At 43.2% G+C, this 576,716-nt stretch overlaps 3 protein-coding genes across 5 annotated transcripts; 2 read left to right on the top strand and 1 right to left on the bottom strand.

The window, feature by feature from the left end:
• Positions 1 to 36,124: 36,124 nt before the first annotated feature.
• Positions 36,125 to 286,488, bottom strand: sec24d (SEC24 homolog D, COPII coat complex component). The gene is made up of 23 exons (XM_041185982.1): positions 286,332 to 286,488; positions 262,056 to 262,247; positions 259,813 to 259,942; positions 259,169 to 259,317; positions 252,256 to 252,531; positions 246,214 to 246,347; positions 229,601 to 229,712; positions 226,392 to 226,519; positions 142,173 to 142,311; positions 132,404 to 132,519; positions 111,042 to 111,166; positions 106,408 to 106,599; positions 97,914 to 98,007; positions 92,464 to 92,580; positions 90,646 to 90,816; positions 89,065 to 89,161; positions 78,683 to 78,828; positions 75,983 to 76,121; positions 72,829 to 72,947; positions 53,300 to 53,479; positions 46,953 to 47,144; positions 44,370 to 44,459; positions 36,125 to 39,733 (listed from the first exon to the last, which is right to left on the bottom strand). Exons 2-23 carry the CDS (start codon positions 262,195 to 262,197, stop codon positions 39,593 to 39,595), a joined length of 3,129 nt encoding a protein of 1,042 aa, XP_041041916.1. The 5' UTR covers positions 262,198 to 262,247; positions 286,332 to 286,488; the 3' UTR covers positions 36,125 to 39,592.
• Positions 286,489 to 327,321: 40,833 nt separating this feature from the next.
• On the top strand, positions 327,322 to 482,719 carry LOC121277037 (synaptopodin-2-like). 3 transcript variants are annotated; one of them, XM_041185963.1, is made up of 6 exons: positions 327,322 to 327,635; positions 418,628 to 418,779; positions 435,429 to 436,246; positions 438,106 to 439,611; positions 440,092 to 440,273; positions 480,012 to 482,719. In XM_041185963.1, exons 1-6 carry the CDS (start codon positions 327,531 to 327,533, stop codon positions 480,597 to 480,599), a joined length of 3,351 nt encoding a protein of 1,116 aa, XP_041041897.1. In that variant the 5' UTR covers positions 327,322 to 327,530; the 3' UTR covers positions 480,600 to 482,719. The 3 variants fall into 3 exon arrangements, with proteins under 3 accessions (XP_041041897.1, XP_041041902.1, XP_041041889.1); XM_041185968.1 differs by having other exon boundaries at positions 438,106 to 439,137; XM_041185955.1 differs by having other exon boundaries at positions 438,106 to 440,273.
• A 23,243-nt stretch (positions 482,720 to 505,962) lies between these two features.
• Positions 505,963 to 547,772, top strand: myoz2b (myozenin 2b). Its single transcript, XM_041192865.1, has 6 exons — positions 505,963 to 506,137; positions 506,764 to 506,867; positions 523,285 to 523,451; positions 524,931 to 525,084; positions 527,739 to 527,922; positions 545,282 to 547,772. The coding sequence occupies exons 2-6, from the start codon at positions 506,792 to 506,794 to the stop codon at positions 545,514 to 545,516; spliced, it is 816 nt and encodes a 271-aa protein (XP_041048799.1). The 5' UTR covers positions 505,963 to 506,137; positions 506,764 to 506,791; the 3' UTR covers positions 545,517 to 547,772.
• Positions 547,773 to 576,716: the final 28,944 nt, after the last annotated feature.

Here is a 576,716-nt window from a genome sequence, read left to right on the forward strand (position 1 = left end):
ATAGAAAAAGTTGTTAATCTGCCGAATCCATAGAGAGTGCGGCCCTGGTGTTTCAAAGCATACACCATATCCATGGCAGTGATCGTCTTGCACTTGGTGTGTTCAGTGTAGGTGACCACATTCCTGATTACATTCTCCAGGAAAACCTTCAGCACCCCTCGAGTCTCCTCATAGATCAAACCCGAGATCCACATGACACCGCCACAGCAAGCCAGACAGCAGGCGGATGTCTGGTTTGGTGATGCCTCGGATATTATCACAAAGCATTTTATGGTGCCGCTTTGCTCTGCCTTTCCCCAGTCCTTTGCCTATTTCCCTCTGCCAGGCATGATGATTTTTTACCAGATGACTGCAGTATATAATTAATTCTGGAGGAATTTAACAGAAAGAACATTGAGCAGCGTAATCGGCAGGATCTGAACCTGCATGGGGAGACCCCAATGGCTTTCAAACACCCACAGTGCGTTAGGTGGTAGTGGTCATAGGTTTGGAAGGTGCTGTCTAAGGAGCCTTGGTGAATTCCTGCAGTGCATCTTGTAGATGGTACACACTGCTGCTATTGTGCATTGGTGGTGGAGGAAGTGAATGTTTGTGGATGTGGTGCCAATCAAGCTGACTGCTTTGTCCTGGATGGTGTCCAGCATCTTCAGTGTTGTGGGAGCTGCACTCATCCAGGCAAGTGGGGAGTATTCCATCACATTCCTGACTTGTGCCTTGTAGATGCTGGACAGGCTTTGGGGTGTCAGGAGGTGAGTTACTTGTCGCATGATACCTAGCCTCTGACCTGCTCTTGTAGCTACAGTTTTTATATGGCTAGTCCAGTTCAGTTTATGGGCAATGATGACCCTCAGGATGTTGATTGTGGGAGATTCAGTGATAGCAATGCCATTGAACATCAAGGGGCCATAAGACCAAAAGACCATAAGACTTGGGGCAGAAATTAGGCCATTTGGCCCATCAAGTCTCATCCGCCATTCAATCATGGCTGATAAGTTTCTCAACCCCATTCTCCCGCCTTCTTCCCCGTAACCTTTGATCTCCTTACCAATCAAGAACCTATCTATCTCGGTCTTAAGTACACTCAGTGACCTGGCCTCCACAGCCTTCTGTGGCAATGAATTCCATAGATTCACCACTCTCTGGCTAAAGAAGTTTCTCTTCATCTCTGTTCTAAAAGGTCTTCCCTTTACTCTGAGGTTGTGCCCTCGGGTCCTAGTCTCTCCTACAAATGGAAACATCTTCCCCACGTCCACTCTATCCAGGCCTTTCAGTATTCTGTATGTTTCAATCAGATCCCCCCTCATCCTTCTAAACTCCATCGAGTATAGACCCAGAGTCCTCAAATGTTCCTCATATGATAAGCCTTTCGTTCCTGGGATCATTCTTGTGAACCTTCTCTGGACCCTCTCCAGGGCCAGCACATCCTTCCTGAGATACGGGGTCCAAAATTGCTCACAATATTCTAAATGTGGTCTGACCAGAGCCTTATAAAGCCTCAGCAGCACATCCCAGCTTTTATATTCTAGTCCTCTTGAAATAAATGCCAACATTGCATTTGCCTTCCTAACTACTGACTCAACCTGCAAGTTAACCTTAAGAGAATCCTGGACTAGGACTCCCAAGTCCCTTTGCACACCAGACTTCTGAATTCTCTTCCCATTTAGAAAATAGTCTATGCCTCTATTCTTCCCACCAAAGTGCATGACCTCGCACTTCCCCACGTTGTATTCCATCTGCCACTTCTTTGCCCATTCTCCTAACCTGTCCAAATCCTTCTGCAGCCTCCCCACCTCCTCAATACTACCTGTCCTTCCACCTATCTTTGTATCATCTGCAAACTTAGCCAGGATGCCCTCAGTTCCTTCATCCAGATCATTAATGTATAAAGTGAAAAGTTGTGGTCCCAACACTGACCCTTGCGGAACTCCACTAGTCACCGGCTGCCATCCTGAGAAGGACCCCCTTATTCCCACTCTCTGCCTCCTGCCAGACAGCCAATCTTCTATCCATGCTAGTACCTTGCCTCTAACACCATGGGCTCTTATCTTACTGAGCAGCCTCCTGTGCGGCACCTTGTCTAAGGCCTTCTGGAAGTCCAAGTAGATAACATCCATTGGCGCTTTTTTGTCTAACCTGCTCGTTACCTCCTCAAAGAATTCTAACAGATTTGTCAGGCATTACCTCCCCTTGATGAAACCATGCTGACTTTGCTCGATTTTACCATGACCTTCCAAGTATTCTGAAATCTCATCCTTAATAATGGACTCTAAAATCTTACCAACGACCGAGGTAAAGCTAATCGGCCTGTAATTTCCCATCTTTTGCCTCACTCCCTTCTTAAACAGGGAGGTTACATTAGCGATTTTCCAGTCCTCTGGGACCCTCCCTGACTCCAGTGATTCCTGAAAGATCACCACTAATGCCTCCACTATCTCTTCAGCTATCTCCTTCAGAACTCTGGGGTGTAATCCATCTGGTCCAGGTGATTTATCCACCTTCAGACCTTTCAGTTTTCCTAGCACCTTCTCCTTGGTAATGGCCACCATACTCACCTCTGGCCCCCCAACTCTCTTGAACTTTGGGGATGTTACTCGTGTCTTCCACTGTGAAGACTGACGCAAAGTATCTATTCAGTTCCTCCGTTATTTCTTTGTTCCTCACTACTATTTCTCCAGCGTCATTTTCCAGCGGCCCAATGTCCACTTTTGCCTCTCTCTTACCCTTTATATATCTAAAAAAACTCTTGCAATTTTCTTTTATATTACTGGCTAGTTTACCCTGATATTTAATCTTCTCCCTCCTTATTTCTTTTTTACTTGTCCTCTGTTGGTTTTTGTAGGCTTCCCAATCCCCTGGTTTCCCACTGCTCTTCGCCACATTGTATGCTTTCTCTTTAACTTTTATGCTGTCCCTGACTTCCTTTGTCAGCCATGGTTGCCTCGTCCTCCCTTTAGTATGCTTCTTCTTCCTAGGGATGAATTTTTGCTGTGTTTCCCAAATTACTGCCAGAAACTCCTGCCATTGCTGTTCCACTGTCTTTCCTGCTAGGCTCATCTCCCAGTCAGTTCTGGCCAGCTCCTCCCTCATGCCTCTGTAGTTGCCTTTATTCAACTGTAATACCGTTACATCTGATTCCAGCTTTTCCTCTCAAACTGCAGGGTAAATTCTATCATATTATGGTCACTTCCTCCTAAGGGTTCCTTCACCTTAAGCTCCCTTATCAAATCTGCCTCATTACACATCACTAAATCTAGAATTGCCTGTTCCCTAGTGGGCTCCACCACAAGCTGCTCCAAAAAGCCATCTCGTAGACATTCCACAAATTCCTTTTCTTGGGATCCACTACCAACCTGATTTTCCCAGTCTACCTGCATATTGACATCCCCCATGATCACTGTAACCTTGCCTTTCTTACACACCTTTTCTATCTCCTGGTGTATCTTGTGCCCCACATCCTGACTACTGTTTGGAGGCCTGTACATAACTCCCATTATGGTTTTTTTTACCTTTGTGGTTCCTCAACTCTACCCACACAGATTCTATATCATCTGACCCTACATCATTTCTTGCTATCGATTTAATTTCATTTCTCACTAACAAAGCAACCCCACCCCCTCTGCCAACCTGCCTATCTATTCAATAGGATGTACATCCTTGGATATTTAGCTCCCAGTCCTGATCCCCTTGCAGCCATGTCTCCGTAATGCCTACCACATCATACCTCCCAATTTCAATCTGCGCCACAAGCTCATTTACCTTATTTCATATACTGCGTGCATTCAGATACAACACCTTCAGTCCTGTATTTCCCATCCTCTTTCTCATTGTTGTCCCTTTATCTGATGTGCTTGAAGTTAGATTCCTAGCCCTTTCCAAACACTCTGTCCTATTTTGTATTCTGGAGACTTTAATAGCCTCTCCTGGGCTCTCCTGGGCGATGGTTGGATTCTCTCTTGTCGGAGATGGTCATTGCCTGGCATTTGTGTGGCATGAATATTATTTGCCACTTGTCAGCCCAAGCCTGGATATTGTCCAGGTCTCGCTGCATTTGGACACGGACTGCTCCAGTATCTGGGGAGTTGCGAATGGTGCTGAGCATGGTGCAATCATCAGTGAACATCCCCACTTCTGACTTTATGATGGAAGGAAGGTCATTGATGAAGCAGCTGAAGATGGTTGAGCCTAGGCCCAGGCCTATGTGGGCCAAAGTTACCTGTGACTTTTCAGTCTTACACCTTTACTTGGTTAAAGGTAGGGGGAAAGATGCTAAACACTTGTAATGTTCTTTACATTATATCGCTGGGACATACTTCTGGTCAGTGAGGGAAAAACGCCAATAACTTGCAATGGCAGGCTAATGCTTTGGAGTTTTACACAGACATTTTCCCTGTATACAATGTGAAAAATCATTCCCGTAAGTGATCACTCACATCCAGTGAGTCTTCATACATCTAATATCTGGATAACTGTTGAATGTCCAATATTAGGAGAGAAGTACCATTATGATAGTAAACTTACTGGATATATTGGGCTGAATTTTCCAGCGGGCACAGGACCCCAAAGTCAGGACCATTTATGGGTCCAAATCCTGATGGTGCCTGAGTCCTGCCTGCCTGTGAGATTTTCCCAGAGGCGACAAATTAACAGGCTTCCTCCAGGAGCTCCATCTAATTAGGAACAGTCGGCGGACTGTGTAGGCAGGAAGGCCGATCAGAGTACCTGGGTTTGTGATCAGGCGGTAGCCAGGTCAGGAGATTGCATATTAGGGACCGCAAGGGTGTCTCAAAATGGGTAATAGTGATGGTTATTTTAAATGTCTTTCATTATTTTGGTGGGCATTTGAGTGGCTGGTATGGTTTTTAAAGGAATGCAAAAAACTAAAGGATCTGCACATCATCTCAAACTCCTGAGATCTTGAAACATGAATGCTGCAGAGAAATGGAAAAGACTTGCCCAAGCCTGGAAACACAACTCCTTTGTGCTGGAGCTTTACAGAATTTCGAACAAATGCAGGTAGTGCTACTCATAAAAATAATTGTGGAAGAATCATGTGAAATTATGTGTAATTTTGATCTTCATATTTAAAGAAGGGTATGCTTGAATTGGAGGTGGTATAGTGAGTGTTCAGTGGATTGATCTCTAGGATAAGGTAGTTATCCTCTGATGAGAGGTCAAATAAATTGGGCCTAGATTCTCTAGAGTTCAAAAGAATGAGAGATGATCTCATTGAAGCATACAAGATTCTGAAGGGGCTTGACAGGATATTGAATATAGAGGTACTGGAGAGGGTGCTGCGAAGATTTACACAGAAGATATCAGAAGTGCTGGATATGCATATCAGGAAAGGATTGTTAAGCTGGGTCACTATTCTCTGAAAAAAGAAGGCTATGGGTGACCTTACAAAGATCTTTAAAATCATGAAAGGATTTGATACAGTGGATACAGAGAGAATGCTTCTGCTTGTGGGGAACAGGATAACTTGAGGCCATCGATATAAGATAGTCACCAAGAAATTCAATAGGGAATTCAGGAGAAACTTCTTTACATAAAGAGTGGTGAGAATGTGGAACTCAGGGACACAGGGAACCACAGGGAGTGGTTGAAGCCAATAGTCTGGATACACTTAAGAGGAAGTCAGACATGCATTTGATAGAAGAAGAACTAGAGGGTTATGATGTGAGATTTAGATGAGGTAAAATGGGAAGAGGCTCAAGTAGAGCATGAATTCCAACATGAACTAGTTGGGCCAAATGACCAGTTTCTGTGCCAGGTATCCTATGTAATCCAATGTAACTAACAATAGCAGAGACCGGATATGCACAAGTTGAGAAAGGAGTTCTAGAGATCATGTTTACCTGTGATAAATTCTAAGCTTACATTTACAGTCAGAATGTGGTGAATATTGAATTGGACTATCATTATTTCTTATGCCACTAAGCAATGCACCTGAGAGATGTCAAAGAATGCTGTTAAGATTCCAAATGTTTTGTCTGAAAGTGATACATATAGACGGAAGAAAGAAGCTCCTAGCAGGTACACTGAGCAGAACATATTTGCCAGATGATAATGCTTGTAATTTTACATGTGAACTGGAAGACATTGATCATCATGAATCGCTTTCAGCTGGAGACTCACATTGGCTACAGCAGGTGATTTGCAGTGGATGGTTTAGTTCAAAAGAAACTGTGCATTATTATTTAGCAAGGTCAGTCTGGGGATCAAGTCAGAGGCACCTGAATGCCTCCACCCTTTGACTTTTGAGATGAATTAACTATCCAAAGGGATTTGGTATTCAAGGGACAGCAAGGTTCCAACAGCTTCATTGCATAATGGAGGTGATGTCAGTAGCTGATTCCACACATATTGGCAAAGAAGGTTGCATCTGTAGAACCCACAGCATCTTTTGCTGGCCCAGGATGGCCACAGAGCTTAAACAATACATTGCAAAGTGTAATATCTTTTTGGTTTGTAGGGGTGCTCCAAGCAAGGAATCATTACTTTAGTACAAGATGGCAGGTAGGCCTTGGTTGAAGGTTGTAAGTTACATGGCATTTGCCAGCTTGACTTTTGTGAGACTATTACAGTAACTATCAAAGTAGCCAGCTTCACCTCTGTTATTACATGCACTGTTCTGAGAGCACTCCAAGAGATATTCGGTAAGATTTGAGATACCTGACATCCCTAGCAATGGATAATGGTCCATAATTTGTATTAATGTAATTTACAGTGCTTGCCAAGACACGAGGAATAAAAGATATGATGTCACTGCCTCACTACCTGCAGTCCAATAGCAAAACTAAAAATGCTGTCAAGACCATCAAACAAAACACAAAGAGTCCGACAATTAGAGTTCCTAGCTCTGTTAGATTGGCGCAATACACCAAGTGAAAGGAGAGGGACAAGTCCTGCACAGGGAATTACAAATCATAGGTGCAAGACACAACTTCCTAAGGCAGGAACACTCCTCCAGCCTGGATATTCAACTGAGGAAGACAGCCATGCATTTGTAGACATGAAATCATTTCAACAGTATTCGTATAACAGGAGTGCTAAACCACTTCAAGAAATACACACTGGCAATACAATGCAGATGAAACTCCCTGGTCAGAGTACTTGGAGTGCTGGAATGTACATGTGTGGTGAGGCCTAGAAGTTCCAATGCACAATTCAGAGACTCATCACTCTGTAGGAATCCTTGTCAGTTGATTTTTGCTGATGAGCCATTTATAAGCAAAACTCCTGAGCTTCAGGTCTTTTCTGACCTGCAGCTCCCAAGTGGTCCTCTTAAGTGTCTACAGTCTCTGTAAGAAAAGCTGCAATAGCTGAAGTACCTGGTACTCAAATCCCAATCACCAAATGCAGATTAGTAAACAGCAGCATCCATCTCAACTGAAGGACTAGGGGCTGGATTTTACAGTTTTCAGCAGGGTGAAGGAAGCGAAATAGAAAATGAGTAGTTCGATCACTCCCACCCCCATCATCTCAGCTCAGTGAATCAAGTGTCGGATGCTCGGCAGGAAGATGGTCAATTAGTGGAGTAAAGGAGGGGCTCCACACTCAAGTGTGAGTCATCATATGGGAGAGGGGTTATGCTGTGAACAGGAAGTTGGTCATGACTACAAATTTGAAGGCCCCCCTGCACTCTCAATCTCTTTTCTTTACTTATTTCAGACTCAAATAAGTGATTCAGAGATTGCCATCTTCATGCTATATGTAACCATAGTCCAGGTAGCAGGCCTTTCAGCCTTGTGGTGCCTCGTCATACCTGCAGCAAAAAATTCCCAAACTTTTTCCTGTCTGACACCCTAAAATGCAGTGGGCAACTGAAATTTGCATACAAGTGGCTCTTTAACAAGCTCTATGGCTTGTTAATTGCCTATTTCAAAATGGTAGCGGGCTTCCAATTTCAGCGCTTGCTCGCCTTCTGTTATATCCAAGTCTGGCATGATTGTATTTCTGACCTAACGCCATCACTATATTTAATGTTCACACAAGGGGGCCCAAGTTGTGGCTGCAAAATCCAGTCCAAAGAGTACAAGCGTTTATTGTTGAATCTGGCAAGTACTCAGAATAAGATTGAGTTACAGACCTATATAGCAAGAAGTTATGTTTTGGGATCACAGAAGCATGGTTCACTCTAGAAAAATTCCAAATGCAATGGTGTAGGTGATGTGGAACAATAGAAAATGCAAGAGGAACTGTTATACATTCAAAAGATTTTGAAAATTAATAAACTGAACTGATATCCTATGGGATTACACAAAAGAAATATGTGGCTGGAGGTAACAAGCTGAAAAAGGGTGGAAATAGCAAAACAGTCCACTGAGCAGGATAGGGAGGGCAACATGTAAGAGGAGAGGAAAGTTAATGGGTAAGTCAAAAGTACAACACTGGTTGACTCCAAACTAACTGAAAGAGAACTGAGAACACTGTAACTGAAATTGTGCATAAGTGATACAAAACTGCATTTTGACCCAGTCATCTGGAACCTCTGCAGGAATCATTCCGATCTCCAATTGTAATTTCAATGTAAGATTGATGGCAGCTCTAGAGAAATGGCATAAATGACCACACCTGTTTCTCTGAAATTTTCCACCAATCTTCTATCAAAGTTAATGTAAGAGATCAATAAACGTCTATGGAAATTTGACCCCAATGTATCAAAGACCCTATGAAGGTAACTCCGATCAGGTCTGGTTGTTCCAAGTGATTAGGATAGAAGTAGCAGTGTATCAATAAGCTCTTGTGTGGCTGAATTGGTAGAACTCCTGCCTCTGCTGTGGATGGCTCTGGGTTTGAGTCCGACTCCAGGACTTGTTGGTTGTGGAAAAAGTGTTCATGTGGCTCAAAGCAGGTTGTTAATCAGCCTGCAAAATCCTTCCATCAGGCCTCACTACCCTGCAAGGGAAAAAAGAGGATATGCCAAACAAACAAGTAGAACATCTAGGGATTAGTTGTCAGAATATGATTACATTTAAGGTATTCTATAGTGCATAACAGTAAGGACCAGAATAAAGACATACAGTTTCAAAAATGTCCAAGAAACAGGGAAAGAACTGAAATAAATTAACTGAAGAATATTACTGAAAAATTGAACACTTAGAATAATAATTGTGGTTTGGAAGGTGAGTATGTACTGAAGAAAAATATACAAGTTAAGTAAGCATTTTCCAAAATGGATAACTAGGTCAATTAAAATGGAAATGAAAAATAATTAAAACTGAAGTAGGTTTACAGGGAAAAATGAAGTGAGAGCTGCAGGAATCGTACAGAACTTTATAAAAACAGATTAGAGATATTACAAAGATGAAGAACTTACATTTATATAGCACCTTTCACAATCTCAGGTCATCCCAAAATGCTTGTTAATTTTTAGATACTGGTTGACAGATAAATATTGGCATGGGCAGTGGGTGATCTCCAGGTACTCTAAAATAGTGCCATGGGATATTTTACATCCACCTGTAAAGGGCAGATTCTCAAGTTCAAGGTGAGGGGCAGTAGGTTTAGGGGGGATGTGAGGAAAAACTTTTTCACCCAGAGGGTAGTGACAGTCTTGAATGCGCTGCCTGGGAGGGTGGTGGAGGTGGGTTGTCTCACATCCTTTAATAAGTACCCGGATGAGCACTTGGCATGACATTCAAGGCTATGGGTTAAGTGCTGGTAAATGGGACTAGGTAGGTAGGTCAAGTGTTTCTCACGGGACGGTGCAGACTCGATGGGCCAAAGGACCTCTTTTGCACTGTGTGATTCTGTGATTCTGTGATTAATACCTTATCTCAAAGGTGGTTCTTCTAACAGTGCAGCTCTCCCTCATTTATGAGTTCAAGTCTCCGGGTTGGGGATTGAATCCACAACTTTCTACTCAGATGCAGAAGTGCTAAATTGTAACCATGATTAATACTTAAAGAGAAGCTTAGAGAAAATAACTAAAAATCCAAGCATCTACAGGTCCTTAAATCTGCCATTAATGACACATAAATTAAAGGAACCTGATCTGAAAGGTAAGCTGGAGGGGTAATTGTACAGTGATAAATTAATAAGAAACAGCCAGTACAAGTTATAAGAGGAAGACAAGCATGATGAGTCTTTGATTTGTGGATAATTAAGCTTTGGACAAGTTCTATGTAAAAGTCTTAATTAATTTTTTTAAAATCACAGGAATTCGAGTGGATCATAGAATTAAATAAGGAACTAGTTAACAAATAAAAAATGGGTCAGCTGACTGGAATTGTTTAGGAGCTGTTTGAAGCAAATGGATGGGATGTGGTGGACATTAGACCTGTCCGCTGCTGCCAGATAATTGCAGGAGGAACTACTTCAAGGTGAAAAGCATTTTCTAAAGAGTTGAAGTCAAAAGATTGAAGTCTATAATAAAAGGAAGAGAAAGACAACATCATGTGGGAGATATTAAGTAAGTGAAGACCATTGATGTAATTCAGGCCATGCACAGGATCCATGGAGAGAGCGCTGTTATATCTATAACAATATTAAATATTGGGATGAAATAACAATAGCTGTTGGAATAGATACAAAACAATGGCTCTTGGTGCCAGAAATTAATGGTAAGCATTCTGAAGTATCCCTACTATACTCAGATGTAGCTATAGCTTTTTTTGATCTACCTATTTATATTGAAGATGAGATTAATATCTAAATGTTGGAGTTGTGGATGTTTTTTAATTAGAGGAAAGTGCTATCTAAAATGAAAGTGACAGATAAACCTCAATTCATAAATGTTATATCTCCACATAGGTTCAAATCAATGGAAAATATTATAAATTTTCAAACAATGGGGAATATTCAATGCTCATGTATCTAATGATTGCCCTGAGTCATTTTCCTAACATTGTGAGGAATCCAACTATTTTACCCCTAATTGTAGAAATGCGACTATGATAGATGCAGAAAGGGCTCTGATCATTGTAGGTGCTTTTTGGAAGAATACCACATGGAGCAGGCATTACAAGTGTCGGGAGAAATATTACAAGGGCAAGAGAAAGCATCGCACCATTGGAGTTAGAATTGATGGTATCATGCAGTCATTTTAAATTTAAATTGAAGTGTCATTCTATGCATTTGCTTAATTTCCTGCTTCAGTACATTCACAGAATCACAAAATCACAGAACTGTTATGGTGTAGAAGGAGGCCATTTGGCCCATCATGTCTGTACCGGCATTCAGTGGACCCTTACCCACATTAGGATTTTAGTATTGATCAGACTGGTATACAGTGAAGGACAGTTTATTTTAATACGAGGAGATGAATTTATTGGTTATTTTGGGAGTTGATGTTAGGATTATTGTAATATCCTGGTGTTTGAATAAAAGCCTTCATTTAAAACAAAAGCAGTACTTGTAATGGGGAAAGAACCTGAAGAATCCCCAGAGATCCTGCTGATCCCTTAACCCTGGCAGGGACTCTGCCATTTTTATGAGTTTCCGACTTACCCTGTGAGGGGTGAAATATCTGCCTATTCCTAGCAAGTCAAAATTTGTCAGCGGGCTGAGCTAGATATAGGGACTATATGCTATGAATATAGCTATCTTTATATTCTGGTGATGTATATTAGAGCTGGTACAACACATCCCAATGGGTTTGCAGATGGTTTGTTAAGCTCTTCTGTCATGAAACTTGAAAATGTGTTTGGAAGGCCTCTGAGAAAAGCAAAAGACCACCTTAACAGCCAACAACCACCTCCAACATTTGACAATCTTCCTTAACAGGAGGTTTTTTTTTAGTGTATTGTTATGTATCCCCAGTCCACTGACATTTGGCTGAACCTCACTGAGGCAGCGTTTGGGCATTTGGAAGCAATTTGATCAGAGAAATGACGCATAGAAATGGGCTGATTTCAAATATTTCCCGCATTACAACCAATCTTTTACCGAGATGCAGACATTGGCTAAGTGCCATATTGTATGTAATGCAAAAATTGCAGAAGTAGCAAAAGTATGAGCTCCGTGCAATGTGGTAATTCAAAGAAAACTATGTTGAAAGTTCATCTGAAGTAGATTTCTGCCTTGGATGTCCATGAAAGATCCTTCAAATCATATTTTTCTTGCTTAAAAATTTCGTGGAGCATAACCTTTAGAAAGGGTCAGACCACAGTCTATGTGAGGTAATAGTACTCCACAGTTACTGGACTATGCTCAGGTTTGTGCCTCTAAGTGATGGTTTCAGGCAGGCGAAGGAGCAATCCTGCTGACTTTGTGCCTGAATATGAATTATCATTTATGATCTGTCTCTCTAGTGAAAGGAGCACTGCCAATGTTTGAAAACTAAAAGTAGCAAGAGATCATTTAAATACATAATTTATGGATATATTTCATATAAATACAACACACACAATTTTACAGCAAGTTAAATTACATGTCTAGCATTGAAGCCATTTGAGAGAGGGGAACATATCCTGAGGCAGCCTCTTCCCCTTCCCAGGGAGGGCAAAATGCAGTACATCCCCTGCCAACCCCTCCACCTCAGCCCAGCCTGCTTCAGCCAGTCTATCTGGAAACTTTGGTTGGCAGTCTCTGCAGGTGCTACCACCAGCAACCCGCTAATTATGGCCCTTCTCCCTGACCCTGTGAACACCAGCGAAGGCTGCAGGTAAACGCAAGGTGACACTTAACCAGGATGCATACATTCCTAACCACATCTGCCTACAGATTTTCTACGCCCATCACGTTTGACAGTTTGGAATGTTTCATGATTGTAGTCATTGATGGATAAATGCAGGTAAGTTAGAGGATGGGGAATTCTGTTGAGAGATCATTAGCAATGCACCAGTTACTTTGCTTTGAGCAGCAATTTACAGTGGTTTCATGTCATAGACATCACCCACTTGTTTGGTGAAAACATCAACTTCATCCATGCTTATTAGAACTCTGCTTACAATAGTTATCAAGATCACTACAGCATTTAGTAGCTATGTCAGGTCTTTGTTCAGTTACCATAAAAATGTTTCTATACTACTGAATGGATAATGATGTTGAACTGTAAGGAGTACTGATAGGCACATTCCTGCAGAGAGGACAAAGTTCGTTAGTTCTCCAAATTGTCCGAAGTGCAGGTCGCCAAGCAACAACATTTTGTATTGTGCTCCTTAACAGGTTAGGGGTGAGAGGCTGAATGTCCTTCAAAATTGAGGCTCCACATTGTAATTCAGTGATCTGGAGGATATGTTCCCCTCTCTCAAACAGCTTCAATGCCAGACATGTAATTCAACTTGCAGTAAAATTGTATGAGTTGTATTTATATGAAATATATCCATAAATTATCCATTTAAATGATCTCTTGGTACTTTTGGTTTTCAAACATTGGCAGTGCTCCTTTCATTAGAGAGACAGATCACAAATGGTAATTCATCTTCAGGCACAAAGTCAGCAGGATTGCTCCTTCGCCTGCCTGAAACCATCATTTAGAGGCACAAACCATTTTTGTGGGGAGCTACAGGTGCCATAAATAGGCATTAGACTTGCCAGTGGAGGGATGGTGGGAAATCACCTGGCTCGCCAGCTGAGCTGGTCAGCAAGTTGGACTTGCTGGGAGCAGAGCCGATTCCAGAGGGGTGTCAGCAGCGAGCCACAGTATGTTTGTGGAGCCAGAAGGAACAGTCTTCTTCTTCTGGCCTCACAAAAATTCTTCTATAAATATTTCTGGACTTTTGGTTTTGAGTGTGAGGCGTTTCTGCACCTGTCAACGTGACTCCAGGATGGTTTGTTGCCACCCTGGTGCTAGGGTCAAGGATGTCACAGAACAGCTACAGGACATTTTTGAGGGGGAGGGCGAACAGCTAGGGGGCGTGGTCCATGGTGGTACTAATGACATAGGTAGGAAAGGGGATGTGATTCTGCAATCGGAATTTAGGGAGCTAGGTAGAAAATAAGCAATCAGGACCTCTAAAGTAGTAATTTCTGAATTACTCCCAATGCCACGTGCAAGTGAGTACATAGAGAGGAAGATAAGACAGGTGAATGCATGGCTGATGGTACAGAAGGGAGGGCTTTAGATTCCTGGGACACTGGGACTGGTTCTGGGGGAGATGGCACCTGTATAAGCCAGATAGGTTGCATCTGAACAGAGCCGGGACTGAGTTCCTTGCGAATCGTTTTGCTAGTGCTGTTGGGGAAGGTTTAAACTAACTCAGCAGGGGAGTGGGAACCAGGAGAGAGTATTAGTAAGTAATACCAGGGTGCACGGAATGTTGGGAGAAGCAGGTAGCACTAAAATAGAGAATAGTCAGTTAATAGGTGGAGTCAGAGGAAGGGAACAAGTAATGAAGTCTAAATCAGTGTTACACTGCATGTATGTGATTAATAAAATTGGGGAGTTACGGGTGCAGGTTACCTTGTGAGATTATGACGTGGTAATAATGGAGACCTGGCTTAAGGAAGGGCAGATCTGGTTACAAGATGTTCAGAAAAGATAGGAAAGGGAAAAAAGGAGGAGAGGTGGTGATTTTGGTTAAGGGGAGTATTGCAGTTCTGGAGAAAGACGATTTGTCAGAGGATTCAAGGACAGAATTGATTTGACTAGAGCTAAGGAATAAGAAGGTTGCAATTACATTGCTCAGTGTAACATATAGACCACCAGCTAGTGGGAAGGATATAGAGGAACAAATCTGCAAGGAAATTAAAGAGAAATGTAAATCATAGAGTAGTCATAATGGGGGACTTTAATTACCTGTACATAGGCTGGGATGGTGGTAGTATAACAGTCAGTGAGGGACAAGCGTTCCTAGATTGTGTTCAGGAGAATTTCCTACAGCAGTATGTGTCCAGTCCAATAAGAAAAGAGGCACTGCTAGACCTGGCTCTTGGGAATGAGATGGGCCAGGTAGATCAAGTGACAGTGGGTGAATATTTAGGGGATAGTGATCATTGTATCATAAGGTTTAGGATGATGGTGGAAAATGACATTGGTCAATCCAGAATAAGAATAATCAACTGGCACAGACTGGACTTCAATGAGGCAAGAAAGGAGCTGGGCCAGATAGACTGGAACTGAAAGTTGATGGGAAAAACAGTAGCTGAACAATGGGCTACCCTCAAAGAGGAGATGGTTTGGGCACAGTCAAGGTATGTTCCTTCAAAAGAAAAGGGTAGGACAAACAAATCCAGAGCTCCTGGATGACAAAGGAGATAGAAATTAAGTTAAAAAGTGTGCTTACGACAGGTGTCAGGTAGCAAATACAAATGAGAACCAAGCTGAATACAGAAGGTTCAAAAGGGATGTGAAATAGCAAATACGAGAAGCAAAGAGGGATTATGAGAAAAGACTGGCAGCGAACATAAAAGGAAATCCCCAAGTATTCAATAAGCACATCAATAGTTAAAGGGTGGTAAAAGGAGAAGTAGGGCTGTTTAATGACCAAAAAAGGGAGTTACACATAGAGGCAAGAGGCATGGCTGAGGTGTTAAATGAATACTTTGCATCCATCTTTACCTATGAGGTAGATGCTGCCCAGGCCATGGTGACAGAGGAGGAAACAGTCACTAGAAGGGTTTAAAATTCATAAAGAGGAGATATTGGATAAGTTGTCGGTTCTTAAAATTGATAAGGCACCGGGACTGGATGAGATGCATCCAAGAGTATTGAAGGATGTGAGAATCTGACCCTTGCTTTTCCTGATTTATATAAATGATCTAGATCTTGGTGTGCAGGGGACAATTTCAAAGTTTGCAGGTGATGCAAAACTTGAGAGAATTGTAAACTGTGAGGAGGAGAGTGTAGAACTTCAGAAGGACTTTGACACATTGGTAGAGTGGGCAGGTAGGTGGCAGATGAGGTTCAGGTGATACACTTTGAACATGGATAGATAAAATATAAAATAAAGGAGACTATTCTATTCTGTATTCTATATTATATTCTTAAAGATGTGTGGGAGCAGAGAGGCCTGAGTTTATATGTAAATAAATCATTAAAGGTGACAGAACAGGTAGAGAGAGCTGTTTCTAAAGCATACAGTATTCTAGCCTTCATTAATAGGAGCATAGAGTACAAGAGCAGGAAGGCTTGATGAACTTATATAAGATACTGGTTAGACCTTGGCTGGAGTATTGTGTACAGTTCTGGGCACCACACTACAGGAAGGATGCGAACGCATTGGAGAGAGTGCAGAAGAGGTTTACGAAAATGGTTCCAGGATGAGCTATTTTAGTTATGAGTAAAGATCGGAGAAGTTGGGACTGTTTTCCTTAGAGAGGAGAAGGCTAAGAGGAGACTTGATAGGAGTTTTCAAAATCATGAGGGTTCTGGACAGAGTAGATAGGGAGAAACTGTTCCCACTTGTAAACAGATCGAGAACCAGAGGGCACAGTTTTAAAGTGTTTTGCAAAAGAAGCAAATGTGAGGTGAGAAAAAATGTTTTCACAGAGTGAGTAGCTAGGATTTGGAATGCGCTGCCTGGAATGTGGTGGAGGTAGGTTCAACTGAGGCATTCAAGAGGGCATTGGATGATTATTTAAATAGAAACAATGTGCAGGATTACAGGGAAAAAGCAGGAGATTGACACTGAGTTAAAATGCTCAAGAGAGCCAGTGCAGACACGAAGGGGTGAAAGGCCTCCTTCTACACCATAACAATTCTGTGATTCTGTGAATAGAAGAATGAGGTGAAAAATTCCTGGTTGAGATTGGCCCTGAATTTCCTTACTAGCATTGGGACATTTTGTTTGTGGTTGTTCAAGTTTAATTCCTCCCTTAAAAGCACTCTTTTCTTGCGGGAGTTTCATTTGTATGGTCCTCTGTAAGGTCAGGTTATGAAAAAGGAGCTAGCGGGAAATCCCTTTATTTGAGAAAGATGGTTACACTAGCTGAACCAAATTTGTTGAGGGTGAGTAAAATGAGTATTGGTACATAAGAGGGAAACAGAACAGTAGATTGTAGATAACATCAAAAACGATTTTTGATCTATCGAAGTTGCAGTGTGCTAAAGATGTAATAGGGGTTAGATTGAGCAAAGTGTTGAAGGATCAGACAATGTCAGGTGTGAAAAAGTAATTTAACATCAGTTTTCACAGATGAAAAACTGAACAAAAGCTGAAAGTAACAACGTTGTCTCCAGCATCTATAACAAGGGTCACAGGCACCAAATTTGGAATAGTACACACATTTTACAAAGTTGCCACACTCTTTCCCCTGGTGCATATATATCTTAGGGGGTCTAAGGGGCACGATCCCGAGAATTTCTTGATTCTTTATTTCCTGGTTAATTCAAAATTTATTTTTAATATTAAAAACCATGTTGGAAAAATAAGTGACATTTGTGTTTATCAACAGGCCATTTGACTCTGTTTCTCTCTTCACAGGTAGTGCAGATACCTGTTGATGGTTCACATTATTTTCTTTATTTCAATTGACCATTGTTTAACAGTCGCTCTCCTCTACACAGAGGCACTCTTTCCCCCTTATCCCACTGCAGTTCAAAAGTGTGCGCCTTATTCAGGGAGGTGGGCAGGAACAATTAGTAGCTGAGAACCTCAAAAAGACGGCGTTATAGTCCAGCCAATGGTAAATGCTGATTTGTTCAAATCTCAGAGGGAAACTTGAAACAACTGCCACAACTTGTTTCGCAATTTGTATAAATTTCGAGATGCGTGCCTTGAATTCAGTTTAAGGCTACCAAGTCTTAAAGGTTTTTACAAAACTAGATTAAACAGTTATGAATAAGAGGAATGATTTTAAGTACATGCATAAATCTTCAAATTACTATGATAACTTCTAAGTCCCCTAATCAATCTAACTCCCAGTCATACTTTCATTATTGCAACAGTATGACACATTAGGTAAAGTTTTTAGCCTGGCGGGCGGGCACGCGCCTGATCTGACCGAGCGTAAAATGATGCGTGATGACATTGGGCGAGCGCCCCGTTTGCACATGCACGTGGGTGGTCACACCAAAAGCTCCCTGGAGACACAGAGCTGCCTCAGGGAGCTGAGGATTATAACAGTAGAAATAAAGATTTAAAAAATAAGGTGAACATGTCCCCTCATGTGACTCTGTCACAAGAGCAGGGACATGTTATAAATGAGATTTAAACATTTCCATTTTATTTTAAATTCCTGTTGGAAACCTCATCCCGCCTGTGGATGAGGTTTCATAAAAAATCCAAAGGCCTCTTGGCCTTTTTGCCCATCCGCCAACCGAAAAGTCGGGCGGGCAGTGAAAAATCCAATTTAATTAATTGATTAAAGGCCTTAATAGGCCTTTTAATTGTAGTCAGGCACACTGCCACCTCTCGCTCATGCCTGCCGAGCAAAATATCGCAAAAGTGCTCAATGATGTTGGGACGCTTGCCCGACATCATCGCGTACTATTTCACTCCGTTCAGTTCGGGTCAGTGCCTGCCTGGGGATAGAAAAACTCTGCCCATAGTTACCCTGGGATACACTGCTCATTTACAACAAGAATATCCTTGTCACTGCAGGGAGTAGAAATTCCTTCGTGCAGGCAACTTATATTTAGGTGAAACAGTTTCAAGTGGTCAAAAATCCTCAGCATTACGTATAGTCTGCCAGTGGCTAAAGTTGACTGCTGGCCAAAGTCCAACAAGTTTCATCTTGAATTAACGGATACTCAGAGTTTACCCATAACTAACAGATCTGAAGTTTCTTGGTTTATCTTCCTCTTCCTTCTAAAACAAAAGTGTTGCATTAACAAACCTTCAGTTTCAAAACACAATTAGCATAAAAAGGGTTAAATAATTGTTGCCAGAGTTCCTGCTATCTCCTCTCTGCCTTCTTACAATAGCTGAGGCCCCAAGTTACCAGATATGAGAATCATGAATTAATTTGCTAATAATTGTTTTACCGATGTCATGACCATGGCTCATAGCCCCAAATTACTTACTGACATATTGAACTTTTAGGAAATACGTGTTTTTTTTAAAAAGGATGTACAATCAAAAGCTGGCTGAGACTGTGAAGTAATCACTTGCTGGAAAATTCCTATGTGGATTACACTTGATCAACTTTTCCAGAGCGAACGGAATGTCTCACCTAAAAGATGTCAAGGCCTACTTCAGACAGAGACACTTCAAAGAGATGTAATGCAAAAAACTGATCATCTTCTCACCAGAAACCATTTCCTATTGAGTTGCATCCCAGACTGTGGAAATGATCTGAGTTTAAAGAAAGCAGGTTCTGGGCGAAAGACATGTTTGTTTTTTCTTCCTTCCAGGAATACACAAGGACAGGGGTTAAAATACCAACTGCAACCTTGGTCTCTGTGTGCTAGTCTGGTGTTTTAGTTCTACTGAGTTAGTGTATGCTGTGAAGGTCTTAGCTGAAGAACATCAATTAAGCGTCCCTGCGCTTACAGGTAAAAAGTCTCTCTCCCCGATTGCTGGAAGCAAGTCACACATCAGCAAAGCCACGGTTGAAAAGGAAACAGGACAACTCCTTTCAGCTAACCTACAGAACCAAGAATCTCCAAAGCAACTGGTCAACTGACAAAGTCAGCTCTACCGGAATCATCCAACTTAATGGCCACAATGCTTCACCACCTGCTCTTCACAGACAAGCCAAAGGCTGATTTGTATATTTTTTTAACTTTTATTTTTGGACTCACTTCTCATTTCTATGTGTGTTGCGTTTTTATTATTTTTTTCTAATGTTTTAGTAACTAATAACCTCACTCTTTCTTTGACTCAAGAAAGCCTAGTTAAATTGCCTCCTTCTAAAACATAAATACATTTGGGCTAGGAAAAGGTATTCATGGGGGAAGGGATCCTTTCTAAATTAACCTTGTTGTGACCAACCAAAGGGTTGAATAAAGAAGGGGAGCCAGTTCATCTCCCCCTCGCCCAGTAGCAGAACAATTTGGGGTACCTCATCTGGGATCATAACGAACTGGGGGACCTTGCCTGGGGATTGATCGCAGCACTGATTCATTTGTTGATATAGTGTTGTGAGTCTTTGACAATGCTGTAATTTGAGTAATTCTAAAATGTAAGCTACATATTTGAAAAAGAGGAAAAGAAAGATTTGCATTTATATAGTGCTTTTCACTGCCACTGGACATCTCAAAGCGCTTTACAGCCAAAGGAGCACTGTTGAAATGTAGAAAACACAGCAGCCAGTAGGCTCACAGCAAGCTCCCACAATCAGCAATGTGATAATGGCCTGATAATCTGTTTTTTTATGGTGTTGATTGAGGGATAAATATTGGCCAGAATGTTGGGGATAACTCTACTGCTTTTCTTCCATTAGTGCCATGGGATCTTTTATGTCAACCCAAGCGGGCAGATGGAGATTCAGTTTGACATTTCATCCAAAACACACCACCTCCAACAGTGTAGCATTCCTTCAGTATAAACTGGAGCATCAGCTTAGATGTTTTGCACGCAAGCCCTGGAGTGAGATTTGAACTTAGAGCCATATAACTTACAAACAAAAGCATTACTAACTGAGCCACAGCTGACATCAACAGAGGTCACTTTCCAAACAGACTGGTGGTGTTGGGAAGTGCTTGTGATTAATGAGTAACTGAAACCTATGAGCTACATCAGCAATTATCATTACATACAACTAGATGAGTTAGGAACAGGAGTAGGCTATTTGGCCCCTCGAGCCTGCTCCGCCATTTTATAATCATGGCTGATGTGATTGTGGCCTCAACTCCACCTCCCTGACTGCCCGTATATGTTTTGATTCCCTTGTCAATCACTGAATTGGGGAGGTGGTGGCAGAGTGGTATTGTCACTAGGCTGGTAATCCAGGGACCCAGGCTAATGCCCTGGGGACCTGGATTCAAATCCCAGCACAGCAGATGGTGGAATTTGAATTCAGATGGTGGAATTTGAATTCAATAAATATGTGGAATTAAAAGGCTAATGTTGATTGTCATAAAAACCCATCTGGTTCACTAATTTGCTGCCCTTATCTAGTCTGGCCTACATGTGATTCCAGACCCACAGCAATGTGGTTGACTCTTAAAAATGCCCTCTGAACAAGGGCAAGCAGGGATGGGTGATAAATGCTGGTCTAGGCAGTGACACCCACATCCCATGGATAAATAAAATTGTTACAGTGCAGAAGGAGGTCATTTGGCTCTCTGAATGAGCATTATGACTCAGTGCCATTCTCCTGCCTTTTCCCTGTAACCCTGCACATTGTTTCTATTTAAGTAATCAATAAATAAATAATATTTACTTCACACTTATTGTGTGAAAAGTTTTTTCCCACATCACATTGGCTACCCTTGCAGATCACTTTAAAATTGTGTCCTCTCATTCTCGATCCTTTTATGAGCTTAAACAGTTTTTCCCTATCTACTTTATCCAGCCCCCTCATGATTTTGAACACCTCTTTCAAATCTCCTCTCAGCCTTCTTATCTCCAAGGAGAACAGTCCCAACTTCTCCAACCTATTTTCACAACTGAAGTTTCTCATCCCTGGAACCATTCTTGTAAACATCTTCTCCACTCCCTCCAATGCGTTCACATCCTTCCTAAAGTAGGTGCCTAGAACAGTACACAATACTTCAGCTGGGGTCTAACTAGTGTTCTGTAAAAGTTCAGCATAACCTCCTTGTTATGCCCCTATTTATAAAGCCTAGAATACTGTATGCTTTATTAACTGGTCACTTTACCTGTCCTACCATCTTTGATGACTTATGCACATATACACCCAGGTCCCTCTGCTCCTGTGAACCCTTCAGAGATGTGCCCCTTATTATATATTGTTTCTCCATGTTCTTCTACCAAAATGAATCACCTCACACTTCTCTGCATTGCTTCATCTGCCACCTATCTTCCCACGCCACCAACTTGTCTATGTCCTTTTGAAGTTCTACACTGACCTCCTCACAGCTTAAAATGCTTCCAAGTTTCGTATCATGCACAAACTTTGAAATTGTCCCCTGTGCACCAAGATCTAGATCATTAATATGTATCAGGAAAAGCAATGATCTCAATTCTGACCTCTGGGGAATTCCACAACAAAGCTTCCTCCTGCCCAAAAAATATATTTCCAAGTCAGGATGTGAGTGACTTGGAGGGGAACTTCCAGTTGGTGGTGTTCCCAACTAACTGCTACGCTTGGAAGGAGCTGTCTAAAGAGCCTTGATGAATTTCTGCAGTGCATCTTGTAGATGGTACACACTGCTGCTACTGTGTGTTGGGGTCGAAGGAGTGAATGTTTGTGGATGCGGTGCCAATCAAGTGGGCTGCTTTGTCCTGGATGGTGTCAAGCTTCTTGAGTGTTGTTGGAGCTGCACTCATCCAAGCAAGTGGGGAGTATTCCATCACATTCCTGACTTATGCCTTGTAGATGGTGGACAGGCTTTGGGAAGCCAGGAGGTGAGTTACTCGTCACAGGGTTCCTAGCCTCTGACCTGCTGTTATAGCCACAGTATTTATAGGGCTAGTCTAGTTCAGTTTCTGTTCAATGTTAACCCTCAGGATGTTGATGGTGGGGGAATTCAGTGATGGTAGTGCCATTGAATGTCAAGGGGTGATGGTTGGATTCTCTCTTGTTGGAGATGGTTATTGTCTGACACTCGTGTGGCGCGAATGTTACTTGCCACTTGTCAGCCCAAGCCTGGATATTGTCCAGGCTTCATTGTGCATGCCTTCTGGAAATCCATGTACACCACATCTACAGGCTCCCCTTTATCCATGTTGCTAGTTACTTCCTTAAAGAACTCTAATAAGTTAATCAAACATGATTTCCCTTCCTCAAAAGCATGTTGATTCTGTCAGATTTCATTGAGATTTTCTAAGTGCCTTGTCATAACCTTCTTAATAATAGATTCTAGCAATTTTCTTATGATATATGTTAGGCTAACTGGCTGTAGTTTCCTGCTTTCTGTGCCCCAGCTTTTTTAAATAGAGAAGTTACATTCCCTATTTCCCAATATGATGGAGCCTTTCCAGAATCTAGGGAATTCTGGAAAGTTACATCCAATGCACCTACTATCTCAGCAGCCACTTCTTTTAAGGCCCTCAGATGAAGTCCACCAGGTCCTGTAGACTTGTCAGTCTTTAATCATTTTCTCATTACCCTTTCCTTGATGATTGTAATTGTTTTAAAATCCTCTCTCCCATTCACCTCTTGATTTAAATGTATTTCTGGGATGTTATTTGCATCTTTTACAATGAAGACAGGAACAAAATACCTGTTTAACACTTTCACCTTTTCCTAATTTCCCATTGTTAATTCCCAAGACTCTCTAGCAGGTTAACGCTCACTTTAGTTACTCTTTTCCTTTAAATACTTGTAGAAACTTTTATTATCTGTTTTTATATTTCTAGCTAGTTTTCTCTTGTTTTCTAGTTCCTCCCTTTTTTCGGTCATTCTTTGCTGGTTTTTAAATTCTACCCAATCTTCTGACCTACTACTAATCTTCAAAAAGAATTGTACACTCATTCTTTCAATTTGATACTATCTTTAACTTCCTTAGTTAGCCACGGATGGTGCATCCTTCTCCTAGACTCTTTCTCACTGGAATTTATCCTTGCTGAGTGTTGTGAAATGTCTCCTTAAATGTCTGCCACTGCATCTCGACTGATGCCTCCCTAATACTGCAGCTGCAACACATCACCTGCCCAGCCATCTTTATCATATTTTAATTAACTAATGAATTAAATTTATTTGTTTAATTAAATTTTAATTAATGCCTCAAGTCTTGTTTATGTTTATATTCCTATTATTTCAATTAATGTTCTACTTACCCCAATTAAAATTCCCTAGCTTAGATAAGTAGGAGATACTCACCAGACAATCACTTACCTGCTTCCCTGTGACGTCACACCTCAATTTTTCTTTCCAAAAGTGGCCCAGACTGGCTATTGGCAGTGCTCTTATATACCCCACTCTGCTCTAGCTGGAACTCTCACACTCTTTGTGCTGTTTACACCCTGCTCTGTTCTCGCTGTTTTAGAAACATAAATGAACTATACTCATAAATGTAACAAAGGGCCACTATTGATCCAGATCAAGAGGATATCTCAGCAAGATGTTGGATAGGGGCAGAAGATGCCCATGAACTCAGGATGTGTAAACTTGCTGGGCAAGCAGGACTCGATGTACTGAGCCAAATGAATTGCATTTTGAGGCATAAAAGAAGAAGGATTGTGAAAAGTCAATTATACAGAAGCGGAGGATAAGACCTCTGGATTGGTGAGGTGGATATAAATGTTGGCTGAAAGAGCCACACACTTGCAAGTCAAGATGGTATCCAGCTTGCATGAGTGGCTGTGAATGTTAGCTGGGGAAGCCTAACACACATCTAGCTAAAGAACAAGACAGCAAGGTAACACGTGCTAGAATAAAAGCACTTTACAGCCTTCTGGCACGTTACAGTCTTCCGGGCTTAAAATTAAGTTCAACAACTTCAGGCTATGAACTCTCTCCTCCATCTTGACCCCTCCTTAATCCAATTTGTTTAAATTTATTTTTATTTGTTTACTTTTATTTATTTATTTATTTTTAAAATCGTTGTTTTATCCTTTTTCCCCAACCATCCCCCACCACCACCAACCCGTCCCCACCACCCACCTCCCCAAACAGGACCATATATCATTTTTAATGTGCTCTTTCACAGAGCACTGACCCTTGTTCTGTTATTGACACATTCTGCTATCTTACCTTAATGCCACTATCAGCACCTACTTTAGTCTGTAACACTACCATTAATACTTCCCTTGTCTTATTTCCACAACAGTTTTGTCAACCTCTCTTGAGCTGCCACCTATGCCTGACCTTCTATTTCGATCCACCTTCTCCACCCACTCTTAAAACAGTGTAAAATCAATCATGTTTCTACCTCTCTTTAGCTCTGAAGTAGCATCACATGGACTTGAAACGTTAACTGTGATTCTCTTTCCACAGGTGCTGCCAGACCTGCTGAGTTTTTCCAGCATTTTCTGTTTCTATTTAAGATTACACATGCTAGTCTGTCCGGTGTCAGAATGGGTACAACCATTCAGAACTGTAAACTCCTGCCATGATATACTACTTTTCAATGATCTCTCCTGTGTACACACCCCAGCTAGCAAGGATCTTCTGTTACCAAGTGGTATCAAGTCCGAATTCTTAAAAATCTTACACAAGACCTTGTGACCTATCCACCTTGAGGTCTGTAAATTGTCATTAAAACTAATTCCTTCCTATAGTTACCATTTTACGATTGTTTCAGATCCTTTTCCAGTGACTCCGTATTCTCACCTTGTGATATGTAAAGCCAGGTGGAAAATATTTAACACTTCCTCCATATTCTCATCTTTACAACTAAACCCCTCCATCTTTGAGTGGTCTTTCTCTCTATTTAATGGATATAATCTTTCCTCATATTCTCTTTTACTCCTTCTAATGTCCCTTTTCACTTCCCTACTAGATTTTCTATATTCCTCGTGATTTTCATTAATATAGTTAACACTAATTTTATTCTATCTCTCTCTTTAGTTTGTAATCTATTTATCTGTGGAACTCTGTTAACTCTCATAGGATTAGATTTATGTTCTGCTCTATCCAGCTCTTATTTGAAACTTTTTTATTCCTAATCTGTCAGTCCATTTGCTAATTTTTCGGCACAATCAATGTGGGGTAGATCCCTTCTTATCTCACTGAACTTTGCTTCTTTCTAATCTAGTACTCTTGATCCTTGATTCTACATAATCCTTTTCTACTATTATATTGAACCTAACTATAATGTCCTCCACTTCTCGATCATTCTTTCATCCTTTCATCAGTTATTACCCCCTCATTTTCCAGAGTTAAACCAAAGAGTGCTTCTTTTCTTGTAATAGAAATATATTGATTTAGGAAGCAATCTTTGATGTATTCTAACAAATGTTCCATGCTTTGATCATATGCATTACCTTTATTCAATTTTTTTAGGAATAATTGAAATCATTCAATATTATCACCTTGTTATATTTACACGTGTCTCTGAACTGTCTGCAGACTGCTAGTTCTCTCATCTTCAACTTCAATGCTCATTGAGAATTGTACAATTTTGGTTTCTATTTTTTAATTCAATCCATAAGGACTCTGTATAATGTCATTCCCAAGAATATCCATAAATTATAGTGTTGTCATAATTTCCATCATTGACATTGCAATTTACCCTCCTTTCCAGGAATATTAGGTTTCTAGCCTTGCCCAGCTTTTAGTTATATCTTCATTCTAGTGACTGCATGAAAACCCTCCAGAGTTATGAATGCTTCCCATGTAGTCATCTAGCCTTTACCTTATGCAGCAACAAATGGGTATGATGCAGGAGAGAGAAAGTAATCTTCAGTGCTCACTTGTATAGCCATGGCACCTGTAGGAATCCTTTTAGGATCCAATCGTAGTGATTGCAATTGAGAGTCAGCACGTGCTTTTCCTTTGGATATAGTGAATGCTTCAAAGGACTTTTCTGTTTTCTTTCGCTAAGTAAATAATAACTTAGCTTTCATTTGAAGTAACACTGTCCTTTTAACCTTGACTTTAGTGATATCATCAGCAACTGCTTTGTGATTTTTGGATAAAGTTCCTGTGATAAATCACTAATAAAGCCAATTTCCATTCAACTTGGGTCAAGGTGGCCTAAGCTGAATGAAGCCTCCACAGTTTACACTGAGGGGTGCCCTGAAAATGCTCATAGCAGATGAAACTAAATTATGCATAAGATGACTTTGGATTTACAGCTGAAAGTTTGCAGAAAAAAACAAAAGAGCTATTTGCACTGGCTTGATATCAATCTCCTGGCTCACAGTGGTGGGCTGCTATGAAGAGTTTTCACTCTTGAATCTAATCAAAGTAAGTCATTGTTCATCATTTATGTTTCTGAGCTTGCCGCAATAATGCAAATGGTACATTTTGTAACAATGAATGACTGGGCTTCTGAAAGTAATGTACACAAAAATTTATTAATAAATCAGTTTAAACAGTTTGTTTTATGTGAATTTAACAGATTTTGAAATAGTTCTCTGTGATTTTAATGATATACATTTATCTCTTTAAATGTTCCTGCTTTCTACTGCAAGATTTTTTTGAAAAAGAAAACTTTTACCCTAGTTCTATTTCTGGGTACTGACATTTAGCAGTCTTGTATATTGCAAGATCATGTGTCATTGCAGTTATTTCACTGCTGAGTGCGCTATTGTAGAAAAAGGCAAGAAACTGTGTTACAGCCACATGAAAAGAAGTAAAATTGATTCCCTTATCGTACCACCCCAAGTCTGACTGTAAAAGGTTTTGTTGAAGGATTTAGAATGATGAAGGAATTTTACTCAATGTCAGGGCTAAATGTTTAATCTAGTTTTCTAAAAACCTATAAGGCTCAGTGGTATTTACGTAGTAGTTGCAAATAAACGGGCCTGACAGGCTTTCTTGAGTTTTAAAACAAAAAGGGGTTTTTTTTTTATTGAGTTAAAAACCTACCCAGATAATGATAAAAAAATTTAAAAGGTAGACCCGCGCTTCTTGAACTTTCGCAACCCACATTCATGCACACAAGCATACAAAATTTACAAGTTATACTGCAGGTGGTTATTTTCTTACCCAAATTAAAGTTCAAGCTGAAAGGTAAAATAATTGAGAGTTCACCGTTTATGAGTCCTTGGCTGTGCCAGGAATTTTTCCACGTTCATCTTTAGATCCCAGGAATTGAGTTGCAGCCCATGTAAAACTGCATATGTTAGAGACAATTTCTTTTCCAAAAAGCCAATGATTTCTGCACCTGAGGTTCCTTCCAATGGAAATTCACTATCTCTGTGCTGGATTTTAAAACTAACTGAGGTAGGGCCTTGGGTTAAAGGGGAAGAGAAGGGGGCTATTTACTGTTCCATTGGAAGCTTTTCCAGTCTATTCTACTTCTTCTTAGCAGCATGTTTGCTGTGTTAAAGCAGTCTCAAAATGGTTACTTCAGTCACATGACCTTTCTCTCCCCATAATAATTTCAGAAGGTGTTTGTTTAATTTGATGTCAAAACCAATGGTTGCTCTTGTTCCGTGACCAGAGATGATTAGATTCTGTAAAGTCCTAGACATTAATCCCTGAATGAGTCATTATCCATCTTGATGAGATAGGAAGATATATTCCCATATAACTATTGTCCTTGTAGACTTGCTGTCTCTGCTAGAGAGGTGGCCTTATTAAAATGCAAATGTAGGTCCAGTACACCTTTCAATAAATCCTTTTGAAGTAGTTCTTGACATCCTCCAATGTGAGATACCAGAGAAGGACCCATTGTGGCATGTCTGAATTGCATCCCACATTGGAATCTTCCAGAAAAGTGGTCAACTGGAATACCATATATCAGGTGACCTGTGGCAGCCATCTTTAGTCAGTGCCTTTCATTGTTTCTAAAAAGTCCTTTTTAAGTAATTCAATATGTATTTGGTCAGCTGATGAAATTACAGATGGTTATCACTTATGCACTAGTCAAATCATTGTGACAACTGAATCAAATATTAAGAGTGTACCAATGACCGTTGAGAGATATTTGGTACCAAAATATTGGTTTACAGTTGGATACAAATTATTATTCATGATTTGTTCTTGGGACGTGGGCAAGGTCATGGGTGATAATGGGGCTTTCCTTGAATCTTTTGATGCATTTCTTAAATTAATGCATGGAAAATTGAGGGTAGCATATCCAAACATTCCACATACCACACCTAGTACTTCATGGATCCTGACTGGCTATGTAAACCAAAATGACAGGCAGTTGACTGCATGGTGCATCAAGGAGACCCCAAACTGGAGTCAACGGGAATCAGGGAGAAAGCTCTCCACTGGTTAAAGTCATACCTAACACAAAGGAAGATGGTTGTACTTGTTGGAGGTCAATAATCTCAGTCCCAGGACATCATTACAGGAGTTCCTCAGGGTAGTATCCTAGGCCCAACCAGCTTCAGCTGTTTCATCAATGATCTTCCTTCCATCATAAGGTCAGAACTGGGGATGTTCGCTAATGATTTCACAATGTTCAGCACCATTCATGGCACCTCAGATACTGAAGTAGTCTGTGTACATATGCAGCAAGACCTGGACAACATACAGGCTTGAGCTGAGAAGTGGCAAGTTACATTCAGGCCACTTACAAGTTACAAGTGCCAGGCAATGATCATCTCCAACAAAAGAGATTCCAACTCTCTCCTCTTGACATAATAGCATTACCATTGCTGAATCCCTCACTATCAACATCCTGGGGTTATCATTGACCACAAACTGAACTGGACCAGCCATATAAATACTGTGGCTACAACAGTAGATCAGAGGCTGGGAATTCAACACTGAGTAACTCACCTCCTGAGTTAAGTCAACTCAACTCTTTAACGCCTGTCCATCACCAACAAGGCACAATTCATGAGCGTTATGAAATGCTCTTTACTTGCCTGGATGAGTACAGCTCCAACAACACTCAAGAAGCTCGATACTACACAGCACAAAGCAGCCGCTTGATTAGCACCCCATCCACCACCTTCAACATTCACTCCCTCCACCACCAACACAGTGGCAGCAGTGTGCACCATCTACAAGATGCACAGCAGGAACTCACCAGGGCTCCTTCAACAAACCCGCAACTTTTACCACCAAGAAGGGCAAGGGCAGCAGATGCATGGGAACACCACCACCTGCAAGTTCCCCTCCAAACCACTCACCATTCTGATTTGGAACTATATTGCCGTCCCTTCACTGTCGCTGGATCTAAATCCAGGAATTCCCTCCCTAACGGCACTGTGGATGTTCTTACAACATATGGACTGCAGCAGTTCAAGAAGGTGGCTCACCTTCTCAAGGGCAGCTAGGGATGGGCAATAAATGCTGGCCTAGCATCCCATGAAAGAATAAAAAAAAGCTCACAAGATCATTGCTATAGTGACGTGTTAAGTAACAGTGTAAGGAGTTCAAGCAAAGTCATAGAAGTTCTGTGACTTCTTATGGTTTTCACAACATAAGAGGGAGGGATGCTGCAGTGAAAGTACAGCAGGCAGTTAAGTTTATCTTAAGCACTACAATAAAACAGAATGGAAAAGAAAATTGGCTGGAGTGTAAAACTGGTTGTCTATGGGCTACCACTCTAGAAGAGTTTCACCCCTGTTTAGTTTAAAACACAGAATTGAATGACCTTAAACCATATTACTCATATTACAATGATATTGGGTCATAACTTCCGACTATCGTTGGAAAGTGCTGGCCTGCAGGAATAAATAGAAATAAATACCTACTTACCTGGTCTTGAAAGTTACTTTGCTACTTCCATTGCTGGAGCTGCTTGAGGCCTGCACCCGAAGATTCCTCACAGGACTCAGAAAAGTCTAGCTCAAGCGGATTTAAGCAGGCGAAGCCCCCTTTGATAGGCACCTGCTACCGCAAAGCAGGTAAGTTTAAAGGGCCAGGGAGATTGACAAGCCAGGGGGAAGGTAAGTATCTAAGGTAAGTAGATAGGATTTGGGGGGTGGTGGTGTCCGGCGGTGGTCGGTGATTTGGGGGAAGTGCGGAGGGGGGTGTGGTCGAGGGGGGTCGGAAGTCCAGGAAGGTGGGGGGGCGGGGGCGGTCAGAGATCCGTGGGACTGAGGGTCGGAGGTCCAGTTGGGGAATTGGGAATCAAGGGTGGTGGGGGATGGTGGGGGGCTGTTGGGGATCGGACGGGGGGGGGTGGTGTCAGAGGTCGCTTGGGGTGCCGGGGGTGATGAAGATCAGGGGGATCGAGGGGGTTGGAGTGTTGGATGTCGTCGGGGGGTGTCGGAGATCGGGGGTAGGGAGTGTCGGAGGTCGGGGGTTGGAGGGATGTTGGAGTTCAGGAGGGTGGAGGTGTCGGAGGTCAGGATTTGGGGGAATCGTGGGTGTTGGAGTTCAGGAGGGTGGGGGTGTCTGAGGTCGGGAGGGGGGTTTTGGAGGTTGGGGGGGTGTGAAGTGTGTCGGAGATGTGGGAGGTGAGGGGTGTCAGAGGTCGGGGGTTCTGGGGGGTGGGTGAAGACCTGTGTGGGGGAGGAGGGGAGGGGTGTCGGGGTGTGGGGAAGTCCAGTGGGGCTGGACTGGGTCTTTACAATAGTTACTCATAAGTTAGAAGAGGTTTTAATTCTTCTAACTTTCTCTAAGTAACTATTGGTATAACCTCAGCCAAACCATCCTAAGTTTGCGATTTAAACCACATTTTTGAATGGTTTCCAGTGCAGTGCAATTGTCCAGAGGAAGTTAGTACTTCTGGGCAATTGCTGTGCATCCCTTACCCGGAAACTTCCCAGAGGGATTCCCCAGTGCACCTATGGGGTACCCCCTAAATCCAACGCTGGGGAGCTCAGAAGTTACAGGCCATTGAGTTTTATTTCACAAAATGCTACAGGGAAATTATAACACAGTGAAAGGTCTAGATGTTGTGATAAACAGAAAGAGTAAAGTTTATCCTGTCACTTAAACTATGGGAGTGCACTACAGCCTCAAGTGGACTCTAATAGTCCAGTTTAGTGTTGTTTCCCATTTCAAAGCCCTGTATTTTTCTCATTGGGAGTTGTAACTTTTAACTAGCATATTCTGGCCATTTTCAGTCATTTAAAGTAAGTGCATTAGGTCCTTTCAAGGCCATGAGTATTATTTTATTTTCCCGCTACCAGCTAACACTTAGGCTTTCATGGTGTTTCGTCCCCAGTGTTCTGAGTTCTCTGTATAGGTACCAGAACATTTGTCAGCAGGAATTTTTCAAGCTGTCATGCCCTAAGAAAGAGGGCACCACTAGAAGGATGTCAGGCAGGTTAGGCTGCCCAAGCAGTGTTCTATGCTTTCCAGAATGCACTCGAATGTTACATAGACAGAATGCGTCCATCACTTTGACACATGTTGGTGAAAATTCTTCTTTCCAACGATGAACCTAACTGAGGTTGCATCTGGAATTGTCAATAATGATGTAAATAATATTAGAGTGGATTTTTGGTGCTTGATAGCACTTGAGATTTTGGTGCATCATAACTCATTGCAAATGAAATCAGAAATCAGTTCTGAAGAGAGACCATTGACCTGAAATATTAATTCAGTTTCTCTCTTCACAGAAGTTGCTAGAATTGCTGAGTAATTCCAGCATTTTCTGTTTTTATATTAAATGAAATTGGAATTGATTCATAGCTGAAGAAAATAAAATGCTCCCTGTTTCAGAGACATATGCTAATAATTGTTACAACGGGTTCTCCAGATTGTCTGATGTTATTTTGGTGGCATGATGGCCCTGGAGAAATAGTATAAAGTGTCATCTGGAAACCCTGGGGAAATTTTACTCCATAAGACACTTAAGGGTAGAGGTAACCCACCTGCACACAGCACCCCCACCCTTGCCGACTCCATTGCAGGGGTGGGCAGTTTAAATCCTCCCTGTAATTTTTGTGGAGTCCGGCCCCTTCCTTAGGAATGGGCTGGACGTCTCAGAGGAGTCATGAACTACGGGGGAACTTCAGTTCCAAGTGGGGACCAAAAAAGTCACCTGCAACTGGAATTCTTTCATTCATAGACTTTGAAATCCCCCCAAAAAATCTGTTCTTTCAATTTCAATAGTTAGATGCTGTACCGTAAGTTAGATGTCTTTTTACTGCAGTGATTGAGTTTAGAGCTCTGTCCTGCAAAAGTAAATTGACCATTACATTGATCTTCATTGTATAAGTGTTGTGGTGCGTTAGAGTTCTTCTCCCATTGCGAAAATGCTGTTATGCATTCAAAAGTGGAAAAACCACTGCTTGGGGATTCTATTGTAATGAGCTCAAGTGATTTAAATGTCCACAGTGTTTTAAATTTGAAAAAATAAACTGGTCTACAGCTTTCACTTAGAAAAATAAAGTAGATGCATGCTCCTGGGCTGTATGGATTGACAGGCTATCTGGTGTAGCTTACAAAAATATAGCCATCTATTTTTGCAGTTTCAATAGACTTCATTGTTTCCATTTGTAATGGTTTGTTTTGGTAGCTGGGGGTCATAATAGATGCTTGGCTGTGTCTCAAAAGCCACAGAACCAGTTATCTCAGCAAGAGGCAATGTAGACAGTTTGATTGACAGTTTTAAGAGGTTAACAAAAGATATCTGTCTTTGATGTGGTTACTGAAAACGTGTTAGCTTTTACAACAGCTAGGCCACTTGAGGGCATTTAACCTTTTTGAATGGTTTCATTGAAAGAATGCTTTTTGACATGAAATGTGTTTCTGTGAGCTCTATGAGATTGTTAGAAGTTTTTTTTTAAGGTCCATTTCAAAGACATAGCTCCTGGGGTCTGCCCCTGGTGGTTACTGGGTGATTGACTATGAAGGATACATGGGAGGCATGGGGGGGGATAGGGGTGTGACCGAGCATGGGGGGTCATGTGTGAGGGGGCTGAGGGGGTAAGGATTTGAGGGCTTGATATTCTTCAATACAACTGGGCCAATGTCCCAGTAAATGGAAGTGGGCGTTCTCACCATCTGCCCGCATCCATTGTTGTCTCAGGCCTGCCTCAGGAGGCAGTCGACTTGCTTCCATCCTGCCTCCACCTATCCAGAATGAAAAAATGGTGAGAGGGGGCGCCTTTTAAAAGGAGATGGGTCTGCCAAGTCGGCAAGTTCCAGTCCAATGTTAGCCTTTGAGTAAGAAAGCTGTGTTCAAGTTCTAGTTTAGGATTTCAGCACAGAACCTGGGCTGATTATTCAGTTTAATATTGAAGGAGTGTTGCATTGTTGGAGATATTGTCCTTTGAATGGGGAGTTAAACTAGATGGTTGTTAAAATTCCCATGGCATTATTTGAAGAAGAATGGAGGATTCTCAGCATATTGGCCAACAATAGCCACAGTCACCAGCACAAGAAACAGATGAATGGTTGGTTTATTGGTTGGCTTTTTGCTAGTTCCTTGTTCCTGACTGGTATCTTGCTGTACCTGTCCACATTCAAACGAATCAACAAGGCAATCTAAATTATTTCAGTTGTTTGAGCCAATCAGTGGAAACTAACATGGCTGCTTCCTTGTACTGTGGACAGATTGCATTTAAAGTATAACATTCATGTCGAATATGTGTGGTATACTTTATTTATTTTTTATTATTACTCATTCTCAGGGTGTGAGCATCATTGGTAAGGCCAGAATTTATGTCCCATTCCTAGATACCACTGAGTGACTTGGTAGGCCACTTCAGAGGATAGTTGAGAGCAACCCACATTGACATAGGACTGAAGTCAAACATAGGTCTGATAGGATAAAGATGGCAGATTTCCTTCCCTAATGGACAAAGTTTATTAATTGAGCTTTGCATCAATTTGACAGGTTCATGGTTACTTTTACTGATGCCAGTCATTTATTTCCAGATTTTTTTTAAACTAAATTCAAATTCTCAAATTATATGTGGGATTTGAACTCATATCCTCTGGGATGTTAGTCCAAATCTCTGAATTACTAGTCCAGCAACATAACCAGTACAACTTCTATAACCTTGTCATTAATAACTTCAATTATAAAAGTTAGGAAATCTCCTGTGGCATTGCACATGGTGTCTCAAAGATACATTTTTCTATTACAATAGGAATGTTATTAGTAAAGTGTGACAAGGGAATTCGGACTAGGAAAATGTTTTAGAAAGTAAATGTGGCACTTACAGAAGAATTGTTCACTATATTTAAAACATGTAATATATTGTAAACTGATAATACAATGAATTAAGTACTTAAATATAAATACTTACAAAGGATAGTTTCCTTCTAACAATATTATATGGTGCTTACACAATGATTACAAGCCATGACGAACTTGTGGGTAGATATTGCCGTGTTTGGCTGTTTAGGTACGATCATGTCAAGTGTATTTTTTGCAACCAACTTGTAAGCAATACTACTTCTGGATTTGTCCCGGTAGTGAGAACATTGCACATAGAGTGGATGGAGCCAGCTTATGTTTGAGCCAGAAGATCATGAGTTCAAACCCTACTTGAGTATATAATCTAGGTTGACATTCCAATGCTAAACTGTTGCAGGTGCTCTTTCTTGGATGGGATGTTAAACTAAAGCACCCTCTTGGATGTATAGAAAAGATACCATCCACTAGTCAAGGAAGCAAGGGTGCTCTCCTGTTACTTTTGCTGGTATCCAACACTCACCTAACAGATTAACTAATTATTCATCTCATTGCTTGTGGGATCTTATGTGAAAATTGACTGCTATGATTGTCTATATTGCAACTATGATCATGCTCCCAAGGTTAATTCATTGTTTGTAATTTTAACAACATTCACTCCTTCCACCACTGATGCACAGTAGCAGCTGTGTGTACCATCTGCAAGATACACTGCAGGAATTCACCAAGGATCCTTAGACAGCACCTTCCAAATCCACGACCACTAATATCGAGAAGGAAAAAGCAGCAGACACATGGGAACACCAGCACCTTGAAGTTGCCCTCCAAGCTACTCACCTTCCTGACTTGGAAATATATCGCCGTTCCTTCATTGTTGTTGGGTCAAATCCTGAAACTGCGTCCCGAACAGCACAGTGGGTGTACCTACAACACATGGACGGCAGCAGTTTAAGGCAGCAACTCACCACCACCTTCTCAAGGGCGATTAGGGATGGGTAATAAATGCTGGCCTCGCCAGCAATGCCAACATCCTATGAATGAATTACAAAAAAGGATCCTTTGGGGAAGGGTTGGGAAGAGGAAGGTGTCATGGAGGGACACCTTAAGTCTTCTTACCACCAAGCCATTTTTCTAATGGCAGGTAAGTTGACAGATCTGCCACCGCCAGGAGCATGATTGAGCCGTTTATATGGCAACTTAGTGGACAGATGGTCACATCCCACCTTTATGGCTATTTTGTCCAAGTCAGGGTAGCCCACTGTAATGTAGGGAGACTACTCAGTGAAAACTAGTGGCCTTCCAAAAGGATCCTGAAGGGGGAGGGAACGGTGAGGGTGGTGGCCCTCCTATTAGGGTGCTCCATTGCACTACTCAGGCTGCTGCTGGCCCTCGCACTGGGCAGCATCTCTCAGGCCACTGCCAGTATGTGGTTCCCAAGGTCCCGCTGTCAGTTGAACTGGAGTTGCCTCCCACTTCTGGCCTAGCAGTGGGACTTCTGTCCCACTAAAATTCAATTCACCATCTATTAACTGCTTTGGGGCAAACTGAGGAAGACATTATATAATTACAAATTACTTCCTTATTTTCTTTTATGACAAAATCAGGTGAACACTGTTTTAGTACAAGGCACTCATTTTTATTTGCAATTTTCCTATTAACAATTAATAACAGGGTAAAAAAATTGCATAATAAAAAACATGACAGAAAAGTCATGTTATGGTCTGAATTACAAGCACTTTATTCTTTCACGCATACCTCATCTTACTCTTGGCTGCAAAAATACCGAAACTGCAAGGTTTCTTTAACGATTGACATTTGCAGCTAACTACATTGAAGAGCAACCACTACTTATTAAATAGATTTACAAAGCTAAAAATTGATTTTATTTTGAATGTATAATTTGCCTTATGCATGTAAATGGGAATGCAACCCTTATGATTCTAGATGACTGCAGCTACTTCAGCAAAAATAAAGCTGACATCTCAATATCACAGGATTTCATAACTGAGTGTTTATGCATATTATAATTCAAAATGACATAAGCTGAATATATTAAATGTATTAAAGACTTCCCCTGTCATTTTATATGACAATATTTTAAATCACTGGACGCTTTAATGGTGGTCATGAAATGAATGTCTGCTGGTCGCTAAGAATTATAAGCATGATACTTCATTTGAATGCCTAACCTTTTCACAAATTACATGAAAAATGACCAAGTGCCCACATCAATCAACATATATTCTGTGCTGTGCACCATCATAGGACAAATTGCCTTTAACAGCATAAACCTGATCGAAACAATGACTCAGGGATAAATAAAATCATCAGTCAATGGCTTTTATGAACCATTCGCCTTCCTCTCCCTCCTCGCTAACTACACACCACCAAAGATTGCTTACCCTAGTGACGGATTTTCAAAGTTGCAGGAATGGCAACCATTTTTATACTTGTTTACTCTCCTCCAATACTCCCCAAAATAAATTTCATTATTACATCCCGTTTTATGTACCAAATCTGAAAAATAAAGAGTTGCTTTAATTCAGTTATTAAACCTTTCATTGTAGTTTGTATTTGTTTACATATATTTAACTCGGTTAACATCTGCTGTGTATTTTGAAAAATGTATGGAATTAAGTGTATGAAATTTTAACAACAGAAATTAGAAGGCGCTCTCCTCATTAAAACCAAGCATGGGTGGGAGGTAGGGCAGCACACGAGTTTCAATTCTGCACTCACGAGCTTCCTATCTGCCCTACTTGTTCATACATAATATTTTTAATAATTTATTTAACTGTGTTATTACCTATTTTCATGTATCACAATAGTTAGGGATAAAATTCCTTGGGGATTCCACTGGCCTGCCATAACTCCAGTCAGAGAGTGGTGGAACTCCCAAGTAAATGGTGGAGACTGGTGGAGCCATTTCTCTGCCTATTCTGGTGGTTGGTTTCCTGTGTGCCCACATCCTCCTCATACAGAGCAAATTATAGAACAGGGGCTGAGACAAAGGCTTGGAAATTGGATCAAGCAGTACTGGTTTTGGGCAAGGGATGGGCGCTGAAGCATCCAATTGGCAGTGTGCCACTTGCTTTCATTTTACATCACTATGCACAGCACATCACATCATGCTTGTTAGGGTGTGCTGAAGTGATTCAGGGTGCCAGCTTGAAATGAGGGCTAAGTCTATTGCCTATACAAATCTGGGGCCTCATGCCTGTTTGAAGCACCATTCCAATATTGGATCATGACTGGTCACTGCATGCGCTCACGCCAGTATGATGTGCAGTCTGATTTCAAGTGCACAGCCTGGTAGTAGCCAGGGACTAGACTTCTTTTCTGCGCTGAGCTAGAGATGCACCTTTATTAGTAGAGGTACCTGCCAGTTCCAAGTAGATTAGGTCTCTTCCTGCTAACCCCACATACTCCACTCGGTCAGCACCAGTGAACACAAACCTAGCTTAAGTGCTTGGAACATGACCTGTGAATTATTTAGCCCCTTTCATCCTTTCTTTCAACTGTATTTTAATTTGGCCCTGGTGACACACTTCTTGTGAATGAGTAGTTCTAATTTGACTGCTTTTCACGACCAACTCCACCACCAACCCTGACCCCATCCTTCACTTTGATTATACTTTTGAAAGTTGCAGCAATTGCAGATTATGAAAGTCATCTGTGTTGTACTATCAGCCCTGCAAGATGATGATGTTGTCTGGCAATTGCTAATTTTATACTTTGATGAGAGGTTATTTATAATGTCATTCCTTATCACTTAATACTGTGCTTAGGAAAGGTCAAACACTGTGTGACTTGACAAATAATGTTGTCCCATAAAAGAAGCAGCAATGACAATCAGGAATGGAAACCCTATGTATAAAATTTAAGTCAATGTGAATGACAACAACATGCACTGCTCTGAAGTAAACTCAGCACACTGCCCATTACTGATGCTTAAGAAATGCAGCATTAGCACCATGTAAAGAGAAAAATGCACAAGAGGACAATCTAAGACAGTTGGCCCTTTGCACAAAAAATACAAGATTACTTTAGTTGATTTACCCAATATTATGAAAGAAAGAAATAGTTTATAGTTTTGTACATTGTTCTAACTCTACTTGGAAATAGGTATTATTAATAAAAATACAGAAAATAATTTTTGCGGATGATGCATAATAGAAAAAATGTGCGTACCCTGATATGACAAGGTTTTTCAGTACTCTATCTTATTATTGTTCAATTGCAGCAATAACCTCAGGGGGTTTGATGTTAGGGGTAAATGACTGGAAGAATACAATTTGATTATTTCTTAATCACGTGTAGGAATAGTTAGAGAGTTGATTAAAGAAATGGACTTGTCCAATTATTGTCAAAAATAACCAACTTGAAATTAAGACTTACTGCTAATGCTTAGTTCTTGGCTAGTTTCTTTTTGTTACTCTTTATCACCTTGCAATTACACTATCAGAAGTTTCATATATTGTAAAGAACATCTAGAACAACTGTTGGCCTAATCTCTGGCAACTGGCATCATATAAATACTTTGGATGACATTGTTCTACTTCATTGCAGTTTTGCTTTGGTGCAGGAATTACCAACTGCTCCTCTTTGTCTTCCCCACACATCCAGTTGATCAGAAACAAACACGCAGCTGCAGGGTAAATTGTTTAAAAATAAAAAAAAATTGACTGATTTATCACCATGTGGCAAACTTAGTGGTTTGTTACTGCCAATGTTCTGACATTGCAATGAAGGAGTCACAGTTTTAAATCAGCCTAGGCATAACCGCATACACGGATGAGAGTACTGATACTGTCAATTGTACACATATGCATATATATGTATTAATATCAACTACATTTTTATCAGTGGATTTTGATTCTAACAACGGACTTGTTATAAAATAGTAAATACTAGATTTCTAGTAACTTCAAAACAGGTTTTGTCTTAAGAAAACTCAAGGCCTGACAACAAAAGTTATGAAGAAAATACACTGATGCAAATTTTAAACGTATGTAGTTTACACGGTCCCTTTTTTCCTGTGAGGTTGAATAAAAAGTCATTCCTGGCTATGGGTTGAGGGCTTTAGGTGAGGAGTTGACGGATCTCTTTGTGTACATAGCAGAGGAAATCCACATAAGAAGCTCCTCCATGCAAGCCTTTATCTTCCACCAAGAATTGCCTGAAGATCCCCTCTGATTTATCTTTTTGCTTTAATATTATCAACTGCAGATAGAAAGAAAAGATAGTCAGAGTTAAACTTCAAGCTACACAATTTGTTGCAAACACTCCTTTAGTTTGATATAACTCCTTACGACCTCACTTGAATACTTCATTATAAAAGCATTATTAAACCTTGAATAAGCAGCACTTCTTTTTCCCTGATAATGAAGGATTCTGTGCTACTTTTGTTTACAAACTCGAAGTAATTTAATCTAAAAAATATAGCTCAGAACTGACAGAAACTGTAAAGAATTTTCAAAAGACGTCGTGGCCTGGGTTTTCATCCTCAAGGTGGGTAGCGGAAGTCAGGAAAATTCCTGGATCGCTCCGCCTGCCTCAGGAGAAATGCCTGCAAGGACAGGGTTTTTGTTGTGTGGGGGAGGGGTGGGGAGCAAGTCTGGGCTGTAGTTGGGCCAGCTGAGGTGCAGAGGCGAGCGGTTTAGATGGCCTGATTCAGTGCTGTGGAACTTGGCCCCACTTAAAATAATAAAAAAAGCCCTCCAGTCCTCACCCCACATGCCCCATTGATGCCACTCACCCCCTATGATCCCTCATTCCAAGCTATGTCCCCCAAACTACTGCTATGGCCCCTCTTGCCCCCCTATGCCAAGCTATGGTGCTCCCATTCTCATTCACATGCTATACACTGTATAGAAGCAATGAACACTACAGTGACATTAGGATGTATAAAAAAAACTTTTACTACAGGGCAATAAAAGTGTTAATCATTCAGATCCTTTAAACTTTCAATAGCACAAATTGCAAGCACTTGAAACCTCTTTATCTTCTGTAAATAAATATTGTGAAGAAAACATTGTGAAGCTGACAGAAAAGGTCAGAGAGAGCCAGAGCTGTCAATCATGCAATGTTTTCTCTGGGGCTCAGGTGTTTTAATGGATTTCTGTGCTCTCAATCAAGAATACATAATAAGGCTTGGCTGAGAGCCCATAAATTCATTGACCTATTTTATTGGGCTGTAGTAAAAGCTAATTTTATGAACGAAGGACTGTTTCTTTAAAGCTTTTCTTTTACACGTTCTACTGTCACTATAAGATTTATTGCTTCTATCCAGTGTATAGTGGGTGAATGGGCATGGCAGTGCCATAGCTTGGCACAGGGGGGCATGAAGGACAATAGGGGTTGCTTGCAGGGTGTGGGTCATATCTTTGTATCGGTGCATGAGGAGTCACAGGAACTATTTGGGAGGCATAGCTTGGCAAGAGGACATGAGGGGCCATAGGAGTTATTTGGGGGGTTTAGCTTGGCATGGGGACATGAAGAGCGATAGGGGTTGTTTGGGGGAGCATATCTTGGCATTGGGTGCATAATGATGACCTTACCTTACAAACTTACCTTTCAAAAAGGTCCCTCATGCAGACTTTGGTTCACAACACCTCTGAGGTGCTATGAACCATGACTCTTTGAAATGTTGGCCGGACTCCATGAAAATGGCGGGGGTATAGGACAGGAAATGGAACTGGTCAGGTAGAGAATGCAGGGTGGGGGCTTTTGACCCAAACCAGTCAGCACCCTTAAAAGGCATTCCTGAATATTAGAAACCTCAAGAATGGGGTCGGGAATCCTGAAATCAGGATCTGCCAATCATTTTTAAAGGGCTCTAGAGTCATCCTGACTCAGTAAAAATCCAGGTCAGAACTTCAACAAGGTTTTCAAATATACAACATTTGGGGCAAATATAGACAATATTATATGCTACGTATTTCCAATTCCAATTTAATGTAATTTTAAAATTCTTTCTTGGGATGTGGGCATTGCTGGCTAGGCCAGCATTTGTTGCTCATCCCTAATTGCCCTTGAGAAGGCGGTGGAAAGCTGCCTTTTTGAACCGATGCAGTCCATGTGGTGTAGGTGTGCCAACAGTGCTATTGGAAAAAAATCCGAAAAATAACGATTGTAAACATTAACTGAAGTTATTTTTACTCATATTTTTGCACGTGAATATCAAAGGATATATGAGTTTGCAAACTGCCACATTTTTAATTGAGGAAGGGATATAGCTCTATCTCACTCCCATTCTCCACAAATGTTATTTTATTGCCATATTTTCAAGTGTCCCCAGGATAGACAGTAACAGTAATGAAGAGGGCTGGTAGGCAGTGTGACCGCTGCTTCCATCAATGATGCTCAAGCAGATTGCTAAGAACTGTAGAAAAAGTCCATATGACACTCTTGCCAATTTTTCCTCCTCTGCTTTGGGAAAGTGCCAAGTGTTGTCTCAGCATCTCTCCAACAGCGTGCAGCTGAAATCAATAAATCAGCAATGGTGGGAGGATGGTCGGCAGGGCAGGGGGTGAGGTATGAGCCAGCGGGGTCGGGGTACGGTGCAGTGGGAAATCACAAGTGAAAAGAATGTCCATAACCAGGCAGCTGTAAATGTTCAATTACAACATTCATGTTTTATTTTGAGTAAGAAAATATCCTTCGCTTTATGGAACTCCTCTCTCATAACATTTCTCTTCTATTATCGTGCTTCAAATGATCCAGTGGAACATGCATTGTTCTCTGTTTATTAAATATACTATGATACCATCTTCCAGCCTCTGAAACTTGGGACATCGTTTTACATGGTAAAATGTGTTTATAAACAGAGTAAATGCAACTGGAGTTTTCTTTCAGCATTTCCATGATGTCCATTACTTACCAAGCTTAGCACAAATCAAGGCAAAGTGGTGGTAATCACAATTTAACACCTTTGTGGGTGGAAAATGCGCCTCTTGATCTATAGAAGCACATTTGTGCCAGTGGCTTTCATGTTTCGATGCACAGAGGGGGCTGACACTTGCTGAGATCCTTATATTTACATATTGCTTGTGCGCTCCCAATATGATTTATGATATCCATTAGTAACAGTTCTGTTGAAATTATCTCTCAAGTTCTACAGTTAGATAAGTCACTTTCTGCCAATACTCCAGAAAGCAAAAAAAGACCACAGAGTACCACCAAAGGCGTGTACTCACCATTAGAGAAGAAATATAAAGCTGAACAGGAGGGGCCAAGAAATACCTGGGCCCACATAATAATGGGGAACTGGGGGAGCATGGTAGTGCAGGCAAAACAAGTGAAGGTCGGGGAGATAGAGGAGGCATTAAATAACCTACTGCAGCTTTCACGCCAAACTGACTGCCTGGCTGGAGGGTGGGAATACTAACATGCAGCAGGGGACTGGTGGCAGTTAGTGAGGAGAAAGGCTCAAAGTCACAAATAGAAGGGGAGCAGGGGAACAGGTTGAAAGAGATAAGGGTTGTGATTGAGGTGCGGCGTCTGACCACAACTGAGGGTAGCCCATGTAAGGGAGACACAACTCTTCTTTGGAAGCTTTGGTGGAGCAGGAGTGCTCCTCCTGGCACACCACAAACCTGAAAAATTAATTTAACACTTCAGGCCCAGAAGGAAGAAACAGTTTGGACCAGTACACTTATTTCCCAATTTTCACTGCTGTTCCATTTTAAGGTATACAAGACCAGTTCGGGCCAGTATTATTCCCAGTTTTTACTGTTTTTTCCCTTCTGGGGAGCCTTTTTTGCCCCAGGATTCAGCCCCCTGCAAAGTTTACCTGACAGGGAAGCTGACACTGTGCCCTCTTAGGGCCTCAGGTCAACAGGGTCTGATATGCATATTTAAAACAGGATTTTGCCTTGCTGTGTCCTGCTTTCCTATTCAAAATAATGGGTTATCATGGGATAAAAACAGAAGATGCTGGAAAAGCTCAGCAGGTCTGGCAGCATCTGTGGAGAGAGAAATGGAGTTAACATTTTGAGTCTGTATGACCCTTCTTCTGAGCTAGCAGACTTTCTGAACATATTTCCTAACATACAACTCCTAACTATAGTTTGGGTTATTATAGGGACATGGCAGAAAGAGACTGGAATCAGTGGGGGTGAGTGGCTCCCCACATTTCTGCCTGTTCATATTTCATTCATGGAAAGCAGGCAGAAAATTTATCGATATTATCTTCGTGGGCCTAACTTTCAACTCTCAGCAGGTTTCTCGCAAGAAACCAAGGGAGACAGTTAATTTCCCACTCACTGCAGCAGAATAAGACCACAGGAATTTAACTGCCTCATTAACATGCCACTGGTTGAATTGGGGGGAGGGGGGAGTTGATGGCTTGTGGAAAATCAGGCAGCCCTTGGTCATCTACAGGCAGTTAGGTGGATTAGTGCAGAGGAGATCTGAACTATATTCTTGCTTCTCAAGGCCCCAAGAAAGAAAGCAAAGCACTTACTTTGAATAGCCTCTTCTGCTGCCAATCCTCTAATGACAGACCTAAACCAGGTGGGAAAGCCGCAGCACCTTCCCTGCTAGGGCATGATGTAAAATTTCAATCGGAGCCTAACTGGGATGCTGAGTTCTTTAGTTAAAGAAGGACCCCACTGGTCTTGCAGGGGAACTTTCACCGCCTAGTACTGGAGGCCATCATTGCAACCCTACATCTTACTATCTTATGCTTCGAGGACATACAGGTCATCAAATAGGATCTTGTTTAATATTACCAATTAAAAAATCTTAAATGACATCTATTGTTACTGCACCACAACTAAACCGGCAATTAAATAAAGAATGAACTATTAAAAGACCTCTCAAAAAGAACCTACTAATTATTAACACCTCTGCTTACCTTCATGGAATAAGGGTTCTGGTTTCTTATGTTGGCAATGATCGACCTAATTTTCCTTGAATACGGGTTGTCCAGTTCAGGTAATGATATCTGTAACAAAGTGAAAGTTAGGCTTTGTTCAAGTCAAAGTGCTGAGTAGTATTCTCAGGTGATTACCACCCATTTTCAGATGGTTACGTTAGGCCTAAGACCAGTATGTAATTTTATAATGTGCACCTGCCCCTTACAGAAGTGCTAAAGACATTGCTACTTTCATGTACATTTTACATAAATAATGGGAAGGCTGGCAATAATCATAATCTGATTCCAATTTTTCCAATTTGAAATGAAAAACTGTTAACTCTTAGCTTCCCCACACCCCCCTCCAGCATCTCAAATAGCTGGACTTCTGTTTTCAGACAATGGCAGTCCTTTGAATATTTCAATCGGAGCCCAATATTTGTACTTTCCAAAGAACTGCCCTTAAGCTTCAATACTAGGATGGGTTTCCCACTGTATCCCAGTGAGACAGAAAAGTTGAATAAATTTGCCACTTGTACAGCTTTCCTACCACACTAGCACTATACATTCTTGAAAGTGCTAAATATCTGAATACTGGGGCAGGCATTTTAGGCCCCAATGGAGCTGAGTGTGGAGGTGGGCTGGTGTGGAGTTTCACACTACTTGCTGGTGAGTCAGTTTGCTGGCACCATCCCGGCCTAGGCCATTTTTCCAGAGGCAGTAAAGTGGGGTGGCAGGGCTACCCTACGAATTAAGGGCAGTTACAGCCCCATTAAAGCCTATTGTCAGAAGCCAACTGAAATTTTCCAATCAGCCTCTGGGCCTTGTGGCACAGGGACTAGGCCACCCGCCTGGGGGCAGCTGCTTGGCTGCACAGAGGCTAGCGCTCCAGACAGGCTTTGAGGCTCACCCTGCCTCCATGGCTACAGCTGCAAGCTGCCCTATGGAAGAGTTTCCATTCCACAATGGTGGCCTGGCTGCTGAGTGTACTTTTTAATTTAAAACTTTAAGAAGTTGGAGAGAGGGCACTTCGAATTGGGGGCACTCTCTCTCTCTCTCACTTACCTGAACTGCAAGCTACTGCTTCTCAGTGCTAAAGGGTTTTCTATTGGCCCTTCAACTTAGAGAACTCTCCTGCTGAACCTAATTGATGGCAAACCTGCCCTCTGGCCACTAATTGATCAAAAATCACTGCCAGGTGACAGTTCCCCCACACAGTGCAGGGCTGTGACCTCAACTGAGCTGGATGTAGGGGTCCCAACTAACGGGCAAAATCCTGTCCCTGGAGTCAATAAAATAAATATTTAAGTGAAATATTTACAAGTGCTACCTGTGACGCAACAGTTTGTCTGAGTCAGAGGTTGGATTCAAGTCCCATTTCATTGACTTGAGGACAAAGTTCTAGGCTGATCAATGCCGTGTGGCAGTACTGTCAGAAGTGCATCTTAAGAATGAGAGGTTAAACCGTGGTCCTGTCTGCTTTCTCAGGTGAATGCAAAAGATCCCAAGGTGTTATTTCTAAGAAAAGCAGGGGAGTTCTCCCTAGTGTATTGGCCAATATTTATCCCTCAATCAACATCGCTGAAACCCAGATTATCTGGTCATTGTAACATTGCTGTTTGTGAGAGCTTGCTGTGCACAAACTGTCTGCCACATTTCTGACATTACAACTGTGACTACACTTTGTAAGTACTCAAGTGGTTGTAAAGTACTTTGGGATATAGTGAGGTTGATAAAGGCACTATATTGATGCAATTCTTTCTTTCTTCTTGATATCCAGCAGAGCCGCCTAGCCTGTTTCTTCAGGCACTAAAGCCTCTTTCCAGAATGCATTCATCTTTCAATGTTTTCGGAATAATCGCTCCAGTTCAGAAATGCAGGTGAAATATTGCCCTATGAAACCATGCCATCACTCCAACTCTCTCATTCCCCTCAAAAAAATTCTCAAAACTCAGCTTTCCTCACAAGCTTTCAATCACTTGCCCTAACTTCTCTTCCCTAGCTCAGGACATTCTGCATGTTAAAATCACTATAATCAAGGTATTGAATAATCACCATTGCTGCATTCCACTGCAGGAATAGTTGAGGGAAGAGGTTTCATACACTGAAATATGTCAATCAGCAGGAACTCTGCTTCAATAATGATCTCTGGAGATTCTCATACAATACCATAGTGAAGATCAGATGAGCAAGAAAACCAGCAAGGGAACTTGTTATTTAGCATCCATTTTTTCTCAGGGCTGCTCCATAAGGTCTCACCATAAGGTTACCGGAAGTGCATCAGGAAATCATGTTTACGTGAGTAAATGGAGTTTCTATACATTTTTAGTGAGGGTTTTGCAGTGAAGCAAGAGCAGCTCTGAGGAAATTCTGAGCTATCCTGTTCGATATGAATAAAATTACAAATTAGGTAGCAAATACAAACATTTTGGTCAATTGCTACAGATAATTTATTACACTTCTCATACCAATACACCTGTAGTCCTCTTTCTCCAAGAATATAATTTAGTTTAGTACATGGGGTAGGGGAGCAAGATTACTTATAGCAATTTAAAATTTGAATGTTAAGAACACATGACTTACCAGGTCTGTGTTGATATGTGCAAACGAGGGTACGTTAAAGATGCCTTGAATTAGCTCAGGTTGAGAATTCAATCCTAGCCACAGGAACATATTTATCCCATTCTCCAACAAAAATATTCCTCCATCAGCTAAACGTTCTTCTGAGCACCGGACAGCAGCAGGAAACTCCTCACTATTTACATCCATCTTGTGCTGTTATAAAACAGAGAAGTGTTCAGCTGTGTCAGTAGATGGAGGCTGTGCATTAATCTATGAAATGTGGGAACAGGAATAGGCCATTCAGCCTCTCTAGGCTTTTCAACCATTTATTTAGATTATTGCTGATCTGTACCTTAACTCCACTTTTATCCACCATACTTCCATCTTCCATAAAGCCTTTGTCTAATAAAAAATCTAAAAAACATCCGTGAAGTTTTCACTTGACCCAGTGCTTACAGCTTATTTGGGGAGAGTTCCAGATTTCCACTACCCTAAGTGCTTCCTGACATAACCACTGAACAGCCCAGCTTTAATTTTAAGGTTATGCCCCCTTGTTCTGGACTCTTCCCACCAGGGGAAGTAGTTCTTAGGATCATAGAGTAGTTACAGCACAGAAGGAGGCCATTCAGCCAATTGTGTGTGTGCCAGCTCTCTGCAAGAGCAATTTGCCTAGTGCCACTCTTTGGCCTTTTCCTTGTAGCCCTGCAAGTATTTCCTCTTCAGATAATAATCCACTTCTCTTTTGAAAGCCATAAATGAATCTGCCTCCAACATACTCTCGGGCAGTGGGGATGTGAGGCAGATTTTTTTCACCCAGAGGGTGGTGGGAATCTGGAACTCACTTCCGGAAAGGGTGATAGAGGCAGAAACCCTCATAACATTTAAGAAGTATTTGGATGTGCACTTGCGATGCCACAGCACATAAGGCTATGGGCCTAGTGCTGGAAAATGGAATTAAAATAGTTAGGTACTTGTTTGACCGGCACAGACGCAATAGGCCGAGGGGGCTTTTACTGTGATGTGGATCTCATTGACTCTATGACTCCATGCAGTGTATTCCAGATCCTAACCACTTGCTGCATGAATGAGTTTTTCCTCATGTTGTCATTGGTCAGAATTTTCCTGTTGGTGTGCGGGGGGTGGGCCGCACACCCGCGCATACAATGATGTGCGATGACGTCAGGTGAGCGTCCCAATGTCACTGCGCGCCATCGTGATATTTCGTTGGGTGTGTGCGTGTTGATCTCTGATGCGCGCCTGTCATTAATTAATGGGCCATTTAAGGCCCTTGAGGCACCAATCGACGGCAATTTTTCAGCACCCGTGTGATCTGTGGATCGGCGCACGGGCGTAACGGGCAGGACATATCCGTATAAGTCTCATCCATGGGCTGGATAAGAGGGCGCAGCGGGGTCCCGAGTGTGCTGTCAAATATTGTTTTTTCAAAGTTACTGATACTTGCCTGTGTGATCTGCACCAACTGCTTGGTCTGGACTCACAACCTTCGGTCAGCACTCTGCAATGAGGGATCTTTTTTGGGCCTGCAGGTTTCAGGAAGCCTTCTCTTAGCCTGGGAATGGGAGCTGAACTCTCCACTGGAGGCACTTCCTCTGAGGAAGGAAGGGCTAGAAGGGGGAGGAGGCACATTCAGTCTCCAGGGAAGCCATCTTTGGGAGGTCAGGCGCAGGCACAAGGGGTGCAGGGCCAAGAGGTAGTCTAAGGTGGAAGGGGCTGCAGAAGATGCCACTATCCTGCTGCCAGGGTATACAGGCGGCGAAACAGCTACCTCAATATGTCTGAGGTGCAGTGCCGAAGGAGGCTCCATCTCTCAAGGGTGACAGTCAACTGTGTCAGATGATTGGGCCTGAGATCTCCACGAACTGTATGGATGGAGACCCCATGCCAGTGGCTCTAAAGGTCACAGCTGCCCTCAATTTCTATATCTGTGGCTCCTTCCAGGGATTGGTGGGGCATATTTGCGGTGTCTCCCAATCAGCTGTTCAACCTTGTGTCAAGTAGGTCACATTGCTCTGTTCAGGCATGCACTGACCTTCATCCACTACTGCTGGGACCAGGCAAGCCAGGCACAGTGAGCCAGAGGCTTTGCAGCCATTGCTGGCTTCCCCTGCTTCCAAGGTGCTTTAGACTGTACACGTGTGGCCATCAAAGCGCCAGTAAGTGAGCCCGGTGCCTTTGTCAACAGGAAGGGCTTCAACTCCATGTACGTGCAGATAGTGTGTGATCACAAGATGCTGATTCTACAACGCTGTGCAAGGTACCCAGGCAGCTCCCACGAGGCCTACATCCTCGGACACTCCAAGGTGCCAGTACTCTTCAGTGCTCAGCCCGGCTGGATGGATGGCTGCTGGGTAACAAGGGCTATCCCCTCGGAAGGTGGCTCATGATGCCTCTCCGCCATCCAAGAACAGAAGCTGAGCAATGATACAATAGGAGCCACGCCTCCACAAGAGCTCTGGTGCAGAGAGTCATTGGTCTTCTTAAGATGCGTTTCTGATGCCTGGACCGCTCAGGGGGTGCACTTTAGCACCCCCCCAGATTGTATGTTGCTGATGGTGGTTGCATCCTGTGCTCTCCACAATCTTGTGCTGGAAAGTGGGGATGCTGTGGACGATGAAGACATAGACACAGTGGCTGCGGCTACCCATGATGAGTCCAGCAGTGAGTCTGAGGATGAGCATGCACAGGGAAATGCTGAGAGGGTAGACACTGACCCGGGCATACTCCAGGGAGGCAGGGACACCTGGGAGGCTTTAATCCAACAAACCTTTCAGCTAGCACATTACATATGGTCCACCAGAACAAGCCTGGGCTGTATGCTCTGTACAATACCTAAGTGCAAAATCTGCTTGGTTAGGAACATTAACTAAGGGCCTTGTTAATAAAACTGAATGTCCCACAAAACTCTCATAACATTTTTGGAAACCATCCACCTGCAGAAGAAAAGAGACACCCTCAGCCATGGTGACATCTGAATTTAATATTATAACAAAAGGAACTTAAGAAAACAAAATGACAAAGGTGTTAAAAATTACACCAATTCATAAAGACCTCATTGCGGGCCAACACAAAAGCACCAGTGATAAACCCGTGGTGTGCCTAAGGTGCCTTATGTTTATGCTTTCGGGTGATACGTCTTGGTGCTGAGCCCTTGCTGGGAGTGGCGTCTGAGCCAGCCTGCTCACTCTACTGTCCTGTTGGCCTCGATGACCTTGGCGGTCGTCCTCTGGCCCGTGGAGCCTGTGCTGGCCCCGCCTGGGAGGGAGCTGCCAGGTCCACAGCTGGCACCTCCCCAGTCATTGCAGCCTCACCGGATGCAACGGTGATTGGCCGAGGAGTGGAGGAGCTGCTGCCCTCATCCGGAGCGCCCTGAGAGGAGCCTACAGAGGTGACAGGCAGCTGCTGCGCCGATGTGAGGTCGCTTCGTACCTCCCTGCTCACCGTGGATGGATGGGCATCGAGCTGGGAAACTTGGTGCCCAGACCATGTCCCACATTGGCAATGACCAGCTGAGGTCAATGCCAATGGGCTTGCTGGTCCAAGCGCATCCCCAGGAAGCCCTGATTGATCTCCCGGGGGAGCCTCTCCACAAGAATCAGCACTCTCTCCATGTAGGACGCATAGCGCTCAGCCATAAGGCTCATTGCTTTGGCAATAGTCCGCATAGATTCCTCCAACATGAACACCAATTCAAGCATAGCCTCATGTATCTCCCCCAGATGCTCCCGCACATGCCATGGGCACTCTCTGTCTCCGCCAGCTCCTTTAGTGACTGTGAAGTGCCTTCACCACTCTGCCCCAGGACATTAACCGATGTTCTAATTCCCACCGAGGTGCTAGTATCTGCGCTGGTGCCTGCCTGGCAGAGATGGTGTGATGCTGGTGAGTCTGTGACTTCAGGGCCCTCAGGTGCTCCTCTTCCTGGCCCTGCTCCGCTGATGCTGAAAGGAAGAACAAGAACATTGGATCAGTTAACGTGGATACAATGTCAATGTGCATCCCTGTCCCCTGGATCATCCTTCCGTAAGCAATGGTCAAGCCATGTTGCAAACTTCAATCACTGAACAATCAGCACCGCCATGGTTGTTGGGAGAACTATAGTGACTTCACTGCTGGGTACACATGCCTGCCCATGGCACCCCAGCCTCACCAACACCAGTGGACCTGGGTGATGGTGCGTCTCCAAATCTAAGACCTCCTGCTCGAAGTGGCTGAGAATCGCCAACTGTGTCAGGCCACCACCAGTCCTTAACCGCTCGGCTGCGCTATGTGCATTCTTCTCCTGAAAAGGAGGAAAGAGCATTGACTAGTGCTTCTTGTACCTGGACTCTCTTCACAGACAGCCCACCCCAACCAGAGTGGGACATCGCAGGGCTCCAATGGCTCCTCACCCTGCTGCTGCCGAACACTCACATGAAGATGCCAGGCATGTTCTCTCACCTCCCACCCCCCGCCACCCCCTTGGCCAAATGCTGCCTACATCACATTAGGCATCACACGGTCTAACCTTCCATAACTAGGAAGTGCAAGCAAATGGAGCACAGAGGACAGCAGATCAATTGGTGCCACGCCACCTTGAAGCTCCCCTCCCAGCATGTCATCACCCTGACTTTGACATGCCTTGGAGTTCCAGCACTGCGCCCAGGTCCAGCTCCTCGAGGCTGCCCCCAAAACAGTGATGTGAGTCTCAGTGTACCACATGTTGCGGGGGCAGAACCTATCCCTTCACCACCCTCTCAGGATGACCTCGGCATGGGCAATATCTACTGGCTCACCCAGCAAAGGACACATGCCGTCAATGATTCAATGCAGTCACTACACTCATACTTGGGGAGGAGCGGGGACACCATGGGGGGAAAGCCTACCTGCTGGGTTAAGTGATCAGTGCCAACCTGGCACTCACTGTTCCTGAGCGCAACAGGTCATTGAAGTGTTTGTGACACTGGATCCAGGTGCGCCGCACCACGTCTTGGAAGCTCACCACCTCTGCCACCTCCTCCCAGGCACATTTGGTCATGTGGAGGGGGCCTCCTCCTCCCGTCCTGGGGTACGAGGACCTCCTGCCATGCTGCCACCTCCTTGATGAGGGCAGCAAGGCAATTGTCTGAAAAACGAGGGGCACAGTGCCCCCTGCCCTACCCTCCTGCCTGACCTGCTCACCAGCAACACTCTGGGGAGCCCCTCCACTGGCCATGAGTCTCAGCCTTTGAAAGGCTGCAGCAACTTTTTAAAACAGGCCCCCGGGTGGCCATTGGACCCGGCAGTTATTGCAGTCCCGCTGTTGCCCGCCCACTCCCACTGCCCTCGGGAGCCACGATTTGTGCTGGGTGGGCCTTAATTGGCCTGCCCATGTAAAATGGCAGCTGGACGGCGATCGGTCCACGTTCACCCATGCCCGCATGGCCTGCCCGACAGGCAGAAAATTCTGCTCATTGTTTCTTTTGCCAATCACCTTAAATTGTTATGCACTGGTTCGTGATCCTTCCACCTGTTTCTCTCTAACTCGTTAGATCACTCTTTAATCATCTAAACTCAAGGGAATATAAACCTAGTCTATGTAACCTGTCCTCATAATTTAAATCTTTTAGCCCAGGTATTTTTTTGATGAATCTTCAGTACACCCCCTCCAAGGCCAATATATTGGCCTAAGCTTTTCATTCCTTGTTGAACAACATGAGATAAAAAGTGACTTCAACACTGATGCAATTCATAAAATAAAATATTGACTGATGGTTAACAACATTTCCAACAGCATCTATGATTCCTCTACAAGTCGCACAGGTTTCTTCTTTTGAAGCATTAATATATTGACTATTATGCAAGGACTTGCGATGTGATAGAAATGAAACAGGAACAGTGTTATTTATTATTCTATGACATAATATGAAAAACTAGCGTATTTTGACAGGGCTTCTGGCTTACTTCAAATCCTCTTAGAATTAAAAATGACTATTGCAGTCTAACCTGTTTCTACCTTGTTATTTTTAGTCAGATAACAAAAGCTGAGGAAACTTAGGCATGATTTAATAAGATATAGGATTTCTTTAGCATCTGAAATCATTTGATATAATAAATAAATAGTCTTATTTTATCCCTGTCAATCTTATGGGAAGTTCCTTATATCACAAAAATGGTGTAAGATTTCCCTGGCCTCCATGTGCAGCAACATCATAATAGTTTTCTTGAAGCTCTCTTAGGGACAATTTTCCACAGGTGCACTCCTAGGGAACTCTCAATTCTCAACGGAAGGCAGGGAAAAAATGTTTAGAAATGTATTACAGCTGCTACATTGTTCAGAGGTTTTCTGGAGAACCCCTGATGGAGGACACAAAGGCATCTCTTTCACTTACGATGGGTAAAAGCCGTGGGTAGTAAAAGGACTGTGTGCCAACCACATCCATAGATGTGACAAGCAGCCTTTGGAAAGCTCTCTCATCTGTAGGAAGGTCAGGGCTCCCCAGTAAAACGTAACTCTTCAAGAGATTGTTCATGTAGACTGGCAGCAGCTTCATGGCCTCTGGAAGGATGAGCTGGTGGACAAAACAAAAACACACTTCACTAATAACAAGCATCCTTCACGCAATAGGATAGACTTTTATTTCTGTTTAATCAAGTGAAAATTTCTTCACCATGTGAGATCAATAGATCTGTACATTTTATATGAGAAATAACATGATTTCTGTTTGCAAATTATATTTTTAATGTTCTGCATTAGTAATAATCGTGTTTTGAAGTCTGTCCAACACAATCCAGTACATGATTTGAAAGCAGTCAGCTGACATACTGCAGATCAAGGGCAGGAAATTTGAAAAGCGCCTTCATGTCTGGTTATTCCTGTTTAAGTTTTCAATCTATCAGTCCATTAATAGAGAGGAAATAAATCTATAGTTTGGTGGCCTGAAATGAACATTGGTTTCTGTCCAATTTCAGGCCACCAAACTATAGATTTATTTCCTCAAACACTTAGGGTAGAATTCTCCCCCTGTTGGGGGGTTATGCAGAGGCAGGTGGGTGCGAACCTGATCGGCGCCCCCGATTGGCTGCGGCCGCCATTTTATATGGGCGGGCCAATTAAGTGACGCGCACTTGGAAGCGCTGTGAGCTCCCTGTGCGGGGGGGGGGGGTGGTCCCTGAGTTGGGAAGGCGCTCTTTCGCGCGCATGCAGAAATCTCCCTGAGGCACAAAGGTGCCTCTGGAAGATTAGTTTTAAGTTTTTAAAGGTTAATAAAGTGGAGAAATAGTTTTTGTTACGTGTCCCCTCATGTGAAACTGCCACATGAGCTGGGACATGTGTATTAATTTTAACAAAAATTTGTGTGAAAATTTAAAATCATTTATGAAACTTCATCCCGCTTGTGGATGAGGTTCCATGATAAATGAGAAGGCCGTCTGGGCTTTTCGCCTGCCTGCCAACCTTAAGGTTGGCTGGCCAGCTCAGGTAATTGCTTAATTGTTATTTTAAACAGCCTTAATAGGCCTTTGACAGTTCAGCGGGTACGCAGCCGAGTAGCTGCACGACCACCAAACTGAAAATCTAAATGGCACACGGTGACATCGGGACACACGCCCAACATCACCCCACATCATTTTACACCTCGGTGAAGCAGCCCTGCCCCGCTCGCCAAGCCAAAGATTCAGGCCTTAGGGTCAGCCAGAATGCAACATAAATGCTTAACTATACCATAGTGTTTAATTATGTCATTTTTCAATATATATTCCAAAATTCTGTTGTGCTGTATAGTTTAACAACAGTAAAATGCCCAAAGATTTTATCCCTGCATGTGCTACATCCAAAGAAACGTAGGCATAAACAATCCTATTATATTAGAGTAACATTGGACCTAAGGAAATCATGTACAGTAGCATAGTAGTTATGTGACTGGACTAGTAACCCAGAGGTCTGGACTAATTATCCAGAGATGTGGGCCTGATTTTAACTCTATGCAAGTGGGTGGGTTGTTAAAATTGTTAAAGTCTCACCATGGCAGATGGGCAATTTAAATTCAGTTAATTAAATAAACCGGGAATAAAAAGCTGGTATCAGTACTAGTGATCATAAAACTACTGGATTGTTGTAGAAACCCTTCAGGTTCACTAATGCCTCTTAAAAGGAAATTTGCTGTCCTTATCCTATATGTGACTCCAGATGAACAACAATATGGATGACTGTTAAATGCTCTATGAGATTGTCAATCAAGCCCCTAAGTTGTATCAACCCACTTTGAAAATCAACAAGAATAAAACCAGCGGACATGACATGACAATGAACATGACAAAGGCATACACAGTCCTCATTGAACCTGCAAAGCCCTACTCACTAACATGTGGAGATTTGTGACAAAATTGTGAGGGTTGCCCCTCAGGCAAATCAAGCAGCAGCCTGACTTAGTCACACTCACAGAAATACACATGACAGTGAATGTCCCAGACTCTTCCATCACCATCCCTGAGAATGTCCTGTTCTACCAGACAAGTAGAGGACAGAAACACCAGAGATGGCGGCACAGTGTTTATAAACAAAGGGAGTGGCCCAAGAATCCACAGCATTGACTTCAGACCCCATGAAGTCTCATGGTATCATGCCAAACATGGACAAAGAAACTTGCTAGGGCTTATCACCTATTGCCCTCCCTCAGCTGATGCATCAGTACACCTCCATATTGATTACTACTTGGAAGAAACACTGAAGGGAGTAAAGGCACAGAATGTACTTTGAGTGTCAATCATATGGAGCAGCACTACTACTGACTGGTCTGGTTGAATCCTGAAGGACATATCGGCCAACTGGGACAGGTGATGAGAGAACCAATAAGAAGGTAAAACCTACTTGACCTCATTTATTGCCCATTCCTAATTACCCTTGTTCAGATCACATTGCTGGAGTTATATACAAGACCAGATAAGGATAGTAGATTTCTTTTCCTAAAGGGCATTAGTGAACGAGATGGGTTTTAACAACAATGGTTTCATCAGACTTCTAATTCCAGATTTTTGTTGAATTCAAATTTCCCCATCTGCTGTGGTGGGATTTGAACTCGGGTCCCCAGAGCATAGTCCAGTGACAATACCACTATGCCAGGTTTCAATCTATCTGCCCATTATTGGAGATGATCAGTTATTTTAATGAAACTGGACAGAAACAGATGTTAGCTTCAGACTATCAAAGTATAGATTTATTTTCTCAAAAACCAAGGGTCAGTTAGAACAGCATGTAAACACTTAAATGGGATAAATTCAGAACAGATATAGCAGCTCAAAACTGGGCATTCATGAGGCACAGTAGGTCATTAGCAGCAGTAGAATTGCATTCCACCACAATATGTAATTTCATGACCTGGCACATCACTCACCCTACCAATACCATCAAGCCAGCAGACCACCCTGTCTCAATGGGGAGTTCATAAGAGCATAATAGTAGAAGTAGGAGTGTGAAACATACCTAAAAATGAGTTGCCAGGCTGGAGAAGCGAAAACATTGGACTACATGCATGTTGAACACCAGCAGCAGCATGCAGTTGACAGAGCTAAGCAATAAACATATCAAAACCAAGTGCTGCTGTTCCTCCACATCCAGTCCTGAATGGTAGTGGACAATTTAGTAACTTGTGGGATGATGAGGAAACTCCAGAAACATTCCCATCCTCAATGACGGCTGAGTGCAGCATGTGAATGCAAAATACAAGGCTGAAGGGTTTTCAACCATCTTCAACTAGATGTGCCATGAAGATGATTCATCTAAGCCTCCTTCTAAGGTCCTCATCATCACAGATGCCAGTCTTCAGCCAACTCGATTTACTCCACATCATATCAAGAAATGGCAGAGTGCACTAGATACAACAAAGACGCTGTCCTGACATCACGAATGTAGTACTGAAGACGTGTGCTCCAGAATTAGCTGTGACTCTGTCTAAGCTGTTCGAATACAGTGACAACACTAGCATGTACCCTGAAAATAGAAAATTACCCAGCCATGTCCTGCTCACAAACAACAGTGAATCCAATCTGGCCAACTGTTGACTTATCATACTCCCATCAGCAAACTGATGGAAGGGGGTCACAGGCAGTGTTATCAAACGGCACCTATCAATAATCTGCTTACTGATGTACAGTTTGGGTTCAGCTAGGACCATTCCTAGTAGCCTTACTTCAAACATAGGCATAGGAGCCGAATTCCAGAGGTGAGGTTGAGTGACTGTCCAAGGTAGGAACTGACTGAGTGTGACATCAAGCAGCCTCAGTAAAATTGAAGGCAGTGGTAATCAGGAGGAAAATTCTTCACTGGTTGGAGTCATGCCTAGCACAAAGGAAGATGGTTGTGGTTGTTGGAGGCCAATCACCTCAGCTCTAGGACATCACTGCAGGAATTCTTCAGGAGTGCCTTAGGCCCAACCATTTTCAGTTACTTCATTAGTGACTTTCCTTCCATCATAACGTCAGAAGTGGGGATGTTCACTGATAATTGCACGGTGTTCATTGCCACTTGCAACTCCTCAGACAATGAAGCAGTCTGTGCCCATGTGGAGCAAGACTTGGGACAACGAGGCTTGGCCTGATAAGTGGCAGGTAACATTAGTGCCACTGAAATACTAGGTAATTAGTATTTCCAACAAGAAAAAATCTGACCACTTAATATCGACATTCAACAGTATTACCATCACTAGATCCCATACCATCAACATCCTTGGGAGTTACCATTAACTAGAAGCTTAACTGGACCAATCATATAAATACTGTGGATACAACAGCAGGTCAGTGGCTAGGTATTCTCCAGTGAGTAACTCAACTCCTGCCTCTCTAAACTCTTTCCAACATTTATATGGCACAAGTCAGGAGTGCGGTGGAATCCTCTCCATTTGCCTGAATGACTGCAGCTCCAATAACATCCAAGAAACCAAAGATCAGGGCAAAGATGTCTGGTGATTGGCACTTCAGCCAGCACCTTAAACATTCACTCCTTCCACCACCAGGGTATTGTGGCAGCAGTATCTACCATATACAAGATGCATGCAGCAACTTGCCAAGCTTCTTTGATGGTACCTCACAAACGCACAAACTCTATTGTATAGAAAGACAAGGGCAGCAGGAGCTCGGAAACTGGCTTTTCTTTCATCATCATTGGGCCAGAATCCTGAGGCTCGCTAGCTAACAGTGCTGTGAAAGCACCTACAGCACACAGACTACAGCGATTCAAGAAGGCAGCTCACCACCACCTTCTCAAAGGCAGTCAGGAAAGGACAATAAGTGCTGACCCTGCCAACAAAACCATATTCTATGAAAGATTGAAATAACATTACGAAATAGATCAAATTATGAAATAGAGTCAATTGCAACACTAATGTTAAAAGAATAGTTATAAATGCACTTCTAATATGTATTGTGCTACAAAATGACTGGTGAAAAGTAACCTATAATATAATTCTGCCAGTCAAGCAGCAGCATAATCCTTCAGCACTTGTGAAGATTTTGACTTGTCATGTGATACTATGATGTATCAGTTTTGCTCAACTCAATGGAATGTAATTAACTGGCAGCAGTTCTGGTCCATTTGAAATGGTGCTCTTCAAATAGGCTCAGTGAACCATCATAAGCTGTGTATATTTTATTGCAAATAATAATACGTCAAAGGGAACTGAATCCGAACTGGGTGTTCCGAAAATATTTCCAAACTTTTTGTGCTTCTTGGCTGAGTTTGCAAAACTGGAATCCAAACTGGATGTTTGAAAAATGTTTCTAAACCACTTGAGCTTCTTTCATGATTTAGGGATCTAAATGAACCACTTGACTGGATTATAGTCTTACAGCTCTTAATGGTAGTTTAAAAAAATGCCACTAATTTAAGCAACTGATGATAATGTTATTAGTTCATTAAAAATCACACTCCAGTGACTCACATAGTATATAATAGGGCAGCATTACAACTTGCTCATAGGTTTTAGTTTCTTAGTTTAAGTGGTTTAGTGCTCAACTGCCCATACATAAATTATCCACAGTTATCTTTCACTCAATCTCACTCATCACAATTGAGACTTGGGTGAATTTTGACATTTTACAGCCATTTTAGTAGAGGGGAAAGTCACTCTTTCCGTGACATTTGATACTGTTCAATTTGACAATGTGACACACATCTTATTAATTAGTCAAAGTTGGCACTGGTGCTGGTAACAAAAATGTTGAGAGCCCATATTACCCCTCCTCTCAGCTGTAGAACACTGTGCTGCAAGATTCTTTCTCTCCGCTGGTCATCAATAATTCAGTTGGTGGAGTGAATTGTTGATAGAGCTAAGTTTTAGATTTAAGAGTGGTACGGGCTACACACTTGTTAGATACGCTATTTTGTTACTCATTTTCAGATACTTCAATGTTGGTCTGCTTTAACAATGGTTAAGTTACAGAACCACTTCTAATAGAATAAATAATCCTGTTCCCGTACTTTGGTTCTGACTGCATGTTTTACACTGCAGGGTAAAATAAAAATGCTCTGTCGGTCTTTATTTCATGAGGGTTGAAATACAAAGGGAATGTAGCTATACCTCATTTGCATGGAGCCTTGGTTGGACCCCATCTGGAATGCTGCATTCAGTCCTGAGCACTGTATCTCAGGAAAAATATATTAGCGTTTCAAGGGGTGCAGCACAGATTGATACCTGGGTTTAGAGGGTTAAGTTCTGAGGACAGGTTTCATAAACGTGGCTCGTATTGCCATCATAGAAATAGAGAATAATACAACAGAGACCACCTTTTAGCCCAACATCCCTGTGCCAGCTCTTTGGTTAGAAAGTATCAAATTAGTTCCACCATCCCTGCTCTTTACTGATCACCATGATTTTTTTTTCCCCTTTCAAGCTTTTTATCCAATTCCCTTTTGAAAGTTACTATCGAATGTGCTTCTAACGCCCTTTCAAGGCAGTGTTTTCCAGTTCCCAACAACTTAGAGCTGGATTTAATGGTTGCGTGGACCTGTCCACTGTCTAGAGAGCTGGTGAAAACACCACTGCAGCTATTCCTCAGTGCCCCGACATGATTAAATGTCAATCAAGCATCTAGCTGGTCAGCGTTGGGATTCCCAGGTGTTGCATGGCAGGTGTCCTGCCTCCAAGATATGCCAGCTCTTCAGTGTCAGCAGTGCCACCAAAAAAATACCATTTTAAAGCGAGTGCATGAACAGAGAGGTCTGGCAGTACATGTACACAAATCCTTGAAGGTGGTAGGGGAGGCTGTTAAAGGCCAAATGGAATCCTTGGTTTTACTAATAGAGGCATAAAGTGCATTAGCGAGGAAATCAGACTAAGCCTTTATAAAAACATTGTTTTGGGCTCAGCTGAATTATTGGTCTCAATTTTAGCTCCTAAAGAGGGTAGCGGGAGTTGGAAAATTACATGGCTCGTATACCCATCTCAGGAAAAAGTGCCCCGAATGGCAGGATCTTCATCCTGGGGGCAGGTGCGGGGTGGTGGAGCTGGATGAAGATTACAGGCAGCACCAAGGGCTCTCAAATGCTGAGGCAAATTTTGTAAAAGGCCATTTGGCTCAATTGTCTGGGACTTTGTGACAGTTGTTTGCTTAAACATTCGGCCCTCTGGCCCTCACCCATCACATCCCTCATTCCCCACACCTGCCTTGCCCATACATGCCAACCCATGTCCCCCACCCACTCCCAAAGGCCCCTCATACCCCACAGCTAACCCAAGTCCCCTGACCATTGTATCCTCATAACCTTCATGCCAACTCATGTCCACCACTCAGTCCATGGCCCTTATAACCTTATGCCAACTTAGTGCCAACTCATGACTTCCCCACACACCGCCCTTTGCCATTATAAACCTAACTGCCAACTCATATAAACATATGACTTAGGAGCAGGAGTAGGTCATTTTGCCCCTTGAGGCTGCTCCGCTGTTCAATAAGATCTTGGCTGATCTGATTGTGGCCTCATCTCCATTTTCCTTCCTACCCACTATGCGCTTTGACTCCCTTGTCAATCAAGAATCTATCTAACTTGGTCTTAAAAATATTCAATAACCCTGCCTCTACCATCCTCTGGGGAAGAGAATTCCACAGCCAAATGATCAGCCGAGAGAGAAAAAAATCTCCTCATCTTTGTCTTAAATGAGAAATCTTTTATTTTTAAACTAGTCATAGTCTGTCCCACAAGGGGAAACATCCTCTCAGCATTCACCCTGTCAACCCCCCTCAGGATCAAAGATGTTTCAATAAGATCACCTCTCATTCTTCTAAACTCCAATGGCTACAGGCCCAACCTGTTCAACCTTTTCTCACAGGGTGACCCCCTCATCTCAGGAATCAGTCAAGTGAACATCTCTGAACTGCTTCTAATGCAATTATGTTCTTTCTTAAATAAGGAGACCAAAACTGCACACAGTATTCTAGATGTGGTCCCACCAATACCCTATACAACTGCAGGAAAACACCCTGCTTTTATATTCCATTCTCTCTGCAATAAATGACAACATTCCATTTGCCTTCCTAATCAGTAGCTGTATCTGCATACTAACATTTTGGTGATTCATGTGGCAGGATATCCAGATCCCTCTAGAGTTCTATAATCTCTCCTCATTTAAATAATATACTGCTTTTTTATTCTTCCTGCCAAAGTGAACAAGTTCACCTTTTCTCACATTATACTCCATCTGCTAATTTTTTGCTCAATTAACCTATCTATATCCCTTTGCAGGCTCCTTATGTCCTCTTCACAACTTATTTTCCAACCCATCTTTGTGTCATCACCCAGTATCCAGGAACTATGCTGAGATGAAAAAAAAATGAACTTCTAAATATCAACTAAAGGCCACTATGTATATATTAAAAAAAATCCCATTAATGAAAGCCCAGTCAATATATTTGAAACTCCTCAAGTACTTAATCCCTTATCAAATCACACATTCACAACCCCACATCAAAGACAGCTAACCCTTTAATAATCACTCGGAGCTGTCAATCAAGCTGTGAACTTCCAGCCACCACACTGTGATAATGATAGTTGTGGAAAGCAGCCAAGCATTAATAGTTCTATAATGATAGCATTTAAGATTATATCAACAAACAGCTATTGAAACTGTTGGAACAGATATATTTTCCAACTCTCACAGACAAAAACAGGCAGTTTTTTTCAAGATTTTTTTAAACAGCTTGCCATTTAAATAACTTGACAGTTCTACAGACCTTATCTGCTTTTCAAGGGCATTTACAACTTCTCTAAAGATTCATAACTCCCAAATTGTGGGATAAGACCCTTGTTGCAGAAAAAAATGGGGTCTGTTTGAACTCGACATTGAGTTCAAACAACCCACCTGGGATCAGGATTCCCATGTGTGGAAGTCACATCTCATCCCATTGCCCCCCGCCCCGCCCCGCCAAAAATAAGATCTATGGGAAATAGATGGGATGCCCATTTCCAGCCTGCCATTTTGGATGGCCCTTGGAATCTCCACGATGCCGCGAAAATCCAAGCCATTGTGTTCAATTCTAGGCACCACACTTTAGAGATTCAATAGAATGGAACTATAATTGAAAGAGTTTGGTTATGTGGAGTGATTGGAGAAGCTGGGTTTCTTTTCCTTAGAGCAGAGAAGGTTAAGAGTAGATTTGATAGAGGTGTTCAAAATCACAAACAGTTTTGATAGAGTAAATGAGGAGAAACTGCTGCCAGTGGAAGAAAGCTTGTTAAGCATAGAACACAGATTTAAAGTGATTACCAAAATTACCAGAGGTGACATGAGGAAACCATCTTTAACATGCTAAGGGCGGAAATTAATGGCCCATCATATGAATGAGCTAGGAGATGGGTTTGGCTTTAAAATGGGGCAGGGAGCTGCAAGGTGCAGAGTCTATGGCATTCATGGCTCCTCCCAATTAAGCTGGGGTGGGAAGGGTCGAGGATAGCCTTTCACCTAGAGGTGAATTAAGACCCTTAAGTGGTTAGCTAAGCTATATTTTGGCAGGCCTGCAAGTGGAGCAAGGGTGGGGGGGTGGGGGGTGGGGTGGATGTCTTTTGCTTGGGCACCCTGTCCCATCGGCAGCAAGGGTCAGTCCCATTTGAAGACAACCATCCCTGCCCTTTAAACCAATTCCCCTACTCTCCCTCACCACGGCTGCCTGAGTAGTCCCAATGAGCCTGTGCCTCTTATCTGATTTCCAGGGCTCCAAGACTGTTCTTGGTGACTTGCTGCAGTGACAGCAATGGCCACTTTACTTTATGTTGCCTATCCTAATTTTTCCTACCAAAATGCATCATTTCATACTTCTTTGCACTAAATTCCATCTGCCAAGTGTCCGCCCATTTCATCAGTCCATATCCCCCTGACGACTGTTACTACCCTCCTCACTATTTGCTACATTTCAGAGTTTAAAACTTTGAAATTATGCCCTGTATACCCAGGTTCAGATCATTAGTATTTGTCAAAAAGAGCTGTGGTCATAATACCAACCCCTGAGGAACACCTCTGAAAACAAATAATTCACCATTACTCTCTGCTTTCTGTCCCTTTGCTAACATTTATTCGCCCATTTCCAAAGAATAAATAATCTTGTACCGGATAATTGTCTCTAAAAGCCTCCCAATGTTAATCTGACTGGCCTGTAGTTGACAGGTTTATATTTTTCCCTGTTTTTAATCCTAAGTGAAATTTTGCAATTTTTCAGTCTTTTGGCACTACCCGTGTATCAAAGGAGGACTGAAATATTGCAGCCATAGCCTCCACCCTTTCAATCCTTCCTATTTTTAGTAACCTTTTATTCTGAACTAGAGGGCAGAGAAGAAATTTACTGGAATAATACCAGGGATGAAAGACTTCTGTTATATAATGTGACTGGAGAAGCTAGTGTTGTTTTCCTTAGAACAGAGAAAGTTAAGAGGAGATTTGGTAGACTTGCCCAACACCATCCAGATTTGGGGACTATCAGTTTTATCCACTCCAATATCCCTATTATCTTCCCCTTCACTGCACTTGCAGCACCTCTGCCAGTGAAAACAAATGCAAAGTATTCATTTAGTACCTCAGACATGTCTTCTGCCTCTACAACAATATCTTCTTTACAGTCTTAAATCAGCTCCACCCTTCCTTTGACTACCTTTTTACTATTTGTATGTTTATAAGAAACATTTGTATTCTCTTTTATTTTGGCTGCTAATCTATTCTCATATTCCCTCTTTGTCCCTCCTATTCTATTTTTAGACCTGCTCTGTACTTTCTCTATTCAGTTTGGTTCTTTCTTCTCTTATGTACCTTATATTTGTCTTAAGCCTCCTTTTCCTGTCCCATTTTAATTTCTGTATCTTTTGACATTCAGGGAACTGTAGCTTCACATGTCCTTCCTTTCCCCCGGGCTGGGGAAACTAGTAGTCTACTCTGTAGCTGAACCATCTCTTCTTTAAAGGCCACCAATTTAATTTTTTGCCTACCAATTTTTGATTTCAATCCACCGGGGCCAGATCCCTTTTCACCATACTGAAGTCAGCTTTCCTCCATTTAGGTATTTTTATGTATGCCTGTTCCTTGTCCTTACTGTTCAAAACCCTATGGGGTAGATGGAGAAACTATTTCCTATGGAGGGATATCAAGAGCAAAAGAGCAATATCAGAACTAGTTCACAGAAGTGAACTCAGGAAACACTTCTGCACACAACAGGCAGTGGCCAGAATTTTCAGCTTGGCTAGTGGGGGCGGGGCCCGCTCGCTGAGGCGTAAAATGATGCGGGGTGGCGTCGGCCGTGCATCCCGACGTCACCGCGCATCATTTATATTTTCAGTTCAGAGGGCACGCGGCAAAGTCGGCTGCACGCCCGCTGAACTGTCAAAGGCCTGTTAAGACTATTTAAACATCAATTAAAGTAATAAACTGAGCTGCCCATCCAACCTTAAGGTTGGCGGGCAGGCGAAGAGCCCAGGTGCTCTTCGCCTTTTTCATGGAACCTCATCCACGGGCGGGATGAGGTTTCATGAAGGGTTTATAAATTAAATACATTTTTTCATTAATGTTCCTTGACATGTCAAAATTCTCCCCAAAGCTCTCTTCCCTCAAAAAGCTTTGGGACAACTGCAGTCATTAAGACTGTGAAAGATAGATTCTTTGTTAGATAAGAATATCAAAGGATATTGAGCAGATCAGCCATGATCTAGTGAATGATGCAGCTGGCTCGAATGCTAAATACCGTATTTCTTTTCCTAATATTCCTATGTTGATTTCAGTAACAATGGATAACTATGCATGTGAGATTGGTCAATGCAGTTAGTGTAAGGCTGCATTTACAACTTTGCTTATCTGGCTATGATCTTCTCTGATATCGGAGGAAGATTTCTGGAGCTCAACAATGCCAAAATCATCAGCAAAGTCAGCTGGTCAAAATCGGCAGTTATGACAATTGCCTCTGCTGCCCAAAGAGGAGCGCTGGTCTCATTTTTTAATTTACGAACTAAAGCTATTTCCAATGTTGTTCTGAGTTGCTGGAGACACTCTGCAAAGTAGATGGAGCGTGTTCACAATTGTTTCTGTTACTCTTTGAGGTGCATTAACATTTAAAAAAAAACATTTGTTAATCAGCCAATTGTTTAAGCTAACAAGCTTCCTATGGGTAGATGCTAATTACTAATTCATTATGTTCCACTTGAGCTACAAAAGAATTAGTAGGAACTGATTTTGAACTCGGGAAGAGCAGAATGGCTTCAATCATTATGAAGGTTCAGTTATACCCTGTTTCAAGTGAAAAATGAGCCTTGGATTTTGGCTGCTGGATTATTAAATTAGGCATCAGCTTGGAACATTCTGAACTCTCAATCACTTCCAGGACGTTTATCCAGTTCAAACCTAAGACTGCAGTTCAGATGAATTTAGATTCCTGGTGGTTACTTTTGTTTATGACTACAACTGTTACTCCTGCACACCTAAAAATATGGCTACTGTTTCCCTTATACACTGTTATAACAGTACATCTGTCAAAATCCTCAACACAGTCATTCTCTTCTTAAAAACAGTAAGCTAAGTAGAGAGGAAGAATTGGTTATTTAGCTCTCTTTACCGGCTAGCTTTGAAAAATCATCTCTAATATAGGTTGGGTAATTTTTAAAATTGACAGAAACAGATTCTGGAATACAGTATATGCGAATTCCTTTAAAGCTGATCTACAATAGTCATAATAAGTGATATGCGTCAACACACTTGCTGCATTTTTGAACTGCAGACTTAAGAACGTTGTTGTGACTCGCGTTGCAATGAGTCATCACTATCAATTATGAAATATACTTACCTATATAAAGCCACATTACAGAGTGGTACCAAGGAACATATTACATGGCTATGCTTAACTTTTTTTGGCAGCTCACAAGGTGGTTAACATGTCTCAGCTGTAAATTAGTTAACTGAAACCATTATAACTGTTATAACTTCTAAACAAATTGAATTCTCTAGAAAAAAACTGGGAAAGCGATTCAGCTCTATTATACTTGGAAGTTTACATATAATGCTAGTTGACAAAAATATTGGCAACGACCAATTAAATTCAATACGGTAACTAACTGTTAGTCGTGTTTTTGTGTTAAAACTCATCATCAAAAAGAGCTTTCAAGTAGAAAATTTCATTACTTGTCGCAAAATTTTAATTAGTACTTCGGTCTAATTGTGAATTATTGGCCAGGATTTTATGAGGCCTGCAAGAGTGGGATCAGTGTTGGTGGTGGGCGGGTGGGGGGGGGGGGGGGGGGGGGGGGGGGGGGGTGCGAAAAATAGGGAGGGAAGGCAGCGTTGGCCTTCCCACTGCCATGGCATTTAACAAGCGGGGGAAAGTGGCCATCGGACCTCCTTTCCAGAGGCCATATGAGCCACTTAAGTAGTTAATTAAGGGCCTCTTCCCACCGCTGCTGGTGAGCTTGCTGCAGGCTTGGGCTTGTGGAAGGGGGAGAGGGGGTGGGTGGTGGTGCCTAATTGGGCACTTTGTTGCCCACAGAGGGTCCCTCTGTGCAACAAATATCCCACCCTCACCAACCATCCCTTCTTCACTGGTACTGACTGACTGGCCCCAGGGGCACTGAACTTGCTACAAGAGCAGCATTCATGCAGCTTCTTTTGGCTGTGTGCAGTTCCAGCAGCGGCCACCACTCCCAGTGGTGCAGCTGGGACTGAAGAGCTGCCGGTCCTCCGATTGGCTGGCAGTTTTTGGAGGAGGGACCTTGTCACTTAATGGGATGGGGGCCCCAAAGGCAGCTCATTAGCTGCCTGATGGACATGGAATCTGGTCTTGGCTCCCCTAAATGGCTGAGATGGGATTGCCCCCCAAGTTTTCCAGCCAGTCAACAAGGTCACCGCTACCCTGACAAAATCCAGCCATTGCTTTTGATAGCCAAATGGAATCAGTTAACTTATTAAGAGTATACAAATACCCCACCTTCTGCTTCCTCCCTGGCCAATCAAGTCATTTGAATTTGAAGGCTCAGCTCAGGCACGGGGTCAAGATCTGGAATTCCTGACCCTACAATGAAAATATGGTCCAGGGTTTCTTTATAAGATTATCTTCTCTACTGATTAAAATCAGTTATGTTACACATTATTTTAGCAAGTAAATATGTTGAAAGCAAGCCAACACCCAAGATGACATTTATCCTGCCTTGTTCAACAGGATTTTAAAAAATTTTGTAAAGTTTTGTTCTTATAAACTCTTTAAGCAATTAGTAAAGATTAATCCAATGTATTATAACATTTCTAAGTGTTTCAATTTTAAACTCGCCAATAGTGGGATACTCAAGACCGTTCCTTTTGATTATTTCAGCATGTTAATTTTAAGATTATGTTTCTTTGATCCATATTCGTCTTCCTTCCAAGGTTAAACTGGTCATTCTGTATGTGGAATAGGACAACTCCAGTTCCAACGCTGCAGAAGTTACCAATTTGTGCCCTTATAAGGACAGAGCTTAGCAAGAGTTCACCTAAAATCAGAAGAGCATTTTTCCAAGGAGGCCGAGAAACAAGAATGTGACAAATGCAGTAAGTTTGCTTTGGTAGGCTCCGGGATTATTTTACAAACAAAATTAATCAAAGTCATTTGCTGCAGTTACAGTTTCTCAGCTGTTTCTCATCTCCACATTTGCCATTATTGCAGTTTAGCATGAACCACACTTGTTTGTAATTTAATGTAACAGGGTGAACGCAACCAAAGCAAACCTTATTCTAAGATCTAAGATAAAACATTTTGGTACATGGATTATTTATTAAAAATTTTGCAACTTCTGTCTGTTCAATTGCTTATATAACATAAACAGAAAGTGCTGTAAAAATTCAGCAGGTCTGGCAGCATCTGTGGAGAGAGAAACAGAGTTGACATCTTAAGTGCAATATGACTCTTCTTCAGAACTGAATTGAGTTGCATAAGCAAACACCTTCCTGTCAATGACAACTTTCTGCTTTATGTACTCTATCAAAATCCCAATGTCACGCCATGAGCAGTATGTGCATAAGGATGTCTGTTAACCAAAAGCAAAATATTGCAGATACTGAGAATCTGAAATAAAAGCAGAAAATACTAAGCAGGTCAGGCATTATCAGGGCAGAGAGAAATAGAGTTAACAGTCTGCATTTTACAAGGGGTGATGTGGGTAGCTCACCAACCCCACCCCCCTCCCCCAACCCCCACCTTGGAAGGAAGCTGTCTTGAAGCCGAGTTACTCTGTACAAAACAAAAACAGAATTACCTGGAAAAACTCAGCAGGTCTGGCAGCATCGGCGGAGAAGAAAAGAGTTGACGTTTCGAGTCCTCATGACCCTTCGACAGAACTTGAGTTCGAGTCCAGTCTTTCCTGGACTCGAACTCAAGTTCTGTCGAAGGGTCATGAGGACTCGAAACGTCAACTCTTTTCTTCTCCGCCGATGCTGCCAGACCTGCTGAGTTTTTCCAGGTAATTCTGTTTTTGTTTTGGATTTCCAGCATCCGCAGTTTTTTTGTTTTTACTCTGTACAAGCCTGCCTGCAGCTATAATGCACTGCAGGTTCGCTAAATTGGGTAACAGGGGGACTTCTGCTCCCCACTGGGGAGGAAGTCCTGCCCTTGGGAGCTGTCCGCCAATCAGATTGGCCAGCAGTGCCCAAGAGATCATTAGTGCATGCTGCCAGGACAGCGGCCAGTCCTGGGAAGAAGGCCCAATGATTTTCGGAGTGAGGCCAAGTCTGGGGTATTGGGTGGGGAGATCTCGGTTAACTTAGAAAGTCGGGGGGGGGGGGGGGTGCAGTGCAGGCAGGTAGGAAGGAAGGAGAGGGTACTACCTTTGGGGGTTGCCCCTGATGCGCAAAGGGCATCTCCTGAAGATAGTACCCACTTCATTTCCATCCTTTAAAAACTTCTTTAAAAAATGACCAGCCCACTCTCATCTGCCTGCCCATGCCAACTATACTATGGTGTGGGCAGCATATTATCGGGGTCAATTGGCTTGTTAGTAAGCTCAATTGACCCCTAATTATTTTTTTAAAAAACATGGCGGGCGGGCTGCCAATTTTGGTGCCCGCCCACCTACCGTGTTATGGGGTGAGCATGGGGGTGGGTGGGAACGGGTGGCTGGGCACCCACCCTATTGTAAATGCTCACACCCACCAAAAACATGCCCACCTCAACATTTCAGGTCTGCGATGTCTGCCAGACCTGCTGAATATTTACAGCATTTTCTGTTTTTATTCCCAATAACCGAGTCAATTCATAATGTTTCCCTTGTCAAATCAGGTGCATGAAAATCATTTTTACTTAGAACAGAAATTAAATCTTTTAAGCTGCTAGAGGAAGTTCCATTTACTATTACAATCAAGAGGTGAAAAACATACAGAGCCTGATATTACAAGGAGAAAAAGAGGCAGGGGAGCTCGATTCCTGAATTTCCACCCCCATTCCTGTCCTCTGCTATTTTCAACGGCACAGGATAAGGGTGCAGGTTGTGATCCTGCATTTAGCAATTCTGACCTTGGCAAATCCACTGCGGGGTTGATGATTTCAGAACCTCCGCAATTTTCAAGGATTCAGGGCAGCTTTGGAAGGTTTCAAAAACCATGGGGGAAGACTTTCCTGGGGCCAGCAGCCTTTTGACAGGTAAGTTTAAAAGTAGTTTACAACTTCTCATGTCATAATTAGATACTATGTGATAATTTCTGTTTTTATTTTAGACTTTCAGTATCTGCAGTATTTTGCTTTTGGTTACCAGGCATTCTTATGCACACACTGTTCATGGTGTAACATTGGCATTTTGATAGAGTACATGAAGGAAAAATTCAGTGATTGATGATAGGGTTTTGTTATTAAATGGTAAGTGATAATTAAATTGACCAGCATTGTGAAAGTGTTCAGGTGAATTTGAGTAATTTATCCGGTGGATAAAATGCTTTTCTGCATTGAATAGCATTGAGATTCTGATTTTATTGGGTCAATTGCCCTGTGCTTTGATCTTTTCTTTGATTGACAGGTCTGCCATCTGTTCAGCCTTAGAAGCAGTGGAACAGATGGCTTGAGTTATTTGGTTGATAGTTTAGCCATCTGTTCTGCCTTTGATGGCCATCTGTTCCAATCCTTCAATAGCTTAAATGCATTCAGCTCTGGAGGCTTTGTAGACACAGTTGTGCAATGGAATCTCATTATGAATGTCTGGTTGAACTCTAAACTCCACTAATGGACTGAGGTCAGCAGGGATTGTTGATACAACTGTCAAGGGGACTATGTGCTTTGTTTTGAAAGACAGTTTTATGAGCTCCGAAGAGGATTATGTTCTTTGAGGAGGTTTTTAAGGGGCTGTTTGTTTATTTTGACAGTTTCACGAGGATCTAAAAGACTTCCCATGACCTCATGAGTTCTGTACATGGTGGATACTGGGTGAGTGCACATGGGGGGGTTTGAGGGGCCATGGAAGGTATGGACAGAAGCAAGGGGAGATTTGAGGGAGCATGGGGGTGTGTGGGGTTGGGGGGGGGGCGGGGTGAGGGGTGACGGCTACGGTATCAGACATGTACGGAACTGGGCCATTGTTCGAGTAAATGGAGGTTGATCCTTTAACCTGTCTACCTTGGCATCTGCCTGCCTCCTACGCACCTTGGGCCTGTTTTGGGAGTTGGCAGGCCCAGCTCCATCCCGTCTCCAACACCCTGCTATGAAAATAGTGTGGGCGGGCACTATCGGGCAGGAGGTGTGATCACAACGTTGGGAAACCTCCCATTTGACGATTACCACATCAAAGGGGAAATCCAGCCCATGAAGTTACAGCAAAAATTAAATTTGGCATTCAAGGTCAGTTGGAAACCCATTGATCTACTCTCGTAGCTACGTGCCTGTGCAAGAATTTAATATTTTAGAATTCAGGTTAGATATAGATAAGCAATCTTCATTTTAATGGTAAAGTTTGTGCTCTCTCAAACTCAAAGAAATGTGCGGGTATTGATTTTAACCCAGCATGGGGAATTGAAAGTCACACTGCTGCTCCAGATTTCATGCCTGGTATATTTTAACTACCAGACCTAAGTTACAATTGACAAGCTAGCTTCCTCTCCCCTCCCTGATCATGTCAAGAAGAGGAAGCTCACCCACTTTTTGGGTATATTTCCGGCAGGCTTCCAGAGGCCTACTTAAAGGGAGGTTGCATTCACTTTGTTGGCATTATTGACTTTAACTGCTGTAAAATGTAAGGTTATCAAAAGCAAGGTCCCAGGCTCTCTATAACTTTCCCAGAAGAGATGAAGTTGAGTTAAATTATTGCAAGAGACTGGGAGGGCTCCCATGGACGTTCAGGTCCATAATATTTATGTTTTTCAGGTAATTAAACTTATTGAAACATGACTTGAATTTCTAGGATGCAACCAAAAAACTTCAGGCTTTAGAATAAGCTAATCTGATGACTATATCAGAGTGCAAAATTTATATCCACACTATTTCTAGTGAAGTCAGAGGTACTCTATGGCCAGGATTTTATGACCCTGCAGCGCAGTGTCTCCCCTCCCACCCTTGGTGGATGCGGCGAGCCACTTAAACCCCCATTCAGTTCTGCGGGATCGTAATATCCCGGTGGATAGCAGGGGCCACAAAATCCTGGCACATGTTTATGATTTTGCAACAAATTGCAATCAGAAGAAACCTTCCCTTTCATTGGATACTTATTGATCATGAGGGCACTACTGCTTCTGTAATTTTGATCTGCAATTGATCAGACCTACTCATTGTATAAATATTACAGTATGTGTCCTCTGTTTTATTATTCTGTTTATTAACAATGTACCAAATCCTGGAGATGTACACAACCGACTGCACCATTCAAACAAGTCAAACATGAACACAATGAATTGACATTTGCTCACCTCTATGGGTAGATTTAGAACCAAAAGCAAAAGGATGTGTAAGTCTCTAACATACATCTTTCTACATAATATACATTATGAGTTTATTTATGTTTAAATATGTTACAATTAAGTAAAGCCAGAATGCTTTAGCATTTATTAACTTGTGTAACTATGTGTATACTCGCTATACTAATGTTACTTATCTCCTTCATTTCTCCAATGGTGATTGAAATGGGGTATGATGTTTTAAGAGCTATTTTGTACAATTGAAATTCAAGTCATGCCATTAGAGTATGTGATTTTCCGGCTAATTGGATGTAGTAAATGTAAATACTGCTTTTGTGAGAGTTTAATTTAATGGCTTTGTGTAACAGAGGAAATGAATAGTCATTATTAATTATGTAGCAACTAAAATAAACCAGAGAAACGAATAATAATGACATTGTTTAATTTTAATTTAGGAAGGTGCAATAATAATTGGCAACAGTTAAAAACTCTATCCATCATTTCTTAGACAATAAATACATCTATTGTACTATACACTTCTTATTTAGTTTGAGACTAGTTAATGTACTCACCTGGCCAGCTGATGAGGGGCTAGCGCAATTCTTCCTGTAACAAGCCAATATGTGGGCAGTTTGGTTAACCAGTATCTCTCTGACAGTCTTCAGAGGTTGGTTTAGAATGGCTCTGTATGCTGGTTGAAATGATCGAAATAAAACATTTAAGACCTGCTCCCTATGCAAGGAAATCCTGGCTTCATGTGGCCAAGTAACATAAGCAGTATCATTACGGAAAACATTCATTATATTTTAAATACATTGAGAATAACTATTATGTAAATTTTAAATGATCACTGTCGGGAAGTTCAGAAAAAATGCAATTTTGAGTCTTCCCACAATATGCTGAAATGATTCAATTCATGGATCCTCCAATCAAAACTTGCTTAGAGACATGATGACAATCCTCCTGTGGGGAATGTACTTATTTTTGGAGGGTGAGGGTAATTGCAAATGAAGTGTGATGCTTTAGGAATACTTGATGCCAAGCACAGTACTCCTTCACTTTAACAGAGATGTTAACTCTTAAGTGTCAAAAGAATTTGGTACATGCTGCCCTTCCATTGAGGAGTATTTTAATATTTTTCATGAGTTGCAATATCAGAAGTGAAGAAATGTTTCTAGCCCCAGCACTCACTTCACCTTGATAAGTACAATTTTGACCCATGCATGAAAATGAAGGGGAAGGAGTTAGTTTCAAAGTAACTGTTTGGCAATTTTACATGTTTTATAAACAACGACAGAAATTGCCATCAAATTGATATAAACTATCACACTAGATGAATAACTTCAATTCATCACATTTTGTTGAAAGAGAAATGTTGGCCACGACAGTCAGAGAACTCCTTGACTTTCTACAAATAGTGGGATCTTTCATGTTTCCTTGAACAAGAATGTGGACTTTGGTTTAACATTTCATCCAAAAGATAGTGGAGTAAATTGTCATTGGTACCTTATGGGTGGCTAGCTGGTGTGGCAGTTTGCATAACTGTTATAGAACCTCCATGCTTTCTGTTCCATTGAAAATCAGCACTCGCCTGGTGCAGCACTGAAATGTCAGTCTAGTTATAGTTATATACTCAAGTCCAAAAATGGGGATTGAACCCATAAGCTTCTGACTCAGACAAAAGTGCTACCAGCTGAACCAAAAGGATACTGACCAATACACTGAATTTTGCCCAGTTTCAATTATCAATATTAAGAACGTGAAAAATAGTGGAAGGAAGTAGCCATGATGCCATCCATGATACCTGGATTGTTGGAAGATGTTCTTGGAAATGCAGCATCTGTAGCTGCTGCTCCCACTAAAAATCCCCCATCAGCATAGGAGATTTCATTTAGGATGGTACAGCTTGTTTTAATGTTCCTGACCTTCCAATTTCATGTTCAACTGTGCCATTTAAAGCTTAGGATGATGAAATAGTGTGTGCACAATACTTCAAATGGTAGCTTCTAGAGGCTCCCAACTTAGGTTTGTGCCATGCATTTATGGGTCTCATGGGAAATTGAAAAGGAAGGTATTTAGAACCGACCTTCATCTTTCTCTTGACACAAGCAAATCATCCTTCAATTGGATCCAGGTACAAGGAAATCTTCTGACTGCACTGACTTGGTTGGTGACTTCAACTTTTCCATTGTGCTTTCACTGGAGGATGGCCTTCAGCCCCAGTGATGACTATCCTACCTTGATGAGCAGGGTCTCCAAACCCTCTGAATCAATCTTAGCCAAAATACCCACATGTCTCTATAGGGTGGTCATTGCCGGAGGCCCCTAATACAAGACACTGCTGTGAAGTGCGGGGATGATGCCATCACGTATTGGGGTCTGTCAATACATACGGAGAAGCATTGCAGTTTGAGATGGAAAAGGTCCAATTGCAAGTAAGTGAGAGTGTACATGGGTTGGGGGCGGTGGGGTCCAAGTTAGCAGTAGAGCAAATTGGTTTCACCTTTATACTAATACTGAAATCATAGAATGTGAATCCACTATTGCTGACTTAATACAACCAAGTTATAAATACAATCTGAAATGAACAAATATAGTATTTACAAAATAACATGCTGATGTAATGTACTTATTGTGATCATGGTGATAATGGCATAATTACAGCTGTTTGCAAAGAAAACACTGCTTTGACTGCCCGATGACATATGATAGCAATTTGACTTGAATTCTATCTGGATTAATCATTGGGAAATGAGTCCTTTATTTATTAGACACAAGTTTTACACTGTGAACTAAAAAGGGTATTTTTTGCAGGTAGATAAAATCAGGCCAACTAATTTAAGACAAACTTAACGGAATTACAGTTCACTTGCAGTTCAAAGGCTTCTCTGTGTATTCATAAACACAAACATTAGAACTGTAACAATCCTTCATTATGTCAACTGTAGCATTTAAAAAGTGTACCCAAGCTGATAATGTACTTGATATATTTATAGCAGCAGAACAAAGCTCACTCAAGCAGGCACATTCCAGTGCTATTGAACTAGTGCAGATCCTGCTCCAAAGTCTGGGAGAGCTTTGATATACAGTATAAATTCATTCTATAAAGCAGTTTCAAGTTTGTTGATCTAACAAATCAAAACACTTTAAAATAAGAACTTTTAATTATTCAACATTAAAGTTCTACATTACTATACTGTCTTCATCAAATGAAGCATCCAGCTTTTTGTAATTAAGATTGTTGTTGATTTTTTTAAGTGAATTCTGAACTAAAATATTAATGATGATAGAAACTGGATATACAGTCAAAAGCAGTGTTAATACTTGTACACCCAAACGCTAACTCAATAGAGAGAGCATGTCATGTGCATCAGATGAATGGGATATACTGGACTAACAGAGGAATTATAAATGCTGCTGCAGGCACCATGGTACTGCATGCTGGAACTAGTTACCAAAACAGGCGGCAAGTCAGTAAGCATTTGCTATGCACACTAGTCCATGTCAAGTTGAAGCCAAAGTCAAATTCTCTTATTACAAACAGACCAATTATGTGGAAGGAGGGAAATTTGTCTAGACATTCCCTTCGAATATTCTTGCAATATACCCCTTGTTGGCCAACTGAGGCAAGATAGCATAAATGCGATGGACGGAGGGCAAAAATCAAGGGAAGAAAACTGAGAAAACCATTAAATGATAAATTACAGCAGCCACACAAAATTTTACCTGACTTGGCAAAGAAATTGATAAGTGCATCTGTCTCACAGCTCTTGTATAAATCAGCATGCTGGGAACTGCAGTTCAGAGTCAGGTTGTGGATGCGTAGACGTCTGTGACCAGCAACATTGGTATACAGCAAGGCACACTGGAAAAAGATAAAACAAACCACATGATATATATCCCTTGCATTTCTGGTTTATAAACCATAATCTTTAAACCATTAATAGCCTCTCAGCCGCTTAGCTATATATGAAAAGTATACTGTATTAATGCAAGAAATGTTTAACACTTAAAAAAGACAAACATTGATAATTAGAAAGTTTTGGCACAGTGATATTTGAAAAAGAAATGACCCGATGAACTCTTAAGGGTAAATATTATGAACTTGCATGCTTGACATGGAGTTTCACGGGCAGACCATGCAAGTTGAGAACTTAAAGAAGATCAGCATGCCCTGCAAAATTTTCACCTGTTATACATACCGTCAGAAATTCTTGCTTCCCTCTGCATCTTCAATTCCTGCCATGTGCAGCAATGTATTGGGAGTGCAAATTTGTACTGCCTAGAATTTAGTAGCTACATCTGCATCCTGAATTATCTTCTTTCCAATAAAGCTAAGATAAAGTTTTCCACTGCAACTATATGGAACTCACTCCCTATTAGCATTAAACAATTTACCTCAGCAATATGACAGTCCATATATAGTCACTTCGCTCCTGTAACTATAATGCAGTGTCATTCACTGTGATGTTCCTTTGACTCTGTTCCCTGTTGGTGTTAATTTATTGTAATTTGTTTTGTTTTATGAATTGTTGACATAATTATCAATCAGTTTCATCTTGAGCTGGTTGATAGATTGTTAGGTAAACTAGGAGGTTTTAGTTATGTTAATAAAGAAGTAACTATAAATCTGGAAGCAAAATGTAATACAAACATGCTCTAAATCTTGTTCTGCTTTTGTTTAATAAATGCTAACTTTAGCCCAAAACAAAATTTTACTTTCAATTTTCCATCTTACTGTTTGTCCTGAATTCTTCAAACCTTCTGCACTTCTACTGGTTAAGGGTTAAGGTAGAATATGAACATAATATTAACAAGATTGAAATGTTTCAACTTATACAGAAGTGTTGTGTTTAGTTTATATAAAAATTGCAGTGTCATTGGGTAGTTTGTTTACATACTTTTGGTACTGTGTAACACTATCTGTAATACTCGAGTGGAATTTAGTACTAGTACTTTACCTTAACATTTAAATAGTATCTATTATTAAGGTATCAGCCTTGCCTCAGTGTTAGCACTTTCACCTCTGAATCAGAAAATTGTGGGTTCAAATCCCACTCCAGAGATTCTGTACGTAATCTAGGCTGACACTTCAATGGTACTTAATTGGCTGTAAAGCATTTTATGATGTCCTGAAGTCATGAAAGGTGATATATAAATGCAAGTACTTTTTAAAAAACTTATTTTTCTTTCTCCTCCGGTCCTTTGGCTCCAAGCCAACCAAATAAGATTGTGAGAAATTCATTTGCTCCAAAGCTTCTACAATTAAAGTTTTTTTTTTAATATTTGTTCTTGGGACGTGAAGCATTACTTGCATGGTCAGTATTTATTGCCCATTCCTAATTATCATTGAGCATTGATTGTAAGTCACCTTCTTGAACAGCTGCAGTCCATCTGGTGTAGGTACACCCACAGTGCTGTTAGGGAGGGAGTTCCAGGATTTTGACCTAGTGACAGTGAAGGAACAATAATATCGTTCTAAGTCAGGATGGTGTGTGACTTTGAGGGAAACTTGCAGGTGGTCGTGTTCCCATGGGTCTGTTGCCCTTGTCCTCTAGCTGGTTGGGTTTGGGAAGTGCTGTTGAAGGAGCCTTGGCAAGGTATAGCAGTGCATCTTGTTGATAGTACATACCACTGCTGTTGTGTGCTGGTGCTGCAGGGAATCAATGTTTGAGGTGGTGGATGGGGTACCAAACAAGGATGCTGCTTTGTCATGGATGGTGTCAAGCTTCTTGAATGTTGTTGGAATTGCACACATCTAGGCAAATGGAGAGTATTCCATTACACTCCTGACTTGTGCCTTGTAGATAATGGACAGCTTTGGGCAGACAGGAAGTGAATTGAGATGTTAGAGTGTTAAAGGTGAAATTTTCTGCAATTTGTAGCGTTCTTCATTTGAGCAGCAGCATCTTGGCCACATTCACTGTTTGCCCATGACAGAATGGCCTACCATCCCGAATCAAGGGGAAGCAAGTCAGAAAGAAAGATAGACAAATAGACTGAAAGAAAAAGAGAAAGCACTTGCATTTTATGTCATGCCTCTTTTGATCTCAGGATGCCCCAAAGCCCAGTGCAGTCAAATAATTATTTTTGAAGTGTAGATAAATGTGGCAACCAATTTGTACAGTAAGGTGCTGCATATGACAGCAGGATAAACGACCAATTAAACTGTTTTTGGTGGAGTTGTTTGAAGGATAATGTTGGCCCGGGTTCTGGGAATATTCTTTTGCTCATCATGTCCTGCCATTCCATGTCACTGCCACTCTTTTACTATACTATTCCTGTCCGCTATCAACTTTTTAAACTAAATACAACTTGCCACGGTTGACTGCCATTTTGTAAAATAGTCCTACAGGTGTTAATCTCTGGAAACTCTTTGTATTTTGTGGTAAGTTCACGTAATGCAGTCATGTTGATGCACTATACCTGGATTAAGGCTCCATTCTCTTCGTTGAGTTTATCATCATGTTTGAATTCTACTGTGATTGCCTTGTCACAGTCAATGGCAGCCACTTCCACATCTGTTGTGTTGTTCATATACATGGAACCCAAGAAGTCAGTTGCTCTGAAGCCTTGATAAATAAAATGTTTCAAAGAATAATTACAGAATGTACAAAGAGCACAAAAAAAATGCTAAAAAAACAGATGCACATGTCACTGGTTTCCTCATCTGTAGATGGCAGCAGTTCAACACATTGTAAACATTGGGTATTTAATGTGAGACATTAGTCTGTTACCATTATAAAAAAGCTTTATAAAGATATATTTTTGCCATTTTTGTCTGGTATCAAGCTTTCATATCCCATTAAAACATTGGTCCAGATCTTGTGTGTGTGGGGGGGGTTGGTGGGGGGGCTCGAATCCCAGAAGTACCCTGGAAGATGTGCTGGGGGACTCCCCTGGAAGTCCCCACACAAGGACTCCACGGGAATTACCAGGGAAGTTTCAATTTGTGGTGGGCAATTACCCTGTGGCTGGAACCCTCCGAAACTTTGATTTAAATCAGAGACTTTGGCTGCTTCCAACTCTCTTGGCAGAATAATTACCCAGAAAAAGTTAGAAGGATTAAAACTACTCTAACTTTTGAGCAAATTTAACACTTACCTCACCCCACATCCGATGGGACCCCCGACTACCAACCCTCGCCCCCCGATCATCCGACTACCCCCGCTTCTCCCAGCCCGACTACCCACACCCACCCTGACCACCCAAAACCATCCCATCCTGACTACCTTCCCTACCCTACCACCCAATTACCCCCACCACCCGACCATCTGACCCACCTACCCCCATAACCTGACATCCCCCCTCACCAAACTCCCTGAATACCCTTTCAAGCAACCCTCATCCTCGACTACATCCCGACCCCCCCCACCACCCGACTACCTATCCGTGGACTCCCTTCCCTCTCTGCACTCCTTCCTCCCTCTCCAGACTCCTTCCCCTCCCCGCACTCTTTCCCCCCTCCGAACTCCTCTTACATCTTCCACCCCCCCCTTACAACTACCTCCCAATTGCAATCTTCTCCCACTGTAGTCCCTCCTTCCAAAAACCTCCCCCCCCCCCACCCCCCTCACCACCCCACCCCCGGCAGCTTCCTTCTCCCTCTCCCAACCTCACTCCCCCCAGCCACCTTCATTTCCTCTCCCAACCCCCCGTCCATCTTCCTCTCCCAAACACAGCAGGACCTTCCTCTCTACCCCCTTGGCCATTATCCGTTGTGAGCAGACCCTCAATGGTGACTTTCCACCTTCCGTGAGCTGCTTTGCGACGAAGCCATGTCAATGAGAATCCACCCAGCATGCCATGGACATTCCTCAAGGGTTCTGTTGCTGTCGGGCTCCAGCGTCTTCTGCTCGTCAGATGTTCACGATGTGAGCAAGGTCCTGGCGATAAGTCCTGACTTCCGCACCTCACACTCGTCAAGATGTTTTCTGAACTGGCACGTTTTGCGGCTGATGTGGGCAGACTATCCAGCGCAGGGGGGGGTGATTCTGGCAGGCTGGCCTTATAATGATATGCAGGTGTATTACAATGATGTCCCTAACGTCCAAAGGCGGGAAACGCGGCTTGCCCTGGATGGCCAGAGCGGACGATCGCAAACTGGCTTCACGAAGTTGTGAAACCAATTTTGGGGCTTCTTGTCATATTGTCCATTCACACCACCGAATACGCCTGACGGCAGCAAGCACAGAAAATTCCACCCTGTGTTAAAGTATTCGTGCTTGTAATCGCTATTGTGGAATAGTGAACTATTATTATTTAGATTAAGTGTAATCAACACAGGCAGTGCTCTCTCTGGTACAATAGAATCAAATCAGGCAATTACTACATAGCTAAGTCGTTTCTTTGCAACAAAAAGTCATTATGGTACATTTTTCAAATGTAATTTATGTTTTTTGGATTACACTGTTTTTAACTGGAAAGGTTTTACATGCAACATTATGTTAAATATTTAGGAAAATAGAAATTAAATTACAGAAAGTCAGGATTAGGCCCATTGCGCTCGAGTCTAGCTCTTCATCTGGAGCTATTTAATTTATAAATAAATTAATACATTTCTCTCACATTTCCTGTGTATTTTTATATTTTTCCTTCTCAAATAATTATATTTTTAATGTGCCTGTCACTGCCTAAACTTGTTTTCGACTTATTGACACCCTTTTAAAAATACTAAGCAGTGTAATTAAACCAATTTGTAAGCCATCCAAATGTAATCAGGCTGATGTGCTATGAGTGATGCAAGAATATGGAGTGCTTTGAAGGAAGGAATGTGGAGGAACTGAGGAACAAAGGGACATTTTCACAGATGATTATGGAACTACAGACTGGAAATTACTTTTGGCACACCATCTGGGGTTAATTGTGGATTATTAAACATTTTTGGGAAAATTCCTGCCTTCTCATTAATCTTTATAATTCCTAATTTCAGCAGCGAGTGGATGCTGTGTGATATTGCAGCCTGGCAAATGGAGCATTGGGGCCAATTAGATACTTGAGCAGCATTTAAATGGACTCAACTAAGAATGAAAAAAAAATTTATTTCTGTAGGAGACAGTGGGCCAAGGGATATTACTACTACATTCCTGTGAAATGGAGGCCAACCTGAGTGAAAACCCTCACCATTTGATGACCATGGACAGGAAGTGGTCATCCACAAAATGTGGGAAAGGAGGGATATTCTGTGCAGGATAATTCTGAACTGCCTCCTTTTCAATCCTCCTTATCACACTCCTAGTTTGGTATCATCTACAGACGTGACAGCTTTGTGCTTAGATTTTGAATCAAGGCAATTTATGTGAAGTAGAAACAGTTGTGGCCTCAACACCCAAGTCCTGCAACATCCCACTCTACCTCTTCCCACGCTGACATAATTCAACAACAAGTTGCATTTATAAAGCACTTTTAACGTAAAAGAAAAAAAACATCCTGTTACTGGATGCTAGTCAGACAAGCAGTCAGAAAATTTAGAGACAGTGGGGGAGTCAAGAAAGGTGGTGGTGAGGTCGACCTGGGTGTTTGTCAGCAAGTGTGGGAAAACTGTCAGTTTTTTGGATGATTTTGCCAAGAGGCAGCAAGTAGATGAGAAACAGAAGGGAGTCAAGGATAGATCCTAGGGGGGGATATTACACTTAGCTGTGTGGGAGTGGGAAGAGAAACCATTGTAGTTGATTCTCTGGCTAAGACTGGATAGATAAGAATGGAGCCAGGAGAGTGCAGCCCATCCAGCCAGACAACGGAGGAGGGATGCGTGGTCAACAAATTCAAAGAAAGATGAGCAGGGATAGTTCGCCGTAGTTATACTCACATGGGATGACATTTGTGAATTTAATAAGGGCTATTTCAGTATTGTGGGGCAGGGGCCTGATTGGAAGGATTCAAACATAGAATTCTGGGAAAGATTTTGAAAGCAACAGCACATAAAACAAGATTGACATTTATATAGTGCCTTTCACAACTACAGGAGTTCCCAAAGCCCTTTACAGCCAATGAAGTGTTATCACTGTTGTAATATAGGAAATGCAGCAGCCAATTTGCACACAGCAAGTGCCCACACACAGGAACATGTTAATGATCAGGTAATCTGTTTTTGTGATGTTGATTGAGGGATAAATATTAAGAAGGACAACTCCCCTGTTCTTCTTCAAAATATTGCCATAGGATCTTCTACGTCCACTTGAGAGGGTAGACAGGGCCTTCGATTAATGCCTCATTTGAAAGACGGGACCTTTGAAATGCAGTATTCCCTCAATACTGCATTGGAGTGAACTTCAGTGATTTTCGTCCTCAAGTCCAGTAGTAAGACTTGAACCAACAACTTTATGACTCAGAGGCAAGAATGCTATCAAATGAGCCTTTCAAGTACTTTGGAGAGAAGTGAGAAGTGGGGAGTGGGATGGTGGTTGTGGTCAGCGGTGGTTTTATGATGATGATTAATGGCTAGAGATTTGAAGGATAGTGAATAGTGCTGGAGGAAAGGGAATCATTAGTAATATCAACTAACGTGGAGGCCAGGAAAAGAAGTTGGACAGTTAGCAATTTGGTGGGAATAGGGTCTAGGGAGGTCTCATGAACAAGAGGTGGATCTCATTAACAAGGTGAGCTTGAAGGGCATGGCAGGAAATAGGAGAGAAACTAGAGAGCCATGTGAGTTCTGGGTAGGGAAAACCTTAGGGGAAATTTGGTCTGGTGAGCAGGGGGAAGAGAGGGCAGTGTCAGAGGGAGCTGAATGCCCGTTCCTGACTCTGTCCTCATCCTCCCGAACCACAACCCTCAGATACCTATGCTCTTTCAATTTTAGCCTCTTGAGCATCCCAGATTTTAATTGAAGCACCAGGTTTTTCAAAAAATGAGGTGTCAACCTGGTGAAGCCACATCACAGGGCTATTTGCATGGCAAACAGTGGAAGCAGCATGTGATAAAAATTAAAGCAAAATACTGTGGATGCTGGAAATCTGAAAACAGCAAATGCTGGTAAAACTCAGCAGTTCTGGCAGCAACTGTGGAGAGAGAAGCAAAGTTAACGTTTTCGTCCAATATGACTCTTGGAATGGGATAGACATAGCTGGATGATTCTGCAACCAAGTGCAGTCCTGCCACATCCAGTTGTGAATGGTGGTGGACAATTAAACAATGAATCGGAGGAGAAGGCTCCACAAATATCTCCATCCTCACTGATGGAAGAACCTAGCAGATAAGTTCAAAAGACAAGATTGAAGTATTTGCAACTTCAGCCGGAAGTACCGGACGGATGATCCATCCTGCCTCCTCTTGAGGTCCCCAGCATCACAGATGCCAGTCTTCAGCCGATTTGATTCACTCCATGTGACATCAAGAAATGGTTGAAGGCACTGGACACGGTGAAGGCTATGGGCCCTGACAACATCTGAGCAATAGTACTGAAGACTTGTGCTCCAGAACTAGCCGCGCCCCTAGCCAAGCTGTTCCAGTACAGCTACAACACTGGCATCTACATGGCAATGTGGGAAATTTGTCTCAATAGTTATGCATTCTTCTAACTCTCTTTTAACCACTTTGATGCCATTTTGATGAGTTTCTACTTGTATCTATATTTGTCCCAGTAAGCCCCTTCTGCTCTCAGTGCTGGGTTAGTACAGGCAATGTTTCTTTTTGTTTGTTAATTCTTTTAAGTTAATTCTTTCTTAGTCTGAGTTTAGTTATGAAAAGTTTCTATACATAGTATGTTTAACATTCTTAGTTTTTAACTCTTATTAGATGTTGTTTAACATTCTCCTTCAATCCATTTGCTTTAGATCCCTTAATTTAATGCTCCTGGACTTTGCTATATAAGAATCACAGATCATGCTAAACAATCATCCTGTGGCTGCTGATCTTCAGATACTATGATAAAAACAAAAAAACTGCGGATGCTGGAAATCCAAAACAAAAACAGAATTACCTGGAAAAACTCAGCAGGTCTGGCAGCATTGGCGGAGAAGAAAAGAGTTGACGTTTCGAGTCCTCATGACCCTTCGACAGAACTATGACTCAGATACTATGACTTCAACTTCCTGGACATTATCTGGGTCATTGACGAATACTAGGTGAGCATTGCCTCTCATAATTATCTTGATGCCCTTGGCTCATGAGGCCATCACATTATCAATTCTGACTTTAAAGTGCTTGCATTTTCCCAATTTATATTTCTTTGGTTGGGATCTACCATTCAAATTACTTTCCTTTGGTTACAAAATGCTCTTATTTTCTCCTAAGAGTCATCTGATCTTTTCCTATTGACCAGTTGGTCCTTAACGTTAGTTTGGATTTTTTTGAATCAGAGGTATTTAACTAAAGTAGTTTATTTTTCACTTTCTTTTCTGTCCATCCTGTTATTTATAAATGCTCTATACTCTTGAATGTTACATTCATTTCCATCTTATGAGGTTAACGATGGTTTTGATATTCCCACTATATCAACATTCCCCACTGCCACGACAACCTCCAGTACATCATTTCTGATATTTCCAATATTCATGAATGTAAACTTTATTGTGGACCTTCCTCATTTCATGTTTCCTTGGATCAGTGTAGGGTTAGTACAGGCAATGTTTCTATTTGTATGCTAATTCTTTTAAGTTAATTCTTTCTTAGTCTGAGTTTAGTTATGAAAAGTTTCTAAGCTCTTGTGTCTTCTGGGTGTCTGTATCAAAATTCACTTCTTGGCTACCTTATACCTAAAATCCATCTAATCTGGGATCCAGTTTACTCCTCAGTTCCCCCCATCTATATATTTTAAATGATTTTGATTGCTACTCGATATTCCATAGAAATGTAGAAGTTTGCAGGACAGAAGGACACTTGGCCCATTGTGTCTGTGCTGACTCTTTGCAATCCTAAATGAACCTCCGGCCTTACTCTCTTCCGAAAGCCTTGTATTTTCTTCTATTTACATACTATTCAATTTCCCCTTGCTATATTCAAAGTTTTCTGTTTCAGCCATGCCTTGTGGTGAAGAATACCATGCTTAAACAACCCTCCCTATGAAGAAATTTCACCTAAACATCTCTACAACTTTCTTATGTAATAATTTGATGGTTGCATTTGCTGCCACTGCCACAGGCAAGGGGCACACTTCCCAAGCAGATAGTTGCAGTGCCTGTTACATCATTGGCAGTGTTGCTGCAGGTAGCTGTCTGCATCAAAGAACGCTGTTTTGGATGCCTCCCAATCACTGCCTCACTCCCATACCCTCACTGCCTCACTCCCACTACCACCCCCCCACCCCCCACCCCGCTTGCTACTTTGCTTACTGCACACCCACCCCCTAGCAGCACCATTTGCCACTTCACTCGCCGCCCACCTACCACTTTGCTCACTGCCCCACTAGCCGTTTAGCTAGGAGAGTGGGCCAGCGAGTGAGGCAGTAAGGGCTCAAGGGTTGGGAGCAGAGTGGCGAGTGGAGTAGCAAGAGGATGGACAAGAGGTGGCAAGTAGCAGCAAGGGGGGCAGTGAGCAAGCAAGAGGCAGCAAGTGGGTGGTGGAATGTCAGCGACATTGACTTCCCATTCCAGTGTGGTGGCAGGAGATACAGTGTAATTTGACAATAATGATTCTTAGTCACTGACTCTCTGATAAAATTGTCTTTCTACGTTCATTCTAACAAAATTTTAAGAGCCTTTACTAAATCATAGTAGTGTTCTCAGCTCCAGTGGAAACTGTCCAGATAATGGATGTGATTCCACCATTTCCTGTTTTTATTTCTGATACTGCAATCAGAAATAAAAACAAAAAATACTTAAAGCTACTGAACACAAGGGCACGGATTTTGCCATAAAATCAGTGGTTAAAGAGTAAAGGGACGCCAACTTCTGATGACCGCACATAAACACAAAAATCAGGAGCTTTCTGTTCACGTTAACTGACGCCTCCAGAAACTTTGCTATACCGGAATCTCGCCCACTCTCAGCATTCAAATATATTAAGGATGTGAAGTTGTGGTAGACTCACCAGAAAATGATCAGGGTTTGTCCATTTTAAGTAAATTTTTAATGGTATAAGTCTTAATTGTTGTCAAAATGCCTTTCTAGAACTGAAACTTAACTTTTATAAATATGGACTCTCATTCCTTCAGAATTTAATTAGTGATGACTAATAAACAAAATGTTTTTAAAAAAACATTTTCTTTGTCTCCTTTATCTCTATCTCTCTCAACCTTATCTTTCTTTCCCTTGATATTTTGATTTTTTTTATTTGAGTCAACATTAAATTAAATATTTTAACTTAAACTTCCTGGTTCAGGCTCTGCATACTATCAAAAGGATTCTTTAATCTGTACAGTTGCTGGCCCTGTTTACACAGGTCCCAGATTCTCTGATGTGGGCACTGCACGGAAATGAATTTCCAATCATCGCAAGTTCCGGTGCAAGAGCCTGCGAAAGATTTGTGGGCAATTGTACATGTAACAAATGGTTGCCGCTTGTCTTTTGCTGTTGGCCATAAAATCCAGGCCAATCCCATTTCTGTTTGAATCACATAATGACCTGGAACTCGCTACCTAAGAGGTTGTTGGACGTGGAGATGATGAATGATTTCAAAAGAAATTGGTTTGGCACTTGACGGAAATAAACTGCCAGGGCTACTGAGATACAGCAAGGAAATTGGAGTGATTAGACTGCTCTACAGGGAGTCAGCAGAGACTCAGTGAAACAAATGGCCTCCTTCTGTGCCATAATGACTCTATGACTGACTCTCTAATATTGTTATAAAACTACTTCCATGCAATGGTGATTTCTGTTACTCTAATTTTGTGAGCAAATATAATATTAAAAAAAAACAAACAGGTGTTTGTTTATGCCTATTACAGTTTGAAGTTCAGATTGTGCTGACAAACCATAAACAAGAAGAAAAAGCTTGCATTTATTTAGTGCTTTTCATGATCATTGGATTTCTCAAAGTGCTTCCAGCCTATGAAGTATTTTGGGAGTGTAGCGACTGTTATAATATAGGAACTGAAGCAACCAATTTGCACACAGCAAACTTCCACTAACAGGCATGTGATAATGACCAGAAAATGTTGATTGGGCATTAAATATTGGCCAGGACACCGGAATAACTCCCCTGTTCTTAATCAAAATAATGCTCCGGGATCGGTTACATCCACTCCAGTGGGCAGATGGGGTCTTGGTCATCCAAATACAGTACATACAGCAGTGCAGCACTCCTTCAGGACTGCACTGGGGTGTCAGATTAGATATTTCTGCTCAAGCCCTGAAGTGGAACTTGAACAAGGAACCTTGTGACACAGAGGCAACAACTGCAACCAACTGAGCCACAGCTGACATCTTCACTTCACTCTCATAGACCCAAACCTTTGCACAGATGGTGAGGCTCCCCATCTTAACAAAAATGGTGGTGGAGGCCTGGATGCAAAGTCCTGCCCCCAAACCTAGCCTCCGCTATTTTCAAGGGGGGGTGGGGGAGAGATGGGGGCAGCTTCTAAGGTGCAAATCTGTGGTTCACGGAGGCAACTAGACATGTTAAACTGCAGCTGCCTCAGTCAGACTTGATTTTGGCAGCTGATATGTCTAAAGCACAATTGGTGGGATTTTACGGTCCCACTTGCCGTAGGACAGAAAATTTAGCAGACCAGCAAAACATTCACTAACGTCAAGTGGAAATTTCCCAAACCGTGCGCACTTCAGGCCAAGTAGGAGAAGTTCTAAAGCTGGAGTTCTTTGGAGGGGTAGGGTACCCTTTTGGGAATGGTCCTGAGACACCTTTGGGAGAGGTAAGGTGCCCTTTGGGATTGTTAAAAATAGACATGAATGTGCATAATAAGTGCATAAAGTCATTTGAACTGCCAAGAGAGCTGCCAAGACAGCTGTCAAGAAAACTGTAAAGATAGCAGATAACTGTCAAGCTGTCAAGAAATTTAAATCTCCTGTCCTTTAAATTTAAAGACAAACAGCTTACAGGTTAAAAAAAACTCAATGTTTGTTATTTCATTCTGTCTGTTGAAATAAGTCTGAGGGGTTATCATTACAGGATTTGTGTTGCATGGCAGATTTTACAACCTTTCATGATCACAATGGGGTACCTGTCAGTTCATAGTTTAATTGATAGCTCCAAGTGGTTATAAACTTTTTGAAGTGGGTCTATGAATACAGATGCTTGATTTCATAAGGGATTAAGGGAAGTTCAATGTACAGAATTTTTTTAAAATCAGTGAGAGTAAATTCAAATGGTGAATTCATCAATAGTCGCTTAAGAACTATATTTAATTTCAACATGGATCCTGAGGTCTGACCTTGGTGGATACTGGGTGAGTTGGCATGGTATATGTAAGGGCAAAAGGTGGCAGGCATGGATTGCCATGAATTGGCACAAAGTTGGCATAAGGTCTATAAAGGGCCACAGAGAGCAGAGGACACAGGTTGGCACGGAGAGTATGAGGGCCCACGGTTGGTGGGGGGCATGAGGTGGCATTTTGAGAGTTGGGGGGATGAGGGTACGTGATGGGTGACGACTATTTTTTGTTTAATTTGTTTTCATAATCTCTACAAAGTGCCAGTGCACCAAAACCGGCCTTTTGCTCACCTCCAAATCAGACAGTCTCTAACCTCTTTCCAGGGGTTGCCTCCATGACTCCCATTTTCACCCTCTTGGACCTAAAATCTGACTTTCAGGGGCACTTGTCCCCGGGTCGGGTTTGTGATGCCAGGAATTGTCCCAAATCTGCGCTCTCTCCAGTCCAGGGCTGAACATTCAGGCCATAGTGTCTAAAATTCCAGTCTTGTGACACCCTTTATTCTTACTTGAACGTATGTTGCCATGTAATGTAGCCTCACCTGTGTTTGTCCTGACCCTCATGATAGCATCAAATCCTATTGGTTTCTGTACATCCTTTCTTAGGTTATTCAAGAAATGTTCAGCATCAGTCTGTATCTGCGCAAAAAATAATGAGAAAAAGCGTTAGCTGTCCTATTACCACCAGTTAATGGCACTACAGTTACTAATGTCAGTGCTCCATGACTTATAGCAAAGAATATCAATATCAAAATATCAATGTTAATGCACCGATTTAAAACTATAATGAACTATTGTTACACTGGGATATCAATATAGTATCACCTTTAAATCAATAGTTTTGTATTATTATATCATGCCAATATATATTGGGAGAGCATTCTGATTAAATATTATGTTGATTGCCAGATTGCCAATGATTAATCCACCTCCATCAATACCCTGGAGGTCACCATTGACCAGAAGCTTAATTAGACCAAGTACATAAATACTGTGGGTACAATAGCAGGTCAGAAGCTGGGAATTCTGTGACAAGTAGTTGACTTCCTGACTCCACAAAGCCTTTTCACATCTAAAGACACATGTCAGGACTGCAGTAGGATATCTTCCACTTGCCTGGATGAATACAACTCTAATAACACACAGAGATCTTGACATTAACCAGGACAAAGCAGCCAATGTGGCACCTCATCCACCACCATCACACTATGGCTGCATTGTACAGAATTTACAAGATGTACTGCCAGGGTTTCTGCAATGGCACATTTCAAATCCCTACTTCTATTGCCTAGGACAAGAGCAGCAGGTGGATGGGAACACCAACACCTGCAAGTAAACCCTCTAAGCCACACACCATCTTAACTATGAACTATATTACCATTTATTATTGCTAAGGTCAAAATCCTGGAATTTCCTCCCTAACAATTCTGCGTACCTGCAGCGGTTCATGAAAGTTGCACATCGCTCAGTTAGGGATGGGCAATAAATGCAGGCCTTGCCAACAATGCCCATGCGCATGCACAAATGAAATCTATTAGAAAGAAATAAGCAGGTTTCTGTTTAACTCTAAAATCATAAGGCATATGGGTTTCTCTCTGAATAAGTCTACAGGCATTCATGTATTCAGATATAAAAACAAAAAAACTGCGGATGCTGGAAATCCAAAACAAAAACAGAATTACCTGGAAAAACTCAGCAGGTCTGGCAGCATCGGCGGAGAAGAAAAGAGTTGACGTTTCGAGTCCTCATGGGTCATGAGGACTCGAAACGTCAACTCTTTTCTTCTCCGCCGATGCTGCCAGACCTGCTGAGTTTTTCCAGGTAATTCTGTTTTTATTCATGTATTCAGGTTTATTTTACGGAAAGATTTGTACAAGTAAATTAGCTTAGAGAAATTCACCTGCAAAAACTGCAAAGCTATTATTAACAAACTTCAATATTGAGTATTGTTTAACATTGGTATCGTCCTGGATTCTACATCCATCAGCAATTTACAGTCTATCTCATTCACAATACATATGTTGCTGGACAAGAGGTGGAACAAGACTTGATGGATGAGGCGAATGGGAACTCAGGACAGCCAAGCATGTTAAAATGATCAAGAACACCAAGCAAAATTTTACCTGAAAATTATTATACTTGTACAAGCTGCCACCAGTAGACATTGGCACGATCCCCATGGTTGTGACATCCACATACTGGTTTGGAAACAGAAACACATCCACACAGCAGCTATTGGCCACACAGTCCTTTGCCAAGGTCTCATAAAAATGTGACTGTGGTTGAAAAAGTATCTGCAGGGAGTTAAAACAAATGATCGTTTAACGCGAGCAATGTTCTCTTTATTTTGAGGACATATCTTATGAGTGTCCATAAAATAAAGACTGCAGATAAATTGTTCTGCCAATTTAATGGATTACTAGGTAATAGAGAAGGAAAATTTCATATTCATGAATAAAGAGAAGTTTGTTAAAGTTTAAAGAATACTCCACGGACAGAACTTCACCCACGTCGGGCAGGCTCGGTGGGGGTGGGAGGGGGCGGTCGGGAAGCTGACCGCTGTCCGCGATCGGGGCCGGACTACGATTTCACACTAGCGGGCCAATTAAGGCCTGCCCAGTGTGAAATGCGAGCGGCAGCACTCAGTGCTGCATGTGCAGGCGGTGGGAGGAGGGTGAGCAGGACGAGCGCGACCTTTGCGCATACGCACAAGTGCGCACTTCGTAATATCCCTGAGGCACAGAGCTGCCTCAAGGAGATGAAGCATTGTATAAAAGAATAAATAAAAATGTCATGAATCATGTCCCCTCATGTGACTCTGTCACATGAGCATGGGCATGTTATTAATTAGGTTTTAAAATTCTTATTTCACTTTTATTTGCTTTAGGAAACCTCATCCTGCCCGTGGATGAGGTTTCCTAAAACGCGCAAAGGCCGTTTGGCATTTTTGCCTACCTGCCAACAGTAAGGTTGGACGGGCAGTGAAAAATTCCACTTAATTAATCATTTAATGACCTTAACAGGCCTTTTAACTGTTGGTGGGCGCGCCGCTGACTCAGGCAACGCACCCGCTGAACGAAATATCGCGCAACTGTGCGTTGAAGTTGGGACGCTCGCCCGATGTATCGCAGATCGTTTTATGCTCAAGCGGGTCCGGCACGCGCCCACCCACTGAGCTAAAAATTTTTCCCCGTGATAAGGTTGTCTTACAGTAGACATGTTCTTTATAAAATACAACCTTGTTTAAAAAGCTTGTTGTCTAAAAAAATGAATTTGCTACAATTGGATCAGCTGTAGATTCCTGTTCCATTTGAATGGTATCGCATGCTCCCTTAAACGGACTACTTTTATAGGTATTGACTCACACTGTCTTCAATCTGCATGATAGCAATACCCAAAGTTGTAACCTGTCCCGTGACCTGAAAAAGATCATTGTGTCAGCTGTACTGAGGGAATGCTGCACTGTCAGAGATGTCATTTTTCGAATGAGGTGCCAAACAAAAGCTCCATCTGTCCTCTCTGGTGAATATAAAAGATTCCAAGGTACTATTCTGAAAAAGTGTAAGAGAGTTCTCCTGGCATCCTGGCCAATCTTTAACACTCAACAGACATGCCTAAAACAGTTTAGCTGGTCATTATCACATTGCAGAATATGGGACATTGTTGTGCACGTTTCCTATATTCCAACTGTGACTACACTTCAAAATATACTTCATTGGCTGTAAAATGCTTTGGGATGTCCTGAGCTCATGAAAAGCAAATCTTTCTTTTTCTGCTACTTTCTTTCTTCTGTATGTTCCTGATAATATTGAGAGTGAGTAGCTAATAATACAGGTTGGCTGATGTTTACATCTCTGGTGCATAAGGAAACTTAAAATGTGAAACTAGGTCAGCAGGAACACAAGGTGTTCTATCAACACACACTTTTCCAGCTACTGTACCTTTTCTTTGTCCGTATTCACCAGCTTCTTGTCATCTCTATTTTTCAGTTTACCCGGTGCTTCAGCTGTCGGCAGGGATGAGTGGAATATAAACAACTTCCCAGAACATTCTGCAGCCTGTTGAAAATAAAAGTACTTAGTATACCTGACATTGACCTGTTCGTTGAAGTGTTTATTACAGAATTTTATTCACAATTTTCTTTGTTTTCCACAACTTTCGTTAGATATTCCGCAAGAAATAATCCTATTTATCCAATGGTCAGCTAGTTAAGACAATTAGCAGCTGAATCATACAGAAAAGAAACAGCCCATGTTAAATCCATACTATGCTGATTTCAGCTGGTAGAATTCAGGTAGGAATGTTATAATTGACCTCAGCGCTTCTTAAAGAGATGAGAAAAAAATTGGTCAGAGTTGTCACCTCTGTTATTCAAAGACAGAAAATGTCGTCAGCAGGTCAGGTGGCATTCTTGGACTGAGAAACAAAGTTAATGTTACAGGTCGATGACCTTCTGCCACAACTGCAAGTACAGAGGCAGGAGAATGGGGGAGTCTGGGGAAAGAACAAAATGGAAGGTCTGTAGCAGGGTGCAAGGAGGAAAGATTAAATTACAAAAGGGATGATAGTTAATCTCTCCTGCCCTCCACTCTTTCACAGATCTTCCCTTTTGCTGCTTCCTTCCTTTACTTGCTTAAAGTTTGTTACATTTCTAACTTTTTCCAGTTCTGTTGAACGATCATCAAAATAAAAAGTTAACTGTTTCTGCTGCAAATTAGGAACTTTATGCCATTGAGGCTCCTGAAGATCAGGGTCATGGGGGTGCCACCAGATTTCATAGTGGTGATGGGATCCACACTGCTCATATTGAATTCTGCCCAATGCCATTTGGAAAGGGGAGAAAATTGGCAGGAAAACATTTTTTTAATGAGAGATTCAAGTATATATTTATGGAATATTAGTTTTATCATCTTCTAGCAAGTTGCATCAAATGATCCATGCATGAGAAGATGATCAAGATTAACAGTATTTTAGATGTCCTAAAGTATTTCATTTTAAAGGGTTGACATCCTCTGGAATAAGTTCTTGGTAGATGTGCTTCTTTAAGAAGAATCTGCAAGCTGGGGAGGGCGGGGGCATTGTGGCACATTGGGATGTGGCATTCCATTGTCAATGAAACCTTGCAAGTATTTCCCAGAGTTTATCCTGAAATTTGCCATAGGATTTTTTTTCTGTGTCTACCCATTATAACTATCTATTTGAATTTGCTGCATTCAATACTTAAAAAATTTTAAAAACCATTATCATATCTCCTCTAAGACAACATTTCTACAAAATGAATAACCCAACTCTCTAAGCCTATCCTCATAACTATGAGATCTAAGTTTAGGCATAATCTTTGTTGCTTTTCTCTGTGCTCTCTCTAGGGCCTCAGGGCCAACACATAAAGGAATAAAATATACAGTGATCTTGAAAATAGTGAGATTGCATTCCACTTCTGGTGTGGAATCTCATTTTCTGAATATGTAAAATAGAGAACCAGGTACAGAGGTCAGTCAGCCATATAGTGGTTTTCTTACTTCCCATCCATTAAGGTCAATGGCCAGAAAATGAAAAGCAACACAAATCAGTTGTGCTGGACTCTGTGCCCAAATTACATTCCAACTAACTGGGATTCCACACTGGAAGCAGTTTCCTCATTTCAAGGCTTTTTTAAAAAACCTTGCTTAGGTAGGAATAGTTGAACTGTTCACATTTATTTCCTGTGCATATGCTGAAAGATGTAAATCCAGTTTAATATGTTTAAATTGTTCTTCTTATTTTCCCCACAGTTTACATCATAATACAGAGAATATACCACACAGAAAAAGATCATTTAGTCCAACAGGTCCCCATGGTGGTAATACTCCACACAAACTTCTTTCCTGAGTAGACAAAAACTTGGCAGATGGAATATAAGGTGGGAAAATGTGAGGTTTTGCATTTTGGCAGGAAGAGAGGAGTTGAATATTATTTAAATGGAGAAAGACTGCAGAAAGTTACAGCACAGAGGGATTTGGGAGTCCTCATGCATGAATCCCAAAAAGCTAACATACAAGTTCAGCAGGTAATAGGGAAGGCTAATGGAATGCTGGTCTTTATTTCAAAGGGAATGGAGTATAAAAATAGGGAAGTCTTGCTAAAACTATTCAAGGCACTAGTTACACCACACCAAGAATACTGTGAACAATTTTGGTCCCCTTATCTTAGCAAAGATCTACTGGCATTGCAGGCATTCCAGAGAAGATTCACTAGGTTGATCCTGGGTATGGAGGGATTTTCTTATGAGGAGAAATTGAGTAGGTTGGGCCTGTATTCATTGGAGTTTAGAAGAATGAAATGCAACCTTATTGAAACATATAAGACTCTTGGGGGGCTTGACTGGGTAGATGCTGAGAGGTTGTAACCACTTGTGGGAGAGTCTAGGACCTGAGGGCATAATCTCAGAGTAAGGGGTCACCCATTTAAGACAGAGGTGAGGAGGAATTTCTTCTCTTAGAGGGTAGTGAATCTGTGGAATTCATTACTGCAGAGGGCTGTAGAGGCTGAGTTATTAAGTATATTCAAGGCTCAGATAGACAGGTTTTTAATCTGTAAGGGGATCAAAGGTTATGGAGAAAAGGCAGGAAGGTGGAGTTGAAGATTATCAGATCAGCCATGATCTCATTGAATGGCAGAGCAGACTCAATGAGCTGAGTGGCCTACTTCTGCTCCTACGTCTTATGGTCATGTCTTATTCTCTCTTTTCTTTAGATTCCCTTAAATAATCTCCGAAATCTCATATCAGCTCCAAACTGTCTCATTGACGTGGTCTTGGTCAAATTAACAAACTAGCACCTGGCCTCCCTTTGACAATTCCTCTGATGTCATGGCAATGATTGATACCTGCATATGTTATGTGAGATGCCAGGTGTACATGTTGAACATGAGTGCAGATCCTACCAGTTTGTTGCACAGAGCATGGACATCAATGAGCCACACCAGTGTGTCAGTTGTCAACAATTGTCCAGATCAGGCAGACGGGAGGCTGAAGAATTGCACCACTTGCCTTGTACTAGTAGTGTGAGGCCTGGACCATTTTTGAATTCGGGCCTCAGTCACATAAAAATAGAGGAAAATTATTTAATGACTGTTATGCGCATGTCCTCCAGTGATCCCTTTAATAATCACTGGTCATGCTCTAAGACCTAATACCAATGGGCAAGCCCTGTTCTTTAGAATTAAAATTACAATAGAGTCCTACCACCAGTTTAGGACCAATTTGCATATTTAAGTCAGCACCTGCATATTTTCTGTGGGAATGCTGACTCATTTCCTGTTTGAAACCTTGGCTGAAAAAATGCATTGCGCAGCCAATTTTTTTTTTAAGAAGTCATCTGTCGACCATCGTCTTCTGCAGCATTAACTAGGCGGGTGGCAGTCGAAAAATTGTCCGCAATAACTTCTGCAAAATTCAGCAATTGATTATGTGCAGATCTACAAATTCCAAAAAAGGGTTAATTCTAATTTAGTAAGAAAGTGGCTGTGTTCCTTCATTTCAAATTCCAGCGGTGCATATCTGAATCCTCAGCCAAAACATGAAAAGATCTTGGCTGCTATCAATGAAAAAAATAACCTAGAATTAGTGACGAACAAGAAAGTCTGTCTTTTGGGAACAAGGAAAATAGCAATTAGATCTGTCCACTTACTTAAAAGGTTATGTGGTTTGAATTTGCCTTCAGAGAGTTAGTACTGTCTACATTAACAAGGCAGTTGTGAATAATTATTACAAGTTCTTGGTATTAGGGAGTACTGGCACAATATATTCCCTTTTAATTCCGACAACAGAGGCCTTGCTTTGAAGTTAAAGACAGAACCATAAAATGGGGCTGTTCAAGTCCAATAAACCCAGTGGGATAAACTAAAAATAAACATGCCCTTTGTTCATGTGATACTGCATTTTGAGATAAGCTGCATTCTTCGCATTTACAAAGCCGACAGAAAAAGAGTGAGGTAACTCAACATATTTGTAATTAGCAGTATTTTTTTTTGCTACCATAATCCTCTGATATTGAATGATTGAGAGTGCAGAAACCTACTGGATTCTGCAGTGATGAAATCCAGCATAAAACAAACCTGATAAAGTTCCCATCAAACTGAAATAGTTATAGAGACCATTATTATGGGATTCATAATTTGTGTGCTTTTACAACAGTGTTTCCTCCCCCAAAAAAACAGCTGTATAACAAGTGAATACTAGAGTAGAATGCTTCTACTTAGTAAGCAAAAATTAATTTGTACAGACTGATAAGGCTGCTGAAACAACGATTGTGCTTTGAATTGAGTAAAAGGTAGTAAAAAGTCATATTAAGGGAAGAATGGTCTCTTACCATTATAATTATATAAATTTGTAATTTGAATTTCATTCAATGTGCACATTCTATTTTTTCTCACAGATAATATATGCAACTGATGTAGCAGGGCCAGGAAATCAAAAGCATACAATGATTTTGATTTACAATTTACATTTCTAATAATCTGCCAGTTTAATTGGCATTGTCCCTCCCTGCACTGAGGATGTCGAAACTCATCGGCAGTGATTGGACTCAGGAAAGGCTGAACTCTGGGAGCCGACAACGCCATAACCTATTCTGTGCCAGGCATTCTAGGTGTGACTCATTTTTATATATCAATTGATCTAATTTAGTTAGTAATTTGGTACTACAATCTTCACATTCTGGATTTTTGGCCAAAATGTTTGGTGGTTTTCACCCACAATGTTAACTCCACCTACCTAGTGGAAACCAGGTGCTAGGTGGCTGGTGGTTTAGTTAAACTTGGCCAGGTGACTTACCTGCCCAGGACCCAGTCAATTTGATCTTCTCTTCTGAGCAGATGACTCAGTGCTTCCTCCCTACACTAAAACGATCCAGGATTGTTATTGTTGCCTCCTGGGTTTTACCACCATCTTCTCCATTGCAATCTTGGTAACTAGCATGGAGATGGAGACAATTCACCATTGGTCCTGGCTCCCATGCGCCAGCCAACTTGTCATTTGTATGTAGTACATTGGGAAGGTGTAACCAACAGTGTCCGAGTGGGGAGTGGATGGAGGTTAACTCTGGTCAGGGCAGCGAGGTTGGCAAATGGTGTGACTACTCACTACCTGCATTCTCCATCAAATCAAGGCAGGATCGAAGAGGATAATCTCACACTATAAATGGATTCTGAAGCAGCATGATCTAAGTTATGTTTAGATTAATTACTGATGTTAAACTATGACTTTGCTTTATGACTTTTCTCATTGAGAAGATCTTAAACAGCATCAAACAGAAGTAAAACTAAGGTAGATCTTTGAGTTTAGGGGTTTTTTTTGTACAAGATCAGCTATGCATATTAAATATTGCCAGAAGCACAAAGAAAAACATCAAACCTTCACAGCTTCTAGACCAGCTTGGATAACTGGGGCAAAGACAGTTTCACTCTCACTGGTGTCAGCAAACATTTCGGGAATCTGGTCCAATAGGCTTTAGAAATAAAACAAGATTAAAATTAATGCTTAGTGGTTGATTTACATTTGTCCCCACCCCACGCTTCCCCTGTTTTGTCTTGGGTTTGGGTCTTGGTTGGTGTTTCTTTAAGGTTTGCCTATTACCCTAAGAATGCTACCATAGGCTGTTATTCATAAAAACCATTCTTGTTATTTACAGATCCATATATCTCAGTACACTACATGAGATTGTACTTCTGCTGCCCACCAGGTTTCAGTTACTTAATCATATGGCATTGCATCACAGTTACATCAGTATCAGCTGCTCCTGATGTTAACCCTTTACTCTACAACCTCCACCCCACTTCAATTACATAGGTATGATCTCATCGGGCAACTTACAGTCAGTTTCAGTTAGAGGAAGAATTAGGTACACCTTGTTCTGGAAATTCAGTAGTCTTACCACCAGGCAGGGTTGCATAATATACCGATGTTATTCTGGCACAATTGTGCCATAACTTGTTTACCTGACCCAGTGGAGTCCATATTCACTTTTGTGCAGATCTGAATGTATCTCCTTACTCAATGTTCTGGCCTCCAGTAATATACCAGATCCCAAACAAAGGATTCCAAGTGTAGGGAAACCCTGCCACAGGTTTTGCATTTGTCCTGTCCCTTTTCAAAGCAATCAGGAAATATGCAAAAAATGGTGAAGAACTCAGAGGGGAATTTTACAGACTCCCCCCACCCGCCCCCCACTCCATCAGCTTATTTGAAGGTTGGGGGGGGGGAACATGTCAAATAAAATGGGGGGGCTAGCCCGCCCCCAAGCTGTCCCCCATGTTATGGTGGGCAGGTAAGGTGTCAGCTAGCCCGCCCACCCTGAGGCCTGCTGAAGCCCTTGTTGCCTATTAAAGGTAACTTTGGGTCTGTTTCCATCTCCATCACCATAATACAGTTGGCAGGGGAAGGTGGAAGGAAAGTGGCCTGCCTGCTATTTTCCCAACTCGGGATAAAAGGCGGGAAGGAAGGGTGGGGGACAGGGGGAGGTCCCCTGTGCCCTTTGGGGGCAACCCCCTCAAGATGGTATCCCTTCTTTGTGCTTCCCCCACCCTCTCAAACCAGTCCTCCCATGCCACTCCACCCCTCACTGGGGTCCTGATCCCTCCCTAACCAAAGACCCTGGACTTTAAGTCTGGCACCCGTGGGTGGAATTTTCCCCTCCTGCCTTTGGTGGATTTTGTGGCAGGCAGCAGCAGAAAATGCGGAGCAAGGTCAAAAATTGGATTCCCGCTGATGGGAAATCAGTTTGGAATTTTCCCTCATCACTTTCATGGCGGATTGATGGCGGGTTGGGTTTCCTGCTGATCCATGTCAGGAACACCATTTGTATGAAATCACGAGCCCCATTCCAATCTTTCATCAAGTCAGCAGGAAATTAGACCGGTCCAAATCATGTTCAGAAATAAGTGGCGAGCAGCTGTCCGCCCTCACTTCACTTGTGACTTTGAGGTGCGGGCAACATTCAAAGTTACCTGCAGCAGCGCAGTCTGGTTTCTCAGCGATGGCGGTGTAACGCCACACTAGTGGGGATGTAGGATTGGTCTGCTCATGCTGGGTGTCTCCATATCCCAGGAGGACACCACTGTGCAGTGGCTCTCAGGCAGGGCTGCACCCTGAAACAGAGACCAGTGTTGCGAACCTTAGGATGGGGGAGGATCATGAAGGCATGGAGTGGGGGGGGGTGCATGGGCTATGTGGGGTTGGAAGGTGGGGGGGCAATGATGGCAGGAGAGGGGTGACCAAGGGTGGGGAAGCTGGAGCCCGACATGCAAGATTAGAATGCAGACACATAAGGGGGTGAATGAGAATTGAACTGCATGAATGGGAGGGGATGTATGCAGACTCTGGAATAGGAAGCTTGCGGGGGGGGGGGGCGCAGTTTGTTAGTGTTGCACAAGAGGGATGGGTTTCACAGAGACTCAGTGAGCGGGTGGGGGTGTGGGGGAAGGGAGACTGTGTTGTGATCGGTCACAAGGCAATGACAGAGCTCAGTGAAAGGCAGTCATAGTCTCTGGTCTGGTGCCAACAAGTCGGAGTGAGAGATTAAAGGCAGTCCTGGATTTTTGTGCACCTCATAGTCAGGGAGAAAAAATTAAAGGCAGTCCTGGGGCTTTGTGAGCCATGCTACAAGACTACAGCACGTCGTACTCCCACTCCAAGGAGGGGCAAGGGCTGTGTGTTCAATTAGGATAAGGCAAAGTTTAGTATGCAGGGCGTGTTCATAGTCAGTGGCAGTGAGCTTGTCTGGCTCGCTACTGGGCTGCAAATGGGGTGGTCATGGGTAGAGGAGGCATGTGCAACCTGTAAATGGGGAAAAAGTAATGAAGGAAGGATACTCAACGCTCTCCTGGGAGGCTCTCCTCTGGACATGACCAAGCACACAGCCTCCATAGGAGAGGGGTGAGGTCCACATGGGACACGGGTCATCAAAAGTGATGGGTTCAGAAGAGGGCTGGAATTTCCACCACAATAACAATGGGATCCAGCATTACTGATGGACACTGGAGAATAAGCCGAGGTAGGTCTACCTGCACATGGTGAGGCTCCAGGAAAATTGGAGGGACCTGAACACTGACAGGGGGATGGTCGAGGCTGGTCTCAAAATAAAAATGAAGCACCAGCATCGTGAAAGCATGAAGTAATGGTGCAGTTTGAAATTGAAACTGGAAAAGAATGTGCACGGGAGGGGTCTGGGGCAGTGTGGTAGGAGCCCACGGCTGGACTAAGGGATCCTTTCAGGGGTCACCTTCAAACTGCTTAGGGACACAACATTTAAATAGAGGCAGAGCTGAGAGAAAAGAGGAAGACTTCCTTGAGAAGGTCGCATTGGAGCCAGTGCCTTTTGGTGCACTTTAGCAAGACACTGCAGGAGTCATTGGCTCCCCAATATAGTGGCTTCATTTAAACATTAACAAAGAGGAATGTGAGAATGGAAAATGCAGGTTAAGGGCGCACAGCTGCTGCATGTCTTCCAGATCATCAAGGAAAGCCTCTGATGCGCTTTCTCAAATTGACATGGATTATGGGCCAAAGGGCATCCAGTCATTGCTCATGTGCAAGTTAACCTTCATCAATATGCCAGATCAGAGATTGCGGGAGTGCCTTTCGGAAGGTGGCACATTTCATGAATGCATTCAAACCTCTTCCAACTTCTATCAAATTGAGATGTCAAGTATCAAGGTTGGCATCTTGGTCACCATGCTCTGAGAGTTTGTATCAGCAAAAAGCTAGTTGTGCAGACGAAACTCTAGGGCTTGAAAGTGGCTGTGAGTGGGAGCTTTACTATATTTGTCCGGTATTCATTAACCTGTTGCATCTATCAGTCCACAGGGAGAAGGAGGATTGAATAATAGAGCCTAGGCTCAATGCTGCCTTCTTGATGGCAGTGATCTGATTCAGGAGGAGGAGAAGGGCACAGCGCCTCCTAGCTCAGCCTCGAGAGGAGGCCCTGCCTGGGGCTCATGGTCCAGGGGAGCCCAACAAGAACCAGAGGATGAGGAGGTTAGACCCCCATGGAGGTGACTCGCACGAACAAGGGTTTACCAAAGACGTCGTTCCTATCTGGAGATGAGCGAGAAACAATGCCGCGCATATCTGCGCTTGTCAAGAGATGCGGTGGATCATATCTGGCACATTCTGTGGGAAAATCTAACACGCCATGGACTGAGAGAATATCCCCTGCCAGTGCCCCTGAAGGTCATCGCGACCCTCAATTTTTTTGCCTGCGGATTGTTCCAGGGATCCACAGGGGATCAATGCGGCATCTCAGTCCGCAACACATAAATGTATCAAGGAGGTGACAGATGCCCTCTACAGTAAGGTTTGTCATTGTGCAAAGTTCACACACCATGAAGCTAGCCATCCTACTAAATTTCAGCGATTTGCAGCTATTTCAGGGTTTCCTAGCATATAGGGTACAATCGTTTGCACACATGTGGCATTGAGAGCTCCATGGAGGCAGCCTCTGATGCTCATTAACAGGAATGGGTTCCACTCCCTGAATGTTCAAGTGGTGTGCGATCGTCAGAAGCAGATCATGCAGATTTGTGCCAGGTACCCTGGGAATTCCCATGACTCATACATCCTGAGTCACTCCCAGGTACCTCACATTTTCAAAGGGCCTCAGTGATTACAGGACTGGCTGCTTGGGAATAATGGGAACCCGCTCAAACGATGGCTCACGACACATGTGCGTTGTCCTCAGAGCGCCTTGGAGGAGAGATACAACACGACACATAGCTCCACATGATCCATCATCAAGCAGATCACTGGCATCTTTATGATGTGCTTTGGATGTTTGGACCACTCAGGTGGGGCTCTGCAGAGGGTGTCCCACATCATCATTGTCTGTTGTGCCCTTCACAACCTGGCGCTTCAAAGGAGGGATCCCTTGCCAGAGGGCGACATCAAGGAGGCTAAGAGCTCCTCAGACAATGAAGAGCAGGAAGGGCGAAAAACTGAAGAGGGAAATGAGTGTCGGTTTCCACGTGAGGATGTTATCGAAGAAGCACAACATGGAAGATGTGCCCATGCCAAGCTGATAGCCACAATATTTCAGGGGGAATAAGGTGCAGGTAATGGGACATGGCCACATTCCTCCTGTCCCTTAGTGCCATGCCAGTGCACTGACAGGCTTTTACAACCAGTAACATTGAGAGCAAATTCAGCATTCGGACTTGCACATTCAACCCTCACGATTCACCAGGCCCTAATCTTTGGAAAAATCAGCGGTGAACCCTGTATTTGTGCACTCTGGGAAGTGAAAGTCAGCACAACAGCTCAAATGCTGCATCAAAGGACTTCATGCAGTCATCACCACCTTCATGAGAAATTTTTAGCAGACACTGAGATGCGCCCATGGTAGGAGAGAACATCATGGCTGCAGCTCTTGTGCTTTGGCACTAACAATGAAGACAGTCTTCTCAGTTTGAAAGGCAACTACAGCTAACCTTCATATTTAGCCTGCCTAACTCCATGATGTATTGTAAGGAGTTGAGGTTATGAACGCTTTTTGCAAACACTTCCAATGAGGAGTTTGTCACATCTCCCCAACATAACACAAGGGTAGAGAAACTATCATGAGTCAGCTAGACATCACATGAATGTGATGCTCACTAAGGGAGGCGATCGCTAAGCGGGAACATGGCTCTACACTGCAATAAGAGGGCGAATAGATGTACGTGCACAATGACGCTTTTAAATGACGAGACCATTGTCATGGATAGCAAATGTATTTACAAAGGTGTATGACAAATACAGTGATTGAACACCTGAGACCCAGAAGTGATATCAACATTCCTTAATTTTTCTAACTGTACCGCTATGCCTGGGTGCAGACTCGACATCTGCAGCAGAGGTGGAGGCAGCCTCCTGACTGCTACGCCCTGCTACCTGAGATGGCCTTGGTGGATGTCCTCTGGAGATCCGAGGCCTGATCAGGGTCTCCTGCTCAGGGGCAGATACACCTTCCTCGGCCTGACTAGCATGAGCTGATGGGTTCACAGGCAGAAGGGATTTGGAGCGGCTAGACACTCTTGGAACGTCCCGTGTGGAGGACCCTGGGGTGTCTAGCTGACGCTTATCCTACCTCTGGGTGCCTGAGAACTTCTCCCTGACTCCTTGAGGAGAATGGACACCTGAAAGGGGGATCAAGGTGTCCAGCACCCCTCTCTCCTAGCCATTGATGAATCCCACTAATGCCTATAGCAATGGAGTGCAGATCCAAGTGCAAATCTGGCAGAATCTGCTGGACCAAGTTCTCTATGGCGGCTGCCACCCTTCCCATGGTGACCTTGAGGAACTTGCATGTCAGAGCCACATCAGACAGAATGCGGATGGATTCCCCATCCTTTGCTCTAGTCTGTTGACTGCCTCTCACAATTCTACCTGCTTTTTCACCGCTTGTCTTTGCAGCTCCGGCATGTTTGTGAAGGCCGCTTCCAAAGACTCATCATCTGACTTGGACTCAGTGGGCGGCTGTTCTCCAGCAGTCCTCCAAGTACCAGAGACTGGGCTGTCACTGCTTCTAACTGCTGCATGGATGTCTCAGTGAAATGTTTCCCAGAATGTGACGCTGAGCTGGGGGAAAGAGTAGTATGCTCCCTTCCCCCACCAACCCCTGTAAAATTCACCCCTTCTATGACAGCCAAAGTTACAGTGGAAGATCGGCTGAGCTACAAAGAAATTCTGAAACCTACATGTTCAAGTCCTGGTGTCAGGTTTGAACCCATAATGTTCTGAATTAGAAGTAAGATTTGCACCAACTGACTTAGGCTGGCATTCAGAGTGATAGATGCCTCTTCAAGAGGTGTGTGGTCATGCAAATAATCACAGTTGCTTTGTGTAGTAACTGGGAAGCAGTTTGCATGGGACTAAACTACAATAACTGGAACAAAAAGGGCCAATTTTGTGCAAACAGGGGGTGCATTGCAGGAAGTTGCAGGTGCTAAACCAATGATTTTCTGTCTTTTTTCAGTGGTGATAAGTCACAGGCTGTTTATCTGCAATTTTTAAAAATTCATTCATTCATTCATGGAACCGCCCTTCAGAACTGTATACAGAGGGCATTGCAGTGGATCTGGAGCCAAATGTAGGCCTGAGGTAAGGACGGCAGATTTTCTTCCCTAAAGGACATGTGTTTTTATTACAATCATTAGACCAGTTGGTTATCTTTAATTCCAGGCATTTCATTGAATTCAAATTTCACCACCTACAGCGGTGGGATTCGAACCCAGGTCCCCAGAGCATTACTCTGGGTGTCTGGAATAATCGTCCAGTGAAAATATTTTGCAACAGAAAGAAATGGAGATTAGCTAATCTCTTTAATTGATCAAATGATTTCAATTTTCCCATAGAACCAAATAACCATGTGCTCATATTTATTTTAATGTATGATTAGATAACTCCAATGTTTTTGTATGCTTTTGAACTTGTTAACTTTTTTTCAAAAAGTTGATGGTTGTTTTACCTGCCTCCCTGCTCTCCCTGTGAGTCAATCACATTCCCTCCGAATCCATTGGATCAGCAGCCTTATAATATCATTAGGGGCAAAGGTATTTTGTTGCTTTGGGAATGGTCAACAATTGGCAAAAGTGAAGAAAAGGTTTACAATTTAAATCCTCTGGACTACCTACTAGACTTTTACAAAGGCCCTCCTCTCACAATCATACATTTTAGCACTGCTGGAAATTATGAGGTTGACAGTTCCACTCTGTAACTCTGGCAGGAACCCAACAGAACCACTCATAGCAAGGTGGGACCAGATTGTTATCTTTCTCATGCCAGTGATTTGAGAATATGGGTGAAAGAGGAAAAAATGTGTGAAGCAGCCAATAAATATAGAAAAATAACCTGCACATTGTATGCATTTTTAATCTCTTAATTTTGTGATGTAGATGATAAGAGGCCCTGATTAAAAAAAAATACACGCAGATGTTAGACTTCACATTTTAGTTAATGTATTTGCCAATTTGTCTATTTGTTTGGAATGTTAAAGGGCTCAAGTTGTGTCATTTCAAAGGATTTATAGACATGACTGATAAAACCGTAATTACAGACTTTATTAGCCATTAAACGTAGCAGAATTAGAAAAAAAAATCGATGATCATCAAACAGTCTTTAATTCTTGATTTTGGCTATATGACTTGGCCCGATTTCAGGTAAAACAACCATCAACTTTTTGAAAAAAAATTAACAAGTTCTAAAGCACACAAAAACATTGGATTTATCCAATCATATATTAAAATAAATATGAGCACATAGTTATTTGGTCCTACAGGAAAATGGAAATCATTTGACCTATTAATGAGATTAGCTAATCTCCATTTTTTTCTGTTGCAAAATATTTACGTAATAGACCTAAAATGCTATAGCGGTTCTCCCCATCTCCTGTTGGTAACTTTTTCGGAAAATTAGCAGAACCCCTGAAGGAACAACATAATGGCTTAGAATGGTGATTTATGTGGTTTTCCTGCAGAGTTCTGCCATTCTCCAAAGTAACTACAGCAAACCCTGCTTGCTTATAATTCCAGAAACAAAATACTTTTAGAAAATGAATCACAACAAGCACTCATCTTGGTATTTGTTTTCCCTACAAGGAACAAATGCAGAGCCATTTCTACAAGTCAAAATACAAATTTCTAACAGAACTAAGTGACAATTATTATTCATTTACTATTATGCTCTTGGAATAACATGATTCGTTTGTAAGTTGGAGAGCTACAGCAAAGTGTTTAACACATCCATTTTATGGCATTTTCTATTAACATTCATTTTCAACAAAAAATAACACACCATGACACACAGGTAAATAAACAAAACATTGAAATAATGACAAATTCAACAAGTACAAATGATTATTACAGTTTTTTCTTACTTGTTAATAACAGGTCGAGATTCGTGGACATTGACAAGGAAGCCATCCAGAAGAGGAACAAACATCTCTCCAACATCTGACACCACCATCATCTGTGGCTGCGCAAGGCTGCTCTTCAGATTGTAGAAATGGAGAACCTTATTGTAAGTGACAAAACCAACTCTAATGGCAGAAGTCTCTGCTTGATCTTCCCTGTAAAATAATTTTGAAGTGAAAGGGAAGATTGGTAATAGTTATTAAATAAAAAAAGTCAGCTAACAACAGGATGAATTCTAGGTAGGATTATATAAGCTTTGCACTGCCATACTATGAAGCAAATTGCAGATTAAAATTACATTGGTGCTGCCATATAGCTGGCAGACTAGAATATAAGCTAAAGAGAGAAGCTGGAAGGGCAATGCCTGCAACAACTTGAAATTATATAATGGCTTTATTGCAGTCAAATATCCCAAGGCACTTAGCTGCCGATAGTGGAACAGGGAATAGTCCTGACAGATTTCTGAGCTTCTATTGAGAAATAGGATAAATAGCAATTTGGCCTGAAATATATATTCAAGTATAAAAGAGAATAATTGCAGAGTCTGTTGAGGTTTGAAAGTTTATCAATTCTCCAAATAGTCAGAGATAATAGCAGCAGCAACAACATTAGCTTGCAATTATGTATTGTCTTCAACAAATTAAAATGTCCTAATATGCTTCACAAAATTGTAGCAAAAGAAATGGACGACAAACCAGAGAAGGAGATATTATGAAGGGTAACAGATAGCCAGGTCACAGAAACCAGGGGCCTGGATTTTTGTTAAGGAAGTGGGTAACAGGAATTGCAAAGTTCCCAACTTTGCAAACTTGCCTCTGTTAAAGAGGCCCACATTGGGATGGAGTCAGGCCTGCTGCCTCCAGAGGCAGACGTGAGATGGCAGAAGAGGCAGGTGGATGTTGAGGCTGGCAGACTCGAAGGCATTTACTGGGATATTGGCCTATTTGTAATCATGAATGCCAGGCCCTCAAGCCCTAACCCCACCGCCCTATCATCAACCTACCCTCCCACCATAAACACCTCTACGCACCCTCGTATCTCCCATGCCCTTTCATGTCCCCTCAGCCAACCATTCATTATGAGGCCATCTTGAAAAACAGGTGATGGTCAACTATTCTTACTGCTTCTGTGGATACAGTTGCGAGATTGCCTCATTTTGAATGCTTGGCTGAGTTCCAAGAATGGATAATGCACTTTGCTCAGCAGACAATGTTAATACAGCTTGCAGGGGAATGATAGTTTTGTGTTATTGACTTCTTTAATACCTGATCTTTCTTTGAAGAGTTTTTCAATGCCTGTGTGTTTATCTACACAAGATTAAGAGGCGTGATATGGAGGAAAGCTTTTTATCACTGATATTATGAATAGCTGAGATTCATTGATAGCTTTATGAGAAGGTAAGAGGTGCAATGTATTTAAAGGGAATGTTGAATGACTGTTGTTTGGTTCCCGATTTGGGACTAGGGCTCCCCTGTGGTCCATGATTCCTCTGTGGTAACATGAATCACCTGTACAAACAAAACAGGCCCAGTTCCATCAAAATTGTGGGGGAGGAGCATTGAAATGTCCACCCCTGCAATGGGGCTGGCAAGTGCAGGAGTGCCGTGTGCAGGCTAGCTATTTGCACCCTTATCCTGAGCCGGTAACAACTGCTGGAAATGGGAATGGGGTGCAAATCTTAGAATCAAGTCCCGCCTGCCATTTGGTAGGGCTCCTGACTCAGCCTGATTCCATAAAAATTTGGGTCCAGTTTTAAGCAGGATCCTAAGAAAGTTGGAAGATGAAGAGATGGCGAGGTTAAAGAAGGGTGTTCCAGATTTTGGGGCCTAACTAACTGAAGTCACCACTTATGGGATGAAGAGAAAGAGTTTGTTATGAGAAAACAGTTGGTAAAGCTGAGTTATTTAAAAATCCCAGAGGGAAACATTAAGCAACTGTCATAACCTATATTTTATGTGGTATGTTTGAGATGCAACTCTAAATTCAGGAAGCAGACCACCAGTTCTCGAGAGGTTTTTATATCAAATTACATGAGACATTTATTAATTTGCACAAGTTAACTATATACACATGGCTACAAATTGCTACTATCATAACTTTTAACAAATTCCCAGACTTATCTCCACTAAGACAACAGCAACCCATAGATTTTAAGCAGATACCAGGCAAAGCGTTTTCATCTTACAAATTCAAAATGAGGTTCCTTTCGCTTTGATTTCTTTGCAGACACAGTGGTAGATTTACAGGCTTTGATCTTACATTGCCTCTGCCCTGCACACACGAAACTGCTGTTGGTTATACCTAGCACATCTCACTGAATGTAAATTCTCATTGTATCACCAACCCCTTTGAACACCACCTCTTCTAACAATAAGACCCCTTAAATAGTGCCAATTTTATTAGCAATATAAACATGGCTTTGTCTCCACTAGCTAGGTGCCAGACTTCATTCCCCTTCTTGAATGCTCTATTCAACAAAATGCAAATGCACTCTACCTCTCTTAAATCTCAAAACTAGTATACATCATTTCACCCAGACTAGATGCCTTTAATCCAATTAAGACACACCCACACTAAACCTCTATTTTAAAAGAAAAATAATTTCCAATAATATGCATTAATAACTTCATAACAGAGATATAAACAATATGATAAACTCAGAGTGATGAAGTATTTGGGGGAGAATTGTGAAGCCAGGTAAAACCTGGCTGGGGAATGAGGGATGTGCCTCCTCTTCACTAAACTGCACATTTGACTGTTTGTGATGCTTTACTTAATGTGGGGCAAATAAATTTCCTGGTCCTTATGCAGTTTTCTGCATTAATGTTTTCATATTCATTTTTATGATGCCAGCTTAAATGTGAATTCTGTTGTGTTCAAATATTCAGTCACAACACTAAAGCAAATCACAAAGAATATTGAAATTGCAGTGAAACTGAAGATTGAAAAGGTTCAAGGAAATACAAAAGAGACTATCAGATAATGGAAAAATAAATATTAATACCTCTTATGAGCATAAAAAATTATTTTAAACATTTGAAAGAGGGTAGGACTGTTCAGAGATGTCAGAGCAAGCCTAACTGTGGTGATAAAGGTGTGCAGATATATTAAGCACATATTTTACATTGATTGTTGGTAAAAGTGAGAATCCAGGCATACTAGAGGAGGATATAGTATAACTGTTACAGTTCACTGTAGAAGAGGAATTGATTCTAAAAATAGCCACGCTCAAGGTAGATAAGTACTTGGGACCTGCTGCTGGCATGCACACTGTGGTTATTGAAGGAAGTCAAGTGACAAGAGGCTCCACCTATAATTTTTAATCCTGAAAAACACACATTGGACAATGGGAATGGAAGTAGACGATGTATCACCTTTATTCAAGAAGGAAGAGGTGGACAATCTTGCCAACTACGCCAGCTATTCTAATGTCAGTTGTAAGCAAACTCTTAACGTGTTCATAATTCAAGGTAAAATTAGTTAGCATTTAGAAAGGCATGGGTTAATGGAGGACAGCTAATAAGGATTTATTAAAAGCAAGCTGTAATAAGAGTATTGGCACCATAATAAATACAACATCACAGGCAAACAAATGTTCAATTGATGATTTCTCAGAAGGCTTTTAATAAGGAGTCTTGCAAGAGGCTTGTTAGAAAATATTGAGTTATATAGTGTAAGAGGAAAGTAGCAGTATGGTAGCAAGTTGCTTGACATAGCATAGGAAAGAGTTAGGATAAATGGGTCTTGATCAGATTGGAGAAACATTGGAAGAGATAAAAGACAGAGGTCCAGTTTAATTTTTGATACCTATAGATGATTTAGGTATAGGGATTACAATGTTTCTGACAACACAAAAGTGGGAGGTTTTGAGGTCTTTAAAAAAAGCACTGGAGAAGTTGCAAAAAAGAATTACATGGGTGACAGCAAAACTGAGAGGTTCTAACCATCAGGAAAGAGTGAACAGCCTGGGCTTCTCTATAAGAGAGAAGGTTGAGGGGCCGTGCTCTAAATTATGAAGGGATTTAATTAGATAAACAGATGTTTCTGCTTGTGGGGGAGTTCAAAACTAAAGGTCATGAATGCAAGCCAGTAAATAAGCAATTCAGGAGAAACTTTTTTAGTTAGAGATTAGAGAGAATGTGGAACTTGCCTTAATACAAAGTAGTTGAAACAAATAGCAGTTATGAATTTAAGGGGAAGCTAAGTGAGGGAGAATGCAACAGAAGATTATGCTGACAGGGTTAGATGGAGTAAGTGGAGGCTCATGTGAGCATAAACACCAACAGAAACAAATTGGGTGGAACAGTCTGTGTCTGTACTGTAATTACTTTGTATTTCTATGTAATAAGAATGCATAGCTAATTGGATGTATCACAATAACAAATATCATCTGAGCAATGCTGAATTTCTGTAATAAGCTTTTTCCTAATATGAGCTGAGAAGCTTTCATTGAAACCAAATCATAAAATGCCACTGAAAGTGCTAGTTAACACATACATATACATAGTTGGCGGGCATAGTTAAATACAATAATTGATAAACATATGTTGTCTTTTTTGAGTGTATCATGATTTTCAAATATGTTTTGCATTCTTACCTTGGTAATTTATCCAGCAGGGTCTTAAGCTCCTCACATATTAGTTTGACACATCCAATTTTGATATTGTAATATGACACATCAATCATGAAGATGAAAGCTGGTGGATTAGGAGGCTTGCTATTCTGTAAATGAATATAAATTTGTGAACAAGGAGAAAAAAAATCAATTTTTTTATAATGAGCTGATCCCTGCACAGTTGTGTGCAGGTTGCCCTTACATATATCGACCTTAAAATTGCAGAGGGCTCTCCAGATCTCTGCTGAAGTCAATGGAAGAGGGATGTAGAATGGGTCCTACCATCAATGTTAATTAAGGAACACTGCTTCTCTTGCATCAAACACTAAGAAAACAGTTTAACTGGTCATTTGTCTCACTTGGCTTTTTCATGCAGCCCTGGCTAGGTGTAAATTGGCTTTCATGCACGTCTACATAACAACAGTGATGTAACTTCAAGTTTCTACTGAAACAGTTTGGGGCATCCTGAGTATGTGATAAACCACTTGATTTTGCAAGAGTTCCTTTTTTTAAGGTCTGGTGTTAGTTACCAGCTTATGCCCTATAGATGAAAACCTGTTCAACAATAAATCTCATGTTGCAGTCTATTATTTGCATGTCTGGCTCCTTAATACCAGTTCCACCTGAATTGAATCTTTCAATAGGTCTGCCTTTAATTGCTGTAAATAAGTGGCATTTTAGTCATACGTTTTCATTTACTTAGGATCTGATTTTGAAAATAGTTTACAACTTCACTTATATTTTTTCTTCAATAAATGATGCACCCCAAAACAAAAAGATGGGGAGAGTTTCTCCGTCGGTCGGGCTGGGTAGGAGCGGGTGAGCATGCAATCGATCATCGCCCATGATCGGCTGCGTGCTGCCATTTTACATTGACGGGCCAATTAAGGCCCGCCCAGCATGACGTGCATCCAGAAGCGCTCAGTGCTACCTGTGTAGGTGGGGGGAGGATAGGGAGCTGGGGCCTGCATTCTTTCGCGCATGCGGGCGAAAGAGCACAGTAATCTCCCGGAGGCACAGAGCTACCTCAGGGAGATTAATTTGATTATGAAAACTTGAAAAAAAACGTTATTTTAATTATTCAGACATGTCCCCTCATGTGACAGCATCACATGAGCTGGGGCATGTCAACGAATTTTAATAAAAATTTTTACTAAAGGTATAAACCCTTCATGAAACCTCATCCCGCCCGTGGATGAGGTTCCATGAAAAATGCGAAGGCCGCCTGGGTTCTGTGCCTGCCCACCAACCTTAAGGTGGATGCGCAGCCCTGATAGCTGCTTCAGTTAGGTGATTACTGGCCTTAATAGGTCTTTGACAGCTCGGAGGGCGTGCTGCCAACTCCGGGGCCACCCGCCGAACTGAGGATCAGGATGACACACAGTGACATCAGGACGCATGCCCGACATCACCGCATGTCACTTTATGCGTCAGCGTGCGGGGCCCACACCCATATGCTGACCAGAAGATTCTGCCCATAAAGAAATAACCAAATATCCAGACAACAATCCATTTATAAAACTCCACTTAAGACTTCAGTTAATCTCTGAGATACCTTTATGTTGGATGTCTGGTAAAACTGGCATAAAACAAAACATACTTCACTGTATCAGATACAGGATGTATAGAGTGGCAAAATAATTGGGCGGAATTTTCTGAGCCCGCTAGCGGTGGGTGTGATAAGTAGCATGCACGGAAAATATGGCAGGATCCACTTCACGACGGTGTGAAGGCAGGTAGTGATCTCCCGCTCAGCCCGCTGATGGCAGGCCACGTTTCCCGCCATTGGTCGGTGGGGAGCTAATTTTAATACAATAACATATAATTAAAAGGCCATCCGCCAGGGTCTTGGAACCTCACCGTATCGTCCGTCCACGTTGGCGGGAAAGCACGCCTAAGTGTTTCACAACAGCACGCAGGCGATGTGCACTTGGCGGCCTTTACTTTGGGGGAACTGAGGTGAGTGAGCAGCAGCGTTCTCCACAGTTCGCCTGTTGTTTACAGGCCTCAGGGGCGCCGGAGGTGGGGGGAGGAACTGATGCCTGGCCCCGCAGGTGGGAGTGTCTGGAGATAAGTGCTGGCCAGCCTCGGAGGCGACTGCTGAGGGGTGGGGGGGTCTATTCAGTTAAAATACTCGTAAATTATTTTCAAATGTATTAATGTGTGCAAATCATTTTAGAAGATTATAATTTTATTTTGAACGTTGTCATAGTTTATCCTCTTGAATAAATATTGACTTCGTTTAGGCAACACAATAGTGTGTTTGAATTTTAGTGTGTCTCATTGAGGATATTTATTATAAAACTAAGACTTTACTAATTTGTTTATTATAGTAAGGCAATCAGGTCAGAATTCTTTACTGCTAACATAACTAATTTTGGAAATGAATTGACATAACATCTGAAAAATATCAAATTTTCTAATTAATAAATGATATATATATTTAAGCATTTATTTGGCAGACAGAATTGGAAACATTTTTATCCTGATGGTCAAAGGGTAAAAATTAACCCTACACTTACATTTTGTTCCTTAACATTTTCTTACATGAACAAGAAAAATAATGCATTCCAGCTGACTACTCTATGAAAATTGGTTTTGCATTGAGTTTTTGTTATCGAAAGCTGCAATTCTATTTGCATTTTCCAAGTGGCTCCACTTCTCTTTTCAGATACAAAATCATTAACTAGTGGGCCAACCTTCCCTTTAAGTTACATAAGGCAACACAAACAGCATGAAGTTGAATCATCCTTCTAATGGCAGAACACAGTAGAGCCATGTGAAATGTTGGCAACATGAAAGAAAATCCGCTCTGGTGACTATATGGACATTCCGTAATTCCTGGCAGACCACAAAATAAAACACCCTGACTTTGGTGATTCATTGAATAAATTCATAGAATAGTACGGCACAGAAAGTGGCCATCAGACCATATGAGCTGGCTCTTTCAAGAAGCAAGCCGTTTAGTTCCATTCCCTTGTTTTTTCTCCATATCCCTGCAATTTTTATCTACTTCAAATATTTATCCAATTCCCTTTTGACAGCTATTATAAAATCTGTCTTCACCACCATATCAGGCAGTGCATTTCAAATCCTAACCATTTGTTGCATAAAAAGTATCTTCCTTCACGTTGCTTCTGGTGCATTTGATAATCATCTTAAATTGGTGCACTTTCTTTATTGGCAACATTGGAAACAGTTTCTCTTTATTCACTCTATCCAACCCTTCATGATTTTGAACTGCTCTAGAGCATCTTCCTTTAGCCTTCTCTGCTCGAGGGGGAACAACTACAGTGTCTCCTGTCAACCCATGCCTCTAGAATTCTTGATCCACGTAACTGTCCTAGTAAATCTCACTTATGCTCTCTCCAAAGCTTTCAAGCCCTTCCTAAAGTGTGATGCCCAGAATTCAACACAATACACCATGGGGGTCTGAACTGCTGATTTTTTAAATATATATATATATATATATATAGGATTAGCATCCGAGGATGCTCTGGAAAGTTAAGAGCGTAAATTGTAAAGGTACTAGTTATAACTTTCTAATCCATCTTAAATACAGGAGTTGTGCCAAAGGGCTGGAGAATTGTAAATGTTGTGCCCTTGTTCAAAAAAGAGTGTAAGGATAACCTCAGCAACTACAGGCCAGTCAGTTTAACCTTGATGGCAGGCAAAGTTTTTAGAAACAATAATCTAAGGCAAAATTAACAGTCACTAAGACAAGGGTGGATTAATTATGGAAAACCAGTTTGGATATGTTAAAGGCTGATCATGTTTAACTAACTTGATTGAGTTTTTTGATGCAGGCAATGCATTTGATGTGGTGTATTGGACTTCCAAAATACATTTGATAACGTGCTACATGATAGCTTGTCAGCAACGTTGACTCATAGGATAAATATGATAGTGGCAATATAGATACAACACTGGCTGAGTGACAGGAAACAAAGGGCAAGATTTTCCAGCCCTGCCCGCTGCTTGGATTGTCCAGTACCGCCTAAAATCAATGGACTTTTGGCTGGGCCGCCGAATCTCCCACCGTGCATCCCGCCATGACGGGGCCGGAAAGTCCCAGCCAAAGAGAAGTGGTAAGCAGTTGTTTTTTCAACTAGAGGAAGGTATTCAATAGTGTTCCCCAGGTGCTGGTATTAGGACTGTTTTTCTTGATCTATTTTATTGACTTAGATTTGGGTGTACAGGGCACAATTTAAACATTTGAAGATGACTTCAAAACCTGAAAGTATTGTGAACTGTAATTGTGAACTGTGAGGAGGATAGTACTAGGCTTCAAGAGGACATTAGCTGGTGGAATGGGCAGACAGGTGGCAGAAGAAATTTAATGCAGAGAAATGCTAGTGATATATTTTTGTAGGAAGAACAAGGAGAGGTAATAGAAACTAAAGGGTAAAATTCTAAAGGGGATGTAAGAAGAGAAATGACAGGGGTATATGTGAACAAATCATTGAAGGTGGAGGGGCAGGTTGAGAAAATGGTTAAAAAGGCATACGGGATCCTGGACTTTATAAACTGAGGCATAGAGTTCAAAAGTAAAGGAGTAATGCTGAACCTGTATAAAACACTGCCTCAACCGGAGTATTGTGTCCAATTCTGAAAAGCATAACATAGGAAGGATGTGAAGGCTTTAGAGGAGGCTCAGAAAGCTTTTACAAGAATGGTTCCAGGGTTGAGGGACTTTAGTTATGGCAATAGATTGGAGAAGCTGGGATTGTTTTCCTCAGAGGAGATTTGATAGAAGCATTTAAAATATGAGGGGGTCTGGACAAAGTAGATAGAGAAAAACTGTTCTCTTTGGAGCAGCATGTTGTGGGGGGTGCTAGTCAAGAACCATGGGACACAGATTTAAGGTGACTGGCAAAGGAACCAAAGACAATATGAAAAAAACATTTTTTTATGCAACAAGTGGCTCCAATCTGCAATGCACTGACTGAGAGGGCGGTGGAGGGAGATTCAACTATGACTTTCAAAAGAGATAAGCACCTGAAGATAAAAATAAAATGCAGCATTGCAGATAAAGGGCAGAGGAGCCTAGCTAAACTGCTCTTGCAGAGTCGGCACTGACGCCATGGGGAGAATGGTTTGCTTCTGTGTTCAAACCATTCTTTGATTCTAGCTGCTGCTTGATATTTTTCTGGTCGTTGCAACAATTCTACCTGGTTTCGGTGCTTTCTATAGTTGTTTCAAGTTGCAAAGGTTTGCTGGCAAGAACGTGGCAGGCGCTGAAGGATTTTTTGCTGACTTCAAAGCTTCAACACAAACCAGTTGCTTTTGGACATGAGTGCACTAGTAGCTTTCTTCCTGGGATTGAGCAAGACTGGGAGGATGAGCGCAGTCAGACAGAGCAGGACAAGATCTAGAAGTGGGAGAAGGAGGAAGGGGGAGAAGGGCATTCAGCAGAAGAAATCCTCTTCTCTGTAACTCAGTGATGATTAATGTTCCAGGCATCTGTGCTTCACTAAGGAAGTCCACACTGTCAACTGCTGCAACTGCAACACCGGTATTAGAGCAGGGGAAGGACTACATTACTGTGAATGTGACTGTGGCAATGAACTCTTATACATCTGGCTCCTTCCAGGCTAGAGCTGGAGATATTTAGAACTTCACACTTTGCTGGCTATTGTTACATAAGGGAGGCCATTAAGGCTCTCTAATCAAAGAAAGATAACGTCAACTGTGATTCAGTTGGTAGCACTTCCACCTCTGAGCCACAAATTTCTGGTTCAAGTCCCACTCCATGGCTTGAGCACAAAAATCAAGTGCAATGCTGAGGCAGTGCTGCACTGTTAGAGAAGCCAATTTTCGCATGCAATGTTAAACCCAGGCTCCATCTGCCTGCTCAGGTGGATGTAAAAGATCCCATGGCATTATTTCAAAGAAGAGCAGGGGAGTTATCCTTGCCAAGGTTTATCCCTGAATTGACTCCACAAAAAACAGATAATCTGGTCATTATCACATTGCTGTTTCTGGGAGCTTGCTGTGTGCAAATTGGTTGCCATGTTTCCTACATTACAACACTAACTACACTTGAAGGCCCAGCTTTAGACTGCTGTTGGCTGTGCTATCTCATCATGGGCATTAGCAGTCTGGGCTGACTGGCTGACAGGCAATAGTAAGGGAATGGGTGGAATGGCAGAGCTGGGAAGAAAAACATTTTCATCATTAAGAGCCATAGCAGGCTAATGCTCCATGGAGCCATTGCCACTCTCCCATGGGTAATGCCTCAGCAATCCTAATGATCTGTTGGAGGAGAGACTGCTGCACTGCATGACATCCAGTATGTCCCTTTGAGCATTAGAATCTGCAGCCATGATGCAACTGTCTGAAATTGCACGAAAGCAGTCTGAGTTTGCATAGCAGCTATTTGACTATGCACCACTTCAGTATGAAGCCCGCTGACACGCTCAAACCTTTGGTAGAAACTGCTTATGCTGTAATGAAAGCTGAGACACCGGCCATCATTCCGCATCATTGTGGGCCCACAAGTGTGTTGATTGAGTTGGCCACCAGTTCCATGCTGGCAAGGATGGGTTCCAAGCTCTGCGCAAATCCCTGTGCCACGTTGATGCCAGAATACTCCATGCTCCTTGATATTGACTGCAGACTTTCTGGCAGGCTTATGTGCAACCTCATCCTTCAATGAGCTGGCACATGCGTTAAACTGCCTTGACGGTAGCACACTGGTGTCCGGAGTCTCAACACATGCTGATCTGACCTCTATGCTATCTTTAAGTTAGGGGTTCTCAATCACTGCTTCATGGCCCTCCCACAGTTCAGAAGATGGTCTTTAGGGGCCTGTTAAAAGCAACTAGAAAATGTGTAGAAAAAATACAACTTTTACTAATTAACTGCTAACTACCCAGAAGAAGCATTTACATTTGTCTGAGTGAATTTTCCTACTCATGGTCACTGCATTCTGAAGGTAATTCACTCTGTGAAGTGTTTCAAAACATCTATACAACGTGAAAAGACATTTAATAACGTTAAAGATGTTTGCGTCACAACACGAGTTCAATAAGGTGGAAAATGTCATGGTGACGAATCAGCACTGACAGAGGGATCTGAAGGTATTAGCAATGAGGGTGTCAATCATCTCACAATTTCCTGGAGCTGGCTCTGCCTCATGGTGCAGTCTAGTGTGAGGGGGAGCTCAGTTAAGCCTAAATGAGTTCAACTCCAACAGTACACAAGAGTCCCAACACCATCCAGGACAAAGCAGCCTGCTTGATTGGCCACCTTAAATATTCACTCTCTCCACTATCGATGCACTGTGGCAGCAGTGCATCCCATATGCAAGATACACTGCAGAAACCCGCTTAGGCTCTATCAGCACATTCCAAAACCGCAAACTCAACCACCTCGAAGGGCAATGGCAGCAGGTGCATGGGAACATCACCACTTGCAAGTTCCCCTCCAAGCCACACACCATCCTGACTTGGAAATATATCGCCATTCCTTCACTGTTGCTGGGTCAAAATCCTGGAACTTCCTCCCTAGCAGCACTGTGGTGTACCTACACTAAATGGATTTCAGCGATTCAAGAAGACAGGTCACCATCACCCTCTCAAGGGCAAATAGGAATGAGCAACAAATGCTGGCCTAGCCAATGATGCTCACGTCCCTTGATGGAAAAAAAAGTGTGGGGTGAGGGGCAAAGTTCAAACATTCTGGTCAATAAAAGTTATAGCCATATTATGAAACATTGCTTTATTGTTAGTATTGTGTCATTGAAGGCATTTTTAAAAATGCACTTTATTTTGGGAGGAAAGCCAGGTAATGTTAGCTCGTCATTTGAGAATTGTTGTCTAGCAGCAGAAGCAAGTTTCACGTTAGGAAAGTAAAACAAAAATAATACATATATGTGTTTCATTGCAAAACTAATTTCTATACAGGAAAAATAGGCAAGGTACCAGGTGGTCCATGGATTTTTTGTAACATGAGGGGGTCTCGAAAGCAGTAAGATTGAGAACCATTGCTCTGAGATATCCCGCAGTGTCAGGATCAGAGCTGGTGGCTGAGATTGTGAAATAAAGTGATGGTATGTATATATATGAACACTCTCTCCTTGATCTTCCTCTGCTGCTTGGCCACTTTTTGGCTACTTAAAGGAACAGGCAAAAGGATAAGATTGTGATGACGGGAGGCGGGGTGGGGGGAGGGAATGGGGATGGAAGGAAGAGTTGCATGTTTATGCCATTTGCACCTTGCAAATCTTGAATGTCAGAAGGGATTGTGGGATGAGGGGGAAGTGGGATGTGAGAAGGAAGATGAGGAATGAGGACATTGTTATCTTCAATGAATTCAGCCCCACTGTTGGTCACAATCTCAGCAGTGACCCTTCCAATAATGGGCTGCACCATCTCCTCCATCAGAAGTAGAACATGCTGGTGCACCTCTCCCATCTGTTTCACTCATCTTGCCTTTGGTTGTGCATCACCTTTTCCTGCAAGAGAGAGGGAAGAGTGTGGTGCAATATATTTGGGTGATGAAGGTGTCAAGGTTAAACAATTGGCAGTGTTCGTAAACTGCAAGCTGTGGGTGTGAAGCTTGCAAAGGTCTAGGCATGTGAGGATGGGGTGAAACATATGTATGTTAAGTATGAGTCCTGATTCATAGAAATTGTTGGTAAATGACTGATGGGAGTGGTAGTTGAGTGGTGGCTAAAAGTAGTGGTGCTGGTGATGGGATATGAAATTTGAAGATGCCTTCACTGACCTTCACCACTCATGTGAGGTCATTAACTTCATGTGATACTGCATCCAGATCATTGGGGCTACAATCCTGGTATTGACCCCTGCAGCTATCTGCTCCCACTGCCTTTTCACCATCAGCAGAATTTTACACTGGGTGGGGACCCATCCCTTGATGTAAAGGTTGGTGGCAAGCCTGCCTCCACTTGCCTAGCTCGCCCTGCAGCCTTTTAATGGCCATCGATGTTTTAATTGGCTTGAGGTGGGACTTCTGCCTCCTTCTGAGGAAGACCCACCTCTGAGAGGTGCTGGGCAATCAGAGGGAATGGTGGACTGCTGGGACAGCAGGCAGTCCTGAAGAGGAGATGACGATGGAGTTCGACCTTAAAGTTAAATCCAGGGTCTTCCTGGGGCCAGGAGGCAGGCCCTAGCAAGCGGGCTGGGGGGCTGGATAGTTAGGGTGGCGGGAGGTGAGGGTTGTGCAGGTGAATATGATGAAGGAACAGAGTTACCTTGGGGGGGTCCTCCAATGGACACAGGGTTCCCATAAAGGAAGCACCCTGCCACCAGTCTGCCAAGTGCCCCCATCATGGGTAAAATCCCAGCAGTGGAGGGAGGAGGCACTTTAGCCACACAAGGGCCTCAAATGGTCCAAGGATGAGCAGGCTGACTGACACCTCCCCCGCCAGTGGTAAAATTGCAGCGGGGCCGAGCAGGTGTGGCAAGAGGGTGGGCATGGCGTCGTTGCCATGGCGCCCAATTTTATGTACACCATAGCCTCTCATCCCACTCCTAAGGCATCGGAAAATTCCAGCCGATGTGTCTTAGGGCCTCCTTCCTCCTTTGTAGATGCAGGATGTCTCAAGTCCTTTCTACCACCTCCACCAAGATCACCAGCATAGCATCAGAAAATTTGGGTGCCCACTCTTTTCCACATTCAACCATTCTTCTCTATTTTGCAGGCTACCTTCAACTCACTGTCAGGAAAGTATAATAATTTTCATAATGTTATTGGAATTTATTGTGAAGTAGAGTAATAGTGGGGTCTGTGTGAATAGTCTGTGAGAGTGTGTGTGTGTGTGTGTGTGTGGTTGTGTGTGTGTGTGTGACTTAATTGGATTAAAGACAGCTGGTCTGAAGGCTTTGATATATCATGAAGAGAAGCTAGGTTTGAAATGCTAAATAGATAGACATGGGTGAAGTTTCTGAATGTGAAGTGTAAAGGAAACATTTGCATTTTTAGATAAACCCTGAATAATTTGAATTTCAAAAGAGGTGTTGAAATGGTATACTTAGCCAGAAGAAGCCAAACAGTGTGTTTATTTTTCCCAAAGCTTACTGATAAAATGAGTACTATGAAATATCTTTATTATTAGAAAAGTACAGTTGAAAAGACATATTGGGACAATGGAGTTTACATTAAAAAGGGGAGAAACCTGTATAAAGGAGATGAGGTTGTGTGCGACAGAGGGAATTCTAAGATCCAACAAATGTAAAAAGCCTCCAGTCTCTAAGCCTCAAGATGCTGTCTACAAGGAACCGAAGCTGAGAAAAACTCACTTTGAATTCAACTGTCCAGGGTGTGAGCTTTGTCTGGGTCTGTTCAACCCTATGTGTTTTACTATTGCCTTAACAGAGGCGTAAATGGGAGTCAGATTAATTAGGGGATCTGAGTTATCATAGTAATAATTTGTAAACCTGTGTATGTGCCTAAAATCATTTTTTAATTAATAAAGGCTAATTTAGTTTTGTAAGACATGTCCACATTCTCCCTTTTAGGTTCACCAGCAGGTGTTCGCTCTCCAAATGCTGAAGGGCCACCCATGACACCAGAGGATAACCATGCTCCCCAAGCCCGGCGCGTATTTGCATTTTTTGAATTGAGCATTCAAGAAGTGGGGTGAAAACTGATGCCTTTCTAGCAGCTACCAGGCAATGTGTTTATATTACTAATAAAATTGGTGCTATGAAAGGGATTTCATTGTTAAAATGTAAAGTTCAAAGGGGCTGGTGAGACGATGAAAATTTGAATTCAATCAGTGGGCGTAGGTATAAGTTCACCAGTTTTCAGATGTGCAGGCAGAGGCAATATAAGATCAAGAGGCAGCTATAAGCCTCCAACTGGTCCAACTGGTTCCACAGTGAAAAGAACCTCATTTTGAATTCGTAAGGTGAAAATGCTTTGCCTGGTGTTTGGTTAAGTCTATGGGTTGCTGTTGCCTTAATGGAGATTAGTTTGAGAATTTAAAAGTTATGATAGTAGTAATTTGTAGCCATGTGTACATATATGTTAACATGTGTAAATTTATAAAATGTTTCATTTAGTTTAATGTAAAACCTTGAGAACCAGTGGTTTGATTCCTGAGTTTAGAGTCACATCTCAAACATAAACTTAAAATTATTGGTTATGATAGTTGTTTAAAGTTTCCCTCTGGGATTTTTAAAAATAGCTCCGCTTTACCAACTGCATCGGTCATAGCAGGAGGTTCAGAGTGATCTCATGTTGGCACACGAGCTGCCTGTCATCTCTGCGGGCTCCTCTCAGTGCGCTTTGGATGGCAGGAGCTCCCCCACCCTTCTGTTAGTGACCATGGCATCTGATGAGGCTGCGGCGACTGGGGAGATGCCAGCTGTAGCACTGGCTGCTCCCTCCCAGGCAGGGCCAGTATGGGCTCCACTGGCCAGAAGACGACCATCAAGGTCATCAAGGCCAACAGGACAGCAGAGTCAGCAGGCTGTCTCCAATGCCGGTGCCAGCGTTGGGGGAGCACCTAGACGTAGCATCCATAAATGTAAATTTAAAGCACCCTAAGCACAAGAGGGACTGGTCACGGTTGATCTTTTGTTCCCCCATTTTGTTTTCCTTTTTTTTTTAATGGTGTGACTACCAACACCGTTTTTTTTCTGTTCATGATTATGTTAGTTCTAACTAAAAATTAAATTTGCTTTTGTGTTTTTGGCTTGAGTATGCTTCACTTATTTTGTAGTTGCAGGTTAGACCAGAATGTAATGCTGGACGTGGGTGGCTCGAACCTTTATTGCACAGGCACTGAGTGTATCTTGGGGGCCAAGGAAAGGGTCACTTCTGTGATCCATGACGGAGGCGGCAGCCTTGGAATGAGGTGGTAGCTCTTATTTGGCAGCCTAGCTGCAGGAGCATTGGATTAAGGCGTCCCTGCCTCCCTGGAGATTACCAAGGTCTGGCTTCTTACCCTCAGCATTCTCCTTACTGGGATCCTCTTCTGACTCAATTCTGGGCTCATCATCTGTGGCCTGTGCAGCTGTGTCAAGATCCTCTTCCTCCAGTGGGTCCCTCCCTTGCCAGTGCCAGATTGTGCAGAGCGCAGCATTCAACCACTATCAGTGACACCCACTCTGGGAGGGGTATTGTAGTGCTCCCCCTGAATGATCCAGGCATTGGAGCCAGATATTGAGAAGACCTATGGCCCTCTTTATCACTGCTGTTGTGGAGCCATGGCTCCTGTTGTATTGCTGCTCAGCCCTTGTCACCCAGCAGCCATCCATCTGGTCGGGCTGGAGCGACACCTGTGAGTGTCTGAGGATGTACACATCTTGGGAGCTGCCAGGGCACCATGCACAGCCTTGCAGAATCTGCATCCTGTGGTCACACACCATCTTCACATTCACAGGAATCTCTTGCTGTTGACGAAGGCACCCAGCTGACCCGCTGATGACTTGATGGCCACGCATGTGCAGTCAATTGCACCCTGGAGGAACATGGAAGAACCCAGCAATCGCTGCAAAACTTGACTTGCAGAGCCTGGCTGGCCTCGTCCACACATAAATGAAGGAAAGTCAATATCCACCTGAACAGAGCTCCTGTCACTAGCTTGACACAACTGTGGACAGCTGATTGGGACACTCCACAAAGATCCCCCACTGAGCCCTGAAAAGAGCTGGCGGCATAGAAGTTGAGGGCCACTATGCCCTACAGAGCCACTGGCATGGTGTGTCCACCCACACAGTTGGAGCTGATCTCAAGCCCGATCATCTGGCAAATGGAGGTCGTGCTCTATCTTGACAAACGAAGCCTCCTTCGGCATTGCAACACAGACATATTGAGGTGGCTGCATTGTTGTCTGTAAGCCCTGGCAGCAGGATAATGGCATCTTCTGCGGTCCTTTCTGCCTTGGACTACCTGCTGGCCCGGCACCCCTTGTGCCTGCGCCTCTCCTCCCAGAGGTCTCTCCCCTGGAAGTTGCATTGAGACACCTGGCCTCCTCTCCCTTCTGCCCCTCTCTTCCTCCTCAGAGGAGGTGCCTCTAGTGGAGACCACAATCCCCATTACCAGGGTAAGGGAAGGCTGTCTGATACTTGGAAGGGTCCACATTGTCCAAATCCTCAGGGGCCTGGAAGACACCATTGAGTCCAGGAATGAAGCCTGGAAGTGCTAAGAATGAAGCACCCAATCAGAGAATAAGCTGTCAAGTCTCAATAAGGCACCAGCAGCAAGCTATCTCCAAAGCTCTTCATCATTCACACTGACAATGCTGTTGACCCTTCTTAACTCACCCGTGGATGAGGTTTTGCAAATTGTGGCCTGCCCGTTTTGCCTGTGCAACGAGTGAAAACTTGTACGGGCAATGTTAAATTGCCGTCAATTGGGTTGTCAAGGGCCTTAACTGGCCTGTTAATGGCGGACATGCCTCCAACTCCCACATATGCCAACCGAGAGAAATATCGCACATCATTTTACACTCGAATGGGTCGGGCGTGCGCCTGCCAATTCAGCGAAAAACTCTGTCCCATGTGTTTTACTATTGCCTTAGCAGAGGTGTAACTGGGAGTTAGATTAACTAGGGGAGCTAGGAATTATCATAGAAGTAATTTGTAAGCATATGCATGTGCTTAATATCATTTTTTTTTATTAATAAAGGTCAACTTAGTTTTGTAAGGAACCTATACGACTCAGTGGTCTCATTACCACTGAATTCAAGGCATGTATCTCGAAATAAATACAAATTGTAAAATAGTTGTGGCAGTTGTTTCAAGTTTCCTTCTGGGGTTTGAACAACTCAGCATTTACCATCCACTATGCCATAACACTCACAAAGGACTTCTAGACTTGCTCCAACCACAATGCACCTCCCTTTTAAGAGGTATAGGCTAGCTTTAAGCAATGCAGGTTAACTTTAAGTAGTGCTGGGCACTAACAATATTTAGTCCTCTGCTGATGCATGCAGCCAATCAACAGCATTGTCAGTGAGTACAGGCTGCATATAAAAATGGGGCAGAATTTTATGTTCCGCGGGTGAGAGCAAGACTGACCTGAATGGTGTAAAATTGTGTGAGGTGACATCCCGATGTCATGCGCGGTATTTTGTTGGTGGGCACCAGCAATAGTCGGAAGGGTGCCCACTGACAATTAAGTGGGCAATTAAGCCCATTAAAGCCACAACTGTCAGTGGTTTTTTTGTGGCCCGTTGAACCGTTGAACCTTACAGTTGGCGGATGGGCGAATCGGCAAGGTGGCCTCTACATTTTTGATGAAACCTCATCCAAGGTTGGGACAAGAACATAAGAAATAGGAACAGAAGTACACCATTCGGCCCCTCGAGCCTGCTCTGCTATTCAATGAGATCATGGCTGATCTTCTTGTGTTCAATTTCCACCTTCCCATCAACCCCGAGAACCTTTGGCTCCCTTGCCTTACAAGAATCAAGCTACCTCTGCCTTAAAAATATTCAATGACCTCGCCTCCACCGCCTTCTGAGGCAGAAATCCAAAGTCACACAACCCTCAGAGAAAAAATCCTGCTCATCTGTCCTAAGAGGGAGACCCCTAATTTTAAAACAGTGTCCCCTAGTTCTGGACTCACCCACAAGAGGGACCATCCTTTTGAGTCCACCTTGTCAAGGCCATTCAGGGTCTTATATACTTCAACTGAATCACCACTCAGTCCTCTGAACTCGAGTGGAAACAAGCCTAGCTTGTCCAACCTTTCCTCATAAGACAACCCACTCATTCCAGATATCAATCTAGTAAACCTCCTCTGAACTGCCTCCAATGCATTTACACTCTTCTGTAAATAAGGAGACCAAAACTGCACACAGTATTTGAGATGTGGTCTTACCAATGCAGTGTATAACTGAAGCATAACATCCTTACTTTTATGTTCAATCCCCTCTCATAATAAAGGATAGCATTCCATTAGTCTTCTTAATTATTTGCTGCATACTAACTTTTTGTGACTCATGTACTAGAACACCTAGATCCCTCTGCACCTCAGAATTATGCAGTCTTTCTCCATTTAAGTAATACTCTTACTTTTGTTCTTCCTGCCAAAGTGAACAACTTCACATTTTCCCACACTAAATTCCACTTGCCAGATCTTTGCCCACTCACTCAAACTATCCATATCTATATGAGGCAACCTCCTCATGTCCTCTTAACAATATTCTTTCCCACCTATCTTTGTGTCATCTGTAAATTTAGCTACTATGTCTTCACTCCCTTCATCTAAGTCATTGGTATAAATCGTAAAAAGTTGAGGGAGCCAGCACAGACCCCTGTGGGACTTCACTCGTCACACTCTGCCAATTCAAAAGACTTATTTATGCATACTCCCTGCTTTCTGCCAGCCAGCCAATCTCTATCCATGTTAATATGTTACTCCCTACACCATGCGCTTTTATTTTCCATAATAAGCTTTGATGGGCACCTTGGGTGCCTTATCAAATGCCTTCTGGAAATCCAAGTACATCTACAGGCTCCCCTTTATCCACTGTGCATGTTACTCCTTCAAAAACTCCAATAAATTGGTTAAACATGATTTTCCTTTCACAAAGCCATGCTGACTCTTCCTGATTGCCTTGAGCTTTCTAAGTGCCCAGCTATAACCTCCTTAATGATTGATTCTAATGACTTCCCCATGACAGACGTCAAGCTAACCGGCCTGTAGTTTCCTGTTTTCTGCCTCCTTCACTTCTTGAATAGAGGGGTTATATTGCCTTGAGCTCTAAGAGTCCAGCTATAGCCTTCTTGATCGATTCTAACAACTTCCCCATGATAAGCGTCAAGCTTTTGCTGTTTACTGCCTCCCTCCCATCTTGAATAGAGGGGTTATATTTGCTACTTTCCAGTCTGATGGAACGTTTCCAGAATCTAGTGAATTTTGGAAAATTAACACCAGCGCATCGACTACCTCATTAGCCACCTCTTTTAAGACCCTAGGATGTAGTCCATTGGGACCCGGAGACTTGCCAGCCCGCAGCTCCATCAATTTGCCCAGTGCCGTTTCCCAGTGATTTCAATTTCACCAAGTTCCTCTCTCCCTTTCACCTCCTGATTTGAAGCTATTACTGGAATGTTTTTTGTATCCTCTATAGTGAGTACAGAAGCAAAATATTTGTTCATTTCTTCCACCGTTTCCTTATTATCTACTATTAACTCCCCACTGTCACTCTCCAGAGGACCAACACTCGCTTTACTTACTCTTATCCTTTTTAAATACCTGTAGAATCTCTGCTATTTGTTTTTACATTTCTAGCTAGCTTCCTCTCATACTCTAATTTCTTTCTCCTGAGGGAGAATTTTCTCCCCGTCGAGAGGGTTAGGCAGCAGCGGGCATGGGCGATCGACTGGGAGCCGCCATTTTACATGGGCGGGCCAATTAAGGCCTGCCCAGCGTGACTTGCGCCCAGAAGCACTGAGCGCTCCCTGTGGGGGTGGGGGAGTAGGCTGAGTCAGGGCTTGCGCTCTTTCACGTGCATGTGCACGAAAAAGCGCAGAAATCTCCCTGAGGCAAAGAGCTGCCTCAGGGAGATTAGTTTAAGTTCCAAAAAATTTAATAAAGGAAAAAAAAAATTTAAAAACATGGCCCCTCATGTGAAACTGTCACATGAGCTGGGACATGTTTATTAATTTTATTAAAAATTTTTACAAGACTTTAAAAACCTTCATGAACCCTCATCCCACCCGTGGATGAAGTTCCATGAAAAATGGGATGGCCACCTAGGCTCTTCTGTCCGCCAAACTTAAGGTTGGACGGGCAGCTCAGTATTACTTTAATTGATAGTTAACTGGCTTTAATAGACCTTTGACGGTTCGGCGGGCACGCAGCTGACTTGGGTATGCGCCCGCCGAGATGAAAATATGAATGATGCGCGTTGACATCGGTACGCACACCCGGCATCACTGTGCGTCAATTTACGCTTTGGTGAGTGGGCCCCACTCCCACTCGCTAAACCAAAGATTCTGCTCCTGGTCAACCTTTTAGTCATTCTCTGCCGTTCTTTATATTTTGGCCACTCATCTTTGTGGAGTTTTATGCTTTTTCCTTAAGTTTGGTGCTTTCCTTAACTCCTTTCGTTAACCACGGATGGTGGGTCCTCCCCTTAGAATTCTTCTGCATAATAGGAATGTACTTATTCTGAATACTCTAAAATAGCCTCTTAAATGTCTGCCACTGCTTCTCTATTGATCTATCCTCTAGCCTAGTTCCCCAGTTCACTTCAGCTAGCTCATCTTTCATCCCCATGTAGTTGCCCTTATTTAAGTTTAAGATACTAGTCTTATGCCCACTCTTCTCCCTTTAAAGCTGGATGTAAAATTCAATCATATTGTGATCGCTGCTACCTAGGAGTGCCTTTACCCTGAGGTCATTAATTAATCCTGTCACCTTACACAATACCAACTCTAATATAACCTGCTCTCTGGTTGGTTCCAAAACATGCTGCTCTAAGAAACTATCTGGAAAGTATTCTAAGAACATCTCATCCAGGCTATTACTGCCAATCTGATTTTTACAGTTTATATGTAGATTAAAATCACCGATGATTATTGCCATCCCTTTATCACAAGCACACGATATTTTATCTTGAATACTTGGTCCTAAACTGTGGCTACTGTTAGGGGCCCTGTAGACCACTCCCACTAATGACTTTTTCTCCTATTCCTCATTTCCACCCAAACCGATTCTACATCCTGATCTCCTAAACCAAGGTCATCTCTAACTAATGCACCAATTCCCTCTTTGATTAACAGTGCTACCCCTCCACCTTTACCTAGCTTCCTATTCTTCTTGAATGTCATGTACCTCTCAATATTAAGGACCCAATCTTTGTTGTCCTGCAGCCGCATCTCTGTAATTGCTATCAGATCATATTTATTTACTTCAATGTGGGCCATCAATTCAATGACTTCATTATGAACGCCACACACATTCAGTTAGAGAGCCTTCAGTTTTGTATCTTTGTTACCTTTGTAATAGCCAGGGCAGAATTTTGCTGTCAGCGTGCGGGGGCGGTCCCAACATGCGGATACATTAAATAACATGTGATGACGTTGGACTTGTGTCCCGATGTCAACTCGCGTCACCTCGATGTTTCACTCGGCGCACGTGCGCCAGAGGCTGCGCACCTGCCGGACTGTCAATGGCCTATTAAGGCCATTAAAGAAGAGGATTATCAAATAATACAATGGGATATAGATCAGTTGGAGACTTGGGCAGAGAAATGGCAGATGGAGTTTAATCCAGACAAATGCGAGGTAATGCATTTTGGAAGGTTTAATACAGGTAGGAAATATACAGTAAATGGCAGAACCCTTAAGTGCATCGACGGGCAGAGCGATCTGGGTGTACAGGTCCACAGGTCACTGAAAGTGGCAACGCAGGTGGATAAGGTAGTCAGGAAGGCATATGGCATGCTTACCTTCATCATTGAGTATAAAAGCTGGGAAGTCATGCTGCAGCTGCATAAAACCTGGTTAGACCACATGTGGAATATTGCATGCAATTCTGGTTGCCACATTTCCAGAAGAATATGGAGGTATTGGAGAGGGTGCAGAGGAGGTTTACCAGGATGCTGCCTGGTCTGGAGGTTATTAGCTATGAGGAGAGGTTGCAGAAACTTGGATTGTTCTCACTAGAGCGACGGAGATTGAGGGGTCACTTGATAGAAGTTTATAAAATTACGAGTGGCATGGACAGAGTAGATAGTCAGAAGCTTTTTCCCAGGATGGAAGAGTCAATTACTAGGGTACACAGATTTAAGGTGAGAGGAGAAAACTTTAGAGGAGATGTGCAGGGCAAGTTTTTTACACAGAGGGTAGTGAGTATATGGAACTCGCTGCCAGAGGAGGTGGTGGAAGCAGGTACGATAGTGGTGCTTAAGAGACAGCTTGACAAATACATGAATAGAATGGGAATAGAGCGATACAGACCCCGGAAGTGCAAAATGTTTTAGTTTGACAGGCAATATGGTAGGCTTGGAGGGCCGAAGGGCCTGTTCCTGTGCTGTACTTTTCTTTGCTCTTTGTTCTAAATAAGTCATTAAACTTGTTAAGAACACTGCCCGTCCAATCTTAAGGTTGGTGGGCAGACAAGTAGCCCAAGCGGCCTTCGCGTTTTTCAGGAAACCTCATCCACTGGCGGGATGAGGTTTCCTGAAGCTTTCATCAAATAAACAAATAACTTTTCCTAACTTCACAAACATGTCCTAGCTCATGAGGGGACATGTTTAAATGCATTTTTACTTTATTTATTAATAAGCTTTCTACTCAATTCAATCTCCCGGAGGCAACTCCATGCCTCAGGGAGATTGCTGCGCTCTTCCATGCGCATGTGCAAAAGAGCACAGGCCCCGGCTCTCCCTCCTCCCCCCAGCCCGCACAGGTAGCGCTGAGCGCTACTGGCCACATGTTACGCTGGGCGGGCTTTAATCGACCCACCTGCTTAAAATGGCAGTGTGCAGCTGATTGCAGGTGGCAATTGGTTCCATGTCCCACCCCGCCTGCTCCCGCCCAGCCCGCCCACCATAGGAAAAATTCTCCCCTTGGTCTTGACTAATGATGTATTCTTAGGTGTTTCTCTCTGTCCCTTCCTGCCATTCTCTGAGCCTCATTTCTCATCTACTATTTTGCTCTCCTACTTTGACTCTACACCTTGAATTACTACCTCTACCCAAGCTTGATCCCTCACCCCTCTTGTTTAGTTTAAAGCGGGGACTAAATCTCCATCAGAAAATAAGATAAAAAGAAATATCTGGGGACAGCATTTTTATGAGGTATGCTTTCAGGTGCTTGGTTGTGCTGCATGGGCATTTTTTCCAGCTTTTTTGTGCTTTATTTTATTATTTGCAGGTCTGCAGCTCCCTGAGGGAGCTGTCTGCCTTCAGGGAGCTCTCGTGAAGCGCTCACCCGTGCCCGCGGCGACATAGTTACCCGCTCTCTTCCCACCCCCACCCCGGCAGTGCTGAGCTTTTCAGCGTGTATTTCATGCTGGCTGGCCGTTAATTGTCCAGTCAGCATGAAATCGAGTCTGGGGGCCAATCACAGTCAGGGGCCCTTTCCCGACCACTCTCAGGCCCGCCGATTGCGCGTGCCCTACAAGGTAAAACTGCAGGCCCATGACAAAGAGCAGGCAGCACTAAGATGCTGAGTTTCCTGTCAGGGTAATTGTGCATCGTGATCCCTGCATCAATTTTCAGGAGCTATCCAACTTAGCCCCAAAATATTTAATAGAAAAATAAGGACATTTATGTTTTAATAATGCTAACATGCTTACAATTACGATAAATTTGCCTTAATTAGTGGATACATTACTTCAACATATCATTGTTGTACCAATAAATATTTTGTAACTTAGAATGAGCCGACAGATACTACTGTTGAATTCAGCAGAAATTAAGTATTATCTGTAAACATTTGAATTCATTTTACTTAGCACACATAGCCCAAGGAAGGACATGTTTACTAATTTACAAATGGAACTCCATGAAGTAGGAAAGAGTTAAACATGTCTGAGGCTTGATTGAAATGAATAAAAAAAGACAGTAGTGAAATAGATAATTGAAATAAAACATTATTTATTCTTGCAATTTCTTGGGATGATGGAGAGCAGCAAGGGAGTAAAGATGCCTCAATGTTGGCTGAGCTTTTGATCAGTTTTGTGACATGCACTTAGTGAACGCTGTGGGGGTGGTGGAGGTGGTGGGGGGGATGCCAAGCCAAGGAAATTAAACATTGTCTCTTCATAATAACTCAATGCAAGAAAGACATCAAGCCAAAATAAATCCATAATTAAGAGCACAGCAATTTACATCCAAAGCATGTTCCCAAAAAATCTTGCTTAATGTGAAAATCAGGAATTGCTGGTTAAGAATAGCATATGCTCAGTTTAGTAACAGGAGCACTACCAAACAACTAAGGCCAATGAATGATGCCAAAAGTAAGTAATTAGGTTTAACAACTGGTAGGAGGGAATCAAACCACAACTATCATGTACATAATCTTATTACGTATAGTTGCTCATTAATCGCTAGAAACCTTTTAATCCTTGCTCAAAAAATACATTTGAAGAATTTTTTCTCTTTATTCATCCATGATACCAGAAAAATCTATATTAATTGGAACTGAAATATGTAGGAATATTCAGAAAAGCAGTAGGATATTCAACCCTTCGGCCTGCCCAGCATTCAGTTAAATCATGACTGATCTGAACTTATTCATGTCAACTGCAGAAAATAATACTTTCAGTCTGGAATAATAATAGCCCCAGAAGATGCTGCTGATTAATTATTTGGAAAAAAATGATTTGAACATATTGGCTAAAAGTGGGTGGCATGCTGCAGAGGGTTATCAATGTAGGAAGGTGGCTAACATACCAGAAATACTTACCTTGCAGTAATCTAAAGTAGCCATAAATTCATAGGACCCAAGAGACAACTCTGGCTTGTCATAGTGATCCAGCCTTCTACCAATGTGGTCCAAATGTTGAAAGTAGAACGGAGGGACTGAAGAGATAAAAAAAAATATCCAAAACAATATTAAAAATATCTTCAAAAAAAGCACATAAAGAACAAGAGATTGACATTTAACTGTCAGATTACACTTGCGCTTTATCAACACGCTTCTTCTGCATCAAAAAATTAAATTTTCTGTGAATTTATAATAACACAAAGAAAATATGCAAAGGTGAATAGCAGTTGTTGAAATACAATTGTGTTAGTTAATTTATGAGCCCAATGAGCTAACTTTATTGCAAAGTCAACCCACTTTATTAGATACTGTTAGAATTTGGTGGCTCTGATATTTCCAATCCTTTGAGATCCATGTTTGACAGGTTTTATAGACTCCCTCAATGCCCCTCCAAAAAAAATTGCCTACCCTAGCTAGCCTGACTGAAACTTGACTCATGTTACATAAGATATGATTGACCCTTTTTGCCCTTAAGGCATCTCACGAACAAATATGAAAAAACAAACCCACCTCAGGAGGTAGTTTTTGCCTTCTGGCTGTGGGGTCAGTGGCAAAGATAAAGCTCTGCAGCTACTGGCAGCAAAGACATTGGGTCTGCCTATTTGATTCTGAAAATGGGACTCAAGAAATAAAAATGTTGTGAATGCAATTTTATAGTAACTGTGCAGTGTTCACAACAGATTCATCATTAAGGGAACCAACTCTCAAACAGAATGCTTTAATTGATATTAATATGGCACTACACTAACAGCCCACTGAATTTTTGACAACACTAAACAGTGATGTTATTGAGCAACAATTTTATACTGGACTGGATATCACAGCCCCCTGCTGTACGTGTTTTTGGTGGCAGGGGTGCTGCACGTAAAACGTGTCTGCTGGCTAGCTCACCATCTTCCTGCTCACCCCCAAAAATCACTAGATGAGTGGGTGCTGAAATCAGCAGCTCACCCACCACATTTAAATGAATTTAAAGGTCAATTAGGTTTGTTGGCAAGCCTAATGACTGGGGTAATACACTGCTCGTGTCATAATACAGTTGCTATGGGGGGTGGGGTGGAGGTGTGTGTGTGTGTGTGTGTGTGTGGGGGGGGGGGGCGGGGGGAGGGCAGGTGGGAGTGGGTAGGCCATTGTTTTGTGGCCTAGGTGAAAAACGGTGGGAAAGGGTACACCTCATTCAGCACGAGAGGGGGAGGGGGATGTCCTGTTTCATCAGGGGTAAACCACCCATTCCCAACATGACATCCCCCTTCTTTCCTCCCTGCCTGCCCTCCAAAAGCTGCACTCCACAGCCACTCTCCCCCATCCCTGGGCTCATAGATCCCTGCCCATCCTAAAAGCCCAAGACTCATCTTTCTGTGACAGCCATCACCCTCCTTCTTGCACGTGCCCACTACTGAGCTCTAGAGCTGCCAGCCAATCTGATTGGCTTACAACTCTTGAGGGTGGGTCTTCCTCCCCACTGAGGGGCAGCAGCTCCACTCTCATCTAGTTCAGCCCACTCCCGGTGTGTTATAGTTGCGGGGCGGGCCACTTCCCGATGTGTCAGCCAACTTTCCTTCTGGGGACAGGGGAAGCAAGCAGTCCACCCAGATGCAGCACACCATTTCTGACTCCTTCCTTGCACTGCAGATTAGTATATCACTGGGTAGGGTTATTCCAATCTTCATACTCAACCATTCAGTCTGAAGCAATTGAAACTTTACTATTCAAATAGGTGCTTCTTCTGGGTTTTTTGGAAAAGAAACCTGAATGCATGGTGAGACCCGTCATTGGGGATAGCTCCTGCTTTTAAAATACTTTACTTCTGGTAACTAATCAGATAGACACTGATGGACTGGCAATTCTTACAGTTCACAAATGCTACTGAATTGTTCACAAGGGTGTAATCAATAACCCTCTGGAGCTTTAAAAATTCTAGCAAGCTAAATATATTGCAGTGCTCTATCATTCTGCTGTTGCTTTTTCACACAATAGGCTGGAGCACAGAAAGTTAAAGGAAGATTTAATAGATGTTCATGAAATACTTAAGAATTTAGTTGGAGTGAATTGTTAACGACTATTTCCTCTGGTTGAGGAGTTAGTCATCAATCTAGAAATATTACTGAGAAAGTGAGGAGAGGTATTAGGAGCAATTTCTTTATGCAGTATATTTCTGGACATTTGCAAAGAGTAATCTGGGTAGAAACCAATGAAATTGTAATGGAAAACTGGTCGATAATTTGAATCAGAGTAAGAGACAAAGGGAAAGATTGGGGCAATGGAATTAGCAATGGATTCCTCCAGCAAAAGCCAATACAAATTTAATGGGTGGAATGGCTTCCCACTATGTTGAAAATCTCTACAGTTACTTAGAGAAACCATGATGTACAGCATGTGAAGAATTGTAGAACAATGTAGCACAGAATGGTAGAACACAAATTTGGATCCATGTTGAGAGTTTCTGATGTTAGCTATGTTATCATGCAGGGGCCATAAGAAGGAAAGAAAAGTTGGAGGGCTTGTCATATTATCATTCATCTGGTAATCGTACCCAAAGAATAGGTCTGCAGACTGTTTTCTTAATGAGGAAAGGTATTTGGCATATAGGCAAAAGAGAAAATAAGAATTAAAGAATAATTATAAAGGTTAAAAATAAATTGCAAAACAAGAATGAGAACTAGAAACAGGCAGAATTATGAATAAAGATGTAGCATAATTAGGAATATGGAGAGGGTACTGAAGCTGGGAGAGAAATATCAAAATAATCTGAGTTGGCAGATATCAGTAAGAATGAGAACTACAATGAGGAAGAAATTGCAGAAAAGTGAGGTAGTTAAGTGCTATGTGAAGGAAATCTAGATAGTTGCTATCAGGTGGCAAAAGAATGGTTGGAATAACACAACAAAATATTCGATCCACCTCAGTGATACATTGATGCTTCTTTTGTGAATTTTGTGATGTTTATAGTGTATACGCACATATATACATAGCTATAAGGTGTAAGACTGCATTCCACCACACAGTGACACAACATTCCCTACCAGAAAATTTTGACATCATTTTGCAGTCAACAGTGTTCAATAGGCATCTTATGGGCTCATACATGGTAATCTGCATTCAAAGTGATCATTTAGCCATCATTTGCCATCCCAAGTAATCAAATAGTGATTAACTGTTATCATTAGTGATCAGTTGACATCAAATAAAACCATACAAAACTCAAACAATATCATTTGTGATCATTTAGCATCATTTAATTCCTTTCGAAATGCTCAGAAGCATTCAACTGACATCAAAAGTGACCATAGGGTTTGTTTATGATGAAAAATTCTAAGTTACAACAATGATGACAAAATTTGATTGAGTTTCAGGCATCAGCTGACATCAACAATATTGTGCCATGGCTTTTTCTGAATCCCAGTTGTATGTTATGCATGTATTGCGTAGATTGTTTAACATAAGGTCAGTGCACAAATCAGTAGTGGCGATGCAAACCTATTTCCCTTTTCCCCTGCACTTGCAATTTTAAGAAACTCCTTTCCTTTCCAATGACGAAAGTTTTGTCCCATCTTGTCCATACTAATCAGACCCCTCCACACCAGCTAAGAAGCCTTGACCAATCATGTATCCAAGGCAGTAGCCCACTGAACTCCTAGCAAAGACATTTCACATCCTCCTTTTTCAAAATGATACTGGTCCCATTGAGTCTAACATACATGTAGCATAAGCTTTATAGGCATAATTGATGTGTATCGAGGGGACTCACATTCAACTTTGGTATTTCTTTTCCAAAATTATCATGGTGGGGTGGATATGAAGCCAGTTAATACCTCGACTGTTAAGAAGTAAAACGATGGTATATTGTATAAAGTCATTTTTCCAATTCCTGTATGTGAGTGACCATACATTTGCACATAGATTATAATACTTCATTCCATTTCACACAGAAAAAAAATGCATGGAAATAAAATAGTAATGCACTTGGAGTTAATTTATAACTATATGTTCCATGTTTTTTAGTTTTTTGTTAGAAGTAGATCGGTTCAGCATTCAAAAATATCCCCAAAAAGCTCTGGAAAGTTCAATCATGAGGGTGACAAACCAACCCCTGCAAATGGTTCTGTAAAGGTGCTCCTCCCATCACAGGCTGTTTCTCTCCTTCACTTACTGCTGATAGGCTCACTAGTAAGATTATCAGCAGCAAACACAGAGAGAAATAGCCCCCCAAATGGAAGAGCACTGAACAGTTGGAAGGGTAGTGCTGGTGATGCGCAAGGCCCAAGGACTGGAGTAGCAGCAGTGAGTGAGGCCTGAGAATCTCAGCAGCAAGGTTTGAAGATCAGGACAGTGGCAGTGAGCGTGGACCGGAGCAGCGGCGGTGAGCTTGGACCGGAGCAGCTGCGGTGAGGTTAGACCGGAGCAGCGGCGGTGAGCATGGACCGGAGCAGCGGCGGTGAGCTTGGACCGGAGCAGCGGCGGTGAGCTTGGACCGAAGCAGCGGCGGTGAGCATGGACCGGAGCAGCGGCGGTGAGGTTAGACCGGAGCAGCGGCGGTGAGCATGGACCGGAGCAGCGGCGGTGAGCATGGACCGGCGCAGCGGCGGTGAAGTTAGACCGGAGCAGCGGCGGTGAGCATGGACCGGAGCAGCGGCGGTGAGCGTGGACCGGAGCAGCGGCGGTGAGCGTGGACCGGAGCAGCGGCAGTGAGCATGGACCGGAGCAGCGGCGGTGAGGTTAGACCGGAGCAGCGGCAGTGAGCGTGGACCGGAGCAGCGGCGGTGAGCGTGGACCGGAGCAGCGGCGGTGAGTGTGGACCGGAGCAGCGGCGGTGAGCGTGGACCGGAGCAGCGGCGGTGAGCATGGACTGGCGCAGCGGCGGTGAAGTTAGACCGGAGCAGCGGCGGTGAGCGTGGACCGGAGCAGTGGCGGTGAGCGTGGACCGGAGCAGCGGCGGTGAGCGTGGACTGAGGAGTGGAGAAGCGGTGGTGAAAGAGGCTGCTGGGTTGTGCGGGAAGCAAAGCCAGGAGTGGGACGCGAGGCCAGTGTGGGGAGGGGGAAGGAAGTGAGGCCAGGGAGAAACAAGGCTGGGGGGAAGGCAAGGCCAGGGGAGGCGAAGCTAGGCGGAAGGCAATGCTGGCGAGGCTGGGCAGGAAGGGCTGCAAAGTGGGAGAGTGGCTGCGAGGCTAATGAATGCTTTTGATTGTTAATTAATGGTTTTGAGTTCAAATGATTGCTTCTGAACAGTAATGATCGCTTCCACAAATTTACCAAAGCTCAAAAGCTTCTGAGCACTTTGATGACTTCTGAGCAACCAAAAGTGATCAAAAAATTCATGATGATTTTGAAGATGGCAATTGAACACTTCTGATGGCAAATGATGACTGTTTCTGCCATAAAATTTGTTCCAAATTATACCTTTTTTGTCAAATGATGTTACTGAATGCTTTGAGCGCATTTGAATGCAAAATTATGTCAAAATTTTGTGGTAGAGTGATCTGATTAAGTTTGGCAGAACTGCACATGCACTGTAAGATTTTAACTAACCCACAGTTTTTGGATGTTTACAGTAAAGCTTCACTGCCCAAATAAAATTATAAGTTATGCTTCTTATTTTGCAAGATCCATAAAGATGCAAACTAGTGGCTGAATGGGCATTCCTGCCAGGTTCAGGTGGGTGTCCAATTTTAAATTTCTCCAGGTCTCAGCATGAAGGTTTGTTGTTTAGCCTGGTCCCCTTGATACACTATGCACCAAACCTGACCCGCAATAAAACCAAGGCCACAGCAATGAATTGGAAATTTGATGAGCATATGCCAAGAGACTCGAATGTCTACAGTCCAATATGTATGTTAGTGAAGTAATAGCCATCATGCAGCTAGGTTTTGTTGGAAGCTGGTTCTGTGGGCTCATCTTCACAAGTAACAATAATTCTAGTTTTTAATTGTGTACAGAAAGTGAGCTCTGCTCAGCATGGGTATGCATGTGCAGCCATAATAGAGGTGTATGGTTGTATGTGTGTAGTCCCATCAAATGTAACAGTGCAGTTTACACTCTGCTTATTTAAATAACATAGGGGGCAGGATTTTTAATCTTGTCGGTTGGGCGCGGCGGGTGGACCAGAGGGTGGCCACGAAACCGACTGCTGCCTGTAATTTCACGCTGTCTGGCCAATTAACAGCCAGCCAGTGTGAAATGTGGACAGAAAAACTCAACGTTGCCTGGGTGGGAGTGGGAGGAGATGAGCGCAGAAGCCAGCACTTGCGCACAGGGGTGCTCACTGAAGGCATAGAGCTGCCTCAGAGAGTTGAAGATTTTTAACATGAAAAGTAAAGACTGGAAAAATAAAGAAAACATGTTCCCGCAGGGCCATGTTAAAAATGAATTTTAAAAGCTTTATTTTAATCAATTGTCGGAACCTCCTCCCGCCTGTGGATGAGGATTTGCAAAAAATGCAAAGGCCGCTTGGCCCATTCACCCACCCGCCACAGAGGCAGTGAAAAATTCAATTCAATTCAATTAATTGATTAAGGGCTTTAATAGGTCTCTTAACTGACAGCGGACATGCTGCCGCCTCTCGCGCGCACCCACTGACTGTAACATCACGAGTGCGCAATGACATCGCACAATATTTTTCTCCAATTTGGGTTGGGCTTGCTACCACCCGACGAGGGAAACATTCTGCCCAGGGAGGTGCCAGCTGGCCTTAATTTGCCAGATTTTCTACCTCTGGGTCTTCTAGATGATGGAGACTGTGCTCAACGTTTGCCCCAAATCTTCCAATGGGAGGAGGGTGCCATAGAGACACAAAGAGCAAAACCTTCCTTTCCTGGGCTTCTTGGAAAAGAACCTGCAACATCGTAACAACTTGGGAAGTTGTTCCATGATATTCTCCAGCCATCTGGACTTGCTCCATCAATATTTTATGGTCAGCCTGACATATGGAGGTGTTGAAATTCCATGGAGTCCCAATGGTCCTGTAATAATCTTTGCAAAAGATTGGCAAAATCCCCACCAACCTGTAATTTTTTTTCACGGGACGTAGGTGTCTCTGGCTAGGCCAGCATTGTTATTGTACGCCCCTAATTGCCTTCGAAAAGGTGGTGGTGAGCTGCCTTCTTAAACCACTGCAGTCTATGTGGTGTAGGTACACCCACAGTGCTGTTGAGAAGGAAGTCCCAGGATTTTGACCCAGCAAAAGTGAAGGAACGGTGATATATTTCCAAGTCAGGATGGTGTGTGGCTTGGAGGGGAACTTACAGGTGGGGCTGAATTTTCCCCCCCGTCAGGGGGGCTTTTGCTGGGGTGGGCAGAAGCAAGCGTGAACCTGATCAGCGACCCCGATCAGGTCTGCGCCGCCATTTACGTGGGCGGGCCAATTAAGGCCCATCCAGCATGACGTGCACCCGGAAGCGCTGAGTGCTCCCAGTGCGGGCAGGGGAGATTCCTTGAGTACGGGCCTGTACTCAATCTCCCTGAGGCACAGAGGTGCCTCAGGGAGATCAGTTTGATATTTGAAAATTTAAATAAAGGAAAAAGACCTTTTAAAACATGTCCCCTTATGTGACAGTGTCACATGAACTGGGACAAGCCAATGAATTTTTTAAATAATTTTTATTGAATTTTAAAACACTTCATGAAACCTCATCCCGCCTGTGGATGAAGTTTCATGAAAAATGCGTAGGCTGCCTGGGCTCTTCGCCTGCTCGCCAACCTTAAGGTTGGACGGGCAACTCATTTAACTGTTTTAATTAGTTTTTAACAGGCCTTAATAGGCCTTTGACAGTTCGGCGGGCACACAGCCAACTCCGAACTTAAAATCTAATTGATGCGCGGTGACGTTGGGACGTCTACCCGATGTCACCGTGCATCATTTTACGAGTCGGCGAGCGGGCCCCGCTCCCGCTCGCCGACCAGAAAATTCTTCCCGTGGTGTTCTCACGTATCTGCTGCTCCTGTCCTTCTAGATGGTAGAGGTAGGGAAAGTGCTGTTGAAGGATCCTCAACGGCATTAGAGCTATTAAATAGCCGCTTTAGCCATTTAAGAGCTGCAGCTTCACACAAGTTTCCAATATCCATTTACACAAAGCTCCCACAAGCTGGCAATTTGTTATAAGGCAGCCTGCTTGTTCAAAGTTGGGAGTTCCTGGGAAACTGACAAACACAAAGCTTACTGTGCACCAATTCTACCTCCCCAGCACTGAAACTGAAAAATATACCAGGCTAGATATTTCACCAGGGTGTTCCAAACCCACCCCCCCTCCCCCACTCCCACCCCACACCCCTGAGAATTGCACGCAGCTGATTAAGAGGAGCTTTCTACAATAGCAGCTTAAACACAAATCAAATATTCCCATTCATACATGGAAAGTGATTTTATAGAAAATAAAACTCATACTAATCCTATTACAGCAGATCCATTAAAAACAGTCATTAACTATGGTTGTATCACAACATCAACCGCAATAATCCTCTGCATCCGAACCCCATGACATTGTACTTCATATCCAATGATTTTAAAAGCATGCCAGTAGTTTCACTGATTACCACAGATGGAACAATGCATTTGCCCTAGAATTTGTGGGGAGGCAGCAGGAAGAAAGATTTTAAGATCCTGTGTTAACAAGCTTACTTTATAAGGGAAAGGGTTATTATGATCCAACTGAATAAAATCCAACTTAAGTAAAATGTTCCAGTCAAACAGTTCTGGCACCACACTAGGAAAATAACCAACCACTTAATCCCAGCTTGCACACTCTGCTGATCTTTCTTTGAACAAATATGGTTTGATTTCTTCTGAGGGAATGCAGTAAGTAACGTTAGTGGAGAAACTGACGGGCAATTTAGCTATCAAATCAAACAAGGCAACTTAATGAAGTCAGTTCCATGTACCTGATCAGTTTGTGTAAAATAACCCAAGCAATTTCTTTTCAAGAAAATGAAACCTAAAATTAGTTTCTAAATATACCAGAAAATAAGTTTCATGATAAGCTTTTAGAATGCAAGCCTTAGCCTCTAGGGATACACAAACTAATTGAATCTTTTAGAAAAGTAACAGATCCCCTGTAGTGTTACACATGGAAAATCGAATGGAGCAATATTTAATTAGGTTGAAGCATTAAACCATGCAATTACAGTATTTTATCCTATTACTAAGGAAGAACTGTTCCTTTTAAGGACACAAAGTCAAATTGCTGTTAAGTAAATACAGGATGAAGTTTGTCAGAATTTAACGCCAACATTTTAAGTGGTCCTCCAGGCCCCATAGTACTCCTGAGGGTCCCTCACCGCTCTTGATTACCCCAATCCTGTTCTCTTCCTCATTTCTTATTACTTACCTGAAGATCATTGTTGATGAGGCAGCCAGCCAAATGGATCCTGGCCAAACTGGTGATCTGCTTCTGGACGCCCAAATTGACATTCGCAGCTTGCTGGAAATATTCTAATGAGGCCCAAGGCTGCATTTCAGGTGCCACTCCCAGTGCACCAACTACTCTGCGCCCGAAAATGAACTGAGGCAAGTTTTTAGGCCACATACTCTACAATAATGCCTTTGAGAAGTGCACAAAACTGTCATCGAAAGCAAGTTATTTTTCCCTTATTTAAGAGGGAGTGAAAAATATCTGTTGTATTAGAGGTGTCACTGTCTGAACTGATTGATGTTTTGTAAGGTTTGTGATGTCAAAAGGCGACAAAATGAAATAGTAACCTTCATTGACACAATTGCAGAATCCACACTGGTACCGCCGCCCGCCTTCAATGAACTGCATCAATGGACACATGTAGGCTTTACACCTGTTACAGCGAATGGGTCCACTCTCTCCATGGCTTACAACGCAGAGCGGTGCCTGTTAAAATGAAAAGCATTAATAAATTAGAAATATTTAAATAAAACAGGTATGATTACAGACAAGATTTCCTCTGACATCTTTATGTGGTTTAATAAGCAACCTATTCTTTATAAATTGTTTACCATTTCATAAACACACGATGTACAGAAGAAATATTCCCCTATATGAACAGACTTTTTTTCTTCAGATTATTGTAAATCAAACTATTAGTAGTAGGACTAAGCATTTTTATTAGCAGTTCTTATATCACATTAAAAGACAGGCATTTAAAATATTTGGTATTCAGATTTATATTACAATTTAAAACAGATGGGATGACAGATGAGATTTATAACAAAACAATTCAATGTGAGTACAAACTATTCCTATGTCTATGCCATTTATTTCATTTGTTTAGCAATCTTTTGCTTTCTTCTTCTGATGCCATAGACTCTTTGCTGATGTATGGTTCTATGAGCCATGGTTACACTCCAGTACTCTGATCTGGTCATTTAGGTGTAACGATGGGCAGAAAATGTAGGATTATTCACCTGCACGGGACATCACAGCTGAGCCAATCCTGTCCTCACCCATTCATCTGCAGCAGAGCTTCCTGAATAATGATCATCAGTGAACCCCGAGCTGGATTTCCATTCCTTCATCTAGTGACACAGGCTAATTGTAGTGTCCTTATTGCTGAGATTGGTCAGTTTAACAACGTGGGTCAAGCAGGGAGTCTATGCAATCTCAGTATTTTTTACAAATTGCTAATAAGTGTATATTATAAATTAATTGACAGTTATACATCAAAAATATATATTATATATATATGTAAATATTCTCAACGATGGACCATCAACCTTCGGGGGTAGAAAATTACAAAGATTCACAGCCCTCTGAGGGAAGGAATTTCTCCTCATCTCAGTCCTAAATAATTGACCCCTTATCCTGAGACTGTGCCCCCAAGTTCTGGATTTCCCCATTAAGGGGAAACAGTCTCTCAGTGTACACCCTGTCAACCCATTCAGAATACGATCACCTTACATTCTTCTAAACTCGAGAAAGTACAGGCCCAATTTACTTGGCTTCAAAACCTTGTGACAACCTTCTCATCCAGGAACCAAGCTTGTGATATTTACTGGACAATATTAGAATCACGAAAAGCTGTTGATTTGTGCGTGTCAATCATTGCATCACACTGCAACCAACCATTCAGTCTAACTAGAGGGTAACGGTTTAGGAAATACTAAACTGAGGAACAGTGTGCAGAATTGTCAGTGATTCTTCTAAATGGACTAGTTATGCTGAATCTTGGCAAGGCTCCACTGCAACCATTGATGACTGAAATGTCTGTAGTTGTGGCTGGCCAGAAAATGTTTCAAGGTCAAAATAGGTTTCTTCAGTAATCTTGAAAATTTTCTAATTACATTGTTCCAAATTGACAACTAAAACACCTTCACGACAGAATATTTTATTTTATTGATTGATCTCTAGTTTGCAACAGGTAGTTTGCAATGAGTGCATTAAAATGTATTGTTTTATAATTAAGGAGCTGCACTTGAGGCAGAATGAATGCAGGAGGCAAAGATATCCAGACAGTGGATCTTCCGTTGCTGTTTTCTCAAGAACATAACATGCATTTTTATCCACCATCAGGGTCATAGTCAATCTGAGGGCTCGATGACTCATTGAACTCAAGTGATCAAGAACATGTGGTGGTGACAGTGGGGGAATAGAATCTTGCTTACAGGGGGCTGTTTACATCCTTCCTCAGCTGCAGATAAGAATTTGGGCCTCGCTAAATGTAAACTTGAGATGGTCCAAAATTCCTTGTAAAATCTGATACCGACTGTCAAGAAGTCCATTTACAATGGGCAGGATCTTCCACGCAGGTAAGGACCCAAGTTTTAAATAGGGGTCAGAAGCCTGCAATGTGAGAGAAACAGTCACCCAGCTGTGATTTGTGCAGAATTGGCAATTAGTTGCCAGAGGGCGGGCTTGCCATTTGATTAAGCACGGTGTGTGGACTTGTACAGCTGAAAGGTCAATTGGGTTTCTCCAGCTAGGAAACAACAGCAGGATGTCTTTGCAGGTAAGTGTGGAATATAGTGCCCCAAGATGGAGGCACTTTTTCTCCAACATTTTTAAATTTAAAATAAAAAATTGACTCAGCAGACAGGCCACCAAACCCCTCCACAGGATGGTTTGTGGGTGTAGCTGAAAGCAGGAAGACAGGGAGGGTCTCAAAGTCTGCCTGCAGCACTGCCCCCACCACCGCACACCCTCCCACCCCCATCAGCCTAGTCAGCCTCCGCACTATTGCACTGTTCCCTGCTGCCTCCAGAGGCCAGCGGAGGCGGACTGGAACATTCTAGTCAGCCTCTGACAACAAGCCTTAATATCTAGTTGAATTGGCGACTCGTCTGTCTCGCCACCACCCTCGCCCCCATTTGCCTGCTGGAAATGGCTCAGGGCAAGACACAGCCCAGGAAATGGCCCAATTTTGGGCCAACTGGGTGGCAGAAAGTTTCACACCCGCCCAGTTCCATGCCCAATTCCATTGAAGGTTAAATGTCCTCACCCTCCCACCCATATCTTTGCAATGCTGTATGTCCATTCTTCAGAACTGCAGTAAATAACAGATTGCATGATAACTCCATATTCTTCGGCAGTTGAGCCCACAATGATAGAATGCTCCCATTACTGTCCAGAGGTCTGATCCCATGAAGCATTACTGGATTGGGGATAAATAAATCTGCTGTCTCAGAGTGACATTGCATTATGGAGCACCTGTGCGGATGGAAATGGGGTGCTTGATTCAATTGACTAATTTTCTTAATCGGCCTTCAGTTATTTAATTCAGCATTACTGATAGCATCTGCTGCAGCCTCTCTAAAAATCAGCTCATTTAAAACTGTTATGTTTGGGAAAGGAAGACATTTTGCTGAGTAAAAGCTAATCTATTAAATACTTAATCCCATCAGCCCACCATTCAAATGACAGAAAATGTACCATAAAATGAGTAAGTCTAGTCAGACAGCAACAGACATTGCAGTTCTGATGACAGGTGATCTGCCAGTTTAACTGTGTTTCTCACTCAACAGATGCTACCCAACCTTCTGAATATTTCCAGAATTTTCTTTTTATATGTTATAATAGGCATGGCAGAGCCAGCTGAAGGACTATTTCATCACTCATGTGATTATATTAAAGGTAGATTTTCTAAGTTGTAATGTGCCTAACCTGCATGTTAAAACTGTCTCTTTTTTTAACCTAGTCTAGGCAAGTCTATGCAATTTAACCTGTAAGCAACTTGTTGACACAAATACTCTGGAATTTTTGAAAGTTGTTTTTGTTTTAAATAACAGCTCTTGCATCAGTGGTTACAAATGACGGTCAAATGAAACACCTTAGTGTGCTAATTGTCTGATGTTCTAACAAATCCAAATCACAAAAAGAAAATCAAGTACGGATATTCCCCATCTAACTGAACTATTAAAAAAACACAAAGGCCTGAACCTTCGGGTTGGTGTGCGGGGGTGGGGCCCGCTCACCGATGCATAAAATGACAGGCGATGACATCGGGCATGTGTTCCGACATCACCGCGCATCATCCTGATTTTCAGTTCAGCGGACACGCTGTGCGCCCACCGAACTGTCAAAGGCCTGTTAAGGCCATTTAAAAATGAATTAAAATAATTAACAGAGCTGCCCGTCCAACCTTAAGGTTAGCGGGCAGGCGAAGAACCCAGGCGGCCTTCGCATTTGGCACCTCATCCACTGTCACATGAGGGGATATGTCTGAAATGTATTTTTTCTTTATTTAAATTTTGAAAAATGAAATTAAACTCCCTGAGGCAGTTCTGTGCCTCAGGGAGATTTCTGCACTCTTTCGCACGCAGGCCCTGACTCAGCCTACTCCCCCCGCCCGCACAGGTAGCACTGAGCGCTTCCGGGTGCACACGCTGGGTGGGCCTTAATTGGCCCGCCCATATAAAATGGCGGCACGCAGCCGATCACAGGCGGCGTTCGGCAGTGCGTCCGCCCGCTCCCACTCAGCCCACCCGACAGGGAGAAAACTCTCCCCAAGGTGTATATCAATGTATAAAACAGTTCTGATCCATACATTCAAATCATTCGATATTGGCTTAACCCAGATATGTAAGCCTGAATTTTGTTGTGGTAATGATGATGGAGTTATCAGCATTCACCATCATTACTCCACTGAAACTGACAGCAACTGCTGGGGCTGGATTTTTGTTTATGGGTCCCAATCCCACAGTTGGGAGGGAATCCGGATTGGGAACCCATACATGTTGGAGCCAGGACCCAGAGCGTGATTTTTGAGGAGGCGACCGATTAAGTGGTTCCGGCGGCTGGAAGGTCAATAGGAGGCACACCAGCACTGAGAGATCAGCAGTTCCACCATCAGAGATGGGAGCTGCCGATATAGTGAGGAGAAAGGAAGAGTACCTCAAGATGGAGTTGACTTCCGAAGAGCTTTTACAAATACGTAAAATCAAAGAGGCCACAGTTGTCAAGCGGTCATTCTGGAGGGCCAGCGGTCACAGATGTGGCCCTAAGGTTATGGGTGGGGGGATGGTGTTCCTAGCTGGATGCAGCCATTGGCAGCTGCCTCCATTCCTCGGCCTCCATTTCTCAATGGAGGGCCACATGCTGACTGGATAATTCCAGTGGGTGCATGAAGAATAGTCTTAATAAGCCCTATAATTGGCCTAACTGGCTACCCGCTGCTTGCAGGTAAATGTCATCTCCCCCCAACTCCTCTCCTTGACCCCGCCTCCATGTCTGGTCATGGGCTGGATCATGGCAGGAGACCGACACCTGGCTGGTAGCAGGAAATAGGGGGTCCATTTGCCTCCTGTACCATCTCCTCCGTAGCTGAATAAAAATTTGGTTCCTCAAATATGCACATAGAATCATAGAATGGTTACAGTGCAGAAGGAGGTCAATCGACCATCATGTCTGTGCAGGCCCTCAGAAGGAGCAGTTCACCATGTGCCACTCTCTTTCCTTTTTGCTGTAGCCCTTTTCAGATAATGATCCAATCCCCTTTTGAAAGTCTAAACTGACCTTGCATCCACCACGCACTCAGGTAGTGTATTCCAGATTCTAACCACTTGCCACATGAACAAGATTTTCTTCATGTTACCATTGCTTCTTTTACCATAAATCTATGCCCTCTGGTTCTCGATCCTTCCACCAGTGGGAACAGTCTCTGCCTATCCACTATGTCCAGACCCATCATGATTTTGAATACCGCTTGCAAATCTCCTCTCAACATTCTTTTCTCCAAGGAGAACAGCCCCAACTTCTCCAATTTTACCCCATAACCGAGTTCCACATCCCTGGAAGCAATCTCGTGAATCTTTCCTGCACCCTCTCTAATGCCATTACATATCCTTTCTAAAGTATAGTGCCCATAACTGGGTGTAATACTCCAATTGAGGCTGAACCAGAGTTTATACAGATTTATCAATAACAATTATTTACAATGGCCAGAATATTGCCGTCGGCGTGCAGGGGGTGGGCCCGACACATGAATGCGTAAAATGATGCATGATGACGTCGGGTGTGTATCCGGAGGTCATCACGTACCCGCCAAATTGTCAAAGGCTTATTAAGGCCATTAGGATAGTAACTTAGCTAATTAATAGCGCTGCACGTCCAACCTTAGGGTTAGTGGGCAGGTGAAGAGCCCAAGCAGCCTTCGCGTTTTTCATGAAACCTCATCCACAGGTGGGATGAGGTTTCCTGAAAGTTTAATAAAATAATTAAATAAAATGTGTGAAATGCACAAACATGTCCCAGGTCATATGACACTGTCACATGAGGGAACATGTTTAAATCATTTTTCAGATCATTTATTAAAAATTTGTACTATCAACTTAATCTCCCTGAGGCAGCTCCATGCCTCAGGGAGATTTCTGTGCTTTTTCGTGAGCATGCGCGAAAGACCGCAGGCCCTGACTTTTCCTCCTCCCCCCGCCTGCACAGGTAGTGCTGAGCGCTACTGGCTGTGCATCACGCTGGGCGGGCCTTAATTGGCCCGCCTGTGTAAAATGGCAGCGTGCAGCCAATCGCGGATGGCGATCGGCTCCGTGCCCGCCCCCGCCCAGCCCGCCCGACACTGGTAAGATCTTGCCCAATATATATTAATCACTTAGATGAGGGAAGTGAATGTATTATCGCCAAGTTTGCGAATGACACAAAAATAGGTGAGAAGGCAACTGGTGAGGATGACACAAGGATTCTACAGAGGGATACATGAGTGGGCAAAAACTTGGCAGATGGAATATAATGTGGGAAAATGTGAGGTTATGCGCTCTGGCTCGAAGAATAGAGAAGTTGAATATTATTTAAATGGAGAAAGATTGCAGAAAGCTGCAGCACAGAGGGTTTTGGAAGTCTTTGTGCATGAATCCCAAAAAGCTTTTTAGTCTCTGCAGTTCCAGAATCTACAGTGGACAGTACTGGGGCTGCATGCAGTCCCCAGAGTCCAATTCCCAGGATTCCAGGAAGAGGTAAGTTTTGGGGGTCTCAGAGCAGGGAGGGTAGGGAAGGCCTTGGGGGGGGAATGGACTGTGTAGGATTGGGGTGTTGGGGAGACCAGGGTGAGGGGGGGAGTAAGATCTTGCAGTTACTGGGCCTTGTGGGGTGGAGGGGGTGAAGTTAAAAGGGGACAGTGATGGTGGAGGTGCCCCTTGACCCCCCTACCTGCCCGAGGCCTGAACTTGATCATTTTTGGGCTTCTCCCATAACCGGGAACTCCTCGCGCCAGCTTAAAATTTGAAGCTGGGCGGGAAAAGGCCCTTAAGTCTTCAGTAATTGGCCACTTAAGAACCTCAATCAGGGAAAGGGTGGGTGGTCCATCCGAGGCCTCGCCTGCCCCAGCATAAAATTGCAGAGAGGGCAGAGTGGGTGGGAGCCCAGCGGGAAACCCATCCGAGGAATTTTATGCTCAGCCCCTGCCTACAAATCCGCCGACGGGGAAGCGTAAAATTCAGGCCTGTACCTAGTATGGGCTCCCACTGAACATGGCTCTGCACCAGGAGGACTGCCTCACAAACTGATCCTATACAGTTATCCAGGTACGTTATTAAGTGCTGAATTTCTACCCCATTTACATCACACAGTTGTCCGGAACAGCAATCCGGAAAATAATGTAAGCGATGCAGTGTAGGCAAACCTGGAAGAAGCATGGTTAAAGTGGTTATGATACCAGACCAGCAACCCAGAGATCAAATAATCATGCATCTTTCGATCTTGAAAGAAGTTAAATTGGCAGCACCTTAGTAGATGGCAAGTTGTGAAGTTTGAATTCAATAAATTTGGCTATTTATCTCCAAGAAAGATGATCTACGAGAAAGTTAAACATGAAACCTGATGGATTGTAGTAAAAATCCAATTAGTTCACCAATATCCTTCAGGGAAGGGAATCTGTCACCTCTACACAGTCTGAGCTACATGTGACTGCTTTCAGATATGGTTGACTCATAACGTTCTCAGGACAACCATGGATAGTCAATATATGCCCCCTTCCAGTGTTACACACATCCCAAGGACAAATAGAAAGAACAAAATCTTCTCAAGAGATAGTTTTGGCTTGTGGCTGTGGCGAGAAATTGTCGTCGGTAGCAAAGACAAAACCCTGTACTGGCAGCAATGGGTCAGATATTTTGATGCTGGCAATGAGATAACCGAGTTCTCAAGCCACCAGAACAGGTGATCTGTAAGAAACTGTCTCAAATACTGCATTATGTCCAGGAAAAAAGTTGCGAACACAATTATGTAGTAACAGGGCAATGCCGGCAGAAGATTTTACATTAAGGTAAACAATTCTGCAACAGAATGCTTTCACTGATACAAATATGGCATTACCATCAGCTCAAGATATCAACTGAGTTTACAGCAACATATGCCAACTATAATCTGCAACTGCAGTGAACTACCTTATTCCTTATATTCAGCCAGTCTGGTCAGCTGAAACAGTGTACCGCTCCAAAACAATGCTGCTGTGTTCTTTTGGCAAGAAGAAAGAAACATTTGAACACATTCGGTGACCAGCCTTTTGGGACAGCACCTGTTTTTAAAATACTGCTGAAGTGAAGTCCCCAGCAATTAAGCAGCATCAAAAAGGTAGAGTGAGACCTCTTAAAAATGACCTTTGTGATCATAGAAGGTCTCCATTTCTTCAAAAGCTCAATGGATGCAGAAGGTCACCCACCATACAAGGTTGAAAGCCATGTGTCAAATGCATTATACTGTCAATTTCCATTATAATAGGTACCTCAAATTATTAGATTACCTCTTACTTGTGGCTGGATGAGCTTGTGCAGGAAGCATCCTGTCACAAGCACTTCCCGGGTTTATTTGAAGAATTTAGATACAAAACAAGTTACCACATGGCCCCAGGAAAATGTGTACATGCAATGTTCAAATGCATAGGCGTGGGTGCCATTTCAGGCACCTACCTGCTCAGCCCACCAAAATTTTACTAGTGGCAGGGGAGGTGTCAGGAGGCCCGCCCGCCCACCCGTGAGCTGATTGATGCCCCTAAGTGGCCAATTAATAGCCACTTAAGGGCTTGTTCCCACCACCACTGGGATTTTATCCATGGCTGACAGCAAGTTTGTAGCCCAGCAGGTTTTACTGGGCAAGCTGGTGGCCAGACAAGGGGGGTGGGGTGTGGGTGCCTCATTTACAAGGCCCTGTGCCCATCAGTGGTCTCCTCTGTCTAGCTCTTCTCACCCCTCCTCATGTTAACTGTCCCCCTCTGCCCTCTCCTATGCAGCCTCCTATCCCCTCGCTCTGGCCTGCCAGCCTGGCCTCAACGAGACTCTGGAGCTTACAGTTCAGGCTCCATCACTGAATGTTTTCTGCAGGACCACCTGCAGTCCCAGATGTGGCCACTGTTTCTGGTGGCGGTGTTAAAACCCAAGAGCTGTCAGTTTTTTGATTGGAAGGCAGCTCTTGGAGGCAGCAATTCCTCCCTGATTGGGGTAGAAGTTTCACCTCAAGCCAATTAATAGCCCAAAGGCCATTATGGCTGTGGGGCGAGTTGGCATATTACCCACCCCATGCATAAAATCCAGCTCAATAAATGATTGCAGATTGGTTACCGGAGATTTTTCTTTGGGTGATAGCATAAGATGTATGATTGTGGATTAGATGCCTGTATAGAGCTCTCCCAATTTTTAAGTGATGAAAATAAAAATTGACAGGCAATATAAACTGCGGCTGATCCAAAATTAGCCATTTTACAACGTTGTCCAAAATATAAATTACATTTCTTATGACAAATTGAAGCAATAATTAATGGATAAAACCTAGAACAGACTGCACTGGTGGTGCATTGTATAACCTATCAGGCAACCAGTATGTTCACAAAGTTAAGTACCGATGAAAGGGATCATCTGGCCTACCTATGCCACTTTTTTTTACTGGTTTCTACAGTCTTACCAAAGTATCAAAGTATCCAAAAGAGAAACAGGAACAAGGCAGCATTGAAGAAGAGAGGGAGAGAGGGGACAGGGCAATAGATTGGGGTAAAAGGGGGAGAAGAGAAGGAAGAGGAGGAGCAGCAAAAGCAAGGAGAGGTTGGGAGGGCATTGGAGGGGGATTGGGAATGCCAGAAAACCAGCAGGAAGGGTTGCAGTCTGGAATATCATCTCAGATTGGGGTGGTGTGGGCATGCTAGCTTGTTGCTCAGCTGGAAGGATGTACTGGGTCTAGTGGTGGAGTAGGATGTACAAATTTCACAACGGGGAAGGGGTAATGGTTCAATTGTGCCCTTTAGTGGGGTGGGGGCAACAATCCTCAAGACTACTTAACTTGATGGAGTGGTTGGATGCAGGAAGATTTCTAGAATATTAATCCACAAAAAAACTCATACACGTTATTAAAAGTCTGACTTGTGCTCTGTACCTTTGTTGGGGAAACATTGCAACAGATTTTGGCTTTGTGTGAAACATAAAAAAGGTGAAAACAAGTTGGAAATTATACAACTCTTCTGATTTTTAGTGCTGTAGCATTACTGGTTCTTCCAACTCTGTATTCCAATGATCAAATATGTCGTATTACTGTTTAAAATAATGATTAAGTCATAATGTTTCTATCCCAGCTGACCCGCATACCAGCCCCTCCCCCCACCCTCCCCATTATATGAGGATTTGTTAATCAAGGCTCCACTTCTACACTTGAAATTACCTTTCATGGTTAATAAATGTGTTCTATGAACACAGAACATTCGAGACTTCTTTTGCTTTCTGTGACTATTAATCATTTGTTTGTGGGGAGTGGCTAGAGGGGCATCATCGCTGGAGCACACACCATCTGGGCAGAAAATTTATACATATTCCTATCAATTAAAGAACAAATAAAGAGCACATCAAAGTGAAATTAACAATTTAATCTGTTTTTCATTACTGTACTCATCTGGGGACTATGTCAGCAGCTATGAATCAGATCCAGGGATAATAGAAGAACAGAACTGTGCCATTTTCTTCAGGGGATATTAGAATTAGACAACTAATGCTCACGTTCTACATTCCATTCTCATAGTGTGCTGTGTTAGTTCTATTTCTGAGAAAATATCATGGCTGGCAGCTGATGAAGTTCCTGACACGCCATGAAGTCACTGCCTGAGACTTCTGGCAGTGACCGCACCAAAGTTCACGGGGTTAGGAAGAGGCCTCTTGATTTGCATGCCAATGGAAGGCACAGATGCATTAACAGTCAACTATGATACTCGTTGCCAGAGAAGTTGCAAATAATGGCAAATCAGTTACTGGCTGAAGAAGAGGAGGAGACAGAAGGAATGGGCACTCACAATTGCTGGTGTAAGGAGGACATATATAAATGTTAGAAAAAAAACTTATTGCTTTTACTGCATGGATACAGGCCATGATCCTAGCTGAGCTCCACTTTTATACCTTTGGAGCATGGTACGCCTGATCTCACTTGGTGTGTCATTGCCAATCTCATGTTGGGTTCCCTTGGAAGGCTAAATACCTAGGAACACCATACCCAGGGAGTCCCAAGTACCTGCTACACCTTTGGTCTTGTAAATGGCAGGAGGTGGTTCCATCCTATCCAACAACCCACTGAGTCATTCCATACAGATGGTACCCTCCATATTCAAAGTTTTGAGTGCTCTGGAGGGGCTGGGATTTTATTTTAAACTTGGTTCTTATTTTTAATTGATTTGATAATTATTCCTTATTATCAATACATCCCGAGTCCATGCATCTTCTTGAAAGTTGTTTTATAAATTCTAGTGGCTTCCCCCTTTCTTGCTCAGCAATCTTTCAAAAGTGAGATTAAATTACATTCTATCCTTTTGTTTGGAAGGGCAAATAGCTATTTCAAATTTAATTCCCAAGGTGAGTACACAAGAGTACCAAGTAAAAGTGGTGCTGAAATACGAATTTAAATTTTCCAGGTACTAAATTCTATGACTGGAATAAATTCTTTAATTAACTTGATATCATTCCATAAGATATGCTGCAAAAATATCAAAAGGACTGAGTTGGTAAACACAGGTACTTAGATGTTGCCACATGTCCTGTGCACAGGGGTTTATGAGAGCGAACATTTGCTGTAACAGAGCACATGGAGATGGAATGTTATGAGATAGCCTCAGACCAATGACAATTAATCTAAATGCCAAACATTTGATGTTCCTAGCACTGTCAAGATACAGTGAGTTGAATATGGTAACATGCCCTCGGGAACCACAGCAATGTGGTTGCCCACACCTAAATTGTGCACTTCGCTGTAAATAGGCAGAGCTAAATGCTGTAAAACACTGGTAAAAATGATCTTTGTTGATCTAGAATTTTTGTAAAAGTGTAGCATAACAACTGGGCACTTTTTTTATTAATGTGCCTACTTAAGTGAATCACAGAATCACAGGATTGTTACAGTGTAGAAGGAGGCCATTCGGTCTATTATGTCTGCACTGGCTCTCTAAATGAGCATTATGACTTTGTGCCATTCTCCTGCCTTTTCCCTGTACCCCTGCACATTGTCTCTATTCAAATAATCATCTAATGCCCTCTTGAATGTCTCGGTTGAACCTGTCTCCACCAAACCTCCAAGCAGTGCATTCCAGACTCGAACCACTCACATTGTGAAAAAGTGGTTTCTCACATCTCATTTGCTTCTTTTGAAAATCACTTTAAATCTGTGCCCTCTTGTTCTCAATCCTTTTATGAGCAGGAACAGTTTCTCCCTTTCTACTCTATCCAGCCCCCTCACGATTTTGAGCACCTCTACCAAATCTCCTCTTAGCCTTCTCCTCTCCAAGGAGAACAGTCCCAATCTCTCCAATCTATCTTCATGACTGAAAATTCTCATCCCGGGAACCATTCTTGTAAATCTCTTCTGCACTCTCTCCAATGTATTCATATCCTTTCTATAGTGTGGTGCCCAGAACTGTCCACAATACTCCAGCTCAGGTCTAACTAGCGTCTTACATAAGCTCAGCATAACTTCCTTCCTCTTGTACTCTATGCCCCTATTAATAAAGCTCAGGAAAATATATGCTTTATTAATTGCTCTCTCCACCTGTCCTGCCACCTTCAATGTCTTCTGCTCCAAGGAAAATAACCCCAGTCTATCAGATCTCTCCTCACAACTAAAACTCTCCAGCCCAGGCAACATCCTGGTAAATCTCCTCTGCACTCTCTCCAGCGCAATCACATCCTTCCTATAATGCAGATTCCAGAACTGCACACAATACTCAAGCTATGGCCTAACCAGCGTTTTGTACAGTTCCAGCACAACCTCCCTGCTCTTATATTCTATGCCTCGACTAATAAAGGCAAGTATCCCACACGCCGCCTTAGCCACCTTCTCTACCTGTCCAGCTACCTTAAGGGACTGGTGGACATGCTCACCAAGATCCCTCTGATCCTCGGTACTTCCCAGGGCCCTACCATTCATCGTGTATTCCCGTGCCTTGTTTGTCCCACTCAAGTGCATCACCTCACAATTATCTGGATTAAATTCCACTTGCCACTGATCAGCCCATCTGACCAGCTCATCTATATCCTCCTGTAATCTGAGGCTATCCTCCTCACTATTTACCACCCCATCAATTTTCATGTCATCCGCGAACTTACTGATCAACCCTCCTACATTCAAGTCTAAATCATTTATATATACCACAAACAGCAAAGGTCCTAACACCAATCCCTGTGGAACCCCACTGGACACAGGCATCCAGTCACAAAAACACTCCTTGATCATCACCCTCTGCTTCCTGCCACTCAGCCAATTCTGTACCCAATTTGACAAATTGCCTTGGACCCCATGGGCTCTTACATTCGTTATGTCTTCCATGAGAGACCTTATCAAAAGCCTTGTGGAAGTCCAAGTAGACTACATCAAATGCATTGCTCTCACCTACACACCTGGTCACCTCTCCAAAAAATTCAATCAAATTGGTCAGACATGACCTCCCCTTAACAAAACCATGCTGACTGTCCTTGATTACTTCCTGCCTCTCCAAGTGTAGATTAATTCCGTCCCTCAGAATTGCTTCCAATAGTTTCCCCACCACTGAAGTTAGACTGACTCCCGGCCTGTAGTTCCCTGGTTTATCCCTTCCTCCAATCTTGAATAACCGTACCACATTGGCTGTCCTCCAGTTCTCTGGTGCCTCTCCTGTGGCCAGAGAGGTATTGAAAATTATTGCCAGCGCCCCTGCTATCTCCTCCCTTGCCTCATCCAACAGCTGGGATACATTTCATCTGGAGATTTATATACTTTTAAGCCTGCCAGACCACTTACAACTTCCTCCCTTTCTATGCTAATTTCTTAAATTATATCACAGTCCTTCTACCTGATTTCCCTACCCAGGTCATCCCTCTCACTTGTGAAGAAGGACAAAAGGTATTCATTTAGAACCCTACCTACATCTTCCAGTTCCAAACACAAATTACCATTATGGTCCTTAATGAGCCCTACTATTTCCCTAGGTATCCCCTTACTCTTAATGTAATTGTAAAATAACTTTGGATTTTCCTTTATTTTACCTGCCAATGTTTTTTCATTCCCCTTTTTGCTCTCCTAATTTCCATTTTAAGTTCCCCCCTAAACGTTCTATACTCCTCTAGGGCTTCCGCTGTTTTGAACCCCCGGTATCTGCCATAAACCTCCGTTTTTCCCTTTATCCAATCCTGTATATCCCTCAACATCCAGGGTTCCCTGGATTTGCTGGTCCCACCCTTTGTCTTTAATGGAATATGTTGGCCCTATACTCTCCTTATTTCCTTCTTATATGAGTCCCACTGCTCTGACGCAGATTTACCTAAAAGTAACGGCTCCCAGTCCACTCTGGCCAAATCATATCTGATCTTATTAAAATTGGCCTTCCCTCAATTTAAAACTCTGATTTCTGGCCCATGCTTGTCCTTTTCCATAACAACCTTGAATCTAATAGAGTTATGATCACCATCTACAAAATGCTCCCTAATTGATACCTCTACCACTTGCCCGACTTCATTCCCTAAAATTAAGTCCAGGACCGCCCCATCTCTTGGAGGGCCTTCTACGTACTATCCTATAGGGAGAGAGAGAGAGACCAAGAGAAAGGAGAAAGGGACAGATGTATAGGTAGCAGCAGTGCCTCCTTTAAGGACTCCTATTTAAAGCTACATGTTATTTTATTTAAATAATGCAACAGGAGCAAGGCCTCAAATAAAACTAAATTTAGCACTGATCTCTCAGTCCAACATATTTTATCTGAATAATATTATTTGTATTATGCCACAAAAATGAATATTCTCAGGAAGACCTGAAAAATCTTTTGACTTTAAAGAAACGAGGAAAAATCACTTTCTGGGTGCCAATAACTCATTAATATACTGCAAGCAAATATATCAAAAAGCAAATGACTTGTTCAGAAAGGTCAGCATTAATTGCTAAGGGTCTGTGAGCTCTAAGAAAACAGAGACTGGATGCTTCACAGAACCCATAAACTGGCTATCAAAAATGCTTAATTGAGTGGCGGAAAACTTAGTGGTTTCACAAATATTAAAATTCCACTGACTAAACTTCAAAAGCTAAACTTTTTATGTTGCCATGTTTATTGCTGCAGATATCCAAAAATTAAGGTCATTATTAAATTGGCAAGAGATTGTTGAGTGTTGAACGATAGGTCTAATGTTCCAGGTGCTGATTTATTTTTAAAGACTAGTACAATTTGATAAAGAACTTTACAACTATGGCCTTGTTTTCTTTCTACTTAATTTTAATAAGTCTCCAGCAATGTTTTAATTTACTTTTTCTTCAATGAAAACAAACTGAAATAGCATATTTTTTCAAGCAATTTCAAGATATTGTAACATAATCACAATATAAAAATAGGCTAAAAAATCTGACCGTAAAAGTGGATTAATATTTTTTTTTAAATTCTGATGGTAACACTGAAGATCAGAAATACTGGGCACATTATTTTCCTACCACCTTCCGCTAATTTTTCTAATTCAATCCATAAATACATCTTTCCTCACATTACTACTAAACAAGTACAGTGATTAATAGAGTGCCCCTTTAAAGGCAAGCAAAGCTTCAAAATACATTCCCTGGAGACATTCTGAAGCAAAAGAAGATTTTTGAAATATGATCAAGTATATACATTTCTCTTTTTTTTTACAGTTACTGCACTAAGACATATAACACATTGTAGCCTAGAACTTTGTTTTGGCCATGTTCAAGCACAGAATGGTTTGTGTGCTGGTATGTAACAATGCCCAACTGTTAGAGATGGCTCAAAATATTAAAGATGAGCCTTACATGATCTAGTAGAAGAGAGGGCAAAAAGTACATTTTCATTGCCTATATCATTCTTTAACTTATTGTTCAAGGAATCTAACCATGCATGCAAGTGACATTTTGGACTCATAAATCCTTTCAGACCCCATGAACAAGATCAATTCCATTAGCATCGCAACTGATCATTGCTGGTTCTTAAGACTATCACCCTAACTAAGGCAATGATATGTAAACATGTGATCAATTTGCAACGTCTGTGATTGCAGGTCAATTTGCAGATCACTAGTTATTAAAAACGGGGAAAAATTAAAACAAATACCTTTAAATTAAGAAAATGTCGCAAGCTGCTTCAAGGAAGCACAATCAGGTAAAAAGAAATAAACGCCAAGTCAAAGAAGGATGTATTCGGATGGATGACTAAAAGCTTGGACAAAAAGGTAGGTTTTAGGCAGGATGGCGAAGGAGGATAGTTTTGATGAGGGAATTCTGAAACCAAGCTAGGGCTTAGATGGCTGAAGACATGCACATCAATGGTGGGGTGATAGCAGGGGGTTGCATGAGCAAGTTAAAAGGTATGTTCAATCATTGAGACGCTTCATAATTGTTGTGACTCTGCAGCCCTCTTCTTGGGTCACCTTCCTTATAATTAGTATTGCAAAGACATCCTGCTTTAATTTAATAAAAGTAAAAATTCCTGTTGCTAGTAATATGAATAAAGTACACTTGCAGTATCTGCACCAATATATCTTTCAAACTAACAGTTTATGATTTCACTGATGTTCATTTTTTTAAGAATTGGCTTTCATCCAAAAATAGATACCTTCCCTTGTCAACATATTTCGCCCTGATTTTAACTATTCCTCCCTGGTGGAAACTCCTTTCTCACTGAAATCTGAGTGCCTGCAATGTTAAATTGAAGGAGACAAGGTGTTTTCCCCAAGCCTGAAGGGTCCTGTTTAGATCCAATCTTGGCTGCGCCTTTTCCAGATAGAAATCTGGATTTCAGGGTACTGGCTGATTTTCATTCCATTCCAGGTATCTTGCACTATCTGTACCCTCTTCCTCTCAATGCACTCAAGACCCAAAGGAAAATTAAGATAGAAAATTTATAACTCAGCAGGTCAGCAGCATCTGTGGAGGTACAGAATTAACATTCCATCAACTTGGAACATTGGGCTAGATTTTACCAGCAAATTTGGGGACAGGCTAGGAAGTGGGAAGGTTAGTAAGATGGCACTGGAAGGCAGCAGTTGGTGCACCTGTTGTTTTCCCACTGCTATGCCCTAGTAAACACTGACGGCCTCCATGGGAGCCCTCCTTTTTGGACATTCTTTGGCCCACAAAGGGGCACCCTGGCAGCAATGGCCATCCCAACAGCAATGCTGCCTTCTGCCCTCACCTCACCAACCCGACTTTGCTGGGCCTTCCCCGGCACCCCCTGACCCCACATATCTGGCTCTGAGGGTGCACGGCCTATCTCCTCCAGAACCAGTGGTGGGGCAGCTCTTGGAGGCAGGGGTGCATCCTTAATAGGGACAGCAGGCTGGGCATGAGGCCCCGACTCCTGCTGACTGTTAAAGTAGGTTTGCCCCCTGCTTTCAGCATGGGGGACAAGACCCTTACTGCCACCATTAAATCCAGCCTGTTAACGCTGTTTTTTCTCCACAAATATTGTGTGAAATGCTGAGTATTTTCAGCATTTTCTTTTTATATTTCAGATTACCTGCTTCCATAATGCAGGTAGATATGCAGATCCAATCTTGGCTGTCATGACAACAGCAGCAAATTGTACTTATAGTTCCTTTAATGTAATAAAATGTCCCAAAGCATCTCATAGGAGCATTATAATATAAGGTATGACATCGAGCCACAGAAGAAGATATCAAGTCAGGTGACCAAAATCTTGGTCAAAGAAGTAGGTTTTAAGGGATTTCTTAAAGGAGGAAAGTGAGGTGGAGAGGCCAAAGGAGGGTATTCAAGAGTTCAATGATCCATGGTGGATCAATTAAAATCAGGAATGCTCAAGAGGCCAAAATTGGAGGAGAGCAGATATTTCAGAGAAGGAAAATTTAGTTTGATGAAGAATAAGGCAATACTCTCCAAATGATAAAAGGTAAGTCTATGCGTTTAAAGGGCTTTATGCCTAGGTGTATCAAACTCTGGTTTTCCATTACACTTTACAGTATCTGTCTCTGCTTTGCCAGAGTCTACACATATGGATGGAAAACTGTGGGAAGTGTGCACACAAATGTTTGAGATATGCTCCTGAACGCTAAGGGTGTTAATCAATTCTACGATTTAATGAAATTAATCCAGTAGAATGTGCACATTTTTTTGATATTTTATCTAAGCATGCATACTGTATTACCATCATTCATTACCTTAGGGAATCTTGCACATTTACTTATCCAACCTTGTTGAATAATCATCTCTGTGTTGCTTCTCTCTGAGTTTATTTTCAGTTGAAAGGAAAATTGCTTGCTAAAGTTAACAGAATCTACATTTTCAGGTGCTCACAGGAATCAATGTAAATGGAAATTAGCCAGTTTTAGTTTCTCTGATATTTATCTTGCTAATATATTTCAAAGTTTACTTCTCTGTTAGTTAAATGCGTATGAATCCTTATGTGACTTCCATAATGAACTATTGATGAACCTCCCCATCCCTCCCTATTCATTTTCAATAAGAACAAAACCTAGCCATGTATGAATAAATGTTCCTCACATTTATGAGCTAAACACGGAATCATCAGTGCTCGCTGGTGTCAGGCGTCTTCAGTGGCGTGAGCCGACAATGTGGTGGGAAGGTCAAAAATCGGTTTCACGACGTGGAGGAACCAGTTTGCAATCATCCGCTCCGCCCACCAATGGCTGGCCGCGTTTCCAGCAATTGGAGGTCTGCAAACTCATTGTACTAGACCTGCATATCATTATAAGTCCAGGCTGGAATTGTGCCCCACTCATCCACCCGCTGGCATGCCGACATGTTTCACAACAACACAGAAAAAGCGTGCACTTGGCGGGCAGCACTTTGATGGGAACTTGGAGGTGAGTGCACAATAATGATGCAGAGCACTGGCCCGGGTAGCCTGTTGGACTTTAAGGTTGAGGCGCATGGTGTGGGGGTTGGGGGCAAGGGCAGCCCTGAAGTTGAGGTGACTTGGTGAGGCTGGGGGCAAGGGCAGTCTTGCGGTTGAAGACAGTGCACAAGCACTGGGGGGGGGGGGGGAGCGGTGCAGGGTAGGGGTGGTAGGGTCGGCGCGAAGGAAGCGGCCATGCATTGGGAAACCTTGCACAAAATGACCATTCCTCTGCAGCCAAGACAGTTCTGGCACAGTAACATTGATATGATTGGAGTCAGGGCTCTAGCTTCTCTGCTCATTCATGCAACACAGAGGCATCAAAGTACCACCAAGTGCTCCAGAGCTTTTCACCCCTCAGGCACAGACTGCAAGCTAATGAGCATTTTAGTGGATTTCACCCAGAAAGATTGTGGCCCTAATTGTATGCCATGAGATATTACTGTATGAAATTTAATGTATTTTTCTGAAATTTCACTCTCCACAATTTGAAATAGTGTGAACACCACACTCCAGTACAAACATAATAAACATGGAGCAGAAGTAGGCCATTCAACCTCTTGAGTCAACTTTGCCATTTAATAAGATCATGGCTGATCTGATAGTAACTTGGAATCTGCATCCCACCAACCCCCGATAATCTATCACCCCTTGCTTACCAAGAATCTATCCACCTCTGCCTTAAAAATATTCAAAGACTCTGCTTCCACCACCTTTTCAGGAAGAGAGGTCCAAAGACTCACAACCCTCTGAGTGAAAAATTTTGCTTCATCTGTTTTAAATGGGTGACCCCTTATTTTTAAAAGTGACCCCAATTCTAGCTTCTCACACAAAAGGAAACATCCTCTCCACATCCACCTTGTCAAGACCCCTCAGGATCTAATATGTTTCAATCAAGTTGCCTCTTACCCTTCTAAACTCCTGTGGACATGAGCCTAGTCTGTCCAACCCTCCCTCATAAGACAACCCACACATTCCAGGTGTTCGTCTGGTAAACCTTCTCTGAACTGCTTCCAATGCATTTACACCCTTCTTTAAATAAGGTGACCAGCACTGTACACAGTACTCCAAATGTGGTCTCACCAGTGCCCTGTACAACTGAAGCATAACCTCCCTACTTTTGTATTTAATTTCCCTTGCAATAAATGATAACATTCTATTAGCTTTCCTAATTATTTGCTGTACCTGCATACTAATCTTTTGTGATTCATGCACTAGGACAACCAGGTCTCGCTGCACTTCAGAGCTTTGCAATCTCTCGCCATTTAGATAATATGCTTCTCTTTTATTCTTCCTGCCAAAATGGACAATTTCACAATTTCCCACATTATACTCCATTTGCCAGATCTTTGCCCATTCACTTAACCTATCTATATCTGTTTGTAGCCCCCTTATGTCCTCTTCACAACTTACTTTCCTGCCTATCTTTGTGTCATCAGCAAATTTGGCAACTATCCCATCCATTCCTTCATCCAAGCCATTTACATAAATTGTAAACAGTTGAGGTCCAGCAGTTATCCCTGTGGCCCACCACTCATTACATCTTGCCAACCTGAAAAAGACCCATTTATGCATACTGTCTGCTTCCTGTTAGCCAGCCAATCTTCTATCCATGCCAATGTTACCCCCTATACCATGAGCTTTTATTTTCCACCATAACCTTTGATGTGGTACTTTATCAAATGCCTTCTGGAAATCTAAGTACAGTACATCCACCGGTTCCCCTTTATCCACAGTACATGTTACTTCCTCAAAGTACTCCAATAATTTGGTTAAACACGAACTCCCTTTCACAAAACCACGTTGACTCTGCCTGATGACCTTGAGCTTATCCAAGTGCCCTGCTATAACTTCTTTAATAACAGCTTCTAACATTTTCCCTACAACAGATATTAAGCTAACTGCCGCTGTAGTTGCCCGCTTTCTGACTCCCTCCCTTTTTGAATAGTGGAGTTACATTTACTATCTTCCAATCTAAAGGGATCTTGCCTGAAGCTAAGGAGTTTGAGAAAATTAAAAGCAATGCAATAACTATCTCACTAGACACTTCTTTTAAGATCCTAGGATGAGGTCCATCCAGGCTCTTGTCAGTCCAAAGGTGACCTCGGTGGCATAGCACAAGCCTCCTCCCACAAATGCATCCATGGGGTCTCAGATGTGATCTTCACGAGGGCACACAAATTTGTGCATTTTGCTTGGGACCAGGACAGCCAGGCTACAACAGTGATTGGATTTGCCCAGACCTCTGGTTTCCCACAGGCTGTACTGACTGCACTCACGTGACGCTCAAATCTCCATTGCAACACGCGGTTAACTATGTCAACCACAAGGGATTCCATTTGCTGAATGTGCAGCTGCTGCGGGACCACCACAAATGCATCCAACAGGTCGCGCACGGTTTCCAGGGAGTGTGCATGACTCCTTCATTCTCAGTTGGTCACAGATCCTTGACGTCTTCTAGGGTCAACAGAAACTGAAAGGATGGCTCTTTGGGGACAAGGACTACCCGCAGAGGACATGGCTGATGACACCCGTGTGGCAGCCTCAGACTGCGGCACAGCAAAGGTGTAATGAGGCTCATGCTGCAGCTCACAACTTGGTGGAACAAACCATTGGGATGATGAAAATGAGGCTCCAGTGCCTGGACCGGTCTGATGGAGCCTTGCAATATTGTCTACAGAAGGTGACATGCATCATCGTCATCTGCTGTGCCTTTTACCTGGCGCTACAACGGGGAGAGGAGGTGCCTGAGGAGAAGATGGAGGAGCTGAAGCTATCCTCCGATGAGGAGGGCACCAACAGGAATGAGGGTGAGGGGGTCCTCAAAGACGACGCTGATGAAGATAAGGCCCTCACTGTGGCCAGATGAGGCAGGTGTGCTCGGGAGGCCCTCATGGCTGCTAGATTTGGGGAAAATGATGACATCATGCAGTGAGGAGACACCATAGATCCTCACATTGCATCTAAGAACATTTGAGTCCAGTCTGACTTATGGCAGCGCACAAACCCTCTTGTGATCATGCTCCTGTCATGGAGATGCAGTGGAGGACATAATAATTGCTTGTTTGCAGGAAGATGATGATGACATGCAGTGAGGACACTCCATAGATCTTCACATAGTCTCTGAGAATGTCTGACTCCTGTCTGGCCGAGGGCAGCTCACTTGTGCTCTGAGATCAGGGTCATATCATGGAGATACAGCCATGAAACTTAAAAAGCATCAGATACTTTGTCCACCTTCAGCACCTGACCCCTTCAGGAGCACAGCATCACTTGTCATAGATGCTGAAGAGATGGGAGCCAGCCCCACCTTAAAGGTGCTGAGAGCACACAGAGAGAATGATGGAACTCTGTGATGCCTGCCCACGACATTCTGGCAGCAATGACAAGCACCATCAAGGTACAGGCATCAATAATGTGTCCAGGGAGTGTGAGGTTGGGCCATCACTTTTGTTTGAAGGCCGCACAAAGCACAGGGTAGAGACCCTGGACTGAGACTTTATCTTGTGCAAAAAGGTTTCACATCTGAGTGAAAAAAACACTGCTTAGCAGAACAAGGAGTCATAGGCAGGGAGACATTCTTGGGAGTTTATTGACAATAGTGAACAGTATGTACAAGTGATTAACACCTGTGCCCAGGCTGTGCAACTACATCTTCTTAGCTTTCCTAACGCTGCCGCTAGGTCTTGGTGCTCCCCGGATATCCACAAGCGGAAGTGGAGGCAGCCTGCTGACTGCTACGCCCTGTCTGTGATGATCTTAGTGGATCTCCTCTGTAGGGCCAAGATCTGGTGGGTCCTGGCCTGCTTTCGGGGTCCTGCTGTGTGGCAGTGGCACCCTCCTCAGCCTGTGGAGCTGGAACTGCTGAAGAGGGGATTCAGATAGGCCAGACACTCCTGGAGTCACCTGGATTCATGGCACCAGGAGGCCGGGGGGGGTACACCTGCTGAACCTCTGCCCGATTGGTGCCCACCTGGCTGACTCCTTGGCGAGACAGGGTAGCTGGAGTGAGATCAAGCTGCCCCACACTCCTCTTGCGTACACACTGTTGGAGGCCACATATGGCGTCAGTGATGGAGTTAAGCCCGCGCAGCAGTGCAGGACCAAATTCCTGGACTAAGGTCTCCATGGTGGCCATTTTCCTACCAGTGTTGACCTCGGTACATTGGCATGCCAGTGCTATCACCTCAGCCTGAAGATGGATGGAACCCTTCATTGTGCCTTGCAATCTGAGGATTGCAGTGGACATCCCTTCCTGATGTTCCTGAGCAGTCTTTGAAGCTCCAGCAACTGTGATATGGCCAAATCCAGAGGCTCATCATCTGAGTCGGACTCAGCAATGTTCTGGCCTCCAGCAGTCCTCCAAGTGTCGGTCACCTGGGAAGCCCCTGCCTCTGCCTGCTGTGGATCAGACAGTGTGATCTGCTCACCAGATTCTGATCCCGAGGCCACTGTAAAGCTAGGTCACACTGAAGTATGTGTCTCTGCACTGGTGGGGGGTGTGGGTGAGTGCTGTGACAGGACTTCAAGGAGGGCGCCTCCAGATTCATCTTCAGAGGTTTCCTAGGGGCTTGATTTGAGGCCCTGGGTCATGGGCTCCGTCAGTTGTTTCTCAGATGTGCCTGCAGAAACAAAGGGAGATAATTAGTGCATGGCAGTGGCCTGTGAAAGAGGACACATCGCTCATGGCATGGTTGTTTGGTGGATGTTGCACTTTTGGATCCTCATTTAATAGAGCAGCGCCGACCTCACTGTCAGCACAGGAGTAGTCCAGATCCTTGCCGCTCTGCTGGATTGCTCTGTTTTCAAAGTCGAGGACCTTGATTTTAGACACCCTTTGGTCTGTGACCTCTCCCTGTTGTGTTCTGCACGAATAGAGATGGAGAGAGCGTAAGCAGGACGCCTAGGAATCTAGGATCTAGGAAGAGTGGATTGGGATAAGTTGTTTTCTGGCAGGGATGTGTTCAGTAAGTGGAAGGCATCCAAAGGCGAAATTTTGAGAATGCAGAGTTTGCATGTTCCTGTCAGGATTAAAGGCAAAGTTAACAGGCATAGGGAACTTTGGTTTTCTAGGGATATTGGTGATCTGGTTAAGAAGAAGAGAGAGGTGTATAGCAGGTATAGGCAACAAGGAGCAAATGAGGTACTTGTAGAGTTTAGAAAATGTAAGAAAATACTAAAGAAGGAAATCAGGAAGGCAAAAAGAAGACATGAGGTTGCTTTGGCAGATAATGTGAAGGTAAACCCGAAGGGTTTCTACAAGTATATTAAGAGTAAAAGGATAGTAAGGGACACAATTGGTCCCCTTGAAGATCAGAGTGGTTGTCTATGTGTGGAGCCTCACGAGATAGGGGAGATCTTAAACAGTTTTTTTGCATCAGTATTTACTCAGGAAACTGGCATTGTGTATTAGGAAGGAAGGGAAACAAGCAGTAGTGTCATGGAACATATAGAGATTAAAGAGGTGGAGGTGCTTGCTGCCTTACAGCGAATAAAGGTAGATAAATCCCCCAAGCCTGACATGATATTCCCTTGGACCTTGAGGGAGACTAGTGTAGAAATTGCAGGGGCCCTGGCAGAAATATTTAAAATGTCCTTAGCCACGGGTGAGGTGCCGGAGGATTGGAGGGTAGCTCATGTTGTTCCTTAGTTTAAAAAAGGCTCCAAAAGTAAACCAAGTAATTACAGGCCAGTGAGCCTAACGTCAGTAGTAGGTAAATTATTGGAAGGTGTTCTGAGAGATTGGATATATAATTATTTGGACAGCCAAGGGCTGATTAAGGATAGTCAGCATGGCATTGTGCATGGTAGGTCGTGTTTAACGAACGTTGTAGAGTTTTTCGAGGAGGTTACCAAGAAAGTAGATGAAGGAAAGGCTGTGGATGTTGTCTACATGGACTTTAGTAAGGCCTTTGACAAGGTCCCACATGGGAGGTTAGTTCAGAAGGTTCAGACACTTGGTATCCATGGAGAAGTTGTAAACTGGATTCGAAATTGGCTGTGTGGGAGAAGACAGAGAGTGGTAGTGGATTATTGCTTCTCAGACTGGAGGTCTGTGACTAATGGTGTGCCTCAGGGATCTGTGCTGGGACCATTGTTGTTTGTTGTCTATATCAATGATTTGGATGATAATGTGGTGAATTGGATCAGCAAGTTTGCTGAGGACACTAAGATTGGAGGTGTTATGGACAGCGAGGAAGGCTTTCAAAGCTTGCAGAGAGATCTGGACCAACTGGAAAAATGGGCCAGAAAATGGCAGAGAATTTAATGCAGAAAAGTGTGAGGTGTTGTATTTTGGAAGGTCAAACCAAGGTAGGACATACACAGTAAATGGTAGGGCACTGAGGAGTGCGGAGGAACAAAGGGATCTGGGAGTTCAGATACATAATTCCCTGAAAGTGGCTTCACAGGTTGACAGGGTTATAAAGAAAGCTTTTGGCATTCTGGCCTTCATAAATCAAAGTATCGAGTATAGGAGTTGGGATGTTATGGTGAGGTTGTATAAGACATTGGGGTGAGGCCAACTTTGGAGTTTTGTGTGCAGTTCTGGTCGCCTAACTACAGGAAGGATATAAGTAAGATTGAGAGAGTGCAGAGAAGATTTACTAGGATGTTGCCGGGTCCTAAGGAGTTGAGTTACAGGGAAAGATTAAACAGGTTAGGGCTTTATTCCTTGGAGTGTAGATGAATGAGGGGAGATTTGATAGAAGTTTACAAAATTATGAGGGGTATAGACAGAGTAAATGCGAGTAGCTCTTTCCACTTAGATTAGGAGAGATAAGCACGAGAGGACATGGCTTTAGGGTGAAAGGGGAAAAGTTTAGGGGGAACATTAGGGGGAACTTCTTCACTCAGAGAGTGGTGAGAGTGTGGAACGAGCTACCATCTGATATGGTAAATGCTGCCTCACTCTTAAGTTTTAAGAATAAATTGGATAGATACATGGATGGGAGAGGTCTGGAGGGTTATGGACCAGGTGCAAGTCAATGGGACTAGTGGAATAATAACAAAGATAAAAACAAAAAAACTGCGGATGCTGGAAATCCAAAACAAAAACAGAATTACCTGGAAAAACTCAGCAGGTCTGACAGCATCGGCGGAGAAGAAAAGAGTTGACGTTTCGAGTCCTCATGACCCTTCGACAGGGTCATGACCCTGTCGAAGGGTCATGAGGACTCGAAACGTCAACTCTTTTCTTCTCCGCCGATGCTGCCAGATCTGCTGAGTTTTTCCAGGTAATTCTGTTTTTGTTTTCTAGTGGAATAATATTTCGGCACAGACTAGAAGGGCTGAATGGCCTGTTTTCTGTGCTGTAGTGTTCTATGGTTCTATGGTTCTAACAGTGAGTGAAGGACTCTGTGGATGTGTGATGGATTTGTGAGTGTGTGAGTTGACAGCGATGAGAAGGGTGACTTAACCTGGCAGAAGGAATGAGATCATTCATCCTCTTGCAGAACTGGATGGCTGTCCTCTTAAGGGCACTGGTGCTGACCACCGCTGTTACCACCTCCCAAGCTGGATTAGTGACGTTGCTGCCCATCCTGCAGCCAGAGTCAGGGTAGGGGACATCACAGCAGGCCTCCACTGTGTCCAAAAGGAGCTCAAGGGACGCATCAGTCTTCTTATTTTTCAGGACCATGTCTTCTTTGCAGCAGTCGTGGGCTGGAAGCACTGAGATATGTGCGCACGGCTGGAGTTTAAATATGGCACCCGGCATGCTGAAGTGGTGAGGTGATGGAGTGGCGGGTGAATGAGATCCTGCCTACCATGGAAACAGCATGTTTCCCAGGAATACATAATTAATGTGTCAGGTTTGGGACGATACTGTGTGAAAATCCACCATTGCAGTCGGTGGGTAAAGCATCGTGTTACTCGCCAGCTACCGCACGGTGCAAATATGGGACGATTCCGCCCTAATTCTAACATCTCATCATCCCAGATTCTCACCATTGCACCACTGCCAACTTATAAAAGTGTAAGTTTCAAACATCTTTCTATAAGTTAACTGCTAAGTCCAAAAGTGGTTAGAAAATCTTGTATCCACAGTTCCATTCTGGCCACAAAAAGACATTTTAGAGGTACATGCTTTTGTATGGACATGAAATATGCACCAGCTTCTTGTCACTGACTTGAATCTTTGGTTTCATTAAAAATGGCACTAAAATGTAGAAATGAAATTTGTAGAGAAAGGATAAGTTTTAAAAACAGCTTGAGAATGAATGCCAAAAGGAAGCTCTGCATCTTTAAAGCAAATTATTTGAAATGTAGACTGATGGCAGACATCTCTGGTGTTATAAAACATTAAAGCAACACTTCACACTCCCCTTACTTTTATTTTAAATGTAAAGTATCTTATTAAATTACTTTCAATACTACTACAGGTTCACACTGTTCTCTATGTAATTTAATCTTTACTAATGTTAAACACAGAGGGTTTTAAAGACATGGTAAGTATCTCCCCTTAAAAAGTAATCCGGCATGCTAAGTAGTTTCACTGATGGCCATTTAAAATTCTGAACTTTAGATTTATGTGATATTTAAGAAAGATGTCTTTGATATATTAAATAAAAAAACACATGCAAATATTTTTAAATAATTGGTTATCCAAACACTATGTCCCTCCATGCAATGTGCTGCTGTCCCATTTCCTGTGCAAACCTGTCTATTTCGTAAGAACTTCCTGGGGCAGCCATCCTATCAACATGGGAAAAATAAAAGGGTGCTTGCAAGAAAAAAAACTGCAATCATAACCTGCACGATTACAAATCTGCAAAGCTGTCGAGCAGCTCCTTTCACGATGGGGAAAAAGAGGAAGGAACTTTTTGAAGCTGGGGTAGGTTTTGAACTTTGATCTTTTACCAAAGGCTGCTGAAGTAAATTGATACTGTTCACCACCCCCTCGCTTTTTGATGCTTGTAAATGCAATGAAATCACATTCATCAAATTCTGACGGCATCATCCACTTCCTGTAAATGTTGAAACAAATTACAGTTGTGTGCAGAGTTACAAAAGTATAAAATTCAACACAAATGGGATTTTGGGGCCAACTGATCACTTACAGAAGTTTAGTAGAATAAGGTTTGTGTGTAGTTTTCTATAAGTTTTTGATGTTGACTATTATAAAGACGGCAGAGAAGCCATCCTGCCTGTGGCAAAGGGCCCTAATTTTACAGTCCAATTTCCCTGATTACCTTTATCCCCTTACAAACCCTTTATCCTTGTGTAATTATTCTGTACCTATTTGAAAGCTGTAATTGATTTAACATTCATCGCCACTCATGTAAAAGCATTCCACAATCTGATAACTCTGCATGTAGAAGTTCTGCTAATCCCTCTCTTCATGTACCTAGTGTTTATCTTGAGATCATGACCTCTTGAGTCTTTGACTTTTCTACCACTGGAAATAATCCATGCTTATCTTGTTTATTTCTTTTATCACTGAACACCTCAAACAAACCCCTCTAGATTTGCTACAAGAATGTATCCCTAGTTTCTCTCACCTTTCATTTTAACTGAGGCACCTCAACCCTGAAGTTATCCCGGTAAAAGTTTGTTGCATATTCTCCAGGGCTATTATATCTCTCCTCCAATGAGGAGTCCAAAACTGCATACTGTATTCCAGGTGCAATTTAATCATAATTTTGTACTTTCCTCGCCTGTTTATGTCATTCTGCAAGAGCAATTCTTCACAGGGTGTGTTTGTCAGAAAATTATGGACCTGGCATCCCTAAATTTCTGCTTATCAATTTAGTTGGACAGAAAAGCAGGGTTTGGTTCTCTGATTTCCCAACTAGTTCTCACTGCAAGTATCGCTCTTCACCAGGCTGAGGCATCAATTTTGTGCATAGTCAGCTACATTCTTTCTGGTAGTTTGCTTCTCCTCCCACTTTGGTATTACTAGCAAATTTTGATATCCATCACTTTTAGTCTCAATCCAATCAATTACACGAGAGCAAAGTGGTACTAAGTCTGATGAATGGAGCAGCACATGAGTCACTGCCTGCTGTTGTAAGAAAGATCCATTCAACATAACCCTCTACATTGTTATTCAGCCATTTCAATCAAACCAGTTTCCCTGCTAATCAATTATCCCCAACTTTAGGGACACAGAAGCAGGAGTAGACCATTCATCCCTTTGAGCCTGCTAGGCCATTCAATAAGACCATGGCTGATCTAGTGGTAGTCTCAATTCCACTTTGCTGTCTGCCCCCATAACCCTTGGCTCCCTTGTCTATCAAAAATCTGTCTAACACTGCCTTGAATTCAATGACCCAGCATCCATTGCTTTCTGTGGAAGAAACTTCCACATACTAATTACTGTCTGAGAGAAAGAGAAAATCTCCTTATCTCCATCTTAAAGGGAGAACTTTTATTCTTAAACTGTCTTCCCTGGTTCTAGTCTCTCCCACAAGTGGAAACATCTTCCTGGTGTCCACCTTATCAAATCCCCTCAGGATCTTATTTGTTTCGATAAGATCACCTCTCATTCTTCTAAACTCCAATGGATACAGGCCATTCAACATTTTTTCATAAGATAAGCCCCTGCCCTCCAGGAATGAGTCACGTGAACCTTCTCTGAACTGTTTCTAATGCAATTATATTTTTTTCCAAACAAGGAGACCAAGACTGTACACAGTACTCCAGGTGCAGTCTCACCAAAGCCCAGTACAGCTACAGTAAAACTTCCCTACTTTCATATTCCATTCCCCTTGCAATAAATGCCAACATTCCATTTGCATTCCTAATTACTTGTCGTACCTTTTTTTTATTCATTCAAGGGATGTGGGCTTAACTGGCTAGGCCAGCATTTATTGCCCATCTCTAATTGCCCTTGAGAAGTTGATGGTGAGCTGCCTTCTTGAACTGCTGCAGTCCATGTGGTGTATGTATACCCACAGTGCTGTTAGGAAGGGAGTTCCAGGATTTTGACACAGAGCAGTGAAGGAACGGCGATACATTTCCAAGTTAGGATTGTGAGTAGCTTGGAGGGGAACTTCCAGATAGTGGTGTTCCCATGTATCTGCTGCCCTTGTCCTTCTAGATGGTGATGGCAGTGGTTGTGGGTTTGGAAGGTGCTGTCTAAGGAGCCTTGGTGATTTTCTGCAGTGCATCTTGTAGATGGTACATACTGCTACTACTGTGCATCGGTGGTGGAGAGAGTACCAATCAAGCAGTCTACTTTGTCCTGGATGGTGTCAAGCTTCTTCAGTGTTGTGGGAGCTGCACTCATCCAGGCACTCATCCAGGCAAGTGGCGAGTATTTCATCACACTTCTGACTTGTCTAATAGATTGTGGTCAGGCTTTGGTCACTCAGGAGGTGAGTAACACATCACAGGATTCCTAGCCTCTGACCAGCTCTTGTAGCCACAGTGTTTATATGGCTAGTCCAGTTCAGCTTCTGGTCAATGGTAACCTTCAGGATGTTGATAGTGGGAGATTCAGCAACAGTAATGCCATTGAACGTTAAGGGGCGATAGTTAGATTCTCTCTTGTTGGAGATGGTCATTGCCTGGCACTTGTGTGGCACGAATGTTACTTGCTACTTGTCAGCCCAAGTCTGGATGTTGTCCAAGTCTTGCTGCATTTGGACATGGACTGCTTTAGAATCTGAGGAGTTGTGAATGGTACTGAAAATTGTGCAAACATCAGCAAACATCCCCACTTCTGATCTTATGATGGGAGGAAGGTCATTGATGAAGCAGCTGAAGGTGGTTGGGCCTAGGACACTGCCCTGAGCAACTTCTGCAGCAATGTTCTGGAGCTGAGATGACTGATCTCCAACAGCCACAACCATCTTCCTTTGTGCTAGGTATGACTCCAACCAGCAAATTCACATTTTGGGATTCATGGGCAGAATTTTCTGCCTGTCGGGCAGGCGGGCCCGACCCAATCTCCAGCGGGTGGGGAGACGAGCCCCACCAGACAAGCGGGCCGCACCGCCATTTTATGTGGGCGGGCCAATTAATGCACAGTGCACTTCCTGTGCAGGCGGGGGGTATTCCCCAAAAGCGAAAGTGCGTTCTTTCACGCATGCACATGAAAGAGTGCACATCTCCCTGAGGCAAAGTGCAGCCTCAGAGAGATCGCTTCCACTTTGAAAAAGATTAAAAATAGAAAACAAAAATCCCTAACATGTCCCCCTCATGTGACAATGTCACATGAGATGAGACATGTTCATAATTTACACTATAACTTTATTAAACTTTTTAAAACCCTGCATGAAACCTCATCTTGCCGCTGGATGAGGTTTCATGTTTTCTCTATTTGCCGCCGGGGCTCCTGGCCTGGCCGCCAACCTTAAGGTTGAACGGGCAGGTCCTTTAGTTGTTTAAATGATCCTGTCAATGACCTCAATTGACCATTGACAGGTCAGCGGGCCCGCAGCTGATTTTGCTGCCCCCCCCCGCCATCCTGCAAATTTAAATGGGGCGGGGTGACGTCGGAGGTTCCACCCCATGTACCAGTATACCAAAATCCCTCTATACCACAGAGTTCTGAAATCTTTCTCCATTTAAGTGATATACTGCTTTTCTATACAAGTTCACATTTTCCTACATTATACTCCATCTGCCAATTTTTACCTACTCACTTAATCTGTCTATATCCTTTTGCAGTCTCTCTACCTCTTCTCGACAACTTACTTTCCTACCTATCTTGGTGTCATTGGCAAATTTAACTACCATACATGACCAACCTTCATTCAAAACATTGATACAGATTGTAAATATTTCAGGTCCCAGCACTGATCCCTGTGGCACTCCACTGGTTACAGATTGCCAATCCCAAAATGGTCAGTTTGTTCCTACTCTCTGCTTCCTGTTGGCTAACCAATCGTTTATCCATGCTAATATGTTACCCCCCTACTCCATGTATTCTTATCTTGTGTAGTAACCTATGATGTGGCAACTTATCAAATGTTCTCTGGAAATCCAAGTACACGACATCTACAAGTTCCCCTTTATCCTCCAACACAAAACCATGTTGACTCTGCCTGATCAAATTATTATTTAAGTACGCTTCTATAACGTTGTTAATACTGGATGCTAGCAAGTTCCCTGTGACAGAGGCTAACTGGCCTGTAGTCTGCCGCTTAGCGTCCCCCTCCTTTGGGTGGAATTTTCCAAGCCCATTGGCATTAGGCGTGAACAGTAGCGTGAGCTGACAATATGGGGAGAAGGCCAGAAGTCAGTTTCACAGCAACATGAAACCCAATTTGCAACTGTCTGCTCAGCCTGTCGATGGCAGGCCACGTTTCCTGCCACTGGATGTCCGGAACCTCATTGTAAACATCTGCATATCATTATAAGGCCAGCCTGCTGGAATCATCCCCCCCACCGCTGGATCGTCCGCCCACATCAGCGAGGAAACAAGCCAGTGCAGAACACGTCTTGACAAGCATGAAATTAGAACTTACTGCCAGGGCCTTGCTCACTTTGTGGGCATCTGAGGAGCAGAAGATGCTGCAGCTGACATCAATGGGATCCTGGAAGAATTTCCTTGGCATACTGGGTGGATTCTCATGGGCATGGCTCTGCAAAGCAGCTCATGAAAGTTGGAAAGTCACTGTTGAGGGTCTGCTCACAATGGAAGCTGGTCGAGAGTGTGGAAAGGAAGGTCGAGCTGTTTCTGGAAGAGGAAGATATGCTGAGGAGTAGGAAAGGAAGCTCTAGGATCGACTGGGAGAGGAAGGGGTGTTGGCGGGGGGGTGGAGGGGGTGTTGAGGTTGGAAGTGGGGAAACAAGGATATCAGGGGGTGTTGAGGTTGGGAGGGAGGGGAATGAAGGTGTTGGGGAAGTGAGTTTGGGACGGGGGGAAGAAGGGTGATTGGGAAGGGAGAGGGAGTAACGGGGAGGAGGGGGTAATGACAGGGAGAAGACAGCAACTGGTGGGGTAGGTGTAAGGGGGGAGTAAGATGTAATGGAAGGGGTTTGTGGGAAGGGGGGAAGGAGTGCGGAGAGTGGAGGGAGTCCAGGCAGAGGAAGGGGGGTCAAGGGGGGGGGAAGGGGTCCGGAGGAGGGGGATCTCTGGGTGAACATGTAAGGAAGGTCTCTGATGAGTCCATGACTGCCTCCTGGGGAGTGAACTGAGGGTGGTACAAGGGAATGGTGAGAATGACTGAGGGGAGAATGAGGCAGTAGGATGGGAGGGTGATGGTTCGATGGTATCGGTAGCAGGGATGGCAAGGGTGGTTGGTGGGGACTCGAAGGTAGACACGGACCCCGGGTGTGGGAAGGAAGAGGTTAATGTGGGTGGGGATGGGGTTTTCGGGAAAGAAGGGAACATTCACCAAAAGAAGAGGGTTATGGCTGGTAGGTCATGGAGGGGAGCTGCAAGTTTATACCAGGGGGGTCAACAGTGATGGGAGAATGAGTGACTGGGGCTGGGGAAAGGACGGGGGAATGAATGAAATACTGTATCAACACCATGCCGACTAAATCAAAACTGAAACGAGAATTGTGGTGGGTGGGAACAGGTGCATGGGAGTATAATCAGTGGGTGGGTGGAGATGCAGGTCAGTTCAGATGGACAACTGAAAGTGAATCCCAGCAGACAGCATTGAAAATGCCCAGGGCATTGAGGTGAGTTTGATATGGGAAGGACCCACATGCATGGGAGAGTTCTTGCATGATGCTTCGAAAGGCCCTGCCACATACGTACTTCTCCCTCCAGAATCACTCATTGTTCAGCTGCTCCCTCTGCAGTGACAGATTTTGAAGTTGAGGGGGTCACAGGCAGAGGGGTCTCAGAGGTAGATGACAGCCTCTGAGATTACTGAGTGGATGACCCAGGGGTGTCCAGCTGCCACCACCACCCACCCCCTCCCTTTGGGTGCCCGGGGGCCCCAGCCTGACTCCTTGAGGGGAAGGAATACCCAGGAGAATGTCGAGGTGCCCTATTTCCCTCTCGCGTTGCCACTGCAGGAAATCACCCATGGTTCCCACGATGGAGTGCAGGTCTGCGCACATCTTCATGTTCTGCTGGACCAGGGTCTACATGGTGTCCACCATCCACCCCATAGAGACCTCCATAACCGCACACGTGGGCATCACTTCATCAGAGAGCAGGCAGATGCGCTCCTCCAACCCATGAGTTACTCTGTTGAAGGCTTCCAGCAGCTCAATGTGATGTCTTCTGCCTTCTGCTGACTTTCCAGGATGAGTTGGAAGGCCAAATCCAAAGGTTTGTCATCTGACTCGGACCTGACAGATGCCTCCTCGCCAGCAGTCCTCCAAGTGCTGGGGAGCTCGGTTGAGCCTGCCTCCTGCTGCTGTGGACACGTTTTCATTCAGTGACGACCAGATTATGAACTCAAGCCTGCTCTAGGTATAGGTCCCACGGAGGTGTGTGTCTCTGCGCTTTTGGAGTGTGTGGGTAAGTGCTGTGATGGGTCTTCTATGTTGCTTATTTCCAGCTCTTCAATGGAGGGGATGTCCTCCTGCTGGAAATGAGAATGTGGATGGAGCTGAGGGACTGGCTGGCTGAGGGTGTCTGTCACGTGGCAGAGTTCCCTGTGAACCTGTGAAAGTAGAAATAGTCAGTGCATAGTAGCACAGTCAAAAGCAGGAGAGAGAGCACTCACATTTGCGTGGTGGGAGGGATGATGTATTGTAGGATCCTCATGAGTGTGTTTGCAGTCAACCTCACCGCCACCGCAAGCATGGTCCATGTCCTCACCACTCAGTGAGATGGCACGTTCCTCAAAGCAAGTGAGGGGCCTAATATGGGCCACTCCATCCCTCATCTGGGACCTCTGCCTGCTTATGTGAGCAGGCTTTTTCTGCATGAAAGCAGATGGAGTGTGTGAGAGCAGGACACATGGCACTGCATGGAAAGTTTGTGTGGTGAGCAGAGCCATGGACAGGGTGAGGACGTGAGTTCGTGACGATATGAATCTGATGGAGATGTGAGGGTGTGTATGAGAGTTAGTGGTGTTGTCCCTTAAGGTGTGAGATCCCTGTGGATGTGTGATGGGTGTGTGAGCGTGTGAGTTGAGAGTAATGAGAGGAGTGACTTACCCTGGTGGAACGAATGAGATCATTCATCCAGTTGCAAGACTAGGTGGCTGTCATCTTTTGCAGAGTCCTGGCGCTGACCACCACTGCCACCGCCTCCCATCCCTCTCAAGCTGCCCATTCTGCATCCAGAGTGGGAGAGGACATCACTGTGGGCCTTCACTGTGTTCAAAAGGTTTTTGAGGGATGTATCATTGAACATGGGGGCTAGTGCATTCAGTGCAAATCTGGGCTGATTCCGCCCTTTCTTGAATAAAGGTGTCACATTAGCTATTTTCCAATCTATTGGGACCCTTCCAGAATCCAAGGAATATTAGAAGATTATAACAAATGCATCTGCTGTTGCTGTAACCACTTATTTTAAGATCTGAGAATGCAGGCCATATGGCTCTTGGGTACTTTTTAGTCTTTAGGCCCAATACTTTTCCCAGCAGCTTTTCTCTAATCATGGTGATTGTTTTAAGTTCCTCCCTCCCCTTTATCCCTTGACTTTCAAGTATCTTTGGGAAGTTTTCTAGTCTTCTACAGTGTAGACAGAGACACAATACCTGTTCAATGCCTCGGCTAATTCCTAGCTTTCCATTATCAATTTTCAAAACTCTCCCTCTAGAGGACCAACACTTTAGTTATTTTCTTATTTACATACTTGTAGAACTCAACCAATTTCTCAACCAATATTTTACGTGCTACTTTACTGAATGCTTTGGGGAAGTTCAAATAAACATTTACTTTCCATTAATCTCTCTAAAAGCATCTATCAGGTTAGCCAAACATGACCTACCTTTTATAAATCCACATGCATGTTCCCTGAAGACCCCATATCCAACTATTCATTCATTTTGGGGTTGAAACCCCATGGGCTGTCCATTCTAGCATGTCATATACTTCTTTGGTAACCTTTATTTTCAACATAATATGGCTCTTCACGAATGGAACCAAGGCCTAGATTTTAAAGGAAGGGGCGTATATGGAGCAGGCGAGCCCCAAAGCGGGCAAAGCACTCAGGAGGTCAGGGAAATGAAGGCCCAGCCAATCTTAATGGCTGGGTCTCATTTCTGTCAGTTTTCCTGGGGTTCAGCCAGATAAAAAACACTGATTAGGCCACAACTGCAGTACTGCATGTAGTTCAAGTCACCACATTATAGTAAGGATGTGATTGCACTGAAGAGGGTGGAGAGGAGATTTACCAGGGTGCTGCCTGGGCTGGAGGGTCTGAGCTATGAGGAAAGATTGGATAGGCTGGGCTTGTTTTCCTTGGAGCAACAAAGGTTGAGAGGGGACCTGATAGAGGTGTATAAAATTCTGAGGAGCATAGATAGGGTGGATAGGAAGGCACTTTTTCCATTCGTAGAGGGGTCAATAACTAGGGGGCATAGATTTAGGGTAAGAGGCAGAAGGCTAAGATGGGAGTTGAGGAGAAATTTTCACCCAGAATGTGGTGGGAGTCTGGAACTCACTGCTTGAAAGGGTGATTGAGTCAGAAACTCTTGTAACATTGAAGAAGTATTTAGATATTCACTTGTGTTGCCATTGCCTCCAGGGCTATGGGCCACGTGCTGGAAAATGGGATTAGTGTAGTCAGATCTTTGTTGGCCAGCGTGGACACAATGGACCAAATGGCCTCCTTCTGTGCTGTAGATGTCTATCTATTATCTGAGGGATGGGCAGGACTGGGAACTTGGCAGTAGGAAGCTGTAGCCAGAGTCCTCTGTGAATAAACATGATTGAATTCTCAGGCACTTTTTCATTGTTCATTTTTTCAGGTGGGATTTGGGAGTTGGGGTTTCCTGATGTCACAATTCCACCTCATATCCAGAAGTGCTGACTGGCGGAATTTTCAACTGACAAGAGGCAAGAACAGGCTGGAGTCAGAATTGCTGCCAACGGATGCAGGCCAATGCTGGCCTCCATTTGCAGAAACATTGGTACGGTGCTGGGGATTGGTGTGAAGGCCCTCTCTTCACTTACCTGCCTTGACCTATTCACCTAGCATCCACTATAAGCAGAGCTTATGAGCCCTATAACAGCATTTGGAAATCTTTTTCAAAAGCTCATAAATCTGTCAAAATAAACAACAATACTTGAATAATTACTTTTAAAATATATCTTCTTCAGAAGCTCATACATCTGTCAAAATGGACAAGTTTGCGTTCCCTGTGTAAATAACCTCAGCTGAGCACAGCTCAGGTTTGAAAGGCAGCCAAGCATTCATAATGACACTCCACTGAACAACTGTGCAAAGAAACCCTGCTGAGCAGAACTCATTAGTGGGATTAGAAAGAAGTCAAATATTTATAATAGACATCCCATTGAACAACTGTGCAAGCAAATTCTCCTGAGCAGAATCCATTAGAGACGTTGAAGACGGCCAGATACTTAGCCAAATGAACAGCCAAACATTTGGCTGAGCTGAACTTCAAGGAAAATGAAAGCAGTGGAGTCATTTTACACGATCAGTTCTTGATTTCAAACTGAGCCAGTATTTCAAAATTGTACAATGCAAATATCACTCTATCCAGTGGATGCCTTCTAAAGCACTTGAAGACTTTTCTACCTTCACAATGCTGTTCCTTCCCTTGACAGCTTGCCAGTTGTCTGCGTTAAAAACCTGGCAACGGCATTATTTAATGGTCACTTAACTTTACAAATTAAAGCATTATCACTCACTGTAGCAAAAAGAGATAAAACATATGCTACAATATTTCATAATGACATATGAAGCAGGCAACACCATTTGTACTGACCTGTCATACAATTCCAGCCTCCAAAACATGGTTCACCCATGGTTTAAGATACCTCTGTGCTGGTATGAATCACATCGCCTACCAAAACCCGACCTTCTCCATAAAAGTTGCTGAAGTTCCAAAACGCCCACTTCATCAATGGTGCTGGCAACATCTGGCCCCACCCCCAATCTCGCACCGATGAAAGTTGCTAGCACCGTGAATGAGAGCAGATACCCCGGATCTGGGCCCTGTATGCCATTTTAAAGCCTGTCCAACTCTCTTAACCATCAGGAGGGGAAAATCCTGCCCATAATGTTTACTCTAGGGCACCTACCACTTGTCTCACATTAACCTCCATCAAGCTACTGACCTTCCACTTCCTTTTCTCAGGCTTACCGTTTTACACATGCAAATTGTGTCTGTACACAACAAGATATAGTAATATCAAACCTCATTCTCTGGAGAGTCATGATGGTTGATAGGGTGGCTGAGAAAAGAGCAGGGATTTAAATTTTAAAGAACAACCATTGTTCTACATATTGTTTGGGAGCACAATTCCAGAGCCGGAGCCTCAGCATGTGGCTGGGACAATCTTGTGGTTCCTTAAGAACTCATAATAATTTTTGTGAACTAGTGAAGATCAGTCTGCCACAATGGAAGCAGCTTCTCTTTAGACTTGCCCTCATACTTCGGAAGGTAGGAAAGAAAGAAAGACAAACAGACGTTCTGGGCAGAGTTTAGGATTCTCATTGGAAGTGGGATAGGAAGCAAGAGACTGGAAAATTGGCATCAGAGAATGATGTGCCGGGCCACATGAATCACACCAGCACAGAGGCGTCTTAAACTGGCATGTCAGATTGCTAACATGTTGCTGCCCCAATTCGTTTGGTAGAGGCATGGGTGTAGCAGTTACTCGCCTGCAAGAAGTGGGAGCCTATCAGAGCAAGAAATGGACTAAGAAAGCCAATGTGCTGAGGCCAACTGGAATTTTCTAGTTGGCCAGCAGGGCCCTGCCCCGGCAGCCAAAACTCAGCCGATGAATGGAAGTGGCCTCCCATTGGCAGAACAGAGCTCCAGCGCTCCAGCATAGTTTGAAATCCCCCCCATATCCCACAGCTAACATACTGAGATGGCCTTGGCTGCAGCCACAGCGTGCTCTGTAGGGTGACTCCCCCTCCACAGTGGCACTCTGACAGCCAAGGTCAGTTCTACTTTAGATCTTGAAAAAAGTCTTCAGAAGGCGTCTCATGATGGACATACATTAACAGCTATCACTTCTGACGGAAAGGCTGCTAAACACCCGGAGCTGGAATGCTTCCTATTGGCCCTTCAGCCTCTGAAGCCTGTCGACCCTCCTCGCTTGGATGGTGGGTGTGCTCCCTGGCCCCTAATTGGCCAGCTCTTGAAAATTAACCTTGGGCATCAGGTGCCAACACAACTCGGATTTGGGACCCAGAAATGTGCCCGATGTCAGAGTTCGGAACTCAGAACTAAAATTCTGTCCATTAAGGACATTTACGCAGCATCTTTCATGACATCCCAAAGTACCTTATGGATATTTAAAGTGCAGCTACTGTTGCAATGTGAGAAACACAGCAGCCAATTTGCAAACAGTAAAGTCTCACAAACCACAATGTGATAAATAACCAGAGAAGCTGTTTAGGGATTTGGGTTGAGGGATAAATGTTGCTCCCCTGGGCCCAGAACACCAAGAGAACTCCCCCTGCTCTTACCTAAGAGAGTAGATAAAGCTTCAGTTTAATATCTGAGATCTCCAAAAGTGCAGCAGTCCGTTAATGTGCCAACCTAGAAAATGTGCTTACGACTCTGGAGTGTGATTTGAACAGACGACCATCAGCAGTGAGAGTACTACCACTGAGCCAGAGTTGACACAATGTTGATTTGCATCTCATGCAGAAATTTCTATTTGGCTGGTAGCCAAAGATTGGCTTGAAAGTGATGGGCATCATCATACGATTTGAGAAGCACTTCATAACTTATCAGCAAACCGTGGGCTAAATATTGTACCCCAACTATCCATTGAGTGTTTTTACTTATGAGGAGTTGTGTCAGACAGCAAGTTAGAATCATATTCCAGATATCAAATGAGTAACTTTCTATTTATTTGTGTGAGATTGCATTTTAAGCTATAAAGTATCAGTTATGATCACTTCTTCAAAAGATAGAAAGGAAAATCTTGACCTTGGCTACATGTGCAGTGATGTGACAAAATAAAATGGAATGAAAAATAGGCAGGGTTCTGCAATGGGCAGGTGATCCACTCCACCAAGCAGGTCAAACTGAAATTTTACCCCATCATCTCTTTGGGGAGAATTTTCAGGTCAGCGAGCAGGGGCGAGGCCTGCTCGCCGACGCATAAAATGACGTGCGATATCAGGCGGGTGTCCCAACGTCACCACACGTCATTTAGATTTTCAGTTCAGCGGGTGCGCAGCCGAGTCAGCTATGTGCCCGCCAAACTGTCAAAGGCCTATTAAAGCCATTTAAATAGTCATTAAAACAATTAATGGGGCTGCCCATCCAACCTTAAGGTTGGTGGGCAGGCGAAGAGCCCAGGTGGCCTTCGCATTTTTCATGGAACTTCATCCATGAGCGGGATGGGGTTTCATGAAGGTTTCATTAATTAAATAAAGTTTTTTATTAAAATTCATGAACATGTCCCAGCTCATGTGACACCAACACATGAGGGGCCATGTCTTAAAATATTTCCTTTTCTTTATTTAAGTTTTTAAACCTTAAACTAATCTCCTTGAGGCACAGCATGCACGAAAGAGAATAGGCCCTGGCTCAGGGAACTCCACCCCCACCCCCCTCCACCCGCACAGGGAGCGCACAGCGCTTCCGGGTGTGCGTTACACTAGGCTGGCCTTAATTGGCTCGCCCACATAAAATGGTGGCGCGGCCCCAATCGGGGATGCTGATCGGGTTCGTGCCTGCCCCCACCCGCCCCCGCACAACCCCTCCAACTGGGAGAAATTTCTGCCCTTTAAGTTTTATAAGTGAGTCAGGTATTAAATTACTTTTGCCAGCCTCAATCTAGTTCCCACCAGTTCCAGTTCCACAACACAAAAGTGCCTCCAATCTGCCATTTCACCTGTCAATTTTCTTCTGAAACATCACTTACTTTGGCATGTTGTGCTCAATTAAAATCTCACTGATCCTAATTGAATATGACCCTTCATCTCCAACACTCATGGGGCTCAAAGTCTCAGATGGTATCAAATTACCATCCTGATAACTGTGCTAAATTTTTACCCTTTGGACAGAAAGCAAGTAACGATTGGATTGAATGCTTACCGTCAGTTCAAGCTCAAATTACATTTTTTTAAAAATTAGCCTTTACCATCAAGCAATACCAAAGCAATACTGCTCATTCAAATGATTATGTACTGGCTTATCATTTGGAAGGCATGACTTCAAATTTTCATTTCAACTGTTCATCAAATGGATTCACTTCATCAAGGGATTTCACAAGTTTTTAAATTAAATCAACACAAATATTTTATAGGGTTTAATTGAGCATACAAAACCAAAATTCTTCAAAGCTTCTTTGTGATTATTTGGCAAATATCCAATTGAAACGGAAAGTTGCTTAAATAAACAGGGCCATTACAATTTATGTACCTCAGAAGACACTTCTATATCATCCACTTGCTGTCTTGACTACCAGTTACATTAGTTACTGCTCATATTTTAGTCTTATTCTTAATTCCAACAACAGCTTTTTTTTTACTTTGACTGCAGGAACAAGGTAGTTGAGTTTATGGAATATGCTGCTCCTTCATTTTAATTCCTCCAAGAACTTCCTGGCAAAGCAACAAACAACCTTATTAAAATTATTTATTCTTGAGATGTGTAGTCACTGGCAAGACCAGTATTTATTGCCCATCTCTAGTTGCACTCAGCAGGTGGCAGTATGTAGTCCTTCCTGAACCACTCCTGTGGAATTGTTTCATATACTGAGTGACTTGCGGACACTTCAGAGTCAACCACATTGGTGTGGTAAAGGGACTGCATATCTTTAAAACTGAATTCAAATTCTCAATGAGCCATGATGGGATTTTAACTCACATCCTCTATATTATTGGTCCAGACTTCTGGATTATTAGTCCAATAACATAATCACTACACAATTACTGTAACAATATAAAAATGACAACAATAATTGTTGGCATTGTTTTACATAGAAATAAACTCTATGTAAAAAACTATCCACATGATTGATCTGGGAGAGATAGATACAAGTTGTCTAAATATTTCAAAGTTTATTTACATAATGATGTTGCAACAGCCCAAGGTAAATAGCTACAATGAGTGAAACTAGTTACAATTTGCCTGAGGAATTCTTTCTGCCAATGAAAACACACCTTGAGATCAGTTGAAGTTGCAACAGAAGTCACGTAACAACACCGTACATAAATTTACGGGCAATTAAGATGATGTCATTCGATAACAGTTATTACTAGAATTGCTTGTCTGAAATACAGCTGTGTTTTGAAAAATACTTGCACTCACTCAGACAAATGGGAACAACAGAAAGATTAAAACATAAGTACATTTAAGAAAGCTTCCTACAGTGTTTGAATATATTTATGGATTTGCTCAGTGTGGACAATTAATGCATCTAAACAGAAAATGGGACGGATTCTCTCCAAGTTACTAAGCTGTAACCGAATGATGAACATTATAAAGTCAGACGTTAGCGAGCTGAATTCTCTCTTCCGTTTCCCTCCTGACCGACTGGATGCAAGTTAGGTAGAAGAAACTGAAAACATCCTCCACTACAAATTACTTTTAATTGCCTTTATTGCTGGGTTCAGAGTATTTTAGTAGGGCTGTTGTGCCCCCAGCAGGAGTTAGGTCTTGCACCTGGAAGCAGGCAATGAAAGTCGGCTGTAACTACAGGCTAAGAGACCTGTTCCAGTGGCGATTGCCACTGGTGGTAAGGTCTCTATGTAAGCATAAAAATTAAAAAAGATCACTTAACCATTTTCAGTCTTCAGATGCTTATTGCTTGCTCCTGCTCAGATAAAGATGCTGTGATCTTAATGGGGCTGGGTGCAAAGCTCAAGGCCTTGCAGTCGCCACATTTTTAAATGGATGTACAGTCAGCAAAGATCCAGGGTTATAAAATAGGAGAGGCCTTCATTTTCAGCTCACTAGAATGGGATTTCAGTACGTGTGCTTGTGCTGAGTTCAAGGACTCAATATCCCTCTGGTGTCCCCAAGAAATAGCCTAGGCAATGCAAATTAAGTGGAACACCAGCATCAAGGTGTAGAGTTTTGCCTCCACCATCTGGGCAGTGATCTGATGGGACCAATCATCTTCCTTTTATATTTACGATTTAACTAAAATAAAAATTGGGTTCTAGAAAGGTTGGGGCAATCCATTCTGCCAGATTACCACCCAGGCAGTAACTAAAAAATCTACCAGCAAGAATCCACATTCATCTTACATTTGCTTTGTGCCTAAGATATAAGCATTTCTAAGGCAAAATAACAGAGGAAAAGCAACCACTGCACTGTCACTGGTATCTCTTAATCCTGCCTTATGCCTGTTTTGAGTTTTCAAACTGTTGGCCAGCAGGAAAGACTTCAAGTAGAATCCCCTCTTGGGTGACATCATGAACAGGAATCAGAGGGAGTTTTCTCTTCAAGATTCTGAAGAGGAAACTCCACAAAAATTGCCCATTTCCTGGCTTCCTCTGTAGTCTTGGAGCTTGAAAATTCAGAGCATAGGAACATGAAAGGAGAACAGTCGGGATAATATAACAATTTATCACAGCACATTTTCCTTTTTGATTTACCAAAGCAACATCAAATACAATGAGAGATCCCCAGTGACATAACTCGAAACACCAAATATCTTTTAATTATTATGTTTACATGGGAGTTTTTTTTTTACAAGCAAGTAAATGTAAGGTATCCAATGCAGTGCTTTTTTTAAAAGAGGGTGACAGGAGGATAGAATCTTGACCAAGAAATTACAGGCAGCTCATTCTGCCACCAGAAGTGCAGCAGCATGTTACTTCCAGCTGCCAGTCGGACCCAGCATTGATCCTATCCCAAATCCTAGTGGCTAGGTTATTTGCATAATGGTGGTGGGCATGAATGCCATATACAATACTCCCTGGGGCTACATCCTACAAGGGACTGTATTACTGCATTGGCACACTGCCAGACAAAAAAAGGAGAACTGACCAGTACCATCAGCTCTGGCATCAGGATGGAGGGGACCACAGGCACAGGTAGTGCCCAAACCCTCTGCCATTGCAATTTTGGTTCATGGGAGAAAGTGGTGAGGACTCCTTTCTGCTCCCCTGTGCCTTCATCCCAAATATGCCGTGGTACAACCTTCCCAGGTCCAGGAATTTGGGAGCCCATGTATTTTTGGCATTCTAATATCAAAACAGGTTCTACAAATTTCCTGCATTTATTAACTTTCCCATAAATGGACTATATTTTGAACCTCCAACTCTGTTAGTTACAGAGTGTTTATCTATGTATATAATACCATCCTTCTGGATACAGTCTTATATGGGTGAATACTTGCTCCCAACTCACAAGGAACTACATATATGTTTGAAATTAGACCAAACCATTCATTATATTCAATTTATATTTTCACATTATGGTTTAAAAAAGATGGCCAGACCAGTTATTGTGCTTTTGTACCTAATAAAGCAGTATTTATAGCCTTAAACTGAATAAAAATACAATAAACAGTCTGAAACTGTGGGAGTTCTGGACTTCCTGCTATATTTGACTGTTTACTTCTTCTGTTAAAATGTTGTACATTATTTCTTCACTGAAATGCTTGGTAATTTACCATTATGAAAGACATCTGGTTCCTTTTCTCAAAAACAGTCATCAAGACATTAACACTTCACCGGCTGAATTTTGTTTCAAGTTTCACTACAGCAATACACATTCAAAATGAAATCTTTGAAAAATCGCTTGCAATATTCATCATTTCCTGCCAATTGCCACAGAGAAATAAAAATTCAGAGTTACAAAATAATCACATTACCTTCATTCTAAGGCATAACCCTCAAGAAAACTTTTCGTAGTGTGTGCATTTGGGTGGACTTTTTTTTGGCAAATAACATGGAAAAATGTGCAACGTGCCAGTTTTGGAGTCTTGTTTACATGCTGTAGTATTTCACTCACCAGCCCAGAGTCACAGCATAAAGTAATTTATGAGCACATGGCAACATAGCAAAGGTCAATACTGCCTACATAAAAGAGCTTGCACAATACTAAAAAAGCTGTCTTTAAAAGTTAAGCCCTTTGTCCATTTGCGACCATAAGTCATACTTCGAACCTGTAATCTGTACTTCAATATTTTCTCCATTGCTGCCTTTCTGTTTAAAGTGCACTCTGCTAACAATGTAAAGAAAAGAAAATATTTGAAACAATGTATTTCTCTATAAACAAAAATGGGAACACAAGAGATGATGTTGTTTTCCCATAAGACTCCACTAAACCATGGGAAAATATGCCTGCAACTAATATTTTCAAAAGCATAAGAAAATGAAACAGTAAATGAATCTAGCTATGAGATTGGATGGGGTGAAATTGCATAGAAGTTCTCCCAATCATCTGCCATAACTTTGGCAGAAAAACTGAAGGTAATGGGCTGAATTTTCCCAGCCCCAGTGCTGGGAGGCAGAGTTGTCGGGAAAATAGCAGGGAGGTGCATCGGGATGGCTCTCTAACACATTCTTGCCTTCGAGAAGGTTTCCCAGGGGCGGGCCAACATGCAAACTGGGGGCGGTAAGCCAACAAAAGTCATTAAGGCTCCAATTAGGGTCATTTCTCATAAAGCCTCCCGATGCCAATCCAGGGGACCATTGGGCCAGAGGCTTCAACCTCCAAATCAGGGGCTGTGGGCAGGAAAAGCTACTACGATGACCCCAATGGGGCATCCAGAAGAATTTCCCCCTCAGATCTCTGGGGCGTGCCAGCCTAGTCCCTCTGGTTTGTTAACAATTTAACTCTTCCAAAGGCGCCACTGGTGGGGCCACCAGGACTCCAGAATTGTTAGTCCTCTGATTGTAGTGCGAGCTTCTAATTCCTACACAATGTCCTTAAAAGGACGATGAGCTCAGACGCAGTCAATGAGGAGGCCATCTCTGGGAATATTGCTGAGCTGATCTTGCTACCAGCAAGTGAAGGCTCAGGACTCCAATTTCATCCTGAAGCCCAGGATAAAATTCTGCCCAATGTGTCCGCAGTTTATTTGTCTGACTTCCAGTAGGCAATCAGGAGAACCCATGTAGAAATTCAACATGACTGTGCCAGTACCAATTCAAGGCTTGGCCTAAATAGCCAAGTGGTTATGGTACTGGGTTTGTAACCCCAAGATCAAGAGTTCAAATCTCACAATGGCAAACTATGAAACAATGTAACTTCATCTGAAACAGATGGAAACGGGTTTGTACTCGAAAGAGTTACAAAAGAAAGAGATGCTAAACCACAAAAATTGCATTTAAAAGATTATCAAGAGTTCAAATCTCACAATGGCAAACTATGAAACAATGTAACTTCATCTGAAACAGATGGAAACATGTTTGTACTCGAAAGAGTTACCAATTCAATGGTAATTGCATACTGGTATCAGCTGTGGCTCAATTTGTCGCCCACTTGCCTCTGAACAGAAGATTATGCGTTCCGGTTCCCTTCCAGATGTTGAGCACAAAAATCAATGCTGACACTCCAGTGTGATATGAAGGGAGAGCTGCACTGTCAGAGTTGCTGTCTATTTGATGATAAGTTAAACCAAAGACCTGTCTGCCCTCTGAGGTGCATGTAAAATATCCTATGGTACTATTTCAAAGAAGAGTAGGGGAGTTATCAGCAGTGTCTTGCCCATTATTTATCTCTCAATCAACATCATAAAAATAGGTTATCCAATCATTATCAGTCATTGCTGTTTTTGGAAGTTTGCTGTATGCAAATTGGCTGCCACTTCTCCTCTATTACAATAGTGATTACACCTCAAAAGCACATAATCAGCAGTAAAGTGCTTTGGGACGCCCGGTGGTTGTGAAACGCATTATACAAATGCAAGTATTTATTTTTAGCTGGCAAAACAATAATTAATTTAAATGGGGAAATATAAGAAAATTATTATTTTATTTGCAAATCTGATTTTGAGAGGTACACATTTTTCTTTTTGTTCTTGTTTCCCACCTGGAAACATGATTTGTATTGAATGTTATATTTAAATGATTTTTATGTGGATTTGAAAGGCTTTTCAAGAGATAAGCATGCAGAGAATCCTGTTTTTGGTTGCCATCTTTAGAACCAAAATCAACTCTGAACTTTTTTAATAGAAGTTACTATTGGTATTACTTTATGGGTGGGACAACATTCATCTGGGTCTATTCTTATCTAAGTAGCTGTACCAAGAATTACCAGCATTGGCTACCTCCTGCTTCTGCACCTTTACCTCAGTTGTCCCCCAAGGATCTATCCTATTTCTCATCTACATGCTGATTGTCAGCAGCACCATCCAAAATTCTAACGTCAGGTACCTCATGTACGCTGACAACACCCAGCTCTACCTCACTGCCATTTTTATCAACTCTCTTGAGATTCTCAATCATCCCTAATTTGTCACTTAGCTTGTCTGACATTCAGTGATGGATGAGGAGAAATTTCTTCCAATTAAATATTCGGAAGATTGACGCCATCATCTGCAGACCTCACCTCAAGATCCATTCCTCAACCACCTGCTCCATCTCTCTCCCTGGCATCTGAGGCTGAACTAGACTATTCGCAACCTTCGTGTCACACTTGATCCCAAGATGAGCTTCTAATTACATATTCACACCATCACCAAGATAGCTGACTTTCACGTCCACAACATCACCTAAAACCATCCTTGTTGTTGGTTAACTGCTGCTGAAACCGTCATCCATGCCTTTGGTACATCTGGATTTGAATATTCCAACACTTTCCTGGCTGACTTCCCATCTTACCCACCATAAACTTGAGCTCATCCAAATCTCTGCTGCCCATATCCTCACTAGCATCAAGTCTGTTCATCAATCATTCCTGCGCACACTGACCTATATTGGTTCCCGGTATGGCAAAGTTGCAATTTTAAAATTCTCATCCTCATTTTCAAATCTCTCCATAGCTTCACCCCTCCCGATCTCACCAACCTCCACCAGCTCTACAACACTCCAAGATTTATTGTGCTTCTTCAATTGTGGCCTCTTGCACACCCCCAATTTTATAGCTCCACTATTGCAGACTGTAGCTTCAGCTGCCTAGGCCCTAAGATCTGGAAATTCCTCCCTAAACTTTTTTGCCTCTCTACCTCTCTCTTCTTCTTTTAGATGCTCCTTAAAACCAAACTCTGACCAAGTTCTTGGTCATTTGTCCTAATATCTCCTTTTGTAGCTCGGTGTCAAATCTTGTTTGATATTGCTCCTGTGAAGTGTACTACACATTTTACTACTTTAAAGGCACTAAATTAATGCAAGTTGCTACTCTGGTATTATTATCGAATCATAGAAAGCTGCAGCATAGAAACAGGCAATCGAGCACAGCCAGTCTCTGCTGAGGCTTATCTCCATTTCCCTGTGATAAAGAGGGTGAAAATCCTTATGCTAGCTTTGCTGGTACTGTGGAAATCTTGCTCAAAGACCTGATGGATCAAAAAGCATAAACTGTACGCTGGCATATGAGGTGCTCCACTCAGATTGAAATTGAGTTAGGCTTTTGGGCTGGAATTTATAATGGTCTTTGATACCGATACAGGATAACAGAAATGGGAAAGAGCTCCTTTCCTTGGCACTGAACACAGAATAGAAGCCTGCTCCCAAATTCCCTCTTCTTGCAACAAAATAAAAGACAACATGTCCTTTCGCATCCAAACCATGACAACAGCGACTGCTAAACAAGATTCTAAAACCAGTTAATGGAATACAGGGGTTAAGTTGGCTAACCCTGAAAACAGGGATGTGGATTGTCGTGCGTGTTTAACCACATCTATTCATTGCATTGCAAGCAAGGTGTTAAACTCATGCTGGCTGCTGTTTTAAATGATTGTTGGGGGCAGCTAGCACCACCAGTACTGTTCAATGGCTGCATGCATCAGCAGGGGATCTATTATCATGAGCAGCAAGCACTACCTAAAGAGATAAAAACAAAAAAACTGCGGATGCTGGAAATCCAAAACAAAAACAGAATTACCTGGAAAAACTCAGCAGGTCTGGCAGCATCGGCGGAGAAGAAAAGAGTTAAAGAGAGCCTGCAAGTTTTAGAGATGTGGCTGGAGTAGGTAGTGAGAATCCTTTGTGAGCTGAAGCTGAGCTGACAAAGATTATTTTTTTTTATTTGTTCATGGGATGTGGGCATCGCTGGCTCGGACAGCTTTTATTGCCTATCCCTAATTGCCCTTATACAGAGGGCATTTAAAAGTCAACCATATTGCTGTGGGTCTGGAGTCATATGCATCCAGACCAGGTAAGGAAGGCAGATTTCCTTCCCTAAAGGGCATTAGTGAACCAGATTGGTTTTTACAACAATGGTTTCATGATCATCATCAGACTTCTTAATTCCAGGTTTTTAATCGAATGGCAGATGGTGAGATTCAAACACAGAGCATTACCCTGGGTCTCTGGAATATTAGTCTAGTGACAATACCACTATGTCAGAACAGCTGAATATGCTAGCTAGCATGTATCACTGTTTTCTAACAATGTACTTGAGGTCCTGGTGCAAGACATGAAGAAAAGAAGACATATGTTGTATTTTTGGGTGAGGGAGAGCACAGTGTAAGCTCTCTATGCAATGCTCAGGGGGGAATTGGAAGACATAGATTTGGAAGTCAATGCCATAAGTGTTGCTCCAGGAACATGGATGCAGTGCAGGAAGTTTAACAACCTGACACAAGATGTCAAGGTGAGTGAGTTCACTTTTAAATTCCATATCATACCAATTGTACTACTATCTTTACCAATGCTAAGTTCACTACACCCCCATCACTGATCTACCAACCATCTCTATCAATCAATACTTAACTCTAAAATTCATATGCTTTACTTCACCTTACCACACATTTAGCACTGTTGCAAGCCTCTCCTTCAAATGTCACAGCTCGTATACACTGGCAACTATTCAACTACGATAACCACACCCTATACTCTCTTTGCCCTGTTTTGATATTGAAGTCTTGGCTGCAGAAGTTGGCAGATTTCAGTCACAACCTGGGTTGTCCAGCAGACATCTCATGCACTGGTCCTTGCCAAGGCTAGGGAGAAAAATCATGGGCCCCAGTGCTTCTCCTGTTTCTGGGCTCCTTATCCACTCCCCACCGCTCCAGCCCCCGCAAACCACCTCACACCCTTAACCCTCCCCCTCAATCATGCATGCTATTTTTGCTCCCTTCAAGATTCAACAAACAATTCACTAAATAATCACAGAAAGGGCCTAGTAAAATTATAACTCACATTGTTGGCATCTGGTTACAAATATCATCCAATAGAAATGCAGCACGGGTCATTAATATTAAAAGCAGCAACAATATAATATAATGCAGTGTTAGTTTGTAAGTGCTCTATAGGTGATCCCAACACAACAATTAAACAAACCAGAGAGTACAAATTTTAGTTTACCAGTATCATGCAATATTGTTAATTTGACAGGAAAATATCCCATTAGTTACTTATAACACTGCGAACGATAACACTGATTTCAGTGACTGCCTGATTAACATGTTCTGTACATTGCACTGTATGTATACAGTGAGAATAAATGCAAATTTGGGAGAAAGATTCAATACTTGAAACCTCCAGAATGCAAGAAAACATTTTTGTTTTACATATTTCGACTACCTGTTCTGTATTGGAAAGAAAGGCCATTTCCATCCTATAGCTCACATTATTTCATTGTTGGAGAGTTGTACAAGGGCATGAGGGAGGGAGCGAGAAAAGGGAAAAGGATAAGGGACCTTGCTCAAGATCACTCTGTATCACTAGAAGAAAAGTTCCAGTTCCCTGGGAGTGGCTTGTGTTGTGGACATGGATGACGTCACTGGACTGGTAACTGACAGAGCCAGGGTAACGCTCTGGGGACCTGGTTCGAATCCCACCATGGCAGATAGTGGAATTTGAATTCAATAAAAAAAACATGGAATTAGAAATCTTAACGATGATCATGAAATCACTGTTGATTGTTGTAAAAATGCATCTGGTTCACTGTGCCCTTTAGGGAAGGAAACTGTGACTCCAGACATACAGTAAGGTGATTGTCTCTTAAACGCCTTCTGAAATGGCCTAGCAACCCACTCAGTTGTATCAAGCTGATAAAAAGGAATGAAAGACCACCCGGCATCGATGTAGGCAATGGCAAATCCTGCCCTGTCAACCTTGCAAAGTCCTCCTTACTAATATATGGGGGCTTGTGCCAAAATTGGAAGAGTTGTCTCACGGACTAGTCAAATAACAGCCTGATATAGTCATACTCATGGAATCATACCTTACAGATCATGTCCCAGACACCACCATCACCGTCCCAGGTGAGGTGGTGGTGGCGGCACAATGGGATACAGTCGGAAGAGAGTTGCCCTGGGAGTCCTCATCATCAATTCTGGCCCCCATGAAGTCTCAAACATGGACAAGGAAACCTCCTGCTGATTACCATGTACTGTACCCACCCCCGACAACCTGCCTCAGCTGGTGAATCAGTGCTCCTCCATTTTGAACATCACTTGGAGGAAGCACTGAGGGTGGTGAGAGTGCAGAACGTACTCTGGGTGGGGGACTTCAATGTCCATCACCAAGAGTGGCTCGGTAACACCACCACAGACCGAGCTAGTCGAGTCCTAAAGGACCTATCTGCAATGTCTGTGACTATGACTGTGGCAGGTGCAGAGGGAACCAACCTGTCTGCCACAGGTGCATCTGTCCATGACAGTATTGGTAGGACTGACCACTGCACAGTCCTTGCAGAGACAAAGTCCTGTCTTCACATTGAGGATACCTTCCATCTTGTTGGTGTGGCACTACCACCATGCTAAATGGGATAAGTTTCAAACAGATCTAGCAACTCAGACTGGGCAACCATGAGGCACTGTGGGCCATCAGCAGCAGCAGAATTGCACCCAACCACAATCTGTAAACCCATGGCCTGGCATATCCCCCAATCTACCATTACCACTAAACCAGGGAATCAACCCTGGTTCAATGAAGAGTGCAGGAGGGCATGCCAGGAGCAGCACCAGGCATACCAAAAAAATGAGGTGTCAACCTGGTGAAACTACAACACAGGACTACTTGTGTGCCAATCCGCATGAACAGCAAGTGATAGACAGAGCTAAGAGATCCCACAACCAACGGATCAGATCTAAGCTCTGCAGACCTGCCAGATCCACTCATGAATCGTGGTGGACAATAAAATAACTCACTGGAGGAGGAGGCTCCACAAATATCCCCACCACATCAGTGGAAAAGATAAGGCTGAAGCATTTTCAACAATCTTTAGCCAGAAGGGCTGAATGGATGATCCATCTTGGCCTCCTCCCGAGGTCTCCAGCTCCACAGATGCCAGTCTTCAGCCAATTCGATTCACCCCACCTGATATCAAGAAACAGCTGAAGGCACTGGATACTGCAAAGGAGATGGGCCCTGACAATAGTACCTAAGACTTGTGCTCCAGAACTTGCCGCACCCCTAGCCAAGCTGTTCCAGTACAGCTGCAACAACTCGGCAAGGTGGAAAATTGCCCAGGTATGTTCTGTACACAAAAAGTAGAACTAATATAACCCGGCCAATAACCGCCCCATCTGTCTACTCTTGATCATCAGTAAAGTGATGGAAGGGGTCATCAACAGTGCTATCAAGCGGCACTTGCTTAGCAATAACCTGCTGACTGATGCTCAGTTTGGGTTCTGCCAGGGTCACTCATCTCCTGACGTTATTACAGCCTTGGTTTAAATATAGACAAAAGAGCTGAACTCCAGAGGTGAGGTGACTGCCCTTGACATCAAAGAAGCATTTGACTGAGTGTGGCATCAAGGAGCCCTAGCAAAACTGGAATCAATGGGAGTAAGGGAGAAACCTCTCCGCTGGTTGGAGTCATACCTAGCACCAAGCAAGACAGTTGTGGTTATTGGAGGTCAATCATCTCACTTCCAGGACATCATTGCAGGAGTTCCTCAGGGTAGTGTCCTACGCCCAACCATCTTCAGCTGCTTCATCAATGACCTTCCTTCTATCATAAGGTCAGAAGTGGGGACATTTACTGATGATTTCACAATGTTCTACCCCATTCACAACTCCTCGCATACTGAAGCAGTCCATGTCCAAATTCAACAAGACGTGGACAATATCTAGGCTTGGGCTGACAAGTGGCAAGTAACATTCGTGCCACACAAGTGCCAGGCAATGGCCATCTCCAACAAGAGAGAATCCAACCATCGCCCCTTGACATTCAATGGCAGTACCATCTATGAATCCCCCACTATCAACATCCTGAGGGTTACCATTGACCAGAAACTGAACTGGACTTGCCATATAAATATTGTGGCTACAAGAGCAGGTCAGAGGCTAGGAATCTTGCGCTGAGTAATTCACCTCCTGATTCCCCAAAGCCTGTCCACCATCTACAAGGCACAAGTCAGGAGTGTGCTGGAATACACCCATTTGCCAGGATGAGTGCAGCTCCCACAACACTCAAGAAGCTTGACACCATCCAGCACAAAGCAGCCCACTTGATTGGCACCACATTCACAAACATTCACTCCCTCTACCACGGATGAACAGTGGCAGCAGTGTATACCATCTACAAGATGCACTGCAGGAATTCACCAAGACTCCTTAGACAAAACCATCCAAACTCATGACTGTTACCATCTTGAAGGACTTAGGCAGCACATTCATGGGAACACCACCACCTGCAAGTTCCCTTCCAAGCCACCCAACATCCTGAATTGGAAATATATCATCGTTCCGTCACTGTCACTGGGTCAAAATCCTGGAATTCCCTCTCTAACAGTGCTGTGGGTGTACCTACATTACATGGAGTGCAGCGGTTCAAGAAGGCAGCTCACCACTGCCTTTTCAAGGGCAGTTAGGGATGGGCAATAAATGCTGGCCTAGCCAGCAACACGCACATCCTGTAAAATAAATAAATAAAAAGTCATTGCCCATGGGTTGATGCCAAGAGGCCCTGGTAACAGATTACAGGAAGTCTTGGGGCTCTGCGGCCATAGTCAGTGTGAGAGATTAAAAGCAGTCCTTGGGCTCTGTGAGCCTCATGGTCGGGGTGAAGGATTAAAGTCAATCCTGTGGCTCTGTGTACCTCATAGACAGGGTGAGAGATTAAAGACACTCCTGGGGCTATGTGGGCTATGCTACAGGGCAATGCATGGGAGGCACGTCATCGTCCCACTCCATGGAGGAGCAAGGGCTGTGTGCTCATTGGGGATCAAGCACAGTTTGGTGTGCAGGGCATGGTCAAAGCCTCACAGTCAGTGGTGATGGAGGTGTCTGTCTCGGTACTGGGCTGCAGATGAGATGATCATGGTCAGCAGAGGCATCGGCAGCCTGTAAATGGGGAAAATGTAATATGGGGCGGTACTTGAAAGTCTTCGGGGCAGGGGTGGGGGTTACCTCTACTTGTGACTGTGCACAGAGTCTAAAGATAGGGAGGGGTGAGGTCTGCATGGGGACATCAACAGTAATGGGTTCAGGGGGTCCACATCAATGACACTGTGATTCAGGGGTACTGGGGGAGGCTTCAGAATCACCGGAGGGAGGTCTACCTGCACATCGTGAGGCTTCAGGGAGATGGGGCGACCCGAACTCTGACAGGGGAAGGGTCAAAGCTGGTCTCAAAATAAAAATGAAGCACAACCTTCTTGAGACCTCAAGGTTATGATCCAGTCTATAATCAAAACTGGAAAACAATCGGCAAGGAAGGGGGCTGAGGCAATGTGGGAGGAGCCAAAGGCTAGACTCAGGAGCCGTAATGGGGGCACCCTCATACTTAGCGTAACAACGTGGAAATGGAGTCTGAGCTGGCAGAACTCAGGAAGAGTTTATTGAGAAGGTGCAATTGGAGCCACTGACATTTGGAACGCTTTAATGTGAGACTGCAATGGAGCAATTTGAGCATTATGAGAGAGGAATGTGAGAATGGAAGATGCAGCCAACCATAAAGGTAGCAGAGCTGCTGGATATCTGCAAATGGGCCAAAGAGCATCCAGTCATTCCAAAAGTGCAAGTTAGGCATAATCAGTATACCAGATCAGACATAGTAGGAGTGCATTAGGCAAGGTTGGACATATTCTGGATGCACTCAAGCTTCTTCCACCCTCTCTGAGATTAAGATGTCAAGTAGTTGAAGTGACATTGTGGTCATCTAGATCACACAACTCTAGGGCATGACAGTGGCTTTCTGGTCACAATTGGGAGAAATACTATAGTTGCCCATTACTGTTTAATCTGTCCACAGGGAGGAGGAGGATTGAATAATGGAGCCTGCACTCAATGTTGCCTTGTTGTTGGCAGTGATCTGACTGAGGAGGAGAAGAAGGGCCCAGTGCCACCTGGCACAGATTCGAAAAGAGGCCTGGCCTGAGAATCACGGTCAGGGGAGTCCCAGCAAGGTCCAGCGGATGAGGAGGTTAGATCCATCCCTTGGAGGTGACTTGCACGACTAAGGGTCTACCTGAAGTTGCCGTTCCTATCTCGAGATGAGCGAGAAACAATGCAGCGCACATCTACACTTGTCAAGAGATGCGGTGCTCATATCTGCCACATTTTGCGGGAGGAGCTAACGCCGCATAGACTGGGAGGATATCCCCCGAAGGTCACCACCACACTTAATATTTTGCCAGTGGGTCATTCCAGGGACCCACAGGGGACCTATGTAGCATCTCCAGTCCTCAACACATAGATGTATCAAGGAGGTGATGGATGCCCGCTACAGTAAGGCTCATCATTATATAAAGTTCACACTGGACGAAGCTAGCCAGGCTGCTAGATTCCTGGTTTTCGTGGCAATCTCTGGCTTCTCTAGAGTATAGGGTGTAATCAATTGCACACATGTGTCTTTGAGAGTTCCTTGGCAGCAGCCCCTGATATTCATTAACAGGAAAGGGATCCACTCCCTAAATGTTCAGCTGGTGTGTGACCATCAAAAGCACATCATGCATATTTGTGCCAGGTTCCCTGGGAGTTCCCATGACTCATACATTCTAAGGTACTCACAGGTGTCTCAAATATTCAAAGGGCTGCTGCGCTTACAGGGCTGGCTGCTGGGTGATAAGGGGTACCTGCTCAAACGATGGCTCATGACACCTGTGCGTCATCCTCAAAGTACCTTGAAGGAAAGACACATCATGGTGCATTGTTCCACAAAATCCATCATACAGCAGACCATTGGCATGCTGAAGATGCACTCCCAATGTTTGAACCACTCAGGTGGGGCTCTGCAGTACTCTCCAGAGAGGGTGCCTGCATCATCATGGTCTGTTGCACCCTGTACAACCTGGCACTTCAAAAGGGAGATCACTTGCCAGAGGGAGACAAGGAGGAGGCTGAGAATCCCTTGGATGCAATTTGCTATCACTTTCAATGAAGAGATTGACACATCTCCCTGACATTAGACAAGGGGCATGTAACTAACATGAGTCAGCTAGACATCTGTGAGGCTTACAAAGGGAGGCGATCACGGAGTGGGGGCTTAGGTCACCCTTGCATAGATGCACATGCATAACACATTCAAATACAAGACCACTTTCATGAACAGCAAATGTAGTTTCAAAGGTGCATGATATATACAGTATGTGAACGCTCGTGACACAAAAGCGATATCAAGGTTCCTTAATCTTTCTAAATCTATCGCTATGTCTTGGGGGATCCCCGACATACGCAGCAGAGATGGAGGCAGCCTACGCGCTATTGCCTTTAATGACTTTAGCAGGTGTCCTCTGGAGGGCTAAGGCCTGGAGGGCCCTGGCCTGCTTTGGGTCTCCTGCTTTGAGGCAGGTACACCCTCCTCGGCCTGTGCAGCTGGAGGTGGTGGGGGTCACAGGCAGAGGGCATTGGGATCAGCTGAACACTCGCAAAGTCACCTGAGTGGGTGGCCCTGGGGTGTCCAGCTGCTGGTCCTCCTCTCTGAGTGCCCCTACCAGACTCCTGGGGGAGGAGGGGCACTTGGAGGGACGTCGTGATGCCCCGCACACTTCTCGCCTAGCCAATGATGGATCCCATCGATGCCTATAGCGATGGAGTAAACATCGGAGCGCAAGTCTGGCAGACACCAAGGTGTCCGAGGCAACTGCCACCCTTCCCAAGGAGACCTCAAGGCACTCAAATGCTTGAGCCATGAAATCAGACAGAATGCAGCGGCCTCCTCCATCCTTCACTCTAGTCTGTTGACTGCTCTCGCAACTCTGCCTGATGTTCTGTCGCTTGCCTTTGAATCGGCAGCATTTTTTTAACTGCCGCTTCCAGAGGTTCATCACTTGACTTGGACTCAGCAAGTGCCTGATCTCCAGCAGTCGTCTGAGTACCAGAGACCTGGGCTGTCACTGTTTCTGACTGCAGTAGAGGTGTGTCAGTGAGGTCTTACCCAGAGAGTGACCCCAAGACTAATCTAGATGTAGGACCCACCGAGGTCTGTATCTCGGCGTTGGTGGAGGGTGAGGGTGAACAGAGTGATTGGTCTTCAGCGAATGGATCCTCAGCATCCTCCTCTGAGATGGCCTGGGGCTTATGCTGCCTATGATGGTCTGTCTGGATCTGCCACTGCCTGTAAGAGAGAGAAAATAGATTTATTTCATGAACAGGCTGAATACAACACTGCATGTCACTGAGAATGTCAGGATGTGATCAACTCATGGAGGGCTTATCCTTACTGGCTTGTTGGGTGAGGGTGATCTCGCCTTCCCCACAGGAGAGATCTCTGTCCTCCCCTGCAAACTCAACTGCATCCTCCTCCAAGTTGGTGAGCTCCTGGATGTCAGCTGTCCCTCCTCCAGTCTGGGATCTCTCCCTCTTGTTTTGGGCAAGCTTCGCCTGCATGAAGGAAAAAGGATGGGATGTGATAAGAAAGGATGGAGCAGAGATTGGGAAGCACGCATACCTGCTGTGTGTGCTGAACCTCACCTCCTCCACGTCCCCAGTAAGGGCTGAAGATGCTGTTTGTGCAGAATGATTGGTAAGATGCTGTTGAATAGGCTTTCAATGCTGATATCTCCCTCACTATTATGGTGTGAGATCCCCAAGCTGTGTGATGCTTTGAGTGCATAATGCCATGATGAGAGTGTGAGTTTGAGTGAGCTGAAGATTGACTTCCCCTGGTGTTGCGGTGAGATCATTCATCCTCTTCCTGTGCTGGAAAGCATTTTTCTGGTGGTTGCCTGCAGAGCTGACACCCTTGGCGACTGCTCCCAGGCTAGCGAGGTGAGGCTGGCGGACCTGCTGGGAGAAAGAACCTTCCTCTGCCAGCAGTCACCTTTAATTAAAGCCTCCAGGAAGCCATAGATAAACCTTAAGAGAACTCTCCTCGTTCCTTTATGCTATTTCCGGGACTTCCGATCACACAGCTGGGCTGCAGAGAGGAATGTGTGTGTGTTCGGGTGGCATTTAAATATGGCGCCAGGAACTTCAACCCCATGAGGTGACAGCGGGCCAATGAATCAGTGCCCACCTCGCCACATGATTCAGCAAGCAGCTCGCCTATGCATAATTAATGAGTTTTCAAGCAGAAGATCGAGTGTGAGAACCCAACCAGAGGGAAACTTGCCACTAATCTTGCCTGCCGCTGCACTTAGTCTCTGTAGTGGAAAATTCCACCTGAGTGAAACTGACCTGAAAGACCAACTTAAAAAAAAATTGAAGCTGTCAGACTCATGGTTCCAATTTCTTTTTAAGGTCTTTCAGGTCTGCAGCTCTGCCTCTGGCTGCTCAGGCTAGGTGAGATCCATTTACAACACCGAGACTGGGACCCCCAGCCCCTCCGGTGTTTTGTAACAGCTACACACCCCTCTCCTGGGCCCTGGTCCTTGCTTAAGTTCAGGTAAAAGAGCTATTTATGTAGATTTGAAGCTGAACAGGCCTGTCAGCCAACCTTAGGGGTTCTACACGGTACATCTCCACAGAGTTGCTATCATTCCCCTAACAAGTTCCCTACTGCTTCGTCTCTTCCAGGCATGTTAATAAAAGGTAAAGTTGAAGGTATCATATGCAGCATTCACATTATTATAGTTTTATCTTATTTTCCACTCGCAAAACAAAACTACTTCAAGCTGATGCACAATTCAAATTACAGTCAATTTTACTTTAGACATTCCAGATGTGGTGATATCAGTGAGAGGTTCTTTTTAAAATGATGGCGAAAAATTGGGAAAGTAGGACTAACTGGATTCCCCTTCGCAGACTCAACAGCTGAATGGCATGCTTCTGTGCTGTACTATCCTATGATTCTATGGGCTGAATCTTCGACTCAGCATGCCCGCTTTCTGAGGCACAAGATGACGCAGGGTGATGTCAGGCGTGTGTCCCGACGTCACCATGTGTCATTTAGATTTTCAGTTCGGGCCTGCAGAACTGTCAAAGGCCTATTAAGACCATTTAACTAACAATTAAAATAATTAACGGAGCCACCCATCCAGCCTTAAGGTTGGCAGGCAGGCGAAGAGCCCAGGCGGCCTTCGCATTTTTCATGGAACCTCATCCACGGGCGGGATGAGGTTTCATGAATGATTTTAAATTTTTTCAAAAAGTTTTATTGAAATAACATGTCCCAGCTCATGTAAGTTTCTCATGAGGAGACATGTCATAAAAAAATTTTCAACCTTTATTGAACTGGTAAAACTTAAAACTAATCTCCCTGAGGCACTTCTGTGCCTCAAGAAGATTTCTGTGCTCTTTCACGCACATGTGTGAAAGAGCGCACTCCCGATTCAGGGAACCCAACACCCACCCCGCCCGCACAGGGAGCACACAGCGCTTTCAGGTGTGCATCATGCTGGTCAGGCCTTAATTGGCCCACCCACATAAAGTGGCAGCGCAGAACTGATTGGGGGCGCCATTTGGGTCCATGCCCGCCCCCACACAACCTCTGCGATGGGGGGAAAATTCTACCCTCGATATTCTGAAAGTGGGCTATTTCCTATCTCACTGCTTTGAAAGTTATGCAAGAAAGTTGCACAGACATACTAGAAAAAAGTACATATGATAAAAAGGTTGAAAAGAAACCAGGTGCAGTGTTAACACACTGATCAAAGCTACTTATGAACATGGTGATCCTTGTCCTATGAGGACTATGGAAACATAATGGCAGGAAAGGCAGCTGGTAAAGGATGAATAATTTAGGATGTAAAAACTCGACATTTCATTTGATTCACTTGTTGGAACAGGAAAATAATCTTTCTTCAGCATATTAGATGCTTGGTTAGAGTCCATGGTAGAGCAGATTGTGCATATTTGCAAGAAATAGGATTGATATATCATACAATTATGGAATTTTGCAGTACAGAAGAAAGTCATTCAGCTAATTCTGTCTGTCAAACTTCTCCAAAAGCTTGTTTCAGTACTAGCTTTTAAGTGAAGAAAAAAAAAGTTATTTAGCTCCAGCCAGATCTCTCCCTTTAGACTGTTCACAATTTAGCAAAGTATAGGAAGGCTCCAAAGCCACTTTCTTCATGGCCTTTTAATTTTAATTTTTCAAATATTCATCCACAGTTTTTGATAGACCTTCCATGTCCGAACAATATTTTACTTCAAAACAATTCTCGTAACCTCTTCTTTCAGTTTTTTTACATATTTATTTTAAACTTATACAATCTAGTTTCTAAATAATTCACCATTATAAATGGTTTGTCCTTTCATGCTTTATCAAGATCATTCATAATTTTAAACACCTCTATTAGAATTCCTCTTTTCTTTGTTCTCATAAAAATAAAGACTTGCATTTGTATAGCACTTGTCCCGAAAGCACTTCCAGGCAATGAAGTACTTTGAAAGTACAGCCACTCTTGTAATGTAGAAAACATGGCAGTCAATTGGCACCCTTCAAGCTCCTTAAACAATAATGTGGTAACGACCAGATAATCTGTTTTTAGAAGGTGAGTTGAGAGATAAATATTAGTCAGAACACCAGGGATAATTTCCCTGTTCTTCTTAGGAATAATGCCATGTGGTCTTTTATATCTACCTTAAAGAGCAGATGGGGTGTTAGTATAACACTTACTCTGAAAGATGACACCTCTGACAGTGCAGGGCTCCCTCAGAACTATATTGTGGCATTAGCTGAGACTTTAGCTCTCAAGTCGCTGGAGTGGGCCCACTCTCTTCATGGCCTGGGCATCTTTTCTAAAGTAAGGACACAAGCCTGGCCATAATATTCTAACTGTAGCTTAACTGGTGATTTGTGTAGATTTGGGCCAGAATCTTCCATTCTGGAGTCTAAGTTCAGTGACAAGTGAGAGTGATTTCTGCTGGGGTATGGCTTGGCTGATCACGCACGATCTTGTGCTGTTCAGGTCATTACATTTGCATTTGCAAGGAGCTCGCCAATTCTTACGATGAAGGCAGGCAGGAAATCACCATCCCCACCATTAGCTCATGGGGTCAAAGGGCTGGAAGTCATTTTTAAAGGGCACAATAACAGCCTACTACTCTATCCCTTCCGCCTTTTACCGGCCACTGCTCCACCCTTCTCCGTTAACCCTTCCTCTCTTCCTTGGTCATCCTCCATGCAACTTGCACTGCTACCACTCGGTCTTACGTGTAGGCTGGCATTTATAGGTGCTCCCCAAAGAGGACAATTCAGGAGTAACTCACCATTAATTATGGAAGGCACCTACCTCATGAGGTGCGCACCAGTTATGTGCATTTGTGAATGTGAACACTCTAATTTCTTGCTGGCAGGTAACTTAATTTAAAGGGGGAACTTAATTCCAGCAAACTGGCCTTTTAATAAGCAGGTATGACATTCTAATGCATGCAAAAGGGCTTCTTGACATTGTTCATCAGGAAGCTCAACCCACCTTTAAAGTCCTGAGGACATAATTGCTAAAGTTCATCGGCTGGTCAGGAAAATGATTTTTGGCCTCACGCCAAATTAAGTTCCTCCGCCTGCCAAGCTCCCCGCTGCTTGCTCCTCTACTCCTTTAAAGTTTCACCATTTACTTTAAACACACATATTTTTCCTCCCAAGATATATAAAACCTCACATTTCTCTGTATTAAATTTAATTTGATATGTAGTTACCCAAGGACATCCTGTCACACAGTGGGTAACGTCCCTGCTTCTGAGCCAGAAACTCCAGGTTTGGGATCTATTCTATGACTTGATAGCCAGGAAAAGTGAGTTCACAAAGTGACAAAACAGGTTGAGTATCAACCTGCAAATCCATCCAGCATACACCAATGACAGGAAGAGGGGGAGAGATTCTGGATCAGCCATGTGATGGGAAGAAATTTGGAACCTCTACCATCTACTACATTCTGGCTGGGGTGGATTCAGGACCTTCCTTCTTTCCATACCCATGGTGGAAGTTGCAGTGATGTGAGTCATTCGTGCCTTTGGGCAGAGAACTGAGGAAGATGATATAGCTACATAGAGTACTAATTCACCTAGGAGGTGAAGGGGAGGTGGTGGCATAGTGGTATTGTCACTAGACTAGTAATCCAGAGACCCAGGGTATTGCTATGGGGACCCGGGTTCCTAAAGCATCTGGTGGAATTTGAAACCAATAAGAATTTGGAATTAAGAGGTCAGTGATGACCATTATTATAAAAACCCATCTGATTCACTAATGTCCTTTAGGAAGGAAATCTGGTGTACGTGACTCCAGCTCCACAGCAGTGTGATTGACTCTTAGGGCAGAATTTTTCCCTTGGCGGGGGGGCGGGGGGGCTGCCCGCGATCAGCACCGCTCAATTTCACGCTGACAGGCCAATTAAGGCCCCGCAGGAAACGCGAGCGGCAGCGCAGAGTGGCTTACTAGGTTTACTAGGTTGAGCGTTGCGTAGTACTGCTTCTACCTGACTTTCCCATGGGTAGACTGCGCCACTGGTCACTACCTACATACCCCATTAGCGTCCCCTGAGTGCACACAAACACACTGAATTAGCGCTATCCTGAGTTCACACAGCCCGATTAGTTGACGTAATGCTGGTATCGCAAATTTGGACTACAAAGGTCCTGCAACACCTGTGTTGTTCACTCTTGAAAAAGGAAGCATGAGGCAGCAAGATGGGCCCTGCAGCATCATTTTATAAAAGGCCATGCACTCTGATTCCACAAAAGTCTAATTTTTTTTGGAACTTCTGATATTGCAAACTGTTTGAAAATACTCTGGGTGAGGGAGTGGATGTTGGTGGTGCTTTGGGAAGTTCCTGGATTAGCCAAAGAGCATTCCAACATCCTCGCAGTGGGGCCAGAGAAGTGGGTGTCCACACAAAGGCTGAAACAAGGAAGCAGTCAGCAGACCAGTACCTCTGGATCTGCAGCACAACAGGGAGTTGGAACAGAGATGGCAGAGAGGGCAAGCTCCGCACCATGTCCTCTGCCAAGTTGAATCTGGAATCCTCCATGCTCCTTGACAGTGACGGGAAGATTATCGGCAGGCCAGCCAATGCACATCAGTGTGTATGACTATTTAATGCTCTCCTGTATGCAGCCCCATCAAGAGTCTCATCTGAGCCCTCTGCAGCAGTTCTTTTTAAAATTCTTTCTTGGGCTGTGAGTGTCACTAGCAAGGTCAGCATTTATTGCCCCACCCTATTGCCCCTGCGAAAGTGGTGGTGAGCTACCTTTCTGAACTACAACCCATGTGATGTAGAAACACCCACAGTGCTGTTATGGAGGGAGTTCCAGGATTTTGACCAAACAACAGTGAAGGAACAGAGAGATGGATCCTCGAGGTGGGCAGCAGAAGTTGAGAAAATTCTCAGCTTGGCCTGCCTGCCTCAGGGAAAGTGCCCGCAAGGACAGGATTTTCATTGTGGGGGAGGGGGGCGGATGCAGGCTGCAATTGGGCCAGTCAACTCAGGAGAAAGTTTAGAGCCAGCCACAGGGGCTGCCAGGTGGCAAGGTGGGCTGTTTGAAAGGCCCCCCTCGGTGCCGTGGACTTTGTTCCAGTTAAAATAAAAGCAGATAGGTCCTCCAGCCCCAAGTGTAGTATTAGGGTGTTCAGGGTTGAAAGGGTTAATGTCTGGGACTGGAGAAACAGTACCACCCACATGATGATGCAAGAGAGTCACATAACCAGGAGTCTAGTAGGAAAAAGCTCACGACATAGAACGAGTAATACCTGTCATCTTGTATATCTGTAAAAAGCTATGTTCTTACAATAAACCAGTTGTTGTTCATATATCTATGTCTCTACAACCATTCCTTAGCCAGTCAGAACCAACATACAATGAAGTGGCAGAGTGAAGGACGCCAAAAAGATATGGATTACATTGGAAGACCAGTTCAGAGTCAGGTTAAACTTCTGTATTCATCGACTAAAGTTCAAGTCATTTCGAAAACAGCCTACAGAATCCATAGAATACTTTGTCAGCAGATCCAGAGCAAAGGGTACAGACTGTGATCTTTCAAACACAGAACTAGCAGACAGAATTGTTGAGTTGGTGATTGCATTCACTCCCAGGCAAGCCCAAAATGTACAACACTGAAGAGCTACTGAAGGAAGGACGCAGGTGCAACATGATCTTTGCAGGTCGACAGAGCTTACAAGTCCTAAGCAAAATCCCAATTGTTGATGCACTTACTAAAACACCAAATTACTGCTGAAAAAAGAAACATGTCGAAGCTTTTCATTTTGCACTCATCAGGACATTTCGCAAAAATACCAAAAGGGGAAACAACAATGTATACTTATGAGAAGGGGGTGCTGATTGGTTAGCAAGTGGGCTTTGATTGTTAGAGGCATTGCCATGGGGAATGCATTAATTGATGATGACTGACAGTTAACTGCCAAGCATTGTTTGAAATTTAAACCAGGCAACTTGACCCTAATTGTTCAAGGCATTGCCCTGAGGAATGAGTCAGCGAATGGCTGACTCAGGCACAATGTGTGTACATGTTCTTTGTGTCTACAAAGAACAGGGCCCTGTGTATTAATATATTTAACTTCCAGTACACGCAACTGCGCCACACTGCGAATTCGACTGACAATCTTAAATTGGTTGTCAGCATAATTCTTAGTGCATTGAGGATTATTTAACAAATGCTGTCCAATCACGGTGTCCAACAACGTCCTGCAATTCGCTCGTGACTACTTCACCCATTTCACTGAGAACTATAGATTCGTACACTTCACCAGTTCCCTGAGGTATGCCCAATCCATCAGCGAGATGAAAAGGGCCGTCCGCACTATTAAAACTCCCTCGAAGAAGAACAGATTGTCCAACAGCATTTTTGACATGCAGGTCTGCTCCACTGCAATGTGGATTGACACCATCTGAGCTCCTGATGGGGCAGAAAGCTTCATCCTCAGCTTCCCATGCTGCCCAATAAACTATTTCCAGGGTTAGCAGTCCGGGACTATCATAAGGTTCAGGATTGCGAAAAGTTGGACAGAAAACAATAAGCTTTCACTTACAATAGGGAGTACTGTACCAAAAACCTGTGCAGGCTGAACAAAGGAAACATGCTTTGGATCAGAGGCCTAGGCAGGGAAGGCGTCATCAACTAAAGGGATGACAATCAACAATTGTCTTACTTGATATAGACCCCAAAAGGTACGTAAGAAGGAACAGGAGAAATCTTATCCTCATCCCTCAAAAAGAACCTTCTGTTATACATTTTGGAGAACCAGATGCTAAGAGTCATACCGACAAAGATACTGCAACTCTTACCAAAGACCAACCACGTCAAAGCAAAGAAGTTCAAAGGGAGACTACCGATCTTCCAAGTATCACAAGGACACGATCAGGGAGAGTTGTGAAACATCCAGACCGATTAATCCTATGCAGTCAGAGACTTGGGCGGGGGAGAAGGGGTAGTATGTAAATATGAAAGGAACATATATTTGGACAAAGACTGGTGGGGGGTGGGGGGAGAGATATAGTATTAGAGTGTTCAGGACATAAAAGGTTAATATGTGGGACTGGAAAACAGTACTGCCCATAGGATGTTGCAAGAGAGTCACATGACTAGGAGTCTAGCAGGAGAAAGCTCATAGCTTAGACTGAGTAATAACTGTAGTCTAGTACATCTGTAAATAGTTATATTCTTACAAAACAAACAATTATTGTTCAGATACATCTATGTCACCGCAACCATTCCTTTGCCAGTTACAAACAATATACAACATTATACAACAAAATACAATTACCTAGCAGACGTTACCGTGGGGAGGAATGAGGAGGACCTTTTGAAAACGTCCCCTCATGCAGACCTCTGAGATGCCGTGAACCACTACTCATGGAAAACCTGGCCCAATTCCATAAAACCCGTGGAGGACTAGGTCATGCCTATCCCCTCAATGGAGCTAGCCAGGTCGGGAGCTCAGGGTGTGGGAATTTGACCCGAACCAGCCCACACCCTTAAAATAAACTCCCAAAAATTAGGAAGCCCAGGAATGGAGTCGGGAATCCCAGAATCAGGTCCTAGTATTCATTTTTAAATGGCTCTCGCATCATCCTGACTCAGTGAAAATGCTGCCCATAGTTCCAAGTAAGGATGATGTGTGACTTGAAGGGGACTTGCAGATGGTGGTGTTCCCATGAGCCTATTGCCCTTGTTCTTCCAGATGGTAGAGTTCGCAGCTTGGAAGGTTCTGTCGAAAGAGTCTTGGTGAGGGTTTAGCCTCCCAGTCCACTTCTGCAAATGGACCTTGTTGTACTATGGATTCAACTGATACCTCAATGATGAGATCTTGCATGTTCAAACATGAGCCATTTATTGTCAATCTTTAACTATGTAAAAGGGCACAAGAGGGAGAGGGCAGCAAGACGTCATAAAGAGTGCGAGGGAGAGAGAGCAGCAAGACTTCATACAGAACATGAGAGGGAGAGGACAGTGAGACTTCAGAAAGAGCGCAAGAGTGAGAGAGCAGCAAGACTTCACACAGAATGTGAGAGGGAGAGAACAGTGAGACTTCAGAAAGAGCGCAAGAGTGAGAGAGCAGCGAGATTCATACAGAATGTGAGAGGGAGAGAGCATTGAGACTTCATAGCACGTGAGAGGGAGAGAACAGCAAGACTTCATAAAGAACGTGAGAGAGAGAGAGTAACAAAGCTTCATACAGAACATGAGAGGGAGAGAACAGTGAGACTTCAGAAAGAGCACAAGAGTGAGAGAGCAGCGAGACTTCATACAGAATGTGAGAGGGAGAGAGCAGTGATACTTCATAAAGAGCACGAGAGGGAGAGAGGAGTGAGACTTCATAAAGAGCATGAGAGGGAGAGCAGCGAGACTTCATAAAGAATACGAGAGGGAGAGAGCAACGAGACCTCAAAGAGGTGTGAGCGCAAGAGGGAGAGAGACCTCAAAGAGGCGTGAGAGGGAGAGAGCAGTGATGCTTCATAAAGAGGCATGAGAGGGAGAGAGCTGCGAGACTTCATAAAGAGTGCAAGAGGAAGAGAGCAGCAAGACTTCGCAGAGAGGCACAAGAGGGAGAGAGCAAATAGACTTCATACAGAATGTGAGTGGGATAGAGCAGCGTGAATTCTTACAGAGCATGAGGGGGAGAGAGCAGCGAGACTTCATGAAGAGGCACAAGAGAGAGAGAGCAGCAAGACTTCATAAAGAGGTGCGAAAGGGAGAGGAGGAGATGACAGGTGAGTGACAGGGAAATTAACAATTTATATAAAGTTTAATGTATGTCAGTGCAGCTCAGCCTTGTGGAATGTGCATCTTGTGTGATGTGGGAAGTCAAGCAGGCACAAAGTGCCCGTGATGACTACATCTGCAGGGAGTATCACCAGCTGCAGAAACTTGAGCTCCAGGTTGCTGAACTCGAACGGCAGCTGGAGTCACTGTGGTACATCCGCAAGCCCGAGGATTACATGGATAGCCCGTTTAGAGAGGTGGTCACACCCACAACTAAGAAGTTCATGGGCAGAGAGGGAATGGGTAGTGCAGCTAATGCAGAATTCTCCCGAGGCTATCTCACTCTCTAAGCACTTTTCCATTCTAGATACTGGTGAGTGAGATGGTTCCTTAGAGGACTGCAGCATGAGCCAAGTTTGTGGCACCACTGGTGGCTCAGCTGCACCGAGGCGGGAGGGGGAAGAGAGAGAGAGAGAGAGAGAGAGAAGGAAGAATGGAAGTGCTATAGTGGTAGGGGATTCCATAGTTAGAGGAGCAGATAGGTGTTTCTGTGGGCATAGACATCACTCCAGGATGGTAAGCTGCCTCCCTAGTGCCAGGGTCAAGGATGTTATGGAGCAACTGCAGAACATTCTTTTGGGGGAGGCTGAGCAACCAGAGGTTGTGGTCCACATTAGGACCAATGATGTAGGCAGGAAAAGGGACAAGCTCCTGAAAGCAGATTTTAGGGAGTTAGGAAGGAAACTGAAAAGCAGGACCTCAAGAGCAGTAATCTCAGGATTACTCCCAGTGCCAGGTGCCAGTAAGCATAAGAATAGGAAGGTTGAGCAGTTCCATGTGTGGCTGGAGAAATGGAGTAAGAGAGAGGGCTTTAGATTTCTGAGGCATTGGGACCGATTCTGGGGCAGGTGAGACCTGTACAAGGACGGTTTACACCTTAACAGGACTGGAACTAAAGTCCTCATAGGAATGTTTGCTAGTTCTGTTGTGAAGAGTTTAAACTAGATTGGCAGGGGTATGGGAACCTGAAGGGAAAATCCAAGAGGGGAGGAGAAACATTGGCAGCGGGAAGTAGAGAAGTATTAACTGATAAGTAGGATTTATCAGAGAGCAGTATCAAAGTAAATAGAATGCTTAGAGAGTTTGATAGAACTAGAGTAGTCCATAGTAAGTCATTCGATCGGGTCAGAGCAAGTGGGAATGTTAAAAAGCCTAAATCAGGATTAATGTGCATGTATGCGAATGCACGGAGTGTGGCCAATAAAATTGGTGATCTACAGGCACAGGTTGACAAATGGAATTATAATATTATTACTACAACAGAGATCTGGCTCAAAGAAGACCAGGGCTGGGCGTTAAATATTTTAAATATTCCTGGGTACAAGGTATACAGGAGAGACAGGAAAAGAAGAAAAGTCTGGTTGGGGGGGTGGCAGTGACAGTATTGATTAAAGATGGTATCACAATACTGGAGAGAGAGGATGTTCCAGAGGGGTCAAAGACTGAATCTCTCTGGCTAGAGGTAAGAAATGAAAAAGGCTGCAATAACATTGATCGGTATAGTATATAGACCACCAACTAGCGGAAGGGATGTACAGAAACAAATTTGCAAAGAAATTACAGTGAGGTGCAAGAATTATAGAGTAATTATAATGGGCAACTTCTATTATGCAAATATAAACTGAGACAGGAATAGTGCAAAGGGACAAGAAGGGCGAGAGTTCCTGGAGTGTGTTCAAGATAATTTTCTGCAGCATTATGTTTCTGGTCCAACGAGAGGGCATGCATTTTTGGACCTGGTTCTGGGGAATGAGTTGGCCCAAGTGGATCAAATACAGAGGGTGAGCATTTAGGTGACAGTGACCATTGTATCACAAGGTTTAGGTTGGTCATGGAGAAGGGCAAAGTGCAATCCAGAACAGGGATAATTAATTGGGAGAAAGCCAACTTCAGTAGGATGAGAATGCATCAGAGTCAAGTGCGTTGGAATCAAATGCTGGCAGAAAAGACAGTGGCTGAACAATGGGCTACCTTCAAAGAGACAGTATTGCAAGCAATATCCAGGTATAGTCCCTTGAACGGGGAAGGTAGGACAAATAAATCTAAAACAATCTGGATGACGAGAGCGATAGAGCTGAAGATGAAAAGGAAGAAGTACATGTATGACAGGTGTCAGGTAGAAAATACAATGGAGAATCAGGCTGAATATAGAAGGACCAGAGGGGGAGTGAATAAACTAATCAGCAAAGCAAGGAGGGAGTATGAAAAGAGACTAGCAGCGAACATAAAAGGAAATCCCAATGTCTTCTACAAACATGTAAATAATAAAAGGATGGTAAAAGAAAGAGTAGCACCGAATAGGGATAAAAAAAAGCAGGCTTGCATGTGGAGGCAGGTGAAGTAGCGAAGGTATCAGACAAGTACTTTGCATCTGTTCTTACAAAGGAGAGGATGCTAACCAGGCCGAGGTGAGAGAGGAGGTAACTGGTACACTCGAGGAATTTACAACTGAGAAGGAGGTGTTAGAAAGACTATTTTACTTGAAATTGGTAAGGTACCAGGACCGGATGAGATGCATCCAAGGATAGTGATGAGGTGAGAGTGGAAATTTCAGAGGCACTATTGATAATCTTCCAGTCTTCCCTAGACATTGGGGTGGTGCCGGAGGACTGGAGAATTGCGAGTGTTACACCCTTGTTCAAAAGGTGGTGCAAGGATAATGCCAGCAACTACAGATCAGTCAGTTTGACTTCAGTGGTAGGGAAACGTCTGGAAACTATAGTTTGGGGCAAAATCAATAGTCACTTAGACAGGTGTGGGATAATTAAGGAAAGACAGCATGGATTCATTAAGGGAAAATCATGTTTATTTAACTTGCTGGAGTTTTTTGAGATGGTAACAAAGAAGGGTGATAAGGGCAATACTGTTGCTGCGGTGTATTTGGATTTTCAAAAGGCATTTAATATAGTGCCACACAACAGGCCTGTGAACAAAACTCCAGCTCATGGAATAAAAGGGAAAGTAGGCAGTTGGATAAGAAATTGGCTGAGTGACAGGAAACAGAGTAGTGATAAATGGTTGTTTTTCAAATGGAGGAAGGTTTGTTGTGGAGTTCCCCAGGGGTCAGTGTTGGGTCGCTTGCTCTTCATGATATATATTAATGACCTAGACTGTGGTGTGCAGGGCATGATTTCAAAATTTGCAGATGATATGAAGGTTGGAAATGTTGTCAACTGTGATGAGGATAGTCTTGAACTTCAAAAGGACAGAGACGTGTTGGCAGATCGGGCAGACTAATGGCAGATGAAGTTCAATGCAGAGAAGTGTGAGGTGATCCATTTTGGCAGGAAGAATATGGACTGACAATATAAAATAAGAGAGAAACTCTAAAGGAGGTACAAAAATAAAGGGACCTCAGTGTATATGTACATAAGTCATTGAAGGTGGCAGGGCATGTTGAGAGAACAGTTTTTCTTATTCATTCATAGGATGTGGGCTTTACTGGCTGGCCCATCCCTAGTTGCCTTTGAGAAGATGGTGGTAAGCTGCCTTCTTGAACCGTTGCAGTCCATCTGGTGTAGGTACACCCACAGTGCTGTTAGGAAGGGAGTTCCAGGATTTTGACCCAGCAACAGTGAAGGAATGGCAATGTATTTCCAAGTCAGGACGGTGAGTGACATGGAGGGGAACTTCCAGGTGGTGGTGTTCCCATCTATCTGCTGCCTTTGTCTTTCTAGATGGTAGTGGTCCTGGTTTTGGAAGGTGCTTTCTAAGGAGCCATGGTGAATTCCTGCAGTGTATCTTGTAGATGGTACACCTGCTGCGACTGTGCATCGGTGATGGAGGGAATGCACATTTGTGGATGTAGTGCCAATCAAGCGGGCTGCTTTGTCCTGGACGGTGTCAAGCTTCTTGAATGTTGTGGGAGCTGCACTGATCCAGGCAAGTGGGGAGTCTTCCATCTTGTGCCTTGTAGATAGGTGGACCGGCTTTCGGAGTCAAGAGGCAAGTTACTCATCGCAAGATTCCTAGCCTCTGACCTGCTCTTGTAGCCACAATATTTATTTGGCTAGTGCAGTTTCTGGTAAATGATAACCCCCAGGATGTTGAGTGGGGGGTGTGCAGTGATGGTAATGCCATTGAACGTCATTGGGCGATGGTTAGGTTCTATCTTGTTGGAGATGGTCATTGCCTGGCATTTGTGTGGCGTGAATGGTACTTGCCACTTGTCAGCCTAAGCCTGGATATTGTCCAGGTCTTGCTGCATTTGAACAAGGACTACATCAGTATCTGAGGAGTCGCATTTGGTGCTGAACATTGTGCAATCATCAGCGAACATCCCCGCTTCTGACATTATGATGGAGGGAAGGTCATTGATGAAGCAGCTGAAGAGGCTGGGCCAAGGACACTACCCTGAGGAACTCCTGCAATGATGCCCTGGAGCTGAGATGATTGACCTCTGACAACCACAACAGTGTGTGCTAGGTGTGACTTCAACCAGTGGACAGTATTCCACCGATTCCCATTGACCCCAGTTTTGCTTGGGCTCCTTGATGCCACACTCAAATGTGGCCTTGATATCAAGGGCAGTCACTCTCACCTCCTCCTCCAATCACGACTGGATGTGGCAGGACTGCAGAGCTGAGACCTGATCCGTTAGTTGTGGGATCGCTTAGCTCGGTCTATAACTTGCTGCTTATGCTGCTTGGCACGGAAGTAGTCCTGTGTTATAGCTTCACCAGGTTGATACCTCATTTTTAGGTATGCCTGGTGTTGCTCCTGGCATGCCATCCTGCACGCTTCACTGAACCAGGATTGATCCCCTGGCTTGATGGTAATGGTAGGGTGGGGGATATGCCAGGGCATGAGGATACAGATTGTGTTTGAGTACAATTCTGCTGCTGCTGATGGTCCACAGCGCCTCATGGATGGCCAGTCCTCAATTGCTAGATCTGTTCGAAATCTATCCCATTTAGCAGAGTGGTAGTGCCACACAACACGATGGTGGGGATCCTTAATGTGAAGACAGGACTTCATCTCCACAAGTACTGTGCAGTGGTCACTCCTACCGATGCGGTTATGGACAGATGCATCTGTGGCAGGCAGGTTGGTGCCACCCTCAATGCTTCCTCCAAGTGGTATTCAACATGGAGGAGCCTTAATTCATCAGCTGAGGGAGGGTGGTATGTAGTAATCAGCAGAAGGTTTCCTTGCCCATGTTTGGCCTGATGCCATGAAACTTCATGGGGTCCGGAGTCAATGTTGAGGACTCCCAGGGCAACTCCTTCCCTACTGTATACCACTATGCTGCCACCTCTGCTGGGTATGTCCTGCCGGTGGGACAGGGTATGCCCAGGTATGGCGATGGTGGTGTCTGGGACATTTTCTGTAAGAATATGATTCTGTGAGGCTGACTCTGTCAAGCTGTTGCTTGACTAGTCCATGAGACAGCTCTCCCAGTTTTGGCACCAGACCCCAAATAATAGGGAGAAGGACTTTGCAGTGTCAACAAGGCTGAGTTTGCTGTTGTTGTTTCCGGCGCCTAGCCCAGTTGGTCTGTCCAGTTTCATTGCTTTTCTGAGCCTTTGTAGCAGTTTGATACAGAGGGTACTTAAGAGTCAACCATATTGTTGTGGGTCTGCAGTCTGAAGTAGGCCAGACCAGATAAAGATGGCAGATTTCCTTTGCTAAAGGACATTAGTGAACCAGGTGGGTTTTTCCCAACAGTCAACAATAGTTTCATGGTCGTCATTAGACTTTTAATTCCAGATTTTTATTGAATTCAACATAAATTCCATGGCGGGATTTGAACCCGGGTCCCCAGAGCATTACCTGGGTCTCTGGATTACTAGACCAGCAACAATGCCACTATGTCATCGTCTCCCCTTAATAAAGCACATGGTCGTAGGTTTTATTAATGGGACCATTGAGTACAAGAGTAAGAAGGTTATGTTAATCTTGTATAAGATAATAGTTAGGCCTCATCTGGACTACTGCATCCAGTTCTGGATGCCATACTTGAGGAAGGATGTGAAGGAATTGGAGAGAGTACAGAGGAGATTCATGAGAATGATTTCAAGGATAAACAACCATAGCTATGAGGATAGATTGGAGAGGTTAGGTCTGTTTTCCTTGGAGAAAAGAAGGCCAAGAAGAGACTTGATAGAAGTATTCAAGATCCTGAGGGGTATGGACAGGGTCAATAGTGAGAAACTGTTCCCTCTCAAGAGTACATCAAGAACTAGATGGCACAGATTCAAAATAATGGCCAAAAGAAGTAGAAGTGATGTGAGGAAAATTTTTTTCACCCGGAGGGCGACTGGGGTCTGGAACCAATTTCCTGAAAGGGTGTGGAGGCAGGTTCGATTGAGCTATTTGAAACGGAATTGGATCACTATCTGAAAAGAAAGATTGTGCAGGGTTACGGAGATAAGGCCGGGCACTGGGATTAGAGAGATTTCTCTTTCTGTGAGCTTTCTGTGATTCTGTGATGTATGATCCCAGTTAATGGCATGCATGGTACTGCTACCAACTGTCATCAGCTGCTTCTAGAATGTTCTTTTTAAGCCTAATACCATGTGACTCTAAACATCAAACAGTGGGCTCTTCTCTAGTCACAAGTTAACTCTTGCTCTGCCAAACACCTTTACATCACAATGGCATGCTGGCACATACAACTGACCTCAGGCCAGAGAGCATCTTTATCCACTCAATATATGGGTAAGTGTAATAAGACCCAGCAGTTAGACAATGAATACTTTTCACTGTACTCCAGCTTACTGGAACACATTCACATGTGCTACATGATCAAATTATATTCCAGAAGGAGGAAAAATGTAATATACACTTCATCATTCAGCAGCTCAGGATTTATAAGCGAGTCTAACTTAATGAATGTTCAATGATTCATTCTGAACATAAGAACTAGAAGCAGGAGTAGGCAATTCAGTCCCTTGAGCCTGCCTCGCCATTCAATACAATCATGGCTGATCTCATTTCGGCATCAACTCCAATTTCCCACCCTCACCCCAGAACCTTTCAACCCATTACTAAATTTACTAAAAATCTCCTCCTTAAATTTATTCAGCGTCCTGGCATCCACTACACTCTGAGGTAGTGAATGCCACAGATTCACGGCCCTTTGAGAAAAGTAGTTCCTCCTCATCTCTGATTTAAATCTACCACTCCTTAGCCTAAACTATGGCCTCTCATTCTAGAATGCCCCACAAGGGGAAACATCCGCTCCACGTCTACTTTGTCTATCCCCTTTAGCAACTTATATACCTCAATAGATCTCCTCTCATCCTTCTAAATTCTAGCGAGTATAGGCCTAAACTACTCAATCTCTCCTCATAAGACAAGCTCCGCATCTCTGGAATCAATCTAGTGAACCTCCTCTGAACCGCCTCCAATGCAACTACATCCTTCCTCAAGTAAGGGGGACAAAATTGTGCCCAGTACTCCAGGTGTGGTTTCACCAATGCCTTGTACAGTTGCAACAACAATTCCCTATTTTTATACTCTATTCCTTTAGCAATAAATGCCAAAATTCCATTTGCCTTCCTTATTACCTTCAGCAGTGAATATACCCTTAACTTTTCTTTCGCGAATCAAACCATGGTATTTCCCTGTGCTAACTTTTAGTATGACAGAGAGTTTTAAAACATAGCCTTTTGCTTCTTTACATGACTATTCTGTACCTATATGTCTTCTGATTAGCATGTTATGTCTGCTGATTTCAGTCTGACCGCTGTCTGATTGTAATACAGTCAAGATATAATGCTGAATTTCCTTGAACATATTTCAGAATAAAATGGACTAAGGATTGTAATTCCCTTTGCAACTTTCCATGGTCAGTTATGCATGGGATTTAATATATTGTTTGCTCGCACAACTACACCTGGCAAGCAAGCATGCACTATAAACAGGGTCCTATATATTAAATCAAATAATTTGACCAAATGTAGTATTAAATCCTATGAATCAGAAGATTCCATGGTGTGTGTTGATCTCAACAAAAGCAGAATTTCAGCCAGGCAGCAATTGAGGTCAACAATTGACCTCGGAGCACTACATTTGGGAGGAGAAATTCAGCCGAAGTCCTCTCACTGTTCGCTGTCTGGTGGAGCTTGCTGAGAAGTATACATAAATGGATGTCTGATGAGAACAGGATCACTTTCCCAATAGCCTGCCAATGCTCACCACCTAGTTTAGCCCAAGAAAAATATCCAAGGCTTATTGAATGGGAGAGTTACCAGAGACCTGTCACTGCTCCTAGAACCATACCCCAGAAAAATCAATGACATTGGGAGAGATGAGAAGAAAATAAGGAAAGGAATTACAAGTTTTATAATTAGTTACTTTGGTTTCCAAGGTAAGGAAATACTTTTAAGTAAATATTTTGCATCTGGAAAGTACAAGTGCTTTATTTAAACATAATCACTTTCATATAAGGAATACATAAGACATTCATGACAGGTAAAAATACACATTGTGTGCAAGATTTATGCAACACGTAACTTCAAATTTGTTGACAGTTGAAACATTTCAAATGGATAACAAAGCTCCACAAAGACCTACAAAGGCTATGGAGTTATAAATAAATCCCACTGTTTACATCTCCATAGAAATTCAGTTTAACTGTGACACACTGCTTCCCAAAAATAACTAAGAAAGACACCCTGCTGTCAACTGGATCAGATAGTAACACTTAGCACACAATTGTTTTTAAACACGGTTAATTAAATACAAGAACAGCTCAAGTAACAGCTCTAAAAAATATTTAATTTCATAAGAGTTAATGGGTGTTTCAGCCCTATAAACCTTGTTGGGTAATATTTATTTTTTATCTGCTAGCCCATATTTAGAATGTTAAAACAATACAGAAAATCAACTTCTCTTTACAGCAAAGTCCATCTCAACAAATAGTAGTGGTATAATGGCAACCAGAACATAATAAATCATTTGAAACTGCATTTTAATTTTGAACATTGTCAGAATGGCTCCAAAAACTGGTTTGTTGATCATTAAATAAATCACACTCTGACTTTTTTCAATTAAATTCTAAAAAAAAAGGCTCCAAGAGGAATTATGACAGATTGGTCAAAATAACACACAAAAAAATTGAATATTTAAGGAAAAACAGGTTCATATAAATAGTACCATGACATCAGGCCTGGTTGAATCTGTGCCTATCTAGATGTGACTGCTTGCCATCTTGGAGACTTAGGAGGTCATTTAGCACGTGAAGAATGGGTACTCTATGTCTGAATGTCTAGGCCATTAACCTAATACATACCTTTCATGTTTCAGGAAGTTATGCACTTAAGTATGCATTTAAAATTAATTTACCATAGCTATAATGTTTTACTAATTACAACCGTGACTTTCTTTGTATTCCATGAAACTGAGATGAAAATTGTGGTGACAAACTACAAAAAGAAATATCAAAGGCACAACTTTACACAGTATCATATTACTGAGTTATCTGATAAGAAAAGGATTGGAACTCATGTCAGAGCCAGAGTTGTAATTTTACCTTCATTTCCTCATCAAAAAATCTGAATGAATATTTGTGCCTTGAGGAAACAGGAAAATGCTTTGATATTAAAGAAACTTAGGAAGTCTGGAATTTGCTACAAATCCATGGCCGGAATCTTCCAGCCTCCACCAGGGTGGGGCCAGCGAGCCACTGAAATCTCCTTTCACATCGGTGGACTGGAAGATCCTGCCAACATGAGTGGCTGGCAAATTCTGGCCCATATTTCTGATCAGAATCCCTGCATCATTTACTATGTAACTCTCACATCAGGCACATTAAACCATCTTCAGGTTAAAGGAAGTTCCTTCTTGCCGTACAAAAAGTAAGATCAAAGAACCAATCAGTGGTTTATCCATTAGATACATGCAAAGTTTCAACATCTTTTTTTACTGTCTGTACCGTTTTTACTGTCTGCTTCCAATGTTGCATATATTTCATTTAATGGACACACACCCGATTATGACTACAGGTGTATCTTAACCTATCATTAAGAACTGCTGTTAATTCCACCAGAATAGTTAACACTCATAACATTCAAATTTCTTCAGTCGCTATTTGCATAATTATTCACAGATTCAGGTGCCCGGAGGGAACATACTAGCAGTGAGACTGGAAATTTACATGCAAATAAAATTTAAAGGAGTGTGACAAGGGTCACAATAGAGCAAGAAAATTTCTGAAAGCCTTTTGAAAGACTTAAAAAAGCATCTCAAACCATTGGTAAGCCTTTGCCACTCCTAAAGAGAGTAGAAGAAGCCATGTGTACAAGAGACTATGCAGTCTAGCATCCAACTGTTTAATGGCTGTTCCCCCACACTGACCCCTGGGAGGCACCAATGTTTATATTTCTCCAGTCTAAAAAGTACCTACTAAACGCTACACTTGTTTGCTGTCCTTTAACAAATTTCCTATCCACTCTACCACATCCCTTTTAATACCATATGCCTTAATTTTATAAACAAGCCTACTATGAGGCACCTGATTAAACACCTTGTGAAAAAGCATGTGCACAATATCTGGTGCTTTTTCTTTATCAATAAACTATCATTTCCTCTAAGAACTCTGTTAAAATGTGTGAATCACTTATATATGCCTTTTACAAATCTGAGCAGGCCATCCTCAATTAATTGCTGTGAAATTAAAGTTACTTTGTTACTAATTTAAAGCACAAGAAGAGGAAAGAAAAGTTTAATCGAAAAAGAACAAGATAAGCATCCGACAGGTCTATTCAGGCAGGTAGTCTGCATTATTCCGGCACATTACGGTACATTTTTTGTCACTAACATTAAAATCATTCCCTCAAATTATTTAGTTGAGAAATTCAGTTGCTTTGTTGCACGAATGTATATTAAGAGATGGTATTTTTCTCGTTATGTTTTTATGTTTAGCTTAAAGAATGTTGATAAAGATGCAAGTTAATTAACCATTATCTGTACTACACACTATATAGTTTATGATTCCAGAGTTTAGGATATTTGTTGCAAACACATTTTGACTCTGAACCTAAGCATTGCCAAGTATCAATCATATAAATTCACAATGTGTTAAATAAATTTCTGAGGAAAAAAGTTCTAACAAAACTGGAAAAAAAATCTCCAAATTTTCTCCGTACAAAAATATTTAAAATCAAAGCTTAATGTTTCATTGGGAAAAGCACTGTAACTGAAATATATATTGTTAAAGCAACTACACCACAGACATCCACTGCATGTTTGTTGGTAAATTTTACCCCTTCAATGAACTCTCACTATCCTGAAGTTTTTAATGTTAATTTATTTCAAACAATGAATTGGAAATAGTAAACATGTCTAATAAATTTAATGAATGATTTCTTTGATCTGATTAGCGATGTAATTTCCTGGAAGTAAATCACAGTTTCACAATTTTTTTTAAGAAGTCTGAATTTTGATAAGAAGCCTGTTTGGAAATATCTTTGTGCTTGCTTTTGCAGTCATAGTTAATGGTGATTCCAACATGAATAATTGAGGTGGGGAATGAACTTTAAGGAGGTCATCTCTCACTTCATACTTCACAGAGCTGGTTATTTTCAAGTCTTAGTGACTACAAGGGCTATTATTTCCATGGGGGAAGGGCAGCAAAGGAGAAACTAATAGCAATCCTGAAGGAGCTGCCATTTCCTCTTCAGCCTTTTACAGTTTCTGTAACTTTCATTGCATCAACGAGGGTAAAACTGATCCCTCAAAAATGGAGAGATTGGGTCGTGCTCCCCCAGGTTCTCCAAGCTACATTGTCAATTTCCGCAGCACTCAAAACCGCACCGCACCGCAATCTGATGCCCTCGCAAAGTTCTTCTGACCCTAAATCTCCTCCCAGCCTCCCCTAATGTTCCCCATTCCACGTGTCCACTGCAATCTTCTTCCCTCCTTCCCAATCTCTCCAGACCCTCCCGTCAATGTCCTGACCTCCCCTCATCCTTGGATCCCCCAATCGATGTTCCTCTGGTCCTTAATCTCTCTGTGCTCCCGCCCAATGAAGTTCCTTCCCAACACGTCATCTCTCCCTCCCTTCCACAGATGTGTCCCCGAGCTACTATCTGTCCCTCTCCAGCTGGCACTGAACGCCTACCCACCCGACAGCCAGCCAGTCTCTCAACCTAGCTGTGTGCAGCTGGGAAACAGATTCCAAAAAATGTAATCAGGTCCTGCCATTAAATTCGGTAGGCCCAGAGGGAACCGATTTTTCTGGGTTTCACGAGTGCTAAGCTGCCTCCCACCACCCACCCAACACCCCCCCACCCCCCCTGCCTCCCTTAAACACCAGGGTGAACATATCTGACTGCTGTAAGTACAGAAGCATTGGTCAGAATTTTCCACCCTCATTAGTGATATGTTTGGAGGCAGGGAGGGCATTTAATCAGGCAGGAGGGTGGCGGGTGAGCACCCCACCACCTTTCCACCTCCATCCCTAATAAGTCCGGGGCATGAGGGCCTGGGATCGGCCATCCTGCCCCAACCTCAACAAGAGGCCCTTAACAAGAGAATTAATGACTGCTTAAGGGCCTCAACCCACCACAGCTGGTATTAACCCAGCTCTGGGTAGGCCTATTGCTATGTGAGGAGCATGAGCTGCCTGTTGTCTCCTGTTGGCGAGAGGATGGGGGGAGGCAATCGGAGTGGGTTGTCCCTTGCCCCTCCTCCAAGGGCGCTCAGTGCCTGATCGAGGGACCCAGCAACAAGGTGGTGTCCACTGAGAGCCAACGCATGCCTTTATTACTGTGTACTGTGCACACCCTAACTCATGTCCCCCGCCTGGCAAAATCCCTCCCACCATTGCTTACCTGTAGCCTGGGTCACTCCGTGCTCCTAGGCCTCCAGTGGCTGCTGTTAGCAGCCACTGCCTCCCCGGTTACACCACTGAACAAAAGAGCTACCAGCCTCTGAGTAGCTGGCAGCTCTCAGTAGGCAGGACTTCTGTTCTCAGGGTCCTGATCCCAAGGAAAGGCCTACCGGTGGCCTCTCAACTACTTGACTGGCTCGTGGTTCAGCGGGCCTTCTCCAGAGGAGACAATGTGGGTCTCTCGCTGGCTCTCCAGCTGGCAGGCAAGACCCCTGTCGCCTCCCCAACATTCTGGTCATAGTTACTACCACATAACTGAAGTATACTATCATTCGATGCAGGTTTATCCATTTAAAAATAGTTTCTAACATAATAAATTCCAAACACTAAACGTTATAATGCACATTCCAGCAGGAAGTTCCAATATGACAGTTTATCAAGCAAAAAAGACCAGGTTGCTAGGCTGTAGTGCTTATATACTCTGCAGTATGAAAGTTACAATGGCCCATTTTTTAGGCTAGTGGAAAAGCAGCAGCACGTGTTGCTGACCTTGAAGAAAGCAGCTTCCAGAGATCTAGCAATCTCTGTGGCCTGGATTTCCCCTTTTCCTGACGTTAGTTTAAAACTGGCATCCAGCAATAGTAATGTCACCAAGCAAGGTAAGCAGCCAATCATATTGAAAAATTCTCACAGACAGAAAACCAGGAAGTATAAGTGAAATAAATTATTGGGACATACATATGGGATTAGGGTAAAAGCTGAAATATCACAAACAAACTTTAAAAAAAACCTTAAAATATGTGGATGGGAAGTCCTGAAGCCTGGGTTTCCCCACATGCTGGGGAATGCTTTAATTCCACACTATGCGGATGGAATTTTCCCCCCATTAGGGGGAAAGTTGATGGGCAGGCACATACGAGCGCGCTTCCGATCGGAGGTGCAGCACCATTTTACATGGGCAAGCCAATTAAGGCCCGCCCAGCGTGACGTCCGCAAGGAAGCACTATGCGCTCCCTGGGTGGGCGGGGGGGAATCCCAAAATTGAGAGTGCATTCTTTCGCGCATGCCCACGAAGGAGTGCACTCATCTCCCTGAGGCGAAGTAAAAGCTTCAGGGAGATCGGCTCTACATGTAAAAAAGATAAAAGAAAAATAAAATTTCTCCTACATGTCCCCTCATGTGACAATTTCACATGAGTTGGGACATGTCCATAATTTTTACATAATCTTTATTAAAAATTTTTAAAGCCTACATGAAACCTCATCCCGCTGGTGGATAAGGTTTCATGATTTTTCTAGTTCCTGCCAGGGCTCCTGGCCTGCCTGCCAACATTAAGGTGGGCAGGTCCTTTAATTGCTTAATTGATCCTGTCAATGGCCTCAATCAGCTGATTTTGCTGCGCTCCTGCCTTCCTGAAAATTTAAATTGGGTGCAGTGACATCGGGGGGGACTCCCAACGCCACCGCACGTCATTTTAAGCGTCAGCGAGCAGGCCCCGCACCCGCTCGCTGACTCGTAAAATTCACTCCGTGTCTTTTCTCCTCCACAGATTTCCTGCCCAGATATCAGCCTGATTGACGGGCTTGCCTTGCAGTCAGATGGGAAGGACTCTGAAGCAGGCTGTAGGAACAGCTAAGTCTAATCCTGGTCCTTTGGGGGCAGGGAAGGGGTGGCAGAAGCTTGAGGGTGGGGGTGGGGTGGGGTGGCGGTGTTGTTGGCAGTCCTGGATCCATAACTCTGGGGAAGAGTGTCTGAAGGGTATAAAGTTTAGAGGATAATAGCAAAAAACTGCGGATGCTGGAAATCCAAAACAAAACAAAAATACCTGGAAAAACTCAGCAGGTCTGGCAGCATCTGCGGAGAGGAACACAGTCAACGTTTCGAGTCTGAATGACCCTTCAACAGTTCAAATGTTGACTGTGTTCCTCTCCGCAGATGCTGCCAGACCTGCTGAGTTTTTCCAGGTATTTTTGTTTTTGTGACAAAGTTTAGAGGATTGGGTATAAGCACTCCTGCTCCTCTTGACCTATAAGCAGTTTTGTTAAGGCCTTTTCCACAAAGCTGTAAAGCTGTCCTTCAAGTGCCAGGTTTCCCAAAGTTTCGAAAACTCAGTCAGCCCCTGTTCATCCTGCAAAACCAGCTTAAATCAGGGGCTCATTATCATATTTAAATTGTGGGTTGGCTGCTCACCCCTTGTACCACATCTGTTAAGTCTGGAAGTGGGAAAGTTTTAGATGTTTAAAATTTTACCATCTGCTTCAGCCCCAGCTCACCCATTTTTGGGTGTTAAAATTCACCCCCAATACCTATAGTTCTAGTTAAAAAAATCTAGATACAATCTTGGATTATACTTTTGTGTTTAATTTTATAAGAGTATCCAGATGTGATCTACTACTCTGTACTTTGTACCATTCAACATACAGTTTCAAACTAGTTTTTTGACCAAATTTTACACCAACTCTCAATCAGCCACACAGCCCCCTATATAAATAATACAGGAGTAGGATGAGAAACTGTGGTATGATTATTACTTCAAATTAGGTTTGGATGATTTGAACTGCAGGTTTGGTACAGACTAATATATTTTTCTCCTGCTTTCTATTTTTATAATGTTGAAATTTGCTTTTTAATGTGAAAGAGAAATAATGTTATAAGCAAACAAGTGGATAATGAGCCCTCCAAAATTTGGTTCAAACCATGAAGTTACATCATTGTTTTGATCTTTGACCCAGAAGCAGTAAAGCAAATTTGAAATTTCTAGAAGTGTCTGTGGAATCTGTAATTGATTTCGAGAGTGTTTGAAAATAACTTTTAGGAGTTTGCATCAATTGTACTTTTCTTCAATATTAAGAAATGCTGGTCCATGTGACCTGGCGAACCTTGACCTAGAAGCAGTATCAGCAGGAAGGAAGTTAACATATGAAAGCTGTATGGTCAGATAGAAAAGGAGAAATGCAAACAAAGGAGAGCTGCAGCAGTGGGGAGAACAGAGAAGGCACATTTGCAAGGAGCTGTGTGTGTAATACAATTACATGGGACAGGAAGCTGAAGGCAGGGTTAGAGCAGGGATTGTGAATTAAACAATTTTTCTGCTTCAGTTTTGCCAGAGCCAAGCAGGCTGTTTAACAGGGTTTATTAAAGGGTGAATAGTGGAGTCTCTGGTGAATCTATGCAATAAAGACTGTCGTGAACCTAGCTAAGGAGACTCTGCAGGAGTGTAACATTCTGATGATGTCTCCGGGGACTTCGGATGGAATATGGTGGCTGCTGAATATAACTTGAGCACCAAATCGATAGAGTGGGTAAGTGAGAGATCCTACATACCAGAGTCTGAGCTGGAGAACTTTGGAATTGCATGTGGTGCCACATGTCTGCAGGAAGTGATGCAAGTGCTTGTGGTTGTTTAAGACATACCTTTGTTGTATTGACATTTTAAAGTGAAATTTACCTTTTTATATGAAGTATCATTTGCCTGTTAATTCATGTTTAATTTACGTTGGTTCTGATTCATGTTAAAGTCAAAACTACAAAAAGTGAAACCCTGTTGATAAGTTCTTCATTTTGGAAGTTGTTTAGTAACTTTGATTCTTTTGGTTTACAGTTCCCCCACAGGGATTGTAACAATCAGCTAATTAAGGTTTCATGATCTTGTTGGCTACATTTATCTGGCTAAGGTACTAATCTTCATAGTTGCAAAACTAATGTTTTACATGCCAGGGCTAACAATGCTGAATTTTGATGTAAATACTTAGAAGAATTGACTGGAGAAATCTTTATCAGTACCGTTGCACCAAAGCATTCTGATTGTCCCCTTGATACTGTGTACTACCATGACATTCACCCGGAAATTATCTTACCTCATTTGGTGGTAATATTGCAAAAGGCTTGATGACAGCTGCTAGAGGGATCTGGGACTGTTTTGCCATGTCTGCTGTGCTTGGGAAGCAGTAAGTTGTACAGCGTATAAAACGAGGGCTTGCATTTCCTTTTAAAGATAAATGAAGACCAAGCATTGATTACATTCCTAGGCAGAAGCTTAAAAAAAACATTCATCAGCAAAATTGACAGTTGTAGATTGTTCATAAAACATTTTTAAAATTTTTAAAGGCTTCCAAATTGCAAATAATTTTATAGAAAAATATGGGATCACATGCAATCCTGTAGTTGGACAGAATTGAATAAATTGAATTCAGTTGGTCAGAACTCTATTATCGGTAGATCAGCTGCACCTTTGACATAGTTCAAATTCAATGCAAAGTGTCAACATTACTTTTTTCGAAAGGTTCACAGAAGGGGGTAATTAGTAGCCTTATCATTTCTATCTGCTTCAGCAAATCAAAGTGGCAAATAGTTGTGATTAAGTTGAATAATCATTAAAAAACACTACAGTAACTTATCCCCTGAGAGATGAGATAACAAATATGCAGTCGAAATGACAAGACTTGACAGTGATAAAAACAAAAAACTGCGGATGCTGGAAATCCAAAACAAAAACAGAATTACCTGGAAAAACTCAGCAGGTCTGGCAGCATCGGCGGAGAAGAAAATAGTTGATGTTTCGAGTCCTCATAACCCTTCGACAGAACTCCAGTTCTGTCGAAGGGTCATGAGGACTCGAAACGTCAACTCTTTTCTTCTCCGTGAATGCTGCCAGACTTGCTGAGTTTTTCCAGGTAATTCTGTTTTTGTTTAAGACTTGACAGTGCTTCATTGTTCCAGCTGCTTCTAACTGCCATTGTATGAACAGGAAGATATGTGCTGCACTCCGCTGGTGTGGGCATCTCTGACTGATCACAACAGTGGGTGGGGGATGGGGGGGGGTCACTTGTTTGAGATTTATCAGGTTAGAAAATAATAAAACTCTTTTATGCCAATGGCTGCCATTTGTCAATAGCCATTTTAATAGTGAAGTGACAACAGGAAAAACTAATGGAAATATAATTGAGCATAACTCCAAAATGGCAAATGAATTTGATTCAAAAATTTTACATTAAAAATATTTCACTTAGAAATCCAACTTCACCCAAAGTCAGGCATGCAGAGTGAGGGTGCAGTTTCATGTGCCAGTTTCAATTTACTCAGGCAGCACACAATGTGTGTGTGCTGCTTCATTACTTAAACATGCATGGAGCTAATGCTACCTGTGTTACTCATTGACAGCACTCCTTTAAATGGGGGGAAGCAGGGGTGGAGAAAGCAGAGATTAGGAGCCTATGATACAAATCAGAAGTACATTCTGGCTACAGACAACAGGGAAATGCTTTTGGAAGTTCAACAGCCGGACTGTAACGTCAGGACCTGTTGGAGTTAAAGCAGCATTGAGGATTGGCACGGGGTGAAATCAACAATTCTGCTGCCACAAGCAATGATCTACATGATCTGTTGCCTGTGGTCTCTGTCTAGCTGCAAGTTGAGCATGTGGAATCCCATTCAATTGATAAAAATGCCAAGCTGGTGATAGGAAGTTTGCTAGTCAATGTGTGTGCAGTATATGGCACATTGCACTTTGGGGAAGTCTGCCATTAGGGCAAAGCCTATTGCTCTCTCACATTCCTTTGCTCTGTCTATACATGTTCCTCCTGGTGTAACAGCCTCAGTGATCCCCTTGATGCATTGGTGTACTGAGAACTGTGAGGTACTGCTAATGTCACCTGTTATAGCTAGGACTCTGTGGCAAGATGTTGAGCTTGACAGTCATTCGCAGTGCTGCCCATGCTGTAGTGAGAGGTTCAAGTTTCAGCTGCAGCTGGTGACATATCCTGGTGACAGCCTGCTTTGTGATGAAAAGACATTAAGCCTGAGAAAGCTTAAGGCCAGGAAGTGCTCCCTGAATACTAGCTATGGAAAAAGCCTCCTGTACGATGCTGTTCTCCTTCTTCCACTTCTGGCAGCTGCTTCTGCTCTCTGTCAATAAAGTATTCTTCCTTTTAAATAATTCCAATGTGCACACCTGATGCCAGCACATCCACCTGTTCCAATATGGCAAGCAGTGGACTTATGGCTGGAATGTGCATTCACTTCCTGTCCACAATATTAGGACCTTAGTAGACAGGTTACGACCTGAAAAAGGGCACTGTGTGGCTGCATTTCTACTGAATACTAATAAAATGGCAGAAATTCAATGACTGACAGATGAACAGCACCATGGCATATTGCAACTTCCTGGTACACTAGAAGATGCAATGATATTACTCATACCATGGGTGGACATAAAATTTGCTGGTTATTATGCCTTACATAACTTGCTTCCTAAGATACTATCAAAGCTACTTGAACTGCAGTTGATTTTTTTTTTGTCGATTCACAACAATTGTTTAAGGAAAAGCAGCGTGGAGTCAATTATTCAATTTCTCACTCAAAGTCAAAATCCTTTTGATACTCATCAGGCTGCAATGAAACTGCTGCTGGATGACGAAGTTATCTGCGATGAATTTCCTGCAGCTCTCAGTGCAAAAACAAAATTCAGCCACCTGACGATTTAACACCAGTAAACAGACTGTATCAAACTATACGGTGTGAGATTACATTAATCTTGGAGCATTCTTCGGGGTTTTAGTACAAATGCAGCATAACAACATTCAAATCTTGCTTCAAATCTTACTTTTTTGCCTGTATGAAAGAATTTTTCCAGTATACTTAGATTTAACCAGCATTCAGCCATATTTAGCCAAGAAGTCTTGGATCTCATTCTAACAGAATGTTCCTTTAAAATACAGATCCTATTTAGGAGAGTTTTCTAGTTCTCAAGTTTAGAAAAAAAAACTTGAGTTGCTTCAGAAAATGAATCCAGGAAATAAAATATTACAAGCCCAAAAGCTTGTGCTGCATTATATCAAACTACAAATACTTAGTGTAAGATAAGGATAGATTTGTTCTTATTAGATTCTACTTGGCTGTAAGATGACAGCAAACCGCCCAAACAAATTATGGTTGTGGGTTAGTTATAAAGCTTACCAAAAATAGAGAATGGTTGTATTGTAGTACTGTGCTATATGCCCTGTTATGACTTCTTATACATCTTTAAAACAATATTTTATCACCAATTTAATAAATCAGATTATATTACCTTGATCCTGTACCACACAGCTGGTGGTAACAAGTGGGGGAACTTGGCCCTTGGTATTTGTTACAAAAAGCTGTCCCGACCTTCGAAGTTTATCTTCTTCTATGACCTGGATCTAAAAGAAATATGTAATCACTGATGTACATTTTCAAATAAAGGGAACGGTACTTCCAGTATTTCTATAGCATATATTGGGCATGCTAATGTTTGCCACCTTTTCTAATTCAAAACCTGATCGTTTAGCTACAATGAACTTCTCTAGGGATAGCCTTACATCAAGGGGAAAGACAATACAGTGCTTTCCAACTGATAGACAAAAATGTTTGCTTCTTATCAATATTCTAAAGTGACAATTTAAATGTTTTTCTTCTGATTCCTGAAATAGACATCACTCCTCTGCCTCAGATATCAGGGTGGAGAGAGAGAGAGTTGAGGTAGAAAGAGGGGTTGGCTGATGGAGGGGGCACAGGAGAGAAGACACATGGAGGCAAAAGGAAATGGGGGAGAGATGCAGAGATACAGAAGTAGGATATAAAATTTGCAGAGAGAGACATAAGGACAGACAGAGGGAGAGATGAAGAGAGAAAGTGAGACATGCAAGGAAAAGAACAGGGACATCACAGAAAGGTAGTAAGAGAATAAAGATTGGACTTTGAAATAACAGCAACCAAATGAGAAATCATAAGAGAGTGTGACATCAGAGGGGGCAGTGTGAGGGGAAAGAGAAGCAGATAAGACCTCAAAAGAAGAGATACAAAGGGCATAAGATATCACAAGAGATGAGAAGAGTGACTTAAAAAAAGACATTTGGGACAGATAGAGAGAGAAAGGAAAGAATATTAAATTCTTGAAACAGAATCACAGAATTGTTACAGCGCAGGAGGCCATTCAACCCACCATGTCTGCACCAGTTCTCCAAAAAAGCAATTCACTTAGTGTCATTCTCCCACTTTCTCCCTATAAATCTGCAAATTCTTCCTTTTCAGATAAAATTTTAAATCCATTTTGAATGCTTTGATTGAACCTGCCTTCACAGTGCACTCGGGCAGTGCATTCCAGACCTTAGCCACTCGCTACGTAAAAACATTTTTTCTCATGTAATTTCTGCTTCTTTTGCCAATTATTTTAAACCTGTGCTCTCTCATTCTAGATCCTTTCACGAGTGGGAACAGTTTTTCCCTAACTGTCCTGTCTCCTCCACCAGGATTTTCAGGATGGCAGGGTTTCCCTGGTGTTAAAAGGAGGCTGCTAATAAAGGCGCCTGAGGCACGAACGCTGTTCATTTTCAGGACCTCCGCCCCTGAACTCCTCCTGCCAACCTGAAAATTAAGGCTGAGTGGGAAATGGCCCTTAAGTTGTCAATAATTGGCCATTTAAGTTGGGGTAAGGGCAGGTGGGCAAGCCAGTCTAGGCCTCAACCATCCAAGCGTAAAACTGCAGAGAGTTGGAGGCAGGCAGGAGCCTGGTGGGAAGGCCATCCGACAAATTTTATGGTCACCACCCCACCCACAAACCCACCAGCGGGGGAACGTAAAATCCTGCCCCTCATGAGTTTGAATACCTATGAAATCTCCTCTCAGCCTTATTTTCTCCAAGGGAAACAATCCTAACTTCTCCAATCTATCCTCATAACTGAAGCTTCTCATCCCTGAAACCATTCTCCTGAATCTTTTCTAAATACTCTCAATTGCCTTCAAATCCTTCCTAAAGTGCAGTATTCAGAACTGGATGCAATACTCTAGTTGAGGCCGAACTAGTTTTTTATTCAAGTCCAACATAATGTCCTTGCTCTTGTACTCTATGCCCCTATTAATAAAGCCTAGGATACTGTGCGCTTTATTAATTGCTCTCTCAACCTGTCCTGCCACCTTCAGTGACTTATGCACCCAGGGTCTCTGCTCTTATACCCCCTTTAAAGTTGTAACCTTTATTCTATATTATCTCCCATGTTCTTCCTATCAAAATGAATCACTTTATATTTCTATGTATTGAACTTCATCTGCCACCTTTCTGCCCATTCCACCGTCTTGTCTATGTCCTTTTGAAGTTCTACACTATCTTCCTCACAGTTCACAATGTATCCAAGTTTCATATCATCCACAAATGTTGAAATTGCGCCCTGTACACCACTCGGGAACTCCACTACAAACTTTCCTCCAACCCGAGAAACAATAAAAATTAACCACTACTCTCTGTTTCCTGTCACTCAGCCAATTTCGAATCCATGTTGCTACTGTCCCTTTCATTCCATGAGCTATACATTTGCTCAAAGTCTGTTGTGCAGCACTGTACCAAATGCCTTTCTGTGTACACCACATCAACAACATTGCCCTCATTAACCCTCTCTGTTATCTCTTCAAAAATCTCCAGCAAGTTAGTTAAACAAGATTTTCCCTTAAGTAGCACTAGCTTTTCTTAATTAACCCACATTTGACCACGTGACTATTAATTTTGTACTGAATTATTGTTTCCAGAAGTTTCCCTGCCACCAAAGTTAAACTGATGGGTTGTAGTTGCTGAGCGTATCTTTACGCCCTTTTTTGAACAAGCGTGTAACAATTGCAATTCTCCAATCCACTGGCACCACCCCTGAATCTAAGAAAGAGTAAATAAATATGGCCAGTGTCTCCGAAATCTCCACTCTCACTTCTCTCTGTATCCTTGGATGCATTTCGTCCAGTCCTGGTGCGTTATCAATTTTAAGTACAGACAGCCCTTATGATACCTCCTCCTGATCAATTTTAAACCCTTCTGGTGTCTGAATTACCTCCTCTTTCATCATGACCTGGGTAGCATCTTCTTCCTTGTTAAAGACAGATGCCAAGTATTCATTTAATATCTCAGCTATGCCCCCTACCTCCATGTGTAAATCCCCTTTTTGGTCCCTATCAGCTCTACTTCTCCTTTTACCATCCTTTTACTATTTATATGTCTGCAGAAGTCTTTGGGATTCTCCTTTTATGTTAGCTGCCAGTCTCTTTTCATACTTCCTCTCTGGTTTCTCTTATTTGTGCATCAAGAGATAGTGAAATAAATTAGGGACAGAAAGAGAAAGATGTGAGCAACAGAAAGGTGAATGAACATGTCAGAAGGACATAATGTGAATCAATTTTCTTAGAACTTCTGTCACTCTGCTGCCATAAAACTTTGAAGGAAGTACTGCAGGAATCTGGTTTATACCCATAAATGGGGGTTTCTGCTATACTTTCAATGAAGTCACAGTGGTGAAACATGAGAAGCTCCAAGGAAATTTACCGCCACTGAGAAAGACACAAAGATAAAGGATCAGAGCACTCATTGTGAGCAGGGTCACAAGAGCTCTACGGGTATATGTAAAAACAATAGAGGACACTGACTTCCAGTGAATGATTAGGTCAGATTCCATTTTCATTATCTGGGATTCCAGGATTTTTAACCTATGTTTTGGAAGCAAATTTTGTGCCTCCATCTGTTTATAAAGCATGGGTTGGGAATAAGTCAAATACCATTTTTATTGCATTGCATTCTGGGCTGTTAACAATATATTAGGAATCAAGTTCTTTCATTCCTCCCTCTCCCTCTCCCTCTCCCAACCCATGAAAGATTGATAGGAACCCCAAAGAGATTTGTCAATAAGGTTTCTACCAATCTATTAAATTTACAGCAGCCAATTGCAAAACTCATAATGAAATTCCCAGTGATAAAGTGGAGTTATATTTTCAACTTCTGTCAGCTAATCCAAATATATCCTAGATAGGTCTACAAAGGTTATAAAATACTGCCTCTTACAGTTGTGTGACACTGGGCAACATGGAAAAACCTCACCAAAGTTGTGGCAGTAACAGGAGATATTTTGCAAAGTTTGCAAAAATGCTAATGCACTTGTACTAAGTCTGTGCACCATTTTAGACAGACATTAACCCACTTAAAATAAGCACATTGAGCATACACACCTGTACTCTGTGTGTTGGAAAATGAATTCTGTTAAGGCCAACAGACAAATGTGTAATTATAATGCAGAGCTGCCAAGTGCATTCATTAGAAGAGACATGCATTTATTTTAATTTAAAAATGTAATCTGTTTTCATATACATCATCCCAAAAATAAACATAGCCCCATGTATCAATTAAACTGCAATCTAATGGGTAAATTCAGCAAGATTGCACTCCTGACAGTCTCTCACAGGGGGTCACAGAAAGGTTAGGTAATTATAAGGACTGATTTTGAGACCTGTAATGCAACTGGGAGGGCAGTCTCAATGAATTTACCCTTAAACTACTTCATCCCATCATAGACACAATTCCCAATGTTTCTGAAATGTTGGCACTTCTGAAGTAAGTTCTGAATGGGTAGAACATAAAACTTGTACATATCTACAGCTCTAAACAATCTTTGAAAACATTTTCACAAATGCAACAAATGCAGAGTTTGGATTATTGCCTCAATTTTCACTCACCATATATGGTATCAAAGTAAATGAGCATGCTACAGCTTCGTAATATACTGACAGCTATGGTTTATTCACATGTAAATGTACATTAATAATAGAGGGAAAATTCCTTAGAAGAACATTTGGCCAAAGATAAAGTTATGAATCTTTTTACCATATTGTGATAACTCAAATGGAGCACAAAGAGTTAAAAGACTTGGAGAAGCCTAAATTTGTGAGGTGTTGCTTGACAGAATCCATTCTGAAATGTTTTATCAGTTAAGAATGCTATCGGGGATTGGCTGTACTTCAGAAAAAAAAGTCTATTAACATTTTACAGTATTTCAAGACTGTCATCAAATATGTAGGCTAAACTTTGCAAAACGTGAATAATTTTGTGAATGCACAGGCTGACTTAAGCTTTCTGATCGGTCACAAAGTGCGTCATTAAGTGTTCACTGTTAATTCACGATACCTCTAATAATATCCTGTTTGTAACAACAACGGTGAAGTAGTTGAGTTTTGTACTTGCCAAATGCTTATAGCTTCAATTTTTCGCTGTTTAATAAGTATATTTTTGAGCAAACACCAGGACCAATTGATAAACACTTTTATGAAGTGATCTACTACCAGCCATCAACTAGGTGCGAGAAAATTCTTCGATCCCCCAAAGTAACTTTAATAGAAATGAGCATAAACAATTCCAACGACAGTGGGATCAGATAGCTAGAACCATTGGAGACCTGGGCTGTTTGCTCCATACTTACCTGGTTTTTACACAGATACGTAGAGCTTTTCACAGCAGGTATAAAGACAGTGAAACTCTTAAGTAAATCATCGTGTCAAAGCACCACGGCAACCACAACACCATCAACAATATTCACCTCCCTCTAATGTTCATTCCGCAAAACCCTGACACCACCACACTGGTAACTCTTTCGAGTACAAACACCTTTCCATCTGTTCCTATTCAGATGAAGTTACATTGTTTCATAGTTTGCCATTGTGAGATTTGAACTCTTGAGCTTGGGGTTACAAGCCCAGTACCATAACCACTTGGCTATAATATGCACCTCCCCCTCCCTCGTTTATATTGGCCCAGGTCCTTTGGCCAGTGTCGGAGATGGTGTGTCATTGCACACATTGTTTTAAAATGGATCTGTCAACCCCAATACTGCACAACCTCCCCGCACCCCCAAACAATCCTCAGCCCCTGACAATATTCACCCCATTCATCCCCAACAATGTTCAATCCGCCTCGGAAAATGCTGACTCTTCCAACATTAGACAGACAGGAGCGAAGGATTCCAGGTGGTCAGTCGGGAGAAGGGGTTGGGGGGCGGGTTTAACATTGCTGGGACAGGGGCTGAACATTGTCGAGGGAGGGGGAGGTGAATATTACCAGAGTGGTGCTGTCGGGTGTTGCGGAATGAACATTAGTGGGAGGGAGATGAACATTGCTGGTGGTGTTGTTGTTGCCGTTGTGCTTTAACACTCCAGCTGATTTACTTCAGAGCTTCACTGCCTTTATACCTGTTGTGAAAAGCTCTACGTATCTGTGTAAAAACCAGGGTAAGTATAGGGCAAATAGCCCAGGTCGCCATGGTTTTAGCTGTCTGATCCCTCTGTCGTTGGAATCGCGGAACAAGCGAACCAGGGTAAATCCGGCACTCGAAAGTTTAAACTTCCTGCGTAAGTACTAGGATGTGCGCGTGCCAGGACTTACTCAGCGTCCCGAAGCGCATCAGCGACGTAAGTTGCATCGGAGGCTCCTCCCCATATCAGAAGATTTGGCCCACTGAATCTCTGCAATTTCTTTTGAAGTTACGGTAGAGAACAGGAAAACCCCGCAAAAATGTTGCCCATCTGTTTTTACCTCCTAATCTCTGCGTTTACTTTTGATGTTTATTTTAAATGGAATGTACCCTAATGAGTACTTCATATTGTCTAACTCCTTTGTCATCCATCTGTACTACTAGTTCTGGAATAAATCAATAGCATCCATAATACGGGATAAGATAGGAATTGCTCCTCAAACACATATCCTTGGCCCCGCCCTCAATCTTGTCACTTCTCATAGCCTTTCTGGACCAAAGAGTCTCCATCATAGCTATTTCTGACCATTTTATTGCCTACCTTGTTAATAACAACCTCTAGAAGTAAAAGTGGGGGTAGAAGTAACAGAAAAAGTAGAAAATGTAATAGAAAAGAATGCAAGAGTAATTGAAAGATTAAAAGGAGCAGCAGAGAGAGCAAAAGAAGTAACACAGTGGAAAAGTAGTAACAGGAAATATTGACAAGGGTAATGAAGTCGATGTAAAATAATTGCATTTTCAGGAGGCCTTCAATAAGGTACTTCATAGTAGATTCATAATTAAGGTCGGAGCATGTGAATTCAAGGGACAAGTAGAAAAATGGATAGGAAGCTGGCTATAAAACAAAATATGGGTTAGTTGTTATTCAGACTGGCAAAAGGTGGAAGTGATGTTCTACTAGGACTGGAGCTGGGACCATTCTTGTTCTTTTTTTTTTAATTAATTTGTGGGATGTGGGCATCACTGGCTAGGCCAGCATTTATTGCACAACCCTAATTGCCCTCGAGAAGGTAGTGGTGAGCTGCCTTCTTGAACTGCTGCAGTCACCATGCTGTAGGTACACCAACAGTGCTGTTAGGGAGGGAGTTGCAGGATTTTGACCCAGCAACAGTGGATGAATGGCAATATAGTTCCAAGTCAGGATAGTGAGTGGCTTGGAGGGAACTTCCAGGTGGTGGTGGTGTTCCCACCATAAACATAAATGATTTGGATTCAGGATAAGTAGGCAAGGTATGTTAAACTTGTGCAGGACAGGTTGAAAGGACCAGAGAACCTTTGTCTGTCTGTTATTGTTCATCTGCTCATATGTTTGTAAATCCAGTAGGGAATTCAGAAGAAACCTATTTACCCAAAGACTGTTGTGAATATGGAACTCAATACAACATGCAGTAGTTGAGGCAAACAGTGCAGATGCATTTAAGGGGAATCTAGATAAGTGCATGAGGGAGAGAGAAATGGAGGGCTCCATTAAATTCCTCACAGCCAGTTGGTGAAGTAGGAGACCAGAAACAAATCCTTTCAGTTTTAGATTTATTCACAGAGCAAAACATTACAAGTGTATACCTCCTAACTTTACTCTGGCCCCAGTGTCAATAAGTGTCTTCTTATACTCAATAATCAAATAAACTAACTAAAGAAAAAACCTCTTAAAAGAGTACTGTAACTAAAACAAAAGCCACAAAAGAAATGAATCAAATTAAAATAACACTCCTGGGGCTGATTATACCCTGCAGTGCCCACTGTTGCAGAAAGCCTCATGCATACTACTGGGAACTGTGTGTTCCCTCTCCAGGGAAACCTGGGTGCGGATGTAACTGCATAAGACGGGCAGGCAGTCCAGTCGAACAACCCCCTCACCCGCCCGGTGACTGGGCCTGTTTAAGGCCATCTTGGCCAGGCCCAGAAGCAGACCCAGGAGGTCCTCCGATCTGCCTGCCCCTCCACACCAGCTACCCAAAGATCAGGAGCGTGGAGTTGAAGTGCAACCAAAAGTTGTGCAGAAGCCCCTTCAGATAATAAAACAGGGGCTGCAACATCAACCAACATAAATATGCAACACGGACTCCTCAAGGTCACAGAAATTACAGGTGGAACTCTGTAAATCAACTTAATCTCCTACTGCACAGGATTGCTGAGTGCAACACCCTCCAGGCCAAATCCCCGATGAAGAAAGGGAAGATTCCCACGTAGACAGCCCTCCAGCAGGAGTCCTAGACACCAGCGGACAGCAGGATGGAAATTCACAGCTGTAGAGTGCGAGGAAGTGGAGGATTTGCAGCAGCAGCCCATACAGGAGACCCCTCTGTGCAGAGTGGAATGGTACAGCCGGGATTTCCATGGAACAGCTCAAATTCTGGGGCTGACGCTCCAGAGATTTTAGGTCCTGGGCCAATGAGAAATTCTGTCCAAATGGGGGTCAGTTTGGGGAGGAAGAGTGTCTCTTTATACTCTTGAGAATCAATGAAATAAATAAACTAATTAACCAACCCTTAAAAGGGAAAAAAACAAGATACTTTGTATGCTGGAAATCTGAAATAAAAACAGAAATTGCTGGAAAAACTCAACAGGTCTGACAGCATCTGTGGAGAGAGAAACCAAGTTAACGTTTCAACTCTGTATGAGAGGGACCCTCTGTGTGTTTGACAAGAAGGTCCTCTGCCTCCCTGTCTCGCGCCCCCTCCCCACCCCGCCAACATCCTCCAGGCCAAATCCCCAATAGAAAAGGGGAGGACTTCCACGTAGACAGCCTCCCACCAGGGGCCTCTGCCACTGTAGATGATAGAACATCATGACGTGTCTGGACAGTTGATGGGGGCAAGGAAGTGGAGGGTGTGCAGCAGTACAGTTAGCCTCTCTGTGCAGAGTGAAATAGCGCAGAGAGAATTTCCGCAAGACACCTCAAATTGGTGTCCCAAGGAAGGTTACGAGTCCTGGGGCCAATGTAAAATTCTGTCCGAGCAGAGGTCAATTTGGATGGAAGAGTGTCTCTCTCTTTATACTCTTTTGAATATACCAATTGTAAAGGAACTATCATATTATTCATGATATTACCGTGGGAAACTTTAAAGCAGGCTTATGTTTATCCATGTGTATGTTTCTGTATGTGTGTGAATAATTAAAATAAACTGCAGACTGTTAGACTGTAAGGTTTGAATCATCAAAGGAGTTAGGTGTAAAAAAACAGACATATGAAATGCTAATGGACATGCTAAGTAAAATGGAATTTGCATTTTCAGATAACTGGAGAGGTTGGTAGCTTTTCAAAGGGACATGGTAAGATGTTTGATTTACCTTGCCAGTTGCAAAGTTATTATGTTTATTTTTCCCAAAAGTGCTAGCCATAATGACAACATAAAAAATTATATTCTGGGAAAAGTAAATTCCAAAGACAGGTGGAAACCATGTAATTTACAGATCAAAAAGGAGGAAATATATTTAAAGAAATATGGAAAACTGGGTGTAGCCACATGAGATCTTGAAAGGTGCACTGTGTGAAACAAACTTGTAGAAGAAGCCTCCAGCCATCCTGGAGAGTTTTGTTGTTCCAGTAACCAAGGTTGTGTTAAAAGCCTTTGGGCTTCCATTGCCAAGTGAGAGGGAGAGAGAAGCTATGAAATACCTCCTATACAGCAACAGTGGGTGCTTGTGGTAATCTTGCTGGGTGTTTTATAGATCAATAATCTATTCTGGACAGTAACCTGAAAGGGGTGTATCATTGGGAGTCTCATTAAGTAGAAATTTTGGGAACTGTTATAAGACTAAGTAACTATAATCTTGCGTGTATTTAACTTTTTATTTTCTTTTGTTAATAAATGCTTTAATTTAATCTTTAAAATCTCTGAAGGTGGTAGTGGACTCATTACTTCTGACTTCAGAGCACAAACCTTCTCGTAATAAATACGAATTGCAAAATCGTTGTGATAGCCTGGCCAAGTTTCTCTCTGGCAAATGCCACCTGGCATATCATAACACAATGAAGCTAATTAATTAATTAAACTAATTAATAGCCCTCAAAGGGGCCATGTAACAAAAACAACATTTTTAAAGGAAACTTACCTAATTTAAATTAAAATAATATTTCAGGGACATATGATGCACTCCAACCCCTGTGGGACTCACCAGTCATGCAAGGCCTCAAGTTTACTGGTGGACATCACTTGCTCCCTCTCCAAGGACACCTGAGCATGAACAAAACCATGGAAGAGAAGCAATCGGGTTGAACGATCCCCTCAACCGCCCGCTGCCTAGACCTTTTAATGTCCACCTTGGCCAGTCCTTGGAGCAGGCTAACAAGGAGATCCCCATCCTGCCCTGGCCCTCCACATTGAGTGGCCAAAGATCAGGAGTGTGGGGCTGAAGTGCAACCAAAACCTGAGGAGCAGCTGTCTCAAATAATCAAAAAGGAGCTGCAACCTCAGGCAACATGTTTGTACATGGAACATGGACTCCTCAAGGCTGTAGTAATACAGGCAGCCTGGGAATTCATTCAGCATCTTAGTCTTTTATTGCATGAGGATGTCTCTTTATACTCACCTGCAAAACAAATAAAAACTAATTACTGCTGAAAAAAAGAGGCATGCCATCAAAGCTTTTCATCTTGCACTCATCAGGACAGATTCACAAGAAAGGGAACAAAAATATATACTCAAGAGGGTGCTGATTGCCACTATAAATCAGAGCCCACTTACCAGCCACTGTCATTGAGAATGTACCAAGGAATAGTTAACTGACAAGCTTTTATTTACATTCAAACTAGACAGGTCGACTCTGAATGGTTAAGGCATTGCCATAGGGAATGAACTAGGGAATGGCTCTCCCCCAATCTTTTATTTAGATGATAAAGGTGTAATATGTGGATATGTTCTTTCTGTTTGCAAAGAACAGAGTCTTGTGTAAGAATATATGTAGCTTCTAGCACACAAGTGAGCCACACTGTGAGCTCGACTTATTATTAGTGTAATTCTTAGCTCAATCAGGATTATTTGGCACGTGTTGTCCAGTCATGGAATCACATCCAATGTTGGACACTATGATTTAATTTTTGCAAGCACGGGCTGGTTGGGACAGTCAGTACTCTGCCTGTTGTGAACAGCTGAAGGGGCATGCAGTCCAACAGTCATTGGAACATACAGCCTACATACCTGGCATCACACTAGCACTGAAATTAATACATCACATTACTCATTTGTGTAATGGGCAGCACATCTTTTTGGCTTGACAGCAACATGCTGTTAGTGGAGAATACCACTCGTGTTACTATTGCATAATAGCAGCGTGAAATGGATAGCTTTACCTGTTGCTCAAATTTTTGAGACATCTTACCCTTCCAGGGTAATTGGAGGCAGACTGGGCACTTTTCAGGACCGAAAGTGGCAGCCTTAGGCCCATTCATGATTTGCACGATATACAGTGAGCAATGATCTGATCAGGGTAGCCATTATCCCGCAAGACAGCTTTGATGCGCTCTATTTCAGCCGAACTCCAAAAAAAATCCAGGCCATTATGTCTGACAAATTTATTAGAGTTTTTGAGGATGTAATTAACAGACAAGATAAAAAGTGATGGGTTAATAGTGTATATATATTTCCAAGAGGCATTTGACAAGTTGTCAAGATTGTCCTAAGATGACAAGTTGAGAGGTGTGGGTCTGTACTGTCTGGAGTTTAGAAGAATGTGAGGTGAAACATTGAAGCATAAGATTGAGAGGGCTTAGCAGGGTAGATGTTGCGAGGTTATTTCCCCTGGCTGGATATTCTAAAAACCAGAAGCACTGCTTCAGAATAAGTGCCTTATCATTTGAGACTGAGATAAGGAGGAGTTTCTTCACTCAGATGAATGTGAATCTTTGGAACTACCTACCTCTGAGGGCTCAGAATGTCCGGTCACTGCATGTATTCAAGATTAAGACGAATAGATTTTTAGATTCTAAGGAAATCACAAGATATAGGGATCAAGTGGGAAAGTAAGTAGAATTAAGGTTACGATCAGCATGAGTGTATTCAATGGCAGAGCAGGATCAGGAGTATGCCCTACTCCTATTTCTCACATTATGTTAAGATAAGTGTTGGATAACAAAAAAACCATGGCAACGTCCAGGGTAACATGCATTCATAATACAGAGTGATGTGCCTAGCACCATTCACAAGTCACACAATAACAGAACAAAAACCCTTCCTTTTGATCAAGCATTCAGTCATGGCTATTAAAGCCATCACTGATACCTCTGAATGGCATTTTTACAGGAGTTTCCCACTCTGAACCTGTGACTTCGGCAGACGATCAGAAACCCCAGACAAATGTTCTAACTGCCCAATTATGGTATTCTTCCAGGATTTTGGCATTCTTTCATTCATATTAAAACAGGAAATTGTAAGGTCTCTCAGACATTTCAAGAGCTTGCAAGTAGTGAAATCTTGTTACTCAACTCAATTCCATTGTTCAGTCTTTCAACTGGTCAGTCCATGAAGATGGATATATCATCAGTACTCTGCCTAAAACAAAATACCCCTCACTTGTTCAACGCAAGGCTGCACAGGTAACCAACTTGTGTGACAAGGCTGTCTGGAAACATCCGGCGATATAAAAAATTACAGTTGTTGCCACATTTAAAGTAACTGACAAGAGGTCGCTCGTCTGTTTCTAACAGCTAAGATAATTCAGACTGCTAGTGGGGGAAACTGCAGCCTGCTTAACAAACTGTTTTTGGAAAAAACAATGTCCGACCAACTTGGCTTGTAGACCCTCTGAAATGGGTAACTGTTTTAGGTTATGCTTCCAATAAATATTGCCAGATCCTCAAGACTTCTCCCCTCCTTTGTCTTCATCATTATCTTCCTCAAAGGACAGAACAATGAAATCCCAATATTTATTAACATGTTATTCTGAATTTAAATTATTTGCAAATCGTGAACTGGGCTCTGCACACAAACCCACCCTCTAGTGGGCATTTCAACTCTCTCTGCCCTCTCCAGCTCCAGCAATTTGAGGCTCTGTGATTCTATAATGTGATCCTATTAATCTTCCCTGATGGACAGCTGAACAGGAAACCTAGCATAGCTTCCCCTGTAGTGGTATGTCTCATATCTTTATGAGGAAACAATTTCTAAGTGTCTAAGTAAATTTATTTATATTTTACCCCTCTCTCTTTAATCTGTCTATTCACCGTAGGACTTTGAAATCTCACAAAGCAAGTACTAATGCAATAATTATGATCTCCACGCACATCATAAATAAGGATAGGATTGCAGGATCTCATCAGTGGGTAGGTAGAATTTATGCCATCTCTTAAAATGGATCAATTGAAATTCTCAAAAATTGCACAACTAGTCCATCAGTAGACACACACAAAATATGAACAATTATTTTCTTTCCGATCTGCCTGATGTGCATTTCCAGGATTTTATGAAGTTTTATTCAATGTTCTCTCATTTTCAGTTCTCCTCACTTAAGAAAAAATTTACTTTTATCACACTAATTCAACACCTAGAATTGTGTAATATTATCCTCATACTATATCCAACATTGCAATTCAGCATTAGTTCATTTTGGTTTTGTATTTATTCAGCTGGAAAGAACAAGACAAGGGAAATAAAATTTCACTTTACCTTTGATAAAAGCTAAATTATTACTTTTATCATACTGTTGTAAATGTGACAATGAAAACTATTGCTGATCAAAATTTATAAGGGCATTGTTTAAGTTATATCGAATAATTATTTATCTTACACTGTCCCAAGTTTTATCAGCTGTATTGGCATACTCAATCCAGGTGTTCCCACAAGCTGTGTCCCCAGGTCAGGGTAAGTGAGAGAAACAATTACCTGTTCCATTTGTCTCGGTAGGGTGTGCAGCTTGGGAACTAAATCATCTATTAGACAGGAATGTACAACAGCAACTTCTATTCGGTCAGACAAAAGCAAATTACTGCAGATGTTGAAAATCTGAAATAAAAGCAGAAAATCCTGGAAATACTCAGCAGGTCTGACAGCATCTGTGGAGAGAGAAACATAGTTGACATTTTAGGTCAATGATTTTTCTTCAAACTCACATTTTGTGGGGGGCAGGGAGTTAGAAATGTAAGTGAAAGGGACAAGGATGGGAAAAAAGAACAAAAGGGATGATCTGTGATAAGGTGGAAGGCGTGATGCAAGGCCAAAGGAAGTCATAATGGGACAAGCAAAGAAACAAAAGATGTGCCTAAATGAGCTGTAAATAGCAGAATTGTGAACAGTTGTTGTCTGACTGCAAATAAGACAAAAATACAAAGATTGAAGCCAAAATCTGCAAAAGAAAAGAAACAAAACGAGGGCAAGGATTACAGTCTGAAATTGTTGAATTCAATATTGAGTCCAGAAGGCTGTAAAGTGCCTTGCTGAAAGATGAGGTGTTGTTCCCGGGGCTTAATTATATTAAGCTTCATTGGTGCATTGCAAGAGACTGAAAGCAGAAGTTAGAGCGAAAGCAAGGTGGGGAATTAAAAAGCTCGAGATCATGCTTGCGGACTGGACAGAGCTGTTCTGTTAAGCAACTGTCCAATTAGTCTTTGGTCTCCCCACTGAAGAGAAGGTCATGCGAGCAGTTCTGATGAAAGATCATCAACCTGAAAAGTCAACACTGTTTCTCACTCCACAGATCTTGCCAGGCCTGCATTTTCTGTTTTATTACTATTCTCTCAGTCTGCTCACAGTGATGACATGCAGTGTTCCTCCACTATGAATGCACAAAACAGAACGTGCTGTTACTAAAAATGACAATTTTACTGACTGGTCATAGAGATTGCTGATGTGAGAACTCTGAAGATTTGCAAATGTTCTGTAAAGGATGTTTCTGTTCTTGGATTAATGCAAAGTAGATGAAGTTTTACTCTAACCCATGCTATTACTGACATGGCAATGTCTGATATGAATCCCTCACCTTGCCAGATGCACAGCCACACAGGTCAAGCTTCAGGAGTGTTTTTGAGAAATTATTCTATTATCAAATTTATAATAAGATCTAAAAGTAATTCCTTCCAAGACTCCTTTAATTCGCAGTCGATAGTGTCCTCTCACACAACTTGCCACAAATTAAAGTTGCATGATATTCCATTTTGTAAGTGCATCAAGAGACAATTGACAACTGGAGGCAAGCATCTTCAATTATGAATTGATGGGGAGGAAGGGTTGGGAGAGAGAGTGCGAGAGCAGGCGCCAATGGCTGGCCTTCGATTGGTGCCCCCACAATTAAGGCCCCCTCCCCCAGCGTGACGTCCGCCAGGAAGTGTCGCCTCAGGGAGATCGGCTCCGAAAAAAAAGTTGCCAGAAATGTAATTAAAACATTTCCCTAACATGTCCCCTCATGTGAGATTGTCACATGAGTTAGGACATGTCCTTAACTTTTATTTGAACATTTGATAAACATTTAAAAGTCCTCATGAAACCTCATCCCATCCATGGATGAGGTTTCATGCTTTTTCCGAGGCCCATCTGGGCCCCCAGCCTGCCCTCCAGCTCTAAGGCTGGACAGGCAGGTCCATCAATCAAGTTAATTAGTTTTTTAATGGCCTTAAAAGGCCACTTTAAGTTCGCCTGCAGAACTGAAAATCTAAATGACACGGGGTGATGTCGGGACACACGCCTAACCTATCCCCAGGTCATTTGATGCGTCGGTGAGTGGGCCCCACTCCCGCTCGCCGACCGGAAAAACCTGCCCTAAGAAAACTGATAAAAAGCAACTCTAAACTCTATCTGGTTCCTAGGGTATCAATATTAGTTGATAAAATAAATTATTACTGTTTTGTTTTAAACTTTGAGTTGAACTGAATTAAGATCCTATGGATCGTGTCTGATCTTCTGAATATCAGATTTTGCCCTTCCTTAGCTAGTTATCAAAGGAATTGAATAAGACCTTCACTGCAGAGGAAGTTATTCTATCTACTGGACTGTGAATCTTTGGAAGAATTACACAAACATTCAGGTATCACAGGTACAATATTTGGCTGATGGAAGATGATATGTTGGGAGAGAGCACATATTCCTACCAAACATAGCGAATACTTAGCACAGCTTCTACAGGGAGCCACTGAACTAACATCAGTTATGGAAACATCACCAAGTTGATATATAGGAAATTGCTGAAATGTTAACCCTTCCAACACTGAACGTAGACTGGTAGGTGTCAGAGACTGAAAAAAATTCAATACACAACCAGCACTGAATCTTCCCCAATTTGGGCACATCCAATTTGTATCAAAGGTGGAAAAGTCATGATTGTGTATGAAAAGATTTGTTGAAATATTAATAGTTGATGTCGACAATACAATCTCCAAGCCCCAAAGTAAGGGAAAACAAAGTTTGAAATAGGAATAGGAATAGTTAACATTTTTCATGAGATGAATCATTCGAATGGAAATAACTACCCAAATACTTTCTTTCTTCTGTGATAAAGGAAGAATTTTCCCTACATTACTTTTGCTGTTGGAATGTTCTTCTAAATCCAAGTGGAATACATGACTATTTAAGAATGGCACAATGAATTCTAAGTAAATTATACATGCTCATACATACAGTTCAAACAAAAAAAAAGGAGAAAAATAATAATTTACCAAGTCTATCATTTACTGTACTTTACTTACTGGGCTAGGGATCGAGTCAGGATCAAGTTTCTTCTGTTGGGGTCCAGCAAGCTGTGCGCCAGTTGCTGGGGCCCCTGGATAAGCAGCAGGATAATTTGGCTGAAGCCCTCTTTGCTGCCCTCCGTACATACCTCCTGGAAAGAAAAACCACAAAGACTAGAAACAACAGCACATCATCCTACATTGTATGAATTAAATTACATGAGTTCGAAGAATTGTTTTTGTTTGCATTGCCCTGGAAAACAGCAGCATTTATATTAAAACAATCCAGAAACACCATAAACAGACTCAACTTCTAACCAAAGATATCAATCTTAAAGTGTATTCTGCTCATCATAACTGCAGGAACATACAAAATTGTTCTCTTTTGGTTTATAATTGGATGTACCTTGCTCAGAAATTAAACCAAGAGCAGCCATAAGTTCTTGGTATTACTGACTCTACCGCACATCAGCATAAAAGAATCATAACATTTAATAATTGGGAATAGTTCTGACTGCTTGGATTGGTCACAAGCTAGAACTGACACTCTGCTAGAACAGAACACATCAATGCTTTTCCTCAACATAGTCATGACGGGTCCAGTTATATATTCTAGTATAGCGTGCCTAAACAGTTTGAAGCTCTAGTGTGTGGAAGAAGCTTCCCCCATGTCATTATATTTTGAGAGAAGGGGAACCCGTCCCTCCCTGGCCCATTAGATGCTTTTTATTTTCCAGCTGAAGAAACTTAAAGTAGTTATATGCCCTGACTATTGTGGCATCCTGAGCACAGATTTCAATGGTTCCACTTTGTTGATTACAGAACATTTAACATAGCTATAATCAACCTTTTTAAAAAATAATGATGCAACAGAAGTTGCCCTGCAAAATCAATATCAACTGTCATGATTAAAAATTTAAAGTCACTGACTTATACCAAATTGTACTTCCTCTTAATTTCATTGGACTGTTCCATTAGTAATTCCATGGGGGTGAATTTCTGTGGTGGTTCTCCTAATGTTAATCTCAGCCTTAAATATCATAAATAAAAGGAAAGGTACAAAGTTGATTTGGCAATCGAATTTAAAGTAGCTAAATCAATGCAGTGAACTTTAGGAACCTCTGCCTAGAATTTCTGTAGGAGCTCTCTTCTGCTAATGTAGCTTTGGCAGGGGATCTGCAGAAGCCCCAGAGTAACAACTTAAATGATCTATTACATGGTTTTTCCAGGGTTTCTGCTGATTATCGACAGAGGTTACGGCAGCAGATTGGGAGAACCCCTGCATAAAATGGGATGCATTAGCTCTCTAAATTATACATATGTATATAAAAACTACTTTCCCTTGAACCCATCAGATCCCAGAACCTAGTAACCAAGGAGTAATCAATTTCCACAACAACTTCTGTACTGTCATTTCTGATTAATTAGGCCACAAAAATAACTAATCATGTTCTGCCAGTAACATTTCTGTAACATACAGTTTCCATGATGATACCTTAAACACCCTACTATACCATATGTAATATTTTTTATGGTATAAGACTGTTAAATGGGTCCCAAGTCAGATGGTGAAGTATGACACTAATCCTTTTCTTGATAATAGGTTTATTTACAGAATGCAGCATTACATATGGCAGCCTTCTACCTCCCCTCCCACTCCCACAGTGTCCCAACCATCTCTCTTTATGCTCTTTTAAAGTACCAGTTAAATAAAACAAACAAACAAACAAATGAACAGCCCCTTTTAAAAGGGGAAATTCCTGCCTGAAGTCAACAGACTTTTGGTTGCTCTCCAAATTTTCTGGTCCTGCCAGCGCCAATTCCCACCATTGGTGGGACTGGAAATTCCCAGCTTTACAGTTTAAACTTTACAGTTTAAAAAAAAAGTCAAAGCAACCTCATTAAACTAAAATATCGTTGCCGGGAGTGATGATGCACTCCAGCTTCTGCGGCACCCACCAGTTGCTCCCCAGCCCAGAACCAGGTTCCTGTTCCATTCCCTGGTGCTAGACAAGACTTTCAGGTCATCCATTATATCTTGGTAATTTAGGTTTATAATTTTAGAATCAGAATACTTTACTGGGCATTGTTATTTATTTTATTCATGTATTAGGTATTTATAGAAGTTATACATATTCATCTTTTGGGTCCTAATATGAAAACTGATACCCCTGGAAAATAACTCATGTACCAACAGACTTGGAATTTATTTTTAAAAAGTTATTCACTGTGTTGTACGGATCTGATTGGTCCATTCTGATCAACTGACTTTTAATATACTATTGCTGATGTGGTAACCAGGCACTAATCTCCAAGGGCGGAAATTTCCCCCCTGTCAGAACAGTTGTGTGGGTTGGGGCGGGATGGGAGCGAACCCAGTCGGCGCCCCCAATCGGGTCCATGCCACCATTTTGTGTGGACGGGTCAATTTAGGCTGTGCACTCTGTGTGGGCGGGGGGGGGGGTGGAATTCCATGAGTCGGGGCCTGCGCTGCATAGAAATCTTCATGCTGGAGGTGTCTTAGGGAAATTAGTTCAAGTTCTGAAAAATTTAATAAAAGGAAAAAAAAAATTAAGCACGTCCCCTCATGTGAAACTGTCGCATGAGCTGGGACATGTCCATTTGTTTTTTTCAAAAGTTTTTATTTAATTAATAAACCCTTCATGAAACCTCATCCCACCTGTGGGTGAGGTTTCGTGAAAAATGCGAAGGCCGCCTTGGCTCTTTGCCTGCCCGTCAACATTAAGGTTAGATGGGCAACATTCTTAACTACTTTAATTACTTTCTTAATGGCCTTAATAGGCCTTTGACAGTTCAGCAGGTGAGCAGCCAACACGGCTGCGCGCCTGCCGAACTGACATTCTAAATGACACACGGTGATGTTGGGACACACGCCAAAGTCACCGCGCATCATTTTACACGTCAGCAAGCAGGCCGCACTCCCGCTTGCCAACCTAAAAATTCTTCCCCATGTTCCCATTTGAATTATAATGCTGCATCTTATTCCTCAGCTCTAACCTTACAGCTTCCTAGAATCCTGAGCCCTAAAGCATTTGATCGGAGGTGGGAGTACCTCTTGCTCCCACCTCCGACCTAATGTGTACAAGCCCTAAGCCTTGGCTTCCTGCTCAGACACATTTTTTCACAATGATAATTTCTACACCTATTTCACAAAGCTCTAATTAATTGGAATAATTATTAAAATTAGTTTATTCAAAAAAGTAATTTATGGTTGTCATTAATTTTAAGTGACTAAATTATCACAATTTTATTTTTCATTCAATATTTTCTTAAATTTTATTTCCAAGTCTTCTATTTCCCATAAAACAACCTGTGATTAACTGAAGCGCTATTACTAGTTGTGGTGATTTACTGTAATTCATTTCTAAAGTGAATAGTGCACAAAACATGTGTGAATGAGTTAAAAGTCTTTCATTCTAGTGTATTAATGTATGGCTTTCATCATATCAACAGCAAGATGTACTGCTCATTCTATCACATGGTACTCCTGGAGCAACTTTAAATAGATCTTTAATTTTGGTTCACCATGTCTTGACAGTTAAGATTGCATTTAATGCCGCTGTAACTTCAGTGAAGTTCAGCAAAAAATCTCAGGGAAAGATCTAATTTTGCCATTTCTCAGGGATTTCCACCAGTTGTCCAAAAAAAGTTATAGCAAAGGAGATCAGGAGAACTCCCACAAAATTCTAGGCATTAAATTAATCACTTATAATCTGCACATATGGGAAATAACATTTACCAATGATAATTGCTAAATAAATGCTATTTGTTCACTTCTTCCAATCCCAGGCTTTCTGAAATTTACTTAGGTAAAAGTTGTTGCTGAAAAGAGAGATGTTGCCAAAGCTATTCGTCTTGCATTCATCTGGACAAATGCACGAATACCAAATTTCAAATGATCACAGCAATTTATACTACAGGAGAAAAGAATGCTGATCGGTTGGCAAGTCAACTCTGATTGGTCAGGACATTGCCATGGAGAAAGCAACAAGAAATTATAGGCTCAGCAAGCTCCCAGATAAATCAAAAAAAAAAGGACAAAGCCTGAGCGTAGTCCTTTTGTTTGCAGAGAATGGGTCCCTGTGCATGATTGTACGTCACTTCTCCATGGCAATGCCTCGGCCAATCAGAGTTATGGTCCTTGGCCAGACCCGAAAGTTGTCGGTAAGATCCGTTAAAGACCAATAAAGTTTTGTTTAAAGTAGACAAAGGGCAGGATTTTCTGGCCCCTTCTGCCATGGGGATAGTCCGGTCCTGCTGAAGTTAGCGGACTTTTGACTGGGCCGCTGCGACCCCCAGTGGGTCCCACCAAGGCGGGGCTGTAAAATCCCAGCCAAAGTTTGAGATTCGAGACACTTGCTCAGTGAATAAAGCCATAAAGGCTCCACGGGTTTTAAACAAACAAAAAATAGACTTTGCTATACAAGGTCAGAAAGACAAAACAACTAACAATATCTATCTTATACTCTAACGTTCAGGGCTAATATCAGGTACATGTGAACTAACAGGCAAATTTGTGGTCAAAACACAACACACTGCACACTAAAAGGCAAATGCAACCAAGACAAACTCCACAGATTTCTCAACAACCCACCCAGACATCAGTAAACATTGTGAGTCAATCAATCTCGCTGAAACTCTGTCTCTCTCACGAGGGATACCCGTCTTCACCTGTGAAGATTTTAACTAGGAATTCTCCCCCACAAGTCACTCCAATTTGGATGGCATCAATGACAGCCCATCTCGCCTCCCCGGATTCTGTTCTCCTGGATTTCCAAGCATGCACTCAAGCACCATTTCAAATCTTTGGATGCACCAAGCAGAACACAACTGCTCTAAAGACCCAATGGCCCACAGCACAGAGTCATCAAACTTACACTGTCTTTTTAGATCCTGAGTCCTCTTCACTTGTCAGGGCTTCCCCTGAGCCCTTTAGACTACCAGGGCTTCTCCTGAGTCCTCTTCACTTAAGGCCCACTAACCACAGCCCTTATCCCACTTGTTAAACTTAGAGACCTCTTCCTGTCTCCATCCCTGTCTGGGACCCTCCCTTTGGGACTTCACCATCTCACTTGCCAGCAATGGCACTTTGCTCCTGGTCACATGGCCTAGGTTTTCACACCATTTTCCATCTCTGCACAGACGCTATGGACCCGTCCTCGGCCCAAAAAAACTTACACTACTGAATTCTGTATGTGTAGCCTTCTTTCCGTTTGTACATGCGCAGGAATTCCCAGGTTTGTCAGGACTTGGAGTTCCAGACTGCTGCTTTCGCCCTTAAGCTAAGTTGACTTTCATAACAGAGTCAACTTGCCAACCAATTGGCATCCTTTTCTCCTGTAGTATAAATTGTTATGACCATTTGAAATTTGGCATTCTTGTGTTTGCCCAGATAAGTACAAGATGAAAAACTTTGGCAACATGTCTCTCTCTTCAGCAATATTCAAATTCTGTACTACCAAGCAAATTGTAGGTAAGAAATATTAAAACCCTCGTTCAAGTTTAGCCTTATATGAGGTGAGAATGAAACTTGTCGCAGTAGTTAACCTTTTTTCTAGATTGGCAACCAGCACCGCTAAAACCAGATGTTCAATCATCTCATTTACTGTTTACCTATCTGTGCACATCTTTGCCTGCAGTGACTGATTTCAAAAGCAATTATTTGGATGTGAAATGCTGTGGTACATGATAAGGCAGTATATAAATGCACCTTTTTCTTTCAATATAACGCCTGTTATCTTTGGTAATTCTCTAATAATGCAGTTTGCATTCCACATTTCACAACAGCAAGCTATAGCACCAGATAACATTTCTAATTAAAATGTGAACACATTCTTTGCAGAACTGAGCTTTTCTAATTTTGATTGCTCATGTTATTATAGTGAAATCTGATACCTTTAACTTGCATTACGGATGAACCTTAAAAAGACAGCTGTGCCGTTTTGGCTGAATTCAAGACAGCAGAATTTTCATGTCACAATCAAGATAATACACTGTTAATTAATATTTTAAAATCAAAATCTAAAGGAAAATACTTACCCTGCTGTGGTAAATATCCAGTCATTGGAGGCTGGCCTGGAACCTGCTGATAGCCAACACTCCCTTGATTGGGTCCAGCAAGACCAACATGCATGCCTACAGGGGAAGGAGGAGGCATTCCAGGAGGCACTGTAGCTGCTGGGACAGCAGACGGCAGACCTTGGGATGTAGGAGATGAAATAGGATGTAAAAGTTGTTGTGGTTGAGATCCTTGGAATGTAGGCCGGAGTGGTGGTCCAGATAGTGGACTGCTTTGGGGGTGTACTTGAGAAGAACCTAATCAGAACAAAAAAGATAAGCATTTTAAAATTTGTAATGTTTCCAGAACACTAACAATGAAATTAGAAAACTGACTGGTGTGAAATGCCACATAATAAATATTCTGCATGTGCTCAGTGACATATCTGAGCAGTAATTAACGAACTGCATTAATATTAAATAAAATTTGTAACGTTTGTAGACCTGTGTTAATCAGAATTACTATAATTCTGATAGTAATGTGAGTCTGCAGAAGCCTTCTTGACCATAGCACCTAACTACTCCTTTCCCTTATTAAATGTGTATTACTTTCACTCATTGGCAAAATTACTTATCCTTAACTCTAAATTTAACACAAGTATTAGAGCCATTGTCAATGATGATTTCAAAACTTGTATATTTAGAGCCCTCCTTTTTTATATAAAGGGAGGGAGACAGAAAGCGGGAAGCTATATGCCAGATAACTTAACATCTGTCATAGGGAAAACATTAGAAGCGGTTATTAAAGTTAGAGCAGGTCACTTGGATAAACTCAAGGTCATCAGGCAGAGTCAACTTGGTTTTGTGAAAGGGAAATCATGTTTAACCAACTTATTGGAGTTCTTTGAGGAAGTAACATGTACTGTGGATAAAGGGTAACCAGTGGATGTACTGTACTTAGATTTCCAAAAGGTATTTGATAAAGTACCACATCAAAGGTTATTGTGGAAAATAAAAGCTCATGGTATAGTGGGTAATACAGTGGCATGGATAGAAGATTGGCTGGCTAACAGGGAGCAGAGAGTAAGCATAAATGGTGTCTTTTTCAGGTTGGCAAGATGTAACGAGTCGTGTGCCACAGGGATCAGTGCTGGGACCTCAACTGTTTATAATTCATATAAATGGCTTGGATGAAGGGATGGAAGGGATAGTTGCCAAATTTGCTGATGACACAAAGATAGATAGAGGTAAGTTGTGAAGAGGACATAAAGGGGCTACTAATAGATAAAGTGAGTAGACAAAGATCTAGCAAATGGAGTACAATGTGGGAAAATGTGAAATTGTCCATTTTGGCTGGAAGAATAAAAGAGAAGCATATTATCTAAATGGTGAGAGATTGCAGAGCTCTGAGGTGCAGAGAGGTCTGGGTGTTCTAGTGCATTCATCACAAAAGACTAGTATGCAGGTACAGCAAGTAATAGAATGTTATCATTTATTGCAAGGGGAATTGAATACAAAAGTAGGGAAGTCATGCTTCACTTGTACAGGGCAGTAGCGAGGCCACATTTGGAGTACTGTATACAGTACTGGTCACCTTATTTAAAGAATGCTGGAGTCATAGAGGTCTACAGCACAGAAAAAGGCCCTTCGGCCCATCGAATCAGCACAAGTCAAACAAGTACCTAACTATTCTAATCCCATTTTCCAGCACTAGGCCCATAGCCTTGTATGTCATGGCATCGCAAGTGCACATCCAAATACTTCTTAAATGTTATGAGGACCACATTGATAAATGTGTTGAAAGCAACTCAGTGAAGGTTTACCAGACTAATACCTGGAATGGGTGGGTTGTCTTATGAGGAAGGGTTGGACAAACTAGGTTTGTATCCGCAGCAGTTTAGAAGAAACATTAATTGAAACATATAATATCCTGGGGGTCTTGACAAGGCGGATGTGGAGAGGATGTTTCCTCTTGTGGGAGAATCAAGAATTGGGGTCACTTTTTAAAATAAGAGGTTGCCCATTTAAAACAGAGGTAAGGCAAAAATTTTTGACTCGGAGGGTCACGAGCCTTTGGAACTTTCTTCCTAAAAAGGTGGTGGAAGCAGAGGGTAGAATTATCCCCCCCCCCACCGTTGTGGGGGGGGGGGGTGGTTGTGCAGGGGAGGGTGCGGAAAATATCCCCCGAACTCCGCCCCGATCAGGCCCATGCTGCCGTTTTATGTGGGTGGGCCAATTAAGGCCCACCTAGCATGACGTGCACCCGGAAGCGCTGTGCACCCCCTGTGCGGGTGGGGGGGTGGTCCCAGGGTCGGGAGCATGCTCTTTCATGTGAAAAGGCGCAGAAATCTCCGAGGCACAGAGCTACCTCAGGGAAATTAGTTTTAAGTTTTAACAGTCCAATAAAGTGTTGAAAAAACTTCAATGACACGTCTCCTCATGTGAAACTGTCACATGAGTTGGGACATGTGCATTAATTTCAACAATATTTTTTGAGGAAATTTAAAAATCAGTCATGAAACCTCTGCTGCCACTGATTTCAGTTAGTAGCTTTATGATGGAGAACATCTTCAGTGAGCAGGCCAGGCGGGAGGGCAGGTCGACAGGGCAGTTGGCCCTGAGGTTCTCCGATGAGTACCTCGCTGCCCTCCTTGAGGAAGTGGCAGCAAGCTGCAATATCCTGGTCCCAAGGGACGGGAGGAGGACACCCTCCCCCACCTAAAAAAACATGCTTGGGAGGTGGTGGCAGAAAGGGTCAGCTCCCATGGTGTGGTGAGACGCACCTGGGTGTAGTGCAGCAAGTGGTTTAATGACCTCCTGCAACTGGGAAGGGTGATTACCATGTTGGCATGGGTCGCTTAGCTCAGCGGTTATGTTGGCCCCCACCCCCTGGCTGGGCCAGCATTTATTGCCCATCCCTAGTTGTCCATGAGAGGGTGGTGGTTAGCTGCCTTCTGGAACCACTGCATATGGTGCAGGGCTGTTAGGGGTCGAGTACCAGGATTTGGACCCAGCAGCAGTGAAGGAGTGGTGAAACATTTCCAAGTCAGGATGCTGAGTGACTTGGAGGGGAGGTTCCAGGTGGCGGTGTTCCCCTCTATCAGCTGCCATTGTCCTTCTAGGTGGTAGTGGTCATGGGTTTGGAAGGTCTTAGATTATGAGTGGCAAATGTCACGGAGGCAGCATCTCGGCAAGGGGGTCAGCCCTGGCAGCTTGGAATGAGTGAATTGTGGCTCCATGGTCACGAATCAGATGAGTCCTGCAAGGTTTTCCTCAGGTAGGGGTGGCAAGGCTGCAATGGCAATGAATGTAAAGGGTGGGCTAATCAATGTTCCTCTCTCCTTGCAGGAGAAGACAGCACACAATAATGCTGAGCGTCTGCGGACTGGCGGAGGGTAACTCCACCTTCTGATCATTACCAGATACGAGCAGGAGGCATTGGAGCTGGAAAGGCGCCATGTATCCAAGTCAACCAGCCATGGTGAGGTTGGGGTGCCGCTGGGAGGTAAGAGTGCCATGCACTAAGGTCACAATGTCTGTCAGTGCAAACATTCCACTGTTGACTGTATAATGATTTCAGCCTCCAACAGGGGATCCCCATTGATAATGGAAGGAGGAGTGCATCCTGATCCAGGTGCCAGGCATGCATATTAACAGTGTAATGACTTTAACTAACCAAATGTCCTTGTTCTTCCTTTCAGCCTCACCAGAGTACGCCCGGACTCAGGAGGCTGAGGGACTGCCGCTAACCCCTAAGGGCACAAAAGACAACGCATCAGCGTCACACCCTCTCAGCCAGGCAGGCACTAGTGCAGATACCAGCACCTTGGTGGGAAGAAGATCATTGGCTAGTATCTCGGTGCACAGTGGTGAGGACACATCACACTTGCTTGAGGTGCAGGCGGAGGCAGAGAGTGCCCAGGGCGCCGGTAGTCGAAGGAATGCTGGGGACCAGGAACATGTTCAGTCAGTGGCTAATGATGTGCCTCTGGGAGTTGTCCCTGAGGCAGCAGAGGCTGTAAGTCCAGCAGGGTGTGCAGAGGGATCTGCCGGAGATACGTGAGGGAATGCATGCCATGGTCTCCATTGTGTAGGAGTCCATGTGGAGCATGAGCAACACAATGACCCTCATGGCCAAGCGCACTGCCTCCTCCATGGAGAGAGTGGCAACTCTCATGGAGAGGCTCCTCCAGGAGAACAATTAGGGCTTCCTGGGCATATGCTCGGACCTGCAAGTCCTCACACTGGCGAGCAGTGTCAATTTGGCAGATGTATTGGGCACCCAGTATTCCAGCTAGCTGCCCATCCATCAGTGGTGAGCAGGGAGGTCCAATGCGACCTCGCATTGGAACACGAGCTGCCTGTCATCTCTGCAGGCTCATCTTATGGAGTTTCGGATGACGGCAGCAGCTCCTCCTCTGCCAGTGACAGTAGCATCTGATGAGGCTGCGATGACTGGGGAGGTGCCAGCCATGCCAATGACTGTGCCCTCCCAGACGGGGCCAGCACAGGCTCCATGGGCTGGAGAACGCCCGTCAAGATCATCAAGGCCAACAGGACAGCAGAGTGAGCAGGCTGTTTCCAATGCCACTGCCAGTGAGGGGGAAGCACCTAAATATAGCACCCGCAAATGTAAACATAAATCACCTTAGGCACAACATGGGCTTATAACTGGTGGTTTTCTTTCGCCCCACTTTTAAGTTGGTGAGTTGTTCAACACCTTTTAATTTACTTTGATTCCTGTATGCCAAGCTGCAAATCATTAAATGTTTTGGTTCTCAACAAGCCTCTAGGTGCTTTATTAGTTCTGCAGGTGAAGGGGAACCCATGATTTAATGAGTGACTTTTTTGTCATTGAGCTTTATTGAAATGGCACATAGTGCATGTTGTTCACCAAGCAAAAGTTGCTCTCAGGTATCAAGTATGGAGCCTGCAGCCCTGGCATGTGTTGGTGGTTCATATTTGGTAGGCTAGCTGAAGGAGCGTTGGATCAAAGCCTCTGGGTGTACCTGCCTCCCTGGAGGTTGCCCAGGTCAGTGTCTATCCCCTCAGCGTTCTCCTGAGCATGCTCGTCCTTGGACTCACTACTGGACTCATTGTCTGCTGCTGGAGCAGCTGCGTCAACATCTTCTTCCTCCACAGCATCCCCCATTTCCAGCGCCAGATTGTGGAGAGTGCAGCACACAACCACTATGACCAAGACACGATCTGGGGGGTAATGGAGTGCACCCTCTGAACGGTCCAGGCATTAGAAACGCATCTTGAGAAGACCGATGACTCTCTCTGCCACAGCCATTGTGGAGGCGTGGCTCCTATTGTACCGCTGCTCGGCCTCTGATCTTGGATGTCGGAGAGGCGTCATGAGCCACCTTTTGAGGGGATAGCCCTTGTCGCCCACCAGCCATCCATCCAGCCGGCTGGAGCACTGAAGAGCCTCGGTAACTGGGCATGTCTCAGGATGCACAGGTCATGGAAACTGCCTGGGTACCATGCATAGATTTGCAGAATCTGCATCCTGTGGGCACACATTATCTGCACGTTCATGGAGTGGAAGCCCTTTCTGTTGATGAAGGCTCCCAGCTCACCAGCTGTCGCCCTGATAGTCACATGTGTGCAATCGATGGCACCCTGGACGCAGGGGAGCCCAGCAAATGAAGCAAAACCTCTGGCTCGCTCTGCCTGGCTGGCCTCGTCTGTGCGGTAGTGAATGAAAGTCAATGTACTCCTGAACAGAGCATCTGTCACCAGCTTGACACAACTGTGGACAGCTGACTGGGAGGCTCCAGTAAGATCACCCACTGACCCCTGGAAGGAGCCGGAGGCGTAGAAGTTGAGGGCAACCGTGACCTTCAGTGCCGCTGGCATGGGGTATCCACCCACATAGTTGAAGCTGATCTCAGGGCCGATCATCTGACAGATGGAGGTCACTGTCTCCCTTGAGAGATGGTGCGCGGTGACATCGGGACGCATGCCTAACATCATTGCGCATCATTTTACACGTTGGTGTGTCGGGCCCGCACACCAACCCCCACCCCCACCCCATGCAACCCGCCCCCCCCCGCCACCAACCCCCACCCCCACCCTGCGCACCCCCCCCCCCCCACCCCCACACCAACCCCCACCCTACCCCAGCCCCCCCCACAACCCGGACTGAAAAATTTCATGTTTCTAACTCTGATTTTGATGATTTTTCCTTGCACACAAAAGTCACTTTCTCTGAAATAAAAACTGAGTTCTGGAAAAACTCAGCTGATCTGGCAGCATCTGTGGAGAGAGGAACATAATTATTATTGCGAATCCAATATAACTCTTCTTTCAGTTTTTATTTCAAATCTCCAGCATCAGCAGTATTTTGCTTTCACTTTTTCTGAAGTTCTATTTTCAGCAATTTCATCCATTTGTATGTTATAAGGGAAATTATTAAATATACGTTTAAATTACATGAATTCCAGAGGAGTAAATTATCTGTTTGATGCACAAAGTGAAAACAAAGGCGAGCAATCAAAGAGATACTGAGCTGCCAACATGATGTTAACAAAGTGCTCAACACACTTTATTAAGACCTCAAGTGTCCTAGGATCACTGCAAGAATCTAAGAGGAGTTTGCCTTTGATTTTTTTTATAAGCAGCAAGACAGAGTTAAATTCATCAATGCACTATGTCCCTCAGGAAATCTTACATTTCACATGGATGTGAGGTCACATGCAGTTTAAAAATGTCAATTTCTTCAACCTCCACTCTAATGCCCTTTTAGCCTCATGGTTCAAAAGGATGAAGAAATTGTAAGGTGAGAGCATCAACAAGGACAACTGCAGAGAAACCATCTAGAACCTGAAACCTTTGGAACATAAAAACATGAGTAAATCTCTCATTTCCTATCTTTCTCTCTCTCTCTCCCTCCCTACATACCTAAATATTCAACTGGTTTAAATTACTTCATTTAAAAAAAACTTACCATGATCACTTATTTGCATGGCACCAAGCTGACTGGTGACTTGCTGTGTGAATAAAGGTGGTGCAGTATTCTGGTAATTTGACAGTGAGTTGGAACCATGGGATTGAAGCGGCGCTGTCTGACCACTGCATGGAGGAGGAGCTGCATAGCTGGAAATGAATAAATAATGAAATAATAATAAGATAATCACTACTAAGGCACCTCCAGCTTTCAATTTTTTCTTCAATATTGGACAGTTCATTTGGAAATCTAACTTATTTTTTGGTGTGTGGTATACTTTTCAACCAAGTGGAACCCACTACAGTAACAAACCCTGCACTCTGCAAGACATAATAGTCATGCAGTTTAGAAAAGACTGGGTGGTGATGGGGTTGGGAGGGTGCCATTGAAGTCAACTAATTGTGTCATAAAACTTCTAGGAATGTGTCTAACCAGAGTTGGAAACATTAGTGTACAGGCACTTCTCTTCTGCCATCACTGCGTAAGGAAACTGGTGGTGCAAATTTAAAAGGAATGCAGCAGGCTTTGGTCATTCTCTTAAGGCATAAGCTGGGTTTATTTCATTTTACCAGAACAAAGTACTGCATATCTGCCAGTGTAAAATGGTATTTTGCACATCTTAAAACGTGTGTTTTGGCAAATACCTTGGCATCTGGTTTCCAGGATTATATATTCCATTCTGGAGGTGAGTTTGACCAAACGGGCTTGGAGCAGGTGTTGGATGACCAGCAGAAACTGAAGGTACATGAGGTGAGGGTACTGGTTTTAAAAGCCCTGAAAAGAAAATAGATCTATTAACCATAAGTCTATACTTAGATAATTAATCCCTTTTGAGGACAGTAGCAATGTACAAAAATAAATGCCTGTAAAAAGTATCTCCAACATAAAACATGTTCCCACAAATATGAAAATTGGAACGGTTCTCTGTTTGTACATTCCTTCAATTCTACTGTCTGCAATACAATCTACTCCTGACATTTCAAATTCATTTCTGTATTATAAAGAATTGAACTTTGTTTTATTCATTCATGGGATGCGGCCATCGCTGGCAGAGAGTCTGGAGTCACATGCAGGCCAGGCCAAGTATCCTTTCCTAAAGGATATTAGTGAACCAGATGGGATTTTATGACTATGAGCAATTTTAATTCCAGAATTTTACTGAATTCAAATTTCACCATCTGCTGTGGTGGGATTCAAACCTGGGTCCCCAGAACATTACCCTGGGTCTCTGGAATACTAGTCCAGTGACAATACTACTATGCCACCGCCTCCTCAATTTAAATTAGGTAATTTTGTTTACGAGTAGACTCTTAACATTTGACCTAAAAAAATAAATATTTAGAATTTATGCTCAAATTACATTGATTTCCTGACAGAACGTCAATGCAATGGAACCATCCAGTTTTACTGAAAGAGTTCTTACACGTGTCCTCATTCTGCAGGCTCGGTTGAGAGCCGAGACTCAAAAAAGGATTATCTCAGCAGGGAGTTCTGTTTTGACAACTGGAAAGAACTCTTGACTTAGTTTGAGTGACATATTTAAGTGGTTATAATAAGATGTTCTTTCTGTGATCCCTTTTGTCAATGTCGCAATATATATTTGCACAGGGTTAAGAGGTTTGACATGTTTGAAGCCTGTTATTGGGTATTTAATTGTCTTTGATTAACACTTTTATAGGATTAGAGGAACAGCAGTTTTTTTTTCCAAGAAAGACTTGTGGAATGGTGTTTTTTTTCTGAGCAGTTGCACATATAACATTGTTACCATATGGCTCATTAGTTCTGCGCACAGTGTATACTCGGTGACTGGATATGGAAGGGCCATGAGTTGGCATGGAGGGTGTGAGGAGCCATGGTACGGGGCATGAATTGGCACTAACTTGGAATTGAAGCATCATGGGGGGCACAGGTAAGACCTTTTGAACTTCCCTTTCAAAAGTTTCCCGAATCCCGACTATGGTTCACAACTCCTCTGAGGAGCTATGAACTACAAGTCATCCAAAAGCTAGCCCGACTCCATGAAAATTGTGGGGGGTGGATAGGAGATGCCTACCTCTGCAATGGAGACAACGAGGTCAGGAGTGCAGTGTGCAGGGTCGCTACCCGCACACTTATCCCGTACCAGTGAAAATTGAGGGTGCCACAAATGAGGGCGGGAATCTTGGAATCAGGTCCCACTCCCATTTCTAACTGGTTCCAGAGTCAATCTGACTCAGCAAAAATCAGGTGCTAGTGCTTAATCTGGACTGCCAAACATGCTACTCTTCAGATAATCCAAGGTAATTCACCCTTAGCCTAAAAACCCTCAATGGGTGAATTCTAAAATGCCAGTTCTTCTGCTCTAGGACCCATTGTTTTGGTATTCCTCCTCAGGGGAGCAACAGATATAGCTTTCTCATGAGACATGATACTAAATGGCAATAAAGTGGATGAAAATTGTTTTTGATTCTGGATACAATCAGAGCAGCAACTCAGGTTTAAAGACAGCAATAAACAACCCCTTACTAATGAGCTAAAATTGCAGATTCGGAATTTCCTCTTGATCAACTGAAACAACCAGTAAAGGTGAAACTGGTGAGATTTTTGGTGGGGATTTCCACCTCTTTCAATTACATAGCAATGGAAGGGAGGAGTGGAAAAAATTCCTATTGGAATTCCTCAAATTAAAAAAAAAGGTGCAGAACTCCAGCAGAACCAGACCCCTCCCAAAATTCTGGCCTCCTACTCCTGCACTTCCCCCACCCAATCCTCCAGGCTCAGGCTCAGGAATTTCAGATCCTGGGTGTCACATTGTTGCTAGCTTGTCTCTTGAAGGGTATGATGGGGTGGGGGTGGGGAAGGGATAATTTAAAATTTCTTTCCAGAAGTATTGCTTCATATGCATTACCTGCTTGAGCTGCAGAATAAGGTTGACCTGTTCCACCATAGTGAGCGTAATGAGGCTGCGAACCAAAGCCAGTCGAATATCCTCCCAATCCAGGTTTAGCTTGAGAATAAGGTGGTGTTGCAACATAGCCTTGTTGACTCATTTTTGATTAGAATATGATCATGCCTTAAATTACCCAATTTCTTGAGAAGCCTAGTTGGGAGGGTGGAAAAGTACAAAATTATATTCATAGATCACAAATCCTGTCACCCTTGCTTTCACAGCTGATGTCACTGACGCAGAATTTGGTAATACGAATAATGTAATTTACAACTGGCTCTAGCCATATCACTGCTGAAAGGCTTTCTTCTCAACACTTTTCCTTATATAAAGGGCTTGATGACAATTTTCAAAATGGATTGAGGTCATCTACAAAACAAAACTTGGTTCTTTCTTTGCCATGTTTGGGTTAGCAGAACTCATGTCAACATAAAAAAAAAATCAAGGCCCAACTGATTCTTACGGATTTCCATTATATCTTCTGTCGATCCAGATGACAGAAAATATCAACCCATTAAACTAGATGTTAAACTAACATAATGGATTTTCCTATAACTAAAATGATGCATAGAAGTAAAAAGACATTGGTAAAACATTACAAAGCATAATGCTTACTTGACAGAAATGGTACTAATTTACAAGCAGTTAATAACACTCAAAAACAAACCATCTGTAACAACAATATACAATTTTGAGAATATAACAATATCCTATGGTGCATCATAGTGGCATAATTAGACAAATGGACACCATGACATGGAACATATGAATTAGGAACAGGAGTAGGCTATTTAGCACCTTGAGCCTGCTTCACCATTCAATAAGGTCATGGCTGATCCGATTGTGAGCTTAACTCCACATACCTGCCTACCCCCAATAACTCTGACTCCTTTGTTAGGCAAGAATCTATCTACCCCTTCCAAAAAATGTTCAATGACCCTGCCTCCACCATACTCTGGGGGAGTTCCAAAGTTTCACAATCCTCAGAGAAAAGATTTTTTTCTCATCTCCGCCTTAAATGGGACCCTTATTTTTAAACTGCATTCCCAAGTTCTGGTCTCTCCCACAAGGGGAAAACATCCTTTCAGCAGCTACCTTGTCAAGTCCTCTCAGGATCTTATATGTTTCAATAAGATCACATCTCAATCTTCTAAAGTCCAATGGATACATGCCACAGCCCGTCCAACCTTTCCTCATAAGATAACCACCATCCCCCCATCCCAGGTGTCATTGAGTGAACCTTCTCGGAACTGCTTCTAACACATTTATAACATTTCTTAAATAAGGAGACCAACACTGTACACCCTACTCCAGATGTGGTCTGACCATCATCCTGTACAACTGTAGCAAAATGTCCCTACCTTTATATTCCGTTCCCCTTGCAATAAATGACAACATTCAATTTGCAAGGCATTAGGAGGCATGACTAAATGCTTAGGCAAAGTTTAAAGAATTCCATAAAGAGAGAGATAGGTAGTGAGATGGAAGAGCCAAGAGCTTGGAGTCTAGACAGTTTAGCAAAGCTGTTAGTGGTGGTGTGAAAACTGGAACAGTGAGGACGGAGGAGGGTTGTAAATGTTATGAAGGGCCTGGAGAGGGTGTATAGGGAGCAGCTGTTCCCCGTAGTTGAAGGGTCAGTCATGAGGGGACATAATCTCAAGGTGCGGGGCAGGAGGTTTAGGGGGGGATGTGAGGAAAAACTTTTTTTACCCAGAGAGTGGTGACGGTCTGGAATGCGCTGCCTGGGAGGGTGGTGGAGGCAGGTTGCCTCACATCCTTCAAAAAGTACTGGATGAGCACTTGACATGTCATAACATTCAAGGCTATGGGCCAACTGCTGGTAAATGGGATTAGGTAGGCAGGTCAGGTGTTTCTCACGTGTTGGTGCAGACTCAATGGACTCTTCTGCACTGTGTGATTCTGTGACAGAAGAGCTCAGGCAGGGCCAGAGGTGATGCTACTGACATGAGAGTAGGTGGGTCTTTGCAATGGAGAATACATGAGGTCAGAAAGTCAGCTCAGGGTTGAATAGACTTCACAGACTGTTATTTGTCTAGTTCAACCTGAGTGTGTAGGATGGTGCACCATGACAAACTAAATAGTTTGGCACTAGTATAGAGTGTGATGGGATAGTTAACATATAATGTGAAGGAACAAAATGAGTACATGCAATGGAGCACAAAGAATTAGTTGAACTTGGTTGATAGGGAGATTAAGATAAAACAAAACAAGGACAGCTGGTGTAAAGGGACACGTAACTTTAAGTATAATCAAATAGAATAGGTGTGTTAGACTGAGCTGGAATCGTTGTCAGATCATCTTAGAATTAGGTTTCAATAAATCCTAAGAAGAACCATGAGAAGAAACAGCGTTAGTGAAGTAAATAACATTACATAGAAAATGAGAGATAAATTCAATAAACAGGAAAAAGTTTGCAGGATTCAGCAAACTTGAAGGCTAATATAGAAAAGAATATCGCACAAGACTGCATCAAAACCAGTCACTTGACATCTGCTGAGCCTGTACTGTAGTGTTCAATGGTTTGTTTCATCTATGTTTGATTATGTTAGTCTGGTACACTGATCCTTGTACACTTGCTTGATTGTTTAAACCTGTGTGTGAAACTAGAAGGTTAAGTACTGATACCAGATTAAGAATGTTCTGGAAAGGATCTAGAATCTAACAAATACAATGGGCTGTATTTTGAGTGTCCCCAACAGCTGTTTTTTGGGCAGGGGGGCATATAAAAAAGGACAGGTGCCCAGTGCATCATCTTCCTGCCCAGCCCAAGCTCACCTCCATAATATGATTGTTGGGTGGGGGGGGGGTGTGGTAATGGGTGGGTGCCAAAATCGGCAGCCCGCCCACCATATTCAAATAAATAATCAAGGGTCAATTAGGTTTGTTGTCGAGCCAATTTACCCTAATAATATGCTACCCACGCCATAAAATGTTTGGCTTGGACAGGAACAGGCAGCCTAATTTTTTTTAAAGTCCTTCAAAGGACAGGGAAGAAGTGGTGGGGGGGTGGTGTTCACTCTTCAGGTGATGCCCTTTGCCAATCGTGGGGCCCTCCCTTCCTGTAAAGAGGCTTCAAGGTGATTTAGACAAGTTGAGTAAGTGGGTAAACACATGGCAAATGCAGTATAACATAGCTAAGTGTGAAGTTATCCACTTCAGTAAGAAAAATAGAATGGAAGAGTATTATTTAAATGGTAATAGAATGGGAAATATTGAAGAATAAAGGGACCTGGGGGTCCTTGTACATCAGTCACTGAAAGCAAGCATGCAGGTGTATCAAGCAGTTAGGAAGACAAATGGTGTGTTGGCCTTCATTGCAAGATGATTTGAGTACAGGAGCAAAGACATCTTACTGCAGCTGTACAAGGCCTTTGAGATCATACCTGCAGTATTGTGTGCAATTCTGATCTCCTTACCTAAAAACGAATATGCTTGCCATGGAGGGAGTGCAGCGAAAGTTTACCAGACTGATTCCTGGGATGGCAGGATTGTCATATGAGGAGAGGTTGGGTTGACTAGGCTTGTATTCACTGGAGTTTAGAAGAATGAGAGGGGATCTCATTGAAACATATAAAATTCTGACAGGGCTGGACAACCTGGATGCAGGGAGGATGTTTCCTCTGTCTGGGGGAATCTAGAACAAGGGGTCAGAGTCTCAGGATATGGGATAGGCAATTTAGGACTGGGATTAGGAGAAACTTCTTCACTCAGAGGGTGGTAAACCTGTGGAATTCTCTACCACAGAAGGCTGTGGAAGCCAAGTCACTGAATATATTTCGGAAGGAAACATATAGATTTCTAGACTCTAAAGGCATAAAGGGCTATAGGGGAGAGAGCAGGAGCACGGTGTTGAGATAAAAGATCAGTTATGGTCATACTAAATGGCAGAGCAGGCCCAAAGGGCCTACTCCTGCTCCTATTTTCTATGTTTATGTTTCCTCGCCACCCGGCTGCAGCCTTAAACCCACCACATCACCGCCCTCCTCTCTGACCTACCCCAACCTCGCTGCCCAGGACCCCAGGCTTACCCCCTCCAGGGATCCATGGGCCTTCTTCCTTTGTTCTGGCAGCTTCCATTGACAAGTTTTTGGAGTTGCCAGGATTGATGGAGCTACTGACAGAGAGCTGGCCCTCGTTTAGCTGCCCTGCAGCACTTTATGGCTACGAGGCGGGACAGTGTGGACCATATCAGCTCCATGTTGACTTTTCTTCCGGGGCAGTGGCGGGGCAGGGGGTCTTGGGTCTGGATGGAGAGCCATCCTTGCCTCAAAACCCTGGAACTCCCTTCCTAACAACTCTTGTGGGTGTACCTACATCACATGGACGGCAGTGGTTCAAGAAGGCAGCTGACCACCACCTTCTCAAGGGCCACTAGGGATGGGCAATAAATGCTGGCCCAGCCAGCAAAGCCCACATCCCATGAATGAATTAAAAAAAAATATTCAGCCCAACGTAAGTTCTGGGATGTTTTAAGAGTCATCACTGCATTGTTCTGAGATAATTCAGTCATCTAAGATATACAGCAACCCAACAGAAACATGAGTATGAGTGATAGTTGTAGCATTTCAAGAAAAGTTATAAATATGGTGTGAAACCCTTAGTCCAGCTCAGCATTAGGGACTGTCCCAAATAGTAATACTGTTAGTCCCCAATAGACAAAGCACTTGTTTGTGTTACTCAAGTTGATTTGACTCATGGGTCACTAACCTTTCTTCATTAAGTCACTCTAACAGGGAGGTGGTAGAATCAATGACAGGGTTATGGATGTGGCAGTGGCCAAAGATGATGGCTTCAGCCTTCCTCAAAGTTTGTTAGAAGACATTACACATAACCCAAGATTGAATATCAGAAAAGCGATCTGACAACAGAAGCAACATGGAGGTGAAAGGGAGGTAAAGCTGGGTATCATCAGTATATCATGTGGAACCTGACCCTGTGTCTGTGGTTGATGTCTCCAAGGGCAACAACAAAATGGGGAATATAAGGGGTGCAAGGAAAGATTTTTAAAGAACTTTGCAGATAACTATGTGGGAATAGAAAGAGAGACCATTACTGGAGATGCTCTGGTTGCAAATAGATAGGTGAGAATGGAACCAGGTCAGGACAATATCACTGAACTGGACAATGGAGGAAAGGTGTTAGAGAAGGATGGCATGGTTAATTGTTCAAAGACCGTTAATTGTTCAGAGAGGTTGAGACAAAATAATTTACCACGGTCACAATCACAGGGGATCGCATTTGTAACTTTGGTTTGGAGCCACTTCAGTGTTGTGGTATGGATGAATACTTGATCAAACAGATTCAATATATGGGGGTTGGATTCTATGCCCCTCTCTCCCACCCACCCCCATATGCAGCCTGGTGTGTTTTTGGCAGGGGAGGGCACATAAAATATGAGGAGTAGCGAGCCCACCGATTTCCTGTCCACCCCCAACCTGGGGTCCCCATAGTACACTTGTTGAACGGGGGCCAAAATTGGCAACCCACCTGCCATTTTTAAATAAGTAATTAACAGGTAATTGAGCTTGTTACCAAGGCCTGCATTGCACACTGCCCATGCCATATAATGGCCCATTACTCAGTTCTAGCACTATTGGCACTGCTAGAATTGGTGGTCAATCAGATTGGGCAGCAGCTCTTAACGGCTGGATTTCCTCCCACTGTGAGGCAGAAGTCCAATCGTCAGCTTGTTTAGCAGACTGGCGACATATTATCGCTGCAAACAGGCTCTTCTGGGTCTGTTGACTGCCAGCTGATTCTTGCAATGGAGGTTGGGGGGGTGCAGGCAATATGCCTCCTCATCTGTGAAATTCCACCCGGGATTGCATTAAAGATGGATGACAACAGATTCAAGACCTTTAGAGAGGAAAGGAAGGTTGAAGATGTGGACGTAAGGATAGAGGGATTTAGGATGAGTATTTTGAGGAAGAGGTGATGGCAATTTTGAAAGTAAGGACAGTATCTGGGGAGAGAAAATCATACTAAGTTAGCTAGCATGGGGGATTGGGAGGATAATTAGGTGGCCAGCAGTTTAGTGGGAATAGGGTCAAGGGGGCAGGTAGATGGTAGAGGTTGCAGGTTTGGAAAGTGCTGTCAAAAAAGCCATGGTTATTTATTGCATTGCATCATGTAGAAGGTACACACCGCAGAGGCAAACACACTGTAGCATGGGCCTTAACCTGCAGTGTGGGAGTTATGAATTTTTTAAATAGTCATAAATTCTCTTCAAGTGCAAATAAGGTCTCTAAAACTGTCATGTTAAGTTACATAAATCCTTAGCCCTTTAATTAAAAAAAAACACTGCCTGTTTCACTGTGAGTTGAAAAAATATCTGTTCCAGCAATTACAATAGCTGTTTGTTGACATTACCCCAAGGGCTATCACTCTGGCATTATTATTGCTTGGCTGCTTTCCACAGACTATCATTATCCCAGTAGGGGATCCTAAATTCACAGCTTGTTTGACAGCTCAAAAGAGGTTATTAAAGGATTAGCTGTCTTTGTAGGGTTATGAATACAAGTGTGTTTTTATAAAGAATTAAGTACTTGAGGGCATTTAAATGTCTTGAATGGGTTCTCATGAATGTGAGTTTTTTTTTATAGTAAAAGGCTGTAATTGGTATTTAGACCTTTATTTTATTTCATCTCAATATGGCTCCTGAGGTCTGCCCATGAGGTGGCATGCAAGATGCAAGACCAAAAGGTGGTGCATGTGCTGGCATTAAATTGGTTATAAGGGGTCATGGTGTTGGCATAAGTTGAAACAGGGCTATAATTGGCAATTGGGTGGCTGGCTGGCTGGCATTGTCATGAAGCTATTAATGTGTATGATGCTATTAGAAATTATTTTAAATTGGACTTGTAGTAGGGTCTGTGCCTGTCAGCGTGAGTGTGTGTGTCTTAACTAGATTAAAGCCAGCTAGTCTGGGTGCTCTGATGCATAGTAGCTTTGAGATGTGAAACAGTGAGGTAAAGAGTATATTTGCATTTTGTTGAATAAACCATTCAAAGGCGGGGGGTGCGGGGGGTGAAATCTTGCACCTAGCTAGGAGACACCAAGCAATATATTTATATTAGTAATAAAACTGGTACTATGAAAGGGATTTTATTGTTGGAAGAGGTGGAGTTCAAAGGGCCTGGCAATGCAATGAGAATTTACATTTAAAGGGAAGGTTAGGTATATATAGAAGAGTTTTGTATGTGGAAGTCAACAGCATGTGAGGTCTAAGCAGCCTGTAAACCTACCACTGTGTCTGTGAAGGAATAAATTGAAATGAGCCTCACTTTGAATTCGTAAGATAAAATGTGTTTAGCTTGGTCTGTTTCAGTCTATGGGTTATTGTTGCCTTGGTGAAGATCACCTGGGAGTGATTAATTTGGCGATTTGTTTAATAGTTATTATGGTAGTAATTTGTAGGTGTATGTGTTTAATATCTTGTAAAATTAATAAATATTTAATTTAATTTATATAAAAAAACCTCTGGAGGCTTGGAGATTTCACTTCTGAATTCAGAGCTGCATCTCAAATATACCAATTGAAAGTATAGGTTCTGACAGTTGTTTAAAGTTTCCCTCTGGGATTTTAAATAACTCAGCCTTTACCAACTGCTGTGTCATAACACATCGGTTGGCAAGAAGGGTGTGGGGTAATCAGGAGGCAGTCATGGGCTTGCATGGAAAATGAGAGGTCATTGTGGGTGGGTGGAAGACATGGGTTGGCATGGAGCATATGTGGGGCCACTGGAAGTGGGTAAGGGCATGGATTGGCATGTGTTGGCATGGACAGGACATGGAAAGTGGCTGGAGGGGTGGTGCGAGAGGGTGTGAGGGTGGGGACTATAGGGACTAATATTTAACAAAACAACTAGGATAAAGTCCTAAAGAACTGAGGCAGGCTTTGAAACAGCCTGCTTTGGCACTCAGCTGTCCTCTGGCCACCTTCAGTCTGCATCCCTGGATAGAATGCCTGACTCCATCCCATACATGCCACCATTCCTGCCACCGCTCCCTCCAGCAACACCGCACCCCCCACTTCCCTCCCTCTACCCCGGAGCAAAGATTCAGCCATCCAGCTGAGTTTTTCCCGAAGAGGGAGTAGTGAGCTGGGCAATTTCACGACTCATGCTACCAGCCCTTGCAGTGAAAATCTGAGTCTTATTTAGAGCATATGGTTATGAGGTAAAATGTGCACTGTCATAAAAAGAAATCCTTGGGGGAAAACACATTGAATGCATCTACATTATACACAAGTGGGACATATAAAATTTGGATTAACTGGCATTCTATTATGTCAATGAGAACTTATTTGCAGCAAGACAGAATAATGTTGTTATGGAAAAGTGCAATAATTTTCAAGAGTATTGAAGCTGATGACATTGGAAAAGGAACTTTTTTTGGCCAGGGTTTCCTATGCTTTTACAAATTACTATCATACACTGGATATCTTAACACTGCTGGTTCAGCTAACACCTCTTCTTTCACTGCATGGGGCAATTACTTTTCTTTATAATCCATGGCAAAGGCTGTTAGCAGCACAGTTATATAGGGTGCAACAAGCCAAAATAATTGAGAAATTTGGAATGTTCTGCAAGGCAAGGCCCCTCTGATGGCTTGAGGCATTTGAACCTTTTTTCAGCAATCCGAAGGTCTACTGTGCCAAAATGCTGGTAGCTTCAACCTCATTATAGACTACGAGATGCAAAACAGCTCAAGTCGTAAAGATGATGAATGCAGTAGAGTATGTCCAGGACAGTTTTCTGAACCAATTAGCACCAACAAGGGAACACTGCCTACTCGATTTAGTAATGAGTAATGAAACAGAGTTAATTTATATTCTAACAGTATGGGAAACAGAGACTATATCAGAATAGAGTTTGACATTATAGCACTATGGAATCGCAGAATCTTTACAATGCAGAAGGAGGCGATTTGGTCCATCAAGTCTGCACTGGCTCTCTGAAAGAGCATTTCACCTAGTTCCACTCTCCTGCCTTATCCTGGTAACCTTGCGCGTTCTCTCTTCTCAAATAGAATTCCAATTCCCTTTTGAATACTTCAATTGAACCTGCCTTCACCACCCTCTCAGGAATTTTGTTCCAGACTCCAGTCACCCTCCGGATGAAAAAACTTTTCCTCATATCACGATTACACTATTAGCCAATTATTTTGAATCTGTGCCCTCTAATTCTTGATGCTTTCTTGAATGGGAGCAGTTTCCCGCTATTTGCCCTGTCCATACCCGTCAGGATCTTGAATACCTCTTACAAGTCTCCTCTCAGCCTTCTTTTTTCCAAGGAAAAAATTTCCAACCTCTCCATCTATTCTCTTGGCTACAGTTGTTTATTCTTGTAACCATTCTTGTGAATCCCCTCTGTACTCTCTCCAATACCTTCACATCCTTCCTCAAGTATGTTGCTTAGAACGAGACGCAGTACTCCAGATGATACCTAACTAGCGTTTAAGAAGGAAAATGAGCACACCTAAACCAACGTTTTAAACTTAAGTATGGTTGACTTTGAAGAAATGAGATGGAAGCTAGCATATTAAATTGGTCTGAGCTATCAACAGGTAAACCTATATATAAAAAAGTGGGACAGAATCAAAGGAGTATTTAGTACAATGCAAGAACAATACATATCCCATAAGAAGAAAAGTTCCACTTGTACAACTTACCAACTATAGTCAGCATATCAGGTGAAATAAAATATAATGTTTAAGGAAGTGGAAATGCCAAGACAAATGGTATTTCAGCTGGCTGGGAGAAATATAGAGAACAAATAAAAAGAAAGAAAACATTAAGAGCTGCAAAAGAAATATGAAAAAATGCGCATACAATAAAAAGCCACATAGTAGAGATATATTAAAAGAGTGGCTAAGAGAAATGTGGGCCCATTAAAGACAGATGCAGGTGGTACTGTAATTGTCAACAAGGTAATGACATATTTGCTAAATTAGTACAAGTACAGTTTCACAAAACCGACGATCTCAGGACTGGGTCTGTGCCAGATTTCGGATCTTGCCAGTTTTTGGAGAAAATAAATTGGAACCTTAATTCAATGAATAGGTCAGATCGGGCAGATTGGGCCAAGCTGGGTCAGGTGAAGTCAAGGGTCACTCCGATCACTCAAAAGCAAAGACAGACATACAAAGCCAATAATTGGTCAGCATGTCACCATGCTGCAGCACCTAGCCGAACAAACTATCTTACTCATCTAATAAGAATTAAAATTCACATGTGGTAACTTAAAAAAAAATGTCCAGTTTTCGCATATCGCAAGTTTTTGGATAGCCGGATTTGAGACACTGTACCTGTATTTTGTATTTGTGTTTACAGCAGAAGAGGATAGTAGGCCAACAATAGAAAGGAAACTAAAAATAAATCAAAGGGTGAAATTTACAGGTATTAAAAAATGTTAATGGAGAAAGTAATGAAATTTAGGATAGAGGATTACAAGAAGCATGTGAAGAAAAGTCTTTTGATTCAGTAATTGTGCTTAGATCGGAAATTTGCTAATGTCAATTAGCATAAGATAAGAAAATAAGAATTAGCATGATAAGAAAGGTGGGAGATAGAAATCAGGTAACTTACAGGCCTAACAGTTTGATGCCAGTTATGGAGAAGCTATTAGAATCCATCATTAGGGATACAGTGTCTGATCATTTGAACAAAAATGAGCTGATCAGAGAAAGCCAAAATTTCCTTAAGGTTTTGTCACATCTGACTATTGGAATTTTTTTGAGGTCACTAATTGAGTACATAAGGAAATATCTAGGAATGTCAGACTTCCAGAAGGCATTTATAAGGTTCAATACAAGAGATTATTAACAAAAGTGAGAATTCACAGAATTGGGGATAGCCTTTAGAATTGGGCTGGAAAATGGTTAGGAGGCAGAGTGGAATTAGAGTTGGCAGAATGTGACAACGGAATGCCCAGGGATCTGGTCATCATACTTATTAAAGGCTCGGATGAAAGAATAGAGAGTTGAATATCCCAGTTTGCCGCTGATACTGTTAGGAGAGCAAATATGAAGATGGGAGCAGAACATTGCAAAGAGACACAGATTAAGTACGTGGGAAAACTGGTGCAAATGGAGTTCAACATGGACAAGTGCAAAGTCATCCACTCAGGACTCAAGAAAAATAAATTGGAGTATTTACTAAATGGGTAGAAACTGGAAACTGCAGAGAAGCAAAACAATTTGGGGGTCCAAATACACAAATCATTAAAAGCTAGTAGGCAAGAACAAAATACAATCAAAAAGGGCTAATCGAATGATGACCTTTTCCTCAGGAGGCTGGAATACTAAGAGGACTATTTTAAAGTCTTGGTCAGACCCCTTCTGGAGTACTGCATTCAGTTTTGGGCAGGACTCCTCTCAGAAAGTTGGCCTTAAGTGGGGTGCAGTACAGTCATCAAAATGATACCCAGTCTTAGAGGATTAAATTGAGGACAGGTTGCAAAAATTTGGCATCTATTCCTTTTGAATATAGCATATTGAGGACTGATCTGATCCAGGTGTTTAAAATGTTAAAAGGATTTGACAAGATAAGTACCAAGAAACTGTGTTAAAAGCAAAAAACTGCGGATGCTGGAAATCCAAAACAAAAACAGAAATACCTGGAAAAACTCAGCAGGTCTGGCAGCATCTGTGGATAGGAGCACAGTTAACGTTTCAAGTCCGAATGACCCTTCAACAGAACGAAGTAAAAATAGAAGAGAGGTGAAATATAATCTGTTTGGGGGGCGGGGGGAGGGGGGGACAAGAAGAGCTGGATAGAGGTCCAGTGATAGGTGGAGATAACCAAAAGATGTCACAGACAAAAGGACAAAGAGGTGTTGAAGGTGGTGATATTATCTAAAGGAATATGCTAATTAAGGGTAGAAAGCAGGATGAGCAAGGTACAGATAGCCCTAGTGGGGGTGGGGTGGGGGAAAGGGATCGAAATAGGCTAAAAGGTAGAGATAAAACAATGGATGGAAATACACTTAAATTGGTCTGTCCGCAAGTATTACCCAGACTTCCCTATCGCTTGCCATTTCAACACTCCACCCTGCTCTCATGCCCACATGTCTGTCCTTGGCTTGCTGTGCAGCTCAATGCAAACTGGAGGAACAGCACCTCATCTTCCAACTAGGCACTTTAAAGCCTTTCGGACTGAATAGAGTTCAACAATTTTAGATCATGAACTTTCTCCTCCATCCCCACCCCCTTTCTGGTTCCCCCCTCCTTTTTGTTTTTTCCAATAATTTATATAGATTTTTCTTTCCCCACCTACTTCCATTTTTAAGTGTATTTCCATCCATTGTTTTACCTCTACCTTTTAGCCTATTTCGATCCTTCCCTCCACCCCACCCCCACTAGGGCTATCTGTACCTTGCTCGTCCTGCTTTCTACCTTTAATTAGCACATTCCTTTAGATAATATCACCACCTTCAACAACTCTTTGTCCTTTTGTCTGTGACATCTTTTGGTTATCTCTACCTATCACTGGCCTTCTATCCAGCTTTTCTTGTCCCACCCACCCCCCCTCAAACCAGATTATATTTCACCTCTCTTCTATTTTTACTTAGTTCTGTTGAAGGGTCATTCGGACTCGAAACATTAACTGTGCTCCTATGCACAGATGCTGCCAGACCTGCTGAGTTTTTCCAGGTATTTTTGTTTTTACCAAGAAACTATTACACCTGCTAGGTGAAACCCAAGATCTTAGAATTCCAAAGGGTAATACTGATGTTAAGCCAATTGGAGATTTCAAGGGTGAGATTTTCAGGTTTTTGTGTTCTAAAGGTATCAAGAGATGTGAAGGAAAGTTGGATATTTTGGAGTGGAGGTGTGGATCTGCCATGTTCTAATTAAACAACAGAGCAAAGGCTGACTGACCTCTTCCTTATGTTCATATATTTTACTGAATGGCAAAAAAAAGTATTCATGAACAGAAAATTCAATTCCAGAAATGTATTGTGGGGTCAGAAGGGTCACCCCACCTCCATATTCAGGTGGGTTTTCAAAACTTGCTTTTGTGTTTCTTATATCATCTACAGCAGTCAATTTAAGGATTGCATGTTAGGTTACTCTAGAAACAAAAAGATGTTGCAAATTGTACATCACAAGATCCAATAAATCTTTGCCCAGTATGGCAGAAAGGCCTCACAGAAGGCACAGGATTCTTCATTCCATACTTAAATTTGGCCAACACTGCTTTCAATGGCTACTAACAATACCTAAAAGCAGTGCAGTCCAATAATGGTGGTGGCCATGCCACTGCTGCATATGATATTGGATCCTTCAACACCTGCTTTCATCCCACAAGTGGGCACTGAACAATCCAATTTCTAGGCTACTATTTCTAAATAATGAACAGCATCAACATATTTCTTCCACATTCCCAACAATTTTCAATCATCTGTATTAGTCACATGCTTCTTTGAAACCACAATGAATTCCTCACACTTTTTCATCCAGGTCCTGCAGAACTTATTCAGAACTACTCTGAAAATATTAGCTTTATTCATACTCCATACTGTTTGAATAATCTTTCACCATCTCAAGCCTCCTATCTTTTAAGTACTTCAAAAGAAATCCTACAGATTACTATCTACATAGAAACACAGAAAATAGGAGCAGGAGTAGGCCATTCGGCTCTTCGAGCCTGCTCCGCCATTCATAATGATCATCCAACTCGATAGCCTGCTCCCACTTTCTCCCCATATCCTTTGATCCCTTTTGCCCCAAAAGCTATCTCTAACTGCTTCTTGAAAACATACAATGTTTTGGCCTCAACTACTTTCTGCGGTAGCAAGTTCCACAGGCTCACCACTCTCTGGGTGAAGAAATTTCTCCTCGTCTCAGTCCTATATGGTCTACCCCGTATCCTCAGATTGTGCCCCCTGGATCTGGACTCCCCCACCATCAGGAACATCCTTTCTGCATCTACCCTGTCTAGTCCTGTTAAAATTTTATAGGTTTCTATGAGATCCCCCTCATTCTTCTGAACTGCAGCGAATGTAATCCTAACCGACTCAATCTTTCCTCATATGTCAGTCCCTCTATCCCAGGAATCAGTCTGGTAAACCTTCGCTGCACTCCCTCTATAGCAAGAACATTCTTCCTCAGATAAGGGGACCAAAATTGCACGCAATATTCCAGTGTGGTCTCACCAAAGCTCTGTATAATTGCAGCAAGACATCCCTACTACTGTACTTGAATCCTCTTGCTACAAAGGCCAACAAAACATTTGCCTTCTTTACTGCCTGCTGCACCTGCATGCTTACCTTCAGCGACTGGTGTACGAGCACACTCCCCTCTCTCAATTTATAGCCACTCAGATAATAATCTGCCTTCCTGTTTTTGCTACCAAAGTGGATAACCTCACATTTATCCACATTATACTGCATCTGCCATGCATTTGCTCACTCACTCACCTTGTCCAAATCATACTGAAGCATCTCTGCATTCTCCTCACAGCTCACCCTCCCACCCAGCTTTGTCATCTGCAAATTTGGAGTTATTACATTTAGTTCCCTCATCTAAATCATTAATATATATTGTGAATAGCTTGGGTCCCAGCACCAATCCCTGCGGTACCCCACTAGTCATTGCCTGCCATTCGGAAAAAAACCTGTTTATTCCTACTCTTTGTTTTCTGTCTGCCAACCAGTTTTCTAGCCATCTCAATACACTACCCCCAATCCCATGCGCTTTAATTTTACACGTTAATCTCTTACGTGGGACTTTGTCAAAAGCCTTCTAAAAAGTCCAACTAAACCACATCCACTGGCTCCCCCTCATCAACTTTCATGGTTACATTCCCGAAAAATTCCAGTAGATTTGTCAAGCATGATTCCCTTTCGTAAATCCATGCTGACTCTGTCCGATTCTGCCACTGTTTTCCAACTGCTCAGCTATTAAATCTTTTATAATGGACTCTAGGAATCCCCCCACTACCGACATCAGGCTGACTGGTCTATAATTCCCTGTTTGCTCTCTGCTTCCCTTTTTAAATAGTGGGGTTACATTAGCTACTCTCCAATCTGTAGGAACTGTTCCAGAGTCTATAGAATCTCAGAAGATGACCACCAATGCATCCACTATTTCTACAGCCACTTGCTGAAGTACTCTGGGATGTAGATTATCAGGCCCTGGGGATTTATCTGCTTTCAACCCATCAATTTCTCCATCATCATTTCCCTACTAACACTGATTTCTTTTAGTTCCTCTCTCTCACTAAACCCTGTGTTCCCCAGCATTTCTGGTATGTTATTTGTGTTCTCCTTTGTGAAGACAGAATCAAAGTATGTATTTAGTTGCAAAAACAAAAATAGCTGGAAAAACTCAGCAGGTCTGACAGCATCTGCAGAGAAATATAGTTAACATTGAGTCTGTATGACTCTTCATCAGTATTTAGTTGGTCAGCCACTTCTTTGTTCCCTATTATAAATTCCCCTGTTTCTGACTGTAAGGGACCGACATTTGTCTTCACCAATCTTTTTCTCTTCACATACCTATAGAAACTTTTACAGTCAGTTTTTATGTTCCCCGCAAGCTTACTCTCGTACTCTATTTTCCCCTTCTTAATCAATCCCTTGGTCCTCCTTTGCTGAATTCTAAAGTGCTCCCAATCCTCAGGTCTGTTGTTTTTTCAGGCCAATTTGTATGCCTCTTCCTTGGATCTAATACTATCTCTAAGTTCCCTGGTAAGCCTTGATTTGGCCACCTTTCATATTTTACTTTTGCACCAGACAGGAATAAACAATTGTTGCAGTTCACCCATGCGCTCTTTGAATGTTTGCCATTGCCTATCCACTGTCATCCCTTTAAGTAACGTTTCCCAATCCATCATAGCCAACTTGCACCTCATACCATCGTAGTTTCCTTTATTAAGATTCAGGACCTTAGTCTCAGAGTCAACTAAGTCACTCTCCATCTTGATGAAGAATTCTAACATATTATGGTCGCTCATCCCCAAGGGACCTCACACAACTAGATTGCCAATTATTCCTTTCTCATTACACAATACCCAGTCTAGGATGGCCTGTTCTATCGTTGGTTCCTCAACGTATTGGTCCAGAAAACCATCCCATATACTAGGAATTCCACCTCTATGGTATTGTTACAAATTTGAATTGCCCAATCTATGTGCATATTAAAGTCACCCATAATTACAGATGTTCCTTTATTGCATGCGTCTCTAATTTCCTGTTTAATGCCATTCCCAACATCACCACTAAAGTTTAGGGGTCAATATACAACCCCCACTAATGTTTTTTGCCCCTTAGTGTTTTTCAGCTCTACCCATACAGCTTCCACATCATCGGAGCTAATATCTTTCCTCACTATTGCGTTAATAGATATGGCTGTTGTAATAATTCTTCCGGCATCATATTGTTAAATTTTATTTGATCAAAATGTCTGGTTGTACGTCTGTCATCTTTCTTGCATTTATGTGCAAAGAAGTATTTATGCATATGTGTCAGGTATGGCTCAGTTAGTAGCACTTGTCAGGTGACTGTGGGTTCAAATTCCATTTCAAGAAATGAAGCTCAAAAAAAGCATTCCAATGCAGTACTGAGGGAGTGCTGCACTGGGAAAGGTGCCACCTTTTGGCTGAAACTTTAATCCGTGGCCCTGCCTGTTCTTTCAGGTAGACATAAAAGACTCCATAGCACTATTGTGAAGAACAATGGGATTTTCTCTGGTGTCCAAACCAATACTTATCCCTCAACCAACATCACAAAAACAGATTATCTGGTCTTTATCAGATTGCTGTTTGTCGCAGGTTGCTGTGCACAAATTGACCACTGAGTTTTTTACATTACAACAGCGATTCACTTGGAAAGCACTTTATGGCTGTAAAATAGTTATGGACATCCCAAGGTTGTGACTCTGGTAGTTAATTCAAGCTGGTTTATTAACATTATGCATAAGATAGGTTACAGAGTAGGTATATGTCTCATGAGTACAGACTGTTCCTTCCTCTCTCCTGAGTATCTAGCACATGACTGCAACATCATTGTTACATCATGAGCGACATCTCTCATTACCATAACTATTCCATTAACCCATTACACTGCACTATATAAACGCAACCCTTTCTTTGTCTGATTAATAGCTGATATCTTCTGTTCAACCATTCCTCAGATAATTATGCAAGGTGCTTTCTTATTCATGTTCTTCTTTCTTGCTCTTTACTTCTTCCATTAGCTTTCACCTCATTTTTTACATTCTACGGGTATTTATAAATCACAAAGTTTCTTGCTGTCGGCTGACCAGTTTATCTTTTCCATTTCTGTTGTTTTGCTGATAGACGTATCTTCACTGCCATAAAACATTTAATTTCAGCTGAGACTGAAGGTCTTTGGAAGTGTAAGGGTGTGAATAAAGAATCTTGGATATAATGTTGTCATTTTCATGAAATTCTTGGTTGCTACCATGATAATGGCTCAGGGTTTCAGAGTCAATACAAAAAGTGGAAACTTAATATCAGCTTCTCAAATTCAAAAGTTTTGCCAATAGTTTGAGGAAGAGTACAGAATATCATAGCTTTTTTTAATTCATTCCTGGGATCTGCGTGTCGCTAGCTAGGCCATGATTTATTACCCATCCCTAATTGCCCTTGTTCAGAGGGCATTTCAGTAGTTGAATCAACCAGATTGCTGTGGGCCTGGAGTCACAGGTAGAGACAGCAGATTTCCTTCCCTGAAGGACATTAGTAAACCAGATGGGTTTTTTTTACAACAATCGGTAATGGTTTCATGGTTATCATCAGATTTTTAATTTCAGATTTTCATTGGATTCAGATTTCACCATCTACCATGGTGCGATTTGAACCCAGGTCCCCAGAATATTAACCAGGGTCTCTGGATTATTAGTCCAGTGACAATACCACTATGCCATTGCCTCCCCTTATATATCCCCTTAGATGTATTGAAAAAAGTGAACATAATTGGTAAAAAAAAAGGTAGAATCGGTTGTTTTTATATCTTTTCTTGCATTTGTGCTTGTATGGACCCGCATTGTTCACCCTCTTATCTGCACATCTTTTAACATATTTTCATTATGACAGTTTTCTATTAAGTAGCTTTGCCCCTCCCCTTCTCTGTAACCTTCTCGAGTCTTGCAATCCACCAATCTCTACATTCCTCCAATGCAGGACTTCTTGCACATTGCTGATTTTAATTGCTCTGCTATCAGCGGCCATGCCTTCAGCTGCCTAATCCCAGAAACTCTTTTTATGAAACCCGCCGCCTCTTTACTTCTTTCTCCTCCCCTAAGGCACTTATTAATCTACATCTTTAACCAAGCTTTTAGTCACCTCTTTTACTATCTCTATGTGGTTCAGAGTCCAATTTTGTTTATCACTCCTGTGAAGCACCTTTGGACATTTTATTACTTTAAAAGGCGCTACGCAAATGCAAGTTTTTCTCGTTATTGTTGATTATTCAACCCATCAACTCCCTCTTTTGAGTACCTGGTGTTTCTTCCCTCTTCCTTCCCATCTCCATTGTTTTTATTTAAACATTACTAAAATGCTTGCTTTCTTTTAGCTTTCAGTTATGAGATGATGTATACATCCAAAATGTTTCCTTGTCTTTTCTCTTTACAGAAGGTGACTGATTTGCAGTGCATTTCAAGCATTTTTGTGTTTTTATTTACATTGGGGGAGTTGAATGTAAAACAAATGAGGATCTGAGTTGGAGTGATATGCTATGTTTTTTTTATTTTTAGAACTAAAAAAACATTACTTTGCCCTTCCTCTCCTGAAAGACTTATATGTTTGTATTGTTCCGAGCGGTAGCAAACCTGAATTTTCCATCAATGGCCATTCCTCGCATCAACCTAAAGAAATAATCAGCATTATCAAACTATTTACCAGTGGAAGGAGGCCCGATGCTTCCACATCCATGCACCTTCTAGGAGAGGGTCACTGGATAGAAATGAGAAATGAGAACCTTGCCAAATAGCTTCGGTAGTTGGGAGAAAGAAATGGCATAATATGAGATCTTGCGGTTTTAGTGACCAGCCTGCTGGTTGATGGAGGACAACGATTGTGAAGATCATCGATTGGACTCATTTCAAGCGTCCTTTTAGATAATTTTGTTTCTTAACCTAGATTAATTTCCAATAATTGGTTAGTGTTGATCAATCTGCTGTACGGAAGTTAATGCAATGGCAGTCACTGACATTCTTGGAAATACAGTCTTGATGTTCTAAAGTCTTATTAAATATAAATTGTATTGGGTTCTGGAGACAACTGTTTTTCTAAATTAACCTCATAACAACAGTGGTTAGGTGATCTGTTGTCTACTCTGGGATGCAGAATATGTTCCTCAGATATGTGGATGTTGTCAATACAGGTGTTCAGAGGCACTAGATGACATATGGGTGAACTATAGTACAATAACTTTAGCCTTGCTACAGGTATAATTTGTGACTTCACAGTTGTGATTTCACAACATGGGTATGTTAAAATAACAATTGCTGAATAGTAGACTAAGTGTGACACACACTATTTCCAATAATTGGGTTAAAGATTGCATCCTTAATAAGAGCCATCAATTTTCCAACACGTTTGTTCCAGTCAGATGAATCTTGTTAATCTACAAAACAAAATTAAGCACTGCATGGAAAAAAGAATTCCATCTTGGGAGAACAATGGGGAGAACAGAAGGAAAGAAATGACAATGTCAATTTTGCTAACTAATCCAGGAGTGTCGAGGATAATCAAGACTATAGATGAGAAATTGGGCTCATTAGTGCCCACATTTTGGACGCTACAAGTGCCTTTAGAGCTCCAAAATGGCATCTGGGCATAATCGCTTACAGGGTGAATCACGCGTGATGCCATATTGGTGCAAACATTAGCACCTGAAGTGAATGGCTGCAGGAAGTTTGCAGAGGAAACAGATCAGGACATCGGTGTGCAATACTGATTTGGTGCCACTAGTGCCATACTTCACACAGCTAAACATGTGTTCAGCAGCAGGAAGGACTCTGCAGCAGAACTATTTGAAGGGATCATCACTACTTAAAAGTTACCTGCTGGTCGATTCCTTCTGTTGCTATGATTCTACAAGCTTTTGGTGGTTCTTGTAGTTGTTACAAGTTGCAAAGTCTACAGCAATTGGTGTGACAGGTGCTGGAGTATTTTTTGCTGGCTTCAAAGTTTCTGCGCAAACTAATTGCTGCCAGACATCACGGCACTGGTACTCTTAATCTACAACATGTCAGAGGGTAGGCAGAGAAGAGTGCAAAGCACTCCTGGCTGGTCTCCCACATTCTACCCTCCGTAAACTGAAGTTATTCAAAACTATGCTGACCGTGTCTTAATTTGCAGCAAGTCCTGTTTACCCATTCTGTGCTCGCTGACCTAATTTGGCTCCCGGTCAAGCAACGTCTTGATTTTAAATGTCTCATCCTTGTTTTCAAATCCCTCCCTGGCCTCATCCCTTCCTACCTCTATAATCTCCTCCAGGCACACAACACTCCAAGATATCTGCTAATATCCTCTAATTCTGAACTCTTGAACATCTCAACAATTTTAATCACTCCATCATTAGTGGCAATGCTTTCAGTGGCCTAGGCCCAGTGCTCTAGAATAACCTCCCCAAGCCTCTCTACCTCACATTTCTCCTTGAAGACCCCTTAAAACCAAGCTTTTGATCATCTGACCTAATCTCTCCTTATGTAGCTCAGTGACATATTTAATTTTAGAATACTCCTGTGAAGTGCCTTGGGACATTTTATAATGGCAAAGGCACTATATAAATATAAGATATTGTTTTTGTTGACAAGCTGCTGGATGAGGAAGGAACAGGACACAAGGGCTCTAAGCAGAAGACCATATCCGCCCTGGGATAGCATTCAGGGAGAAGTTCTCGTATCTGAACCATAGCAAGGAACAGTGTGTGACACATCTGTGCTTCAGCAAAGCCAGCCTCCCTGAAACACACAACTGCAATCTCTGAGGAGGGCAAGGTCTGCATTGTCAGTGGCTGTAAAGGTAACCATGCCAATTTTTGATGGGTCTGCTTCCTTTTAGGTTGGAGCAGGAGATATTTGCAACATCTTCCAGTTTTCTGGCCACTGTTGCAGCAGAGAGATACCTGATATTCTCCATTCAAAGACAACTCTATATTTCATTCTCTTCTGCCAGAGACAAGCAGAGCAAGCTCTCAGCTTTGTCAGGATTGCGGACTTCCCAAAGGTGCAAACTAACATTGACTGCATGCACATCACTTTGCCGGTACTGCATGTCAACTCTACCCTATAGTGAATCGGAAAGGGATTCTACTCCCTGAAAATCCAACTGATGTGTAAACAAAGCAGTGATTCATGCAGTTCAATGTCTGGTATCATGGCAGCTGTCATAATGCCTTTAGTCTGTGGCAGTCTGCTGTCCCAGCTGTGCTTAAGCCACTACAGAACACCAAAGGCTGTTTACTGGGCGACAAGGGCTAACCTTTGACAACATGGTTGTTGGCTCTAGTGCACAACCCATGCACACTTATACAGCATGCATACAATGAAAGCCATGCCACCACAATTATGTAGTAGAACAAATCATTGGCATGCTGAAAAAAACATGTCCGCTGCCTGAACTGCTCTGGAGGAGCCCTACTGTACTTGGTATGGTAGGTGTTAAGACTCATGGCGGTCTGTTGCATGCTGCACAGCCTTGCCAATATAAGGGCACAGTTCTAGCCAACAACTATAGGATAAGCAATTGCAGGCTGGCTGCATCACCTTGGCATGAGTGGCAGCAACTTTGGCCAGCCGGCTGACAGGCGATAGCAAGGGCACAAACAGAAAGCAAGGGGTAGGACGATGAATGCCGTCTTCCTGGGAGGGGGCAGCTGGTTCATGCTTCATAAAGCTCCTGCTTACACCCTACAAGCTAATTTGCACGCCGTAATCCACGGTCATGATGGCAACTGTCCCACCTTGCAGGGTAGAATGCTGACCTTGCATGATGGCATTGAGCTTCCACTGCAGCATTCAGATGTTGGGTAGTTGTTGCTTGTGCTGTAATGGATGCTAAGATATCAGCCATCAGACTGGAATGTGGTGGGATGGACAATCTACCCTCCCCCCCACCACCCTGCCCAAGCTGCTTGACATTGGCCACAGGATTTCTGGCAGGCTTGCCAATGCACCAAGCATTTCACTGTGCAAATCTATTAGAGTTCTTCTGCAGGTTGTGCCATCAAAATGATCATCTTAGTCCTCTGCCACAGAAGAAGTGCATGTGTACACCATCTATAGCTCGTAAATCAAAAGAGAGTGAGGTGAGTGTGAGAAGGAGGTTTAGAAATGACGATACTATCACCTCCATTTGTTTCACTGATGGCCACAGCCTCAGCAATAGGCGCCCCAATAATGACAGTCTTCCCCATGGAAGTTAGACCATGTAGACACAACTCTTCCTCCTCCAGTTAGCTTCTGCTGCCTTTAGTTATGCAGCACTTTCTCTTGCAAAAAAGAGCTCAGTGCGTCAGTGAGTGTAGTTTAATCTGTTTGGCTGATGTGGCTATCATGGATGTATTGCTAGCAATGTGTGTAGTCTGTAGGATGTGGATATGTGGCTTGCAGCAGTGCTGTTTGCGAGGGTAAGGTGAAGCATATGAATATTAGGCATAGGCCCGATTGATAAAAGGTTATTGGTAGGTCAGTGATGGGGGTGTGCTGAATTAAGCAGTGTCTGAGGATAATGAAACAGTTATAGGATATGGCATTTGAAGATGCATTCGCTGGCCTTGACGACTCGTGTGAGGTCATTAAGCTTTTTGCGATGCTGTATCAAGGTCCTTCAGGCTAGATTCCTGACATTGACCTGTACAAATATCTACTCCCACTACCTTTTGACAATGTGTCTGGAGGGCTTCCTTCTGCCCTGCTGATACAGGACATTTCTCATCCTCCTGACCTCCTCCATCACAACAAACACTGGCAAAAGATCTCCAGTGCAGCAACCACAAACCTTGGAGCGCATTCTCTTCCCTATTATGCCATTCTTCACTCTTTTTCATGTCAAATTATTTTCAGCCATGACTCCCAGCACCTGGTCCAGCCACAATTCATCTCCCTTTTAGAGGTGCAGGCTAGCTTTAAGCACTGCACACTGGCTTTTCGGGGTTGTAGCTACTAACAATATTAGCCTCCTGCTGACGCATCCAGCCAATGAACAATGAACTAGCTTGAAGCAGAAATTATTCAAAGGCAGCATGAAGTTGGTGCACTACAATCAATGACATGGTTTGACTGCACATCATGATCCATATGGTCGTTTTGATGAGGAAAATTTTTTCACTTCAGAGGATCATGAGTCTGTGGAACTCTTTTCCCCAGCGAGCAGTAGAGGCAGGGTCATTAAAATTTTTAAGGCAGAGGTAGATAGATTCTTGATTAACAAGGGAGTCAAAAAGTATAGGGAGTAGCTGGGAAAGTGGCAGAGGCCATAATCAGATCAGCCAAGATCTTACTGATGGCGAAGCAGACTTGTGGGACCAAATGACCTACTCCTGTTCCTAATTTGTTCACATGTATATTTTCAGGGGCTATCCATTTTAGTTTATTTATGTTTATTGCAAAGTGTGAAATCCATACAATTCTTCCAGGTTGAAAATTGTGTGCCATAAAAACAAACATCCTGAAAATAGGGGGATAGACATGGAAAAAATCTTTAAAATACAACTCTCTAAAAGCAAACATACAAATCATATTGATTATGATAGTTTAATATTTGACTTTCAGTACAGCAGTTAGTGTAAATATTCTCTGTATTTACTACAGTTATACTCTACATCATTGGTGGGAGGTGGGACAAGGCCTCATCTTTCTCAAGCAAACTTCAACAAATGACAATAGGAGAATGAAAATATTACAAGGCAAGTCTCTAAAATATGCTTTTATCTAAGTGCTCCATTGCCCTATATCAAATGCCAACGATAGCTGAATGTTACTTTCCCTTTGAAGTGACACCTCAGACCATTATCAAGTCCTGCCAGTGAACGAAATGCCACGTCAAACTACCCACAAATATAAAACTGATGTATTATTACGTCTTTACTCCAAAGGAATATTCAATTCATTAGAAAATGATCAGTGTTGTAACATTTGCCAGAGTTTGTTGACTGAATGGTTGCAAAATAAAACACACTTTAAATAAATTAATACACGATCAAAATGGAAAATCATGAAAGAGACGGCAGCTATTTACCCGGTATCCGGTTGCTTACTGATGCTGAGTGCTGGCTGCTATCTAATAGCTGATGCCCGGTAGAGCCGGTCCCTTGTGTTTTTGCTGAGATTGCTCTCGGTGTTCTTCTGTATCCACGAGCTGAGGAAGTGCCACGTCAAGAGGTCGCCGCCGGCACTCGCACTCCTAGTGCACAGCAAGCGATAGTGTGCGCACGCGCGGTTTCAGGGCACTCATAGGCACACGTCAGCGCTGAAGGACAATAGGAATCCCCGGCAGCTAAAAGAAACAATAGGAAACCATGGAAACGCGGGATAGACGAAGGAGAGAATAGAAGGCTGGAGTGACGGGAAACATGTAACAGAAGGGAAGACTGGGCAACATCCCGCGACCTGTGGGCATCAAAGAGACTGGAGTACCTGGGCATCAGGGAAGACAAGTTTTAATTTAATTTGACACGTGTCCTTTTAGGTTTGGCTTAATTAGCAGTTAAATGCTGATGCCCCTTTAAAAAGGATACACAGTACCTGCCAACTCTTGAAGGTCACTGAAATCGTCACCCTTATAGAAGAGGAGAATTTGAGAAGTATGGAAACCAGAAGCAGATGGAAAGCAACCATGGGCATTGAGGAAGTGACACAATGGAAAAGCAGGGCAGTAGCAGGGGGCAGAAACTGGTCCCAGTGACATCTGTTGTTTGGGTGCAAAATTCGCACTGGTGCACCAATTGCCAGTTGTAATCCCGTGCACCCAAGCATTTCCAAGACACCTGCAAAAAAGAGTTATAAGGCCACATATTGAATATTGAAGGATTCGCAACACCAATTTTAGGATCCCACTGCCAGAGTTGGCAGAAAATGCAAATCTTCCAAGTTTGGATTGTCAGCCCTAATTGTTGTATTCTTGGAAGTTTTGTCATGTGACACTTGATGTGTGATACTTGATCATGTGACATTCAAAAACTCACAAGGACCAGTGGAATTTGCAAATTTAGTTCACTTTACCGAACAAAGTTGTCTCAGGCTGGCTGGATAGGAGATAAGGAGGTTTTCTCCATTGTAAATTGTGAAAAGTAATGATCATAGGCACGGGGAGTTTCTTTGTGACTGGTACCACAGGATAATTTTGGGAAACATTTTGAATCATTCTACATTTTACAGTGGATGAAATTAGGTTTTTGCATTCAGCCGGTATTGTTTTCTCTCCTTAAATATCAAATAATTTGAAGATATTAGTTTGCATCACTACACAGATAAAGATGAACTCATTTTATATCCATTAATTCCTTCAACAATATGCATATGACTTTAAAAAATAGTATTTCTCTCCAAGTAAAAATAGGGTAAAAATTGGTGTTTTAATTGAGAATGCCTATAATATCTTAAAGTTTTAACAAAAAGTTAAAAAGGGTACAAGGGATAGGCCAGAAAATTATAGGCCAGTCAGTCTGACTTCAGTGGTGGGCAAATTATGGGAAACAATCCTGAGAGGCAGGATAAACTGTCACTTAGAAAGGCACAGATTGATCAGGGATAGTCAGCATGGTTTTGTTAGGGGAAGATTGTGTCTTAAGTTAGTCTTACTAAATAGAATTTTTTGAGGAAGTAACAAGGAGTATTGATGACGATAGTGCAATAGGTGTTGTTTACATGGATTTCAATAAGGCATTTGACAAGGTCCCACATGACAGACTGGTCAGGAAAATGAGATTTCATGGGATGCAGGGGAAAATAACAGGTTGGATCCAAAATTGGCTCAGTGACAGGAAACTAAGTGTAATGGTTGATGAAGTTTTTTGCGAATGGAAAATGGTTTCCAGTGGTGTTCCCCAGGGCTCGGTGTAAGGGCCCTTGCTTTTTATTGTATATATTAATGATTTAGACTTAAATGCAGGAGGCATGATTGGGAAATCTGCAGATGACACAAAAATTTGCCATGTAGTTGATAATAAGGAGGATAGCTGTCGACTCCAGAATGACATCAATGGTTTGGCTAAGTGGGTGGAGAAGCAGCAAATGGAATTCAATCTGGAAAAGTGTGAGGTAATGCATTTGGAGATGGCAGACAGAGCAAGGGAATACTCAATAAGTGATAAGTTATTGAGAGAGGTTAAGGAAGTGAGAGACCTTGGAGTGCATACCCACAGGTTCCTGAAGGTGACAGGACAGGTTTATAAGGTGTTAAAGAAAACATATGGAATGCTTTCCTTTATTGGGTGAGGCATTGGAAGGGTATAAATCGCTGGTTAGGCCACAGCTGGAATTTTGTGTATAATTCTGGTCGTCACATTACAAGAGGACATAATTGCTCTGGAGAGAGTGCAGAGGAGATTTACAAGAATGTTGCCAGGGCTAGAAAATTGCAGCTATGAGGAGAGATTGGATAGGCTAGGGTTGTTTTCCTTAGAACAGAGGAGGCCAAGGGTGACCTAATTGAGATGTACAAAATTATGAGGGTACTAGAGAGAGTACACAGTAAAGACTTGTTTCCCTGAACTGAAGGGTCAATTACCAAAGGGCATAGATTTAAGGTGATTGGTAGAAGGATTGGAGGGGACATGAGGAAAAACCTTTGCATCCAGAAGGTGGTGGACGCCTGGAATTCACTGTCTAAGCTGGTGGTTGAGACTGAAATGCTCAACTCATTTAAAGCCAACTGGGCCTGCATCTAAAGTGATGTATTCTGCAAGGCTATGGACCAGGTGTTGGGAAGTGGGATTAAAATGAGCAGCTTGTTTCTTTTTTCTCTTTTTGGCCAGTGTAGACACGATGGGCTGAATGGCCTCTTTCTGCACCATAACCTTTCTATGGTTCTATGCTTTTACATACTTGAAATATTAATTTGTTTGTCCTCTGTACAATTGCTGTCTAATCTGATATCATTGGTTTTCTCCTCCTGAGTGGGAACAGACCTCATTAACCTGCTGCTTGCTAATTTCTGACCAAAACAGCCAGGAAATTGGTAGGAAATGACTGCCAAGTATATCTGAATTTAATGGCACTCAGGAGAGGGATCCCAGACTGGGGAGCATTAGCCCAAGACCGAGTAAGCCCTCGATTTCTCTATTTGGGCCTTGTTAAAATGGCAGGTCAGGCCCCAACTCTGTAATCAAAGCACAGTCTGCATATTAAAGAGAATCTTGGAGTGGGTGTCCCGGTCACTATTGGGACAGAATCGGAATGGGTAAACACCTTACTCTATTTTAACTGACCTCTCACCGTCCACATACCCACAGAATGCAATCCTAATACATTTACAAAATCAAAATACTATGGGTGCTGGAAATCTGAAAGAAAAACAGAAATGCTGGAAATACTTAGCAGGTCTGGCAGCATCTGTCGAGAGAGAAATAGAGTTAGATATTCAGATCTGTGACCTTTCATTTGAATTCTAATAGAGCCATACTGTCACAGGCCAGAATTTTCCAGCTCCGTTGTGGTGGGACTCATAGCAGGTGATTCGCAGGCCCATCCAATAGACTTTTGGTGGGACCGGATGATCCCAACAGTGGAGAGGGCTGGAAAATCCCATCCTTAGAGTCATTTTCAACACAGGAAGAGGCCATTTGGCTCACCAAATCCACACCAGCTCCACGTAGAACAATCCAGTCAGTCCCACAAAAGACTGGATCTGAAATCTAAAACCTAATATATTTACAGCATTTTCCTTTTTAATTTCAGATGTCCAGCACCCACAGTCTGGGATGAAGAGACTGAGTGTATTGTTGCCAAATTTGCTGACAATACAAAGATGGGGAGGAAAGCAAGTTGTGAGGAGGAAAGCAAGTTGTGAGGAGGATACAAAGAGTCTGCAAAGGGATATAGATAGGTTAAGTGAGTGGGCAGAAATTTGGCAGATGGAATATATTGTGGGAAAATGTGAGGCTGTCTACTTTGGAAGGAAGAACAGAAAAGCGGAATATTGTTTAAAGTAAAGAGACTAGAGAATGCTGCAGGAAAGAAGGATCAAGGTGTCCTTGTATATGAATCACAAAAAGTTAGCCGGCAGGTACAGCAAGTAATTCAGAAGGCAAATAGAATGTTGATCTTTATTTCAAGGGGGATGGAATATAAAGGAGGAAAGTCTTGCTACAAATGTAAAGGATGTTGGTGAGACCACCCCTAGAGTACTGTGTACACTTTTGGTCTCTTTTCTAAAGGAGGAATATACTTTCATTGAAAGTGGTTCAGAAAATGTTCCCTAGGCTGATTTCTGGGTTGAAGGAGTTGCTTTATGAGAGAAGGTTGAGCAGTTTGGGCTTATACTCATTGGAGTTTGGAAGAATGAAAGGTAATCTTATTGAAATATATGAGATTCTGAAGATGGTTGACCAGGGCCCGGGAGAGGATGGTGCAGAATGGAGTTCTCGTTGACCTTCAGATCTGGTGAACGGCTTCAAAAGAAAATGGAAACTGTCAGACGATGGTGTTCATGGGTGGGGTGGAAATTAGGGTTTGGTGTTGGGGAGGTTGGGCAGTTGTGGTGGTGAGGGGAGCTTGGGGTTGGTGGGAGTGGGGGGAGGTTAGGAGGGGTTGGTGGGATGGGATTGGGGGGTTTGGAGAGTTGAGGGCGGTTTGGGGAGATGGGGAAGTTGGAAGAATAGACAATGGGCTGGGAGTATTTGGCGGGGCTTGGATGAAGTGATGGAGTGGGGGAGGTTGGAGAAGTGGGGATGGGGGGTGGGGTTGGTGCATTGAGGGTATCATTTTTGTGATTTAGTACCACAAAATTAGATACTCTACACTTCTCAAAATTTCTATTTGAATTTCAACTGGCATATAAATATCAATCTAAATTTTCATTATGCCCTAAGGTAGACACAATTCTAATGACATGCTGTGTTGATCTACCAGAGGATTGAGAATCTTAGGCCTCATCAAAATAAATGTACGAAGTTAAAAACCAGGAGTGATGCAAGACAGGATGTTGACTCACTATTGCCCGTTTTAAGACTCTTGCAAAGTATGGAAATGAAATCCCTACTTGTCATTCAGAGATTGCTTAAAGAAAGCTTTCACAAATCTCTACTCCAACCTAGGTTCACCCCACTTTTGCACGATCCAGTTTAAAATCTAGCAGAAGGTGGTCACACTATGGACTAAAATTTGTCTGGGGGCTGGATTCCCAATCATCCATTGTAACTTTGGCAAAAAAAAAATCCATTGAAATCCCAGAGAAACAGCATCCAGGGCTATTATCATATAGGACCTTGATAGAAAACCAATCCTATGATTTAAATGCCTCTAGATATGATTTCTCTCAGGATATTGCTGCCACACTTTTTTTGACTGTTGGAGTTTATTTATTAAATACATTTTTCCACTTAATTTGCCTGTTTCTCTCACATCTCAAACAACAATTCAAATTTTTTAAAACTCTATTTGTACATTTATTTGGTATAAATATAATGCAACATCATATGGAATCTTTGGATAAGCTGTAAATTCACAGTGTATAAAACAATTTGTATGACAACTTCTAGGGAAGGGGAACCAATCCAGTCTTGAGTTAAGGCCATTCTGAATTTTAGTCCCATGTACCATTCTTGTCTGAAATTTTCAGATCAGTTCAATCTATATTTTTCCTGAGCTTCTGGTAGATGTCTGACAAAAACTGGGGAAAGTGTCATTAGTGTAAAAGGGGCAGGTGCCATTTATGGCATATTGTGGGTTGGTGCCAGAGAAGTCAGAATGGTAAGGTTAACTACAGAGTTGAATTGTTTTGTAAATGTAGTTATTTCTTTGTAGCCACTTTCCCAACATCAGTTGATTGCTCTGTGATTAATTATCCTTAGAGAATCAGCAATGGGCCTCCAATTTCACCATTGCTACACTCTGCCTACTGCTGCAGGTGTAATGAAAGAAAGACAAACCTAAGTCCAGATTGCTTTATAGCCAATTAAATACTTTTGAGTTGTATTCACTGGTATAATGTAGACAATGTTATTAAATGGTGGAGCAGGCTTGAGGGGTTGAATAGCTCCTAATACCTATGTCTATATGTCATTCTGGATGGATGAGATGAGCTGGGCTAGAAGGCCTTCTTCTTCCATAATTATCTTGTGAACAGAAGGTGGAACCATGGCTGGAGTTTTGTTTACTTTGTTGCTAATGGACGTTTAATATCAGCAGGCTTTGTGGACTTTGCCTGAACATTAGTGTGTAATGTGCTCATAGTGAATCAATAACCTGCTTTACACTGCAAATGATTCTCAAGAGTCTTTTCCATTTACTTCAATCTTGTCCGTTTGTCTACTTATCTATTATCCCACTCGATCTTGGTGCTTTTATGAGATTGTTGAGGAATAAAATATCATGATAAAGTTGTGCTGGACAGTAAATATTGAAAGCGTATTGTGAGAAATAGCAATCAGTTGCATCTTCAGACATGCTGCTCAAGAAATCACAGATACAGTTGTGAACCATTCAGTCATTGTCCTCTAGCCTCTAAAAAGTTATGATACACAGAGGCACCTGAGGCCTCCAAAGCTTTTCACTGACAGTAAAGACCTATGTTCTTCTCTCATTCCAATTTGTTGCCAGGAGTCATTTGGCCTTTCTGCCCTGTGAGATTACTGATAATATAAAATCTAATTACATCCCTTTTATGAAATAATTATATATAATTATTTATATATAATATTATGCACCCAGGCTGGAGAAAGCCTTTTAATGTTTCTACAGAATGGAAAAGACCTCATGCAGTTTACCTGGGTTGCAAGTATTGAATCCTTCCCCCAAATATGAATTTACTATCACAGTGTATATATGGTGCAGTGTGCAGGCTGTTAATGAGGACACAGGCAGGCACCAAAATCAGCATTGTCACCAGCACAGTGTTATAAATAACTAAAGGAATATTTTCCTGTCAAATTAACAATATTGCACGATGCTGATAAACCAAAATTTGTACTATCTGGCTTGTATAATGATCACGGTGGGATTAGCAGTAGGGTGCACACAAATTAACACTGCATTATATCATTGCTGCTCTTAATATTAATGACCCATGCTGCATATATATAAGATGATATTTATAACCAGATGCCACCATATGCCGTTATCATTTTACTAGGACCTTTCTTTGGTTGTTTGGTGAATTGATAAGTGAATTTTGAAAGGGAAAAGTATCATGCATGATTGAGGGGGAGGGTTGGGGTGGGGAGAAATAAGGGGCCCAGAAACAGGATAAGCACCAGGGCCCATGATTTCTCTCTCTGGCCCTGGGTTTGACAGGTAGATGCTGAGAGAATGTTTTCCCTCATGGAGAATCTAGAAATAGGGGGCACAATTTGAAAATAAGGGGTCTCACATTTACAACAGAATTGAGGAGGAATTTCTTCTCTCAGAGGGTGATTAGCCTTTGGAATTCTCTTCCACAGAGAGCAGTGGAGGCTGGGTCATTTAATATATTGGAGGCTGAGTTAGACAGATTTTTGATCTACAAGAGAGCCAAGGGTCATGGGGGCAGGCAGGAAAGTGGAGTTAAGGCCACAATCCAATCAACCATGATCTTACTGAATACCGGAGCAGCTGCGATAGCTGAGTGGCCTACTCATGCTCCCATTTCTTATGAACTAATGATTCTTATTTAACATGCTTCTGATTACATCCTCTGTGCACTTTTTAAGACAATTATCAACAGTTTAAAGCTTGAATCTTAAAGGATGACAAGATGTCTAATTATAAGAACATTAGGCATTTGTCCAGGAATGGCTCCACTCAGAAAATATATCCCATGAAACCAGGAAAGTCAGGAAAAATATATCAATGAGAAAAATCATGAAAATCAGACATGGCTAAGGTATATAATCAAAGAAAGTCAAGAAACCTGTAGCAATGCACAAGTTCAATCTGAAATTCACAATTGAAATTTTTGTCATATTGACATATAAAAGATAAGTTGCGCAGTATATTTCTCTTCCCCTATCTATTTTGCACAATATTCATGCACAGAAAGGGCTGTAGAATGTGCACTTGCGTATCACTGTATTTGCCCTTGAAGTTTCCAACATCTCAAGACTACTTTTCTCCCTGAAAACAAGATGCACATAACAGGAGGGAATGTTAAGTTTGAGCCCCGTCAAAGAAGCTACATTGGCATCATAGAGTATGGAAGTTTAGAGGAAGTGGGGGAGAGTGAAGCTAGTGACCTATCCAAACTCAAGCCAAGCACCTTTCAAATTTCCATGAGTGTTCTTTCAATTGTCCACCATTTTGTACTCAGCATTTTAACATATGTTTCTGTTTTGTTTGTGCAGGTAGAGCAGAGACCAGCAATTCCTGTGGGACAGAGGACCCAGCTCCTCACAGCATCGTACAATGTTCTCACCATCTGGTTCAGGAGTCAGCACAACTGCATCCACTCAAAAGAGTGTACATAGTGAGCTGAGGAGTTTGCAAAGGACACACGTGGTGATGAGAAAGTGATGCTTGCAGTGGATAGTGGGGCTTCAGGGCAGTGGACTCAGTTGCTTCTTCCTTGGTTGAGGAGCCAAGGGATTTAGACAGCACAAGCTCCTTCTCGCGAAAGAAGATCGTTTTTTGAGGAAGATGTGCACGCTGTTGCCACACAGAGCTTTAGCTCCAATCTACCAGAAGTCTCCTTCAATACGATAGGAAACCAAACTGTGAAGAACTTGAGACAGGGACTCACAGACCCTGTTGCTACCTACAACTTAATTAAGGGAAAGCTCAGCAGCAGATGAGGCTGCTACATGGGAACATAGAAAATTCAAAGGACAGAAGGAAGGCATTTGGCTCACTGTGTCTGGGCCCAGTCAAAAAGAGCTAACAGCCTATTTCTACTTTCGTGCTCTTTATCTGTAGCCCTGTAACTTACAGGACCTCAGATACATATCCAAGTATTTTTTTCAATGCGATGAGGGTTTCTGCCTCTAACACCTTTTCAGGCAGTGACCTTCAGACTTGCACCAACCTCTGAGCCTCTTGACATGATGTAACATCCAGCCTCTATACACAGGTGGCTCTGGATGTACCTAAAACTGGACCAGCTACCACAACATCAGTGGACATGATTGCATCAATTGCAGTGCCATTATAAGAGCTAGTATGAAGAGACACATAGTCACCTGAATGCAAAGCAGATGCCAGTGACACTCAGTGAACTAACCAGCATCTTTATTTTTACAGCTGGGGAAATCACTTAGATGTCACAGGTCTGGTGTTAGAGGTCGCACATAAGGCATTAAACTGACTGTAAGGGCATTCTGTGAAGTGAACTTGGGCAACGACCAATGAGCATTGACAGAAAAAATTGCTCAGAATTTAATTCATGTTCCAAGACACGATCGGGAAGCTGGTGTCAGATTTATTGAACTTCACCCAGCTGCAGAAAAGAAATTTAAACACAATAGATGGCTTTTTGCACACATTCACTATATAGTGTACCAGACCTGGACACCTGATACTGAATGTTCAAAGTGAGAAAAGTTCATCTGGTGTATTAATTCATCATCCAGAGAATTTATTTTTACTGTGTAGAGACATCAAAAGGTGTACATTGATGTCTCTTGAAAGGAGGTATCCTATAGTTCTGCCTGATTTGTCTTGGGGTAGGGGAGTTAGTGGGAGCTTATGCATTGTCTTGCCTCAGGAGATGAACTGGAAGTGTTACAGATGAAGAATGACTTTACGGTCAATTTTATAAAATTGTGATTCCAGCACGGAGCCTCACCTGCAAAGTATGCGTATTGGGAACTCAGAGTTCCCAATGACTTCCATCAACATAGATGGATAATACTAACAGGCATAGGGCATTGAGCCCCTCGAGCCTGTTCCACCATCCATTGAAATTATGGATGATTTGTTAATTAATTCCATATGCCTTTGTCTCATATCCCTTAATACCTTTGGTTAACAATACTCTATGAGGCTCTGATTTAAAATTATCAGTTGATCTAGCATCAGTTGCTATTTGTGGAAGACAGTTACAAACTTATAACACACATTATGTATAGATGTGCTTCCTAATTTCACTTCTGAAAGGTCTGGCTCTAATTTTCAAACTATGGCCTCTGGTCCTTGACTCAGGAACTGGTGAAAATACTTTCTATTGACCCTAAATGTTTCCCTTTATATCTTGAAAACTTCTGTCAAACCACCCCTTCACCTTCCAAATTCCCATTAATCATGAGAAGTATGCCCCGAATTACCAGAATATACTCCTGTTGGTGTGGCTTTCTGTCAGAAGACAATTTTGTAACATTGTCTACTTTGTGTAATTTTCTTACTTCTCAAGTAACAACATCATCCTGCCTTGGTAGGAAATTTAGCTTATAATTGCTAGTTTCAGGTATGTCAACTCAGAGCAGAACTGAAATTTGAAATTCCTTGTTGGGAAACATGACCCTGGCCCACCCAGGCTAAGAATTCATAGAGATCATGTGGATGACCCCTTCTTGTGCTGACACTGATGTATTATTTCTCCTGCAGATTGTTCATATCCAAAAATTCTTGTTGGTGGTTCCAAAACTCTGTTTGAGATCTGTGCTGGTGATTTTGTATGGATGTTTCTAAGGCTTTTATAAATAATGTTTATTGTGACATTTTCCCTCATAAATTTTTATACATGTGTATTGAAAATCAAAAAAAAACAAAGTGGCAATGTTCTTCCAAGATTAAATCCAATCCAAAAACTGCTGGATTTTGTAATTACACTGAAGGGGCTGTTATATTTACAAAAAAGGGCAAAATCATCCATGCCCACTGGCGTGCTCAACGGCGTGAGCGGACAATGTGGCGAGAAGACAAAGATCAGTTTCACGACGTCGTGAAACCAGTTTGTGATCCTTGCTCAGCCCATTGATGGTGGACCGCATTTCCTGCCATCGGACATCAGGGACCTCATTGCAATACATATGCAATAAATTCTGGCCTAGCCAGCAACATCCACATCCCATAAAAAATGAATGAAAAATAATAAATACTATAAGGCCAGCTCACCCAAATCAACCTTCACGCTGGATCGTTTGTTCATGTTATCGTGATTGCATGCCAACATGTTTCACAGCACTATGTATAAGACTTGCAGTTGGCAGGCTCCACCTTGAGGGGAACTCGGAGGTGAGTACACAGTAATGTTGTGCAGCACTTGCTTGGGTCGCCTTTTGAATTTCAAGGTGTGCTGGAAGCGTGAAGACAAGGACTGCCCTGCGATTGAGGTAACTTGAGGGTGGAGGTAAGGGCTGCCCTGCAATTGAGGGTAGTGCACAAGCTCATGTGGGGTAAGAGGGAGGGAGTGGCCACACATTTGGGAAACCTTGCATGAAGTGACAATTCCTCTGCCGCTGAGACAGTTCAGACGTAGCCATATTGATATGCGTGGAGTCGCTTATCTGCCCACACAAGCAATGCAAAGGCATACAAGTGCTCCAGAGTTTTTCACCCCTTGGGCACAGACTGCAAGCTAATGAGCATTTTAGTGGACTGCAGAACAGTTGGACGACTGGGCATGCTGTACAATCTCCTTGCTAAATCTGGCCCTGGAGCAGTCACTGGAGGAAGCGGTGACAGCTCCTTGCAATGTCCAAGTCTTGGTTTGGACCAGTCTCCCCCATGGTTCAAGCTAACAGTGTAGCCTTGCAGAACGGGTTAGGAGAATGCCTGCACCTGAGCTGAGAGCACAGCATGCAGTCCAATGGACAAATCTGCTGCCAATCAGTCAGGTGGACTGGGGCGGAAGTGGTTGGGGTTTTAGGCAGCCATGCAGTGCACTATACTCTGGCCATCCAAGTGGTGACCAGCACTTAAGGGGCCTTCACATTTAACCAAGAGATGTTCTTAGTATACCGAAGCTAACCCACACGTTTTTCTCTTTAATCCTGCAGGAGGAGTACGTCAGGAGCATGGAGCCTGGTGAATTAACTGTATGCCTCGTGGCGTGCAGAGAGCAGAGACGACGGAGAAGAGAGCGACTGAGGCGCTTCGCACATGGGGAGTAGCAGCACCCTCAGGAAGAAGGGGCAGCTGAGGCTTCTGTACACAGTGCTGAAGAGGCACAGTGAGCCATCACTGGTTGGCACCTAGCTAGACCCAGGGTCTATAGACACCTCCGTTCATTCCTGCAGATGACCAAGAACCTATGTCGCCGAAGACTGCGCATGTCTAGGGAACTGGTTGGTCACATCTGCCAGTTACTGCAGGATTTGGTGCCACGTGGACATGGACAGCATCCATTGCCAGTGGCTGTGAAAGTGACCACGGTGCTCAATTTTTACGGCAGTGGCTCCTTTCATGGCTCCACAGGTGACCTCTGTGGGATGCCACAAGCCTCCACCCACAAAGGCATCCATGAGGTCACTGATGCCATCTTTGTGGGGGCACACAATTTTATACATTTCACCCGGGGCCAGGAGAGCCAGGATGCAAGAGTGATTGGATTTGCCCAGATCTTGGGTTTCCCACAGGTACAGGGTGCAATTGACTGCATTCACATGCCGATCAGAGCTCCATCATAACAAGGGGCCAACTATGTCAACTGCAAGGGCTTCCATTTGCTGAATGTGTAGCTGGTGTGCGACCACCACAAATGCATCCTGCAGGTCTGCGCATGGTTTCTAGGGAATGTCCATGACTCCTACATTCTCAGTCGGTCACAAACCCCTGACCTCTTGCAGGGCCCAGAGAGTCGGCAGGGTTGGCTCCCAGGGGACAAGGGCTACCTGCAGAGGACATGGCTGATGACACCTCGTGGCAGCCTCAGACTGCAGCAGAGCGAAGGTAAAATGAGGCTCATGCTGCAACTTGCAATTTGGTGGAGCAAACCATCAGGATGATGAAAATGAGGCTCTAGAGCCTGGACCGGTCTGGTGGAGCCCTGCAATATAGTCCACAGAGGATGTCATGCATCGTCGTTGCCTGTTGCACCCTTTACAACCTGGCACTGCAATGGGGAGAGGAGCTGACTGAGGAGGAGATGCAGGAGCTGGAGGACTCCTCTGATGAGAAGGACGGAGATGGTGAAGAGGGTGAGGAGGTCCTTGAAGGTGATGAAGATGGCGATGAGGCCCTCCACTGGCCAGATAAGACTGGCACGCTCAGGAAGTCCTCATAGCTGCTAGATTCGTGGAGGATGATGACGACATGCAGTGAGGAGACAGCATAGATCTTCACATTGTGTCTATGAACGTTTGACTCCAGTCTGGCTTGTGGCAATGCACACACCCTCTATGATGACGGTCCTGTCATGGAGATGCAGTGGAGGCCCACAACAGTTGCTTGATTGCAGGAGGATGATGATGGCACGCAGTGAAGACACTCCATAGTTATTCAAATAGCCTCTGAGAATATCTGACTCCTGCCTGGCCGAAGACAGCTCGATTGCGTTCTGCTATTAGGAGCATGGAGACGCAGCCATGAAACTTTAAAAGCATCTGATCTTTTGTCCTCCTGCAGTACCTGATCCCTTCAGGAGCACAGCATCACAGGTCACAGATGCTGAAGAGATGGGAGCCAGCCCCACCTTAAAGGTGCTGAGAGCACACAGAGAGAATGACGGAACTCTGTGACGCCTTCCCACAACATTCTGGCAGCAATGACAAGCACCATTGAGGTGCAGGCATCAGTAAATGTCCAGGGAGTGTGAGGCCAGACCATCATTTTGGTCTGAAGGCTGCTCAAAGCACAGGGAAGAGGCCCTGAACTGAGACACCTGCCTTTATCCTGTGCAGAAAGGTTTCACACCTGAGTGACACGAGCACTGCTCATAAGAACAAGGAGCCATAGGCAGAGAGACATTCTTGGGAGCTTATTTACAATAGCAAACATTATGTGCAAGTGATTAACACCCATGCTCAGGATGTGCAACTATATCTTCTTAACTTTCCTAACCCTGCCGCTACATCTTGGTACTCCTCAGACATCCACAGTAGAGGTGGAGGCAGCCTGCTGACTGCTGCGCCCTGTCTGTGATGATCTTGGTGCGTGGCCTCTGGAGGGCCGAGACTTGGAGGGCCCTGGCCTGTTTTCAGGGTCCTGCTGTGTGGCAGTGGCACCCTCCTTGGCCTGTAGAGCTGAAGCTGCTGATGTCACAGGAAGAGGGGATTTGGATGGCCCGGAAACTCTGCAGAGTCACCTGGATGGATGGCCCTAGGGGTTATACCTGCTGTGCCTCCTCCCAAGGGGTGCTCAAGGGCCCTGTCACTGACTCCATGAGGAGAAGGGGTAACTGGAGTGAGATCGGGCTGCCCCACACCCCTCTCGCGTACATACTATTGGAAGACAACTATGGCGTTGGCGATGCAGTTCAACACATGCAGCAATGCAGGAGCGACATCCCGACCAGGGTCACCATGGCAGCTGCCATCCTGCCAGTGTTGACCTCAGTGTGTTGGCATGCCGGCGCTATCGCCTCAGCCTGAAGACGGACGGACTCCTCCAGTGTGCCTTGCAACCTGAGGAGTGCAGCAGATATTCCTTCATGATGTTCCCGAGCTTGCCTTTGCAGCTCCATCAACTGTGAGCAGATTGAGTCCAGAGGCTCATCATCTGTCTCAGACTCAGCAAATTTCTGGCCTCTGAGTGCCGGACACCTGGGAATTTCCTGCCGCCACCTGCTGTGGATCAGAAAGTGTGATGTGCTCACCAGATTGTGATCCCGAGACTACTCTAAAGCTAGGTCCCACCGAGCTGTGTGTCTCTGTGCTGTTGGAGGGTGTGGCTGAGTGCTGTGACAGGTCTTCGGGGATGGTGCCTACAGATTCCTCTTCCAAGGTGTCTTCAGGGCTTGATTAGAGGCCCTCTATCATGGACTCTCTTGGCAGTTTCCAAGATGTGCCTGCATGTGAAAGTAAGGAGAGATATTTAGTGCATGGCTGTGGCCTGTGAAACAGAACACATCACTCACAGGATGGTTGTCTGATGGATGTTGCTTTGCTGGATCCTTACTTGGTAGAGCACCGCTGACCTCACCGTCATCATAGGACCAGTCCAGATCCTCGCTGGTCAGCTGGATGGCTCTATTTTCAAAGTCCGTGAGGACCTCGATTTCAGACATTCCTCCACCAGTCTGTGACCTCTCCCTTTTGTTGTGCCAGCTAGTCCTGCGTAAATTAAGATGGAGAGAGTATAAGCAGGGTGCCTGCCAAGCCAGATGATAAGTATGCCTGGCATGTATGGGTGGTGAGTGGTCCCATGGATGGGATGAGGACAGTGAAGATGTGTGAGGGAGTGAATGGTGATGTCCCTTGAACTGGCAGTGAGTGAGGGCCCTGTGGATGTGTGATGGGTTTGTGAATGTGTGAGTTGAGAGTGATGAAAAGAGTGACTTACCCTGGCAGAATAGAGGAGAAGGTCATGATGCTCATTTGGAGAGCTGGAGCAGACATGATGGGCTGAATGGCCTCCTTCCGTGCTGTTAAAGTTCTGTGATCATTCATCCTCTTGCGGCACTGGGTGGCTGTCCTCTTTTGAAGGGCATTGGCGCTGACCGCTGCTGCCACCGCTTCCCAAGCCGGGTTAGTGATGTTGCTGCCCATCCTGTGGCCAGAGCGGGGGTACAGGACATCACGGAGAGCCTCCACGGCGTCCAAAAGGCGCTCAAGGGATGCATCATTGAACCTGGAGATTACAGACATCTTGCCTTTTGGGGCCATGTCTTCCGTGCAGCAGTCGTGGGCTGGAAGAACTGAGAGGTGTGCGTGTGGTCGCAATTAAAATATGACGCACGGCGTGATGAAGCGGTGAGGTGATGACGTGGCGGGCGAATGAGAGCCTGCCCACCGTGGAAATGCTGTGTTTCCCGGAATGCATAATTATTGCAGCAGGTTTGGGATGATACGGCATGAGAAGCCGTCATTGCGGCCGGCATGCAAAACATTGTTTTACCCGCCCGCTGCCGCACTTAGTGCAAACCTGGGCAATTCTGCCCAATTTCTAAAAGCAAATTATTTCTAAGGGTATATACAGTTAGTAATACAATATCAGTTCTTACATTGTTGCCAACATTACTGCAGCACTGATCATGTTATCACACCTCGATATATAAATTTGATAATGTTTGCTTCATCTCTCTTTCATTGTTGCAACTTCTGTTGATCAACTTTGCTTGTTCTTTTTTTTCCAAGTATACCAGTCAAAAGCTGTAATGGGCTAGCATACCCAGCACCAAACAGAAAAGCTCAAGAAAAGGAGGAGGAAAAAATACACAAATTGCATATCACAGAAAAAACACACACGTGCACAGCAATTCTGCAAAAATAGTTGTCTTCATAATTCAGGAAAACACAATAGTTGTCAAATTACAATGAAAATGGTATTACAGATCTTACAGCAGCTAAGCTAGTTGACAGATCAAGTTAGTTAAAAAAAAACTCATTTTCATCTCATTACGATAAGTTAAAGTAATTGAAATTTTCTTATACCAGGCATGGAAATAGATCCCAAAAGGATGTTGAAATAACTTGGGGGTGAAGACAATGGAAAGGGAAATTAGGCAGGGAGTATAACTGTGGCAGAAGCCCATAAGCATTGGCAACAAGGTCTAAATTGCCTCGGGAACCAAAGTGAAAATCGTGGCAAGAGTGAGGTCATGTTCTTTAGAAACAGGGCCATCCGATCTCTTCACCATCAGGTCAAACTACTTGAAGGAGCTGGGGATATGATGCAGAGGGGTTGGACATGGTAAAGAACTGGGAGGAGTGAATAGCAATGTTCAAACAGAAACTGTAAATGGGGAGTGACGCTCCCTCTCCATTCCAGGTAAGAATCTGGCCATTAGGTGCAGAGGACCCTCAGTGTTGCTGTACGTGACGCAGTATGTTTTTATTTATTCTTTCACAGGATGTGGGCATCACTGGCTAGGCCAGCATTTATTGTCCATCCCTGATTGCCTTTGAGAAGGTGGTGATGGACTGCTTTCTTGAACCGTTGCAGCCCATGTGGTATAGATACAGTGCTCTTAGGAAGGGATTTCCAGAATTTTGACCCAGCTATAGTGAAGGAACGGTGATTTAGATCCAAGTCAGGATGGTGTGTGGCTTGGAGGGAAACTTCCAGGTGATGGCAATCCCATGTATCTGCTGCCCTTGCCCTTCTAGGTGTCGAGGTCACAAGTTTCGAAGGTTCTGTCCAAGGAGCCTTGGTGAGTTCTTGTAGATGGTACACGCTGCTGCCACTGTGCAGTGGTGGTGGAGGGAGTGAATGTTTAAGGTGGTTGATGGGGTGCCAATCAAGTGGGCTGCTTTGTCCTGGAAGGTGTTGAGCTTCATGAGTCACTCTCACCTCACCTCTGGAATTCAGCTCTTTTGTCCATGTTTGAACCAAGGCTGTAAGGAGGTCAGGAGCTGAGTGACCCTGGTGGAAGCCGAGGCTCAGGTGTGTTCCTTACCCCGATATCCAGATGAGTTCCTCACCCTCCCTCTGATGTCCAGGTGTGCTCCTCACCCTCATCCTGATGCCCTGCTGAGTTCCTCACCTCAATGTCCAAACTGAGCATCAGTGAGCAAGTTATTGTTAAGAAAATGCTGCTTGATAGCACTGTTGATGACCTCTTCCATCACTTTATGGATGAGCAAGAGTAGAGTGATGGGCAGTGATTGGCTGAGTTGGATTTGTTCTGCTTTTTGTAGATGGGATGTACTTGGGCAATTTTCCACATTGCTGGGTAGATGCCAGTGTTGTAGCTATACAGGTACAGCTTGGCTAGGGGTGCAGCAAGTTCTGGAGAACAAATCTTCAAGGCTATTGCCCGAATATTGTCAGGGCCATAACTTTTGCAGTATCCAGAGCCTTCAGCCTTTGCTTGATATCACATGGAGTGAATCAAATTGGCTGAAGACTGGCATCTGTGATGCAGGGAACCTCAGGAGGAGGCCGAGATGGATCTTCCACTCAGCATCTCTGGCTAAAAATAATTGCAAATTCTTCAGCCTTTTCTTTTTCACTCACATGCTGGCCTCCCCCATCATTGACGTTTGGAATACTTATGGAGCCTCCTCCTCCAGTTAGTTGTTTAAATGTCCACCATAATTCATGACTGGATGTGGCAGGACTGCAGAGCTTAGATCTGATCTGTTGATTGTGGGACTGCTTAGCTCTGTCTATCGCATGCTGTTTCTGCTGTTTGGCATGCAAATAGCCTGTGTTGTAGCTTCACCAGGTTGACATCTCATTTTTAGGTATGCCTGGTGCTGTTCCTGGCCTGCCCTCTTGCACCCTTCATTGAACCAGATTTGATCCCCTGGTTTGATGGTAATGGTAGAGTGGGGATATGCCTAGCCATGAGGTTACAGTTTGTGGTTGAACACAATTCTGCTGCTGCTGATGGCCCAGAACACCTCATGGATGTCCAGCTTTGAGATGCTAGGTATATTCAGAATCTATCCCATTTAGTATGGTGGCAGTGCCACACAACATGATGAAAGGTACCCTCAATTTGAAGATGAAACTTCATCTCCACAAGGATTGTGCAGTGGTTACTCCTACCAATACCGTCATGGATAGGTGCATCTACAACAGGTAGATAGATGAGGACAAAGTCAAGTAGGGTTTCAAAGGTTCTATCCAAGTTGGTGAGTTGTTGCGGTGCATCTTGTAGATGGTACACACTGCTGCCACTGTGCATCGGTGGTGGAGGGAATGAATGTTTAAGGTGGTGAATGGGGTGCCAATCAAGTGGGCTCCTTTGTCCTGGATAGTGTCGAGCTTCATGTGTCATTCTCACCTCACCTCTGGAGTTCAGCTCTTCTGTCCATGTTTGAACCAAAGTTGTAAGGAGGTCAGGAGCTGAGTGACCCTGGCGGAACCCAAACTGAGCGTTGTTCCCTCCCAGCCTGCCACAGACCCAGTCTAATAGCTATGTTCTTTACGACTCAGCCAACTCAGTCAGTGGTGGTGCTACCAAGTCTCTGCTTTTTGTTAGTGGACATGGTCTGACCCATACCCAGTTCCTATACTGCAGTGGTCTGAATCCGTCTTCCACCTTATCTGGAAATCAAGAATTGACTATCTCTGCAGGGACATCATGTATAAATCTCAAAATAAAGGGGGAAATGTGCCAACATGCTCGCATCCTGATGGTCACCTTTGTGTGTGGCTGCATCAAGCTGAATAGAGATTGTCAGTATGTACTAATTATGGTTTTATTTAGTGTGTAATGTACCTTTAAGAATAATACGTGTTAAGGAAGATCACGTGATCTACAGTAACCAATAGGAGAGTAGCTCGCCCTACCTCAGCAGTCAGTGCAGAGATAGAGTTGGAGTTGAAAGGTCACGTGTAGTTGCTGCTGAGTATATTGTGAATAAACTTAACGTTTCCACCCAAGAAGTGTCCGCAGATCAACTCTATCATTAATAGCACAACTTGACCACCCTACAACACAGTATACAAACATCAAGTGTTACTAGATGCTAAGAATCTATATGTTCCTGGTGTTGCAAAGGATAAGTCTGGTCACTTTGCCATGAAACATTCATTTGAACTGTACCCTAACACCTGTCCCTCATGGAAAACTCTCTTTGACAAAACTGCCTATAAATCCACATGTAACTTTATTGATGCCCCGTGGGACAGGAGATGATGGATCCTGTCACATGGTTCCCTGAGCAAACTGTCAAGGTCATTTGACAGAATGCCTCATTGCCAAAACTTTAAAACAAATGCCAAGACACAGCTTGGATATGAGAAGCACACCAACCCCCACACCCCCACCAACCCCCACACCCCCACCAACCCCAATCAAATGACTTCATGCACATCTGGAGTCTCAGTGCTACCGTACACTGACCTCGAGGTGAGTGTGATGAGGAAAAGACTGTTGCCTGCCTGCTTTGCTCCTCTATCACTGGTTTACCCCCTGAATTGATGGTTTTCCAGCAGCAGCTGATGTTTGATGTGTGCATCCCTGGGAACTGCCCGTAGAGCCCTATGTTACGGAGCTACTCCTGGTAATCTCCTTGTGGAATGTGCCTTTGCAAAGAAAGTCTGGAAAGAGAAGAAGCATTTTTTCTTGAGCTTCATCCTTCTGTTTCTGCTAGTAACCACACTGGAAAATTGATCACTTAGTGCTTCTGCTTTACCCTTAGGATCACCAATAACTCTATTGTCCATTTTGATATCTGAAATGTCCAGTTCTTCCTTTTTGATTTTCTTAATAAATGACCAGAAGCTCTAAGGATTCTCCTTAATGGAGGTTGTAAGATACTGTTAGCTTGCCTTGATGAGAGCTTTTTTTACTTTCCTCTGGCAACGTTTGAATTCCTTCCATTCTTCCTCTCCCTGGACTTCTTAGCCTTGTTATAAAGATATTTTATCTTTTTGCATAGTCTACGGTGTTCTCTACTACACCATGGGAGCTTTCTCCTATTGGATGATAATTTGGATGGTACCTATTTATTCGAGCCTTCTATCAAGGCATTTTGCACTTTGTCCCTTTTTTTTTGCACTTACAATGAAATTAAATTAATAAAGTAACAATTACTAAAATTCTGAAGGTGTTTTCTTATTCTTTTCCTTTTGGCTTTTTTTCCTAATGAAGATTTTCCTCTTGGCCTTTCTGTTATATTTATATAAGAGATTCAGGTCAGATACGATGACAGGGATCACTAATCCCTGGTTCTACAGCCATCCTTTTGGACAAACTTGTATCATTGGTGATCACAAGGCCCAGGAGGTTATTCACTCTTGTTGGTGCTTCAACCAGCTGTTCCAATCAACAATCACATCTAAGAGATCTTTTGCAGTCTTTCCACAAGTGTAATGATTTCGATAGTGTCTCCTGCATTCCAGTTAACATTGGATTCATTAAAGACTCCTCTTATTACGATGTCAGCATGTGGAGTGTGAATTCAATCCTTTTTAATGCTTTGTTAAGCTCCTCAGCTGTATATTTACCATCATGTTTGGGTTTTTAGACTGTTCCTATGATAACTATACATCTCCCTTTGAATCCTAGTTGACTCCATTTCAATACTTTCGTTACTACTAAGGTCTTTCTGCTCTGTCATGACACGTTCAGGCCTACAAGCTAGTAGAGCTCCTCCATGGCCATCTCTTCGCCTGCCTTCCTGAAAAATTGTGTAGCCTAGTTAAGGGAACACTTCAGAGTTGTCAACATCCGGTTGTAGTCATGTTTCAGTCCCTTGAGTAATATCTGGATCATGTAGCTCCATTAATATACTATGAGCTGTTCCCAGAGATGCACACCGAGATGAACATCAACTCGGAAAGTAAATTAGTGCTACAGGGGTGAAGTATGTGGGAAGAGACAAAAAGCTGAAGGCTTCTGAAAGAAGTCAAGGCATAGCTGTGGGGGCACTTTTGGGACTCAATAGCCCAAAAATTGCAAAAGTGCATTAACAAACACCTTCCACTTTTAGGTTCTGAAGAAGTCATATGGACTCGAAATGTCAACTTTTTTTTTAGTTCTCCACGGATGCTGTCAGACCTGCTGAGTTTTTCCAGAATTTTCTCTTTTTGTTTCAGATCTTCTACTTTTAATTAGTCCTGCCGTTATTCATTTCATGTTGGCGATATTTTGCCCTGCAGGTTGCTGCAGGACAGAAATGGCATTGCACCTTCTACAGGGCATCTAAGCCCTGCATGAACAGGGCAAGTATATGCATCCCTTTAACCATTTCTCGAGCTGTGTGAAATTTGCCAGGTTCAGCAAGTTGAGAGGACAGCAGGAAGTAAAACTGACAAGGCTAAAAAGAGTGTCTTTAAAGTGAACGTGCTTAGCTACTTCCTTACATACACACAGGACTTATTTTGGGATTGTGTTTTCAATGCTTTAAAGTGATTTCTAACTTTTAGGTGATGTCATTTCACCTATCTTAGACTTTGTCAGACTTTGAGCTGCACTTCTCTGCTATCAGTCTTCACTGCAGCATGGCAGTAGCTTATGTAACTCTACCTTGGACCTCCAGTGAAGAACAGCAACACAAGCACCAGGAGCAGCAGTGGCAACATAGCAGAGAGATACAAATTGAGGGAGGCATGACCCCCAACACAGGGTCTACAGGCAAAGAATCAACTCTCTCGACGTCACTGAGCAACAATGCTTCAGGATGTTTAGTCTTCCGCGGCAGGTTATTGCTGGTATCTGCAGCCTCCTGGGATAAAACTGCCAAGGCAAGCTTTTCCTCCATCATATTTAAAGTGGAAGACTGAGTGTGCAGGCCATTGGCCAGGGCAAGCATGCGCTTGGTTGTCTGCTGTGTCTGATGCTTATGCAGATCTCTACTTTCTTCGTGGAAATGGACATCAGCACAGAAACCTGAGATATCATGGCACTCATGACTGAGACAAACTCCTCCAAATGTAGAGTGCATAGAGCCTCTGGATATGCTGACAAAACCTCACACATTTTCTGTTGCTACTCCAGAATAATTCTTCATGGCTGTCAGTCTGATCCTTAGCATCTGTGGCCAGCTGAGCAGAGTTTGAAGTGTTCTGCATCCTCTGACAAGACCCCAACACCTGCTCCTGTTCACTTGTGATATGCACTTCACCATGTGACAACCTAGCTTTCTCTATTGGAACCCCAATGACGATTGTGCATAACTTGAAATCTTCAAGACTCATCTTTAGATTATTTCCATTTAACAGTTCTCATTATCAGGACTACCATCTCAGAATGTCATGCCCTGTTTAGCTAGCACTACCCTTATAAATGTTGGCGGAATATGGACATTAGTCTGTGATGCTGACAGAACTACAGCAGAGGCAGAACTGGTGGAAGATGGGCATGAGTCATATGACAGTGCATCCTCAGAGTGGGCACCCTTGTAGAACCTGTGGGTGAAGAACCATAGAAAGACATGAATTAGAATTGGCATGGGAGGAGGATTCAAATTCATCATTGTTCACATTTCAGTTCATGGTGACAGCAATTCAACATGAGTGATTTTTATGTCCCAAGGGGTTGTGTGATTTTCTAATTCTGTCAGCAGGGGTTTGGGATACCTTTCCATTGCTAATTGTCATGGCTTCCACCACACTGTCAACCTCCAAGGCATCCTACTCTGAAGGTTAAAGTCAGAGTTTGGGGGATGGCACCTGAAAGTGAGATGGCTCTCACTTTTCCTGACTTGTTGAAGTTATTGAGCCTCCTGTGGCACTGAATCTCAGCTCGAGGAACCATGTACCTGCTTCGGACTGGTTCCATCACTTCCAGCCGTGTCTGTTGGCTCTGTGAGGCTCTTCCTCCCATTTGTGGAACACAAAACTTACTGCAGTCTCTTAGAGGCCATAGCATGAACTCTGAGGAAGAATCAGAGAACCAGTGGGGGCCATGGGGGAGATAGGTGGTGGGAACGGGGCACTGTGGTGTGTAGAGGTGCAGTTTTCATACATCCCCCTTCCATTTTCCTGCTTTCTGAAGCCTAAACAATTAATCTGAGATGCAACCATTCTGACCAATGATGGTGTCTCTTTAACTAGAAATTTTTCAATTGACAGAGTGTAGTTCATCATCAGGCCTGTACTCTGTGATTGATTTGTAACAGTGTTCAAAATGCACAAGTGTGCTGGGTGAATTTGCCTCCAAAAGCCCCCAAAATGCCCTGAAAAATTCAATCATGGGGGTGACCAGTCAGAGGAAAGTCACCCCCGTCATGCATGCAAGTGATAGATTCTGTAAGCAATCACATGCTCATTTCTCTCCCGCATTTGCTGCTGATAAGGCTCAAAAATGATTGGAGGAACACCGAGCAGTGGGAAGGTAAGTGGCAACTGTGAGTGAGGCTGCTGGGCTAGGTGGAGGTGAAGCCAGAGGAAGGTGAGGCCGATGGAGAGCGAGGCTGCGGGGGAGGCGAGGCTAGGGAGCAGCAAGGCTGCAGGGGTGAGGAGGAGGCGTGGCCGGCCAGGTTGTGTGGGGGAAGTGATGCTGCCAGGGGAGTGGGGGAAGGCTGCAAAAGAGGAGAGGAGGGCTGAAAAAGGGGAAGGCGAGGCTGCAAAATAGGAGAGAACAGTTTTAAACCTGCCAACAAAGGAATACTCAGCTAACTAGGAACCAGGAAAACTTGAAGTCGCTGAGATAATAAATTCCTTGCAAATGAATGTGGAGTCTCTAGCTTATTTCTGCATAAATTCAGTCGCTACTATATGAGAAAAATGTACTGGATGCTATTATGATAACACTGTGTTAATTATAATTTAATGCTGGGCAGTTTTATTTCATAGGAGTATTTCCATTTGTGTGTTATCACATCTCAAAGTGTTTCACTTGCTGTGAATTACCTGAGGTGCTGTGAGTGTGTAAGAGACAAACATGCAACTATTTTGCATATATTAAGAACCCAAATGGTAATGAATAACTTGCATTTTTATAGCCCTTTTTATGAACATAGGACATCCCACAGCACTTTATACTCAAAGAAATACTTCAGAAGTGTAGTCACAGTTGTAATGAAGGAAATGTAATCAAGTAAATGATCAATTCATTTAGGGGAGTCTAGAACTAGGGAGCATAATCTAAAAAAATAGAACCAGATCTTTTGTGAGTAAAATTAGGAAACACTTCTACAACAAAACATGGTAGAAATTTGGAACTGTCTTCTGCAAACAGCAATTGATGCAGATCAATATAAGTGCTAGGTCAATTATTAAATTTAAATCTGAGGTTGCGATCTGAGATACAATGAAAAGGGTAATAACAACTTGGTTAAAATCCCCCAGCTTTGTGCAAATGCAATGAAAACACATTAGCTGTGACCTCACTAGTCTGTAGAAGGCATGTTTAGAGTGATGGATTTTGTGTGTGTCAGTTATTTTAAAAAAGTTGTTGCCAGCTTATGCTTGTTGTCTTGTGCCAATTTAAATATGTGATGTCTAGGAAACTAATGCTTTCCCTGCATGTTGTGGCTTTGTTTAGTGGAAGTGTGATGATTATTGTGGAATGAAACCAGACAGACCATCTGACATCAACCTTGGCACCGGAAACGACAACGGCAATCTCAGCCCTGTCAACCCTGCAAAGTCCTCCTTACTAACATCAGCGGGTCAGTGCCAAAATTGGGAGAGCTGTCTCACATACTAGTCAAGCAATAGTGATCCTCACGAAATCATACCCTACAGATAAAGTCCCAGAATCCATCATCACCTTCCCTGGGTATGTCCTGTCCCACCGGCAGAACAGGCCCAGCAGAGATGGCAGCACAGTGGTGTACAGTCAGGAGGGAGTTGCCCTGGAAGTCCTCAACATCTACTCTGGAATCCATGATGTCTCATGGCACCAGGTCAAACATGGGCAAGGAAACCTCCTGCTGATTACCATGTACCACTCTCCCTCAGCTGATGAATCAGTACTCCTCCATGTTGAACACCACTTGGAGGAAGCACTGAGGGTGGCAAGGGTGCAGGATGTACTCTGGGTGGGGGACTTCAATGTCCATCACCAAGAGTGTCTCTGTAGCACCACCACTGACCAAGCTGGCCGAGTCCTAAATTACATAGCTGCTAGACTGGGTCTGTGACAGGTGGTGAGGGAACCAACAAAAGGGAAAAACATACTTGACCTCATCCTCACCAACCTGCCTGCCACAGATGCATCTGTCCATGACAGTATCGGTAGGAGGGCCCACCACACAGTCATTGTGGAGATGAAGTCCCGGCTTCACATTGAGGATGCCCTTCATCATGTTGTGTGGCACTACCACTGTGCTAAATGGGATAGATTTCGAACAGATCTAGCAACTCAAGACTGGGCATCCATAAGGTGCTGTTGGCCAACAGCAGTAGCAGAATTGTACTCAAACACAATCTGTAACCTTATGGCCTGCTATGTCCCCCACTCTACCATTACCATCAAGCCAGGGGATCAGCCCTAGTTAAATGAAGAGTGCAGGAGGGCATATCAGGAGCAGCACCACGCATACCTAAAAATGAGGTGTCAACCTGGTGAAGCTAAAGCACAGGACTATTTTAGTGCCAAACAGCATAAGCAGCAAATGATAGACAGCATTAACAATCCCACACCAAACAGATCAGATCTGAGCTCTGCAGTCCTGCCACATCCAGTCGTGAACAGTGGTGGACAATGAAATAACTCACTTGAGGAAGAGGCTTCACAAATATCCCCATCCTCAATGATGGAGGAGCACATCTATGCAAAAGATAAGGCTGAAGCATTCGCAACAAACTTCAACCAGAAGTGCCGAGTGGATGATCCATCTCGGCCTCCTCCAGAGGTCACCAGCATCACAGATGCCTGTCCTCAGCCAACTTGATTCACTCCACATGATATCAAGAAATGGCTGAAGGCACAGGATACTGCAAAGGCTATGGGCCCTGCCAATATTCCGGCAACAGTACTGAAGACTTGTGCTCCAAAACTTGCCGTGCCCCTAGCCAAGCTGTTCCAGTACAGCTACAACACTGGCATCTACCTGACTATGTGAAAAATTGCCCAGGGAATGTCATGTACACAAAAAGGATGACAGATCCAACCCGGCCAATCAGTCTACTATCAATCATCAGTAAAGTAATGGAAGGGGTCATCAACTGTGCTATCAAATGGCACATGCTTAACAATAACCTGCTCACTGATGCCCAGTTTGGGTTTTACCAGGGCTACTTAGCTCCTGACCTCATTACAGCCTTAGTTCAAACATGGACCAAAGAGCTGAACTCCAGAGGTGGGATGAGAGTGACTGCCCTTGACATCAAGGCAGCATTTGACCGAGTGTGGCATCAAGGAGCCCGAGCAGAGCAGGAGTCTATGGGAATCAGGGGGAAAACACTTCACTGGTTGGAGTCATACCCAGCACAAAGAAAGATGTTTTTCTTGTTAGAGGTCAGTCATCTCAGCTCCAGGATATCACTGCAGGAGTTCCCCAGGATAGTGTCCTAGGCCCAACCATCTTCAGCTGCTTCAACAGTGACCTTCCTTCCATCATGAGGTCAAAAGGGGGGATGTTCACTGATGATTGCACGAAGTTCAGCACCATTTGCGACTCCTCAGATACTGAAGCAGTCCATGTCCAAAAGCAGCAAGACCTGAACAATATCCAGGCTTGGGCTGAGAAGTAGCAAGTAACATTCATGCAACACAAGAGCCAGGCAATGACCATCTCCAACAAGAGAGAATCCATCCATTGCCTGTTGATGTTCAATGGCATTACCATCACTGAAATCACATCTATCAACATCCCAAGGGTTACCATTGACCAGAAATTGAATTGGAATAGTCATATAAATATTGTGGTTACAAGAGCAGGTCAGAGGCTAGGAATTGTATGATGAGTAACTCACCTCTTGACTCCCCAGAGACTGTCTACCATATACAAGGCACAAGTCAGGAGTATGATGGAGTACTCTTCATTTGCCTGGAACAGCGCAACTCCCACAACACTAAAGAAGCTTTACACCATCCAGGACAAAGCACCCCACTTGATTGGCACCACAACTACAAACATTCACTCCCTGCACCACTTATGCATAGTAGCAGAAATGTATATCATCTACAAGATGCAATGCAGGAATTCACCCAGGCTCTTTTGACAGTACCTTCTAAACTCATGGCGACTACCATCTAGAAGGACAAAGGCAACAGACAAATGGGAACACCACCGCCTGGAAGTTCCCCTCCAAGTAACTCACCAACCTGACTTGGAAATTTTTGCCGTTCCTTCACTGTCGCTGGTTCAAATTCCTGAAACTCCCTTACTAACAGCACTGTGGGTGTACCTACACCACATGGACTGCAGCAATTCAAGAAGGCAGCTCACCACAGCCTTCTCAAGGGCAACTAGGGATGGGCAATAAATGCTGGCCCAGCCAGCGAAGCCCACGTACGGTGAATGTATAAAAAAAGGATATTGATGAATTCTTCTAATTCTGATCATACATGTCAGCAAAATACAGAAGGTGGTGTTACTATGGGCAGGATTTTGCCCTCATTGGGCAGGCTCAGTGGGGGCAGGTAGGAGCAGTCAGGAAGCTGACCGCCACCCGTGATCGGGGCCAGACCGCGATTTCACACTGTCAGAATAATTAAGGCCTGCATGCTGCAGTGCTCAGTGCTGCCCGTGTGTAGTGGTGGGGGAGCTGGGCAAGCAAGGAACTTTGCACATGCCCACGGGCGCATGCAGGAAAAGCTCCTTGAGGCACAGAGCTGCCTCAGGGAGATGAAGATATAAAAAATTAAAAATAAAGCATTTTAAGATGTTAAAAAATATGTCCCCTCATGTAGCTCTGTCACATATGCAGGGAAATGTTGGAAATTGGGATATAATTTTAAAATTTATTTTTAATGATAGTTTGAAACCTCATCCCGTCCGTGGAGGAGGTTTCGCAAAAAATGCAACAGTAAGTTTGGACGGGCAGTGAAAAATTTATTTCGATTAGATTGTTAATGGCCGTCATAGGCCTTTTACTTGTTGGCAGGTGCCCTGCCAACTCCCGTGCGCGATGAAGTCGGGACACTCGCCTGATGTCATCACATGTCATTGTACGCTCATTCGGGCCAGACACACACCCACCTGATGAGTAGAAAATTCTGCCCTATGTGACTGCATCACCTAATATAGAAGTTTGTGAGAATGAAAAAGCAGCCCCTGAAAACCAAAAAATATCCCCCGAAAATCAAAAAGTAGCCCCTGAGAAATTTCAAGAAGAGCCCCCGAAAAAATGTTACATTGACCCCTGGCTGGGAAACCCAGATATGGCATGCTAATACTGTGACTGAGTTAAAGAACAACGGCAAAGCCCGCTTCTATAAGAAATGGGTTCATTAGCCACTGCTGGTGCCCCTGCTGCAGGTGGCACTGTTTCAATAAATTTCTATCTGTTAATTTTCAGTGTCAGAAAGGTTGACTGACAGTAATTAAGACTGGCAGTATTATTATGCCAGTAAAAGAGACACAGGCTGAAATGACAAGCCCTAACTTTCTGTTGCAAGTTATTATATAACTATCATGCAACTACATCAACTTTACACTGCTCAATGCATTTCAATGGGAAACCAGGCAAAATTAATGGCAGCTCAGACAGAAAGTTTTTAATTTCTGCATTTAATGGTGCATCTGCCCTTGCTCAAACTTGCTGTGATATTTTTGCCTAAATAATGGCTATTTTACTTTGACAGCAAATTTGGATCAAAATTTTGAAATTGAGTTATGGGCACTGGGAGTGGAGTTTTGGGGGTGGGGTTGGGGGGGAGAGTGGGGGGGCTCAGTGGATCAAAGCAAGGCAAGGGTCAGTGTAATGTAAGCACAGGTTTTGAGCTAATAAGTACGTGAGCTTTTGGACAAAATTTGGACAATTGCTGCATTTGGAGACTGAAAGCGAGAAGGTTTTCTACAAGAGCAGACTCCAAACCCGTGCCTTGTAGCTGGTGGAAAGCCACTGGGGAGTCAGGAGGTGAGTTGCTTTCTGCAGAATGCCCAGAATCTGACCTCATCTTGTCGACACAGTATTTATGTGGTTGGACCAGTTAAGTTTCTGATCAATGGTGATAGTGGGTGGGTGGGAGCTGTTGAATGTCAAGGGAAGGTAGTTAGATACTCTTGTGTTTCAAATACTTTTCAGATTCTGCTTGTTCTATACTGTTACGAACTCAGGCAGTTCCATCTGGTAAATGGGCAAAATGTTTGTTGACAACAAAAGGGGCAGCGGCCTGAATAAGAATATAGAATTAATGCTAAATTGCAGTCCTGATCCCCAACCAAGATCCAGGATTATGAGAGATTAAATCAGAGGTGCTCGAGTCACAATCTGAGATTTCAAGCACAAAACCCTAACTATGGGCAGAATCATCCCAGATTTGCACTAAATGCAGTAGCGGGCGGGTAAAGCAATGTTTTACCTGCCAGCCGCAATGGCGGCTTTTCACGCCGTATCTCTGGATTACTCCCAGTGCCACATGCTAGTGAGCTCAGAAATAGGAGAATAGCGCAGATGAATATGTGGCTGAAGAGTTGGTGCAGGAGGGAGGTTTTTAGATTCCTGGATCACTGGGACCGTTTCTGGGGAAGATGGAACCTGTACAAGCGAGATGGTCTACATCTGAACCTGTGTTGAACTAACATCCTAGTGGGCGGGTTTGCTAGTGCTGTTGGGAGGAGTTTAAACTAATTCGGCAGGGGTAGGGGACGCAGAATGTTAGCAGAATAAGGACACGTCATAATACAGTAAAACAATCAAGTCAGAGGGAGTACAGCTGCATTAAGTTTCAAGGGAGTAAGGCAAGGCTGGATAGCCTCTACTTTAATGCCAGGAGTATTACAGGTAAAACGGATGAGTTAAGGGTGAGGATTGACATGTGGAATTGTGAAATAGTAATCATCACTGAGATGTGGTTGAGGGAGGGGCAGGATTGTTGGCAGCTCAGCATTCCAGGATATAGAATATTCAGGCGAGACAGGGGAGGGGGTAAAAGAGGAGGAAGCATTGCCTTATTAGTTAAGGAGTCAGTTACTGCAGTAAGGAGAGATGATATGTTGGAGGGGGCATCGAATGAAGCTTTGTGGTAGAGTTTAGGAATAAAAAAGGGGCAGCCACATTGTAGGTGTTTATTATAGACCCCCAGAAAGTCAGTGGGAAATTGAGGGGCAAATATGTGCACAATTTGCGGAGGTATGTAAAAACAATAACAATAGGGTAATTGTATTAGGTGATTTCAACTTTCCCAACATTAATTGTGATAGACATAATGTTAAGGGCTTGGATGGAGTGGATTTCTTGAAATGTGTACAGGAGAACTTTTTAGGTCAATATAGAGGGTCCAACAAGGGACGGCGCAGTCCTGGACCTAATTCTGGGGAATGAAGCTGGACGGGTGGCTGAGATGGTAGTGGGGGAACTTTTAATGATAGCGATTACAACATGGTACAATTTAAGTTTGTTATGGACAAAAAAATCGACAAGTTGCAAAAAAATGTTTTGGATTGGGGGTGAGTGCATTTTAGTAAAATAAGGCAGGATCTGGCCAAGGTAGACTAGGTACAGCTACTTGTGGGGAAATCTACAGAAGAGCAGTTCAAAAAGGAAATGGGGAAGATAAAGGCTCAACATGTTCCCTCTAGGGTGATAGGAAGGAGTAACAAGCCCAGAGAACCATGGATGACCAGAGATATTCAGGATACGATGAGAAGGAAAAGAGAGGCTTTTAGCAGGTACAAGGGAAGCAAATCAATGGAGGCATTAGTGGAGTACAGAAAGTGCAGGGTGGAGCTTAAGAAAACAATTAAGAGAGCAAAGGGGGGATATGAGAAAGCTCTGGCTGGTAAAAGTAGGGAAAATCCCAAGATATTCTCTAAGTATATCAATGGGAAGAGGATAACCAGGGAAAGAGTAGGGCCCATAAGGGACCAAGGGGGCAATCTATGGGTGGAGCCAGAGGACATCGGTAGAGTGTTGAACGAATACGTCACATCTGTCTTCACCCAAGAGAATGAGCATGAAGGTATGGAACTCGGGCAGAGAGACTGTGAGGTTCTTGAACAAATTGATATAGGGAGTGACAAAGTATTGGAGGTGTTGGCAGGCTTAAAAGTGGGCAAATTTCCAGTTCTGGATGATTTGTGTCCCATACTGGTGAGGGAGGCAAGGGAGGAGATCACAGGGGCTCTGACCCAAATTTTTAATTCCACTCTGGCCACGGGGGAGATGCCAGAGGACTGGAGAACAGCTAATGTGGTTCTGTTATTTAAGAAGGGTTGTAGAGATAAGTCAGGGAACTACAGGCCAGTGAATCTCACATCATTGGTAGGGAAACTATTGGAGAAAATTCTAAAGGAGAGTATCTATCTCCACTTGGAGAGGCAAGGTTTGATCAGGGATAGTCAGCATAGCTTTGTCAGAGGGAGGTCATGCCTAACAAATTTGATTGAATTTTTTTGAGGAGATGACCAGGTGTGTAGATGAGGGTAGTGTAGTTGATGTAGTTTATATGGATTTCAGCAAAGCCTTTGACAAGGTCTCACATGGCGACTTATAAAGAAGGCAAATGCACATGGGATACAGGGTAATTTGACAAAGTGGATTCAAAATTGGCTTAGTTGTAGGAGACAGAGGATGACATGAAGGCTGCTTTAGTGACTGGAAGCCAGTGTCCAGTGGTGTACCACCAGGATCTGTGCTGGGTCATTATTTGTCATTATTATTTGTCATTTATATAAACGACATAGATGACTATGTGGGGGGTAGAATTAGTAAGTTTGCGGATGACACAAAGATTGGCCGGGTGGTTAACAGTGAGGTTGAGTGTCTTGAGCTATAGGAAGATATAGATGGGATGGTCAAAGGGGCAGATAAGTGACAGATGGAATTTAACCCTGAAAAGGGTGAGGTGATACACTTTGGCAGGAGTAATTTGACAAGAAAGTATTCAATGAACAGCATGACAGTAGGAAGTTCTGAGGAACAAAGTGACCTTGGTGTGTGTGTCCATAGATCTCTGAAGGCGGAGGGGCATGTTAGTTGGGGGGTGAAAAAGGCATTTTGGACACTTGCTTTTATCAATCGAGGCATAGATTACAAAAGTAGGGAGATCATGTTGGAGTTGTGTAGAACCTTGGTGAGGCCACAGCTGGAACACTGTGTGCAGTTCTGGTCACCACATTATAGGAAGGATGTGATTGCACTGGAGGGGGTGCAGAGGAGATTCACCAGGATGTTGCCTGGGATGAATCATTTAAGTTATGAGGAGAGGTTGGATAGATTTGGGTTGTTTTCTTTGGAGCTGAAAAGCCTGAGGGGCGACCTGATCGAGGCATAAAAGATTATGAGGGGTATGGACAGAGTGGATAGGGAGCAACTGTTCCCCTTAGTTGAAGGGTCAGTCACAAGGGGGCATAAGTTCAAGGTGAGGGGCAGGAGGTTTAGGGGGGATGTGAGGAAAAGCTTTTTTATCCAGAGGTTGGTGACGGTCTGGAATACACTGCCTTGGAGGGTGGTGGAGGCGGGTTGCCTTACATCCTTTAAAAAGTACCTGGATGAGCACTTTGCATGTCATAACATTTAAGGCTATGGGCCAAGTGCTGGTAAATGGGATTAGGTAGGTAGGTCAGGTGTTTCTCACGTGTCGGTGCAGACTCGATGGGCCGAAGGGCCGCTTCTGCACTGTGTGATTCTGTGATCATCCCAAACCCACTGCATTAGTTGTGCATTTTTGGGAAACACACCATTTCCATGGCAGGTGGGCTCTCATTCGCCCACTACGCCATCACCTCACCACTTCAGCACACTGGGCGCCATGTTTAAAGTTCAGCCACACGCACACCTCTCAGTGCATCCTGCCCACGCCTGCTGCAAAGAAGACATGGCGCTGAAAGGCAAAGAGACTACAGCCCCTGGGTTCAATGTCACGTCCTTTAGGGTGCCTTTTGGACACAGCCAAGATGTCCTCTACCCCCGCTCTCGCCGCAAGATAGGCAGCAAACTCTCTAACCCGGGTTGGGAGGCAGTGGCAGCAGTGGTCAGCAACAAAGCCCTTCAAAAGAGGACAGCCACCCAGTGCCGCAAAAGGATGAATGGTCTCCTCCGACCCGTAAGGGTAAGTCACTCTTCTCATCACTCTCATCTCACACACTCACAAACCATCACACATCCACAGGGCCCTCAGTCCCTGTCGGATCAAGGGACATCAGCATTCAATCTCTCTCACAGACCATCATTGTCCTCATCACGTCCATGAGACTACTCACCACTCACGCATGCCAGGCATACTTATCATCTGGCCTGGCAGGTGTCCTGCTTGCATTCTCTCCATCTCTCTTCATGCAGGACATACAACAAGAGGGAGAGGTTGCAGACCAGTGGAGGAATACCTGAAATCAAGGTCCTCCTGGACTTTGAAAACAGAGCCACCCAACTGGAGCATTCCTGTGCTGATGGTGAGGTCAGCGCTGCTCTACCAAGCGAGGATCCAGCAATGCAACATCCATCAGACAACCATGCTGTGCGTGATGTGCCCTGTTTCACAGGCCAATGCCATGCATGCGTTATCTCCCCTTGCTTCCTCATGCAGGCACATCTGGGAGACAGGTGATGGAGTCCACGATCCAGGGCCTCCAATCAAGCCCCAAAGGAACCTCTGAAGAGGAATCTGGAGGTGCCCTCCACATTGAAATCCCATCACAGCGCTCACCCACACCCTCCACCAGCTTTACAGTAGCCTCGAGATCACAATCTGGTAAGCACATCACACTGTCCAATCCCAGGGACTTCCCAGGTGTCTGGCACTCAGAGGACAGTTGGAGGCCAAAAATTTATTGAGTCCAAATCAAATGACGAGCCTTTGGACCCAGTCATGTCACAGTTGCTGGAGCTTCAAAGGCAAGCTCAGGAACATCAGGAAGGGATGTCCACTGCACTCCTCAGATCACAAGTCATGATGGAGTCCTTCTGCCTTCAGTCTAAGATGATAGAGCCGGCATGCCAATGCACCAAGGTCAACACTTGTAAGATGGTGGCCACCATGAAAATCTTAACACCATCGCTGACTTCATAGTTGGCCTCCAAAATTGTGTCTGTGAGAGGGGTGTGGGGCAGCTTGATCTCACACTAGCTATCCCTTCTCCTCAAGCAGTCAGCAAGGAGACACATAGGGAGGGGGATCAGCAAGTGTAGTCCTCGGGGCCATCCATGCAGGTGACTCTGGGAGTGTCCAGCCTATCCTAATCCCCTATTTTTATGACATCATTAGCTCCAGCTCCACAGGCCGAGGAGGGTGCCACTGCCACAGCAGGCCCCCGAAAGCAGGCCGGGGCCCTCCAGGTCTCAGCCCTCAAGAGGACACCTGTCAAGGTCTTCACAGATGTAGCAGTCAGCAGGCTGCCTCCACCTCCGCTGTGGATGCCCGGGAAGCACCAAGACATGACAGCCTAAAGTTAAGAAGATGTAGCTGCAGAACCTGTACATAATGTTCACTATTGTCAATAACCTCCCAAGAATGTCTCCCTGCCTATGGCTCCTTGTTCTGATGAAGTTAAAGGCATGTTCTCAGTCCAGGGCCACTTCCCTGTGCTTTGAGCAGCCTTCAAACTAAAGTGATGGTCCGGCCTCATTCCTTGCTCACATTACTAATGCCCGTACCTCGATGGTGCTGGTCATTGCTGCCAGAATGTTGTGGGCAGGCATCATAGGGTTCCGTCATTCTTTCAATGTGCTCTCAGCGCCTTTAAGGTGAGGCTGGCCCCCACCTCTTCAGCATCTGTGACCAGTGACACTGTGCTCCTGAAGGGGTAGGTGCTGAAGGTGGAAGAAGCATCAGATGTTTTTAAAGTTTCATGTTTGCATCTCTGTGATATGAACCTGACCATAGAGCATAAGCGAGTTGCCCTCAGCCAGACATTTCCTGACATTCTCAGAGGCTATGAAAAGATCATGGAGTGTCCTCACTGCATGTCGTTATCATCCTCCTGGAGCTGAGTGATTATTAGGGCCTCCACTGCGTCTCCATGACAGGAGCATTAACGCAGAGGGTATGTGAGCTGCCATATGCCAGACTGGAGTCAAACATTCAATGCAATGTGAGGGTCTATGGGTCTCCTCACTGCATGTCGTCATCATGCTCCACAAATCTAGCAGCTATGAGGGCCTCCCGAACCGGCCTGCCTTGTCTGGCCAGTACATCATCGTCACCTTCGAGGACCTCCTCACCATCATCCCCAAATGCTTCCTCCCCATCAGAGGAGACCCCCAGCTCCTCCATCACCTCTCCCCATTGCAGCACCAGGTGTAAAGGACATAGCAGGTGACGATGATGCTTGAGACCATCCATGGACTATATTGCAGGGCTCCACCAGACCGGTCCAGGCATCAGACCCTCATTTTCAGCATCCCGATGGTTTGCTCCACCAAGTTGTAGCATGAGCCTTGTTATACTTTCGCTCTGCTGCAGCCTGAGGTCACTGCACGGCTGTCATCAGCCATGTCCTCTGTAGGGAGCCCTTGTCCCTGAGGAGCCATCCCATCAGCTTCTGTGGACCCTGGAAGACGTCAGGGATCTGTGACTGACTGAGAATGTAGGAGTCATGGACATTCCCTGGAAATTGTGTGCAGACCTGCAGGATGCGTTTGTGGTGCTTGCACATCATCTGTACATTCAGCGAATGGAATCCCTTGCGGTTGACATAGTTGACCCCTTGTTGTGACTGAGATATAAGTGCCATGTGAATGCAGTCAATGGCACTCTGCACCTGTGGGAAACCCGAGATCTGCGCAAGTCCAATCACTGTTGCATCCTGGCTCTCTTGGCCCCGGGCAAAATGCACAATGTTGTGTGCCGCTGCGAAGATGGCACCCGTGACCTCATGGATGCATTTGTGGGTGGAGGCTTGTGATATCCCACAGAGGTCACCTGTGGAGGCATAAACGGAGCCTCTGGGGTATAAATTGAGTGCTGTGGCCACTTTCATGGCCACTGGCAGTGGATGCCCTCCATGTCCCCATGACACCAAATCCTGCAGCAGGTAGCAGATGTGACCAACTAGTTCCCTGGACATGCACAATCTTCAACAGCACTGGTTCTTGATCATCTGCAGGAATGAAAGGCGGCGTTTATAGACCCTGGATCTGGCTAGTGCTAACCAGCGACAGCTCGCTGTGGTGCTTCGGCGGCATGTGCGGGAGCCCCAGTCGCCCATCCTTCCAGAGAGTGCTGCTCCTCCCTCTGTGCAACCAGGCACCTCAGTGACTCTCTTCTCAGTCCTCTTTGCTCTCTGTAAGCCACAAGGCATACAGCTAGTTCACCAGGCTCCATGATCCTGACGTACTCCTCCTACAGGATGAAAGAGAAGGATGTGTGGGTTAGCATGGGTGTTACCAAGTACCTGTCTTGGTTAAGTGTGAAGACTTCTTAATGCTTCCTGGAGAATGATGGCCACCACTTGGATGGCCAGAGATTAATGTGCTGCATGGCTGCAGTAGCCCCACTCACCTCCACCCTACTCCACCTGACCGATTGGCGGCAGCTTTGCCCATTCGACTCTATGCTGTGCTCTCAGATCAGGCGCAGGCATTCTCCTAAACCAGGTGCAAAGCTACACCGTTAGCTTGAACCATGAGGGAGACTGGTCCAAACTGCGATGATGACAATGCAAGGGGCTATGAGCACCTCCATCAGTGACTGCTCCATGGCCACTTTAGCAAGGAGATTGTAAAACGTGCCCAGTCACCCAATTGTTCTGCAGTCCACCAAAACACTCATTACCTTGCAACCTGTGCCCGAGGGATGAAAAGTTCTGGAGCACTTGATGGCACTTTGATGCCTCTGTGTTGCTTGAATGAGCAGAGAAGCACGAGGCTCAATTCCAATCATATCAATAAGATAAAAGCAAAATACTGCAGATGCTGGAAATCTGAAACAAAAACAAAAATAGCTGGAAAAGCTCAGCAGGTCTGACAGCATCTGCAGAGAGGAATACAGTTAACGTTTCAAGTTCGTATGACTCTTCAACAGAACTAAGGAAAAAAATAACTTTTTCCTTTGTTCTGAACTAAGGAAAAAAAAATAACTTTTTCCTTAGCTCCGATGAAGAGTCATACAGACTTGAAACGTTAACTGTATTCCTCTCCACAGATGCTGTCAGACCTGTTGAGTTTTTCCAGCTATTTTTGTTTTTGTTCCAATATCAATGTGGCTGTGCCTGAACTGTCTCAGCTGCAAAGGAATGATCACTTTCTGCAAGGTTTCGATAATGCATGGCCGCTTCCCTCGTCCACCACCCCCAACCCGAATGTGCTTGTAGGCTACCTTCAAATGCAGGGCAGCCCTTGCCTCCCCCGCAAAAACATGCCTCAACTGCAGGGCAGCCCTTGCCCCCACCACCACTCCCCCACCCGCACAACATGCCTCAACCTTGAAATCCAACAGGGAGACCGCTCCACAACATTATTGTGTACATATCTCCGAGTTTCCCTGAAAGTGTAGCCTGCCAAGTACATGCCTTTAGTATGCATTGTAAAACACGTTGATGTGCAATCACGCTGATGTAGGTAGATGTGGGGGTGCAGGATACGATTCCAGCAGGCTGGGATTATAATGAAATGCAGATGTATTACAATGAGGTTCCTGAATTCTGATGGTGGGGAACGCGGGACGGAGTGGGTGATAGCTAAGTGGTTTCGCGATGTTGTGAACCTGATTTTTGGCCTTCTTGCCATATTTTCCGCTCATGCAACTGAAAACGCCCGACTCCAGCGGGGCACAGATGATTTCACCCTCTGACAGAATACTTAACAATTGTTCCCGAGAATGAAAGAAACATTTTTTTTGTAGGTAAAGTCAAGTATGATTGTTCAAAAAAAGGGTGTAATCTTGCTGAAAAAATGCACCATCATTGGTTTTAACAGGCTGCATTTAATTACTAGATATCAAAATTGCAAAAGAATTCCAATGTTCCCATATTCTTGTGTGTGTTTAAACTTATAAAAATTCAAAGGAAACCCACAGAAGAACTGTCAAAGCTGCACAGGATTCAGTGTGCGTTTTTTTTGACAAAAACTTGAAAATTTGGGAGATTTCAAGTCGATGGACACATCAACTTTTCATCAATCTCACTTAATCATCTTTACATTTATAATTTTATTGCATGCAATGGCAGAATGTTTAAAATAACTTACATTGATTAGCCCCTTTCATGATGTCAGGATGTCCAAAATTGTTTTACAGCCAATGAAGTACTTAGTGAAGTGCAGCAACAGCTGTAACGTTGGGAAATGCAGCAGCCAATCTGTGCACAGCAAGATCCCACAAATAGCAATGAGATAATGACCAGGAAAATGAGGAAAAAATCTGAGATTCCATCCATTCATATTAGTGTTAGGATTAGCAAGCTTGTTAAACTAAAGTCATTTAGTGTGTGAATAGACTACGTGAGGTCAATGAGCCATGCAAACCAGACAAATCTCATTATCTGATCTATGCTGGGTCAGGAATTATTAACCATAGAGACAGCGGGATACTACAATTCATTTTACTCTCAGCTCCAAGTACATTTGTGGATACTAAATGCGGGCAGAGTTTAGCTTGAATCCACCACGACTCAACTCCCCCAGCTTACTCATAAAAAACATTTAGGTGAGATAGCAGAAAGCCAGATGTCCTACTTGCCTTTAGAAAAAGAGAAATGAGGAAAAAATGAAACAAAATTGGAAAAGGAATGAATAAATAAAATCAACTCTGAGCATTAGTCAAATATGCCACTTGATCTGCTGAGAACTCTATATTTGCTATTACTTTTGATCAATAATATCTACTTTCCACCCTACTGCCCATTGCACATTGTAAAATATCAAAAAATTGTGATCTGTTAGGTTTCATTGTTCTTTCTTGATTTAAAGCTTTGTAAGGTAAAATAAAGGATATGCAGTATTTAATTCACTGAGCTTTTTATTTCCCTCCAAAAAAGAACCCTCAGGCACCACAGATTCATGGTGTTATCCTTAAAGGCCTTTATTTTGTGCCCTTTATAATTTAGGGATCCTTGCCTTATTTCAGCTATTAAAAAATTTCCCCTCTGTTTTGATATGGGGAATGTAGCGGTCGGTGATCTAAATGATCTTTTCCACTTCTTTCCTCCTTCCTGTAACAATCTCTGTAACTGACTGGAAAAACATGTTCAGTCCAGTCCGTGGGAACTATGGCCATTGGTCTTTCTCTATCTCAAGGTTTAATGAAGAGTTATCCAGGCCATCATTCTTGGGAAGTTAATCACATGAAAAAAAATTATATTTTCACCTTTCATTCTCCTTCTATTCGGCATTCTCACAATTTACAAATAATTTTACAGTCCTCCAGCATTGACACACTCTGAACTATTTTCCATACCTAGCATTCAATCACTGCAGATTTGCTGTCCATGTTTAGTGCTAACTTGATTGTCTGATCCATTTTTGTGTTTAGGAAATGAGTCAGTTTGGCAAGTGAATGTCCCTGGACAAAATGAATGCCAGATAACTTCACTTATCCATTTTGTACTGACTTTGCAGAAATCAGGCTTGTAAATTCTTGCTTTTCTTTGTTTCATCTTTTCTAACTCAAAATAATGCTCCCAGTTTTCATACACACGAGTTGTTTTGTACTGATTTTGAGTGGGTTTTTTGTAACAATACAAAGTTAATGTTTCAGTATTTTGCTTAGAAGCCACTGAGCTCTAGGATTCTTCTGCAAGTGCTTTATCATCATCAGGCAGCTCTTCAATTGATTTGATCTTCTTCCTTTTCTCCCTTTCTCCTTACATGAAGGTGTTGCCTGTACCAGCATACATTTTCACAGGTGCCACCTGCCATCAGATACCTCAAGCAATTGGTCATTCTTCATATATAAGCCTAGACTGTGAGAGTTATCAGGCTATTTAACTGAGAGGGCATCACATCTGGGCTGTTGTTCTTACACAATGACTGGCATGCCTATTTTCCAGCAGGGATCACTGAATTAGGGATTAGCTGCAGGCTAATTTAGCTAATTTTTCTGTTCTCTAGCCTAGAGGGCCTGAGGTCAGTTGTAATGTTTTTGTTGCTGCTAAGATCAACCAGCTCAGCAGAAATCAGAATTCTTAGTGGCTTACGCCAGTACGTGATAACACAATAAACACAAACCTATCGGGGGTTTGATTTGACATTCATAAAAAGGTTGAAATTCATCTAGATTTGACTAATCTGACATACCACGTAAGGGAAGAATTCTCCAAACAATAGTAGTCCCAACCAATACCTCTCAATATATTTTTGTAGCTAACCATGGTTTTCAAATTGCTGCAGATTACAACTCCTTGCAGAAGAGTATTCAGCTTGTATTTCTCCCTGTGCAGTCTTCATATGTTCTGTTGTGCTGATTATTAAGATTTCTGAATTTCCCTAGTATCAGTTTGCTGTGTTACTTTCTGGATACTTTCACAGTTGAACTGCTTTTAGTGTTTTCATGAGGTGGGAGGAGTTTCTTTTAGAATAGGCAGGGCTGCCTGCCCTCTGTTTTGGAATAGCAGCCGCTTTCAGTTTGGAAATAGTAACTGCTGTCTGTTTTTTCCTCTTACATTTCTTCTTGTTTATCTTGAGCTAGTCACTAGTCATTTTGCAGTGTGTCTCTTGTGTGCTCAGCTCTCTGGATAACTTTGTTTGGATGGGGCTGAGCTGCTGCCTCTGACGTACATTGTACTGTGGTGCTGTAAGTGGTTGCTAACTGTGTTGAGTGACTGCCTTTCTCAGACAAACTGAGTTGTATCTCCTAACTAGAAAGCAGTTTCAGTCTGACCCACACTCCATCTTAGAACTTCACCAGTTCCACAGAGAGGAAGCTCTATACAAATTCACCTCCATGGGCATTGGGGATTATGTGTGTGTCACAATCGGTGGTGGAGCACCCTGGGGATTCAGACTGCAAGGTGGCAAAGAGCACAAGCAGCCTTTACAGGTCTCAAAGGTAAGCAGAACAATTTAATTGAGATGCACACCATGTTCACCAAAGGCAGAATATTTCAAAATAACATCCTGGATTGCCTTCAATATAGTTGCTGGAATTAGTTAATAATTTTAAAACTGTGTACATTTATCATTTGCTCTTCTTAAAATCTATGGGATTCACAGAATGAAAATAAATTATGTATTATTCTTTTGGAAGTTTTTTTTCTAACAAAGGCTTTCAAAGTGCAACTGTGAGCTACTTTTCAGCATTCAATGATGATCTGATCCTGAATCCTGGTAGTGAACACGAAATCATATATTTCAAAATTCTTCCGATAAGGCAACTGATCATGAAAGTCTGATAGTGACCATGGTAAAATTATCTTACTTCATCTCAGAAAGAATTCTCTTGCACTGAAACAATGAAAGTAGATTACTCCTAAAAGTTAACTGTGAGATGAAAATAGTATTATCAGCTATAATCCTAAAGGAACTTCCTGCTACATCTGATTGTAGAAGAGATTATAGTCTGTGGGTTGTTCTTTTATTTTTTGCTGTAGGTGAATGAATATTGAATCTTACACAGGGATCTGCTTTTGATTAAACCACACCAGTTAAGTAGCATGAAAAGCATTACCGGACATTAATTGACAGCACATAATTCAACTTCAGGGGAAAATTCTTGCATTCAAGAGGGTGGGAGTAGTATTTATGTTCATTAGTCTATATTTAAACTTTTACTTAAGAGTAAACTTTCCGTTCGCAAGTGGCAGCAGAATACTGTGCAAAACTCAATCTACCCTATAAGATAATGCATCACAGATGGTCAGAAAATAATGCACTAAATGGCTGTTTCTATTGGATTGCATTTAAGATTTGAAGTGCTATATTATTGATAAATAATATTTTACTATATTATTTTATAATTTTTTTTGAAAATTCCTGTTCTTGCAAGGCTTGAACAGTACCAGTCATGTAAAACATATGGTTTGCTGTACTGTATGCTTGTCCATTATTTGAAAGATACAATCATAAAAATGAAAATTTACTTGATTTTAACCCAGCATGATTATTGGTGCTGTTGTACATGTTTTACTCTGTTGCTTTTGTATGAGATAAAGTATAGTGAGATGCTTTATGCTTTACAATTTGTTAATAAAGAACTTGAAATTCTAGCATTTTCATCTTTAAGCTATCTTTTATGCTTGAATTACTGTTAAATCAGGAGGAAACATTAACAAATATCTTATTTTAATTTTGTAGCCTATAGATGTAGTCATGAACTCTTATTATTCAATGCCAGTGTGATGAATAAGGCATCCTTGTCTTCTTTTATAAGAAATTTGTTTAATAACCTAACTAGTAATGAAAAAAAATTGGAAATAATGACCAAACTACACAGTCGAGAAAGTGAGAAACGAAGAACAGTTCCGAAAGTCTGACACCTAGTGAATCCTTTGTGCAGTTGCAAAATTTAAAAAATCCTGCAGGGTGAGAGATCAATTAAGCCAGATGTCTGGGTTATATTATTGTAAAACAAGAACTTCATGAGTGCACAGCAGGGTTTAGTACTCTTCAAAACAACTTTCAATTTATAAAACTGGGAGAAAAGTAAAAGAAAGAATGTAAATATCACCATCTTCATCGGAATGTATTTGGTTGGTAATTTTTATTTGCTTATAAATGCAGTGTTAAACACATTAAAACACATCATTGTCTCATTTACACACATTTACACACACATCACCATGACAAAAGTGACACATAACACTTCATAATGCCCCAAACTAGAAAACTGCTTTGCCAAAATCATTCTCATCAAAACTTTGACCTTATAAGTAATTGTGATGAGGTGTTCGACAAATGATTCAACTGTAAGCATTTATGCAGGATATTTTAAAAATGTTTGCTGCCTGAAAAAGCTATTCTAATTATTAACAGGCCATTTATTCTATACATTTTTACAAAAAAGTGTATACTTTCTAGTTAAATTTGGATGCAGTTACCCAAGTTAAAGTTAGGTACTGAGCACAAGACCCTCAAAAGTATATTTTCATACCATTTCAATATTGTACCAGTTGAGGTGCAAAGAAATATTAGCCCGGTATCTGATAAATCTGCCTCTCAGCCTTATGTTGGGATTTCTGTATGCCTTGTAAGGATCAGAATTTTTCTCCATCCTTCACAAGGCTGGAAACTTTGTGATATTTGTCACAATTCATTGTCATTTTTTATAAATAGTTCCCATCATTGTGATTAAATAATTATTGGAGGTGGGGGGTGGGTGGTGCATGGGGGAGAGGTGATGGTGTACCAGTGTTGTCACTAGATTAGTTACTAGACTAGACACTGAACTACAGACCCAGGGTAATTGTCTGGGGACCCGAGTTTGAATCTGACCATGACAGCCGGTGGAATTCGAATTCAATAAAAATCAGGAATTACAAGTCTAATGATAATCAGTAAACAATTGCCTAATTGTTGTAAAAATCCATCTGGTTCACTAATTTGCTTTAGGGGCAGGAAGGAAATTTGCTGTCCTTACCTGGTCTGGCCTACATGTGACTGCAGATCTTTCTGTGGTCAACTCTTAAATTCCCTCTGAAATGGCCTAGGAAGCCACTCAGTAGTATCAAACTGCTACAAAGCCTTAAAGGAATGAAACTGGATGGACCACTTGGCATCGACTCAGGCACCGGAAACAACAAGGGCAAACTCAGCCTGTCAACCTGCAAAGTCGTCCTTACTAACATCTGGGGGCTTGTGCTAACATTGGGAGAGCTGTCCCACAGACTAGTCAAGCAATAGCCTGACATAGTCATGCCCACGGATTCATACCTTTCGGACAATGTCGCAGACAGCACCATTACCATCTCTGGGTACGTCCTGTCCCACCAGCAATACAGACCCAGAAGAGGTGGTGGCACAATGGTATACAGTAGGGAAGGAGATGCACTAGGACTCCTCAGCATTGACTCCAGACCCCATGAAGTCTCATGGCATCAGGTCAAACATGGGCAAGGAAACCTCCTGCTGATTACAGTTCTCTCAATTTTAGCACAAGTCCCCAGATGTTAGGAAGGGGGACTTTGCAGGGGCGGCAGGCCTGAGTTTGCCATTATCGTTTCCGGTGCCTAGCTCAATGCCAGGTGGTCCGACTGGTTCCATTCCTTTCAGACTTTTTAGCAGTTTGATGCAACTGAGTGGCTTGCAAGGCCATTTCAGGTGGCATTTAAGAGTCAACAACATTGCTGAGGGCCTGGAGTCACATGTAGGCCAGAGCAGGTAAGGACAGCAAATTTCCTTCCCTAAAAGACAGTGGTGAACCAGATGGATTTTTACAAGAATTGACAATGGTTTCATGGTCATCATTAGGCTTTTAATTCCACATTTTTTTTATTGAATTCAAATTTCACCATCTGCCATGGTGGGATTCGAACCCAGATCCATATATCACACATGGGACTGACCAGGCCCATTTCAAATGGGAACCAAAGAGACTTAATTTGCTTCTGTTAATTTCACTTGCTAGCAGAGTCAATGAGGCTGCCTAGACAGTAGCTTCCCAACACCAGACCCTCAATATGGTTGGTACCTCTTTCAACAACTAATAACTGGGACATAATCAGTCCTGAAATCAAAGCCTGTTCCATACACTGGATAAACATCCCTTTTGAGGTCATTAAGGAGAAGGAAGATGACATGACTCAAGTGACCATTTTGCAATCTCTGTATGTTTTTGAGAACTGAGAAAGAGTCAGCATGCTGTTTTAACATCCAACTGGTGAGGCACCAAGAAGCAACTCCCTCCAGGCTGAATAGCAGCCTGCTCATCAAGCCTGTGTCTGCTGGAAGATTACCTACCATCGCATATAGAACTAACTCAGCCTCTGCGTACCTACTTCATCTTGCGGTATCAGCACCAGCTGAATCAGTCCTTCCCTGGGTTTTCATTGTGAAAATAAACCAACCTTCTGAATTAATCTGAACTGGAGTTTGCTGTGGATGATTAGTAAATTGGGTCACAAAAACTGAGGGATTGGGAAAACATGCCACAACATATTTTGAAAAGGAAATTCAAAACACCGTCTGCTTACAGACAGGTGGTAGGAGGAAATAGGTACCTATTTCAGCTGGTGCCTGTCTCCCTCATGTCCATAACAATTAGCATGTACAAAGATTAAGAGGTCGCTGCCAGGGATGCCTGAATATCACCACCAATAATATGGCATTGAATGGATTTCAGCTGCCCCACAGACTCAGTATGGCCTTATGTAATTGCACCTTTTTTGTCCATTTCACAATCAAGAAACGGGACCAAACAAGTTCCATTTTTTTGCCCCTGCTGAAAGCTGTGCTGTAATTAGAAATTTCAACTGGAATCCCCTCTTTAAGAAGAACTGTTGGTCGAACAAAAAATGGAAATACTTCCCTATCCCTTAAAAAGTGCTTTTTATGAATGTGACTCCTGACCTCCAACTGTAACTTCAACAGATGGTAACCCCATGGTGCTGACTTCTTAAAACAGGCTTTCTGCTGATTGTCTTTCATAGTTATGGCAAGTTATTGACAGAGCCCTGTAGAAATTTTCCCCCAGGGCTATATAAAGGATGCTGCAAAACTGAATCCATTTGGTTGACATTAGGAAAAAGAAGGGAAGTATAACTCTATAGTAGGTTTATTACAGATAATCAAACAGTGGAAAGGAGATACAGGAAGAAATGTGTGGAAATATTAGAAAACAAATAAAGGAATATCAGGGCCACTTGCTCTTGTATGTCCATCGCAGAAATGGATGTTAGGTTGTCTTGTTGACTTGCATAGACAACAGTTCAGTTGTAACAGGTTGAAAGGAAACAGCTAATGACACGCTTACTTGGCACAGCCATTTGGTACAGGGTATTTCTGGATTCCCTTCCCTACACAGTTTTCTTTAAAACTGACCTGTTCTTCCTGGCTCATATCCACGACAAGTGATGGAGATTACATTAAGGAGATGAATTTCTGCAGAGGTTCTCCCGACTTCCCTCAGAAACGCTACAGAAACCGCTAAGCCCTTTAATTATTGTATCTTGATCAGGGTATTTTAAATCCCAAAACAGTTCACAGAAGCTGCAGCATGGTTGGTTCTGTAATCAAAGAGAAAGTTGTGATTTTCCTGTCGCAGCCAGGTCAGGCCAGGCCAGCACACTCCCAGGAAACAGAGGCTTCCTATATACGCAGGGACTCACAACAATCTCTCGATTACTTCTTATTCTATGGGAATCTTGAAGACCTTTATACCAGATTCCCTTCGCTGCAGGAGCCAATGGTTATAGTCAGAACAAAAGGGGGCAGAGGACTGAGAACTTCCTCTCACACCCCATTAAAATGAGAATGCTTGGCCTGCATCTACGACAGAAACAGGTCCACTGATATCACTGGGAAAGCCTGAGGGAATTCCAGCAGGACACCAAGAAAGAGGAAACCTGATGTCATAGCTCTGTTTCCTCTTCTTACAGCTTGAGGAACATATATTTCCCAAGACAGTGCAGTTGAAAATCTACCTCATTTAGTCACCAGTTCTCAATGGTAGTGTTTTATTTCTTTTTCAAATTTTTTTTAGTTCTGATTTCTTAATCAAGCCTGATTAACAAGGCCAGTATTTTTGGCACAGCAATACTGCAAACATGGGAATTAAAGGGAGAGAATAAGGCAAACACTAAGGCATAAGAAGAACTATAACTATTAAAAAAGAGCACACAGGTCTGACAATACAAATTTTAGCTGGAGACAAAAGCATCAAAATGGCAGAGTGCCAAATATCAGTGAGCGAGAAAGAGAGCAAGAGAGAGAAGACGTTAGGCAGAACTTTACCCTCGTTGGGCGGGCTCAGCGGGAGCAAGCAGGAGCGATCATGAAGCCGACTGTCACCTGTGATCGGGCTGAGACCGTGATTTCACGCTGACGGGCCAATTAAGGCCCACCCAGAGTGAAACGCTGCCTGTGTGGGGGTTGGGAGTGGGGGTGGGGGGAGGAGGGCAAGCTGGGCACTTTGCACATGCATGCAGGAAAAGGTCCCTGAGGCACAGAGCTGACTCAGGGAGCGGAAGATTTAAAAAAATAAAAATAAAGAATTTTAAAATGTTAAAAAACATGCCCCCTCACGTGACTCTGTCACAAGAGCAGAGACATGTTATGAATGAAATTTAAACGTTTTTATTTCATTTTTATTGCTGTTGGAAACTTCATCCCGCCCATAGATGAGGTTTCCTAAAAAATCCAAAGGCCGCTTGGACTTTTCGCCTGCCCGTCAACCGTAAGGTTGGACAGGCAGCAAAAAATTGAGCTTAATTATTACTTTAATGGCCTTAATAGGCCTTTCAATTGTCAGCAGGCACACTGCTGAATCCCGCGCATGCCAGCCAACTGAAGTATCGCGCGAGTGCACGATGACATCAGGACACTCACCTGAGGTCATCGTGCGTCATTTTACACTCGTTTGGGTCAGCACATGCTCGCCCGATGAGCGAAAAATTCTAGCCATTATATCCTGTGATAGACTGTCCACAGCTTCCCCATCCCCCAGGACTCAGTTTTCTAGGCAGGGGATTTGGAAATTCGGACCAATGTGTGTCTGGTCCACTGCCCATGGAGGCAGCCAATTAAGGTATGTAAAAGACCAATTAACCCTAAATTATTTACAGCAAAACAATCATGCAGAGGGCTTGTGGGTCCTGTACTGCATCAGGAACCCAGCAATGCACCAGAGCTGGCCTCATAGCAGGAGATTCGAGGGTCAGAAGCTTCTTGTAGAGGGTTAACCCCTCTACACTGACGGCCATAGCAGCTGTGGTCTATCATTTTTATTCATCAAACTAAAACCTTTTAACAGTGCTTCCACTTTGAGATGCCCTCGCACTTACTATCTGCCTCAGCAGTGCCCAGATCTCCCAGTTGGGCTGCTGCCCGTCCAGTACTGCGGGTGCTCCATTGGGCCTCCTACATCTGTATCCCACACATCATCATTAATTGGCCAACACCACGGGGTGCACCTCTAACATGAGCGAGGTCGGGGTCCGCAAATGGTCTCGATGCCTGACAATCTGTAAAGTGGAGGCAATTCCACCCACGGTGAGAAAGGAATTCCTCCACCTTAATACAGTACTTGCAGGATGAAGCTTTTGTAAGGCTTCCACAAAAATAAGTTCTGCATTGTAGGCCTCATGTCCATCTCCTTCCTTAGGCTGAACTCAACAATGTATAATCCCAGTATTCTCTGAAGCATAGATTTAGGCCTCATTGTGACTAACGTGAAAATTGCTATGTTTTATTTTATATGATATCAGACATTTGGAGTAATTTGATTTGAAAATGGCTTCAGCCATCTATGACTTTCATTGCTTTATGGCAGTGTTGGATGTAACCCACTGCATGCAGTCAATTGGAAACAATTGGGCAGAATTTTACCAGCTTACAGGAGGTGGGAATGGAGGCAGGGGGTGGCCGGTAGAATCACAGGAAGCCATGCGGAATGACTTCCTGACCACGTCCCACTGTAGGGAAATTTTACCAATGGCGGGGTCGGACTATTGACCACCCCAAGGAGGTGGGCAGCCAATTTAAATATGTGAAGGCCTTACTAAGGGTGATTTTACCAGGCCGTCAGCATTTTGCTGATGGTGGATTGATTCCCACCACATGAGGAGGCTGCCAGTTAAGCCTACCTCAGCAAGGGCCACTGCTCCTGGTTGTGCTGCTGAGGGTCCTGAGCTGCCAGCCCTGTGCTTGGACTCTTGGGGACAGACTGCAATCCTGAATAGGGCAGAAACCCTAGCAGCAGCTTAATTGCTGCTGCCCTTTATATTAGGAGAGAAAGCCTGCTGGTTACCCGTGGGTGCCAACAACATGCATTTCCTGTCAATGTCAGGTCAATGATTCATAAATGTATTTTCTTGTTATTTTAAGTGATTTTGTTCAGAAATTAATGAAGCCAAAATTTCCTTCATGATTGGAACAGCTTATAACAATGCTGTCACTGGATTGACTGACTGTTCTAATCTCTTTCATTATTGAGCCATTAAGGCAAATCTAGAGAGAAAGTGATGAGAATCCACACACCAATAGATCACCTTATAAGGTGTAAGATCCAGTAGACTCTCAGTCTATCTGTTTGTTTATGCTGAGGGAATGGTAGTAACAGAAAAGACATTCCATGGTATAAATCATGGCTTCATGTTTGCCAAGATATCTGAACTCTGGGTGAACTGCAATTCCTATTATCTATCTACAGCATCTCTTCTTGAAGGTCTACCAAAAGTCTGACAAGGTGTTTCACCCAAAAATCCCTGCACTTATCACATTTGAAGAAACATTGGGGGTGACATTGATCTTCACCATGACAGGCTCGCCCCTCAGCAGTCAGTTTTACGCTGTACATAATTTTCTTCTTCACTGACTTCAATGAAAAAGGAAGTCAGGCGTAGTGTAACACCGGCTGCTAATTCACTATGTGCCCTGTTTACTGCCGAAGACAATTTTCACTCCCACCTAATTTTCACTCCCACGTTCAAGGAAAAGGTATTTTAGATCTTTGGGGGACGTTCCTCTTTTTATTGCCATGCTGTACTTCCCTGCCTTCTTAATTTTTTTCAATTCATAAGTAAATATAACCAGAAAACTTTAACCTGTTATGGCATTATTTTCCACTTTCTGGAAGGGACAGGGGTAGGTGATGAGCATCCTCTCACATCCAGTGAAGGGATGCACAGAATTAAAGATTAAATCTGGACATGATCATTTCACATGCAGATTTCAGATTGAAGGAGACTCAGTGATTGAATGGATATGACAGAAAACAGCTCCGGATCTAGCAAATCACAGTCAACTATATCATACCTTCATATCAGACCACTTTCTTCAAGATTTGCATCATTTGCCCACAACAGTGTGGAGGTTTCCTTCCAGTACTGCAGAAGGACAGTGTTCAGGTATTGGGGAGAAAAGGATGTGAGTTGGAAAGGGACTACAGTACTGCATTAGGAGTGGGTGAGATTAAAGAAATCCAATACCTTTCACCAGCATGCTTTGAGAAAATGGGTCAAGTTGGACAGCAAAGGTTTGTGGGGGTGTTGATGGGCTTTTTAGCAACAACTATTTGCCAGCACAAAAACTGGAAAACTGTAACTACAACAGCCATTTAAAGAGAAAAAAAGAGGTTTAGCGTGTTAGCTGTTAAGTCTGTTCATTAAGTTAGAAACTTGTGAAAGTGTTAGCATTATAAGCATCTCTTGTCTGCTGGGTAAGATAATGATACCTCCAAACTCATTAGAAAGAATCATTAAGATACGAATTAGGGCAAATATCTTTCGAGCATTGAATGGCACTTCAGATGGCCACACTGTGGGTGGATAATTGTGCATAATTTTCAGAAAAACCAAATGTGAGGAAAGCTGAGCCTCCAGTTAAGTTGGACTCTCTGAATGATTTGTGCCGCCAGTGCTATTGGTAGAAGGAAGATTATTCACCATTGTATCTGAGGCACGGATGATGAGGTTCTAAAAGAGAGAGACTCTTAAGACATCTACAGCACAGAAGGAGGCCATTCAGCCCATCTTGCCCACACTGGTCAACAAAGATCTGACTACACTAATCTAATTTTCCAGCACTTAGCCCATAGCCCTGGAGGCTATGGCAGTGCAAGTAAATATCTAAATACTTCTTAACTGTTATGAGAGTTTCTGATTCAACCACCCTTTCAGGCAGTGAGTTCCCGACTCTGACCACCCTCTGGGTGAAAACCTTTCTCCTCAACTCCCCTCTTATCCTTCTACCTATTACCTTAAATCCATGCCCCCTGGTTAAAGACCCCTCTACTAATGGAAAAAGTATCTTCCTATCCACTCTATCTATGCCCCCCATCATCTTATACACCTCTGTTAGGTCTCCTCTTAACCATCGTTGCTTCAAGGAAAACAATCCCAGCATCTCCAATCTTTCCTCATAGCTCAGACCCTCCAGACCACGCAGCATCCTGGTAAATCTCCTCTGCACCCTCTCCAGTGTAACCACATCCTTCCTATAATGTGGTGACCAGAGCTGCAAGCAGTACTCCAGTTGTGGCCTAACTAGCATTTTATATAGCCCCAGTATAACTTCCCTGCTCTGGTATTCTATGCCTCAGCTAATAAAAGCAAATATCCATATGTCTTCTCAGCCACTTTATCTACTTGCCCTGCTACCTTCAGGGATCTATGGATATGTACATCTGATCTTCAGTACTTTCAAGGGTTCTACCAGTCATAGTCTAATCCCTTGCCTTGTTAGCCCTCATCAAGTGCATTACCTCCCACTTTTCCGGGTTGAATTCCATTTGCCACTGCTCTGCCCACCTGACCAGTCCATTGATATCCTCCTGCAGTTTACGGCTATCCTCCTCACTATTTACCACCCTACCAATTTTCCTGTAATCCACAAAATTCTTGATCAGACGCCTTACATTTAAGTCCTAATCATTTACGTACACCACAAACAGCAAGGGCCCCAGCACCAAGCCCTGCGTAACCCCACTGGAAACAGACTTCTAGTCACAGAAACATTCTTGCACCATCACCCTCTGCTTCCTGCCTCTCAACCAATTTTGGATCCAATGTGCCACTTTGTATTATAGTAACACACTAAAGGAATTGGCCATGAAGATATTAGATGCATTGATTTTATTTTCCAAAATTTCTGAGATTCTGGAAATTCGTACCAGATTAGAAAACAGTAAAGGTAACCCCTCTATTCAAGAAAGGAGGGAGACAGAAAGCAGGTGACTACAGGCTAGTTACCCTAACATCTGCTATAGAGAAAATACTAGAATCTATTATTAAGGATGTTATAGTAGGACACTTAGAAAATATTAATGTAATCAGACAGTCAATGTTGTTTTATCAAAAAAAATCACATATCACTAATTAATTAAAATTCTTTGAGAAAGTAACAAATTATGTGAATAAAGGGGAACCTGTAGATGTGGTATACTTGGATTTCCAAAAGATTACTACAGAAAATAAGAGTTCATGGTGTAGCGGTAATGTATTATCATGAGTGGAGGATTGGTTAGCTAACAGGAAGCAGAGTAGGAATTAAATGGGTCATTTTTAGGTTGGAAAACTGTAACTAATGGGGTGCCACTGGAATCAGTGCTCAGGTCTCAACTATTTACAATCTATATTAATGACTTGGATGAAGGGACCCAATGTATGATTGCTATATTTGCTGATAGGTAGGAAAGTAAATTGTGAGGAAGACATAAAGAATCTGCAAAGAGTTTTAGGTGTGTTAAGTGAGTGGGCAAAAAATTGGCAGGTGAAGTAGAATGTGAGAACTTGTTCACTTTGGCAGGAAGAATAGAAAAGGAGTAAGCTATTTAAATGGAGACCGATTGCATAATTCTGCAGTACAGAGAGTTCTTGATGTCCTGGTATATGAATAAAAATGCAGAGTATTACTTAAACAGAGAAAAACTGCAGCATTCTGAGGTGCAGAGGGATCTAGGTGTTCTAGTGCATAAGTCAAAAAAAGTTAGTATGCTGATACAGCAAGTAATTAAGAAGGCTAATGGAATGCTAGCCTTTATTACAAGAGGAATTGAACGTAAAAGTAAGGATGTTATGCTTCAGTTATACAGGGCATTGGTGAGACCATATCTCAAATGCTGTGTGTTGTTTTGGTCTCCTTATTTAAGGAAGGATGTAAATGTGTTGGAGGCAGTTCAGAGGAGGTTTACTAGATTGATACCTGGCAAGAGCGGGTCACCTTATGAGGAGAGGTTGGATAGAATGGGTTTGTTTCCACTGGAGTTTAGAAGAGCGAGGGGTGATTTGATTGAAGTATACAAGATCCTGAATGGCCATGACAAGGTTGACGTGGAAAGGATGTTTCCTCATCTGGGTGAGTCCAGGTCTAGTGGACACTGTTCAAAATTAGGCATTGGTCCTTTAGGACAGAGATGAGGAGAATTTTTTTCTCTCAGAAGGTTGTATGACTTTGGAATTCTCTGCCTCAGAAGGCAGTGAAGGCAGGGTCATTGAATATTTTCAAGGCAGAAATAGATAGATTCTTGTTAGGCAAGGGGATCAAAAGTTGTTTTTTTAACTCATTCATGGGATGTGGGCTTTGCTGGCTGGGCCAGCATTTATTGCTCATCCCTAGCTGCCCTTGAAAAGGTGGTGGTGAGCTGCCTTCTTGAACCGCTGCAGTCCATGTGGTGTAGGAACACCCACAATGCTGTTAGGAAGGGAGTTCCAAGATTTTGACCCAGTGACAGTGAAGGAATGGCGATATATTTCCAGGTCAGGATGGGGAGTGACTTGGAGGGAAATTTCCAGGTGGTGGTGTTCCCATCTATCTGCTGCCCTTGTCCTTCTAGATGGTAATGGTCTTGGGTTTAGAAGGTGCTGTTGAAGGAGCCTTGGTGAATTCCTGCAATGCATCTTGTAGATCGTACACACTGCTGCTACTGTGTGTTGCTGGTGGGGGGATTGAACGTTTGTGAATGTGGTGCCAATCAAGTGGGCTGCTTTGTTCTGATGGTGTCAAGCTTCTTGAGTGTTGTGGGAGCTGCACTCATCCAGGCAAGTGAGGAGTATTCCATCACACTCCTGACTTGTGCCTTGTAGATGGTGGACAGACATTGGGGAGTCAGGAGGTGAGTTATTCAGTGCAAGATTCCTTGCCTCTGACCTGCTCTTGTAGCCACAGTATTTTTATGGCTATTCCAGTTCAGTCTTTGGTCAATGGTAACCCCCAAGATGTTGTTGTGGGGGATTCAGTGATGGTAATGCCATTGAACATCATGGGGCGATGGATGGATTCTCTCTTTTTGGAGATGGTCATTGCCTGGCACTTGTGTGGCATGAATGTTACTTTCCACTTGTCAGCCCAAGCCTGGATATTGCCTAGGTCTTGCTGCATTTGGATGTGGACTGCTTCAGTACCTGAGGAGTCATGAATGGTGTTGAACATTGTGCTATTATCAATGAACATTCCCACTTCTGACCTTATGGTAGAAGGAAGGTCAATGATGGTTGGGCCGAGAACACTACTCTGAGGAACTCCTGCAGTGATATCCTGGAGCTGAGATGACTGACCTTCAACAACCACAACCATCTTCCTTTGTGCTAGGTATGATTCCAACCAGCGGAAAGTTTTCCCCCGATTCCCATTGACTTCAGTTTTGCTAGGACTCCTCTCAGTCAAATGCTGCCTTGATGTCAAGGTCAGTCACTCTCACTTAACCTCGGGAGTTCAGCTGTTTTGTCCATGCTTGAACCAAGGCCGCATTGAGGTCAGGAGCCGAGTGGCCCTGGTGGAACCCAAACTGAGCTTCAGTGAGCAGGTTATTTATAAGCAAGTGCTGCTTGATAGCACTGTTGATGACCCCTTCTATCATTTTGCTGATGATCAAGAGTAGGCTGATGGGGCGGTAATTGTCTGGGTGGATTTGTACTGCTTTTTGTGGACAGGACATACCCGGGCAATTTTCTACATAGCCAGGTAGATGCCGGTGTTGTAGCTGTACTGCAATAGCTTGGTTGGGGCACAGCAGGTTCTGGGGCACAAGTCTTCAGTACTATTACCGGAATGTTGTCAGAGCACATAGCCTTTGCAGTATCCAATGCCTTCAGCCATTTCTTGATATCACGTGGAGTGAATCAAATTAGCTGATGACAGGCCTCTGTGATGCTGGGGACCTACGGAGGAGGCTGAGATGGATCATCCACTCGGGACTTCTGGCTGAAGGTTGTAGTAAATGCCTTATCTTTTGCACTGATGTGCTGGGCTCCTCCATCATTGAGGATGGGATATTTGTGGAACCTCCCCCTCCAGTGAGTTGTTTAATTGCCCACCACCATTCACGACTGAATGTGGCAGGACTGCAGAGCTTTGATCTGATTCATTGGTTGTGGGATTGCTTAGCCCTTTCTATCACTTGCTGCTTATGCTGTTTGGCATGCAAATAGTCCTGCGTTATAGCTTCACCAGGTTGACACCTCATTTTTAGGTATGCCTGGTGTTGCTCCTGCACTCTTCACTGAACCAGGGTTAATCCCCTGGTTTGATGGTAATGGTAGGGTACGGGAAATGCCAGGCCATGAAGTTACAGATTGTGTTCAAGTACGATTTTGTTGCTGCTGATGGCCCACAGTGCCTCATGGATGCCCAGCCTTGAGTTGCTAGATCTGTTTGAAATCTATCCCGTTTAGCACGGTGGTAGTGCCATGACACGACGGAGGGTATCCTCAGTGTGAAGGTGGGACTTCATGTCCACAACGATGGAGGGTTTCCTCAATGTGAAGGTGGGACTTCATGTCCACAACGATGGAGGGTATCCTCAACGTGAAGGCGGGACTTTATGTCCACAATGACTGTGTGGCGGTCCTTCCTACCGATACTGTCATGGACAAATGCATCTGCAGCAGACAGATTGGTGAGGATAAGATCTAGTACGTTTTTCCCTCTTGTTGGTTCCCTCATCACCTGCTGCAGACCCGCTCTAGGAGCTGTTTCATTTGGGACTCGGCCAACTTAGTCAGTAGTGGCGCTACCGAGCTACTCTGGGTGATGGACATTGAGGTCCCCCACCCAGAGTACATTCTATGCCCTTGCCACCCTCAATGCTTCCTCCAAGTGGTGTTTAATGTGGAGGAGTACTGATGCATCAGCTGAGAGAGGGCGGTATGTGGTAATCAGCAGGAGGTTTCCTTGCCCATGTTTGACCTGATGCCATGAGACTTCATGGGTTCCAGAGTAGATGTTGAGGTCTCCCAGGGCAACTCCCTCCCGACTGTATACCACTGTGCCACCATCTCGGCTGGGCCTGTCCTGCCGATAATAATGAGATGAGGAGAATTTTTTTTTTGATTGCTGTCAGTCTTTGGAATTCTCATCCGCAGAAAACAGTGGAGGCAGGGTTAATGAATATTTTTCAGGCTGAGTTAGGTAGATTCTTGATTGACAAGGGAATCAAAGGTTATAGGGGGTTAGACAGGAAAGTGGAGTTGAGGCCACAATCAGATCTGCCACGATCTTATCAAATGGCAAAGAAGGCTCGAGGAACCCAATGGCCTCTACTCCTGCTCCAAATTCTCATGCTCGTATGTTCATAATGCTGGAAATATGCAGCAGGCCTGGCAGCAACAGTAAAGAGGGAAACAGAATTATTAGGCAAAATTTTATGTCCTGCGGGTGGTGCACACCGGACCCGATCAGGGGTAAAATCGTGCGCGATGATGTCAGGCGAGCACCTGATGTCATCGCACGCTCGTGTGATATTTCACTTGCATGCCAGCCGATAATTAAACAGGCAACAAAGCCATTAACGGCGCAATTGTCTCAGATTTTTCATGGCCTGTCCAACTTTACCGTTGGTGGATGGGCGAATCAGCTAGGTGGCCTTTAAATTTTTCATCAAATCTCATACAAGGACGGGAAGAAATCTCCATTATGAAATAAAATAAAAATAAACACGTGGACAGCATTTTTATGAGGCATATTTTCAGGTGCTTGAATGTAGTGCATGGACATCTTTTACACCTTTATTTCATCATTTGAAGGTCTGCAGCTCCCTGAGGCAGCTGTCTGCTTTCAAGGGGCTTTCTCGCAGTGCTCACCCGCACCCGCAGTGACGTCATCGCCCACCCTCTTCCCTCCCCCACCCGGCAGCACTGAGCTTTTCAGCATGTGTTTCATACTGGCTGGCTGTTAATTGGCCAGCCAGCGTGAAATCGCAGCCGGAGGCTGATTGGGCTCAGCGGTCTGTTTCCCAGGCGCTCCAGGGCCCGCCGATCGCGCCCGCTTTCCAAAGGTAAAATTCAAGCCAATATTTTGTCAGAATTTCATCAGTGACTTTGTTGTATCTTTCTGTTCTGCAATGGGAAAGAGAAATTAACTATGGAATAGGACATAAGAACATAACCCAAGAAATATGAGCAAAAATAGACTATACAGCCTATTGAGCCTGCTCTGTCATTCAGTATGATCATGGCTGATCTTCAGCCTCAATTCCACTTTCTCACCTCCATATCCTTTGAGAGACCAAAAATCTGTCTCTCTGAGCCTTAAATATATTCCACAATGAAGCATTCACAACCTTCTAGCGTATAGAATTCCAAAGATTCACAACCCTATGGATGAAGAAATTTCTCCTCATCTCAGTCTTAAATGATCGACCCATTATCCTGAGACTGTGTTCTAGATTTCTCAGCCAAGGGAAACAACCTCTCAGTGTCTACCCTTTCAAGCCCCTTCAGAGTCATGTATATTCTAATGGGATCACCTCTCATCATTATAAACTCCAGAGAATATATGTCCAATTTACTCAACATCTCATCATAGACACTCTCTCACCCCAGGAACCATCTCATGAACCTTTGCTATACTGCCTGCAAGATAAATATATCCTTCCTTAGACATGGAGACTAAAACTGTGCACAGTAGTCGAGGTGTGGTCTCACCAAAGCAGTATAGAATCCTCACTCTTGTACTCCAATCCCTTGCAATAAAAGTTAAGATGCCATTTGTCTCCCAACTGCTTGTTGTACCTGCATGCTAACTTTCTGTGTTCCTTGTAGTGTACACCCAAATCCTTGTAAACGCCAACATTTACAAGATTCATGCCTTTCATTAGCTTTTACAAGTTCCAACAAAGTCGGATCACTATTAACAGCTTTTATCCTGAGAAATCTTTTCATATTCTTCTTAAGACTGCAGAGATCAAATTTCATGATCACATTCATGGAAAATCCCTATCAACTCTGTGATATGTATCAAATTAAACCACACATTTTATCTAGCAATTTTCTACCTAGCATGTCTGTGTGCGTGGGGACTGGAAAGTTGAGTAACCACCTCATTTTGACTGGACCCCAGTGTAAATTTATCATACAGTGATCTCCTTATGAGCTTTATGCTCATGTTATTCATTCAAACTCATTCTGAGGGGGAGCCTAATTATGTCTGTATTTAGCATGATTAGAGCCACTAGCAGCTCCACTTACATTCCCAATATTTGGTTAGTACTCATGATCAGTGATATTTTCATCTGGTACAAAAGGGCATTATAGGGCAGTTGGTTAAAGTCCCAATTTCATGGGATAGAAAGGAACAATTTGATTTTAAAAAAATAACCATATGGATCCAAACATCCATGAGGTGGCACATCTCAGTTTAAGTGCCAAGATGAACCTTCTCTAGACCTGTGCCACTGTTATCACCAAAGTTTCTTGGGTTGGGAGAGGTTTCACATTTTAAGTGGGTTTAAAGCATTTTGGGATGTTCCTCTAGTTGAAGAGTCCTGAGCTGGGGTGGTGGCAGCTCCCCACCTAGAAAATAACTACATGCCTTGGACCTAGTTCCTCTTCTGTTCTGGAAACCACATGAATAGTACAGTCAGTGGCAGGCAAGATTCTTGACACACTTTTCCTCCTTCCTTTCTATGGGTATCATTCTGCACTATCAGTCACTATCATACATCTGCCCACAGATGTATGGAACAAATGGCTGATATGTCATATGGCATAGCCTATAGGTTATCTCCTTTGCTACTGACCAGGAATCATACATGCTTCTGCCCAATTGCTGCATTTCCCAAAGTACACTGGGAAGAAGAGGAAGAGGGAAAACAGCAGTAACAAAGCAACAGGCTACCTAGCAACACTTTGTGGCATGCATCCTTGGACAAAAATACCTGGAAAATTGTACTAATGGGTGGCAGCTATCTTAATGTTTGCTATTTTCTTTGCTGCCTGTTCCCAGACTTTCATGTAATATGCAGTGCTTTACAAACTGTACCTTCTGCCATCCAGGTTTAAATGCAATCCTCTGGATGGGGGAGGTGGGGGGTGGGTGGTGGGGTGCAGGGTTGCAGGAGGGGTGCCCTGAAGTGCCAAACAGAGCAACGTTGTCAAACCTGTCTCATGCAAAGGTCCATCCACCTCAACTGCTATCAAACAGAAGTTTTGATTGGTGCAGTCCTTAGCTCCTCAGCCACAGATTCTGTATTGATTTGATTTGCATTTTTTCTTTTGGCAGCCAATGTGTTGTTTAATTAAGCCTTCATTAACCTTGTAAAATTCTAGTTTTAAAGTAGTGTTTATAAAAACTTGATACAGCCTCTATCTTTGTCCCCATAAGGCTACTTGAAAGTAAATGGTCATACATCTTTTACTTTTCACATGCAATACCCACCTTGCATACTGGCCCCCTGCCACAACAAGCTCCATTTCTAGGCTTAATATGGGTGGAGAGTCCAGCTGCAGATTTCAACATTTTTCAACCTGTCATGAGACCCTTGTGAAGCTGGTGTTCATCAAAAGTGGCAACCATAATGACCAAGGAACTCTGGAAAATTCTCCCATTGGACTAGTCATAAAACCAACGTGAAGCTAGTCAGTAATTAAAAAAAATATTGGCAATACAAAGTAAGTCCATCAGCAGTTGAAAAGAGAAGACTGATTAATGTTTCATGGGGAGATCGAGAACAGAAAAGGGAAGGTAAACAACTCTCTTGATTGAACCAACCAATACAAAGGGGGGAAGGGGGGGGGGCGGGTGGCAGGAGGAGTAACAGATACAGGTCATGGGTTAAATGCACTTAAAGAAGAACTAATAGGTTTAATGGCCTGTGAGTGAATTTAACAACTTGCAAACTGAACTTTCATCGTATTTCTACTGAAAAAGTCTGTGTTCCTTAAAGATTCAGTCAATTTCCCTGTACTTTAGCAAAAGTAGTTTATTAAGAACTCCAACAGCATCTGCATGCTGAGTTCATGAGGAGTGTAATTCATACTAAATGCAGCAAAGGGTTGGATTTTTTGTTGGCATTGGAACACTGACATCAGGCACATATGGGGATTTTGAGCCTGCTCATGTCGACAGTGCGCCCACAGGCACAACCTTTCAGGAGGTGACCTCCTAACTGGCTACTTCCGTGCCTGCTGTGCTAAGAGGGACTCCTGATGCTGCAGACCCAATCAGAGGGAGTACTTTTTTGGTGACATTAAACCAATTTCCTGCCTATCCTCCTAAGTAGACATAAAAGATCCCATGGCACAGTTTTGAAGAAGAGCAGGTGAGTTCTCCCTGATGACTTGGCCAATATTTGTCCCTCAGTTAACATTGCTAAAACAGATTGCCTGGTCATTATTGTATTGTTGTTTGTGGGACTTTGTTGTGGTCAAATTAGCTGTCACATACGAACATACAAAATAGAAGCATAAGTAAGCCATTCGGCCCCTTGAGCCTGTTCCACCAATCAATAAGGTCATAGCTGATCTCTTTGTGTTTCAAATTCCACATTCCCAACTACCCCAATAGCTTTTGATTCCCTTGCCTAACAAGAATCTATCTACCTCTGCCTGAAAAATATTCAGTGACCCCTCTTGTACTGCCTTCTGAGGCAGAGTTCCAAAGTTGCTCAACCCTCTGAGAGAAAAAAATTCTCCTCATCTCTGTCTAAAAGGGCAACACCTAATTTTAAAACAGTGCCCCCTAGGTCTGGACTCACCCACAAGAGGAAACATCGTTTTCATATCCACCTTGTCAAGAGCATTCAGGACCTTATATACTTCAACTCATGGCTTCTAACCTCCAATAGAACAAACCCAGCTGTCCAACCTATCCTTATAAGACAGCCCACTCATTCCAGATATCAATCCAGCAAAACTCCTCTGAACTGCCTCCAATGCGCTTACATCCTTTCTTAAATAAGGAGACCAAAACTGCACATAGTATTCGAGATGTGGTCTCACCAATGCCCTGTATAACTGAAGCATAACATCCTTACTTTTATGTTCAATTCCTCTCATAATAAAGGATAGTATTCCATTAGCCTTCTTAATTACTTGCTGTACCTGCATATTAACTTTTTGTGATTCATGTGTCAGAACACATAGATCCCTCTGCACCTCAGAATGCTGCAGTCATTCTTGTTTAAGTAATACACTGCTTTTTTATTCTTCCTGCCAAAGTGAACAACTTCACATTTTCCCACATTATACTCCATCTGACAGATTTTTTTCCCTCTCACTAAAACTATCCATTTCCATTTTTTCCTACATTGCTACAATTCAAAAGTATTTCAGTGGCTATAAAGTACTTTGGGATGGCCTGAGATTTTGCAAAGCGTGATATAAATGTAAATTATTTCTTTTATAATGATTTATGTTGTAAGAGTCTTATTGAATACATGTTTCTGAAAATTAAATAGCTAAATAGATTAAATCATAACATCTTATAGAAAGGGACCTACTTCTGTAGATACACCAAGGCAGAAAGTGCTCCCTAGACTCTGCTCTATCATATACAAGTCTCAAATCCTTTCCACAAAGATGGCAGTTTGATTTCAATTTTATCTCCTTTGGGCAAAGAGGATTATTATATGATATCCAAATTTGGAAAATGAGGAAGGATTTGGTGGCAAATATTGGATTTACAGTTGACTGAAAGGAAACATTAAACCTGTATATCAACAACAATAGCCCCTTACCAGTGTCTTTGTACCATTCTGTGCTATCAGAATTTTAGATGAATAATTTCTATTTCTTTAGTTTGTCTGTATTTCTTCTCATCTTTCACCTTCATGCTGGGTAAGCTAAGTTGAAATAGCAATTACACCTTTTATTATTCGTCATAGAATGTGGGCATTGCAGGCTAGGTCAACATTTATTGCCCATTCCTAATTGCCCTTGAAAAGGTGCTGGTGAGCTGCCTGCTCGAACCACTGCAGACCATGTAGCACAGGTACATCCACAGTGCTGTTAGGGAGGGAGTTCCAGGATTTTGACCTAGCGGCAGTGAAGGAACGGTGATATATTTCCAAGTCAGTTTGGTGAGTGGCTTGGAGGGGAATGTCCAGGTGGTGGTATTCCCATCTATCTGCTGCCCTTGTCCTTCTAGATGGTAGTGGTCATGGGTTTGGAAGGTGCTATCTAAAGAGGGTTAGTTAGTTCCTGCAGTGCACACTGCTGCCACTGTGTGTTGGTGGAGGGAGTGAATGTTTGTGGATGGGGTGCCGATCAAGCGGGCTGCTTTGTCTTGGATGGTTTCAAGCTTCTTAAGTGTTATGGGAGCTGCACTCAACCAGGCAAATGAACAATATTCCATCACACTCCTGACTTGTGCCTTGTAGATGATGGACAGGCTTTGGGGAGTCAGGAAGTGAGTTACTCACTACAGGATTCCTAGCCTCTGACCTGCTCTCATAGCCACAATATTTATTTGGCTTGTACAGTTCAGTTGTGGGTCAATGGTAATTCCTAGGATGTTGATAATGGGGGGATTCAGCAATGAATTCACCTTCCAAACCCACAACGACTACCATTGAGAAGGACAAGGGCAGCAGATAGATGGTAACACTACAACCTGGAAGTTCCCCTCCAAGCCTCTCACCAACCTGACTTGGAAATATATCGCCGTTCTTTCACCATTGCTGGGTCAAAATCTTGGAACTCCCTCCCTAACAGCACTGTGGGTGTACCTACACCATATGGACTGCAGCAGCTTGAGAAGGTAGCTCACCACCACCTTCTCAAGAGCAATTAGAAATGGGCAATAGATGCTGGCCTAGACAGTGAAGCCCACATGCCAAGAACGAATAAAAAAAGTGTAATTGCTATTACAACTTATTTTACCCAGCTTGAAGGTGAAAGGTGAGAAGAAATACAGGCAAACAAATAAAGAGATAGAAATTGTTAAACCAAAAATACTGATAGCATAGAATGGTACAAAGACATTGGTAGGTGGGAGGATTCAGCAATGGCAATGCCATTGAATGTCAAGGGGCGATCGTAAAATTCTGTCTTGTTGAAGATGGTCATTGCTTGGCACTTGTGTGGCATAAATGTTACTTGCCACTTGTCAGCCTAAGCCTGAATATTGTCTAGGTCTTGCTGCATTTGGACATGAACTGCTTCAGTCTCTGAGGAGTTGCGAATGGTGCTGAACATTGTGCAATCATCAGTGAACATCCCCACTTCTGACCTTATGATGGAAGGAAGATCATTGATGAAGCAGCTGAAGATGGTTGGGCCAAGGACACTATCCTGAGGAGCTCCTGCAGTGATGTCTTGGAACTGAGATGATTGACCTCCAACAACCACAACCATCTTCCTTTGTGCTAGGTATGACTCCACCCAGCAGAGAGTTTGTCCCCTGATTCTCAATGACTACAGTTTTGCTAGGGATCCTTGATGCCAAACTCAGTCAAATGTTGCCTTGATATCAAGGCAGTCAGTCTCACCTCACCTCTGGAGTTCAGTTCTTTTGTCCATGTTTGAACCAAGGCTGCAATGAGGTCAGGAGCTGAGTGGCCCTGGCAGAACCCAAACTGAGCGTTAGTGAGCAGGTTTTTGCTAAGCAAATGCTGCTTGATTGCACTTTTGATGACCCCTTCCATTACTTTATTGATGATGGAGGGTAGACTGATGGGACAGTAATTCGCCAGGTTGGAGTTATCCTGCTTTCTGTGGACAGGACATACCCGGGCACCTTTCCACATAGCCAGATAGATACCAGTGTTGTAGCTGTACTGGAACAGCTAGGCTAGGTGTGTGGCAAGTTCTGGCGCATACGTCTTTAGTACTATTGCCAGAATATTGTCAGGGTCCATAGCCTTTGCAGTATCCAGTGCCTTCAGCCATTTTTTGATATTACGTGGAATGAATCGAAGTGGCAGAAGACTGGTATCTGTGATGCTGGGGACCTGAGTGAATCAAAATGGCTGAAGACTTGTATATGTGATGCTGGGGATATCTGGAGGAGGCCAAGATAGATGATCCACTCAGCCCTTCTGGCTGAAGATTGTTGAAATTGCTTCATCCTTATCTTTTGCACTGATGTGCTGGGTTACCCAATCATTGAGGATGGGGATATTATATAACTCCAGCAAGTTGTTTAATTGTTCACCACCATTCACGACTGAATGTGGCAGGACTAAGTACAAATGAATCAAACAAGTCTAGAATGGTGCAGTCCAAATTCTCAAAATACTGAATCTGAAATATATGTACATACAGTGGGTAGAGAAGATACTGAAAATTTCTGACCTAGCAACAACTTCACTGTTAACACGACTACTGTGACATTCTGCTTTCTGTTTAATTTGCAGACAGGCAACCTTCAGTATAAATAGTTCTATTTATTTAGTATTAAGTAACACAATTCTCTTTGGTGCTTGGATTCTTTCTGTGGTGAGCATCTACAGACATGAAAATGAGAACAAGTTTATTTCAACAGCAAGGATTGATTCCCTTATATGGAAGTTGCTTCTAACTGTGTGCTTCTCCAAAGAACTGGCTGCAAACTAAGAATTATTATCTTATGACTCACAAAACAATGGCACAAGTCCATAGTGCCAGTGTAAAACAATATTTTTATAGAGTGCTTCAGCCTTATAATCCCAAAGATCAACAATTAAAAAGCTTTAACCTAACACAAGCAATCGAATAGCCTCCTTAATGCTTTGCGTTAACTGAGTTCAACATAAAGCATCACAGACATGCTAAAAACCTCACTGTATTCTAACTTTGCCGTCTCCGGAAACTAAAATAAAATAATAAGTAGCTGACAGAGAATTAAAAGGCATTAATTTAATTAAAATCAATAAAGCTTTTAAACACTTTTTGGATGACAACAGATTCCTGAAATTAAATTACATAATTATGAAATACAAACTTGAATTACATGTAAAATGTATAATTTGTCATTATTTCTTCCCTCAAATTTGACTTCCTTTTAAAGATTTCTTTTACTAACGTCCCTTACATGTTCAGTGTGATAGAGGTGACATCAGATCAGTGATTAGATCTTTAAGACAACAGTGAAGTTAGAGCTACAAGTTTAATGTTGATTCTTGCTTGCAATGAATGCATCATAAGGGAGCTCATGGGCACTCAACCTCTCAATTTCACCCAGTAAAAAAAAATGCAGGTAAACCATGAGCAGCACAAGCAATTTCCACCAATTCAATTCAAGCAAGCACACTGGCCATAAAAGTCAGTTCTGTGGCACCTTTGCTACAAGTGGCGTTTTGACTCCAAAGTCGTGTCCACAGCATGACTTACAACTCTTGTGCAAGTGATTTTGTGACAGGCCTTTAAGGGATATCAGCATGACAGCACTAGAAGAGAGGCATGTCATGTGATCCAGTTTTAGTTTTACATTTGCTTTGAGCAGAGCACACACATAGCTCTGATGTCTTCAAGCAGTACACCTATGTTTAACTGTTCTCATGCGCCTGGTCTTCAGAAATGAACGCACAATGTGTTTACCCAATTCCTTTTGAGCGATTGGTGTCTTGTGTCTTGTACAGTAAATAAGCCAAGGAATAATATCACTATAATAACACAATAGTGATACCAGTGTCCAACTTGGTGACAGCATTAGCTCTGGCACAGGGAGAGTGTGCTGGAAATATGCAGAGTTGGCAGATGATGACATCAATCAGTTTGTAACGGTTATTTGATGCCAGGGGTGCTATTTTGGAGTTTAACACCCCAGCTAATGCTCTTTCTCAAAATTGCATTCAGCAGCAGGAAGGATCACCTGCCAGGTCTATTAAAAAGGGATTATCAACCGCTTTCAGGTTAGTTGATGATTGATTTATTACTGGCTGTTGCTGAGTTTGTAGAAGTGTTTGGTGGTTTATACAACTATTTAAAATGGACGGTGATGTGGCAAGTCCTGAAGAACTTTTACACAAGTAAAATATTGCAAATGCTGTAAGTCTGAAATGAAAACAGAAAATGCTGAAAATACTCAGCAAGTCAGGCAGCATCCGTGGAGAGAAAAACAATGATGACCTTTCATCAGGGGTGAGCACGTGAGGATTGCAAACTTAATCATGATCAAGGTGTCCTTGACTGCATGCATTACAATTTGAGATATGTCAAAAACAAGAAATTCCACTCTCTCAACTTCCAGCTGGCATGTGACCATTCACATTGTATTATTCAGGTCAATGGTTAATATCTTTGCAACAATCATTTTGTTTTCATTCTGCACAGTTCTCTGTACCATCTACAATTGAACTGCCATGACAAACCAGAGGGTGACTTTTAGGTGACAAGAGCTTTCCACTGACCACAAGGTACACGGGCAGAATTTTGTCCTCATTAGGTCGGAGGGCCTGGGAGTGGTCGCGAAGCCGACTGCCGCCAGCGATCAGGCCCCGACTGCGGTTTCACGCTGGCTGGTCAATTAACGGCCAGCCAGCATGAAGTGTGCGCTGCCGGGGTGGGGGCGGGAGGAGGGCGAGTGGTGAGGTTCGCACAAGCACAGTAAAAACTCTCTGAGGTGCAGAGTTGCCTCAGGGAGCTGAAGATTTTAACAATAGAAATGAAGATATCTAAAATAATGAATACATGTCTCCTCATGTGAGCAGGGACATGTTAAATATGAGTGTTAAAAGTTTTTTTAATCTTTGGTCGAAACGTCATCCCGCCTGTGGACGAGGTTTCGCCAAAAATACAAAGGCCACTTGGCCTTGCGTCCACCCTAAACCTAAACAGTTGGATAGGCAGCGAAAAATTCAAATAAATTAATTGATCAAGGGCCTTAATAGGCCACCTAATTGTCGCTTGAGTGCATGGTGACGTCGGGACACACACCCAATATCATCACACGTCATTTTATGCTTGGTCGGGTGGAGTGCTCACTGCCTGACGAGAGAAAAATTCTGCCCCGTGACTCTAGTGTGCAAGCCATGGATACGTGTGAAGCATGCATATATTGAAAGCCATGTTACCACACGAAATGTGTTTAAGCAGACCTTTGCAATGCTTAAATAGTGCATCTATTTCCTATAATGGTCTGGATGAACCCTGCAGCACTCAGCAGAGTACATGTCAAGGTAAAAACAAAAAAACTGCTGATGCTGGAAATCCAAAACAAAAATAGAATTACCTGGAAAAACTCAGCAGGTCTGGTAGCAATGGCGGAGAAGAAAAGAGTTGACATTTCAAGTCCTCGTGACCCTTCGACAGAACTTGAGTTCGAGTCCAAGAAAGAGTTGAAATATAAGCTGGTTTAAGGTGTGTGGTGGGGGGGGGGGCGGAGAGAGAGAGAGAGAGAGAGAGAGAAGTGGAGGGGGGGGGGTGTGGTTGTAGGGACAAACAAGCAATGATAGAAGCAGATCATCAAAAGATGTCAACAACAATAGAACAAAAGAACACATAGGTGTACACGCGTCATTTTATGCTTGGTCGGGTGGAGTGCTCACTGCCATAGGTGTACAACTATGTGTTCTTTTGTTCTATTGTTGTTGACATCTTTTGATGATCTGCTTCTATCGCTGCTTGTTTGTCCCTACAACCACACCCCCCCCCCACTTCTCTCTCTCTCTCTCTCCGCACCCCCCACACACCTTAAACCAGCTTATATTTCAACTCTTTCTTGGATTCGAACTCAAGTTCTGTCGAAGGGTCATGAGGACTCGAAACGTTAACTCTTTTCTTCTCCGCCGATGCTGCCAGACCTGCTGAGTTTTTCCAGGTAATTCTGTTTTTGTTTTACATTTCAAGGTATATCATGGCTTGTTACACACGACATAACCTCACCATCATGGGGGTATAACTCTTGCCACCAGCAATGCGGCAACTAGCTGAGATGGGGAGGAAGAAAGGAGGAAACCAAAACACCCCATTTCTGGCTGGGTTTTCCGTGATCGACTCATCCAATGCAGTACCAGTGAACACGATCCTAGTTCACCATTCACCAACAGTCCCACACCTTGGGCAGAATCTTGTGGATGTGTCGGGTGTCTTTCTTGCCAGCTGGAGAGCCAGCGAGAGACCCGTGCTGCCTCTTTTCAGGAAGGTCTGCTGAACTACAAGCCAATCAGGCAGTGGTAAGGCCACTGGGGTACCTTCCCCTGGAATCAAGACCCTGGGGGCAGAAGACTCGCCTACCGAGAGCTCTCACTCTTGTGTCCATGGCTGCTGCTGGAAGGACAGTCACTGGAGTCCCAGGATCGCAAAGAGGCCCAGGTCACAGATAAGTAATGTGGGGAGGGGTTTCGTAGGGTCAAGGGAAGAAGGGTTCAGGAGGGTCAGCAGCTATCATGATAACAGCTGACTGTGGTTGTGGGCTCCTGTATTAGATACAATATGGCACTCTGTACTATATATGGGGTCACCTGACCTGGGGGGTTGAAGGTCAGATAGCACATGTTGGAGCTTGTCTAGATAGAGGACAGAAACTGCAGATATGTGTTCATATTAGGAAAAAGTGTTATAAATAAAGTTAGCTCAGCTACAGTGTCGATGGCCTGTGTGCATCATTGAAACATAAAACAAGATAGGGAGCAAGGGCAGGGGACTGGCTCTCAGAGGGCCACCCCTTCCCAATGTCCAGTCCTTCAATCAGGCATTAAATGCCATTGATTGAGGGACCTCCCCACTCCACAAGGTGACATGCAGCCCCATGGGTTGACCTGTTGTGCATGCCGCATGGCGACAGCTCTGACTGCCACAGGGTTAATACCAGTGGCGGTGGGATGAGGCCATTAAGTGGCCATTAATTGGCAACTCAACGGTCTCAACTGGCAACAATGCAGCGCGAAGTTCGACCACATGCCTTCCTGCCTAGAGTTTAATTTGGGCTGAGGCGGGAAGAAGGAGGGCTTCCAGTATGCCACCGTCCCACCTAAGTACATAGCCTTCCTGCCTCCAAGCTCACCACCAGTAAGAGCACAAGATTCCGCCCCTTACCTTCCCTCTGCTAGTGAATGTCACAGGGCCCTCATGGCTACAGCATTTTCTGTGTTTAATTCTGGCTCTGGAAGAACATAAGAACATTAGAAATAGGAACAGGAGTAGACCATTCGGCCCTTCAAGCCTGCTCCGCTATTGAATAAGATCACCACCACCTGGAAGTTCCCCTCCAAGTCACTCAGCATTTTGACTTGGAAATATATCGTTGTTCCCTCACTGCCGCTGGGTCAAAATCCTGGAACTTCCTTCCTAACAGCACTGTGGATGTACCTACACTACATGGACTGCAGCAGTTCAACAGGGCAGATCACCAACACCTTCTCAAGGACAACTAGGGATGGGCAATAAGTGCTAGCCCAGCCAGTGAAGCCCATATCCCGCGAATGAATAAAAAAAATAAGGTCGTGGCTTATCTGCTTGTGTTTTGAATTCCACATTCCCATCTAGCCCCAATAGCCTTTGATTCTCTTGCCTAACAAGAATCTATCTATCTCTGTCTTAAAATTATTCAATGACTCCACCACCTTCTGATGCAGAGAATTCCAAAATCACACAACCCTTTGAGAGAAAAAAAATTCCCTCATCTCTACCCTAAAAGGCCAACCCCTAATTTTAAAACAGTGCCCGGCTTTGGACTGTACCATCTTGGCATAGGAAGCAGCAGTCTCGGTTGTCTGACTGACTGGCAACAGCAAAGGTATTGGCTGGATTGGCAGTGGTAGAAGAATGAATGCTGTCATCCTGATAGAGATCAGTAGGTTTGTGATCCATGGAGCCACTGTCACTCCCCCAGCGCAACCTCAGCAATTCTACCAATGTATAGGAGGATAGATTGCTGGACTGTTGTGACCCCCTGGAAGCCCATTTAAACATTATATCTCCAGTTATGCTGGCAGCTGTCCTTGCATGAATTAAATCTGACATTCCATAGCAGCACCCAAATGTTGGATGGTTTTAACTTCAGCTGTAATGAGACATCAGACGCTGCATCATGGATGGATACACTAGTGCTCTCATAGAGTTGGCCACCACTGTCATCACTGAGAGAATGGGCTCTAGCTCTGCACAAAGCTCTGTGTCAAGTTGGTGCTCTACTTCTCCATGTTCTTTGACAGTGACAGCAGACTTTCTGACAGGCTACACAATTTTGACCCAGCGACACTTAAGGAATGGCGATATATTTCCAAGTCAGGATGGTGTGTGGCTTGGAGGGGAACTTGCAGGTGGTGGGGGTGGTGTTCCCATACAGTTGTTGTCCATGTCTTTCTAGGTTGTAGATGTTGAGGATTTGGAAGGTGCTGTCCAAGGACTTGCTACAATCATTTAAATTAGCATGCAGCACAAAGTTTGCATACATCTGCATCAGAAACAACAAATGCAGATCCGTGTGCCCGTTTTCAGGGGGTGCATGGTAATAGCATAGCTCTTATGGCATCAGCAAATCGCTATTGTCATCCATCTATCCATGTGCTCTGCCCTACGGCAGGGCCTAACTTAGGTTTCACACATGAGATTCTTGATCACTGACTAGGGAAGATTAGGTGAGATGGTTTCCTGTTGTCCCCCTCATAGATTTTATCTTCAGAATACCTTGGGCTGCATACAAGGCTAAAGAAAATCAGCTACCTTTTATTTTACATTAGAGTAGGTGGGTACCCATCGGGTGTGAATACCCCCATTTGGACATCAACCTGTATTCAAAATCAGCAATCTGGTTTCCTGTCACTGAGACTTTCTGGATTGGGGTGCAAACCTAATCTTTCTGACTCAGTGGTGGAAGTGCTAATATTGAGGCAGTAGTCAATCCATCCAGACATGAGTACCCTGCTGGATATGAACTCAGTAATGATCATATTCTAGTCCCACTGAATGAAGGTGTCTGGAATGGACTTCCTACTCAATCCTTTTGATTCTGGGGGAGGAATGCTACCCCAAAGCCAGAAGATCACACGGTTACAATAATAACACTAACTTATTGTCTAGTCAAATTATATGAAAATATGCATTGTTAGGCAGGCCAGCTGACTTGATGGCTGGCGTGTGGAGCACGTTAACACCACCAGTGTGAGGTTTGTTTCTCATTCCAGCTGAGGTAGACTCAGGGCCTGCCTCCTCGCTTTACTCATAGAATAAAATCATAGTACTTTGCTGTGGTTGGCCAAGGAGCTGCCTTCAGGCCTCAGGAAGAATGCATTGTTAATATATCTTGATTTTGTAATTTTTATTATTTTAGCCACTTAACGAGCCATAGCAACACAAATACAATTAAGATAAACATCTATTGTATAATTTTTAAACTGTAAATGCCAATGAATACTTTTTAGTTTATTAATAACAGCTTATAAAGATATGAGGACAAAAAAGATCACTTGATCTATCAAGCCCACACTAAACATGACAAAGCCATATATATGATCAATTGCGTACTCATCATTTACCCCACCACCTCCCTACCACCCATCCCTACTCCTCCAACAACTCAATCACACAATATCCAAGGAGAGGCAACTAAACCTGTAGTCAATTTAGTAGAGGCTCTAAGAAATTCCTCTCCAACTCCCTGAGGCAAACGTGCAGGCTCCAGGGGATCATAGTCACACATGATGGAATCAACAAGATGTGTGCTTTTGTTTTAGTTCTGATTGAAATAGATAATAATTAGCTGATCTCCTGTAACATTGCATTCCAACTTTTACATTTCAAACTAAAGGATAAAACACTCGGAGTTATCCCAGTCTTTTCAAAACTGAAATAAAAGTTAGGATTTTAGGTAGAAGCCTGGATACAATTTCCCATCATTCATAATAAATGAGAGGAAAGCTCTGACTGTTCAATTGTTCCTTTAATTGTGTGTGTGTGCGTGTGTGAATATGTAAAAACAAAATAATCTACTTGAGCTTTGTTTTCACTTTTCCATTCTAACCCCTGTATTGGTCTGGCAGATGATCATATAAATGTTGCATTGGTCTGGAGTGAAATTACAGCCCAGATTTACCATAATGGTTGGCCGTAGGCCCCCATGTAAACAGCTCTGTCAGGCCAATATTAGGTTCAAGTATAAGGTCAAATTTTTTGCACTTTTTGAACATATTTTGTTACTTGGTCATAAATATTACAAGTTACATTTTTCCAATGAAAGTGCTGATAATCAGGAAAATCTAATTTATAAATAGCTCACGGAATAGCCAACAGTACAGTTATGACATTAATTAGACATTGCTCACTGAGAGTGAGATGAGGCCAGGGTTACTAATTAAACCAACAAGAACTATCCTCATGAGACTTGTTAACACTGGGCAGAAATTTGCAAGACCCCATTCTGTTGGGGGTCTTTGCACGCAGTGAACGGCTCATTGCAAAATTATGTGGTCTGTTAATGTAAATCGACTTAAAACTGCGGACAGTGCATCTGCAATTTTCTGATAAAACACCCACTTCCCATGAGGCTTAATCAGTAAGTGGGCCCTGAGAAAGTTCCTTCCGATGTTCCAAGGATGAATGTTCCAGATGTTTGAGTTAAAATTGTGCTGTGTGCTATCAGCAGCAAATGTATTCCTATGAAATGTTCTTGTTTTGCTATTTTAACAAAGGCATGAACCTGTTTAACACTATCAATAAAATAGTGGGCAGGGCAATTTAACTTATTTGTTTCTCATTCTCACCAATTTTTTGCTGTGTGGTAACTGGGTATGAGTTAAGCCTGCTGATTATGCTCCAATTCTATCAGTGGTCTTTCTACTTGAAGCACTTCTGCAATATTTTCTGGTACCTAGTGCTCTGAATTGACCATACTGAAGGACAGAATTCAGAAAATCAGAGGCAACTGAGAACCAACTGCCCACACTTATGTAAAGTCTCAATTCCATCTGTTACTTGGCCACAGACCTCTTCCATTGTTGGATGAAGATCCATACACTCTCATAATTCAAAAATCATTCTGCTGGCCACTGTAATGGGACTGAGCTAAAAAAAAATCAATTCCTGGCATCTACTCTCATCAATGTCAGTATGATAAATCCACAAGAACAGGATGAAAATTATAACTCCCTTGAAGGGTTATGGGAAGGGAAAGGTGACGAGGAGAGGAATGGAGAAAGTAAGGGAGAGGGAGGGAGACAGGAAGTGCAACCAGGACCTGCCTGAACTGAGAGGCTTGAGGATCAATGGATATTCTGTCTGACTACACTTCTATGAAAAACCTTGAGAAGTTTTGCTAAGCTAAACATGCTAAATTACATGAAGAAGTTATTGGTGTTAAACCACCAGGTGGCCCATATGCACCCTTTGGCAGAATGTTACACCCAGTCACCCTTCCTGCCACTGACAGGGCAGGGATGTGGGAATTTCTGGTGTTAGTAGACCCTGCCCCTGTCTCCATCCTCCCATATGTCGATAGCCTTGTATAGTGCAGGGTGAGGCCTTGCCCTTTACAAAGCCAAAGAGATAGCAATGCTGAGCTGGGACCTTGCATATCCCATTCCCAATCTAATTTTCAGCCTTTTTGGTACAGTCCTGCTGCAGACTTGCAGTGGCAATGCACTGGGAGGGCTGGGGAGTTTCAGCTCCCAGTCCTTCAGTGCACAGTGTTACAACCAGGTGAGGAGAAGTGAGCTGGCTCCCGTTTTATTCAGCCCCTTAGTTGGCCGCAATAAAGGTTTTTAAATTTATTTTTCCTGTAAATGCCTATTCCAATCCAAATGTATTTATTTGTTAATAAGGAGCTAATCAATCCAGGTTTTCTTGAGTCAAAGAAAGAGTAAGTTTACTAGTTACTGAACCTGAGAAAAAATAATAACAATGCAATGACACACACATACAGATATCAGAAGTAAGGAAGTTAGAGTCCAATAAGGGTTAAAAGAATATACAATTAAGTCCTTTGCTTGTGTTTGAGGCGTAGATTGTTGAATGTTGCAGCTATTTAAAAATAATTGGTTTCCTGCAGAATTCTAGAGTTGACTTGGTTCAGGTTTGCACTTTGTTAAAGATACTTTTTCAACTTCAGAGAGAGAGAAAGAGAGAGAAGAGAGAGAGAGAGAAATCTTTCCTGAACTTTCACGGCAGTGTTTTAGACGACTATTATGTTTCTTTTCCTCCTGCTTTTTTCTTTTCTCTGCTTGGCAGAGCCAGTTTTTAAATCCTGTCTGTATATTCCTGGAAGGGAGTTCAATTAGCATGTCTTGTTTTCATTGTTGGGGACTAAGTAATCCCATTTTTTTGATCTTTGCATCTTCAAAGCTTTTGACACATTTCAAGATATAAATCAGCAGGAGATGGGGGCTATTTCCTCCACAGGAGTTTTGAATGTCTGAAGAGTATTTGATCAAAGTCTAGCACTTTGCAGTCCTTTCACGAGTGTCCGTGTTTGAAGTGACACCTCCCAGGTATAAAACTCCATGTAACAGATTGGAAGTGAAATTCAGAAAAGTGGTCAATTTTATAGTATCAGCCATCAGGTAACTCATGGCAGCCATTTTTTGATCAGTTTCTTTTCCTGTATTTTTTTTAAAAACAGGTTTTCTTTAATCAGTTCAATATATCTGTGGTTTGCTGCTGAAGTTGTAGGTAGCTGTCACTCTGTCAGTTTCCTGTTATCATGACAACTGTTGCATTGTATTTCATTCTCTTGAACCTTCATTGCCAATAAGTTATCTCGCCTTTCATTTGTTATTTTGTTGTTTCTTTTACTTGTTCTTTAAAAAAAAATCACAGAAAGACCTCTACAACATCTCAAGAATAAAGTTAAAACCATTCATTCTCTGAAGTGGCTGTCTTGCATGCTGAAGCATCCCTCAAGGTGTTACCATGTTTGTACATCTGAGAAGGGATTATAAATTTTTTACTGGTCTTCAGGATGTCGGCATCATTTGCAAAGCGGCATTTATTGCTTATCTTTAGTTGGTGAGCCTTTTTCTTGAATCCGGCCACTAGAACTCGGTTCTTACATCTATGTTTGAATCCAGGGTATAAAGAGGTCCAGAGACATGTGGTCCTGGTGGAAGTCAAACTGAGCATCAGCAAGCAGGTTATTGGTGAGTAGAGGCTGTTGCTGGCACAGTCGACAATACCTTTAATTACTTTTCTGGTGATTGGGCATAGATTATTGTGGCAGTCGTTAGCCAGGTTGAATTTTCCTGCATTTTGTGGACAGAATTTACCTGGGCAATTTTCCACTTTTTGGGTAGATGCAAGTTTTGTAGCTGTACTGGAACAACTTAGTTAGAATCATGGCTGGAGCGCATCATCAGCACTACACTTGGGGTGTTATTGAGGTTCATAGCTTTTGCTGTGTCCAGTGCACTCAACCTCTTTCTTGATCTTATGTGGTGAGAGTAGTATTGGCTGAAAAAATGCATAATTGATGGTAGGAGCCTCAGGAGGAGGTCAAGAAGAATTATCTATTTGAGACTTCTAATTGAAGATAACTGTGGATGCGTCATTCTTGTTTTTTGCATTCACATGCTGACCTCCACTATCATTGAGGACAGTGAGTTTATGGAGCCACTTTCTCATGTTAGTTGTTTAATGGTCCACCACCATTTATGACTGGGTGTGGTAGGACTGCAGAGATTGGATCTGATTCGCTGGCTGTAGAATTGTTTAGCTCAGTCTATAGCATGCTGCCTTTGCTGTTCAGCATGCATGTAGCTTAGTCAGGAGGCTGGGAACCGGTGTTGGAGGAGTGAGGGGTACACTGAGCCACAAGGTGACAGATTGTGGTGTTACTAAATTCTACTGCTAAGAACCCACAACATCTCATGCACTAACAATTTCGAGTTACTAGGTCTGCTCTTAATCTGTTCCACTTATGCAATATGATTGCTAACACTTTTGGCCTCATGCATCTATTAAAAATGATGATACAAATACAAAATATGCACAGTGTATATATATGCAATGTGGAGTTGATGATTTCACTATTTGGGAACAGAGGTTAGCTGAATCCAAGCCCTAAACAATTTGCCCTTTTGAGTTTTCACTCACTATTTCTCATTCTGGATTAAGGTGTTTTTTTACTTAAATCTTAATAAAATATTTATTAAGGAGTGAGAAAAAACTTTCCATCTTGGAAGGTAAGCTTAGACAACCTTTCAGACAATGCAATATCTTTGTAACGCAAAGAGCATTTAGGGCCATATTAATCTATGTGAGTGGTATTGATTGGTTACTAAGACCTCTATTCAGGTAGGCTATAAAATCTAAGTTGAAGAGCCATGTCTGGAAATTGAGGAGAATCTGTCCAATTAAATGTTAATATCACAACAGCATATTTCATGCATCAGCTTGACTAACTTAAGTTTCAACTTACTTATGGAGTGTAATTATAATTTGTCAAACCTTCAAAATGCTGAAGAAATTTAGGGCTGAATTTTGCCGTTGGCGAGCAGTGGACGGGGCCCGCTTGCCGACACACAAAATGATGCAGGATGACGTTGGGCGGAACCCCCGATATCATTCCGCCCCATTTAAATTTTCAGGAAGGTGGGGGCGCAGCAAAATCAGCTGCGGGCCCTCCGACCTGTCAATGGCCAATTGAGGCCATTGACAGGATCATTAAAACAATTAAAGGATCTGGCCGTCCAATCTTAAGGTTGGTGGGCAGGCCAGGAGCCCCGGCAGGGTGAGGTTTCATGTCGGTTTTAAAAAGGTGAATTAGGTTTTAATGAAATTTATTAACATGTCCCATCTCGTGTAACATTGTCACATGTGGGGGACATGTTAAGGATTTTTTTTCTATTTTTCATGTTTATACAACTGTCAGCGATCTCCCTGAGGCTGCACTTTGCCTCAGGGAGATGTGTGGTCTTTTGTGCGCATTCGTGAAAGAGCGCACTCTTGCATTTGGGGAATACACGCCCCCCCCACCCACACAGGAAGTGCATAGCGCTTCCAGCCGCACACTTAAAATGGCAGCGGGGCCCGCTTCTCCGGTGGGGATAAGCTCCCCACCTGCTGGAGATTGGGTTGGGCCCGTCTGCCTGACAGGCAGAAAATTCTACCCTTAGTCCTATTCATTTTGGAATTTATAGTCTCACTCCACTGACTCCAGGCTCTGACTCTAGACTATGGGCAGAATTTTACGTCAGTGTGATTTTATGGTCCCACCAAATGGGCTTTTGAATGGCTTGCTGCATTTTATGGCCCTGCCCCTGCTGTGATGGGGCTGTAAACTTCCACCCATTATGACAGGGTAGAGTTTCTAATTGACTGCATTATCAGAATGGGGGAATCAAAAAGTTGTGTTAAATTAGGAATAATTTGTATTCAATTCTCTCTTCATGATTTTTGAACAAACTGTGTTTTATTTGTTAGGAATTCTTGCTTACATTTCATGCCATAGCCTCATTTAGGTCTAAGAATATATGAACAAATATTTTACTGATCGAGCAGAATTTCTTGGCTATTGTGCATATTGCTTTCATAGTCCATTTTGAATATATGCCCTGTGTACAGAGAAGCTCTTAAAATGGAAGAAGTTCTGTATATATTTCAATTACTTTGCTTACAATAAATTTTTAATGCCCTTATTTAAGTTTAAAAACATAGGGCAGAATTTTCTCTTCAGCGTGTGGGGCAGGCCCCATATGCTGATGTGTTAAATGACACGCGGTGATGTCAGGTGTGCGCCCCAGTGTCACCGCGCGTCATTCTGATCTTCTGTTCGGTAGGCACACATTAGAGGCGGCTGCATGCCTACCAAACTGTCAAAGGCTTGTTAAGGTCATTTAAAAACAAATTGAGATAATTGACAGGGCTGCCCATCCAACCTTAAGGTTGGCGGGTAGGTGAAGAGCCCAAGCGGCCTTGGCGTTTTTCATGAAACCTCATCCACAGGTGGGATGAGGTTTCATTGAAGGGTTTATTAAATTAATAAACAAATTTTTCACATTTCATAAATATGTCCCAGCTCATGTGACACTGTCACATGAAGGGACATGTGTAAATAATTTTTAAAACTTTATTTATTAAAAATTCTCAGCATGTTCTGAATCTCCCTGAGGCAGCTCCATGCCTTAGGGAGATTTCTGTGCTCTTTTGCATGCATGTACAAAAGAACGCAGGCCCCAACTTTCCCTCCTCCCCCGGCTCGCACAGGTAGCGCTGTGCGCTATGGGGCGCACGTTACGCTGGGCATGCCTTAATTGGCCTACCCACGTAAATTGGTGGCATGCAGCCAATTGCAGGCAGTGATCAGCTCCACGCCCGCACAGGCCCAGTCCCGACTAGCCCGCCCAACAGGGAGAAAATTCTCCCCATAGCCTCGGATCCACTACTCTTTCCCTCAAACTGAATGTAAAATTCAAGCATATTATGGTCACTGCTACCTAGGGGTGCCTTCACTATGAGATCATTAATTAATCCCATCTCGTTGCACAATACCAGGTCTTGCATAGCCTGCTCTCTGGTTGCCCCCGAACACGCTTATCTAAGAAACTATCCGGGAAACGTTCCATGAACTCATCAAGCCTATCTTTGCTCATCAGACTTTTTCAGTCTATATGTACGTTAAAATCTCCCATGATTATTGCTGTGCCTTTCTGGCAAGCTCCCTTCATTTCTTCCTTTAAGCTCTATTCTATCATGTAGTTAAAATTATGGGGCCTGGACACAACTCACACAAGTGACTTCTTGCCCCTTGCCACTTCTCATCTCTACCCAAACCATTTCCACATCCTGGTTTCCTGAACTTAGGTCGTCCCTCTCTATTGTGCTAATATCATCATTAATTAATAGGGCCACCGCTCACCTTTTCCTCGCTTCCTGTCCTTCCTAAATGTCCTATACCTGTTTGTATTCAGGTCCCAATCCATGTCCTCTTGCAGCCATGTCTCTGTAATGACTATCAAATTATACTTATTGATTTCTATGTGCACTCTCAGTTCATCTCTTTTGTTTCCAATGCTTTGTGCATTCAGATACAGAGCCTTTGGTTTTATCCTTTCATTCTTTTTATAACCTCTTGTCTCATCTGTTGATTTACTATTAGATTTGTACTCTCTATCCCTTCCTGTCACAGTCCACTTTCCACTTCCCATAATAATACCTTTTTCTTTTGCCTTGCTTCTACTCTTTGATTTACCACATCTCCCCAAATTTGTACCCTTGGCCACACTAATTAATTTAAAACCCTGTCTACTTCCCTCGTTATGTAGCTTGTAAGAACATCCAGCACGGTTTAGGTGTAGACTGAGCCAACGGTACAGATCCCATTTTCCCCAGCATTAGTGCCAGTGCCCGACAAACAGGAACCCATTTCTCCCACACCAGTCTTTGAGACACACATTGATCTCCCTAATCTGATTTGTTCTATTCCAATTTGCACGTGGCTCAGGTAATAATCCAGAGATTATGACCTTTGAGGTTCTGCTTCTTAATTTGATGCCAAGCTCCTCATACTGACTATGCTAAACCTCCTTCTTTGTCCTGCCTATGTCATTGCTACCAACATGGACCATGACAACTGGGTCCCCTTCCCACTGCAAGTTCCGCTCCAGACCCGAGCAGATGTCCCGAACCCTGCTACCCGGCAGTCAACACAGCCATCTGGACTTATGCTCTTTGCTGCAGAGAACAGTGTCAATCCCTCTTACTACACTGTCCCCTACTACCATTGTAACTCCCCTTGCTTGAATGACTTCCTGTACCATGGTGCCATGGCCAGTCAGCTCATCTACCCTGTAGTCATCATCTCATCTAAGCAAGCTGAAAAAAACCTCAAATTTGTTGGACAATTGCAAGGGCTGAGGCTCCTGCACTCCTGCTCACTGGGTCCCCTTACCTGCCTCACTTGCAGTCACACCCTCCTTCCCTGACCACTGACCAAATCAGAAGACTCCATCCTAACGGGTGTGACCGCATCCTGGAATAAAGTGTCCAGGTAACTTTCCCCCTCCCTCAGTGTCTGCAGCTCGGCCTCCAGCTCAATAACTCGGAGCCGAAGTTCCTGCAGCTGCAAGCAGTTACTGCAGATGTGTGTGCCCTGGATCACATTGGTACCAGAAGCTCCCACGTCCTGCAATCGCGGCACATCACCTGCCCTGCCATCTCCAATATGTGTTAATTAATTAATTGCTAATTAATTAATTATAATTAATAAAGCTTATACTTCCCAATAGATTTTGGCACTGGCAATAACCTTTATAATGTTATAAAACCATATAGTATTTACAATACTGATTAAACTAATAATGCCAGTTACTGGTTTACCTCCCCCTTCTGCTGCATCAAAGTGGAAATCAAATACTGGAGGCTGAAAAAGAGTAAAAGGAAAAGAAAGCACCTCCTCCCTGCCCTTCACCGAACTCCCCACTCAGCACACCTTACTTCTTGCAAAAAACCTTACCTATAGCTCCTCTTTGCCCCTATGTGCCAAACTCCCATTTTGAACCAAATTCCCAAATATACTCTCTCGGCCTCTGTCTCACTCAGGCCGAAGTCTCTCCTCTGTGATCCAACGCCTCTTACTGACCATGCGCCTTAAAAGTGCCTTTCTTATGTAGACCTGTGATGAGTCACTCTCTAGCTTAGCTTCCTGCTACAGTAATCGACACCTATTCAGGCACGTATTCAGGCATGTGCTTTCCAGTGATTGACAGTTAATTGCCACTAAGGCAGTTGTCTGTTTAACTAGGCTTTTTAACTTGTTTAAAGGCTGCTATTTCTAGGTCAGAATCTGACTCTTACTCTAAAATTGAAAAAGATTAACCAGTTGAATTCGCACTTTGAATCAAATTTCCAAATATATTCACTTGATCTCTGTCTCACTCAGGCTGAAGTCTCCCCTCTGTGTCCCTGTGCCTTCTCCAGCATCCGCAGTATTTTGTTGTTGTAATGGCAGTCAGAACAGCCTGATACCTCATACAAATAGGATGGCAGAGTGAAATAGCAGATGGGGCTGAAGCTCTCCTGTCTGTAGAAAATTGAATTTTCCAACCAAGCCACACAGAATCACTATGGAAAAAATACTTTGTAACACAATTATAAGGTATTACTTTGGTTAAAGTGCATGAAAACAGGCACACAATGGGTGCTATGCTAGTAAGAAACATATGTTTGGAAGCTTGGATTTAGCACCCAATTTTAGTCCTAATCACCAATTACTATAATCGGAGCTTGGCTGGAGGTGCCATACCAGAAATCTATACTTTTGGCACCCAAATACTGCTAAGAGACAATTTTCATGGAGCGGTATATGTGGGTTCCTCACACCCATTTCCACTGAAGGTGTGGAGTCTGCTGGTTGATGCTCAGCAACACATTGCAAAATGGCTAAGAGATTGAGGGAGAGGGAGCACAGGTTTTCGGAGGCCGTGTTGGAGGAAGACCTGAGGAGGGAGGATTTCCTGTACCCACAATGGGTAAGGATGCCACCTCACCTTCCTCATCCTCCTGTCCTTCTCTCCTGCAGCAGGTAGTGCTGCTCAGCCTATTCTCATACCTTCATCTCATTTCTTGTCCAAATCAGGGGGGCCCCTAGCGATATCACAATGACCAAGCTCTCCCTTTCTCCGGGTAACTACTAGAATATGTGGAGATGCACAGTACTTACTCTTTTTTAGGCAAAATCCTCAGAGAATTTCCAGTGAGATAAACTTGTTCACGTAACACCGCTTCTTGCACTATGTGAAAAAATTGCTTTCCCCCAGGATTAATGTTGCTTGGGTGATTGTGAAATATTCGCAAAGTGTCCCAATTTGTTCCAGAGGTCCAGCAAAAATGGTGAATTGGTGGGTATCCCTTTAAGCAGCATTTGAAATCAACATCAACACCATGGTTACTCCCAAATAGCTGATCAATGTTAGAAGAGACCATTAATTGAAGTGGTAACCACCAGGCTGCCTTCACCTTTATTCCCTTCCGAGGCTGTAAACATGACACTTATAGACCGCGCTATGGATCTGTCAATTTATCTAGTGCTCACATTCAAGATGAAATAATATTTTTCATAAAATGTCAGAGTTCTAAGATGCAGTTCAATTTTAATCTTGGGGTTTTTTTATGTTAAAGGAACTCCATAATTGCAAGTGGTTGCACTCATTTCAGTCAAGTAAAATATTAGTATGTACTGTCCTAAGGAAGTTTCTCAATCCCCTGCTGTAATTTCAATGGGAGATTGGCTATTTGTGTAATTGTTCTCAGGGACTCCCATCAAAGCTACAGTGGAGTACCTCTGGTGGATGATATGCCAAGGTCCACAAATCCTAGATTATTGAGGAGAGCATTGTAAATGTTGAGCCTAGAGGGGCTGAACACCTGGGTGAAGGTTTTGCAGTGGGGACGTGGTAAAATGGGGGTGGAAATTTTGTGGAATTAGAAAGGTGTGATGAGAAAACTTTGTAGGATGTGTTCTGGCTATGTCAGGGCAGGTGAAAGTGTAATCAAGTAAGGGAAATGTTATGAAGTTAGACCACAGAGGAGAAAAAATGGGTGGCTGATCGCAGGGAGATTGAGGATACACAGCAGCAGTCACAAAGATTAATTTGGATGGACTCAGCAGTTAGGGGATGAAAACAATATTAGAGAAATTTAAAGAAGGAATGGTGGAACTGATGAACATGGAGCTAGATGATGACAACAGATTCAAAGGCCTTAGTGGGGAAAGTAAGTTTAGTTGAAGAAGATGGAAAGGTCAAGAGTGACGAAGGTTTCAGCAGAAGATGCAATGGTATGGGGGTAAGCTCAGGGCAATTATGAATATGGAAATAGATGGTCTTTGTGCCAAAGAGGATATGGGGTCAGAAATTCAATAGAATAGGATGCTGAGGTAGAGAATACTCTGATTCAGCCTTTGGTAGTGGCTTGAGAAGGAGAAACAATTGGTGCAAATGATATGGTGTTGTGGCAAGAGCCAAAGATGATGATTTGGATTTTGTGGTCAGTGGTGGAGGAATGGCACTTTCCAATCACCTCACTAGTAGCTACCCATAAAGATTTGGTGCTTTAAAGCATAGACTTTCTGTCATCAGACACCTGTAACAGCACAGCATCCTCTACTGGGGATCTGTGGCATATGTGAGTAGGCCAAGAAACAATAAGGCACTTCAATGAATCAGATTAAAGAATCCTCACCGAGTCACACAGAGTTCAAACCAGGAAGTAGAGCAGGGTTTATAAAATAGATTTAAGAGAGAGATCAAAGAGACAGACAAAAAAGTTTGTAAGTATTATTTTAAAAATCTTTAATACTAATCTTTGTCTGAGGAAATGAAACTCCTCACTTAATTTTTTTCAGGGTTAAACCAGTTGTTTGTCAAAGATTATCACTTATCACATTATCAAAATCTCATTTACTCCTCTATGCATAAGCTTTAACTTTTTCATCCATTTTTAGTGCACAACTAATGGGCGAGTACAGCAACTTCACTTTGTTATAGTCATTTCAGTGCTGAGTCTCTTGGTGTTGATTGCAAAAGTGCACACTATGGAGGAGCAAGGTATTCCTGACATCTGGACTTCCATCTTTATGTGTAGAAAGCAGAAATTGCTGCCTGATTTAACTCATTCCCATTATGGTGAGTTCCTCCATTGGCACATGCAGTTCATCAGTGCACAATCTTGAGCAAAAGTCACGTAGAGGGAAAAAAGAAAGCAAGATTTGCATTTACACAACACTTTCATGACCTCAGGACATCCCAAAGTACTTTACAGCTAATGAAGTATTTTTGAAGTGATGTCACTGTTGTAATGCTGGAAGCGAATGACCCAATTTGTGCACAGCAAGATTCCATGAATAGAAATGATCAGATAATCTGTTTAGTTGTGGCATAAATGCTATCCAGGACATGGGGATAATTCACCCTGCCTTTTTCAAATAGTCCCATAAAATCTTTTATGTCCGCCTGGCAGGACCTTGGTTAACATCTCATCTGGATGACAGCACCCCTGGCAATACAGCACTCCCTCAACAACTGTATTGAGAGTCAATCTAGATTTTGTGTTCAAGGTTTGAACCCTTTGCTAACTGACTCAGTGTGCTATCACTGAGCTACGAATGTCTCCAAAAAAGTAACAAACAGTATTGTTCAGTAACCTAGGGCAGAATTTTTTACTGAGCAGGTGGGCAAGCCCCTGACCCGTTCAAGCGTAAAATAGCGCGTGATGATGTCAGGCGAGCGTCCCAATGTCATTGCACACTCATGCGATATTTCAGTTGGCAGGTACTCGCGGGAGTGGGAACCACGCCCACCATCAATTACGAGGCCAGTTAAGACCGTTAGAAAGGTAATTAGGCTAGACTGTACATTGCCCATGCGATTTCACATTTGTCGCATGGGCAAAATGGGCAGGCAGGTAAACAACAATTTGCTAACCTCATCAAAGGGTGGGATAAAAAGAGTCAACAGCATTGACCATGTGAGTAGTGAGGAGTTTTGGAGATAGCTTGCGGGTGGTTGCTTATTGGTACTTGGCAGCTTCATGTCTGTTCAGGGCTTATTGGTGTCTCCAAGGCCCTCAGAGCATTCAGAATGTGTGGGCCATTCCAGGTATCAGATAACCTTCCGTTATCCTGGAAATGGGTTCTCCACTGGTGGCACCTCCTCTGAGGAGGAAGTGAGGGGCAGAAGAGAGAGGCCAGGTGTCCCAATGCAGCTTCCAGGGGAGCCACCTGTGGGAGGAGAGGCGCAGGCACAAGGGGCGCAGGGCCAACAGCAAGTTCAAGGCAGAAGGAGCTGCAGAAGATGCCACCATCTTGATTCCAGGGTTTACAGGTGGCGATGCAGCTATCTCAATATGCCTGAAGTGCAATGCCGAAGGAGGCTCCGCCTCTCCAGGGAGACTGTAACCTCCATTTCTCAGAGGATCAGCCCTGAGATCAGCTCCGACTCTGTGGGTGGGCACCCCATGCCAGTGGCTCCAAGGGTCACGATGGCCCTCAATTTCTATGCATCTGGTTCTTTTCAGGGATCAGTGGGGGATCTGTGTGCAACATGCCACTCAGCTGTCCACAATTGCGTCAAGCTGCTGACAGAAGCTCTGTTCAGGCAGGTATTGGCTTTCATTTATTACCCTACAGACAAGGTCAGTCAGGCTGAGAGAACCAGAGGCTTTGCAACGATTGCTGGGTTTCCCTGCATCCAGGGTGCTATCGACTGCAGACATGTGGCCATATTAACAGGAAGGGATTCCACTCCATGAACGGGCAGATAGTGTGCGACCATAGGATGCAGGTTTTGCAAGCCTGTGCAAGGTACCCAGGCAACTCCCAATATGCTTATATCCTAAGACACTTCCAGGTACCAAGGCTCTTTAGCACTCTAGCCCAACGGGATGGATGGCTACTGGGTGACAAGGGCTATCCCTTGAAAAGGTGGCTTATGGTACCTCTCCACCTCTCCAAGAACAGAGGCAGAACAGCATTACAACGCGAATCATGCCTCCACAAAGGCGATGATAGAAAGGACCATAAGTCTTCTTAAGATGCGCTTCTGATGACTGGGCCATTCAGGGGGTGCACCACAATACCCCCCAGAGCGGTGTCACTAATAGTGGCTGCATGCTGCGCTCTCCACAATCTGGCACTGGCAAGGGGGGGCCCACTAGAGGAAGAGGGTCTTGACATAGCTGCACAGGCTGCAGATGATGTATCCAGTAGTAACAGAAGATGAGCACGATGAGGAAAACAATGAGGGCGTGGAGCCAGACCTCGGTAACCTCCAGGGAGGCAGGGACACCAGGGACCATTTGATCCAACGCTCCTTCAGTTAGGCTACCAAAGATCTGTTTCCACCTCATGCCAGGGCTGCCACCTCCATCTTGGATGTCTGAAATGACCCTTTCATTTGCACCCAAAGACCACTCAATATCTGTGCAATAAAGTATCCAGCCACTCACGTCCAGCATTACATACTGGCGTGCCTGCACCAGAAAGAGAAAGGTGAAGCATATTCAGACCATCAGAACCGAAGCAAATTTAATGTTATTGTCACATTGAATATACTGATGTTGATGTCCACACCAGCAGACATATAAACCAAACATAAATGAACAGAAAATCACGTGTGAACTGTCCCTCTTGTGCTCATGGTGCCTTTAACTTCTGTTTCCAAGTGCTACATCTTGGTGCCTGCCCCTCACTGGCAGCGGCATTGGAGACAGCCTGCTGACTCTGCTGTCCTGTTGGTCTTGATGACCTTGGCAGTTGTCCTCTGGCCAGTGGAGCCTGTGCAGGCCCTGCCTGAGAGGGGCAGCCAGTGCCACAGCTGGCATCTCCCCAGTCACCGCAGCCTCATCAGATGCCACAGTCACTAATGGAGGGGCAGAGGAGCTGCTGCCATCTTCCAGAGCGCCTTGAGAGGAGCCCATAGAGATGATAAGCAGCTCGTGTGACAACATGAGGTCGCTCTGGACCTCCCTGCTTGCCATTGATAGATGGGCCCCTAACTGGGACACTGGGTGCCTCAGCCATTTCCTACACTGGCACTGACCACCTGAAGTCAGTGCCTGTGTGGGGACTTGCAGGTCTGAGCGCAACTCCAGGAACCCCTGATTCTGTCCCTGGAGCTGATTCTCCATGAAAGTCGCTATTCTCTCAATGAAGGAGTTTTGCGCTCAGCCATGAGGGTCAATGCAGTGCTTATGCTCCGCATGGACTCCTCCACAACAGAGACAATGGCACGCAGACCCTCATGGATCACTGCCAGATCCTCCTACACACGCCGCTAGACATCCAGCATCTGACAAATAATGGACAATTCCAGTTGCTCATCACCTGCCTTCAACCCAGCATTGTCCTGGTCCCAAGTAGTCCTCCAACTGCTGGCGCCCTGGGCACTCTGCCTCCACTTGCACCTCAAGCAAGTGTGAAGTGCCATCACAGATGTGCATTGACATTCTGGTTGCCGATCTAATGCCCACTGGGGTGCTACTATCTGCCCTGGTGCCTGGTTCAGAGAGCGGGTGTGACGCAGGTGCAAAGGAAGCCCGGTGGTCCTTCGGTGTCAGGGGTGGCCTTTTGGGGTCTGGAGAGCGAGTGCGTGCTGGTGAATCTACAGGAGAACGCGGACATGTCATTAGCTGGCGTAATCACATTGTCACTGTACATGCCCAGCACCCTGGTGAAACAATAGAGATTTGCATCATGGTGCCATCGTCTTTCAATGATCAATGAGGACCCCAGGTTTGAGGATTCCATCAATGAAGAGAGTGCACTAGAATTGTTGCACAATCTGAAGCTCTCACCTCTGTACACTGCGCATTTCCTTCGACTGGCAGCCCTGCCTTTCCATGCCCAGTTGTAACTCTTTCGAGTACAAACCCGTTTCCATCTGTTTCAGATGAAGTTACATTGTTTCATAGTTTGCCATTGTGAGATTTGAACTCTTGATCTTGGGGTTACAAACCTAGTACCATAACCACTTGGCTATTTAGGCCAAGCTAAAGTTACGATATATTAAGTAAGGTTCCACACTGAGAATGAGCTCTGAAATGTTCAGAAGAAAATGACTAGCCTTTAACTGGCGAGTGAGACGGCGGTTTTTAGGAACCTCCACCTGATTTCTATATAAAGCGACCGTGACAGGACTCGAACCTGCAATCGTCTGATGACACCAGTACAAACACCGAAGTCAGACGCCTTATCCATTAGGCCACGCGGCCTACACAAAATATCACCATGTTCAATGTAACTCTTTCGAGTACAAACACGTTTCCATCTGTTTCAGATGAAGTTACATTGTTTCATAGTTTACCATTGTGAGATTTGAACTCTTGATCTTGGGGTTACAAGCCCAGTTGTACGTGGATAGTGCCAGCTCTCCAGCTCAAGGGTGTCTCACTCATGTCTGGTGAGCAGCAGCAGGTTGTGTGGGACTCCACCTGTATGTGACCTCTCTGATTTGTTATGGCTTGTCTTCTCCTGAAAGGACAGAGGAGTATTGATTAGTCCACTCTCTACCTGCAGCACCATTGCAGCCTGGCCAAACCCAGCTGAGGAACACCTTGCAGGGCACATCCGAGTTGTGGCTCTTGAGCCACAAGGCACTCAGTCCGAGCGGCCAGGCCTCACCCCCTTGGCCAATATGCGGTGTCATTGACAGTTGGCATTCAGCTTCTAACACCCCTGAGGTCCACGGGGGGAGACAGCCAGACCTTAACACTTCTGCACACTGAACCATGCCAACACGGTACTCACCCTTCCTGAGCACAGGTCATTGAACCTCTTGTGGCACTGCAACCACATGCACCGTGCCATGTCATGGCTGCTCACCAGAGCTGCCACTTCCTCCCGTGCCCTCTTTGTGAGGCTCGGTGGCCTCTTCCTTCCATTCCCTCATGGCAGCCACCTCCTCCAGGAGGGCCGTGAGGCACTCATCCGAAAAGCGGGGGGCTAAGTCCCCACCTGACCTGCCATCTCGCCTGCCGTGTCCAGCTACACTCGACTCCATAACTTGAATATTGAAAATGCAGAAGAGACGTTCTTCTGTGGCAACGTTCAAGGGGCTGCCTGTGCCATTTTTAAACTAGCCACCAGGTCGCCATTGGACTCAGCGGCTGACAGGTGCCCTCACCCATCCCTTCCCGACCATTGGGGCACGGTATTTCACACTGGGCGGGCCTTAGTTGGCCCACCAGCTTGAAATCGTGGTCGGGGGCCGATCTCAGGAGCGGCTCGTTTCCTGGCTGATCCCGGACCCGCTGACTGCGTCTGCCTGCTGAACCGAAAATTCTGCCCCAGTAGGTGAGAAGCAGCACTGAAAATTACTGAATGTGGTTTATCTGCTAGCCCACTGGGCTGACGAATGGATCTAGCTTGATGCTAGAATGGGAGAGTTAGGATCTTAGAGTGAGGAGTTTTAATGTTCTTTTGTGGTCTAGGGAGAACTACAGGAAGGCAATTATTGTTGCCAATTATTGTTTTTAAATAATGACTAGTATATATAGTATAAAACAAAGCAGACAATAGGTTCCTTCAAAATGTGAAAACAGAAAAAGATAGGTTAATATTTTGGATAGAAACTCTTTTTCAGAACTGAATGCATCTTATCCATTCCTTCATACAATCTGATTATCTAAACTACAGACTGAAAATTACTAATCTAATCAAACATTTCATTTCATTTACTGTGAGCTATTAATGGTTTGAGATGCAGAAACCCAAAGGAGCCATTAATTATAAGTTTCCGATAAACAAGTTCACCATGTTCCTTGAATATGTTTTCAGACCATATAAGTAATTTTATCCCCGGCAGTAATAGATGAGGGGCACAGAGATCTGAAATATCTTATAATTAAGTCAGATTGGAGTTGTTAGAGAATTATGAAGACCTGATGCAGAACAGGCTTGTAGTGTGTACTTGTTCTGTGACATAGGCTTGATGTGATTCTCTGGAACAAAGGACTGAAGAGACTTATAGAATTAGCGATGACTTAATGGAACTGAAAAGGACAAATTATTGACCACAATGAAACCTTGTTATTAGAAATTGTTGTTGTAACCTTTTCTCATTACCCTTACTTCCTGAGCTAAACAGAAGATGCATTATAATCTGACCAAAAAAAACCTGAAATCTCAATAAACTAAAACCTTGATTAGAACGTTCCCTCACTTTCTTTCTCTCTTCAGAATGCTGACTCATGCTGGGGTACAATCCACGGGCACTAGCATATCACTAGCATCTCAATCATTCCTCAAGTGTGAGTCTAGACAGTGAATGTTGGCAGGCTATGCGTACATAGAGGGCATCACAACTGAGCTTGATCCTAGTTTCACCCAGTGTCCACTCACATACTCTTGCAAGCAGATGTCACACAATACTGTTCAGATCATGGCTGATTTTTCTTTGTCTCTAAGCTAAGGAATCTGAGGTCAACTCTAACAATGTTGAGCTGCCCTGGTGGGACTCAAGAACCTCTGGCCTTTATGGATTAGCACTCACACCACATCATGACTTTAGCCTTTAATCCACTTGGAGGACCAACAATATCCTTGAATATCTACATCCTGTTTCTGGATCTAAACTTGTACTGGAGCTCAAATTTGTTGGTCTAGTTAAAAAAGGCTATGCTGGCTTACTGTACAGGCTCACCTGAACTGATAGCTCATTCAGTGGCTTACATTAAATTTCGGAATGGCAGTCTGTCCCCTTAATTTAGGTAATTAGCAGTGGAAGACCTTACCTTTAGAGCTTAACGTGCAGTACACTTAACTGATGAGTGCAAAATCAGTGAGGCAGTGGTTTTTAGAGCGCTGTAGTTCAATAAAGAAAGTGAAATTTTGGTGGTGGCAGAAATATGGACTAATTACTCATAACTCATGGTGGACACTTGTCAGTCACATGGCTCCTTTACATGCTGAAGATTTGAACGTGTTGCTACATGAGGTGCATCAAAGGAAGCTGACCCCATATGGGACTGAACAACATCCTTTTTAAAAGTACAGACGCTAGCTACATGGGGGAAGGTGGATACAACCAGCTCCTGGTAACCAGCTCCATGTTTGCCCGTAGCAGATGCAAGGCAAAGGTCAGTGTGCCACACACTTTTGCACTCATTTGTTATGGATCACAGTAAGCCTGGGGAACCAGAACTTGGGAACTGTTTCACCATTTAAGAGGATGTATTGTGTCTTCTTGTGCATACTTTAATTGTGTCTCAGCTGCGTGACGGAGATAGTAGCTGAGGTATAGAAAACAGATGCTAAGGTGACCAGGTTGAAGTGCTTCTATGCTGTTAAAGGTTTTCTCAATAGGTTATTTTCCCAATATTTCTCTTCCTTCAAATAATGTGGGTCCTGTGGAATACCATACAACAATGGTATTATAAGTTTCCTGGATAACGAACACCAAACCACATAATGATACTACATGAATATTTATTGAAAGCAAATCCTTTCTGTTCATGATATGAAGACCCCTGATTCTCATACCGGGTCCCACGTACAACATTTTGCATTGAAGTGAATCCTGCCACTCAGTGACATTGCCTTATCATTACCTCCCAGTCACCCACTGGAAAATTGGGCCTCCTGAAATTTTAGTTGGGACCTCACAACATTGGGGCTTAAATGAAAGTATGTGTGAGTAGCTGATTGGGACATAATTATTAGATTATCCCTCTTTGCAAAATATTACAGTAATTTTATTATTTCTGTGCTTTCCTTAGCATATATTGACCTATAGACATTTCAGGAAAAACACTGAAAAGCACCATATAATGCAGTTAGACTGCAGATGTTTTGATGTTGTGGGACAGTTATTGGGCTAAATTGCAACTCTTTGTGACAGTGATAGCAAGCTGGCAGCAAGCTTTCCAAAGTTAATGGAAACAAAAATTGGCAGAGATATAATAGACATTTGACGGACTATAACCCATTTTACCCAATTGCACAAAGAGTTGCCCTATTTTGCCTACAGAAAATTTGTAATATAACTTAGGGCAAGATTTTTAGTTTGGCGGGCACACACGCTCGACGGGCTCGGGAGCAGCCAGGGAACAGACCATCGGCCGCAATCGGCCCCCAACTGCGATTTCACGCTGGCTGGCCAATTAACGGCCAGCCAGCGTGAAGCAAACGCTGAAATGCTCGGCACTGCCGGGGTGGGGGCGGGAGGAAGGTGAGCGCTAACGTAAACGCAGATGCGGGGGAGCGTGGAATGAAAGCTCCCTGAAGACAGAGAGCTGCCTCAGCGAGCTGGAGAACTTAAAAGCAATGAATAAAGATTTTAAAATCTAGAAAAAAATGTCCATGCATCAGAATCAGTCACCTGAACATATAGATGATGAAAATTCTGTCAAAACATTTTTGTTTTCTTTTATTAATAATGGAAACCTCATCCAACCCGAGGATGAGGTTTCATCAAAAATGCAAAGTTCGCCTGGCAGATTCACCTGTCCACCAACCATAAGGCTGGACAGACCATGAAAAATCAGAGACAATTGGAACTTTAATGGGCTTAATTGCCTGCTTAATTGTTGGCAGGCGTGCTTCCGACTTGCGCGCGTGACTGCCGACTGGAATATCACACAACCGTGGGATAAGTTTGGGACGCTCACCCAATGTCATCATGTGCTATTTTACACTCGAGAAGGTCGGGCGCGTGCTAAAAACTCCGGAAGGTGTGGCCAAACAGGTTGATTATCAACCTGTAAATTCTTCCATTATGACTGTGTCATAAAACTAACATTTATTTTGGTATTGGGATTCTTGCTTTTCCTGCTCGTGAAAGGATCAAGAGGGCACGGATTTAAAGTGATTTACAAAGGAAGCAAATGTGACGTGAGAAAAAAACTTTCACATGAATTGTTCATGTCTGGAATGCACTGCTTGGAAATGTGGTGGAGGCAGGTTCAATCGAGGCATTCATGAGGGTATTAGCTGATTATTTCAATAGAAACAATGTGCAGGGGTACGGGGAAAAGGCAGGGCAATGGCACTAGGTCATGGTGCTCATTTGGAGACCCGGTGCAGATAATATGGGCCGAGTGGCGTCCTTCTGTGCCGATATGATTCTGTGATTCTATGTCACATGAGAACATACTGCTGCACGAGAACAGTCTGCTGCGTGGGAACGCCGTGCTGTGCCGGGACGCTGTGCTACACGGGAATGCCATGCTACGCGGGAACACTGTGCTACCTGGGGACACCGTGCTACAGGGGAACACCATGCTACACAGGGACACCATGCTATATGGGGACACCATGCTACATGGGGACACTATTTACACAGGAACACCATGCTACACGGGAACACTATGCTACACGGGGACACCATGCTACACGGTAACATCATGCTACACAGGGACACCATGCTATACGGGAACACCATGCTACACGGGGAAGCCATGCTACACAGGGACGCCATGCTACACGGGGACAAATGTTACAAGGGAACCACTACAGGCTGCCCAGCAGCAGCAAAAGTGGGAGCACAATAGCAGGAGGCCTGGTAGCAAGGCGGAAGCAGATGCAGGGCCCCCAGTTCATCCAAGAGTTTACAGGACTTGGATAACCAATCTGTAAATGTCAAAGAAGCATTGCCTGAAAAGACGACACCTGTCCAGGGAGACATTTACAGAACAACACACCCTATTGCAGGACAATCAGCATTCACGGGCTTTCTCTATTGGCTTTGAAGGTTACAGCAGATCTTATCTATGCAGTCGTATCCTTCCAGGAGTTTACAGATGTCATTTGCAGAATCTCCCAAGCACCCACTCACTGCTGTAATAAGGAGGTAACAAATGTACTGTCCTAGAGGGATGAAGACTTCTTAAGGTTCTGGACAAATGAGGATAACTGGGCGGAGAGGGCAATAGGATTTGCTTTCCATGTGTTCAGGGCGTAATAGACTGAATTAATGTTGCCATCAAGGCACCATGTGAGCATCCGGCTGCATTTATCTACAGAAAAAGATTCTATTCACTCAAGGTGTAGTTAATCTGTGACCGCAAGACGTGAATCATGCAGGTGTGCATTGCTATTCCGACAGCAGCCACAATGCCTATGTGCTTTGATACTCACAGATTCCTTACTTGTTTGTCCCAAGGTTGGAGATCAATGTATGGATTCTAGGTGATAACAGCTAGCCTCTTTGGATATAGCTGATGTGACTATTGAAATTCTCGCAGTGACACAGAAGAGAGGTTCCAAGCCAGTCACAGCACAACAAGGGCCAGTATAGAGCAAACCACCGGTCTGCTGAAGATTTGCTTCCTCTGCCTTGATTGTTCTCAGGGTGCTCTCCACTATGACCCTGTAAAGATCTCAGATAGTCAGTGAGTGCTGTGCACTGCATAATATCATCATGCATTAGAAGCCCTTCGTCAGCCGGGGGCATAGCATGGGGCTGCTGTCCAACAGTCCTCTGATTGCCAGTGGTCTCACCTGTCACTGCCTCCTTCATCTGCATCTGTGTGACAGCACAGTGTTCACCAGATTGTGAGCCCAGGTCAGCATGCAGTTGACTCCTCGCCAAGGTGTGTGTGTCTGCGCTCGTGCAGGGGACAGGTGAGATGCTGCACCCCCAGAGACATCCAAACTGTCTTCCTCAGAGGACATGCCTGGTGGAACACATGGGAGTGGTCCTGACCCTGCAAATGAAGCATAACAACAATTATTGGAGTGATGGTGTTAAGGACCACTCCCATTTTTGAATGCAGCAGGCTGCAACAGTTGCCAGAGATGATGGTAATCTCATTTCCTCCTCACCATAGCTACCAATCCAAGCTCAGTGCCAGATATGGACTGACCACCATGCTCCCCTGTCAGCTCCAGGGCTTCCAGCTTTGCCTCTGTCAATGGACATATCTCTAGCACTCCACCACCAGTCTTGGATCTCTCTCTGTGGGTACTTTTGTCCTGCAAGCATAAGGAGAGGGAAAGCGCGATTTCCATTGATGCTGAGGAGAACCCCTTGCTGCTAGATTGTTCCCTGGTCTCTTGAGGTGTCAAGTTGCTCAGCTGTCCTTCCAATCCTCACACTTTCCAGAAACCTGGATAAGGTGAAGTGGAAGATGCAGATTCCAATGAACCACACACATGCAGCCCCTATGCATCTATGGAAACTGTTGAGGGGAACACCCGACACTTAAGTGCCCATCCTAGCCGTTAACCATTCATTACCCTTTCTTTTCCTGCCCACCTTTCATCCACTTATTAACAGTCTGACATTCAAACTCACTTTTGCTGAGCTGAGGAGGTTGCTCATCTTTTTGCGGCACTGGACCAAGTCCCTTGGTTGGAGTCCATGGCCGCTCACTTTCACACTGAACTTTGTCCAGGCCACTTTGGTCATTCCTGATGCCCTTTGCAGCCCATCAGCTGGAAATAAAATCTCTCTCTGCTCCCAAACAGCCTGGAGGAGATTACACAGCAAGCTCTCATGGGGTGGATTGTGACATCTGCAAACACAGCGGAATCCATTAATAAGACTGATTGAACTTTTATGAAAGTGGTGATTTCTTCTACCTGGACCCTCTAAATGTTTTTGATGCAACATGCACAGATTTCACAATGCTGGCCAATTCAATTGCAATCGTCCCTTAGAAAGCCGACAGGCAAAATTGAAGCTGTAACATAGGGCTTTCTGCCCTTTAAATATAGTGCCGTTTCCTGCAAGGTGACCAGGTGACACAGCCTTCATGATGTCAGAGCCGCCCCTGCCATATGATCTGGTGGCAAGCCCACGTCACCCATATCCCTGAGTTTGCCACCATGTGATTGGGTTCAGGCAGCCACACCCTTCCTGCACCAGTTTCCAGACTTCATCTGAGCCCACCGGCGGACTCAATAATGATAAGACTGAATCCCACCCCATAGGTCCAAAGTCAGCTGTTCTTCCTAAACATGCTACATTTACCACAAATTTGTGTCTCAAATTTGTCACATATTGTGTAGGGTGGCTAAGTTGCAGGGTTTTTCTTTTTTTTTAACTTGCAAGCTGTATGTCAGCTTCTCTAACCTACTGAGTCTGCGGGGCTGCTGCCTATTTACAATCAAAGTACACATTCTTTTCCTTATCCAGTTTTTCTCACCCATCTTGTGGATTCTCATTCAGGGGTCTTGCAACTTTGGTATTATCCTTCAAATGTCGGGAATGCTCTGGGATATTTCTCAGGATCGGGGCCCTTTTTTTAACTTAAAGTGACAGCATACCTGGTGAATACATTTTCCTTTCTTTTTAACTTGATTTCTTCTGTTCAGTCCTGTTTTATCCTCATCACCAGTTTGTTGTGGGGTGGCTGAGTTGTACTATTAATGATAGAGTTGATTTGCAGAAACATCTTTGGTGGAAACTTTAAGCTTATTTGCAATATACTCAGTAGCAACTACATATGTGCTTTCAAATCCAACTCCATCTTTGCACTCATTCCGAGGTAGCCTGTGCTACTCCCCTATTAGGTACTATAGATTATGTGATCTCTCCTAACAAGGATTATTCTTAAAGGTACATTACACTAAATAAAACCATTATTACTCCACATACTATATTTCAAAACGTTGTTTTCCTTTGCACATGCATTTAATTATTTATGCACAGAGCTCTCATTTCCCTGAACAGAGAGCGTGTTGTGTGCAGGCCAAGTCTTGTTACCGGTTCTCCATCCTCTAAAAATAAAGTACCCATTTCAAATTATAGGCTTGGTCTGACTGCACAATTGGAGCACTGGCAGACTGACTGTGAGGCCTTTAGCAGACATGTAAAGGTCAATTTTTCAAGTATGTAGCAGCAGCAATGGTGGGTAACATTGTCTTAATATTGGAAATTCACATGTGTGCTGTAGCTTGTGATGATTTGCAACAGGAACTTAATTTCAAGCAATGACTAAACTATAGTGGTTGCTTCTAGAGAAGCCAACAAACTCTTCATTTTGTAAGGTACTTCTATTGAGAACAAAAACAGAGTTACCTGGAAAAACTCAGCAGGTCTGGCAGCATCGGCGGAGAAGAAAAGAGTTGACATTTCGAGTCCTCATGACCCTTCGGTTTTTACCTCTATTGAGAAGTCAACCTTTGGGTAAGGGAGAAGAAAGAAATTGTTTCTGCTGTCTAATGACTTGAACAGAGTTTATGTGTAGAGATGCAAGGGAATTTTAGGATTGTCCTTTGAGGTATTGCACCATCTTTCCCATGGTTGAACAGTCTGCCAACCAACATTCACTGGCTGAACATCTATGCCATTTGCTATTATTTTAGCTCACCTTAGTAGTGTTTTATACTTCTGAAAAAGCTGCCTGCAATGTGTTTTGTACCTTGGGATTGCTGCTGGAGGGCTGACACATTCTTACCCCTGCATTAGGACTGAAATAGCTTGACTCAAAGTCACAATTATGACTTCTGTGATTATGGCCGTAGTGTATTATCCTTCCTTGTCCTTCTCAATCTCTCTCCAGTCTTTGATACAGTAGACCACACGATCTTCCTCCAATGCCTTTTTGATCTAGGTTTTGGTCATCCAATCTAATATCCCTTTCTTTGGTTCCTTTCTGTCTGATTGCAATTCTTCTGTTAAATACCATGGGATTCTTTTTTAACATCTAAAGTGCTTCATAACTGCAAGTTGTTGTGTTGCTCATCTGTTAAAATAATTAGGAAATGATTGTATAGGTTGCAAACAAGCAATGTGTTCTGATGACAGTTGGACATGTAAATTGTGTCCCAGCCCCTAAATAATGAGTAAAAAGATTGCAAAATGAAATTAAATATGCAATTTTTTTATAGTGATTGAATAAGTCAAATTCCACCTGGAATTCCAAATATTTTACTGACATTTTGGAGATCTCATTCTACAATTCTGTCTGTTTAAAAGTAGTTTATATTGAAGGAACAAATCAAATTAATTTTTGTTAACTGAGATTTTTCGGGAGTTTTACCAGTGTGTTGAGGATTGTGTGTTCCAAATCCATCACTTTTCTGTAAAGAAAAAGCACAAAACGTTTGCGTTGAATATCCATCATGAAAACCAGGCATGGCTCATACAACAGCAGAAATGCAGGTTAATATACAATACAATAAACAATATAAGGGCACTGTAGTATTAAGACTTTCAGACCAAGCTATGCCCAACTGTTCCAGGAACCGACACTGTCTGAAAGCTCTCCAAAAAAAGGTAATGATTTCTATAAGGTCCAGACATTTTATTATGTCAGATTTATGGATTTGTTTGTCAGTCAGGTTTCAGCTAGTGCTTTACGTCATAATATATTTTAAAAGAGTAGGAGGAAACATTTAGCTTTTATTGAATCTTTTGGTACATAGCTTTTACAGTTAATGTCACTAAAACCAGCAAATCCTCTATGATATAAAATAATGAGATATACATTCTAAAATCAGTTAGCGAAATGTACTGCAGTAACTGCACTTGTCAACTGGTGCAAGCAGCTCAAAAGAAATACCTGCCAGTGTTTTCACTGGAGACTAGCCCATAAAAGGCATAGAAAAATAAGTTTAAGTTGCCTGGTTATTTAAAAATAAGTAATGGATAAGGTAAACCATTGTTGCTTTTGGACGTTTGTAACCTGAAAATACCAATTAGCTTTTCATCGACTTCATCATCTGAATATTAACATACAAAGTAACTCTGTGTTGTTTGAACTGCCCACACCACACTTGGGCTCTGGCAGCTCTATCAAAATTAGGATCATATAACAAAAAGCTATATTGGGTGCAGGAAAGATGAGTCATTACCAAACCAGAAGGGCAGAAACATTGGGCCACGATTTATTGGAGCAGGACATCTTGCAGTCTGCTCGTTTTGTCAGACATTTTCCCGCACCAAAGATGTTTAGCTCTGTAAGCTGTTAGAAGTATGAGCTAAGGGCAACTGGGCATCTGAGCTAAGTGAACAACCAATAAGACTGAAAGATTGAGAACTAAACAGTGGTAGGATTGAGAAGGAGGTTGAAGTAAATTACCTTACCTTACAGGATCAATTTCCTGAATTCATGCTGTTGATGGGGAGTTTTATATTAGGAAATGGCAGGCATGCTACCTTCAGCTTGTAAAACTGAAGGAAAGTTGTGGCCAGTGCATTTGGATTTCCTGATAATGTGTAGCTGGTGGCTTCTTGGCAGCAGCGCAAACTCAGAAAATTGCCCCATGCATGTGGATAAGCTGCATATGAGAGTGGTTGCCTTTTTAGTGGCCATGACGCACCGTAATCAATTCAGATGAAGTAGCACAGAGCTGCACGCATCAGCAGTGCATTCTGGAAAATCAGGCACCCACCATTCCACATCCCCCCCCCACCACCACCCGCCCCCCACCACCACCCCCCCACCCCCTGCCAGCCCACAAATTTTCTGCCCATTACCAAATTCCCAGTACGGAGACTTAATGTGCAATGTTTTGCATCAGGAGACTTGAGGTTAAAAAAAACAATTTTTATCTCCAAAAATCTGGTTTAAATTAACTCAAAAGTGACGCAATGCCTCCCTGTTCACCGTGTGAGTTGGAATTGAAATATGCTTAGACAGTTTAAGTTGACACACACCCCGTGTTAGGCTAAAGTGCAGGGAAGGCTTCCTGCATGACTGCACAGATGCAGGTAGTAGATTTGTTCACACTCCTATCCAGTACTTAGAGTATTTTGGAGGAGCTCAAGTTACTACTGTAGATAACAACTTGCCTTTAGTGCTCTCAGTGTAGAAAAAGCTCTCAAGGCACTTCACAGAGGACAAACTTGATGTACAGCCAAAGAATGAGATATCAGGAGAGCAAAGAGGGTTTTAAAGCAAGTCTTAACAGGAGAGGGAGGCGGAGATGTGGAGGGGTTTGAGGAGAGAATTCAGGAGTGTGGGACCCAAACAACTGACAGAAAAAATGCCATTGGTTGTGCTAAGGGAAGGGAAGGACATTCAAAAGGTCAGAGTCAGAGGTACAGGAAGTTCTGGGGGTGCTGGAAGAAATATGGAGTGGCATGACTATGAAGGAATTTAATTACCGGGGTAAGATTTTAAACTAGAGTCATTGGAAGGTCTGGAGTCAGAGTAGGTCAGCATGACTGCTGAATGGTGTGGAACAGGATAAGGCTAGTGGAGTTTTGGGTGAGCTGAAATTTAGCCTAGAGATTTAAAAAGAGCTGTTAGAGTGACACACAAGCGTCTATTTATTGCAGCGGAGAACAAAACTTGCTTCTCCTCTGCACTGTGTTCACCTGAACCAACTTCCTGAAACTCACTACCTGCATCCTCCAAGATGGGTCTAAATCTGCTGGCCCAGTATAACCCCTTCAAAGACAGTTAAGGATCAGAAGTTTCTGGACCATCCCTAGTTAAGATTTGTAACCTTCTGTTATGAACCATTCAAATATCTTAATAGCCTTCAGGCAGTGCAAGTTTAAAGAGCAGGTAGAGTGGTAAACAAATGCCCATTATGCTACCTATTCTATTATAAGTAAACAAACATGTGTAGCGCTGCTATGTTGTATTAAGAACTATTAAGACCTTCCTTAAAATCCTTTTCTTTCCCCTCCTAATATGTCCTCCTCTGACTCTACATTTTGTCCCCCTCTGGGTCTACATTTTATCCTCTGTGAAGTGCTTTGAGAGATTTTTCTACATTAAAGGCACCATCTTTAGGCAAGTTGTTGTTGTTAATGTAGCTACATTGTGTGAAACCCCTTTATGATTTCAGTCTGATTTTAGAGTGTAGGCTGGTGCATGCTAAGCATTCAGAGCTGCAGTCTGAGTATTTAAGATGGGGCAGCCGTGAAACAGTAATAAACTACAAGGAAATACATTGTGGCAGGCATGTTAAGAAAAATTTGCAGAGCAGCTGCCCTTTGGTAGCTTTTCCCGGGACTGCCATTTTCATTTGCATCCTTATGTACAATATACACAATCTCCTGCCTGACATAATAAACCACCAATTTGTGAGGAGAATGGAGAAGTGCTTACTAGATCACGCCTGAAACAAAAAGGTATACCTTGGTCAGGAGGGTAGCCACCATCTAGAAGGGCAAGGGCACCACCTGGATGTTCTCCAAGTCACTCACCACCCTGACTTGGAAATATATTGCTGTCGCTAGGTTAAAATCCTGGAACTCCCTCCCTAACAGTACTGTAGGTGTACCTACACCACATAGACTGCAGCTGTTCAAGAAGGCAGTTCATAACCACCTTCTCAGCGGCAATTAGGGAATTAGGGATGGGCAATAAATGTTGGCATAGCCAGCGATGCCCACATCCCATGAATAAATGAAAAAAAAGTGGTGGTGGTGCTACATCTGACCCTGGTGTTATTATCAGTTATTTATCTGGGAGTCGGAGAGGCACACCAGTCAGCTGCTTGGAACTTCACCCACGCTGAGTTCAAAAGAAGAGTGAGAAAAAACAAATAGTGACATAACAGGAAATCTGTGAGTTCATTGATTGGTAAGAGACTGCTGTTAGGGACTGTCTTTAAATTGCTGTAGATTAGAAAAGCGCATTATTTTCAAAGAAGCAGCTATACTTGGGCAAGAAATTTCCCCTCATTAGGAGGGGTTGTGCAGGGGTGGGCACGAACCCAATCGGCGCCCTGGATTCGGTCCACGCCGCCATTTTACGTGGGTGGGCCAATTAAGGCCCGCCCACCGTGATGCTTGCCTGGAAGCGCTGTGTGCTCCCTGTGCAGGCAGGGGGGATTCCCTGAGTGGTTTCCTGTGCTCTTTTGTGCATGCGAGTGAAAGAGCACAGAGATCCGTGCCTCAGGGAGATTTGTTTCAGTGCTAAACTTTAAATAAAGGATTTTTAAACTTTTGAAACATGTCCCCTCATATGACAGTGTCACATGAGCTGGGACATGCTAATGAAATTTTGGAAAAAATTTTACTGATTTTTTTTAAACACTTCATGAAACCTCATCCCGCCCACGGATGAGGTTCCATGAAATATGCAAAGGCCGCCTGGGCTCTTCGCCTGCCCACCAACCTTAAGGCTGGACGGGCAGCTCTGTTAATTGTTTTAATTTGTTTTTAACAGGTCTTAACAGGCCTTTGACAGTTTGGCAGGTGAGCAGCCAAGTCGACTGCATGCCCGCTGAACTGACAATCTAAATGGCACATGGTGACATCAGGATGCACACCCAATGTCACCGTGTGTCATTTTATGTGTCTGCGAGCAGGCCCCGTTCCCCGCTCGCCAATGGGAAATTGCTGCCCTTGGACTTGAGTGAGAAAACACCAGGAATAAGGGACAGTCAAGGCCAGTTTAATGAAGTAATATAAGTAAACCAAAGTAAAGTAAAGTTATTACATGGCAGGGAAGCTCGGTGCAGTGGAATGTGTGGCCTGTAATATGTGGGAAGCCATGGATGCTAACAGTGTCCTAGATGATCGCATGTGCAGAACCTTGAGCTCTGAGTTTCAGAGCTTGAGTGGCAACTGGACTCACTGTGGCATATCCACGAGGCTGAGAGCTACGTGGCTAGCACTTTCAGAGAGATGGTCACACCACAGCTTAGGAGCCTGGAGGCAGAAAAGGAATGGTGACTGACAGGCAGTCTAACAGAGCTAGGCAGGTAGTGCAGGAATCCCCTGGGGTCCTGCTCACAAATTGGTTTTCCATTTTGGAAGTTGGTGAGGGCATTGGTTCCTCAGGCAAGTGCAGTCAGAGGCAAGTTTGTGGCCCACAAGTGGCTCAACTCTACAGGAAGGAAGGAAGAAGAAAGGAAGAGAATAGTGATAGGGGATTCATTAGTGGGAAACAGACAGCTGTTTCTATGGCTATAGATGTGACTCCAGGATGGTATATTGCTTCCCTGGTGCCAAGGTCAAAGATGTTACCGAGCAGCTGCAGGACACTCTTCTGGGGGAGAGTGATCAGCCAGGGGTCTTGGTCCACATTAGTACCTATGACTTAGGTACTACAATCAGAATTTAGGGCGCTAGGTTGAAAATTAGCAAGCAGGACCTCAAATGTCGTAATATCCAGATTATTCACAGTGCCACGTGCAAGTGAGTACAGAAATAGAAGGATAAGGCAGATGAAAGCGTGGCTGGAAAGATGGTGCAGGAGGGATTCCTGGGACACTGGGACTGGCTCCAGCGAAGATAGAACCTGTACAAGCCCGATGGGTTGCACCTGAACAGATCTGGGACTAAGTTGCTTGCAGAAGGTTTTGCTAGTGCTGTTGTGGGGCCTTTAAACTAACTTGGCAAGAGTGTGGGAACTAGGGGAGCATATTAGAGAGGAATACTAGGCTGCACAAAATACTGTGAGAGACAGAAAGCACTAGTATAGAGAATATTAATTTAATAGGTGGAGTCGGAGTAAGGGAGAAAGTCGTGAAGTCTAAATCAGGATTACTGTGTATGTCTGTGAATGCACGGAGTATAGTAAATAAGAGTGAGGAGTTACAGGTGCACATTGCCATATGGAAATATGATGTTGTGGCATTAAGAGGGACCTGACATAAGGAAGGGCAGATATGGGTGTTAAATATTCCTGGTAATAAGGTGTTCAGAAAAGATGGGAAGGAAGAAAAGGCAGAGGGGTGGCAGTATTGGTTAAGGAGAGCATTGCAGTGCTGGAGAAAGAGGATGTCCCAGAGGGCTCAAGGACAGAATCAATTTGGCTAGAGCTAAGTAACAAAAGGGGTCCAATTGCATTGCTCAGTGTAGCCTATAGACCACCAACTAGTGGGAAGGATGTAGAGAAACAAATCTGCAAGGAAATTACAGAGAGATGCAAACATTATAGAGTAGTTATAGTGGTAGTGTGAAGGGTGGAGAGGGACAAGAGTTCCTAGACTGTGTTCAGGAAATTTTCTACACAGTACGTGTCCAGTCCAATAAGAAAGGATGCACTGTTGGACCTGGTTCTTGGAAATGAGGTGGGACAAGTAGATCAAGTGTCAGTGGGGGAACATTTGGAGACAGTGGCCATTATATTGTAAGGTTTAGGATGATGGTAGAAAAGGACCATGTGCAACCCAGGATAGGAATAATTAACTGGGGGAGATCCGACTTCAATGGGGCAAGAATAGAGCTAGGCTGGATAGACTGGAAGCAAAGGTTGGCAGTAAAAACTGTAACTGAACAATGGGCTACCATCAAATAAGAAATGGTTCAGGCACAGTTAAGGTATATTCCCTCAAAAGGGAAAGGTGGGGCAAACAAATCCAGAGCTCCCTGGATGAAAAAGGAGATAGAAGTTAAGATAAAGGAGAAAAAGTATGCTTATGACATGTGTCAGGTAGAAAATACAATTGAGAAGCAAACAGAATACCGAAGGTTCAGAGGGGAGGTGAGAAAGCAAATAAGAGAAGCAAAAAGGGATTATGAGAAAAGGCTGGCAGCTGACATAAAGGGGAATCCAAAAATCTTCTATCAGCACATAAATAATAAGAGGGTGGTAAAAGGAGGAGCAGGGCCGATTAGGGACCAAAAAGGGGATTTATACATGGTGGCAAGCCTGAGGTGTTAAATGAATACTTTGCATCATTTACCCAGGAAGGAGATGCTAATGAGGCCACAGTGACAGAGGAGGAAACTCTGTCACAAGAAGGTTCAAAATTGATAAGGAGGAAGTGTTGGATAAACTGTCAGTAAATAAATTTGACAAAGCACCGGGACTGGATGAGATGCATCCAAGGATATTGAAGGAAGTATGACTGGCAATTGCACAGCACTGGCCATAACCTTTTAGTCTTCCCTAGACTCAGGGGAGGTGCCAGAGAACTGGATAATTGCAAACGTAATGCCTTTGTTAAAAAAAGGCTGAAAGGGTAAGCCCAGCAATTACAGCCCAGTCAGTTTAACTTCAGTGGTGGGTAAGCTTCTAGAAACTATTATTCAGGATAGAACTAGTATTCACATGGAAAAATGTGGGGTTATTAAGAAAAGCCAGCATGGATTTCTAAAGGGGAAATCATGTTTAACTAACTTGAAGAGGTAACAGAGAGGGCAGATGAGGGTAATGTTGCTGATGTGGTGTACATGGACTTTCAAAAGGCATTTAATACAGTACCACACAACAGACTTCTGAGAAAAGTTATACCTCATGGAATAAAGGGGACAGTAGTGACATGGATACAAAAATGGCTGAGTAATAGGAAACAGTGAGTAATGGTCAATAGATATTTTTCAGGCTGGAGAAAGGTTTGTAATGGAATTCCCCAGGGGTCAGTATTGGGACACTTGCTTTTCCTGATATATATTGATGATCTAGACGTTGATGTGTAGGGGACAATTTCTAAGTTTGCGGATGATGCGAAACTTGGAAGCATTGTAAACTGTGAGGAGGACAGCGTAGATCTTCAAAAGGACATGGACAAGTTGGTGAATTGGAGAGATAGGTGACAGGTGAAGTTCAATGCGGAGAAGTGTGAGGTGATGCCTTTGGATAGGAAGAACATGAAGAAACAATATAAAATAAGGGGTACAATGCTTAAGTGGGTGCAAGAGCGGAGGGACCTTGGTGTATATGTGCCTAGGTCAATGAAGCTGGCAGGACAGGTGGAGAGAGCAGTTAATAAAGCATACAGTATCCTGGGCTTTATTATCAGGGGCTTGGATTACAAGAGCAAGGAGGCTATGCTAAGTTTATATAGACACTTGTTAGACCTCAGCTGGAGTATTGTGTACAGTTCTGGTCACTGCACTATAGGAAGGATGTGAACACATTGCAGAGAGTGCAGAAGAGGTTTACAAGAATGGTTCCAGGGATGAGAAACTTCAGTTATGAGGATAGATTGGAGAGGTTGGGACTGTCCTCCTTGGAGAGGAGAAGGCTAAAAGGAGATTTGATAAAGGTGTTCAAAATCATGAGGGGCTGGATACAGTAGATAGGGAGAAATTGTTCCTGGTCACAAAAGGATAGAGAATGAGAGGGCACAGATTTAAAGAGATTTGCAAAAGAAGCAAATGTGATGTGAGAATTTTCTTTTTCACACATCGAGTGGTTCAGGGCTGGAATGCACTGCCTGGAAGTGTCGTGGAGGCAGGTTCAATCGAGGCATTCAAGAGGGCATTAGGTGATTATATAAATAGAAACAAGGTGCAGGGGTCTGGGAAAAAAGCAGGGCAATGGCACAGGTCATAATGCTCATTTGGAGAGCTGGTGCAGACACGATGGGCCGAATAGCCTCTTTCTGGGCCATTAAAACTCTGTGCTTCTGTGACTAAGAGATCTAGGATGATATTGATCATTCATGGTTTTTGTTAAACTAATGAACCTAGATGACAGTCACAGTCCATGGCAGTGAAACATTGAAAGACATGTAAAAAGACTGCTAAGCAATCTACTATGTCTGACAGATAATGATCTGCATGTCCAGCTGTCATTAATCAACTTGATTGTTTTTTGACTATCTTTTCTAGCCAGCCCATAACTGGTAATAGCACTCTTCACTCCTACCAGAGAACAAGAAACCTCTGAATGTTTATAGCTGTGCACTTTGCTATTAAACTGGTCCACAATAAATTTAACTATATCATTGCTGAATCAGTTTTGCTAGTTATTCCAGGAGCCATCACCATCTGGCAAAAAGCATAACAATGAAAGCCACAAGTTGTTTTAAGGGGGAGGGAGAACATAATATGTTATAGCCAAAGGCAATAGTACAAAGGAAAAATGTCTCTCAAATTTGATCCACATGTTCCCTTGGAGCAAAGAACAATCTGCAGATATAATATAAACAGGCAATTCAGAATATCCTGCTTTTGGCAAGCAATTAACTGCACTGAAACTACTGCACTTAGGAGTCAGACTCATGGGCAACAACCTTATATAGAAGAGAATTCCACAAGCAGAATGAGTGGCGGATGAAGATTCATTGCTGGTACTCAGTGCAGACTTTTGCACTGAATCATAATATTGAGGTGTAAGCATAGCAGCTCCTCTGTCCCTGGCATTGATATGCAAGTCTGATTTAAGTATTAATGATAATCTTTAGAAGCCTGCCAGTCTTGACACACCTGTTGAAGCAGGCAGTATTTCAGATGCACCACGGTGACAGTCTGGATACAGAGTTTGAAGCTGTAGTGCTCCAGGAAAAAGTTTCTGCTGGAGACCAAATAAGATGTTTTCTATCTTGCCGGCGTCGATTTCAAAAACGTTATCCACAATGTGATGATGCCCGGAAGGCAGTCGGACATTGTGGTGACAGTCAGGGATAGTGGTGGGCAAGGCAAAGCTGGATATCATTGGCTTACATGCTGAGAAACAATCCTGATAAGCAATGTCTAGATGAGGAAGAAGTCAAAGGTGAAACCATGTTGGACAATGGAGGTGATTGTATAAGTAGAGAAGGAGGAATAATTCCAGGAAATCTGTTGATGTGGGATCAGAATAAAACTATGTGAGGGTAATGGCATAGAGGAAATGTTGATGAGAATAAGGAGCAACAACACCCCATAGTGATAGTCAGACAGCATATTGTGGTTACTTTGATCAGGAAGTCTCAGGACAGTGCAAGGGACAAAATCCAGACTGAGGGAATTCAAATAGAAAGTTGTTGGAGAGGTGGATAAGTCTTTTGGTTGCAGCTTCGCATTCTGGAACCTTACAGAATATTGAAAGCAATTCTGATGAAAGTTAATTGACCTGAAATGTTAACTGTTCCTCGCTACAGATGCTGACTGACCTGCTGAGTATTTCCAGCACATTCTGTTTTTATTTCTGATTTCTAGCACCTGCAGCATGTTACTGGCATGTAAAGGAAGATTGGAGGCTGTCATTAAAGAGACAAAAGGGCAAAGGAAGACAGCTGAAGACATGGGATGATTTCAGCAGTTTTGAAATGGGGGGAACACAGCCTGAGAAAAGAGAGCATTTGATCTTAGCAATGGACCAATAAGAGGTGGATGAATGATCAGGAGCTGAGTTGGACAGAGTCAGGAGAACTGATCATGAATGTCATGGGGTAATGATTGAGATATGATTAGAACTGTATTTACAGGTTAGATTAAATGCACATTTTGTAATTAGTACAGTGAGCAGCAATAACTTGTGTTTATATAGTGCCTTCATTCTGGGAAAACACTCCAAGGTGCAGCATTAAACCATAGCCAATAAAAATAGATCCTGAGCCAAAGAAGGAGATATTAGGAAGGGTGAGAAAAGCTTGGTCAAAAGAGTGGGTTTTAAGAATGGTTTTAAAGCAGGACACTGTGGTAGAGAGGCAGAGAGGTTTAGGGAGAGAATTCCAGAATTTGGAGCTGAGGTGGGTGAAAGAAAATCTGTGATTGGGGGAACAAAGGAAAAGGGAGATTCCCTAGAGATCAGAATCAAAAACTAATCCGTAGGACTGGAGGAGGTAGTGGAGATAGTGGAGGAGATGGTGAGGGGAAAAATGCTTTCACATTTTCCCTCTATTACTTAAATATTCACCACAATCACACCCAATGCAAAGCCTCATGCATTAGGAACAGTTATTGGGCATTGTGTGTCTGATATGCATTCTTCTGTGATTTTCCATCCGTTATTTTTAATGGACAGAAAATCGGTAGGGCCATAAAGTGGACACATTCCTGAAACTCCTTTATACACAAGCCTAGCACCCAAAGCTCTATATCTGGAGCACAATGGATAAAATATACTCCATGTATTATAGTGGTTCATACTTCTATTGCTACAGCAGTAACAGCAACTGGTTGTTCTCATTCATTCATGCATTAAAGGCATTTTACATATACCTTTCTTTTTACATATTTTTACTTGGGATGCTGAGTTACACACGCCCGGAGTGCATATCAGGAATTCACGCATGTGTATAAAATAAATGACTATGGGTGTTCCTTTTAAGCTACTAAATTTCAAAAGGCAATTCCAGTTTTAAATTTGTGTTTTTGATAACCTTATTTGGATTTGATGAAAATTATAACAATAACGAAAGAAAACAAAAACTGACCGACTTAAAAGGAGAAATGCCAAAGAAAGACACAGAAAGGAATAAAATTACAAGGATTACATACCACATAAAATGCCCTCAAGCTCTGTAATCCTCACCATCTCCTGCTCAATGAGAAGGGAGTATCTCCCCCTCCCCCACATGTCTCTAGGGGCAACATTTTTTTAACGTTTAACAGGTGTTTGCATCTATGGAGCAATACGTACCGAACAACTCCAATTCTGTAAAGACCATATTTAGCCTTATAATATACATTCCAGAATCATTGTAAACTATTCCCAGAAAGCTGTCTGAGCTTCTATATTATTGCAAAAGAGTCACAAAGGTAGGGAACTGAAGCCCTAGAAAACAAGATGAAACAAAACTTCCCTGATAAGTTGATTTGGTGGTGTAGTACTGACTCTACAGACAACAGTGGTCCCAGATATGATCCCTGGCGTGTTTTTTTTTGTTTCCTTCATGAGATGTGGGCGCCCTTGGCTAGGCCAGCATTTATTGATCTTCCCTAAGTGCCCTTGAGAAGGCAGTGGTGAGCAGCCTTCTTGAACCGCTGCAGCCCATGTGGTGTAGGAACACTGTTACAGGCAGGAGGGTGTTTAATTTAAACACCGATTTTCTTCTCACCATTCATCTGTAAACAGGAAGGTATTTTGATTTTGATTTCCCCCTTTATAAGTGGTGGCGTTTTTTTCCCAATCTCTCAGTTTTGGCATGATCCAATTTCTATTAAAATTCCGCAGCAAACTCAAGATTGTATAAAATTAGAGGGTTAGTTTATTTTACAGTGACTCAAAATGGGGGAGTGGGGTATTGCTGTTGTTTGAGCCTGCATGCCACTATAATGTAAAGGTGTTCGGCAGAGCAAGGATTAACGTGAGACTGGAGAATAGCACTACACACAGTATGATATATATAGTCAGATGGTCATAGGCTGAGAGAACACTCTAGAGAGAGTTCTGGAACCAGTCTACATGGAGGTAACAGTACCATGCACTATTAGCAACCTGGGATCTGTAAATAGTTAAAGGTTAATAATAAACGGTTCATGTTTAAATATATGAGTCTCAAGATCTCATAAATGAGACAACTCTGTGCACTATAAAACAACATGGTTGGCAGTGGTGGGATATCAGCAATATCAGCATAGGACAACAGCCTCTACGTAGCACCCCCCACCCCCACGCCCCCAACCAGGTACTTTCATAAAATAAAAGAGGAATAAGGAAAAGAAAGAGGTACAGGACAAAGACCACATAGAGGATAAGAATTATCGTTTAACGTGACTCCAGAGTCAAGGACCAAAATTTAATGGTGTATTCTTTTAGCGTCAGTAAGGTGGAGACTGATATTGGATAATTCACTTTTCGAGCAGAGATGACTTCCACGATGAGATGGGCGCATAGAGATGAATTGCCCTGTAGGTACTGGTACAGGAGTTCAGAAGGTCCAGTAGAAACAGTGAAGATGGTGGCCAGGGAATTTTAACCTGGATAGAGCTCTAAATCTGCTGCTGCTTGGTTGATGGAAGATGGCGGCCTGAGCTTTTCAGCTCCTCAAGGCAATATTACAAGTTCCACCAGCTTGGGGGGGTGGGGAGGGAGAGGGGGGGTCATGTGACATGACTCTGAATTCTCTACTTTGGTTTGGACGAAGGATGTATATTCCTTTGCCTGGCTTCTTGAAATGGTTACTGTGTTAACCAGTAATAATTTCAAAAATAGAGGTTTCAGGGTCCTTTGTCCTCACAGACCAATCATCTCCATTGGTCAAGGCCTGGCCATAGAAATGTAAAAGGCCTTTATACAGTTTCTTGGGATTTGATTTCTGTAGTCCCTGGGGACATTAGAGCCTCTTTATAGGTAACGAGGGGCCAGATGTTCTGAATGCCAGGAAGTTCTTTTTTGTTTGAGTGATAGCCAGCCATGGCTTCAATCATTTTAGAGCTTTTGTCCAGTTTTTTAAAAAAATATAAAAATATAGAGTGAGTTCTTAGCCCCATGACAACAGCCACTGTGTTGTTCTGAAGGGAGTTCTAGGATTTTGACCCAGCAACAGTGAAGGAGCAGTGATATAGTTTCAGGTCAAGGTGGTGTGTTGTTTGGAGGGGAAGTTGCAGGAGGTGGTGTTCCCATGCACCTGCTGCCCTTGTCCTACTACGTGATAGAGGTCATGGGCTTGGAAGGTGCTATTGAAGGAGCTTTGGTGAGTTGCTGCTGTGCATCTTGTGGGCGGTACTGTGCATCAGCGGTGAAGGCAGTGAATGTTTAAGGTGCTGGGTGAGGTGCCAATCAAGCGGGCTGCTTTGTCCTAGATAGTGTTAAGCTTCTTAAGTGTTGTTGGAGCTGCAATCATCCAGGTAAGTGGGGAGTATTCCATCACAGCCCTGACATGTGACTTGGATGGTGAACAGGCTTTGGGGAGTCAGGAGGTGGGTTGCTCACCATAGAATTTCCAGCATCTGACTTGCTCTTGTAGCCACAGTATTTATATGGCTAGTCCAGTTCAGCTTCTGGTCAATGATAAGCCGCAGATTATTGATATTGGTGGGTTCAGTGATGGTAATGTCACTGAATGTCAAGGGAGATGGATAAATTCTCCCTGGTTGGAGATGGTCATTGCATGGCCTTTGTGTGGCAGGAATGTTACTTGCCCTTGTCAGCCCAAGTCTGAATGTTGTCCAGGTCTTGCTGCATATGGACACAAACTGCTTCAGTATCTGAGGAGTTGCGAATTGTACTGGATATTGTACAACCTTCTGTGAACATCCCCAATCTTGACCTTATGGTGGAGGAAAGGTCATTGATGAAGCGGCTGAAAATGGCTGGGACTTGGACACTACCCTGAGGAACTCCTGCAGTGATGTCCTGGAGGTCAGATGACTGACCTCCAACAACCACAACCATCTTCCTTTGTGCTAGGTATGATTCCAGCCATTGGAGAGTTTTCCTCCTGATTCCCAGTGATTACAGTTTCGCTAGGGCTCCTTGATGCCACACTCGGTCAAATGTTGCCTTGATGTCAAGAGCAGTCACTCGCGCCTTTAGCTCTTGTGTCTATGTTTGGAACAAGGCTGCAATGAGGTCAGGAGTTGAGTGGTCCCTGGCAGAATGCAAACTAAACGTCAGTAAGCAGGTTATTGCTGGCTAAGTGCCACTTGATAGTTTTGTCATGGACCCCTTCCATCGCTTTGTTGATGATCGAGAGTAGACAATGGAGTGGTAATTGGTTGGACTGGATTTTTCCTGTTTTTTGTGGACAGGTCAGACCTGGGCAATATTCCACAGTACCAGGTAGATGCCAGTGTTCTAGTGTATTAGGTGGCATCAGGGCTGCTGCAATTTGTTTTCAATGCCATTGGACTATGGAATGGTTTGCCCTCATGACTGCAATCCAATGATCACTGCTGGAAATGATACATATTCATTCCATACAGGACCATATTCAGCTTAAGATGTTCAATGAATAGTCTGCTAACAAACTCTGATCTTAAATATGTCAGTGTACATTTAGTCTGCCAACATTGGTGCATCCACATCCACCAGAAAGAATAGTTGCCTCTTGCAGGGGAAGGAAGGTGAGTGAGCAAATATGGCAAAAAAAATCCCAGAAAATATTTACATATAAAAAGAAAATAATACTGGAAAAACTCAGCTGGTCTGGCAGCATCTGTGGAGAGGGAAACAGGGTCAGGAAGTGAGTACCCCACTGCAGAATATCCAGCTTCTGACCTGCTCTTGTAGCCATTGTATTTATATGCCTGGTCCAATTAACATCCAGGTCAATGGTTGTTGTGCTTTTGTAATGATATAAAGGCACCAATCACTCATAAGGGATGGTGTAAACATGTTATGAGTTCATTTATTTAAACCAAGGCCAGGATTTTATGGCCCCTCCCACCTGGGAACTCTAGCAGAATCTCTCTGCTGGTAAAAATGTGTATGGTAGCATCAAATGAACATTGCACTTTTCAAAATGCCATCAACTATACCCCTCGCCTTCTTAGTAAATGAGCGACACAGCATGTTTCAATGATTCATCTCCAAAGTGTAAACATTAAATTTAAGTATAACGTGAACATGCAGCTCATTGCATATTCTAACTGTTGTATTAATTTAACAATGCACTCAGTCATATACAATTTGATGAAAGATTCATTCACCAACTGAAAATAGTATACTTCATAACACAATCACATAAGTATGGTGGACGTTTTCTCTCAGAAGTAGGATATTGTCTAACCTCAGGTGTGGTCTTATTTAACTCATATTCTTCATCTGGGATGTCAATGTCAGAATTGGATTCAATACTTATGAATGGTGTTTTTAGTGCTTTGAAGAATGATGCATTTCATGTGTTGATTTGTGAACCACTGTTAACAGTGACCTTTGCTCTTTTTGTGTTGGCCACACCAAATGGCTGGATGTCTTAAGGGTAGTTTGCTTTCTGACATGACCATGATGCTTCAAAAGCACTTTATCTCCTGGCTTTAGTGGTGTAGCTCATATTTCATATTTTATATTTCATTCTGCATTTACTCTCATTCGATCCATCTGTTCTCGATTGTGTTTGCGTACACATTGATCATTAGCTCAGCAGGGTAACTCAGGAGGACATGTGTGCATAGAAAGTGCAAGGATGAGTGTAGTGAAGCCTTTCCAGTAGTCAAGTGAGGAGTGGCTCTGTAATTGTGAAGGAAGTGATACAGCTCTTGCTTCCATGATTTGCTCTCAGGTGTAGCTGTATGTATCACTTTTTTCAAGGTGTACATAAATCCCATGACTTCTCCATTAGCTCCTGGCATGATTTTTCAATGAGAATGTCATCAAGTCTTTGAAGCGCAGAGTGAATCATGTGCTGAAATACCTCTGCTGCTGAATTGACTACAAAGTTGAGCCTCTATCGAAAAAGTCTAATGTGAGTGGAGAATACTGTATGATACCTTAATTCTTCTGCAAGCTCAATTTGCTGGCAAACTGCATTGAGGTCAAGTTTAGCGAAATGTTTAACACCATGCACTTTATCTATGATGTCATCAATTGGCCTACATACCTAGCAACACACTGACACTGAAATTCAGCAACACAAGTGGTATTCGCCACTAACTGGATGCTGCCGTCAAACCAAAAAGACGTTCTGCCCATTACACAAATGAGTAATGTGGGAAATGAATTTCATTGCCTGTGTGATGCTAGGTATGTAGGCTGTACGTCACAAAGATTGGCTGATTGTATCAAACAGAATGTCCCAGCCACTATTCACGTCAGGCAAGGTACAGACTGTACCTAGCCAGCCCCTGCTTGCAAAATTCAAAGCATGGTGTCCAACATTAGATATGATTTCACAATTGGGCAACGTTTGCTAAATAATCCTCCGTGTGCTAGGAATTACCCTGAAAACCAATTTAAGATTCTCAGTCAGGCTTGCAATGTGGCGCATTTGCGTGTACTAGAAACTACATATATTAATGTACAGGGCCCTGTTCTTTGCAGGCAGAAAGAATGTATACACACATTGCGCCTGTTTCAGATGAACAAAATAAATGACAGTCATTCGCTGACTCTATCCTCAGGGCAATGCTGCCTGGTTTAAATTTCAAACAATGCTTGGCAGTTAACTGTCAGCCACCATCACTGGTGAATTCAGTATAAATTGTTGTTTCCCCTTTATATTGGTATTCTTGCAAAAATCTTGATGAGTGCAAGACATGTCACTTAACAAAAAAATAAAATATTTATTAAACAAGAAAAGATGAACTATATTACATCACTCCTTCACCCACAGCTATACCTTTACAGATATATATATATAGATTTGTAAGGCTAACACATGTCACAAAAGCTATCTTATACTTCAATGTTCACAGCAAGTACATAGTCCATATAAACCAATGGTGACCTGTGGTCAGACACCCTATATTCTGAAACCAAGTGACAGATGCCACCTCAAACAAGATACTATGGATCTCTCATCAGCTCCCCCAAACGCTTGTCACACCGTGGGTCAGCCGGTTTCACTGAACTCTGACTTTCACACGAGGGTTTCCAATCTCTACTCTCGAAAAACTTGCTTTGGAACCTCCTCCCAAATGATGCTTTCTCTAGGATGCCTTCTACAAGGGTCCACCTCCAGGGTTTTGATCTCTCCTTCTGATGTTCGTCTCCCCTGAATCGCCACATGCATTCAAGCTTTGCCTTCTATGTGCTCTCAGGGAGCAGTGGCATAGTGGTATTGTCAGTAGACTGGTAATCTAGGGACCTAGGGTAATGCTCTGGGGACCAGTGTTCAAATCCCATCAAAGTGGATTGTGGAATTTGATTTCAATAGAAATCTGGAATTAAAAGTCTAATGATGATCATGAAACCATTGCCAATTGTTGTAAAAACCCATCTGGTTCACTTCATTAGAGAAGAAAATCTGCTGTCTTTACCTGGTCTGGCATACATGTGACTGCAGACCCACAATAATGTGGTGGTTAAATACCCTCTAAACAAGGGCAGTTAGGGACAGGCAATAAATACTGGCCTAGCCAGTGATGCCCACATCTCAAGAATTAATGAGGAAAAAACAAAACTCTGCTGTGTCAACAGAACACCAGTGCTTTGCATGTCCATAGTAAAGAGTTACAGACTTTCAGGTGCCTCCTTGGATCTGCTGGCTTCTCACAAGTCTATTTTGCTTTAAGCCTGCTTCCTGCAGCTTTCTCTCCTTAATTTGGAGACTCCTCCTCTTCTCCTTATGTTAACTTCACTGAACAGGACCTGTTTTCAATCCCTGTCCTTCTTCCTTGACTTAGCTGTCATCTTGGAAGTTTTTCCTGTCCTTCCATGGCTTTTGGAACCTTCTTCTTTAGTTTGGGACTTGCCCTTAGTCCCTTTTTATATCCTGCCTGTTCTGGCATCTTCTTTCAACTGACTAAAACTGATGTTTTGTCTCTGTGGACCACCACACCCCCCTCCCACCCCACCCGGTTGCTAGGCAACAGCAAATTTTTCCTACTCCAAGGGTGATAAAACCTCATTAGAATGTAGGTATGCAGATAAGCCCCCCAGAGTTTCAGGCATCAGTTTAAAGTGAAACTAAAACTCAGGTTCCCTTAACACACTGCAGAAATATAAATTAATCTTAAAGTTAAAACGTGTTCCTAGCACCCGCAAATACGTATACAACTTACTTAAAACTATCTCTAGTTCCCACCACTTAGGTTTCTTGATGACTTCTATGGATGAGACTCAAGGGGTAGACTCATCCACAACTTTCTCAATGATGACAAAGTCAAGTAGATGCTGAAGTTTCTTCCCAGTCTACTTTCAGGCATGAAATGTTTTCCGCTGTTGTTGATGCACCTTTCAGTTTGCTGATTCCAGTCTGCAGCTTAAAATGCTGTCTGCAACTTAAATGCTCTTTTCTCTACAGAAGGTAGGCAAAACCTTCCAAAAAGATTCATCCTTGGAAGGAATGCTTGTTATTTTTCATCATTCTCATTGCCAGTGTGAAGTTCTTGAGACATAAAACAGTCGGTGATACCCAGAATTAAAATTGTATGTGCAAGCAATGGCTTCCTTTATTAAACTGCTTCTGCAGACTCTAGGAGACTCCATTGCTGGTACAAGTGCATATGGTAGCTTCAAGTGAACAAAGTGAACATTGCACTTTTCAAAATACTATACATGACAGTGTGGTCTTACCAAAGACCTGTACAGTTCTGGCAACAGTTTCCTGCTTTTATGCTGCATCGCTCTTGTCATTAAGATCAACATTCAATCAGCCTTCCTAATTATTTGCTGTACCTGCATGCTAACTTTTATGATTCACGTTTAGGGAATAACCTCACATTTTCCCACGTTAGACTCAATCTGCTAAATTTTTGCCCACTTACTTAACCTATGTATCTTTGCAGACTCTTAATGCTTTCCTACCTATCTTTGCATCATCAGTAAATTTGACCACATTACACTCTGTCCCTTTATCCAAGTCATTCATATAGATGGTAAATAGTTGAGGCTCCATCCTCTAGTAGCAGTTTGCCAACCTGAAAATGCAACTCCCCAACATCACTGTGATTGTACCTAAACCATATGGACTGCAACAGTTCAAGAAGATGGTTCACCTCCACCTCTCAAAGAACAATTAGGGATGGGCAATAAATGCTGGCCTTATTATTATTGCCCACAATCCACAAAAAAAAACCAAGAAAAGACCAGCTGGTCCATCAAGTCTAATCCATATTGTCATATGGTGCAACTAATGTACACCATCCACCCTGCCCCTGGCAGCCACACAATTTCTTCGGAGAAGTAACTCGTGAGAAAAACCCCCTTGGTCAATTTTGGCATAGGGATTGGAGGTGGTGGAAGTGTAGGGAGAGAAAAACTAATAACAAGGAATATTTATAACTGTTTTTGCTGTTTAAAGGAGATGCCAAGTCCACTGACTTTTAACTCAGACATAGTTATAATTTACATTGGCCTGAATTGTCTGATCTGTGGGCTTACGATGGAAGATGCGTATAAGGATCCTGTGGAAGTCCTGATGCGTAGACGTACATGGAAATTGCCTGGGAAGTTTAAAATTCCAATGGGCAATTCCCTGTTGCCTAGGGCTCTCCGTGAAAGTTTCTGACTCCGAGCTAGAGTCAGAAACTTGGGTCAGATCTGTGTGATTTACTTTGATGGTTACCCAGGAAATGTTAAACAGTTCAAACCTGATTGGACAGCTGGGTAACTCCATAACCGACTCCCGCAATCAGACCCAGTTACCCCACTGACAACCTAACTATCCCCCAACCTCTCCTAAATAGGCCTCCCACTCAATTACCCCCCAACCATCCTATCTGGCCACTTGACTCGTTCTCTGACCCAACCCAATTACCTCTCCCACCCAACTACCACCTCAAGCCAACTCAACTACCCTTAACCACCTGACTACCGCTGACCCAACCCGACTACCCCCTGACCCAAATACCCCTAGCCGTCTATCCCCTGATCACTCCACTGATGACCCGACTACACACCCCTGACCCAAATTGAGTACGCTCAACTACCCCCTCAACCTGACCCAACTAACCCCCATTCGACTACCCCCCACACCTGACCTGACTACCCTCAACCACCCATCTATCTCTCGACCACCCAACTCGCCCCTGACCCACCTACCCACCTAACCATTAACTCACCCATTCACCCATTCATCCACTTACAATATACACTAACCCACACTCACACGTTAAAAGACTGGACCTTTAAATACTTACCAGAATATGGCAGCTACTACCATAGAAAAAAGGGGTCATGCCCTCTCCTTCCCCTGAATCTGCTCTGCTCAATGGAATTAGATGGGAAATGCTGCATTGCACATTTCTTCTTCTGCCAGGTTTGGAAGATCATGGAAGAAATGAGCAGTTGCGTCATGTCTGAAAAATTTTTGTGGACAGTGGCAATGCGTACAGCATTGCTGACTGGAAGATTTAGGCCATTCTTTTCAATAGATGATCATAGTATCTTCTACCAGTAATAATGCAATAGCTAACATGCCTGCTATCAATTAAGAGGCCACCTAAGGCCATTAAAAACCCAGACTTTATGTTGCTGCATGATTTTACACTTGTCACACAGGCAAAACGGGCAGGCGGGCAGCCCACTTTTCGCAAAGCCTCATCCAAGGGTGGGATAAAAAGATCAGCAGCATTGCCAGTGTAAGTAGTGAGGAGTCTAGGAGATAGTTTGCTGCTGGTTGCTTATTTGAACTTGACAGCTTCATCTCAGTTCTGAGCTTCATTCCCTTCCAGGTGTCAGGCAGCCTTCTGTACTCTGGTAATGGGGATTGTGTTCTCCGCTGGAGGCACCACCAGGTGTCCCAATGCAGCTTCCAGGGGAAGGACCTATGGGAGGAGAGGAGCAGGCACAAGGAGCGCAGGGCCAGCAGGTAATCCAAGGCAGAAACAGCTGCGTAAACACCACTAACCTGCTGCCAGGGTTTACAGGCAACAATGCAGTTATTTCAATATGTCTGAGGGCCAAAGGAGGCTTCGCCTTTCCAGAGAGACCATGGCCTCCATTTGACCGATGATCGGGCCTGAGATCAGCTCTGACTGTGTGGGTGGACACCCCATGCCAGTGACTCTGAAGGACACGGTGGCCCTCAATCTCTATGCCTCCAGCTCTTTCCAGAGCTCAGTGGGGAATCTGTGTAGAGTCTCCCAATCAGCTGTCCACAGTTGCATCAAACTGGTGACAGAAGCTCTGTTCAGGTGGGTAAAGACATTTATTCTTTACCATACGGACCAGGCCAGCCAGACAGAGTGAGCCAGAGGCTTCGCGGCCATTGCTGGCTTCTCCCGCGTCCAGGGTGCAATAGACTGTACACATGTGGCCATCAAGGAGACAGCAGGTGAGCCTGGTGCCTTCGTTAACAGGAAGCGCTTCCACTCCATGAACGTGCAGCTAGTGTGTGACCACAGGAAGCAGATTCTACAAGTCTGTGCCAGGTACCCTGGCAGCTCCCATGTCACTTATATCCTGAAACACAGGTGGCAACGCTACTCAGTGCTCCATCCCAACTGGATGGATGGCTGCTGGGTGACAAGGGCTATCCGTTGAAAAGGTGGCTCATGACGCCTCTCCGCCACCCAAGAACAGAGGCAGAGCAGTGTTATAATAGGAGTCATGTGTCATGTCTCCACAAGGGTAGTGATAGAAAGAACCATAGGTCTTCTGAAGATGCACTTCCGACGCCTGGACCATTCAGGGGGAGCACACAATACACCCCAGAGCGGATGTCAGTGAGAGTGGTTCCATGCTGTGCAATCTGGCACTGGCAAGGGGATACCCTCTGAAGGAAGAGGATCTTGATGCAGCTCCACAGGCCAGAGAGGATGAATCCAGCAGTGAGTCAGAAGAGGAGCACGGTGAGGAGAATGCTAAGGGTGTGGAGGCAGACCTCTGGGTCCTTCACGGAGGCAGGGATACTAGGGATGCCTTGAGTTAGGCTGCCAAAGATCTGCTTCCACCTCATACCAGGGCTGCCGCCTCCATCCCAGATGTCTGAAATGACCCTTTCCTTTGAACCCAAAGTCCGCACAGCGCTTGTGTAATAATGTTTAGAGCTACTTACATCCATCATTACATACTGGCATATCCTGCACCAAAAAAAAGATGAAGCATTATAACAAAAGCAAAACTTATGTAATTTTCACACTCAAAACAAATTAACATTATCATCTCTGGAGTTCGTTTCCACACCGTAAACATCTAAACAAAGCATTACAGAACAGAAGATCACCTGTGAACAGTCCCTCTTGTGCTCATGGTGCCTTAAACTTACGTTTACGAGTGCTGCGTCTTGTTGCCCACCCCCACCCCCACCCCCACCCCTCTGCTGGCATCGGCATTAGAGACAGCCTGCTGACTGTGCTGACATGTTGGGCCTTGATGACCTTGGCGGTCGTCCTCCGGCCAGTGGAGCCTGTGTTGGCCCCGCCTGGGAGGGGGCAGCCAGTGCCATGGCTGGCACCTCCCCAGTCATCGCAGCCTCATCAGATGCCACAGTGACTGGCAGAGGGGCAGAGGAGCTGCTGCCATCATCCGGAGCGTCCTGAGAGGAGCCTGCAGAGATGACGGGCAGCTCGTGCACCGATGTGAGGTCGCTCTGGACCTCCCTGCTTGCCATTAATGGATGGGCACCTAACTGGGATACTGGGTGCCTCATCCACCTCCTACAATGGCACTGACCACCTGAGGTCATCGCCTGTGTGAGGGCTTGCAGGTCTGAGTGCAACCCCAGGAACCCCTGATTCTGTGCCCGGAGCTGCCTCTTGATGACAGTCGTCACTCTCTCAATGGAGGAGGCAGTGTGCTCGGCCATGAGAGACAATGCAGTGCTCATGCTCCGCTTGGACTCCTCCACACCAGAGACTATGGCACGCAGACCCGCATGGATCACTGCTATATCCTCCCACACATCCCACTGGACGTTCAGTATCTGCCGCCTAATGGACGACTACAGAGGCTCATCATCTGTCTTCAACTCAGCATTGCCCTGGTCTTCAGTAGTCTTCCGACTGCTGGTGGCCTGGGCACTCTCTACCTCCGCCTTCTCCTCAAGTAACTGTGAAGTGCCCTCACCGCTGTGCGCCAACATTCTAGCTACTGATCTAACATCCACCGAGGTGCTGGTATCTGCACTGGTGCCTGGTTCAGAGATCAGGTGTAACACGGGTGCAGCTGAAGCCTGGTGGTCCTCTGGTGTCAGGGGCAGCTCTTCAGGGTCCTGTGAATGACTGCCTGCTGGTGGATCTAACAGAGAACAAGGACATATCATTAGTTTAAGTCATTGTTCTGTCACTGTGCATGCCGGGCACCCTGATGTGACAATGGAGATCTGCATCATGGTGCTGTCGTCTTTCAATGATCACTGGGGGCTCCAGTTTTGAGACTCCCATCAATAAAGAGACCACAAAAGAATGTTTGCACAATCTGAAACTCTTACCTCTGTGATCTGCACTCTTACCTTCATCTGACACCCCTGCTTCTCTACGTCCAGCTGAATGAGGTGGGTGGCGCCTCTCCAGCTCCAAGGTGTCCTGCTCAAACCTCGTCATGTTTGGAGGTTTGGGGGGCCTCCACCTGTCTGTGACCTCTCAATATTGTTATCACTCATTTTCTCCTGAACGGACAGAGGAGCATTGATTAGTCCACTCTCTACCTGCAGCGCCATTGCAGCCTTGCCAACCCCAGATGAGGGACACCTCGCAGGGCACATCTGAGTCGTGGCCCTCGAGCCGCAAGGCACTCAGTCCGAGCAGCCAGGGCTTACTCACTTGGCCAGCTCCGGCGTCATTGACTGTTGGTGCTCAGACTCTAACACCCCTGAGCTCCACAGGAGGATGGCCAGACCTTAATACTTCCCCACACTGATCCATGCCAACAAAGCACTCACCCTTCCTGAACACAACAGGTCGTTGAATCTTTTACGGCACTGCACCCATGTGCGCCGCACAAAGTCGTGGTTCCTGACCTGGGCTGCCACGTCCACCCAAGCTTTTCTTGTCTAGTGCAGTGGTCTCCTCCTTCCATCTCTGGGAACGTGGGTGTCCCTCCTGGCAGCCACCTCCTCCAGGAGGACCGCGAGGCACTAGTCCAAAAAATGAGGGGCCAAGTACCCATCTGACCTGCTCTCCCACCTAGCATCTTGAGCTGCTATTGAGGCCCCTCAATAGCTTCAGTCTCCAGAATGCAGAATATATAATTCTTCCCTGGCAGCCTTCAAAGAGCTGCATGTGCAGTTTTTAGAATGTCTGCTGGGTCGCTTTTGGACCTGGCGCCTGACCCCACATGGCCCTTCCCTATTGGGAAGACGCATTTCACGCTGGGTGGGCCTTAACTGGCCAGCCAGCATGAAATTGCGGCCGTGGGCCAATCGCGGTGGCGGGCCTGTTTCCCGACCAGTTCCAGGCCGACCGATCACATGCACCCACCAAGGCTAATATTCAGGCCAAGGTGTGAGATTCCAATGTTGCAAGTATCTCCTTCATCAATGTAATTACTGCTCCAGAAGTGTGGCCCTGCAGTTGCTTGACTTCTATCCATTTTGAGTAGTAGTCTGCTATGGTCAAGAACATTTTACCTGTGTTTGCAGAGGCTTATCCCACAATGTTCCCAGGGTCTTGATGGAAAGGAGGATGACATCAACAGTTCTCCTGATGATGAAGTGCATAAATAATACAGTTTGACATCACTTCTTCCAACAACTTTAAAGGATTTGGCCACCAAATTTGGTTCTGACTCAACATTTTGTGATGCGCATTTATCTTTGGTGCAAGCATTGCAGTATATCGAGACTCAGGGCTCTCAGAATGCTCATCCTCTCAACCTAGCTGAGTAAATCATTTAGTACACTGAGGTGTCCTCTCTGTCCACAGCACTGTCTGAGAATGGGATTGTGTAGCATGTATGCTGAGCTCACTCTTCTTCAGATATCTGTGCATCTTTGACTTCAATTAGTGGCTGCATTATTGCCAGTAGAATTGTGGCTGTTGTCGATGCAAAGTTACTACTTCTTCAACATGGGCTACGCCACCTTGTTCGGATCTTGCCACGTTTGTTTGCTGTTTTCCCGGAAGATACTCTGTCTTTACATCAAACCTCATCATCCTCAGTCTGAATTGCTGTGCTTGTGGTGACCATTTTGCTAACTCCTTAAAATTTAAGAGTGTTGCTGAAGGTTTGTGATCGATCTCTATCTTGAAGTGGAAACCAGGAACATAATCTCTAAACTTTTCACAAGCCCATATAGCAGCTGATGCGTCTTCCTCTATCACTGCATATCTCTGTTCAGCTCCCAATCCTATAGAAGATGTATCTGCAGCAATGTTAATGGGTAGTTCTGGGTCATATTGAGCTAGAATATCAGGTCTTATCAGGAATTCCTTGATTTTCTGAAAAGAACTCTGTTGTGCTTCATCCCAGCATCATGTATTATCTTGCCGTAAAAGCTGATATTGTGGCTCATTGACGACAGCTAGGTTGAGCAGGACTTTACGACTTGGTTTACCATATCCATGAATTTATTTTTTATTCATTCATAGGATGTGGGATTCGCTGGCTGGGCCAGCATTTATTGCCCATCTCTAATTGTCCTTGGTGAAGAGCTGCCTTCTTGAACCGCTGCAGTCCATGTGGTGTAGGTACACCCACAGTGCTGTTATGAAGGGCGTTCCAGGATTTTGACCCAGCGGCAGTGAAGGAACGGCAATACATTTCCAAGTCAGGATGAATGACTTAGAGGGGAACTTCCAGGTGGTGGTGTTCCCATCACCTGGTTCCCACCAGGTGGTGGGAGCTCCGTCCAGAGCTCAGTCACGTTGCGAGGAACTGAAAACTCCTTGATTGCTCTAGCCTCCTGTGGATCAGCTCTGACACTGGATTCATCCACAGTATACTCAAGGAACTTGACAGTTGGCTCTCAGAACTCACATTTATTGTTAAGTCCTGCTTCCTGTGGGTGTTGCAGCACAGCTCACACTGTAGTTTCTTGTTCTGTCTGAGTGGATCCATGGATCAGGATATCATCCATGTGACATGATTCTATACAGTCCTTCTAGGATACTTGATATTGTCCTCTAGAAGATTTCTAGTGCTGATGTGATGCTGAAGGGTAATCTGTTGCAACAAAAGCCCACAAATGGTGTAAATAAAATTGTGAGCAACTTAGACTCTTATTTGAGAGGTAATTGCCAAAAGCCACTATTCACATCTAACTTTGTGAAGATTGAATTCTTTCTCAATTTTGCTAAGCTCTCATCCACAGATGGCATAGGATGAGCTTTGCATTGACTTGCTTTGTTCAGCTGTGTAAGATCTATGTTATTCTGATAAATCCATTGGGTTTGGCTCTGGGACCATCGCTGAGCACCAGCTTGTTGATTCTGTCACAGGTGAAATAAACCCCTCCTTCAACATATAGTCAATTTCCTTCTTTACCTTTGCAAGAGTGAATGAGGAATTTTCTGGTTGTAAACAGACACACTGGCTTTGCTTCAAGACGTAGAGGGTTGTGATATGCTGTCTTCAGCTTCCCTAGTTCTGTGAACAGCTGTGGAAATTCAGCCCTGAAGTTTTTAGACTAATTTTCTCAGCTTTCCAGTTTCTTTACTATGCAAATCATCTAAGTCAACATAGGTTTTTCCTGCTTAAGAGTGAGCAACTCTGGTTCTGGATCGCATATAAGGTTTCAGTGATTTTTCTCTCTCTATACTGAAGGGTTGCATTCAGTTGTCCTCTGGCATTGGGTTCTATACCTCTTGGCTTCTGTAATTTTTTCCCTGACGGCTGAAGAGAACTTTTCTCCAACCACAGTTCAGCATCAGAAAGAACCGAAACTGCTACACCTGTGTCTAACTTAAAGTGTGTCTGGTTTTGCTCTATTAGGATGCCAGCACTCCAGCAGCTTCCACTTGGATCCTGGATCTTTCCAAGGAAAGGCATCTCAATATCATTGATATCTTCTTTTTCACGGATCTTGTCATCTTTTGAAGGCTAGCCATTTTGTTTTTTCTGTACAGGCTCCTCGCTGTGAGACACAGCCTGAAAGTGTCCTGCCATTCTGTCTGTGTTTTTTCCTGCCACACCAATTACAGTTGGCTGGGGTGGTTATGGACATTCTTCCTGCCTCCCTTGCTTTTGTACAGCTCCCTCTGTTTTTATAAATTTAGCGTGCATCAGTCATTTTCGGGATATGGTTCTCCCTGTCACCCCAATCACCAAGAACTTTGCTTCCTGACCTCAGCTTGTCTGCTCAGATGAGTTTCCTTTGTTAAGATTAATGATCCACCGACTGCAAGTATACAGTCAATGCTTCACCCAACACTCCAAAACAAATTTGTCCCTGATTAATTAATCTTTTAAGCCACTATATTCACTGTTCTGTGCTAGTCTATACAGATCATTGATAAATATGTTAATATTTTCCCTTTGTCTTTGGGTAGGCTTGTTAAATTTAGCCTGCTCAACAATGGTATTACTTTTGCAGATTGAAATAGGCATCAAGTGCTTTTATTAATTCTTCAAATTTGGCTTTTTCTTCATCGATCCCTTGTGTGAGTAGGATATTGTCTGCACAGCCACCCATTGTGTATAATAGCATACTGACCTGCTTGCCGATTGGCTTTGCTGCATGGCCCGATGGGGTATGATATCTGGCAAATCCTCGGCACCAATTCAGCCACGCTTCTGCCTGGTTGAGATCTGTGACATGCTTGAAGCTTTCCGATAATGGCAGAGATTTTCCATGCTTGTTCTTTTACTCGTTGCCACCATATAATATTTTGGTCTTGTTGTGCTAACACAGAATATTCACAGAGTCTGCAATAATAAGAAAAAACACTAACTTTATTGAGAAACATCTTGTGCTAATTTCATCTTGCCATGAGGTCAATGAGAGAGAATGGATCATGGGATGTTGCATCACTTCCTGTGATGATATATACTGTCTCATTAACATACCGCACAGTTAGAATTAACCCCTTTTACTAAAGACACTAGATTGATAAATTGACAAACAGGTATTTCATGTGATTTTCTTGAGTTGGATACATTACAAAATACCCACTTAACTTAATTAAAGAGGGCAAATTTTGACTTTCCATTGAGAAAACCAAAATGAGGAAAGAAGTATAACCAGCGGCTGATCTGATGCAATCTATTTTACATAATTGCCCAAATTCAAAATTACCCCCATTTTCTTTTACATAGGAACATAACACGTGTTGGGGATGAACCTCAAGTGTTATAAGTAGAATCTGATAGCCCTGTGCAATGGTAAATATCTCCACTCACTAGGCAACCATAACTGAATTGGGCCTCATCAATCATAAGTTATTGGTCTGGGTTTGTGGGTATTTATTATTTTACAGTAGTCTCTGGTCTATCTTTTGCCAATTAGCCAGTCATAGCTCTGGCAATTAGGTAAGCAACAGCGACCTCTGCTGACCAGTAATCTATACTACACTGACATATTAGCTTGTGCGTATTATGGGTTGAATTTAATAAGGCACCGGATTCTGCCTCCCACCCTCCAGCTAAAAAGTTAGGGTGGGAGCCTACTGAGGGGAACACTGGCTGCCCTGCAGCCATTCAATGGGTGGATGAGAGGCCAATGGGCGCAGGGAAACCGTGGGGGGGCAGGGGGAAGGCTGTAAAGTGGGGGTCCCTCCAATGGGACCAGGGTGCCAGTTAAGGAGGGACCCCCCTTGTCCATCACTAGCCCATGCAAGGTAACCTGCTGAGCTAATCGCTTGGCTTGGGCCTTTTCCTGTTGGTTAAATTGCAGCAACGATGGGATGAGGCCCTTAAGTAGCAAATAATTGCTTACTTAATGGTCTCAGTTGGCCCAGAGGAGGGTGGGCCGCCCAATGCTACCCCCACCGTTAACATAATTGCAGTGGAGGCAGGGGCGGATAGGTGGGGGAGGCAGGCTGTCCACTTTCAAACCTATTGGTGAGATGGCGTAAAATCCATCCCTATGTGTGCATGTTGATTGTTGCACAAGGAACCTCCATTTTGAAATGCTGTCCAGGATTCATATTTATCAAATATTGCACTAACATGCAGCAAGGCCTGGACAATATTCAGGCACGGGCTGTTAAATGACAAGTAACATTTGTGTCACAGAAGAGCGAGACGATGACAATCCCTAACAAGAGAGAATCTGACCACATCAACTTGACATCCAACAGCATTACCATCGCTGAATTCTCTACCGTTAACATCCTAGGGGTCACTATTAACCAGGAATTTAACTGGACCAGCCATAAAAATACTGTAGCTACAAGAGCAGCTTAGAGGCTGGATATTCTAAAGTGAGGAACTTACCTCCTGACTCCCCAAAGCCAGTCATTATCTACAAACACAAGTCAGAAGTGTGATGGAATACTCTCCACTTGCCTGGATGACAGCAGCTCCAAGAACACTCAAGAAGCTAGTCATCATCCAGGGCAAAGCAGCTTGCTTGATTGGCGCCACAACCATTATCTCAGACAGTCACTTCCTCCACCACCGGTCACAGTAACTAGTGTGTACAGTTTATAAGGTGTATTGCAGCATCTCGCCAAACTCCTTCGACATACCTTCCAAACTCACAATCTTAGCCACCTAGCATAACTAGGGAAGCAAGCGCATGGGAACATCATCACCTACACATGCCCCTCCAAGTCACACCACATTCTGTCTTAGAACTATACCACTGTTCCTTCACTGTTACTGGGTTATAATCCTGGAAATCCCTTTTCAACAGTACTGTGGGTGTACCTACACCATATGGACTGCAGCCCTTCAAGGTAGCTCACCATCACCTTCTCAAGGGCAATTAGTGATGGGCTATAATTGCTGGCTTTGCCAGCAATGCCCATGTCCTGTGAACAAAGAAAAATAGGCAAATATCTAATATTAATTTATGAAAACCACCTCTACCTGCAAGCTGGTCCAGTGAGTTCTAACTACTGGATTTATATCAACAGCAAGAGATTAACCAAAATCCAGAAACACATATGCATAACAATTACATTCCATTTGGTTTAAGGTACTTCCATCTAACAATGTAAGTGACAATCAGTGACAGTGCTGCCTAACAATGACCCAATACAGCAGCAAACTCAATTGTCCACAGTGTATCAGCTTTTTCCATCTGAGGGATAATTCTGGTACACTTAAACTTTCATAAAAAAACTCTTGATTAATAAGGCATCCCTCAATTTATACTGCATGTTTAGAAAGTATAAGGATTAAGCAATTACAGAAAGAATCTGTTTTAAAGTAGCACCTTACCACATCCTTAGGGCATGCCAAAACATTTTAAAAGCAATGGGTTAGCTTTGAAGTCTAAACCATTCTGAGAGAAGCCGTAATAAAATACAATAAGACATTAATAATCTTGCAGAGTTGGCATACAATTAGCAAATTAATTTCCTCATAGGCGAGTGTGTGATGGTGCTGATGGTGCATTTTGGTAAGAATAATAAGGTGAGCACATACTCCTTGGAAAATCAGAATGCAAATGATGTAGAGGAGCAAAGGGATTTAGGGTTACAGATAAATAAATCACTAAAATAAATCACTAAATTGTAGGTTGATAAAGCCACAAAAAAAACCCACTGGGGTTCATTTATAGAGATAGAATTGAAAAGCAGAGAAGTTATGTTAAACTGTTATAGAACACTTGTATTCAATCTGGTCATCATAGTATGGTAAATGGTATAGAGGCACTGGAGAAATTGCAAAAAAGATTTACGAGAATGATAGCAGAACCAAAAAGGGTTTTACCTATCAGGACAAATTGAGCAGGGTGGGTTCCTAGACTGACCTGATAGAGGATTTTAAGGTTATGAAAAGGTTTGATAGGGTAGACACAGAGAAGATGGTTCCACACATGGGTGAGACAAAAATTAGCATTCATAAATGCCAGATAGTCATGAATAAATCCAACGGGGAATTCTTTACCCAGTGGTCAGAAAGTGGAACTCTATCACAAGGAGAAGTTGAGGTGAATAGCATAGATGAATTTAATGGAGAGCTAGATAAACACGAGGGAAAAAGGAATAGGAGGGTGTGCATCTAGAGTTAGATGAAGTAGAGTGAGAGAAGCCCATGTGCAGCATGTATTGACTAGTTGGGCTGAATGGCTTGGTTCTCTGCCACACATTCTATATAAGTTTTAGTGCTGATCACTAATGGAGGAATGTCAGCCAAATCACTAAGAGAACCCCCTGTTCTTTTTCAAATAATGTTATGGGATCTGTTACATTCACCTGAATTAGCAGACAGCACCTCAGTTACATTGCTCATCTAAAAGGTAGCATCCAAAAAGGTGAAGCATTCCCCATTATTGCACTGAAAGAGCAACCTAGATTTTGTGCTCAAATCTGCATGAGACTGTAATCCACAACCTTTTGACCCAGCATCAAGTGTGCTATCAATTGAGCTAAGTGTTTACGCATGAGATGATTACATTTAGCACATGAGAAAATAAACTAACTCTGTTTGGGTGGCATCTTTATGGAAACATCAGACAATTAACCCTTTTCACTTAAATGTTTGAGAAAATTCTACTGTATCCAATGGGAATTGAAAATTTCTTTGGGTGGGAAAGTTCTTAAGGTCAAATGGATGTACTGTATTTAGATCTAATAATGGAACATAAAACACAGCTTCCATTAAATAGAAGCTATTTTTAGATAGAGCTGGGAACTTTCACATTTGGCTCAACCAGAGTTTGCACATAAATGTAAAATATAGGATTGCAAGACACTGAAGAGCAAGGTCACTGACTGACTGATTGAATAATTTCTGGCTCACTACATCTTTAGAACCAGTATTTTAGATTGAAAGGTTTCTATGAGAATGTGTGATAAGCAATATAAAACAAGAATAAATGGTACGAATCTTAATTTGGACTGGCCTATTGCTTTCCCTTTCCCTACTCTCTTCTTGCTCTTATGTAACAATATATCTAGAGTGGACTGCTCTATTCCAGTGATGGGCCTGTGATTTGTGAACTTTTCTCATTTCAAGTTTGTGCCCTTGAATTATGCACCATTTTTTGTGCATGGAGCAAACTGGGCCCAAGATGCTGCAAGTTGAAGGAACCCATCCAAAGAGGCAAAAATGTGCCTATTCTACAAGCCAAGCTGATGATGTCCCCTTTAATTTCCCTGTAGTGTGCATGTTCCATTTGTCGCCCTGCGCAGTTCCTTTAAGATTGCAGCACCACCACACATGCAAACATCTTAAAAGGACTTCGTCTTGTAGGCAGCCTGTTGCTCCCCTGCATGTTAAATTATGGACTGCTGCATGACTGCACACCCACGCAGCTTAGAACATTGCAATCTGGGCGTTACCCAGCTAAATTATTTTATGTTGATTTGAGGTGTAATGTCCTCAGAAAAAGTGTGTTTCAGGCTTTCAATTATACATTGCACCCTGAATGTGTGCCCTGCTCAGGTATGAATGAGATGAAATAAAAAAGCTGCAAGTATGTGTGAAGGACATGGCATGTGCCAACAGTAAATGTGGACCAGTTGACAGAGACTACTTTTTCTGAATTTAATACAGCCTTTTCTTCCCTTTCTCCAACACTCCCTTGTTGGGATGGCTGGACATTGGGCAAGTTTCTGCTGTTGTTGGATAGGGAAGAATTAAGGGGTCTTTTTGGATTTTGCACTCGGCTTATGTGTTGCTGGATATAGGGCTAGGTGATCGCGATACAATTGAGGTCTTTAAAGACAAAAGGGTATTTGGAGGTAGGCAATTAGAAGGAATAGAAGAATTAAGGATGGGTTTTTGAAGGGGCTTTGAGAGTTGCTTTTACAGATTGGGACAGAACCTTTGGAAGGGGAGCCATTGATAATTATTGCTGAACAGTAGGCTGCGAATTGTGTACGTGTTGGGTTGGGAAAGGATTAATTGGTGTGTGAGGTCTCACAGAAGAGATGAGCTAATGAATGCAGGAGTGGAGATAATGGAGAAGCATAGAATTATGTAGGGACAGATTTTTGTGTGTCCTGCATGTTGGGATGACTGCCCAATGTCACTAGCAAAAAGCCTGCACTATTTTGACCGTTGAGCTTCAATTAAATCTGCCAGTTGACCTGCTTATATATTTCCAGTGCAGGCAGGTAACTTATAAGACAGGTGATGCTGTTTCAACTTAAAGGGAAGGAACAGGTGAGTGGCTGGGGGGTACAGGGGCAGGGTGCAGAATATCTTACAGTGACCAGAAAGAAGTTTATGGGGCTGGGATGAGCCTTCATATCCTCTGGGTCCTATGAAATCCATAAAGCCACTCGATTCTGCTTGTTTAACAGCCGTCCCTTTAAGTGCAGCAGGTGCTAAACTAAAATAACATTGATGTCCAATGTATGCTGAGAGATATAAGTTAATGAAGCTCCTGCCTACTTCTGGTAAGAGCCTTGGCCATCTATTTTCACAGCTTGAACCAGAAAAGGAGCAGGCCAGACCAGCAACATGCCACATAGTCAATTTTTTAAAGGAATTTCGATCACGCTACGGCTCTATCCCTGATGAAAATAAGATATGAGAGGGATCAAAACTGGACTTATGGAGTCCTGAAGATGGGGTGAATCCAGGGCAGCTGAGGAAAAGAAGTAGTAGGCACCTGAAGCAGCTGTGAAGACGATCTCATTCATGCAGATGAAAATGTTCATGAACCCCTCACATTCAGTGTTGCCAGATGATGATGAGTGAGCTGAGAACGAGTGCCAGAGAAGGGTTTGTCATTAAATAGAGGAGCCTGGAGATGTCCTTATTGGAATATTTTGAATGAGGAGAGGGAGGTGCAATGTTGTTTTAGGATAATCAAACCAGACCTAGCGGTGGAAATCAGGAAAAACAGCCAAAACAGCTGTTTTAGATACTTACACTATGTCGCTCGGGGGTTCTAACAAAAGTATGACTGAGCAACTGGAGAAACCCCCATACTTTCTAAGCACATTTTTGTTTATTCTTCCAAATTACTGGAGATAAGGTAATTTATTAACAAAAACATACCCAAATAAGATAAAATAATAGTGTGGTAGAGTGATGCATGACACCATTAGGAGCTTCTAAATAAGATAAATAAACACAAACATCTTACCAGAAACTTATGACTCATAACATATGCATATGCCATATTATTATGTTGAGATAATCCCCTGGAATTCTGTGAGTCTTCTCTTGATCTCCCAGTTAATTTGGCAAAAAGCTGGCAGGGTTCCTGGAAAGACATTGCAAATGATTAAATGTGACTATTTACACCGTTTCTTCATTGTTTCTGCTCATTTACCATTGCAGTTACAGTGGGAGATTGGGAAATTGGAAAATTCTATGTCAATATTCTCCCCCAATTTTTTGTTCTTTATTCAGTTCTCAACAGATTCTTATTTCTCATTTTTACCTGAATATGTGGCTTTCTTTTATGATGTAAAACACAAGTGTACCTGGTCGAACCAAATGCAGCCGGTTTTGCATGTTACTGGTGGGACACCAATGTACAGCTGCACTGATACATTAAGATTAAGATTACTTGGTGAGTTACGTTGCCAAGCCACAACTGCCAAGATAAGTTATTTAATGAGATTACTCAAGTCTAAATCCAGTGTTTGAGCACATGGGGTGAATCCTATGCCTGAGCTTTCCTGCTCACTCGCCTCAACTTTGATGGAAGAACTGCAAAAATCCTGGAAAAAAGGCCTAAACTACGGAGCAGAGAATTTTGCAGAGATTCACACACTTCATGATACATTCAAAAATCCTTAGATCTATGATCCACTGTTACTTATTAAAAAGATTTACATTTTACAAGACATTTCCAGAATTATATTAAAAATGGCAATATGTGTAAAGATCTACCTTTACCCTTTTGATTAGGCCTTTATTGTTTTGATTGATTCCAATGTAACGTTAAAATTGTACATTTTTCTAGCTAGATCTGTTTTGTGCGTGTCTGTTGTGTTTCTAGGTTCGGAAGAAGAGTAAAGCCTGCAAAGCTGGATTATGTGAGGGAGATGAACTTATCTCGATCAACAATAAACCTTGTTCAGAATTAACCCATTCCGAAGCCATGCAGCTAATAGACGGAACCAGTGAAACTCTGCAAATCCTCATTAAAAGGTAGAACCATTTATGTTGAAAATCAACAAGCCCATTCATTTATTAGCATTTATATTATTCATATTCTACAATGATAGAATTCAATATTAAAATAAGGAAGTGAAACAAAGGTACTTTGATTTGGTCATGCATCTGAACCACTAACAAGACAATGTCTCATTTATGTGGAACAGTTATTTATGTTATTATTGAGCTATCCTTACGATAATCAGACTTTTAATAACAAAGTAGTTGTGCTTTTCTGTAGATCACTAACGTACTGTAGACACTAGGATTCAAACATTTTTGCATACTTATGTGGTTGAAGATTATAATCTCAAGTAGAGGATTATGGTTGTGAAATTCAGGAGTGTAGCGCCGTTAGATGCCGACCTCCATTTCCCAGAGGCACGACACACCGCCAGCCACTTCCTGCGTTCCCATTCTGCAAAAATATGGGTGCCCGCAGGACCTGAGTGATGTTGATTTGTTGCTAGAGGGTCACCACACAAACCAACCAACTGTAATGCCAGGATCTCAAATTTGGGTAACAACTGTCCAGGCAGAGTCTGCGTTGTTTAGTCAAGGAAATAGAAGTGGGCAAGATGTGTTATTTAATGGGCTATGCATCCTGGTTGCTGGTAAAGTAAATTTTGGAACATTTTCTATTGTAAGGTGTCTGGAGGTAGTCTGGAGTGTTTTTGGGGAGCTCCTGCATTTGCTGGAGAGCGTTGCCTCATTCTCACAAGAATGGCAGAGGAGTAGGAGACTTGCCCACATAATGGCAGGAACAGTAATGGGGACAGCAGTGTCAATGTCTCTGGCTCTGCAGCATGACAGGGAGATGGAGCAGCGGCTGAGGAGAAGTCAAGCTCTGCAGCATTTCATTTACAAAGTGGGAGTCGGACTCATCCCTGCTCTTTAACAGTCACAGGAGGCTTTCAGACAGCCAGTCAATGAACCCAGCATCTTGGTATGCATGCCCATTCAGCGGTCTCCTATCTCTTATTCATTCATGGGATGTGGACATCACTGGCTAGGCCAGCATTTATTGTCCAACCCTAATTGCCCATTAGAAGGTGGTGATGAGCTGCCTTCTTGAACCTGCTGCAGTCCCCGAGGTGTAGGTACACCTACAGTGCTGTTAGGAAGGGGCTGTCCAGACCCAGCGACAGTGAAGTAACGGCGATATATTTCCAAGTCAGGATGGTGAGTGGCTTGGAGGGGAACTTACATGTGTTGGTGTTTCTGCTGCCCTTGTCCTTCTGGATGTAGTGGCCGTGAGTTTAGAAGGTGCTATCTACGGAGACTTGGTAAATTTCTGTTGTGCATCCAGTAGATGGTACACACTGCTGCTACTATGTGTCGCAGGTGGGGGGAGTGAATGCTTGTGGATGGGGTGCCAATCAAGTGGGCTGCTTTGTCCTGGATGGTGTCAAGCTTCATAAATGTTGTGGGAGCTGCACTCATCCAGGCAAGTGGAGAGCATTCCATCACACTCCTGACTTGTGCCTTGTAGATGGTGGACAGGCTTCGGGGAGTCAGGATTTGATTTACTTACCCCTGGCCTGCTCATGTAGCCATGTATTTATACAGCTAGTCCAGTTCAATTTTTATTCAATAGTAACCTACAGGATGTTGATAGTGGGGGATTTAGCAATGGCAATGCAATTGAATATCAGGGACTGATGGTTAGATTCCCCTTTGTTGGAGATGGTCATTGCCTGACACTTGTGTGGTGCAAATGTTACTTGCCACCTGTCAGCCCAAGCCTGGATATTGTCCAGGTCTTGCTGCATCTGGACATGGACTACTTCAGTATTTGAGGAGTTGCTAATGGTGCTGAACATTGTGCAATCATTAGTGAAAATATCCACTCTTGACCTTAGGAAGGTCATTGGTGAAGCAGCTGAAGATAGTTAGACCTAGGGCACTATCCTAAGGAACCCCTACAGTGATGTCCTGGATCTCAGATGATTGACATCCAACGACCACAACCATCTTCCTTTGTGCTCTGTCTGACTCCAACCAGTGGAGTGTTTACCCCTTGATTTCCATTAACTCCAGTATTGCTAGGGCTCCTTGATGCCATACTCGGTCAAATGCTACCTTGATTTAAAGGGCAGTCACTCTCACCCTGCAATTGGGCTCTTTTGTCCATGTTTGAACCAAGGCTGTAATGAGATCAAGAGCTGAGTGAACCTGGTGGAATTCAAACTGAGCATCATTGAGCAGGTTATTGCTAAGCAAGTGCTGATTGATAGCACTGTTCATGACCGCTTCCATCACTTTACTGATAATTGAAAGTAGGCTGCTAGGGCAATAATTGGCCAGGTTAGATTTGTCCTGCTTTTTGTTTACAGGACATATCTGAGCAATTTTCCTCTTTGCCGGGTAGATGCCAGTGTTGTAGCTCTACTGGAGCAGCTTGGCTAGGGGCACTGCAAGTTCTGGAGCACAAGTCTTCAGTACTATTGCTGGGATGTTGTCAGGGCCTATAGCCTTTGCAGTATCCAGTGCCTTCAACTATTTCTTGATAACACATGGAGTGAATAGAATTGGCTGAAGACTGGCATCTGTGACACTGGGGACCTCCAGAGAAGGCTGAGATGGATCATTCACTGGGCACTTCTGGCTGAAGGATGTTGCAAATGCTTCAGCCTTACCTTTTGCACTGATGTGCTGGGCTCCTCCATCATTGAGGATGGGGATATTTGTGGAGCATCCTCCTCTAGTGAGCTGTTTAATTGTCCATCAACATTCATGACTGGATGTGGCAGCACTGCAGAGTTTAGATCTGATCCATTGGTTGTGGAATCACTTAATTCTGTCGATCACTTGCTGCTTTTGCTGTTTAGCATGCAAGTTGTCCTTTGTAGTAGCTTCACCATGTTAACACCTAATTTTTAGGTATACCTAGTGCTGCTCCTGGCATCCCCTCCTGCACTCTTCATCGAACCAGGATTGATCCACTGGCTTGGTGGTAATGCTAGAGTGAGGGATATGCCAGGCCATGAGGTTACAGGATCTGGTTGACTATACATCTGCTGCTGCTGATGGCCCACAATGCCCCACGTTTGCCCATTCTTGAATGGCTAGATCTGTTTGCAATCTATCCCAATTAGAACAGTGTAGTGCCACACAACATGATGGAAGGTAACCTCAAAGTGAAGACAGGACTTTATCTCCACAATGACTGTGCGGTGGTTACTCCAATCGATTCTGTCATGGTCAGATGTATCTGCAGCTGGCAGGCTGGTGAGGATAATGTCAAGTATGCTTTTTCCTCTGGTTGATTCCCTAACCACCTGCCGCAGACCGAGTATAGCAGCTATGTCCTTTAAGACTTGGCCAGCTCGGTTCACAGTGCTGCTACCAAGCCACTCTGGGTGATAGACTTTGCAATCCCCCACCCAGAGTAAACTCTATGCCCTTGTTACCCTCAGTGCTTCCTCCAAGTGGTATTCAACATGGAGGAGTACTGATTTATCAGCTGAGGGGAGGGGTAGGTGGTACCTGGTAATCAGCAGGAGGTTTCCTTGCCCATATTTGACCTGATGCCATGAGACTTTATGGGTCCGGAATCCATGCTGAGGACTCCCAGGGCAACTCCCTCCCAACTGTATACCACTGTGCCGCCACCACTGCTGGGTCTGTGCTGCCGGTGGAACAGAGCATACGCAGGAATGGTGAAGGTGGTGTCTGGGACGTTATCTGTAAGATATGATTCCATGAGTATGCCTATGTCAGGCTGTTGCTTGACTAGTCTGAGAGACAACTCTCCCAATTTTGGAACATGCGAAAAGCAGTGTTCTGATTCACATGAATAGTAGAAAATCAACAGGCAAAAGGGAGGAAGGAGCTTAAAACAATCACTATCACTAGAGAAAAAGCACATGAAAACTCATGGAACTAAAGGCTGAAAATTCCCTTGGACCTGATGGCCTACACCCTAGGGTCTTAAAAGAAGTGGCTGCAGAGATAATGTTGTAATCTTCCAAAATTCCCTATATTCTGGAAACATACCAGCGGATTAGAAAACTGCAAATGTAACAGCTCTACACCAGAAAAAAGGGAACAAAAAGCAAGGAGCCTAAAGGCCAGTTGGATTAAAAAATCTCTTTGGGAAAATACTCAAATTAATTATTAAGGAGGTAGTAGCAATGCATTTAGAAAATCACAGTAGATTCAAGCAGGGTCAACATGTTTTGTGAAAGGGAATCATGTTTGACAAATGTAAAGGGGTACCAATAGATGTAGAGTATTTGCATTTCCAAAAGATATTTGATAAGGTGCCACATAAAAAGTTACTTCACAAGATAAGAGTTCATGGTGTTGCGAGTGATGTACTAACACGGTTAGAACACTGGCTAACTAACAGGAAACAGAGAGGGGGGATAAATGGATCACTTTCAGATTGACAAATTGTAACAAATGGAGGTCTTGGCGCACATTGGATGGCATCCCTGCCTCTGACCAAGAAGCCCCTGGTTCGAGTCCCATTCCAGAACTTGATGATGATGGAAGGTACATTCATTACTTGGCCAAACATGTTGATTATCAATATGAAAGACTTACCAACATGCCTATGGCAGGCGGTAAAAACTAGAGAGGCTCTTGCTCAGCCATGCTTGATGCAGAATAGCATCCCTCAAATTATAGCTTCAGGCTAGTAACCTGTTCCAGGAACAACAAGCTATGGGAAAAGACATAGGCATATGCTTTGTCTCTAGATGGGGAAGTCTTGTAAATCAATACTCTAATGAGTGGAGTGCTACAGTGGTAGTGCTAGGTACTCAACTTTTAAGATCTATATTAACGAAGCATTTGCCATAATCTTCAGGCAGAAGTGCTGAGTGGCTGATCCATCTCGGCCTCCTCCAGAGGCCCCCAGCATCACAGATGTCTGTCTTCAGCCAATTCAATTCACTCCACGTAAAGTAAAGAAATGGCTGAAAGTGCTGGATACTGCAAAGGCTATGAGTCCTGACAATATCCTGGCAATAGTACTGAGGACTTGTGCTTCAGAACTTGCCACGCCCCTAGCCAAGCTGTTCCAGTATAGCTACAACACTGAATCTACCTGGCAATGTGAAAATTGCCCAGGTAGGTCCTGTACACAAAAAGCAGGTCAAATCCAAACCGGTCAATTACCACCCAACACAGTGCTATCACGTGGCACATGCTTAGCAACAACCTGCTCAATGACGCTCAGTTTGGGTTCCTTCAGGGACACTCAGCTCCTGACCTCATCACAGCCTTGGTTCAAACATGGACAAAAGAACTGAACTCAAGAGGTGAGGTGAGAGTGACTGCCCTTGACATTAAGGCAGCATTTGACCAAGTGTGGCATCAGGGAGCCCTAGCAAAACTGGTGTCAATGGAAATCAGTGGAAAACTCTCCAGTCATAGCTAGCACAAAGGGAGATGGTTATGATTGTTAGAGGTCAATCATCTCAGTTCCAGGACATCAGCGCAGGAGTTCCTCATGATAGTGCCCTAGGTCCAACCATCTTCAGTTGCTTCATCAATGACCTTCCTTCCATCATAAGGTCAGAAGTGGGGATGTTCACTAATGATTGCACAATGTTCAGCACCATTGGCGGCTCCTCAGATACGGATGTAATCCATATCCAAATACAGGAAGACCTGAATAATATCCAGGCTTTGGCTGACCAGTGACAAGTAACATTTGCGCCACTGAAGTGCCAGGAAATGACCATCTCCAACAAGAGAGAACCTGATCATCGCCTCTTGACATTCAATGGCATTACCATCCTGAATTCACCACTATCGACATCCTGGGGGTTACCATTGATCAGAAACTGAACTGGACTAGCCACATAAATACTGTGGCTACAAGAGCAGGTTGGAGGCTAGTAATTCTGTGGTGAGTAAGTCACCACCTGACTCCCCAAAGCCTGTTCACCATCTACAAATTACAAGAAAGGAATGTGATGGAATACTCCCCACTTGCCTGGATGAGTGCAGCTCCAACAACACTCAAGAAGCTTGACACCATCCAGGACAAAGCAGCCCACTTGATTGGCACCCCATTCACAAACATATGCTCCCTCCACCACTGACACAATGGCAGTGGTGTATACAAGTTGCAGTGCAGGAACTCACCAAGGCTCCTTAGATAGCACCTTCCAAACCTGCGACCGCTAGAAGGACAAGGGCAGCAGGCACATGGGAATGCCACCACTTGGAAGTTCCCCTCCAAGCCACTCACCATCCTGACTTGGAAATATATCACCGTTCCTTCACTATTGCTGGGTCAAAACCATGGAACTCCCTCTCTAACAGCACTGTGGGTGTACCTACACCACATGGACTGCAGCGGTTCAAGAAGGCAGCTCACCACCACCTTCTCAGGGGCAATTAGGGATGGCAATAAATGGTGGCCTAGCCAACGATGTCCACATCCCATGAATGAATAAAAAAGTGACTTGGACGAGGGAACTGACTATATTGTAGCCAAATTTACTGATGATAGAATGATAAGTAGAAAAGCAAGGTGTGATTAAGATATAAAGAGCCTGCGAAAGATATAGATAGCTTAAGTGAGTGGGCAAAAATTTAGCAGATGGGGTATAATGTGGGAAAATGTGAGTTTGCCCACTTTGGCAGGTAGAATATAAAAGCACTATATTACTTAAATGGGGAGAGAGTGCAGAATGCTGTGGAACACAGGGATCTAGGCGGCCTATCACAAAAAGTTAAGCATACAGGTACAGCAAGAAATTAGGAAGGCAAATGGAATGTTGACCTTTACTGCAGGGGATATGGAGTGTAAAAGTAGAAGTGGCTTGCTACAAATGTGCAGAGCATTGATGAGCCCACACCTAGAGTACTGTGTACAGTTTAGGTCACCCTAATTAAGCAGGGATATACTTGCATTGGAGGCAGTTGAGAAAAAGTTCACAAGGTTGTTTCCTGGGATGAAGGGGTTGTTTTATGAGGATAGGTTGAGCAGGCTGGGCCTTTACTCATTAGAAGAATGAAAGTGATCTTATTGAAACATATTGTGTTCAGAGGGGGCTCGACAAGGTAGATGCTAAGAGGATGCTTCCCCTCATGGGGGAATCAAGAATTAGATGGGCCACAATTTGAAAATGAAGGTCCCCCATTTAATACTGAGATGAGGAGGAATTTCTTCTCACAGAGGGCTGTTAGCCTTTGGAATTCTCTTCCTCAGAGAGCAGTGGATTTGGGTCATTGAATGTATTGAAGGCTGAGTTAGATAGATTTTTGTTCCACAAAAATGTCAAGGATTATGATTGCAGGGAGGAATGTGAAATTAAGGCCACAATCAGATCAACCATGAATGGCAGAGCAGGCTTGATGGGCCGAATGGCTTACTCCTGTTCCTATTTCATCCTATAGGATGATCTCACCTCATATCCCGTTTAGCTGGCAAATGAACTATCTTTTATCCCTGGTGTGGCTGCAGCCGTCTCAAGCTTACATGACTCAGTACATTGCTGATCCCAACGCTATTCGAGCCTCCAAGCTATGTGCAGTGCCAACATATGAGTTGGTGGCTGTGAATGTTAGATCAAGTGATGGGACCTCATAGACTCATAGACGTCTACAGCACAGAAGGAGGCCATTCGGCCCATTGTGGCTGCGCTGGTCAACAAAGATCTGACTACACTAATCCCATTTTCCAGCTCTTGGCCCATAGCCCTGGAGGCTATGACTATGCAAGTGAATATTAAATACTCTTTAAATGTTACAAAAGTTTCTGACTCAACCACCATTTCAGGCAGTGAGTTCCAGACTCCCACCATCTTATGCGTGAAAAAATTTCTCCTCAACTCCCCTCTTAGCCTTCTACCTCTTACCTTAAAACAATGCCTCCTCTACTAATGGAAAAACTGCCTTCCTATCCACTCTATCTATGCCTCTCATAATCTTATGCACTTCCATCAGGTCCCCTCTCAACCTTTGCTGCTCCAAGGAAAATAACCCCAGTCTATCCAATCTTTTCTTATAGCTCAGACCCTCCAGCCCAGGCAGCATCCTGGTAAATCTTCTTTGCACCCTCTCCAGTGCAATTACATCTTTCCTATAATGTGGTGACCAGAACTGCACCCCAGTTATGGCCTAACCAGCGTTTTATACAGTCCTAGCACAACATCCCTGTTCTTGTATCCCATATGCCTTCTTAACCACCTTATCTACCTGCCCTGCTACCTTCAGGGACCTATGGATATGCACAACGAAGTCCCTCTGATCTTCAGTACTTTCCATGGTCCTACCATTCATAGTGTAACCCCTTGCCTTGTTAGCCCTCCTCAAGTGCATTACCTCACACTTTCCGGGTTGAATTCCATTTGCCACTGCTCTGCCCACCTGATCAGTCCATTGATATCCTCCTGTAGTTTACGGCTATCCTCCTCACTATTTACCACCCTACCAATTTTCGTGTTATCTGAGAACAACTTGATCATACCCCCTACATTTAAGTCCAAATCATTTATGTACACCACAAATATTAAGGGCCCCAGCACTGAGTCCTGCAGAACCCCAGTGGAAACAGACTTCCAGTCACAGAAACCTTCAGCTTCCTGCCTCTTAGCCAATTTTGGAACCAGTGTTCCACTTTGCTTTGGATCCCATGGGCTCTTACTTTCTTGAAAGGCTTGCCATGAGGGACCTTATCAAGAGTCTTGCTAAAGTCCATGTAGACCACATCAAATGCATTACCCTCATCAACACCCCTGGTTACCTCCTCAAAAAATTCAATCAAATTTGTCAAACATGACCTTCCCTTAACAAATCCATGATGACTATCCCTGATTAATCAATGTCTCTCTGAGTGCAGATATATTCTGTCCCTCAGAATTCTTTCTAGTAACTTCCCCACCACTGAGGTCAGACTGACTGGCCTGTAATTTCCTGGTCTATCCCTTCCTCCTTTTTTTAATAATGGGACAACATTAGCAGTCCTCTGGCACCTCACCTGTGGCCAGTGAGGATTTGACCTCTTTATCAATGGTGTACTGTTGCTCTCATTTCCCCTCCTTGGGCTTATGTCGCTGGTCAGGCAGTAGTTCTTGGGTGTATGAAGGCAGGAACTCGGGGGGTGGGGGGAAGGTTGATGTGAGGTAAGTGGGGTTGGGTGGGAAGCAAGAGGTCCATAGGCATACCATCAACATCTTGATCAGCATGCCAGGTAACAAGATGAGGGTGTGCTGGGAATTGAGAAGGGGCATGAAGCAGCGACATGCCATCATTCTCAGTGTCTGCAGCGTCACTGATGCCACAGGCCTCATCGCAGCTGCCCCCATGATGCAGAGAACCACCTCCTCCATAGGGCTCAGGAGATGCAGGTGTCCTTGTCTTCCACCAGCTCGGTTCTGCTCCCCTCTTTTTTGCACCATCGTGTCCTGTGAGAAAGCAGAATGTCAGTTGTTGTGAAGCATTGTGTTTGGGTGATGCTCCTGTCAAAGCTGAATATCTGGAGTTACATGGAGGTAGTGAGAGATAGATGTGAGGCTGGTCACATTCGTAGATGTGTGAGGGTGAGGTGGAGTATCTGGATGTTAGAAGTGACTCCCAAATACCAGGGACTGCCACTGGGTGAGTGATGTGGGTGTGGTGCATTGAGCAGTGTGAGAGGATGGTGGTATGGTAGGTAGATGTCATGTGAAGTTGCATTCACTGACCTTGAGCACCTGCATGAGGTCATTAGACATCTTGTGGCAATGCTGGCGAGTCTTCGGTTCTAGACTCCAGGAATTGACTATCCTGGCTACCTGCTCCCTCTGTCTTCTGAGGGTGGACCTTGAGGATCTCCTGCTCTGCAGTAAGACATGGTCTTTTTCCTCCTGCCCGCCTGCATCACTATTGCCTCCAGCGCCACATCCATCACTAATGGGTCCCTCTCTCTGCCCTGGTGTTCATTTTCCAAGAATTTACATTTCAGCAATCTTTTTGTGCTATGTCCCTTTAAGATTCAGCCTGCCTTTAAGGAGAACAGAACTGATTGCACCATGTTGTCTGCAAACAACAGTACCCAGGCCTCCCGCTGTGTGCAAAGTTCACCAGTAATAATCAGGAACAGACAGCAGCACTGGAAGTGCACCAGTTAGCATCACATCTTGCCCACCTCAATTGGAATGGGCACAGGCAGGTTGAAAATCTTGACCCTTGCACCCAAAATCAGGGATATCCAATTTCTCATCTATGAATGGAACCTGTTTGTCCATCTGCAAATCATTCACTTGCAGGGTTGTGGGAGCATTTTTAGTTCCCATCCCAGCCACTAGATGGAGAACCATGTGCCATGTGGAAACAAGTCATTCCAACTCACAGGGACAGGGAAGGAATGGCATCATTCAGCTCATCTGATTCAAATTACACTTTCTGGCAGCCTATGACAAAGTTGCATTAATAGCAGTTAAATGATTTGTGGGCCAGATCATCTCACTCCCTAAGCTACAGAAGACCATGTGACAGTGAGTCAGTCATGATTGATAGTAGAAAGTTGAGGATGAAGGACACTAGCACACTTAGAAAACCACATGCGTTATTTTACACATTTTAGCAGGGGTAGACCTGTTCTGCTTGTCAAGGTAAAAGGTGTCAATATTAGGAAAGAATATTTGACACTTTCCACACCCAGCATTAGCATCAAGCATTTCTGGATCAGGAAGGAAAGCTCCACCAGAAGAACATGTGACTTTTCTATTCTTAAAATTAGTCATCCTTGTTGGCTTTCTCCTGTCACGGTGTCTTCCCCAATGGGAGTACAGACAGGAGTATTTGATAGGGAGATCGGTGCACTTGATTTGCAGTATGTGTCCCTGACATCCTGGTGAATGTTGGGTAGCGGAGTGGGGAGGTGCAGGGAGAGCTGTTATGAATCAGGCTTTAGGCTTCCCCACCCAATTCTTCATGGCAGGAGCACAGTCTTACACATTTACCCTAATATTTTCAATTAATATTCAGGGGTCAAGAAATTAAAGATGTGTTACTTGACTATCTTCACAGACAGTTGCTAATTGTTGCTTTTACTTTCAGTTGCTAGAGTCGCAGAGCATTAAATAATTAGTGATTGAAATCATAATTGAATAGCTTAAGATGCATTAAGAATCTGAATGATAATTTATTCTTTCTTCATGTCTAGCAGTAACAAAATTCAATGAATTCTCCATTATAGTTGTTCATAATGTACCACTGGAATGTTTTGAATTGATTAAATCTCAGAAAATGTACTTTTGCATAATAAATTTGCAAAAACATTTACTGTTATAGGAATATTAACTACTTAAAGAACTAGTTGCAGTACTATTGTGCTAATACCACAGAATTCCTATTCATTAACGCATTAAGGCTTAACCTATAATGTAATACATATTTATGTGGCATGTGTCACTTCCAGTTAAGGCATTTATGATTGCTTATGTGTTAACACTATTAAAATGCCTTCAAAGATTAATTTAATGGCTGTGGGAGTTCGAGGTTTGACCTTTTAACATCCTTTCTCACAATTTAATTGACTTGTTGATTGCTTGCATTTTCTTTAACATTTAATTAACTTTAGTTTAGTTGGGCTATAAAGCAGCTGGAAATTTGAATGGTGTCTTCCAGAGTTTTTCATCATTTGGAAAGCCTGACTCAGTAGTGCTTCATAGGTGCAATTTTAGCCCCCTGGTTTCTATATCTTCAATGTATATTTAGGTAATTAGATTAGAAACTCGTTACTTGATAGGTTGTACAGACAACTGCTGATTGGTGCGCTTCCTTACTATGTCACCAGTCTAAATACAATCTCCTACCATTGCATGATAAATTCAAGTCTCAAAAGGTTACACATGCTGATCAGAAACTTATGCAGACAAAGCTTTCTGCATTTTTTACATTCCCTAAGTACGACAAGATTCAAAATCTTTAAATATTGTGACTAGATGCAGATTTGGATCATGGTGCCATCCACAATTAACTTTTTAAAAATTCATTCATGGGGTGTGGGCATTACTGGCTAGGCATTTGTTGCCCATCCCTAATCAGAGGGCATTTAAGAGTCAACCACATTGCTGTGGGTCTAGACCACAGGTAGAGATATCAGATTTCCTTCCCTTAGTGAACCAGATAGGTAAAACCCCACCTGATTAATTTTACCTTTAATTCCAGATTTTTATTGAATTCAAAATCCACAATCTGCCATGATAGGATTTGAACCCCCATCCCCAGGATGACCCTGGGTCTCTGGATTATTAGTCCAGCAACAATACCACTACACCTTCACCTCCCCACAGGTAAAAACTTGAGAAATTATAGTAACAGCTTAAATCAAGTCTCTGCAGCTACTGAATCATTACATTTAAACAACTTCCATAGTACCTAAATTCAACAGAAATCCTGTTCTATTGAACAGAATGGTTCAAAATTCAGGTACATTTTCAGCTTGCAGTTCAGGTGGAAATTCCAGAAACCACCTGATTTTAATTTCCATTGATATCAAACTGAAATCCACCCCGTGGCTTTTCCTTGCTACAATAAATTTTGGGCAAGACTTTGGGCTCATTAGCACTGTTTGGGATGCTGGGACCCCCTTAGAACTCCAAAAGAGCATCTGTGTCTGAGAATCAGGCTTACGCCATGTTGGCAAAAGTGTTAGTGTGCATGGTCACATAATGAATGCCCTCAGAGCAGACAGATCATGAAGTCAATCAGCATGCGACACTAATTGAACACTAGCAATGCCATTTTAAAACTTAAAGTTCCACCTAGTGCCCTTTCATAACTTCAGGCAGTTGAACACATGGTTAGCAGCAGGAAGGACCCTTCCCCCACCATTTCTGTTTAAAGCATTTTCAACTAGTTGCAGGTTGTTTGCTAGTTGATTTCTTCTGATTGTTGTTAGAATTCTACAAGTGTTCATTGCTTATAATAGTTGCTTCAAGTTGCCTACAGGGAGTGATGTGGCAGATGCTGAAGGACTTTTGCTGACCTCAAGGCTTCTGCACAAATCAGTTGCTCACAGCCATGGGTGTACAAGTGAACAATCCCCTTGGAATACAGGGTGACTTGGAGGATGAACAGAGGGCACGCAGAACAGGACAAGAAAGAGGAAGTAGAAGAAGGGGGAGAAGGGTTCTCAGCAAGAGATCATGTATGTCCAGGGTGTTCAGGAAGTAATTCTCCTGCCTGAAGCTCAGTGAGAAACAATGTGTGAGAAATCCTTACTGAAATCTGCTACCTGTTGCAGCCACAATTGCAACCGCAAAGCAGTAAGTACTGTATTGTCAGTGGCTTTGAAGGTGACTATTTATGCATCTGGCTCCTTCCAGATTGAAGCTGGAGATATTCGCAATACTTTGCAGTTTTGGTCTGTAAGGGAGGTACTGGGGTTGTCTATTCAATAAGAACTGATTAAGCAAGCAGGGTGAGCACAAGTCTTTGCTAGGATTAAAGACTTCCCTGGGGTGCAGTGTGCCATTAGCAGCTCACATATTGATTTGTGGGTGCTGCATGCTAACTGTGCCCTATGCTGGAAATGAAGGGAAGGCGGTGGCATAGTGGTACTGTCACTGGACTGTGTAATCCAGAGACCCAGTCTAATGCTTTGGGGACCCGGGTATGAATTCTGCCACAGCAGATGGTGGAATTTGAGTGCAATAAAAATCTGGAATTAAAAGTCTAATAATGACCATGAAACCATTGTTGTAAAAACCCATCTGGTTACTTAATGTCCTTTAAGGAAGGAAATCTGTTGTCCTTACCTGGTCTGGCCTACATGTGACTCCAGATCTGCAATAATGTGGTTGACTCTTAAATGTCCTCTGAGCAAGGGCAATTAGGGATAGGCAATAAATGAATGATTAAAAAAAACTTCCTCAACATCCAGCTGATGTGTGACCATAGCCAGCGAATCATTAAGGTCAAAGCTCAGTATCCTGGCATAATTTGTGATGCCTTCATTCTGCCACAGTCTGCTGTACCTTCTACATTTGTGCCACCATGGCAAACCAAAGGATAGCTATTGGATGACAAGGGCAAGCAATAGATGGCATGACTCAGGGCTTTGGTACATGTGCACAACATGGAAAAAATGCTTCCACACGAAATGTAATAGAGTAGATAATTGATATGCTGGAACGCTATGGAGGACCCTACAGTATTTGGTAGAGTGGGTGTTAGATTCATGGTGGACTGCCACATGTTGTGCAACCTTGCTATCATGAGGGGAAGTCCTTGCCACCAGCTATACATGAGCAGTTGAGGAGCAGAAACATAAGGAAGGGAGGAGGCAACTTAGACAAGCCCTTTCTGTTAAGGTTCCATTACTCACCTGAGTGCAATACCAGCAACTACAACTTGAATTCCGCATTCACCAACAGTCCCACACCATTCAGTGACTATCATAGTGCCTGCTCAGCCACAATGCTAAAATAAAAGTCAATATCAACATTCCAAACAACATTTATAAATGAAAGAATGCCATGTTGCATACAAAAGTTATCTAATTGTCCTTGTGCATTCCCTTCCTGCCTGTTTTGCATGTGCCTTTTCCTGTACTAGTGCACCTATGCATTGCTAACTCAGAGGCTGCAACATAGCTGAGGGAAGAAGCAGCTCTGGGTCTCAAAGGTTCAACAGCAGACTGTGCCATCTTGGTCCGTGCCTGGCTGGCTGATAGACAACAGAAAGGACACTGGAGGAGTGACAGGGGTACAAGGATGAATGTTGTCTTCCTGAGAGAGAATATCAGGTTTGTACCTCATGAAGCCACATGCCACTTCCAGGGGCAGCACCTCAGCAATTCTAATAATCTGCAGGGGGAATCCTTTTTCAAACTGTAACCCACAGCCATAATGGCACCAGCCTGACTTTGCATGACAGCAATTTGAACTTCCATTGAAGCACTCAAACATTGGGTAGCTGCTGCTTGTACTACAATGGAAGCTGCAACATCAGCCATCAGATACTGCATCATGGTTGGGTCTACAAGTATGCAAAAGGAGATGACCACCACTCCTGTAATGGAGTGGATGTGGACTGGACTTCTTCATGTTCCTTAACATTGACCACAAGGCTTTCTGGTAGGATTCCCAATGCACCAAGCATCCTGTTGTGCATATTCATTAGCATTCTTCTGTAGGTTTCCCTATTAAGGTGTTCATTTGAGTCCACGGCAGCAAAACTTCTGTGCACCCTCACCTTCCAGCGATTTGGCACCTGAACTATCCCTGCCCCACCTCCCACCCAACACCCCCACCCCCCAACACCCCCAACCTTAGCTGCAGACTATTTGTGTTCAATATCTCATCCTGTGCATGTGTCACTTCTAATCTATGTGCTAAGGTATGCAAAACATCAGTATTCGAGTTGTGAAATTAAGTGAGAGTGCTATGTTTTCATCATCACTGTCTTCTTGCTGTTCCTCTACCACTTGGTCAGGTTGCACCTTTTGGCTATATGTAAAGAGAAATGTGCAAGAGTAAGGTAATGGTGAGGGGAGGGTGGGGAAAAGCAAGCAATCTGCAGTAACTCAGAATGTAGGATGAAGAGGAAGTAGGTTGTGAGAGGAAGGATTAGGTATGAAGATTTCATTACTTTTGATGGTTTCAGCCCTGCTACTGGCCACAGCCTCAGCAATGGGCATCCTACTAATGGCTAGCATCACCTTCTCCATTGGGGTTAGGACCATGCAGGTGCATCTGTCCCCATGCAGTTAGCTCCTGCAGCCTCTCCTTGTGCATCACCTTGTCCTGCAACAGAGAGGGAAGTGCGTCAGTGTGTCCAGCAATATGTCAGCTGTTGTGGCTGTCTTAGTTGAATAGCTGGCAGAGTGAAAGCTGTGAGTTGTGGATGTGAGACTTACAGAAGCACAAAATGTGTGAGGGTGAGGTGATGCCCAAGAAGCTTAAGTATGAGTCCTGATTGAATGAGACTTTTGTTAAGTGATTGATAGGGGTGTGGTGATTTAAACAGTATCTGAGGCTGGTGGTTTAGTTAGTACGGTGTGGCATTTGAAGATGCCTTGACTGCTCATATGAGGTCATTGAACTTCTTGCGACGCTGTATCTACTGCTTTATTCCTGCATTGACCTCAGGTCTATCTGCTCCCCACTGCCTTTTGAACTTGTGTCGGGTGGGCCAGCAGGTCAGGACCGTCTCTCCTACTTACCATTCTTCAGCTAAGCCCTCCAGTGCAGTCACTAAAATCTTGGAGCATGTTCTCTCACATGCTGTGCTATTTTTCAATGTTTCCCAGGTTAGATTCTATTCAATGACAACTCCTAGCTCCTGTTTCAGGAACAATTTACCTCCCATTTAAGCAACACAGGTTAGGTTCAAGTAATGCTGGAAAGTTATACGTTTTGGCCTCTTGCTGATCTGTACAGTCAATGAATAGTGTGATTAGTCTTCTCTGCATGCAGAAATCATTCAAATGATCAGGCAGCACTATATTAGCATGATGCCTGCATTCTATTGAATAGGTATGGGCCAATCGCACATTGCAATCTCCGCACGTTTTCAGGGGCTATCCAACTTAGTCACCATTGTATCTGTTTCTGCAACAGAAGGCAAAACTAAAATCAACTGAGGAATCTATTAATAAGTTCTAGCATCCTGGTGAATGAGTACAGTTGAACAGAAATGTTTATTTGTTTCTAATCATTTTGGGGGATTTTTTGCATTCTTTTTAGGCCCATCAGTGAAAAAACTGATCAGCCAGAATATGAAGGAACAAAGAGCAAGGAAACTGTGGAAACCACATTACAAATAAGTGGCAGCAAAGCATCTTGCAAGCAGCCTCTTCCTTTTGAACTTTACATCTCCGAGTCTCAGGACGAGGCTTACTATGGAGAGACAGAAAGTGACACAGATATTACAGGGAAGAAGGAAGAAAGCCAGAGGCAGAACAGCTCTAGATTGTTTTTGAAAGAACGCACCAGGTCTGGAGAATCACAGCAGGACCCTAGCTGTAAAGAAAGGAAAGAACCCCAGCATATGGTGGAATTCCAGTTGTCCCTTACTCAAGGGAAGCTTGGTGATCCAGAGACAACTGCTGTAACCATCATTGGGGCGGAAAAAATCAACTGGGCAGCCAGAGATCCAACTACACTGCATGGGAGTATCCAGAAAACTGAATCAGCAGCATCAGAGCCGAATGGGAATGTTGCAATCCAGACAGCCTCGACTACTATATCACTTCAGAGCAGGAGTGACAAAAAGGTCAAGCTGGTCGAAAGTGAGCTGCAAGGAGCAGAAGGGGATTCATATCAGTCCAGGGTGGAGCAGCCTTTGGATTCCTCTGACAGAGAGCAGAGTGGGAGGGAAGCCTCCGCATCTGAAGTTGGCAGTGGGTGTGCTGACTCTCTGGCTGAAGAGGGACAGTCAAAAACACATAGCACGCCTCCTTTCTCCGTTGGAATTTCATCAGAGGGAACAGAGCACGGATCAGAAGGGACATGCTCTGGGAAAGATTTGGCGAGAACCCACAAACACAGGGCTAGACAAGCCAGTGAGTACAACCGTTCTTGTAAATTTACACAAAAGGAAATGTTGTGCTGCTAAGTTTATTTCCCTGTAAGATATCTAACAGAGATCCAAGAAGACAGTGTACTAATGTGTCATTTGTAGCATTAAATAGCAACAGATTCAAGCTAAAGGTTGCAGATTGATGATGCTTGCAGAACTGAGTTTGACAGACACAAGCAGTTGTAATCCTGTGAGTGATCTGATCCCCTGAAATAGCAAATCTTTGCTCCAGTGAAAAGTGAACTCAGAATCTTGCCTGTCTTGTATTCGGGAGATCAACCTTTGATACTGTAAGCATAATAAGATTTTTACCTAAGTCCATTTGGGCTGAATGCTGGTAATTGTTTAATAAGTGATGTTTTCAGAGTTTCCTACTGAAAGAGTAAATAGATGGTACTAGAACTAATTTACATTTGAAAGATTCATATAGCTTACAACTTTACATATTGACCATGCAGTAAAAATTCCAGGACTCATGTATTAAGCACATTGGATAGGTAAACAAGCTACATTACATTAGTAACACTGCTTTGAGTCTGTTATTAAATTGTTGCATTCTTCGCGTAAGTGTTTGCGTTTAGGAATTTTGAAGACCTTGAAGTCAATCTGATGAAGATTGTGTTCATTATTCAGGTTTACGTTCAGCGGTTAATTGATCAGTGGCTGAAGACCACTACTTTGCTACTTGACCAGCAGTTCTTCTTTCTCTAGCGATTCAAAGGGTCTAAATATTTTGTGAGTTGCAGAAACAATAGATTCATCTTAGAGATTACCTGCATTTTAAATGAATCCATCCAAGATTTATTGCGTTAGCAGCAAGTGAAATGATTAAATGATTGCCAAATTTTATAATGTTCCTGCTGTGCAAAAGCAGTTTTAAATACATTTTAAAACAATCAAATCAAGTAAGCACGAGTGTTACATGCTAAATACAAATATCTTGTTGATGAGAATTTTAAAGGTAATTACTTCACTGATTAGTGTTTCATTAAAATACTAGTGAGAGCACAACTATATAAAGTATACATATTACCATATTGTGGTAGTCTATATAGTTTATAATTAATAACAATATGTTTGAGTTAATTGTGGCAATTTATACAATAAACACTGTAAAGTCTCTCATATAGATATAGTTATCTATTGCCCGTGCTTTAAAAGGAAATGCCTTCATGCAGGCCATTTTTAATACCTAACTTCTGCAATTAAAACATAGAATTTGAAACATTATATGAAACGATACAATATAAATCTGTTTACAGTTTAGAGAGATTTAAATGTTTATTACTATTCATTAGCACTCAAATATTCTGATACTCAACAAGAAACAATTACAGTTCAAATGTGGTATGTATAATGAAGGCATTCTCTGAGGTACTGAACAAGTCTTTTTCAAGCCTCTGATTTAGTATAAAATATTACCAATTCAAAAACTGCAAGTTATTATTTGAAATGGTATCTCCTGTACCATATGTACTGCAAATTGTGCTCAATTATTTCACAGTTAAGAAATTTAATCATAATAAATACTTAACTTCCCTTTGAAATTTATAGCTTACATTGTTTATGATGCTTCTGTAAAATCTTTACAAGCAAATAGATTTTTCAAAACTGTGGGGTATAATTTGAGAACACTTTTTATTTTGGGGAAGAGCATTATTCAAGTTGACCAATTGACTCAAACATAATGGTATTAATTTATCTTAAACACTGAGGTTATCATGTAGAAATCTCCTGTTTCACTTTCAAATTTATGTTTTCAATAGTGATATTTTATTAAATAAGCTATCCAGCTACTGTGTGTTTTTTTTATAAAATCCGAGTTTGATGTACTCCCTACAGAAATCCGGCGGAGTGAAAGCTTGTCAGAAAAACAGGTTAAAGAAGCCAAGTCAAAGTGTAAAAGCATTGCCTTGCTGTTGACAGCAACTCCTACCCCCAGCTCCAAAGGGGTGTTGATGTTTAAGAAGCGTCGCCAGAGGGCAAAAAAGTATACTTTGGTCAGCTACGGCACTGGGGAGTTTGATCCCGACGACGATCAAGAGGACTCCATAGAATTTACTCTGGTACCAACCAGTGACTCTGATCTTGACGAGGACTTTTGTGCTGATGTCAACTCTGCCCAGGTTGTGACGTTTGATTGGGACACAGGTTTAGTGGAAGTCGGAAAGAAAGAGAAGATAGAGGACGAAATGCAGAGATTACCAGATACCAAGGGCAAGGGTGCCTTATTGTTTGCCAAGAGGAGGCAGAGGATTGATCAGTATACAGCTGAGCAAGAGGAAATAAGGAGATCTGGAGTTACTGAAGCTCCCTCTGCTCACAATGTTAAAACAGAAAGCAGTTTAAATAATTCATCAAACATAATACAAAATCATGCCACTGAAAATTATATTGATGTAAGTAAGTTGCATGGAATTGAAAATGTAAGTGGAGTGAAAGGGAGATCTGAAATGGTTATCCAGAACTTGAAGTCTGCTGAAACCAATAGAGCAGGTGCGACGAACAGAACAGCTACACCATTCCCTGGTGTGCAAAATCGAGCTGCAGCTCTGTTCTCTCCAACAAGGAATGTGGCAAGCTCCTTATCAGATTTACCTCCCCCACCCACCTACTCTTCCATCAGCCCACCACCTGACAATATCTACCAGGTTGCATCTCCTCCTTTGGCTACCATGGCTCAACCAGCCATATGGTCACCAACGGGAATTGCAGGGGAGCAGATAGCATCCAGAGATGAGAGAATCTGTGTACCAGCAATAAAAACTGGTATATTACAAGATGCAAGAAAACGGAACACCACAAAGCCCATGTTCACTTTCGTTGACCGCCCTAAGGTAGCTCCAAATCCAGAACTCCTATCCATGGTCAAAGGTAAGACAGACAGACGTAGAGGAGTAGATCAGCCTGGTGGAGGTTTTGAGTCAGGACCTGAAGAAGATTACCTTAGTTTAGGTGCAGAAGCATCAAATTTTTTACAGAGCCCTGCAGTAAAGCAGAAGACACCACCTCCAGTTGCACCAAAGCCATCTGTTAAGAGCCCTCCTACAGGGGCAACCCCAACGTTACCTCCGCTGCCACCTGCAGAAGTAACCAATGCTCAAGCTCCAGTCTACCCTTCTAAAAGCACTAACCAGATCCAGATGCCAGTAAAATCACATTCAGTTCAACCTGTTAATACATGGTATCAGTCCCAAGGCACTGCCAACCAGTTTGTATCTTCAGCAGGATCCCGATCAGTAACATCAACACATTCACATTCTTCAAAAGCACCACCCACAACTCCCATAGCAAATTCTGCACCAGCTGGAGGTATGGGTACAGCCTATGAGATGCCAGCTTTGAAAGGTAAAGGAGCACAGTTATTTGCAAGGCGACAATCTCGAATGGAGAAATATGTAGTAGACTCATCAACAGTCAAAGCCAGACAAGCACGGTCATCATCCCCAACCCCTTCCATGCCTGCATCTTGGAAGTATTCATCTAATATAAGAGCACCTCCCCCTTTGGCTTACAATCCTATTCATTCTCCATCTTATCCACCTGGCATTTTGAAAGCACAAGCACAATCCTCATCTCCATCTAAGCCAAATAAAAGTGCCAAAGGTAAAGGCACTAAAAAACCTCTCAATGCTTTGGATGTCATGAAGCACCAACCATATCAGCTTAATTCATCTTTATTCACTTTTTCATCCACTCCTGATTCTAAGGCACCTCTATCCACAAGCTCATCACTTTCTAAGCAATCTATAACGTCTGATCCTGTTCCACTTCAACCACTTAATGCTACATATCCTGTTTCTAAGAGTGTCTCATCTGTGCCAACAGGACCATCTTTCAATCAAGCTAATACAGCTTCTGCTGATGAGGAGTATGTCTATCCTTCTGGAAAGAATGTCTTTGTATCCCAAAGTTATGCATCATACCCAAAGAAAGAATCATCAGCCCTGTCAGCTGCCATGGCACCAAGACCAAGGTTTTCAGCAAAGAAAGTTGGAGTTACAGCACAGGTGTGGAAACCCTCTACAATAGTGGAGTAATGTAATTGTTGAAAGACAACATTAATTTTTCTTTCTGCTATTTATATTTAATTTTGCTATGATGTAGAACTGGAGTTATTGGCAGTTTAAAGAAGTACACTATTTTCTACACCCCTCTCCAATAGATCTTTTACTAACCTTTGATTAAATTTCTACTGTTTTGGGGGTTTGAACAGGCTACTTAAAATGTACCTTCCCTCTGCTAAATAGAATGTAAGTTATCTCAACTCACTTTTCAAAAGAAAATGTGCTTGCAAGTGAAAAGGTGGACAGAAAAATACTGATAATTCCAGAAGTATATTGCCTTAAAAAGCATGTCATAAAAGGAGAGATGTATGATTGTGTGACGGTTCCTCGCAATAGGTCTTGGGCAAATCTGTGCTGACCTAATGAAAATATTCAGGTCTTCAGCGACTCAAGAGAAAGGATAACTAAAGAATAATGAATGATAGTTAAAGTACTTTTACTATAATCAAATGAAACATGTGGATCAATTTTGATGCAGAAACTCTAATTACCTCTAAGATGTTACGGAAAACGTGCATAGTGGTTTAACAGATTATATGGTCTTCAGTAGGGAAAGAAAGAATCTGGGAAAGATGGCACTGTTTGGTGATGTGATACTAGGACAAGATTTCTATCTCCTTTTCAAACACTTGGGTTCCTACTACAACAACAGGAACCTCCTAGACAAACACAAAAGGGGCTATAAACCAGAAAGCCAAGAAACCAATTTCAGGTGTAATTATTGGCCTGTGATTTTTTTCTTGTATATGCAATGTGTCAGGATGGGATAAATTCTGCTTAGTGCTAGGGAACCATGTAATGTGTGCCTTACCCATGTCAAGGGTGCTTTAACACTTCAGTTGTGGCTCAGTGGGCAGCACTCTTGCCTCAGAGTCAGGCGCCTGTGAGTTTAAGGTCCACATTAGAGACTTGAGCACAAAAACCTAGGCTGATGCTCCAGAACAATCTGAGGGAGTGCTGCACTGAATGAGGTGCACCTTTTGAATGAGATGTGAAACTGAGGTCCCATCTGCTCTTTGAGGTGGATTTAAGAAATCCCCTGGCACTATTTCAAAGAAGGAGAGGGGAATTAGACCAAGTGCCCTGGTTAATATTTATCCCTCAAGCAACTTTGCTAAAAACAGATTATTTGCTCAGTATCACTGCTGTTTGTGGGAGCTTCCTGTGTACAAATTGGCTGTTGTGTGTCCTAGATTACAACAGTAACTACAATTCAAAGGTACTTCATTGGCTGTAAAGTGCTTTGAGATGTCCTGAGATAATGAAAGGCACTATATAAATGCAAGTCTTTTCTTTATCAGTTCAATAACTCATTTCACGTTTCTGTTCTAAGACACCTTTGTGGTTTTAATGTGTTTTTACTATTTTTTTGTTGTATTTAAGCTGTTTTCACTTCTGCTGTTTCTTATAGATTGTGAAAAAGGTTACAGCACCATCCAAATAAATAATAACATAAATTGTTTTCTATCATTCATTCTGCCAAAGAAAAACATCATATATTTTTGGCTTTAATTCCAGAAAAATGTACACATTTAATTACTTGCATTAGTGTTTCTTGCCAATGGATGATACTATAGCCTCACAACTTGTGATTTTCTTTAATTTCTCAGTATTATTTCTTCTTGCCACTTGCTGTATTCTTCTCCACTGTACTATTAAAATCCCTATTTTGTGTTTATATACTTATTTATTTTCAATTCCATTTCTTTTTCCTTGTGGAATAAGCTTTGGTTTTGTGAAGAAAGTGCTAACAAAATGTTCCTGGAAGCAAATATGCAATGCCAGCAGGAGCCAGCTAAACATCATGATCTCCGGACAGGATTTTATAAATAAGCCCAAAAGCTGGTGTGGAGGCTGCAATAGGAATTGTAAATTGACAGAGCCATTGCCTGCTGCAGCACATCCTATCAGTCTGACAGCGTGCTCCCCTAATAGTGAATTGGCAGCAAAGTCAGATAATGATACTAGATGACAGCTGGTTCCTGTCAAAGTCAATCAAAAATTGTGTTGAGCAACTAGTAACAACTTTCTGTGCATAGAGAAACAGAAAACAAAGAATTATTTAAAGTGCACTAAAATAACTGATCACTAAAATATAGAAAAGAGTAATTAACTACATTTATTCTTAGCAAAATGTATTCAAATCCCAAAGGGCAAATCATTATATACCTGCATTATTTGAAAAAAATGAGAAATTATATAATTTTGGATCAGCTCTTTAACAAAAATGATTCAAAGGAGTCGCACTTTCAGTTGCTGCGATTTGTTAGCATTGAACACATCAGACAGAATGACCATAATTACTACATTGTTTTCTAATACTTTATATACTTTTCACGAAGACTGCAAAATGTTGAGATTAATTTTCCTTTTATTTGGTTTTGAAAATAATGGATTGACTGCTTTATTATAAATTATTTTTGTTTTCAGCAAACTAAACAGCACTATAGCTGTGACATTAGCAAACAGTAGAGCAACAGCTGACACCATCTGAAAGAGTCAGATATGTTTATGTCCAAACATAAGATATCCTGTCACTGTCTACTAATTTGTTCTTATCTGCTAAGAACAGTGTGAGATATATTCCACTGAGGCTGAAAGGCTGATTCACTAAACATAGTCAACAGTACATATAGGATGACTTATTTAACTTACTTGAAACACAGTTTGTTATTTTCATTCTTGCTATGCCAAAAATTGGATTATATCTAACTTAGACACATTTAAAAATATACAATTTGAAGCATATTCTTTCATTTTATAATGGTACAACATTTTATGAAAGAAGGATAATTATTCTCCTTTGTATCCACAGTTCCTTTTCTTCCATCCCTGCTGCTATGATAGAATAAGGGCCATAAAGGTCACATGTTTGGCTCTTGGTTTCTACTGAGTTAGGAAGCACTATCAGCTGGCGTGAAAGCAGGACACACCTAAATGGCCAGTGGGGATGGTACCTGAAGGCTTTTGCTTTCAATGGGATCATAAATCCCATCCCATGCCCAAATATTGTCACTACCTTCATGAAGGAATGTAAGAGAGAAGAAATTGAGAGAGGGGAAAACACAACATTAATGAAAGAGACCTGACAAGAAATGTCATTGTAAGTAGTTACCAGCCTACACATTTACAATAGCGTACCTGATTATTGTACATACTGAATTATGGACATAGAAGTAATATGAAATTTACACATTTCTCATGTCAGAAATATATATTCAAATGAATGTCCCAACATGATTCGAAAACACAGAATGTGGTGATTTATTGATCATTTATCAGGACAATGCTTCCAGATAATTAGCTGCCCAAATATGGACTGACCAATATGCTCACTACAGCCTTATGGACAGATTTCTATCTGCTGTGATTCTACTTCATTCTCTTATTTCATTCTACAAGCTTTATTTTCTTCTTTACATTCGCATCATGGAATGTAGTTATGAACTATGTCCAAGCTGTCTGATATCTGTTTCTTCCCACTGCACTTCCACCTGCCTATTCATGCTAAATAAGACAAGATAATGTGATTCTGAACAGATTTGGTTTCTGACACGTACATACGATCATGAGATGCCATTTGCTACTGCGATATGAATCTACTGATTTGCCGTGAACTCCTTAATGCCAGGATTATTCTGAGACCTGGAAGCATACTCAGGTCTCAATATTTTGAATTTCCCAGAGCGCATAAAGCAACATTCATTTGAGTTGTGCTATATTTTTCGATGGGGCAATGTTTATAGATTTTTAAACAATATTTAAGTCGGAGGACAATAGGTGAAACAGAACAACTGTGTCTTGCAATGTAACTTTAGAATGTGAATCTATGCATCAGAATACAACTCCTGAGATGGTCTCGTTTTCACAAATTTTAACTAAAACAAGTAAGTCACTGGGATAATTTTGACTTTATGTGATTATATAAAATTGGCGATAGCAAATTTGTGGTCCTTACAGCTCTTTCAATTAGTTCCTTTGAAGTTAATGAAAATCAGGAACAATGTAAAGAACTGCTGATTCGCTATCACCGATTTTACACTCTTGCACGATTTACACTATAGAGTCATTTTTATCTTCAACCATTAAGTGCTGCATTGGACACAATTCCCAACCATGCTCCAAGTTATTTCCCCAAAGCTGGCAGTGGACATAATGAGGGAAAGGAGATGATCTGGCCCAAATGCACCCTCTTCTACCCTAAGATTTTCAGTCCCTAAGTTTTCTTCAGTAGTATTTAACTCAAGCAACAAGTAGTTATTACTGGAACTTAAAATATCACCACAGTTTACCTCAGTTAGCATTTCTAATGGACCTTTCCGTTAAATAACACTAACAAACTAACTCATGGCATTTCCCACAATCAATTGATGAACTATGTATTTTTAGATACAAAATGATGTCTGCTTTGGGATAGAAAGTTTGGAAACTGGGTATAATTTTGATTTTGGGTGATAGTGTGAAGATGAAATGCTTTCAATGGAATTAAAAATTGTGGGATATAAAACAGGCTGCCAATTCACTATCATTCAATTTACACTATCCCAAAAAGTCAAAATGACCCTATCTCAGTCTAGCATTTACCAAGGGTGGAACCACATGTGGAGAGGCTGCCCAGCCCAAGGAGCAGACAGACGTTTTACATTTGTGAAAGTTCAGTTAGGAGCCATGTTATTGTTGCCATTGGCATTATGCTAAATGGAAGCAGTCTGCCAGCAGCAGCATCAGGGAAGGTGTCAATGAGAAGGCAGCACCCTCAGTCCCAACCATCACCTGGAGGGATTTCCCTACCAACTTGGCCCTGTGAATTTTTAATTTTTTTTTCTTACCTGAGGTTTCCTGCTTACCTCAGCAGTGACCACTGCTCCTGGTGGTGCTGTTGAGGCTTCAGAGCTGCTGCCCCTGTGATTGAGCTGGCAACATCAGGAGCCCTCCTGCCACCCTTAGTTGGATGGCAGGCCTACAGGCGGCCAATTTGGAGACCGTCTGTGGTAAAATTGCTGAGCTGTTCCCGTTGACAGCAAGTGTGTGTTTGGCGACATTACCCAATGTGAGGGTCCTGATGCCCCTCATAAAAATTCATCCCTTAGTCTTTCACCTTCACACACCTTTAAAAAAATGGAAAGGCAAGTTTATAAAGCTGTAATCAAATATATCGGATGTTAGGTTTTGTAAATAAGGATAGAGAGTACAAAAACAAAGATGTAATTCTAAACCTATACAAATCATTGATTAGGTTGCAGTTAGAATATTGAAGTATAAATTGATATGCAATGCAGCATTTATTTGGGTGTAAAATTTGTATCACATGTACCAGTTTAAGAGTGGGGTGACCAGTGCACAATCTACACAGGTGTTGGACCCACTGTTTCCTCTAAATTGCATGGGTGAGGGGTTGAGCAGCAATCTGGAATGTCCCCTCTGGTCGCCAATTGTCATCCCCACTTTGCCTGAGCCTTGATCACCCACCCTTATGTGAGGTCCACTGGGATGCTAGCAGCAGCTCAATTTTCAATTTCAGTTTGCTAGGAGCTCTATGCAACTTATTGGCTAAATGCAGAAAGGATAGAGGTGTAATATCAGAGACACCTCAGGCCTCATCATTCAGGCACATGGATCAGATCCTGATATCATAAACTAGACTCTAGTCTCCCACTGGTGTAACCTCTCTCCCTCCCACCTGTCTGGGATTCTCCTCCCCATACTTCCTCCATTCCCAGACTCTGGGAACTCCCATCTGAGTGGTCATTATCTCCTGGACCAGAAGCAGAATTTTATGGTCCCATCCGGGGGAGGGGCCGTAATGTGCAGCAAGCCATTCAAAACTCCAATGGCTTTGAAGCGAATGGAAGATCCTGCTGGCGAGAGGGGCCATAAAATTCTGCCCCACATTCCCAGTGCCCTCAGATCCTCAAACCACCAAAATACTCCAAGACCTTTGTGCTTCTCTGAGCAATGATTTAATTTAAGAGCTGGGGGAATGGGGCCAAAATCTGAAAACCATAATAAAACTGAAGGCAAAGTAAACAATTCTAAACCAAAGGAAAATGAAGGGTCATTGATATGATGGTGGATTGGGAATTAAGTTTGTAGCTGGAATTCAGTGTCAGTTTGAGGTGGTACTTTGTGGGAAAAAAAGCAAAAGCAACAGTTGTATTTGAAAGGGGCAGGTTGGGTGATGTGGAAGAGCAGAGAGATTGGGGTTCAGTGCCGTACAATATTGAAAGCAGTACTTCAAATTAATAAGGCCACAAGTCCTGAGTTTTCTGACAAGAAGTATAAAATTAAAAAAAAAACAATGCTTATAAAACTTTAGCAAGACTACATTTGGAGTTGTGTGTGCAGTTTTGGGCTTCAAACCATTGGAAAGGACGGTCAGGAAATGTAGAGAATACCATGCAGAGTTACTATGATGGTTCCTGAGAAAAGGATAAACAAACACACAGAAAGACTTGAAAAATGCAACTATATTTATTAGAACAGAGATTTGATAAAGATGTTTAAACTCATGAAGGATAGAATAAATAGAAACAGATTGTCTCTTGTGGTTGAAGGGAATGAAACAAGCAGACATAGATTATAAGATTAAATATAGGAGATTTAGGACAGAGAACAAGAGACTTCTTATTGTACAAATAGTTATGAGACAATGGAATGAACTAATGATTGAACAAAGATTTTAAAACTTTTAAAAATAGGTTAGATAGTTGGTTGAATGACAGGAATATGAGAACAGGATGGATGTCAGAAAAAACAATAAGACAGAGTATTTCTTAAACAGTGAGAGGTTGGGAAATGTTGATGCCCAAAGCGATCTGGGTGTCCTTTTTCTTGAGTCACTCAAAGCTAGCTTGCAGGTGTAGCAAGCAATTAGGAGGGCACATGGTGTTTTGACCTTCATTGCAGGGAGATTTAAGTACAGGAGTAAAGATGTCTTGCTGCAATTGTATAGAGCCTTGGTGAGGCCGTACCTGGAGTATTGCATACAGTTCAGATCTAAGGAAGGAGATACTTGCCATAGAGGGAGTACAACAGAGGTTCCCCAGACTAATCCCTGGCATGGCAGGATTGCTTTATGAGGAGAGATTGAGGATGTGTATTCTCTAGAGTTTCGAAGAATGAGAGGTGATTGAAATTTACAAAATTCTTACAGGGCGTGACAGGGCAGATGTAGATAAAATGAGTCAAGAACCAAGGGACACAATCTCAGAGTAAGGGGCAGGCTATTTGAGATTGAGATGAGGAGGAATTTCTTCACTTAGAGGGTGGTGAATCTTTGGAATTCTCTACCCCAGAGGGCTGTGGCAGCTCAATCACTGAGCATGTTCAAGACAGAGATTGATAGATTTCTGGATACTAATGACATCACGGGATATGGGGATAGTGGGGAAAAATGGTATAATGATAGATTATCAGCCATGATCTGTTTGAATTGCAGAGCAGACTCAATGGTCCAAATGGCCTACTCCTGTTCCTATGTTCCCTAAATTTGGGATTAGGAATGTTAATCACGTGAAGGATAAACACCAACATGGACCAAATGGTCTGTTTTATGATTCTTTCTAGCATCTTTGGTAATCAAGTTTAAAAACTGAAATGTCCATTAGTATTGTAGCAACATGAAATTTAATTCTTCTACTGTCATTCTTTTTTGGAGCTGGACATGTTTGTTTTATGGTTCGAAATTACTTTGATTAGTCCATTTTGAGTTTACTGTCAAATGTTCAAATTTAGCCGACTTTGGATATTTAGGATATTTAGGACTTGTGTAGGTTATGTTGCTCATACAAATGTGGTAAAATGGCCGTCTCTGTACATACTAAACCTTAATAGGTATTACACTGTAGAGTTAGTCAGTGGCCTTTAGCTCCCTCTATGTGCTATTTTTGGCACAGATGTGTATACATTTGTAATAGCTTCCCATTTCTGATATTTTAATGTAATCATTTACCCAATTAAAGTTGGTTAATTAATATATCAAATTGTGCAGACAGAAATTAACATGTGACCATGTTAACGGTGCACCAAAATTAGTGCACAGGAAGATTTAAATAATAAGAACAATAACTGCCCATTAAGCATCTTTTATCTGAAGACCAGCTACCCCCTGCCAGATATGGAAGCAATGGAGGTAGGTGTATTCTATTTTTAATTTAATTTGGGTGAAGTTATAGGTTGGCCTGTCAGTGTTATTGTATCAATGCAATTTATCTATGCAATTTAATGGTGATCAGGATAAACAGCCTTGTGTTTTTTGTTTAATCTTTCATAGGATGTGGGCATCGTTGGCAAGGCCAACATTTATTGCCCATCCATAATTGCCTTTGAGAAGGTGGTGGTGAGCTGCGTTCTTGAACTGCGGCAGTCCACGTGGTGCAGGTACACCCACAGTGCTGCTAGGGAGTTCCAGGATTTGACCCAGTGACAGTGAAAGAATGGCGATGTAGTTCCAAGTCAGGATGGTGTGTGGCTCAGTGGGGTTCTTGCAGTTGGTGTTCCCATTTGTCTGCTGCCCTTTTCCTTCTAGATGGTAGAGGTCACGAGCTGTCAAAGGAACTTTGTAAGTTGCTGCAGTGAATCTTGTAAATAGTACACACTGCTGCCACTGTGTATCGACGCTGGAGGGAGTGAATGTTTAAGTTGGTGGATGGGGTGCTGACAAATCAGACTGCTTTGCCTTGGACGGTGTCAAGCTTCTTATTGAGTTGTTCGAGCCGGGCTTATCCAGGCAAGTGGAAAGTACACCACTTAGCAACAGCACAACATTTAATTTCGGGGGAGGCAAAAACCGCTTTTACCACTTTCACCCATTATAAATGCAACCCCCTAAACTGACTGATAATCCAACAGAATTGGTGAAATTCTATTGACTTTTTTTGGAGTTTTTTGCCTTTATTTTAGTGTTTAATTGACTGCCACTTCTCTTCAAGGAATGCCTACCTTGAAGAAATATTGCTGTTCTCTCTGATAGGATTTCTGTCTCTCTCTTTTGCCTTGTTCACCTTCATTGCTTTCCATTTCTCTCCTGGTGTTTGACAAGGTGTTTACTAAAACCCGCTTTCACAGCCATATTTCCTTCCTCAGTGACTGTCTCCGTCTCCGACTTACTCCACGTGGATTTCAACTGAAGTTCCATCCCTCATGTTTCGAACCCATCCAGGATTACAAGTATCTCCAGGACATACAACGCTCCTTGGACTGCTGTTCTCGTTGCATCCTGAGATCCACACTCAGTGCCATGTGCCGCCATATGAACACACTCGACCTCTCCCTCCAGCAGCACCACCACACCCTATTTCTAAGCTGCCCATGCCACCAGTTTCCTTTTATTCTTCATCTTATCCAACGCCTCAACAAGAAACTTTGTCTCTTTCTTTCAGATGGAAAGGAATGCAAGCTCCAACAACTCTCGACACCAATGCCCATCCAGGATTCTCCACCCCTGCCTAACCCTCTGTTCCTATCCTGTCTTCCAATCCCAGCCCCAGTCGTGTATTCACCATACCCCTTGACCTTCCCCTTTCCGATGCTGAACTTTCAGTCTCAGCAAAGGACATTGTTTCATACCCTTGTGCCCTCATCTCAATGAATTTCGGGCTTGGCACGATGCTGAATTCTTCTTCCGCCACCTTCGTCTCCGTGCTCACTTCTTTGGGCAGGAGTCTTTTCACCGTTCAACGGATCCTTTTACCCGCCTCCAATATTCTCCCTCCACCTGGACCCCTCCCTCTGGATTCTTACCTTCTCTTGATCTTTTCATTGAGAACTGTCGGCGTGACATCAGTCGTCTCAATTTCTCTGCTCCTCTCACCCACTCTAGACTGTCCCTCTCTGAACTTGCTGCACTCCGTTCTCTCAGGTCCAACCCTGACATTGTCATCAAACCTGTTGACAAGGGTTGTGCTGTTGTTGTCTGGCGCACTGACCTCTACCTCGCGGAGGCTGAGCGTCAACTCGCAGACACTTCCTCCTACCTCCCGCTGGACCATGACCCCACCGCTGAACATCAAGCCATTGTTCCCCCATCTGTTACTGACCTCATCTCCTTTGGAGATCTTCCTTCCACAGCTTCCAACCTCATAGTCTCCCAACCTCGGATGGCCTGCTTCTACCTCCTACCCAAAATCCACAAACAGGACTGTCCCGGTAGACCGATCATGTCAGCCTGTTCCTGCCCAACGGAACTCATTTCTTGCTATCTTGATTCCATTCTCTCTCCCCTTGTCCAGTCTCTTCCCACCTACATCCGTGATTCCTCTGACACCCTACATCATATCAACAATTTCCAGTTCCCTGGCCCCAACCGCCTCCTCTTCACCATGGACATCCAATCCCTCTACATCTCCATCCCTCACCGGGATGGTCTGATGGCTCTTCGCTTCTTCCTTGAACAGAGGCCCAAACAATCACCATCCACCACAACTCTCCTCCGTCTGGCTGAACTTGTTCTCTCACTGAACAATTTCTCCATAAACTCCTCTCACTCACTCCAAATAAAAGATGTGGCTATGGGTACCCGCATGGGCCCCAGTTATGCCTGTCTCGTTATGGGGTTTGTGGAACATTCCTTGTTCCAGTCCTACTCCGGCCTCCTCCCACAACTCTTTCACTGGTACATCGATGATTGCTTCGGTGCTGCTTCATGCTCTTGTCTGGACTGGAAAAATTTATTAATTTTGCTTCCTTCCAATTTCCACTCCTCCATCATTTTCACATGGTCCATCTCTGATACTTCCCTTCTCTTCCTTGATCTCTCTGTCTCAATTTCTGGTGATAGACTGTCCACCAATATCCATTACAAGCCTACCAACTCTCACAGCTACCTCGACTACAGCTCCTCACACCCTGTTTCCTGTAAGGAGTCCATCCCATTCTCTCAGTTCCTTCACCTCCATCGCATCTGTTCCGATGATGCTACTTTCAAAAACAGTTCCTCTAACATGTCCTCCTTCTTTCTTAACTGAGGTTTTCCACCCACGGTGGTTGACAGGGCCCTCAACCGTGTCCGGCCCATCTCCCGCGCATCCACCCATCCACCCTCACACCTTCCTCTTCCTCCCAGAACCATGATAGGGTCCCCCTTGTCTTCACTTATCACCCCAGCCCCTGGTTTCAAAGAATCATCCTTCGCCATTTCCGCCAACTCCAGCATGATGCCACCACCAAACACATCTTCCCTTCACATTCCCCATCCCTGCCCCCCCCCCCCCCCCCGGCAGCATTCCACATGGATCGTTCCCTCCGGAACACCTTGGTCCACTCCTCCATCACCCCCTACAACTCAACCCCCTCCCACGGCACCTTCCCTTGGAACCACAGAAAGTGCAACACCTGCCCCTTTACTTCCCCTTCTCCTCACCATCCAAGGGCCCAAACACTCCTTTCAAGTGAAGCTGCATTTCACTTGCATTTCCCCCAACTTAGTCTACTGCATTCGCTGCTCCCAATGTGGTTTCCTCTACATTGGAGAGACCAAATGCAGACTGGGTGACCGCTTTGCGAACACCTTCAGTCTGTCCACAAATATGACTCATGTCGCTTGCCATTTGAACACTCCATCCTGCTCTCATGCCAACATGTCCATCCTTGGCCTGCTGCAATGTTCCAGTGAAGCTCAACGCAAACTGGAGGAACAGCACCTCATCTTCCGGACTGAAAATTGAGTTGAACAATTTTAGTTCATGAACTCTCTCCTCCATCCCCACCCCCTTTCCGCTTGTTCCCCCTCCTTTTTGTTTTTTCCAATAATTTATATAGATTTTTCTTTTCCCATCTATTTTCATTATTTTAAATGTATTTCCATCCATTGTTTTCTCCCTACCTTTTAGCCTATTTCTATGCCTCACCTTCACCCCACCCCACCCCCACTAGGGCTATCTGTCCCTTGTTCGTCCTGCTTTCTACCCTTAATGTCACCTATTAGCACATTCCTTAGATAATATCACCACCTTCAACACCTCTTTGTCCTCTTGTCTATGACAACTTTTGGCAATCTCCACCTATCACTGGCCTTCTATCCAGCTCTATCTGTCCTATCCCCCTTAAACCAGCTTATATTTCACCTCTTTTCTATTTTCCCTTAGTTCTGTTGAAGAGTCATACAGACTCGAAACCTTAACTGTTCCTCTCCACAGATGCTGTCAGACCTGCTGAGTTTTTCCAGTTATTTTTATTGACTAATCTGATCCACAGAAACAACATGGGAAGGGTGAAAGCGATGAGAAAATATCTACATACATTTATGCATAAGGAAATATTTGTATTATGTCAGAGGTTTTTCTTGTCAAAACTAGATAACCAAATTAATTCAGTAATCTGCAGTGGCATTCTGCACCCTCGGGGTTAGTACAGGTTCACTACCAATTGGTGGCAGCATTTGCTTTTTTCAACCATTGAATATCAGCTTGTTTTTGGCAAAGAATGGAACCAAAAGGGAGATCTGCTTTCTGAAGCTGGCTGTAACCAATACTGGAACCATGCATTTTTGTGAGTGAGTAAAAATAATTTTTTTCTATATCAGAATAAGTAATGTATGTTTCTAATGTCTTTTTTAAAAATATGGATGTGATTGTAAATAATTTTTCATTAGTAAAAATCAAGTTTTTCTCGCCTATGTAATTGTTTTACCATTTGTTGAGAAGGAATATTTAAAATACTAAATTATCGCTGTACCTCACAGTGGCAATCACATTTGGTCTTCTTTTTTGGTTTAGTGCTTTAACTGTGTGTAAAAAGTTCAGGAAAGCGCTTTTCTTTCTTATAGTATTTTGAGTGAAGGGCTCAGACTGGTGAAGAATTCCACATGCACATATTAATTGAGACACAGCAATCTACTTGAGGCTCAACTGCACTGCAAATGTGTTAGAGTGTGGCTAGTTCCCACTGTGCCTTCTTGACACTAACATATTATCACTACTTATTGTTTATCAGTCTGCTAGCATACCATGACTACTCATCACTTACAGGTTTGCTATAGTGCCCAGATGATTCCTTTAATCATTCTGCTGTTCTGTCTCAGAACACCTAACATTGCTCCTTTTACCAAGGGATCTTGATGGACTCTTTTTGGAATTTGCCTATTTACGTTACTTAAGATCAGCCAAACCCCATTAACTACTCCCCTGAATTTAGATCTCTTATTTGCCTAGCACCTTAAAAGATCATAAGAAATAGGAACCAATCAGCCTCTCAAACTTGGTCCACCATTCAATAAGATCATGGCTAATCTGATTATGACTTCGACTCTACTTTTCTGCCTGCCACACCACAACCCCGACTCCCTTGTCGATCAAAAATCTAATTCAGCCTTGAATCTATTCAATGACCCTGCCTCCACTGCTCTCGATGGAAGACAATTCCAAAGTCTAACGACCGTCTGAGAGAAAAAAAAATCCTCCTCATCTCTGTCTTAAATGGGATTGCCCTTACTGTTAAACTCTGCCCCCTAGTTCTAGGCGCCCCACAACGGGAAACATTCTCTCAGCATCCACCCTTTCAAGTCCTTTCAGAATCTCATGTTTCAATAAGGTGACCTCTCAATCCTATAAACCCCAATGAGTCTAGGTCTAACCTGCTCAACCTTTCCTCATAAGGCAACCCCTTCATCCCTGGAATCAGCTGAGTGAAACTTCTCTGAACTGCTTCCAATGGAGTTACATCTTTCCTTAAGTAAAGAGATTAAAACTGTATACAGTATTCCAGATGCGGTCTCACTAAGGCCCTATTCAGCTGGAGCAATGCTTCCCTGCTTTTATACTCCTTTCTCCTGCAATAAAGGTCAACATTCCATTTACCTTCATGATCACTTGCTGTATCTGCATGTTAATTTTTTGTGGTTTCTGGAAATTCTGCCGATTTCTGCAGTCTCTCCCCATTTAAATAATACGTTGCTTTTCTATTCTTCCTGCCAAAGTGGACAAGCTCACAAATTTCCCACATTATATTCCATCTGCCAGTTTTTTGCCCACTCACTTAACCTGTCTATATCCCTTTGCAGTCTTTTTGTATCCTCCTCGCAACTTGCTTTTCTACCTATCTTTGTGTCATCAGCAAAATTAGCTACTATACAGTCAGTCCCTTCATTCAAGTCATTAAAATAGATTGTAAATAGTTGAGGCCCCAGCACAGATCCTTAGGGTCTTGCCTCTCTTCCCCAGCCTGATACCCTCACACTTAACTGGTCCTCGGCTCACCGGACTTAGACTTTAAGGACTGTGGGCAGGCCCAGCCCTGCCCACTGCAGCTTCTGGCGCTGCTGCAACTAGAGAGTTGCCGATCAAGCTGGTTGGCCAGCAGCTCTCTGAGGAGGGACTTCTGCCTGAGTGAGAGGCGGAAGCCCCATTTCCAGCCAATTAACATTTTTTGGGGCGTTAAATGCAGTTGAGCCTTAAGTAGATTGCTGTGCCTCAATTAATATGAGCATGTGGAACTCTTCACCAGTCTGAGCCCTTCACTCAAAATACTCTGAGAAAGAAAAGCGCTTTCCTGAACTTTTTACACATAGTTAAAGCACTAAACCAAAAAAGAAGACCAAATGTGATTGCCACTGTGAGGTACAGCGATAATTTAGTATTTTATTAGGATCATGGCCAGGGTTTTTAGGATGGCAGCTTTTCCCTTCCTGCCAACCGAGGTGAATGATGGTGAATGTATTGCCACCAATACTGGCTGTCCCCCAGCCACTTAACACCCCAAACAATGTTAATTGGCTGGAAATGGGGCTTCCGCCCCTCACTCAGGCAGAAGTCCCACCTCAGAGAGCTGCTGGCCAAACAGTTGATCGGCAACTCTCTAGTTGCAGCAGCGCCAGAAGCTGCAGTGGGCAGGGCTGGGCCTGCCCATAGTCCTTAAAGTCTAAGTCCAGTGAGTCAAGGGCCAGTTAAGTGTGAGGGTATCAGGCTGGGGAAGAGAGGTGAGGCCAAAAGGATTAAGCAGAGGGGTGGCAGTGGATGTTGGTGGAGAGGCTGGGGTTGGGGGAACATCCACAGGGGCCAGACATTCTGGGGTGGTGGTATCTAATGTTGAAAAGAGGCTGTTGATGGTGGCACCACCCACTCCCTTTACCTGCTGAAGGCCTGGGTAGGGTCACTTTTCAGGTTTCCCCAGCCCTTGAATTCCTCCTGCCAGCCTGAAAATTAAGGCTGGGTAGGAAATAGCCCTTAAATAGTTATTAATTGGCTACTTAAAGTCCTCAATTAGGACAAGAGTGGATGGGCTGGCCTAGGTCTCACCCACCCCACCAAACAATAGCGGAGAGGTTGAAGTGGGCAGGTACCCAATGGGAAGGCTATCTGAAGAATTTTATGGATTTTATGACTTCCCACCCCACCTGCCACCCCTGGCACATTTGTAGGCTGGGGTGGGAAACCTAAAATTCTGCCCCACATCTTTTCTGGGAACTTCCTTAACGACCGTAGGCTGATGACGTACCCAGCACTCACTGACCTGATGCTTTCTTGGATCACTTTCCCTTCATGAAGTTTTCAGTTCATCCACACAGCTCCATTTTCTATTAAAGCTATAAATAAATTGACTGTAAAACCAGAAAATGCTGGAAAAACTCAGCAGGGCTGGCAGCATCTGCGGAAAGAGAAACAGAGTTAGCATTTTCAGTCTATATAACTCTTCTTCAGAGCTGAAGCGAGGTAGAAGTGTATGGATTTTATATTGTTGAAGAGCGGGGTGAGGGTGGTGGAGCATGATAGAAGGTCACAGATAGATGGGCGCTTAGGAGAGATTGACAAAGATGTCATGGACACAAGACAAAGGGCATGTTAATGGTAGTGTTAAAGACTAAAAATGTTAATAATAGTGGCATAAAGGTATGATAGCAAATTGTGTTAATAGCAGAACAAGGGTCAGCACTCGGTGAAAGCAAAACATAAGAACAAGTAACAGATGGCCCTCTGGGGGAGGGGCTTGGGAAAAAAAATTAAAAGATCAAAATAGAAGATAGAGTTCATGGCCTGATGTTGTTGAACTCAATGGTAAGCCCAGAAAGTTGTAAAGTGTTTTATCGGAAAATGAGGTGCTGTTCCTCCAGTTTGCGCTGGGCTTCACTGGAATATTGCAGCAGGCCAAGGACGAAAATGTGGGCATGAGAGCAAGATGGTAAACTGAAATGGAAAATGACAGGAAGGTCGAGGTCAAGTGAAGGTGTTCCACAAAACGGTCACCCTGAACAAAGGTGTTCCACAACGGTGACACTTCACTCAGTCCGTAAGCATGAATCAGACCTTCCTGTCGCTTGCCATTTCAACATGCCATCTTGCTCTCACGCCCACATGTTTTGCTTTCAGAGTGCTAACCCTTGTTCTGTTATTAACACACTCTGCTATCTTACCCTTAAGCCGCTATCAGCACCTTCTTTAGTCTTTAACACTACCTTAAGGTTGGACGGGCAGGACCTTTAATTGCCTTAATGATCCGGTCAATGACTTCAATTGGCCATTGACAGGTCGACGGGTGGGCAGCTGATTTCGTTGACCCCCCACCTTCCTGAATATTTAAATGGGGTGGGATGATGTCGGAGGTTACCCCCAACATCATCCCGCATCATTTTCGTGTCAGCGAGCGGGCCCTGACCCCAGTTTGCCATTGGAAAAATTCTGCCCGCTGAGTTTTTCCGGCATTTTCTGTTTTTTATTTCATGTTTCCAGCATCCACAGTCTTTTGTTTTTATTTTGGTAAATGCATGCGACAATATTGTCTTGTCAAATTAACAAGTAACTTACATGTTGCATTCTTATCACTTTCCCTAAATAATGAATGAAATAAATTATTCCACTAGCTAGTTACATACTCCAACATTCTATAATCAGTTAGCAATAAACTGAGCCACATGTGGTACGATCTTTATTTTCAATAAGCAAATGATTATTGATGTATAAATCATATCTGTATTGACTTCAAAAGTTTCAAAAACCATCATCTTCTCTCCATAAATGATTAATAAAGACTAGAAATTGCTCTTGTTGTGTTAATCAAAGATTCACCAGGAGTTACTAAAAATTTAGGGATTCATAGTTTATTCATGTGTGATGTATTCAATAGGCAATCAAATGTAAGTTAAACCTCCCAGTGTGGACCAGCAAAGAAAAAGGAGAAACATTAATCCTCACAGTCAGCTCTGAACTGCAATTAGGGGTGAAATTCAATGCCCACCCCCATGGCAGGTGGCATTTAAACAGGCAACTGGGTGATGTGCAGGGACCTTGCCACCTTTCCCCCCTCCACCCCGATTATGTCTGTGGCAGAAGGTTTGTGGTTGGCCTTCCCATGCCACTGCCAGTTCAGGCCCTTAAGTGGGCAATTCATGTCCACTTAAGGGCCTCATTACACTGCCACTGGCATTAACCCAGTGATGGGTGGGGTGCTTGGCATGTGGGAAGCATGTTTAGCAAACCCTGGCAGGATTCCTTGCATGCTGCCATGCTCTCAGGGGAGGGTGGGGGAGTACCCTTTCAAAGGCCCTCAGCGCCTGACCAAGGGACCTGGCATTGGGGAGGAGGCAGCCATTGAGAGCCACCCACTGCCCTTGTTGCTGATCTCCCATACCACTCCTCTCCAAAGACCTGCACCCCACGATGCCCCTCTCCCGTTTCCACTCACCTCTGGTTTGGGATCCAGTGATGATACTAAGCCTCAACCCCCTCCCACAGCACTTTCCCATGCAACTGCAGAAGGTGCAACACCTGCCCCTTTACTTCCCCTCTCCTCACCGTCCAAGGGCCCAAACACTCCTTTCAAATGAAGCAGCATTTCACTTGCACTTCCCTCAATTTAGTCTACTGCATTCGCTGCTCCCAATGCGGCTTCCTCTACATTGGAGAGACCAAACGCAGACTGGGTGACTGCTTTGCGGAACACCTTCAGCCTGTCCGCAAGCATGACCCAGATCTCCCTGTTACTTGCCATTTCAACACTCCATCCTGCTCTCATGCCCACATGTCCGCCCTTGGCTTGCTGCAATGTTCCAGTGAAGCTCAATGCAAACTGGAGGAACAGCACCTCATCTTCTGACTAGGTACTTTACAGCCTTCCGGACTGAAAATTGAGTTCAACAATTTTAGATCATGAACTCTCTCCTCCAACCCCATCCCCTTTCCAATCCCCCTTTTTTCCAATAATTTCTATATATTTTTATTTTCCCACCTATTTCCATTATTTTTAAATGTATTTCCATCCATTGTTTTATCTCTACCTTTTAGCCTATTTCGATCCCTTCCCCTCAACCCACCCCCACTAGGGCTCTCTGTACCTTGCTCATCCTGCTTTCTACCCTTAATGTCACCTATTAGCACATTCCTTAGCTAATATCACCACCTTTAACACCTCTTTGTCCTTTTGTCTGTGACATCTTTTGGCTATCTCCACCTATCACTGGCCCTCTATCCAGCTCTATTTGTCCCACCAACCACCCTCCCCCCAACCCTTAAACCAGCTTATATTTCACCTCTCTTCTATTTTTCCTTAGTTCTGTTGAAGAGTCATACAGACTCAAAAGTTAACTGTGTTCCTCTCTGCAGATGCTGTCAGACCTGCTGAGTTTTTCCAGGTATTTTTATCATTTAGAGCAGATTAGGTATCATAGATCTAAAACAAAGTTTAAGTACGAAGGGATATCACTTGCCAACTCAAGATGCCAATATTCACACACTACACAATAGAAGATGTAAATGACATTTACATGATTGGAGCTGTATATTTAATTAGTAACGGTGTTTCCATGACGTTGCCACAATTAGCCAAACTCAGAAAGGTGAGTGGAACTATAGGCATGAAAATGATAATGATTGAACTGGTGGTTATTTGCTAGCAATATGAAGGGAATTAAAAGTTCAGAGGTCATGTAACACCCTTATTTTTGACTTCTGCTTGCCATTTCAGAGACGTCTGAGCAGTGCTGAATGTTTTTCTATTCAATCATGGGATGTGGGTGTCACAGGCAAGACCAACGTTTATTGCCCATCTCTAACTGCCCTTCAGAAGGATTCAGTAACTTAATACCATAATAGGAGAGTGGACAGAATGGGTGGAGAAAACATTATGGTGAAGCAAAAAATGAAGGCTGCAAACCATATTTTTAGTTTAGAGATGAAACAAAATGTAAAATTGCCTTATGTTCCCTGTCTGGCAAAGGGTAAAAGGGGCTTGCAAAAAGAAAAGTGTTTTGCAACTCCACCTGTTACCTCTATGATGCTTTTACCTTACTAATTGATAAATGGGCATTGTGCACCAGAGCTTCTTTGGGCAGTCATGGTCTCTATTATTCTATGCTTTTGCTCTTCATTCCTCCACAAAGAGTGAGGTAGGCTGTTGTGGGGATACTCAATCATTCAGGCTCCTAAGCATCAGGATCCAGGCAGAAGGTATGAAGGCACTTCCTTCTTTCATCCTTGAATGAGCTTCTGGGTTTCCCTTCACTCAACCCGGCCCACAACAGTTAAAGTCAAAAACCTGAATAATGATGAAGTTTGTAGCCTCATTATCATATTTAATATTCCAAGCTACCTCCTTCGAGCAGTTTGGCTGCCTGCCCACTTTTTAGCTTCCGTTAAAGTTGGAAATGTATGGTTTGGAGGTGGGGTTTGGGTTGGGGAACAGATTTTTCAGACATATCGAATCCAAACCTTCCTTCCTTTCAGGTTAAAAGTACCCCCTAGTGCTTCTCATTTTTAAACGATGTTATGCCCCAACCATTATGCAAAGCTACTAGTGATCCCATTTGGTTTTACTGTTGTTGTCTCTTAATTTCACCAATTTCATTTGCTGTAGGGTGGCCAAGTTGTACTATTAGTAATTGAGCTGATCTGCAGGCAGCTTTCTAAGTGGAAACATTAAGGCCTGGATTGTTCCTATGGTGGGTGGGCTGGGTGGGAGCGGGCAGGGGCGGGTGCGGAGCCGATCGCTGCCCGTGATCAGCTGCGCGCCATTTTAAGCGGGTGAGCCAATTATGGCCGGTAGCACTCTGCGCTACTTGTGCGGGTGGGGAGAGGAGGGAGAGCCGGGGCCTGCAAGAATCGCATGCGCGCGAAAGAGCGCACATCTCCCTGACACTAAGTGCTGCCTCAGGGAGATCACTGACAGTGTTTGAAAGTTTAAAAATAGAAAAATAAAAAAAAATATTAACATGTCCCCCTCATGTGACAATGTCACACGAGATGGTACATGTTCATAAATATCACAAACTCTTTATTATAATTTTTAAAAAAAGACATGAAACCTCATCCTGCCGGTGGATGAGGTTTCATGTTTTTTCAGAAGCCCGCTGGGGCTCCTGGTCTGCCCACCAGCCTTAAGGTTGGACGGGCAGGGCCTTTAATTGCTTTAACTACCCTGTTAATGGCCTCAATTGGCCATTGACAGGTCGGCAGGCAAACAGCTGATCGCGCTGTGTCCCCACCTTCCTGAATATTTAAATGGGGCGAGATGATGTCAGGGGTTCCCCCAACATCATCCTGTGTTATTTTCCCATTGGTGAGCAGGCCCCGCCCCCAGCTCACTGATGGAAAATTCTGACTTCTATCTCTATATTGACTGCTGAGGTAGCCTGTGCTACTCTCCTATTAGTTACTACAGATCATGTGATCTTGCCTAACAAATGTTATTCTTAAAGGTACATTAGACACTAAATAAAACCATAATTACCACATTCCTCCTCCTTTAAATTGGCTATATATATTATATTTACAAGTACATATTTTTCAAGGCAACATAATATTTACACTGGGTAAGGAATTTACAAGTTCAGCCTTTCAGGTAGTTTCCTGGTACGTGTGGAACATCGCAGCTCCACAACTTCAGATTCTTTGTCAGGAACCTCCTTTTGCGGAGTTGCCTGAACACCAGGTGCTTCGGTGGCACTTGCAGTTCTGTATCCTCTACTCTTACAGGAACATCAGACATGTCAGTCCTGGGTTGAGTATCCTCAACAGGAAACGCAGACCCAGTCATGATCACTAGTGGAACCAAATCTTGGTGATTTGTCTCTCTCTTCCTTAAATGGTCCATAAGCTTATGGATGATCTGGCCTTCCACCTCCACGTGGTAAGATAGAACTCCAGTCACTGTACTTATTTCACCCAGTCCTTCCCCCAAATTTTTCAACCTATACCAACTCTCCCACAGTAAATTTCCTCTCATGACTATGCCAGTCGTGTCTAGTTTTCTGGCTTCCCTGACTCCTTTCCACCTTCCCCTCTAAATTCGGCATTATTAAGCTCAATCTCATCCTGAGACAGGGTTTCAACAATAACTCCACAGGTGTGACATCCATTGTTGTGTGAGGGGGAGTCCTGTAATGAAATGAAAGCATGCTATACTTGGTTGCCAAGGAATTAGCTTTTTCATGCCTGTCTTGAACGTTTGAATCGCCCTTTCAGCCAGTCCATTTGAGGAACGGTGATGCGGTGCATTTTTTACAAGAGTGACACCATTGAGACTGATAAATCATTGAAACTCAGCACTTGTAAATGCCGTGCCGTTATCAGAAACGACTACTTCTGGTGGTCCGTGAAAGGCAAAACTCTGACATAGTTTCTCAATTGTAGCGCACGATGTTGGTTACTTCAACTCATATACGTCCAACCATTTTGAATGAGCATCGACAATGAGCAGAAACATTGTTCCTAGGAAAGGTCCATGTGTAACCACAACCAGAGTCTACCTGGCCACTCCTATGGGTGTAATGGAGCTGTCACTGGCAACTTTTGCAGTTGCTGACATTGCACACAGTGCTTTACTAAATTCTCTATTTCAACATCCATCCCTGGCCACCATAGATAGCTGTGTGCTATGGTTTTAATTCGGGAAATTCCTGGATTGGTACTGTAAACTTGAACTAAGAGTGGCTCCCTTCCCTTTGGAGGAACTATCGCTCGTGCTCCCCACGATAAGATGCCATCCTGGCTGGCTATTTCATGTTTTCTGTTGAAGTACGGTTTCATTCCATCAGATACAGACTCCTGTGACCACCCATGTAGCATTTGTTCTCGTACTTGAGATAGGACTGTTTCCTGACTTGTCCAATCTCTGATCTGTCAAGCACATGCTGGCGAGGAATCAAAGAAATTTAACAGAAGACAAGTTCCTGTGGAACTGGGACGTACTCATCATTTTCTTGTAAAGGGAAATTTGATTTGATAGCCAGGCCTACGTATGAAAGTGTATTCGTATGCTGCCAGAATTAAAGCCCATCGTCGTATTCTTGCTGAGGCTATAGGTGGTATAGCCTTGTTCTCACTAAACAATCCTAGCAATGGTTTGTGGTCAAAACAATTGTAAAATGATGGCCGTGTACGTACTGGTGAAATTTCTTCACACTAAAGATGATGGACAGGCCCTCTTTTGCTATCTGTGAGTATCCCTTTTCTGCTGTGGTGAATGTCCTTGAAATGTAACCAATTGGCCTTTCCGTGCTGTTGTCCATCTGATGAGAGAGAACTGCTTCCGCTCCATAGGGAGATGCGTCACATTTCAGCACCAATTCTTTCATCTGGCATAATGTACTAATAGACATTGGACGAGTGCAACAATTGTTTCACCTTTATGAAAGCTTCTTTCTGGGGCACCTCCCAAGACCAATATTGGTTCTTTTTGAGTAGAGGATGCAGGGGTCCAGCATTGTAGACAAATTGGGTAAGAACCGCCCATTATTGTTGATCATTCTGAGGAATGATTTGAGCTCTGAGGCATCCTTGGGCACAGGTGCCTTTCTTATGACTCTCACTTTCTTCTCAACCGGTTGGAGACCCTGTGAATCTAGCCAGTGGCCCAAATAGATTACCTCCCTCGCTTAGAAAGTGCGCTTTTCTTTCTTTTGCAAATATTCTTTTTCAGTGAATCCTGTCACCAATACATCATTTAAATAACCTACAGCCTGGGGCAGTCCTTGCAGTGAGCTTTCCATTGTTCTCTGAAAGATGGCACAGTGGAGGAGACACCGAAAGGCAATCGTGTACATTGGTACAACCCTTTGTAGGAATTAATTGCGACAAATCCTCGGGAGGTATTATCCAATTCTAGTTGTTGTTAAGCATGACTCATGTCAAGCTTTGTGTACCTTGTCCCTCCTTCCAGCTTGGCGTACAGGTCTTCAATTTTTGGAATAGGGCGCCTATCCAGCTTGGCTACTTTATTAACTGTCAGTTTGTAGTCCCCACAAATTTAGGCGCTTTGGTCAGGTTAAAGGACGGGGACTTATAGGTATTGCCCATTTTGAGAACTGAACAGGTTGTACAACTCCCACTTTCTCTAGTCTGTTTAGCTCAGTGTCGATTTTCTCTTGCAGGATGTATGGCACCGGTCTCGCCTTCATGAAGCAAGGGGTTGCTTCCGGATCCACGTGAATCTTGGCCTGCAGGCCCTGGATTTTCCCCTTAAAGATGGTGGCGTTCTTTCTAAGTAGCTCTGGTAGCCCACTTGCTCTCAACTGGAAAATTTCAGCCCATCCTAACTTAATCTCCTTTAACCAATTCCACCCCAGGAGGCTTGGCCCTTCACCTGCTACCACTATCATGAGTAGCTGTGCCGATTGGCTTCCATAATGGACAGTCACTCTGCTTATGCCTTTTACTTGAATATCTTCACCATATATGTCTTTAGCTTGGCAGCTGTTTGTTCCAAACTTAACTGATGTTCACCATTATTCAAATATCTGTTAGTATGTTCTCCAATAGTAGAAGTTCCTGTGTCTACTTCCATTATAACAGATTTGCCATTTACTTGCACTGCGACAAATATTGGTTCTGGCTTTCCAACTTTTAGATTAAACAATGAGTAAATATCAGAATTTGTTGTTTCAGGCGTTTTCACACTAGATTTCATTGGGCTTCTTCTTTTGTTTACAAGCTTGCTTGAATCTTTCTTTGCACTGCCTCATTATGTGTCCATCTCTGTGACAATAGTAGCATTCAATTTTTTAAGCTGCCAATCGCTGAAAGACTGCTTGTTTCCCCCTTCTATTAAAATTATTCTTCGATTTTGCTGCTAAGTTATTTTTCTTTATTCTTTGACTAGAGGGGGCTGTTTCCCGCTTCTCGGCAGAGTCTTGCTTTTTTTGTGCCACTTTCGCTTGAGGTTTCCCACCAGATGTGGAGGACGGCGCCATGTTGCGCATCCTGCATTGCTTGTAAATCTCTTACTGTGCTTTCCATGGCCAGCACTATTTCTAGCACCTTTTTAAAATCCAGGTTCACTTCGGACAATATTCTTTTCTAAATAGTGTCCTGTTTAACACCACACACTAAACAACCTCTGAGCTTGTCATTCAGAGCTGTACTGAACTCACAATGTTCCGTTAGCTGCTCAAGTTTGCCACATAGCATATAATTGTCTCACCCGGAGCTCTGTTTCACGAATTAAACCTGAACCTCTGCATCGTGACTGAGTTCTGAAGAAGAGTCATACGGACTCGAAACGTTAACTCTGTTTTTCTCTCCACAAATGCTTTAGGCCTGCTGGGTTTTTCCAGCATTTGTTTTGTTTGAGATTTTCATCATCTGAATTATTTTGCTTTTGTCTTTAAACACTTCCCTCTCCCGACCCCCTTGCTATCTCACGCTTGCCTCACTCACTGCCCCTCTCCTGAGCCCTTGCTCACAGTGAGGGCTCGGGAGAGGGATGGGGAGAAGAAAGCAACAAGCAGGAGGGAGAAAGGGGGTCGGGTGAGGCAAGCGGCGAACCGGGGGGAGCGAGAGGGGTGAGTAGGAAGTGACGGGATGCGGGAAGGGGCAAGCGGGAGAGAAGTAGAAAGAGGATTTTGGGGCCAATAATGTTCAAGGCAGCAAATAGGTTTTTAAAGTAAAAATTACAGTTCAGAAACATAACTCACCCTAATTACATGCTTTCTTATAGGAAAGTGATTTTCATTTACCACAATTTTGTTTAGCAGCTGTGTTTAAACGAGGGATAACTATATCATTATCCTAACTGAACTCACATTTATCAGAGTCACTGTCAAAACACCAGTCACTGCAATGGCCCTGGTAATTATCCATAACTATGTATCCTTTCTACAAGTCTTTTATTGTCATCATTATCATTTATCCTCTTTGACCTCAAAGGCAACATTTTCTCCCACAGGAAGGGAGATGTGGAAGTGCAATTGTGATGTACATTTCCGCTTCCTCCATCATTGCCAATAATCTAATCACTGGTGAACAAGAAAATCTGGCCTAGCCACTGGAGATTGATTCCTATCCATGCCAGCATGCAAAAAATCAGACGTGATTGCTTGCTTTTTAAAATGTAAATGGCATCACCCTCACCATTCAGGTTCCTTTGCAATAATCTATTAACACAAAACTGGAAACTTAGCTTCCATTAGTGGGCCTGTGCTTCCTATGAACTGAGGTTCAACATTATGCATGAAGCGAGCAGGATAGCAATGCCATCAGGCAGGCAAGGAGCCTTTATAACCTTGGGGAATAGGTTGGAAAATTGCTGACTGCCCATTGTACCATCCTATTCTGTCCAATAGATATAAAAAAAATTGATGCATCATGCAAGAACTTTTATGTGTTTATTATGAGTAAGGAGTCTATATAGAAGCAAACTAGATGATCAGGTTAATTTATAAAATCAATCTTCAAGTAACTTTCCTCTTATTATCATATTGTCATAATTTGCTTAACAGTGTCTTCAAATTCGTGTTCTTTCATTACAGCTACCTGTTGTTTACAAATCAGGCACTTTGATTTTGCACTCTCTATTTATGTCCACAAAGAAATATGCAATTCTTCTCTTCTCTAAGAGGGCATGACACCATTGATCTGCTTTTTCTTAGATAAAGACTAGAGAACCACTTGTCACTACACAGTTTAAAATTCAGGGATCAGTGCCACTAGACTTAAAACACACTGTAAAAAGTAACCACTGTTAAGTAGCAGTGTAAAACTGGATCAGACAAACAGTAGTAGATGCATTGAACATCTCGGGAGGTGCGGTGTTGTCACATAAAATTTCAATTTGTTATATCTATTAAGCAGACATGACCAATGGTGCCACCCCAACAAGCTGAATAAAGAATGGGGTGTGTGAGGACCAGATGAAATTGGTATTGAAGGACACATGTTAGTGGCTCTACAAAGCCAGTGGAGTTTTATTACTATAATATTGAGGGTTGTTCAGTGGTCAATTGTGTGAACTTGGAACATTAAAAAAGTAGATTTGGGGCAATTTTAACGCTGTCAACCCAGTGGCAGATGGGCAGTTAAAACGTGCAAGGTGGCTTCCCGTGATTTCCCACCTGGATCCTGACAATCCTACTTTTAACCTGTTCTTCTGAATAGTCAGCAAAAGCACCTGCCTTTCTTTAGATAAGAATATCAGAGTGAGATGTAAGTAAAGGGCTATGGCTGTAATTTTAAATCAGGCCTGAGTGAGGCAGTCTCTATGATATTTCCGCCAGGTTGAAGTGAGTCAGAGGAGCGTTAAGGTGTGAAGAGATTATGGGGACTAAATTTTTTACTTCCCTTTGTGGGGGAAGAAGGTACAGGAATGCTCCTTTGGGTCTGCATATGGAACATTTAGGCCTTTCCTGCCACAAATTCCGCTCCCCATTCCCTCCCCTGGTATCCTACTGGAACCTCCTTCTCCACATCTATCTGCATGCCAGTGAATGAGCATAGCTGCTTGATTTTTGTGAAATAAATAGCTGCTTTGCGCCTGGTTTAGGCAGAAAGTGGAACAGCAGCCCAGAGGTTGAAATAGCCATACTAGTTAGTTGGCAAACTAACTGACTCACATGGTTTGCCGCTGAAGGTTAAAATTGACCCCATGGTTGATGGAATTTTCCGAACCAGCATTAAACCGATAAACTCGACAAGCCAAATTCAAAGGTGCTCAAGAAGTCTATTTAAAGAAAAACGTACATTAAAATAGTGCCTTTCACAATCACAGGACATCCCAAAGCATTTTATAGCCTATGAAGGACTTTTGAAGTAGTCACTGTTGTAATGTAGGAAACTTGGCAGCTAATTTGGGCACAGCAAGCTCCCACAAACAGCAATGTGATAATGAGCAGATAACCTGTTTTTGCAATGTTGATTGAGGGATAAATATTGGCTGAGACACCCAGGAATAACTCTGTTGTTCTTCCTTAAAATAGTGCCAAGGGATCTTTCATGTCCACCAGAGATGGCAGAAAGGGCTTCAGTTTAATGTCTCACCTGAAAGATGGAGGATTTAATAGCGCTCATTTACATGAAGTGTATGGCCATCCCATGACACTCAGATACATATAAATGTAATTGTCAGGATCAGAAGTGTCCACTTAAGCATATGCCTCATATACTCTCTCGTGGACTTGAGATCTAGTCTCCAAGAGGCAACTTAAAGAAAGTACTGCAGGTCACAAATTGACATTGTAGCTGTCAATCTGAGGTCAGAAAAATGGCAGAGCTACATGCATAGGGTTAACAATTGAATAATACCACACGAATAAAACAAGGTTGACGTTGCATGAGCATTATTACTTTAATACTCAGGGATATTTCCATCCCATTGTTGTTGAAATTTTATTAAAAACTAGGAATACAAACATGGTTGGTACTACTGGTACTGAAATATAAGGTGTGAATACCAATGAGGAAGAGTTGAGAAATTTTATTATTCACTTAACAATAAAACAAAATCCACAAATCACTTAGGTTGGTATAATCACATCTTCAGTGTGTACTAGTTAATTTCTTAAATCAGCTATAGCTTGTATCTTTGAATTTAAGGGAGACAGGAAACATGAAATGAAATGCAGAAAATAGTTTCTAGGGGCCAGCATTGAGTCTTTCCAGAAATAGACTTTGAGTTTTTTAAAAAGATTCCCAACACAGAAATGTTTGATAAATATTCCAGTGTGTTCTTCGTGCATAAATTTGTACTCATTTTAGAGGAAGTCTTTTTGATGTAAAAATTATATTTATGTTGACTTCATTTGAACTTATTGGACTGATTTTTGTCTACCAGCTTAAATCAATTCTGCATCGATAAAGATCGATGCGCATCATACCAGATGGTAAAGATTTTATGGTTGAGGGGTTTACATAATTATTCACAGATTCAGATGTAGATTTGTGTATGTGTACAAAGCACATTCATGGTGAGAGCATAAAATCATTACTAAGTGAAATTTAAATGGATGAGGACAATTGAAGGTAAATTTCTGGAAGTGGTTAGAATGGGTAAGAAGGCATCTCAACCTATTAGCGGTCTTTCCCAAGGTTGATAGGACAGGGAATTAAGAAATGACAGGTAAAAACGGAGGGTAAGGAAATGTAAGGTGCAGCAGAAGTTTTCAGGCAGGTGACTGATTAGCCATGCATTCAGTATTTCCTGTTTGGCGATTGCTGGAGTGGAAATGGTGGTGGGGGAGATGGCTGTGAAGAACACTACCATCTGTGACACTCGGAAACACCATCCATGTAATTCCCCTGAAAGGAGATGGAGGCAGACTTGTTGTTGCAGCTGAGCAGGATGTTTTGGTTGTCAGGGCCCTATGCTGCAATGGATGGCACAACTCTGCATCTTGCCCATAAATGACTCTGCCCCTTGAAGGCAGTTGTTGTCAGTTGGTTGTGTAACTATGGCTGGTAAGTCAGCAGCGTGGCTTTACTGCAAAGTTTAGATGATACTACGTTAAAGAAAGAATTTAGTAGGTCATGAAAGTTATATTTAAAGGAATGAAGACAATTGAAGGTAAATTTCAATTTGGAATACTTCTGAAGAACTATTTAGCAAAACAGTTAGTCAGGCCTTCAATAATATCTATGCCATTGGACTTCGAGAGTTGGAGCCTCCACTCATGCTAATGGTCTGCCAAATCTGAGACTAGTGAGCTCTATCTGCAGATGTGGGTACTGTTGAGAGGGCACAGAACCACCTCTCAGGCACCTGCTTGAGATCTCTAATAGTTATTCTTCAGCTAATGCAAATAGACTGAGGTAAGGGGTTCAGCAGTGTTTTAGTAGAAGGTACACAGACTAGCTTCAGCAAGTAGGAATAAATACATTCTCAAAATCAATAAACTCTAAATTGATCAGCAAAAAAATTATAAGTGAGATAAAGAGGAAAAAGCACACATACAAATTCTGCAGGAAGAAAGGAAAAGGGCCCATTGGTATAAATCCACATTTCAGAAAAATAACAAAAAGTTGATCAGAGACAAAAAAGGGGACCTAGTTTAAAAAAAAATGCACACATAACAGCCAAAGCTCAGCATGTTAATAAAAAAATATTCTGTGCCAGACCAGCTGGTGAGATGAAGATAAATGGTGAGAACAGGCTTGAAACAGAGGATAAGCACAAAATAATAAGTGTTCTGAATAATTCCTCCTGATAATTCACAAGGGAGAACATGAGCAACATGTCTTCCCTAAACATTGACAACCCAAGTGAAACCAATAAATAAATACTTATTATAAATTAAGCTACACATAGGCTAATTAGGCTCCAAACAAAAAGAGTTTTTTAACCCATAGTACTGAAAGAAACATGATAGAGTTTTGCCAAGCACTGGCAATACTTATGAAGGAATCATTGCACACTGGGAAGGTAGCAGAAGATTGGAAACAGGCCAATAGGGTGCCCAGACTCTAAAAGGATGACAAAACAGATGAAGGCAACTACAGACTCATTAGTCTTACTCCCATTCCAATATAAAATAATGGAAATTCATTACCAGGGGGGAACACAAGGAGTATTTACATAACAATAACCAAGTACAGATGTTAGAATGAATCAGAAGAAAATGCTGTCAGCCTCCACTACTTCTTTGGGATAGTGCCATCCCAAGTTTATTGTGGAAGCCCCCATGAAGTGGTGCAGCTCAACCTCCAACAGGTTTCTGACAAAGTTCTGCGTGAAAAGCAATGCACTAAACTCAAAATTTTTGGAATTCCTTCAAAAATGATGCTGAAGGGTAGGAAACAATGAGCACTCATTAGAAGTGTTATGTCAACATAGGTAGGAGTACAGAGTTTCAGGGCTTCATGCTGGGACCACTTATGTTTCTAATTTACAGAAATAACCAATGTGTTTCATTGGTATCTCCAAACCACTGTCAGCCTACTAACGCTTGGTGAATAATCCTTTGCTGGTAACTTACTTGGTTTTGAAGATGTACGTAACTGTGATTTGTGAGTGTCCTGAGATACACTGACTGATATGATATTGTGCTCTAGATTCCAAATGGCCTGATATGTTCTTGGGAGGGAAAACAAGTGTACATGATCATAGGTTACAATAGGGATAGTACATGAAAGCCCAAAGTATTTATCACTTGTACATCCATAATACATTAATAGTCTTAGGTATAATGTGCACTTCCTTTAATTGTCTTTTCTACTTCTTGTCCACTTCAGCTGTCGCTTTTCAGTGCATCCTGTGACACATGACCAATAGCACAAGAGATCTGTTAGCGTTAATAGCTTGGAAAATATGAGGGCCTGTTCTACCAACCAAAGTTCAATGAATTTGTGCAGTGACCTCTGGTTCTGACACAGTTAAACACATTAAGAGAGTTCATCACATTAATGTGGCAGGCACCTGGGCTATAATGAACGTACCAAGTCCAGTTTTCAATGGAAATTGGAACTGGTCCAGTCGAGCTACACCCTATTGATCAGTTGAGCTGCTCCCAGTTGACTAGTTGAGGTGCCCTCGGTTGACCAGTTGAATTATTTTCACTTGAGTTGTCAAGCTGGTTCCAGTTATGTCCGGTTAGCCTGGTTAAATTTACCGGTCCAGGGTGATCAACTCTTCTGAAGTAAAGGAACACTTGGACTGTGGGACTGGGTAGGGAGTGGGATGCAGCAAATGGTGGGGGTGTGGTAAGTATGATGGGGGAGGTTGAGAGGGGTTGGGGTTCTGTTAATTGAGATTGGGGTGGGGGTTACAACTTATCTTGTTGAGACCTTCTGCTGGCCGACTCACTCAATTCTATTGTCACATGAATCACTCAAACGTACCCTGCAGACTCGCAGGATCAGTCTCCACAGGCTGCCCTAGAAAATACAGGACACAAGGCGCCCCTTAGGGGACAAACAGTTAATGGATAATCCCTTAAAATGTAGGACAGCTCGTCATCCTGCAGCTAAGTATTCAAAATTTGTGAAAGGGAAAATCTAGAAAATAATTCACTCGATTCACATAAATACCACTAATAAATGAGAAAAGCACTACCAAGCGTGTGTCTGTGTGTGCCATAATGGAAAATAATTTGATTGGACTGAACTGTAAGTTTCAAATATGATTGTGATACATAAAAACACAAAACTCATGATGCAAAAAACATATAAACAGAGCAGGAATCAAAACATAAACACCGCTAAAGTGCAGAAATGTTAAATTGTAGCAGTTAATCAAAATACTGAACTTAAGCATTATTTACAATCACATTATTTACAATTACACATTGAATGCTCCATTGGATTTTTGTCTCTTATCGAGATCCTGAATCTTCTCGGATATAATTCTTTCTTGAAAGCCTCTCTTTGTGGGTCTGGAGGTGATGGTGAAGTATGCTGTAAAGTAAGAGAAAACATTTAAGCTTCAATTTATTGGGGACTTCCAAAATACCTGACAAAAGGTCTCCAAGCCAACCCTTGCTGCAAGAAATTAAATCTTCTACGTTGCCTGCAACAAAACAGCCTGCCAGTTCATCGGATCCACAGATGCCAACAGCCAAAGTCTTGATGAATGGTGAATTCGTCCTTTGGCTATGTGCCTCATTCCACATTCCCTTTGGTATCTCAATACCATCTGGCAGTTTTACTTGTAAGTAAAATCAGGGATATACTCGGTATTCTTATTGTAAAATTGGAAGATAATACAGACTCAGGTTAACTACAGACTCTACATGAGGTTATCCAACAGTTCAGTCTCAACGAATGACAAATCATCTGTGATGCAGGCAAGTTTAACACTGCACCCAATGTCATAAAGATCCGTCACTTTTTACTGAAACCAACACTGGTTATCAAATGTTTTGAAAATTAATTCTAAAAATCATTACCTTGTCATCAATTGCAATGTACAACTGCTCACTGGCCTCTTTGTACCCCATACAGGAGGCTTGCTGATTCTGCTTGGGTGGTATTGGATGTGCAGGCATCTCCAACACTCTCCTGAGGTTCTGGTGCATCATCTTACCTAGCAACATAATCAAAAATAATTTGCATCATTCACATATCAGTGTTGGGACGCTATTGCATGAATGCAGTTCACTCTTTCATCTGTTTCTGACAAGACGGAGCTGCATTAGTCACAGAAAGAGGTATCCTATGTAACAGTAAAGTAACAACTGTATCTCACCTATTTTTCACAGTTCCACAATTTCCTCCTATAGCTTGTGGTTCGTAGCCTCTAGCTGATTTTTCTTGGACTGGAAGGTAACTAAATCTTCCTTGCAGCCATTCTCTCTTTCATTTTTGCTCTAAAGTCTTTGTTGCAGGCAGACTTCTCCTTCATTCTGTCACAGAGAAGATATTTTTGAAATCATTAGCTTTTGATTTGAGATCTCATAAACCATTTGAAGACAGAAATCAATGATAAGATATTTACCCTGGTTGCACCTTCGAGTGCTCTCTTCCTCCAGTGTGGGGCTATCATCACCACTGCTGCTGATGGCCTCGAGAGTGCTGTCCACAATCTTGGACGCCTTGAACCTTGGGCTGCTCTGTGCTTTCTGTCTGATCTCTTTACCTGTCTAGTCGCTTGGGGCATTACATTAGGCAAGTTGTTTCCAAGTGCTTTAAGAGTGACAAATCTTCTCACCCCTTTTGATGTAGAGAAAGTTTCCTTATATTTTGAAATCTACATTTAAGCATGAAGTTGAGCTTAGAACTGGAAATCTATTTTCTACTCTAGCTCTTGCAGATCACTGTTGTTTGATGGGATCGATCGCACCATTATGATCAGGCACTGATGTGATTCTGTACAATTCGATGGATGTACTGATGATCAAGGAATTCATTAAGGCAAACTCAGATAGGTGTTCAAGAATTAAGTGAGAAAGGAGGCCTACCTGTGAAAAAAGAGTGAGGCTGTTATTTCAGTGTTTAAATACGTGATATTAAAACAGCTCCATAGCCTTAGAACTGTCTCCAGTAAAGCTGTCAACTCCTTGCCTCTTGACACAGAAAATAAAATAGAAATCCCTCCTTCACCAAGAATGTAACAGGGTCTGCAGGGGCTGGGACAAACATTGCTGATTGACAAATACTGTGGCCAGCCGCAAAGTAATTTTTGCTAAAGCTTGCCAATCAAGGTATAATGGGCAATACCTCCTCCGGCTGCCTTCTCTCTGCAGATCACGCCGCTTCCTTTAGTGGCTCCGGTGCAGCTTCACTGTTTCCATCCCGCTCCCTCATTCCCCGGTACTCGCCTCGCCCTCCCCGGCATTCGACGCCTCCCTCCCACTGCTTCCTGACCTCCTCTGAGTCGCCGAATCTCTGACTGGGGCCGTTCACCTTTTCCGATCCGCACCTCCCTGAGCCGCTAATTTTCCCTCAGGGCTCGGGGAAGGTGCGATCAGAAGGAGGGCGAGCGGCGGGAGCGAGGCGTCGAGTGCCAGGGAGGCTGGGAACAGCAATAAGGTGGGAGTGGGAAGGAGGTGTTAAGTACTGGGGAGGACAGGAGGCAGCCATTACCATCAAGGGGAAACAGATGGCCTGCAGATGGAAAGGTATTTGGGCAACAAGAGGTTATTTTCTATTGTATTTGTATGTTTATTTCTAATGTTCATCATTTCGATAGGGTAATTATATTAGGTGAGTTCAACTTTCCCAACATTAATTGGGATAGGCATAGTATTAAGGGCTTGGATGGAGTGGATTTCTTGAAATGTGCACAGGAGAACTTTTTAGGTCAAACTGTAGAGGGTCCAACAAGGGACGGCGCATTGCTGGACCTAATTCTGGGGAATGAAGCTGGACAGGTGGCTGAGGTGGTGGTGGAGGAACGTTTTAGTGATAGCGACCACAACATGGTACAATTTAAGCTTGTTATGGACAAAGAAATAAACAAGTTGCAAAAAAATGTTTTGGATTCAGGGAGAGCGGAATTTAGTAAAATAAGACAGGATCTGGCAAAGGTAGATTGGGAACAGCTACTTGTGGGGAAATCTTCAGAAGAGCAGCCGGGGGGGGGTGTTCAAAAAGGAAATGGGGAGGGTACAGGCTCAACATATTCCCTCTAGGGTGATAGGAAGCAGTAACAAACCCAGAGAACCATGGATGACCAGAGATATTCAGGATATGATGAAAAGGAAAAGAGAGGCTTTTAGCAGGTACAAGGGAAGCAAATCAATGGGGGGGATTAGTGAAGTACAGAAAGTGCAGGGTGGAGCTTAAGAAAACAGGAGAGCAAAGAGGAGATATGAGAAAGCTCTGGCTGGTAAAAGTAGGGAAAATCCCAAGATATTCTACAAGTATATCAATGGGAAGAGGATAACCAGGGAAAGGTTGGAGCCAGAGCACATCAATAGAGTGTTGAATGACTACTTCACATCCGTCTTCACCCAAGAGAATGAGGATGAAGGTATCAAACACGGGGAGAGAGACTGCGAGGTTCTTAAGCAAATTGATATAGGGAGTGACAAGGTATTGGAGGTGTTGGCAGGCTTAAAAGTAGACAAATCTCCAGGTCTGGATGATTTGTGTCCCAGACTGCTGAGGGAGGCAAGGGAGGAGATCGCAGGATCTCTGACCTAAATTTTTAACCCCTCTCTGGCCACGGGGGAGGTGCCAGAGGACTGGAGAACAGCTAATGTGGTTCTGCTATTTAAGAAGGGTTGTAGAGATAAGCCAGGGAACTACAGGCCAGTGAATCTCATGTCAGTGGTAGGAAACTATTGGAGAAAATTCTGAAGGAGAGAATCTATCGCCACTTGGAGAGGCGAGGTTTGATCAGGGCTAGTCAGCATGGCTTTGTCAGAGGGAGGTTATGCCTAACAAATTTGATTGAATGTTTTGAGGAGCTGACCAGGTGTGTAGATGAAGGTAGTGTAGTTGATGTGGTTTATATGGATTTCAGCAAAGCCTTTGACAAGGTCCCACATGGGAGACTTATAAAGAAGGCAAATGCACACGGGATACAGGGTAATTTGATAAGGTGGATTCAAAATTGGCTTAGTTGTAGGAGACAGAGGGTGATGACAGAAGGATGCTTTAGTGACTGGAAGCCAATGTCCAGTGGTGTACCACAGGGATCTGTACTGGGTTCCCTATTACTTGTCATTTATATAAACGATATAGATGACTATGTGGGGGGTAGGATTAGTAAGTTTGCGGATGACACAAAGATTGGCCGGGTGGTTAACAGTGAGGTTGAGTGTCTTGGGCTACAGAAAGATATAGACGGGATGGTCAAATGGGCAGAAAAGTAGCAGATGGAATTTTACCTTGAAAAGCGTGAGGGGTGGTACACTTTGGAAGGAGTAATTTGACAAGGAAGTATTCAATGAATGGCATGATACTAGGAAGTTCTGAAGAACAAAGGGACCTTGGATTGTGTGTCCATAGATCTCTGAAGGTGGAGGGGCATATTAGTGGGTTGGTGAAAAAGGCATATGGGACACTTGCCTTTATCAATCAAGGCATATATTACAAAAGTAGGGAGATCATGGTGGAGTTGTGTAGAACCTTGGTGAGGCCACAGCTGGAGTACTGTGTGCAGTTCTGGTTGCCACATTAGAGGAAGGATGTGATTGCACTGGAGGGGATGCAGAGGAGATTCACCAGGATGTTGTCTGGGGTGAAACATTTAAGTTATGAAGAGAGGTTGGATTGACTTGGGTTGTTTTCATTGGAGCAGAGAAGACTGAGGGGCGACCTGATCGAGGTGTACAAGATTATGAGGAGCGTAGACAGGGAGGATAGGGAGCAGCTGTTCCCCTTTGTTGAAGGGTCAGTCACGAAGGGACATAAGTTCAATGTGAGGGGCAGAAAGTTTAAGGGGGATGTGAGGAAAAACTTTTTACCCAGAGGGGTGACAGTCTGGAATGCGCTGCCTGGGAGGGTGGTGGAGGCAGGTTGCCTCACACCCTTTAAAAAGTACCTGGATGAGCACTTGGCACGTCATAACATTCAAGGCTATGGGCCAAATGCTGGTAAATGGGATTAGGTAGGTAGATCAGGTGTTTCTCACGTGTTGGTGCAAACTCGATGGGCTGAAGGCCCTCATCTGCACTTGTGATTCTGTGATTCTGATTTGATATGTTTATCACTTGTATTTGTATGTTTATTATGCTCATTTCTTGGATTTGTATTCATTTTTTTGAGTTTTGTTTCGCTTATATCTACTACTTTTTCAAATCATGCTATTAATTGATGTCCACGTAGGTTGTACCATTATCCATTCCGCACAGGGTTTACCAGAGAATCTGAGGTTATTTCCTAATCACTTTGGGTGTAAAGAATGCTACCCCTGAATTATGATTGATGCTATATTATGGCAACAAAGGTACTTATGGCCATTGTTAATCCTAGAAAGGCTTTTTTGATGCTTCTCGATGAGAAAAATTCTTTTGATATATTTTTCCTATCCTGAGAAGTTTTCAATCTTAAAGTTTATCTTTTGCCATTGTGCTCCTTTGTGTGTGACTGTATTCAAAAAATCAGGTCTTGAAATGGCTAAATGCATAGCATTAATAAACTCTATTATATAATGCATTCATATACGTGAGGTGAGGAGATAAATATCATTGTGCTCTTTGTAACACATTGCAAACCTGATATGAAAACGTGTACTGACACGCCACTGTCTTTTTGCCTTGCACATTTAGTCAGGCAGTTTTTGACTTAGGTCAATCTAGTTGGCTTCAGCTGGTACTTTTTCTAGTTTAAAGGGCCATTGAAGCAGCCACATAACAACTGGCTCGCCTTAATTCCAACTGGCTCCAGTTTTCCTGTTAACTTGTTCCAGCAGAAGTCAACTGGTTCTAGTAAGATTCCAATGCCCTAGTTATACCCAACTGGACAAGTAGGAATATCAACTGGTGTCCATTTATAATCTGCACTTATTCCAGTTGCATTCTCTTAAAACCGGCTGTGATCTGTTATTCCGAGTAGACATCAGTTATGAACATTCGTTATTCCTAACTGGCTCCAACTGATGCTCACCTGAGGAGGTGGTGTATGAAAAGTGATGGCAGGTCCTGTCGCACAAGAGCTGCCACAGGAAGATATTAATTCCTTTTATAATATAACCAAACCAATCAAGCAAACATAGCCTGGGATCAGCTTTACCCAGAGCACAGCCTGGTTTCCTGAGTGGGCCCCAATTATGCCACTGTACTGAGCTGAACATCTGCTTCTTCTCAGCATTCAGGTCAATCAATATTAAAAAGGCTGGAACTGAGGAATTTTCAGGTGAGGGATATCCACTTCTGACATGATGGACAATGTTTAGTGTGGATGGAGGATGCACACCAAACTGGCCTTGTCAGATGCTCATGGTCTGGGCCAAGACCCATTCTATTCAGATCCCAGCCGATCTTCCATCCCCTCCACTATACCCCTGACTGGAGCTGCAAATTCAATGGAAGAGAAAACTGGGCAGAGTGCATAACAAATTGCTGATTTGTTATCGCCTGTTTTGTTATCCTTCCCCCAAGATAAAATTATACCCTATTTTTATATGAAGTTAACGTTAATGCCATTGTAGAATCTTATTATAGAATATTCCTTTGAAAAGATACTTAATTGTTTCCAGGCGCCACCACAGTGTTCAACAGATTTTAACTTTGGGTAATAGTATAAATTGAGTATTATCAATTCAGCAGCACCTTACACATCTTTCCCAGTTTTCATTTCCAAATCAGGAAACATGTATCACCAGCAACTGAAGCGACATTGTCCATTTTACACCTTTGCCCAAAGTCAAAATTACCCTCAATATCTCAACAGTGATAGAAAGTGTTAGATTTTTTATTTTACAGGTTAGAAAAGGTCTCTAATAATCTCATGTGGAGTCAGAGGCATTTAAGAAAAGATTGTCATAGCTCAATGAAATATCTCAAATTCCATTTGTGCACGGGCCACTTAATTGGTGATTTTATGATGTTTAATGTGGGAAATGGATCATAGGACAAAAGAAGAAAAACTGTATAATATGGAGATTATTTTGATATTCCATTTCTATAAAAAAGTTAAATGCCATTAGCATGTTTATACTTATTTATTTTAAGTCTGTCATCTGTAATGCAGCCAACTCATTTGATCGTAAAGCATATGATCTTTGTTCGACTATATATTCGACTAATAAGTCATTATATGCATTGATAATTCATCTCTTTAAACAATTCTTGAATTACCCATTACTTATGTAATACTGTATGCTCTACACACATTTTGAAGCCTCAAATCTGGTGGAAATGGGGCAGTAGCCCCTGACCCACTGTGAGGTATGACTCAGCACTCCATTCATGCTGATGGTATGGCCAATGCTATTTCCTCAAGGGCCTAGCAGTGGGTAGCTTGATTGCTCGTCTGAGTCAGTACACAAGTCTCGCTCCTTCAGCCCTGATTGCCAATTCAGCACAATGAGACAAGCATGCACTGTGCATGCTATGTCCGATATCAGCTGCTGCTGCAGCCAAGGAGGAGTCCAGAAGGTAAGATTTCATTTCTTTTTGTGAGGCCAACCTGGGCATGGGTGCTCCTCAAGGCTCCACACAGACAATTTAGAGCATTACCTTGTTAGGCCCCCTTCCTGACTATGGACCCATATCAGGCTAGCAGTAGGTTATGCCACTGAATATTACAGCAAACCAGATCAGGCTGCTGCCAGAGTCTTCTATCACGATTAGCAGGAGGCTGACCAGTGAGCTGCATCAGCCATCCACCCAAAAACTATGCATAAGAAAATCCACCCCAATATGATGGACAAAAATAAATAATCACACCCAACCAACAGCAACATGATAACAATCTCCATTCATACAGATGACCATTAGCCTATTTGTAATGTTTCCACTTGGTAGTTATTACCCCATATGTTATCGATGCCCAAGAAAGATCCTAGGGGAAAATTTCTGTACCCGTAGATGTTTAGGAAGTGAAGCTTGCTACACATAGAGTAATTGAGGTGAATAGCACAGATGCATGGTAAGGGGAGGCTGAATAAGTACACGGGGGAGAAATGAATAGAAGGATATGCTGATAGAGTTAGATGAAGAGGGGCAGGAAGAAGCTCTTATAGAGGATAAACACCATTAATGATCCACTAAATGTATTTCTGTATTAAAATAGCCAAGTAGTTCAGTGTAAAGAAAAATAAAGTATTATCCTTTAATAATTATGAAACACTTTGGGATTCAAGGTGAAGATTCAGAAACGTTAAAAGAAAATAATGAACGTTTTTAGGCAACAGAGTTGACAAGACACATGCTGATCCCAAAAATCGCAAAAATATATGTGAATAACTGTGGTACTTATCAAAGTAAACAGAATCATTTAAGGCAGATATCCCTACAAAGACAGTTTTTGTTGTTCAAGGCTGAAGGTGTTCAAAAAGAATGCCAAAATATAAGAAGTGTTAATAAGTCTCAAATGTACAATATATATCACAGATACGGTGCATGAGTACTCAAGTTTTACACATTTGAGGTTTCCCTTTTGATGTTTTTGTCCTGGCCATCTCTCTTGGTTTCCAATCAGATCTGCTATTTATTGGTTCTATTTACAGATGCAGTCAAGAGGCTTCCAACCTGTACAGATACCAGCAAAACTACCACAATATGGCTATTCTCATGGGCTTTCGGGAGCACAAGCAATGAGACAGCCAGCAACCATTCCATCAGGAAGACCGCCATCCCAGTCAGTTAAAACTTCATCGAGAAAACTGACCCCATGGGATGCTGCATCGCAGTCTGCTGTTGGTTCAGTAGAGGAAGCATTTTCCAGCAGAAAGATCCAGGAGTCAATAGCAAAGAATATTGTTTCAGCAGCCCGACGGAAGACGTTGCCCGAGCCTCCAGAAGAATGGAAGGCACGAGTAGCTTATGTCCCCCCAGTCTCAAGCACTTACTCTTCTATTGCCTCTTTCCAGGTCAGAAGACCACCTAGCATAACATCCTCAATCAAAACTATAGCATCCATTCCAGCATCTACCATCCAAGAGCGTTCAATGTATAAACAGCCACTAAATTACCAGCAATCACTGACTGACTCAGACCTGTCCGCTGGGGCATTCTCTGAACATGAAACTTTAGGAAAACAAGTAGCTGATCCAAATTATAACCCTTATCCACGGGGCTGGAAAAAACAAAGTTGAAACCATCAAAGGAGAGAAAAGCCTTGACCTTGATTCATCATTTCCTCATGCTGAAGATTATTGTGCTGTTTGTATTAACAGGAAAAATGTTAAAAGAGAATCAGATAAGAAAAAGGTGATGTGTGAAATGCTGTTAGATAAAGGAAAGGCATATTCTGGTTATTATCACATCTAGTATTGAGTTTCCAGTGTTTGTGCAGCACCTGAAGTGTTTTTGTACACGTATTTCAGCAAGGTGTTCAATTACAAGTTATTAAAAAATGCACACAAGTGAAGTCTATTGTAGTAAACACAAAGCTTTTATATATAAAAAGTATGCAATGACCTGTATACTGCAGCAATAGCTTCATGGTATTATTTCCAGATCAGATAACTTACTGCCATTGGCCTTAGAGACTACATAATGGAGTTTTGGGAGGAATTGCAGTTATAAAAATGGGTGTTTAATTAAGTTGTATTCATATTTTATATTGCACAATTCATAGCATTAGAGAATTTCTTGGCCAATACAATGTATATGTAGAAATAGCTGCCTAGAGAGGATATTACAGTTCTCTAACAGGTTGGAAGGGTTAAGTTGATACCACAAGAGGAAATACAGAATCTGGCTTCAGACAGAGATCAATGGAAAATGACAAATGTAATAAACCAGCACAACAAATTTTGAGTTTGCTGTTATGGCATTGTAACACACTCTGGCTGACAAGATGTGTTTTACTTTTACATAATGGATTTTAACCTGTTGTTCCCATCCCTTGTTATGGACTTCTCCATCCAGCATAACATTGACATCATACACCAAGAAGGAAAACAAAATTACCTTTGCACTCCAAGGCAGGCAATGTTATGTAGTAAGAAAGCAATGTGCATGCAACAGATTTTCTTTTAGCTAGGAAATGCACTTTGTTTTATTGAAATATTATGGATGTAGGACATTTTAAACAACAGCAATGTCTGAGAAATTTCCTGGAGGATAAGGAACAATAAACCATGGCAATAAGATGTTGCAAATACATGAAATTTAATCTGCTTGACAAACAGAAATGTTGAATTTTCCTGTCTTAGGTATAAAGTACTCATTAGAATCATGTGTTTGTCCCCCCCAAAATAGCTTACCTTGTTAAACACAGACTACATTATTATAGTATTGACTATGAAAAATACAAATAAAAGACAGTATATGTACATAATTGTACTATCACAACTATTCAACTACATCACAGCCATTGAAAATGTACTGTGGATTTTTTTTAAAGCCTAGAGAACGTTTGACCACAAAAAATCTTATCATCTATACTCTTAAATCCTACAAATATGCATTTTTTTCTTGAAAGTTAGATAAATATCTTGAAATGAACTAATAATGAATGTGAATAAAAAGGGGTTGGTGGAAATTATACTGTTTAATGTATGTCATTAGGAGGTTTAAGAATTACTTGGGAAGCACTGAAGTGTTTACTTTTTGACCAGGGTTTATTTCTCAACTGGTGAGTGTGAACGGATAATCAGTGAATTGGAAGGACAATTGTCGATTGTAGTATGTGCAACGTGTTTAGAGATATGAGTCTGGAATTAAGGAGAATAAATATTTTGAATTGTTCTGCTTACTTGCTAACATGTAGGGGAAAAAGTCAGTTTGTTACGTTCTTCTATTCAATGTAAATGTATCAATCGTATGCCAAGGATTGGTAAAACAATAATGTGGGTTCTTTATTTGAAGATACGACTATATGCACACAATGTTAACTGGGAGATTATGTACACATGCATGTCTGACTTCTGCAAACTGCTGCTGTGGACTGAGTCATGGGATGAGGTGGGAAATGATTGACAGCAGTTTAAGATACATGTACATCATATCACAATGAGTATAGTGTGATAATTGCTAACTAAACAGTGCTGAAATTATGGAAATCTGAAATATATGTTTGATCCATCAACAACTGAAAAGAGAAAAGGTCTATGTTTTGAGTTGAGATCCTTTGTGAGAACTCAAACGTAAGTCATGATATGCTCAAAAAACTAATCTGTCTGTCTTTTCAGTTGTTGACAGATGCATGATGTATTTTCAGGATTGTTTGTTTTACATTAATACTTAAAAATAAAGGGTGCAAAATGTGGATGCATAGCACACATTTTTTAGATGCTATGAAGTGGGCCAAAACAGTGCGTGCAGCAAACACAGACACTTCTGGTGGCAAGCTTGCAGTTATCATCCACCGAAGTATACAGAGTATGCAGATCATGACATCAATCAGCGTGTAAATCTGATTCGATGCCAGTGCTGCCATTTTAAAGTTCAACACACCCGTTAATGCCACCTCTTAATCATGTAGGGCTGAGCACCCACTCAGCAGCAGAATGGAACCCCCCTCTCCACTATCACCACCACCAGTAAGAGATAATCAAGTACATGCAAGTAAGTTGCTGATTGATTTCTTTTGGGTGTTGCTATGATTGTACAAGTTATTTAAAGTTGCTAAAGACTACAGCAGGTGCTGAAAGAGTTGGTCCTGAATATAAGGCTTCTGTACAAACTAGTTTCCCCCAAACAAAGGTGAAGTGGAAGACATTCCCCTAGGAATACAGCATAACGGGGAGAATGAACAAAGGTGACACAGAGCTGAGCAGCTCTGGAGAAGGGAGAAAAGGGTTGTCAGCAAAAGCCATATCCACCAAGGTTGTTTAAGGAGCAATTCTCCTATTTGAACCTCAGTGAAGAACAAATTCAGATTTTAACTCATTCAAAAACCCATTAGTTTACAGAGTTAAAATCAGGCCCAAAATGAAGCATCTTTGGTTCAGTAAAGATATCTGCAGCCAAATCTGCCACAGCCACAATTCAACCTCAGGACAAGGATGGCATTGCCACTAGTTGTGAGGGTGAGGATGGCCATGAACATTTTTGCGTCGGGCTCTTTCCAAGCTGGAGCAGGTGATATTTGCAACAGGTTGCAATCTGCAATCCACTGTTGCATAAGGGAGGCCACTTAGGCTAACGAATCAAAGACAGCTGACAACATTTCACTCTCTCTTGGCAGAGGGCAGCCAGCAGAGCAAACAAATGCTTTCACCAGGATTATAGGCTTCCCCACGATGCAGGGTGCTGCTGACTGCCACACATTGCTTTTCAGGTGTTGCATTTTACTCTAGGATCTACCACAATTAAAAAGGGTTCAACTCCTTCAATGTACAGCTGGTGTGCAATCATATGCACTGAGTCATGCAGGCAACATTTTGTGCCAGTTTACTGTGCCCCCTGTAGTTGAGCCACCATGGCAATGCAAAGGGTGGCTGCGAGATGACAAGGGCTATCTTCTGAACGCTTGGCTGATGATTCCAGTGTGCAACCCACAGCATCATACAATGATACACAAAATATGATACATAAGACGTGCTGAAATCATACTTTTGCTGTTTGAGCCATTCTGCAAGTGCCCTGCAGTACTCAGCAGAGTAGGTATCAAGATTCATGGCTGTCTGCTGTATACTACACATTCTACCAATCATGAGTAGACAGCCTTTTCTATCAGCTATTTGGTGAGCAGCTGAGGAGGGGAAGGAAGAAAAAGAATTGAAAGGGATGGGCAAGGAAGATGAGGAAGAGGAAGACAGAAGCAAACCTAAACAGTCTTTTCTAACTGGGCTGCTCATGAGGTCATCCAAGTACAATTCTGGAAAATGGAAATCCTATTTTCTATTCACCAACAGTCCTGCACCTTGCCTTCCCTCTGTCATTGACTATCACATCATCACAGATTGCCAAAATACAAAAATAAAAGAGAATACAAGATAAACATTACAAACCAAATTTGTAAGTGAAAACGTCAGATTGGGTACAAAAGTCATCCTTGGGCCTTTCCTTAGTGCCTATGTTTCCCTATGTCTCTGCCTGTCCTAGTGCTCCTATGCAGTGCTACCCCAGTGGCTGCAACATAGCTGGTAGGTGGCTGTTGACTGAGCATAAGGGTCTGGATTGACTGACAGGCAGCAGTAAGGGCATTGGGGCAGTGGCAGTGGTGCGGTGACAAATTATGTCATCCTGAGAGAGGACGTGAGAGAGTAGGCTTGTGACATACAAAATCCCTACAAATCCCCCAGGGTAGAGCTTCAGCTAGTAATAGTGCTGGTCTTTGGACTGTCTGTTGCTGGGCCATCATGACACACTGCAAGATCCTTTGAACACTGGTATCAGCAGCCATAATGGTAGTAGTTTGAGCTTCACAGCAGCAGGCTGTAATTGCATGACAGCAGTATGATCTTGCACAGCAATAAGCTAACCTTGTATGGCTTCACTCAAGTTTCCACTGCAGCATTCAGACATTAGGTGTCTGCTGCTTGTGCTGTAATAGAAGCTGTGACATCAGCCATCGGACACTGTGGCATGCTTGAGTCCATGAGTGTGTGGAAGTGGCCCATGCTGGAATGCATGGGCTCCAAGCTTGTTGCAAAGTTGATGCTGGGTTCATCCATGTTCCTTGACATTGACCACAGGCTTTCTGGCAGGCTTGCCAATGCACCAAGCATTTCATTGTACATATCCATCAGGTTTCTTTTGTATGTTGTCTGTCCCATCAAAGTGCCCATCTGTGTCCCCTGCAGCAGAACTTGTTTGTGACCTCGCCCTCCTGTGAGCTGACGTCTGTGCTACCAATGCCCCTATCCAGCTGCAGGCCACTTATGCCCATTGACTCCCCACATGAATGGTGGCTGTGAGTGTGAGATTAAGTGATGGTGTTTCTTCCTCATCACATTATTCTTCCTCTTCCGCCTGTTACTCTTCAATCACTGCCTGATCAAGTTGCAGTCCTTGGATATCTGAAAGGAAAAAGGCACAACTGCAGGGTTGTGGTGAGGGAAGGGCTGAGAAAGTGAGGGGTGCATGCTAATACCAGCTGAAGCTACTAAATCTGAAGAGATTGGAAGATAAGGCAGATGTGAAGGGGGATTAGGTTTGAGGATACTGTTATCTTCTCTTGTTTCAGACCAGCTGATGGCCATAGCCTCTGCAATGGCTGCTCCAATGATGGTGAGTATGTCTCTTCCATGGGGATAAGGACATGTAGGCACCTGTCTTCTGCTCTTTAACACCTGCTGGCCTCCAGTTATGCGCCCCTTGTCCTGCAAGACTGAGGAAAGTGTCAGTGAGTGAGGTGCAATCTGCATGAGTGATGTGTTTGTCCTGGTTAAACAGCTGGCTGTGTGCTTAAGCTGTGACATGTGGGCGTGAGGCTTGCAGCAGTGCAAAATGTGTGAGAGTGAGGTGAAGCCATGAATGTTAGGTACAAGCTGTGATTGATAGAGATTGTTGGTAAGTGATTAATAGGGACATTAAGTGGTATCTGAGGCCAATGGTGAAATTGGTGGAATGTGGCATTTGAAAATTCATTCATTGACCTTGATGCTCACTTGAGGTCATTGAAATTTTTGTGGCACTGCAGCTAGGTCCCAGGTTTTGACTTCTGACTTTAAATATCAAAGCGAACTGCTTCTACTGCCTTCTAAGAGTTGGGCTGCTGGGCCTCCTGGTCCTCTGTAGCACATTTCTCCTCCTCTGCATCTCCTCAACCAAGGCCTCCAGTGCAACATTGGAAGATCTTGGAGCCCGCCCTCTCCCGTGATGTACTATTTTTCCATCCTTCCCAGGTCAAAATCAGTTGTAGAATGATTTTCAGCACCTACTCCAGCCATAATGCAGCTTCCCTTGGAGAGTCACTGGCTGGCTTTAAGTAATGCATGTTAGCTTTAACTGGTGGTAGCCTCTCAATTTTGGCCCCTTCTGAGCTGTGCAGCCTCTCAACATTGGGGTTAGCATTAACTACACACTACAATCATGATAATGAGCAGGAACCATGAAGTTAATGCGTTGCCTGCATTGGAAGCAAAGGGGCAGGTAAATTGCGTATCACAATCCTCATGCATGTTCTAGTGGTGGAGGGGGAGGGTTGGGTGGGGGTGGTGGTGGTGGTGGGATTATGGGGGTTGTCAAATTTTGTGGTCAAATTGTTTAGCTAAAATATCAATTATTGTGCCTTGTCCAGCAGTACATTGTTTTATTTTGGGCTTAATCACAAAAATTAGCATTTGGCCTCTATACTTCCTGCCCAACTTGCTGAAGTCTTAAAACGTTACATAATGTAAAACATTTCAACATCAAATACAATGCTTTATTATAGCAACATTGTGTTGCACGTAAAAATAAAAGTTAAAAATTAAGTAAAGCTATTATAAAAACAAATGGATAATTTGGTCATTACTTGACGTTAATGCTCCGTATTCTTCCTTTCATTAAAAACAATGGGAGCACTGATATACATGTGAAACTCATAATATCAAGACCTTCACATAGTGTTCCTGTCCTATCAATTTTTTGTTGTCTTCAACAAACCTCCACAGTTCTAAACACAATGTAGACACATTGTGGAACATAAATACAGTGGCATAAAAATAGGTGTGATGACTGCATCAACTGAATAAGAATAAAAGAACAATATCTGAAGTGTCTTAATATTTACTGTATTTTAGGCACATTTCAACTGATATTCTTACCTTGGTGTTATCTATCATATGACTTAAATTGAATTTCTAATTGTATTACAATGCATATATTCACGTGTAAGAGAGAAATATGCAACACTTCAACACTTGTTAAACACTGAAAACTTTTTATACATAGCATGTCACATTTTTGAAATAGTAAATTGACACAAATATTTGTTCTTGCTGGCAATATTTGTCAATTGTTATGCTCCTGATATAGAGTAATACAGAATTTTGAGAGCACTTATTTGATTTGCACAATTAGTAATAAAAACTCTGTCCTGCTATAAAAATGCTTCAAAATAAAATATTTGGTTGCTGTATCATTTTTGAAGAAAATAATTTCTTGAAAAGCATTTGAATATGCAGATTTATTTTTGTTAAGCTAAAAAAATTTCTATGCGTTGATGCCATAAAGATCAATACATACTTGCATTTTTATCAAAACTCTCTTTGTTTTCAATGAAAATTAGTTTGGCAGTAGTTATTTAACAAAACATGTCACTTTTTCATTTAAACTATTTAAATATTTGAATCATTGTCACTTGCTTGATTAATCACATTTGATTCTGAGTTTTATGCACCAAAAAAAACCACTCATGGTTGCCTGTCAGTACAAAAGTGAGAACTCACAACATCTATAGTTGGGAGGGAGAAATAATCAGATAAAGTCGACACTTCTACTTGATATCCATGATTCTTGTTGCAAGGTACATGAGAATGGAATTGGGCTTGGTGATGTTCCCTATAGTGTTGAATAATTTGGCTACAGTGACTGTGTAGGCTTACACATGAATAATGATCACTTGTGCAACATTCAGAAGAGTGGCTGGCATCGATGAAACTATACCTTAGCTCGAGTCAGCACCTTAAAAGTAGAAGCAGTGAAAAGAATTAGGAGAAAATAAATAAAGCAAGAGTAGATAGCACAATTACTAAGGGAGAAGAAATAAATCCCATTAGTTATTTTTAGCCTGTCCTCAGTCTGATCATGTGCACATGCCTATTATTGCCATTTACTACCAAATGGACTACATCAGACTACATCATAGTTCTGTCAAAGGGTCATGAGGACTCGAAACGTCAACTCTTTTCTTCTCCGCCGATGCTGCCAGACCTGCTGAGTTTTTCCAGGTAATTCTGTTTTTGTTTTTGTTTTACATCAGACTAATTGGTTCTCTAGACAAAGGCTTCTCATTTTAGAGCTGTTTTCTAGTTGTGCTGATTAAGAAACCTAATCCACCAGACATACTCAGAATAAATAAGAGCCTGGGAAAACAAGTAAAGGAAAACAATAACTTTTTATAGGCCCATTCATATATAAAAAAATCCCAACTCACCTCACAAAGACATAATCAAAAAGAAATGGATGCCAAGCCAAAGAAAGTGTTGGTAGAAGAGTTGATTAAAATGTTAATCGTGAGGCACTGGGGACCAGAGGCCAATGTAAATTGGTGTGATGGCTAAGTGTTTCTGCAGGGTAGGATGCAGACAGTAACTTTTTAGATGAGCTGGTTGGGGGAGGGGGGTGGGGTTTGGGGTGTAGGGGGAGTTCTGTGGGGTCAGTCTGGGTCTTTGCAATAATTACCCAGAAGTTAGAAGAGGTTTTAATTCTTCCAACTTTTTCTGAGTAACAATTAGTGTAACCCTGGCAGAATCATTCAAAGTTTATGATTGAAATTGCATTTTCGGATTGTTCCCAGCATAAGGCAATTGTCCAGAGGAAGTGTGCACTTCTGGGCAATTGCCATGCAAACCCTTACCTGGGAACGTCCAAGAGGGATTCCCAAGTGTATCTTTGGGGTACCCCCAAATCTGACACTAGGGAGCTCGGAGGTTATGGCCCATTGTATTTTTGTTTTAATTTATTCTCTAAATATAGGCAGTGCTGACAAATCTGGCATTTTATTGTCCATTTCTGATTGCCCATGAGAATATTGTAGTGGCTTGATACAATTAAGTGGCTTGATAGGCAACTTCAGAGGGCCATTAAGACTAACACACATTATTGTGGGACCAACGTCATATACAAGTGATATTGGGTAAGAACGCCCTTCCCCAAAGTTTGTCTGTTGTGCTTTTATGACAATCCAATGGCTTCATAGGCACTTTTAATCTTAATTTTTAATTTCCAAATTTCTTTATTCATTTTAACTGAATTCAAATATTGAAACGGCTACTCTGGGATTATAACTCATGTTCTCTGGGTTACTAGTCCAGTAATTACAACTACACTTTTTAACCCATATTTGTTGCATCAAACCTATAGATTGAAAAAGAAAGCAAAATTCCAGCAACAGCTTTCATTGTAGCACCTTTAATGTAGAAAAACACCCCAAAGTACCTCACAGAAGTATAAACGGACAAAAATTGATACCGAGCCAAGAAAGGAGATATCAGGAAAGATGACTGACAGCTTGGTTAAAGAGATGAGCTTTAAATGAGCCTCAATAGAAGCTGAGATAAAGGAGAATGAATAAGCCACCAGAATTGGAAAATGCAGGATTCTTAGAAAGTTGCAGGGTTGGAGGAGGTTACAGTAATCAAGGGTCAAGGCCATGAAAGGATTTGAACACAACGATGAGAATGTTAAATTGGAGACAATTGGGCCAGGGATCCAATGGAGGTTATTGAGCACAGGGATGGCTGAACAGGACTTGGTAGGCTATGAGACATCCAGCAGATATATAGATGAGTTGAATTGTATGAAGCATGGAGGATGGAAGGCCAGTGAACAGAGTAGTGGGAAAGCCAAATCTGGCGGTGATGAAGGTATAGATCAGTCTTTTGGCAGCAGATGGGTTGGGTCAGGAAAAAAATGTTAGAGGAGGAGAAATAAATGGTTTTGTAATGGAGAGGATATGGGGTCAGTTTGGGGGCAAACAGCAATGCAAGGTTGTAAACAATCGACTTTCACCTGAGACAGTGCCTTGGGATGAAGCTGGAAATCGTGACGAGCATGAAGAGTTTGTGGTGAAGGGCCAAAGATAATGGATGGAATATTTTCAGACATTTGGCAATTAGCCGGGAAGCTGGAAGTTTGGCAAAATGGCACAAGAAGGCATTGGTTGGTGTGTGGGGGGTGCAGTGGGGGGTGCCTGTGCTCTTCCTGCCACCATGCCATTTTGCCAGCAATGGAAGTTGCCAGATGTGCAATCTGCCTGGAGCTCAATTGAACCAGTTAAGTGGCCAATTAAAGGCCACATCCCACCTCTGTGGGAATTTTTCTCACATCAGGAGTCCTGCTGTCCCATGGGAAGACTGGGGTGGGATGGGGGAGTGCTGGTTGAGGGTTATAGATTGGAGTAGCCCCCCTTTTTTGGATACTCTATGGCCCATGGAAGGACCCCCTAGTGACAATGGTTATGTTTGCGGCAATGGCATCATCTGTGCCTCATGTTCCCCCAACCCTTGCAGGCAGGCAGCAGGCCCTAGCATCCTCCAACCCCACTTACCCCTGTTTGAGGGTGCCTCAGCCATTGAGGCACCAACTCCTTGCAGCTGCAGCCTCAGCAATGGCCACCGCTTGTGGTGCCACTGCTGATCAAATGCCAGCCCATTGATTGGGCTGGAAGCTATTGGGGTGGGAGTGGGGGGTGGCGTTGGGGGGAGTGCATCTTTAATAGGGATGATGGTGCCAGTGGTCGCCACTTAATTGGTCACTGGTGGGAGTATGCCTCCTCGCGTTCTGCAGGTAGCTGAAAGAAGAGAGACAGAAATCAGGAAACTATAAGTCAGTCCGCCAGACATCTGTTATCAGGAAAATGCTAAAATCTATTATTAAGACAAACAATCAGATTCAACATGGGCCAGAATTTTGACCTTGATGGGCGGGTGGGCACCGTCGGCTTGGTGGGAGGCAGGCAGCCGAACTCCACCGCCGAAACGGGGCCAGTCGTCATTTTGAGTGGGCGGGCCAATTAAGGCCTGCTCAGCCGGCTGCCCAACAGGAAGCGCTATGCGCCTCCTGTGCAGGGTGAGGTGGGGGTTGGGGGGGAGGGATTCCCCATCTGTCAAAGTGCACTCTTTCGCACATGTGCATGAAAGAGCAGAATGCTCCCTGAGACTAAGTGCTGTCTCAGGGAGAGCGCTGAAAGTTTAAAAAACTTTAAAAATAGAGAAAGAAAAACATTATTAACTTATCCCCCTCATGTGACACTGTCACACGAAATGGGACATGTTAATAAATATGAGTGAAACTTTAATGAACTTTTTAAAAACTCCTGCCAGTGGACGAGGTTTTATCTTTTTTCAGAAGCCCGCTGGAGCTCCTGGCCTGCCCGCCAGCCGTAAGGTTGGACGGGCAGGTCTTTCAATGAGCTTAATGATACTGTCAATGTCCTCAGTTGGCCATTGACAGGTCGGCGGGTGAACAGCTGATTTTGCTGTCCGCCCGCCTTCCTAAAAATTTAAATGCACCGGGATGATGTCGGGGGTTCCTCCCAATGTCATCCCACGTCATTTTCCCGTCGGCGAGTGGGCCCCCCAAATCGCTGACAGGAAAATTCTGGCCATGGTTTTATGAAAGGGAAATCATGTTTAACAAATTTACTAGAGTTGTTACAATCCTTGTGGGAGACTGTAAAGCAAAATAACCAAATTCACAGAATCACAGAGTCACACAGTGCAGAAGAGGACTTTCGGCCCATCGAGTCTGCACCGACATGTGAGAAATACCTGATCTACCTACCTAATCCCATTTACCAGCACTTAGCCCATAGCCTTGAATGTTATGACATGCCAAGTGCTCATCCAGGTACTATTTAAAGGATGTGAGGCAACCCGCCTCCACCACCCTCCCAGGCAGTGCATTCCAGACCGTCACCACCCCCTGGGTAAAAAAGATTTTCCTCACATCCCCCCTAAACCTCCTGCCCCTCACATTGAACTTATGTCCCCTTGTGACTGACTCTTCAACTAAGGGAAACAGCTGCTCCCTATCCACCCTGTCCATGCCCCTCATAATCTTATACACCTAGATCAGGTCACCCCATCAGCCTTTTCAGCTTCAACGAAAACAACCCAAGTCTATCAATCCTCTCTTCATAACTTAAGTGTTTCATCCCATGCAACATCCTGGTGAATCTCCTCTGCACCCCCTCCAGTGCAGTCACATCCTTCCTAATATGTGGCAACAGAACAGCACACAGTACTCAAGCTGCAGCCTTACCAAGGTTCTGTACAACTTCAACATGATCTCCCTATTTTTGTAATATATGCCTTGATTGATAAAGGCAAGTTTCCCATATGCCTTTTTCACCACCCCACTAACATGCCCCTCTGCCTTCAGAGATCTATGGACACACACATGCCAAGGTCCCTTTGTTCCTCAGAACTTCCTAGTGTCATGCCATTCATTGAATACTTCTTTGTCAAATTACTCCTTCCAAAGTGTATCGCCTCACACTTTTCAAGGTTAAATTCCATCTGCCCATTTGACCACCCCGTCTATATCTTCCTGTCGCCTAAGACACTCAACCTCACTGTTAACCACCTGGCCAATCTTTGTGTCATTCGCAAACTTACTAATCCTACCCCCCACATAGTCATCTATGTCGTTTATATAAATGACAAATAATAGGGAACCCAGCACAGATCCCTGTGGTATGCCACTGGACACTAGCTTCCAGTCACTAAAGAATCCTTCTGTCATTACCCTCTGTCTCCTACAACTAAGCCAATTTTGAATCCAAATCATCAAATTACCCTGTATCCCGTGTGCATTTGCCTTCTTTATAAGTCTCCCATGTGGGACCTTGTCAAAGGCTTTGTTGAAATCCATATAAACTACATCAACTACACTACCTTCATCTACACACCTGGTCACCTCCTTAAAAAATTCAATCAAATTTGTTAGGCATGACCTCCCTCTGACAAAGCCATGCTGACTAGCCCTGATCAAACCTCGCCTCTCCAAGTGGAGATAGATTCTCTCCTTCAGAATTTTCTCCAATAGTTTCCCTACCACTCTAGTGAGACTCACTGGCCCGTAGTTCCCTGGCTTATCTCTACAACCCTTCCTAAATAGCGGAACCACGTTAGCTGTTCTCCAGTCCTCTGGCACCTCCCCCATAGCCAGAGAGGAATTAAAATTTGGGTCAGAGCCCCTGTGATCTCCTCCCTTTGCCTCCCCTCAGCAGCCTGGGACACAAATCATTCAGACCTGGAGATTTATCCACTTTTAAGCCTGCCAACACCTCCAACACCTTGTCATTCACTATATCAATTTGCTTAAGAGCCTCGCAGTCTCTCTGCCCGAGTTCGATACCTTCATCCTCATTCTCTCAGGTGAAGACGGATGTGAAGTATTCATTGAACACTTTAGCGATGCCCTCTGGCTCCACCCATAGATTGCCCCCTTGATCCCTTATGGGCCCTACTCTTTCCCTGGTTATCCTCTTCCCATTGATATACTTATAGAATATCTTGGGATTTTCCTACTTTTATCAGCCAGAGCTTTCTCATATCTCTTTGCTCTCCTAATTGTTTTCTTAAGCTCCACCCTGCACTGTCTGTACTCCACTAATGCCTCCATTGATTTGCTTCCCTTGTACCTGCTAAAATCCTCTCTTTTCCTTCTCATCGTAAACTGAATATCTCTGGTCATCCATGGTTCTCTGGGCTTGTTACTGCTTCCTATCACCCTAGAGGGAACATGTTGAGCCTGTATCCTCCCCATTTTCTTTTTGTTTGGCCCCCTCTGCTCCTCTGTAGATTTCCCCACAAGTAGCTGTTCCCAGTCTACCTTGGCCAGATCCTGCCTTATTTTACTAAAATCCACTCTCCCACAATCCAAAACATTTTTTTGCAACCAGTTTATTTCTTTTTCCATAACAAACTTAAACTGTACCATGTTGTGGTCGCTATCGCTAAAATGCTCTCCCACCACCACCTCAGCCACCTGTCCGGCTTCATTCCCCAGAATTAGTTCCCAAATTTACTGAATTACCCCCAGATAAAGAAATTACAAACCAGATTCCACTTTTTGTAACTTTTACTTTAACACAAATCAGAAACAATACAAATTAGATATGAATTAACAAGCAAATGATACTTCAAATAAATAGGTAAATTTCACTTAAAATTATTGATGTAACAAAGATACATCTTACACAGCCCACAAGCATTTCCCTTTAGCATGTATGAGATTACACAGCTGCATGGTTGCACAAGATGCTGTTTTTTATTCACACAGGGTAGGTCAGGACTCTTATTGGACAACAGTTTCCACAGCCAAGGTTCACAGGCACAATTATTGTCAACAAGGCAGACTTCTATGAACCCTCTCTCCCTCGGGTCATGACAATCTTGATGGGAGCAATTCTCTTATCTGAACTTCAGCAAGGAACAAGGTATCAGATACCTGTGCTTCAGTAAAGTCATCCTCACCAAAATCTTACACTTGTAGCAGCCAAAACTGCAACCTCAGAACAGGGCATTGTCTGTGGCTGCAAAGGTGATCATGACCATGAAACTTCATGTGTCAAGTTCCTTCCAAACTTGGGAGGGAAATATTTGGAACATCTCTAACTACATTTCATTCTCCCTTACCAGAGGGAAGCAAGCAGAGCGAGCTCACAAATTTGCTTGGATTTGAGGCTTCCCCATGATGCAGGGCACCATTGATTGCACACACATTGCTTTGCAGATATTGCATTGCAAGCCTGTCCAATACCACAACTGAAAGGCATTCTACTCCCTTAACGTCTAGCTGGTGTGTGACCATAGGCAGTGAATCATGTAGATCAATGCTCTGTATCCTGGCTGCAGTCATGATGCCTTCATTCTCTGGTAGTCGACTGTGACTGCTAAATTTGAAACACTATGGCAAACCAAAGGGTGGCCAGTGTGTGACAAGGGCTATCCGTTGACTACATGGCTGATGATTACAGTGTGCAACCCATGGACATGTGCACAGCATCCATACAATGAAAGCTATGTTACCACATGAAATGTGATAGAGCAGACCATTGACATGCTCAAACTATGCTTCTGCTGCCTGGACCACCCTGGAGGAGCCCTGCAGTACTTGGTAGAGCAGATGTCGAGATGCATGATGGTCTGCTGCAGGTTGTACAATCTTGCTATCGTGAGAAGACAGTGCCTGCCACCAGGTTCAGTGAGCAGCTGAGGCTAGAAGCACAAGGAAGAAGTCGAAGAGAGACAGGGGAAGAGAAGAAGCATCCTAGACAGGTTCTTTTTCTCCATGAACAACTCATCCAGCTCCAATACCAATGGTCACAACTTCAATTCCCTACTCACTAACAATCCCAGGCCTTACCTTCATTCTGTAATGCCATATTATATTAGATTTCATAAGGAATAATGAGCCAGATTTTGTTAATAGCCTAATGGTGCATGAATATTTATCTAATCGCGATCATAATATGGTTGACTGCAATGTAGTGTTTGAAGGGAGAAGTGCCAATGATTCTAGATTTAGGTAAGGCTGTCTTCACTAAGATGAGGCATAGGCCATCCACAGTAATCTAGACGAGTCTGTTAATGGATTAAACGTTCAGTGGGACATGTTCAAAAATAAGTTAACATGGTACAAAACCAAATTACACTCTTAAGGGGTGAGGGCTCTACTTTGCAAAAAAAAAAAGTCGTAGCTACTAAAATGATCAGAACTAACATAAAACTAACAAAAGGCATACAAAAATGCAGAAAATAACTCAGGTCATGGTGAATGGGGAAGATACAAGGAACAGTAAAAAATGGCAAAACAGGAAGCAAGATCTACAAAAAGGGAATATGAAAAGAAACTTACAAGCAATACCAAAATCAATCCCAACCCTCCCACAAAATTTACTATTATGTCAAGAAAAAGCGCATCATCAGAAGCAATATAGGCCCCTTGAAAACTGTCTGGCTGGGACACCTCCAAATTGTTATGCCCGGGGTGAGGAGGTATGAACTGGTTCCGTGTCTTTATTCAGGTTCCAGTGTAGTTGATTCTCATAGATGAATAGTCAGTTTCTAGGTTCCAATTAAGTCGGTTGAATTAAGTGGAAAGGGAGAGAGATTGGGATACTTGCAAAATGGCAATTTGCCAGGTACTGTGTGTGGCTGTTACTTCTGAGTCAAACTTCCAGCAAACTTCCCTCTCTCACAACACCCACCAACAGACAGACACTGGGGCAGCTTTTCAGCTCACTTTTAACCTCTTCTTTAATAATTTAAGAATTACTTTGTGTCAATATCTACAGTGGAGAAAGAAGTTAGCCTGCCAGCAATCTCAAGGAAATCAGGGACTCACCAAAATTAATGAGATCAAAATAACAGTTATGAAAAAAGTGATGACACTAAAGAGGACCAGGTGGTTTCCATCCCAGGTGACACCCTGCAAGTCACTTTGAACAGTGATATCTGCAGCCTTTATGACAGCAGTCTGAGTTTTCATGACAGCAGTCTGAGCTTCCACTGCAGCACTCCAATGCTTGGCTGCTGCTGCTTGTGCTGCAAAGCTGCTGAGACATTGGCCAAAAGACATTAGGTCCAGTAGTGTGCAAATGGAATAGACCATCACTTCAATGTTGACAAAGACAAGGGTCCAAGTGTCATGATAATGAAGGGAAAAAACACCGAATTGCGTCCGGAAACATTTGGCTTTAAAAATAAGACCTGAGTTTTTAAAAATGCATGCAAGCCCCTGGCTGGAATGCTGCAGGCTGACTCCCTAAGAGATAATGGAACCCCTCCCTGTTGCCAGACAAGGTACTTCTGCAGACATCCAGAAACTAATTGCTCCCTCCGGTAGAGACAATGGAACATAATGGAAGTTAAGTATCATCTCATCAAGAAATCCTGTGAGCAATGTCCAGACAGGTTTATGAATTTGCTTCCCACTTGGAATATATAAGGAAGGTGTTAAAAATGAGCTGAAAAGCTGCTCCAGTGTCTGTCTGTTCTGAAAGTGAGCAAGTGCTGGGAATTTGACTCAAAAGTAACAGCCACACACAGTACCCCTGCAAATCACCATTTTGCAGGCATCCCAATCTCTCTCCCTTTCTACTGAATTCAACACTACTGGAACCTTGAAACCAACTATTCATTTACAGGAGTCAACCCAACTGGAACCTCGAAACAGACTATTCGCTTACTGGAGTCACCTCTCCTGGAACCTCGAATCTGACTGTTCATCTACTGGAGTCAATTCTACTGGAATCTCGAATCGCAATGGCTGCAATGCTCAATCACTTACTCCCCATGAGTCAAGGACTGTTCCGTATACCTTATGTGTATGTATATATATAAATATATATATATATATATACATACATACCTCAACAGAAGGGGGGAGAGGCTGAGTAAACAAAGGGAGCCAGTCCATCCCTCCTCACCTGGGCCATAACAATTTGGAGGTGTCCCAGCCAGACAGTGACAAATTGAGGGGTCTGGCCTGGATCAACAACTTTGGGGAACCTCATCTGAGAGCAGGTCATAACACCAAGCTCTGCACAAAGCCCTGTGTCAATTAGTGCCAGATACATCTATGCTTCCTGACATTGACCATTGGTATTTTGGCAAACTCTACAATGCACAAAGCATTTTGCTGTGTTATCCCATCAGTGTTCATCTGTAGGCTGCCCAATCAATGAGTTTACCTAAGTCTTCTAAAGCAGAACTTGTATGTGGCCTGTGATGCCTATAATGACCCATGCCCTAAATGCAGGCCATTCATAAATGGTTTTTCACCACAAGCAGATCTCATTCCTCGCCAAGCTATCATCTAAATTTCATGCACTGTTAGTAGCTGAGCTGGTGCCTGCAAGTGTGAAATCAAGTGAAGGTTCGTCTTCATCATTCTTGTCCTCTTGCTGTCCCTCCATCATTGATATGAAACAAAGGGCAGAATTTTCCGAGCCGGCTGGTGATGGGTGTGCTAGGTGGCATGCGTGGAAACTATGGCAGGACCCACTTCATGATGGCGTGAAAGCAGGTCGCAATCTTCTGCTCAGCCCCCTGATGGCGCGCTGTGTTTCCCACCATCGGTCGGCGGGGAGCTAATTGTAATACATTACCTATGTATATTAAAAGGCCATTCTGCCAGGCTCTTGGAACCCTGTGGTATTGTCCATCCATGTCAGCAGGAAAGCACGCCAATGTGTCTCACAGCATGCATTAGGGACGCCTATATAAACTGACCATGCTTCTGCAACTAAGACGGATCAGGCACAGCCACAGTGATATGATTGGAGTCAGGCTCCTAGCCTGCCCGCCCATGCAAGCAACGCCACCAAGGGCCACCAACTGCTCCATGCCTTTCCCCCCCCCCCCAGCACAGACTTCGATTCTGCCACCACTTTATTGGGCAGCGAAGCAGTTGGACTGCACACATTGTACAATGTCCTCGCCAATGCTGGCCATGTAGCAGTCACTGCTGGAGGCGCTCACAGCCCCTTGCAATCTCAGCATCCTGGTTTGGACCAGTGTCCCCCATGTCGCAGGTTGACAGGGCAGATATGCAGTGCACTCATCTCTGGCCATCCGAGGGGTGACCAGCACTCTCTGGGAGCCGTTAAGGGACAGTCACACAGGGGCAGGAAAGGTGCTAAGTACAGCCATGATAACCATGTCTCTATCTCTTTCATGCTGCAGGAGGACCACATCAGGATCATGGATCCTGGTCACCTAGCTGCGTGCCTGATGGCCTACATAAAGCGTATAAGACTGAGGAGAGAGCGACTGAGGCACCTGGACCTGCAAAGGCAGGAGCAGCAACCTCATGAAGACGGGGCAGCAGGGGATCCCGCGGGAGTGAAAGTGAGCCGTGGCTGGTTGGCGCCTAGCGACACCCAGGGTCTATAGCCACCACGTACCATTCCTACAGATGCCTGAGAACCAGTGTCACCGATGGCTGTGCATGTCTAGGGACCTGGTAGCTCACATCTGCCACTTACTGCAGGACTTGGCACCAAGGGGACATGGAGGGCATCCACTGCCAGTAGCTGTGAAAGTGACTGTGGCACTCAATTTCTATGCCAATGGCTCCTTTCAGGGCTCCACAGGTGACCTTTGTGGGATTTAACAATCTACCACCAAGAAAGGCATCCATGAGGTCACGGATGCCATCTTCTTCATGGCACACAGCATTGTGCATTTTGCTCAGGACAGCTAGGATGCAAGGGCTACTGGATTCGCCCTGATCTCAGGATTCCCACAGGTGCAGGGTGCGATTGATTGCACTCATGTGATGCTCAGGTCTCCATTGCTACACTCAGCTGCAAGGGCTTCCAATCACTGAACATGCACACCACCAGAAACACATCCTGCAAGTTTCCAGTGTGTGTGCACCACGCTTACACCCAGAGTTGCTTGCACATCCTTGCAGTCTTTCAGGATCCACAGAGGTTGCAGGGTTGGCTCCTTGGGGACAGGGTCAACCCGCAGAGGCTGTGGCTGATGACACCCGTGTGGCAGCCTCAGACTGCAGCAGAGCAGCGCTGGATTGAGGCTTATGGCAGTGCCAATACCCTCTGTGAGAATGCTCCTGTCATGGAGATGCAGTGGAGGCCCTAATAGTCGCTCAATCGCAGGAGGATGATGACAACATGCAGTGAGGACACTCCAGAGATCTTCACATGGCCTCTGAGAATGTCTGACTCCTGTCAGGCTGAAGGCAGCTTGTTTGGGCTCCATGATCAGGGCCATCTCAGAGACACAGCCATGAAACTTTAGTTGCATCTGATGCCATGCCCGCCTTCAGCACCTCAGTGTGATGGGGGCCAGCCCCACCTTAAAGGTGCTGAGAGCACACAGAAAGTATGAGAGAATTCTGTGAAGCCTGCCCACTACATTCTGGCAGCAATGACCAGCACTGCTGAGGTGCAGGCATCAATAACGTTTCCAGGGAGTGTGAGGCTGGACCATCACTTTGGTCTAAATGCTGCACAGAGCACAGGGAAGAGGCCCTGGACTGAGACACCTGCCTTTTATCTTGTGCAGAAAGGTTTCACATCTGAGTGACAAGAGCACTGCTCACAGAACAAGGAACCACAGGCAGGGTGACATTTATAGGAGTTTATTGACAATAGTGAACAGCATGTACAAGTGATCAACACCCGTGCCTAGGCTGTGCAACTACTTTTACATAACTTTCTTAATTCTGCCTCTATGCCTTGGTGCTCCCTGGATATCTACAGCAGCCAGTGGAGGCAGCCTGCTGAATGAGACCTGTCTGTGGGTCTTTGGTGAGCGTCCTCTGCAGGACCGAGACTTGGAGAGCCCCGGCCTGCTTTCGGGGTCCTGCTGTGTGGCAGTGGCACCCTCCTTGACCTGTGAACTGGATCTGAGGAGGATTTGGATGGGCTGCAAACTCCCGGAGTCACTTGGGTGGATGTCGCCAGAGCATGCACCTGCTGATCCTCCTCCCTATGGGTGCCCAAGGGCCCCTGGCTGACTCTGTGAGTGGAAGGAGTAGCTGGAGTGAGATCGAGCTGCCCAGCACCCCTCTCACATTCATTCAACTATGGCATCAGCAATGGAGTTAAGCCCACACAGCAGTGCAGGAGTGATGTCCTGGACCAAGGTCTCCAGGGCGGCTGCCATCCTGCCAGTGTTGACCTTGGTGCATTGCAATGCCGGCACTATCACCTCAGCCTGAAGATGGACGGACTCCTCCATCGTGCTTGCAATCAGGATTGCAGTGGACATCCCTTCCTGATGTCCCCGAGCTTGCCTTTGCAGCTCCAGCAACTGTGACATGACTGAGCCTAGAGGCTCCTCATCTGACTCAGCAAACTTCTGGCTCTGACTCAGCAATGTTCTGGTCTCCAGCAGTCCTATGAGCTCCAGCAACCTGGGAAGTCCCTGCCTCCATCTACTGTGGACCAGAAAGTGTGATATGCTCACCAGATTGTGATCCCGAGGATACTCTAAAGCTAGGTCCCACCGAACTGTGTGTCTCTGCGCTGGTGGAGGGTGTGAATGAGCGCTGTGACAGGACTTTAAGGAAGGTGCCTTCAGATTCCTCTTTAGAGGTTTCTTCGGAGCTTGCTTAGAATCTCTGGGTGGTGGACTACGTGGGCTGCTTCCCAGATGTGCCTGCAAAAGCAAGGGAAGATAATTAGTGCATGGCAGTGGCCTATAAAAGAGGACACATCACTCACGGCATGGTTATCTGATGGATGTTCCACTGCTGGATCCTCACTTGGTAGACCAGCGCCAACCTCACTGTCAGGAATGGTCCAGATCCTCACCGGCCAACTGGGTGGCTCTGTTTTCAAATTCTGTCAGAACTTTGAATTCTGGCAACCCTCCACCTGTCTGCGACCTTTCCCTCCTGTTTTGACCCAATCTGTCCTGCATAGTTTGAGATGGAAGACTGTATCAGGACATCCGCCAGACCAGATGATAAGTATGCCTGGCCTGTGTGGATGGTGACTGGTCCCATGGACAGGGTGAGTACAATAATGGTGAGTGTGAGAGAGTGAATGGTGATGTCCCTTGCAGTGAGTGAGGGCCCTGTGGGTGTGTTATGTGTTTGTGAGTGTGTGAGTTGGGATTGATGAAAGGAGTGACTTATCCTGGCTGAATGGAGGAGATCATTCATCCTTTTGCGCCACTGGGTGGCTGACCTCCTCTGCAGGGCATTTACGCTGACCACCCCTGCCACTGTGTCCCAAACCAGACTGGTGACATTGCTACCCATCCTGTGGCCAGAGCAGTGGTAGAGCACATCCCAGCGGGCCTCCACAGCATCCAGCAGTTGCTCGAGGGACCCGTCGTTGAAGCAGGCCATGTCTCCCAGGCAGCGGTGGTGAGCTGGTGGTGATGAGCGCTTTGTTGGCAGCTGCATTTTAAATATGGCGTTCGGCATGATGCAACAGCTGGGTGATGGCGAGCTGGCAAATGAGACCCCAATCGCCATGGAAATGGCGTGTTTCGTGGGAGTGAATGTATAATGAGGTCGGCTCCCACCCCACTCTCTCTCCCCCCACTCTCTCTCCCACCCCACTCTCTCTCCCACCCCACTCTCTCTCCCACCCCACTCTCTCTCTCCCCGCCTCTCTCTCCCACCCCACTCTCTCTCCCCCCGCCTCTCTCTCCCCCCACCTCTCCCTCCCCCCGCCTCTCTCTCCCCCCGGCGTGAAAACCTGTCATTGTCATCAGTGGGTAGGACTCCATTTTACCCACCCGCTATCATACTTAGTGCAATTCTGGAAAAATTTTGCCCAAAAAGTTCTCCAGCTCTTTGCTAGCAGGGAACTGTGCCTGATCTGTGAGAGGGATGATGATAAAAGGGGATGAGAAAGAGAAGATTCAACTCAAAGCACTTTCACATCTCACCCATTTCCCCTAGTTGGTACCTCACATGATGCCTTGCTGTCTTTGTGGGATCCTCATGGTCTTCAAATCCCAGCAGATGTTGTCAACTCAGTGGTCAGAGCAGGGATCTGAGCAGCCTGCTCCTACCTCTACTGAAGCCATAGGGGTTGCACCTCTTAGAAATGCTAAGACAAGGAAGAGTAAAGTTGCCCAAGGGCAGGGACATGGGTATGTTACACATCTCTAGATGGCTAAGTTTCCATTTTATTTTTGAGCCACATAAATATTATTTCTTTAAACCACTTTCCCATCTTATTCATTTTAGTTGCTGGCAGCAACTGGCCTTCTCACTTGTGATGAATGATAAAACAGGATTTACATAATGCATTGCAGCTGTGTAAAGGATGCTTGGCTGTTTGCATGACTGCTTTGTGTTGGGGAGTCAATAGGCTTGTAATGAATATTGGTGGACAGTCTATCACCAGAAATTGAGACAGAGAGGTCAAGGAAGGGAAGGGAAGTGTCAGAGATGAACCATGTGAAAATGATGGAGGGGTGGAAATTGGAAGCAAAGTTAATAAATTTTTCCAGGTCCAGATAAGAGCATGGAGCAGCACTGAAACAATCATCAAAGTACCAGAGAAAGGTTGTGGGAGGGGACCTGAGTAGGACTGGAACAAGGAATGTTCCACATAAACCATAAAGAGACCGGCATAACTAGGGCCCATGACCTCGGCTACAGCTCCTCACACCCCGCTTCCTGTAAGGACTCCATCCCATTCTCAGTTCCTTCACCTTCATCGCATCTGTTCTGATGATGCCACTTTCAAAAACAGTTCTTCTGACATGTCTTCCTTCTTCCGTAACCGAGGTTTCCCACCCACGGTGGTTGACAGGACCCTCAACCGTGTCCGGCCCATCTCCCACGCATCTGCTCTCACACCTTCCTCTCCTTCCCAGAACCATGATAGGGTCCCCCTTGTCCTCACTTATCACCCCACCAGTCTCTGCATTCAAGGGATCATCCTCCACCGTTTCCGCCAACTCCAGCATGATGCCACCACCAAACACATCTTCCCTTCAGCCCCCCTGGTGGCATTCCACAGGGATCATTTCCTCTGGGTCACCCTGGTCCACTCCTCCATCACCCCTAAATCTCAACCCCATCCCACAGCAGCTTCCCATGCAAGCGTAGAAAGTGCAACACCTGCCCCTTCACTTCCCCTCTCCTCACCATCCAAGGGCTCAAACACTCCTTTCAAGTGAAGCAGCATTTCACTTGCACTTCCCTCAACTTAGTCTACTGCATTTGCTGCTCCCAATGCGGTTTCCTCTATATTGGAGAGACTAAACGCAGACTCGGTGACCGCTTTGAGGAATACCTTTGGTCTGCCGCAAGCATGACCCAGACCTCCCTGTCGCTTGCCATATCAACACTCCACCCTACTCTCAAGCCCACATGTCTGTCCTTGGCCTGCTGCAATGTTCCAGTGAAGCTCAATGCAAACTGGAGGAACAGCACCTCATCTTCTGACTAGGCACTTTACAGCCTTCTGGACTGAATATTGCGTTCAACAACTTTAGATCATGAACACTCTCTTCCATCCCCACACCCTTTCCGATCCCCCCTTTTCTAATAATTTATCATTTTTTATATATTTTTTTAATATATATTTTTCTTTTCCCACCTATTTCGGTTATTTTTAAATGTATTTCTATCCATTGTTTTATTTCTACCTTTTAGTCTATTTTGATCCCTTCCCCCCACCCCACCCCCACCAGGGCTATCTGTCACTTGCTCGTCCTGCTTTCTACCCTTAATGTCATCATTAGTACATTCCTCAGCTAATATCACCACCGTCAACACCCCTTTGTCCTTTTGTCCATGACATCTTTGGCAATCTCTTCTTTGCCTCTATCCAGCTCTACCTGTCCCACCCCCCTTTAACCAGCTTATATTCCACCTCATTTCTATATTTCTTAGTTCTCATGAAGAGTCATATGGACTTGAAATGTTAACTGTATTCCTCTCCACAGATGCTGTCAGACCTGCTATTCCAGGTATTTCTGTTTTTGTTTCAGATTTCCAGCATCCACAGTATTTTGCTTTAATCTACAAACTTCCAAAGTTGTCAAAGTTATCTCAGCATAAGTACTGTGAACAAAACCATTCACACAAACAGACAAGAAAGCAGCTGTTTAGTATCTGCACTTCTTGACATATTAGCCTGTCATGTCTTTAGCTCTCTCAACTGCGACTGTGTTTTCACCTTGCTTCCACTGGTGGGTTACATGAATTATAGACCCATAGTCCCAAAGCTAAATGACAGAAGCTTTAATTGAGCAATTAGCATATTGAAATTGTCCATCCACCTCTCCTGAGGGGGTTGCTCACACTCTGGATGCAATGTAGTTAAATGCTGAAATTGGCAGATTGGACTTGTTTTCCAATTTCCCTGGTTCCAACCACATACCTGCTCCCAAGCCCACAAGCTCCTGTATATTAAAATTCACCCCTTTTTGTCTAAACTGTAGGTTTCTTCCAAGGTAGTGTTCACCTTTGCACCAGGAAGTCAAGAATCGGTATGCCACTTTAGCCCACTTTGACCTATGGTGCCAGTTTGCTTGGATTTGGAGCAATATTTCTCAAAGGAGTGCACAATTGATAGCTACGCCATTCTCTGAAAGTGAGTTCAATTTTATCTATTTTCCTAGAGTAAACTTTGCTAAGCTGTTTACTGTGTCCTAGTTGGATATCCTATTTGTGGCAACAGACATGCAGCTCATTCAAAAAAACTGTAAAGGAAAAATATGCATATAATACAGGGATTAAAAATTAAATGGAAATTTTATTTAATAGCGTAGGTTGAAGACTTTCAGTAATTTTCTCCATTACATTGATGGTGTGTATGCACCACAGGCAAACTACCCTAGGTTTTATACCAGTAGTGTGTGCTAATTGCTATCCTGCATTTGATTGTTGATATGAATAATCATACTGTAACAATCAATATAAAAATAGCCATTTGTAAAGTTGTTTTTAAATCTAGCTCATCCATCTAATGAATAAGTTCAGCATTCTTTAATCAAAGGAAATACTTTCAACTGGAATTTTTTGCACAGTAAATTTTTACACTCATCAATCTGAAGAAAAAATAACTTCACTTTAACTTTGCAACTTGTCATGTTTCACTTTTGCAATTAGGTCAAAAGATTGAATACAAACTGCAAATTAAAGTCCCTTGTGAATAGTTTTGGATTTATAATTATGTTTTAACCAGTTATTAACTTCTTCCTAATCTAAATAATTACAGAACATCATTTATTTGTTTGATATGTTTATCCTTTTTCCTGATTTCATAAGTTGATTAAATTTGATTTTGTTTCACATAGAATCTTGCACAATTTGGATTACAGACATCAGACAGATAATTACTTCATTGTATGTCCTCTATCTCCAACCTTTTATTGAGTAGAATGGAGTGGCTGAATTGCTGAGCACTAAATATAGCCATTTGATGTAAAGTTGATGCCAGTCCTCGAGACCAGTTAATCTTGGTGTTGGGGGGGTTGGGGTGTGCAGACCACAGCAGATGTGATCCTGGAAAGTTCTGCCACTTGCTGAACAAAGCGAAACATCTCTCTAACTATTTCACTGGAAAACTGCTGGAAGGAGATTATATTTTATTTAAGTTTCCTTCAAGGATCTACACTGTTTAGCACAGGTAACCTTATTTGTTCATGGGAGTGTTTAGGAAGCTTATAGTTTAATGATGGGAGTCATGAGAAAATATTTCTATTTACATTCAAGACATGTCAAAACAATGTGTTTGCTTTCTTAATCAAAGTATAAATTGATACTAAGTAACAGTCCAGAAATATTTTACATTACAGTTTTCTTTATTATTTTCAAAGTTTTGTCTAGTTGATGATATACATAAATGCAACGTAACATTAGCAAGAGTTCATCAGAAGGAGTTTAATATTAATGTTCAAAAATCATAAACAATGATAGAAAGATTTTATTAAGTTTTAAAATAGAAGAACTGAGATAGTAAGATGATGGACAGCATGTAACAGTATGTAAAATGGGTTGAGTGTATATTTTCTTCTGGATTATTTTCCATGAAAAATCATGAGTAAAGTATGGAGAATTTTTGGTATAAAGACTTCCATTATTTTCTAAGTAATTCCTGAAAATACACTATATTGAAGTCCCAAATATTTGAAATTATGCATGAGCTATTAAGATAAAATATTTATTAAGACAATGTTATCAGTCAAGGTAACTTATGATCTTTGACACTGAAGAACTAATTTTTTATATTCATGTGTACTCTGTTCATTACAGTTTTCAACTGTAAGGAAAAGCATACACAATGCAATCTCACAGCACACTCACAAAGGAATTGAAGCAACAAGCATCAGCCATTGTAAAAGAGATCCAAGGAAATGGTAGGATGCTGTTACATTCATTTCTTAAGTCATACTGGTAACTGAAATGCTTTAAAATGCCACTTAGTCTATTATCATATGTTAGCATGTGTGCGTGTGTGTGTATTTTACCAAAAATAATTTAATGGAATATCTTACTGACTATGGTAAGTAATCCTTTTGTCATTACCGCTGTCCTTTGAAAGTTATTTTTGGTTCGAACAACTGTGTGTAGCTGTAGAATGCCGAGATCTTTGACAGCTGACGTACACTCTCCATATACAACCCTTCTGACCTACGTTCGGAATTAGATCAGCAACAGTCTCGTTTACCAAAGATATTTTCTTCAGGGTGTGGGGCTCTGTGCACATAAAGTTACCTCGAAATGACCACCCGTCAAATCAGAAAGCTTTAATTATTTGTATTCGCTCGTCAACTCCACCTATTGCCATATAGAATGTCTTCCCTCATTTCACATCTGTCACACGAAATTCTGGTTGTAAATATACAATTCAATTCAATTCAAATGTATTGTCCATTTGGAAATTGATTGCAATGCATTTATTGTTCATTAAAAAGGAACTTTTTAATGTTAAATTTCAAGGTGAGTTGATGTCACCAGAAACACTGGGCCGAATCTGAGTGAACCAACGTTCCGTAGCATCGTGGTATTGCGAACAAGGGTTTGGTTCCCATCTGAAATGCTTGAGAGCTCCAGGTAGAAGTGTTTCTCCACAAAATGGGGGGAGAAAATCAAGGGGAAAAACAGCTCAATGGATCAGCGGTTAATTTTGTGCCTTTTTAACTGCAGGACGTGCATTAACGGAGGAAATCAAAAAACTGGGAAAACGTTTAAATGGTTGTTCTAAATCCAGAGCAATCCTTTCTAATTCCTTCGCTTTCGGTTTAACCCTTATGCTGACACATGATCCGGGAAAACTATTGATTCCTGAGCTGACCAGATTTGTAGGTTTTCACCTTATGCATTGTGGAGTTGAAACAGATACTAGCATTACAGTAATGAATCTACTCAAACATCAAATGTGAGGGGCTCTGTCAAACGATAGCCAAACATATCTTACTTCATAAGTGGCCAGATAGTTAAATTCACGCAAAATTGTGCACCTTAACATAGTTAACTTTAACATTCTTGCAGTTTTAATTTTAATCCATCTCAGGCAGATAGGATAAAAAATGGCGGGTGTTAAGAATCCAAAGTAATAATAGTTTGAGAAATCTCAACCAGCGTTCGATTGATGGAAGTCCACAGTACAAACGTCCCCTTGTACTTGGCATAGCTCAGACTAATTTTTTCACTTATATTCAGATAATTCTAAATGTAGACAATGAGGTAAATTGAATTATAATCTTTGCATAGCGGAATTTTAGATTTTTGATCAGGGTAATGTATAGAAAATTTTATATTTCATTTAACCGTCCAATAAATGCCTGGGAATTAAACACAGACCATCCATCTTTCACTTATTAGCATTTGTAACTCTCCTCTTCGTGAACATAAATGGTGGGTAAAGTTGCAACTTGCTGTTGTCCATAAAACTAGTGCTGTAGTCGGTCATTATTGAAGCTATCTGATTTCCATCCCCAGAAACAATGCTTTTACAACAAATATTAAAAACAGATGGTTGCTCTATCAGATATATTAACAGAAAATTCTGGAATGACTCAGCATCTGTGGAGTGATAAATAGAGTTAATGGGCAGAATCATGTGCTGAGCCTGGGCTCTCTGTGCCCCAGCATAAATGTCAGGGATCCGCCTCTGCTTGGCCAACTCGCACTGCACATTTTGTGGATGGTGGGCCTTTAATTATTATGGGGTGAAAATTCCGACCTCATCCAGGAGACTGATAGAGCTGTTGGTCAATCCGAGACCAGCTGCTCTGCAGTACCAGTAACACCATCAGGAGTGGTGGCCATTACTGGTACTGCAACTAAGCCAGGTTTACAGCAATCTCAGACAGGCTTTGGCAAGGCAGGTGAGGGGGGTCAGGGAGTGTGTATGACAGAGCAGAGGGAGATGGGAGATGGGGCAAGGGAAAATTGTTGGGTTTGCCTCTGATTGGCACCAGGGACCTGGAAGCTTCTCTCCTTCACTTGCTAGTAGCTGCAGAAACAAACCTGCCAATTAAACCTGAGCAAGGGTGGGATAAGTCTCTTAAGTGGACATTAATTGCCCACTTAACGGCCTCAGTTGGGCTACCAGTGAGCAGTGCTTGGCCTAAATAGCCAAGTGGTTATGGTACTGGGTTTGTAACCCTAAGATCAAGAGTTCAAATCTCACAATGGCAAAACTATCAAGAGTTCAAATCTCACACCAGTAAACTATGAAACAATGTAACTTCATCTGACAGATGGAAACAGGTTTGTACTCAAAAGAGTTACCAGTGAGCAGCCCACCTAATGCCTGCCTGCTGCTCATAAAATCGCAGTGGACCCACATCCATTGGCATGATGCCCTATTTTATGAGTCCACCACCTGTTTTCCTGCCTTAATATCCAGCCCAATGCTTCCAGTTGTTGCTCTGCCACTTATAACAGATCATTAGTTTTACACTTTGGCAACAAGTTAAAAACATAGATTAAACATTCAAATCTTTATAAAAACCTTTCTCGTTTCTGTCAAGTCTGTCGTCTGCATAGTGAATGTTGAATCTATTCATTCTTGTCCTCATTGGCTAGATGCTTACATCTCTGTACTTGCTATCTGGTTATTTTCTACTCTCATTAATCACCAGTAGTATTATGCAAATTCTTTATCCCAATTTCAATTTTCGCCCCTGAAGCTTCCTACCAAATTAGAAATTCAGACACTGTACTAGAACCATAAAAGAATTCCCTGACATAAGGCAGCCATAACACTCTCAATATAGGGTCAGGTTGGACTGCATCACCATTAAACATACACTTGATTTAATGCAATCACCCTTACAGTATTCCTTTCCACCAGGGCCCAGGTTCTTTTCACCCCGAATTAAACATTGTTTTAATTTAATTTTCTCTCTTTTTCTAATCCCTCAAAATTAGCCTTGTTTCATGCAACCTCCTATACTGACTCTGAACTAGGTTCCATTCTCTACCTAGACTTTTTTCCCCATGCTTTCCTATCCCAGACGTACAGTTGCCTTCTCTTTAGTCTGCGAGCAATGCTGCAGGAAATCCACTTCCTTCAATTAAGATTTTAAAGTGTGAGACCGGACAGGCCAAAGAAACATGAGATAACTTATGAGAAAACGCTGCATCGAAATTGTTTTAAGGATACTTGGAGGCATTTATATTTGCATCATAAGACTTCCCTCCACATATGACAGTTCTGGAATATAGGAGTCAGTCAAGTCGCCAGACTCTCACCATTGAAGTATCTATCTTTGAATAGCAATCTAAACTTTGATTCCATGTAATTTAATACCAACATCGAAGAAATTGATTACAAATGGTTCGATGAATTTAGTTTGTATTGGCTAATAATATTACAGCCAGCACCCTATAAAAAATACAATAGCAGATTCCATTATCTGAATGTGCTGCACACAGCTGTTGTTGAAAACTTAAGTTACAAGCATCCATCTGTAATTTGATCACATTGTCGCACAATATTAAATGTCAGCCCTAATTATTTGAGTGTGACACGGTGACTTGGAATTCAAACCCATAAATAGACTACAATTTTTTTATCACCTCATTTGCAATTCCTTCTCCATTATCATGGACAGCTCCCTCTTACGATTACTACTTATCAACAGAACTGGGATTTTACTTTTTAAAGTTACTTACAACGTGGCAGGCAGAACAGTATTTTTTTAGAACCCAATTAAACTAATTTTTAACTCGGTAAAAGCTTTAACTTGAAGAAACATTGAGCCCTAAAAATTTTTTTAAATAAACACAGGATTGGTTCAGATGAGCTCATCAGAGAACAAGGAACAACCAGAACAGCCTTTAATGAACCTATGGGAAAAAAATAGCAGAAGAAAAAATGACAAGTGGAACAATTGGAGATAGAAGGATGAACTCATTATTTGTAAGCTGGTCAGTAAATCACCCTTCTACCAAAACAAAAATACCTGGAAAAACACAGCAGGTCTGGCAGTATCGATGGAGAGGAGCACAGTTGACATTTCGAGTCCTCATGATCCTTCAACAGAACTAAGTAAAAATAGGAAAGGGGTGAAATATAAGCTGGTTTAAGGGGGTGGGGGGGTGTTGGGACAAGAAGAGCTGGATAGAGGGCCAGTGATAGGTGGCGATAACCAAAAGATGTCACAGACAAAAGGACAAAGAGGTGTTGAAGGTGGTGATATTATCTAAAGGAATGTGCTAATTAAGGGTAGAAAGCAGGACAACCAAGGTACAGATAGCCCTAGTGGGGGTGGGGTGGGGTGAAGGAATCTAAAAAGTCTAAAAGGTAGAGATAAAACAATGGATGGAAATACATTTAAAAATAATGGAAATAGGTGGGAAAATAAAAATCTGTATAAATTATTGGAAAAAACAAAAAGGAGGGGGAAAAAGCGGAAAGGGGTTGGGGATGGAGGGGAGAGTTCATGATCTACAATTGTTGAACTCAATATTCAATCTGGAAGGCTGTAAAGTGCTTAGTCAGAAGATGAGGTGCTGTTCCTCCAGTTTGCGTTGAGCTTCACTGGAGCAATGCAGCAAGCCAAGGACGGACATGTGGGCATGAGAGCAGGGTGGAGTGTTGAAATTCCAAGCGACAGTGAGGTCTGGGTAATGCTTGCGGACAGACCAAAGGTGTTCTGCAAAGCGGTCACCCAGTCTGCGTTTGGTCTCTCCAATGTAGAGGAAACTGCATTGGGAGCAATGAATGTGGTAGACTAAGTTGAGGGAAGTGCAAGTGAAATGCTGCTTCACTTGAAAAGAGTGTTTAGGCCCTTGGACGGTGAGGAGAGGGGAAGTGAAGGGGCAGGTGTTGCATCTTCTGCGGTTGCATGGGAAGGTGCCGTGGGAGGGGGTTGAGGAGTAGGGGGTGATGGAGGAGTGGACCAGGGTGTCCCGGAGGAAGCGATCCCTATGGAATGCCACCGGGGGGGTGAAGGGAAGATGTGTCTGGTGGTGGCATCATGCTGGAGTTGGCGGAAATGGCGGAGGATGATCCTTCGAATGCGGAGGCTGGTGGGGTGATAAGTGAGGACAAGGGGGACTCTATCATGGTTCTGGGAGGAAGAGGAAGGTGTGACAGCGGATGCACGGGAGATGGGCTGGACACGGTTGAGGGCCCGGTCAACCACCGTGGGTGAAAAACCTCAGTTAAGGAAGAAGGAAGATACGTTAGAGGAACTGTTGTTGAAAGTGGCATCATCAGAACAGATGCGACGGAGGTGAAGGAACTGAGAGAATGGGATGGAGTCCTTACAGGAAGCGGGGTGTGAGGAGCTGTGGTTGAGGTAGCTGTGGGAGTCGGTAGGCTTGTAATGAATATTGATGGACAGTCTATCACCAGAAATTGAGACAGGGAGGTCAAGGAAGGGAAGGGAAGTGTCAGAGATGGACCATCTGAAAATGATGGAGGGGTGGAAAATGGAAGCAAAATTAATAAGTTTTTCCAGGTCCCGATGACAACATGAAGCAGCACCAATATAATCATCGATGTACCGGAGAAAGAGTTGTGGGAGGGGACCTGAGTAGGACTGGAACAAGGAATGTTATACATACCCCATAAAGAGACAGGCAAAACTGGGGCCCATGCGGGTACCCATAGCCATACCTTTTATTTGGAGGAAGTGAGAGGAGTTAAAGGAGAAATTGTTCAGTGTGAGAACAAGTTCAGCCAGACGGAGGAGAGTAGTGGTGGATGGGGATTGTTCGGGCCTCTGTTCGAGGAAGAAGCGGAGAGCCATCAGACCATCCTGGTGAGGGATGGAGGTGTAGAGGGATTGGACGTCCATGGTGAAGAGGAGGCGGTTGGGGTCAGGGAACTGGAAATTGTTGATGTGATGTAGGGTGTCAGAGGAATCATGGATGTAGGTGGGAAGGGACTGGACAAGGGGAGAGAGAAAGGAGTCAAGATAGCGAGAAATTAGTTCTATGGGGCAGGAACAGGCTGACATGATCAGTCTGCCGGGACAGTCCTGTTTGTGGATTTTGGGTAGGAATAGAAGCAGGCCGTCTGAGGTTGGGTGACTATCAGGTTGGAAGTTGTGGAAGGAAGATCTCCAGAGGAGATGAAGTCAGTGACAGTCCTGGAAACAATGGCTTGATGTTCAGTGGTGGGGTCATGGTCCAGGGAGAGGTAGGAGGAAGTGTCTGCAAGTTGATGCTCAACCTCTGCGAGGTAGAGGTCAGTGCACCAGACAGCAACAGCACCACCCTTGTCAGCGGGTTTGTTGACAATGTCAGGGTTGGACCTGAGAGAATGGAGTGCCGCAAGTTCAGAGAGAGACAGGTTAGAATGGGTGAGAGGAGCAGAGAAATTGAGATGACTAATGTCGCGCCGACAGTTCTCAATGAAAAGATCAAGAGAAGGTAAGAATCCAGAGGGAGGGGTCCAGGTGGAGGGAGAATATTGGAGGTGGGTAAAAGGATCCTTTGAACGGGGAGAGGACTCCTGCCCAAAGAAGTGAGCACGGAGATGAAGACGGCGGAAGAAGAGTTCAGCATCGTGCCAAAACCGAAATTCATTGAGGTGAGGGCACAAGGTTATGAAACTAAGTCCTTTGCTGAGCACTGAACATTCAGCGTCAGAGAGGGGAAGGTCAGGGGGTATGGTGAATACACGGCCGGAGTTGAGATTGGAAGACGGGATGGGAACAGAGGGACAGGCAGGGGTGGAGGATCCTGGATGGGTGTCGGTGTCGATGAGTTGTTGGAGCTTGCGTTCCTTTGCACTTTAGAGAAAGAGACAAAGTTTCTTGTTGAGGCGTCAGATGAGATGAAGAATAAAATGAAACTGGGGGAACGCGCAGCTTTGAAAAAGAGTGCGGCAGTGCTGCTGGAGGGAGGGGTCGAATGTGTTCATGTGGCAGCGCATGGCACTGAATGTGGATCTCAGAATGCGACGAGAACAGCAGTCCGAGGAGTGTTGTATGTCCCGGAGATACCTGTAATCCTGGGTGGGTTCAAAACATGATGGATGGAATTTCAGTTGAAATCCCCATGGGGTAAGTCGGAGACGGAGACAGTCACTGAGAGAGGAAATATGGCTGTGAAAACAGGTTTTAGTAAACACCTTGTCAAACACCAGGAGAGAAAAGGAAAGCAATGAAGGTGAACAAGACAAAAGAGAGATACGAAAATCCTGGGGGAGAGAAGAGCAAAACTTCTTCAAGGTAGGAATTCCTTGAAGAGAAGTGGCAGTCAATTAAACACGGAGATAAAAGCAAAGAACTGTGGATGCTGGAAATCCAAAACGAAAACAGAAACAAAAACAAAAATACCTGGAAAAGCTCAGCAGGTCTGGTAGCATCGGTGGAGAGGAGCACAGTTGACGTTTCGAGTCCTCATGACCCTTCAACAGAACTAAGTAAAAATAGGAAAGGAGTGAAATATAAGCTGGTTTAAGGGGGTGGGGGGGTGTTGGGATAAGAAGAGCTAGGTAGAGGGCCAGTGATAGGTAGCGATAACCAAAAGATGTCACAGACAAAAGGACAAAGAGGTGTTGAAGGTGGTGATATTATCTAAGGAATGTGCTAATTAAGGGTAGAAAGCAGGACAAGCAAGGTACAGATAGCCCTAGTGGGGGTGGGGTGGGGTGAAGGAATCTAAAAAGGCTAAAAGGTAGAGATAAAACAATGGATGGAAATACATTTAAAAATAATGGAAATAGGTGGGAAAATAAAAATCTATATAAATTATTGGAAAAAACAAAAATGAGGGGGAAACAGCAGAAAGGGGTTGGGGATGGAGGAGAGAGTTCATGATCTAAAATTGTTGAACTCAATATTCAATCCGGAAGGCTGTAAAGTGCCTAGTTGGAAGATGAGGTGCTGTTCCTTCAGTTTGCGTTGAGCTTCACTGGAACAATGCTGCAAGCCAAGGATGGACATGTGGGCATGAGAGCAGGGTGGAGTGTTTGTCTGTGACATCTTTTGGTTATCACCACCTATCATTGGCCCTCTACCTAGCTCTTCTTGTCCCAACCCCGCCCCCCCTTAAACCAGCTTATATTTCACCCCTTTCCTATTTTTACTTAGTTCTGTTGAAGGGTCATGAGGACTCGAAACGTCAACTGTACTCCTCTCCACCGATGCTACCAGACCTGCTGAGTTTTTCCAGGTATTTTTGTTTTTGTGTTTGTTTTTGTTTTGGATTTCCAGCATCTGCAGTTCTTTGCTTTTATCACCCTTCTACCAATCCTGGAATAAACAACTTAAAAGAGTGGGTAGGAATGGGCCTTGTGATATTCAATATCCTCTTTCCATGGATTTGCTTGAAGACCTATTCTTCAGTGATAAAAGAGGAACTTATACCATATTTAATGCATCAGAATCAAATTAATGCATGACTTGGCATAAAATTGCCAATTGTGTGAACTACAAGTTATTGGCAACAGACTGGACTACTTTTCCTTTTCTAATTTATAGATAAACAAATGCCTCAAGCTTCCTCAATCACTTCATATTAGTCATAAAACTAGCCAGTACTTAGTGGTACCTGGGCTCTCTGCTGTAATTATTCAGAGCCAGCATGTCACAAACATATCTTTTCTGCCCACAGCTTTAAAGGCACTAGCAAAATCATTACAGTACTAAGGATTAAAAGGACTTGGGATTGGTGATATGTATATTTTTGGCTATTATTTTTTTACAAATCTGCACTTAAACAGAGTGATATTACCAGCAGGATAGCAAAACTGTAAATCTACTTTCAAAAGTGTATTTGCATTGTAATTCAGACATAAATGTTTTTCCAAATTCTGAGGCACCCCCCTAGCAGTCTGACTTGCCCACCGCATGTCTTTTTTTACGTCTTGCAGTATTGAGCATGTGATCTGTTAGCAGTCCACACTGAGTTATGTAATTGACAACTGCAAGGTTGGTATGCCAGTCCCATTAAAAATCTCAAAATAAAAACATTTGAAACTCTTAATGAAAGAAAGTTTATGAAAAACTTAGGGAACTTGGATAGTTTTAAAAAGTCAGTCAGTTGCTGCAACTTTGATCACAAAATCAAATAATAAGGCCTAGATTTTCACTCCTAGGTTAGGCGCACAAAGTTGGGACATTTTCAGGCTCTGCAAACCTGACCAGGGAAAAAGAGGCCTGGAAGGTCAGATTTTCATTATGAGGGGATGAGCTTGACTAGAAGCTGGGCTTGCCACTCCTGCAACAATTGTAGAGGCTGCCAGTTACGGAGGTAGCCTGGGCAGAACGCGTGTCTCAGTGCCCCGGCACTTGGTTGAAATTATTTTAAAAATGAATAAAACAAAAAAATTGCTCCAGCCATCACCCCTCACACCCTCTCGCCCTCCACACACTCCTAGGTCCCATCCATGCCAACCTATGCCACCTCATGCCCTCCACCCACCCCTATGACCCCCCCATACCCCCATGCCACCCTAGTCCCTCTACCCACCCCTTATGGCAACTTATACTTCCTATGTCACCCTATGCCCTTCTACCCACCCCCTACAGCACATCATACTCCCTAGGTGTAATTTTCCCAGAATTGCGCTAAGTGCAGTAGCGGGCAGGTAAAATGGAGTCCTGCCCACTGTTGAAAATGGAGGGTTTTCACGCCGTATTGTCCCGAGCCTGCCTCATTATTTGTTCACTCCCACGAAACACATCATTCCCATGGTGGGCAGGCTCTCATTTACCCGAGCGCCATCACCCCGCTGTTGCATCTTTAAAAGTCAGCCATCAGCAAAGCGTTTATCACCGCACCACCATTACCCGGGGGACATGGCCAGCAAAGGAAAAAAGACTGCAGCCTTCCGCTTCAACGACAGGACCCTCGAGTGACTGCTGGATGCCATGGAGGCCCGCCGGGATGTGGTACCCCCGCTCTGGCTGCAGGATGGGCAGCAAAGTCACCAATCCAGCTTGGGAGGCGGTGGCAGCGGTGGTCAGCGCAAACGCCCTACAGAGGAGGACAGCTACCCAGTGCTGTAAAAGGATGAATTATCTCCTCCATTCCGCCAGGGTAAGTCACTCTTTTCATCACTCCCAACTCACACACGCATAAACCCATCACACATCCACAGGGCCCTCACACTGCCGGTTCAAGGGACATCACCATTCACTCTCTCACACACATCATCATTGTCCTCATCCCATCCATGGGACCACTCACCACCCACACAGGCCAGGCATACTTATCATCTGGCCCGGCAAGCATCCTGATACATGTTCCCCATCTCTATCCATGCAGAAAAACTGGCTCACAACAGGAGAAAAAGGTCACAAATAGGTGGAGGGATGCAGGAGATTAAAGTTCTGACAAAATTCAAAAATAGCCATCCAGCTGGCCAGCGATGAGCAGGACCTATCGTGTGCCAACAGTGAGCTTGACGCTGCTCTACCAAGTGAGGATCCAGCAGTGCAATGCCCATCAGACAACCATGCCGTGAGTGATGTGTCCTCTTTCACAGGCCACTGCCATGCACTAATTATCTCCCCTTGCTTTCGCAGGCACATCTGGGAAACAGCCGACACAGTCCATGATCCAGGGCCTACAATCAAACCCAGAAGAAATCTTTGAAGAGGAATCTGAAGGCACCCTCCCTGAAGTCCCATCACAGTGCTCACCCACACCCTCCACCAGCGCAAAGACACACACCTCAGTGGGATCTAGCTTTAGAGTAGTCTCAGGACCACAATCTGCTGAGCACATCGCACTTTATGATCCACAGCAGAAGCAGAGACTTCCCAGGCCCCAGCACTTGGAGGACTGCTGGAGGCCAGAACATTGCCGAGTCCGAGTCAGAGGACGAGCCTTTGGTCTCAGTCGTGTCACAGTTGCTGGACCTGCAAAGGCAAGCAAGGGAACATCAGGAAGGGATGTCCGCTGCACTCCTCAGGTTGCAAGGCACTGATGGAGGAGCCTGTCTGTCTTCAGGCTGAGGTGATAGTGCCGGCATTGCAATGCACCAAGGCCAACACTGACAGGATGGAGGCTGCCATGGAGACCTTGGTCCCCAGGATGTCACTCCTGCACTGCTGCACGGGCTTAACTCCATCGCTGACGCCATAATTGGCCTTCAACAGAGTGTACACGAGAGAGGTGCTGGGCAGCTCAGTTTCAGTCTAGCTACACCTTCCGTTCATGGAGTCAGCCAAGGGCCCTTAGGCACCCAAAACAAAAACAGAATTACCTGGAAAAACTCAGCAGGTCTGGCAGCATTGGCGGAGAAGAAAAGAGTTGACGTTTCGGGTCCTCATGACCCTTCGACAGAACTTCGGGTCATGAGGACCCAAAACGTCAACTCTATTCTTCTCCACCGATGTTGCCAGACCTGCTGAGTTTTTCCAGGTAATTCTGTTTTTGTTTTGGATTTCCAGCATCCACAGTTTTTTGTTTTTAGCCCTTAGGCACCCACAGGGACGAGGATCAGCAGGTGTATACTCCGGGGCCATCCACCCAGGTGACTCTGGGAGTGACCGGCCCATCCGAATCCCCTCTTCCTGTGACCTCCACAGCTTCAGCTTCACAGGCTGAGGAGGGTGCCACTGCCACACAGCAGGACCCCAAAAGCAGGCCGGGGCCCTCCAAGTCTTGGCCCTTCAGAGGACGCCCGCCAAAGTCTTCATAGACAGGGCGTCACAGTCAGCATGCTGCCTCCACCTCTGCTGTGCATGTCTGGGGAGCATCAAGACGTAATGGCAGGGTTAGGAAAGTTAGGTAAAAGTAGTTGCACAGCCTGACCACGGGTGTTGATCACCTGTACATAGCTCTGAAGAAGTGTCACACGGACTCGAAACGTTAACTCTGTTTTTCTTTCCACAGATGCTGTCAGATCTGCTGAATTTTACTCGCATTTTCTGTTTTTGTCTCAGATTTGCAGCACCCACAGTATTTTCCTTTTACCTGTACACAGTGTTCATTATTATTAATAAACTACGAAGAATTAATAAACTGCCTATAGCTCCTTGTTCTGATGAGCAGTGTTCTAGTTGCTCAGATGTGAAACCTTTCCGCACAAGAGGCAGGTGTGTCAGTCCAGGGCCTCTTCCCTGTGGTCCATGCAGCCTTCAGACCAAAGTGATGGTCCAGCCTCAAACTCCCTGGAAACATTACTGATGCCTGCACCTCAACAGTGCTGGTCATTGCTGCCAAAATGTCGTGGGCAGGCACCACAGAGTTCTCTCATGCTCTCTGTGTGCTCTCAGCACCTTTAAGGTAGGGCTGGCCCCCATCACACCAGCATCTGCGACCAGTGATGCTGTGCACCTGCTCCTGAAGGGCTGAGGTGCTGAAGGCAGACACAGCATCAGATGCATCTAAAGGTTCATGGCTGCAACTCAGAGATGGCTTTGATCATGGAGCGCAAGTGAGCTGCCCTCAGTCAGACATTCTCAGAGGCTATGTGAAGATCAACTGCATGTTGTAATCATCCTCCTGCGATCGAGCGACTATTAGGGCCTCCACTGCATCTCCATGAAGGCAGCATTCTCACAGAGGGTATTGGCGCTGCCATAACCCAGACTGGAGTCAAACATTCACAACTGTGATATGAGGATCTATGATGTCTCCTCACTGCATGTCGTCATCATTCTACACAAATCTGGCAGCTATGAGGGTCTCCTGAGTGCGCCTCCCTCATCTAGCTAGTGCAAGAACCTCATCCCCATCATCATCACCACCGAGGACCCCCTCACCCTCATCCCCATCAGCATCCTCCTCATCCAAGGAGACCTCCAGATCCTCCATCTCCTCCTCAGCCAGCTCCTCACGCCATTGCAGCACCAGGTTGTAAAGGGTGCCGCAGACGATGACAATGCGCGACTCACTCTGCAGACTGTTTTGCTTGGCTCCACCAGACCAGTCCAGGCACCGGAACCACATCTTCAGAACTGATGATCTGCTCCAGCAGGTTGCAAGCTACTGCATGAGCCTCATTATAGCGTCGCTCTGCTGCAGTCTGAGGCTACCGCATGTGTGTCATCATCTAGGTCCTCTGCAGGTAGATCTTGTCCCTGAGGAGCCATCCCTGCAGCTTCTGTGGACCCTGGAAGACTGCAAGGACCTGTGAGCAACTCAGGATGTAGGCATCGTTCACAATCCCTCGAAACTATGCGCATACCTGCAGGATGCGTTTCTGGTGGTCGCACACCAGCTGCACGTTCAGTGAGTGGAAGCCCTTGCAGTTGATGAAGTCCATTGAGTGTAGCGATGGAGACGTGGGCACCACATGAGTGCAGTCAATTGCACCCTGCACCTGTGGGAATCCCACGATCAAATGGCCCTTGCATCCTGGCTGTCCTGGTCCCGGGCAAAATGCACAAAGTTGTGTGCCATGGAGAAGGTGGCATGTGTGACCCCATGGATGCATTTGTGGGTGGCAGATTGTGAAATCCCACAGAGGTCACCTATGGAGCCCTGAAAGGAGCTATTGGCATAGAAATTGAGCACTGTGGTCACTTTCACAGCCACGGGCATTGGATGCTCTCCATATCCCCTTGGTGCCAAGTTCTGCAGTAAGTGGCAATGTGAGCCACCAGGTCCCTAGACATGTGCAGTCATCGGCAATGCTGGTTCTCAGTCATTTGCAGGAATGGCAGGTAGTGTCTATAGATCCTGGGTGCCACTGGGCGTCGACCAGCCACGGCTCGCTGTCTCTCCTGGGCATGGTGTGCGGGAGTCCCTGCTGCTCCTTCTTCATGAGGTTGCTGCTCCTGCCTATGCATGGCCAGGAGCCTCAGTCTCTCTTTCTTCCGTCTTCTATGGTCTCTGTAGGCCATCAGGCATACAGCTAGGTCACCAGGATCCATGATCCTGACGTGGTCCTCCTGCAGCATGAAAGAGAGAGAGAGACATGGTTATCGTGGCTGTACTTAGCACCTTTCCTGGCCCTGTGTGATCGCCCCTTAACACTTCTCGGAGAGGGCTGGTCACCCCTCAGAAGGCCAGAGATGAGTGCGCTGCATGGCTGCCCTGTCAGCCTGCGACATGGGGGAAACAGGTCCCAGCCGGGATGCTGGGATTGCAAGGGGCTGTGAACACCTCCGGCAATGACTGCTACATGGCCAGCATTGGTGAGAACTTGTACAATGTGTGCAGTCCAACTGCTCCATAGTTCAATAAAGTGGTGGCAGAGTCTAAGTTTATGCTGGAGCGGTTGGGGGTAAGGTATGGAGTGCTTGGTGGCCCTTTGGTGCCTCCACGTTGCTTGAATGGGCGGGCAGGCTACGAGCCTGACCCCAGTCATATCACTGTGGCTGTGCCTGATCTGTCTCAGTTGCAGGGGCATGGTCAGCTTATACAGGTGTCCATAATGCATGGCCAATTCCCTCGCTTACCCGGCCCCTCACTTCGATTGCCTGTGCGCAGGATGCAGTGCCAGAGTAGCACTTGACCCTCCCCTGTCCACTGACAATGGTCGCCTCCAAGGCTGGCCAGCACTTGTCCCTGGACACCCCCTCACCATCTCAGTAGTTGCCTCTGAGGCTGGCCAGCACTTGCCCCCAGACAACCTGCACCACCACCGCCACCCCCCCGCCCCCCCCACCCCCCACCACCAGCAGTTGCCTCCAGGGCCAGGCATCAGTTGCCCCTGCCCCCCAGCACCCCTAAGGCTAGTAATCAACGGGCAAGCTGTGGAGAATGCTGCTACTTACTCACCTCAGTTCTCCCAGAGTGAAGGCCGCCAAGTGTACGTTGCCTGTGTGCTCAGAAAATTCCACCTCCTATGTCACACTGTTCCCCTATAGCCACCCCCACGGCCCCTCATGCACCTTTTCCAACCCTATGCATCTCTACTACCCTTCATGGCCCCTCATATTCCTATGCCAGCCCATATCGCCAATGATCTCCATGGGCCTTATTGCCTCTGTGCCAACTTATTAACAAGTCATGCCAACCCATCTCTACCACCCACCACCCTTTGCCCTTACCCACTCCATGCCAACTCACATAATATCCACCATGGGCAAACCTAAAGAGCCATGCTGATATAAAATAATGTGTCTATTTATGACAATTATTTTGAAAACTCTGATTCATAAAAAAATCAATGTATTGAAATCCATTCAACTAATCTTTTATGAAAACAAACACTTCTATTCTGTAACCACTTGGAGCTGTCATTCAAACTGCTTGCTTAACAGACCTCCACTGTGATAATGTTAGGTTGTAAAATCTGCCTTGCAGCACAAATCCTATAATGATATCCCTCAGGCTTATGTCAACAGGTAGAATGAAATAGCAAACACTTTTTTTAATTCCATTTTTTTTAATTTAAAGCTTGGCAGAGTTAAATCCCTTGGACAGTTCTAATGAGCTTTGAAGTTCCAATGAGTTTTGACAGTTCTTTGACAGCTTGACAGACCTTTGACAGCTTTGACAGTTATTTGAGAGCTTGACAGCTCCTTGACAGCTTTTACTGTTCTTTGATAGCTTGACAGCTTTTGACAACTCGACAGATCTATGAAAGCTTTGACAGTTCTTTGACAGCTTGACAGTGCTTTGACAGCTTGATAATTTTTTGATAGCTTGACAGTTCCAATGAGTTTATGTGCTTTTTACACACAATCATGCCTAATTTTAACAATTCTAGGGGGCATCTGACCTCTTCCAAAGTTTAGTTACATCTCCCAAAGGGGCTCCTTACTTCTTCCAAAGGGTGCCTTGCCTCTCCCTAAGGACACCTGACCTCCTCCAAAGGTGCCCCAGGACCATATCCAAAGGGGTACCTTACCTCTGAAAAAGGTTACCTGATTATCCAACAAATCCATGAGGTTCATATGTGCTCTCACCTGCTCTAATCTGCACAGCTCAGATTTCAGACATCTGCTTCACCAAAATCAGACATGATTAGGAAGCAGCTGTTGACATATACGGGCAGCTGCCTCAGTGAACAATGGATGTGCAATTTGGAACCTACCTCCATTCCCAAACCCCACCCCCACCTAAAAAAAATCATCAGAGGCCAAATTTGGGGGCAGGGCTTCCGCATTCAGGCCTCTACCAGCATTTTCATGCAGAGGGCCTCTATGTTTCTGTGAAAATTCAGGCCTAAATGTGACTAATCTATAAATCTCTGCCTGCAAAATCTTATATAAAGCGTTTTATCATCATTCCCACTGAGAATTAGCATAGTTTGTGATGCAAATAATGATCTCCTTTTTGGCCCTCCAAGAGAAGAAGCACATCAGATAGAAGTGACATTCCATATCTTCAACTTTGTTATTGGAAAAGATTACTGTGTACTAATCTACAGGGCAATAAGAAACAAGACTTACAAACCATGAAGATATTGAAAATGGAATGTTTTTATTTAGAGTTATTGTTTGTGGTATTTTGCAGAATTAGATCTGGACTATGGAAAAAAGATCAGCGTTCCCAAAGACATAATGCTGGAAGAGCTTTCCCTCCTTTCCAACAGAGGGGCCAGGTTGTTTAAAAAGCGGCAAAGGAGATCTGACAAATACACATTTGAGGGGTTCCAGAATTCCATCAATTCACAAATAAATGTATGTATTCTCACAAATAGTTATTTGGTAGTACACAATTTTAATATTGCTGAAAGAAGAGATTTTTTTGCCAAATCTTTTTGTCTTGCGCTCATCAGGATAATTCTCAAGGAAATGCCAACATCAGGAGAAACGACATTGGCATTTTCTTGCAAATTGTTCTGATGAGTGCAAGACGAAGAGCTTCAACAAAAAAAGTCTCTTTTTTTTTGGAAAATTCACACAACATCTCCAACGATTATATAATCAATTTTAGATCAACTGGAATCAAATTTGTTGATTCTTTTAAAATAACAAACCCTAGTTCAGTGCCTCTGTTGGTGCTTTTTGCATGATATTTGAAATCTGGTTAATTTATGATTCAATTATAGCAGCCCTGCAAACAAAGTGCCAGCAGAAATCATCCCACACCACAGGCAAAAGACAACTTTACATGTGGCATTTGCAGCCGACTTTGCATTCCCAGAATTGACTTGTTCAGCCATCAAAAGAAATGCAGCAGATAATGACTTCGACTTCATCAAAATTTGGAGGCTGCATTCCCATCATCTCCCGCAGACAAAAGGATACCAAACTCCAATTGAAAAAGGGCCATGTGGCTTTATTAACAATGATGATGATGATGAAATAAGTGCTTTTTTATGCTAGTAACTCTGCCATTTCAAAACTGAGCCCACTTCAGCCCCATTTGATAAACTTGCTCATACAAATTATTGCTGGGTTTAAATGCACATCCCTCAGAAATAGATATAAACTAAACATACACACAGTCACAATGAAAACAAAAATAGAGGAAAGAGAAGGGGAATAAAGGGGAAGAGAAGAGGGGAAGCCAGAAGAGACAGGAATCAGAAATAATTGGGCCTAGGTTCAGTTAATGAACAAAGCTAAATTGTTCATCAGTGGAGAACTAAAACAGTGGGGCTGATTAATTCTTTCTACGTCCATAGAGACTGATACATTGCATGAACTTTGGCTGTGTCATTTAGGCTATTGGTTTAATCAATGCTGTAGTGTTAGCAGGTTTGTAATTCTTTAGTTATGCTGTCTGAAAGATAAATAAATCATCCAATTTGACACCCATTTTCATCTCCTTTATAAATCCCAAAAGAGGGATATGATATGATTATTATAAATTAGTCCTGATTTTTAGTAATTGCTTTGAAAATGGTTGTGCACATTGACAAGGCACATTTCTTCTCCAATTCCAGGTTTCTAACATGATCTAGGATAAATTAATTTGCCAAGATTTGGCAAAAAAAATACCCAAGCAAAAGTGATTATTCCCATAATTATTCAACTAAACGATCGCAAAGTATTTTATAATGTTTTGATTAGATCATCTCTATTAAATAAACATCATTTATTTTAATTAAACTGACATTAAATTGGTGCCTGAGAAAATGTTCTAAATAAAAAATTAGCCCATACTGAGTACACCATAACAAATGCACCCTAGTTTTGCTGAATCTTTTCCAGAGCTATACATCATCCATAACACATTGCAATGATGGAACAGAAAATTGCAAAGGCACGAGGAATGAACTGCAAAGTGAGCAACAAAACACCCCTAAAACTCCTCCAAATACTCCTGATCCAAGGACTCCACCAAATCCAGATTCTATTGCTCCAGGTAAGAGATTGAACTGCAGTTTAGTTACAGCATTTTAAACGTATATGATAGCATTGAGAGCTAGGGAAGGTCATGCCTATTCATCCCCGGACATCCCACATAGTACAAGGTTCAATCATCTGTCTTCCCATACTTGCTGTTACACTTACAAACCATTTGATCAAAACAGATGAAAAGGAAAATTTAACATTGAAAATCTTTGTTTTTTTGAAAATCTTCATCTACTAGCATAACAATGGCTAGGATTTCACGGCCCCTCCTGCCCGGAGGGGGATTATGGTCCTGCCAAACTGAATGGAGATTTAAATGGCTCACCGCATTTGCCAGGGGGAGACATTCCACGGTGTGGCCATAAAATCCTGACCAATCTGTTTTTGAGCCTTTTACATATCCCCGGGTAGTGATACTCGTTAAATTATTTTTTTACATTGATCTGAGTTTTTTGGTATAATGGCCTTCAGAAAATCTGTTGAGAACATTTTTTTTAAATCACAGCAGTGTTTTAATATTATTAAAATAGTTTCCCAATATATCACTTTTCTCCTCAGCATTTTTTTCTATTTCATTCAGTGTACTTTATTCATTGAAGTGGGAATATACCAAGACCTGAATCTTTTGGTTGGCATACAGGGCCGGACCCCACTCGTCAATGTGTAAAATGATGAGTGGTGACGTTGGGCGTGCGTTCCGATGTCACTGTGCGTCATTCCGATCTTCAGTTCGGCAGGCGCACACCGGAGTTGGCTCCGCACCCGCCGAACTGTCAAAGGCCTGTTAAGGCCATTTTAAACCAATTGTCACAATTAACAGGGCTGCCCGTCCAACCTTAAGGTTGGCGGGCAGGCGAAGTGCCCAGGCGGCCTTTGCATTTTTCATGGAACCTCATCCACGGGCGGAATGAGGTTTCATGAAGAGTGTATAAGTTTAATAAAAATTTTTATTACAATTCATTGACATGTCCCAACTCATGAGACACTGTCACATGAGGGGACATGTCTGAATATTTTTTTTTCTTTATTTTAATTTTTCAACATCAAAGTAATCTCCCTGAGGCAGCTCCATGCCTCGGGGAGTTTTCTGTGTTCTCTCATGTGCATGCGCAAAAGAGCGCAGGCCCCAACTCTCCCTCCTACCCCCACCCGCACAGGGAGCGGTCAGTGCTTCTGGGTGCACGTCACGCTGGGTGGGCCTTAACTGGCCTGCCCACGTAAAATGGCGGTGCATAGCTGACCATGGGCAGCAATCAGCTCCCGCCCAGCCCGCCTGACGGGGAGAAAATTCTCCCCAAAGTATAGAAATAACACCAAGGTTTTTTTTTGTGTTTTCACTTCTATGCATGGAAGTTTTCTCAAATGCAAGATTGCATTTTGTTATTTAAGTCTTTCTATTTACTTTCACTTAGCTACTCTCCTCATTCTCAAAGCTTTTTTTCTTTTCTGAATTGGTTTATCTTTTGCTATTATTGTGTGTTTTTGATTTTCTTTCTTTATCTGGTTCTCTTTTTTGCTGCTGGCATGAACTTTTTTTTTCACTTTCCACTGTTATTTTTATCTTTCACATAGCTATAATCTGTTGTTAGATAGCTTTTAAAGGACTAATTCACTTTCCACCCATACAGCAACGACCCTGCTGTAGTATTAACCTCTAACACTTTATGCTGGAATCCTTTGTTTCCATTGTTTTAACTGGGGTGCCGGGGAAAAGGATTTTCGGGTCAGACCAGGGAGTGGCGGGCAGGCCTGGGAGCGCCTGGGAAATGGCCTGCTGCCCATGATCAGCCCCCAACCACGATTTCACGCTGGCTGGCCAATTAACAGCCAGCATGCACTGAAAGCCCTCTGAAGACAGGGAGCTGCCTCAAGGAGCTGAAGAACACTAAAATCAAAAATAAAGATTCTGAAAATGTACAATACATGTCCCCACATAGGACTCACTCACATAAACATTATAAAAATTGTCAAATTTTTTTTTAATTAATGTTGGAAACGTCATCCCACCCATGGATGAGGTTTCCTAAAATATCCAAAGGCTGCCTGGCTGATTCGCCCATCAACCGTAAGGTTTGACAAGCGGTGAAACATAGGTTTAAATTAATTGATTAATGGCCTTAATAGGCCTCTTAATTGTCGGGGGGGCGCACTGCCGACTCTCGCGCGCGCCCGCTGACTGAAATATTGTGTGAGTGCGTGATGACATTGAGACGCTTGCCTGACGTCATTGAGCACTATTTTACCCCCAACTGTGTTGGATGCACACCCGCCCATGGGACGTAAAATCCTGCCCAGGGTTTCTTAGGATTCGGGGAACAGGGGACAAAGAATCCTGTTTTTTAACCTCTTAATATCACAAAGTGGTGAAAAGGGCAGTTAATGATTTATCTGAAAGCGATAATAGCAACAATAAGGTAAGTGCACTCAAGGTTATAAGGGGTATATGAAAGAGGCATGACTTAACTCATCCTCATGGCTTTCCCCTTCTCCCATTAGGAAAGCAGCTGAGTTCTACTTGCTGTCAGCACCCAACAGCACAGTGAAAGTTGGGGCTTGCATTGTGAACAGCAAATACCATTTCACTACTCTGCACTGGATATCCATGCCAATCATGACATGATTTAACATGCAATACATGCATTTTTACCTTACCCCTCTACATAGGATATACTGGACCACTGAAGGAAATTCCGCCTGAAAGATTTAATGCAACTGCTGTACCAAAATCATATCATACACCATGGGAGGAAGCCATTGCAGGTGATCCAGAACTTCTTTCAACATTACAACCCAGAATGCCAGAGCTCACACCTAAGGTAGAACTGGCTGAGTACAAGACTTTTAACAGGTAAATAATGTGAATCATCACATTCATTCAAAGGGTGTAACTGATAGTTTTGCTTTCTATAAGGGTAATTGTTTCATAAATGTACAATAATATTTTTCAACCTATTGGGTTTTGGATTAAATTGAAGAATTGCTGTCGCTCTCACGATTCCTGTAATCATTACTGTGCACTGTGATTAGCTGAGTGAAGAATGACAGTAGCTTATAGAATGAACATGATTTACTGTTGGGGCCTCGTGTTTCCTCCGGCAATCCATCTGTTTTTGGTGGTTTCAAAGTAATGTCATAAATAAAATAGAATGGACAGATCAGCCATTAATCTTTCAGCCTGTCATAAGTCTCTACCATCTTCCTCCCCATCCATTAGCTGAGCTGGCCACCCAGGGCCTGTCCTGGAAATGATGGTGAGTACTGATGCCTAAGTTGTACAAATTCCCTTACTCACCGAAGTTGGTGAAGAAGAACTGGTATATGAAGGCTAGGTGGGGATTGGAGTGGGGTATTGTGAATTAGTGGGAAGTACTGCTGGTTTAAGGAAGGAGGACTGTATAATTGATGAACAATGGCCATTTATCCAGACTTCAGACCATCTATGGAGGCAAAACAAAAAAACGGTATCTTTCTAAGTATATTCCAAATTTAAAGGCCAGTGGCATTTGGCAGTTTCTATCCTTTTAGTAGTGCTGCAACAATTGCTCTCATCCAACATCATGGGGAGAATTTATCCCCCATTGGGGGTGTTGTGCGGGGGCAGGCGAGAGCGGCAAGAACCCAATTGGCGCCCCCGATCGGGTCCGCGTCAAAATTTTATATGGGCGGGCTAATTAAGGCCCGCCCAGCATGATGCACACCCGGAAGCGCTGAGCCGCTCCCTGGGCGGCCGGGGCTAGGGTGGGGGGGATTCCCTGAGTCGTGGCCTGCGCTCTTTCGCGCATGCACGTGAAAGAGTGCAGACATCTCCCTGAGGCACCAGATTAGTTTAAGTTTTAAAAATGTAAATAAAGAAATTGAAAAATTTTTAAAACATGTCCCCTCATGTGACAGTGCCACATGAGCTGGGACATGTCAATGAATTTAAAAAAAAAATTATTCAATTTTTAAACATTTCATGAAGCCTCATCCCGCCTGTGGATGAGGTTCCATGAAAAATGTGAAGGCCGCCTGGGCTCTTTGCCTGCCGGCCAACCTTAAGGTTGGACAGGCAGCTCAGTTTATTAGTTCAATTAATTTTTAACAGGCCTTAATAGGCCTTTGACAGTTTGGCGTGCCCGCCAAACTGAAAATCTAAATGACACGCAGTGACGTCAGGATGCATGCCCGATGTCACCCTGCGTCATTTTACGCCTCGGCAAGCCAAAAATTCTGGAACATGGATATTTCTCCCCTGGCATTGGTAGGCTCCCTCTCCAGTATAGAGATACTATTACGAACTAACCCTGCAAATGCTATTGAACCTGACCCAGAAAAATATTTTTATCTCCATTTTTTATCTCTTGATTTTTTTCCACCCTTTTGTTGCTGAAACTAAAAATTGAAAAGCAGCTAAAACAATTAACATGCTTTTAACTTGGCAACAAAACAGATTTTAAGTATTCTTACATGCCTCCAGCCTTAAGCAATGTACACTAGAGTGATCCAGGTTAACATTACCACAATCTTCTCTATCTGCAGAAATGCTTTTAAATTTGGCCCAGGCTGGGGGCAAAGGCAGCAGCACATCCACAGCAACCGCCTAAGGCAACCGTCTGGAGGCCTGCACTTTGTTCAGGTTCATGCTTCATTTGAATTTAGCCAGTGAGCAGCAGGCACCTGCTCCTGCTCCTCTGCACCCCACACGAATATCCTGTCCTAAAAAGCAGGCTGTTTTTAGATCAGACTCCAACGAGCATAGATTAGGCTGCTCAACACCTGGTACAAACATGCACAGTGCATGCCATTTGTACATTAAAATGGCGTAATTAAACAACCTGATGCCTGTTTTGTGTAGGTGTTGTGGGTATTTATTGAAAGGTTTGCTTGAAAATTGAATCAGGCTTCAAAGGGGTGCCCAAGGTACCCATCTGGTTTTGCTCTGTTGATTACCATTTTTCAAGTGAAAAACAGGCAAGAGATGGTTGAAAATTGCATTGCCACATTTTGCTCTTTCCCTTTCCCCTCTCTTCTCTTCCATGTGAATGACTTTATTTTATAGTCACCTCTGGTCACAATTACATGATTCCAATCCAGAGCTCCAGCAAATCTATTTATAAGATCATTAGGCTGATATTACAATCTGGTACATGGACTTTTAATTACATACTTTGAACATGAAAATTCTAGGATAAAGTAGTTCCAACATTTATTTGTCCTCAGGAAACTAAAATGTTTACTTTGATGATTAGAACTCAGTGTCATAAATTACTGGAACATTCTGTAACTTAAATAATAAACAAATTGAGAAGTTACTTTTAGCTGTTAATATTTTCCATCTGTGGTGAAGGACATGTCAAAATGGAAATGTCTTCTATTAACTATATGATCAATAATATAATCTTGTGTGCAGCATTGCACAGCCATCCCTTTCTCCAGTACTGCTGATTGTGAAGCTCAAATCAAAATGGATTTTCTGCTTTTGTTATTTCAAAATGAGCTTAAACAGATCTGTGAACAGCCTCACCAGCCAAATCTCTTCCCCAAATAATGCATATTCAGTGTCAAAATACCTTCATGAACCATGGGGTGGCATCCCAAGATGAATGATATTGTTATTTTAGTTGACTTGAACTGAAAGAATATACTATCATAGTTCAGCTGAAACATTCACTCATACCAGCCAACATGGGATTCGGCAGTCATCTTCTCAATCGTAGCCATGTTACAAAACTAACGATATACTGAGATCACCTGGATCTACCCATATCTACATAGTTCCTGAAATTAAGCTGCTTCAAGACTTGTCTCTTATACACTATCAAATAGACGGTGCTCTGAATCCACCTAGGTATTCTTCTAATATGTAAATTCACACTTCTTTTGCCTTCTGATTCTTGATAGAACATGCTTCTGTTCAGAAATAATAGTCTCTTAGTGCCAATATGTAGTCATGCCCATTATCAGTCAGGCTTTGGGGATCTATACCATTAAAGATGACTCTTTCCGAAGACACTTCTGTATGGTAGGTGCACCTTGTTCTTGATAGCTTAAAACACATTTTTTCACAATTTTTGCATCATATTTCCACATTCCTCTTCTATTCACTAGTATCATGTTAGTTCTCTTATACTCGGACAGGTCTAAATTGAATACTCCCCTAAATGGGCATGAGGATTGCAATGGAGACAGCATGTTAACTTGAATGAGCTCTGGTCCAGCCAGTGCTAACCGTGCATGTCATCAGCTGGATGCATCAGCAGGAGGCCAATATCGTGACTTGTTTGTACCACTTAAAATTAGCCTGTCCAGCCTGTCCCTCTTAAAGAGGAAGTGCAATGTAGCAGGAATAGGTGCTCGGAGTTATGGTTAAAGAGAATCTGGCCAGGGAAAGAGTAGGAAAAGGCACAACAGGAGGGAGTGCAGGCTCCAAGTTTTTGGGATGCCGTGCTGGAAAACTTAGTGGAGGAGTTGGAAAGGAGGAGAGATGTCCTGTATCCATAGGGGCCAAGAGGCCAAGCAGACACATGGTCAAAAGGCAGTAGGAAAACATAGCCATGGAAGTTAAGCCTAAATGACCTGGAAGCAGTGTCACAAGAAGTTCAATGGCTACACATGAGTGATCGAGGTCAGTGAATGCATTTTCAATTGCATCATTAGTCTCAGCCGTTGCTCAATTCTGCACACCCCATCACTCACCTCCCAACAATCTTTATTTCATCAGGACTCCTACCTAACAATCACATGCTTCATCTCACTCACACATTTTTCACTGCTGAAAGCCTCACACCCATTTCTCACAGGTTACACACACTGTCATCAATCCAATCATGACAGCTCCATCAATCAAATAGATTGCACGACACTCACTGACACACTTCGCTTTCTCTTGCAGGACAAGTTGGTGCAAAACTGGTGACAGCAGGAGCTAAGCAGAGGGAGACAGGCATGCCTAAATGTTCTAATATCTAGGGAGGAGATGATGCTAGCCATTAGCGGAGCACCCATTGCAGATTTCAAGGACAGCAACGGAGCTGAAATTATTGAAGATAACAATATCCTCATATTTAATCTTCTTTCGCACATCTCACTTCCCCTTCATTCTACACTCTTTTCAAACTTACAAGCTGAAGATGGTGTAAGCATTTCCTTCTTACTTACTCCACCCCATGAAACCCTCACCCGCCCCCAACAACCCATGCAACATGAATTTACCCTTGTGCCTTTTTCCAAAAAGCCCAACTTAGTCAGATAGTGGAGGAGCAGTAAGAAGTGAGTGATGTTGAAGACACAGCATCATCGTTTGATTGCCAGCTTACCAAAGGACAACGGCACACACAGGTTTTGCTACAGAAAACTCAGACGAAGACTCTAATGGGGCAGCCTGCAGAAGAACGCTGCTGAGTATGCATAAGGAAATGCATGGTGCATTGGAAAGCCTGCCAGAGCCTGCAGTCAATATCATGGAGTAGTCCAACTCCAACTTGGCTGAGATTTTTGCGCAGAGCTTGGAGCTCATCCATTCCAGCATGGAAGTAATAGCTAACCCTGTATGCACACATTTGCACACAATCATGATGCAGGGTCTGATAGTTGATGTTGAAACTTCCATTGCAGTATAAGCAGCAGCAACCCGGTGTAAGGCAAGTTTGGATTTCTGTTAAGCAAGGTCAGCTAGCTGCCATACAAGCTGAGACTGTTGCTATTGTGGTTATGAATTACAATATGCAAAGGGGCTTCCAGGGTGTCATCAGAGTCCAGCAATCTGTCCTCCAACAGATTACTAAGATTGCTAAGGTACTGCCCCAAGGAAGTGACAGTGGCTCCATAGAACACAAAGCCATGGTCATTTCTCAGAAAGACAACATTTGACCTCCCATCTCTGCTACTCCTCCAGTATCTTTGCTGTTGCCTGTCAGCCAGCCAGCCCAGGCTGCTCCTTCCATGCTGAGATGGTGCAGTCCAAAGCCAGTTCAGTTGCTTGGGATCATCCTGCAAGGCCATCTGAAGTCTGCTCCACTGAAATCAGCAGCTTTCCACCAGCCATGCTGCAGCCATAGGGGAGCAATCCTTAGGAGTACTAGACTATGCATTGACACTGAGGGAATGCACAAGGATGATTAGTTGACTTTTGTATGCAATTTGGCATGAATTCAATAATTAATAAATTGGTTATGGAATGTTTATTTTGTGGTAGCTTTTATTTTTGCATTGTGGTGAAGTGGATGCTGTTCTCGTCAGTTACCAGAGGCAAGGTAAGGTAAATGGAGGAATTGGGGCTATAGTTATCGGTATCACTCTTGGATGTATTCTTCAGGGCAGTCTTGGCAAAAAGGGACTGAAAATGTTGCTTTCACCCTTCCTCTTTCTTTTCTGCCTTCTCTTTTTCCTCCTCCTCCTCCACTGCTCGTTGTATTGCTGGTGGGAAGGGCTGCCCCTTCATGATTGTGAGGTTCTGCAGCATGCGACAGACCTACTGCAGCCCATTAATGCTCTGCACCTTCATATTTTGTACAGTAGCATAACTTTCATTATTTGCATGCTGCCCATATGTGCATAGATTGTGCAATGAGTTATCAACAGTATCATCATCGGATAGCCCTTGCCGCATGGGAGCCACCCTTTGGTTGTCATGGTGACTCAAATGCAGCTGGCACAGTGAACTACCATAGAATTAAAGTATCATGACTGCCACCACATTACCAGAAATTGACCCTCATGAAATGTTGCCTATGGACACACACCAGCTGGAAGTTGAGGTAGTAGAATCCTTTGTGGTTTCAGTATACAGTGGAGTTGACATGCAGCATCCACAATACGATGTACATGCAGTCAAAAGCACCCTGTACTATGTGGAAGTCTGCAATCCTTACAAAGTTATGTGCTCACTCCATTTACATTATTTAGTTCTTTTGCAATGAAATTTGCCTAAGTTATTCATTTTAACAGAAAAATTCTAAAAACTAAAATTCAGTGGGCCTTCAGCCCACAGTTTTCTGGATTTTTAAAATTCTTGTTACAAGGCATGATTTGTTCTAATCCAAGTCCTTCTGTCCAAATGTGTATTAATAAAAATGTTAACATACAAGCATTAGACTCTCTAAATTCTCAGGCTGTTTGCCCCATATCAACTACTGAAGCAGAAGAAATTTCCTACTATTAAATATTGTGAAGACCAAAGCCATTGGGCAGAATTTTGCCCTTGATGGGCAGGCGGGCCCCACCGACTTGGCTGGGGTGGACAGCCGACCCCCTCCACCAAAACGAGGCCCGCCGCCATTTTGAGTGGTGGGCCAATTCAGGCCCACCCAGTGGCCTGCCTGACAGGAAGTGCTGTGTGCTTCCTGTGCTGGGGTGGGGGGGGTGGTGGATTCTCCATCTGTCAAAGTGCAATCTTTACTACTTTAATTAGCCTGTCAATGGCCTCAATTGGCTATTGACAGGTCAGCGGGTGGACAGCTGATTTCGCTGTCCGCCTGCCTTCCTGAAAATTTAAAGGGACCGGGATGACGTCGGGGGTTCCTCCTGACGTCATCCCGCATCATTTTCCTGTCAGCGAGCAGGCCCCGCCCCCAAATCGCCGATGGGAAAATTCTGGCCAAGCTTTCTTTCTTTTGTATTTATTCTTTCATGGGACGTGAACATGACTGGCAAAGCATTTGTTGCTCATCCCTAATTGTCCTTGAGAAGTAGTGATGAGCCATGTTCTTCAACTGCTCCAGCCCATTCAGTTTTATTCCTTTTTGATTTTTCTGTAGCTGTTCAGTACAACTGAGTGACTTTCTAGGCCATTTCAGCAGGTAGTTAAGAGCTAACCACATTGCTGTGGGTCTGGAATCAGATGAAGGCCATACCAGGCAGCTGTTTTCCTTCCCTAAGGGGCATTAGTGGTAAGATGGGTTTTTACGACAATCCAATAGTTTCATGGTCACCATTATTGAGACCAGTTTTTAATTCCAGATTTATTAATGAATTGAACTTAAATTCCATTAACTGCCATGGTGGAATGTGAACCCATGTTCCCAGAGCACAAGCCTGGGCCTCTAAATTACTAGTCCACTGATATTACTGCATGTCCATGATACCATATATCCACACCATCACTAAACATCTTCATCTCTCTACCTCACTTTCCCCCTTTATGATACTCCTTAAAACCTATCGCTTTGACCAAGCTTTTGTTCACCTACCCTAACATCTCATGTGGCTTGATGTTATATATTGTTTTATAATGCTCCTGTGGAGTGCCTTGAGACATTTTATTACATTAAAGGTGCTATATAAATGAAATTGTTGTTGGTCCAGAAGATATTTTCTAGTGACAGTTCTCTTTCCACCTGTACTTGTAAAAGTATTGTATCCATCCATGGTTATTTATTTTGATATCTAGAGGAATCAGATTATCCCAAATTTAATAGACCAGTAGAAGTGTTGCGCTTAAACATTGGTGAATGGAATGGAGGTCATTAAGGAATGATGAGAGTGTCAACCTGAGACATGGGCTAGGGGGTGAAGTGGTGGGGTTGGTTGACCATGAAATCAGTGGGAAGAATGAAGATTTTGTGGTATAGACTGAAGATCCTTCAGTGTTTAACTGGAGGGAATTGCAGCTCATTCACACAAGCAGCCTGAAAATGCAAAAGTAGTGGAGAGAATAAAGTTTTATTGCATTAGGTGCTATATAAATCCAAGTTATCATTTTTGTGGAGAGGTAGAACTGAGAGTTATCCTGTTCCAATTTTCACATCTGAATGATCATCCACTTGGTATACTAAGGAGCAAAGTTTCTTGTTTGTTCAGGGGACAAACTGTGATTTTCAAGGCTGAATTCTGATAGAGTGGTTGATTTCACACTAGCTTGAAGTCAGGCTATTGCTACATCCCATGTGGGTGGTAGTTGGGTGGTTTTCAGAAAATGCTGCTTGTCATGGTCCAGTGGCTAACACCCTAACAATGACCCCATTTTTAAAAAAACAGCTATCAGTTCCAAACCACAGTGAGATCAACCTCACGAATGAAAAAATGCTCTTGTTGCTTTCTAAACTTATTGACTAGGCTGATTACATTGGATTTTATAAAACGTAGGGTAGAGATTTTCTGTTATTTAGTTGTACTTATAAACATAATGGTATGGGCTTCTCCATAAGAAAAATCAATATTTAGTTTAACAAGCAACTGCATTTATAAAGTCCTTTGGAAAATTTTCAATTATATATCTCAACTATTGAAATGTACAAGCCTACCAGCTCCCACAGCTACCTCGACTACAGCTCCTCACACCTCGCTTCCTGTAGGATTCCATCCCGTTCTCTCAGTTCCTTCGCCTCCGTTGCATCTGTTCTGATGATGCCACTTTCCAAAACAGTTCCTCTGACATGTCTTCCTTCTTCCTTAACCACCTGCGGTGGTTGACAGGGCCCACAACCGTGTCCAGCCCATCACCCGTGCATCCGCCCTCACTCTTTCCTCTCCCTCCCAGAACCACAATAGGATCCCCCTTGTCCTCACTTATCACTCCACCAGCCTCCGCATTCAAAGGATCATCCTCCACCATTTCTGCCAACTCCAGCATGATGCCACCACCAAACACACCTTCCCTTCACCCCTCTGGCGGTATTCTGAAGGGATCATTTGCTCTGGGACACCCTGGTCCACTCCTCCATTACCCCCTACACCTCAACCCCCTCCCACGGCACTTTCCAATGCAACCGCAGAAGGTGTAACACCTGCCCCTTTACATCCCTCCTCCTCACCGTCCAAGGGCCCAAACACTCCTTTCAAGTGAAGCAGCGCTTCACTTGCACTTCCCACAATTTAGTCCACTGCATTCGCTGCTCCCAATGAGATCTCCTCTACATTGGAGAGACCAAACACAGGCTGGGTGACCACTTTGCAGAATACCTTCGGTCTGTCTGCGAGCATGACCCAGACCTCCCTGTCACTTGCCATTTCAGCACACCATCCTGCTCTCATGCCCACATGTCTGTCCTTGGCCTGCTGCATTGTTCCAGTGAAGCTCAACGTAAACTGGAGGAACAGCACCTCAATTTCTCACTAGGCACTTTACAGCCTTCCAGACTTAACATTGAGTTCAACAACTTCAGATCATGAACTCTCCTCTCCATCCCCACCCCCTTTCCGATCCCCCTTTTTCCAATAATTTATAATTTTTTAAATATATTTTTTTTTTCTGCCTATTTTAAAATTTATTTCGATCTATCATTTTATCTCCACCTTTTAGCCCATTTTGATCCCTTCCCCCCACCCCACCCCCATTAGGGCTATCTGTCACTTGCTTGTCCTGCTTTCTACCCTTAATGTCACCATTAGCACATTCCTTAGAGAATATCACCACTGTCAACACCCCTTTGTCCTTTTGTCTATGACATCTTTGGCAATCTCTTCTTTGCCTCCACCTATCACTGGCCCTCTATCCAGCTCTACCTGTCCCACCCCCCTCCACCAGCGTATATTTCACCACATTTCTATATTTCCTTAGTTCTGATGAAGAGTCATACGGACTCGAAATGTTAACTGTATTCCTCTCCGCAGATGCTGTCAGACCTGCTGAGTTTTTCCAGCTATTTTTGTTTTTGTATTGACATGTGCTATTCTGTAATGAAAGGAAATAACTTAAATGTTCTGCTGGAACACTTATTAACATTACCATGTAACTGCTTTACATAACTGCAAGTAACATGGATCATTGTACTGCGTACATCATGGAAATATCAATGAGTGTCAACACACTAACAAACTATCCACTACACAAAGTGCAACTTCCATCAGTGGTTTCAGGGCTTGCATATCACAGTCAGATAAATGCTTTCGAGAGATCTCAGAGATTTACAAGTCAAAGGGAATTAAACATAATTGAACTGTAGGTCTCAGCTCCAGCTGTTTTTGATGCGTCTATGAGAAAGATATTCAGAATTTTAAAATGCATGAACAAACAGTCTTACAACTATCATACTTCATTGAAGTCATTGCTGTCTGTGTTATATTAAATCAAGTGAATTATTATATATCAATATTCCACCACATCTACCTCGAAATACAGATTTCCTATCAGAGTTAATATGCTTAAAATTGAAACACACACAGAAACGTTAAATATTATTTTAAATCCCACTTTCTCTCCATGAATGCAGCGGTGCTGCAGCAAAATAGGTTCTTGATAAATAGTTTTCAAGGGTTTCTCTACTCAGCAACTTCTCAATCTCAGCCAAATCATCAGGCCTGCTATTGTGGATTTACAGTGCAATGCTGACAAGAAGCAAGATCTGTACTTACTATTCCAAGCAGTTGATCAATGTGATTAATGTACAATGTGATTAAAAGTAAAATATCAAACAGAAAATAGAATGCAAACCACATAAATAGAAAACACTAGTTTAAAAGGTTACAGTTTCCGAAATTAGAGTTGGAAATAAAATATGAAAACTGCAATAATTTATAAATTTGATGATGGGTGAGGTCAGCTCAGAAAATAATGGTTGGTTGATTCTTATAAATAGCTAATGAAAGGTACGATGATAAGAGGCTTTACTTACTTGAAAGCAAAACATAATTGTTTTGGTAAGACTTAAATTGATTTGTATATTTTAATTACAATACAGCTTTAAACAAGTATCTCAAAAATTATACAGAAGTATTACAAAAAACATTTTAATAATGCTTATCTTAGAAAGTGTTTTCTCTTTTTCTCTTTACCAGAGGGTAGATATTCAGTATCCATTGGAATATTTTCAATTTTAAATACACCCCAACAACTATTAATAGTACTTATTATATTTAATAGAAATAAATTTAGAATACCAAACTGAAATATTGCATGAAAACTATTAGCTCAAGCTGTGCCTTCTCATTTACTGTGACTCAGCTAATTAAAGAGGTGCAATTAACAATTAAATTATATTACTCATGAGAAGAAGCAGCATTTTTCAAGAACTTGAATATAGAGGTTGGGCACCATTATCCTGTGAATAGTTAAATTGCTTCTTTGTCTTTAAAAATGCAGAGGCTTTGGGATGCATTTCAAAGTCTTACGGTTGCTGGGCTGACATCTTCTCAACAACACTATAAATAGTGTAGACCCTCCCAAACACCCTGCTGTTGTTTCATACTTAAGTCAGTGTTTTAGAAAGATCAGATATTGATCAAGGATATGAAAAAAGCAAGAGGAAAGTTTTGACTTGACCACCAAGCAGCTGCAAGTTTAAATGAAAACATCAGATCTCAGAAGAGCAGTCCTGAATTATATGAACACTAGAGCTTTTGGAGACTTCCTAAGAATTGCTATATTTTTCAATAGCATAATAATTTAATTTGCTGCATTAAACTCTTTCCCTAAAGCTAGCCTTGGAAAATTTGCAAAAAGTCTAAAACAAGAAAATGTAAAATACTCTGCATTAAAGAATGTGCCACAATTGTTCAGTGACTGTGGTACATCTAAGAGAAAAAAGTATGTATAATATATATATATATTTACTTATACATTTGCTATTTCCCCTCATGATAAAAGTATAATCCACCACTTCAGTGAAATTTTGACAACATTGAACATTGGTTGTTTTTGCAAATAAATTTTGCTTTGTGGCTCATCCTATTTCCTTTCTCCATTCTCCCCAAGTTGTGTTGTTATGTTTTTTATTTGAAAGATAGGATAATTAAATCTTCAGACATCTCCTAAAATGCTGTTGATTTCACAGTTTCAGCCAAGAGGGTTAGCTGAGGTAGAAGTTTTCTCATGTCATATACAGTTTTTCTTTCCTTCTGTGGAATGATGTGTCGGCGTCTGGCAAAATTCACTCCTGGGGGAAAGCCTGAATGCAAATACCAGACAAAAATAGAATTTAAATCCAGAGCACATCATTGCAGCTGTTAAAGTGATGAATGGTCATTTTTTTCAGTTTTTGGTAACTATTTAGACCAGCCTGATGAATCCAAGTTTTTCCATGCCTCTCCAAATAAGCAGACCAATTATTTCGCCAGTTCTAGTATTGCTAGTAAAATTCAGCATGCACAAACAGTATCTTCAGTGCTGGAGTGGCTCATACAGAAAAAAAGATTAATGTTACATCTGCTTAATGATATACTACTTCTTTAAGAAATTGAATTAATGCCAATAATATGGTATGGTTGCAATACAAATCATGTTTTGTGTGAGGCAGCATTGGATCTAGTGCCCTTGGTTTGTTGGGGCTAAAGGATTCGGATTGCACGCTTGTTTCAGGGTGACTGAGTTGGTGTCAAGACAGAGAAGATCTGCAGACTGTTCTTAGAAGCGACACATTCTGTTTATTAATGAAAGGAACTCAGCAGCTACACTTGTATGCTTAAAACTCAAAACTCTGTCTTCTCTCTTCAGACTCTAACTCAAGGCTCCTCTATAGAGGTAGCCCACGCTACTCTGCTATCAGGTATCAAGATCATGTGATCTTACATTACAACACTTGTCTTAAAGGTACATAACACACCACAGGCTGACACATTACTGCACTGCTGGACCACTGCCTCTGATAGGTTTTAGCAGGTATGCTAGATCCAAAGTGGATCCAGATTTAGCAACTTCCACTACATCAACTTGACCATCTCCAGCCCTTTCACTCTTTTCCAATTGTAATTAGTCTAATAATTTCACCAACAGTTACCGGTAGTGTCTCCTCCATAGCTCTGAATTGTTCTACAATTGCTGTCTGCCTTTGTGAATTTTGACTGCCACTCTGAACCCAAGCTGATTACATTTATTTGCTCCCCCATTCCTGTCTCTTGGTCACCTCTGACCTTTCTTCACCATCTCCTCCTCGTTGCAGCATCCAGTAATGCTACATTTCATTTATTGCCTCAGCAACATTGAATCCTCACAATCTTTAGCAAAATTCCACACTACTCCTCTGTCTTTCTACTCTTCTACCATGGTTCCAAGCTTGTATTCACCTTAGCTAAATCCACAGCTATGCTCTGTACCTTTCTTGGCATTCTCCAAAGGGAACTTGGTCTCGTTATGAGCAGCAGCCCTACCTGCTCTATACTCTACTCCGTGGTTACAGGGGATAAACTCATCAACTCGTTCCCAATCCACTTACAATATACACCCCTGAGGCCTTGCATACTACTGACAGATCAACAATCACCACCCCTGTTCACATTTCCCTCTTTAGTTGCAAACAGTCCTTGCTATTCATGACCTTAGTGTGGACAATTGCATTGGCAATATTGGCACTACCTTGCTTCTTCCTTATATCATGTGGCATGGCTATAACTTTTCATCACTTGCCTTGCAAAAACTGCCCCAGTGGTGGTGCGATGCTTATCACCAAATCACACCTTGGCCTCTCTTAATATTGCCCAGTACTCCACCACCTCAGCTCAATTGATGCTAAAACCTTCAACCTTACCTTTATTGACCTCCAGATGTGGCCATTGCAATGCTGTCCCAGTCAGCCTCCCATAATCCACCTTTCATAAAGTTTAGCTCATTCAAATCTCATTCTGTCACAAGTCCCACTCATCTATCACGCCTATCCTCATTGACCTATTTGGCATTCGAATCCCGTAAGCCTCCAATTGAGAATTCTCTTCCTTTTGTATAAACCCTCTAATGGCCTCACCCCTCTCTATCTATGCAACAAGTTCTAGTACCACAACCCTCCCAGAACTCTCCATTCATTTGCCTTCTGTGCATCCCCACTTACTTCTCACACTACCATTGGTATCATGACTTTAGCCATCTAGGTCCCATGTTCTAGATTTCCCTCCCTAAACTCACCCCATCTCTCAATCTTTATGACCTTGCTTAAATTCTATCTTTTTGACCTAACTCTCCTGATATCTCTTTTTATTGATATCCTGCAAGTATTACTATTGTTCTTATAAACAGAATACCATATTTGAATTGAAGGTTTGGTATAATTAAAACATTGTGTGGTCCTGCAGGTTTTACTTTTCTCTCTGTTAAACAATTCCAACATAAAATACTCACCATAATCATAAAGTACCAAAGAGAATTAGTATTAGTAGGGAAAAGGGTGGAATTTACTGCCCTCTGTGTCTTGTTTGGTGGCTGGGGGGCATTTAGTTAGGCAGGAGGGTGGCAGGTGGGGACTACACCACCTTCCTGCCTCTGCCTGATCGGCACTTAATGCAGCGGGCCTTCCCACAAGGAGGTGTTGCAGGGCTCTCAACAGCTCTCCAGCCAGCAGGTAAGACCCCCAAGGGACCCTCAAGGAATGCAAAAATTTCCTCCAAATCTCTGAAATTAAATTTAAAAATCTATTAATCACTGATTGCATCTCATGACTCACGGATCGAGAGGTAAAAATCAACTTTCAGTCATATATGTAATAGGTTATCTGAACTCTCATGCTATTTCTCAGGGATAGCCTGAAAAGAAGGAAATACTTGCTTTTCTATATGGCATTTCAAGACCTCAAGATGTTACAGGTGCTTTGCAAACAATATAGTATTTTTGATATAAAACAGAAAGTGCTGGAAAAAAAACTTCTGCAGGCCTGGCACATCTGTGGAGAGACAAACAGCTTTAACATTTTGAGTCCAATCTGACTCTTCTTTAGAGCTGAAGGCAGGTAGAAATGAGATTTGTTTATGCTGTTGAAAAATGGAGGAGGGTGAGGTCAGGGATAGGTCAGAGGGCAGGGGAGATTAAATGATGAAGATGTCATGGAATAAAAGCCAAAGTGAGTGGTCTGAAGAAGGCTCATACAGACTCAAAATGTTAACTCTGTTTCTCTCTCCACAGATGCTGTCAGACCTGCTGAGTTTTTCCACCATTTTCTGTTTTTATTCCGAAATGAGCGGTAATGGTTGTACTAAAGGAACAAGGCATTGTTCCAGAGAAGGTGTTAATGGTAGAATAAAGGGCAGCTCTGTCTGAAAGCATGCTTCCTGATGTCACCGCGCATCATTTAGATTTTCAGCTCTGTGGACGCACACTGGAATCGGCTGTGCGCTCACCAAAATGTCATAGGTCTGTTAAGGCCATTTAAAAACTAATTAAACCAATAAACTGAGCTGCCCGTCCAACCTTAAGGTTGGCGGGCGGGCGAAGAGCCCAGGCGGCCTTTGCATTTTTCATGGAAACTCATCCATGGGCAGGATGAGGTTTCATGAAGTGTTTATAAATTGAATAAAAATTTTTATAAAAATTTATTGACATGTCCCAGTTCATGTGACATTGGCACATGAGGGGACATATCCTAATTTTTTTTCTTTTCTTCATTTAGATTTTTAAAACTTAACCTCTGTGCCTCAGGGAGATTTCTGTGCTCTTTCATGCGCATGCATGAAAGAGCACAGGCCCCGGCTCAGGGAATCCACCCCCCGCCCACACAGGGAATGCACAGCGCTTCCGGGCACATATCACGCTGGGCGGGCCTTAATTGGCCCGCCCATGCAAAATGGCGTTGCGGACCCCATCGGTGGCGCTGATCAGATCCGCGCCCAACCCCACCCACCCCCACACAATTCCCCCGACGGAGGGGAAAGTTCTCCCCCAAGATACAGACTGGCATTTGGCAAAAACAATCCAAAATGGTGGCAGGGTTCATGGCCTGAAGTTGTTGGACTCAATGTTGAGTCCAGAAGGCTGTTAGGTGCCTAATCAGAAGATGAGGTGCTATTCTACCAGCTTGCATTGGGCTTCGCAGGCACACTTGCTGCAGGCCGAGGACAGAAATGTGAGTGTGAGAGCAAGCAAGGTGGTGAATTAAAATGGCAAACAACCGGAAGGTTGGGTCATGCATGCGAACTGAGTGGAGGTGTTTCGCAAAGCAGTCACCTAGTCTGCATCTGGTCTCCCCAGTGTAAAGGAGACCGCATTGTGAGCGAATACAGTTGACTAAATTGAAAGAAGTACAAGTAAATCACTGCTTCACCTGTTAGGAACTTTGGGCCTTAGACAGGAAGAGAGGGGAGGTAAAACAGCAGGTGCTACATCACCAGTGATTGCATGGGAAGGTGCCGTGGGAAGGGGATGGGGTAATAGAGGAGTTGTCCAGGGTATCACGGAGGAATCAGTCCCTTCAGAATGCTGACAGGGGTGGGAAAAGGAAGATGTGTTTGGTGGTGGCATCATGCTGGAGGTGGCGGAAATGACAGAGGATGATCCTTTGAATATGGAGGCTGGTGGGGTGGAAAGTGAGGACAAGTGGAATCCTATTGTGGCTCTGGGAGGGTGGAGAAGGTGTGACAGCAGAAGTGTGGGACATGGTTGGACACAGTTGAGAGCCCTGTTATCCACAATGGTGATTGGAGAGTTGGGGGTGGAGGAGTCCCTGATTGAGGAAAGAGGAAGAAATGACGAAATTGCCATTGTAGCATCAAAACAGATGCGACGGGGATGGAGAAACTGGGAGAATGGAAAAGAGTCCTAACAGTAAACAGTTCTCATTCAGTGTATGAGGAAGTGTAGTCGAGGTAGCTGTGGGAGTCGGTGGGCTTATAATGAATATGAGTAGACTGCCTATCCCCAAAAATGGAGACAGAGAAGTCAAGGAGGGGAAAGGAAGTATTGGAAATGGACCATGTGAAGGTGTGAGAAGAATGAAAATTGGAAGCAAAATTTATGATTTTTCCATTTCCAAGTGAGAGGAGAAAATGGCACCAATATAGTGATCAATGTACCAGAAAAAAGAGTTGGAAGACGGTGGCCTAAGTAGGGTTGGATCAAGAATGTTTCACATACCCCAAAGAGACAGGCTTAACTAGGATCCATGCAGGTACCAACACCTTTTATTTGGAGGAAGTGAGACAAGTTAAAAGAGAAATTGTTCAATGAGAGAACAAGTTCAACAGGTGGAGATGGGTGGTGGTGGATTGGGGCTGTTTGGGCATTTATTCAGGAAGAAGCGGAGAGCCCTCAGACTGTCCTGGTGGGCAATGGAGGTGTAGACAGAGGTGTATTATTGTTAAAGTGCAGTTATTGTGGTAATGTAATCTGTGATCTGAAACATGGCTGTGATATTTAACATGGTCCCACTCAGAGCTAAAAATCACAGCATAATGGAGGGCACGCAGGAAGGTAGAAACCAGCACTTTCAATTGACACCAGTGAAATTAAGAAAAGACTTTGCAGCTTCAGCCCAGTAATGTTGTTTCTAGTCTTACAGTTGCTACCCAGGATGCTCCAAAAGATCAACATGAGGGTGCAGCTAAGCAAGGTAAACTCTCTCTGTTAATTGTTTTCTGGTTGTTCACTTCTAAATCCACAGAGTTGCAACTCCTTATGGTGGTTTTGACAGAGCTTCCAAAATTATGAATTTCAAGTTACCAAAGCTGGATTTTGCATTACTGGAACCAGAGCTCAAGTTGCCCGTCTTCCAAGATGGTACTGCTGGTCGACCAAGCTTCAACAGAACTGCGCAAGGTTGGACATCTAACAACGTTGCAATAGTATTCGATGACCTGCCTTTGGAAGCAACCATTCCTGAAACAGATGACCTTTAAAATATTACTGTGCTCTTGATTATTCAGCCAAGGCATGTTTTTTTTTCAATATGGATAGATAATGTTTTGTGTTTCAACCGACTATGGCTATAATTCATACCAAACAAAAAAACCCCTGTGTACTTTGGATTAATTTTTAGTCAGGCCTTGACTTCCTCATATATTTTGCTGATTCACCTCTGTATACTTTGCTGGCAGTACATGGAAACACCATTTACAAATGGTGTTTCTGCTGCATCTCTGGGAAAATTACTGTGGTGCAATTGCAGAAAATCCAAGGAAATTCTGGGTCCAGTTTTTAATCAAATATAAAAAATACACCAACTAATATACCAACTCTGTCCATGTTTTGTTTTCTCCACAAGTTCAAATAGTCTGAAAAATCTTTGCTTTAGCAACATTGTACTCGGTAAAGCTTTGTCACCACAGTTAGTTTTCTGATGAATTTCTATGCTTAGCACTGATGTTCACAATATTTTACAAAGTATTCAGATGATCTCATAGTTTATCCTGTCCTTTGTTTAAAGCACTTTGACTAAGCATCTTGTAGTTTCAAATTTTGCAAAAACATTGAACTGTGAAATTATCTATTGGCAAAATGTAAAAGTCTATCCTTTCAAAAACTACAGGACATTTAGCTCTGAACTAGAGTAATATTGTTTCCCCTACTTTCCTTTCAATTTTTTCCCATTTCCTCTTCTTCTGACTTATCTTCTCTCTCTCTCTCTCTCTCTCTCCTGTAGCAGCAACTTGCACAGGAGCTTTGTTCTGACAGCAATGAGCTATCAAGTGACCAACATGAGGCTTGACAATGACTGTTAGCAACCTAAAAGGATATCACATCCAAGCTCAGTGCCGTTCTCATCCAAAATTCACAGTCAAGTACTTCTAGCAGAAGTCACCTGATAGGGAGGGGAATGCAACGCATGACTGACTTTTCTCTTCCCAAATCCACTGATTAGGTTGTGTTCCCTTTCCCCATTGCCTTTGAGAATGTTTAGCTTTGACCAGGAATTAAACTTAAGAATTGTTTCATTTGTATGGTTCAAGATCTCATCAGACAGTGGGGTTGTTTACTAAATGTGAGTCTGTGAGTCCAATCCTTTTTTCCCAATATTCTCAATATTTCCAAATATTTTTCAGAATGCTGAGTCACAATCTTCTTGTAACAGCGCCAGTGAGCTGAATCCTTCCCAACTTCCTGAGCAGTTGTTATTGCAACTAAAGTAGTTGGAAACATGTCTGGTTCTTATTGGACTGAGCATGGTAGAATATTGTTATTTTAAAATTAACTTGCTGATTAAAGTTATAATGCGATGAGAGGGAAAACCAACTAGAACTCCAAAAAGGGTGTCCATGCAAATAGTGGAAGTTAGCCAATCCGCCCTGCCTTTCAAATTATCATTCATTGTAGTCCTTGGTTTGTTTTATAGTGCTGGTGAGCAACAGGTAATGTTATATTATAGGGTGAACATTGCAAGACTTGTCACAGGATATTGCATGATAACAAATCATTGTCCCAACTACAATCTCTTAATAACACAAACAATAGTGGAATGCTATAACAGTGAACAAACAAAGATAAATGATGTAATGTACAGAAATAACAATAGAAACTATTATTGATTTGTGATGCTACAGTCACAGTTCAGGGCCACAGCTATATTGTCACTACAGCTGTAGCATCAGTTGTAACATATTTTGCTTTGCACTGACATTAAAAATGTAGTATAAATTGAGAGTCAGAATCTGATCTGATGCTGAAGTTTGACTGCCCTGCAAATGCTATTTTGTTTTGTTCCAGTGTTAGATAAGACCCCAGATCTGGATTTTTAGCACTAGTCTGAGTGAGACTCCTTGTTGTGGCACTAAAGTTGTAGTGCAATTGTATTGTGAATCATCATTGTCTAATAACTGGAATAACTAATTTCACTCCATCAGAAGAAGCCTCCAAAGAGTCATCATCGCTGACTTCAGAATACAGATAATGTACATTTAACTGCTGTTGCAGACGAGACCTTCCTCATTCTGCCACCTGCAGGGATGATTTGTAGATTATCCAGCTGTTCCACAGCTTTCTGACAGCAAATTTGATTGGTCTATTAACTGTAGCATCCAACATCTAATTAAACTTAGACATCTAAATATCATAGATGGTATTGTGATTGATTGATTGAAAAAAAGATTTGCATTCATCATTTATCACAATTCTTAACAGTTCTTAAAATGCTTCACAATAAACTATTTTGAAGTGCATCACCTGTTGTTATGTTGGAAAACATGACAGTCATTCTATTCACAGCAAGATCCTGCAAAATAACCAACTGTGCTGTTTTTGGTGATAATTGGTTGAAGGAGCAATTTTGGCCAGATCACTGGAAGACCTCTTTACTGTTCTTTGAGTAGTATCAGGGGATCTTTAGCATTCTTTTGAATTAGCAAACACATTTCAGTTTAAAATCTCACCCATAGAATGGCACATTCAACAATGCAGCACTCCGTCAATTCTAGACTGGTCTATTTGATCATAAGCCTAAATCCTGGAGCGGATCTTGAGCATACATCATTTTAGTTCAACGATGAAGCCGTCATGAACTGAGGCATGAACTAATGCTGTAGCACAATTTAAACAATATTCAATCCGTACAAAGTGCTGTATAAAAAAAAAATATTTTGCAGTAAAGCCAAACATCCTTGTCACACTGCAGCCTCAATACTCCAGTCAGCTTACTCTTTTTTGTCATTCTTGACAATAACTTTTTCATACTTTGAAGGGTTTTATTTGAAGAATGATTATCAGTTTGTGAAATTCATCTCCAATGAATATCTATGGTCTACAGTCACATTTTGATTGTGCTAATTGTTGTTCTAACTGCTTTTGTCACCAGCACTCAGCCTAGCAGCTTTTTATTTGCTAACTCAGGCCACTTTTTTTTCAGACCTTCGCCTTACCTTTGGAAGTTTTTTTGTCTTATGTTTCCCAATCGTGTATACTAGAATTTTTTATGTTGAACTTGCATGTTGTAGGTCTGTTGCTTTATCTTCAAGAGCCACAAACGCCCCGACATCAGAGTTATTCATGACCCCCTGGGTCATTTTATTCTCAAATAAAATTTAGGTCTGAATTTTTCAGTCGAGGTGTGGGGGTGGGCCCAACAAACTGACGTGTGATTACATCGGGTGTGCACCAGAGTTGACTGCGCACCCGCTGATATTTAAACAGCCTATTAAGGCCATTTAGGAAGTAATTAATGTAATTGTTAATGCTGCCTGTCCAACATTAAGGTTGGCGGGCAGGCAAAAAACCCAAACGACCTTCACGTTTTTTAGGAATCTTCATCCACAGCCAGGATGAGGTTTCCTATAGCTTTTATTAATTAAATTTTTAAAAATTCCTAAATATAAAAACATGTCACATCTCATGTGACACAGTCACATGAAGGGGACATGTTTAAATAAATTTTTAATCCATCTGTTTAATAATTTCAGAAGTACTCCGTGCCTCAGTGAGATTGAAGCGCTCTTTCAAGCGCTGGCCCCGACTCTCCCTCCTCGCCCGATCACACAGGTAACGCTGAGCGTTACTGCTCGCATCTTATGCTGGGCGGGCCTTAATTGGCCTGCCATGGTAAAATGGCGGCGCGGACCCAATCGTGGGTGGTGGTCGGCTTCGCAACCGCCCCCACCACTCCCGCCAAGCCCGCCAGCTGACTGAAAAATTCAGGCTTTAGTATCAAATTTGCAGCAAAACTTTCAATCGGCCACTGAGTTAGGAAGTTTTCTTCCAACATTTACATATCTTCACTCTGTGCCACAGAAAGAAACTTGGCACATAGTAAATGGCTGCAGCAGAAAACAATGGGAACAGCTGCACATTTAAGTCAAAGATGCATTTGAAATAACATTTTGTAAAATTGTTTGTGTATAGTGCACAAATGTGTGAATACCCATACATTACAGACCTTTTTCACCTTAGAAAATATTGTTAGGCAATCATTTATCTGTACAAAATAACCAATAATTATAAGCCACAATGAAAACTAGAACTTACCTCATGCATGCTGGCTGTGTGACTGTTTATGGTCATCTTTCTTGCATGCATGGAGAAATTGAAATTCCTGAAAGAATGCATTACAAAGAAATGTCAAAGCCATTAAATTTAATTGAAAATCAATTTTCAACATATGCCTCATGTCATCTTCCTTTAACCAATGCTAATCCTCATCTCCATGTGCCACGTCCATGTGTCACACAAATATAATCTGCAAAATCACTTTTCTAGATGCCATGCCCAAACATGAGAACATCAGAAATTGTAATTTAAATGAATTTAAAGCACACAGGCACAGCTCCTTTATCATCCAGTATTAAGCAATTGGTTTGTGAAAGTGTTTTTAAATCTGTAAACCTGCACATTTTCCACAAATTATTTAGCATATGGAACTAGGCCATCAATGACAGAACTGCATATTTACCGGTTAAATTGGAGGTGGAGAGCCATGTGATGAAATCTCTGGGACTACATGCTACCTAGGTGATGACCATTTTCCCAGTTTAACATTGGGTTTTGTATGGGCAAAATAGCCTTAATGATGGTACTTAAAAATAGAATCTGTAAATATCCAAAACAATCCACTCACAAATGCATGAATGTAAGATGGGTTTGTTTCACATTTCTGTTTGTGCAAAAGGCCAACTTTATGCAAATGTTATCAAGTCTCATTTTGCACAAGCACAGTTTGTTTTTATAAACAAGCATCGGAAAATTGAAATTTTTAAATACAATATTAAAATTAGATTGTTCAGTTCAAAACTCAACATGATTACTGGCATATTGGGCTGAATGTGCGCAAATTTTTAAAAATTGCTTCAGATAGATCAAGCATGTATAATATCATTTCTGTTTTGCTTCTCAGGATTTCAGTGATGCTAGCAAGGCTGCAATTATTGCCTTAGTTGCCCTGATAAGATATTTGTTGGCCTGCTCCTTAAACCACTGGAGAACTACTGGTGATAGTGTTCTCAAATTTATGTCAGTTGAGGAATTCCAGGAAATTAACCTAGCAATGAAGGAATGGCAACATGTGTCCAAGTTAGGGTGGTGTGAGGCATTCAGACTTTCCATGTAATAACATTATTGCTCTGTGCCCTAGAGTATTTAGAGGAGTAAGGAAGCTCTGACCTTGGTGAATTGCTGCAGTATATCGTAAAAATCATACATACAGTAGCCACAGTATACCAATATCAGAAGGGGTGGCTTTTGAGTCCAGTGGCAGGACCACTGATCAGCCTAGCTATTTTGTCTTCAATGATCTTGTTGCATCCAGGTGTTTACAATCCTGACCTTTAGACGGTGAGAGACGGATCAAGAGGCAAGCCACTTACTGCAGACAATCCAAACTCCTCTTTGCTCCTGTGTTGTTACTGGTCCATAGTAGCATTGGAAATAGGAGCAGGAGTAGGCCATTTGGCTGCTTGAGCCTGTTCCACCATTCAACTAGATCAGGGCTGATCTTCTACCTCAACACCATTTTCATGCAATATCCCCATATCTCTTGACACTTTAATTTCTAGAAATCTATCAAGCTCTGTCTTGAACATACTCAATGAATGAGCCTCCACAGCCCTCTGTGATAGAGAATTCCAAAGATTCACCACCCTCTGAATGAGTCCAGTAATGTTTTTGGTCTGTAGTGGTCCCTTAAATGTTAATGGTGGATACTGTTGAAACTCATGGAAGATAGGTGAGCTATCTCTAAATTAAGATGGTTATTACCTATCACTTATGCGGCATAATTGTTAAATGTCACTTTTTAGCACAAGCTTGGATGTTATCCCGGTTCAATGGTAGGCTGACTATCAGAGAAGTTGTGAATGAAGCTGAACACTGTGGAATCAAAAGCAGACAAACTCACTTCTCACCTTAAGACAGAGAGAAGTTCATTGATGAAACAAATGGAGATTGGTGATCACAGAAATGTCCTTGAGGATTTTATGTAGTGATGTCCTGGGCTGTGATGATTTGTTTTCAGCAACCATAGCTATTGTTCTTTTTGCCAGGTACGACTCTAACCACTGAAGGGATCTCACTTTGACCATCAGTAACTTCAATTTTGCTAAGCTTCCTTAATGCTATTTTTGGATGAATGCTACCTTCAACTCAAGCCAGCTGTTCTCACTTCCCTTCTGACAGTCGACTTTTGCATCAATGTCTAATCAAGACTCTGACAAGTCTGGAGCTGAGTGGTTCCAGCAGAACCTGAATTGAATGTCAGCAAAAGGTTATTAGTGAGTAGGTTTTGGTTGATGACACTGCTGATGATACCTTACTGATAGGAGACTGACAGGATTGTAATAGGCTATTTTAGATTTACCCTGTAATTTTGTAGATAGGACATCCCTAAGCAATCTTCCATTGTTGGGCAGATGCCATTGTCAAAGCTTTATTGAAACAACTTGAATAGAGGGCATAGCTAACTCTGGTGTACAGGTCTTCAGCACTAAAACCAGAAACTACTAGACTTTCCTGTACCCTGAACCACAGGACTCAATATCAAATAAACAAATTGGTGGTATCCATGCTGCTGGGGGCCTCAGGTGAAGATTAAGTAGGTTCATCCTCTCAACAATTTTGGTGGAAAATGCTAGCAAACATTTCAGTTTTGTGCTCTTGCATTCTCATACTGGAAAATGTCATAGTTAGAGATCTTCATGGAATCTCTCCATTAGTTGCTTGGTTATCCTCCATCATTTTTAATGAATGCTCTGATCAGTTCATTATTAGACTATTTATCTCTGGCTATAGTCTGTTGCTTTTGGCTTTAGAGGAAGCCATGTGTTTATACGATGGGTTTAGCCTTCACTGGGTTTATCCCTGATTCTAAGCTATGGCTGGTGCTATTCTTGGCAAGCCTTAAACACTAGATAAAAGCAAATTACTAAGGATGCTGGAAATCTGAAATAAAAATTGAAAATGCTAGAAAAACTCAGCAGGTCTGGCAGCATCTGTGGAGAGAGAAAAGGGCTGTATCTTCCGGTCAGCAAGCGGGTGGTGGTGCCCGCTCGCTGACGTGAGGTGACAGTGGGTGTGCATCCCGATGTCACCCCGTGTCACTTAGATTTTCAGCTCGGTGGGTGCGCAGCCAAGTCGGATGCACGCCCGCCGAACTGTCAAAGGCCTATTAAGGCCATTAAAAAAGTAATTAAAGTGATTAAAGGACCTGCCCATCCAACCTTAAGGTTGGTGGGCAGGCCGGGAGCCCAGGCGGGCTTCTGAAAGAACATGAAACCTTATCAATGGGCAGGATGAGGGTTCATGAGGTTATTAAAATTTGTTTGAAATCTCGCACACATATGCGAAAGAGCACACTCCTGGCTCCCCCCGCCCATACAGGGAGTGCATAGCGCTTCCTGGCGCATGTCACACTAGGCAGATCTTAATTAGCTCGCCCACGTAAAATGGCAGCATGCCCCAACCGGGGGCACTGATTGGGATCCCGCCTGTCTGCGCCCACTCCCGCACATGCCCTCCGGCGGGGGGGAAATGTTGCCCACAGAGTTAGTACTTCAAGTCCATGTGACTCTTCCTCAGAGCTAAAGAAAAGTTGAAATGTGATGGATTTTAAACTGTTTAAGAGAGGATGGAGCAGATGGAGAAAAGTAGAATGTCAGGGGTAGAGGAGAGCTGAGGAAAGATTGACAAAGACAAGACAAAGGGAATGTAAATGATAGTGTTAAAGATGAAGAAGGTGCTGAAAGTGGCATAAAGGTAAAATAACAGAATGTGTTAATAGTTGAAAAATAAAAAAGAATAAATAAAAATAAATTTTAAAAAATAAAAAAAGGATTAAAAAGGGGTAAATTTTTAAAATATCAAAATGGAGGAGAGAGTGCTCATGGTCTGAAGTTGTTGAACTCAATGTTAAGTCCGGAAGGCTGTGCAGTGCCTAATCAGAAGATGAGGTGCTGTTCCTTCAGTTCTCATTGGGCTTCGCTGGAACATTGCAGTAAGCTAAGGACAGACATGTGGGCATGGGAGCAAGATGGTGTGTTCAAATGGCAAGTGACAGGAGGGTCTGGGTCATGCTTGCAGACTGAGCGAAGGTGTTCTGCAAAATGGTCACCCAGTCTGTGTTTAGTCTCCCAATGTAGAGGAGATTGCATTGTGACCAGTGAATACAATAGACCAAATTTAAGGAGGTGCAAGTGAAGTGCTGCTTTACCTGAAAGGACTACTTGGGCCCTTGGACTGTGAGGATGGAGGGGGTAAAGGAGCAGGTATTGCACTTTCTGCGATTGTATGGGAAGATGCCGTGGGAATGGGATGAGGAGTTGGGGGTGATGGAGGAGTGGACCAGGGTATCGCGGAGGAAATGCTGACAGAGGTGGATGAGGGGAAGATGTGGCACCATGCTGAAGTCGTCAGAAATGGCGGAGGATGATCCTTTGAATGCAAAGGCTGCTGAGGTGAAAAGTTCGGACAAGGGGGACCCTATCATGGTTCTGGGAGAGAGGGGAAAGGGTGAGGGTAAAAGTGCAGGAGACAAGCCAGGAGACAAACCCAGGTCCAGAAGTGATCAAACAGGTAATGATGTGCCAGGTTATTAGACAATGGCAGTTCTGCTGTTGATGAACCACAGCACTTCAGGGATGCCCAATTTTTGGCTGCTTCTTCTATTCTTAGTTAGTCCCACTTAGTAGGGTGAGAGTGCCACACCACATAGTGGAGATAAAAAATTCCCTCCATAAGGATTGTGTAGTGGTCACTTCTACCAATGTTATTCAGGGTAGATGTGCTTTTGCCAGGTAGATTAGTGAGGATGAGGTCAAGTATTTTAATTCACCACCTGGCACATGTCCAATCTAGCAGCTATGGCATTTAAACTTGGTCAGTTCAAACAGTGCTGTAACTACTTAGTCACTCTTGATGGTGAATGTTGGTCCCCCATCAGAAGACATTTGGTTTTCCTTGCTTCTATCAGAGCTTCCTCTAAGTGATACTCAAATTGAGGAGTACTGATTAAACATGTGAAAAGGTAGATGGTGATCAGCAAGTTTCCTTAACTTTGTTTGACTGAAAACCATGAGACTTTGTGTGATCTAGAATCCAGTTGAGAACTACTACAGTTACTCCTGCTGGACAATATAGCTCCGTAGCCCTACCTCTGGACATACACAGAAGTAGTGATGGAGAACTCTGGGATGTGGCTAATACGCATTATTCTGTGATTGTAGTTATATTAGACAGTAGCTTGACTAGGCTATGGGACAATTCTTCCCACTTTGGACAGCAGTTCTCAGATATTAGTGAAGATAACTGCACATTGCTGTGATGACCGGGCTGATATTAGTCTTACAGTGAAACATGGGTTGTTGCCACTAGGGCTGTCTGATTTTGTTATTATTTAAATTTATTTCATGATTTTTTTGTGTTAACTCACAGGTGACTAGATTTATTGAATTCTATTTGGAACTTTCCGTTGTGGGAGTTGAATTCAGCACTTCTGGTCCAGAAACACAACCATTTATCTATCAGAACCAACATAAAGTGGAACCTCAGCCCAAAGCCTAGGCTAAATTGTACTCGAGTCACAGAATCTCCTGGGATTATACAATCAATCAAGGATTGTATGCTAACACTACTCGACCACCCAGTTCTCTACTGCTAATGTCAGTATTGCTTTTCCTTTCTCTGACTAGGCACAGGGCCAGTGTGAGCCCATGATGACCATTTTTCAGAAAAAAATGCAGCCCTGTAGAAAGACATTGGTGATGTGTGTGGACCGGTCCAGTCTTGTGCACCAGCACAATAACAATGCATTTAAACTTAATCATCCACAAGCTGGTGCATAATCTTGTTTTGCAACTCTGAGCAAATGCGTTTTTAATGATGTGGATCCGTGGATATCTGTTACTATATGCATTAGTGCTAACACGTAGAAAAATTGGTATATTTCTTTGTTCAATGCCAGCACAATATTAACAGATGCTGTTGATTTTCAAAGGTAAATTTATATTCTAATATTGCCTTCTAATCTCATTAGGCCATTCAACTGGTGACTAATTAAGAGAGCACATGACTGACTCATTTCCAGGTCCCTGTTCTTGTGCCACCACTTGTTAAAGAGTGGCCTGAATCGCCTTCCACAGATTTTGTCTCGTCTGTGTTGGAACACCTGTTAATTGCCCAGTATCTCCCCAGACCAGTACATCTGAGATCAGTATCTCAGTGAAACTGATGCTCCATCACATTATGCCTCTGCGGAATTAAATTTCAATTAAAGAATCATTTAGATTGTAAAATAATATCTGGAGTACTGTTTATATGATTGTATCTATTATGCCTATAGCTGAATTGGTCAAAAAATGGTTTGCAGACAATCTGCAAGATCCTATTAGATTAAATTTTGTTTCATAACCCAAATCCAGTTTGGGCCACTCAGTTTGCAAGGACAAAGGTTGGCCTTGGCCTATGTTTTAAGGGCCACCCCTAAGCAGAAAACCAGGTGAGTGGATAAAAAGGATGCTGTGCCACCGGTAGTGTACCTACCACTTGCCCACCTGCCTCCACCCCTGCTGCTATTTCACAAACAGTGGGGGAAGCATTGACCCCACTTTAGGGTCTCAGCTGCCACCGCTCAGATTTAATGGGTGGTGGGAAAGGCCTGCGCCCAACGTGCAGCCTGACAGGTTTCATCCTGTGGGCTGCTAGCCAGTGAAAAGGGGTTGCCCTCTTTCCAGGCTGCCTGTGCCAATCAGATGCTCCCCTAGTTTCTCCTCCCCATGTCCACCCTCCCCCCACCCTGTCCAACATGCCCCCACTCCTCTTGCCAGTGCTGGTTCTCGGTCTTACCTAGGTTGCAGCACATCCATGGTGCTCTTCCTTTCTGGGCTCTGGTAGTATTGGCAATGACCATCGCTCCTGGTGGTGCTGATAGTGCTGTGGAGCTGCTGGCCTCTGATTGGTGAGTGGCTGACATCTCGTGTCATAACAATTAAAATATGTTGGCCAAAAAATTAAAGCCTGGTGGGCTGGACAAGCGGATGCATACTCGCCCCTAGCATTTAAGCACGGATGTGGGGACCTGCCCTCAGCTTATAATTCAGTCCCTTGCTTCAGTTAGTTTCTACTTTACGTTTAACATATGCACCAGTCCCTCCCTACCTTTCTTAGGCTAACCACTTTAGTAGCGAGATATTGTCCATGCTAATGAAAGCTGTATCACTCATCATCCACCATCTACAAGACACAATTCAGGAGAGTGATGGAATACTTTCCACTTGTCAGGATGAATGCAGTTCCAACAACACTCACGACGCTTGACACTATCCAGGACAAAGCAATCCGCTTGATTGGCACCCCATCCAGAAACATTCACTCCCTCAACCGCTAACGCACAATGGCAGCAGTGTGTACCATCTACAAGATGCACTGCAGGAACTCAGCCAGGGTCCTTAGACAGCCCCTTCCAAACCCATGACCACTACCATCTAGAAGGAGAAGGGCAGCAGGCATATGGGAACACCACCAGCTGGAAATTCCCATCCGAGTCACTCACCTTCCTGACTTGTAAATATATCGCCATTTCTTTTCTGTCACTGGGCCAAAACCTTGGAACTTCCTCCCTAACAGCACTATGGCTATAGTTATACCACTTGGGCTACAACTGTTCAAGAAGGCAGCTCACCACCACCTTCTCAAGGGCAATAAGGAAGGGCAATAATTGCTGGCCTAGCCAGTGACACCTACATGCCATGAGTGAATAATAAAAAAATCTCATTTCCATCAGAGGTGCTTAATTATAACATACCTATTATTCTTGCTAAAAATCCTACATTAAGAAACTGGCACAATTGCAACATAACTATGAAAGTGTAAATGAAGCCACAAAGGAAGGGTTAATGAAATGAACCCCTTTTCAAAGGCTCTATACCTGAACCTTTAGAAGGACTCTTCTGAGAAGTCCAGCCTGAATGTTATGCAAATTATAGACGTTAGGTACAATATGAGTAACATTATGAGTACAATTACAAACATTAAGGAACTAAATAATTTGAGTGCCCTTCAGTGTTAAGTAAATCTGAAGCCAGCCCAATCCTAAACTATGGGAACCAAAGCAGTCCAAACGTTTGTTTGTCCACTGATAAGCAAGGACAAAGCACTTCACGCTTTTCAGTTAATATCTCGGTTGAATATTAACCTTTTTATGCGGGAATAATAAAAAATGACATTATTACCTTTAGTAAATTTATTTCAAGATTTCTATGAGTAAAAACAAAATGGGTGGAATTTTCTGACCATTAACAGGACCATTAATGGGTTTTGAACCCATTTGCAACTGGAGCAGGCTTTAGTGAGTCTCATTAACTGAGCTATGGTATTAGCACCCTGCCTCTGGTTTCCTCTGCACATCAGGGATGACACACTTGATCTGACAAAGGAAGGATTTCTAATTAAACGGACACCAGCATGGATTACAATGGCTCAAAATAACATGGAATAGAATGGAGATGTGGCAAGGCTGCCACCCACACCACCCCCTCAACCCACTCCCTGATTCTTTTACTCTTATCTGGCGTTCTTGCTGTGAGATCTAAGGATTGTGGTGGAATGAGCTCTCTTAAGGACAGAAGGAAGATTGCGACCTCTCCAAACAAATGTGTGTGTGGAAGTGGCCCAAGAAGTCAGCTGCAAAAGAGTGGTCTCTCCAATCTGGAGAAAATGCATCAAGAGGATCCAGATCCTCAGAAGGGTGGGTGAAGTGAGTGGTATACCACTTTCAGATGCCAAGCCACACACTTTGACTTTTCCAGCATTCTCCTTCACACCAATCCTCATAAAAATGCATCTTGCAACTATGCTCATTCCTCTCTCTCCAGGTATCTCACATCCCCATCTGAGTAGGCAATACTCACACTCGCCCTCATCCTCATCCTGATGCCCTCTTGCACCCAGGTTTCAGAGTCTCACTCCACAAATGTTGTCCTTCCCTGCTACCCACACAAGCCATTGTTGACACTCAAATCTCTCTGCTTTCTCTCCTTGCAAGAGAAGAGAGCACACGGCCTCAGGGACAGGCAGAGACCCAGATTGGAGGGAGGAGGTGGCAGGCATCTTGTCGACTAATGGCAATGTGTGTTCACCTGGCCCAGTGGAACCAAGCTCTAGATGTCAACAACAACCTGCTGTAAAAGCCTGAGCCTCCTGAGACATTAGTGCTCACACATGTTGATGGACAAAGAGCTCCTGTAGACCCTGTATTGAGGGTCTTGCTGCCTTGGAGCAGAAGCTCTGTGTCCATCCCCTCTGCCCTGTAGATCAGTACAGGGCTGAGGAAAAGGTGGTTGGTGCTGGTTGTTGCTGTGTTCTTGCTATTGCTGCTCCTCTTGTTCTTCATCAGAGGTGGAAGATAGAATTGCATAAGCTGCTCCCATGCCATGGTAAAGGCTTGCAGCAGGGAAGTTGAAGACAAGTTGAAGACAGGCGAATTAATTTCCAAGAAGTTGGCAATCACCCTTAAGCACTAAAAGCATTCTCTGAGAAGGAACGCCAAGAGTAGCAGTCCCTCTTCTGGTCAGGAGTACAGCTCTTCTGTTTCATTGATCAAAGGCTTCCTAGCTTGTCAGTTTCACTAAAGTAAGACCCCCCAATGTGCAATTACTTCAATGACCCTGGTCAGTTGCTGATAGCTCAAGATATAGGTTTGTTGACTGTTAAAGACAGAATCCTTGCTTAAAGCACAATTTAATAAGCTATTTAACTATTTTAATTACTTATCCGATAACTGCACCAAAGCTCTCCACAATTGAAGGCAATTCAAACCCGCCTGGGTAAAACCCAGAAGAGGGGGGGATGAAATCAGGTTCTTGGCCCAATGTCATTTTTAGGGGATTTAACTCCCTGCACACACACAAACCTGCCTCCTCTTTCCTGTAAAAATTCCTCATTGTGTGTGAAGTGGTTCAGTATTGCCACACATTTGCACTATGGCATGGGAGTTGAGGTGTTTCGCCAAAAGACATCTGTCGGACAATCAGAGGGATGTAGTCATGCAACATTCTCTTACATGTTCTATTGGAGGCTGCATGGAGCCCAGGGCAAGGGAAGTGGCTTGTAATGTGGTGTCTGCCATTGGTTTGGTTGAGAAATTATGGGTCATAACTTCCAACTAGCATCAGAAAGTGCTGGCCCGCAGGGATTAGAAGAAGTAAATACGCATTTACCTGGTCTTGAAAATTACACCGACCCTTCCGCTCGCCAGAGCTGCTTGGGGCCTGCATCGAAAGACTCCTCGCAGGCCCCAGTGAAGTGTAACTCTGGTGGATTCAAGGAGGACATGCTCTCTTCTTTACAGCTTTTGCAGCCATAAAGCAGATAAGTTTAAAGGGCCAGGAAAATTGACAAGCCAGGGCGAAGCTAAATGTCTAAGGTAGGTGGATAGGATTTGAGAGGTGGGGTGGAGGGTCCGAAAAATCCAGGGGAGTGGGGATGGGGCTGGTTGGAGGTCTGGTGCGGAGTTGTATGGTGTCTGGGGGGGGTTGTTGTAGTTCTGCAAGGGGGAGGGTCGTTTGTCCGGTTGGGGGGGACGTTGGAGGTCCCGGGGGAGTTGGGGGGGAGTCAGAGTGGGGGCTAGGGGACAGTCAGAGGTCTGGGTGGGTGGTGAGGAGTCGGAGTTCTGGGCAGTTGGGGAGAGTCAGAGGTCCAGGGGTGTGGGGGGGAGTCCAAGGTAAGGGTGGTGGGGGGAGTCTGAGATCGGAGGTGGGGGATTGGAGGTTAGGAGTTGGTGATGTAGGGGTTGGGTGGAATGGGGGTGGGGGGATGGGGGAAGACCCGTGGGCAGATGGGGTCAGGGTGTGGGGGGAATCTCTTGGGGTCAGTCTTGGTCTGGCTAGGGATTGGGCAGGTCAGGGGTGGGGGCTGAGGGGACTCCCATGGGAAGGGGGGGTTCAGGGTTGTGGGGGGAGTCCCATGGAGTAAGTCTGGGACTTTACAATAAGTACTCAGAAGTTAGAAGAGGTTTTAATTCTTCTAACTTTTTCTGGGTTAACTATTGGTATAACCGCAGCAGAACTATCTAAGGTTTGCGATTTAAACTGCATTTTCGGATAGTTCCCAGTGCAGCACAATTGTCCAGAGGATGTGTGCACTTTTGGGTAATTGTTATGCAAACCCTTACCTGGGAACTTCCTAGAGGTATTCCCCAGCACACCCTTGAGGTACTCCCCAAATCCAACACTGGTGAGCTTGGAAATAGGTTCTGTATATTTGACAGACTACTGGCTGGATTTTATGGCCAACTGCAGTGTGTTTGAAGATGGGTGGGGGTTTAGGGAGGGGGTGGGCTCATTAAATACAGCTAATGGCCTGCCTGCTGCCTTCTCGCCTGCCCTGACCTGTCTCCCAATTAAATGTCACTGCAGAGGGAGGAGCTGGACCACAGGAGGACAGCCATAGCAGGCCAAGGCCCTTAAGGCCTCAGCCCTCCAGAGGACACATGTCAAAGTCATCAGAGGCAACAGGGCCAAGCATTGCACAGGTTGGCTCCACCCCTGATGCGGATGTCAGGGCAGCACCTAGAAGAAGTGGTAGGCTTAGAAAAGTTTAGAAATTCTGATCACAAGTGGTGGACACATTTTGTCACTTTATAATCTGAAAATATAAACACTTTCACTGAATAATGTGTAATGTTACCTTTCAGCTTCATTGACAGGCTTTACGAGTCCACCTATTGAAACCCCTCCTCCCCCACCAGCAATTCTGCTGCATGCAGCTGGTCCACGTGTACTTCTGGAGGGAAAAGTGTATGTGTAGCAGGGCCTTTCAGAGCCTTCGGCAAGCACTCTCCCACGCACGTGGAACCTTCCTCCATCACACTTATCTCAATGTTCTGAGCATTTTCAATGCTACCTGCTGGGGTTCTCCTTCAGTTGTCCATCTGAGCTGACCTGCATCTCCGCCCACCCACTGATCGCACTCCCATGCAGCACCTGTGCCCGTCCAACACGAGGTTCTGCTACTTTCATTTTGACAAACACGGTTGTGTCAAGTTCCTTGTAAGCTCACCCGTCCTTTCCTCTTCCCCAGTCAACCATATACTTTCCCCCATTACAGTGGACTCCCTGGCATCATCTTCCACCTCCCCACCATCACCTACCAAACTAAACCTTTGTCATTCCAGGATATCCAGGTGAACATGCACATTCCCTTTGTCCCGGAGAACCCCATCCCCATCCACATTGACCTACCCGACCTCCTCCTTCCCACCCCTAGGGTCCATATCTGTCCCCGAGTCCATGCCAACCACACTCACCATCCCTTCTACTGATACCATCGCACCCTTACTCTCCCACCCTACTGCCTCACTTTGCCCTCTGTCATTCTCACCATTCCCTGCTACAATAACCACCCTCAGTTTGCTCCCCAGGAGGCAGTCATGGACACAACAGATCCCTCCCCTGCATGTTCCCCTAGACATCCCCCCTCCGACTCCTTCCTCTCTTGGAACTCCTTCCCTTCTCGGAGTTCCTTCCCCCCTACCCCCAGACCGCACCCCCCCACCACCCCCCCGTCTCCTCCCTACCTTAGTCCTTCCCTCTTCCTGACCCTTTCCTCCACCCTTACATCTTCCACAACCCTGAGTCCTTCCCCATTCTCAACTCCTTCCTCCACCCTTGTCTCTCCCCGTTACCCCCTCCACCCCCATACTCCCTCCCCCCTCCCAACATCACCCCCCGACACTTTCGTTCCGCTCTCCCAGTCTCACACCCCTAACACCTTTGTTCACCCCTCCCAACCTCACTCTTTCAACAACTTCATTCACCCTCCTAACCTCACCCTCCAACAACTTCATTCGCCCTCCCAACCTCACCCCCCCAACAACTTCATTCTATCCCTCCCAACCTCACCCCCCTGACACCTTTGTTCCCCCTCCCAACCTCAATCCCTGCAACCTACATTCCGCAACCCCCCCCCCCCGCCCGACACACCTTCCTTTCCCAGTTGAACCTGGACCTTCCTTTCCCACCACCTCCCCACCCCACACCCCCCACCCCAGTGCTTCTTCCTCTCCCAAACACAGCTGGACCTTCCTCTCCACCCCCTTGACACCCATCCGTTGTGCGAGGACCGTCAACTGTGATTTTTGGCCTTCCTTGAGCTGCTTCGCAGAAGAGCTATGTCATTGAAAATCCATCTAGCGTGCCATGGGCATTCCTCCAGGGTCCAGTTGCTGTCAGGCTCCAGCATCTTCTGCTCCACAGATGTCCACGATGTGAGCAAGGCCCTGAATGTAACTACTAACTTCTGCATATCACACTTGTCAAGATGTGTTCTACACCAGCATGTTTTTCCTCCGATGTGCTTGGATGACCCAGTGTTGGGGGATGATTCTGGCGAGCTGGGCTTATGATGATATGCAGATGTATAACAATGAGGTTCTCACACCTGACTGCAGGAAATGTGGACCCCCATTGGCAGGCAGAGCGGACGATTACAAACTGGTTTCATAACATCATGAAACCGATTTTTGGCCTTCTCAGCACATTGTCCGCTCATGCCGCCAAACATGCCCGACGTCAACGGGCACGGAAAATTCCACCCTAAGTGTATGTACACTGATGGAATAATGGTGTCCTCAGAGCAGAGAGATCGCTCTCTGCCTCCATAGTCTGCCTCACTCAAGAAACATTCTGGTCTCCTTCGATGTTATCAATTTAGGGTATGATGTCCAGAATAAAAATAAAAATAAAAATAAAGTGAGTTGGCTCTCTGTATGTCCAACATCCATTCCCAGGCAACAGCCATGGTTGGATCCTCCAAAGATGGTTTCTCCCTTTTATCACCACAAGTTCCCCTAAAGATCATCATGGCAGCAATGCAGGGTGAAAACCTCGGTTGTAAAACAATCGACGACATTCAACTGACTACCATTAATATATGGAATACTGGGTTTTCCAAAGTATTTTGTATGGTTCTTGTGACCACATTATAGGAAGGATGTATTGCATAGAGGTGGTACACAGAAGATTTATGAAGATGTTGCCAGAAATAGAGATTTTTTAACAATGATGAAAGATTGATTAGGATAGGGTTATTCCAAAGCATTTCAAAGCTTTCTGGGAATGATACCTGCAACTGACAAGTCAACACTTAGGGCAGAATCTTTTGGTCCCATTGGCGGCAAGCATCATGGCGGGTGGCGGGGGGAGGAAAATTCGACGTTAGGGGCAGAAATCGCTTTCATGCCGGCTTCAAATCACAGCGGAATCATCTGATGGTGACCGCCATGGTGGAACGTGAATCTTGCTGAACACAATTTGCATCCCACTAATGGGATGCAAAGTAAGGCCCAACGGGAATTATCCCCCCATGCACGATTTACCATTATGCTAGTGAGAAAACACACCAGCCCAGAACACATCTGGACAAGCTTGATGTGCAGAAGTTGGGACTTACCTTTAGGGCCTTGCTTAGATTTCAGACATCTGAGGAGAAGAAGATGCTGGAGCCCTACAGCTACTGGACCCTGGAGGAACACGTGCATTGCATGCTGGGTGGATGCTTATGCTCATGCCTCTGCCACAAAGCAGCTGTCAGAAGGCGGAGATCTCCATTGATGCTTCGGGACTGCTTCAAAACATCACAGTCTTGGCCATGGGCTTGCACCATCTGCTATGGTCTCTGCTAATGCTTTGGGCCATGTCTTGGCCATGGGCTGCTATGGATGATCAGTGAAGGGTGGGGGAGAAGAAGGTCTAGGTGTGTGTGGGAGAGAAAGGTGTACCACTGTGGGGGGAGGGGTGAGGTTGGTGGTGAGGAGAACGAAGGTGTCAGAGGGATGAGGTTGGGAGGGCAGGACAAATGTGTGGGAGGTGTGAGGTTGGGTGGGGCATTGAAAGTGTCAGGGGGGAAGAGGGCGTATGGAGAAGGGTGGTGTAACTGAGGTAAGTGGGGAGGAAGATGTAAGGAAGGGGGTTTGGCGGTGGTGGGGGGGGGTGCGGATGATGTCCAGGGGGCTGTGAAGGGAAGGTGTCTAGGGGATGGAAGAGGGAGTTCGGAGCTGGGGGAGGTGTCCAGGGGGAGGAGGGAGATCAGAGAAAGGAAATTGTCCTGGGAGAGGAGGGAGTTTGGAGAGGTGAAAGTGCCGGCTGGGTGCAGGGATGGGGGGTGGGAGGGTATGCCGTGGGGAGTAATGGTAGAGGAGGGAGTAAAGGCAGAGGGGGGAATATGACAGTGGGCGGGAGGGGCGGGGATGTCCAGGTGAGCATGCAAGGGAGGGGTCTGTGGAGTCAATGACTGCCTCCTGGGGAGCAAACTGAGGGTAGGTCTGGTAGGAGGGAATGGTGAATGTGAGAGAGGGCAGATGGAGCCAGTAGAGTGGGAGGGTGTGGGTGTGTTGGTAATGGTACAAATGGTTGCGAGGGTAGTTGGTGGGGACATGGATGCAGACACAGAACCTTTTCATCACTCCAAACTCACACTGTCATAAGGGCATCAGGAAATCTAACCGGGATCTCACACACTACCAGCAGATGGGACATCAACACTGAATATCTGCCAGCCACTTTGAGGTCAGCATCTCTTGTGTGATCCTGCACAAATGGCATTTTCTTCAGTTACTGGGGAGGACTCAGCACATACGGAAGGCATGTAATACTTCTGAACTGTTCTTACTGTTCTTTCATCCACGGCGCTCACAGTGAACCCATCTGTCTTTATGCAGGACAAGATCTCCCACAACAAGAGAAAGAGATCCCAGGTCAAGGGGGGGTGCCGGAGTTGAGGGCACTCTCCCCGTACAAGGAACAGGCAGCAGAGCTGTCGAGAGAGGATAGAGATTGTTCCTGCACGGAAGGCAAGATCGGTCTCCCCCAACAAGCCAGTGAGGGTTCTTCCAGTGTACATTGACAACATGTGGAAAACAAATGAGTTATCTATAAAGTAAGAGCCTGCCTAGTCAATCACTAATTATCTCTTTTCTCTATTTCAGCCACCAGCAAGAAAAGGCAGAGGGAGACTTCCAGCAAGTGCCTCAGCCTCAGTTTCCTGACCGCTTCAGATGAGGATTCTGAGAAAGCATCTGAGGAAGACCCGTCACTGTAATCACCTGCACCCCGCACCAACGTGGATACACAAACCTCAGGGTCCTGGTTCTAGAGTTGATTCAGGTTCCAATATTCTGTGAGGATGTTACATTGTTCCTGAATGACTGCCAGCATTGCTTGACAGAATCCCTCTTTGAGTTAACAGATGGCCAATCAATATGGGGTTTCATTACATGGCTGTGCAATGTCCTAGGGTTCCTAGCAAGGATTGACCTTAGTGAGATGGGCAATTTTGAGGAAAGTAATTGTATGAAAGCAATGCTCCAGCACATTTCCTGAGTGCTCATCAGTAGCTATGAAAGGAATAAGTTATCATTGCCTGCTGTGTCAAAACTGACTGGGCCATGTGTCTCCCAGATGCCAAGGCAATGCAGGACGCAAACTTAACAAGCTTTCGGCAAATGCAGGTTCAAGAGTGATTGACAATAATCACACGATGGTCCTGCTGAACCACTCTGTGTGAGTGTATGCTAAAGTAATTCATAGGTTTGCATCCATGTTGTCATGTTACAGATCACTGAGACCTGATGTCCAATGGCATCTTGGTGTTCAGTATCAGGATGTGGCCTCTGCATTAACCATACATGAAAGCTGGAGTTTAGAAAGATGCTGCTGTCCGGATGTAGCTCCATTTTCAGACAATCAAGTGATAACTAAAGATCGATGTTTTTCCTCTTACAGCCACATTGCTAAGCTCCTGTCATACATGCATAAGTGCATTGATGTGTGCAATAGACTTTCTGCCTCTTGAAGGCTGCCATAGCCACCGACATTTGAGCTCCATGGTTAAAAGGACTGCGTTATATGTAGTTGCTTAAGGATGTGAGCTAGTGGAGTGCTTATCCCATTACACAGGGCTACTGCAAATTCTAAGGATATTCCAACATTAGGGTTCCCGGTGAGTTATTCTTCCTTCGTTCCTTTCAGGTTGATGACCTTTCGTGGGACATTAAAGTGACAATAAAGATCTTATTGTCTCCCCTGTATTGAAGAGTGAGGAGAGCTGCACTCGTATCAACTTGTCTTCATCTTATTCCTCCTGGAATCTTGTATCAATGAGGTTGTCATGGATACATCTTCCACGTCATTCACATGCAATGGCATCCTCATGTGGCTCATCTGAATTCTGCCCTCTGCAAATTCATCACTTTCAACATCCTCCTCATCGGAAGAGGTTGGTAGCTCCTCCATGGCGCCTGGATTTTTACCTTGTTGGTCGGGTGCGGCAGGCGGGCTCAGCACTGTCAGGGTGGAGGCGGGACGAGTTGCCTCAGGGAGTTGAAGATTTTTATAATAAAAATAAAGATTTTTAAAATAATGAAAACATGTCCCTTCATGTGACTCTGTCATATGAGTAGGGCCATGTTACAAATTAGTTTGAAAAATTTTTGTTTTTTAAAAATCACTGATCAAAACTTTGTCCCGCGCATGCATGAGGTTTTGCAAAAATTCCAAAGGCCGCTTGCCCTTTTCGACTGTCCGCCAACCATAAGGTTGGATGGACAGTGAAAAATTCCATTCAATTAGACCTTTAATGGCCTTAATACGCCAGTTAATTGTCGGCAGGGGCGCTGCTGACTCCTGCGGCACCTGCCAACCGAAATATTGTGTGAGTGCATGATGATGCACACGTCGGATGCTTGCCCGATGTTGATGCGCATCATTTTACACTCATTCGGGTCGGGCGCATGCCCAACCAACAAGTGCAATATCCTGCCCCATGTCTCCCTCTGGCAACACATCCCGCCGTTGTAGCACTAAGTTGTGCAGGGCACAGGACACCATCTGTGGTGAGTACTGTAGAGCTGCACCTGATCGGTCCAAACATCTGAAATGCATCTTTAAGAGGCCAATAGGCGGCTGTATTAAGGACTTTGTGGCTGAATGTGCAGCAATGTATCTCCTTCCTCAGATGCACTCTGTGAACAATGAACAGGTGTCATTAGCCACATCTTTAGGGGGTACCCCTTACCACTGAGGAGCCAACCCTCTATGTGCCAAGGGCTCTCAAAGATCTGTGGCACCTACAAGTGACTCAAGATGTAAGAGTTATGAGTGGTCCCTGGGTACCAAGCACAAACATGCATGATTTAATTCCTGTGATCACAAATAAGCTGAATGTTGAGAGAGCAATATCCTTTCCTATCAATGAATCTCAGAGACTGCTGCCAGGGAGTTCCCAAGGCCACATGTATGTACCTTGCACTTGTGGGAAGCTTGAGATTGCAGCGAAACCCACAGTTCTGCCAGCCTGACTTGCTTCATCCATACAGAACTGCATGTAATGGTGAGTTTTATTGAAAACTGCATCAGTCACTTATATATTTATGTGTCACCGATTGTGAGATTCTGCAGAAGTCCCCAGTGAAGCCCTGGAAGATTCTGCTGGCAAAAAATTTGAGGGTGGCAGTAACTTTCAGAGCAACCAGCATTGGATGCCCTCCCAGTCTGCACGGTGTGAGTTTCTCATGGAGAATGTGGCAAATATGAACTACCAAATTCCTAGAAAAGCAAAGGGGTCTGCAGCACTGTCTTTCGCTCATCTCCATGGATGACCAGCATCTTCAGTAGATCCTTGGTTGTGTCAAATGTCTTCATGGATTTGGTCCCTCCTTGTCAGCATCTGGGTTTTCCTGGGGCCTGGCTGGCTCTTGTTCCTCAGAGCAACATTCTTCCCTGAGCTGTGCCAAATGGTGATGGGCCCTTCTTCTCCACATTTGCATCAAAGCTTTCAAGAAGACAGCATTGCCTGCAGCCTGCAATCTCAACTCCTCCTGAATTTTCTGAACTGATACAATTGAATAATCAATGTTAGTTCTCATTGATTTGTTTTCCTCTATATACAAGGCACCAATGCATTCTCCAGCCCTTGACTTTCCCTTAGCACAGCGCATACCAAGGCCACTCCTTGCAGGATATCATCCTGGATGTTGACAGCTGGCTGATCTTTCCTTCAGACATGAATGCATTTTCACAATGAGGGTGCTCATTAGGGACCAAAAACCCAAGTTCTAGTTGGTTGTCCTACAGTGGCCTTTATAGCAACCATGAATACACAGTCCATGCACTTCTGTTCTGACTGCAGGCATGGAGCCTTGAATGCCATGCCCAATGCACTGGGAAGATGGTGACTTGTAGGGTTCATGCTGCCCCTGCGCTGCAGACGTGGTCATTGATTCTTGGAGCCTGCATCCATTCTGGCATGTCTCTGTGAGGATCAGATGCCAACTAAGACTATACGCAGAGCAGCACCTAAACTGAATGGATTGTTACCTGTATGTGCACTATTAGAAAAGGAAGGCTCATTCTTATGGCATGAGACCTTCAAGTCCAGGACTTAGTCGAACAAGCTCTCTATGGTTTGAGAAAGGTAGTTATTGAGTGCCCCTTCAATCGGCCAAGAATTGCTGAGTTGAACAATTTCCACATGTCCTGAGACCCCTCCCCAAAGTTTTATTTTTGAACCACACCATTAGAAGTTGAGCTGAAAAATGATGCTGCTTACATTCCTTTGGGGGACCATCTTCCAACTTCCCACTATCACCCACCAAGTCCCTCCCATCCCCTCCATCCTCATCGCATCCGAATTCCCCTTCCTCCATTCACTATCCAGCCTCCCCCCTTAACCTTTGAGCCCATCGTTATACATGCTGATATTCCTGTTCTCTCCCCAAATATTTTAATATTAGTGTCCCCATGTCCTTTGTCAACCTGACCCCTTCCCTCCCACATGCACTCTGCCTTTCCGGGACACCCCCCCATGAGACCATCCAATACCCCCCATGACTTTTAAGCTATCAACTTACAGGGTGTAGGTACCTCGCCTGACCATGACTGTGCCACTGCCTCACAGTACCATGCCTCTAACCCCCAGGACCAAATTCCTTAAATGACTGACCAACCTGCACACCCTACTGTGCATGACTGTCACTGACCAGAGGGGTGTTATCCTGACCAATACCAGGACCAAGACATGTGTGCCATGCTGAGCCATCTAACATGGTTGCACGGCCCCAGGAGTCTGTTCAATATGCCCCCCCAACAGCATGGCCTCAATCCAGGGACAGTCTGTTCAATATGCCCCCAACAGTGGGGCCTCAACCGAGGGACAGTTTGTTCAATATGCCCCCAACAGTGTGGCCTCAACCGAGGGACAGTCTGTTCAATATGCCCCCAAAAATGTGGCCTCAACCCAGGGACAGTCTGTTCAATATGCCCCCAACAGTGTGGCCTCAACCGAGGGACAGTCTGTTCAATATGTCCCCAACAGCGTGGCTTCAGCCCCGGGATGGTCTGTTCAATATGCTCCTGGCAACATGGCCTCAACTCCAGGACAGTCTGTTCAATATGCTCCCGGCAATGTGGCCTCGACCATGGGACAGTCTGTTCAATATGCTCCCGGCAACGTAGCCTCAACCCCGGGACAGTCTGTTCAATATGCCCTCGGCAGCATGACCTCAAACCAGGACAGCATCTGACTTCTTCTTGGACAGTCTTATAACTCTTGCCACAGGACAGTATTTTGCTATTCCGTTCATTTTGTTCCTTGCCCCCCCCCACCACCCCCAGTCCTGCCTCTACCTCCCCCTTCCACCCCCACCCTTCCCCAACTACCACCCCCTTAGTCCTGCCTCTGCCTTCCCCTCCAGCTGGCCTTGCCTCCCGTACCCAGCCTTGGCGCAACTTGTAATACAAGCACCCGAAATCTCACAGCAATGCTGTTCAAGGTAGGCAAAAGGAGTGCCTATGTACCTCAAAGTCGTTGATGAAGTGAAGCTTGCCAGATGCATGTCACTTATATACACTATATAGACTGTTCTAATTATCCGCTGGCCAAGTGCTTAATTTGGAGGTAGAACATAATTCCAGTGAGTTAGCCTTTTAATGAGCAATCATGAGATGCAAAGGTGTTTACCGTCATTGATCAGTGAAGGTGTGCAGGCCCTCAGTGACCTCTCTGATGTAGGGACGTAAAACCAAATGATGAAACATTGGCAGTGTCAATGTCATGAGCCCAGAAGGATCCTAAGAGCAACAGTGACATTGACAGCCTCAGCCTGCTCTGTGGCTGCAGGTCTGGTTGGAATGGATGGCACAATTTAGTGGCCACCTCCTTGGTGAAGCGTAGCTACCTCAGATGCTTCCCCAGGCTGAGATAGAAATAGGAGAGGTGTCCCTCATGCTGCTGAATACATGTTCAGCTTTGTATGTTTGAAAGCATGCATCACCAGAACCTGTGAGGTCCAACATGGCAGATTGGACAACAAATCAGCATTAGACACTGTTTGATGTCATGATCTGCCCATTGCTTACAGCATATGCTTAGGACATCTGCACTATCGGCCTACAAAGATGACGATCGGCACATTTTCTGATCACTGGGCTCTGCTAGCACTGAAATCAGGGTAACCACTGAGCCCAATTTTGCTGCCTAGACTTTATGAGTTCTTGCTCACCACTAATGCAAATGGAAAATTGTGGAAGTTCTGTGGTTTCCCAATGTGGGTTGCCAGCAAGTGAGGACTCAAAAAAGCTTATTCCAGAGTTAGTTACTACATAAAAAAGTTGTTGCCTTACACATTAGGTTGTGAGAAATGTGCATTTTGCCCACTGGCATCCAGTACTATTTCCATAAGTTTTTTTTAGCTCTCAGCAACCATCATGGTCCAGTGTGGGTTGTCTGTCCTTGGCAAAGTTGCTTCCAGCTGTATCCTGTTTATGCCACCTAGAATAGAAGAGTCAACACTTTAAGAGTCAGCAAGTTACTAAGATTCCTTAATGTCTGACACGTTCAACAATAGAAAGTGTCTTTATTTCAGTTGTGCATGGGTAAAATTACGAAAGTGCGATACGATACAAGTGCATTGTGTTTTCTGGTGCATGTGAAACCTGTTTGCATTTTAAACAATGTGTATTTGTCAGAAGTTGCTTAAGTCAGTCAAATTAAATGTTGACTTACAGCCCTTAACTGATAACTGTTAAGATTTTGAGACAAAATAGCCAAGGGAGTTGATAAAAACAATGATTCAGGCCAATTTTGAGCCTGTAACCTAGGTTAGAACAAAAACAGCCATGAACATGAATTCTGGGGATATTCATTTTTCCAAGTACAGGGTGGTACCTAAGAAGCTTATTGTTTGACTTGCCATTTCCCTCATTTGAATTTCTATTGGTAATTAACTACTAGCATAAGAAAAAGCATGGATTTTTGGCAAGCAGCTGGATGTCTAAACAGGAAAACTCCCTGCAGTTTGCTTTCTTCTTTTAAAAACTCATTGTGAAAATTCAACATTACTTCCAGGTGCTAAACTGCTGCTTCTGTAACTGAAGCAGACAGAAAACTAACATGGTTTTTTTCAGAAAATAAGTTGAAAATTAGGAACTGAATTAGGAAGTGAGCAGAAAAGATCAAAAACATTTCAAGAAACAGGAGCCTTAACTTCCTGAATATCTTCTGTTTCTTAATGTTTTAAAGCATTCATCCTCCAATGGACAGCTTCAAGAAGACATTTTTAAAAATTAACTATGTAGAATTCCCACAGGGCTTGTCCCAATTTACAGCTGTAACTTCAGTGTAGAATTGGCTGGATACACAGAGAAATGGTGGAAATACCTACAAACTGCCCTTCATACCATTTCTCCAGGGATCCTGGCAACATTCTGTTGAATATCTTGAAGAATATTAAGGTGGATAAGTCCCCTGGGCCAGATGGGATCTACTCCAGTGTACTGACGGAGGCAAGGGAGGAGATAGCTGGGGCCTTGACAGAAATCTTTGTATCCTCACTGGCTACAGGTGAGGTCCCAGAGGACTGGAGAATGGCTAGTGTTATTCCATTGTTTAAGAAGGGTAGCAGGGATAATCCAGGCCTTACGTCAGTGGTAGGGAAATTATTGTTGAAGATTCTTTGTGATAGGATTTACTACCATTTGGAAGCAAATGAGTGTATTAGTGAGAAGCAGCATGGTTTTATGAAGGGAAGGTTGTGTCTCACTAACTTGGTTGAGTTTCTCAAGGAAGTGACAAAGTTGATCGACGATGGAAGGGCAGTGGATGTTATATACATGGATTTCAGTAAGGCCTTTGACAAGGTCCCTCATGGCAGACTGGTACAGAAGGTAAAGTCGCACGGAATCAGAGGTGAGTTGGCAGGATGGATACAGAATTGGCTTGGTCATGGAAGACAGAGGGTAGCAGCGGAAGGGTGTTTTTTTGAATGGAGAGCTGTGACTAGTAGAGTTCCGCAGGGATCAGTTCTGGGACCTTTGCTGTTTGTGGTATACATAAATGATTTGGAGGAAAGTGTAACTGGGCTAATTAGTAAGTTTGCAGATGACACCAAGGTTGGAGGAGTTGCAGATAGTGAAGAGGATTGTTAAAGGATACAACGGGATATAGATCGGTTGGAGACTTGGGCGGAGAAATGGCAGATGGAGTTTAATCCGGACAAATGCGGGGTAATGCATTTTGGAATGTCTAATACAGGCAGGAGTTATACAGTAAATGGCAGAACCCTTAAGTGCATTGACGGGCAGAGGGATCTGGGTGTACAGGTCCACAGGTCACTGAAAGTGGCAAAGCAGGTGGATAAGGTAGTCAGGAAGGCATATGGCATGCTTGCCTTCATTGGCAGAGGTATTGAGTATAAAAGCTGGGAAGTCATGCTGCAGCTGTATAGAACCTTGGTTAGGCCACACTTGGAATATTGCGTGCAATTCTGGCTACCACATTACCAGAAGGATATGGAGGCATTGGAGAGGGTGCAGAGGAGGTTTACCAGGATGCTGCCTGGTCTGGAGGTTATTAGCTATGAGGAGAGGTTGGAGAAACTCGGATTGTTCTCACTAGAGCAACGGAGATTGAGGGGCGACTTGATAGAAGTTTACAAAATTATGAGTGGCATGGACAGAGTAGTTAGTCAGAAGTTTTTTCCCAGGGTGGAAGAGTCAATTACTAGGGGACATAGATTTAAGGTGAGAGGAGAAAACTATAAAGGTGATGTGCGGGGCAAGTTTTTTACGCAGAGAGTAATGAGTGTCTGGAATTCGCTGCCAGAGGAGGTGATGGAAGCAGGTACGATAGTGGTGTTTAAAAAGCAGCTTGACAAATACATGAATAGGATGGGAATAGAGGGATATGGACCCCGGAAGTGCAAAATGTTTTAGTTGACAGGCAATATGATTGGCGCAGGCTTGGAGGGCCGAAGGGCCTGTTCCTGTGCTGTACTTTTCTTTGTTCTTTGTTCTTTGAAATTAAGGCAGGACATCTAGGAGAACCCCCTGGGAAATTCCAAGCTTACATATTGAAATTTTTGGAACAAAATTCTTGACCCTGAATTTCTCCACCCATCATAAGACATGTGAAAGGCCCAGGAAATAGTTTGGATCCTGGATAGTCCAAGTCCTGGCCTCTGCTCTGTATCCCTGGAAGTTCCACACCAAGACAAGGATACCCATAGCAAAGAGGCTGTGTAGTCCCGCCTGGGGCAGGGGTCTCCCAGGCTGGGCGTTTCCTTTGCACTAAACTGAGAATTTGCTGGAAGTATGCCAAGTAGGACGAGACATGACAACCTGCCAGCCATCAGATGTTAGATCCATCTGAGGTTTCCTAGTCATCACATTTAATGTTAGTTACATGCTTTCTCTATATCCCACCTGGTTCACCATGACGTGCAAATATATAACTTATTAAAGTCATTAGAGCATTCTGATTAATTTCTAGCCAATTGGCATTTATTTGGCATGTATTGCAGATATAACTAAATTATTTCAAATGCTAGTCAATCTCCTGAAGTATTGTACATGAATCAAGACTGAGTGCAGAATTCAGGTGAAGCAAGTAAAAAAGTGACATGATTAGTCCTGGGCTGGGGGAAGGGGATAGAATGAGGAGGCAGAGAAAGTGAGAGGGCAGAGAGGGAGAGGATGATAAAAGAGCTTGATGCAAAGAGGGAGATGGAAGGCAGTAAGTGGAGGGGAATAGGACAGGAGGGGGTGTAAAACTAATAAGGGGCTGAAGGAAGCAACTGAAGATAATGCAGGAGTGTATGGAGTGTGGGAGCAGCAGGTTAAAAGAGGAATGGAAAGTGGATGGGGAGAGGGAGAAGATTGTGGAGAAGGGGAGTGGTAGAATAGGGCTTGAGGTGGAGGAAAGATAATTAAGGAAGGGTTGAAGTGCACTGCACAAGGACCATCTTTCTCTCATTGGGCTGGAGGAGCTAGGGTGCGTCAGGGCCTAATTCCATCACCATAGTGGGAGGAGGGATGTACAGCGTTCTTTGCCTCTCAGGGATAGGGTACATTACAACTAAGTGTTGTATGAGGTGCCCAGTTGCTTCTCGATGAGGACAATAATAGGCATGACTGGGGGAGTCTGGCAAATTTGCTTCTCTTTAGATGGAGGACAAGTTACTGCTTACTGGTTCAGGAATAAGATGGGGTTTTCTCTAAAGCGGAGGGGAGACAAGCTTCAGCTTGACATTGGTTGGGATTTGTCTTGATGAGGAAAAAGATTGGCCAAGTTAGTGCTCGGGGTCAAATCTTTGTTCTACTTACTGGTGTGTCACTGATGTTTTGTGACTTGTTTTGATAAATGTTAAAATAATGATTCTTCCTGAAATTTTGTATAAAAGAAGATAGGAAATCTGATAATTTACTCTATATAGTAATGTAAAAGTTGAATTTTTGAGGCCAATTTTTTAGGCCAAAAGTCATGGGGTTGACTTTTATATAGGTAATGTTTTGAAGGATTGATATGGGCCCAAAAAAGACCATCGTAATGGAATAAAGTAAAAGTGAGCAACTCTAAAGAAGTCATATTAATTATCCAAAATTTCTTTTATAATATTACAAACTAAATACATTTTATCCAACACAATGGGCAGAATTTTCAATGCCTGTTGGCAGTGGATGGGTTTGGCGGCGTGAGCAGACAATATGGCGAGAAGGCCAAAAATCAGTTTCACAATATCATGAAACCAGTTTGCAATGGTCCACCCTGCCCATCAATGGCTGGCCGCGTTTTCCACCGTTGGACGTCGGGAACTTCATTGTAATATACCTGCATATCATAATAAGCCCAGCTCACTGAAATCATCGCCTTACACTGGATCATCCCAGCAAGTTGGCGTGATTACTGGCCAACGTGTTTCACAACTGTACATAAGCGATGTGCACTTGGCGAACTACACTTCGCTTGGGACTTCAAGGTTTGTTTGCCTACCTTGCTTTGGGCATAGGAACATAAGAAATAGGAACAGGAGTAGACCATTTGGCCCCTTGAGCCTGCTCTGCCATTCAGTAAGATTATGGCTGGTCAACTTGTGATTTGATTTCCACATTCTCACCTAACCCCGAATGTCTTTGAATCCCTTGCCTAATAAGAATCTACCTCTGCCTTAAAAATATTCAATGACCCCCACCTCCACCACCTTCTGAGGCAGAGAATTCCAAAGTCATACAACCCTCTGAGAGAAAAAAACTTTCTCCTCATCTCTGTCCTAAAAGGGCAACCTCTAATTTTAATACAGTGCCCCCTAGCTCTGGATTCACCCACAAGAGGAAACATCCTTTTAAAGTTCACCTTGTCAAGGCCATGCAGGATCTTGCATACTTCAATCAAATCACCTCTCACTCTTCTAAACTCCAGTGGAAACAAGCCCAGTTTGTTCAACTTTTCCTCATAAGACAATCGACTCATTCCAGGTATCAAGCTAGTAAACCTCCTTTGAACCGTCTACAATGCATTTGCATTCTTCCTTAAATAAGGAGACCAAAACTGCACACAGTATGAGAGGTGCGGTCTCACCAATGCCCTGTATAACTGATGCATTACATCCCTATTTTTATGTTCAATTCCTCTAGTAATGAAGGACAGCATTTCATTAGTCTTCTTAATTACTTGCTGTACCTGCTACTTTTGTGACTCATGTATTAGAACACCTAGGTCCCTCTGCACCTCAGAATTATGCAGCCCTTCTCCATTTAAGTAATACTCTGCTTTTTTGTTCTTTCTGCCAAAGTGAACAACTTCACATTTCCCCACATTAAACTCCATTTTCCAGATCTTTCCCCACTCACTCAACCTATCTACATCCA

The sequence above is a fragment of the Carcharodon carcharias genome, chromosome 1, assembly GCF_017639515.1.
Source record: "Carcharodon carcharias isolate sCarCar2 chromosome 1, sCarCar2.pri, whole genome shotgun sequence".
In the NCBI taxonomy this organism is placed as follows: domain Eukaryota; kingdom Metazoa; phylum Chordata; class Chondrichthyes; order Lamniformes; family Lamnidae; genus Carcharodon; species Carcharodon carcharias.

What these genes read in the sequence shown, in the direction of transcription:
- LOC121277037 (XM_041185955.1), top strand. Translation starts at nt 327,531, where the DNA reads ATGGGCATTGGGGATTATGTGTGTGTCACAATCGGTGGTGGAGCACCC. An exon ending in AGCCTTTACAGGTCTCAAAG is followed by an intron (nt 327,636 to 418,627) that starts GTAAGCAGAACA and finishes TTGTGTTTCTAG; the next exon opens with GTTCGGAAGAAGAGTAAAGC. An exon ending in AAGTTGGAGTTACAGCACAG is followed by an intron (nt 440,274 to 480,011) that starts GTGTGGAAACCC and finishes TTCTATTTACAG; the next exon opens with ATGCAGTCAAGAGGCTTCCA.
- myoz2b (XM_041192865.1), top strand. Translation starts at nt 506,792, where the DNA reads ATGCAATCTCACAGCACACTCACAAAGGAATTGAAGCAACAAGCATCA. An exon ending in AAAAGAGATCCAAGGAAATG is followed by an intron (nt 506,868 to 523,284) that starts GTAGGATGCTGT and finishes GGTATTTTGCAG; the next exon opens with AATTAGATCTGGACTATGGA. An exon ending in TCCAGATTCTATTGCTCCAG is followed by an intron (nt 525,085 to 527,738) that starts GTAAGAGATTGA and finishes CCCTCTACATAG; the next exon opens with GATATACTGGACCACTGAAG.
- sec24d (XM_041185982.1), bottom strand. Translation starts at nt 262,197, where the DNA reads ATGAGTCAACAAGGCTATGTTGCAACACCACCTTATTCTCAAGCTAAA. An exon ending in CCTGGAAACCAGATGCCAAG is followed by an intron (nt 259,318 to 259,812) that starts GTATTTGCCAAA and finishes ATTCATTTCCAG; the next exon opens with CTATGCAGCTCCTCCTCCAT. An exon ending in CTGCAATTGTGTCAATGAAG is followed by an intron (nt 132,520 to 142,172) that starts GTTACTATTTCA and finishes TTATCTCTTCAG; the next exon opens with TCCCTCCGTTCTACTTTCAA.